This window comes from Tamandua tetradactyla, chromosome 21, assembly GCF_023851605.1.
Source record: "Tamandua tetradactyla isolate mTamTet1 chromosome 21, mTamTet1.pri, whole genome shotgun sequence".
Classification (NCBI taxonomy): domain Eukaryota; kingdom Metazoa; phylum Chordata; class Mammalia; order Pilosa; family Myrmecophagidae; genus Tamandua; species Tamandua tetradactyla.
The window spans coordinates 56,883,338-57,415,108 of record NC_135347.1 but is presented as its reverse complement, the minus strand read 5'-3'; the positions used below and the strand labels follow the sequence as shown (position 1 = coordinate 57,415,108).

Below are 531,771 nucleotides of genomic sequence, written 5' to 3'. Positions count from 1 at the left end.
TCTCATACTTTTGCCTGTGCTTTTCTATATTTCAACTCAGATTACTTTTATTTAAATATATACAAAATACCAATAATAACATAATAATGCTTTGTTTTTTTACAATGCATCACTGCTACAAATATGCAAGTAAAAGATCTTATTAGTAAAAGAATCTTCATTTTGATTAACACTCTCCATATACACCATAAGAATTAAATCATGTGAAATAATATCGCATATACAGACCAGGAAACATCCACTCTTCAAAAATATTTATTAAAAATGACAACTGTTATTGAAAATAAAAAGTAACACTTACTGGTATTCGTCTATTTTCAAAAAAACTTTTATGTGTGCTATTTTACCTTTAATGTTTGTGGGGTTTTGGAAAATTGGAATTAAATGATGAATCTGAATAATGTATTAAATTACTCCAATCACAATATTACCTCATTCATAGATTTTATTTTATATTTATAAAGACATTTGAATCCATCTGAGAATGAATTCCAGATCAATGCCCTCCTGAGAAAGACACTCAGCTCTCCACCTTGTGGATTGCATGCGTTTTTACCTTATGTTCTCCTGTATTTCCCCCTTTCTATGTTTCTTTTCTTTCTCAATACTGAGGAGGAAGTATAAATATTTTCTCCTCTCCACAGTGTTTTTCCAGAGCTCTGACAGTGATAACCTCAGTTTAGGGTTTTCATGACCTGACATAATTTGTTATTCTCCTCTTCTTTGGAAACGAAATACAATTTTACAATTCTTGGTATCTAAACCCTTTGGTTTTGATGTGAATGGATGATTATGAAGGTCTTTTTGTCAAATGCTGCTGTGTTCTCAAGGCTCAAGTTGATGAGTTTGTCAACGCTTCATCTTTGGAATTCTGCTGCTCACTTCAGCTCTTGGGAAAATGTTGGAGCACTTTTACTACAATTTAAATCCAGTCTGAGTAGGTGAGACATACCTGAAAATCAAAACACATGAAAAGGCACATCTACCTTAAGGAGCCTTGCCCCCTCCCTGTTCCTGTCCAGGAAATTCCTCATACCCTTTCTCCATGGAACCACTTTTACTCATTGTTCGCATGTCCTGCCAGTGTTCGTTTATGCAAATTCAAACACTGTTCTTATTTTCCCTCTTTCTTACTCACAAACTAGGATACTATATTCCAAAGATCTTTTCTTATCTTTATAGAGAGAGCTGCTTCCTTCTTTTTTACAGCCGTAAGTTTTTTATTGTCCAACTTCTATTTTCCATCTTCAATGCTTGTTTTTGAAATGAAGAATATCCATCTTTTTTAGAATTCTGAACATTTTACAAGGATATAAAAGGCCCTGGCTTTAGAGATTTAATTGATGACCTTGGAGCCATCTTCCAGTCCATACATTATGCAGCTGAACTTTGCCTTGCTAGTCTGAAGTTGTTCTCCTGCCTGCATTTTACCTCTTGGTTTTTGGGGCTAAATGTATCGGGAGCCTAGAAGACCAATGCTTTCATTCAAGAGCATGTTTTTTTATTGGCAGAATTGTAAGAACTGTGGCAGACCGGAGGATTAGATGTTTTCAGTGGTCAAGACTTTCCTGGTTGCAAGTTTTGGAAATGCAATTTGAACTTGCTTAGCACAAAAAAGAAATTGAGTCTGTCAAGCCAGTTTCTTCCACGTGACTAGAAATCCAACTGCCTACAGCTCCCAGACTCATGGCTCTCATCTTTGACACCAAAGAAGGCCTGTCTTGCTTGTCTTAACGTAGATTCAAAAGCTCTCAGGGAATGACTTGTGTTGACCCAGGTTTTATTACATGCACAGCCTGGACCAGTGAATTATCAGCAGAGATCGAGGTACAATGATTGCAATTGGCAGCTTGGACAGACGCCTGCTGGTGCCTTGTCCCTTCACTGACTCTGGAAGTCACTGGCAGGTGGCTGCTGTCCTCACAGGTAACTTCCTGCATGTCTCCACCTGAGAGCTCTGTCCAGTTCAGGAGGAGACTCAGCCCACATGTGAAGCAGAGAGTTAGTGCACCTGCAGTATCTGTGAACAAATAAGAGTCAGGCGTTGGGAGATAAACACCCAGGCTCTCGTCTCTCGATGGGACAACTCTGAAGTGCGTTCCATAGGTTTTCAGAGGCTCTCCAGTGGGGTTGGGTCTCAGTCCCCCCAGCAGCACCCACTTGAAATGCACTTCACTGACTTTTCCCTTTCCTCTCTCACTTCTCTACTCCTTCACAGTGTCACCTGGGATCAAATAAACTACTTACACCCAAATCCATGTTTTAGGGTTTCCTTGTAGGGAATCCAAACTAAGATACAGCCCTGAACCAGAACTACCATGGTGGAGGGAAACAGAGTCACCCAAAAGCAAGAGGGAGCCATTCTTAGAAGAAGCGAGGAGGGTGGTGTGCAGACAAATGACACTCATTCAGCCTACATCACTCCATTTGGTTGTCAAATCGATGCTGAATGGTTGTGGCCCCTCTTGTGTTGGATATAAGCAGCAGAGTTGGCTCTCTCCCAGGGGTGAGGTGGATTACATCTTCAGGACACAAAAGTGTAGCTACTTACTGCTAGAAACAGAATCACAGCGTTTGGGATGAATGGGATTTTATAGGTTAGTATCCCTCAAGCTTCAGTTGTTTGGGTACCACCGTCACAATTTTCTCGTACATATGTATTACCTGAAGGATTATTTAAAGGTATTTTAATTGAATTACCTTTTTGCATAAGTAAAATTATTGTTAAAGGAAACATTGCTACTATAAACAATGTATCACTGACTACAAATAGAAGATAACCAGATAAATATGTGACTGAATATAAAACGGTGCAGCCACCGCGAAAAGCAAAATAGCAGTTTCTCAAGAAGTTACATATAGAATTACCACATGACCCTGCAATTCCTCTCCTACTTACATACCCAAAGAAATTGAAAACAGAGACTGAAACAGATACTCGTACACTAATATTCATAGCAGCATTATTCACAGTAGCCAAAAGGTTGAAACACCCCATGTATCCATCCGCAGATGAGTGGATAAGCAGATGTGGTATATGCATACAAGAGAATATTATTCAACCACAAGAAAGAACAACATTATGCGACATGCTGCAACACGGATGAACACTGAAAACATCCTGAATGAAATAAGCAAGTACATAAGAACAAATATTGTACAGTTTTACTTATGAAGTATCTAAAAATAGAAAATTCATAGACAAAGATGATTGGAGGTAGCAGGGGAGGGAAAGAAGGGAAAAGAAGAGTTGGTGGGTAAAGAGTGTTTCTAATTTTGGAAAATTTAAAATAAAATTAATTTTAAAATAAGGAATTGTTCATCCAGATTCTTTTAAAAAAATAAAGAAAAATTAAGATATTATTTAACTATACCACCAATACATTTCACCAAATTGACCATCAGTATATCTGAGAAATGCTGTCAAGTCTCAGCAGCTTCCAAACCTGGTGTTCTAGTTTGCTAGCTGCCAGAATGCAATATACCAGAAATAGAATGGGTTTTAAAAAGGGAATTTATTAAGTTGCAGGTTTACAGTTCTAAGGCCGTGAAAAATGTCCAAATTAAGACATCCAGAGAAAGATACCTCAACTCCAAAGAAAGGGTTGATGAATTTCGGGATTTCTCTCTCGGCTGGGAGGGCACATGGTGATGTCTGCTAGCTTTCTCTCCTCCTTTCATAAGGCACCCCAGGGTGTTTTCCTTCTGCGTCTCCAGAGGTCTCTGACTGTGTGGGCTCTGTCAAATCTAAAGCTTTCTCCAAAATGTTTCCCTCTTAAAGGGCTCCAGTAAGCAACCCCACCTTGAATGGATGGAGACACGTCTCCATGGAAACCATCTAATCAAAAGTTACCACCCACAATTGGGTGGGTCGCATCTCCATGGAAACAATCAAACAGCTCCCACCCAGCAATATTGAGTTAGGATTAAAGAGCATGGCTTTTCTTGTGACAGTTTCAAACTGGCACACCTGCTATAAAAAGACTTCCAAGGGCCATTTGGGTGCAGGGAGTTTGACAGCAACAGGTTTCCATGTCCTTAGCTCTTTCCTAAAACACAACTGCCTGAGAATGGGCCTGTGACAGTCAGTTTTTTCTTTTTCTCTGCCTCTTTCAAAATCCCTCTTCTCTACTTTAAAAAAGAAAGAGAATTTTTCAATGGTGCATCTCCCCGGGTGGGGGGAGGTGGTGTCTGGGGCAGAAAACAAAAATTTGAAATATTTGTGTCTGTTTTGAAAAACTGAATGAATCTAATAATCAGATTTTAAAAATCCTTTTGCTAAGCAGGATTCTTTGCTTTGAACAAAACGAACAGAAACAATTTAAAACAATTTTCAATGGTAGTTCATCATGTAAATTTTAGCAAGAAACTCGGGGGTTCACAGAATTGAGTGATATTGCTATAAATCTCTTTCAATCATTTCTTAAAATATTTCTGTGATAAAGTTTCTCCATGCTAATATCTATAAAAACTAAATGAGGAATAGAATTGACCACTATCTTAATGTAGTAATAGGTAATATTCCTTCACAAAGACATGAATTAAGGGGAAAAAAGAGCAAGCTCCTCTATTTCTTCAAGAGATGTACTTCCAATGTTGTTTTACTTTTTATCAGATTTTATCAAAACTGTAACTGTTTTTTATCAGATTTTATCAAAATTATTATTTGTTTTAATCAATTGTGAATTTAAAATAGTTGTATTGATAACACAACCCAGAATACATTTTTAAAAGTACTTAGAGCCTATGGTCACCGAAAATTTCTTTTAACAACATTTTTACATATTTTTATTTGGAGGAATATGATTGGATGACCAATAAAACACTCAAGTACAAAATGCATCAGGATAAAATTCTGTGGAAGAATGAAAATTCGAGTTTAAAGAGAAAAGGAATGATGTAAGGTTTTTGGTTGTCAGAAAGCTTGCTCATGTATTTTTCGAATGGATAATTATGGATATCAAATTGCTGTGGTGTTCAGATCCTACTGGCTACTTTTAGAAGAGTAAAGAAACAGCTTTACCTTAAAAGCTAAATACATATCATAGGCTAGAAAATACATCTTTTGTACCCATTTAAGTTATGACATAAACTTTCAGGTGTCAATTCAAAATGTGTGGGAGGAGACATTATTTTATTAAAATCTCTTAGAGATTATACAAGCAAAATAGTTTGAAGACCATTGTGGAAGAAATCCCAAATTATGCAAGGATTAAAAAAAAATCTAGTATTCATGACTCCTTACTGAAAAAATTTCTGAACTACATATTCCAGCCACTAGCACAATGACTCAAAAATTCAGAGCTTATGACTGTGAAATTCAGAGTAAGAAGTAGAGAAGTGTATTAGTTTGCTAAATGCTGCCAGAATGCAATATACCTGAAATGGAACAGCTTGGAAAAAGGGAATTTATTAAGTTACAAGTTCACAGTTCTAAGGCCATAAAAATGTCCAATAAGGCATCCAGGGTATGATACCTTGACTCAAGAAAGGCTGATGTCTGTCACATGGAAAGGCACGTGACTGGTATCTGCTTGCCCTTGTTCCCAGTTTTATTGCTTCCAGCTTCTGATGCCAGTGGTTTCCTCTCTAAGTGTCTGTGGGCCTTCACTTAGCTCCTTTGGGGCAAAACTCTGTGTTCTGGTTTGCTTAGCTTCTCATGGGAAGGTACATGGTGACGTCTGCTGGGCTCCGCATCTTCAAACGTCCATTTCTACCTGTTGGCTCTCTCTGTCGGCACTCCAAGAATCTTCAAATGTTAGTGCTGAAGCAACTACTATTCTCCAAGTGCCTGAGCTTCCCCCAAAACGTTTCCTCTTTCAAAGGACTCCAGTAAACTAATCACGATCCACCTTGAATGGACTAAGTCACATCTCCATCTAATCAAAATGTCATACCCACAATTGGGAGTGTCACATCTCCTTGGATTAATCTAATCAAAAGTCTACACCTGCAACCGACTGAGTCAATCTCCATGGAAACAATCCCCAATCAAAGGTGTCCACTCTACAATACTGAATCAGGACTAAGGGATATGGCTTTTCTGGGATACACAATTTTAGCTTCTTAAATGCTGGCAGAATGCAATATACCTGAAACAGAATGGCTTTTAGAAAGGGGAATTTATTAAGTTGCAAGTTTACAGTTCTAAGGCCATGAAAATGTCCAAATTATGGTGGCATACAGAAAAAGATACCTTGGCTGAAGAAGACAGATGATGTTCAAGGTTTCTCTCTCAGCTGGAAAGGCACAAGGCAACAACTGCTAGTTCTCTCTCTTCAGGTTCTTCGGCAGCCCCCCTGGGGCCTTTGCTTTATGCATCTCCAAAGGACTCTGGCTGTGTGGGCTCTATCCGTTCTGTTGGCTCTAAAGCTTTTTCCAAAATGGTTCCCTCTTAAAGGCTCCAGTAAGCCTGGATGGGTGGAGACACATCTCCGTGGAAACCATCTAATGAAAAGGTAGTTCCCAGGGGTTGCAAGGGTAGTTCCATGGTAGAATTCTTGCCTGCCACACAGCAGACCCGGGTTTGATTCCTGGTCCCTGCACTTCCTGAAAAAACAAATAAAGAAAAACAAACAAACAAAAAATTCAACAAATGATGCTGCCATAACGGGATACGTACACAGAAAACGAATGAAATGTAATCGCTGCCATTTAGCATCCCCCCCCCCAAAAAAAAGGAGAGAGAAGAAAAAGGTAGCACCCTCAGCTGGGTGGGTCACATCTCCACGGAAACAATAAAAAAGATCCCACCTCAGCAGTATTGAATGAGGATTAAAGGGCATGGCTATTTTGGGGTACACCATAGATTCAAACTGGCACAACACCACCTTGAAAGCAGCACAAGAGGTAAACAGTGAAAACAATTCAATTAATACAAAATTAAGTGTAAATAACTATATTAAAATTTAATGTCAAACCTAAATGTATTTTGAAAACACACTCCAAAACGAATGTGAACACCGAAACAGTTCTAGAAGGCGAGGATGGTGAAGAGACAATTCCTGTGGGTCTACAACCCCAGACCAAACAATCAATGACTGGAAAGTAGGATGGAGCAGTGCAAAGTCAACACTTGGCAGCTTTGCAAAACGCAGTCGGTTGCTGAGAGAATGCATGAGTATTGCCTGCTTTCAGATTCTGTAGCTAAACAAAACGGTCAAAGATTAGAATTTAGAATTCTCTGCTCGAAGATGAAGCCGTGTCTATTGTTGTGGGGTAAGAGAAGTAAAGAAAATTTGTTCCGTTTTTTAATAACTCGATTAGAGGTGTGGTGTTTTAAGCAGGTATTTAATATATGAACCTGACTTTTGTTACATGCACGAGTCAAAGATGGGCTCTGTGTACTGGCCCCAGATGTGGCTTATTTAGCCTGAGTGTGTAGAAAAATCCGCTGGTGCCAAGCTCAAATTCTTACACATCCAATTCTCTAAAAAAAATAGCCCTAAAGGCCATTTTTAGCCATTTAGATCAGACCTGCTTTGCATATCCCCTGAAACTGCTCCCCACCTCTGCTTGCAGTTCTAAGGGCCCAAGCCCCTTTGATACCTGCAGCTGGCTGGCCCAGATGTTCCCCATGGTGCTGATTCTGCAAAATCACCTGCACTTAAGCTCTCTTGCCCCTTCTCTTCCTTTCTCCTCTGGCTGGCTTCCCCTTCTGGGGGCTTCAGCCTCTGGAGTTTGCTGCTGAGACTTTCCAGGGTAAACCAGGCAATGCGGCACCCCAATAAATAGCTTGTGTGTTACTGCCATCTAGTGGTCACATCATCCAAAATCCGCGAATTTGAATTCACAGCTTAAAAGTTTAAGAAATTACATAATCGAAAAAGCAACAACAAAGGATGCAGGAAAAGGGATATACCTTAAAAATGTTATAGACTAATATGTACATATTACTCTATTAATGAAGGTTATGAGTACATGGAGAACATTTCTCACTGCCCATCTGTTTGAGGCAGCAGTTCCTTCTTAATAAAGTTCTATTTCTTAGTGCTTATGAGATCAGCCCACGCTCCTGCAGGCAATCTGCAACAATTAGTTTTGACCAACACTACTGGTATTTGGGAAATTTATTTTTAAAAATAGTAGCAGCAATATAGAATCTACTGCAGCATCTCTCTCTTTTTCTTCTGGTCTATTAATGCATGTGGCTTATTAATGCATTTAATGGCAAAGCCTGTGCCCCCTATCTCCTGTGCATCCCTGCTTATCTGAACAGAAGCTGGTGTTGAGAGAGAGAAAAAATGTTTTAGTTTCCTGGGCTGCTGGAGCAAATACCATGAAATGATTTGGCTTAAACAGTTTGACATATTCCTAACTTTGTTTTAAAGTTAGGAAAAAGCCCAAATTAAGGTATCATCAGGGCAACGCTTCCTCTTCTGAGGCTGTGGCCATCTGGGGTTGGCGTGGGTGACCCCTGTCCTCAGCTGGGCACACGGCAGGGCACATGGCGGCACTTCCTGGCCTCTCCCTTCTCTTCCCGGTTCTGTCCAGCTCCGTGCCTCCTGTGCCTTTCTCTCTCCGTGTCTGAATTTCATTCTTCCTATGAAGGACAGGATCAAGCAGCAGGATGCAGGCCCATCCTGACTCAGGTGGAGCACACCTTAACCGAAGCAGCCTCATCAGAAAGTCCTACGTGCGTGGGTTCACACCCGCAGGAATGGGTTATGTTCTGGGGCACACAGAGCTCCCAACCACCACACAGAGAAGGGAGAGAGAGAGGAGGAGACAGGGAGAGGGAAGGGGAGGAAGTGGTCCCTTTCTCCTGCCCTATATGAAGGTCTGGGATGGAGCTGGCACGAAAGGCGAGCTGCCTAGGGGGAAAGCTCCCTGCACTATCAGAGGGGGGCAAGGCAGTGTGGGTCCTCTCTCCTGAAAAGGTGAGTATTGTGGACACTATTGAAGTGTCCTAAAGCTGCCGCAACCCATCCTCTTAGCAGAGGTAACCTCTTCATCAATCTCTGGAGGGCCCGGGGTCTCCTCAGGCTGCTGGGCCCAGACGGAGCTGAGTTGGCTGCGCCCCGTTTTCATGAAGCCCTGCGCACCGCACAGCATCTGCGGGCCACTCTGGGAACCCCTAACTCTAGGGCTGAAGGGGAAAATGTCTTCGCTCTGTGAACGAAGGACCTCGAGGAAAATGAGCAAGGGTTCGGTTTTCTGTGTTGCGAAGAGAGAAACTCATCAAGTACGCAGTACTCACCACTTCGGATGTGAGGCGGAGGAAATAGAGGAGACCATAAAATCCACATTCATATGACTTACGAGGAAAGGCAGACAGACATGTGCATTCCCATCCGGTGCCATGCGTTTGCATGTCGGAAACTCTGACTTGTGGACCTCTCTGCCCCTCATTCCTACCAGCAGGGTTTGATGACTTCACAAACAACACACAGTAGCATCGTCCAGAATCACAATAAGCAAATTGCCTTTCTCTGCATGCAAATTTGTGAAGAGTACAATAAAGAAGAGTATAGATCCTGCTAGCGCATGCATCTTCTTAAAGAAAAAAAGACTTTTCTGGGTTTCAACAAAGTAGATTTATGACATTCCAAGATTGGCTTATTTGTTGTGTAGCGACGACATCTCTCCCTGGAATGACAGTGTAGAAGATGAGAAAGTGCGGTGGTTTGGTTCAGTTTTAGTGTTTTGAAGTGAAAAATACCAAGCACAGTCTTTAAAATGTGAGCACTAGTCCTTTCTACTGTCTAAATGCATTAAAATTTTCCCGGCACATTTATTGACATCCTTACCATAATAATAATGATAACAATATTAGGAATAGCACTTCCTGTTTGTGAGCACCTGCCACCTGCCATCGGAGGATTGTGAGTTTTTCATACAGTGTTGCTGATCTCCTCATCGCACAGCGAGGGGTACTGAAGCTCAGTGAGATTGTGAAGCATGTCCCGGGTCCCAGAGACCTGGACTGGAACCCCATTCTGCCTGCCCCCAAACCTCACGCCCCTTCAATTTTGCCACATCTCTTCTTGGAGCCCCATCTCAACTTTTCGGGGTGGGAGGCAGGGAAAGCAATGGTGTCCTTGCTTTCTAGGTCAGCTGACTTCTCCCTGGTGGGAGTTTCCAACTAACCTAGAAACTCACCCAGCATGAAGGCAGAGCATTCTTCTCAGTGACCATCGTACCCTGCCAGCACCTGCTTCCTGGCTACTAATTTCTAGCTGTGAGTGCAAACATTTCTAGTGTGGCGTGATGTGGCAAGGACGTCTGCTCAATCAGCAGGTGCCACTGTCTCTGTGGACCTTTAAAATGGCTCCTGCCTGTGTTGGGGTCTGTATCATGTCCCCCCACAGAAAGCATGCTCAGGCTCCAACCCTGGTCCACTTGTGAAAAGGCGCTTCGAAGGCGCGACCGGTTCAGGTGAACCCAGACTGAATGAGGCTGGCCTTAACCCAACAGGGCTGAGGCCCTCCTAAGCCATGGAGATCGGATATGGGAAGAGAAGAAGCCAGGGGAGTGGCCAGAGGCTGGAAGTCAAGGGACCCAGAAGAGAAAGGGACGGAAAAGCCAACGGACCCCAATGAGGGCCAGCCAGCCGGAAGGCAGCGGCCCGGGGTGGAGCTGAGTCGACCGTCCTTGTTACCAGACCAACTCGTACGTGCTCGTCTTAGCAGCTGGGAAACCAATGCAGCCCCGATAAGGCAGACCGCACTTCACAAAGGGAAGTGGGATTCTGTGTCTCTGAGGACCATATCCACATTGCTGCTGTGTCTTCCCCTGACGAAAGAAGTTTAGACAACACCAGCATTGGGGGCACACAGCAGTTCCCTTGGTTAGTGTGGGGGGTGGAGCAGTGGTCCCAAGGCAGCCCTGTCTTCAGCCCCAGCACCTGTGGATTGTTATTTACACAGCAAAAGGGACTTGGTGGGTGTGATTAAATTGAGGCTCTTCAGATGGGGAGATTGTCCTGGATTCCCTGGTCAGCCAAATGTAATCACAAGAGAAAGGAGACGTCAGGTGGGTCAGAGAAGGAGGCTGATGTTGGTGGGAGGTGGGGAGGGGGAAAGCTAGAAATGCAGCAGCTTCTAGAAGCTGGAGAAGGCATGGGAACATTCTCCTCTACAGCCTCCGGATTACCAGAGCCCCCAGCACCTTGACTTCTGCCCAGCGAGACCCATTTCACATTTCTGACTTGTAGAAGTGTCACGAAATGAGTTCGTGTTGTTTTAAGCCCCTCCGTTTGTGGTGCTTTGTTACAGTCATAACAGGAAACCAGTAGAGTAGGATACCCTCTTCCCTTAATCATTTATACAACTGGCCATTAAACACCCTAGTCAGGAACTGGGTCAGTTACAGACCCGGCCATTTACACCTTTCCCCTAAAGCACAACGTGGCATGTAACGTCAGATGAGTCATGTTGTCATCGCTTCTTCCCACAATGCAGGCCCTTGGGGGTCATGAGCTGACGTAATCCTGTTTTATAATGATAAGAAATCTTAAAAAAAAAAAAAGAAAAAGGAAGAAAGGGCAGTACAGTGGTGGCTCAGTGGCAGAATTCTCGCCTACCATGCCAGAGACCCAGGTTCGATTCCTGGTGCCTGCCCAATATTAGAAAAAAAAGAAAAACAATCTTTACAGAACAAAATCACTTCATTGGAGGCCCCCACCAGCGGATCCTGCCTGTCCTGTTACTCACAGGTAGAATAAATATAAATCAGCAAGAATATAACTAATAGAGATCCCCTGTCCATTTGCTGCTTCTGCTCCCGGAAAGCAAAACTCCCCCGGGTTTTCCTGAGTCAGCTGTGACCAGCGGAACTGTTTCACTGCTGCAGGGAGCACGAGGTGCAAAAAGCTACTGTGTCCCGAACAGGCTGGGAAGGAAACTGTGCAGCTGATGCGGCTCCTCTGAATCTGACCCGTCCCTCAGTGCGGAAGGTTAGTGACCCGGAGCCACTGGGGTAAAGAGCAGCTTAACTTTGTTTTCAGCGGAACACTGTTAAAGCTGCTTTGCTGATTAAAGCCTTCCACTGACTAAATGCCAGTCAGCAGGATAACGGTTTAATTAACCCTCTTACTACAGCTGATGGGAACCCAAGGCAGTCATTTCCTGTTAGAACCTTTTACCACAAAACAAAGTCCATTGATTTCTGACCACTCCTCCTGTTCCCTGTGGAAATCTGAAAGAACAAACCATCCCAGCTGGTTAAACCAAAGCTTCCTTAAGGCAGGTCTCAATTTGCCAAACATTACTGGAGTCCAGAAGGTGCCGGGTCCCAAAAATCCTATGTGGGCTTGGGGGCCATCGGGCCACCACTAGATTCTTGTCCTGTGTGCTCCAGGCCCTTCGCCACCTCCACGGACTCTAGGCTCATTGATCAAACGCTGCACTGCCCCTCAGGGTGGGGAGAGCAGAGACCACAGTACTGCTGAACCACACGTACGGCATCCCTGCCTTGTCAGAAATCATCCTAGTCATTTGCTTGGGTTTACCAGGATTTTAGAACTGAACATCAAAATAGTCTACTCACATTACCAGAAGAAGATCTAGATTTCAGCATTTCCATTTTACTGACAGGGTCAGAAATCTGTGTCCCTTTCAGCACCTTCCCGGATTCTCCTGGGCCCCGTCCGCTGTGCTGGTATCCACACAGGAAGTGAACTAAACCAGCCTTGATGCCTGCAATTAGCACCTGAGGTCCAAATCAGGCGCATGCCAGATGATCCACTGTTTGGGATTACTTACAATTTCTATTATTTCATCCGGAGGACGACTGCAAGACCAACTTTAATGCAAACTTAACTGCAGGGCAGGCATCCTACCAGATGTCAATTGTCACGTGAAGTCTATAAAAGATAAAAGTGGACATGAACTGACAGGAAGAGCCTCACACCACGGCATGGAACTTGACCGGTTCTTGGTCAGTCCACCAGGGGAGCTCAGGAGCTGGGCGTGCCCAGAAAACGGCTCTGGAGTGGGCGGAAGTGGGCTTGCTCCAGAAGCTCCCCCCGCCGCCCCCGTGTTGTCCTCAGCCCGGCTCTGCTCAGGAAGAGCCTGGCCTTGTCTCCTTGCTGTGGTGGGTCCCCAGGGCTATGAGTTACCTGTGCTCACACAGCGCAGGGTGATGAGAGGTGCCTCTCCAAGGCTGCACCACAACGCCGGCCCCCACAGTGCTGTCCTCACTATTATGCCTGTTTCAGAGAGAGTGCAAGGAACTCGGCTAACTCATATATCTAGTAAGCAGGGTCTTTTCTATGCCCATGAGCACTCTAACAAGACTAAAGGAGTTTCACTGCCTACTGCTCCTAACAGAGGAGATGTAACAGGTGATAATCGGTGCCTGGCACCCAATAGGAGCTCAAATAAATAAATGTGCCTCAACACATCAATTTAAACACATCCTATGTGTTCTAATAAATATTGCAGTGGCAGTATAGACGCTCCGATGCAGTATTAATTGAGGGAGTCCCTTGTCTTAGAAGACGTCTTCCACTGGCCTTTAGGGTACTTGAGATTTCACCCTTGACAGTGGATCCAATCTGGGCTGTGTGAGAAGAACGATAGTGGATCAATCCCAAAGGTTTTGGCCAGAGCAGTTGGAAGTGTGGTGTTGCTGTTAGCTCTTAGCTGGAGCAGTTAGTTCAGGGGGAAATCTCAGGAGCTCAGTTCTGCCATATCTGATTTGAGACATGTAGGCAGTCTGGAGTTCAGAGCAGAAGTCTAGGCTGGAATTGTTCACAGGTCGATGGTATTTAAAGTCACAAGACCAGTTGGGATCACCCAGGGTGTGAGTGAGGATAAAAGGAGGACCCAGTTCTGAGTCCTGGGCCCTGCATCATGGAGAGATCAGGGGATAAGAAGAAATCCACAGAAGAGACCGAGAAGTAGCAGTCAGAAAGACAGAGAAAACAGCTAAGAGAAGAAAGTGTGGGGTCAAGTCATCAACTTTGTCAAATGCTGGTGATGGGGCAAGTAAGGTAAACACTGAGAAATAACAATCGGATTTAGAAATGTAGAGATCAGTGGTGATTTTGAGAAGAGTAGTTTCAGTGAGGTCATAGGGGTGAAACCTGATAGAGAAACCGAGATGCTGGGAATAGTATTTTAAGGAGTTTTCCTATAAAGAGAAGGAGAAAATTAAGACAATGTTTGGAGGAAAAAATGAGATCAAGAAAGGGTTTTTAAAAATATGGGTGATGTCCCTCTCTGCGCTCCCCAGCGGGAGTCCATTCAGTGTTGTCCTTGTCCCCGTCATAACTTACAGGGAAACTTTAACAATGTCCGGGGCTCTTAATGTCCTGTAGGTGAAGGAGGATGTCCTTAAATTCCTTGCAGCAGGAACCCACTTAGGTGGCACCAACCTGGACTTCCAAACAGAGCGGCACATCTACAAAGGGAAAAGTGATGCATCTACATCATAAATCTGATGAGGACGTGGAGAATGCCAGCCAGTGGGCTGTGCTGACATTCACTGCTGCCAGTGGAGCAGCTCCTGTGGCTGGGCACTTCACTCCTGGAGCTTTCACCCCCAGATTCAGGCAGCCTTTTGGGAGCCATGGCTTCTGGAGGTGACTGACCCCAGGGCTGACCATCAGCCTCTCACCGAGGCCCCAAAATGTAGCGCGAAAACCAGGAACGAGGCTGCAGGCCTCCAGGAATGTTTCGCAAAGTTAGAACAGGCTAAGACTGAGGATCCATAGTTTCAGGAAGCAGGTTTTATTTGCTATGGCCATAGGGTTCAGGCAGTAACCTCTGAAAGTCTGAGCCTCGAACAAAAGGCAACCTTAGCTTTTATAGACTCTTTGACATGTTAAAGATAAGGTACACAACTGGTGGATTTAAGTTGAGAATGGCCCAGAGCTGAACCGTTGAGGGGCCCCCACCCCAGGAATGTCTTCTTTTGCCTACGTGCATCTTCACCAGTTCCTGAAGGCTAGGGGAGGGGGTTTCTATACCAGGAAGTGTGCCTTATCTCACTTGCCTGCACGGAGAGGGGGGTTGGGGATTTTCCACAGAGAGCACAGCTGAACTAGAAAGAGGGCAAGGCCTGCCTGCTACACTATATTGGCCTACACACCACTGCACTGTGTAGCAGATTCCCTTCTGTGCTACGTGGACATGACCATCCCATGCAACAGGGGCGCTCACTCAGTGGGTCTGACGTGGTGAATGCTGGCCCGGGAATTTCTGCACAAGTGGCATCATCTCCCGTGAGCCCCTGTGGGAAGTCATGCCTGATCTCTGCTTCTACAGAGATCCTGGTAAGACTGAGGAGGAAGAGCAGGCTGCTGCTGAAAAGGCTGGGACCTCAGAGGAATTCAGGGCAAAAGGACAACTCCAGCTCCTGAATTGACTGCTCCCCAACCCGAGGCTGCAGGCTGGTCTGAGGGCGGGCAGGTACACTCTCGGCCTGGTCAGCAGGTCCCTGCTGAAGACTGGAGCGTCAGTCTGTGATGGGAGGCTGGGCTGCAGCTCCCAAGCTCAGGCCACTGAGTGGGCAGGGACAACCACTGAGAGTCATCAGCTGTTCGCCGCAGGCTCTTAAATGAAAGTGGAAACTAGGTTGCTGGAAAATAAACAAGTTTCTATTTAAAAAAGGGTGGGAGGGGGGTAGGAAATGCCACGGTCTATTTGAAAATAGGAAATGCCAGAGTGCAATTTTGAAACTTTTCATGTAACTGTGTGTGTGTGTGCGCGCGTGAGCGTGTGCACAAAGTACCCATTTATAAGTACTTCTTACTCTGAGTTGAGATTGAAAAATACATATATAAATATATGAATGGGCCTCACCCCAATCAAATGGCCGAGTGAGAAACTTCAGGCCTTGTCCTGTGCCACAGAAGCTTTGAACCGAGCAAGAATTGTCAGAAGCATCTTTCTTTGAGAAAACATCGAGGACTGCAGTAACAGGGCAAATGCCACATCAAGAAAAAGGTGACTTACGGGCAGCGGGGTGTGTGGTGCCCCGGCTAACCCTCCTCAGGCCCTCAGTGCCCTGCCGTGGAGACAGACTGTGCTCCCACCACACTGGACCTGGCTCAGAGCAGCAGAGAGGTCCTCGTGCACAGGCTAGAAGCGTGTATGTCTGGCCCATTCTGCCTTCTGGTGGTCTGAGGGATTTGCTGTTCTAGAACTTGCCCTGCATGGAGAAGTCAGCTCACCGAGTGATCCCACAGAACGCGCACTGCCCAGGTGGAGGCTGCCTGGGGCCTGGGGCCGCTGCTGCAGAGCCTACGGTGCAGTGGTTAGGACCCTGAGGAAACTCCCGCCTAGGGAGGAGGGGACGCCCCTGTCCGTGTAAGGGAAGAATTCCTGGGCCCCAACACGTGTCCATTCAGGATACTGCATGGAAAGGATCAGGGAGGCCCTACCCTTTGGCTTCAAGCTATTCTCTAAAGTTATTGTATGGATGAGCTCTGAAGGAGAATACTCACAGAAGTAAATCCACAAAAACTGGGAAAAGTGTTTCCTTTTCCCCTTCTTTTATTTTTATTTTTTGTCGATGTTGGTTTCTGGAATTCATGGAAAGCTTGGTTATAAAACAAGCTTGATGCAAGCTTAAGGAACAGATACTTCAGGGTCTAAATTCCCATAACAATGCATTAATGTATCCAAGTATCCAGGTTTCAACAAAAGATTACAAAATATACAAAAAACAGGAAGCTGTGGCCCAAACAAAGGAGATGATTAGACAATCAATGAGGAGAACCAGACGTGGGACATTCCAGACAAAGACTTCTTAAAAATGATCTTACATATGCTCAAAGAGGAAAAGAAAAACATAGACAGAGAAATAAAGGAAATCAGGAAAATGACAGATGGACACAAAGAGAATATCTATGGAGAGATGAAAAGGAAGCAAACAGCTGAAGACCACAGTAAGAGAACTTTAAAGTTCCCTAGAGGGGTTCAACAACCTATTGGAGCTGGCAGAATTAAAAATCTGAGAACGCGACGATCACACAACTGAAGTCTCCCACTCTGAGGAGAGCAAGAAGAGAGGGTGAAGAAAAGTAAACAGGATGAAGAAGAGAGAGAGAAAGGGGCAGAGGGAACAGTCAAATAAATAATGTCTGGAAAATTTCCAAAATCAGCAAAAGATATGAATACACATGTCCAAGACACTCAAAAAAACTCCAAGTAGGATAAACCTAAGTAGACCCACACCATAAAATGTCTAATCAAACTGTTGAATGTGAAAGATAAAGAGAATTCTGAAAGCCACAAGAGAGAAAAAATGGATCACATACTAGGGAGCTTCAATAAGATTAAATGCTGATTTCTTATAGGAAACCACAGAGGTAAAATGGCACTGGAACGACATATTTAAAGTGCTGAAAGCAAAAAAGAAAAAAAAAAGCCAACAGGAATTCTATATTTAGAAAAATTGTCTTTCAGAAATGAGAGAGAGATTAAAACATTCCCATATAAATAAAAGCTGAAGGAGTTTGCTACCATCAGACGAGGCCTACATGAGATGCAGAAGAGAATTCTGCAGGTTGAAAGGACTAAATAAATAATGAATAGAACCACATGAAGAAATAAGATTTCTAGTGAAGATAAGAACATAGGTAAATACCAATTTCAGTATTATTGTATTTTTGGTTTGTAACTCCAGTTTTTACTTCCTCCAGGATCTAAATGGCAAATCATAAAATTTTATGGGACATCAGTGGTTTTGGACTCACAATGTATGAATATGTACATTGTGATAAGAACTACATAGCACGGGGGATGGAGAGGTATAGGAACAAAGTTTGTATATACCATTGAAGTATACCAATTTCAATTTACTGGCCATATGGAAAACGATTGGACTATAGATTATAAGCTATGCAGCAATGTTAAATTTCTTGCACTTGATAGCTGCACTTAAGGTGGTTACAAAAGTAAATATCCTTGTTCTTTGGCAGAGTACATGGCAGTAGTGAATTTTTGAGGAGCATGATGTGTACAGTCTACACTCAAGTGCTCAGGAAATGGATTGATGGATAGACAGAGAGAAATATAGATAGATGTTTAGGTAGATGGATTGTTAGAAAAATGAATAGACAGAATGATGTGACAAATGTGGTAAAATGTTGAAACTGTGTATCTGGGGACTTAGGGGTATGTTGGAGTTCTTTGTATGGGATTTGTATTATTTTTGTAAGTTTGAAAGTATTTCAAAATAAAGAGAAAAAAATATATGAAGGCCACAATAGGACACTGCAAGCTTACAGACTGAGTCCTCAGAAAGTAGCACAAAGAGCAAATGGAAACTGGGTTCCACCTCCAGATGACAACATGGGTCCAAAGGGGATTAAGAGAAGAGAAAATCATTGCAGCCAATCAGAGCTGATGCTCTGATGCCAAACTTACACTGCCCCCCTAATGGAGATGGATTGACCTATTGGCCCATGGATACACCATTAATACTTTAAAGATTCGTCATATGGCCTCATAAAGGAACTGCAATCCTTTCCGAATGCTGCTGACACAGCACTCCATGCTCAGTAGTGGCTGAAAGATGATACCTCCTCTGGCTCCTTTCCTATGCCGTGAATGCCAGGCTAAAAACAATCTTATACTTATGGGGAAGATGGATTGTAGCCCCTGGGCCAAGCCTGGAGACTGTGGTCCCCAGTTAAATTTATTTATTTATTTTTAAATTTTTAATTAAAAAAATATATAACAACAAACAAATGCAAACATTCTTAACTTTTGATTATTCTGTTCTGTATATATAATCAGTAATTCACAATATCATCACATAGTTGCATATTCATCATCATGATCATTTCTTAGAACATTTGCATCAATTCAGAAAAAGAAAAGGAAAAAATTCATACATACCATACCCCTTACCTCTCCCTTTCATTGATCACTAGCATTTCAATATAAATTTATTTTAACATTTATTCCCCCTATTATTTATTTTTATTCCATATGTTTTGCTTATCTGTTGATAAGGTAGATAAAAGAAGCATCAGACGCAAGGTTTGCATAATCACACAGTCACATAGTGAAAGCTGTATTATTATACAATCATCTTCAAGAAACATGGCTACTGGAACACAGCTCTACATTTTCAGGCAGTTCCCTCCAGCCTCTCTGTTACACCTTAACTTAAAAAGGTGATATCTATATAATGCATAAGAATAACCTCCAGAATAACCTCTTGACTCTGTTTGGAATCTCTCAGCCATTGACACTTATTTTGTCTCATTTTGCTCTTTCCCCTTTTGGTTGAGAAGGTTTTCTCAATCCCCTGATACTGACTCTCAGCTCATTCTAGGGTTTTTCTCAATCCCCTGATGCTGAGTCCCAGCTCATTCTAGGATTTCTGTCCCACGTTGCCAGGAAGGTCCACACCCCTGGGAGTCATGCCCCATGTAGACAGGGGGAGGGCAGTTGTATTGGCTGGAGAGAGAGGCCACATTTGAGCAACAAAAGAGGTTCTCTTGGTCCCCAGTTAAATTTAATCATGGCAAGAACCACAATGCTGTAGAGGGAGAGGACAGCCAAGGGTTGGGAACACAACGCATCATGCCATTAAGTGCCCAGGAAAGCAGGATGTTGTTGTGCTCTGGCTGCATTGTGCAATATGGGCAGTAAACACAGTCTGGCTGGCTAGGGGACAGAGCCCAGGTCACGGAGATCCTGGAGGCCTGGAGACCTCAGCCATTAGCTGGAGGTAAGTAGTGCCTGACAATTATTACTAACTGGTGACCCAGGGCCCTGCTTGGCATTCTCTGGTGAAAGGGAGCCATTGGCCAGCCCGGGTGCTGGCTGGGAACATCATCCAGTGACAGTATTGACAGCACTGGACACCTGTGCCCAGTCAAGACGAGTAAGATAGCGAGATTCACACACCCACAGTTGTGGAGTGTGTCACTCGCTGTAGGTGAGCTCAGCTGTGCTATTTGTCTGAAACCATTCATTGAAAGAGAAACTCTCCTCATCTGAGTGCACCAGGAACGAAAATGAGCTTCAAAAATAAATAAGCACCCAGATGTGTTATAACCCTGTGGGGGATACAAAAGAATAGGAAACACATCCAGCTGGAAAGGTTCTCTGTGACTTAGCCATTTAAAGAACGAGCCGTGGCGACATGTGTACCTTAGTCCGTGGCTATTTGCCTGCCCATGTCTTCTTTCTATTGGTTAATGCCCCGGAAGGCTGGGCCTGTTACCTCCCACGTCCCAGACCTCAGTCCACTTCTCCTTCACGGGGCACAGGGTCCCCGACCTCCGCTGCTGCCCCTCCAATTCGGTGGAGGAAAATGGGCAAGTATCCAGGTCTTCTTTACCTCGATTAAAGGCCTTCGAGGGAATCTGAGTCTAGAGAGGGGAGAGAATCCTCGATGTAAATTATTTCTTTCAAACACTTTACAGATGCTCTCTCTCTCAGCACATTTGCACATTTTGAGCTCCTTCTTTTGAAGCACTGCCAGCAAAGGGCCAGTGTTTGGCCGCTAACTATGTTATATCCTGGATGGATCCTTATTTGGTGCTTCATGGGCTAGAGAATTTCAAAGATTGGAGAAAATCCCAACTTAACAGAATCTAGGTGCTTGGAGACCTCCTCATTGATCTTAGATGAAAACGACATTTAGTTAATAAATATTGATTGAGTCCCTGCGGTGTTGGAAGGCTTTATATTTAAGGGATGTGAACTTTTTCTGCTTCATTGATGATTTTAGTCTGGGATAATCAAACCACCACTCTGTCCAGGATGGAATTTCTTCTCTCCCTCTTTTTGATGAAATAGTCTGTGAGCCCTTTAACCAAAGTCAGGCCGACACACTTCAGGGACGTGTGAGTCACCGCCCCATTTGCCGCATCCCCCGCTTAACTCGATAGGAGGTGCAGAACTGGGAACCCCAGGCGCTGCCAGCACCCCAAAGGGGAACGCTGGGCCCTCGGAGAGCGGTGCTGGCAGCTAAGTTGTACACACAGCATCTTGCCTGCAGGAGCTCCTGAGTGCCTGGAAAACACTCAGGTCTTATGATGTCTCTGCTTTGTGAAAGGAGCATCGAGAGGTCAGGTGACGTGCCGTGTTATCACTTGGCAACTCAGCAGCTGCACCAGAAATAGAACCCTGCGGAGCATGCCTGCATCCTAGGCATGATCTTAAAGCACTGCCAACCCCAAGAGCAAAGGATCACCCCTGGAGTCCTTGCTCCTGATAAAATTCAAAAGCCTGCCTGACCCCTGAGGCCCTAATGGGTCTTGCAGCTTGGGGTGTGCCCCCGTCCTCCCCAAACCCCGTCTGACTCCAGAAGTGACCTGAGGAAGCTGTGACTGCTGGTGGCAACAGAGGAAGCTGATGCATTTGCTCTGTGCAAAGGCAGGGTTTGCACAGGGTAATCTAAACTCTGCTTGGGCTAAACTGTTGGACTCTCCAAGCCATGCACTCAGACTGCAGGAAAGAGATGTGGGTGCCAGCCTTGCAGTTCTCCCCACTTGTCAGATGACTCAGTTCACTGGAGCAGAGGTACAAAGCATAGAGTATGGTGGCGGCTGGGATTCTGGAGTAAGACTCCCTGAGTTCAAATCACAGTTTTAGTGCTAACTACCACTCATTATCTGGGACACCAGCCGATTTACTTCCCTTCTCAGTTTCTTCATCTGCAAAATGTGGATGGCAATAGCACCTACTGTTCTAGTTTGCTAGCTGCCAGAATGCAATATACCAGAAACAGAATGGCTTTTAAAAAGGGGAATTTAATAAGTTGCTCGTTTACAGTTCTAAGGCCAAGAAAATGCCCCAATTAAAACAAGTCTATAGAAATGTCCAATCAAAGGCATCCAGGGAAAGATACCTTGGTTCAAGAAGGCCAATGAAGTTCAGGGTTTCTCTCTCATCTGGAAGGGCACATGGTGAACACGGCATCATCTGCTAGCTTCTTCTCCTGGCTTGCTGTTACATGAAGCTCCCCAGGAGGCGTTTGCCTTCTTCATCTACAAAGGTCGCTGACTGGTGGACTCGCTACTTTTTTCTATGGCTATGTTGTTCTTCTCTGCTGTCTCTGAATCTCATTTCCCAAAATGTTTCCTCTTTTACAGGAACTTATCAAGACCCACCCAGATGGGTGGAGACATGTCATCACCTAATCCAGCTTAACAACTGCTCTTGATTAAATCACATCTCCAGGGAGATGATCTGATTACAATTTCAAACATACAGTATCGAATAGGGACTACTCCACCTTTATGAAATGGGATTTTGATCAAAACATGGCTTTTCTAGGGTACATACATCCTTCCAAACCAGCACACTTACCTCATGGAATCTGTTTTGAAGATTAAATGAGTTAATGAGGAAAGTACTTAGTACCTGACACATAATAGTATCATTTGACTGTTAGCTGTCATGGTGTATTTTACTCTCTGGACCCCTAAAAAGACATGTTCCTTCCATTTACAAACTATATAAACTTCATTACAATATCACAGGCCTTAAGCCATTTCAGTAACAATACAAACACAATACAAAGGACAACACAAAGTCAAACCCAGAACTAGATCTCATCAAAGTCGGTTACAGTCATTGTCTGTCCTAAGGCAAAACATTCTACTCCGGCTGTGGATCTGTGAAACTCAGACTGTCATCTGCTGCCAATATGCATAGGAGGGACATAGGATATAAGGCTCCCATTGCCACAGGGAGAAATTGAAAGGTAAACAGGGGTCACTGGACCCAAACAGTTCTAAATACCTGCAGGGAAGACTCCATTGGATTTCCAAGTCTGAGAGTCATTCATCCTCGGATCTTAAAAAAGCAGCAGTCCCGCCCTTTCCAAGGGCCTACACAGAGGACTGCTCCCTCTCCAAACACTGGGGTGAGTTGCAATCCTGGGGCACATTGGGGGGACCACCTTTCTCTTGGCTCCACCCTCTCAAATTTGGGGCAGCACCTGGGCTGTCTGCCATCTTTGGGACACATGCTCAACCCCCCTCAGAACAATGGGGCAGTCACCAGGGTCCCCCAATTTCTGGTTTTTGTGTTCCACCCTTTCTGAGGCCTGGGGCACTGAAACTTCCACCTCTGCCTTTGGGGCAAGCTCACCTTCTTCAAGCACATGGGTGGGTCCACTCTCCTGGCCTGAGGTTTCTTGGTTTCAGACCTTGCTTCCATGGTTCTGCCTTTGAAGTCACTTTTCTTTCAATCTATCCCTTTTGGTCCAGACTGGAAGTGGTTCCATTTATAAAAATCCCACCATACTCCTTGGTTTTCTATGCTGTAGGCAGGGATCATAACTACCAGACAATAGGACTTTTCACAAATCCTTCCTGGATACTCCATCTCCAGTGCTGGCTTTTCCTGACATGGCTGCCTGGTTCCATGTTTGATTAAATCCTCATGTGAGGCACTGTTCTCTGAGGTCTCCCTTTCTGGAGGCCCAGAATTCTCCATATCATAAATTTCTAGTTTCTTTGTACTCAAGAGTTCATTTCTCAGCTTATCTCTTTCTTGCTGCATTTCACTGTAAGCTTCAAGGAGAAACCAGGCTGCACTTTCCACATTTAAATTGGAAATCTCTTCAGCGAAATATCCCAGTTTGCAGTTTTTAAAAATCTGCCTTCTGTCCAAAACCAGTAGTCAATTTTGCCAGATTATCTGCCATTTTAGAACAAAGGTTGCCTTCTTTCCAGTTTGCAGTGGCACATTCCTCATTTCTGTCTAAGGCCTCCTTGAAGGTATCTTTAGATTCACATTTATACCAGCAGTCTCTTCAAAGCATTCTAGGTCCTCTCTATCAAGGTCCTTGCACCTCTTCCAGAATCTTCCCTTTGTCCATTTAAAAAAACATTCCAACATGTTTGGTGTTTGCAAACTGCAGCTGCACCCCACTTTTCTGGTACCAAAATCTGTATTTGTTTGCTAAAGCTGCCAGAATGCAATATACCAGAAATGAAATGGCTTTTAAAAAGGAAATTTATTAAGTTGCATGTTTATAGTTCTAAGGCCATAAATATATCCAAACTAAGGCATCCAGAGAAAGATACCTTGGCTCAAGGAAGGCTGATCTGGGAAGGCACGGGGCTGGCGTCGGCAGGTCCTTGTTCCCAGTTCGTTGCTTCCAGCTTCTGATGCCAGTGGTCTCCTCTCTAAGCATCTGTGGGCCCTCACTTAGTTCCTCCAGGACACAACTCTGGGTTCTGGCTAGCTCAGCACCTCATGGGGAGACACATGGCGATGTCTGCTCGGCTCTGCTCATGTCTGGGCATCTGCTCTCTCTGTTGGCGCTCCAAGAATATCCAAACATCTGTGTCTCTGTCAGCTCTGAAGCAACAGTTCTCCTAGCATCTGCATCTCAGGTTTCTCCGAAATGTTTCCCCTTTTAAAGGACTGTAGTAAATGAATCAAGACCCACTTTAAATGGGTGGAGTCGCATCGCCACATAAACAAAAGGTCACACCCACAATTGGGCAGTTACAGCTCTGTGGGGTAATCTAATCAAACGTTTCCACCCTGCAATATTGAATTAGAATTAAAATGAGTGTTTGCCCCAAGATTGGATCAGGATCAAAACATGGGTTTTCTGCGGTACATAATCATATCAAACCGGCACTTTATGGAAACTTTCAAACATACACAAAAATACTACAATGTACTCTATGTACTTATCTCCCAGCTCAAACAGTTATCAACGTTTTGCAATGTTGTTTCATTTGAAGTGCCCCTGGTTTTGTCCTTATCTCTATTTCAACATTTTCATCCTTTTAAGTCCTTGAGTTACAGTTCAGTCTTCACCACTTTCTAGCTGTGTGGCCTTGGGCTATTGACATTTCTGTATTTCAGTTTTATAATTTATAGACTAGGGAAGATAATAGTATCCATCACAAAGTTTGTTGTGAGGATTGAATGAGTCGCAATTCATAAAGTGCTTAGAAAAGTGCCTGGCGTGTAGTAAATTCTATTTAAATGTTTGAGATTATTATTTCTTTTTTTTTCAAAGATATTGGTGGTTTACAAAATGTCATGCATAAAACACAGGGTTCCCATATGCCACTTTATTATTATTATTATTATCATTATTATTATTTAACTTCTCAAAGTAGAATTTAATAAGTTATAGGTTTACAGTTCTAAGGCTGTGAAAGTGTCCAAATTAAGGCACCAACAAGAGGTTACCATCACTCAGGAAAGGCTGCTCCATCCAGAACACCTCTGTCAGCTGGGAAGGCATGTGGTTGGCATCTGCTGGTCCCTTGCTCTGGGGGTCCATTGCTTTCAGCCCATTTCCTGTAGGGATTCCTCACTTGGCATCTGTGGGCCTTCACTTAACTGTTTCAGGACAAAACTCTGGGTTTCATCTCTTAGCTTAGCGCCTGCCAGGGTTGGAGATTTCTACTTTTCAGGTTCTGGCTATTTCTGTGAGTCCTTACTTAGCACCTGGGCTACTTCTGTCTCCATCTCCAGAAGTCTACATCAGCTTTCTCCGTCAGCTCTCCCCAAGATGTTCCCTCTTTTAAAGGACTCCAGTAAACTAATGAAGACACACTTGGAATAAGCCGGAATCACATCTTCATTGAATCAAAAGGTCATACCCACAATTGGGTGTGCCAACATCTCCATGAAGATAAGCTAATCAAAAGTTTCTATCCTACAGTATTGAATCAAGATTAAAATAAATGGCTGCTCCTACAAGATAGGATTCAGAATTAAAACATGGCTTTTCTGGGGTACATAATAGCTACAAACAGGCAGATATATCTTACAGAAACCCAGATATTTACAGAATTTCCCTCTTCTATCTCAAAAAAAAAAAAGGAAATGGGAATTTTCTGGCCAGATGTATTCTCCCTAAATCCATGGTGCTTCTTGTGATCACTGTTCAAGTTTTCAAATCATCTGTTTAATAAACTTTTGAAGAATTTTTCCAGGTTAAGGTCAAGTTTGTCAAGGACTAAAGTTTGTAGAGTTTTTTTTTTCTTTTACTTAAGTGTATTGAAACCCCAATGGAATACCAAACATCCTCACACCCTCTGTTTTCATCTCTTCTATTATGCCTTTCATTTCCATAAGTTCTGTGATTTGTTTTTCCAAACTTTTGAGTTCTTCTTTCTGTTTTCTCAATGTTTTCTTTATATTCTCCCTCAACTCGCTGATTTGATTTTTGATGAAATTTTCCATGTTTGTTCAAACATCCTGAATTAGTTGTTTCAACTCCTACAAGGGAGTTGTTGTATCTCCCTTGAAGTGCTGGTTTGTTCCTCTGACTGGGCCATATCTTCTATTTTCTTAGTATGATTCATTATTTTTTGCTGGTATCTTGGCATTTGATTTCCTTGGTTTCTTCTGGAAGTTGTTCTCACTCTTTTACCTAGAGTTTTCTTGCTAGATGGCTTTATCTTCTGTCTCTTCCTTGACATTCAGTCTAACTCATCTAGACCTCTAGCATGGTTCTGTTTAACTGATCAGAATCTTCAAGTTCTTGATTTTCCATTTCTTGCCCTGCCTACATGGAGCATTTTTTTTTTTAGGAAGGTCTCCTCAGGTACTATAGACCCCAGTAAGATTTTTCCAGCCCAGACAGGCCCATGTCTCAAGAAGAGAGAGTAGATAGCATCCGTTTTCCCTGAGGTTGGCAGACTTTCCTGTGAAGCCTCTAGTCTCTGTGCTTCTCCTTTCACAGAGGAAAAACCCAGCGCAGCATGTGGCACTTGTCTGCCCCCAGCTTCCTACAGCTTAAAGTGATGCCGTGCCTTTGCCTTCAGCAGACTCTCCCTGCCAGGGACCTGGGTGAAACACCAGTGCAGTAGTGGGATGGCTTTAATTGCTTCTGTTTTCCGGTCCCTGGCACCTGAATTCCATGAAGGAGGATTCCACTTGTGCTGGGCCCCATCCCCTTTTCTTGGAGAAGATCCACCCTTTAGGGAAATAACTCCTTTCACCTGACTAGTTACTTTGTCTCTCAGACAAGCTTAATTCCACACCACCCTGGTGCTGTGCTGGAGCCTGAGAGTGCTTCCAGTTCTATCTATGAAGAAAAAGAAAAGCAGAAAAGGCTTTTCAGAGCCAGACAACCACTCCTCAGGTCTGTCAATCAAGAGCTTGAGTTGGTACATGGTTCTGTGTATCTTCAGGCTCTATGTGCCCCCTTTTCTTGGAAAATACCCTTTCCCATATTTTGTGCTGTCCAACTCAAAAAGCCTCTGTTTTTGTTTTTTGTTTTTCATTTCCCGACAGCCCTGCACCCTCTCTGCTGGGGAAGAAACTCCTAGTTCCTTTTGTGCCTATTCCTATCAAAAGACCCCAACCAGAAGAAGTCTGCACCCACAAGATTGGGTTTAAAAAGCACGGCTACTCAGTCGTGGAGTTCACCCCTATGAAGCTTATTCCTACAAAGGAGAAGCTGAACCTACTGATAATCATGCCTAAGATTTGCCCCCAGAAAATCTCTTGTTGCTCAGATGTGGGCTCTTCTCTAAGCCAACTCAGCAGGTGACCTCACTGCCCTCCCACTATGTAGGACGTGACTCCCAGGGGTGTAAATCTCCCTGGCAACATGGAAACTGATTCCCAGGGATGAGCTGGGATCTGGCATCCTGGGAATGAGAAAGCCTTCTTGAACAAAAGGGGGAAGAGAGAAATGAGACAAAATAAGGTCTCAGTGGCTGAGAAGTTATTCTTATGCATTAAATAGATATCTCTTTTTAGTTTATGGTGTATTGGAGTGGCTGGAGGGAAGTACCTGAAACTGTTGAATTGTGTTCCAGTAGCCTTGATTCTTGAGGACTGTGTACTATATAGCTTTTACAATGTGGTCATGTGATTGTGAAAATCTTGTGTCTGATGTTCCTTTTATCCAGAGCATGGAAAGATGTGTAAAAAAATAAAGATAAAAATAAATAAATAATGGGGGGAAACAAAGGGTAAAAATTGGGTAGATTGAAATACTGTGGGTCACTGAGAAGGAGGGGCAAGGGGTATGAGTGTATGAGTTCTTTTTTTTTTTTCTTTTTCTGGAGTGTTGTAAATGCTCTAAAAATGATTATGGTGAAGAATACACAACAACATGTGATGATGTTGTGAGCCACTGATTGTATAATATGGTTGAATTCTATGTGTGTGGATATTTCTCAATAAAAATATTAAAAGAATAAAAAAAAAGAGCATGGCTTTCCTGGGGTACATAACAGTTTCCAACCAGCACACTAAATGAGTGGTTAATAACCTTTTTTCTGCTCCAACATACTTGAAGAGTATAACACATCAGTGATATACATTCATAGTTAAGATATTCTCCACTCAATAAGATGGGGATTATGGGGAAGTAGAGGGAGAAAATGAACTATAGAAAATGTGAAGCAAAGGAGAATAGAAAAAATAAATCACTGCTATTGATCTTTCCGGATTTCTCAGTCTCACCAGTACCCACAGGAACCAAGAGAGCTGGGAGATAGCAGCAGATTTCGTCTTCCGCCAGGTTACATAATCCAAGACGGCACACTTCTTCATTACCCATGCCGTGTCCACGTGCTTGCTCCAGGTCCGTTTGCTCCTGTAGTTCCTGTATCGGGTCCATAGTCTTACTCAAAGTAGCACAGCTGTGGCTTAGTCTCTTTTTACTCAACAGCAACTGGTTTAAAGTGTGCATGCAAAGTTTGATATCAAAACTTTATCGCTGACAATTTCTTTAAGAGAGTAATTGGATTTTTTCTCACCTACTGAAGCAGGACGATTGGTCTTGATTTCATATTCCAGCCTGTACTGGATGTAATCCAGATCAGAGTCAGCTTTCTGGAACATCAGTTCCAGCTTATCACCCTCCGCCTGCATGTTGCATAGCTGACATTCCTCAGACCGCAGCGGTGCTCAAGCTGCCCCTCTTTATTATTAACACCTCGCATTGGTGTGGTGAATTTGTTACAATTCATGGGAGAGCATTTTAATAATTGTGCTGTTAACTATGGTCCATGGTTTAATTTAGGGCTGTCTGTTTGTGTTGAACTGCTCCAGAGATTTTTTTTCAAAAATTTTTTATTCTAGAAATATATATGTTATCTAAAATTTTCCCTTTTAATCACATTCAAATATATAATTCTGTTTTGTTAATTATGTTCACAATATTGTGCAACCATCACCACCATCAAACACTAATATTTTTCCATCAGCACAAATAGAAACTCTGACATTGTAAGCCTTAATTCCTTATTCCCTATTCCTCTACAATTCTTGGTAGATTCTGACTCTATGACTTTGCTTATTCTAATGATTTCATACCAGTGAGATCATGCAATATTTATTCTTTTGTGTCTGGCTTATTTTATTCGACATGATAGCTTCAAAATTCATCCATGTTCTCACATGTTTCAAGATTTCATTCCTTTTTATGGGTAAATAACATTCCATTGCATAGACATACCGCATGTTGTATATCCATTCATTGGTTGATGGAAACTTGGATTGTTTCCATCTTTTGGCAATTGTGAATAATGCCACTATGGACATCTGTGTGCAAATACCTAAGTCCCTGCTTTCAATTCTTTTGGATATATACCTAGAAGTAGGGTTGCGGGTCGTATAGTAACTCTATACTTAGCTTTCTGAGGAACTGCTGAACTGTCTTCCAAACTGGGTAAACTATTTTACATTCCTACCAGCAATAAATGGAGTGTTCCTATTTTGTTGCATTCTTTCCAATACTTGTAATTTTCCATTTTCAAAAGAGTGGCCATTCTATTGGACATGAAATTGTATCTTACTGTGGTTTTGATTTGCAGTTCCTTGGTGGTTAATGATGTTGAGCATCTTTTCATGTGCTTTCTAGTCATTTGTATATCTTCTTTGAAGAGATATATGTTTAAGTTTTTGATCCATTTTTTAAATTGGGTTGTCTGTCTTTTAAGTTGAAGGGTATCTTCTTATACACTGCATATTAATCCTTTATCGAATATGTGGTTTCCAAATTTTCCACCCATTGTGTAAGTTGTGCTTTTATTTTCATGATAAAGTGCTTTAAGGAACAAAAATTTTTAATTTTGACATGGTTCAATTTATCTAATTTTTCTCTTGTTGCTTGTGCTTTGGATTTAAAGTCTAAGAAACCATTGCCTAACATAAGGTCCTTGTTTTAGTCTACCAAAGTTGCCAGAATGCAACACACCAGAGACGGACTGGCTTTTGATAAAAGGGGATTTATTTGGTTAAAAACTTATAGTTCAGAAGAAAGGCAGCCACCTTTCATCTGAGGTTCTCTCTTATATGTGAAGGCACAGGGCAATGTCTGCTGGTCTTCTCTCCCAGCTTCTGTGTCCCAACAGCTTTCCCAGGGTGATTCCTTTCCACATCATCAAACATCTGGGTTGAGCTGTGACTACTGAGATGAGGTGTGCTGAGCTTCTCGGGCCGTGCTGCATTGAGCTCTCTTCTGATTTCTCTCTTTTAAGCCTCCAGCTAATTAAATTAAATGTCACTCATTGCAGAAGGCACGCCCCTTAGCCAACTACAGATGTAATCAACCATGCTAATGATTTACGTCTACAGCAATAGGACTAGGCACCATCAACTGGCTAAGTTTACATCTGAACCTAACTACCGCAGTACTGACGATGGTTCTTCTAGGAATTTGATAGTTCTAGCTCTTATATTTAGGTCTTTGAGCCATTTTGAATTGGTTTTTGTATATGGTACAATGTAGCAGTCCTCCTTCTTGTTTTTTGCAAATGAATATCTGGTTCTCCCAGCACCAATTGAATTGTCATTGCCCCCTTGCCAAAAATTAATCGGCCATAAATGTGAGGGTTGATTTCTGAGCTCTGAGTTCTATTCCATTGACCTATATGCCTTTCCAGTACCATGCTGCTTTGATTACTGTGACTTTGCAGTAAGTTTTAAGATCAGGAAGTGTGAAACCTCCAACTTTGCTCTTCTTTTTCAAGATGGCTTTGGCTTCTCAGAACCCTTCCCTTACCCTTCCATATAAATTTGATGATTGGCTTTTCCATTTCTGCAAAGAAGGCTGTTGGAATTGTGATTGGGTTTGTGCTGAATCTGCAAATCACTTTGAGTAGGATTGACATCTGAACAATATTTAGTCTTCCAACCTATGAACATGTAATGTCCTTCCATTTATTTAGGTCCTCTTTGATTTCTTTTACCAGTGGTCTGTAGTTTTCTACAAAACTACAAATAAATCTAACCTTTATACCCTCAGTTAAATTTATCCCTATATATTATATTCTTTTAGTTGCTATTGCAAATGGATTTTTTTCTTGATTTCGTCTTCTGCTTGGTCATTACTATTGTATAAACACACTACTGATTTTTATGGGTGTTGATCTTACACCCCACCATTTTGCTGAATTCATTTATAAGCTCTAGGGGCTTCGTTGGATTTTTCAGGATTTTCTTTAAGTAGCATCATGCCATCTCCAAATAGAGAACATTTTGCTTCTTCTTTTCCAATTTGGATGCTTTTTTATTTCTTTTTCTTGCCTACTTGCTTTGGCTAGAACCTCCAATACAATGTCAAATAATAGTGGTGACAATGGGCAACCTTAACCTTTAAAAAAAATTTTTTTTTAATACAAAAAAACCCCCCAAAAAACGCAAACCTTCTTAACTTTTGATCATTCCATTCTACACATATAATCAGTAATTCACAATAACATCACATAGTTGCATATTCATCATCATGATCATTTCTTGGAACATTTGCATCTATTCAGAAAAAGAAATAAAAAGAAAACAGAAAAAAATTCATACATGCCATACCCCTTACCCCTCCCTTTCATTGATCACTAGCATTTCAATCTAAATTCATTTTAACATTTGTTCCCCGTTGTTCTAGTTTGCTAGCTGTCAGAATGCAACACACCAGAGATGGATTGGTTTTTAATAAAAGGGGATTTATTTCATTAGTTCTTCAGAGGAAAGGTAGCTAACTTTCAACTGAGGTTCTTTCTTATGTGGGAAGGCACAGGGTGGTCTCTCCTGGCCTTCTCTCCAGGCCTCTGGGTTCCAACAACTTTCCCCGAGGTGATTTCTTTCTGCACCTCCAAAGGCCTGGACTGAGCTGCAAGTGCTGAGATGAGGTATGCTGAGCTGCTTGGGCTGTGCTACGTTGTGCTCTCTCATTTAAGTGCCAGCCAATTAACTGAAACATCATTTATTGCAGCAGGCATGCCTCCTAGCCGATTGCAGATGTAATCAGCAACAGATGAGGTTCACATGCAATTGGCTCATGTCCATAGCAACAGAACTAGGTGCCTTCACCTGGCCAAGTTGACAATTGAATCTAACTACCACACCCCTATTATTTATTTTTATTCCATATGTTTTACTCATCTGTTGATAAGGTAGATAAAAAGAGCATCAGACACAAGGTTTTCACAATCACACAGTCACATTGTGAAACCTATATCATTATGCAATCATCTTCAAGAAACATGGCTACTGGAACACAGCTCTACATTTGCAGGCAGTTCCCTCCAGCATCTCTATTACATCTTGACTAACAAGGTGATATCTATTTAATGCGTAAGAATAACCTCCAGGATGACCTCTCAACTCTGTTTGGAATCTCTCAGCCATTGACACTTTATTTTGTCTCATTTTGCTCTTCTCCCTTTTGCTCGAGAAGGTTTTCTCAATCCCTTGATGCTGAGTCTCATCTCATTCTGGGATTTCTGTCCCACATTGCCAGGAAGTTAACCTTCTTTTATTCCTGATCTTAGAGGGAAAGTTTTCAGTCTTTCAGCATTAAGTAGGATGTTAGCTGTGGGTTTTTCATATATGTCATTTATCATGTTGAGGAAGCTCCCTTCTATTTCTAGTTTTCTAAGTTGAGATGATCACATTGTTTTCCCCTTCTTTCTGTTAATGTGGTATATTATAGTAATTGACTTTCTTATGCCGAACCATCCTTGCATACCTAGGATACATCCCACTTGATCATGGTGCATAATTTGTTGAATGTGCCATTTGTTCATTTTGCTAAGGATTTTCACAATTATAATCATAAGAATATTGGTTTATAATTTCCTTTTCTTGTGGTATCTTTACCTAGCTTCGGTATGAGGGTGATGTTAGTTTTTTGAAAGATTTAGGGAGTGTGTTCCCTCCTTTTCAATTTTTTGGAAGAATTTGAGCAGGATTGGTGTTAAATCTTTTTGGAATATTTAGTAAAATTTCCCTGTGAAGCCCTCTGGCCCTGGGCTTTTTCTCGTTGGGAAGTTTTTGATCACTGGTTCAATCTCTTTACTAGTTACTGGTTTGTTGAAATTTTCTGCTTCTTCTTGAGTCAATGTAGGCAGTTTGTGTGTTTCTAGGAATTTATCCATTTCATCCTGGTTCTCGAATTTGTTGGTAAACACTTGTGTTTAGTATCATCTTATAGTCATTTTTATTTCTGTGGGCTCTGAGGTAATGTTCTTATTTTCATTTCTGAATTGAGTCATTTGTATCTTCCACCTTATTTTCCCCATCTATATAGCTGAAGTTTTGTCAATTTTACTGATCTTTTCAAAGTACCAACTTTGGTTTTGTTGATTCTCTCTGATGTTTTTTTATTCTCTATTTCATTTATCTCTAATATTTGTTATTTTCTTCCTTCTGCTCACTTTGGTTTTAGTTTGTTCTTTTTTCCCTGTGATTCCAGTTTTGAGGTTTGGTCTCTGATTTGAAATCTTTCTTTTCTTTTTTTTTTACTTCTGAAAGAGTATGCTTTACTGGGAAACAGTGCTGCAATGAACAACAGACAAATGCAGTCCAAGGAGCTTCCTACACATCACACTCAAAAAGATACACAATGTTTTGTTAACAAAAATCAACTGGATTATGGATTCTCCTGGTCAACTTCCCCAATTTCGTCCTCTGAGAGGTTGAGAAAATGCCCAACCATTTTCTTGAAGGCCTGTGGTTCACTTAGAGATAGAGCCCCTCAGGGGTGCCTTCTTGTTTTTTATAAAGAACATTTTCTTTAGATTTTTTGAAGTTTTCATTTGTTACTTTCATTCTATGTTCTCTCAAGGCCATCAGGCCAGCTTCTGTACAGATTGCCTTGATGTCAGCACCAGAGAGATCATCTTTAGCCATGATCAAGTCATCCAAGGTTACATCATCGGCCAACGTCATCCTGCTCATGTGAATCTGGAAGATGCGTTTTTTTGGTCTTCTCATCAGGCAGGGGAAATTTATCTTTCTGTCGATGTGGCCTGGTCTGATAAGAGCTGGATCCAAAGTTTCTATTCGATTTGTGGCCATGATAACTTTCACATCTCCCCTTGAATCAAATCCATCCAACTGGTTCAACAGTTCCAACATAGTTCACTGAATTTCTCTCTCACCACCAGAATTTGAGTCGTATCTTTTTGTCTCAATGGCATCAATTTCATCAATAAACACAATGGATGGTGCATGTTCTTCAGCAACTCGAAACAATTCCTGCACAAGTTTGGGCCCATCTCCTAGGTACTTCTGAATAAGTTCAGAGCCAACCACTCTTAAGAAAGTGACCAAGGTTTGGTTTGCTACTGCTTTGGCTAACAATGTTTTACCTGTGCCCGGTGGACCATAGAGAGTGACCCCCTTTGGGGGCTTTATACCCATCTCTTCATAATATTCAGGGTGTGTAAGAGGAAGGTCCACAGATTCCTTCATTTTCTTGAATTTGATTGTCTGACCCCCCAGTATCAGCATAGGTCTCCTGGGGGGCCTTTTCCACCTTCATCACTGTGACTAGGGGATTGGTGTCATCCATCAGGACCCCATCACTGCATGTACCTTGTGGTTGAGCAGGACAGAGCAGCCTGGTTCCAGTAGATCCTTGTCCACAAATGAAAGAATGCTGACGTAGTGTTCTGAGCCCACTGACGTAGATATGATGACGTGATTGTCATCAATGATCTCTTCGAAGGTTCCTACTGACATTGGGGTCCCCCTCAGATCATCCACCTTCGATCTTTCCTCCTCTTGCTTTTCCTCTAGTGGTTTCATTTGTTCCTGATTTTTAATGAATTCCTCCTCCATGAGAAGGTAATCTTTAGTTCTCTCTAACTTCAATAATTTTAACCAGCACTGAGTGTGAGGTGTCACCAGTGGGAGTTTGCTGGCAGCATCTGGTCCCTTTGTTTTCTTCTTCTTTTTACCCACTCTAGTTGGTGCAGGGGGTTCATATTTCTTTTTCTTGTCCTTGTCATCCTTTTCACCCCCTCCAGGACCGTGACCACCACTCTGACTTTGACCCATCTTGCTTCAGCCGCTCAAACCGCCGCTGCCGGAAATACGTCCCTCTTTCTTCTTTCTTAATTCAAGAATTTAGAGCTATAAAATTTCCTCTCAATGCTTGATGTTATTATTTCTGCACAGGTCTTGACATCTGTCCTTTATGGTTGGCTCTTCAAGGGTGTAATTTATGTCTGATTAGCTTTTCTTTTCTCCCCAACATTTGGCACAAAGCTTTGAAGGATAAATGAATGACTACTGTAGAAGCATTTGATAGGGCAGTCGTTAAGAAGGTGGAATTTCTGTCCTAGCTCCTCCTCTGTCTGCTGTGTGACCTCTGTTAAGTCTTTTGAACACTCTGCGCCTCCATGCCCCCATCTGTAAAATGACAATGGTCTTAGGTTTGTTGTGGGGTTTATATGAGATAATCCATGTAAATGGAATTACTTAATGAATGTGAGCTGCTGTTACGAAATATTATTCTTCCTTGGAATAGTTACACTTTAGCATGAGCTAAATAGAGGACTTATTTTGTGGCAAGTCAGAATTTTGAACCCAAGGTACCATAAGTGACCCTATTTGGACACATTTTTTTTTCATTTTAGAATCGTGGACATCATGCCAATCTTGTTTATGTATGCAGAAATAAGGGGCTGAATCCTGTCTGATCACCAAAATGAATGACTTCTATTTCCGTCATTGGCTGTGTTCAGTTCAACCCCTCCCCTTAACTCAAAGCAAAAAAAATAAAACAACCAAACGATTTGTGTCCACAGAGAGAACCCCCCCAGGGAACTCAGGACAAATGCTCTTCAGCAGCTCACTTTTATCAGCCGAGCCTGGGCAGGAGCCCCGAAAGCTGCCCCTTCACCCTGCCGACGAGTGGCACTTAGAGGAGGGGAGGCTCAGGCTGGGAAGGTGCCAAATGGAGAGGAAATCAGATTTCAGGGATTGTTCCAACAACCCAGGCTGGCTCTTCAGCTGAACTGACCACCTCTCTGGGAATGCTCTTTACTGCTGAGCAAGACCCTCTTAGAAACAAGACCAGTCAGACGGAGGGATGTGGCCTGGATCCTGGCTTCCGCACAGGCCGAGAGCCCAGGGTGAATGGACTGGAGCTGACCTGAGGAGCCAGGAGACCAAGAAGGGATTCAGCAGGGCCATCTCGCAGCTGCTTCTGCAGCCTACGTATGCCTTGTTTTTCTTCTGGTTGTCCAACTTGGAAATGTTGTAAATCTTCTTCACTTTTTAAACCAAGTTCAAATGTTTTTGTGATTTTATTTTCAAAGTTTTTCTTCCTTAATTCTTGCTCTTCAGTAATTCCCAAAGAATGGCTGATACTCAAAACAGTTTTCAGACCGTGCTAAAAAATATGCATGCTATTATTTAAGTTCTTTGTGTATACATAATTTGTAGTGATCGAAGACAAGGTTGGTTTGGGGGATTCGGGACCTTTTATATAATAACATCAGCTATGAGACAGATGTGTTCCTATGTTATCTCATATAATCTTTCAGGAGACAGAGTGAGTAGCCATCATGAACCCCATTTACAGATGAGAAACTGAGGAAGCAAAAGTAACTTGCCCAAGGTTATACAGTTAGTGGGTGACGCTAGTTTGAAATGCGGTGTCTTCTCCTATCACCAATTCCATAGTTAGTGCATACACATGGGACAGAGCCACGGGCAAAACCCCGAGGTTTGGGAAGTCATGGGAACTTGACTTGTTTGGGAACACAACTCCCTGGTTCTGGGAATGACCCTGAGGTCACCACCTTCTTCCCACCTGCCATTCATTCTTTTAACATTCATTTAACAAATATTTGTCACTGAGCACCTACAATGTACCACACTCTGATCAAGTTCCCAGGGGCAAAGTGGAGAACAAAACCTGATGAAGTCCCTGCTCTTACATATGGTTTACAGGGATGAAGTATTACCTGTAAAACTGTGGTGGGACAAGAGCCAGAACACAGAGGAACAAGATGCTGTGAAAAGGTGTAAGGGACACACTGCCCCACTGAGGGAGGTCAGGAAAGACTTCTCTGCATCAGTGACCAACAAGATGGCATCTAAGGTGGGACTTGACCAAGGGACAAGGAGAGGGGAAAGTATTCCAGGCAGAGAGGACAACATGGAAGAGGTGAGTCAGGAAGGGAGTGTAGCACACCCTGGAGCTGAGGGCAGACCATAAGCCAGAGGAGCTGTGTGTTGCAGGAGGAGACCACAGCCAGGCTTTGGAGGCTGTGCTGAGGACTTGGTCTGTGTCTTAAGGGCAGCGAGAGGCTTTTGAACCACCGACTTTGGACTCCACTTTTGAAAGGTTGCTTAACCCCGTTTGAGGGCCAAGAGCCAGCAGGACCCCTGCAGCCACCACCTGTGTCTGTCCTGCACCCACGAATGCCAAGGAGGCAGGTGCTACAGCACCAGCATCCCCCAAATTTGACTTAAGTTGTGATGGCTGACGTGGAGAATGGAGAGAACCAGACCCTGGCAGCTTCTCACTTCCTTTGGCCTACAGGGTAATGGCAATTTCAGGAAGATTAACGATCACAAGGTGGAGAGGGTAATAATAGAATTTGTTCAGAACTAAGTCTACCCGTACTTCTCTGTAAACAAATCAGTCCATAAGGAGTCATTTCAGTATAATCAGTCAACAGAATTCCACAGATTTTACCTGCTATTTCTGCCTTATCTTGGCTGTAAAATTCTCTGCTTGAGAAATGTGATTACACATAGTTTTCTGGTATAAAGCTCCCCGCTGGCATTCCACAAACATAAAAGAATAGCAGTTATGGTAACCCAGTTTTTCTCTTGTTACTTAAGTATTAGTCATTAAACATTGTTGATAATAAAGGTACTATAAGACTCTGACTTGACAGATATAATTTTCCCTTTGGTTGCAGATGCCATTTCCAATGACATCTAAGAAAACTCTCCTCTCTGACAATCTTTTGGGAGAGAAGATACTTATTTATATATTTAAATCTGCTTTTCTAATTATCCCACATGAATAACTTCTGCAAAGCAGACACGTTTTCTTAGAGTCATAAAGTTTTCATTTCCACGTTGGGGGTGTCTGTCATCTAGAGGTCTTCTGTATGACCCTCTAACTCTGCAGAAGAGAAATCCAAATCATCCTTGGCGGAGGGATCTCTGTTATTGATTGAAAACCTTATTTGAATTTGCATTTCCACTAGGTCCGCAATCCATAGCCAAAGGCCAGACAGGTATGACCCGTCACTGCCATTACACCCCACGCCCAAGGAAGAGAAAGGTCAGTCAGGCAGATCCTTGGGAGAAAGTGGGAGTGGTGGCCCCTAATCCTGGAAGAATCGGTCAGAGTAACTAGAAGCCTTAACCAATGAACGACTTCTGTGTGAGACTTCCAGGGATTCATTTTCTCCTTCTAAGCCCCAGATTTCTCTGTAGGGTTCCCCATTGGCTCCATTTCAGCATCAGAAGATAACACAGAAGACAAGGAAAGAGAAGCAGAGGATTTGGCTTAGAAAGGCTAGAATCTTGTCAGGTGGGAAGGAGGAGGGAGGCTGGAGGTCATCTAATCCAACCTCTGCCCAAGGCAGCAGGTCTTTCCACCCTGTCTTGAACATGTGCAGGCGTGCAGCCCTCCAGCCTTGGCCTGATCACTGGCAGGAAGACAGTGCTGTGTGATCTGGAGTCTTACGGCTTGGGTTAACCTTGCCTCAGGCTGTATGACTTTGGGCACACACCAAGCCTTACCAAGCTAATTTCTAAAGTGGTGATAATAATATCTATCTCGTGGTGACTCCTTGAGAATGTAGAAGTACATAGTCCAGGGCTTAATACACATTAATTATTATTGTTAATAGTCCTGTCTAATCTATGGAAACTTTCATTTGGGGTGTAAATGACTAGATTCACTTATTCTGTATTGACTTTCTTTAAACTTCATGGCATCTGCAGGTCTGGAAAGGATAAGGCCTCAACTCAAAGTGTCGTCCGTAGACCAGCAGAACAGACATCACCTGGAAGCCTGTGAGGAATGTAGAATTCAGGCCCCACCCAGAGCTACAAGATCAGAACCCTCAGTTTAGTGAGATTCCCAGGCAGAGCAGAGCCATATTCACGTTTGGTGTAAGGCCCTGACCAAAAACTACAAGCAGCACAGGGTTAGCGATGGATCCTTACGACAGCCACGGGAGACTCCTCTCCAATTTAATGCTGACTGTGACTCTACTCTGGCCAATGTAACACAAAGTGGGTTTATGGGGAGAATTATGACCAGCAGGGAGGACAGAACTAGGGGAGGGCTTGATCCCAGGCCATCAGACGATAGCTCTGGACTCCATTATGGACTGATGTCAGATGCCTCAGCTCGGCCTGCTTTCTGGGTATTCCATCCAAATTCTCTCCGACTGGGCCAGTCTGGGCCAATGTTCTCCTCCCTTCGTCAGGCTTGAGTGGGCAGTAGGGAAGGTGCTCAGTCAACAGCTACCCCAGTTTGGCTCAAATGGCCGTGTTCCAGAAAGATGTTTGTTGGGAGTTTTTGCTCCAAAACAGCCTTCCACTCAACAGATGTTCATTCAAATGAGCCATTACTGCTTGACTATAATTGATCCTAAACAAAGTTCATACAATGTTAAGCATCTAAATTTGTCCAGAGGAAGAAATGGAAAAGGGAGCCTGATTCAGAAAGGAGTAGGAGACTTTGAGAGGAGAACATTAGATTTACTTGTAAATAACTGAAAACAACTGCTAGCACATTTGGTGTATGTGCTTAATCTAAGTTTCATTTGTAAAGTTTAATAAAACAGGGATTCTTTGGGGGATTTTCGCTTCCTCTAAAACCCTACATAGCAGAGCAGGATCTGGAAAATAAAGTCTGAGTTTCCAAGAGAAACTCATCTGGGAACTGACAATAGAATGGGGCTATGGTAATCTGAGGAAAAGGATACAAATGAACTCCCCACCACTACTGACCCGTGGTTTAATCCCTGGAAAAAATATGCATGTTATATAAAATTCCATCTGTCTGGAACCCAGGTCAGTGAAAAGATTGATGAGGTTTTGGCCCCAAACCAGTTATTATTAGGGATAATCAGGAATTATTAGGAATATCATAGCGATGTCTCAGAAAGTAAGGACCCCGCTGCTCTCCGAACTGGCTAAGCTGCCCCTGGAGCGTGTTCAGATGTGTGTGGTGTTCTCAGGAGGCCACTGAAAGATGGAAGGATTACAGGTAAAGAGTATCAGGAGAACGAGGAAAACTTCTAGAAAGTATGTTATACAAAGAGCCACGTAACCTGGAACTCCCATCTGGAAGGCCGCAGCTGGCCTTGTCCCAAGGGCCCAGCTAAGCCCATTGGGTTAAGGAGAGAGGGGATTCTGAATTAAAATAAACATCATTTCTTTATCTCTGGCACAGAATTTATCTCCTGAAGAAAACTGTCTATGATTGAGGACAGTGCCTTGCTAAGAGTCCTGCGTGTTGGCGAGATTGCTGGGCTGGGATGTCGTCAAGTGTTAAAGGGTTAGAGGAGGTGAGGGAGACAGGCATGCCAGAAGCAAGGAGAAAAATTTGTCATGTCCCTTAGAGGGAAAGAGTGGGCAGAAAAGGGACCGTAGAGAGAGAAGCCCACAAGAAGTGGGACGTAGAGTCAGAGAGGCAGATCTGGGTGGACCAAAAAGATTTGGGAGGACAGAAACAACGCTTCCCTCCCTCTCCTCTTTCTGTCATCAATGCGTCCTTTTTTGAGAATCTGTTCTGTGCTGGGCACTGTCGTAGCCTCTGGGACAAGGCAGAGGATAAAGCATACAAAGAGGATGAAGCTTCCTCTCATGGTCTGAACATTGCAGCGGGGAGGTGGGCAATAGCTAACACACAGGGCACACTATGTCAGCTCATGGGAAGGGCCATGAAGAGAAACAAAGCTGATGAAAGGACCCAGTGACTGGGTGCTCTGGGAAGGCCTTTCTCAGGAGAGGACACAGCAGGAAACTGACTGAGGTGAGAAGGCAAGACTTGGGAGTTTCTAAGGGAAAGATTTAGGGGGCCAGGAATAGCAGATCACATGGCTAGAGCAAAGGCTGGGAGGGAAAAGTGATCACGGAAGGGCCAGTGATTTTTCAGTTATCGGCTCTGAGTGCTGCCACTGCCTGACCGTCCACTGCCCTCTCACCCCCCACCCCATCCCTACCCAGTACAAATGCATGGTTTGAATCCTGTTCTTATCTTTACTTTTTTGCTCTAGAAACCAAAGAAGCAGCTGAACTTCAGGAATGGACAGAGGAGGTCCAAGACAGAGGCAGTTGTGTAGACAGGAGCCAGAAGCCTGCGGAGGAGCCCTACCTCCCAGTACAGTGTGAGTACGTGGTCCCTCACCTCCTCCACTTCTGCCCCTCTTGGGAATTTGCAGATGTCTCGGGGTAAGACTTTGAGTTTGAAGACGCTATGAAATTGTTAGGGTTTGAACCGAACTTGCCTTGGTCTCGCAGGGTCAGGAGCACCCCACTCACACCTGATGGATACTTCTCTCTTGGAGATGCCCCAGGTATGCTGAACATCTGCTTGCTTCAGGGATCTGCAGCTCCTTCCTAGGGGAAGGTGTTCTAGTTTGCTAGCTGCTGGAATGCAACACACCAGAGATGGATTGACTTTTAATAAAAGGGGGTTTATTTTGTTGATTCTTCAGAGGAAAGGCAGCTAACTTTCCACTGAGGTTCTTTCTTATGTGGAAGGCACAAGATGGTCTCTGCTGGTCTTCTCTCCAGGCCCCTGGGTTCCAACAACTTTCCCCAGGGTGACTTCTTTCTGCATCTCCAAAGGCCTGGGCTGAGCTGCAAGTGCTGAGATGAGGAATGCCAAGCTGCTTAGCAGTGCTACGTTGCAATCTCTCATTTAAGCACCAGCCAATTAAGTCAAACATCACTCATTGCAGCAGACACGCCTCCTAGCTGACTGCAGATGTAATTGGCAACAGATGAGGTTCACGTACCGTTGGCTTATGTCCGCAGCAACAAGACTAGGTATGCTCACCTGGCCAAGTTGACGACTGAATCTAACTAACACAGAAGGGTACTGCCGCGTCACCTGGAAACTGTTAGAAATATATAGGCATCTTACCCTCACCCCAGAAATGACGAATTAAAATCACCCCAGAAATTCTGAATTAGAATCTCTGTTAAATGAGGCCAGGAATTTGATTTTTAACAAAAGTTTTCCAAGTGCTTCTGAAGCAACTGGAATACGAGCTAGTATTTGGAAACCACCAAACTAGATGACTTCTAAGATTTCTTTCAGCTCCTCTGTGAAGTCAGCTCCAATCTTTCCAACTGGATCTTTAAAAATTGTGTTCACGGTTATCAGAGGAATACAGGCTTGTTGAAAGAATTCAAAAGATACAGAAATGTAGACAGTACACCCCAGAGAAGTTAGCATAATTACTATTTGATTCCAGATTTTGTCTTATGTATATGTATTATAAATGTGAATCTTTTGTTCATCAAAATTTGATCATAATTTGCTGGGATCTTAGCACACTTAAATAATATATCTCATAGATCTTTATGTCAGTATATAGAGAGCCAGCTCATTTTTGTCAAGGGCTGTCTAGTATTCCTTTACACGGCTGTACCATAACTGAATGGTTGTTTAGGTTGTTTCAAATTCTTTACAATAGCAAACAACGTTGCAATAAACATCATTGTATGTATTTCTTGGTGTTCATTCTAAGCATGTATTTGGTATAATATCCTAGATTTTGAATTTTGGGGATGCTTCCATATGATTCTACCAATTTAGGTTCTTAGTAACAGCTATATAAAAAATTTCTTTCCTTATCCTCATACCTTCCACTGATTTTAACAATCTTTTCCATTTAAGCTAATCAGGTGCATGAAAAAACTCTTATTGTTTTAACTTGCATTTCTTTGGTTCCAGTTGAGAATGGGATCATTATAAATGTTCATATGTTGAATTTTCTTGTTGATTTGTGTGGGCATTTTATTTTTTTATGACTATTACTCCTTTATGTAGTTTCTCTAGAGTGTCATTTAACTTTGATAGTCAGTAACATTTTTAAAATACATAATATAATTTACAAGATTCACACCCTTTATGAAATCATTTTTCTTGTGCTTATCTTTGTAAGACAATTTTGCTTATACTTACAAAGTCGTTTCCTTATTTTTCTTTCATAAATGTGACATAGTATAAAAATGTTCTGACCTAAAGTCAGGAACAAAAGGACAAATATTATCATGCCTCAATCATATTTTATTCGGTGAACTGAAGTTGAGAACATGGGTTATCAGATTGGGGCTTATTTTAAAGGGTTCTAGACTGTAAGATCCCACCTCAGTCACATGCATTCAGGAGGCGTGCCTGTTAATCCAAATTCTCAGATACTGAACCTTTGCGTATAACATGGCCTTTCCCAGAAACTTCAGGTATTCATGTGACACCTGAGACTCAGAGTTAGAGCTCTAAAGCTATGGAAATCAGCACTATCCCATACAGGAATTGTTTAAAAAGTTGAAAAAGGGATCAGACATCGAGTCGAGACATGACTGACGCTGATCTGAGTAAGACTGAGGTATATCAGAAGACTGGGTGCAAGATGATATCATCCATGTTTTAAAACCTCAACTTCTGTATAAGACAAAAAGGAGAGATGTTTATTTGGTGCAAAATTTATATTTTGAGTAGTGCATTTCCTAATTTAACTTGTATGGTCAGTTTAGTTAACAACATAAGTACATGGAATCTTGAATAGGGCATGAGATTTTATTGGTTTGTCCAAGTTAGTGTGATGCCCCGATAAATCCCAGATTTGGACAGTGATTAAAGAAGTATTTGCAACGTCCCCTTGGGAGCAATATTCAACTCCCCCATTTGGAGAATTTCTGATATTCTCACAAGCAGCGGGGACAACCAAATCGATAGGCAAAGCTCTTGATCTCGGGGTTTGCCCCTATGAAATTTATTCCTGCAAAAGATAGGCTAAGCCTACTTAAAAGTAGGCCTTTTGTTGTGGCCTCTCTCTTATCAACTTGGCAGGTGAATTCACTGCCCACCCTCCTACATGGGACATGACCCAGGGGCGTAAACCTCCCTGGCAATGTGGGACAGAAACACTGGGCTGAGCTGGGACTCAGCATCAAGGAACTGAGAAAACCTTCTTGACAAAAAGGGGAAAGAGAAATGTGACAAAATAGTGTCAGTGGTGGAGAGACTTCAAACAGTGTCAAGAGGTTATTCTTATGCATTATATAGATATCCCTTTTTAGTTTATGGTGTATCGAAGTGGCTGGAGGGAAATACCTGAACTGTAGAGCTGTGCTCCCACAACCTTGTTTCTTGAAGATGATGGTATAATGATACAGCTTTTACAATGTGACTGTGTGATTGTGAAAACCTTGTGTCTGATGCTCCTTTTAACTAGGGCATGAACAGATGAGGAAAACATATGGATAAAAAATAAACAGATAATAGGGAGAACAAAGGTTAAAATAATTTGAGTAGATTGAAATACTCGTGGTCAATGAGAGGGAGGCGTGAAGGGTATGGTATGCATGAGTTTTTTCTTTTTTACTTCTTTTTCTGGAGTGATGCATATGTTCAAAAACATGATCATGGTGATGAATATACAACTATGTGATGCTACAGTGAGCCACTGAGTGTACCCCATGTATGGAATGTCTGTATGTTAAGAATGTTTGTGTGTTTATGTATTGTTTTATTAATAAAAAATATTTTTTAATGTTCTGACCTTAATTTCTTCATTTAATATACCAAAGTGATCACTCCATTTCAGTACATACGGCTCATCCTCAGTCTCTTTTTCAGCTGTCTAACACTTTATTGTGAGGATGTTTCATAGTTTATGGGGGACATTTGAGTTGTTTCCAATTATTTGATAATTACAAAAACCACTGCAATGAATAACTTTTTACATATTTCATTTTCCCTGAAAGTGGAATTGCTGGGTCAAAGGATTGTTAGTTGTCCTTTAACTTTGTTATAATGTCTTTCATAGTAAAGATGCTTTAAGTTTTTACATTAATCTTTTCTACTTAATGTTTTTGAATGTTGTGGCTTGTTTTGAAAGATCTGCTCTGATCCTTAATTATAAAGGGATTGTAATGCTCTTTCTCCCAAAACACATATTCACTCACTCTGCACCTTCAGACCTTAAATACATATGAATTTCATATTGCCTGTGATGTAGGGATCTAATTATTTTCTCCCATAATGATGTCTTACATGACCTTAAGCCTCGCTTACAAAACTTACCATCTTCTACCTGGTAAGATAAATTTGTGTCAAATATTACCTCTCCTATTAGACTCTGAGCTCCCAGAGAGTAGAAACTGTGCTTTATTCATCTTTATATATCTGAGAGTCCTACAATAGTTCTGACCTATGTTAGATGTTTAAGACTTACTAGCTGAATTAAATAGAACGTATAGAACGGCAGCCAGCTTTCTAATTTTCAGGCATGACAGAATGAGAGAAAATGGACTTCTTTTGCCACTGGAGACATTGTGAGATAAATCTCCAAAGCCCCACTGATAGGAGAGGTGGGTAGAAATGATAAACAAAACGGGAATCCTTAGAGATCTTTTCCAGTCTATGAAAACTCTGGATAATATGTCAAATATGCTCAAAAGCAGGTTTTATAATTTTGGTAGTGGACCAAAACCCAAATGTATTTATGGGATTATAAATCATTACCTTACGGGGTTGATGTTTGTGCCCTCTGAGTTTTACCCGGGAATTTCATTCTTCATTCAACAAATATTAGGCAGAACCATATGAAATTGTTAATATTTAACATTTTCATCTGCAAAAGTGGAAATTTCGTATGGTTCAATGAAATAATTATTGAACTGCTTCTGTGCTTCCTATAGTACGTGAATAAATCAAGTGCTGGGATATATTGCAGTGAAAAAGAGACACAGTCTGTGTCTTAATGGGGCTGACAATTTAGTGAGCAAGACAGGCAATAAACCAAAAATAAGAGACAAAATGTATGTGTGCTTACAGGTTTCTAAGTTAGTGTGTTCTTCTGACATGCATTTGAATCAAGAAATATGCTGAAACTGGTATATATAATTTAAATGGAGATGTAATCCTTTTTTTATTTGTTCCACTCATTCATCTCCTTTCTAAGTTTTCACAATCTTATAAGTACTCAATCAAATTTTGTTTGACTTATTACTTTAAAGTCAAGTGTATCAAATCATAATTTGCATATAATAAAAATCACTCTTTTCAACTGACTTTTTTTTTGTTGTATGTTGTATGGTGGGGGTGTGAACTGTGGTTCAATCTCTTTTCCATGTGAGTATCCCCTTATTGCAGCGCCATTTGTTGAATTTTTGTTTGTTTGTTTGGGGAAGCGCATGGGCTGGGAATCGAACCCGGGTCTCCCGCATGGCAAGCGAGAATTCTACCACTGAACCACCTTCGCACCCTCTTTTCAACTGAATTTTAATAAACACAAGTGGTCATGTAATCACCACCTCAGTCAAAAAATAGAACTTTTCCATCACCCTAAAAAGTTCCTCTGTGCCATTTGTAGTTTATTGTTGAATTGATTTTAGCTGAACTAGTTGTCGTACTCTAATCACAGAAAGCCTTGTTTTCTAGCTGGAGGGATAGGTTTGGCAGAGTGCCCGGGAAGTCTAGAGACTTTGTCTGAAAAAACTGGTAGTGCTGCTCCGCTGCACTGAAAGCCAAACATCTCTGGGGACATTTGTTCTCAATCAGAGAGTGGCAGACCATGCACACACGTCCTTTTTCGTTTATGCCCACTTGCTTTAGTTTGCCCACACAGTCTTAGCTTAGCCTTCCTGAACCCTTGAGCTTCCTCTGAAGCTTTAAATTCTTTCAGTCTGAAATTCATCGTCAGTGGGTATTTGCGTAGGATGCATATGTGTGCTTCAAGCTTGTCTGCAGTCTGCAGAGCCCAGCAATGGCTGCAACAGTGGCGAAAGGGATGATGACTCTGGCATATGAAAACGTCAGCCAAAGAGGTTCAGGGACATCTGCTCTGATTGATGGGAAATGGTAGTTGTTCTAGTTTGCTAGCTGCTGGAATGCAACACACCAGAGACGGATTGGCTTTTAATAAAAGGGGTTTTATTTTGTTGGTTCTTCAGAGGAAAGGCAGCTAACTTTCCACTGAGGTTCTTTCTTACGTGGAAGGTACAAGATGGTCTCTGCTGGTCTTCTCTCCAGGCCCCTGGGTTCCAACAACTTTCCCCAAGGTGACTTCTTTCTGCATCTCCAAAGGCCTGGGCTGAGCTGCTAGTGCTGAGATGAGGAATGCTAAGCTGCTAGCAGTGCTACGTTGCAATCTCCCATTTAAGCACCAGCCAATTAAGTCAGACGTCACTCATTGCAGCAGACACGCCTCCTAGCTGACTGCAGGTGTAATTGGCAACAGATGAGGTTCACGCACCATTGGTTTATGTCCTCAGCAACAAGACTAGGTATGCTCACCTGGCCAAGTTGACAACTGAATCTAACTAACACAGTAGTTAAGTGACAAAGCTCATGATTCAGATGTGGCTTCAGTAGTTCTGCAGCTTTATCTTCTTGCTAAGTATAATTGAAAAAAGACTGAATTTTGTCAAGCAATCACAGTCCATGTTACCAACCATTCAAATAGAGAAACACCAGCCACTGGCATTTTACTTGGGTCTTCAGGGTTTGCAGCCATAAGGCAAACAACTTGAATTTATTTTGTGAGACAATGTATACAAATAAATCAAAGTGTCAATAATGCCTAAGCCAAGCCTTATTAATATGTGTAGTATTAGATAGTGTTCTAGTTTGGTAGCTGCCGGAATGCAATATGTCAGAAATGGGATGGCTTTTTTTTTTTTAACAGACAACAGACAACTTTATTTCTTTTTTTTTTCTTTTTAACATGGGCAGGCACCAGGAATCGAACCCAGGTCCTCTGGCATTTCAGGCAAGCATTTCTGCCTGCTGAGCCACCGTGGCCCTGGGATGGCTTTTAAAAAGGGGAATTTAATAAGTTGCAAGTATACAGTTCTAAGGCTGTGAAAATGTCCTAATCAAAGCAAGTCTATAAAAATGTCCAAATTAAGGCACCAACATGAGGTTAACCTGTTTGTGCCAGTTACATGAAGTGCTAAAATTGTATAATTTCATTAAATATGTATCCAATGTACTGAGTAAGAAGTTTTGGTGATGTGCAAACTGAAAATAAATCAACTTTATTCGTTCTCATCTTTGACTTTCAAAATATACAGTGAAGACTTTTCCTCCCTGCTATTGGATGAACGCTCTCTCATCTTTGACTTTCAAAATATACAGTGTTGACTTTTCCTCCCTGCTATTGGATGAACTCTCAGGCAGATTTCATAATGTTTCTGCTCAAATTTTAAATCTTCCAAGGTCTAAGATGGAGGCCAGAGCTCCAGCTATTACGTCTGCATTCTGGGCAGCAGAATGGAAGACAGTTCTTCTGTAGCACTCTCTTGTCCCTCTGCTGACAAGGGCGACTTCTGGACTTTAAACATTTATTAGGCACAAGTGCAGATCCAGCTTGGACATGTCCAGCTCCAGAGACCTCCACCCTCTGCGGTTCACTTGAGGGTCTCACTGAGTCCAGCTTCAAAGATCAAGTTTCTTCAACCGCTCTTCGTTTCTCTGATGTAGCCTCAAGGTTGGTGATGTGCCCGTTAAAGGTGGAAAATTTTGCCGCATTCTCTTAGAATGTGTACGTGTTCTCTATTTTGGGGCCTGAGGCAAAATTGAGACAATGGAAATGTTACATTTTAATATTCATCTTAGAAATGTCACTTAAATGGGAAAAATATCAGTGTGAAAGGGAGTTGTTTCTATGAGAGCTAAGTTAAATGTTTTGGAAAAACTCAATAAAGGCAAATCATTAAAAAGACTCTGGAGCGTTAAGGGTGGATGAGACAACTATAAAGATTGTGGGTATTATAAAAATTTGCAGGAGTAGGGCGAGTATATAAATTCTTTGAGTTCCATTTCTCATTAGAAACATTCAAGTGACAATCACTTAGAGAATGTAGAACTCCAGTTAGCAGCCTTGAACCTAAAGGAAATAGTGAATGAACATACCTTGGTCATCAGAAATTAAACTAAATATGATCTACATGTAAGTATCTTTTCTTCAATTCCCTGTCTCCCATATTTTGCCAGGGCTCTTATAAGAAATGCCAGAGACTGGGTGGGTTAAATAGCAGGAATTTATTGTCTCACAGTTTTGGAGACCAGAAGTCTAAAATCAAGCTGTCAGCAGGATTGGCCTTCTCTGAAGTCTGGTGCTTTGGCGGTAGCTTGGCAGCAAGCCAGGACTCAGCCTCTGCCTTTGTCACATGGCCGTCTCTCCTTGTCTGTCTCCTAACGCACACAAATTTCCTCTGCTTATAAGGACTCTAGTCCTATTGGATTAAGGTCCACTGCAGTTCAGTGTGGCCGCACCTTCGCTAGGACTCTATGTATTCAGATTTGCAACCTGATGTGCTCAACAACCAATTCTGAGACACCGGGATTTCAAAGAGAATGAGAGCTTTGATTGTGGTGCACAGCACAAGGAGAACAGGAGTTAAACCTCTGCTCAGTCTCTCTGAGCTGCAGAAACTTGGATAGTTTCATAGCATGTTTGCATGCTATGAACAAGGCGGTTAATCCTGGGATAAAACAAGTCAATTTACTATTAGGGGGTTACATGCAGAGGTGCCTGCCTGCAGGATTGTCAAGTGGGTAAGAGGGTCTTATTGTTGTCCAGTTAGGAATTGAGACAGGGAGTCTTGGCAGAGCTGGCCATGAGTTACCATGTAAGGTATCACTATCCAAACATTCAGGTGTCTGGGTTACAGGTATTTACCAAGACAAGATAAGAGTTTGATGAGTTTTCTGGCAGACCCATTTACAAGTTTTTAAGGAGTGTTACATTTTCCAAGAAACTTGCATTTACATATAAAGTTTATATATCTACTTCATAAAGTGTTATTATTGAAACGTCCAGGCATCTGGCTTCAGCCCAGCCCTTTACAGAAGTTTTAGGTTTTTGCTTCTGGCTGTGTTAAAGGTTATGGACTATAGTTCTGTGGTGCTTTTTATATTTTAGGTGTTTGCTTTCTGGCTACCTCAAAGGTAAACACTTTCGGCTTACAGTTCATTTAAGATTTGATTATTACATACGTATCTATATACCATTCTCCAATACGTGATGTATTACTATTCTAATATATGTATTCTATCAAGAACACAATAGGAACAAAAGCTAGTTTTCTAAAATAATTTATTTGCCAATAAAAGATAATCATCTTCAAAGATCCTATTACAAATGGATTCACTTCCGCAGGACAGGACTTGAACACGTATTTGTGGGGGCATGAGTCAACCCATACCACTGCTTTAACTGACTTTTTCAAACAACCACCAGTGTGGCTAAGAGAGTGTGGAGAGAATGCTGTTTGTCCTTCTTCCATATTAATAGAATTCAGTTTTAGCTGGGCTCCTAGCTCCCCAGAATAAACATATTCCTCTTTCTCACACAATCATGTGGCCAGATATGATTGTATGACTAAAATCCTGGTCAACAGATAAAAGTTGAAATATCTTTCGGTAGCATCTGGGAATGCTCTTTCAGAGACAGCTATTTGTGCTCTTTGCCTTTTCTTCTTTGCTTGTCTCCCATCCTAAGTCCTGGAATGCAGATAGGTAGCTGGAGCCTTCGCCACTCCTGGGATGGTAAGACAAGATCTACACCCCAAAGACGGGGAATCCTCTGCTCTAGAAGGAGCCTGAGTCTCGGAATTTCGTAGAGCAGCGCTGCCAGACTCTGAAACACAAAGTCTTTGCATCAGAGTCTTTGTGAATCAGAGAATACAGAAGGCTTGGGCCTCATTTATCTCTGAACTGAAATGCAACTTGCTCTGCATATTCTTTTAAGAAATTTACAAACACCTAGTATCTGTGCAGACTTTATGACAACACTCAGGGGCTTTGGAGAAGGGATACCTGAAATAGGAAAAAAAAACACCTCTGCAGGCCATTTTAGACTCTAAGATTCCAGAACACTATTTACTGGAATAATATTTGCTTTTTCAACTGCCAGAAAGTCTAGGTTGTGCCCTGACATAATACTAATAAAATGAATGATTTGGCTTAAGGTTTAGGGTAAATATTTTTCTGTTCTGCAAAATGCCTTCAGGCCGTATATGTTGGGGAAGTCACCTGCCTGCCCTCGTCCACCCCCTGCCCTCACCCCCACCTCGACTTCTATTATGTACTTTCCATTCTGCAAATCGGGGGTGATATGAAGGCTAACCACAAAGCCTGATCAGACCTTAAACCAGGGCCCTGCAGCAAGCAGCCCCAGGTGCTGACCAAGGCCGAACTTCTCAGTGGCTGCAGATCCTGCCACGGGTGGATAAATACCTCCCTCCAGCAGTATGAGTTGGTTTCTCTCCTCTGATGCAGTGTGGGGCGTGCAGAGCTGCCATCCACCGACCCTAGCCTCAGCCATCTGGCCTCTCTTCCCTTGGAATTTCTTCCCTGCTCTTTTGAACCATCTGTGCTAGGTAAGTAACAAAGTCTTCATTTGCTGAAAATTTTGGTTGTGCTGAGCCTGTGTTCACACGATGCACTGCGTAGCAACTCGTTCCACCATAGTGATTATTTTCCATTGATTAACTTGAGAACTGGCAACACATTTTTAGAGCCAGGACCAGTATGTGAACACATTGTACCCTGATGACAGAAGTACCATATTTCCAAGACTCTCTTAATTGAAGAGACATCATTAGTTTCATAATGACTTTTTCAGAAAAAAAAAACAACTGTATCAAATGAACCCATTTTTTTCTAAGTGTTAATAGCGTACGTATATACATTCATTCACTACTTTTTCCTGTGGTATCATGATCAAAGTTGCATTGAAATCTTTTTCACATTCAGTCTAAATATTCTTTTGAATTACTTTTGTCTCCTGCTCTAGTTTGTGTTTTTGGGGGGCTTTTGCATATCAATTACCAGTTCTATGGATGATTACTGCTATACATTCCTTATCTCATTGTGTTTAAGTAAGACTCTTTCATCCCCTTTTCCCAATAAAATTGAGGTTTACAGGCCTGACTCTTGTTTTGAAAGGTAAAGTGAAATTCCAGAACCTGGCTTTTAAAAATGTTTACCGAGGCCCAGCTGAGCCGCCGGACCGCAAGGAGGAGCCGCGGGTGCCCGCCGGGACGCAATGCGAGCCAGTTCACCCTCCAGAACAACTACTAAATAACCAGAAACAGTACAGAACAGCTCCCGGAGCCTCGACAATGACCGGACACACAGCGTACCCCAGTCTGGACCAGCTGGACTGGCTGTGAGTCTCCGGATCACAGGGAGAGCCTTCCAAAGTTAAAGGAGCCACAACATCTTTTGCTGGTGGGACCTGAAGACAGACAAGCACCACATACTGGGCAGGATAAGAAAAACAGAGCCCAGAGACTTCACAAGAAAGTCTTTCAACCTGTTGGGTCTCACCCTCAGGGAAAACTGACGCAGGTGACTCCTTCCCCCCGAAAGGAGGCCAGTTTGGTCTGGGAAAATCCGACTGGAGTCTGTAATACCTATGTAGACCCTCCTAAGGGTGGGGAGGGAAAAGGCACCACACAAGCAGGACAAGAAACAAGAAAACAAGAACTGAAAAATTACCCTCTGTTAAACAAAACTTAAGCTAGAGACCCAGAAAAAGCTGAACTGAAGGTCAAAGAACAGATAGACAACAAACTCATCTAGCAAGAAAACCCTAGGTAAGATAAGTGAAAGCAATCTCCAAAATAAACTAATTAAGGTAATCAAATGTCCAGACACCAGCAAAAAATAACAAATCATACCAGGAATATTGAAGATATGGCCCAGTCAAAGGAACAACCAATAGTTCAAATGAGATACAGGAGCTGAAACAACCAATTCTGAATATACGAACAGACATGGAAAACCTCATCAAAAACCAAATCAATGAATTGAGGGAGGACATGAAGAAGGCAAGGAATGAACAAAAATAAGAAATGGAAAGTCTGAAAAAACAAATCACAGAACTTATGGGAATGAAAGATACAGTAGAAGAGATGAAAAAAAAAACAATGGAAACCTACAATGGTAGATTTCAAGAGACAGAGGTTAGAATCAGTGAATTGGAGGATGGAGCATCTGAAATCCAAAAAGAAACAGAAACTATAGGGAAAAGAATGGAAAAATATGAGCAGGGCCTCAGGGAATTGAATGATAATATGAAGCGCACAAATATACATGTTGTGGGTGTCCCAGAAGGAGAAGAGAAGGGAAAAGGAGGAGAAAAACTAATGGAAGAAATTATCACTGAAAATTTCCCAACTCTTATGAAAGATCTAAAATTACAGATCCAAGAGGTGCAATGCACCCCAAAGAGAATAGATCCAAATAGATGTTCTCCAAGACACTTACTAGTTAGAATGTCAGAGGTCAAAGAGAAAGAGAGGATCTTGAAAGCAGCAAGAGAAAAGCAATCCATCACATATAAGGGAAACCCAATAAGACTATGTGTAGATTTCTCAGGAGAAACCATGGAGGCAAGAAGACAGTGGGATGATATATTTAAATTACTAAAACAGAAAAACTGCCAACCAAGAATTCTATATTCAGCAAAATTGTCCTTCAAAAATGAGGGAGAAATTAAAACATTTTCAGACAAAAAGTCACTGAGAGAATTTGTGACCAAGAAACCAGCTCTGCAAGAAATACTAAAGGGAGCACTAGAGACAGATACGAAAAGACAGAAGAGAGAGGCATGGAGAAGAGTGTAGAAAGAAGAAAAATTACATATGATATATAAAATACAAAAGGCAAAATGGTAGAGGAAAGTACTACCCAAACAGTAATAACACTAAATGTTAATGGACTGAATTCCCCAATCAAAAGACACAGACTGGCAGAATGGATTAAAAAACAGGATCCTTCTATATGCTGTCTACAGGAAACACATCTTAGACCCAAAGATAAACATAAGTTGAAAGTGAAAGGTTGGGAAAAGATATTTCATGCAAATAACAACCAGAAAAGAGCAGGAGTAGCTATACTAATATCCAACAAATTAGACTTCAAATGTAAAACAGTTAAAAGAGACAAAGAAGGATACTATCTACTAATAAAAGGAACAATTCAACAAGAAGACATAACAATCATAAATATTTATGCATCGAACCAGAATGCCCCAAAATACGTGAGGCATACACTGCAAATACTGAAAAGGGAAATAGACACATCTACCATAATAGTTGGAGACTTCAATTCCCCACTCTCATCAATGGACAGGACATCTAGACAGAGGATCAATAAAGAAATAGAGAATTTGAATATTACAATAAATGAGCTAGACTTAACAGACATTTATAGGACATTACACCCCACAACAGCAGGATACACCTTTTTCTTAAGTGCTCATGGATCATTCTCAAAGATAGACCATATCTTGGGTCACAAAGCAAGTCTTAACAAGTTTAAAAAGATTGAAATCATACAAAACACTTTCTCAGATCATAAAGGAATGAAGTTGGAAATCAATAATAGGGAGAGCGCCAGAAATATGTGGAGGCTCAACAACACACTCTTAAACAACCAGTGGGTCAAGGAAGAAATTACAAGAGAAATCAGTAAATATCTCGAGGTGAATGAAAATGAAAACACAACATATCAAAACTTATGGGACGCAGCAAAGGCAGTGCTAAGAGGGAAATTTATTGCCCTAAATGTCTATATCAAAAAAGCAGAAAGGGCAAAAATTTGGGAATTAACTGTCCACTTGGAAGAACTGGAGAAAGAACAGCAAACTAACCCCAAAGCAAGCAAAAAGAAAGAAATAACAAAGGTTAGAGCAGAAATAAATGAAATTGAAAACATGAAAACAATAGAGAAAATCAATAAGACCAGAAGTTGGTTCTATGAGAAAATCAATAATATTGATGGGCCCTTAGCAAGATTGACAAAAAGAAGAAGAGAGAGGACGCAAATAAATAAGATCAGAAATGGAAGAGGAGACATAACCACTGACCTCACAGAAATAAAGGAGGTAATAACAGGATACTATGAACGACTTAATGCTAATAAATACAACAATGTAGATGAAATGGACAAGTTCCTAGAAAGGCATGAACAACCAACTTTGACTCAAGAAGAAATAGATGACCTCAACAAATCAATCACAAGTAAAGAAATTGAATCAGTCACTCAAAAGCTTCCTAAAAAGAAAAGTCCAGGACCAGACGGCTTCACATGTGAATTCTATCAAACATTCCAGAAAGAATTAGTACCAACCCTGCTCAAACTCTTCAAAAAAATTGAAGCGGAGGGAAAGCTACCTAATTCATTCTATGAAGCCAACATCACCCTCATACCAAAGCCAGGCAAAGATATTACAAAAAAAAACTACAGACCAATCTCTCTAATGAACATAGATGCAAAAATCCTCAACAAAATTCTAGCAAATCGAATCCAGCAACACATTAAAAGAATTATACATCATGACCAAGTAGGATTCATCCCAGGTATGCAAGGATGGTTCAACATAAGAAAATCAATTAATGTAATACACCATATCAACAAATCAAAGCAGAAAAATCACATGATCATCTCAATTGATGCAGAGAAGGCATTTGACAAGATTCAACATCCTTTCCTGTTGAAAACACTTCAAAGGATAGGAATACAAGGGAACTTCCTTAAAATGATAGAGGGAATATATGAAAAATGTGGCATATTTCTCAGGGATTGGAGCCTAGCCATACTTAAAAAATCTTTTTAATCATTTCTGTACTCTCTCCCTGCCTCTCATGTCTGTAACATAACTCACCGTTCCCCCTTCCCCCTCTTGTGGTAGACCGCCCATTTCCGTAGCTCACCACTAAACCGTAAGCCTCCCTGTTATTTACTTCACTTCTCTATACCTAACCTTAGCCCTCAGCCTAGCAACTGTCTCTAAGCTTGTGTAATTGGCCCCCTACCCCTCTTGCCCACGCCCCTGCTCCCTCCCCCTCCTAACCGATACTTAACCGGGACTCTCCTAACCTCGGGGTCTTTAGCGTACTTGAGCCGCTTCGGTACCTAAGCTCTTGCGATGTAACAATAAAGAAGCTTTGTGCTGATTAATTGGCCTCTGGCTCAAGTCCTTTAGTCCCCTAGCTGAGACGGCTAGGCTCTGCCTACCCAGGTTTGTTCCCCGCGAGCTCGCCCCCTAACTCACCCAGTGGTCTGGCCGCGAGGCAGCCTGGCTGAAGTTATTCCGGCAGAAAAACCCACAGCTAATATCATCCTCAATGGGGAAAAATTGAAAACTTTCCCCCTAACATCAGGAACAAGACAAGGATGTCCACTATCACCACTGTTATTCAACATCGTGTTGGAAGTTCTAGCCAGGGCAATTAGACAAGAAAAAGAAATACAAGGCATCAAAATTGGAAAGGAAGAAGTAAAACTATCACTGTTTGCAGATGATATGATACTATACGTCGAAAACCCTGAAAAATCCACAGCAAAACTACTAGAGCTAATAAACGAGTACAGCAGAGTAACAGGTTACAAGATCAACATTCACAAATATGTAGTGTTTCTATACACTAGTAATGAACAAGCTGAGGGGGAAATCAAGAAACGAATTCCATTTACAATTGCAACTAAAAGAATAAACTACTTAGGAATAAATTTAACTAAAGAGACAAAAGACCTATTCAAAGAAAACTATAAGAAACTGTTAAAAGAAATCACAGAAGACCTAAACAGATGGAAGGGCATATCGTGTTCATGGATTGGAACACTAAATATAGTTAAGATGTCAGTTCTACCTAAATTGATTTACAGATTCAACACAATACCAATCAAAATCCCAACAACTTACTTTTCAGAAATATAAAATCCAATAAGCAAATTTATCTGGAAGGGCAGAGTGCCCCGAATTACTAAAATTTGAGCAGGGTTGGTTTATCTTGAGGAAAAAAAAACGAAGCTGGAGGTCTCATACTGCCTGACTTTAAGGCAAATTATGAAGCCAGAGTGGTCAAAACAGCATGGTACTGGCATAAAGATAGATATATTGACCAACGGAATTGAATAGAGTGCTCAGATATAGACCCTCTCATCGATGGACATTTGATCTTTGATAAGGCAGTCAAGCCAACTCACCTGGGACAGAACAGTCTCTTCAATAAATGGTGCCTAGAGAACTGGATATCTATATGCAAAAGAATGAAAGAGGACCTGTATCTCACACCCTATACAAAAGTTAACTCAAAATGGATCAAAGATCTAAACATTAGGTCGAAGACCATAAAACAGTTTAGAGGAAAATGTAGGGAGATATCTAATGAGTCTTATAATTGGAGGCAGTTTTATGGACCTTACACCTAAAGCAAGAGCACTGAAGAAATAAATAAATAAATGGGAGCTCCTCAAAATTAAACACTTTTGTGCATCAAAGAACTTCATCAAGAAAGTAAAAAGACAGCCTACACAATGGGAGACAATATTTGGAAATGACATATCAGATAAAGGTCTAGTATCCAGAATTTATAAAGAGATTGTTCAACTCAACAACAAAAAGACAGCCAACCCAATTACAAAATGGGAAAAAGACTTGAACAGACACCTATCAGAAGAGGAAATACAAATGGCCAAAAGGCACATGAAGAGATGCTCAATGTCCCTGGCCATTAGAGAAATGCAGATCAAAACTACAATGAGATATCATCTCACACCCACCAGAATGGCCATTATCAACAAAACAGAAAATGACAAGTGCTGGAGAGGATGTGGAGAAAGAGGCACACTTATTCACTGTTGGTGGGAATGTCAAATGGTGCAACCACTGTGGAAGGCAGCTTGGCGGTTCCTCAAAAAGCTGAATTTAGAATTGCCATATGACCCAGCAATACCATTGCTAGGTATCTACTCAGAGGACTTAAGGGCAAAGACACAATCGGACGTTTGCACACCAATGTTTATAGCAGCATTATTTACAATTGCAAGGAGATGGAAACAGCCAAAATGTCCATCAACAGATGAGTGGCTAAACAAACTGTGGTATATATATACGATGGAATATTAGGCAGCTCTAAGACAGAATAAACTTTGAAGTATGTAACAACATGGATGGACCTAGAGAACATTATGCTGAGTGAGACTAGCCAAAAACTAAAGGACAAATACTGTATGGTCTCACTGATATGAACCGACATTAGTGAATAAACTTGGAATATGTCGTTGGTAACAGAGACCATCAGGAGATAGAAATAGGGTAAGATATTGGGTAATTGGAGCAGAAGGGATACAGATTGTGCAACAGGACTTGATACAAAAACTCAGAAATGGACAGCACAGTACTACCTAACTGTAATGTAACTATGTTAAAACACTGAATGAAGCTGCATGTGAGAATGATAGAGGGAGGAGGGCTGAGGACATAAATGAAATCAGAAAGAAAGATAGATGTTAAAGATCGAGATGGTATAATCTAGGAATGCCTACAGTGTATAATAACAGTGAAACGTACAATGTACAAATTTTAAAAATGTTTTGGCATAAGAAGAACAAAGGAATGTCATTACTGAAGGGTGCTGAAAATAGATGATAATCAATACTTTAAAATGTCGCCTTATGTGTGAGACTAAAGCAAAAAATATTTATTTGTTACAAAATTTAGATTTTGACTAGAGCATTTCCTAATATAACTCATGTAGATAGTTTGATTGAATGCCATAAGTACTTGGAATCTCAGGTAGGACATGAGATTTTGTTGGTTTGTCCAGAGTGATGCCCCGATGAATCCCAGAGTGATTTGATCAGTGACTGGAAAAGTATTTGCAAGCCCCCTTCGGGGAATGGTGAGAGTGGGGAGAAATTCAACTTCCCCAACTTGAATTCTTGATATTCTCACAAGCAGTGCAGACAACCAAAGCTATAGGCTGAGCCCCCAGTCTTGGGGTTTGTTCACATGAAACTTAACCCCACAAAGGATAGGTCAAGTCTACTTAAAATTTAGGCCTAAGATTCACCCCTAAGAGAGCCTCTTTTGTTGCTCAGATGTGGCCTCTCTCTCCAGCCAATATGACAAGCAGTCTCACCACCCTCCCCCTCTCTGCGTGGGACATGACTCCCAGGGGTGTGGACCTTCCTGGCAACGTGCGACAAAGATCCTGGAATGAGCTGAGACTCAGCATCAAAGGACTGAGAAAAACCCTAGAATGAACTGAGAATGAACATCAAGGGATTGAGAGAACCTTCTCGACCAAAAGGGGGAAGAGTAAAATGAGACAAAGTGTCAATGGCTGAGAGATTCCAAACAGAGTCGAGAGGTTATCCTGGAGGTTATTCTTACGCATTAAGTAGATATCACCTTGTTGTTCAAGATGTAATGGAGTGGCTGGAGGGAATTGCCTGAAAATGTAGAGCTGTGTTCCAGTAGCCATGTTTCTTGATGATGATTGAACAATGATATAGCTTTCACAATGAGACTCTGTGAATGTGAAAACCTTACGTCTGATGCTCCTTTTAGCTACTATATCAACAGAAGAGTAGAACATATGGACTAAAAATAAATAATAGGGGGAACAAATGTTAAAATAAATTCAGTTTGACATAGTGGTAAATGAAAGCGAGGGGTAAGGGGTATGGTACGTATAGTTTTTTTTTCTCTATTATCATTTTATTTCTTTTTCTGTTGTCTTTTTATTTCTTTTTCTAAATCGATGCAAATGTACTAAGAAATGATGAATATGCAACTATGTGATGATATTAAGAATTACTGATTGTATATGTAGAATGGAATGATATTTAAATGTTTTGTTAGTTAATTTTTTTTAATTAATAAAAAAAAGTTATAAAAAAAAAACCGCTAAAAAAAAAAATGTTTACCGAGTGCAGAGTTTCTCTTGGAGGTGATGAAAGGTTTTGGTAATGGATGGTAGTGATGGGAGCACAACACTGCAAATTTAATGAATACCACCAGATTGTATACTTGAAAATGGGGTTAAAATGGAAAAAATTGAGTTATAAGTATGTTATCACAATAAAAATTTAAAACTAAAAAAGAGCAAGTCCACAAAATGAACAAATGAGACTCAGAAAGAGGTGGAGCTGTCTCTCTCTGCCGAAGCTTTGGTGGGAGAGGATTAGCTATGGTACAGGTCAGTTAAAGCAATCCTGTTGTTGAGGCATTTGATTGAGATCCCTCTCAAGAACACTTACCTTGTTTCCATGAGCAATGCAGAGATTTGCAGGAAGATGCATAACTGCAACCAGTCTGTCCCCAGAGGTATAATTTGAAGAAAGGAGATTTGCAAGTTTCTAAAGACTTGAGAAATTTTTGCCATACCCTGTGAACAATAACCTCCAGAAGAAACTGGTCGTTCCAATTGTTTGTCTTGATAATTAGCTGCCCCAGTAACAATGTTATATTGACAGTATTGTGTCCTAAACTATAAATACATGTAAGGTCACATACAAGACGGAAGTTATAAATGCTTATGGCTCGCTTTAACAGACATTGAGAGTCTCAATGACATTTACACTGTAATTTCCAGACACGCACACAAAAAATCAGGGCTCTGGAAATCCTGGTAAAGAAATATTTTTACATCAGCTGCAAGACTGCAATCATAGTTCAGAAATACAGATATTTTCAGAAGTACAGATTTAAAAATAGATCTGAGAGCCAGGAAAATATGGTATTTTTGAAATGTAGCTCTTGTCGTTTTATTTCTGTATAGCAGTGGATATTTAATTGTCAGCGTTATTTTCCTGAAATCATGAGGCCATTCTTAGCTGGTTATAATGTCTAGAAGTAATTACAGTGTGAGTTTCCCTTTCCTTATCTCTCAATATTTTGTGCTAGGTGAATCTATTTAAAATAATTATCAACAGCAACCTTAAAAGATAACTCAGTGCAGTGTCAGCAGGAGGTAGTGGCCAGCATTTTGAAGGTCTGTGTGGAAAAGGCGGGCAGTGGTGCTTCCTCACCATCAGTAAGCGACCCACGAGGTAAAGGATATTCTGTGCTCATTTTATAGGGACATACTACGTCTTTTAGCAAACTACTGGCTAGTACCATCTCCACCACAAAGTACTGGCCACCAGATCATCTAAGCATGTGGGGACTCAAAGGGTTGGCTTCCTTTTGTTCTGCCTGAGGCCAGTGTTTCCCTAACATTAGTCATTCAAGTATCAGCTTCATGGTTTTAGCCTGCGGTGTTTACTCACCGCTTTTGTAAGTTCTTTCTTATTTTTCCTAAATACATTTTTTTTGAGGAAAAACATTTTCCTTCTAAAGGGAAACTTTATATGATCTCAGATGGAAAACTGGCATCCCACTGTAGGCCAGAGATGGGCCCACATCAGAAGGGCTGGACACAATCGCGTGCCCCTTACTTAGAGCACCCACTGGCTTCCAAGACCCTTCCCAGCTGGCAATGTTCTTTGAGCTCCACTCTGAAGTCCAGGCCTACAGTCCGCTCCGTTCTGTCTAGACCTTAAACTCACCAAGCTCTTTCTCCTCTGCCTGGAATGTTCTTTCTCTGAATTTGGCATAACTGACTTTTTCTCGCCAGTCTCACCTCAGTGCAGATGTTGCCTCCTGGGGGTTCACTGCAGGGGTCCTGCCCAGAACCTCTGGATCCCTTCTGCTACCTCTGTTCCACTGCTCCCCTTTTCCTGAAATCCCCCATGGCAGAATGCCTTATGTGCAGTATTTTGTTAAATTATTGTTATTGAATAGAATGGGGAATATGACAAATGAGTAAATAATATTTCAGAAGAATTTTAATTAATTGAGAAGGCAGAAGATGTGCTGTTATACATTTGTCGGAACAGTCTTTGGGACAGGAATGAGACTAAGACAGGATCCCACAAGGAGGGATTTTCAAGACCAGGCATCGCATCTCGGGATGACACTCTGGGGTGGGTTAGCACAGAGGGGGAGGGTGGGTCTGCGCATCTGGGGTCTAGAACAAAAGGAACACCAGTGACAAATTTTATTTGTCTTCACTTCCCAGAGGCAGAGCTGAAGACACCACAATCTGGTGTGCAAGGCGGCGTGCGCCTTGCAAACACACAAAGCGGAAGCTCGGTTTCTGCTTCCCGTGTTTGGCAGGTGAGAAAATGACCAGCACCCGAAGCCCCACGGAGCTGTTTCAGAGGACAAGGTCCTCACGGCTCCGGGCCCCGGTGCAGTCCGACTCCTGCGCCCCCAGATGATGAGAACCTCTCAGGGCGGAGGGGCCGAGGCACCTGAGCACACGTCTTCCTGCTTTCCCTCCTCCCGGCTCACTGATGGGGTGGACGGCTTAGCAGGCACATCCCGCTGAGAAAGCTGTCTGCACTCCCCCTTCACTCTCTCGCTCTTTCAGACTTACATGCACACAGCCTTAATAGTAGGAGATCACACAGCCTTACTAGTAGGAGATGAAATCCAGCTGTCGCAGCTCTAATCTATTGATTTTGCTTTTCCGGTTGTTATTTCTGAGAAGACATATTGCTATGCTGCAAGAGTTGGAAACTGCTATTGTTGGTGGGAAACAGAGGTTAGAACAACACATTATATCAGCCCAGGGTGGGGTACCAAGTGAAGAGGCACTAGTGCCTCATGGGTGCTTCCAGCGCTACCCAAGCCTCCCTGCCCATGGGAGCCCAGCGTGGCCTGCTCATTTGGGGATCTGGCTGCTCCAAAATGTATGTGTGTTCGCTTCTAAAGCGGTGCTGACACTGTAAAGCATCAAGGGATGGGGAAATTGGGGGGTTGTGCTCACCCTAGCTTCCATCAGCATCCCCTAAAGGTGCCCCAAATAAACATACCATCTATATAAATACTTGCTTCTTGCTGTACAAATGCAACTTCAAAAGAAGTGCCGTATCGCTTCTTCCAGCCCTAAGGCTGCCCCTGAACCCCTCTGGAAAGAAATTCTGAACCACCAGGACAACTTGGCACAGAATTCTTCCCTAAGAGACTTTGATGAATTAAAAGCAGGGTATTAGACATGGCTATAGCCCCCTCCATCTGGTTCCCGTTCTCCTCTGGGTCCATGGAAGGCTGCACTTCTCAGTCCCCTTGCAGTTGGCTAGGGCCACATGGCCAGTTCCAGCTAACGTGGTGACACCATTCCCAGGCTGAGACAGTACAGAGCTCACGGGTGAGTCTCTAGCTTTTTCTCCCACGGCTAAGGCAGTCATGGAGAAGGCCCTAAAGGTTGAAGCTGCCTGGATAAGTTAGCGACTGCACAAAGGACAAGCGCCCTCAAGAGCTGCTGGGCCCACAGAGACTTTACACGAGAAAGAAATAAACTTTTGCTGTGGTGAGCCTCTGAGGTGTGGGTGTGCTGACTGAACCCCAGAAAACACGACCTTTTCATCCATTCCTGCGGTGCAGACCTGTGGTCGGGGTGCCGTTTGGTGATATTATTTCAACTGAGGCGTGACCTCCCATTCAAGGGGGGTCTCAGTCCTTTTACTGGAATCCTTTAAGTGTGACTAAAACCAAGAGAAGCTCATGGAGAAAAAGCCCCCAGAGTTGCTGAGGGAGGAAGCCACTGAAGCCAGAGGTACTCACTGTTGACTCCATTTACATAAAATTCTAGATGTTGCAAACCAACTGATAGTGGCAGAAGGCAGATCAGCGACTGCCTGGGGGGTGAGGCGTGGGGGGCAGGGAAGGACAGGAGGGAGGGATTATAAAGAGTGAGGAAACATTTTGGGGTGATGAGCCTTTGCCGGTTGTAACCGTTGTGATGGTTTTATGGGTGTACGCGGTAGCGCCAGTGGCTGCACGTGCGTTGCAGGCGCACAGGCTCAGACACGACAGAAACTTCCAGCACATGGCCATTTTATTACTTACACGGCGCAGAGCGTCCAAGAGAGCGGAAGGAGCGCTCCCGTCGTGGGCGGCCTCCCACGGCGCCCCAGGTGCCCAGGTCGGGGTTGGAGGGTGGCCGCTTTGCACGCTGCCCTGCACGGGGGCGAGAGGGGTGCCTGCCACGAGAATCCTGCCCCAGAAGTAACCGGGCTGCTGGTTCGGGGTGTCCGGACTCAGGTATGGTCAGGCCTTTTCATTAGAGCTGAAGGATGGAAACGGCCGAGCCCAGTAGAAAAGGAGGCAGGGGTAGGTGCGGGCTGGGAGATGCTGAGTGTGCCTGTGGGACTTCCCTGACATATACAAATAGTCAAAAAAGGAAAAACAAATCATATGCTTTCATTATGTGCACTGCATTTTATGTCACCCATCTATCCTTTGTATTATTGAGCCACTTAACCAGCAGACTTGCTGCCTATCTCTAAATATTTGATTTATATGGAAAAAAATTCTAAATAGGTAAGCCGTAGGAAGTCAGTTTTTCCTGTGGCTAGCAGCTGGAAGCATAGCTTGCTATTAACATCTATCCATTACCTTGGTTTATGTAATGAAAATCACAGAATAGTAAAGCTTCAAGGAAACTTAGGAATAAGCCATTTCAAGTCTCCCCTCCAACCCCTGCTTTTTATTTTTATTTTTTTACAGGTGAGGAGACAGAACCCCAGCGAGGTGAAAGAACTTGTCTAAACTTCAGCAGATTTATTAGCAGATCCAAGCCAAGAGTGGCCCCCAATGCTAGACTTTTTCTAGTATGCCAAACTGTGCTATGTCTCGTAAAAAAATTTTTTTTGGGGGGTTGCACGGTCTGGGAATTAAACCCGGGTCTCCCCCATGAAAGGCGTGCCTTGTAAATTTTTAATTTCTAAATTTTATTTCCTTAAAACAGGAAAGAGAAAAAAATGCAGAGTGAAATGTAATGCTCACAAGTGGAGTTAGCTGGAGGGACCAATGTACGTTTTACAAAGGAGGCAAAAGAGCCCTGGAGTGCAGATGAGGAAGGAGTTATTTTCTCCTAGGATCACAAAACCAACAGCCAAGAATGGTCTCTGGAGGCAAGTAAAGGAGCACGACATTGCCTGTCCTGAATGGTTCTCGGATGTGCGACACTTCCAGCAGTCCACATCTGCTTCTGTGAAGCACTTCTTGGAGCCCAGACCTTTCAGTGCTAAGGTTCCCGAGGATATTCTGATGCTAAAACCGGGGTGTAAAAATTCAGTCATTTTGTGTTAGTTGACATTCTTTTTAAGTTGACAATTTTGAAATGGCATTTATTTTTTGTAACTGAAAACTAAATTTGCTCTAAATTAGACTTACTCATGAAGAACTGAAAATTTGTTTTATTCCTTAAATATACTCTGTTTGCGAAAGGTTCAAACAAAGGCGATTCTAGCTGAGACAGAATGAGAAAGCTAATATTCCAAGAAGTCCTGGGGAACTGAGAAGTCTTTCTGGCTCCATTGATATTATCCTGTGTGTTAAGTGAGAGTTAGGAACATAGCATTTGTCTGTGTGGTTATTACTTTTTTTTCTAGGGCATAGCACCAATGAACGTATAAACGCCGTAGCTGAGAGAGCCTGGCTTCTACCCTTCTTTCATCATAAGAAAAGTGACTCCAAATCTGGGCTCCCAGGGCATATTGTAAACTTCAAGTGCAGTCGGGGGAAAGTTACTGAAATGATTGATTTTTTGGAAAATCTGAATGAACCATGGAGAAAGATGGAAAGAATTGAGATCACTCAGCCTGAACGACAAGAAGATATCGAATCTATGCTCAAGCATTCATTTCCTGCCTTCCTGTCCCCACGGTCCGCTGGGATCGATACTGATCAAAGCAGTGGGTTCTCCGCCAGATGCGCCCACATGGCCAATTCCGGAGACACCAGGGTCCCAAAGAGAAAGAGTTTATTACGAGGCAGGAAGCAGGAGATCACATGGCCCATCAACCTAAAAATTCGTCTTCCCAAAATGCAGTGATTCTGATAGATTCATAGTATCAAAAGATGGGCAGGATAATGAGCACAGCGGCTCGAGGTGGCAAGGTGAGGGGTGATTAATTGTCGAGCACGTGCAGAGTGACTGCACACCGAGTCACACAACATGCGTGAGAAGACGCAGTCTTACCTTGCTGGCGGGAGTGATTTTTAGTATTACAATGAGGAGTAGATCACTTAGCGGTTAAACATTTAAGCTCCTGTGCATGGCAGGCAGGCTCATTTGGTTTCGGTCCATTTGGGCTTCATTAATAGCCATTAGGGGCTGTCTTTAGTGATCATAAGACTCGAAAGTTGAAAAACAGGATAAGGGATCCATGTGAGGGTCAGTTATAAGGTTTTTACAATCATAAAATAAAGGCTGTATCATTACACAATCATTATCAGAGATCAAGGTAGCCGATGACAGTTCAGAGATTTCAGGTGTTTCCCTCTGTCTGTTCTAATATACCAGAAATAAAAAGGAATATCCATCCCATAGGGACTCAGTAATCATAATCATCCCCTGAATCCTCACTTATCAGGTACAGAATCATTCATGACATTAATTGCACAGTGTGGCAGACACTGATATTTGCCTACCTGGCATCCATTCCAGCTTCCTCCTCATGCACAAAGTCACGGTTTTATCTTAGAGTGGCAATGTACCTGGAAAAGTTACTCCCTCGATCTTCTTGCAGCAGGGGTGGCCACGCGACACTCGTCTGATCCATGAGGCATAAGCTGAAAGTTCCTAGGGAAGCCTTACTTTCCTGCCTCCCTTGCTCCCCTCCTTTTCTGCAGCGTGGACAGGAAGCCCGAGGGGCAGTAGCCATCTGGAGACGCCCAGTAACAAGCATGAGGAAGACACAGCAGAAGGTCAATTGCTCGGTGAAGTGTCCCTGAGATGTCTCTTAGACATCTCAGTCTAGCCTGTCCCAGAGGGAACTTGGGATCTTCCTGTTTCTGCCTTCAGAACTTTTTATTTGGTAAATGGCATCACCACCCAGGCCACTGCTGTTTGCAGAAATTTAGAGGTTATCCCTGAACCACTCCCCAAGTCTCCACAATTCTACCCACCAAATATTTCCTAACAAGCTCCTTGCATCCAATTATTTTTTAATCTAGTAAAATACACGCAACATAAAAAATTTAGTATTTTAATAGCTTTAAAGTGGACACTTCAGGGGCATTTAGAGCATTCAACAATTTTGTATAACCATAACCACGACCTAGTTCCAGAATATTTCATCACTGCAAAAGAAACTCCTGGCCCAAGGAAGCAGTCACATCCCTACCCCCCACCTCCAGCCCCTGACAACCAGTAATCAGCTCTCTGTCTCTTTGAATTTGCCTGTTCTGAACATTTTATACAAATAGAATGCTACCATATGTGACCTTTTGTGTCTTACTTCTTTCACTCGGCATAATGGTTTCAAGATTCTTCAATGTTGTAGTATATATCAGAACTTCAGTTCTTTTTATGGTTGATGAATATTCTATTGTATATACATAAACCACATTTGTTTTATCCATTCATCAGTTGATGGACATTTGGGTTGTTTCTACCTTTTGGTGATTGTAAATAGTACTTCTATGAACATTTGTGTACAAGTCTTTGTTTGAACACCTGTTTTTTATTCTTATAGTTAGATGCCTAGGAATGAAACTGCTGGATCATATGTCAATTCTATGTTTAACGGATGGAGATACCATCAAACTGTTTTCCATGGTTGCTTCACCATTTAATACAAGTACCATTTCTCCACATTCTCACAAGCACTTATTATCTTTCTGTTTGTTTATAGCCATCTTAGTGGGTGAGAAGTGTTATGTCATTCTGGGTTTTGTTTTGATTTTTATTGATAGGGTTTTTTCAGGGCAGTTTAGATTTACAGAAAAATCACACAGAAAGTGCAAATTTTTCACTTACCCCCCCCCCCACATAGTTTTCCTTATTACTAACATTTTTCTATAGTGTGGTACATTTGCTACAGTCAATGAATCAACATAATAAAGTCTACAGTTTATGATAGGGCTCACTCTTTGTGTTGCAAAGTTCAATGTGGCTGAAAAAAAGTTTTTTTTTGTGGTAACATATACAACATAAAATTTCCCATTTTAACCACATTCAAGTATACAGTTCAGTAGTGCATTTCCCTAATAACTAATGATGTTGAGAATCTTTTCGTGTACTTGCTAGGCATTTGTATAGTTTTCTGGAGAAATGTCTGTTCAAGTACCTTGCCCACTTTTTGATTGGGTTGTTTGCCTTTTTCTTGATGAGTTGTAAGAGTTCTTTTATATAGTCTGGATACTGGAAACTTATTAGATATGTGATATGCAAATATTCTCTCCCATTCTGTCTTTTCACTCTCTTGATAGTGTCCTTTAATGCACAAAAGTTTTTAATTTTGATGAATCTATCAGAATTACTTGAGAGAGAAACCCTGAACTTCATCGGCCTTCTTGAACCAAGGTATCTTTCCCTAGATGCCTTAGATTGGACATTTCTATAGACTTGTTTTCATTGGGACATTTCCTCAGCCTTAGAACTGTAAACTAGCAACTTATTAAATTCCCCTTTTAAAAGCCATTCCGTCCCTGGTATATTGCATTCCGGCAGCTAGCAAACTAGAACAATATCCTGGTCCCATACTATCATGACATCTTGAACTTCTCTGTTGTGGTCCTTTTCACACTTGTAAGATTTTAATGAATTTTTTGAACTTTTCTGTTTAACGTCTGTGCTGTTCACAAAAATGTGAACTCCATGAGGTAGGAAACTTTATTTCGCATTGATCTCTGTACCCTCAACACCTAGCACAGTTCTTGGCAAATGATAAATAGTCAATAATTTTTGTTAACAGATTGTCAACAAGGCCCAGGAAACAAAGCTCCAATGTTTTAAATACAGGTGGGTAGGTGGCAGGGATTCGTCTTGAAGAGAACAAAATTTTCCATTTCACTGACTGGCTGTCTTAAGGACTTAAGTACTAATAACCATTTAATTCTGTTTAAAAGTCTTGCCAGGCTTAAATATTTCTTCGATGTCTCTTTAATTAAGAGCTAGTTAGTGATGGTCAAAGGTGACTTTACCTTGGCTCTCTGTGCATCCTGCAAACAGCCTGTTTCATGGAGTGCATGCTCAGTACATTACAATCACCGGACCTGCAGACTCCCGCTCACCTGGGCAGCTTCACTTGATTAGTCTACAGGGCTCTTAGCTCCAGATCTTGCCCTAAATATTGGAGGAGGGAGTCCCCCCACCCCAAATCTCAAGATGACCCAAAACCAAATACAGTCATTATGTTTTCTTTTGTTTGAGTTTTTTAATAAGACAACACACAGATTACAGATATACAGAATATGCTGGTTTGTAGCTGTAATGTAGCCCAGGAAATGTCATGTTCTTTTAATCCATTCTTGTGGGTGCAGTTCTGTTGTGGTGGGGACGTTTGATTAGGTTGTTTCCATGGAGATGTGACCCACCTAATTCAAGGTGGGTCTTAATCCTTTACTGGAGTCCTCTAAGAGGGCTCATGGAGAGAGTGACCTTGGAAACAAAATGTCCTGGGAGAAGCAAGAAGGACTCACGGACACTGAGAGCCTTTGAAGCCACGGCCCAGGCGAGAAGGCCATGTATCCTCCTATATGACAGAGGGGACCTGGATAGCCCCAGCCTGTCCCCCAGATGAAATCTTCCTTTGATGCCTTAATTTGGACATTTTCATGGCCTCAGAACTGTAAATCAGAGAATTAGTAAATCCTCACTGAAGAAGTCAACCCATTTCTGGTATACTGTATTCCAGCAGCTTTAGCAAACTGAAATAGGCACAAAGTCACACTTTGGAGCCCAAGACTGGGATACCTGAGAGGAATTGACCAATATTCATCCCAACCCTATGTCAGGATTGAAATGCGAAATGTTATCACAACCCTTAGGACATGTGCCAGTGACTGGTGTAGTTGGGGTAAAGCTAGGTCCAGCATTAAAGAGTCATTTCTCCAGAAAAGCAGCTTATATTTCTACATCCTTTTGGTGGTATTTACTTTCAGTAAGCACTGGTGTAGATCTAGTGATTCTAGAGTGAGAAAGATCTAAAGATGCTATCTGGACCATGTCTTTATTTTGCAAAAACCAGGAGCCCAGAAAGGTAGATTGTCTCTCTCAGCATCAAGGTTACAATGCTGTGGTCTCTGACCTGGCTGTGTGCTCATTCACTGCTCTGCTCCAGCTTTGCAGGGTGAAGTCTATGGCTACAATGACAGGCTTCTTCTCCCTTCTGCTCAACCTTCAGTTTAAAACTCAAGGGAGGTTGGAAAAGAAGTGTAACTAATAAAGTATCAGTGGCAGAGAGAGTTCAAATAGAGCCGAGAGGATACTTTGGAGGTTGCTGTTATGCAAGCTTCAGGTAGACCTTGCTACCTATCTGTGCCAGTTTAAAAGGATGTATGTACCCTAGAAAAGCCATGTTTTAATCCTAATCCCATTTTGTAAAGGCAACCATTTCTTCTAATCCCTATTCAGTACTATATGTTGGAAATTTTAACTTATCTCCATGGAGATGTGACTCAATCAGTCTGGGTATTAAACTTAACGTCTTCACCCATTCCAATTGGGTCTTGATTAGTTTACTGGAATCCTATAAAAGGAGAAGTATTTTGGAGGAAGCTTGAGAAGCAGAGAACCATAAGAGAGAAAGCCACGAGATTCTAGGAGAATGACAGAGCCACAAGAAGCAGAGAGTCCACTAGCCATTGACCTTTGGAGATGAAGAAGGAAAACACCTCTCAGGGAGCTTCATGAAACAGGAAGTCAGGAGAGAAAGTTAGCAGATGACACCATGTTCGCCATGTGCCCGTCCAACTGAGAGAGAAACCCTGACTGTGTTTGCCATGTGCCTTCTCACTTGAGAGAGAAATCCTGAACACTTTAGATTGGAAATTTCTATAGACTTGCTTTAATTGGGACATTTCCAAGGCCTAAAAACTGTCAACTTGCAACTTATTAAATGCCCCCTTTTTAGAAGCCATTCCATTTTTGGTATATTGCGTTCCAGCAGCTAGCAAACTAAAACACTATCATAACCTGCCAACCCCCAACCAGGATCATTCCAGTCAATCCTAAAGAACACCTAGGGCAATATATAAAATTCCACAAGGGTTCCAGGCACTAGAGTAACTTGCCAGAAACCTACAACCTCCAGATGGGTCCCTGGTTCAGATAAGTCCTAAAACCTAGAGGGGCTAGTCTTTGCAGAACATCAGATAGTTCCATCTCCCTACCCCATGTTAGTGATAGTCCCTTCCAATACGAAAAATTTAGAATGGCCTTATGTACTAGTTTGCTAGCTGCTGGAAAGCAACACACCAGAGACGGATTGGCTTTTAATAAAAGGGGATTTATTTCGTTAGTTCTTCAGAGGAAAGGCAGCTAACTTTCAACTGAGGTTCTTTCTTACATGGAAAGACACAGGGTGATCTCTGCCGGCCTTCTTTCCAGGCCTCTGGAAAGAAGGCCTGGAAACTTGGCTGCATGTTGGAATCACCTGGGGAGCTTTTGTATCTGCTCACACCTAGATTCCATTTCCAGGGATTCTGATTTAACTGGTCAGTAATGCAACCCCAGCACCAGGGCTTTTAAAAGTCCCCAGGTGATTTTAATGTGCAGCCGGGATTGAGAAACTACAATGAATCCTCCAGTTAACAGTCTCGCTCACACACAGAGCTCCCGGCCGCCTTTGAAGTGTCTCTTTCCTGATCCTTTCAAAGAATCAACTTTTAGTTTCATTGACTTTCTCTACTCTGTGTCCATTTCCTGCTTCCCTGATTTCTGATCCTATCTTTAGTATTTCCTTTCTTCTGTGTAGTTTGGGTTTAATCTGCCCTTCCTTCTCTAGTTTCTTAAGGTGAAATTGAAAAATCCTCAACAAAATATTTGCAGATCGAATCCACCAGCACATTAAAGAAATTAAGTGCTTGAATCCAGTGGGTTTTATCTCAGGCATGCAAGAATGATTCAACACAAGAAAATCAATTAATGCAATACAGCACATTAATAAATCAAAGGGCAAAATCCACGTGATCATCCTGATTGACACAGAAAAGGCATTTGACAAAATCCTTTCATGATAAAAACACTTAGAAAGATGGGAGTAGAAGGAAACTTCCTCAACATGATAATGGACATATATAAAAATCCACAGCTAGTATTTAGAGATAAGAATGAAGCTGATCAGGTCGGGACTAAGGTAATTCAGAACACACAAGTAAGGAAGACATTGTCTATATTTTAGAACCACACCTACTCTTTAAAACCAAAGGAAGAAAGGCTTATTTTGTCCAGAACCTAAATTTTCTGTAGCACATAATCTAACTTAACCTGTCCGGATAGCTCATTTGAACAACTGAAACACAGGGAGCCCAAAATAAGAAAGAGGGCCTTTAATCCTGTATAGCTTAATGTAATACCTGGAACATCGGAGAATATATTAAGCAGATAATCAAAAAGAATTGGCAAAGTCCCTTGAGGGATGGGAGAAAAAATATGAAACTATTAATCCTTATCATCAGGGAATCCCCTGATATTGTGTCAAGCATTAGGGATACCCAAATCAATAGGCCAAACCCTTTGTCTTGAGGCTTACTCTTGCAAAGCTTATGCAGATAGCAGAAAAGTTTCGCCTACAAAAAAAAAAAAAAAAAGACTTCTTTTCTAAAAGAAGTATTTAATGCCATAAATATCCCTTGAGGCACTGCTGTAGCTGCATCTCACAAATATTGGTATGTTAGGTTTTCATTTTCATACTGTTCAAAATATTTCTGAATTTCTCCTTTGACCCACGGATTATTTAAAAGTGTGTTTTTAACTCCAAATATTTGGGATTTTTCAAGATAGCTTTCTGTTACTGATTTTAAGGTTAATTCCATTATGGTCAGAGAATTTGTTTTGTATAATTTTGATAATTTTAAATGTATTGAAACTTGTTTTACAGCCATAAATACGTTCTACCTCGGTGAAGGTCCTTATGTGCATGTTCTAGTTTGCTAGTTTACAGTTCTAAGGCTGATATAATGTCTCAATTCTACAGAAATGTCCAATCTAAGGTATCCAGGGAAAGATACCTTGGTTCAAGAAGGCCAGTGAAGTTCAGGGTCTCCCTCTCAAGTGAGAAGGCACATGGCGAACAGGGTCAGGGTTTCTCTCAATTGGAAAGGCACGTGGTGAACATGGCATCATCTGCTGGCTTTCTCTCCTGGCTTCCTTCCGTGAAGCTCCCTGGAAGGTGGTTTCCTTCTTCGTTTCCAAAGGTCGCTGGCTGGTGGACTCTCTGCTTTTCATGGCTGTGTCGTTCTGCTCTTTCATTCTCCAAAATGTTTCCTCTTTTATAGGACTTCAGAAACTAATCAAGACCCACCCAAATGGTGAAGACACACCTCCACCTAATCCAGTTTAACAACCACTCTTGATTAATCACATCTCCGGGGAGATGATCTAACTACAGTTTCAAACATACAGTATTGAATAGGGATTAGAAGAAACGGCTGTCTTTACAAAATGGGATTAGGATTAAAACATGACTTTTCTAGGGTACATACATCATTTCAAACCAGCACAGTGCACTTGAAAAGAATGTTTTTTCTACTATTGAGTGGAGTGTTCCATAAATTTCAGTTAGGTCCAGTTGGTTGAGAATGTTATTTAAATAGTCATATCCTGACTCATTTTTCTGTCTATCCAATACTGTAACCCAGAAATTAAGAATTAACAAATATTATGATTACAGAATCATGATATGGATATTTTTCTTTCTATATTGTAGAATGGGCAGAAGTTAATAAATGAAATTACTGAAACTCAACCAGTCTCACCCTTGTTTATACTGACTTGGCATGGCTGTTGTGGCCTGTGTATAATTACTATTGTAATGGGAACAAATCCATCTCTCCTTGTTTGATCCATAAAAATCCTGGAGTCCTTAGACTCAAGAGACATATTTGGGGGCTGATAGGCCATCTGCTCTCCTGCTTTGTATATGGCATTAAATTCTTTCTCTCTTCGGAACCCCAGTGTCATGGATTGGCTGTTATGTGCATAGGGTGGACAGCTGACTGCTTTTGTCTGGTATCAATTTGGCAAACCAAGAAGGGGCAAAGAATCCTAAGGAGTCCGACTGCCTGAAGTTCTGGAGCCCCAGCATGACAGGTCAGCGCCATGACAGGTCAGTGCCATGATGGAGCCTTTTGTGGCCGCTAGACTCTTTTGGTCTAGAGGCTCAGCAACCGGGTTTTTCTCTACTCTGCTGGCACTCCGGACTGTTGGCACCTTAAAAAGCTTCAAAGAGAGGGTGGGCCATGGTGGCTCTGCAGGCAGAGTTCTTGCCTGCCATGCCAGAGGACCCAGGTTCGCTACCTGGTGCCTGCCCATGTAAAAAAAAAAAAAAAAAAGTCTTGAAGAGAGAAAGTTTCCAGTTCCAAGTCCAGCCATCTGACTGGGTGAGTGGGTCATCAAGGTAAAAGTCGATTGGAAAGTTAGTACAGAGGCTCCAGACCCCTGGACCTGGGTCCCTTTGCAGAATGAGCCCCTTTGCTCTGACCTCTATACCCTTCTGACCTCTATACCCTTCTGACCTCTGTACCCTTCTGACCTCTGTACCCTTCTGACCTCTATACCCTTCTGACCTCTATACCTTTCTGTACAGGGTTTGAGATCCTGACCTGAGTTTGTATGTTGAGCATATTCCTGGGAAAGAAGGAATCCAATAATTAGTTGATATTTAATGAAGTTAAGCAAATGTTTAAGTGTTAATTGGTGTATTGGTTTAGTTATTAATTGGTATGTTACTTAAATATGTAAGTGTTAAGTGTCTGTTTGGATTGTTAGTTGGTTTGTTACTGTGTTTGTGTTGTTCAAGTTGTCCTGGTCGGTTACCTTACTGAAATTCTGTAGAATGGAAAATCCTAATTCTAGCTGCATTCCTAAAAGGAGCCCTTTGGGCTATATTTTGAAATGTTGGAAAGATTTTAGTTATGAGCCTATGAAAAACAAAAAAGAGTTTATTTTTGTAACACAGTCTGGCCTCAATATTGAGGCAGTTTAGGTAGGGGAGGAGGGAGAGGGAAGTAACTCTAACACCCATAACAAAAAGTTACTTTCGTTGCACATAGATTTACCTAGTCCCACACAACCAGCCTTCACTCAGTGTGCTAGTTTGAAAGGATTATGTGCCCCACAAAAGTCATGTTTAATCTTGCTCCAATCTTGCAAAGGTAGCCATTTCTTTTAATTCTGATTTAATAGTGTTGGTTGCAAATCTTTGATTAGATTATCCCCACAGAGACGTGGCGTGCCCAGTTGTCGGTGTGACCTTTGATTAGAGGGAGATGTGACTCCACCCATTCCAGGTGGGTCTTGGTTAGTTTACTGGAATCCTTTAAAAGAGGAAACATTTTGGAGAAATGACAGAGCTTACAGAAACTTCACAATGTTAGGCATCGATTTGCTAAAGGATTCCACGAGACAGCGAGTTAAAGCTTAATGGTTTATTGCTAGAGACAAAAAAACAGAATGAAAGGAAGGGGAGAGCAGGCAGGTGGGAACCAGCAAAATCTGCTAGCGAAAGAGAAAGGAAAAATGGCTCCAACCCTCTTCCTGACAGCTTATGGTTTTAAAGGAAAAACTGTGCCAAGAGGGGTGGGGGTGTGGTGTGCTGCAGATGTCGCTGGGAGAGCCCGGGCGGGTGCACACCACCACTTCGTGCTCAGGGTTATCTGGTCTGGCCTCTGGTAGGCGGGGTGTTGGCACGTTGGTGCTCTCCATCTTGCTGTCACATCAGGTCCTGTTAGAAGAGCTGCTGAGGGAGAGAAACTGAAGGCCCCCCTGCCACAGAATCCATTTTGTATGTTAAGTTTTATTTTCTGAGACCTGACACACAACAGAGCTGACACAGATGCAGACACATGGAGAACAGACACGGATGTTTGAGATGCTTGCAGCCCCGCAGACATCGCCATGTGCCTTCCCATGAGATGTTAAACAAGCCAGAACTTGGAGAGAGCCAAGGGAAGCCAAGAGATGAAAGCCAGCCCTGGAGAAGCAAAGTGAGGAACCCCCACAGGAGCAGAGGTTGAAAACGACAGAGCCCAGGAGCAAGGGACCAGCAGATCAGCCACGTGACTACCAGCTGACAGTGTTCCTGACCCACCAACCTTTCTCGAGTAAAGGTAACATCTCGTTGGAGCCTTAATTGGGACACTTTCACTTCCACAGAACTGTAAACTTGTAACATATTAAATTCCCTTTATAAAAGCCATTCCAGTTCTGGTATATTGCATTCCGGCAGCTTACTAACTAACACTCAGGTTGGCACCTGAAAAGAACCAATGAAAAGTGCAGCTCATCAATCCCTAATTAGCATAGCCAGAGGGAGAAGGGCCCCTCCAAGTCCTTATTTTGCAAGGATCCCAAGGTCAGACTGCTTCTCCTTCTTTAGGGAACGCTGGCGCTCACCTTCCTTCTAGCATGTGTACTTTCACTATGCATTAAAGTTTTGAGCTGTACACACTGCTAGTCTTTGGATTCTTTGGCTGTACACTCTGACTAGTCCTCATGTTCCTTCCTGCAGCTGAGTCAAGAGACTTCACAGTGTCAGCACCTGGGCAACGTCTCGACTTCACCAAGAGTTCCTGGGGCTCTCCAGGGTCCAGAAGAGAGTTCCTGGAGCTCGGCAGCACCCAGCCTAGAACTTCCAGGGCTCCCCAGTGTCCAGCCAGGAAGTCCCAGAGCTCTTTGACATCTGGCTGAGAACTCTCAGGGCTCTCCAGTTTATTAGACTATTTGGCTGTACACACCTACCAGTCCTTGAATGATTTCTCATGACTAAGCCAAGAACCCTCACAGCACCAGCCCTTGGTCGAGGTCTTGATTTCCCTGAGAACTCCCAGGGCTGCCTGGCAACAATATGATTTAGGACCAGGAGAAAACTGGCCTGAGAATCCGCTCTAGAAAAGAACACTGTATTACAGTTAGAGTTGTTATGCAAGAGAGGGCAGAGACTGAATGAGATGCTACATGGTCAATCCTTTGTCTCTCCCAGCAGTGTGGTTGAGAAAATTAAAAATTTTACCTATAAAGATAAGTGAGGAAAAGAAAAATGTCCTCTCTGACTCAGGGTCCGAGGCTCCGAACCTTTATTAGCTCCTTCATCTGCTCCATCTGCACCTGTAACTGGGGGGCCAACAGATCAGGAGAGGAGGAGGCTCCCCAACCACCACCTTCTCCTCCCCCTCTGTACACCTCTTTATCAGCGACAAAAGACCCTGAGGTGGAATGGTCCCCTCCCACCATACCTGCCAGCACACTTAATTTGGCCAGGGCTGCTCTTTAAAACCTGCAGCAGAGCCACCAGCAAAACTTCTACCCCTCCGGCAAGTGCTCATAAGAGTAGACAAACAGGGAATCCGTAGGGGATTTATAAGATTCAGGAAAGGACAGAATAGTGGGATTCAAAGTAGTGAATTTTCTATTTCTTTGTTTCTGGGATATTTGTGTGTGTCTAACTAATAGTATTCTGTTACTGCAATGTATATTTTCCTACCTCTGGATGGTAATACCAAATTGGCAAACAAAATTCTAAAAAGAGCCCTGTATGAATTGCTCAAAGGTAAATAACCAGCTATTTATTCCCACCCCCACCTCCAAACCCCCTAGGCACCAGGGTTCAAAGCCTTTAGTTTTTGTAATTATTGTAAACAAACCCGGACATTAGAAAGAAACCACCCTGGGATTTCTTGAAGGCAGTGGGGGGCTGCTTTGGGAAACGGCAAAAGTAGCTCAATAAGTGGAAACAATGATAAGCAGGGCATAGGATCTGTCATCCACATTTTGGCCTCCTGGGTCTTGGGGTCTTAAATTCCACCACCCACATTTAAAACTTCTAAAACAAGCCCCATTCTTCCCATCTCACCTCTCCCTGCCCCAGGACTAACCACTAAGGCAGCTCTGGGGCAAGTGTTGGGTGTGGAAACACGGGGGAGTGTGGGCTTGGTTTAGAATTCCTTTCTGCAGGCCCTAAGGTTAGAAATGGTAGGCACAGAGGAAATATTGTGGAAAAAGGCCATGTTTGTTCTGAGAGAATTTCCCAATCAACTTTTTTTTTCCAATAATGCCTCTGAATGGTAACCATAAGAAATAAATCATTATTAAACTATAAATAGCCATGGGATAAGGGTGACTGAATAGGATCTAATCACTAAATTTCAGTTAAATAAGAGAAAAATATCCTTGAGAGCAATGGAAAAGTTTCCCTAGATTTATGCTTGGGACAAAGTAAACAATTGTTGCATATTTTCCAGAGACTGCCCCTTTTGAGGTTATCACGAATATATATATAGACTGTAGGGGCTATAAAAAATCTATAAAATGTTGTTTCCCCAATGCAACATAGTTATAAATCACCTCTTTCTTCTCCTTTTATTTAAATCTATAATTTTTCATTTACTTATGAAGTTCCAGAGACTTAATACCTCCTGATTTTTCCTACGCAGTTAAACCCTGAAACGCAGAGGTACCAGTCTCCCTAAAAACAACAACCAGTTTCATTCCTCTACCCATAATGATGATGCCCTTTTCAGCACAAAGAAATTAGAATGGTCATTGTCCAGGTGTCCCTCAAGATTGAGGAATGTATGAAAATAAAAGGAGGGAATTATAACCAAGAAATTAAGGATTAACAAATGATTATGATTATTGAATCATTATATAGATATTTTTCTTTCTGTATTATAGAATAGGCAGAAGTTAATACCTGAAATTACTGAAACTCAACTTGTCCTTGTTTACACTTACTATTGGGATGATTATTGTGACTTGGTCTCAGCCCAATTTATACTTACTATCGTAATGGTTATTCTCGCCTAGTCTTAGCCCTGTTTAAACTTACTATTATAATAGTTCTTTTAGCCTAGTCTTAGCCCTCTTTACAGGAACTATTATAATGGTTATTCTAGCCTAGTCTCAGCCTAGTGTATACTAAATGTTGTAATGGTAACAAATCCACCCCCCTTGTTTGAATCCATAAAAACCCTGAACTCCGTAGACTCAGGGAGATAGATTTTTGGGCAATTGGCCATCTGCTGTCCTACTCTGCATATGGCATTAAGCTTGTTCTCTCTTCGAGACCCTGGTGTCACGGATTGTTGTTATGTGCACCAGGCAGAGAACCCACTGCTTCTGTCTGCTATCATTACTGAGACAGGTATGTCAAAATCAACAGTAATCATGGATTTGTCTATTTTTCAGTTCTAAAAGTTTTTGCTTTATGTATTTTGAAGCTCTGTTATTGAGTGCCTACAACTTAGGGTTGTTATATCTTCTTTATGAATTGAATCCATTATCCCTGGTAATTTTTTTGTTCTAAAGATAACTTTATCTGATGTTACTATAGCCACTCAAGCTTTCTTATGACTAGTGTTTGCATACTGTATCTCTTTCAATCCTTTCATTTTTAACCTATTTGTTTTAATATTTAAAATAGTTTTCTGGTAGACAGCACATAGATGTTGCGGAGCACGTTGCTACAAGTACATCATGGGAACACAGGCTCGGGCACAACAGAAATTTTCAGCAAATGACCACATCACAAAGGGCTCAAAGGAGCAGCAGAAAGATTTCATTGTGACCAGTCTCCCAGACAGATCGAACTGCTCAGATCAGGTTTGGTGGAGGGCAGCTCCACATGCCTCATTTGAAAGACCCTGTTGATTGTGATGTATTTATCCAATGCAGCCAGAGAGGTCCCTGCCACTGAGAGTTCCTGTCCTGATAAGCATCTGTGTCTGCTTTCCCAGTTTCTGGGTCTAAGGTTTGGTGGGGCCTTTTCATAAGCCCTAAAATCTCCCCCAGTTGTGGAATGGAAATAGATTGAAACATCATTGCACAATAGAAGAGGAGGCGGGCTGGGGGTGGCAGGTGAGGTCTGGGAGATGGCCACTGAGCATGTGTCTGTGACTTCTCCAGCAGACTGGTTTAAATTTATTTTTTTATCATCTGATAATCTCTGCCTTTTCATTGGAGTGGTTAGATCATTTACATTTGATGTGATTATTGTTATGTTTGAGTTTAAATCTATCATCTTGTTATTTGTTTCCTATTCTTTGTTCCTTTTTTTCCTCTTTTCCTGCCTTCATTCAATTTAGTATTGTTTTATGATTCCATTTAATCACCTCTATTGACTTTTAGTAATGCTTTTGTTTTCTTAAAATATTTGCTCTAGCATTTATGGTATACAGCTTTAACTTATCACAGTCGACATTCAAATAAGAGTGTATAATTTCTCTTATTTTTTAAATTTATTTTTATTTCTTCGCATAGGCAGGCACCAGGAATCAAACTCGGGTCTCTGGCACGGCAGGCAAGAACTCTGCCACTGCACCACCACCACCCACCCTAATTTCCCTTTTATTTTAACCAACCTTATAACAGAATAGTTTCATCCTTCCATCCCCTACCCATCCTTCATGCTATTGTTGTCATAAATATTACTCCTACATGTTTTAAACACCACAATACACTTCTTAAACAATAATTTTTTAAAGAAAATTTTAAAATAAGAAAAAGCATGTCACTTGTTATACACATTTTAACCCACATATTTACAATTTCCAGTAATCTTCATTCTTTTGTTTATATCCAAATTTCCACTTGGTATAATTTTGCTTCTGCTTGAAGAACTTCCTATAATATTTTCCTTATTCCAGGTCTGCTGGCAATGAATTCTTTTAGCCTTTGGTTGTTTGAAAATGTCTTTATTGTGCTTTCATTTAAAAAAGATAATTCTGCTAGACAGAGATTTCTAGGTTGGCCTTTTTTTTTAAGTACTTTGAACGTGTCGTATTAGTGTTTTAGCTGTCTTGTGGCTTGCATAGTTTTCAAAGAGAAGTCTGTTTAATTTTTATTTTTGTTTTCTGCATATAAAAGATGAAGAATTAGAATGACACAGCACTGCAAGCAGTTAGAGGACAATGGGCCAATGCCTATAACTTGTGAGGGAGCGTGATTTTCAACCTGAAATTTCATGCCGATATAAACTATCGACCAAATATGAAAGCATAAAAAAGACATTTCAAAGGCATGCAAATTAAAACAATTTTAGCTTCGGGTAGTGTGATGGTGGCTCAATGGCAGAGTTCTCTCTTGCCATGCCAGAGACCTGGGTTCGAGTCCCAGTGCCTGCCCAGGCCAAAAAAACCCCCACAACAACAACAAACAATTTAGCATCTATTCATCATTTTTCAGGAAGCAAATGGATGAGGCGCTCATCAGTCAGGGTGAAAAAGCCCGAGGTAGTCAGAGGACCTAAAAACTGGGTAATCTCAAACAGGATATTGTGGGAAGTCCCAAAACAATGAGAAAGGAAGGTCCAGGTTAGAGCTGTGCTGCGAGGCCCTAGCCCCAGGTGTAGTTCAGAGTAAAGTGACTCCGAGGGGCGGTTCAGAAAAAAAAGAGGAACTCCTTACTTACTTGGCGTGACCATATTGCAAGGAATTTTATTTAGCTTGTGATTTAGAGTTACGAATGCATCTATTTGACTTTTACAACTTTGTGGATATTACTTAATGTTTTTTTAATTGAAGGAAGGAGGTTTAGAAATCTAAGTTCACAAACAACAAATTCCTTCCACGAATTCTTTCTGATCTTCACTGGGATGTAAGTGTAACTGCTGTGAGAGCCTTTCCTTACAGGGCTCTGACGCGGGGGGGGGTCCGCAGAGGACCAGAGTGGTTCTCCCGGCGCTGCAGAGTGGAGCCTGGCTGCCGGAATGTCAGGAATGCTGGACTCCTGGAAAGCTGGCGAGCACAGCGTGGAATGGTAAGAGACCGTGCCAGAAGACCATGTAGTCATTCACAACGAGAAATCTAAATCTCAAGGCTGACTGGAAATTCATGTCAGCAAGCCTGTACATTCTCTTCTTAATAGGGAAACATACCCCAGAAATCTAATTATGATCCTATGGTTGCTTGGTAAAAAGGGAATCAAAGTGGAGAATGTTGTATTGTCCTCAGGAATATTTTAATCTGACAATGTTAGCCTGGTGAGTCACCCTTTGAGTTAGTCTGGTACCTTTAATAGGTACCAGAGACGAATAAACATTTTCTATAAAGGAACAGATATTTCATATTTTTGGCTTTGCAGACCATCTCTGTTACAACTACTCAACTCTATAGGGCAAAAGCAGCCATGATAATATGTAAACAAATGGGCAGGCTGTGTTCCAACAAACTTTACCGGGACACGTGCAGACTAGAGCTTCGTGCTGGCTGCCGGAGCACTCTCCCCTGAGCAGCCTGGAATAATGACAAATATTTATTTTCTGACTTTCCTTTCTCTACCTTTCTTCATTTCAATGATATTTTATAATGTCTTTAATCTCTGAGACTAGAGACAAATTTATCTGGTTATAGCTCTAAATGATTGCATCTGGACTATGTAAAGCTAAACATCTTAGACTCAACAGTGTACCAGCCTCCAAACCACCCTGTAGGGAAAGTTGTTTGGGGGATTTTTTTTTTTTGCATAGAGGTGATGGGTCATACCAGGGATGAATATCAATTCTTGTCTCTTTCAGAGAAAGCAGAATTCCCTCCTTCCTTCCTCCCTCCCTGTCACCTTCCTAAGTCTCTGTATTTTTGATCACCATTGCCACACCTTGTTTTTACCCCAAATACACACAGATTTTTTTTTAGATGCATTATTACAAGCCCCTTGTGACACGCAGCTTTCCTTTAAAAAGCATTTGTCGTATTCGTGATCACTGAGAGAAAACTGCAGGTGTCAAGTGCTGAGCTGGAAGGTATAACTGGCGGCTGCATTAGCAAAGGTAAGTGATTTAGGCGTAGTCTGTAGAGAAAGCAGCCTAAGCACTGAAGGGTCTGTGCCAGCGCCTGCTAAAATGCTTCCCAGACTCCATTTCAACACTATAAGAGGACATGATGCTGTTTCTGTATGATAAAGGAAAATTACTTTCCTTATCCTCTTGGCATCATGAAGCCTGAAACACAGAGCAAGGCAAATTTTCAGAGAAATGGCATGAAGCCAGATTATTCATGAATGGTAATTGCTCCCTTTTTTTTTCTTATCCTCAGGACTCTCTAGTATTGATTCCACAAGGCTGCTTACCTGTTGTTTTATGGTGAGATTCTCTGGGATATGTTTCTGAACCCCTGAACTGGCTTCACACAGTTCTCTGGTACAATGGAGAGTGAGACATTTTTAAGAGAATTTAGACCATTCATGTGCTCAAGAACGGATCAGGTGCTTTGGACAAATAACATTCATCTATTTAAGAAATATTTATGTTATTTCTACAATGCAGTAGGCATTGTTCTAGTGGTGGGCTCTGCAGTTAAAACAAAAATTTGTGCCTTGCTCTACTGGAGCTTACGTTCTATAGGATGGGAGCAAGGCCACAAACAAAAATACAAGTGTTGAGAGCTATGGAAAAAAGGAAAGTAGGATGAAGATTGCTGTGGTTGGAAGGAGGCTGCTCTTTTAGATGGGGTGGGTGTTAGAAGGAAGGTGTTTTGGAAGCAGTGGCCTTTGAGCAGCGGCTTACATGATGTGAGAGGGGAAGCCGTGTGTATCCTGGCACAGATATTGTACTTGCACAGACGAAGCAGCAACTGCAAAGGACCAGAGGGTTGATCACGTGGAGACTTGCAGATCCTGCTAAAATTCCGACTGTGTGCAAGCTGTGTGCAAGTACCTGGGGGACAGGCATCCATCCGCTCACCTCACACCAGGGCACTAATCAGAGTGGTTAGTGTGACAGTCCTGCAGGTGAAGACCAGCTGCTTCTACTCGGTTTCTGTTGCTTCCTCCTTGAATTCTGATTGTTTCAGGCTCCATCCCTATGCTAACAGGCAAAGTTGGTTAGAAGCTTTATCTGGCTAGTTCTGCTGTCATGCAATATATTCTGTTTTTTTTATTCAAAGCCTATTTTCATTTGTGTTCTGGGGGCGGGGTGGGGGAACAAACAATGTGCACCAATGGATTTTCTAGAAAAAGAGAGATGGTGACCAGATGTCAGGAAGAGCCCATTCATTTTGATGTGTCATTTCACGGAAGGATGTTTTATGAGCTTGTTGCTTACTCAGGTATGAGGACGATTTAACTTAAGAGGTCATCTCACATCCCAGCTGGCTGGTCAACTTTGCCTTTTGTATTTGTTTGTTTTCACCACAATTGAAAACCACAGCAATTACTCAAATGCAAGGAACTATTAGTGAGAGCTAATGTTAGACTTTTGGAAATATGACATCAGACCATATAATATTGCCATTATTCAGTTACTTCTGTTCTACAAAAAAGAAATTTCTTATGCTTCAACCTAATATTAAGATGTGATATAAGATGGCTGGGATTTCCTTTTCAAATATTTCTGGTGGACACAAAGGGTAGAGCGGTAGATGGATGAAACAGGATTGTCAAAATGTTAATGATTGAGAGGCTGGGTGACAAGAATGTGGAGATTCATATGCCATTTCCTCACTTTTGTGTATATTTTAAACTTTCCATAATAAGATTATTTTAAAGTTTCGGCTATCTGTTTCATGTGTTAGTATTTGTGTGTTAGTATTTATGACTACAATTTATTGGGTTTGAAAGAAACCCAAATCAATCTTGTTTAAATGAAGGAATGAACTAAAAGGGGGTATTACACTGGGCTGTGTAACTGAGCCAGAGAGGGGAGGGGAGGGTGGTGTCAGGAATGTCTGAACTCATGGCCTTCATTTCCTGATCCGCCTTGTCCAGGTGGGGGTGGGGTGACAGAGGGAGCTACTTCACTCTGCGCTAGCTCCTTACCTTCGGTGGTCACAGAGGAATTAAAGGTTCTTAGTCCCCAGACAGGAATTTGAAAAGTTCCCAGGGACCCTGATTGGCCTTGCTTGGGTCACGTGCCCTTGCCTTGAGCCAATCGCTGGCTGTGGGGGACAATGGCCGGCCCAGCCTGAGCCACGGGGCCCCTGTGAAGGCAGGGGCTGCGTTCAGGAGATGGGAGGAGGGAGGAAGCTGGAAGCAGACAGGGCCCTCGATCCTTTGGTTTTCGTCTTCCTTCCCCAGCATCTGCGTTTCCCCCCAGCTGTTAAAGTAGAAAGAGCAGGTTGCGAAGCTCATTAGCTCCTTGCAAAAAGAAAGCAGAAGCGAGCCTGGCGTCCTAGTGTGCGCCCCGTTTTCCTCCGAGGCGTTTCAGATCTGAGCGGGTTTATTTTACCCCCGCGCGGCGGGACGGCAGCCCCCTCCCCGCACGCCCGGGTGCGGGACCACGGCCCCTCCCCACACGCTCCGGTGCGGGACCACGGCCCCCTCCCCGCACGCCCGGGTGCGGGACCACGGCCCCCTCCCCGCACGCCCGGGTGCGGGACCACGGCCCCTCCCTGCACGCCCCGGTGCGGGACCACAGCCCCCTCCCCGCACGACGGGTGCGCGACCACGGCCCCTCCCTGCACGCCCCGGTGCGGGACCACAGCCTCCTCCCCGCGCGCCCGGGTGCGGGACCACGGCCCCCTCCCCGCGCCCGGGTGCGTCTTCGGCGCCATCCTGATCCGCAGCCCGCACGTTCCCCTGCTCCCGCACAGCCCGCTCCCCGGACCCCCTAGGCCTTGTCGTTGGGTTAGATCAGGAGCTCACGCGTCCACGGTTACGGCTACGTGTGCAGTGGCCCCAGCTGTGCCCGGCTGCACAAGTTTTTGTTTTCCTTGGAGTTCATAATCCCCACCCCACCCCCGCACAGAAATTCAGTCCCTAGCTCTCCAGGGGTCTGATTTGCCTCTAAATACGTTTAATGAGGGGTTTCCTATCTTCGGCACCCCGGAAGAAAGCTCGGAAGTTCCAGCTACTCCACCTGGACTGGGGGGCTCCCTGCGGGTGCGGCACCCCCCCCTCCCCCCGCAAGGCCAGTCCTTACGGCCCTAGGATTCTCTGCTTCCTGGAGAAATGGCTTAGCCGTTACAATGAGTAAAACTAACTGTGAAACGGCACGAGTCATGACCCGGAATGAAAAATAATTAATCATGATTAAGACTAAATGAAATCATGGATAAAAATTATTGCAGTGAACCTTTCCTGTTCCATATGGCTACTGAAAACAATACGAGATACTTTTTAAAATGGTATCTTTTCTTCTCTTAGGCAGATACATTTTGCTGAGTTTTCTTGGCCCAATACTTTTGAGTTGCAATCCATGGTTGAAATAAAAACTTTGGAGCATTTATATGAACATATAACTCCTGTGTGTGCTCTACGCTGGCATTCCTGTAATGTCTTGAATCAGTGAACAGGGAGAATGATATGCTTCTCTTTTTCAATTTTTCTAAAATTTTAGAACTGTCACCTTGAAATGCTGGTGAGAAATTTCAACTCGGCAGAGGCTGTCTCACCAGCATGCATCTTTGTTTTATAGATTTAGTACACAGTCCTGGACTTGATACTTTACCACTGTAATTTCAAGGTAATTGTACCCAATAAATTCATTTTCTTTTATGACATCTTATAAAATACTTTAAAGAATTCTGAGCAATACATTTGAAAATAATTGTAAGATGATATAGACATTATTTTTAAAATATAGATAACCAGTCGTTCAACGCGTAGTGTGGCCGAAGGCTGAGTATATAAAATATTTCTGGACTTCAGCTCATGGCTTCTTAGCATCTGGAGACAGGCAAGCTTAATGCAATATTTGATACTTTAGAGTGTTTTAGCTTCTGGAGGTATGTTTGCTTATTGCAATATTTGGAGATTTCTAAATGCTAACTTGACCTAATGTTTATAGTGTTGAAGAAATAATTTTTAGGAAAGCTATCCAACAGTGTTTCTCAAAGTGGGATCCAGTCTACCTTTTAGAGTTGCAAATTCTTGGCAACCCACCGGCCAGATCTGCTTAATGACAAACTGGGGGGTGGAGTCGGGGGACAACAATTTGTGTTTTAACAAGCCCTCCAGGGGATTTTGATGTGGACTAAAGTTTGAAAAACACTGTCCTATAAAAACAATAAGTTAGGTATCATGTTCATCTGTAATAGAGACCTGGGATAACAGTAGCTTCAAGTACATATCAGTTTTGTTTTTTTCCCTCCCATAAAGAAGACTGGAGGTAGGCAGTCCTAGCTGGTTCAGATGTCATGTTTTCACTCTGTCTTTCTCTATAACTGCTATTCTTTTGGTTTGAAAGTGGCTGCTGATATTCCAGCCATTACAAACACATTCCAGGCAGCAGAAAAATGGGGAGGGGTGTTGTCTAGCTGGGTAACCCATTTTTTCAACTGCTTTCTTAGATGCCCCACCCAATGACTTCCGCATACATCTCATTTGCCATGGCTAGTGTAAAAGAAGGGTGGGGAATGTGGTTTAGTTGTTCATATTATTACTCAGAATAAAACCAGGGATGCCAGGGAAATGGAGACTAGAAGGATACTAACAGTCACTAGATCCTCTATGGCATGGAATGTGTCAAGTTAAGAAAGTTGATCCCGTGAAAATGTTATTCTACAGGAGCTCTTCACTAACCATGCGTTAAGAACACCTTCTTTGCTCTGTTAATGGAAAGGTTAAATTCTTTCTTTGGGTGAAGGTCTTTGTTTTACCTTAAGAGTCAGAATAACTATTTATCAGAATAAAAAATATATAATTTATTTCAGACAAGTAGAGGCTGTGGTTGATATGCACTAACCAAGTGCCATACACAATTCCTTGAGAGAGTGATTTCTGACATATTTGAAATGCAATCAATAAAAGAATCCATTCTTATCACGATTGTGGTAATGCATCATGATGAAGTAATTCAAGGAAAGAAGAAGTTATATGTACAAAGCTGTTCACAGCATTGTTATTTTATGACAGCAAAAATATTTAAGTGGTGTGCTGGTTTGATACGATGTATGTACCCTAGAAAAGTCATGTTTTAATCCTAATCCCATTTTGTAAAGGCAGCCATTTCTTCTAATCCCTATTCAGTATTGTATGTTTGAAACTGTAATTAGATCATCTCCCCAGAGATGTAATTTAATCAAGAGTGGTTGTTAAACTGGATTAGGTGGAGGCGTGTCTCCACCCATTTGGGTGGGTCTTAATTAGTTTCTGAAGTCCTATAAAAGAGGAAACATTTTGGAGAAAGCTAGATATTCCGAGAGAGCAGAGAAGAGTGACAGCCACTGGAAGCAGAGAGCCCACAAGCCAGCAACCTTTGGAGATGAAGAAGGAAAATGCCACCCGGGGAGCTTCATGAAACAGGAAGCCATGAGAGAAAGCTAGCAGATGACACCTTGCCATGTGCCTTTTCAGATGAGAGAGAAACCCTGAACTTCATCAGCCTCCTTGAATCAAGGTATCTTTCCCTGGATGCCTGTGGTTGGACATTTCTATAGACTTGTTTAATTGGGACATTTTCTTGGCCTTAGTACTGTAAACTAGCAACTTATTAAATTTCCCTTTTAAAAGCCATTCCATTTCTGGTATATTGCATTCCGGCAGCTAGCCAACTAGACAAGTGGCTTACAGTTTAAATGTTCGACAACAAAGGGGAGGCTAAGTGAATCATGGTTTGCCTATCAGATTACTATGCAACCATAAAGGCCATGTAATAACGGCCAGAAAAAAAGAGTGATTGCAAAATATATCAGCAGTGGGAAGAGAGAGTAGAACAGCATTCAGAGAAATATAGTGGTTTTGTCAGGATGTCAGAAGCATGTATGCAAAATGGCTTCTGTTTTAATTTCCTTTATTGTTCTATAAGAAACAACAGCAACCACCACCACAGCATAAAACAGTTTCATCCAGGTCACCTCACCCTAATTCAGGTCACTGACTTGATTTTTCCTCATTCTTTTCTGGCTATTTGTCTTTTCCCTGATAAAATCCAAGGCACTTATACAAAGTAGATGAGTTGTACCTGAGTTCAAATGAATCTTCTAGTGTTCTTAACACCCCCTTGTGAATAGACACATGGATCACCTATCTCAGAAATAAAACTCAAACTGTTTGCTATGCAACATCATAGGAATATTTTTTCAGCATGAAACAAGTTTGTAATAATCTATTTGACCTCTCTTACTGTGATTTCCTCTATCAGTTTCATGAGACTAGAAGTCAACTGTACCAATTTAGACATATAATTTGTAGAGACTAAAGGGAACAGAAAACATGGAACTGCCTGTTGGCAAATGAAGCCCATGGGTTTTTAATATGATGCTGTACCATTTCAGCAACCACACCCACCAAACTCCAAATTCTTCTTGAAATTACTGTGGATTTGCCTGGTTGTCCAGGTTGGCAAGAGCTAGAATTGATTTTAGGTTAAGAGTAAGATATTAAGATGTGGCCTTATTTCTTGAGATGAAGGATTGTGACTTGTGTGGTATGCATGTCCCTTGCCACTAGGTAGGCTGGCGGCTGTTAAGGCTTTAGAAAAGGTGAAAGAAGAAAAATGTCTAGGGACTCTAAGAGGGAATCAGTGATGTCAAATACGCAGGTTAGCAGAGCTGGGAAAGGTGCTATCCAGAAGAGATAAGCTCACTAGGAAATGTCCGCCAATAAAGCATGCAGACATTGATGGAGCCAGGGGCCAAGGGCCATGGGACTTAAAACCAAGGCAGAGTCCATGCCAAAGAGAAAAGGGCTCACCCTGATGGATGAGCCTTGAGGACATAATGCTGAGTGAAATAAGCCAGACACAAAAGGATAGATACTGTATGATTCCACTTTTATGATCATGGTAAAGGTAAAATCAGAGGCTTATAATACAGAATATAGGGGACCTAGAGATACACGGAAGCTAGAGATGGGTGAACAGTTACCTAATGAGGTTGAACTCAAATGTAAGGGAGTAGATAGAACTGAAGGTGGGTCTTTAGTGGGTCTGTATATTGTAATATTACCATAATGAAGGTGAACATGATTGAAAGGGGTTGCATAGACCTACGTGTCCCACTAAATAACACTAGAAATATGAATGAGTTCTTGCAAGAACTACTTCAAAGGTATGATTCGTGTACAAAGAGTGTTTAAGTCCAGGGTACAGGGGGAAAACCGCTGTTGCATGTTATGGGCTGTGTTTAACAGGAAAACATCAGCAGTACCACATCAACACCAGAGGTAAATAATGGAGGGAGGGACAAGAGTTAAGGGAGGTTTAGATTTCCTATTTGGTGAGAGTGTGTTTATTGGTTCTTTTTCTCTTGGGAACAATGAAATTATCTAAAATTGAGAGTGTTGATGGACAGTGGACTGTGGGCATTATGCATGATGCCTAATGAATGCAGGTGGCTGAAGGATGCACTGACTGAGACATAGATTGGCGAACAGTGGTGTATACATATGATCGAGTATTGTGCTGCTACAGAAAGAAACTAAGTCGTGAGGCATGCAAGGATGTGAATGAACCTGTGGGACATTTGGTGAGGCAAAATAAGCCAGAAACAAAAGAACAATTATTGTATGGTCTCCTTTAGAAAATGCTTATAAAAAAATAGGGGCCTAGGTTGTAAACTCTTATAGCAGACATATCCAGTCTGGAGTGGTAATTCTTATTTCTGGATTTTGAGAGGCTGTTTTATATATGTATAACCTGCTACTTAGAGATAAGAAGCCAGTGAAAGTAATTCAGAATAGAGGGGTAAGGAAGACATTGTCTCTATTTTAGAAACACACCTACTCTTCAAGATTAAAGGAAGAAAGGTTTATTTTTGTCCAGAACCTAAATTTTCTGTAGTACATAATCTAACTCAACCTGTCTGGATAGCTCAACAATGAAACACAGGGAGCCAGAATGAGAATGCGGGCCTGTAATCCTGTATAGCTTAGTGTAATGCCTGGACACATCCTAAAATATATTAAGCAGATAATCAAAAAGTATGGGCAGGTCCCTTGAGGGATGGGAGAAAAAATATGAAACTATTAAACTTTACCATCAGGGAATCCCTGACACTGTGTCAAACTTTAGGGACACCCAAATCAATAGGCCAAGCCCTCGATCTTAAGGCTTACTCTTGTGAAGCATATATAGGTAGTGGAGAAGCTTAGACTATCTATAGGCACGCCTAAGAGTTACTTCTGGAGGACCTCTTTGTTGCTCAGATGTGGCCTCACTCTAAGACCCAACTCTGCAAGTGAAACCATTGCTGCCCCAGCAATGTGGGACATGACATCCAGGGGTGAAATTTTCCCTGGTGGCATGGGATATGACTCCCAGGGATGGGTCCGGCCCTGACACTGTGGGATCAACAATTCCATCCTGATCAAAAGGGGGAGAGGAAATGTAACAAATAAGGTATTGGTGGCTGAAAGGGTTCAAATAGAGTCGAGAGACTACTCTGGAGGTCACTCTTATGCAAGCTTCAGTTAGACCTTGCTACCTATCATAACTTACCAAACCTCCAACCAAAACCATTCCAGGCAATCCTAAAGAACACCTAGGGCATTATATAAGATTCTACAAAGGTTCCATGCACTAGGGTAACTTTCCAGAAACCTACAACCTCCAGATGGGTCCCTGGACCAGATAAGTCCTGAAACCTAGAGAAGCCAGCCTCTCCAGAGCACCAGCTAGTTCCATCTCCCTATCCCATGTTAGTGACAGCCCCTTCCAACATAAAAACGTTAGAATGGCCATAGTCCAACTACCCCTAAAGAGTGGGATAGAAAGATCACAGGTGATGGTGGAGTCATACAGAGGAGGTAATGTTTAACAAACGAATATGATTACTGAATCATTAAATTGATATTTCTTTCAGTCTCCAGTATCTTAGAGCAGCTAGAAGTAAAGACCTAAAATTGTGGAATTGTAACCCATATCAAACTCTGAAATCTGTTCTACAACTAATTTTTGTGCTGTCTTCAAAATGTATTACTTTTTTGTATATATGTTATTTTTCACACACATGCAAAAAAAGTTGATTGTGATGATAAAAAAATATTTACTCCTTCTAGGCTTCTATATTCTGGAGAAGCTAGATGGAAGAATCTGAGAGGATGGAATGGTACCCCATGAAAAACTCTGGGATCTGTCCTGTAGCTACTTGTTGAAGAGTGTTTTGGAAATGATTGCTTTTTCTTTCTTTGCTTTGAATATATGTTATATTATACAGTAAAAAAAGTTTTTTAAAAAAAGAGCTCAATCTACCCCATTGGGCATTTTTTTTGGGGGGAGGGGATTTTCTTTTTTTTTTTTTTTTGCATGAGCAGGCACCGGGAATTGAACCTGGGTCTCCGGCATGGCAGGTGAGAACTCTGCCTGCTGATCCACTGTGGCCTGCCCGCCCCCCGCCCCCCCCCCATTGAGCAGTAACTTCCATAAAGTAATCAAGCAAACAAGAATAAATACAGAGATAATTATATGAGGCGAAACCAACCTGAAGGAGAATGAAGATAGGGAAATCCAGGAAGATTTGGCGAAATTAAATAATTTAAGTTCCTGCTCCTACATTCAGTGTAGCATATGCATTTAATTTCTCTTACTCTGAAGTGCAATTAACTCCACTTTTAAATATTGGGCCAGTGTCACAAACAAAGTCCTTGTGGAGAAACAGCACAACCAGAGAAAGGAAAGGTCATAAATTCCAGGATTCTGATTTTTGGAGTACATTCTACCTTACAATATTGAAAAATTAACACTTAATAGCAGCATAATACAAAAATGCAATACCACACTATTTAAAATTCAGATAATGGGAAATTCGTCTTTTGAACACAGTAAAAAAATAGGCAATCTAGATTTATTTAAAAAAATCAAAACTCTAATTTCTTCATCATTGTTATCAACAACTGGAAAATACATAAGGTTACATTCAATTAACATTCCCAAAGTGGATTGTCATTTTTAATTTCTATGAAATATGTCTCTTTCTATGAAATATGTCTCTCTCTATACATGTAGGTATATGTTCGTATGTCCATATTATGCTGGAAGGCAAGAAATCTTCATTACATATATATATTTCACATAAAATAACCAAAACACTAAAAATAGCAGCAACACTGGTCTTTAAATACGTATATTACAGTAGATGGTTCACAAAAGGTAGACATATTTTGGTGGCTCTTTCATTATTAATGTTATCTAATAACAACATACAATTTACAAACGTTGAGGTCTGGTTTCATCTTTAAATAAATTAAGAGTCTAGATTCAATAAATACTATGTGAATAATAGTTGTAAAACACGGACTGCAGAACATTCTCTGGGCCAGAGAGGGAGCTGGACCACAGGGTGTCGGGGGAGAATCGGCGCTCAGGACCCGGAGACCTCCACGGACTGTGCAGGATTCTCAAGGCAGAAAAGAGTGAGCGGTCACGCGCCCTCAACTGTTCTAAACCAGAGTCGTGTCCATGAGGAAGAGGAGGCTTGGCCACCTCCTCATGGCTCTACATTACCTGAATTTGGCTTTAAAGCAATGAACAACTGGAAAATTTCCCCAGGAACAAGGGCTAGAATCATTTCTCACCAAAAGTCAAGACATCGGACCAGGAAGTCGATGTTTATTTTTTCAGCATTTGCATTTTTTTTCTGATGGCAAAAGGAGTAAAGACCCAAACTGTCAATAGGACCTTGTGTCCTTAAGCCTGTGGTTAGAGCACACGGCCTACCAGGTGGCAGAAAGCCCCCTATTCCTGATCTAAGGCACTGGGCCAACATGCTGTTGGCGTAAAAGGAAACTCCAAATATGGTGATGGGGAGAGGGGCCCTTATATACACCTCCACTCCGTTATACAAGTTGTTTTTTATATGTTGAAGCTTTTCCAAAAGCGATGCATGCTAAGTCTCACAATGGGGTCGGACCTCTTTGCCTTATAAAAATACTTTCATCTGATGCTTCTGCAGTTTATCCCCATTTTCAAACCATTTTTTGAGTTATGTCTCAGTGGGTTCTCTCTCGCATGCCCCAGGACGGGCTTCCCACCCAGAGCCCGGGAGAACTGGGCCCCACGGGGACCCCAGAACCGTCCCCAGTCACACACTGAAGGAGCAGGAAGGCCTTCCGGCAGAACTCAGCTCCGTAGAAGCCTTCCTTATTTTTAAGAACAAGGGCTTGGTAATAGTTTTCTTAAGAATGATAAACTTTGAAGGGGGTGGGATGAAAGGAAGAAAACTGAGTTTAAGAAAAAAAGAAAGGAGAGAAAAGCCACTGGGCCATGTGGCACTTAGCATCATGATTGCTTTAAAACAAGCAATCAAAGAGCATTTTACATGTGGAACACAGACATTTTAAAAAATTTCGAAACACTTCAGGGTACCCAATAGTTTCATTTTGGCATTGATAAGCAATTACTGAGGCAGATATTGACACACAGGCTAACCAAAAAGTTTTTACCTAAATTCTACAATTTCCAAAAAGGCTGGTTTATAAGCTGGTACTTCTCAAACCATTTTCCGGATCATCTCCCCTGACTCATCTCACCTCCAGTGCAAGACAGTAACATTAAAATATGTGTATATTTGACTCTTTTGGTAGTTTTCTAAGGTGTGGATTTTTTTTTTATGGTGTGGATTTTATAAAACATCATTATATTCTTGCTCTGTTCTTAAGAAATTAGCTTTTCCTTTCTGGATCTAAGCTGGGAAGTGTAAGACTGCAGTGACTTTGGAGCTTTTATAACTTTAAATTTGGGTTCTGTTTAGACGTCAGAGAAGAAAACAATTTTTCAAGACCATATTAAATTTAGAAAGCTGTCACACTTCACAGAACCTTACGAAAATTCAGTGACAGCTTGAGAATTCCATAAAACAAAATTACACTAATTTTATCAAAAGGGTTCCATTGCAAAGAAATTTGCCTATCATATTAATCTATGAACTGGAAGAGTTGGGTTCAATGTTCTGTTGTGTGACACTTTGAACTACTGGTTTTTATTTTTATCAGTAAGTGTGTTTTAAAGAAATAGTTGAGTTAAACATGAGGCCCTTTACCATACCATTTTGTAACATAAAGCAAATGCTGTATAAATCCTTTTTTTCCTTCCTGAGTGCTGCCTGTTCCAGTCTGCGCTCCGTAACATTCCTACACTAGAAATGCCCCATCCACACCCACAGAACATCCTGCCCTCAACAGACAGACACAAAGCAAACGATACTCTGGCGAGCAGGAAACGGGACAATTTTTTGAGCTCTTCTGAGAATGGAATCTCTCCTCCTCATGGTCTGATGGTGAAGAAGGAAGCTTAGGGGGGTGAAATGAGAGACAGAGTGGTGGGCAGTGGACTTAAACCTTATTCTGAAATGGATGGTTTATATGGTTGCTACCACACGCCCCAAAGCTGCTTCAGTGGAATCCTGATTGTTACATGAAGAAATTAAAGCTATTAAGGCTTCTGTGTGATCAGGACAAGCCGTAGCTTCTCTAGGGCATTGTGTAATTCATTACAACTTAATTCTTACATGCTTTCTAAAAAAGTTTCAGGCATAGAGTAGGTGCCCCATACATAGTTGATGGCTGGCTGAATGTTTAAGATCTGTGATTTAGCTCAGTGAGATTGTAAGCAAAAAACAAATGTTAAAAAAAAAACCCAACCAACTACAGGTTAATTATTACCAAAGGCCAGTCACCTTTCTCTGCGCATGGAATCTCAGACCCTTTCACACTGTGAGAGGGTTGAGTTCCAACGTCACTGCACATGGTGCTGTATGCAATTCCATATCAACACCGTTTATCAGACACCTTCTTACTCGCGTCATGATTTTTACTATAATGCTATGATTGTAGGTTTTCTATCTATGAATAACTTTTCTGAAGACAAAGCGATCCATTTCCTCTGTTGTTCTTCAAGCTTTTCTGCCAAGCATTTTACCAAGACAGGGTCTACCCTGGAGTCAAATTTATTAGCAAACCAATGTCCGTCTTTTATAAGCCACCTTAATTCTGCTGCTCCATAGATACACACACTTCGGATGTGAGAGCCGGTGCAACTGGGATAGAGGAGGCCTTCATGATAATTCCATTTGACAAGGCGGGTCTTGCTCTGAAGGTCGGACACGCCCTGGGCCGACCTGGAGATCTCACCAGGCACTCCCGGTACCCGGATTAAGGTAGCCCAAAAATGCTCATCAGGCGAGTATGTGTCTTTTGACCAGGCAAAAAAGTCTTGAACAAGGGAGTTGTTGAAAATATATTTAACAAATACTCGACTTAAGACAAAATAAGCACTGCCAACAAATATCTCAATGTTATGAGGGGGTGCTTCCTTGGAGATGTTTGTCCTTATGGGTAGTTTCACGTATTCATAAGGCACCTTTTGGAGTTCATGGTGATAAGTGAATCTTTCCTTTTTACTGTAAGGTGGTTTCACTGTCTCTAGCATATTTGCTCCATCAAGTTTCTTCAACTCCGACACTAATTCAAAGTTTGATTTCAGTGGAAAATCTTGCCCGCACAGGTTGATGACATATTTCCATTGAACTGAAGATTTGAGAAGGTCTGACAAGCAATTTAAATCAGCCTGGAGTCTGGAAATGTGGGCATATTCCACAGTCTCTAGTTTGGAAGCAATGAAAATATTGGAAAAGCACTTAGCTAAATTGTTCATAGCAACTTTGAAGGTATCAGGTGACTTGTGGTCATAATGGATACAGTAAATATTGTGATGGTTATATATAGCACGGATTAGTCTTTCAACCATAATCGCGTCTTTGTGAACAACCAAAGAATAGGCGACTGGGAATGTTTTCTCCTCCCATGAAACAAGCTTTTGATGGTACCTTCTTATGGTCTGATAAATCTCACAATCACTAGTCATTGCCACAACATCTTCATCATCCAAGTCAATTATGTCTCTTCTTCTTATTTCCAGACTCTTCCCAATTTCCAGAGGCTCCAGTTCATAGACACCCGAACAATTAACTTCATGTTGGAGTTCACCTGAAACGTGGGGGTATCTGTTTCTTACAAAAGGTGAAGTGCTTAAGGAGTACTCAACCAAGTAAATGCCCCTTTGAGGGAAGAAGAGTCTTCTCACGTTTAGAAGTTTTAATAAGGACAACAGCCATAGAGTTAAAAATAGGATGAAAACTTTCTGCTGTAGAGGGTATTTACAACATCTGAATCTCTTCATTCTGCAAGGTGAGAAAGGAATAATTCAGTTGAACTATTAAGAGAAAATCAGTTCAGTTCAGCCAAAACCCACTGGGTGCCTACCATGTAGGCACACAAAGCTAGGCCCAGAGAAGAATAAAACAAGGTTCTGACCTGTTAAAGAACACAGAAACAAGGGGATGGATGTATGGAGAATAATGGGATTTTACTGCATTAACTATACCTCATTTTGAAACCTTGGTTACCAAATAGCATGAAAAAATAACGTAAACTAAAGTATTGCTACCATTTATCTCCTATCATCTGCCTCATCTACCTTCCTGCTTAGCACATTTGGGGCACAATTTTTCTGGTTTGGGCAGAGAAATTGGATGTCCTCAAGAGACTCAAATGGCCTACTGGAGGTCACAGGCCATCTTGATTCCACCTTCAGCTGCTCATTAGACCTAGGCCTGAAGTCAGATGGGGAAAACTCAGTGACTTCCACCTTCAGAAGCAAGAACCTAGTGGGCAAACACCCAAAGCAGCTATAAGTAGGTATTAGATGCTGTAAAATTTTGGATAGATTTTTAAAATTTGGTCAAGTTAAATATATAAAGCCTGCGCATTTCTCATATTTTTTAATTTTGTTAGTCCCTATCTCTTCATAGGGATAAGCAGCTTAGCTGTTAAAGTGAAAAGGGTCCAACTGGCGTTGTTTGTGTGTGTGTGTGTATGTGTGTGTGTGTGTGTGTGTGGGGGAGGCATGTAAAACTATCTTGAAGGTCAATTTAGCAGTATCTGTCAGTTTTAAATGTACCCACCCTGAAAATCTCCCCAAAGACAGGCATGAGAACGTTCTCTGCAGTGTTATTTGTTCAAAGTAAAAACTGAAAACAATTAAAATGTTCTGCAATAAGGTATTGGTTAAATTATACCCAAACCACGTGAAAGCCCTGAGATAGATCTGCATGTACGGATGTGGAATGATCTCTAAGATAGATTGTGAAATAAAAAAAGCAAAATGCAGAACTGTATATAGTGTGCTCACATATGCCAAAAAAGGGTTATACATACATACGTGTCTATAATACATGCATAGAGCAAACTTTTTCTTAATGGACCAGATAACAAATACTTTTGCCTTTGCAGGCCATACTGTTATAATTACTCGACTTGCCATTTAATGGGAAAGCAGTCACAGACACACTGCAAACAAAAGGGTGTGGCAGTGTGTGCCAGGGAATTTTGTACCCCAGAAAAGCCATGTCCTTTAATCCTCATTCAATATTGCTGGGTGGGACCTTTCTGACTGTTTCTCAGGGAGATGTGACCCACTCAGCTGTGGGTGGTGACTTTTGATTAGATGGTTTCTATGGAGGTATGTCTCCACCCATTCAAGGTGGGGTTGCTAACTGGGGCCCTTTAAGAGGGAGCCATTTTGGAGAAAGCTTTAGAGCCACCAGAACCAACAGACACCATACTACCCTCCCCCCTCTACGTGGGACATGACTCCCAGGGGTGTAAACCTCCCTGGCAACATGGGACAGAAATCCTAGAACGAGCTGGGACTCAGCATCAAGGGACTGAGAAAACCTACTTGACCAAAAGGGGGAAGAGGGAAATGAGACAAAATAAAGTTTCAGTGGCTGAGAGAGCTCAAACATTGAGTGGAGAGGTTATCCTGGAGGTTATTCTTATGCATTATATAGATATCCCTTTTTAGTTTATGGTGTAGTGGAATGGCTGGAGGGAAGTACCTGAAACTATAGAGCTGTGTTCCAGTAGCCTTGTTTCTTGAAGATGATTGTATAATGATACAGCTTTTACAGCGTGACTGTGTGATTGTGAAAACCTTGTGTCTGATGCTCCTTTTATCTACAGTATGGACAGATGAATTAAAAATATGGATAAGAAATAAATAATAGGGGGAACAAAGGTTAAAATAAATTGAGTAGATTGAAATACTAGTGGTCAATGAAAGGGAAGGGTGAAGGGATATGACATGTATGAATTTTTTCTTTTTTATTTCTTTTTCTGGAGTGATGCAAATATTCAAAAACATGATCATGGTGATGAATACACAACTATGTGATGATACTGTGAGCCACGGATTGTAACCATGTCAAGAATGTTAAGAATGTTTGTATGTTTGTTTGTTTACAGTAAAAATATTTTAAATAAATAAAAGAACCAACAAGAGTCCATATAACCAGAGACATTTGAGATGAAGAAGGAAAATGCCCTCAGGGGAGTTTTATGAACCAAGAAGTAGGGAGAGAAAGCTAGCAGAGGTCACCATGTGCCCTCCCAGCTGAGAAAGAAACCTCGAACTTCATTGGCCTTTCCTGAATTAAGGTAACCTCTTGTTGCTGCCTTAATTTGGACGTTTTCACAGCCTCAGAATTGTAAACTTGCAACTTATAAAATTCCCCTTTTGTAAAGACCGTTCCAGTTCTGGTATAACACATTCTGGCAAAGTGCAAACTAACAGTGTTCCAATAAAATCTTATTTACAAAAACAGACAGCCCCAAACAAAAAGAAACAAAAAAAGTAATAAAAACAAAAAAGAAAATAATAAAAACAGACAGTTAAACAAAACAAAACAGAAAATCCCCAGGCAGCTGGCCTGATCTGGTGTACCAGCTGTAATTTGCAGACACCTGGCCAGAGTATTTCCAAAAGAACTGTACCCACAAGATGCTGGTGAGAGGAGTTGGGGTTCTGTGGGGCGGGGGGTGGGGGGTGGGAGAGGCCAGAGCACGAGGGTCTGGGTAGGAGGGACAGTTACTTATCGCTGAGCATCCTTTAGTACTATCTGAATGTTTCAGAAAATGATTATATTACTTATTTATTTTTTTATTGTATTACTTTTTAAGATAAAAAGTTAACCAGGGAGAGGGCATTCATTCGATTACTTTAGGAGTGGCAGAAAAGGAGGGGTGGGGTGGCCTGGGGGGGCAGGGGTGTCGCAGTCCAGGCAGCACTACCCCAAGCCCCCACAGCTGTCAAGCCTCCCATATGCAATTTCCCAAACACACCTGTATACATCTCAGTGAAGACGCAGTAATCACATCCAATTTCATTAGAGAAAAAACCACAAAATTAGAAAGTGATTTATTCCTGTAGATTTCCCTGATGCCGACATAAACAAATCGCCTCACAAATATGCCTCAACTCTGTCCTTTCTTCTCCACCCCACTTCGGGGGTGCGGACAGCATTTCGCTGAAGCAGTGCCAACGTCGCGGAAACAGGGGTCAGGCGCAGCCTTCCTGCCCCGCGCACGGACCCACCACGCTGAGGCCCCCGGGCCGCGCAAGGCTGCGGGAACATCGCCCGCACGAGGCCCGCTGCCGAGCACGTGTTAGGATTCGGGGTTGTGCCGAAATAAGACTCGGAGGATTAATCAATCCCAAACAGACTCAATCACTGTCCTCATCCTTATGACTAGGCCTAAGGAGGAAGCAGCTCGCACAAGTAGCTAGAATTAGGCTAGGTCTTATCCAGAGCGAACGTTTGCTTTTCTGTTCGCCTTTGATGGGTCCCCGGAATCTCTACCCCGCGTGGGTTTCTGACGTCCCCGCCTCACCGCCGCGCAGGATGCGGGCTCTCCTGCAGAGAGGCCCTGCCTTCCCCAGTCTCCGTTTATCCGTCTCCACGCCCACGGGAAGTGGCAGGGTCTGTCTGCCGTCTCCCTTTCCCCGACCCCTGTGCCTGCTCCCCGCGCGCCCTCCGCCCCCGAGAGGGTCTGGAGGCCCCTTCCTCACTCCCAGGCCCAGCCCCGCGCGGCGAGACACGCAGGAGGGCGGCAGGCGAGCGGGGACGGAACCGCTGGGCGGGGCGAAGAGTGGACAGGAGGGCGGGCAGGTGAGTGGGCCGGGGCGGGGCCGGGGGCGGTGAGCGGGCGGGGGGCGGGGCAGGAGGGCGGGCCGGAGAGCTGGGGGGGAGGCCGTGGGTGGCCCAGGGGAAGCCGCGGGGGCTGCCAGGAGGGCTCCAGTGCACCCGGCCTGCGCTTCGGGCCGCGGAGGTGAGGGCTGGCCTTCAAGCAGCGAGGCAAGGGCAGTGCGCCGCGCGGGCCCCTTTCCTTCTGCCCCTGGGGCGTGGCGGGCGCCTCCCTGCGGACCAGCCTCTAATGTCAGGGGAGAGGAGCGGCCCCCAGTTCCCCCCCCAGCCAAGTAAACCCCGGCGCCTGCTGGCCAGGGCAGGCACTCCGCTAACTGAAAAGCAGCCCTTTCCCCAGGTCCGGAAGCAGGAGGAGGTGGCGCGGGCCCCCTCGGCCTGAGTTCCTCCGGATCCTAAGAGCGGCTCCCCCAGCTGCGGCGAGGCGACAGCGGGGGCCGGCGGCCAGGTGTGCACGGGGCAGCGCGCGGTCCCACAGGCGCGGGGGAGTGTGCCCGCGTGCCCGCGTGTGCGCCACACTCCGCCCCAGGGGCGGCTCGGCCGACTCCGAAGCCCCCTCCCTGCCCGGCCGCCCGACTGCGCACGGACCCCGGGGCCCGGGCTGGGACAGGTGTGCGGGCCCGGCTGGCAGTCCCGGTGGCCGCGCGGTTCCCGGGAGCCCGGGGCAGCGCCCACCCCTCCCAGCGCCACCCCTGCTTTTTCTCTCACACAGGCTCAAGGGCAGAGGGCAGGCGGGCGTTGTGCTGCCAGGAAACAGTCTCACAATCGAATTACAAGTGACCTCCCACCCATGGGGGAAGGGGCCCCCTCCCACCTGCCCGCCGGTTAGGGAACTTGTGACCACATGGGTACAAGCTCCTAAGTGAGAGCACGGTTTGACCACTGTGGCTCAGGTGAAGTACGGTCCATGTGGATAATTCAATAAAAACCTCCTCTTCACTAAAGTCCCTACAGGAATACTGAAGGAAGAATTTTCCCCAAACCGTCCTCTTTTCCCAACCCTCACAGGCGTTGTTTACAGGCTTAAAGGAAGCAGCAAAAGTGCAAAGCTACACTCCAGCTAAGTGGGTATAATTGCATTTAGGGATAAAAAGCCATTAGCAGCTCTTTACCTAAACACTTCTTAAATCAGCAGTTTTATAACCCCGACTGCAGGGAGAACTCAGGGAGACCCTGGAAGTAAACAGGCTCCATTCAGCTCACAGAAGCTGCCCAGCTTGCCCAAATCCAAATCTTATTGTTTTGGGTATTTTTTTCCAGTACACTCCACAGGACTTGCTGATTTTTTTTTTTTTTAAAGAAAAGTATCCATTAGACAATCATATGCAGACCATGTTAAGAAAATGACTGCCCTTCACTTTTCTGAACCAGGTAGGAGGTGGCAGTGTCACAGGGAGGACAGAGCTGTCGAGCTAAGACCTTGCTGCTTGTCCTTCTTCTCCCCAAAATACTGAGGTGCTGAGTGAGGCCGGGGGCAGGGGAGGTGCCACACATGGCACCCCGACATGCCTGCCCCACCCCCACCCCCAGGTGAACAGCCAGGGCTCCAGCTCAGGCCAGGGCCCAGCATTCAGTGCACGAACGGCCTGTCTAGTGCTGGGGTCCTGGACAAGTTCCCCAACCTTTCCACATCTTTGTATCCTTATCGGTAAAATGATGTTAAAGAACAGTGACTAACTCAAAGGGATTTTGAGGATAAAATGAGATAATGCCTGCACAGTGCTTTAGTACAGCTCTAGATCAAAACTGCCTGCTAAATGCTAGCTGTGGCTTCATCTTCATCACCACCCTCAATACCACCATTTTACCATCAAGCCACTCTTGCCATGGGTAAAGTAAGCTCTTGTTGAAGGTTACCTGCCTAGACCTGTAGCTTGTCCAACTTCCCAATCTACTTCCTCTTTTCCCTAAAAAATCTCAAAATGAATTCAATATTTTATAATTAGCCCCTGAATGCCTATATTTAATGCTCTCTGTTAATGTAATAATATTAGAATCACTCACTAAGGAGTTGTTGCTCTGGACACTAAGTACTCTAATCGTAATAACTCAATTCCCTCAGCAGATTAATGAAATAAATGCCACCCTTATTCCCCTTTCACAAGAAAGGAAACTGAGGCACATGGAGATGAAGAAACCGCCCAAGGTCACAGACTGGAAAAGTACTGAAGTTAGGACTTGAATCAAGAGTCGTGTTCTAGAGATGTGCTCTTTCCCCTCTGAAATACAAAGGAAAAAAATAGTCTGTATTTTCCACAACAGTTTTAGTCTTTGACTTAATTTTCTTACTACTCTATCTGATACTGCCCTGAACCATGCTTGAAGTCAAGAGATCTCCCACCCAGTTTAAGAGATTATTTATTTGAAGAACAAATAGGAGTTCTGGATGACGAATTACTGACCCTTCCTGCATTCAGTGGATGAGGCAATCAGCATGCTAATGAAGAGACTGGTCCATCTTCCAGCCGAGGGAACACATTAAAGGAAAAGCAAGCAAGCTCAGCCTAAGGAATTCTGCCATCAGTTACTCTTCTCTCATATTCCCTCATCAATTACTTACTTATTCACTTGTTCCTATAGTTACCAGTGACACAATTTGGGCTCTCTGAAAATAGCTAGATCTTTTAGAAAACCTTCTGGGTTAAAGAGAACGTGGCAAACATTTCCCCCGTAACACCTTTAAGTTCTTTAAGTTCTCTTGAAGAGCTTGTTGATTAGAAACTTTACAAGGCGACATCATTTAAGAACAGCAATATAAAGGTGCGCTTCATCCCAGAGAAATCGCCTCTAGTCTGCACCGCCTGTCTCCCTGCGGGGGCACAGCTCTCACCTTGCAATGCCTTCATCATCCCCCTGGGATTTCCTAATTCCTGCAGAAATGACCTTTGCAGTAACAATTAGTGAAACTAATGGTACATCCTGATTCACTTGAATAAGCTAATGTCCTTCTACTGAAGTTCCTTGAATCCATTAAGGCTCTCATTCTCTCCCTTGGTGACACACTTATTGCCAAACTCAAAGAATGTTTTTGAGTAAGACCATTAGGTGGGAGGATGACTCAGCCAAGATGCATTTCCTCCCCACCCCAGAAGCACCTGGAGAGTCCTGCAAAGGGGCAGAAAAACAAGCTTCCAGTCCAGGCAACCTACATTCTCATTGATCTGGAGGGACAATAGCAAAGGCAATTCATTATCAGAATGTGCTTTTCACACAAAACACAAGAACAGTGTTTAGTTTCCCAGCTACTAAATTAACACCATACAAGGTGTGGGCTTAACAATAGGAATTTACTGGCTCAAGCGTTCAAAGACTAGAAGGCTTGTTTCCTCCCCAGGCTGCTGGTATCATCTTACAGGTTCCTTGGCTTGTCCATCACATGGCAATGCGTTTTCTCCTTACTCTTCTGGGTTCTGCTGGCTTCCCGCTCTGGCTGCTCCCTGTAGTTTCTCTTCCTCCCTGTGCCCAATTTCCTTTGCTTATAAGAACTTCAGCCATATTGGATATTGGATTAAGGACAACCCCCATTCAGTCTGGCCACACCTTAACTAATAACCACTTCAAATATCCTCCTTTTAAATGGGTTCACACTTCAAGGACCAGGGGCTGGGACCTGAACACGCCCAACAAATGGCAGGGTTGGGTCAGTCAAACAATCCAAATACAAATTACAAGCGGCCCTCAAATGACTGCAGTCTTTAAAAGGAAAAGGTCTTCCTTCCTCTGTTTATAAAAGTAAATACTTCGTTCTTATTTTAAATCAGAAAGTTAAAAGTGTCTAAAATGGAAAATAAAGCTTGCCAATAATCTGCCACCGAGCAATAATATTCAGTGGACACTACTGTCCTTCCAGACTGTGTCCTGTCGATGCCCTTATCTTGACTTGCTTTTTAACAAAAGGACTCCATGTATAGGCCTGGCCTGATAAGTGGTTTCTTTTATTTTACAATATACTTTGAACCAGTGAGTGCCATTCTAAACAGGATCTACAATTTAGTTGTTACAAAGTAAACAATTTCTGACTGAGGGACATATACATTTCTATAGGAAAAAACATACAACTAGGAGAAACAGTTTTGTAGGTGTTTCCCACCCAAGCTTAATTAACCCATAATTCCATGAAGAAGCCAAGAATCAAAATTCTAAAGCCGAAAGGCTCTTAATCATGACTGAGTACAAACTCCCCCTTCTACGAGAGGAAACTGGAGTCTGTCAACCATTAACATTTCATTCCTGAGATGCCAGCTGCACATTTCCCCACTCCACAAAGGTTTGTGCACACACCTGCTCCCCCCGAGGGACTGCACAGAGGAAGGCCCCCTCCCCTCCCCCAGCTGCTCTACTCCCTCCACTGAGACTGCTCCGGCCAAAAGGCAACCGCCAGACACGGTGGACCCGTCTCTCAGTGACAATCTTCCATCTCACCTTTCTTTCCTTATGGAATCCCACACCCCCGTCCCTGCCTCCCCGGCTGGTGGCTACTTCGTGGTTCCTCCTCTGCTCCACTCTCTCCTGGGCACCTTGGCAAGCCCATTGGACGCGCCCTCTTGATTTTACCAGCAAGTCAGTCCCTCCCAAACATTCCTCATCATGGTACCGTGGTCACGCCTGCATCAGAAATCCAGATTCATTTACATTTCCTTCTTTCCCGCCCCACACCTCTCTACCATCGCCATCGCCATCGCAATAGCCACGCCATGCTCTGTGCTGCGTGCCATTACTGCTTGCGTTCCTATTCTGTTCAATAAACCTAGGAGGTAGGTCCTATCACTACACTCATTTTTCAGATTAAGAAATTGAGGCACAGAGGCTAAAACACTTACCTTAGATTATACAACTATTTTGTGGAGAAGCCAGGATTTTCAACTATGGTCTGATTTCAAAGCTGATGCTATAACCACGAGGCTGCCTCTCCAATTTCTTTGCAGAAGGAGCAATTTCCACCTTGTTGTGTCTGTATTCAAAATGCATTTCAAATCCATTTACCCTTTCCACTCCAGAGGAGCCACTCTAATACAAGCATCAACCCTTCCCTGGATATAAAATAACCTCCTAACTTGCTGTCCTCTAATCCATTCTCTGTACTGTAGCCAAAATGATCTTCTAAATATGTAAATCAGATCACTTCCCCCTCCATGCTTAAAACACAACACTGCACTTAGAATAAAATCAGAAATCCTTCCCATGAGCACAAGGCCCAGCCAGTTTCCATCCCCACCTTCCTTTCCTCCTCCATCTTCTTTTATTCTTTTTCTTGTTTATTAAGCCCCAGCAACACGAGTCTTCTAAAAGTTCCTAGAATACCCCAACCTCTTCCTTCCTTGGGACATCTGCACTTGCTGTTTCCCCAGACAGCCCAATTTTCCCTGGCTCCCAGCCTGACTGGCTCCTTCCTAGTCCTTGTTTTAGGAGAAATCCATCTCTTCGGGTCCTTTCAAATTTCTCTCCTTCCATTCTACTTTCTTGTAAGTACTTATCACAAGCAGGAGTTGCCTTATTTGCTATCTATCTCCCCGACAAAAACATCAGGTCCCTGAAGGCCTGGTTCACTGCTCTACCAGCACCAAGCCTGGGGCAGGGTGGGTGCTCCGTGGACGTAAAGGTCAGAAGGGTCAAGTTCTAATCCTGGATCACCATCAAAACCTCGTAAGGTAACCCCAGCAAGCCATTTAATCTTGAGCCCGTTTTTATTTCTTATTTGTTAAATGGGATAAAAGCTTTTCTATCCCACAGAGCTCCTGTGAAGGTCATGTAACATACATGTGAAAGGGCCATGAAAAGAAGGGCTGTGGTGTGCAAATGTGAGGTGCCAGGGCTCCCCAAGAGGAAAGGCTTCTTGGGAAAATGAGAAGAGTCAACATGTTGTTAGTTTTATTTTTCTAAAACAGTATATTCATTATTTCCTTCATTTTGACATGCTAATTATTGTTTGTAGCTGTTTGACAACATTCTTTTTTGTTAACATCTTGGGCACAAATTACTCCTGAAGTGTCAGAATTATGTAGCTGTCTTACATTTTGAAAGGCAGGAAAACAGTTCCTCTACTTTAATCTTGCAACTTTTTCCCCCAATCTGATCAACAGTTTCAGAAAGATCGATAGCCAAAGGACTCCTTTAGAAGGCATCTGAGAAGAGTACATTCAACTAGTTCTGTGTAGAGTTACGATCTGCTAAACAACTTCAGTAACTTTATGTATCAGAAACTATAAACTTTCCCAGGATACCATCCCATGCAGTCCTTCTCCAGATATTGCAAAACCGTAACCATTTGCTCTAACATCCCTGCTCAGCAAAGCCAGCCCTGAGGACCCCACAACACAGTGATCTGCGGATGCTCCATCCATCTGACTACAGGAGACCCACCTTAGATCAGGGTCTCTGCCAAGGCTCAGTCGCTCAAATCAGGCATCAAGTTAAAACTGTCTTAGCTCAGGGAAAAAACACGGTTCCTTTACCCAAAAGGGCTCTGCTGGAAGCCCCTGCACAACGCATCATCACTGATAAGCTTTCTCTACAGGAAACAGCTTCACAATTTACACACTCCAAGACCAAGGTCACTGCCTCCTTTAAATAAAGATCTGCTTTATCAGCAAGATTTTGAGAATAAAGGACTAAATGAAAATGCTAGGCATGAAATTTAGTCTATCATGCACCTCTTTAAAATTTTAATTTTACAATTAATAATGTCAGTGGAGCCTCTCCACTTTGGAGAATAAGGAGTGGGATCAGTCCACGTGGGAATGAGTAACCCATCTCAGAATGTCTATACCAGGTGGCCCTTCAAGGTCATTTTAAATTCAAGCTGCAGCAATATAGTGTGAAAAGTACAAAATTCAGGTGGTGTTTTACAGGTATACCGAGTAGGAGATTTCAGACTTACTTCTGGGCTTTATTTCATCTGGTCTGCTGGGTAAACATCAAAAAGTCTGTGGATCAAGTTAGGCACAGCTAAAAGGTTTTAGCAGTTAAGTCTAAAGGGCCAGAAATGATGCTGCTGAATGAAAAGGTGTTCTGAGTTTGTGATCCTTATCATGGAGCAGAATATTGAGAGTTTTTTTTAATTGAAAACAAAAAGGATGGATTTCAAGAATAGCTATGCCTTCAAATTTTAGCTGGGATGAAAAGAGCTTAAATGAACTGTTCCCCCTTTTTAGATTCAAAAGATGTCAAAAAAGGAATTGAATAATATATTAGATCTTTGCCCCTCAAGTTTTTTCTAACAAGGTCACATTCCTTCTTGGGTTTTCCTTCTCTCTGCTTTTCTCACTTACCCAGTCACAACGTAGAACCAAATTACATATTTTATCTTTCATGTTCTCAAAAAATGTGGGTGAGAATATTTTGGCTTCCTTTTTGGAATTGAAAAACATTTTTGTCTATTTTTAAAATGTGAGTTCAGTGCACAAGAAAACTTCCCCCACCCAAGGTTTAAATGGTATGATTCACCACCACCCCTCACCCCCGCCGCCAGAACTCCTGGAACCATTTATTTCGGTACAATATGGCTAAGTCCATATTCCATACTGGCCCAAACTAATCCCTCAGAGGCTATGCAGCACATGCAGAGGGCTGCGTCCCAGCAGGAACGCGGGGTTCCACACGCACAGCTAAAGTAGACTCATTCTCTCGTGCCCACACCTCCACTGCAGAGGGAAAACAGGGTAAAGATGTGGAGACACCACATCCACGTCAGAAATGGCTTAAGGCCAGACCACACTCTCCTTGAATACTGAGTGTTAAATCAGAAGAGCTTGTTTCTGTTCTGTGTTCTGTGGATATGGCGGCGAGCTGAGCCAGAAACTTCAATATTCTTTTTTTTCCTTCCCAATAGACTTCTGCACTCCCATGGAAAGATTCGGGACTGATGATTCTAGCACAACTTTCCCACAGAGCTAATGATCTGCTTCTTGGTTTGAAATGCGACCTCCTGCCCTGAGAACTCGTGTGCATATAAAGACACAAAATTAAGACACAAGAATTCAAAATTAAGCTCATCTACAGTATAGTGCTTGGGAAAATTCTGCCAAAATAGGACTTTTGAAAGCAGGGATATTATGTAAAACCTCCCTTACCAAGTCAAATCCAGAAATGACTCTAGGAAGCTCTCCACCTGGTGTCTCATTCTAGCAATGACTTTAATTAAGAGCACTGCTTTCAACATGTAGGTTTTGCGTTAACAAAAAAGTAAAAATTTAATTAACTTACTAAATGTCTAAGCACACAGATATATCAACTGTATAGAAAGCAAGAGCAAAAAACAGGCTCTTCAGATTTTCAAATGGGCTATAAATTTACAATCATTACTCTAGTGTATGATTGGTGTCCAAACAGACATCAGTGCAATGAGAGCCCAGAATCAGAGCTGGTAGCCAAGGATTTTATACATGGCTCTGGCGAAGACGACTAGTTGCCTTCCATCATTCATCTTTGCTTTCTTCTTTACTGAAAGAACCCCTACGTTATTGCTGATAGGAAAGTGCCTCTCCAAAGACTTTTTGCCCCAACCTGCACTACAGACGTGCATTCAGTATGGAGCAACAGGTGAGAGGCATGCCATTTTGTTTTCTCTCTTCCACTTTTCATCTGGAAGTCCAGCACAACAGCTGGAATTACAGCAGCCACCTTGGGACCAGGAGGAAGCAAGACGCTATCAGAGGCCTCAGCTCAGTACCCTCAAGTCACCAAATTAGCAGCAGGAAACACACATTCTCAGTTTCTGTTATCTGAGAAAAATAAACCCTTACAGGTTTAAGCTCCTTGCACTTTGAAAGAGAACCACAGAAAAAACTTACACAGACACACAACCCAAAAGCAAAATTAAGCTTAGACTTGTATCAGGTTCAAGCGTCTACTTGTACAACAGGGTAATCCTATGTGCAGCCAAATGCAAAACGATGTCTTTTTTATCTATCTGTATTTAGTGGCAGATGGAGGCTTTAGGTAAACATCTGAAGGAAAGCAGATTCCAGGATTTACCAAATTAACTCCACTGTTGGCAAGAACTGTGCATGCTGACTGCTCACCACGCCTCAGCTGAGCTCGGTTCAGCTACAGCAACCCTCCTGTGTGTATGGTTTCTAGCCACAGGCAGGGGGTGAGCCACGTAGCTAAGCCACCGTGAAGGTGTGCTGTCTTCCTGAAGGCTTGTTAAACAACAGGCATGTATGGAACCAGCTTTTCAAGAAAGATGCATCCGTCCCACAGAGGGTAAGCCAGGTTGAGCAGTTCTGAGCCACTTCCTGCCTGACCCATTTCCTCTTCTCCTTGCCATAGCCTTGACCCCTCCATCTTACCCTCCTGCTCTACCTTTGTGTCCATCGTAACAGGTCTGGGATTTGAAGCCCATGGTTCTGAATCTAAGTCCTGACTCTGCCACTAACAAGCTGCCATCACCTCCTCGGCTGTGAAGGCGGGACAGCAGCAACAGGCCCACAGGTGTCGTGGTGATGAAGGTATTACATTATGTACTGCAATGGATACATTCTGGCATAAGGCACAGGTTAGCAAAGGCATTTAAACAAGCCACAAAGGAGGGAGGACCAAATGGCCAGGCACTCTGCTGCAAGCAGGGACTGGGCTTCATACCCACTCCTGGACCCAGAGGCTGTCTTTTTTTTTTTTCTCTCGTTTTATTTATTTATTTATTTTAACATTTTTCATTGTGACCCATAACATATAAACAAACAAACAAACAAAAAGCAATACATTATAACAAGTAGCTATAAAACAGATTTCAGAATTAGGTATGGGTAACAGTTTCACAAGTTTAGGTTTTTCTTCTAACTGCTACAACACACTGGGGACTAAAATAAATAATATAATGATTCAGCAGCCAGTCTCATTTGTTAAATCGTATCTTCTCTGTTAAAACTCCCAGGGACCATCTTAAAAAGGCAGCACAGGAGATGGGATGTGTTGGGATTTCCACCTGGCAGGACCTCACAGAAGCTACATCAAAGGCTACACAATTCTCAAGGCCAAGGGGGAATCAAAGGTGTGTTCACGATACTATTTTTACAACTTCTCTGTAGGTCTGCAATTTTTCAAAACAAAAAATTGGCAATAGGGGCAAGAGAGGCACAGTTAGCACTAAAAGACTGAAAATCTTTGCCCCAAATGAACATTTAGGCAATGCATTTTTGGTGATAGTATCTTAAACATCTTTTAAATTCTAGTGTCATTGCCGTCTTCTCTCTATAACCTATGCTTTCCACTTCTTTGTTATAAAAATAACATTTTCATTGTTCCATATTTATGAATTAGTCAATGATCATGAAAATATTCTTATCCAGCTTATTTCTAGCCCCTTTCAGTTGGCTGCTGTTCATTCCCACCCATTCAGGAAATATTTACTGTGTGCCTACGATACGCCAGCAGATTCTGTGTCAGGTTCTGGGAGATACAACTAGGAAGTGTGCGTACCACCTGCACGAATACAGAGGGAAAGAAATAGTGGGGTACTTGATATTACATCCAAGGGACCCAGCGATTTTGTTTCTATTAATATTTTTTCAAGTTCCAGTCTGCACAACTTAATTTTCGTCTATCTCACGTATCATTCATTTTCTCTCCCCCGACCTATGTGATAACATGTCTCTCTGAATCTTGTCTGCCTGAGAGTAAGGCAGGGTGTGTGCTGGGCGGGCTAACAGAAGACAGAAACTGGTGGGAGATGATGGCTGGACAGAGAGCCTCTCTTTTTCACCCAGGTGGAGATGATGGCTGGACAGAGAGCCTCTCTTTTTCACCCAGGTGGAGATGATGGCTGGACAGAGAACCTCTCTTTTTCACCCAGGTGGAGATGATGGCTGGACAGAGAGCCTCTCTTTTTCACCCAGGTGAAATGCAAATTGTGGAGAAAGGACACAACAATGCAAATACTCCAAATATGTTGCAATAATGCAAAGGAGCAAAAGATGAGTGAGAAAAGGCACAGGAACTCTGCTTGGCACTGCTCTTCCTGGTCCTGAGTGGAACTGCTGTCTCCATCATGTCATGAGCTGCCTGCATCTTGTAGATGACCAAGAGAAATACCAGGATTTGGAGACCCTATGGAAACAAGTCTAACCTATCAAAGAAGCAGGTAGCTAACTGTCTGAGTTTAAGACAAAGAAGCCCTTCTCCAAACGGACAACCTCATCTCTTCTCCCCTTAACTAGATTAGAAAAGAATCTAGAAAAATGACAGAGGGCAGAGGGAGAATGAAAAAGCAATAAGAGATCGAGAAGTACAAAGTATTCATGGAGATTTATTTGAGATTATGGAGAATTCTGTTATCAACAGGCACTTTTTTTCATGCTCTAGCAACCATGGCTAAAGTTGTGATTGCTACAAAGTTTTGTCTTGCCTTTTTAAACTTTTTATTTTTCTGCAATTATATTATCTAATTATACTCCATAGGAATCATCTATGAGCAAAATTTTACATTTAAAAAATAAATAATCCAAGATTTTTTTGGCCAAATCTAGACTCTAGCACAAATCTCTTGAATTCCAGACCTAGAGGGAGGGTGAAGCAGAGAGAAATTACAAGCACAGTTTTTGTTTCCTATTACTTTGAAATTTCTGAATTCATCTTAAACTGACCATAAATAAGCAGAAATTTACCTTGGCACCTCCTACAAAGAAAATCAAGCTGAAGGTATAAATAAAATAGGGAAATTGCCAAACAATTACTGGCAGTGCATTATAGATGACTCCCAAACAATTACTGGCGGTGCATTATAGATGACTCCCAAACAATTACTGGCGGTGCATTATAGATGATTGAGAAACCATTTGAGGCAGTACTTTAAAATAACAGTAATTTAAATGTGAGCCATCAGTGGACTGATAAAAACTTTTTTCTGATGTTGGCCCTGCCAGGATTGCAAAAGATGCCACGTTTTCTGAGCGCGATGAGCTGTGGAGAAGGACTCGAGCAAAGGAGCTGACATTGCTATTATTTCCTATATCTGGGACACCAGTCGCCCAATTGGCAGAGGACATGCAAAGATGACACCAGGTTCAGGTGAGAGATAACTGAAACTGGATCCAGCCAGATTTGCATCTAGTAAGATGAAATTTAAAGAGAGAAATACAAGGACTAATGCTTAGGTCCAAAGAATCAACTTACTCATACTAAAGAGAGAAATGTGGCTTAACAGCAGCAACTGGAGAGGGCTGTGCAGTGTCTGGCTGACCGCACTATTGGCACAAGTCACAATGAGATGAGTGCCAAAAGGGAACGAAGAAAAGGCAGCAAAGCAAAACCAGTGTGGTCTTGGACAGCACGACAGCTCAGAGTGGCTCCAGAGCAGAGAGGCCTCTTAGAAAGCATCTCCTCAGGATGGAGGAAGGCATGACCAGGTTCTGCTCTGCTCGGCCCCAGGCAGACTGAAGAGTGGGTTTGTGTCTCAGTGCCGCTTGCTACCAGGAAATCAATCCAAAGTTGTTTAAGCAGCATGGTGAGGAGCTCCAGGCCACACGAGGGAAATGGGAAGGTTGAGTCTAAAGAAGTAAAACTTTAAGAGGAACGAAAGTTGGCTCCAATATTTAGAGGGCTGATTAAATCGCAGAGTGTTGGGCCCTGCTTCCAGAGGCTCTGATTCAGCAGATGTGGGTCTTGGAATTTGCGTTTCTAACAAGTTCCCAGGTGACGCTGATGCAGCATCTCAAAGAACCACACTTTGAAAACAACTGCTCTAAGTAATAACATTAGTTTGTGTGTGTTTTAATACTCTGAATTTCCAAGACTTCACTAACTCCCAATGGCCTATTTCCCAGTAAATCCAAATTAGGGAGAATTTATTGGATTTTAAACCCCACCATTTGTATTTAAGAGTATGCTCTTTCTGAGTTACATATTAGCAACAGCTTGACCTTTACATTTTGACCCCCAGAATTTCTTATTAATTCAGTTTCATAAATAGATTTCTGTTTCGGCTTCATTTTCTGGCATTTTATATATTAGGCAATTTCCCTTAGCTCTTCTTCCACTATTCCTGTGTTTTTCTATTTTGTCCAGCAGGTCAAGCATTAACATATTAGGATATGACCTGCTTTTATCAAATGATCTGGCTTCCCACGTCTAAAATAGTAAATATTGATCAACTCTTTCCCTAAAAGCCCACACTGAGCCCACTGTTTCCTGTGGGCTATTCGGACTGCAACAGATGCAGTCCAATTCCTGCTTAATTTTATCTTATATACTTTAATCTTTGGCCTTTAGATGCCACTAGGGAAATTATAGCAGTAAGGAAATGCATATGAAATGACATGCAAAGCAATGCAAATTAATACAGAACACACATCTCTAAACTGCTTGGGAAAAGTCTGTAAGCCTTTACATTAATGTTATCTGCTGTTTCTCTACCCTCTAGCTCTCTACCAGATCTTTTCATTACAGTTAATTTCATACAACAACGAGCACCTGACATCTGGTGAGGCCAAGGGCAAGCCCCACCCCTCCCCCATGAGTCAGGCAAATGGGATCCCTGGCTTTACTTTGCCACTGTCCGGCTGTGTAGCCTCAGCCAAGTTCTCAGAACTCTCTGGATTCTGTGTCTGGAAATGATGGAAATGACATCATGGACAGGACATCGTCATTATAAAACTACTAAAGCTTACTGAGCATTCCCCATGCACCATGCTAAGCGTGGTTCGCTTGTTTGCTCCTTTATATCCTCACATTAGTCCATGAGGACGGTACTAATGCCATTTCAGAGATAAGGACACCGAGACAAAAAAAAAAGTCAAGAAACTTGGGCGACATCATAAACTCTTAGTGGGGGAGCCCAGGCCAGGGTTTCAGCAGTCTCACCCGAGGGTCTTGCTTTTGGCCCTACCACAGTTCGGCTGCAGGACTTCCGTACTTCCATCTACATTTTTCCTAAACATTAAACTTACCTGACCTGTGACGTAAAACTTCAAACTTCAAAATGATATGTGCTTCAAAATACTGTTTCCAAAAGATGTTTATGTTAGATGAGTTTGATATTAAAAATGCCATCACCAGCAGATTGCTTTTTACCTCCTGCTCCGTGTGGGAGGGGCTGCTCCAGCTATTTTCTACGCTCAACCTCTTCTTCCTACTTCCTCCATCCAGTGCGCATAACACTAGCCTTAAGGCTTCCTTCCATCTTAAAGGACTTCCCTTTGTCCCATGGCTCACTGGGCGCTGGGGGAGCAGCTTTCCAGGAGGTAAGTATGGCGGCCACTGCTAGACCCCACCTCCTGCTCATCAGTGCAGACAGTTGAGCAGTTGCTCAGGCACTCACCGGCTCTGCCTGACTCCTCCCTCCACTTTGCAGAGAGGAGCTCTGTTTCAAGTCTTCTTAGTCCACACTTGCGAATTTAACGCTGCCGCTCACCCCAACCCCATGCCAACCCAATAATCCTACCACCCCCCCCCCCCAGGCCTCCAAACACCACCCCTATGGATGGCCAGCTGGGGCTTTCTCTATGCAGCCACTCACTAAACATTTCCACTACGGAGCTTTGCAAGCAAGCAACTCCGACTCAACAAAACCAAATGTGTGATCTTCCCTCCTGGAATCTTTTCCTTCTCCAGTGTTCCATTTCCCATAGCTGAAGCCCCAAACCTGGGAGTTATTCTGAACTCTCACACCTCACACAAAACCAGTCACTGAGACTTGAGAGTCTGTCTTGGCTCCACCCACTTGTACCATCCCCACGGCCACCACTCACTTCAGTCTAGACCGCCAACCTGATGGCTCCCTAACTTCCAAACCAGTCCTCAAATACACTCTCCACACAGCGACCAGAACTGACTTCTTAAATCTAAATCTCGGCACACTTTCAGGTGGAAAACTTTCACTGTCACCACAGCCCTTGGGAGCAGTTCCATAAAATCGCCCCAAGGCCTTGTGTTATCTGGCCTGGATACCTGCTGCCTGCCCCTGTGCCATCCTGCCCTGGGGTCATCCTGGACTGCCCCCTTTCTTGAACGGTAAGTATGGCGGCCACTGCTAGACCCCACCTATGCAGCCACTCACTAAACATTTCTACTACGGAGCTTTGCAAGCAAGCAACTCAGACTCAACAAAACCAAATGTGTGATCTTTCCTCCTGGAATCTTTTCCTGTTCTCCTTTGGCCTATGGGCACCCCATGCCTCTCTTCCCCCCCAGTATGTCACCTCCCACTCATCCTTTAGGGCCATGTTAACTTTCCCCCACGAAGGCCTTCCTGACTCCACTGCAGCCTCCTCTCCAGACATGGGGCACCATCTTTGTGCCCACAGCACCCACCATAAGCCTGGCATATTGTGAGCGCTCTATAAATTTGAATTTGCAAATTGACTTTTCAACCTCGCATCATACAATTTTACAGTGTTACTACTTTCCTCAGCCTTTTAGCTTAAAAATGAAACCCTTTGAAGCCAATACAATTTTACTTCTGGTGTGTGGTGCTGTACACCCCAGGGCACAGGAATGTATTCTCAGCTAGTGCTGGCGCTCCAACAGGGAGGGCAGGAGGGGCATGGCCCTGTGCCATCTATGCCTGTCCCTGCCTCCTGCCCCCCCCAGAGACTGGAGTTCCTTCAAAGCCAGATTAGTGTCACCTGCCTATCCTGAAGGTTCTAAGAATGGGGTCAAGTGGCACGTCTGATTTATTGTCCAATTATGCCATTCACACCTAATCACCTCCATGCAGATTACTGTAAACTTCCCTCCACAAAAGAATGAGTACAATAACGGAAGGGCACTCCCCCAGGCCACCCCCCCCAAAGGAACTGTCTCCTCAATTTCCCCTTGGGACATTCATTGTCAGGTGACCTTTTTTGGCCTTTTTTTTTTTTTTTTACTATTGTTTCTCTTCTACATGCACAGCGTCTTAATTGATCATTTCTCACTGAGAATTGGATTCTTAAAGTGCAACACAGGAACTTACTATTAAAGATTTTTCTTCCTCAAGAAACTATCAGCGAAGTCTGAGGAAAAGGACTATAAGGCTCCAGAATGCCTGATGGTTTAATAACAAGCGCATGTTTTATGCATGTAAGATCAAAAAGGGTGACTTCTATGTCTACCAAGCTACGCGGAACTTAAACCAACTCATATCAATGCAGGGTTAGAATTAGGGCGGTAACTGGCTAAGCAAAGAGCAAACTCCAAAGAGCCCTCAAGCTTCAAGGGGAAAGAGAGGGCTAAGAAACAGCAATAAATAGCACCTAGGGGCCAGACAACCCCCACCTGAGCCAGCCACCTATGAGAAGGGTGGAGGCAACCCACCACCCCAATGCACTATGGCCTGCCAGGTGCCACCTGGAGAGAGGGAGGGGAAGAGAGAGCCCGGAACAAGGGGGAGGGGGGTGGTAAGCAAGGCTACTCTATAAAAGCAGACGGCCCCACGCTGCCTCCAAGGCCTCTCGCCTTCCCCGGGCTTAGAGGGGTGTCCACCTGTCTTCTCACACGCGCTTCTGGTAAACCTTCTGCCTGCTTACGCTCTGCGCCGGGAACTGGAGTCCTTTCTCAGAGCATGGCCAAGACCCTGGAAGCCGAAATCGGGCAACACTATTTTTAGCCCCACTTCATCTTCTGGCTTGCTACTCTGCAATTTTAAAGATGTGAAGAGGAAACGGGCGGGGGCTCATAAGAGGCCGCTGCCCCGCCTCCCAGCTCGGCCAGGGGACACGGAGCTTCCAGCTACTCAGAAAACCCCCCCAGGCCGGAACGCTTAGTTTTCAGTTTGCAAAACGACACCCATAACCCTCGCCGTTTTTCGCGGCGGGGGGGGGGCAGCACCGGCTCCAGGCTGGACCTTTAAGGCACCCCCCCCCCCCACGCAGGGCTGACCGCAGCCGGCTCGACTACACAAACTTGACCTTAAAAAGCACAGGAGCTCTTTCCCACCGGGGGCGCGTCGGGAAGGCCGGCCCCGAAGCTTTCCAGCCCCACCCAAAATCATCAAAATAAGTTTCCCCGTTGCCGAGCGCAGCCCCCGCACGCGCCCCCACCCCCCTCCCGGAGCCAGCCCGCTCCTCCTGGCAAGTGCCCCGGCTGGGGTCCCAGGCTGCAGGGAAGCTGGCCGGGGAGGGGCGGCGTGGCCGGGGGTCCCCTGTGGAACCCCTCGGCGCCCCTCACCTGCGCTGGCGGGTCCGGGTGGGTCCCGGACCCCAACGCCGCATCAGCCGTCCCCATCCCCACCCCCACCCCCCACCTCCGCCACGGGAAGGGTGCGTCGGGAGCCGCGTCCTTAGCGCCGGGGGCTGGTCCCGGGGAAACCCGTGTAGACGCGCTTCCTGGCCCCCTGCCCCCAGGGCCATCCGCAGACGCTCGGGGGCGCGGTGCAGCCTGCCGCCCTCCTTCCCAACCGCGGCCTGGGGGACTCTCCATCCTCCGACCGCGGGCGGCGGCGGCCGCGCACAACCCAGAACTTGCCCCCTCGGCCCGGCCGCGACCCCACCCCTGCCTCCCGCGTCCTCGCCGGCTCCTCCGAGTTCCGTGCGGGCCCGGAGCCGAGGGATCGGGCCCGGGCTCAGCGGCCCCTCGACGTTGCCCGCTCCCCACCCCCCGCCCCCCGCCCCGGGCCTCCGCCTGCGCCCCCAGCCCCCGGAGGGACGCGGGGCCAGGTGCTCCCCCGCGGCTGGAGGGGGCCCCGCGCCAGCCCCCGCGCGGCAGCCGCGCACCCCGCCGTCCCCGCCCGCCTGCGGTTCCCACTCAACTTACCAACCGCAGGGGAGGAGCCCCCGGCGCGGGGTCCCGCGGCTGCACGGCTGGGGACCTCCTCCCCGCCGCGGCGCCGCCGCCTCCCCCCGCCGGGGCCCTGCTCCCCGCGGCCGCGCGCCCTGCTGGGGACTCGCTGTCGCTCCGCCGGGGCCGGGAGGGCGCCGAGCTGCCCCCGTGACGTGCGGGGAAAGGAGGGGCGCCGCGCCGCGCCTCCCCCAGGCCGCCCGAGCTCCCCGCCCCTGCGCGCCGGGGCCCGCCGCGCTCTCCAGAGTCCCGAGGCCGCGCGCCCCCCGCGCCCCCCGCGCCTCCCGGGGGCTCTTCTCCGTCCCTGGATCCAACAGATGCGACGTCCGAGGCCGGCAGGACTCAGCGACGTGCCCGAAGCCACGCAGCGGGCGGCGACAGGGCAGCCTCACCCGGGGACTCCGGCTGCAGTCCTGCAGGAACCGCCTCGCGGACGGGAGGCCGCGCTCGCTGCCCTCGGAGGAGAGGCCGATGTGCCCCGCGGCCGCAGAGACGAAATTCCCACTTGAAAGCGCGGGAGGGGGCGGCTTCTTGCCCAACAAATCGGGTACAAAGTTGTTTCTCTACCAGTGCCTGCGCGCCCAGCGGACGCCCTCGGGCTTCCTCGGAACCTCCGAGCCGGGCGGGGCCGGGCGGGATCCGGTCCCAACCCGCTCACTGCGCGCGCGAAGGAAGGCGGCCCCCGACGGGACAGCGGCGCTTCCCGGGTCAAGCCTTGACCGCCGGAGCCGCGAGCTCCCGTGGCTCTGCTAACCCGGCGAGGCCCCCGCGGCCCGCGCGTTCGCGTCTCCTGCGGCGCCCCAGTCCCAGCCCGAGGCTCCCGGGCCTGCAGAGCGGGGGCGGCGGGCAGAACCCCGGCGGGGGGGTCCTTGCCGCCCGTCGATGGGAACCGAGGCCCGCTGGGGGCCGGTGGGCGGGGTCTGGGCGCCGGGACCCAGCCAAGGGGATGCGCAGGGTGCGCCACGAGGCGCTGATCTCACTGTCACCTCTGCGCCCAGCATCCCAAATGCGGAGCGGCCGTGGGACCCAACGTGCTTTCCGCCCAGCACCTAGGATGCTGCCCGGCGCAGTAGAGAGACCAAGCCTCCTCTGCTTTTTAAAAAAGCTCCTGGCACTCAGGGAATGAGAGTTTATTATCCATTTTACAGCCATCCCTTCAAACCAATGGCCGGCCTTGCACTCATCTCTTTCTCCGTATTGGGACATCCTCATGCTGGCAGAGACTTTGAAGGCCACATAATTCACCTTTGGTGGCCTCCCTCATCTACAGATCATGATACAAACAGCCGAGTCTTCCACGCTTCATCCTGGACACTGTTCTAAGCAATGTATGCAGATCAACACTCTCATCCTTACAACCCTCCGGGGGACATGCTTTTATTATGATTTTACAGATGAGTAGGGAGAGGCAAGTAAGGTGATATTAAATTTGCCAGTAAGTGGCAGAGCTATAGAATTTGGATCCAGGTGACTTGGGTCCAGAGTCCAGGCTCGTAACCATTGAGGAAACCAAGAGCTCCAGGACTGGAATTCATAGTTTTCACAATTGTCCTCTCTCTATTGATATTTGGATTCGTCTATTGTTTCCCTGATTTCCTTTAGGTCTTTCAGCTTAGTTAGCAGTTTTAAAAAAATCTCTGGTACGGCCCATGTCCAGTCCTCCTCACTGATTGTTTCAAATGCTTTAGTCTTCTCCTTTGCCTGGGACGCCATGTCCTGTTTCTTTGTATTTTTGCACTCTCTTGTTGAAACCTGCACACTTTGATATTTTAATGTGTTATCTCAGGAATTTAGATTCTAAGGTGTCTGTTCTGTAAGCTTGTATCCAGCTAGACTTAGGACAGAGCTTTCCTTGAATGCCAGAAGTGAGGGTTTAGAGATACACAATGATTTTAGAGAATAACTCCAGGCCAAAGCTTAGGGAACTGCCTGAATCTTTCTGCACAGGAGACTTGGGCTGCAGGTGTGGCCCTAGTAATTGCCCTGTTTGTGAGGACAGGAATGGCCCCTTTGCCCTAGGAAACATCTTCTGCCTGAGCATTATTACACTGTACGTCCTACAGCCAGAAATTCCTCGCCCCAGGCAGCACACTTGCTAACTCCCCTCAGTGTTTCTGGGAGAGGTGGTGAGCTGCCTTCTACATGCAGGGCACGTTTTGGGGTAGCAAGTCTCTCAGACCACGACCAGACAGATTAGGCCAGACCTGCATCCTCCCTGCATGTGCATGAGACTCTGCTCCCTCCTGAACCCCACCGGGGGGTCTGCAGTGGGGGTGGGGGCAGCTTCCTGCAGAGCCAGTGAGGGGCAGGGCAGAGGCCAGTCAAAGCGGCAGGAGATCTACAGCTTTTAAGTTACCTTTTCATTGATTTGATACTTGCCCTTTTACTGTAGTCCTTTAACTGTTTTCTGGAGCTTTGAGAAAGATCTTTCTCTCAGTTCTTGCTGGTTGTTCAAAGCTTCTATCGGGGGATGGCACCCTAAAACATCTCGCTCTGGACAGGAATTCAGATGGTCCACCAGTCATCGTGAGCACCGGCTCACGCTACAGGAGCTGCAAGTCATCTCAAGCAAGGAATGTGACAAAATACACACACACACACATACACACACAATATCCCTCCTAACTAGATCAATGTTATTATTTTGAATATCCTAACATAAAACATTCCAGTCCATTCCATTCACTCATTTGCAACCCTGTCTCCTGCGTCAACCTTTTCAACATAAAGTTAACCATTTCTGTGATGGTTCCTTAAAAAAGGTTTTAACATAAAGTTTATAAACTTTGTTTTGGTCTGTTCTATACGCAGACCATATCCAGTTCTCTCCCTGTCCTCGCCGCTGCCAATAGCTATTTTTCCTCCCAAGCAGGTTTCTGAAGGTGGGCAGCCCATGGCGGGCAGGCCAGGAGTATCCTGCCTCACTCTGTGGCTTATCCCTTGTGCTCAGCAGTCCCCCAAATCACTGCTGATGCAAATGCATTGCTTGAACTCGGGATGCAGAGTTGTAAGTCTCAGACTGTCCTCAAAGAAAGGCAGTTTAGTTACAGAGGCTGTACACCAGAAACATAAATAACCTAAGAGAGGAGATGCTAAAAGCCACTGACTGCAGCCAGACAGCCATCCGTGGGCAGCGGACTCGAGTTCAGCCAAGGGGACACAGTCACTGAGGACACCACCGACAACCTGACTCTAAGGGGAGGCCAATCTGAGCACATTTTTGAAGGGAAAATAGGAGAAGCAAAAATAAGTAAGGAGGGCCCATCGAAAGCACAGTCCCAAGGGGGAGGGTGCACCTGGCAGAATTTTACTTTTGGAGTTTCTTGCAGAAATGAGTGGCGGAAGGAATGCACATACCTTCCATACTGAGTATAAGGACATGGTGAATCACTTTTACTCTAGCAATAGCATGTTATAATTCTGCAGCACTAGCAAGTGTGCATTGCTCTCTCCTGTCAGTAATTTCTTTGGATATTTATGACGAACGTGAGAGAAAGAAATATCCATATTTTATAACGAAAAATTCTGAGGCACAAAGAAATCAGGTAACTTGCTGCAATAAAAGAGCAAGTCTGTCTCAGAGCTGTATTAAACACTTTGTGCCAGATATTCCTTGTTCAGGAATTTCCCACCAAATGCTGCTGTTTCCAGTGCCAGCCAGACCCTTGGCCCAGGAAAGCATTGAAGAGCAGACAGCCCTGCTACAAATGGAAGGCTCCAGGAAGGGTTTGTGAATCTCACATTGGAATTGTGATAATCACTCCCCAGAGGTCTGAATTGGTTTTACTAAACCTTCTGAGGATTCCCAGGGGTATTAAGGAGTTTCTCTCTTTGGCTTTGAGGGACATTATAGGATCCGGTGGCCTTCTGCAGAACATAGCTGATTATCTTAAGGAAATCGGGGTTGAATGAAGCTTAGGAAGAATGTTTCTAAGAAGTTGAAGCTGAGTACAAAAGACAAGAAAACCCCTTGCAGGGTGGTAAGTCGGCAGATATTGATAACAGAAACTCAGTATCTGGTCTTATCAGTGTGGAGTGACGGACAGATAACACATGTTGCCTTGTTCTGAAGACTTTATGGGAATCTATAACTAGCAGCCCGAAGCAAGCAAGAATTCGAGCCTGGGGCTGATTCTCTGGTGAATTAATGCATTTCCCTAGATTTTCCTCAACTTGAGGAGCAGATAGGATCTGCTTGCTTGATTCTCTGCTGACTGAGTCTTTAAAGGTATGTGTAAGGCTGAAATGCTTTTAATTCTGGAGTCCTGAATTCTTGCTTATGCAAAGTGCTACACTGGTGCTGCATGAGAATATAAACATATAAAAGACTTGAAGAAAATCCCACCTAATTTAGAAGACGTGGTGCATAGAAACTATATAGAAATGATATAAGCATAGCTGTAAAGGAATTTGTAGGCAGGTTTCTCATTACTCAGTTTTCTGTTCTGGTGGACCGTCTTGAAGAGGCCCCTCCTGGGCATTGTTTTCAAACAATGGCCTGCCCACTTCTGTGTCACCTTCTGGCCTGCTCCGTGGTCTTTATGACACATGACTAACTGAAATTGTTTATTTACTCTGCTCCTGGGCTATAATATCCATGAGGACTTCATCTTGCTCTTTGCTGTGTCCCTAGCACCTAAAACAATGTTAGGCACATTTTAGGTACTTATTAAGTATTTTTTGAATAAATGAATAGAGCACGTATTATGTGACTGGAAATGGGCTGAGATCACTTGGATTAACATAGTAGTTCCCAAATTTGTCTGAGAAGACTTGTCTAGGAACCTGTTAAAAAAATTTCCTGGGGATTCTGATTTAGTAAACCTGTGAAGGAGGCCGGGAGCTTGTATTTTTTTTTTTTTTTTAATTTTTTTATTAATCAAAGAAAAGAAAAGAAATTAACACAACATTTAGAAATCATTCCATTCTACAAATGCACTCAGTAATTCTTAGTATCATCACATAGATGTATGATCATCATTTCTTAGTACATTTGCATCGATTTAGGAAAAGAACTAGCAAAACAGCAGAAAAAAATATAGAATGTTAATATAGAGAAGAGAATTAAAATAATAATACTAATAATATATATATATATATAAAGGAAAAAGAAAAAAAACAAAAACAAAAGATACAAACACACAAACAAACAAAAAACCATATTTCAGGTGCAGCTTCATTCAGTGTTCCAACCTAGTTACATTACACCCAGGTATCATTGTGCTGTCCATTTTTGAGTTTTTGTATCTAGTCCTGTTGCACAGTCTGTATCCCTTCAGCTCCAATTACCCATTATCTTACCCTGTTTCTAACTCCTGCTGGTCTCTGTTACCAATGATATATTCCAAGCTGATTCTCGAATGTCGGTTCACATCAGTGGGACCTTACAGTATTTGTCCTTTAGTTTTGGGCTAGACTCACTCAGCATAATGTTCTCTAGGTCCATCCATGTTATTACATGCTTCATAAGTTTATTCTGTCTTAAAGCTGCATAATATTCCATCGTAGGTATACGCCACAGTTTGTTTAGCCACTCGTCTGTTGATGAACATTTTGGCTGTTTCCATCTCTTTGCAATTGTAGATAATGCTGCTATAAACACTGGTGTGCAAATGTTCGTCTGTGTCTTTGCCCTTAAGTCCCTTGAGTAGATACCTAGCAGTGGTATTGCTGGGTCGTAATCCATTCTGCCATTCTATGTCTTTTGATTGGGAAATTCAGTCCATTAACTTTTAGTATTATTACTGTTTGGATAATATTTTCCTCTACCATTTTGGCTTTTGTATTATATATATCATATCTGATTTTCCTTCTTTCTACACTTTACTCCATACCTCTCTCTTCTGTCTTTTCATATCTGACTCTAGTGCTCCCTTTAGTATTTCTTGCAGAGCTGGTCTCTTGGTCACAAATTCTCTCAGTGACTTTTTGTCTATAAATGTTTTAATTTCTCCTTCATTTTTGAAGGACAATTTTGCTGGATATAGGAGTCTTGGTTGGCAGTTTTTCTCTTTTAGTAATTTAAATATATCATCCCACTGTCTTCTAGCTTCCATGGTTTCTGCTGAGAAATCTACACATAGTCTTATTGGGTTTCCCTTGTATGTGACAGATTGTTTTTCTCTTGCTGCTTTCAAGATCCTCTCTTTCTCTTTGACCTCTGACATTCTAACTAGTAAGTGTCTTGGAGAACGCCTATTTGGGTCTATTCTCTTTGGGGTGCGCTGCACTTCTTGGATCTGTAAATTTAGGTCTTTCATAAGAGTTGGGAAATTTTCAGTGATAATTTCTTCCATTAGTTTTTCTCCTCCTTTTCCCTTCTCTTCTCCTTCTGGGACACCCACAACACGTATATTTGTGCGCTTCATATTGTCATTCAGTTCCCTGATCCCCTGCTCAAGTTTTTCCATTCTTTTCCCTATAGTTTCTGTTTGTTTTTGGAATTCAGATGTTCCATCCTCCAGTTCACTAATTGTAGCTTCTGTCTCTTTAGATCTACCATTGTAGGTATCCATTGTTTTTTCCATTTTTTCTTCTTTGTCCTTCACTCCCATAAGTTCTGTGATTTGTTTTTTCAGATTTTCTATTTCTTCTTTTTGTTCAGCCCATGTCTTCTTCATGTCCTCCCTCAATTTATTGATTTGGTTTTTGAAGAATTTTTCCATTTCTGTTCGTATATTCAGCATTAGTTGTCTCAGCTCCTGTATCTCATTTGAACTATTGGTTTGTTCCTTTGACTGGGCCATATCTTCAATTTTCCGAGCGTCATCCATTATTTTCTGCTGGTGTCTGGGCATTTGATCAGATTTCCCTGGGTGTGGGACCCAGCTGGTTGAAAGCTTTTTCTGTGAAATCTCTGGGCTCTGTTTTTCTTTTCCTGCCCAGTAGGTGGCGCTCGTGGCGCTCGTCTGTCTGCACGGCAGTCGGCCGGGGAAGCCGCGCGTGGAGGTGGGGGTCGCTGGCCGCCGCGGCTTGGGAGAGTGCCGGTCCTAATTGCCCAGCTGGCCCGAAACGCCAAGCGTGACGGGAGGGCCCCGCTATCCAACGTTCCCAGTCAGACCGGGGAGCCACGTGCGTGGAGGGGACCCCAGTTGCCAGCCGACCCGGCCGGGAAAACGCACGCCCCTCGGGTAGCTCACCGCAGCAGATTCTCCCTGCCCGTTCAGCTGTTCCAGAATGGGGTACGCTGTCTTTTTGGTCTCTGTCGTGACTCCGGGAGCTGTTTCGTATTGTTTCTGTTTCTTTAGTTGCTTTTCTGGAGGAGGAACTAAGACCCGCGCGTCTTACTAAGCCGCCATCTTCTCCGGACGGGAGCTTGTATTTTTAAGAAGCATCCCAGGTGATTCTTTTAACGGTAAACTGGATTAATTTGGTGATTGAGGGTGGGTGGGAAAGAGAAGTGAAGTGATAAGAGCAGGTTCCAGAGGTCAGTGGCCACTTTTATTATTAGAATCGTCGGGGGGGAATTAGGGGAGAAACGTCTACCCAGACCCGACTCCAGACCAATTAAATCCGAATCTCCAGAAGGAGTTGGGAGCAGCAGGTGATTGAATGTGCTGAAATCCTCTCCCAAGACCTGTGGAAATTCTGTACACATATTCTCAGCATCTTGCTAGTCGGTGCCCCGTGGATGGGATGCTGTCTGGAGGGGGCATGTGCAGGGACTTATGCAATAACCCAGTTTGGGAAAAGCTGTAGTACCATTATGCTACTGTAAAAAGAAAATAAAGTGTGTGGATATATATTTTTATTAAGTATTATATAGAGCAACAGATGGATGTAATCTGTTGTGCTTCGTGGCTGGAGCAGAGGGCAGCATCAAAAACATTTGCACGGTGAGAAAGCTAAGCACCCTTGGAATGGGCAGGGCTGAGCCAAGAGAGAGCCAAAATGCTCTATTTATAATAAAGTGGGGAAAAACATAGGAGAATTCTGAGTTTCTCTGGCAAATAAAGGTGAGAGGTGGCCCAGGAGAGAGAAGGGAAAGATGTGAAGAGTCTATAGGAGACTCTCAATCTGGCAGCATATTAGAATCAACTGTGGAGCTTAAAAAAAATACTAATGTCCAGACATACACAAAGATTGTGCTGTAATGGGGTATGGGCGTGTAAAATGTGTGTGTGTGTGTGTGCTGCAGCAGAGCTGACAATCAGTGGCTTAGAGAGAAAGGGGGAGCCTGGGCAATATAATCCTCATAATAATACCAGTTCTCAGCTGGGGAGCAGTCACCCCACGCCAGCCGCTCGGACGCTGACTTTCACGTGGATTAGGCCATCTGAGCCCCTGCTTCCCTGGCTAGTGATTGCTTTAGGAATGGACACAATTCCGGCCAGTGAGACTCAAGTGTCTTGGGACTTGGAAGGTTTCTTCCCCAAAGAAGCACCTTGGAAGACAACATGTCTTTTTTTTTTTTTTTTTAATTGAGAAATCTTCACACACATACAGTCCAACCAAAGTATAAAATCAATGGCTCACAAAGTCATCACATAGTTGTATATTCATCACCATGATCATTTTTAGGACATTTGCATCACTCCAGAAAAATAAATGAAAAGAAAACAAGCCTCATACATCCCGTATCCCTTACTCCTCCCTCTCATTGACCACTAGTGTTTCCATCTACCCGGTTTTTATTTTTACCCCATATCCACCCCCCCATTATTTATTTATTTTTTTGTTCTTATTTTTTTACTCATCTGTCCATACTCTGGATAAAAGGAGCATCAGATATGGAATGAAAATAAATAATATGGGGAACAAATGTTAAAATAAATTTAGTTTGAAATGATAGTGATCAATGAAAGGGAGGGGTATGTATACATTTTTTTTCTGTTTTCATTTTATTTCTTTTTCTGAATAGATGCAAATATTCCAAGAAAGATTATGATGATGAATATGCAACTATGTGATGATATTGTGAATTACTGATTATATATGTAGAATGGAATGATCAAAATAGGAATGTTTGCATTTGCTTTGTGTTTTTTGATATTTAAAAAAATAAAATAAAAAGATTTTTTAAAAAAAGGAGCATCAGACACGTTTTCACAATCACACAGTCACATTGTAAAAAGCTATATATTTATATAATCGTTCCAGTTTTCCAACACTTAGGACTACCTGTCTGAAAGGAAACAGGTTTCCTTGTTAGGTATGAAGTATCCCGGAGATGTTCAGGAAGAAGTCAGCTTTATAGAAAGAATGCAAATATCAGGTAGAATACTGGGTTGTTAGATATTATTTGATGTCTCTTCAATGGCTCTGGGTCAGGAGTTTGGGAATCTGGGAGTTTCATTTAGAACCCAGAATAGGCAAAACATTTAGCAAACACCCCAAATTACCAAGTCTTCTCATGAGGGTTATTTAAAATAAGGTACTCTGAGGCTTCCAACCCTAGTTGGAATAGATCCTTCTGTTCTCTAGAATGGGGGATGGTTCACATGCCTCAAAGGCCCTGGCTGCTGTCAGTTATCAGTTGGCACATAAAATACAGTAGATGAGCTTGGAAAATTAAGTTTGAGAATTTGATTATTAAAATGAAAATTTAGAATTGCAAGATTTCTTGTATTTTAGAATATATATGACTTTTATAAATCGTAACCACCAAAAAGGGCAGCTTTTAATTATTCTTTGAAAAAATTTAATTACAAAAGAAATATGGTTTTTTTTGTATTTAAAAAAACTTTTTATTTTGAGATACTTTCAAATTTACAGGGCAGTTTAAAAATAATACAAACTTCAAGAAGTCTAGCATACTGCTATCCCCCAGATGCCCAGATCCGCCAATATTAACATTTTATCGTTATTTGCCATATCGTTCTATCTATCCATCTATCAATCCATCTATCTACCTGCTCGACTTTCTGCCTATGTATTTATCAATCCATTTCCTGAGCAGGAGTGTAGACTGTATGCATTATGCTCCTTGAACACTTAATGCTGCCATGTGTATTTCCTAAGAACAAGGACATTCACTTCTGTAATTACCTTAAGTGCAGTTATCAAGCACAAGAAATTTAACATTGACATAAAGCTTGCAGTCTATATTTCAATTTTCTCATGTCCCAATAATCCTTTTGAACTGTTTCTCCAGCTCTATTAGATTCTGTCCAGGAGCATGTTTTGCATTGAATTGCAATTGTCTCTTTAGTTGCTCTCTATTATTATTATTATTTTTTGAATTGACTTTTATTAATTTTTTTTGAAATTGAAGGACCATGTATACAATATAAATTTCCAGCCACTCCTAAGCATACCATTCAGTGGGATTACATGCGCTGTGTTGTGAAACCCACACCACCTTCCATTACACAAACCTTCCCCACGTCCCACGCAGAAGCCCTACGTGCATTATGCGCACATTCCCCGCTGCTGCCCATGAGCGGCATCCCACACGCGACTTTCTTTCTCCGTGAGCTTGCGTGTTCTCTGATATTTTCTTTATAGTCACCATGGGGCTTAAGTTTAATATCCTAAATCTGTAAGAATCTTGTTTGCTTTGATACAAATGTAACTTCAATAGTGCGCTGGTTGAAAATAATTTATGTACCTTAGAAAAGCCACATTTAATCCTAAACAATCTTGTTTGGAGCAACTGTTGCTTTTAATCCCTATTCAGCACTGTATGTTGGAAACTTGATTAGGTTAGCTCCACAGAGATGGGACTTGCCCAATTGTGGGTGTTAACTTTTGAATGCAGGGAGATGTGACTTCACTCATTCCATGTGGGGCTTGATTAGTTTACTGGAATTCTTTAAAAGAGGAAGCATTTTGGAGAGGGTCCCTTTTTTTTTTTTTTTTTTTTTTTTGAGAATGACGAGAGCCAGAGCCCATTCAACCAGAGACCTCTGGAGATGAAGAAGGAATAAGCCACTGGAAGAGCTTCATGAAGCAAGAGGCCTGGAGAGAAAGCTAGCAGACATCGCCATGTTCACCATGTGCCTTTCCATGAACTTCATCACCCTTCTTGAACCAAGGTAACTTTTACTGGATGCCTTAATTTGGACATTTTAATAGACTTGCTTTAATTGGGGCATTTTCTCAGCCTTAGAACTGTGAACTAGCAACTTATTAAATTTCCCTTTTGAAAAGCCATCTGTTTCTGGTATGTTGCATTCTGGCTCTAGCAAACTGGAACAAGTAGTATACACAAACTTTGTTCTTATATCCCTCTGACCCTCCACTTTTATGTAGTTCTTCTCACAAATGACGTATTTATATATTATGAGTCCAAAACTACTGATTTATCATGATATTTTATGCATTATATTAGATACCATAGGAAGTAAAAAATAGAATTACTAATCAAAAGTACAATAAAGCTAACATTTATATTTGCCCTTGTCATTTTCATTGTGGGAATAATTATTTCTTCATGTGTCTTTGATCTATTGTCTACTGCCCTTTCTTTCAACATGCAGAACTTTAGCATCTCTTTTAGGGTCAGTCTACTAGTGACAAACTCCCTCTGTTTTTGTTTATATGTTTATATATATATATATCTCCCTCGTTTTGAAAAAGCTTTTCCAGATATAGGATTCTTAGTAGCAATTTTTTTTTTGCTTTAAGCACTTTAAATATGTGTGCTGGTTGGGTTCAGGTGCCAACTTGGCCAAGTGATGATGCCCAGTTGTCTGGTCAGACAAGCACTGGCCATGCTGCAAGAATATTTTGTGCCTGGTTGATAAACCAGAAGCCTGTTTTATTACATTATCAGTCAGTTTATTGCATCTGTGACTGATTACATCTATAATCAACTAATTGTGTCTTCCACAAATGACAGAATCCAATCAGCTGATTTGATTCCATCAGTTGAAGACTTTTAAGGGAAAAGTGAGAATTTTTGCTGTTTCTTCAGCCAGCCAGCCTCTCCTATGGAGTTCTTTGAGACCCTTCATCAGAGTAGTCAGCCTTGCAACCTGCTCTACAGATTTTGGACTCTTGCATTCCCACGGTTGTGTGAGACACTTTCATAAATCTTATATTTTATATATTTATATATTTGATATATAAATCTCTTGTTGGTTCTGTTTTTGTAGGGAACCCTAACTAATACAGCTTAGTACCAGGAGTAGTTCTTGGGAAGCAGAATCTTAAAAATGGGTTTTTATGATTGGTTTTCTACTCTGATTAGATTCAAAGGCACTAATGATTCTATTTCCAATAATCAAGATGGTACAGACAGTCCATCATGGCATGAGTTGGCAATAGAGATATTCAAAATATCACCATTTACTTCTGCTAATTGTACACTTACATGAAGCAAGGCTCTGGGTGAGAGTGTTTTTGGCACCTTAATGGAGTTTTGTGGAGTTAAGAGGTATAATGATGTTGGCTGGTTGTTCTTAGATTGCTGGATACAGTTATGAGAGAAAAGGATGAGCTGAAGGCTTCCAAGTTGCAACTTAAATGCCATATGAAAGATTTAGAAATTTCTATTGTGCCCTGAAATAAAATCTTATTTCCTGTGGTCTCAGACTTGAGTTCTCTGAAAATCAGACCCAGAGACTTATTGTACAAGTAGCAGATTTACAGTGTTGCAGGATGTCTGCTCTTTAAGTCAGGGCTTTGGAAAAGAGTGGGGTCCTGAAACTTGGGGTGGACATATGGGTTGATAATGATTGCAGTGAGGACATGGAAATCCTGGATTCTGCTGAGACTTTGCTAGATAGACCTGTAATGGTGTGTCCTGAGGAAACAGCTATCCAACCTCCAGCCTGCCTTGAGGAAACAGCTTCCAGGACTCCAGTCTACCCTAAGGAGTCTGCCACCCAATCTCCACCTAAAGAGATTAATCCTTCAATGGCTGCTAAACCTGTAACCACCTCCCCTGGGGAAACAGCCCTTACTTTAACTGGAACAGAGATTAATCCTGTTTCACCAGATGAAACTGCAATGGAATGCCCTGAGATAATTGGCTTGAAAGACACTTCTCATTCTTTTCACGACCCTCCCCAACCATCCCTCTTTCTTCCAGACCTATACCTAAACTAAAGTCTCGACAGCCTTCAAAAGGTGAGGTACAAAATGTGACCCATGAGGAGGTGGGCCATGCTCCAAAAGAACGGAATGAGTTTTCCAATTTAAATAGACAGAAATCAGGGGAATATGTGTGGAAATGGATATCAAAGGTGTGAGATAATGGTGGAAGAAATATGAAGTTGTATCAAGCTGAATTTATTGATATGAGTCCACTAAGCAGAGATTCTGCATTCATTGCTATAGCTCAAGGAGTTAGAAAGTATGTGTACTGGTTTGGAAGGATTTGTGCATTCTAGAAAAGCCATGTCTTAATCCTAATCCGATCTTGTAGGAGCAACCTTTCTCTTAACCCCTATTCAGTACTATATATTGGAAATTTGATTAGATGTGACTCACTCAATTGTGGGTATTAACTTTTGAATAGAGGGAGATGTGACTCCACCTGTTCCACATGGGTCTTGATTAGTTTAGGAATCCTTTGAAAGAGGAAACATTTTGGAGAGTTTCAAAATAACTAAGAGAATCACAGAGTCCACAGCTAGCGACCTTTGGAGATGAAGAAGTAGAGTGACCCCAAGGAGCTTCATGAAGCAAGAGCCCTGGAGAGAAAGCTAGTAGATGTCACTGTGTTCGCCATATCCCTTTCCAGATGAGAGAGAAACCCTGAATTTCATCGGCCTGTCTTGAGTGATGGTAACCTCTTGTCAGTGTCTTAATTTGGACATTTTCATAGACTTGCTTTAATTGGGACATTTTCTAGGTCTTAGAACTGTAAACTAACAACTTATTAAATCACCCCTTTTAAAAGCCCTTCTAGTTCTGGTATATCACATTCTGGCAGCTAGCAAAACTAGAACAGTATGTTGACAGTTTATTTGGGTGGTTGGCTGAAACATGGATCAAAAAGTGACCAACATTATGTGCCAGTTTGAAAGTATTATATATTCCAGGAAAGCCGAGTTTTAATCCTGATCCAATCTTGTGGGACCAACCTTTTCTTTAATCCTGATTCAACACTGTAAATTAGAAATTTCTGATTAGATGATCTCCATGACTATGTGACACACCCAATAATGGGTGTGACCTTTTGATTAGATGGAGATGTGACTCCATCCATTCCAGGTGGGTCTTGATTACTAGAGTCTTTAAAAGAGGAAATATTTTGGAGAAAACTCAGAAATGACAGAAGCCTCAGAACCAACAGAGAGAGAGTGACAGACCCTTCAGAGCAGAGCTGATATAGATGCCGACACCTGGAAAACAGAGATGGGTGTTTGGAGATGCTTGAAGCCCAGCAGACATTGCTGTGAGATGTTAAGCAAGCTTGAACTGAGAGAGAGCCAAGGGAAGCCAAAAGATGAAAGCCATCCCTGGAGACACAAAGTGAGGAACCCCCACAGGAATAGAGACTGAAATCACAGAGCCCAGGAACAAGGAACAAGCAGAAGCCAGCCACATGACTTCCCAGCTGACCGAAGTATTCCTGACCCATCAACCTTCCTTTCCCTGGATGTGTTAGTTTGGACATTTTTATAGGCTTAGAACTGTCAACTTGTAACTTATTAAATCCCCTTTTTAAAAGCCATCCCAGACTTCCGGAGAAGATGGCGGCTTAGTAAGACACACGGATCTTAGTTTCTTCTCCAGGACAGCTACTAGGGGAGTAGAAACGATACAGAACAGCTCCCAAAGCCACGACAGAGATAAAAAAGACAGCGTACCCCATCCTGGAACGGCTGGCTGGCTGAGAGAAGCCGCTCAGGTGAGATCGCCGAGGGGCACGGGCTTCACCGGGTGGGGCGGCAAGCGGCCGGAGTCACTCCCTTCCCCCTTCCCGGGCCGGCTGGGAGAATTGGACAGGCGGTCCCCTCAAACCGCGGCGGCTGGCGCCCACACGACACGTGGCCCCCCGGACCAACTGAGAGAATTGGATCGGAAATCCCCAGGCCGCGGAGAACGGTGACGGGTGGGAGAGGCCCCTTCCAAACCCGTGACTCCCCAGGAACGTGCACTCTCCCGGGCGGGCCGCTGCCGCTGGCGCCCTCCCGCCACACTTGTCGCCCCGGGCCGACTAGGAAATTCGGATGGGCACTTTCCCGGGCTGCAGCGGCCAGCGACCCTCCCCGCGTTCGGACCCCGGGCCGGCTCGCACTCTTCCAAGCCGCTTCGGCTAGCGAACCTCCCGGACGGCGAGAGTTTTCCAAAGTTAAAGGTCCCACAGCACCTTTTACTGGTGGGACCCGCAGACAAACGTGTGCCACGAGCGCCACCTACTGGGCAGGATAAGAAAAACAGAACCCAGAGATTTCACAGAAAAATCTTCCAAACTTTTGGATTCAATACCCAGGGAAATCTGTCTAAATGCGCAGACGCCAACAGAAGATAACGGATCACGCTCAAATAATTGAAAATATGGCCCAGTCAAAGGAACAAACCAATAGTTCAAATGAGATACAGGAGCTGAGACAACTAATGCTGAATATACGAACAGAAATGGAAAACCTCTTCAAAAACGAAATCGATAAATTGAGGGAGGACATGAAGAAGACATGGGCTGAACATAAAGAAGAAATAGAAAAACTGAAAAAACAAATCACAGAACTTATGGAAGTGAAGGACAAAGTAGAAAAGATAGAAAAAACAATGGCTACCTACAATGATAGATTCAAAGAGACAGAAGATAGAATTAGTGATTTGGAGGATGGAACATCTGAATTCCAAAAAGAAACAGAAACTATCCAGAGAAGAATGGAAAAATTTGAACAGGGTATCAGGGAACTGAAGGACAATATGAAGCGCACAAATATACGTGTTGTGAGTGTCCCAGAAGGAGAAGAGAAGGGAAAAGGAGGAGAAAAACTAATGGAAGAAATTATCACTGAAAATTTCCCAACTCTTATGAAAGACCTAAAATTACAGATCCAAGAAGTGCAGCGCACCCCAAAGAGAATAGTCCCAAATAGGCATTCTCCAAGACACTTACTAGTTAGAATGTCAGAGGTCAAAGAGAAAGAGAGGATCTTGAAAGCAGCAAGAGAAAAACAATCCATCACATACAAGGGAAACCCAATAAGACTATGTGTAGATTTCTCAGCAGAAACCATGGAGGCGAGAAGACAGTGGGATGATATATTTAAATTACTAAAACAGAAAAACTGCCAACCAAGACTCCTATATCCAGCAAAATTGTCCTTCAAAAATGAGGGATTAATCAAAACATTCTCAGACAAAAAGTCACTGAGAGAATTTGTGACCAAGAGACCAGCTCTGCAAGAAATACTAAAGGGAGCACTAGAGTCAGAACCGAAAAGACAGAAGAGAGAGGTATGGATAAGAGTGTAGAAAGAAGGAAAGTCAGATATGATATATATAATAAAAAAGGCAAAATGGTAGAGGAAAATATTATCCAAACAGTAATAACACTAAATGTTAATGGACTGAATTCCCCAATCAAAAGACATAGACTGGCAGAATGGATTAAAAAACAGGATCCTTCTATATGCTGTCTACAGGAAACACATCTTAGACCCAAAGATAAACGCAGGTTGAAAGTGAAAGGTTGGGAAAAGATTTTTCATGCAAATAACAACCAGAAAAGAGCAGGAGTGGCTATACTAATATCCAACAAGTTAGACTTCAAATGTAAAACAGTTAAAAGAGACAAAGAAGGACACTATATACTAATAAAAGGAACAATTAAACAAGAAGACATAACAATCATAAATATTTATGCACCGAACCAGAAAGCTCCAAAATACATGAGGAATACACTGCAAACACTGAAAAGGGAAATAGACACAAATACCATAATAGCTGGAGACTTCAATTCACCACTCTCATCAATGGACAGAACATCTAGACAGAGGATCAATAAAGAAATAGAGAATCTGAATATTACTATAAAGGCGCTAGAATTAATAGACATTTATAGGACATTAAATCCCACAACAGCAGGATACACCTATTTCTCAAGTGCTCATGGATCATTCTCAAAGATAGACCATATGCTGGGTCACAAAGCAAGTCTTAACAAATTTAAAAAGATTGAAATCATACACAACACTTTCTCGGATCATAAAGGAATGAAGTTGGAAATCAATAATAGGCAGAATGCCAGAAAATTCACAAATACGTGGAGGCTCAACAACACACTCTTAAACAACGAGTGGGTCAAAGAAGAAATTGCAAGAGAAATTAGTAAATACCTCGAGGCAAATGAAAATGAAAACACAACATATCAAAACTTATGGGATGCAGCAAAGGCAGTGCTAAGAGGGAAATTTATTGCCCTAAATGCCTATATCAGAAAAGAAGAAAAGGCAAAAATGCAGGAATTAACTGTCCACTTGGAAGAACTGGAGAAAGAACAGCAAACTAATCCCAAAGCAAGCAAAAGGAAAGAAATAACAAAGATCAGAGCAGAAATAAATGAAATTGAAAACATGAAAACAATAGAGAAAATCAATAAGACCAGAAGTTGGTTCTATGAGAAAATCAATAAGATTGATGGGCCCTTAGCAAGATTGACAAAAAGAAGAAGAGAGAGGATGCAAATAAATAAGATCAGAAATGGAAGAGGAGACGTAACTACTGACCTCACAGAAATAAAGGAGGTAATAACAGGATACTATGAACAACTTTACGCTAATAAATACAACAATTTAGATGAAATGGACGGGTTCCTGGAAAGACATGAACAACCAACTTTGACTGAAGAAGAAATAGATGACCTCAACAAACCAATCACAAGTAAAGAAATTGAATTAGTCATTCAAAAGCTTCCTATAAAGAAAAGTCCAGGACCAGATGGCTTCACATGTGAATTCTACCAAACGTTCCAGAAAGAATTAGTACCAATTCTCCTCAAACTCTTCAAAAAAATCGAAGTGGAGGGAAAACTACCTAATTCATTCTATGAAGCCACCATCACCCTCATACCAAAACCAGGCAAAGATATTACAAAAAAAGAAAACTACAGACCAATCTCTCTAATGAATATAGATGCAAAAATCCTCAATAAAATTCTAGCAAATTGTATCCAACAACACATTAAAAGAATTATACATCATGACCAAGTAGGATTCATCCCAGGTATGCAAGGATGGTTCAACATAAGAAAATCAATTAATGTAATACACCATATCAACAAATCAAAGCAGAAAAATCACATGATCATCTCAATTGATGCAGAGAAGGCATTTGACAAGATTCAACATCCTTTCCTATTGAAAACACTTCAAAGGATAGGAATACAAGGGAACTTCCTTAAAATGATAGAGGGAATATATGAAAAACCCACAGCTAATATCATCCTCAATGGGGAAAAATTGAAAACTTTCCCACTAAGATCAGGAACAAGACAAGGATGTCCATTATCACCACTATTATTCAACATTGTGTTGGAGGTTCTAGCCAGAGCAATTAGACAAGAAAAAGAAATACAAGGCATCAAAATTGGAAAGGAAGAAGTAAAACTATCACTGTTTGCAGACGATATGATACTATACGTCGAAAACCCGGGAAAATCCACAACAAAACTACTAGAGCTAATAAATGAGTACAGCAAAGTAGCAGGTTACAAGATCAACATTCAAAAATCTGTAGCATTTCTATACACTAGTAATGAACAAGCTGAGGGGGAAATCAAGAAACGAATCCCATTTACAATTGCAACTAAAAGAAGAAAATACCTAGGAATGAATTTAACTAAGGAGACAAAAAACCTATATAAAGAAAAGTACAAGAAACTGTTAAAAGAAATCACAGAAGACCTAAATAGATGGAAGGGCATACCGTGTTCATGGATTGGAAGACTAAATATAGTTAAGATGTCAATCCTACCTAAATTGATTTACAGATTCAATGCAATACCAATCAAAATCCCAACAACTTATTTTTCAGAAATAGAAAAACCAATAAGCAAATTTATCTGGAAGGGCAGGGTGCCCCGAATTGCTAAAAACATCTTGAGGAAAAAAAAACGAAGCTGGAGGTCTCGCGCTGCCTGACTTTAAAGCATATTATGAAGCCACAGTGGTCAAAACAGCATGGTATTGGCATAAAGATAGATATATCGACCAATGGAATCGAACAGAGTGCTCAGATATAGACCCTCTCATCTATGGACATTTGATCTTTGATAAGGCAGTCAAGCCAACTCACCTGGGACAGAACAGTCTCTTCAATAAATGGTGCCTAGAGAACTGGATATCCATATGCAAAAGAATGAAAGAAGACCCATCTCTCACACCCTATACAAAAGTTAACTCAAAATGGATCAAAGATCTAAACATTAGGTCTAAGACCATAAAACAGTTAGAGGAAAATATTGGGAGATATCTTATGAATCTTACAACTGGAGGCGGTTTTATGGACCTTAAACCTAAAGCAAGAACACTGAAGAAGGAAATAAATAAATGGGAGCTCCTCAAAATTAAACACTTTTGTGCATCAAAGAACTTCATCAAGAAAGTAGAAAGACAGCCTACACAATGGGAGACAATATTTGGAAATGATATATCAGATAAAGGTCTAGTATCCAGAATTTATAAAGAGATTGTTCATCTCAACAACAAAAAGACAGCCAACCCAATTCCAAAATGGGAAAAAGACTTGAACAGACACCTACCAGAAGAGGAAATACAAATGGCCAAAAGGCACATGAAGAGATGCTCAATGTCCCTGGCCATTAGAGAAATGCAAATCAAAACCTCAGTGGTATGGGGTATGTCAAAATATCCCTTCTAAGGTAAAGGATAAGCTGTTGCATTTGGCCCCTCCTAAGACCAAAAAATAGGTACCATTTGGCCTCTGTTTTAGTTGGTAAGCTGCTGGAATGCAATATACTAGAAATGGAATACTTTTTAAAAGGGGAATTTAAGTTGCAAGTTTGCAGTTCTAAGGCTGTGAAAATGTCCAAATTAAGACAAGACTATGAAAATGCCCAAATTAAGGCATCCAGGGAAAGATACCTTGGTTCAAGAAAGCCGATGTTGTTCAGGATTTCTCTTTCAGCTGGAAAGGCTATTGGCAACATCTACTAGCTTTCTCTCCAGGGATCTTCAATGGCTTCCCTAGGGCTCTGTCTGTTTCGGTGGCTCTAATGCTTTTCCTAAAATGGTTCCTTCTTAAAGAGCTCCAGTGAGAAGCTCCACCTTGAATGGGTGGAGGCATCTCTAAGGAAACCATCTGTGCCAGTTTGAGTATGTGGTAGACCCCCAAAAAGCCATGTTCTTTAATCCTCATTCAATATTGCTGGGTGGAAGCATTTTGATTGTTTCCATGGAGATGTGACCCATCCAATTGTGGGTGGTAACTACTGATTAGATGATTTCCATGGAGGTGTGTCTCTACCCATTGAAGGTGGAGTTGCTTACTGGAATCCTTTAAAAGAGAAAACATTTTAGAGAGAGTCCCTTTTTGTACAGCCACGAGAAAGCCAGCAGACGCCGCCATGTTCGCCATGTGCCCTTCCAGCTGAGAGAGAAACATTGAACTTCATCAACCTTCTTGAACCAAGGTATCTTCCCCTGGATGCTTTAAATTGGACATTTCTATAGACTTGTTTTAATTGGGACATTTTCTCAGCCTTAGAACTGTAAGCTAGCAACTTATTGAATTCCCCTTTTTAAAAGCCATTCCGTTTCTGGTATATTGCATTCCAGCAGGTAGCAAACTAGAGCACGATCTAATCAAAGATTACCAACCACAATTAGATGGGTCACATCTCCATGGAAACAATAAAAAGTATCCCACCCAGTAATATTAAATAAGGATTAAAGGACATGGCTTTTCTGGGGATACACAACAGATTCAAACTAGCACAGCCTCTTTGGATTTTGGAGACAGCATACTCCTCATTTGGGTGTGCTACTCTGGCCCATTTACTGAGTGACCAGAAAAGCTGCTAGTTTTGAGTGGGGACTAGAGGCTCTGTGACAGGTTCAGACTCCTATGCAAGCTGCTGTGCCACTTGGGCCATATGATCCAGCAGATCCAATGGTGCTGGAAGTGTCAGTGGCAAATAGGAATGCTGTTCGGAGCCTTTGGCAGGCCCTATAGGAAAATCACAACGCAGGCCCTTAGGATTTTGGACTAAAGCCTTACCATCCTCTGCAGATAACTATTCTCCTTTTGAGAAACAGCTTTTAGCCTGCTACTGGGTCTAAGTAGGGACTGAATGCTTAAGTATGCGCCACCAAGTCACCATGATACTTGAGTGGCCTGTCATGAGCTGGGTGCTGTCTCACTCCCAAGATATAAAGTTGGATGTGCACAGCAGCACTCCATCATAAAATGGAAATGGTATATAAGAGATTAGGGCTCAAGCAGGTCCTGAAGGCACAAGTTATATGAGGAAGTGGCCCAAATGCCCATATATTACCTTCTTTTTTCCCAGCCCAGAGCTATGGCCTCTTAGGGAGTTTCTTAGTCAGTTGACTGAGGAAGAGAAAACTTGGGCCTGGTTTACAGATGGTTCTGCATGATATGTAGGTATCACCTGAACATGGACAGCTGCAGGACTATAGCTCCTTGCTGGAATGTTCTTGAAGGACAGTAGTGAGAGGAAATTCTCCCAGTGGGCAGAACTTTGAGCAGTGTGCCTGGTTGTTAGTTTTTCTTGGAAGGAGAACTGGCCGGAGATGAGTTTGTATACTAACTCATGGGCTGTTCTAATGGTTTGGCTGGATGGTCAGGGACTTGGAAGGAACATGATGGGAAAATTGGTGACAAAGAGGTCTGCGGAAGATGTATGTGGATAGACCTTTATGAGTAGGTAAAAACATGAAGATATTTGTGTCTCATATGAATGATCACCAGGGGAAGGTTTTTTTTTCTAGAAACTTTTAAAAAAATTTATTAAACATAACAACATACAAACACAATCTTACCATATGATCATTTCATTCTTGAAATATAATCAGTAACTCACAATATCATCACATAGTTGTATATTCATCATCATGATCATTTCTTAGAACATTTGCATCAATTCAGAAAAAGAAATAAAATGAAAAAAGAAAAAAATTCATGCATACCATACCCTTTACCCCTCCTTTCATTGATCACTAGCATTTCAATCTGCTAAATTTATTTTAACATTTGTTCCCCCTGTTATTTATTATTTTTAACCCATATGCTCTATTCATCTGTCAATAAGGTAGATAAAAAGAGCATCAGACACAAGGTTTTCACAATCACACAGTCACATTGTGAAAGCTATATCATTATGCAATCATCTTCAAGAAACATGGCTACTGGAACACAGCTCTGCATTTTCAGGCAGTTCCCTCCAGCCTTTCCATTACACCTTAACTAAAAAGGTGATATCTATATAATGCATAATATATATATATATATATATTATATTATTGGAATCTCTCAGCCACTGAAACTTCATTTTGTCTCATTTCTCTGTTTGAAATCTCTCAGCCATTGACACTTTATTTTGTCTCATTTTTCTCTTCCCCCTTTTGGTCAAGAGGTTTTCTCAATCTCTTGATGCTGAGTCCCAGCTCATTCTAGGATTTCTGTTCCACGTTGCCAGGGAGGTCCACACCCCTTGGAGTCATGTCTCATGTAGAGAGGGGTTGGGCAATGAGTTTGCTTGTCATGTTGGCTGAGAGAGAGAGAGGTCACATCTGAGCAACAAAAGAGGTTCTCTAGGGGTGACTCTTAGGCTTAATTTTAAGTAGGTTTAGCCTATCTTTTGCAGGGTTAAGTTTCATATGAACAAACCCCAAGATTGGGGGCTCATCCTATGGCTTTGGTTGTCCCCACTGCTTGTGAGAATAGTAAGAATTCTCCACTTGGGGAGGTTGAATTTCCTCCCTTTCTAGCCATTCCCCCAAGGGAACTTTAAAAATACTTTTTTATTCACTGTTCAAATCACTCTGGGATTTATCGGGGCATCACTCTGGACAAACCTACAAAATTTTATGCCCTACTCAAAGTTCCATGTACTTATGGTGTTCATTTAAGCTGTCCACGTAAGTTATGTTAGGAAATACACTAGTCAAAATATAAATTTTGTACCAAATAAACATTTTTTTGCTTTAGACTCACACATAAGTTAAAGTTTTAAAATATTAATTACTATCTGTTTTCAACACCCTCCAGTATTAACATTCCATTTTTCTTCCTCATGCAAAATCATTTAAAAATTTGTACATTTATTCACTAGTGTTATACACAGTAGGCATTCCAAGATACCATCTCAGTCTTTATCGTCTATCTTTCCTTCTGATTTCATTTGTGCCCCCAGCCCTCCTCCCTCTATCATTCTCACATTCAGCTTCATTCAGTGTACTAACATTATTGTATTACAGTTAGGTAGTATTGTGCTATCCAATTTTTACAGTCAGTCCTGTTGCACAATCTATATCCCTTCAGCTCTAATTACCAAATATCTACCCTATTTCTATCTACCAGAAGAAGGTTTTAATAATCAAGTAGATAAGATAACTTGTTCTGCGGATGCCAATCATCCTCTTTCCCCAGCTACTCCTGCCATTGCCCAATGGGCTCATGAACAAAGTAGTCATGGTTGTAGGGATGGAGGTTATGCATGAACTCAGCAACATGATTTCCACTCACCAAGACTGACCTGCTTATGGCCACTGCTGAGTGCCCAGTCTGCCAGCAGCAGAGACCCCCACTCAGTCTCCTATATGGCACCATTCCCTGAAGGGATCAGCCTACTACTTAGTAGCAGGTTGATTACATTGGACAACATCCACAATGGAAGGGGCAGCAATGTGTTCTAACTGGAATAGACACACCCTTTGGATATGGGTTTGCCTTCCCTGCATGTAATTCTTCTGCCAAAACTACCATCTGTGGACTTACAGAATGATTTATCCACCATCATGGTATTCCACACAGCACTGCTTCTGATCAAGAAACCCTATTCATAGCAAATGAAGTGCGGGAATGGGCACATGCTCATGGAATTCTCTGGTTTTACTGTGTTGCCTATCATCTAGAGGTAGCTCGGTTGATAGAAGGGTGCAATGGTGTTTTTGAGACCCAATTATGGCACCAACTAGGTGGCAATAACTTCAGGGCTGGGGCAGTGTTCTCCAGAAGGCTGTGTATGCTTTGAATCATCATCTACTCTGTGGTGCTGTTTCTCCCATAGCAAGGATTTACAGATCCAAGAAACAAGGGGTGGAAATGGGAGTGGCACACTATCACCCCTACTGATTCACTAGAAAAATTTTTGCTATAGGTCTTAGTTCCAAAAGGAGAAGTGATCCTACCAGGAGACACAACAATGATTCCATTGAACTGGAAATTAAGACTGCCACCTGGCAACTTTGGGCTTCTCATGCTTTTGAATCAAGAGGCAAGGAAGGGGATTACTTGACTGTTTTGCTTTTGAATCAAGAGGCAAGGAAGGGGATTACTTGCCCATACTGGCTGGGATGATGTGCAACTACACAATGGAGGTAATGGAGAGTTTTCTTGGAATACAAGAGATCCCCCAGGGTGTCTCTTAGTGCTACCATTCCCTGTGATTAAAGTCAATGGAAAACTGCAGCAACCCAATCCATGAAGGACTATGAATGGCCCCAAAACTTCAAGGATGAAGATTTGGGCCACCCCACCAGGCAAAGAACCAAAGCCAGCTGAAGTGCTTGCTGAGAGTGAAGGAAACATGGAATGGGTAGTGGAAGAAGATAGTGATAAATATGAACTACAACCACGTGACATGACAAGTTACAGAAACAAGGACTGTGCTGTTATGAATATTTCTCCCTTGTTTTGTTATGAGTATGTTTGATTTGTACATAAAGCAAATATCTTGTTTTCTTCTTATGATATAAATTGTATGGTTCATGTTATGGTATTTAAGTCATAGGATATAAAGTTTAGAGTAAATGTTACCTAAGGACCTGTACCCTATTCTGGAGAGATTTAGTGCATTTCTCGCTATACGCAGGACTGGTGTGCATTGTTAGGTGAAACATCTGTCTGTTATTGGGTCCTACTTAGAGATTAAGTATGGTTTAAGGTGATGTTTATAGCTGCCAAGTTGACAAGGGGTGGACTATGATGATTGGGTTCAGTTATCAACTTGACCAAATGATGATGCCCAGTTTTCTGGTCAGGCAAGCACTGGCCTTCCCAATGCTGCAAGGATATTTCATGGTTGGTTGATAAACCAGAAGGCTGGTTTATTATATTAAATTCATCTGTAACTGATTGCATCTATGATCAACTAAGGGTGTGCCTTCCACAAATGAGAGAATCCAATCAGTTGAATTTGATCCAATCAGTTCAAGAGTTGAAGACTTTAAGGGAGAAGAGAGAATTTTTGCTGTTTCTTCATCCAGCCAGCCTCTCCCATGAAGTTCTTAGAGACTTTTCATCACAGTTGCCAGCCTTGCAGCCTGCTGTACAGAATTTGGACTCTTGCATTCCCACGGTTGTGTGAGACACTGTTATAAATCTTATATTTACAGAGACCTCCTATTGGTTCTGTTTTTCAAGAGAACCCTAATAGTAAATGTTATCCCATTGCCTTCTTGCCTCCATGGTTTCCCATGAGAAATTGGCACTTTATCTTATTGAGGCTCCCTTGTATGTGACACATTGCTTCTCCTTTGTGGCTTTTAGACTTCTCCCTTTGTTTATGGCATTTGACAGTTTGATTATAATATTCCACAGTATGGGGCCTATTTGGTTTATCCTGTTTGGAGTTCATTGAGTATCTTAGATGTTTATATTCATATCTTTCATTAAATGTAGGAAGTTTTCAGCCATATTTCCTTGAATGTGCTGTCTGCCTCTTTCTTACTTTCTTTTGCTGGGATTCCCTCAGTGCATATATTGGCAACCTTCATGATGTCCCACAGATTCCCCAGCCTGTTTACTTTTCTTCATTTTTTTCTTTGTTCTTTTCCCCAGACTGGGTGATTTCTAGAGTCTTATCTTCAAGGTCTCTGATTTTTTCTTTTGCCAACTCCAATCTACTGTTGAACTTTGTGCTGGTTTGAAACTGTTGTGTACCCCAAAAAAGCCATGTTCTTTAATCTTCATTCAATATTGCTGGGTGGGATATTTTTGATTGTTTTCATGGAAATGTGACCCATCAAACTGTGGATGGTAACTTTTGATTAGGTAGTTTGATCAGATGTGTCTCCACCCATTCAAGGTGGGGTTGCTTACTGGAGCCCTTTGAGAGGGAGACATTTTGGCAAAAGCTTCAGTGCTGACAGAGCCCACACAGCCAGAGACTTTGGGAGATGAAAGAAAACATCCCCCGGGTAAACGATTGAAGAAGCTGGGAGAAAAAGCAAGCAGATGGTGCATGTGCCTTTCTATGTGACAGAAGTATCCAGAAACCACTTGTCTTCCTAGCTGACAGAGGTGTACTGGATGGCATCAGCCTTCCTTGAGTGAAGCTAACTTCTTATTGGTGCCTTAATTTGGACATTTTCATGGCCTGAGAACTATAAACTTGCAACTTATTAAATTCCCTTTTAAAAAGCCATTTTGTTTCTGGTATATTGCATTCCAGCAGCTTTAGAAAACCAATACAAACCCCGCTATGGAATTTTAAATTTGTTTTGATGGCCTCCAGACCTGTTTACTTCTATTTTTTTGCATGGGCAAGCACCAGAAATTGAACCTGGGTCGCTGGCATGGCGGGTGAAAACTCTGCCTGCTGAGCCACCATGGCCCGCCCTGTTTGCTTCCTTTTAATAATTTCTGTCTCTATATTGATATTCTCTTTGTGTTGATCTATTGTTTCCCTGCTTTCATTTATTTCATTGTTTATTTTTTCCTTTAACTCTTTGAGCATTGTTCTAGTTTGCTAGCTGCTGGAATGCAACACACCAGAGATGGATTGGATTTTAATAAAAGGGGATTTATTTCATTAGTTCTTCAGAGGAAAGGCAGCTAACTTTCAACTGAGGTTCTTTCTTATGTGAGAAGGCACAGGATGGTCTCTACTGGCCTTTTCTCCAGGTCTCTGGGTTCCAACAACTTTTCCCAGGGTGATTTCTTTCTGCATCTCCAAAGGCCTGGGGTGAGCTGCAAGTGTTGAGATGAGGTATGCTGAGTTGCTTGGGCTGTGCTAGGTTGAGCTCTCTCATTTAAGTACCAGCTGATTAAATCAAATATCATTCATTGCAGCAGGCACTCCTCCTAGCCAACTGCGGATATAATCAGCAACAGATGAAGTTCACACACCATTGGCTCATGTCCACAGCAATAGATCTAGGCACCTTCACCTGGCCAAGTTGACAACTGAATCTAACTACCACAAGCATATTTAAGGCAGTTTTTTAACAGTCTTTTTCTGGTATGTCCCAGGTCTGGTCTTCCTCATTGATGATTTCTAATGCTTTAGTCTTTTCCCTTGCCTGGACCATCACTTCTTCTTTGTCTGTATGTTTTCTAATCTTTTGTTGAAACCTGGATATTTTGATATTTTAATGTGTTATCATTGGAATTTAGACTTCGAGGCATCTATTCCTTAAGCTTGTATCCAGCTAGTGTTATGGAAAAGGTTTCCTTGAATGCCAAGAGCCAACCAAAAAAAAAAAAAAAAAAAAAAAGAAGGGTTAAAAAGGAAACCCCTTTCCTAGTCTTTGTAGATAGACCTGTGAGAGTACTATGTTCCATACAATGAGTACTGTCCACCCAGTGACTTAAGAGAACTGCTTGAGGACAAAGCATGGGGGTTGTTCAGATCCTTTGTGCAAATATGCCTTGTTTTGGGCATGAGTATTTGGCCCTAGCATATCCCACCCTTCCATGGATGTGAATGTCCCCTCTTCCCTAGGAAAAAGTTTCCTAAAGGTCCTAGGCACCTCCCTGTGTGTCCAGTGGAATCCAGGAATCCATTGTCCTAGGCAGCTGTGACTTGAATGCTCCCTGATAGCAATGTGTAGGAGAACTCTGTGAGTTGCCTTCTACATGCAGGTCAAGTTCTGGGATGGTAAGCTTGTGACAAGTGTCTGGGTTAGTCTTTCCGGTTGCTATCAGGTGGAATGGTCCAGACCCCATGCTCCCATAATGTGCACAAGGGTTACTCTGCTTCCTCTGGGACTGGGACCAGAGACCTGCACTGGGAGTACAGGCTGGCTCTGTGCCAAGCTGGTGAGCAGCTGAGAAAGGGGACAGCCTGTAACTGAGAAATTAGGATTTAAGGGATGATTTTGATTACTGAATTATTATTTTCAAATTTTTTTTTGCTCTCTGGTATATTGGTGTAGACAGAGGGGAATACTTGAAATCCCTAAACTATAATTCAATTGTCCTGTTATCTGAAATGATTGTAAAAGCCCTTATCTTGTGTCTTTGAGACTGTAAAAGCTGTTATTCCCTGTAGTAGTTAGGTTCAGGTGTCAACTTGGCCAACTGATGGTGCCTAGTTCTGTTGCTGTGGACTTGAATTATTAGCACATGAAATTCATCTGTGGATGATTACATCTGCAGTGGGCTAATGGAGTGCCTTCTGCACTGAGTGATGTTTAATTAGCTGGAGGCTTAGGAGAGGTCAGAAGAGAACTCAATGCAGCACAGCCCCAGCATCTCAGCACACCTCATCTCAGAACTTACAGCTCAGCCCAGATGTTTGGAGATGCAATAAAAGGAATCATCCTGGGGAAAGTTGTTGGAACCCAGAAGCCAGGAGAGAAGGCCAGCAGACATCGCCTTGCACCTAGCTGTGTAAGCTGCAGCTTTGGCAGATAAAACACTTCCTTTATCTGGTCATTTTCTTGTAAGGCAAAGGCCCTAATGCTAATGAAGAATTTGAAGTCAGCCATTAACGAGTTTTAGCCTGGACATTTGTAAATCATATCAGCTAGATTCTGCGATTGAAAGATAACTTATCTCTCTTCCTTTCAGCTTTTACCTTTGAATTGAAATGATAGCTCTGCCTTCCCTCCTTTCAGTTTATATTCTATTGAAATGATAATGATAACACTATTTCCTTTTCTACTTAGAACTTGCTATTTGATAATGACCTCATCTTCCCTTGCTAAAATCCTTAAAAACCTTGAACCCCTAAACTTAGGGAGACAGATTTCGGACTGCTAGGCCATCTGCTCTCCTACTACATGCCTAGTAATAAATTCTTTCTCTCTTTGAAATCCCAGTGTCTCAGGAATTGGTTATTCAACTCATAGGGCAAAAGAGTCCATGGCCTTTGTCCAGTAACACTACCTTTTATTGCTTTAAAAAAAAATGTGGTACTCACCCAGTTACCACATTCTTTGAACTGTTTTCTGGAGTTTTGAGAAAGACGTTTTTGCCAGTTCTTGCTGGTTGGTCAAAACTTCTGTGTGGTATGTGAAGGGAGAATGGACCCCTGAAGCTTTTCACTCTGTCATTTTGCTTGGGGCATGGCCAAATGTGCTTTTTTAAAAAAATAGTTGGATATAAACTGCAAAAGAAACTTTCTATCCCCACCAGTCAAGCTCCCTTAGGGACAAATATTGTAAATAGTTGTATTTGTAGCATACCAGACTTTTCACTAAATATATGCTTCTCTACAACTTCCAAAAATTTTGTTTTCTTTATTAGAGAAGCTGTGGGTTTACAGAACAATTGTGCAAAAATACAGTATTCCCATTTACCATCCAACTACCATCAGCTTGCATTGCTGTGGAATGTTTGTCACAATTCATGGTAGCATATTTTTTTTTTATTTTTTATTGATATATATTCACATACTAAGTAATCATCCAACGTGAACAATCAATGGTTCACAATATCATCATGCTACCAGACAAAGGCTGTCGGATTCTTTTGCCTGATGTGCTCAATAACCAATTCCTGAGACACCGGGGTTTCAAAGAGAGAAAGAGTTTATTACTAGGTGCTTAGGAGGCAAGCAGATGGCCTAGTGCCCAAAATCTGTCTTCACAAACTGCAGTAATTCAGTTATATTAGAGAAAAGATGGGCAGGATTTAGGATAATGAGCAGATGATGTCCTTAGAGGTGATCTGATTATTGAGCATGTACAGAATGATCACATCCTTCATCACAGAATGTAGGAAAGAAAATGATGGAATGAGGTCTAGGTGACTTGTAGGTTAAAATCTAAGCTACAATGCATTTCAAGCAGGCCCATTTTGGTTAGATCCAGTCTTGATTATCAAGATAATTTTAGATTTGGGGTGAGTTAGTTCTGGGCTAACCCAAGACCCTTCATTAATAAACATTAGAGGCTGTCTTTAGCAAGTACAAGACTCTAAAGTTGAAAAACTGGATAACTGGCTACAAATTAATAAACATTAATTAATTAATAAACACTAGCAGCTGTCTTTAGCAATTTCAAGTCTCTAAAGTTGAAAAACTGGATAATTGGGTACAAATGAAGGTTGGTCACAAGGTTTTTACAGTCATAAGGGCAGAAGATAAGAGCTATACAATCATTATCAGAGATCAAGGCAGCTGGATGACAATTTAGAGATTTCAGGAATTTCCCTCTGTCTACTTCAATATACTTGAAAGCAAAAAGGAATATATATCTAATGATTTAGTAATCAAAATCATCCCTTATATACTGATTTCTTGGTTACAAACAAATAGCTGTGCATATTTCATCATAACTGACTTTTTTTCATAAAAAATTACATACAAAAAAGCTACAAATTTCAAAGCACATCACAATAATTAGTTGTAGAACAGATTTCAGAGTTTAGTATGGGTTACAATTCCACAATTTTAGATTTTTACTTCTAGCTACTCTAAGATACTGGATATTAAAACAAATATCAATACAATGACTTAGTTATCATACTCATTTGTTAAACCCTACCTTGTCTGTATAACACCACATGGTAGCACATTTTTATAACTATACTGTTCATTGCAGTCCATGGTTTAATTTAGACTTCATGTTTGTGCAGTGAAGTTCCATGGGTTAAAAAAAAATTTATTTGTTCCCATATGTACAATCCAACATTTCACATTTTAATCATATTCATATGTATATATCAATTTCATTAACTACATTCACAATGTTGTGCAACCATAACTACCATCTATTACCAAAACATTTCCTAATTCCAAAGAGGAACACTGTATATTTCAAGCCTTAATGCCCCATTCTCTAGTCCCACCCCATCCCCTGGTAATCTATATCCTAGAGTTTGACTCTTTGAGTTTGCTTATTCGAATTGTTTCAAATCAGTGAGATTATACAATATTTCTCCTTTTGTATTTGGCTTATTTCACTCAACATAATGTCTTCAAGATTCATCCATGATTGCCTGTATCAGGACTTTGTTTCTTTTTATGGCTGAATAATATGTACATACCTCTTTTTATTTATCTATTCATTGGTTGATGGACACTTTGGTTACTTCTATCTTTGGGCAATTGTGAATAATGCTGATATGAACATCAGTATACAAGTATCTGTTTGAATCCGTGCTTTCAATTCTTCAGGGTATTTATCCAGTAGTGGGATTGCCAAGTCATATGGCTTTCTGAGGAGGCACCAAACTGTCTTCCACAGTGGCTTCACCATTTCACACTGCATCCAGCAATGCATGCGTGTTCCTATTGCTCCATATTCTCCCCAATACTTGTTATTCTCCTTTTTTTTTTTTTAAGAGCAGTCGTTCTAATCGGTGTGAAATGGTATCTCATTTGGGGTTTGATTTGCATTTCCCTGATGGCTAATGATGTTGAGTATTTTTTCACATACTTTCTAGCCTATGCATATATTCTTTTGAGGGATGTCATCTCAAGTCTTCTGTCCAATTTTAAATTGGGTTGTTTGTCTTCTTGTTAAGTTGAAGGATTTCTTTATATATCCTGGATATTAATCCTTTATCAGCTGTGTGGTTTTCAAATTTTTTTTCCATTGCATAGGTGTCTTTTTACTTTCATGATAAAGTCCATTGAGGAACAAAAGTTTTTTATTTTGGACCTATTTATCTATTTTTTTCTTATTGCTTGTTCTCTAGGTGTAAAGTCCAAGAAACCATTGCCTAATACAAGGTCCTGCAGATGTTTCCCTAAGTTTCCTTCTAGGAATTTGATAGTTCTAGCTTATATATTTAGGTATTTGATCCCTTTTGCATTAATTTTTGAATATACTGTGAGGTGGCTTTTTTTTTTTTTTGTAAATGGACATCCAGTTTTCCCAGCACCATTTGTGAAGAGACTGTTTTTTTCCCAATTGCATAATCTTTGCCTTCTTGTCATAAATTAGTTGGCCATAAATGAGTGTGTATGCTGAGCTCTCACTTTGATTCCATTGACCTGTATGACTGTCTTTGTGCAAGTGCCATGCTGTTTTGATTACTTTGGCTTTGCAATACATGTTAATATTGGGAAGGGTGAGTCTTCTAACTTCATTCTTCTTCTCCAAGATGGCTTCAGCTATGCAGGGCCCCTTATTCCTCTGTGCTGGTTTGAAACTGTCCTGTACTCCAGAAAGGACACATTGTTTAATCCTCATTCAACATTCCTGGGTGGGATCTTTTTTATTGTTTCTATGGAGATGTTACCCACCCAGTTGTGGGTGATTACTTTTGATTAGATGGTTTCCATGGGGATGTGTCTCCACCCAATCAAGGTGGGGTTTCTTAGTGGGAAAGCTAGCAGATGTTGCCATGTGCCTACCCAGCTGAGAGAGGTCTCCAGAAGCCAGAGACCCCAGAAGACACCAGCCACATGCCTTTGCAGCTGACAGAGATGTTCCAGATGGTATCAGCTTTTTTTAAGTGAGGGTAGCCTCTTGTTGGTGCCTTAATCAGGACATTTTTATGGCCTTAGATCTATAAACTTGTAACTTAATAAATTCCCTTTTAAAAAGCTGTTCAGTTTCTGGTATATTGCATGCCAACAGCTTTTTTTTATTATTATTAATTAACAGAAAAAAAATAAAAAAAGAAATTAACCCAACATTTAGAAATCATACCATTCTACATATGCAATCAGTAATTCTTAACATCATCATATAGATGCATGATCATCGTTTCTTAGTACATTTGCATCGGTTTAGAAGAACTAGCAACACAACAGAAAAAGATATAGAATGTTAATACAGAGAAAAAAAATAAAAGTAATAACAATAGTAAAAAAACAAAATGACAAACAAACAACCAGACAGACAACCCCCCCAAAAAACAAAACAAAAAACAAACAAACAAACAAACAAAAACAAAACAAAACAAAAACCTATAGCTCAGATGCAGCTTCATTCAGTGTTTTAACATGATTACTTTACAATTAGGTATTATTGTGCTGTCCATTTTTGAGTTTTTGTATCTAGTCCTGTTGCACAGTCTGTATCCCTTCAGCTCCAATTGCCCATTATCTTACCCTGTTTCTAACTCCTGCTGGACTCTATTACCAATGACCTATTCCAAGTATATTCTCGAATGTCGGTTCACATCAGTGGGACCATACAGTATTTGTCCTTTAGTTTTTGGCTAGACTCACTCAGCATAATGTTCTCTAGGTCCATCCATGTTATTACATGCTTCATAAGTTTATCCTGTCTTAAAGTTGCATAATATTCCATCGTACGTATATACCACAGTTTGTTTAGCCACTCTTCTGTTGATGGACATTTTGGATGTTTCCATCTCTTTGCAATTGTAAATAACGCTGCTATAAACATTGGTGTGCAAATGTCCATTTGTGTCTTTGCCCTTAAGTCCTTTGAGTAGATACCCAGCAATGGTATTGCTGGGTCGTATGGCAATTCTATATTCAGCTTTTTGAGGAACCACCAAACTGCCTTCCACAGTGGTTGCACCATTTGACATTCCCACCAACAGTGGATAAGTGTGCCTCTTTCTCCGCACCCTCTCCAGCACTTGTCATTTTCTGTTTTGTTGATAATGGCCATTCTGGTGGGTGTGAGGTGATATCTCATTGTGGTTTTGATTTGCATTTCTCTAATGGCCAGGGACATTGAGCATCTCTTCATGTGCCTTTTGGCCATTTGTATTTCCTCTTCTGGTAGGTGTCTGTTCAAGTCTTTTTCCCATTTTGTAATTGGGTTGGCTGTCTTTTTGTTGTTGAGTTGAACAATCTCTTTATAAATTCTGGATACTAGACCTTTATCTGATATGTCATTTCCAAATATTGTCTCCCATTGTGTAGGCTGTCTTTCTACTTTCTTGATGAAGTTCTTTGATGCACAAAAGTGTTTAATTTTGAGGAGCTCCCATTTATTTATTTCCTTCTTCAGTGCTCTTGCTTTAGGTTTAAGGTCCATAAAACCGCCTCCAATTGTAAGTTTCATAAGATATCTCCCAATATTTTCCTCTAACTGTTTTATGGTCTTGGACCTAATGTTTAGATCTTTGATCCATTTTGAGTTAACTTTTGTATAGGGTGTGAGAGATGGGTCTTCTTTCATTCTTTTGCATATGGATATCCAGTTCTCTAGGCACCATTTGTTGAAGAGACTGTTCTGTCCCAGGTGAGTTGGCTTGACTGCCTTATCAAAGATCAAATGTCCATAGATGAGAGGGACTATATCTGAGCACTCTGTTCGATTCCATTGGTCGATATATCTATCTTTATGCCAATACCATGCTGTTTTGACCACTGTGGCTTCATAATATGCCTTAAAGTCAGGCAGCGCGAGACCTCCAGCTTCGTTTTTTTTCCTCAAGATGTTTTTAGCAATTCAGGGCACCCTGCCCTTCCAGATAAATTTGCTTATTGGTTTTTCTATTTCTGAAAAATAAGTTGTTGGGATTTTGATTGGTATTGCATTGAATCTGTAAATCAATTTAGGTAGGATTGACATCTTAACTATATTTAGTCTTCCAATCCATGAACACAGTATGCCCTTCCATCTATTTAGGTCTTCTGTGATTTCTTTTAACAGTTTCTTGTACTTTTCTTTATATAGGTTTTTTGTCTCTTTAGTTAAATTCATTCCTAGGTATTTTCTTCTTTTAGTTGCAATTGTAAATGGGATTCGTCTCTTGATTTCCCCCTCAGCTTGTTCATTACTAGTGTATAGAAATGCTACAGATTTTTGAATGTTGATCTTGTAACCTGCTACTTTGCTGTACTCATTTATTAGCTCTAGTACTTTTGTTGTGGATTTTTCCGGGTTTTCGACGTATAGTATCATATCATCTGCAAACAGTGATAGTTTTACTTCTTCCTTTCCAATTTTGATGCCTTGTATTTCTTTTTCTTGTCTAATTGCTCTGGCTAGATCCTCCAGCACAATGTTGAATAATAGTGGTGATAGTGGACATCCTTGTCTTGTTCCTGACCTTAGGGGGAAAGTTTTCAATTTTTCCCCATTGAGGATGATATTAGCTGTGGGTTTTTCATATATTCCCTCTATCATTTTAAGGAAGTTCCCTTGTATTCCGATCCTTTGAAGTGTTTTCAATAGGAAAGGATGTTGAATCTTGTCAAATGCCTTCTCTGCATCAATTGAGATGATCATGTGATTTTTTTGCTTTGATTTGTTGATATGGTGTATTACATTAATTGATTTTCTTATGTTGAACCATCCTTGCATACCTGGGATGAATCCTACTTGGTCATGATGCATAATTCTTTTAATGTGCTGTTGAATACGATTTGCTAGAATTTTATTGAGGATTTTTGCATCTATATTCATTAGAGAGATTGGTCTGTAGTTTTCTTTTTTTGTAATATCTTTGCCTGGTTTTGGTATGAGGGTGATGTTGGCTTCATAGAATGAATTAGGTAGTTTTCCCTCCACTTCAATTTTTTTGAAGAGTTTGAGGAGAGTTGGTACTAATTCTTTCTGGAATGTTTGGTAGAATTCACATGTGAAGCAGTCTGGTACTGGACTTTTCTTTTTAGGAAGCTTTTGAATGACTAATTCAATTTCTTTACTTGTGATTGGTTTGTTGAGGTCATCTATTTCTTCTTCAGTCAAAGTTGGTTGTTCGTGTCTTTCCAGGAACCCGTCCATTTCATCTAAATTGTTGTATTTATTAGCGTAAAGTTGTTCATAGTATCCTGTTATTACCTCCTTTATTTCTGTGAGGTCAGTAGTTACGTCTCCTCTTCCATTTCTGATCTTATTTATTTGCATCCTCTCTCTTCTTCTTTTTGTCAATCTTGCTAAGGGCCCATCAATCTTATTGATTTTCTCATAGAACCAACTTCTGGTCTTATTGATTTTCTCTATTGTTTTCATGTTTTCAATTTCATTTATTTCTGCTCTGATCTTTGTTATTTCTTTCCTTTTGCTTGCTTTGGGATTAGTTTGCTGTTCTTTCTCCAGTTCTTCCAAGTGGACAGTTAATTCCTGCATTTTTGCCTTTTCTTCTTTTCTGATATAGGCATTTAGGGCAATAAATTTCCCTCTTAGCACTGCCTTTGCTGCATCCCATAAGTTTTGATATGTTGTGTTTTCGTTTTCATTCGCCTCGAGGTATTTACTAATTTCTCTTGCAATTTCTTCTTTGACCCACTCGTTGTTTAAGAGTGTGTTGTTGAGCCTCCATGTATTTGTGAATTTTCTGGCACTCCACCTATTATTGATTTCCAATTTCATTCCTTTATGATCTGAGAAAGTGTTGTGTATGATTTCAATCTTTTTAAATTTGTTAAGACTTGCTTTGTGACCCAGCATATGGTCTATCTTTGAGAATGATCCATGAGCTCTTGAGAAAAAGGTGTACCCTGCTGTTGTGGGATGTAATGTTCTATAAATGTCTGTTAAGTCTAACTCATTTATAGTAATATTCAGATTCTCTATTTCTTTATTGATCCTCTGTCTAGATGTTCTGTCCATTGATGAGAGTGGTGAATTGAAGTCTCCAACTATTATGGTATATATGTCTATTTCCCTTTTCAGTGTTTGCAGTGTATTCCTCATGTATTTTGGAGCTTTCTGGTTCGGTGCATAAATATTTATGATTGTTATGTCTTCTTGTTTAATTGTTCCTTTTATTAGTATATAGTGTCCTTCTTTGTCTCTTTTAACTGTTTTACATTTGAAGTCTAACTTGTTGGATATTAGTATAGCCACTCCTGCTCTTTTCTGGTTGTTATTTGCATGAAATATCTTTTCCCAACCTTTCACTTTCAACCTGCGTTTATCTTTGGGTCTAAGATGTGTTTCCTGTAGACAGCATATAGAAGGATCCTGTTTTTTAATCCATTCTGCCAGTCTATGTCTTTTGATTGGGGAATTCAGTCCATTAACATTTAGTGTTATTACTGTTTGGATAATATTTTCCTCTACCATTTTGCCTTTTTTATTATATATATCATATCTGACTTTCCTTCTTTCTACACTCTTATCCATACCTCTCTCTTCTGTCTTTTCGGTTCTGACTCTAGTGCTCCCTTTAGTATTTCTTGCAGAGCTGGTCTCTTGGTCACAAATTCTCTCAGTGACTTTTTGTCTGAGAATGTTTTGATTAATCCCTCATTTTTGAAGGACAATTTTGCTGGATATAGGAGTCTTGGTTGGCAGTTTTTCTCTTTTAGTAGTTTAAATATATCATCCCACTGTCTTCTCACCTCCATGGTTCCTGCTGAGAAATCTACACATAGTCTTATTGGGTTTCCCTTGTATGTGATGGATTGTTTTTCTCTTGCTGCTTTCAAGATCCTCTCTTTCTCTTTGACCTCTGACATTCTAACTAGTAAGTGTCTTGGGGAACGCCTATTTGGGTCTAATCTCTTTGGGGTGTGCTGCACTTCTTGGATCTGTAATTTTAGGTCTTTCATAAGAGTTGGGAAATTTTCAGTGATAATTTCTTCCATTAGTTTTTCTCCTCCTTTTCCCTTCTCTTCTCCTTCTGGGACACCCACAACACGTATATTTGTGCGGTTCATATTGTCCTTGAGTTCCCTGATACCCTGTTCAAATTTTTCCATTCTTTTCCCGATAGTTTCTGTTTGTTTTTGGAATTCAGATGGTCCATCCTCCAAATCACTAATTCTATCTTCTGTCTCTTTAAATCTATCATTGTAGGTATCCATTGTTTTTTCCATCTTTTCTACTTTGTCCTTCACTTCCATAAGTTCTGTGATTTGTTTTTTCAGTTTTTCTATTTCTTCTTTATGTTCAGCCCATGTCCTCTTCATGTCCTCCCTCAATTTATCGATTTCATTTTTGAAGAGGTTTTCCATTTCTGTTCATATATTCAGCATTAGTTGTCTCAGCTCTTGTATCTCATTTGAACTATTGGTTTGTTCCTTTGACTGGGCCATAGTCTCAATCTTCTGAGCGTGGACAGTTATCTTCTGCTGCTGGCGTCTGGGCATTTAGTCAGATTTCCCTGGGTGTCGGACCCAACAAGGTTGTAAGATTTTTCTGTGAAATCTCTGGGTTCTGTTTTTCTTATCCTGCCCAGTAGGTGGCGCTCGTGGCACACGTTTGTCTGCGGGTCCCACTAGTAAAAGGTGCTGTGGGTCCTTTAACTCTGGAAAACTCCCGCCATCGGGGTGGTTCGACAGCCGAAGTGGCTTGGAAGAGTGCCAGCCGGCCCGGGGTCCAAATGCGGGGAGGATCGCCGGCCGCCGCAGCCCAGGAGAGCGCCTGTCCGAATTTCCTAGTCGGCCCCGGGCGCCAAGTGTGGCGGGAGGGCGCCAGCCACCGCGGCCCTGGAGAGTGCACCGTTCCCGGGGAGTCACGTGTTTGGAAGGGCCCCCTCCCGTCACCATTCTCTGCGGCCTGGGGATTTCCGATCCAATTCTCTCAGTTGGTCCAGGGGGCCGCGCGTGGTGTGGGCGCCAGCCGCCATGGCTTGAGGGGACCGCCTGTCCAATTCTCCCAGCCTGCCCGGGAAGGGGGAAGGAAGTGACTCCGGCCGCTTGCCACCCCGCCCGGTGAAGCCCACGCCCCTCAGCAATCTCACCGGAGCGGGTTCTCTCAGCCAAGCAGCCATTCCAGGATGGGGTACGCTGTCTTTTTTATCTCTGTCGTGGCTTTGGAAGCTGTTCTGTATCGTTTCTACTCCCCTAGTAGCTGTTCTGGAGAAGGAACTAAGATCCGTGCCCCTTACTAAGCCGCCATCTTCTCCGGAAGTCCCGCCAACAGCTTTAACAAATAATGTGACTGCTGTAAAAGCTTACAAGGATTGTAATCATGATATTTAGTCTTTAATCCATGAACACAGAATGTCCTTCCATTTATTTAGGTCTTCTTTGACTTCTTTTAGCAATGTTTTATAGTTTTTTGTGTACAAGTCCTTTACACTAGATTTATTCCTCAATATTTGAGAATCAAATGCTACTCTGAATGGAATTTTTAAAATTTCTTCTTCTGATTGTTCATTGCTTGTATATGGAAATACTACAGATTTTGGGGTGTTTATCTTGTACCAGCCATGCTGCTGAATTTATTAGCTTTAGTAGCACTATTGTGGATTTTTCAAGATTTTATGTATGTAGAATCATATCATGCATATATGGAAAGTTTTACCTTTTCCCTTCCAACTTGAATGCCTCTATTTCTTTTTCTTGCCTAATTGCTCTGGCAAGAACTGCTAAGAGGATGTTGAATAACAGTGGTGACTGTGGGCATACTTGTCTTGTTCCTGATCTTAGAGGGAAAGCTTTCAGTCTTTGACCATTAAGTATAATGTTAACTGTGGGTTTTTCATATATGCTCTTTATCATGTTGAGAAAGTTTCCTTCTATTCCCAGTTTTCTAAGTGTTTTTATCAAGAAAGGGTGCTGCAGCAAGTAAACTCACCACCCTCCCTCTGTCTACATGGGACATGATTCCTAGGGGTGTGGACCTTCCTGGCAATGTGGGACAGAAATTCCAGAATGAGCTGAGACTCAGCATCAAGGGATTGAGAAAAAACCTAGAATGAGCTGAGACTCAGCATCAAGGAATTGAGAAAACCTTCTCGGCTAAAAGGGGGAAGAGTGAAAAGAGACAAAGTGTCAATGGCTGAGAGATTCCAAACAGAGTCGAGAGGTTATCCTGGAGGTTACTCTTACGCATTAAGTAGATATCACCTTGCTATTCAAGATGTAATGGAGAGGCTGGAGGGAACTGCCTGAAAATGTAGAGCTGTGTTCCAGTAGCCATGTTTGTTGATGATGATTGAATAATGATATAGCTTTCACAATGTGCCTGTGTGATTGTGAAAACCTTGTGTCTGATGTTCCTTTTATCTACCATGTCAACAGATGAGTAGAAGATATGGAATAAAAATAAGTAATAGGGAGAACAAATGTTAAAATAAATGTAGTTTGAAATGCTAGTGGTAAATGAAAGTGAAGGGTAAGGGGTATGATATGTATAATCTTTTTTTTTCTGTTATCATTTTATTTCTTTTTCTGTTGTCTTTTCATTTCTTTTTCTGAATTGATGCAAATGTTCTAAGAAACAATGAATATGCAACTATGTGATGATATTGAGAATTATTGAACATATATGTAGAACGGAGTTATATGTTAATGTTTTTGTTTGTTCTTTTTTTTTAATTAATAAATAAATTTAAAAAAAAAAGAAAGGGTGCTATATTTTCTCAGATGCCTTTTCTGCACTGAGATGATCATGTGTGGTTTTTTGTTTCCTTCATTCTGTTAATATGGTGTATTATGTTAATTGATTTCCTTATGTTGAACCAGTCTTGTCTACCAGAGGTAAAGCCCACTTGATCATGGTGTATAATTATTTTAATATGCTGTTTGATTCACTTTGCTAGTATTTTGTTGAGGTTTTCTGCATCTCTGTTTTTAAGAGATATTGGTGTGTATCTTCTCCCCTCTGCCCCACATCTTACCAAATACACATGTATATATAAAGATATGAATAAAATAAATATATATTCATAAGGCTGTATATATCATATGTACTCAAAGATATATAACATTATTTTATTTAACAAAATCAGGATTCATAATAAAAACTGTCTAGCAATTTCCATTTTTCACTTAAATATAAATATAGTTTTCCATATATTCCAAAATAGTCCATATTTTAAATATTTTCTTAAACTGCAAAGCCAAATATGCCACCTCATCCTGATTCAGAATTAGTAAAATATGGTAGTCTAAGAAGATTATAATGGAACTATACACTTCTTGCCTATTTCTTAAACATTGCAAAATGTAGGGTCATTCTATCCTGAACATTTCCATTGATTTCTTACAGAAAGATAAATAAAATTATTTAATATGTCTTTATGCTTTTATTAATAGACAGAACTTTTGAGGTACCTTCTTTTCAGATATTTAAAAAATATTTATCTGAATAGGAATAACATGTACTTTGTACCAATTTCAACATCTGTGAAGTGGTACATGTAGTCATAAGTAAGTCTTCCCTTTTTCTTGGCTTCCCAGCCCCATAATTTCTATCCCCAGAGGCAGCTGTTAACCAGTTTCTCTATATTCTAAAGATATTAAGAGTCCATACATTTGAAAAAAAGATATAGAAAAAAGTAAACCATATCCTTCCCACCACCACCACAAAAAAAAAGAAAAGATTTTTTTTTTGAGTAAAATAATTACTCAAGCAGTTGCTAGAGTAACTATTGCAATTTTTTTACTTCTCTCTACAAATGAGAGAGAAGGGAGAGGGTTAGCTCAGAGGATCAAAGGCTGCATTTGGGAGCCTGGGGCAATGAAGGATGAGTGAAGAATAATTTGGCTATCAAAAGATGAAGAGAAATCCTGGAAAAACCTGATAGAATTTTTGAAGAAAAAAAAATTTCTTCATAACAATGAAGCCAAAGTGAAAGGTAAGGTAAATCTATATAAAATAATCAGCCCTCAAATCAACACTGATTTGTTCTTTGTTCTGAGAATTAGCACTTTTACAATTCTATATAAAATAAATTGTATGGAAGCCAAAATAAACCTCTTTCATAATTTTACATTTTGATTTCAAGATATTTTGAAATAAATGGAGGGAGGTAGTAGGACCTTAAATTCCTGTTTGAAATGGAGTCACTTGAAATGGTCCTGGACTTTTTCAGGACCAATTATCCATGCATCACTCTTATTAGTACCTGCATTTCCATTTAGGAACAACTGTTATTTATACAAAGGTAGATGTGTTGATTGAAATGTTAGTTTTAAGGTTATGATAATAAAAAGAAAACCAGAGTCAATTTGGTTAAAGTTAAAAAGTACTTTTATTTCAATGGCAAAAAGTCTTGAACTTACTACAGTAGCTGAAAAGTTGTATTCCTTATAACAGTAAACACAAATCTCAAGTAGAAATCCATAAAATATGTTAAAATAGTCCCACAGACCACACAAGATAAAGTATGAACACTGTTAATAACATCAATATCTAATAAATCATTAAGAAAACAAGGCTTTAGAATGCTAGTTCCTCACATTCTACATAGAACTTCCAATGCTGATCCATTAGATGGCATGGGAGAAATTCTCTATCACTGATTAATAGTATTTCATTTATTTGTAGATAATGTGGGATGCTTTGCATTGACTCTGTCGATGATCCTGTTTAAAGAAGGGTCAATAAATTAAAAACTGATTTATAAAATGTACGGTTTAAATTTACTTATTACAAATCATACACCCTATCAAGTCTATGTGAAAACATACATAACAGGTTTTCTGACCAGGACATTTTTATATCACTCCATTTTCTGTACCTGAGACAAAGCTACAAATCAGCATTGGCTGATTTTGAGAGAAAGAGGCTATTTGAGGTCTATAAAATCAAGGCAGAAAAGGATGTTCAAAACTTATGAAAACAGTTGTACAAGCCACTCTGTACTTCAATTTGCAATAAACTGAGAATAAAGCAGTTGTGATGATAAAATGAGATATTGCATGTGAAATGTTTAGTATACTGCCTGGTGGGTAGCAAATGCTCAACAAATGTTAACTTCTATTGTTATTATCATTATTTATTACTGAAAAGAATATTAGACTGGGAAAACAGATGATCAAGGCTCTAGTCCTTGGCTATGTCACAAACTTGGTGTGTAAGCTTAAGAAAGCAGTGTGGCTTTTCCAGGGTCCATCTTAGCTCTGCTACACTATGGGCCAATGAGCCTGAAACTGGTTTCTCCAGGTTCCCTGAAAGACCCAGAGATTCAGAAATTGGCTAAATGAGCTACACATTGTTTAGCAAATGGAATCTTCTTCCATAGAGAGAGAGAGCATCAATATGAGTATGACTTACAGTAGGAAGTTTTAGTTAGTTATACCATACTAGTCCAAGAGCTGTGTTCATAATTCTAAGCCATACAAATGTCTAAGAAATTACATATCTGAATGTGAATCTGGTGTTTTGAGTCCACTATGTATTTACCCTTCGCCTGGTGATCCCACTCAGATTTTCTGCTGGATTACCATACATGAGTATCTGAATTCCCTTTTTTTGTTTTTGTTTTTGTTTTATGCCAATTATGTTGGGTTTTAAACTGTGTTGAAGCAGCTGTTTCTTTTATTCCCAGTTCAGCACTGTAGGTTGGAAATTTGATTAGTTCACCTTCACACAGACGTGACATGCCCAACTGTGGGTTTAACCTTTGATTAGAGGGAGATGTGACTCTACCCATTCCAGGTGGGTCTTGATTAGTTTACTCAAATCCTTTAAAGAGGAAACATTTTGAAAAAGCTTAAGAGCCACAAGAACCACCAGAGCCCATTCGGTCAGAGACTTTTGGAGATGAAGAAGGAAAATGCCCCTGGGGGAGCTTCAGGAAGCAAGAAGCCTGGAAAGAAAGCCAGCCATGTTTGCTGTGCCTTTCCAGTTGAGAAAGAAACCCTGAACTTCATTGGCCTTTCTTGAGTGAAGGTAACCTCTTGTGTGTTAATTTGGACATTTTTATAGACTTGCTTTAATTGGGACATTTTCATGGCTTTAGAACTGTAAACTTGTAACTTAATAAATTCCGGCTTTTAAAAGCCATTCTGTTTCTAGTATATTGCAGTCTGGCAGCTAGCAAACAGAACAAACTGTCACTCACAACCCCCCCAAATCCTCTTTTATACAATACTTCTCTTACTAGCAGCTTTGTTTTATTGACTTTTTGAAACATGGTATTCTATAAAGGTCAGAGGGAAAACATTCGCACATGGGGAAAACCTATAGAAACAAGATTTCTGAATATTAATTTCTGTTCATTGCATTAAGGCTGGTTTAGTTCATCAATTGAGCTCTATCATTTATACAAGTTTTTTCATCCCAAAAAATAGACTATCCCCCTAACTTATCTATAACTTCAAAACTTAATGTGCCTACCATAGTTTATCTACAACTCACAATTTATTCCCCACTTTCCATTCTTCAGATATGTGGAAATATTTCTACAGGATTGATACTCAAGCAGGATATCTGGATTGAAGGGTTTAGATACATTTTAACTTTTAAATGGTGCTGCCATGGTGCTCCCCCAAATGCATCCTTTTATACTACCAATAAAAGAATGTGAGAGGAGCTGCAGAACCTATTACTCTCCCAAAAGCTGTGAGTAGACTGACAGAAACTCTCCAAATCAACCATTCTGCAGTATTGGAGACCAGAGGAGCTCTGAACAACATCAAGGGAAGTGAGAAATGAAAAGACTTAGAAACCATGTCAGAGTTTCATCTATGGCTTCTAGTAATCATCCCTCAGTTTCAAGGGAAGCAATAGTGGACAGTCCAATCCTTGCCTGGAGGCCTGCTGGGGGCTAGAATGGCCACAGGAATCCTCTGCCCCAGGGACAGAGGGAGGCACAGCCAGGGACTGAGCCAGATAATGGACAGTGAATTTGGAATGTGGATTCCCACTGTTCCAGCCAGCCCAGGTCAAATATCACTGGGTACCATTGTTTCAACAGGGTTAGAGGCAGAACTGGCAAAGGACCATAGCAGGCTGTGTTTCTAGGGCTGAAGGGAGGAGGTATCTGAAGGGCACCATCTTCTGGGCAGGCTGGAAAGTACAGCTGATGTGGAAAGGGGGAAAAAAGGCTTTTTGGAATCTTCCCTGTCCTCTCCTAGGGCTCTCTGGATCTGGTTAGCATGCCCTGCATGGGTACCTGGCCCTGTTTTGGCTGGGGAATGCTGATGAATTGACTGTCAAAGAAGAGCCTTAACATAAATCCAGTTTTGTCTAGGCAAAATCCTAGACAGAAGACAAAAACTAACCTTTAGAGTAAACTATCAAGATAATCAGATATCCAGATTTCAGCAAAAAATCACAAGCCATACTAAGATTCAGGAGGATATGGTGTGATCAAAGGAACAAATTAAGAAGTTGGAGGAAATACAGAATGTGGAACAACTCATCAAAGATGTTCAAAAATAATCTCCTAACTCAATTGAAGGAGATGGCTAAAGAGAAAAAGGATATTAGGGAAACACTGGGTAAGCATAAGGAAGGATTTGAAAGCAAACAAAGAAAATGAACAGATCTTATATGAATGGATGACACAATAGATGAAATTAAAAATACACTAGTGACACAACAGCAGATTTGAAGAGGCAGAAGAAAGGATCAGCAAGCTAGAAGACAAAGTATCTTACTTCAAACAAACAAAAGTACAGATGGAGAAAAAAATGGGAAAAATCGAGCAGCATATCACGAAATGACTGACCATGTGGAACACACAACATACACATCATGGATATTCCAGAAGCAGAAGAGAAGGGAAAAGGACCAGAAAGAATATTTGAGGAAATAATGGCCCCAGATTTTCCAAATCTTACAAAAGACATAAATATACATATCCAAGAAGTGTAATGTACTCCAAACAGAATAAATCCAAATAGACCCATTCCAAGACACACTAATCAGACTGCCAAAGACAAAGAGAGAATTTTGAAAGCAGAAAGAGAAAAGTGATTCACCATTATGCTGGTTTGAAACTGTTATGTACCCCAGAAAAGCCATATTCTTTTTCCTAACCCAATCCTGTGGGGGCAGACCTATTGTTTAAAGGACCTTCTGATTAAGTTGTTTCCAGGGAGATATGACCTACACAATTGTAGGCGGGACCTTTTTTAAAAATGTTTTTTGATGTTAAATATAACATATATACAAAGAAAAGGAAAAAAAAGCAATGATTTTCAAAGTATACTTCAACAATAGATAAAGAACAGATTTCAGAGTTTGCTATGGGTTACCATTCCACTATTTCAGATTTTTCCTTCTAGCTGCTCCAAAACACTGGAGGCTACAATACATTTTTTTCTCTTTTTTTTTTTTTGAAAAATAAGATATATACAAAAAAGCAATAAATTTCAAAGCACAGCACAACAATGAGTTGTTGAACAGATTTCAGAGTTTGGTATGGGTTACAAATTCCACCATTTTAGGCTTTTACTTCTGGCAGCTCCAAGATACTGGAGACTAAAAGAAATATCAATATAAGAATTCAGCAATCATACTCGTTTTCATGAAGATTTGTCTCTGCCCATTGAAGGTGGGTCTTAATTTGCTTTCTGAAGTCCTTTATGAGGGAACCATTTTTGGAAAAAGCTCAGAGATGACAGAGACATTTGGAGTTACAGAAATAAAATGCCCCCAGGGAAACCATTTGAAACCAGAAGCCAAAGGACCAGCAGATGCCAGCCATGTGCCTTCCTAGCTGACAGAGGTGTTCTGGACCCATCAGCCTTTCTTGAGTCAAGGCAACCCTGGATGCCTTAGTTTGGACATTTTTATGGCCTTAGAATACATTCCCTTTATAAAAGCCAACCCATTTCTGGCATTTTGCATTTTTGGCAGCATTAATAAACTAAAACAACCATATACAAGGGAAACCAAATAAGACTAAGTATTGATTTCTTATCAGAAACCATGGAAGTGAGAAGGCAGTAGTATGATGTATTTAACATACTGAAAAAAAAACTGTCAGCCAAGAATTCTTTACATAGTAAAGCTGTCCCTAAAACACAACAGACAGAAGATGACCAAAGCAGCAGTTCTATAATCTGGGTGATTAGAGTTATATCAGGAAGACCAGGATGGAAAAGTGGATAAACTAGGACTGATAAATTGGGGTGAATGTATTCAATTGTCAGCATCCATAAGGTCTGCCCCACAGAATGGCCAGATTAGGCAGTTGAAAATCAGCACATTCCTGCCTCAGACAAGTGGGAGAGGCAATCCTCTCAGATCTGCAGCCTAGCATTCCCGTGTGGGAACAAGGGGACCAGTAGACTCATCTTAACCATACAGAGAGATCCTGCTGCAGTTCCCAGTACCTCCCCCCATCCCTGAGGCAGGCTGCTGTGGGCAACTGGATTTGGGGAGTCTTGGAAGCCCTCTCCTTGGGAGGAGAGGGGGACACAGAGCAGAGCTGATCTGACAGTTGGCTGGCAAGAGAGATATTCTGGGTCATGCTGCCTTCTTTTTTTTTTTTCTCATGAGCTCTTTTTATTTAATTAATTTTATCACGATAAAATATTCATAACTTTTCCCAGTCTGCAAAGTAGGTTCTTGGAATTTTGATCGGGACTGCCAGAATCTGTAGATGAATTTGGGTAGAATTGACATCCTAACGACATTTAACCTTCCTATCCAAGAACATGGAATGTCTTTCTACCTATTTAGGTGCTCCTTGATTTCTTTAAGCAATGTTTTTTTAGTTTTCTGAGTACAGTTCCTTTACATCCTTGGTTAAGTTTATTCCTGGGTACTTGATTCTTTTAGTTGCTATTGTGAATGAAAATTTTTCTTAATTGCCTCCTTGATTAGCTCATTACTAATGTATAAAAACACTACTGGGTTTTGTGCATTGATCTTGTATCCCAGCACTTTGCCCAATTTATTAGCTCAAGTAGTTTTGTTGTAGAATTCTTGGGATTTTCCAAATACAGGATCATGTCGTCTACAAATAATGAATTTTATTTCTTCCTTTCTAACATGGATGCCTTTTATTTATTTTCCTTGCCTAACTGCTCTCACTATAACCTCAAGCACAGTGTGGAATAACGTTGGTGACAGTGGGCATCTTTGTCTCATTCCCAATCTCATAGGGAGGCTTTCTGTGTCTCCCCACTGAGTACAGTACATGTATGCCCTTTATCATCTCGAGGAATCTACTCTCTACTCTCACTTTAATCCTTACTATTCCCACAGCTATGGGCCTGAGAGGAGAAATGGGAACAGATAAATGGAATGTGAGGAGGACACACATAAAAGTCTGTCATTCAAATTGGAAGCTTTCCAACACTGGAGTTTTGTCCCCCCCCCCTTTAGCCCTGAAAGTCATGTTGGGGGTAGGAGGGTGAGGGAGGGAATGAAGCACAAAGATTTAGATAATGCATCTAAAATGTTTAAAAAGAAAATCCTTTGTAGGAGATACTTTAACTCTCGGTCCCTTAATAATTGTTACTGTCCCACTGAAAGATCTGAGAAAAACTAAGTTGTTGTGATCTGTAGCAATGTGAAGATATAGCTAAAACACTATAACACTAGGAACACACACACACACACACACACACACACTTACATAGTCTAACATTACCTACTATTCACTCTTTGACATTAGCATTCTTCATTCCTCAGTGTGGGAAAAATGAAGTGGAATAGTGTTTGGAGGTCTGGTTTTGCATAGGAGGGCCAAGATAGCTCCTGGTTCTGGAGCCTAAAAGGGATGGAGAGGACTTGGAAGAGTTTTTAAAGGTTCTATTATTGAAAGAATTTTTGTTAGTACAGAGGGGAGAGAAAGATTAGGACCTTTAGAAATAATAATTTAATCCCTGCTTTGGTCAAATAATTATCATCTTCTTTGGAATGATAACCAAGGACATCTACTTGTAACTTTGTGACAGGATTTTTCCACCAGGAACCGGGAAGACCACCAGTCCACATCATTAAGGTGTAGAAATCTCTTCCCTTTATGCTTTCTATTTGATGTATATTCCTTAAGCAAATTCAGTGACCTCTGCATTTCACTTATGTGGACATTTGGCAATTCTTACTGTGCTCATGCATGAGGTGGAGGAAAAGAAATCCTTCTCAAGTAATATCACCAAATATTAGATATTCTGCATTACTCTATTTAATCTGACTTGTCAGATTCATTACTAGGCAAAAGAATGGGCTTATCCAATTATTCATGTATCTAGTTGTTCAAATTAACATTTCAAAGTGAAATGCAAAATTATAACTTTTATTTTTTTACCTATAATTAAAAAAATATCCCTAAATAAATAAAAAAAAGAAAAGTAAACATTTTTGTTCTTTTATCTGATGATTCACTTCTGAAACATCATTAAGCTGTAAATTCCTTTCATTTAACTCATTCCACTTCTCTGGTTTTCAAGTTTTCTCATCAGTAAAAGAGGTCCTAGATAAGTTGATATATGAGGTTCACTTCTACGTCTAAAATTACTGAACTCAGATTTCCAGAACTTGTTCTTACAAACTAAGCACAGTACATTTTATCAGGATTATGGGATGCAACTTTGCTTACCCTGGTTATGAATGGAAATATTTGTGCATACACTCTCATTCTGAATCAAAAATACAATTCCAATCAAAAGCAAAATGAGGAAGCACTATTTCAATAGGTAGTTACAAGATACAGCATTCTGGTTATGTTGGGGAAAATACTCTATTGTATTTATTTTAATAGAAAGTTCAATTTCTCTTTGAAAATAAAGGGGTACTCTTGGTTTTTCAGAAACTTTTAAGTTTCAGATTGTTCCTCTACCAGAAAAACTCTGAAACCCAGAGGTACCAGTCTGCATTTCATTCCTCTACCCCATAATGTCAACACCCCTTTTTAGCACCAAGAAGCGAGAATGGCTATTGCCCAGATATCTCTGATGATTGAGAGAATGGTTAAATGAGAGGAAGGAATTGTAACTGAGTAGTAAAAACATGGGAAATGTATAACACAGTGAATCCTGTGGTGAACGATGACTGTGATTAACTGTAAATATAAAAAATTCTTTCATGAACTAGAATAAATTGTATGACATTATCACAAGGAGTTAATATTAGGGGGTTTATATGTGGGGGGAACATACCTATTGCAAACTATGAACTATAGTGAACAGTGATATCTTAATATTCTTTCATCAACAGTAACAAATGTACTACATCGACACGAAGGGTCAATAATGGAGAGAGGGAGTTTTTGGGAGTTTGGGATGTTTTGGGTTTTCTTTTTAATTTTTATTTCTTTTTCTGGAGTAATTAAAATGTTCTAAAATTGATTATGGTGATAAAGGCAGAACCATGTGATGATATTTTGAACCATTGATTATATACTTCAGATGGATTGTATGATACATGAATATATCTCAATAAAATTTCATTTAGAAAAATGCTGTCGGAATGGTATGGAGTATTACATGATTTGATATTTAAAATTAGGTTAATAATTTGATACAGGCTTACTTTGATAAGGTCAAAAAAACTGTCTATATAATTGCACCTTGTTAAGGTCAAATTACGTAGATAAGGTCAAAAAGCTGTCTGTATAATTACATGTGAGAACTGTAATAGAATCACGAAATAGACCTGAATGTTCTACTTAGAAGTTTAAACTAATAAAGCTTTATTCTTTGGGGAAAATTGATATCTAATAGATAGTTTTTAAAAAAATATATTTTTATTGATAAATATCCACACACATACAATGAATGGTTCACAATATCATCACATTGTTGTGTATTCTTCACCATGATCATTTTAGAACATTTGCATCACTCCTGAAAAAGAAAAAAAAAGAACTCATACATCCCATAACCCTTACCCCACCCTCTCACTGACCGCCCTCCCCGTCCCCCTGCCTTTAGGAAGATGAGACCAAAGGCCCAGGCTTCATCCCTCCCCAGCTAGATTTTCCCTTTATAGTTTCCTTCCTAGTAATAAGTGACACAGCTTAAAAAAACAGAGAAAAACAAAAAACAAAAACAAAACCATCAAGAGGAACAGTTCTTTTTTAAGTTTCCTGGCTGAGAAAATGTTGAGAGTCATCATATATCTTACAATTAGAAGCAACAAGTTCAGGAAAAGGAGATAACATTAACCAACCGAAATCCCATTTATCATTTGTTGAATTCTTCACAAATTCTGTTATAGCCTTGAAGATCTAGGCCTGTATACCTTTTAAGACAGTCAATCATAAATTGTAAATCCAGTTTTAAAACAGTAGCCCTTTGGGTCATAGTCATGCTTTCATTCACTCACTCATTCATTCATATATTCAATGAATATTATTCAATAAAATCTATTTGGGAAGCAATTGTGTGCCAGGCACTGGGGAATGATATGAAGCAAAGACCCATGAGAGTGTCCCTGCACTCAAAGATCTTCTCAGTCTAGCAGAGAAGAAAGACTTGGAAACCAGCTCTTATTTATAATATAGGGTGATATGTGTGAGATCTGATCATTTATTTGCACAGTAATATGTAATATCCATACATTTCTAATATACGTATTTACAAAATTGAAAAGTGCCACGTTTCTTTACCTTGTCTAAATTTCATTTTCTCCAACACCCATTTGCCTGATTCTTGTACTAAGTCATCTAAACAGGATATTTCTGAAAGTGAAAGGGAGTGCTGCTAACAAATTTGCTGGATCAACACGCCTGTCCTGGTCAAACTGGGTACATGGTCACTTCTGTCACTGGAAATGTAAGTAGCTCCTCCTTGTCCCCTTCGTCCCCCCCAAAATATGTTACTTGGTCTCAAAGATACTATTGAAGAGGGTGAATAATAAAAGTGTAAGAGAACAGATTATGCTTATAATCTGAGGTAGAGTAATGAAAGCTACATGGACTTGATTTTCCTTTAGACTTTCTGTCCTCTGCAGTGTCAGAGCCACAATTTCCACAACCATATTTTGGTATGCAGAAGAGGGAGCAAGATTCTCTCTCAAATGTTTTGCTTGTAATAAAGTGAATTTACATTTTCCCAACTTGCCAGATCTCTGAGTTTCTGTCCAATATCACAAAACCAGGTGCAAAAAGAACCTAAAATCAAGGAGTTTCAAACAAATTTCCATTAGGCTACTGAATGCCATCGGGGACCTGCCTGTAGATTCCCAAACCTAGTTGATGGCACCAAGAATCTGGCTATCATACTGACACCACCACAGTTCTCAAATTAGCATTAAAATTTTCTCAAGTGTCTTAAGGAAAGAAAAACCAGGATTTCTGGAAAGAATTTAGTAATAGAAAGCTGTTTATATCGCAGCCAACAGAAGCAGCAATTTAGAACCCATTTCTAATTTCATGCTCTTTTACCAGAGGAACTGTGGGTACTCTGAGGAAGGAAACACTTGCTGCGGTTGTTGGAAATGCCTGCCTGGAACCAAAGATCCAAGACGGCAAATGACCTTCATCATATGAGGAAGACCCTGTTCTGTTTTGACTCAAGGTTAGAAACTAGGAATAGAAAGGGTTGCTTAGCTTTCCTTCAAGTGTGTATATGTGTGTGTGTGTGTGTGTGTGTGTGTGTGTGTGTGTGTAAGAGGGATGTACTAATTCCAGTCTCAGGAATTAAAATACAGGGCTGAATAGGTTACTACAAGTCATCCAAAGTCTAGAGTAGGGCTGACTTCATAAGAATCATTTTTCAAAATTCAGATTCTTGGGCCCTACTCCAAAGATTTGATTCAGTAGACCTGCAGTCTGGTTTAGGAACCAAGGATCATAAATTACTACAAGAACTTTCTGGTTTCTTAAGCCTTTTAACTTTCTATGATTGTTGTTGTTATAGGCTGTTTCCCTAAAATGATGAAAAAAACTTTTTAGGCGGTTGTTACAAAACCAGGGAGAATGCATTCCTATTTTGAAGCCAGTTTTTGTGACAGAGAAGAACCTCAAAAGAATAAATAAGTGTTCAGGTGTAAAGAAGATGAGAGTAAGGTTGTTTGAATTATTGAGACTTGTGGTAAGGAAAGGAAACCCCTGGGAAGACCTTAGTTAGGGGCTTGGTGATAGAAATCCTTTTCTGATTCTTGACTCTGGTTATCACAGAATCACCATTTTCTGTTTCATATCGTCTCCCTGCCTGTGTTGTCCTCAACCAGTCTGAGACAGACACTGGGGGAAAAAGAGGGAGCACTGCAGCAGAGAAAGGTAGCATGACATCAGTTACAAAAGTGCATGCTGCTCTTTCCCAGACCAGTTCAAAGTCTGTCCTTGGTGAGGACTACATGTTCTCTTCAGTTTTCTCAGGTTAAGGTTTTTCCTTCAGAAAAGCAGAAGATGCATATGCTAATAAGCAAAGTTTTATTCTAGTACATGGTTTTAGAAAATGTGGGAAAATAACTAACTCATGCTTCAGGAAGGAAAAAACATTTTTTCCTTTTATATGACACTTAAAAAAATGTATCAAAGTAAGGACTAAGCATAGATTCAGAGAAAGGAACTGTGAGGGAAGGTGGCATTTCTTAAATTCTCCTAGAATCAACTGCAGTTAAAAATGGAGTGCTTTCTCACTAGTTTGTGGTGTTTTTATCCCACAACTAAGAAATGGGTGTTGGTCTGCACATACCTGGAAGACAAGGTTGATGTTGCTGGGCCACCAAGTTTGCTTCTGGAGGTTTGGGTACTTCCTCAGACACATACTTTAAAAGCTCTTTTCCAAGATACGTTACCTGCACATAATTGTTTTAAACACAGAATTTTAAAATTATACATTCTATTAAAAGTCAAGAAGAAAAAAAATCAAGTAGACCTATCTTCTGCAAATTTAATTTATGTAAAGTATGATTGTTATATATCAGGGGTTGGACAAATATGGTTCACAGCCAAATCCAGCCCACCACCTTTGATTGTAAATAAAGTTTTACTGGCACAGACAGAACATAGACTTAACATAGATGTGTAAGTATTCATGTACTTAACATCTATGTCTGCTTTTGTACTACAACAGCAGAACTGAATAGTTGCAACACAGAACATATGCCCACAAAGCCTAAAATACTTATTATCTGGCTCTTTTTTAGAAAAAATTTGCTGACCCCTATTTTATATAATTAATTCCTTCATCTATTCACTTATTAAACAACCATTAATGCAGCACCTACTTTATTATACAATGTAAACACTGATGTTGCATTAATAAAATTAAACCAGGAAAGTAATACCACTTTTGAAGAAACCAGATGCTGAACTGATTAAGTTAATAATATTTCAGGTCTCAACATTCAAGTTTTGACTTTATAGACTTAGACATTTTTTATCAGCCCAAAGGTCGGAGCTGAGAAATATCTACACACAAATGGATTGAAATGAGGCAGGATAAAAAAGTATAAAAATATGCTTTAGTCTCAGATTAAAGCATATTTTTATCAGTTAGTGATGGACACTAATTTGTACCTTCATTTGTGGGTTTTTTTTTTTTTTTGCTGTTTTCTTTTTTTTTAAATATTTTTATTGAGAAATACCCATACATATACAGTCCAGCCATATTATACAATCAGTGACTCACAACATCATCACATAGCTGTGCATTCTTCACCATGATAATTTTTGGAACATTTGCATCATTCCAGAAAAAGAAAGAAAAAAAAAAGAACTCATACATCCCATACCCCCTACCCCTCCCTCAATGACCCACAGTATTTTAATCTACCCAATTTTTACTCTTTATCCCCCCTATCATTTACTTATTTTTTATCATTATTTTTTTTACTCATCTGTCCATACCCTGGATAAAAGAAGCATCAAACACAAGGTTTTCACAATCACACAGTCATACTGTAAAAGATATATAGTTATACAGGCTTCTTCAAGAATCAAGGCTAATGAAACACAATTCAACAGTTTCAGGTATTTCCCTCTAGCAACTCCAATACACCATAAACTAAAAATAGATATCTATATAGTACATAAAAATAACCTTCAGGATAAACTCTTGACTCTGTTTGAAAACTCTCTGCCACTGAGACTTTATTTTGTCTCATTTCTCTCTTCTCCCTTTTGGTCAAGAAGACTTTCTCAATCTGATGATGCTGAGTCCCAGCTCATCCTCAGGAATCAGGCCCCAAATTGCCAGGGAATTTACATCCCTGGGAGTCATGTCCCATGTAATGTGTAGTGCAATGAGGTCACCTGCCATGTTGGCTTAGAGAGAGAGACCACATCTGAGCCACAAAAGAGATTCTCTGGAGGTGACTCTTAGGCATAATTATTAGTAGGCTTAACTTCTCCTTTGCAGGAATAAGTTTCATAGGGGTGAGCCCCAAAATTGAAGGCACATCCTATTGAATTGGTCTGCTTGTGAGAATATCAGGAATTCCCCAGATAGGAAGTTGAATATTTCCTCCTTTCTCCCCAATCCATCAAGAGGACTTTGCAAATACTTTCTTTTGTTTTTCCTGGGGACCAAACCTGGGTCTCTGGCATGGCACATGAGAATTCTGCCACTGAGCCACCATCACACTACCCTGCAAATACTTTTTTATTCTCTGCCTAAATTACTCTGGGATATATTGGGGCATCACACTAACCAGTACAAACCAACAAGATCTCACGCCCTATTCAAGATTCCATGTAATTATGGTATTCAAGTAAACTGACCATACAAGTTAAATTAAACACTGTGCTACCCAAAATATAAACTTTGCACCAAATAAACATCTCTTCTTTTGGTCTTGCACAGAGGTTGAAGTTTGAAAATATGGACCATATTGTCCTTTACCCAGTATTCAGACTTACCTTAGTCCTATCCAGATCAGCTTCATTCATATCTCTAGATGAAGTCTGATCACTTTTTCAGCTTTTTAAACAGTTGCTGAATGGGGTACTGCTGACTTTCATCACTTCTGTGCTCTAATTCTCTCAGGTGTTACATAAATATCCGATGTTTCAGGGAATGTTATATACAAATAGCTCAGTATCTCAGAATTTAGAAGTATCAGTTACAACTCCTAAATATATGTGACTGCTGTAAGAGCTTACAGTCTAGGAACCTTTACAGTAGGCGCAGCCTGATGACTCTGCTCTCATACCTTATACTCTTTATGGTCCTGAGTCCCCTTAGATGTTAAATTTACCATTGGGGATAATTCAAGCATACAAGGAATATGACTTTGAAAAAACATTGAATTAAAGTCTATTTTTCAAAAGATAAAAGTAATTTACTGAATAAGGCTAGCGAATTAAAAAATGTCAAAATAAGTTACTTCTATAAACTGCATTTCATAACAGTGCCTGTGTGCCAGTTGGATAAAACTTAAGAGCAAACAGCTGTCACTTCTACGTAAGACTCAAACTCTGGATCCTGAAGTAAGTCTTGTAGTATCCAAATTTAGCTCGTGTAACGGCTCTGGCAGAGGAGTGTGGGAAGAGCTGGGGGCTAGGTTTTATACTGACACCTAGTCCTCAACCCGGATTATTAGACCAGCATCTATGGGACTGGGGTCCACTAAGCACGGTGGTTTTTAAAAGCCCCTCAAGTGATTCTAATCTGAGGCCAGGATTGAAGGGCACTGCCTAAAATCCTGGTCGCCTGTCTCCCAGCTGAGAGCTTACTCCGACACATCAGGAGGATGCCTGGCAGCAGGGAGGCTGTGGGAGAGAGCGTGGAGCCAGTGATGCCAACTGGGATTAAGCATCAGGATTTCCTTGGCAAAGCTGTGCAGTAGCCTAACTGCTTGAGTAGGAAGTATGAGTCATCTATGTGTCTAATGGCTCTGTCACTCTATCTGATGCAGAGGCAAGACCTAGTTTTCTGGCATTTCTTGCCTGACAATCAGCCACTGCTAGCCTCAACCCCCCACCAACATTCTCAGAACTAGTCAGTAGAAATGTTCATATTTATCAACGTAGCGTAAAATTCCTTTCATCAAGAACTGGTTATGAGTTCAGGAGTCACCCCCAAAACAAGAGGTGGCAGAGGTTTCTGTAGTAAATGCTAAAAGAGAAGACTCTAAAAGAGGTTTTTAAATATTGAGAAGAAACTCAATTTGATACTGTTTCTAATTCAGGGTATTTATTAGAAGTACATGAGTACCCCAGAGTAATTTTTTAAACTATTTTCATTTTTAGGATAAATGAAAAAAAATTTATTTAGCTAAGCCTGTGTTTTGTACATATTACTTCATGTGAAGTATAGTAAGGGCAGACGCAGACCAAGAGAAACTAGAAGAGTTTGAAAGATTTATTAGACTTACAGTTCCCTGCAGAGGGCAACATGCCACTAGGGACACTTGAGGGGAAACACCAGGATTGGTCATAAGACAGAGAGAGAAAGTGGGACTGAGAAAGTATCTTTATTGTGGTTTCTGTAAGGAGAGTGAAACGATAGGGCAGGGGCATGCCAGGGTGGGAATGGCTGGCTATATTTGAAAGAGGCAAGCTCACAACTGGAGTTGGACTTATCTAGGAGTAATAGATGTATAAGGGGGGCCTGGCCATTAGGGTATGCCAATAGATATTAAAGTATCAATTTAAAGAAGCCAGAAGAAAGTAGTTAATACAGTCTGCTCAGATAATCAGTATGAATATCATATATCCAAGAATTGTGCTAATTTTAGTGGCCACATTTGCATTTGGCTTCACCATCATATAGGTGGCAGTTTGACTTTAAGTGACATGGCTGAAAAGAAAAGACCAGAGGCAATGTGACATACAAATGAGGCATTAGTACAGGATAGTCAGATGATGTCACATCCAGCTATTCAAAGGTAGGAAATGCAGTAGGTTCAATTGAGAGAAGGGGATGGGAGAATTGAGTAATCACTGGTACACTGTAGCACAGGCATATTGAGCACAAAAGAACCTAAGCTACATCAATCAGTACCATATTCATGTGAGCACAGGTTCAGTTTGGCAAAACAATATAATCTATCATAAATTTAAGAAGACTTGCAATAAAAAGGGACTTCCAACAGCAAAATATTACCAGCATGCAAATATCAATTAGGAATCCATGGGAAGTGTTGGACAAAGGGGGGCTAAGGTCAAATGAAAAAGATGATGTAGTGACTCTGGGGGTAGGGAGAAAAAAAACTTTAGGGAAATAAAAAGGCAGAGAGGTTGTATAGCAGAGAAAATCCAAAATGTACTGTAAGTAAAGGAACTGAAACACAGTGCTGGAACTATCTGCCACAAAGGTCTAGCAGACCAGCATGCAGCGCTTGGGAACACAGAGAAGGGGCTAGGAGGGAGGGTGGCAGAGCTGGGTTAGAACACAGAGAGGAAGCACTTTGTCTCCTGTTACAGATATACCGAGGCTTACTGTTAGGGCAGGTGGAGGCTCAAGGTATCTGAGTCATTGTAAGCCTGCTCCCAAGGTGGTGCCAGACATCTGGAGGTGGTTGATCTTTGGACGACAAGACTGTCAATCATTGTCAGATTTAAAATCAGTGGTCAACTGGGCTTATAACTCAGAAACCAGAACTGAGAGGATGGTTACTAAGAGTCTGGGCTGAAAAAGAGATCAGACTTTAATTAAAGATATGAATGATGCTAATCTGGTTAAGACTAAGGTAAATCAGACTAAAGGGTAAAGGATGATATTGATCATATTTTAAAACTTCAACTTCTGTGTGAAACCAAAGGAAGAGATGTTTATTTGGTGCAAAATTTATATTTCTGGTAGCACACTATCTAATTTAACTTGTATGGTCACTTTATTCAAACACCATAATTACATGGAAACTTGCATAGGCAGTGAGATCTTGTTGGTTTGTACAGATTGGTGTGATACCCAGATACATCCCAAAGTAATCTAGGCAAAAGATAAAAAATATTTTCAAAGTCCCCTTGAGAGACTGGGGGAAAATGTGGAAATATGAAACTTCCCCACCTGGGGGAGATGTGATATTTTCGCAAGCATTGAGGATCACCAATTTAATAGGCCAAGCTACTTATCTTGAGGCTTTCTCTTATGAAATTTAATCCTGTAAAGAAGAAGCTAAGACTACTTATAATTATGCCTAAGAGTCACCCTTCAGAGAACCACTTTTCTTGCTCAGATGTGGGCTGTTCTCTTTTTTTCAATTCTGTAGTTAAACTCATTCTCCTTCCTTCTACATGGGACATGACCCCCAGGGTGTAAATCTCCCTGGGAATGTGGGACATTACTCACAGGGATGAGCCTGGCCCTGGCAGTGTGGAACTGGGAAAGACTTCTTGACTAATGGGAGGAAGATAAATGAAACAAAATTAAGTTTGAATGGCTGAGAGATTTCATATAGAGTTGAGAGGTCATTCTGGAGGTTATTCTTATGCATTACAAAGCTATTCCTTTATAGTTTTTGGTGTACTGGAGCAACTAGAAGGAAATGCCTGAAATTGTTGAACTGTAATCCAGTAGCATTGATTCTTGAAGATGACTGTATAACTACATAGCTTTTACGGTGTGACCATGTGATTCTGAAAACTTTGTGACTGCCACTCCCTTTACTCAGTGTGTGGACAGATAAGTAAGAAAATAAAGACAATAAATAAATAAATAAAAGGGGAGGATAGGTAGTATGGGATGTTTTGGGTGTTCTTTTTTACTTTTATTTTTATTCTTTTTGGAGTAATGAAAATGTTCAAAAATTGATGATGATAACGAATGCACAATTATATGATGATACTATTACTATTGATTATATACTCTGGATGATTATATGATATGTGAATATACCTCAATAAAAATGCATTTAAAAAAGAATCTGGGGGGTCTGAATTAAATGAACTAGCTTTGGGGGGCTAGCAATTAGTATGAGATAAGGTTCAAGCATAATAATAAACAATAATTTCTGTTCGTTTCAGGCCCTTTGCCATTCATTTTGTCTCTTGGGGAAGATTTCACTTTATTTGATTAGAATACTACACTAATAGCATATATTAACTAAATTATCAATACCAGTGATCCCATATGTTCTATGTGCTGTTACAAAGCCCGAAAATCAAGTGGGTGGTAAACAGGAAATAAAATTTGGAGCATTAAATTTCCTGAGACTAGGTGAAAAACAAGGAAGGTGGTGCATCCAGCTATGCAGCCCTACCTATGGGGATTTCCGGCAAATAGCAGTTGCAGGAGAAGGCATGTAGCATATGCCTCATGTTGGGGTACATGAAGACAAAAAGCTTGAAGACCTTTCAGATTTCTTAAAAAAATAAAAGGAACTGGTTTCATCATAATATATATATTATGTATGTATGTATATATATATATATATCCATTTGAATGTAAAGTTAGAGATAAACTTAAGAATGACCCACCTTATTCCAAGCATAATTCCAGGTTACAGAACTGTTGCCTCCTAGAAGATCCTTGAGCCAGGTGACTGGGTTTTGATAAATCTTACCATTCTCTACCTTAATTTTACCACTCAATAAAATGCTGGCTTTGTGGGTAGTCTCCTGAAGTGAAAAATAAAACAAAAATAAAGATTAAACATCCCAGAGTATATGGGGCAGATAACTAAAAGTATTGGCAAAGTTCCTTGAGGGACTGGAGAAAAAATATGGAACTATTAAACTTTACCAGCGGAGAAACCCTGGATACTGTCTCAAATATTAGGGATTCCCAAGTCAACAGACCAAGCCCTTGAACTTCAGGTTTGCTCTTATGAAGCTTATTTGTGTAGTGGAGAAGCCAAGCCTACCTACAGTTATGCCTAAGAGTTATTTCCAGAAAACCTCTGTTGTTCAGATATGGCCTTTCTCTCTCTAAGCCCACCTCTGCAAGGAAAAATCATTACCCTCCCCCCGCCTACATGGAACATGACATCCAAGGGTGAAAGTCTCTCTGGCAACATGGAACATGACTCCCAGGGATGAGCCTGGCCCTGGCACCATGAGATTGACAATGTCTTCCTGACCAAAAGGGGGAAAATAAATGTAACAAAATAAGGTAGCAGTGGCTAAGAGAGTTCAAATAGTCAAGAGGTTATTCTGGAGGCTACTCTTACACAAGCTTCAGTGAGATATTGCAAATTACATGGTTGGCCAAACCCCAACCAACACCATTCCTATTAACCTTAAAGAATATCTAGGGCTCTATCTGAGATTCTATGAAGGTTCCATGTACTGTGATTACATTCCAAAAACCTACAACCTCCAGATGGATTCCCAGGCCAGCCTCTCCAGAACATCAACTAGTTCTACCCCCTCTTCCCATATTGTCCACACCCCTTTCCAACATAACAAAACATAGAATAGGCATACTACAAATACCCCTAAAGACTGGGAAAAGGATGAAAGGAGAAGGAGGAGTTATAGCAAAGACAGGATTTAACAAATGAGTATGACTGCTAAATCATTATATTAATATTTCTTTTTGTCTCCAGAATCTTGGAGCTGCTAGAGAGAAAAACCTGAAATTGTGGAACTACAACCCATACCAAACTCTGAAATCTGTTCTATTACTACTTGTTATAATATACATTGGAATTTATTGCTTTTTGTATATATGTTATATTTCACAATTTAAAAATGCTTAATAAAATAAATAAAGACTGAAAATTGCTGATATATGTGGACTAGGGCCTCTGGCCAAGATGGAGTAACAAGGACTAGATTTACCCTATCAACTAAGAAACAGGAAAATGTGAAATAATGGTTTGTAAGATACTGCTCATCAGGCAATAAAGGACAGTAATCCCTTAGAGATGAGAAACTAATGAGGTGAGTCTTCTAATCACCCCAACTTATTTCCTTTGAGAGAATTTCCAGGACTAGTTCAGGGAGAGGGAGCCCAGCAAAGCCTGTGAACTTTCCCAGTGGAGAAGACAGACCGAAAGTCTGTTGGAAGAAAGGTGGCTAGAGTCTGCAGGACAAAGTACTGAAGAAGAGAGAAGCACACAGAGAACTCTACAATTCTTCAGGGGTTCCTCCTTCACTATTCAGCTGAGAAGTGATCAGTGCATGTGTGTGAGGAAATTACTCTAGGCTTGGAAAAGAACCACAAGAAAGGTATAAAGGTAATTAATGGGGCCTGACCCTCACAGAGGACAGGAAATATTCCTGTTCCCACCAGCAAGAGTGACAAAAATCCTGTAGCCTTACAGGGTAGTGACAGGGTTCTCAGAAAGGTCTTGCCTTTGTAGTGAGAAATAATTAGCCCTAGATTGAACATTGCTCTAATACTTCCTAACAAATCTTAAAAGTAAGACCTATTCCCAAGGTTTCTAAGTTCTTACACATAAAAATGAAAAAATGGGCATATATTAGATACTGAATCCTATCCCAGTCTAGCAATAAAAAATATTCATTCACTAGCCAATTGAAAAAATAACCCATCTTATCACAATAAGAGATGAATTTCCCAAAAAAACTTACTTTGAGTGTTTAATATTTATAAAAATAGGTACTTGTATAATGATAATAATAGCTTAATCCAAAAGAAAAACCTTTAATACTTGGAGATACTTATGGTCACAGAAGAATATTTTAATTATATAATTTAAGTTAATGTATATATTTGGTCGCAGATAAGTATGAACAGATGATAAGTGAAGGGCTTTGAAGCACATACACACACTCATATATGCACATATTACGTTAGGATAAAACTCTGTGGAGGAAATGGAATAGAAATACAAGTTTAACGAGAAAAAGAAGGATGCAAAATTCCATACTGTTAAGGAAGAGTTTTTTCATGTGTTTTAAAATGGATGATGGGATGATGATTGGTACCAAACTGTGGTATTTAGATTCCTTTGTGTTTAAAGGATGGTGTAACAATTTTATTTTAACAATTAATATTTATAATGTGATGTAAATTAAAACTTTGCAAATATTTACACTTAAAAAAAGTAATACTCAAAAGAATCAAACTTTCCAACAAATGCAATGGTATCCTAGGACAAATCTCCAAAATATTTATAAGAATACAGAAATATCCAGCATAGAACAAGGTGAACTTCACAATGCCTGGGAGCCGATAAAAAATTAGCAGCCCTGAGGGTGGGGGTGCAAGGGTAGTTCAGTGGTAGAATTCTCACCTGTCATCAGACCCAGGTTTGATTTCCAGCCCATACACTTCCCAAATAAACAAACAAATATGCAAAACAAACAAACAAAAACAACAAAAATTCAACAAATGGTGCTGCAATAAGGGGATACTCCCATAGAAAAAGAATGAAATGTGACCCCCACCATATAGCATACCAAAAAAAAAAAAAAAAAAAGCAGGCAGGGAAAGAAGTAGGAAAATACAACTCATACAGATACAGGACAAAAGCAGTGGGTTCTATACCTGATGCACCTAACAGCCAGCTAATCCATGACACTGGGGTTCAAAGAAAGAAAGAGTTTAATGCCACCATGAAGCAGGAGAATAGATGGCTGATAGGTCCCAAAAACTGTCTCTCCAAGTCTATGGAATTCAGGGTTTTTATGGATTCAAACAAGGGGGGATGGAGTGTTTACCAACAGTAAGTATATACAAGCCTGAGACTAGGCTATAATGAGCTATTAATGCATCCTACAAGGATGAATCTCAAAATAATTATGCTGAGAGAAAAAGAAGCCAGGAAAAAGGAGTACATACAGTATAATTACATTTATACAAACCACTCAATTAAAAATCAGGCAAAGGATTATCCAGGTTATGGACAGATGAGTAAAAAAATACGGATAAAAATAAATAAATAATAATAGAGGGGATAAGGGTTAAAATAAACTGGGTAGATGGAAATACTAGTGGTCAATGAGAGGGAGGGGAAAGGGAAATGGTATGTATGCATTTTTTCTTTTTATTTCTTTTTCTGGAGTGATGCAAATGTTCTAAAAAAAATGATCATGATGATGAATATTCAACTATGTGCTGATATTGTGAGCCACTGATTGTATACCATGTATGGAATGTAGTGTGTGAAGATTTTTCAAGAAAAAAAATTTTTTTTAATTTGCTCTAAGAAAAAAATGGGCAAAGGATTTAAATAGTCTTTGTTTTCGGGGGGGGGGGGGTATGGTCCAGGAATCAAACCCAGGTCTCCCACATGGAAGGTGAGCATTCTATCACTGAACCACTTGTGTACCCTTCCTTGAATAGTCATTTTTTCCGAAGAGGAATTACAAATGGCCAATAAACATATGAAAACATGCTCATGCTCAACATCATTAGCCATTAGGAAAATGCAAATCAAAACCACAATGAGGTACCGCTTCACACCCACAAGGTTGGCTATTATTAAGAACATAGAAAAGTTTTGGAGAGAATGCAGAGAAATTGGAACTCTAGTGCACTGTTGAGAATGGTGCAGCCACTGCAGAAAGCAATACAGCAGTTTTTTTAAAAAGTTCAAGATAGTATTACTACATGACCTGGTAATTTCACTTCCAGAAATATACCCAAAGAAAGTGAAAACAGAGCCTCAAACAGATACTTATACACAAATGTTTATCACAGCATCATTCATAATAGCAAAAGGTAGAAACAACTCAAGTATCCATCAACAGATGAATGGATAAACAAAATATGGTACATACAAACACAGGAATATTACTCAGCCACAAGGAAGAATGAAGTTCTAAGACATGCTGCATGAAAGAACCTTGAAAACATTATGCTCAGTGAAATAATCAAGGTATATATGGTCAAATACTGAAGGATGTCATATATAAGAGATGTAAATCTTCAGAGACAGAAAACAGATTAGCAGTTACTGGGGAATGGGGGGAGGGGATAAGGATGAGTTTAAGTTTGGTGGCTATGAAATGTTTGTAAATAAAATGTAAGGACAGGAAGATGGCCAACTAGAGGAGTTTGAGATTAGCCCTACTCCATGGAAAAGTTAGAGAAGGGACAGGAGAGCAACTGAGGCAGCGAATCAGGACTGCAGCTGACCTGGGAGAGACTTCTGTACCACATGCAGCAGCCCTGGTTGCAGAGGCAGAGGAACAGAGAGGCAGAAAGCTGGAGCCTGGTGTGGAGGCACGGAGTCCGCAGGAGTGCACACATGGGAACATGGGACTAGCAAGTAAGCCAGGCTGCGGTTCCTTGGGCGCGCTACTCTCACCAGCACAGCCCTGTGACCAGCGACTCACCCCACACCCCACGCACCTGAACCCAGTCACCTGCTTCCATTCCCCATGCTTCATGTACCTGCCCCACACCCTCACCCCAAGTGCACCCCAATCCAACTCTCCTGCACCCCTCCCGAGCACTACCTCCCCCTCCCTGTTCCCTGCAGGCTGTTCCCAGTGCATAAAGGCTGCCGGCACTAACCACCATACCAAGGCTACCCCCGCCCCACCCCCCATGCCTAGTGTCGCACAGCCTCACCCCCCTCCCTGAGCTTGGCGCATCCATTAGTGGCACTTCCAGGCCCACAAATGCACACGGGCCCCCAATCACGTTACTCAGCTCTGAGAACTGCACGTTACAGGAGTCCTAGAACCGTTCATGTGAACAGCCCTCAGCCTCACTTTCCAGCTCTGAGAAAGTGCCGACCTGCACAGCTTGGTCACATCTGCCTCCAATTCATGAAGGTATAAGCCGACCCACTGCATAGCTCTAGGCATGCGCACAAAGGGCCACGTGCCTTAGACCAGTGCACAGGGCACCGTGCTCAAAGGCACCATGCGCCTTAGACCAGGGTTATGTCTCCCAGATTGGTGCAACCACACAGCTACATCCTCCCTGGTCTCTGGGCGCCCACGTTCACAAGCACCAGTGTAACATCCCCAACCTGCGCCAATACCTGCCCTGAAACAAATCATGGTATGGAGTGCTTCAGCCCATGCCCTGCTTCCTGCTATAAACCATCCCGCAAACACAAAGCCTTAGACTACTAAAAGAAATCAGCTCCCAAAGTAAATCAACCAAGATATTTTCATGCCACAAAGACAGCAGAAGATCACTAAGCATATCACAATGCAGAGAGATATAGCCCTGACTAATGACCAAATTAAAACATCTGAGGAGACACAGATGTTAGAGACACAGAACTAATCAAAGATGTTTGTACAACTCTACTTAATAAAATAAGCAGGATAGCAAATGACATAAAGGAGATCAAGAAGACAGTAGAAGAGCACAAAGTGGAATTTGAAAGAATAAATAGAAAAATATTGGAAATCACAGAGATTAAAGACTCTGTTGACCAAATAAAAAACATACTAGAGGCACACAACACCAGATTTGAAGAGGCAGAAGAAAATAAGTGATATAGAGGACAGGATAATTGACTTCGAAGACTCAAAACAGCAAATGGCAAAAAAGATGGAAAAAATTGAATGGGAACTCAGGGAAATGATAGGCAAAACAAAGCACACAAATATAAGAATCACTGGTGTCCCAGAAGGAAAAGAGAGGAGTAAAGGGTTAGGAAGAGTAGTTGAGCATATAATGGGGGGAAACTTCCCAACCCTCACAAAGGACATAAATATACAAGTCAAAAAAACCCAAAGAACTCCAAACAGAATAAATCCAAATAGGCCTTCCCAAGGCACATACTAATCAGTTTGTCAAATGTTGAAGAGAAGCAGAAAATACTGAAAGCAGCAAGAGAAAAACAATCTACTAAATACAAGGGAAATCAAATAAGACTAGTTCAGACTACTCAACTAGCGCCCTGGAGGCAAGAAAGCAGTGCTATGATAAATTGAAGATCCTGAAGGAGAAAGACTTCCAGCCTAGAATTCTGTACCCAACCAAACTGTCTTTAAAAATTGAGGGAGAGAGTAAAGCTTTCACAGACAAAGAGGTCCTGAAAGAATTTGTCAAAAAGAGACCAGCCCTACAAGAAATACTAAAAGGAGTTCTGCCAGCTGAAAAAAAAAGACAGGAGAGGGAGGTCTGGAGAAGGGCAAAGAATTGAAGAGTACCACTAAGGGTAATTTAAAGAATACAAAGAGTAAGAGGGAAAGGAATATATAGATCTGACAAATAAAATAAAAAAGATAAGATGGTAGAATCGAGAAATGCCTTTTCAGTAATAACTTTGAATGTTAATGGCTAAACTTACCAATTAAAAGATACAGATTGGCAGAATGGATTAAGAAACATAATCCAGCTATATGCTGCTTACAAGAGACTCATCTTAGACACAAGGATACAAATAGATTGAAAGTGAGAGGATGGAAAAAGATCTTCCATGCAAGTTGTAACCAAAAGAAAGCAGGAGTAGCTATACTAATATTGGAACAATTTAGACTTTAAATGTAAAGACATCATAAGAGACAAAGAAGGACACTATATATTAATTAAGGGGTCAATTCACCAAGTAGATATTACATTCACAAATGTTTATACTCCCAATCAAGGAGCTCCAAAGTACATGAGACAGACATTTGGCAAAACTGAAGGGAGCAATAGATGTTTCAACAATAATAGTGGGAGACTTCAGTACACCACTCTCCTCTATAGATAGAGCAACCAGACAGAAGATCAACAACGAAACAGAGAAGTTAAATAACTTGATAAATGAATTAGACCTAACCGACATATATATAGGTCATTGCACCCCAAAGCACAAGGTTATACATTCTTCTCTAATGCTCATGGAACATTCTCCAGGATGGATCATATGCTGAGGCACAAAGCAGGTCTTTATAAATTAAAAAATATTGAAATTATTCAAAGCACTTTCTCTGATCATAATGGGATGAAGCTGTATATCAATAACCACCAAAGAATGAAAACATTCACAAATAAATGGAGATTAAATAACACACTCTTAAACAATCAGTGGGTCAAAGAAGAAATTCTAGAGAAATCAGCAGCTATCTGGAGATGTGTGAAAATGAGAATACAACTTATCAGAACTTATGGGATGTGGCAAAGGCTGTGCTGAGAGGCAAATTTATTGCCTTAGTGCCTATATTAAAAAACAAGAAAGCAAAAATCAAGGATTTAACAGCTAATCTGGAGGAACTTGAGAAAGAACAGCAAATTAACCCCAAAGCAAACAGGAGACATGAAATAACAAAGATTAAAGCAGAGATAAATGAATGGGAGAACAAAAGAACAATAAAAAGAATCAATAAAACCAAAAGTTGGTTCTTTGAGAAAATCAATAAAATTGATGGGCCACTAGCAAGACTGACAAAGAAAAAAAGAGAGAAGATGCAAATAAACAAAATCAGAAATGAGAAGGGGTGCGTTACCACAGACCCTGAAGAAATAAAAAAAATCATAGGAGGACACTATGAACAACTATACACCAACAAACCAGACAACTTAGATGAAATGGACAAATTCCTGGACACACATAAACAAGCTACACTGACTCAGGAAGAAAAAGAAGATCTCAACAAACCAATAACAAGTAAAGAGATTCAATCAGTCATCAAAAATCCTCCTACAAAGGAAAGTCCAGGGCCAGATGGCTTCACAGGGAAATTCTATCAAACATTCCAGAATGAACTAACACCAATACTGCTTAAACTTTTCTAAAAAATTGAGGAAAAAGGAGCTCTACCTAACTCATTTTATGAAGGTAATATCATTTTAGTACCAAAACCGGGTAAAGATGCTACAAGAAAGGAAAACTACAGGCCAATCTCCCTAATGAACATAGATGCAAAAATTCTCAACAAAGTACTAGCAAATTGAATCCAACAACACATTAAAAGACTTATACACCATGACCAAGTGGGGTTTATACCAGGAATACAAGGATAGTTTGACTCAAGAAAATCAATTAATGTAATACAGCGCATTAACAAATCAAAAGGGAAAAATCACACGATCATCTCAATTGATGCTGAAAAAGCATTCGACAAAATTCAGCATTTTTTTCTGATAAAATACTACAAAGGACAGGAATCAAAGGTAACTACCTCAATATGATAAAGGGTATATATGAAAAACCAATAGTCAGCATCATACTCAATGGAGAGAGACTGAAAGCCTTCCCCCTAAGATCAGGTACAAGACAAGGATGCCTACTGTCACCATGTTCTAGTTTGCTAGCTGTTGGAATGCAACACACTAGAGACAGATTGGCTTTTAATAAAAGGGGATTTATTTTGTTAGTTCTTCAGAGGAAAGGCAGCTAACTTTCCACTGAGGTTCTTACATGGGAAGGCACAGGATGTCTCTTCTGGCCTTCCCTCCAGGCCTCTGGGTTCCAACAAGTTTCCCTAGGGTGTATTTCTTTCTGCATCTCCAAAGGCCTGGGCAGAGCTGCGAATGCTGAGAGGAGGTATGCTGAGCTGCTTGGGCTGTGCTATGTTGAACTCTCTCATTTAAGCACCAGCCAGTTAAATCAAATATCATTCATTACAGCAGGCACGCCTCTTAGCCAACTGCAGATGTAATGAGCAACAGATTAGGTTCATGTACCATTGGCTCATGTCCACTGCAATAGAACTAGGCATGTTCACCTGGCCAAGTTGACAACTGAATCTAACTAGCACACACCACTATTATTCAACATTGTGCTAGAAATTCTAGCTACAGCAATCAGGCAGAACAAAGAAATGAAAGGCACCCACACTGGAAAGGAAGAAGTAAACCTTTCATTATTTGCAGATGATATGATACTATACTTGGAAGAACCTAAGAAGTCTACAGCAAAGTTACTTGAGCTAATAAACAAATACAGCAAGGTTGTGGGATATAAAATTAATGTGCAAAAATCAGTAACATTTCTATACACAAGCAATGACCTAGCTGAGGAGTCAGTTAAGGAAAAAATTCCATTCAAAATAGCAACCAAAAGAATTAAATACTTAGGAACGAACTTAACTAGGGATGTAAAGGACTTGTACACTGAAAACTACATAACATTGCTAAAAGAAATCAAAGGAGACCTAAAGAGATGGAAAGACATTCCCTGCTCATGGATAGGAAGGCTAAATATAGTTAAGATGTCAGTTCTCCCCAAATTGATCTACAGATTCAACACAGTACCAATCAAAATTCCAATGATTTAATTTGAAGATTTGGAAAAGCTAACTACCAAATTCAGCTGGAAGGGAACGAGACCCTGAATAGCTAAAAGCATCCTAAAAAAGAACAAATTGGGAGGATTAATACTGTCTGACTTTAAAACCTATCATAAAGCCACAGTGGTCAAAACAGCACAGTACAGGCACAAAGACGGAAGCATTGACCAATGGAATCGAATTGAGAGTGCAGAAATAGACTACTAAATCTATGGTCAACTGATTTTTGACAAGGCCACCAAATCCTCTGAACTGGGACAAAATAGTCTTTTCAATAATTGGGCATGGAAGAACTGGATATCAATAGCCAAGAGAATGAAAGAGGACCCCTATCTTACACCAGATTAATTCAAAGTGGATCAAACACCTAAATATAAGAACTAGCACCATAAAGCTTCTAGAGGAAAATGTAGGGAAACATCTTCAAGACCCAGTAATAGGAGGTAGCTTCCTAAGCTTTACACCCAAAGCTCAAGGAACAAAAGAAAAAACAGATGCATGGGAACTCCTCAAAATCAAATGTTTCTGCACCTCAAAAGATTTTGTCAAAAAGGTGACGAGGCAGGCAACTCAATGGGAGAAAATATTTGTAAATCACATATCAGACAAAGGTTTGATTTCCTGTATATACAAATAAATCATACAACTCAACAACAAAAAACAAACAATCCAATTATAAAATGGACTAAAGATATGAATAGGCATTCTTCTGAAGAGCAAATACAGATGGCTCAAAAGCACATGAAGAGATGCTCATTTTCACTGGCCATATATAAGGGAAATGTAGATCAAGACGACAACGAGATACCACCTCACATCTATAAGAATGGCTGCTATTAAACAATCAGGAATCTATAAATGTTGGAGAGAATGCGGAGAAACTGGGCCACTTATGCACTGCTGGTGGGAATGTACAATGGTGCAGCCACTATAGACGACTGTTTGGCGGTTCCTTAGGAAACTAAATATTGAGCTGCCCTATGACCCAGCAATAGCACTACTTGGTATATACCCAGAAAAGCTGAAAGCAATGACACAAACAGACATTTGTACACCGATGTTCATAGCAGCATTATTCACAATCACCCAAAGATGGAAACAAACCAAATGCCTATTAAAAGATGAGTGGACCAACAAAATGTGGTATATACATACCATGGAATAATATGCAGCAGTAAGACAAAATGATGTCCTGAAGCACATGACAAAATGGATGAGCCTTGAGGACATAATGCCGAGCGAAATTAGCCAGACACTAAAGGACAGATACTGTATGATTCCACTTTTGTGACCAGCATAAAGGTATAATCAGAGGCTTAAAATACAGAATACAGGGGACTTAGAGATACATAGAAGCTAGAGATGGGTGAACCATTAGCTAATGAGGTTGATGGAAAGATCAAAGGCGATGGTGGAATTATACATAGAAGATAGGACTTAACAAATGAATATGAATGCTGAATCATTAAATTGATATCTCTTTTATTCTTCAGTATTTTAGAGCAGCTAGAGGTAAAAACTTAAAATTGTAAAATTGTAACCCACATCAAAGTCTGAAATATGTCCTACAACTAATTGTGGTGCCATGCTTGGAAATTTATAGCTTTTTTGTATGTATGTCGTTGTTCACAAAAAAGGAAAAAAAGTTGATTGTGAGGATAAAAAAGTATTTAAGCCGTCCAGCCTCCTATATTCTGGAGCCGCTAGAAGGAAAAATATGAGAGGATCATATGGTAGCCCATGACAAACTCTGGGATCTATCCTGTAACACTTTTTGAAGAGCGCTTTGAAAACGATTGCTTTTTTCTTTGCTTTGTATAAATGTTATACTACACAATAAAGAAGTTTAAAACAAATGTAAAGACAAACAAACATACTACCCAGGATATATAAAGAGACTCTACAGAAGAAATCAAAATGTCAATAAATGTGTAAAGTAAAATCACTTCTGTCAGTAATCAGGGTTATATAAATTAAAATCACAATGAGAAAAAAATTCTTGCAAAGGCAAACTAATGTATGGGGCCTGAAAGCACAGCAGTTATTTTCTGGGGACTGGCAGGTGAAGGGAGGGGGTGAAAAGATGCATATAAAAAAGTACAAAGACATTTTTGGAGGTGATGGATATTTCCATTAATTTGTTTGTGGTCATGTTTTCACAAGTGTATACATAAGTAAAAAATCAAATTATACATTTTAAACATGTGCAATTGTATGTCAAGCTCAATAAAACTTAAGGAAACAAAAATATAGCTGAAATATTAAAAATTCTACTAAAAATTTATAAATGCTGATCTGAAGAAGTAATCATAATGACCAAATTCAAGATAATGTAACTAATTTACTAAAATTTGAGTTGCTTTGGCTAATTTAAGGTAGGTGCTACTTAACAATAAATTGGTTGGCAGGTAAACAAACACAAACACTGAGGGAAACATTGAGCCACTAATTAGGACTTAAAACTAGTTTGGAACCTTACAATTAAAATACTTTGCCCCTAATCTATGGGTATTATTATTTACAAAAAGCCATATTGCCCAGGGTTGGACACAGGGGCCATTCAGATTAAATTCCAGTTAGCCTACAGTGATTTCTGTTGGATTGGTCCATAAGCGTAGTAGCATTCAAGGACTCTGCAATCTTTGCAACTCTGAATTACTCTTTCAAAAAGTGAATGTGGAGGGCGGTGTGACAGTGGCCCAGTGGCAGAATTCTTGCCTGCCATGTCCGAGACCCAGGTTTGTTTCCCAGTGCTTGCCCATGTTAAAAAAAAAAGTGTATGTGGAGGAAGTAGAAAGGAGGGCTCCTTTGCAGGCACTTTAGGGAACCTTTTTTTCCCTCCTTTACTTTTAAGCATATTTGACATTGTTTTAATTGGGTCCCATTCATTCAATCTCCAAGTCATTCTTTGTTTCTAAACTGAGTTTATGGAAGATAAATTTATACTTATCCTTATTAGAGGATGCTTTAGGAGTATATTGGTAGTCCCCAAACCTTGGAACCTAAGACATCTCCAATTTATTATTTTTATTTTGTTCTTAATCCTTTCTGCTACAATATAATTGGCTAGTTTTGGTTTGAGAGCCCCAAAGTGCTTGTGACTAAGGTATACCAGGGCAATTGATTTCACTTGCTGAGAATGTAACAGTTGTGGCTCTTAATTGAGAAAGCCCACCTAAATGCCATTTCCCTAGTCAGAACTAAGTGTCTATACTATGTGACAGGAACATTTACTTAATTCATAAAATTAACATGATTTTAAAAAACAACACAAACTTAGGTACCTGTGTTTTGAATTCCAGAATGTTACTTCCTGGATTAATTCTTCCTAGTAATATCAGATCCTTTATTTGCATACGTTTCTTTTTGGGACCTGTGCTGCAGCTTAAAGGCTTTTTAAAAGTATGCTTATAGCCACACCTGGAGGTGGCAGCGATCTGACCGTCATTTGCACATGGAACAGCAGGAGCTGATTTTTTAAGATTCGGTTTCATCTGATGCTCCGTATCACTGCCTACGACAGCAATTCCTTGATGCCCTAGGGATTCTGATGCTCCTCTACGTGGTTGCTGACAAGCTGCTTCCCTCTTTCCCCTTTCTGGATAACAATTGGAAAGAGCCTGACTATAAAGGACAGTTGATGGATGGGCGTCCTTTTGGGCAAGTACACTTGTGGTTTCTGAAATATTTAATATGCCAGTTACTGTGGAAGGACAGGATTCATGCCCTTTGGCTGCAGTTTCTGTAAGGTCATCTTCTTTCTGCGAATATTCTTCATGAGCAGCAAAACCAATAGGTTGGGGTGGTAATTTAATTTTCTCATTACCATCTGAATGACAGTATTTTCCTAACCCATTCAAGATAGAGTCATTGGTATTTTGTTTAGAATTCAACTCATTTCCAGAAAAATCCTTCCTTCTCACTATCTTTGAATTTAGACAAGTGTTTGTATTTTGGCTGTCATTCTGAACTGTAGTCCAAGTTTTCAGAGACAATTGTGTTTCCTGCATGTTTTCACAAACAAGCCTGGCAGGAGAAAGTGAACCTGATTGGGGTAGCACTGAATTTTCCAGACTGGTAAACTCTTGGTGTTCCTTTTCACTAGAGATTTCTGAGCAAGATGGAAGCTTCCTCAAACGAAGACCAGAAAATGATGTGACAGTCTTATAGTTTTGAATTTTCTGGCTTATTTTTTTTTGGTTTCTTGCCACAAATAAAAGGCTCTTTTGTCTTGTGGCCAAGTTGGTCAGCTGTTCTCTCAGGGCTCCATGCTTAAATGACTCTATGGACACTCTATAGGAAGAAACACAAAGAGAAAACACACAAAAACAGCAGAAAACTTGTTTTCAAGCAGTCATTTAGGTGTTAAAGATTCTACTTTGTCTCAATTTTAAGTTTAATCAGCTCCAAATACACAAAAGTCAACCTTTGCCACGTATTTTCTTTGAGAGGAAACTCACTCCTTTATTTAAAGTGGGTTTGCCTTTTTTAGTATGCAACAGTGCTTTTAGTCTCAGTACCCTTCACACTCTTAAAATTACTGAGGACCCTCAAGAGATTTTGCTCATGTGGGCTATGGTCATCACATTACTTTCAGAAATTAAAACTGAGAAATTTTAAAAAGACAAGAATACACAAATGCATACTCCATTAGAGTGATGACATCATAACAATACCATATGGCCTCTGGAAAATTCTACTGTATACTCATGAATGCATGTAAGCAAAAAAGGCAAATGATAATATCTTAATATTATTATAAGAATAATTTTGACTTAATGGAGCCCGTGAAAGGGTTTCAGGCACACCTGTGAGTTCCTGGACCACCTCTGTTGTTCGATGGGAAAATGCTAGTATAGATGTCACATTTTCCCTAGCACAGATTAGGGTTGTTGGTACTGAACTCGCAACATACTGTGTTTTAAAAAGAGTAGGAGATATAAGTGAAAAAAAAAACAGTAAGAAGAAAGGTCAGCAAACAACTGATAGCAGGAAGTACAAGAAGTTAATCAGAGGAGAAAGAAAAAGACACTAATATCACACTTAAAACTGTGAAACAAGTAGTTCAGAAAAAAGTGCCATCAGACTATCCACATAAAGATTTGAAGTCTTACAGCAAATACTAATAAGAATTTATTTAACTTGAAACCCCAATTGAATGAGGAACTTTAAAAAAAATTTTTAATCCATATGTTTTGCTTATTTTTCATCACATAGTTATATATTCATCATCATGATCATTTCTTAGAACATTTGCATCAATTCAGAAAAAGAAATAAAAACAGAAAAAAATTCATACATACCATACCCCTTGCCCCTCCCTTTCGTTGATCACTAGCATTTCAATCTATTAAATTTATTTTAACATTTGTTCCCCCATTGTTAATTTTTAATCCATATGCTTTACTCGTCTGTCAGTAAGGTAGATAAAAGGAGCATCAGACGCAAGGTTTTCACAATCACGCAGTCACACTGTGAAAGCTATATCATTAAACAATCATTTCAGGAAACATGGCTACTGGAACACAGCTCTACATTTTCAGGCAGTTCCCTCCAGCCTCTCCATTGCATCTTGACTAAAAAGATGGTACCTATATAATGCGTAAGAATAACCTCCAGGATAACCTCTCAACTCCATTTGGAATCTCTCAGCCACTGACACTTTATTTTGTCTCATTTCACTGTTCCCCCTTTTGGTCGAGAAGTTTTCTCAATCACTTGATGCTGAGTCCCAGCTCATTCTAGGATTTCTGTCCCACATTGCCAGGAAGGTCCAACCCCCTGGGAGTCATGTCCCACGTAGACAGGGGGAGGGCGGTGAGTCTGCTTGTTGTGTTGGCTGGAGAGAGAGGCCATATCTGAGCAACAAAAGAGGTTCTCTTGGGGGTGACTCTTAGGCCTAATTTTAAGTAGGCTTAGCCTATCCTTCGTGGGGTTAAATTTCATATGAACAAACCCCAAGATTGGTGGCTCAGCCTTTTGCTTTGGTTGTCCCCACTGCTTGTGAGAATATCAAGAATTCTTCACTTGGGGAAGTTGAATTTTACCTCTTTCTCACCATTCCCCTAAGGGGACTTTGCAAATACTTTTTTATTCACTGTTCAAATCACTCTGGGATTTATTGGGGCATCACTCTGGACAAATCTCGTGCCCTGCTCAAGGTCCCATGTACTATGGTGTTCAGTTAAGCTGTCCACATAAGTTATGTTAGGAAATGCACTAGTCAAAATATAAATTTTGTACCAAATAAACATTTTTGCCTTCGTCTCACACATAAGTTAAAGTTTAAAATATTTTAAACTTTAAATACACCCTGCAGTACTGACATTCCTTTGTTTTTCCTCATGCAAAAACATTTTTAAATTTGTACATTTAGTCACTATCATTATACACTCGAGGCACTTCTAGATTATACCATCTCAGTCTTTAACGTCTATCTTTCCTTCTGATTTCATTTGTGCCCCCAGGTCTCCTCCCTCTATCATTCTCACATTCAGCTTCATTCAGTGTTCTAACATTATTGTATTAAAGTTAGGTAGTGTTGTGCTATCCGTTTTTGAATTTTTACAATCAGTCCTGTTGCACAATCTGTATCCCTTCAGCTCCAATTACCCCATATCTACCCTATTTCTATCTCCTTGTGGTCTCTGTTACCAACTGAAGTTTTCCAAGTTCTCCATAAGAAACTTTAAAAAATTCCAGGTACACTCTTAAACCATAAGATATTAAAGGAAAATTGAAACTAGCCTCTCAAAGTCCCCTAGGAAATATCCCATAGTAAATTACCCATTGAATTCCAGAATGTTACTTCCTGGATTAATTCTTATATAAATTCACTTGCTTTATATTCACTGAGGGGAAAGGCAAAATGGGGAAAAGAGTTGGTAGATTTATAAATAAAAATAGAAAATTGACTTTTAAATCAGTTTAAAACACTGAATATGCTATAGACACCAAATGAGTATAGAACAAGAATATAAAGGAAATACTTAGAAATGTGAACTAAGAATATGGAACATAGATAGCTAAGTCTATGAAAAACTAATAAAAATAATGCTCAAACAAGAAAGAGTACATAACATCTTTCTCCAAAGAAGGATGATAAGAAGTATGTAACAAAAATAATCAGGATAAAATTCCTTAAGGACACTGAGAGTTTGGAAGTACACAAAAGCACAAAATAGAGATGATCTCTATTTAATCAATGTTAGAAAGGTTACATATGTGATAGAGAAAAGAAAAAAAATTAAATGTAGAAAATTTGAGTTTGCTAAAGACAGAAAGTTATGGGATTCATGACTAACTAGAAAGGCTCTCATAAAATTACCAGTGGAGACAATTTCTTAAATATTAAAACATCTTTTTCTGACTATTTCAAACAAGGCAGAAAAACATTTTTGGGGCAAGTATAATTCTCCATAAAAGTAACAGATTAGATGACCTTATGAAGTCACTTTTTGGTCCTAAGGAACATTTGCATTCTTAAGGAATTCTAGGCCTACCTATTGTAGCTAACCTGGATAAATTTTAAAAGCGCTAAAGCACTCCTATTTCTTACTAAACTCACCTGTATTTTTTCGCCAGGTCATCCCTTTCTGCCTTCTGTTTGGCAAGCACATTATCCATAACCTCTTTGATCTGTAACATCTTTTCGATGTATTGTTCTAGAAGCATGGTAGTAAAATAAAAAGCTGTTTTAAAAATTGTTTTTATTGAGAGATAGAAAATGTTAAATTTGGTTACACTGGATTTAGCCTTTCTGTTAATTTTAAAAAGCCATTAATCATTATGCCCTTCCCCAATATTAATGGCCCAGAAAAATAAGCTCAGGCTTATTTAATTATGTCCCCTGAAGGAAATGCCCTGAGGTATATAGGTAAGAGCACTGCAGCAAGATAGAGCAAGCAGGCAAAGTTCTAGTCCTGCTGGCCCAATGACCAAGCTCTGTGAACCCAGATAAGTCATGTGATCTCTAGGTCAGTTTCTTTAATTGTGAAATTATGGTAGAAAGGAAGATAATTATCTTTTCCATTAAAAATACTTACCTTTTAAAATACAAAAGAATACATTTACATTGTAAAAAAATATTTCAACCAATATGAATGTGTATAAGGAAGAAAAGTATTCTCTCTCTTCTATTTCACTCCATCAAAGAGATGGCTCTCAATATTTCTGTGTATATAAAATTTGTCCAATTTATTTAATTTATTCTTTTATATATTTATGCTATATAATTATATATTAGATATATTTAAAAACTAGAGTCATGCTATCAATTCTTGTTCTTTGCACTTAATACTTATATAGGACTATGATATCTAAGGTCACCAAAAGATTAACAAAATTTCTATTATAATAATGTAATAAATTTTTCTACTTTCTTCCATTACTTCCAAAATAAGGACCTTCTCCTGCAACATAAGCTCCACAGGATTTACACATAGTCTTGTGGATTGTGTCCAAGTCCAGATTCCTATATAGGAGACTGAAAGACTTAGATGAACATGTTTTATTTCTTATAGGTTACTTCACGTTTGACTTTGTTTTGTAAGGTGTTTCCTAGTTGTTTTGGACCAATTCATACATTTCTAGATAATTCTTTTTACAAATAATTTTATTGATAAATCTTAACACAAACATTCCATACATAGTATACAATCAATGGCCCACAACATTTCTAGATAATTTAATTAGACAAAATCAGTGGTAGGAAATAAGAGTGCAGAGTTGGAATTGGTTTTAGAACCTACCATTGTAAATCAGAAAATGAATTGATAAAGTTGGATTCAGTGTCCCCAGAGCAGTTTTTATTCCCCCAATACTATGCTAAGGATTAGTTTCACAATGTGATGCATGTGCTAACAAAGTGGGGGTGGGGGAGGCGGATTTACATGAGCATCAAGAATTTAGAAATAAATTTGTTCAGCAAATTTGATACCATCTAACAAAAGACATCTAAATTATCTATGTGCCCTGTGCCAGTCTGAAAGGAATATGTACCCTAGAAAAGCCATGTTTTTCTTTTTAATTTTTTTATTGAGAAAAATATTCACACATAAACTTTCTATGCATGGTACACAATCAGTGACTCATGATATCTTCATGCAATTGTGTACTCATCTCCATGATCGCTTTTTAGAACATTAGCATCACTCCAGAAAAAGAAATTTAAAAAAAAGAGAAAAACTTATACATACTATACACCTTACCCCTCTCCCTCATTGACCACTAGTGTTTCCATCTACCCAATTTATTTTACCCTACCCTCCCCTTTATTTATTTATTTATTCATTTTTACCCCTATTTTTTGCTCATCTGTCCATACCCTGGATAAAAGGAGTGTCGTGGTCAGGTTCATGTGTCAACTTGGCCAAGTGGTGGTACCTATTGTCTGGTTGGGCAAGTGCTGGCCTGTCTGTTGCAACGAGGACATTTCATAGAATTAAACAATGATCACATCAGCTGTATCCACAGCTGATTCCATTTGTAATCAGCCAAGGGGAGTGTCTTCTTTAATGAGTGATGTTTAATCTAATCACTGGAAGCCTTTTAAGGAGGATTCAGAAGTGACAGCTTTTTCCTTCTTGGCGAGCCTTTCCTGTGGCGTTCCTCCAGACCCTCCATCGGAATCATCAGCTTCACAGCCTGCCCTGTGGATTTTGGGACTCTGCGTTCCCACAGTCACGTGAGACACTTTTATAAATTTTATATTTGCGAGTGTTCCCTGTTGATTGTTTCTCTAGAGAACCCTAACTAATTCAAGGAGCATCAGACACAAGGTTCTCACAGTCACATTGTAAACATTACATCTTTATATAATTGTCTTCAAGAATCCAGTCTACAGGAACACAGCTCAACAGTTCCAGGTATTTCCTCTAGTCACTACAATACAACATAAACTGAAAAGGGATATCTATATAATGCATAAGAATAATCTCCAGGATAACTTCTCAACTCTGAAATCTCTCAGCCACTGAAACTTTATTTTTTCTCATTTCTCTCTTCCCACTTTGGTCAAGAAGCCTTTCTCAATCTCTTGATGCCATGCCCTGGCTTATCCCAGACTTTCTGTCCCACACTGCCAGGGAGATTTACACTCCTGGGAGTCTTGTCCCATGTAGGAGCTAAGGCAGTGAGTTCACATGGAAAAGCCATATTTCAATCCTGATCCATTTTAAGGAAGCAGCCTTTTCTTTTAATCCCTATCCAGTAGTGTAGGTTGGAAACTTGATTCGATCATCTCCACAGAGATGTGACACACCCAATTGTGTGTATTAACCTTTGATTAGAGGGAGATGTGAGTCCACCCATTCCAGGTGGGTCTTAATTAGTTTACTGGAATCCTTTAAAAAAGGAAACATTTTGGAGAGAGCAAAAGAGCCATGAGAGGGCGGGCCACGGTGGCTTAGCAGGCAAGAACGCTTGCCTGCCATGCCAGAGGACCCAGGTTCGAGTCCTAGTGGTGCCCATGTGAAAAAAAAAGCCATGAGAACCACAAGAGCCCACACAGCCAAACACCTTTGAAGAAGGAAAATGCCCCTGGGTGAACGTCTTGAAATAAGAATCCTAGAGAGAAAACTAGCAGATGTTTCCATGTTCATCATGTGCCTTTCCAGTTGAGAGAGAAACCCTGAACTTCAGCAGCCTTCCTTGAGTGAAGGTAACCTCTTGTTGGTACCTTAATTTGGACATTTTCATAGATTTGCTTTAATTGGGACATTTCCATGGTCTTAGAACTGCAAATTTGCAACTTAATAAATTCCCCCTTTTAAAAGCCATTCTGGGGTGGGCCATGGTGGTTCAGCAGGCAGAGTTTTTGCCCGCCATGCTGGAGACCTGGGTTCGATTCCCAGTGTCTGCCCATGTGAAAAAAAAACCATTCTGTTTCTGGTATTTCTGGTATATCTCATTCTGGCAGCTTACAAACTAGAACAACACAGTAATTTATGATTTTCTATGTTTCTATAAAAAAGAGAATAAAGAAATTTTAGGGACTTCCGGAGAAGATGGCGGCTTAGTAAGACGCGCGGGTCTTAGTTCCTCCTCCAGAAAAGCAACTAAAGAAACAGAAACAATACGAAACAGCTCCCGGAGTCACGACAGAGACCAAAAAGACAGCGTACCCCATTCTGGAACAGCTGAACGGGCAGGGAGAATCTGCTGCTGTGAGATACCCGAGGGGCGCGCGTTTTCCCGGCCGGGGCGGCTGGCAACTGGGGTCCCCTCCACGCACGTGGCTCCCCGGTCTGACTGGGAACGTTGGATAGCGGGGCCCTCCCGTCACGCTTGGCGTTTCGGGCCAGCTGGGCAATTAGGACCGGCACTCACCCAAGCCGCGGCGGCCAGCGACCCCCGCCTCCACGCGCAGTTTCCCAGCCGACTGCCGTGCAGACAGACGAGCGCCACGAGCGCCACCTACTGGGCAGGAAAAGAAAAACAGAGCCCAGAGATTTCACAGAAAAAGCTTTCAACCAGCTGGGTCCCACACCCAGGGAAATCTGATCAAATGCCCAGACACCAGCAGAAAATAATGGATGACGCTCGGAAAATTGAAGATATGGCCCAGTCAAAGGAACAAACCAATAGTTCAAATGAGATACAGGAGCTGAGACAACTAATGCTGAATATACGAACAGAAATGGAAAAACTCTTCAAAAACCAAATCAATAAATTGAGGGAGGACATGAAGAAGACATGGGCTGAACAAAAAGAAGAAATAGAAAATCTGAAAAAACAAATCACAGAACTTATGGGAGTGAAGGACAAAGAAGAAAAAATGGAAAAAACAATGGATACCTACAATGGTAGATCTAAAGAGACAGAAGCTACAATTAGTGAACTGGAGGATGGAACATCTGAATCCCAAAAAGAAACAGAAACTATAGGGAAAAGAATGGAAAAACTTGAGCAGGGGATCAGGGAACTGAATGACAATATGAAGTGCACAAATATATGTGTTGTGGGTGTCCCAGAAGGAGAAGAGAAGGGAAAAGGAGGAGAAAAACTAATGGAAGAAATTATCACTGAAGATTTCCCAACTCTTATGAAAGACCTAAATTTGCAGATCCAAGAAGTGCAGCGCACCCCAAAGAGAATAGACCCAAATAGGCGTTCTCCAAGACACTTACTAGTTAGAATGTCAGAGGTCAAAGAGAAAGAGAGGATCTTGAAAGCAGCAAGAGAAAAACAATCTGTCACATACAAGGGAAACCCAATAAGACTATGTGTAGATTTCTCAGCAGAAACCATGGAAGCTAGAAGACAGTGGGATGATATATTTAAATTACTAAAGAGAAAAACTGCCAACCAAGACTCCTATATCCAGCAAAATTGTCCTTCAAAAATGAAGGAGAAATTAAAACATTTATAGACAAAAAGTCACTGAGAGAATTTGTGACCAAGAGACCAGCTCTGCAAGAAATACTAAAGGGAGCACTAGAGTCAGATACGAAAAGACAGAAGAGAGAGGTATGGAGTAAAGTGTAGAAAGAAGGAAAATCAGATATGATATATATAATACAAAAGCCAAAATGGTAGAGGAAAATATTATCCAAACAGTAATAATACTAAAAGTTAATGGACTGAATTTCCCAATCAAAAGACATAGAATGGCAGAATGGATTACGACCCAGCAATACCACTGCTAGGTATCTACTCAAGGGACTTAAGGGCAAAGACACAGACGGACATTTGCACACCAGTGTTTATAGCAGCATTATCTACAATTGCAAAGAGATGGAAACAGCCAAAATGTTCATCAACAGACGAGTGGCTAAACAAACTGTGGCGTATACATACGATGGAATATTATGCAGCTTTAAGACAGACTAAACTTATGAAGTATGTAATAACATGGATGCACCTAGAGAACATTATGCTGAGTGAGTCTAGCCCAAAACTAAAGGACATATACTGTAAGGTCCCACTGATGTGAACCGACATTCGAGAATCAGCTTGGAATATATCATTGGTAACAGAGACCAGCAGGAGTTAGAAACAGGGTAAGATAATGGGTAATTGGAGCTGAAGGGATACAGACTGTGCAACAGGACTAGATACAAAAACTCAAAAATGGACAGCACAATAATACCTAAGTGTAATGTAACTAGGTTGGAACACTGAATGAAGCTGCACCTGAAATATGGTTTTTTGTTTGTTTGTTTGTGTGTTTGTATCTTTTGTTTTTGTTTTTTTTTCTTTTTCCTTTTTATATATATATATATATATTATTAGTATTATTATTTTAATTCTCTTCTCTATATTAACATTCTATATCTTTTTCTGCTGTTTTGCTAGTTCTTTTCCTAAATCGATGCAAATGTACTAAGAAATGATGATCATACATCTATGTGATGATACTAAGAATTACTGAGTGCATTTGTAGAATGGAATGATTTCTAAATGTTGTGTTAATTTCTTTTCTTTTTTTTGATTAATAAAAAAATTTAAAAAAAAAAGAAATTTTATATATATGCTTAGGAAAAAACCCTTTATGGCAGCCTTTCTCTATTAGTTCAGTAAAGGCACTAGGTATCTGACACCAAAATGAATGGAATACCTCTTTAAGAAAAATTCACCAAGAAATTTATGAAATGGGATTCATTATTCTTGGATTCCTCAGCCAGATCAAAGATACAAATCGGTATGTCAAGGAGAGTGAATTTATAAAAAGATTTGTTTAGAGAGCTGCTGCTTAATTTGGTGGGAATCTCCATACTGAGTAGCATGAGTGAGGGGTGAGGAAGTTTGTTCCATTTACCCCCCTTTAGGGGGGTGGGGAGGCAGTTCCTCAAAGGACTGTTTAGAGAGTTTAATAACTGAATTTTCGGTTGAGGTGATAAGGGACAAATATCTAATCCCTTTCCTTAACACTGAAGTCCCAAGACCCTGAAGAGCTCTGAGCTTCCACAGCCAGGCAGAGAGAAACTAAGTCACTGAAGTCTTGGGAAGTAACTACTTTCACTCCTTACAACAGGTCTAAGGTGCAGGGATCTTGAGGGTATAGTGTGAAGCCTGCACTGTGATCCTGTCTATGAGTGCTTCACCCTGAGAGGAGGAATATTTGTAGAGGGGACCACCAGAAAAAAAAAACTGAGTGGGGTCTGCCAGGGGCCAGGAAAAGGCAAATGTACACTGCCCATATCATAGGACAGCTGGAGAGACTGTGCAGAAGTCTCAGAAAAGCATCAGAAAACTGCTCTTAAGAGACTTAGTTTTAAACATCTGCCAAAGAGTAGCAAAGCAAACCATGGTACTTAGTCACAAGAATGCTTGGGTCTCATTGACCTAGGGCAGTGAAACAAAGCTAAAGGCATCACGATTATTCAATGCATCTAAGAGAATAAAATTAAATTATAAAGTCTAGGGGTGAGGACAGGAAAAGAGTTTCTAATTTTAGAAGCATTCAAAGAAATAGCAAAGGAAAAAGGCTAACAAATTTTATTATGCAGAACTTGAAATTTTGGTAATTAAGCACCAACAACCCACATGTTACAAACAAAAAGGTAGTCAAGTGTTTGAAAAAGGTATTTGTAGCAGTTATGGCAGAAGAGAAGTCAATCAAGTTTATATAAAAAGGCTCCAATTGATGACTAGGTAAAAAACAGGAACAGTCAATTCATAAAACAGGAAATGAAACTAGTGGAAATGTACCAATAATAATCAACATGGCAAATGTAAATGAGGCATGTTTTTCTTATTAAATTAGTAAAATTATTTTTAATGAAAAAATAACGCTACTAGCAGGATAAAAGTGGGAGTTAAAATTGTTATATAATATTTAAGGAAATAAATTTATCAATATGAATAAATAGACTTTAAAATGTTTTTATATTTTAACCCAATAATTGTACTTGTTAATCTTTTCTAAGAAGATAATCATAAGTCCAAAAAAAGCTATATGTTGTAGCATTTCCATAAAAGCAAAAATTTGGAAAAAACAAATGCTCAACAAAAAAGGGAAAACTTAAATGTGAAACAGCATATTATATAACAGCTAAGAATGATAGGTATGGGAAAGATGAATACAAAAAGAGCATTTCTAGCATGATCAAAACTATATTTTTAACAGCTTTATAAGGCATAATTGCATAGCTATGTTTTTAGAAAGAAAATTGTACATTATAAAATAGAAGAAGCCTGGAGACTAATCCACCAAAATATTGTGATGAGACAGTAGGTAATTTTAGTATATTATTTCCCTTTATTATTTTTTGAGGTATAACTATAAACTTTTGGGGGTTTTTGCATGGGCAGGCACCAGGAATTGAACCAGGTCTCTGGCATGGCAAGTGATAACTATAAACTTTTTATAATGAAAAAAAAAGAAAGCTTAGAAAATCAGCTGAGAATCATGAAGTAATGTTAAATAGCAAATAAAATATATTAGATGTACATATGTTTAGGAGGTATGAATTATTTTATACTCTTCTTCTCAGCAATATAACATGTATCATGTATTAAGCCAGTATAAAAAGTAGAATATATACACTTTTAAAGGAAAAAAAATTTAAAGGCTATCAAAACATGAATTAGGACAAGAGATGAACTAACAGTCCTATCTTATTACACAAAAGATTGATGAAATAGTTTACTTTTAGCTACTGTTCTAGTTTGCTAGCTGCCAGAATGCAATATACCAGAAACAGAAAGGCTTTTAAAAAAGGGAATTTAATGAGTTGCTAGTTTACAGTTCTAAGGCCAATAAAATGTCCCAATTAAAGCAAGTCTATATTGCTGTGAGAATGCAAACTACCACATATGGAATGACTTTTATAAAGGCAATTTATTAAATTACATGTTTACAGTCCCAAGGCCTTAAAAATGTCCAAACTAAGGCATCCAGATAAAGATAACTTGACTCCAAAGAAGGGGCTGGAAGGCATCCAGGTTTCCTCTGTCACATGGGAAAGCATGTGGGCAGCATCTCTGGTCCTTTCTAAGTTTCTCTAGGGCAAATGCTGGATTTCATCTCTTAGCTTCACTTGGCTCCATTCAGGCTCTGGCTTTTCAGTACTGGAAGTCCTTGCTTAGCATCTCATGGGAAGGCACAAGGCAATGTCTGCTGGGCTCTAAATGTCTGTGTCTGAGTTTTCTCCAAAATGGTTCCCCTTTTAAAGGACTCCAGTAAACTAATCAAGACCTGCTTTGAATGGGTGGGGGTCACACCTCTGTGAAAATAATCTAATTTAAAGGTCACACCCAAAATTGGGTGTGTCACATCTCCATGGAACAACCTAATCAAAAAGTCACATCCTACAATGTTGGATTAGGATTAAAAGAACATGGCTGCCCCCCCCAGTTGGATTTATGCTAAAAGCACATGGCTTTTCAGGGGTACATAACAGCATTCTGGCAACAATAGCAAACTAAAACATACATCTCCAGGAACTTTTTCCCTCATATATCTTAATTCAAGAATGCACGGCTGTAAATTATTAAGGGTTTCCAAATATTCACTGAAGCTTTGAGAAGTTACAATTATAAAGTCAGAGATACAACTGGATGAAGCTGAGGAGCCAAGAAGTAACAAAATCTCACCTCTAGTTACTGTCTTATGCTTTTTACCATATCTTTATATACACACATCACCAGTAGTGGTTTATCTCTGATCACGACTCTTAGTGTTTCTCAAATTCCTCATGTCAAATCTTGAGTCTAGAAGATATTTTTATCAACAATTATACCAAGTACTGGTTTGCATCACTTTTTAAAAATATTCCTTTTTTTTTTTTTTTTTTTTACATGGGCAGGCACCAGGAATCGAACCCGGGTCCTCGGGCTTGGCAGGGAAGCATTCTTACCTGCTGAGCCACCGTGGCCCACCCTAAAAATATTCTTATTAACAAATCTTCACACACATACATTCCATATATGGTGTACAATCAATCATCAAATAGTTTTGTATTCATCGCTATGATAATTTTTTAGAATACCTGCACCACTCCAGAAAAATAAATAGAAAGAAAAAGGAAAAAACTTACACATATCCTACATCTTACTCCTCTCTTAATTTGACTGCCAGTATTTCAATCTACATGGTTTATTTTAACCCTTATCCCACATATTATTTATTTATCTTTTCATCCATATATTTTTTTACTCATTTATCCATACCCTAGATAAAAGGAGCATCAGACACAAGGTTTTCACAATTGCACAGTCACATTATAAAAGTTATATCTCTAATCAATCATCTTCAAGAATCAAGGCTTCTGGACACAGCAATAGTTTCATGTACTTCCTTTCAGACACACCAATACACCATACTCCAATACACATAAAAAGGGATATCCATATGATGCATAATATATATTATTATTATATTATGTCCAGGATAGCCTTTTGACTCTGTTTTAAATCTCTCAACCACTCAAACTTTATTTTGTCACATTTCTCTCTTCCCTCTTTTGGTCAAGAAGGCTTTCTCAATCCATGATGCAGGGTCCTGACAAATACCAGTTCTGTTGAACATTGCCAGGGAGATTTCCACCCCTGAGAGTCATGTCCCACGTAGGTGGGAAGGCAATGAGTTCACCTGCTGGGTTGGCTGAGAGAGAGAGGCCACATCTGAACAACAAAAGAGGTTCCCTTGGGGTGACTTTTAGGCCTATTTTTAAGTAGCCATAGCCTAGCCTTTGCAGACATAAGTTTCATAGGGGTGAACCCCAAGATCAAAGGTTTGGCCTATTGATTTGGATATCCTCACTGCTTGTGAGAGTATCAGAAATTCTCCAAATAGGGAAGTTGAATATTTCCTTCTTTCTCCCCAGTCTCCCAAGGGGACTTTGCAAATACTTCTTTATTCAATTCCCAAATAACTCTTGGATATATCAGGACATCATACTAATCTGAATGAACCAACAAAATTTCACGCCCTATTCAAGATTCCATGCACATATGGTGTTTTAACTAAACTGACCATACAAATGAAATTAGGTAATGCATTACCCAAAATATAAATTTTGCACCAAATAAACATCTCTTCCTTTGGTCTCACACAGAAGTTGAAGTTTTAAAATATGGACCATATCATCTTTTACCCTGCATTCTGATTTACCTTAGTCCTATCCAGACAAGCTCTCTCATATCTCTTTTCGAAGTCTGATCCCTTTTTCAACTTTTTAAACAGTTCCTGTATGAGGAACTCTGAGTCTCAGGTATCATATAAATACCCAAAGTTTCTGGGAAAGACCAGGTAATATACAAACAGCTCAGTATCTCAGAATTTAGAATTAACAGTTACAACTCCTATATATCTATATATGGGACTGCAGTTTACAATCTAGGTATTTTTACAATAGGCCCAACATGATAACCCATGTTCTTGACTTCAGTTCTCCAAATTTTTATATTATAGTTAATCCTGATGAGTGAGGCATGATAATATTTGTTTTTTTGTTCCTGACATTTTATTCAACATACAGTCCTTAAGGTTCATACACCTAGTTGCCTGCCTCACAACTTCACTCCTTCTTGTGGCTGCTCAATAGTCTATTATATGTATATACATATTTACCCTTTCCATTACTTGGTCATTGTACCCTTAGGTCACCTCCATTTTTTTGTGAATCACCAACATTGACATCATAAACACTGGTGTGCAAATGTCCACTTGTGTCCTCACACTCAGTTCCTCCTGGTATACACTGAGCAATGGGTTTTCAGGATCATATGGCAACCCTACCCCCAGCCTCCTGTGGAACCACCACACTGCCCTCCAAGGGGCTGCTCCTCTCAGTTTCCCTACCGACAGTGAATAGGTACAACTGTTTCTCCACAATTTCTCTAGCACTCATTTATCTCTGTTCATTTTTTTTAATACCAACAATATTTACGTTTGTTGATTTTGCTGAATCATCATAAAAACTCTATGAAGCATGTATTACATCTGATTTACAGATGAGAAAACAGAGCCTTAAAGAGTTTAAGTAACCTGCCTAAAGTCACAAAATTAGAAAATTCCAGAGCTAGGATTTGATCCCAGGTGACTCCAGAGCACCGTGAATTTAGCCACTGTGATACACTGTGTTCCAAAGTGAAATGAAAGCTTTAAGTTATTTGTCAGGTCAGGTTTTCAAAAATATTTTCCTACAGTGTTTAAATCAACGTGGCCAACGTTATGCAAACCTTCACACTCACTCTATCCTTATCCCACTCTATCCTTATCCTAAAATATTCTACTTTTAAAAATGTTAAGATCATTCTTTTTTCCCAATTACTCAGCAATGAGATTTATCACTGGGTTGGGGTTAAGGAGGAATAATTTCTTAAAGAGATTCTCTTTCAGCATAAAAAATGGTAACAGACATGATGTATTCTCAGAATCATTTCCTTCAAAGACCCATAGGGCTAGGAAATTCTTTAACTTCTTTCTATTAAAAAAAAACCTTTAAAAAACAATGTGGGTGGGCAGTGGTGGCTCAGTGGCACAGTTCTTGCCTGTCATGCCAGAGACCTGGGTTTGATTCCCGGTGCCTGCTCATGCAAAAGAAAAATAAAAAAAAATAGAAAACAATGTGGAAGTAAAACATCAAACTTCCCTCAAACATCTCTGTGTTTTTCTTGTAAACCCCAAATCTAAGAAGACAAAGATGTTCTTTATTACAACTTACATGAAGCTTATATAATTGTGTTTTTACTTTCATTGTGCCACACAACAGATGTCTTATCTAGAAATCATGATGAAATTGATAAAGTCAAATGCTTTCTGAAGAATTTTCTTTTTTAAAAAAAAATGTGTCATTAAGTACAATTTAGGTGTCAAATTCTTGTAATCTATAAAATCTAATTTGCCAGGTGATCTGTTTTATCCCAATGGATACTTCATTTAAGCTACATTCAAATTATGTTTACTATATTTCATAAAAGGAATTTGAGCCAGATGCCAGATGACAATATCTTAATTATGAATTATCAGAATGAATTAGTTTGGGAACATATCTGTCTTTTTTCAAAAAATGTTAATAAAAAGTATTTGTGTTGGCACCTAAAAAATGGTCAACTGGTGCAGTGAGAAGTACATGACATTTAAAGTGAGGCAGAACAAGATTGTTAAATCTCAGCTCAGCTATTTATTAACTTTGTGACCATGGCATGTTCCCTAACCTCTCTCAGTCTGATTCCTTAGCTGGGTACTGCAACACCTGCCTCTTGAGGCAGTGAGCATTAAATAAGATAATGTTATTTCTGTGTTTCTTTCCCTCTTTAAAGCATGATTCAAAATAATATGGCCATGTTTTTTGAGAGCCTGTTTGCCACACTGGTTCACACATTGAACAATATGTAATAGCAACAGCAGCATAGATTGATGTAGTGTTTTATATAAATTCCCTGATTTAGTACCACCACAATCCAATGTGAGGGAATATTGTGCCCAATTTACAGATTGGGACTGAGGCTCAGAGAGATTTTGGATATTGCTTATTTTTGCAGAATTGTTTAGTGGCAAATTGAATCTTGAGCCAAAGTCTCCCAGTTCTATACTCTGTTCTTTTCATGAAATCATTTGATCATATAACTTATCCAATAGTTATCAAACCACCTTTTCAGAAAACATGAAATAGATGCTTTAAAGTTGTTCAAAAAACTTTTACTCATTAATGACAAAAGCAGTTGCTTCTCACATCATGGTGCCAGTTGTCTCTCCCTGGAACTCCTGCTGAATCCTCCCTTTTGCTTAATTCAAGGAAGGCCGATGGGTCAGGAATGCCTTTGTCAGCTGGGTAGTTATGTGGCTGGCATTTGCTGGTCCTTTGCTTTCAGCCTCTGTTCCTGTGGGAGTTCCTCACTTTGCTTCTCCAGGACTAGCTTTCATCTCGTGGCTTCCCTTGGCTCTCTGCAGGTTCTGGCTTGCTTAACATCTCATGGTGACATCTGCTGGGTGCCAAGCATCTCCATGTGTCCACATCTGTGTCAGCTCTACTCTGTTGGCTCTCCTCTGTGAGCCCTGAGGCTTCTGTCATTTTTCTCTCTCTGTTCATTTTTAAACAGTTTTATTCACACATCATAAAATCCAACCTAAGTGTATAGACATGCCTTTGCCACCATAATCTATATAAAGACATTTCCTTTTCTTCCACAAGAATCCATACCTCTCCCCCATGCCCTCTGCCTGTTGACCTTTAGTTTTGGCATAATGCCTTTATATAGCATTCAGTGGAAGCATATTTACAATGTTACTGTTGACTATAGACCCTAGCTTGCATTGATTGTACTTTTTCCCCGTATACCATCCATTTTCAACACCTGGCAATGTTGACATTCATTTGTTCTCCCTCATGCAAAAATGCTTTTTTATTTGTACATTTAAACACCATCATTGTCCACTCTAGGCACTCCTAAAATTTTACTGTCTCAGTTTTCATACTCTTTCTTTCTGGTTTCATATGTGCCCCCAGCCCTTCTCCCTCAATACTCATATTCAGCTTCATTGATGTACTTATATATATATAAGTACAATATAATCAATATATATATATATTGATTCTTTTTTATTTGCTTTTTGAGTGTACTTATATTATTGTGCCACAATCAGGTAGTATTGCGCTATCCATTTCTGAATTCTTACAATCAGTTCTGTTGAACAATCTGTACTCCTTCAGCACCAGTTGTCCAATCTCTATCCTATTTCTATTTCCTAATAGCCTATGCTCTTAACTTCAATTCTTAAAGTTCATATATTACTATTAGTTCACATTATCGAGACCATACCATATATGTCATTTTGTTTCTGACTAATTTCACTCAACACAATGTCCTCAAGCTCTCATCCATGTTGTTACATGCTTCATGACTTTATTCTGTTTTATAGCTACATACTATTCCATTGTATGTATATACCACAGCTTGTTTAGCCACTCAACCTTTGATGGACATTAGGGCTGTTTCCATCTCTAGGCAATAGTAAATAATGCTGGTATAAACGTTGGTGTGCGATTGTCTGTTTGTGTCCTTGTCCTCATGTCCTCTGAATAGATACCTAGTAATGGAGTTGCTGGATCATATTGCATCACTTTTTAAAAACAATTTTGAAATACTTTCAAACTTATAGGACAGTGACAAAAATAATACAAATACCATACAAAGAACTCAGACATACCTCTACCACCCTTTATACCCAGATTCATCAATTTTTAACATTTTGCCACATTTTCCCTATCTATCTATCTATCTATCTATCTATCTATCTATCTATCTATCTATCTATCTATCTATCTATCTATCTATCCATCTATGTCTCTATCTGTGCTTGTTTACAAGTTGCCAGAATGCGACCTATCAGAACTAGAATGGCTTTTAGAAAGGGGAATTAAATAAGTTTACTGTTCTAAGAAAGTGAAAGCATCCAAATTAAGGCACCAACAAGGGGTTGACTTTATTCAAGAAAGGCGAAGGGTCCAGGAACAACTCTGTCAGCTGGGAAGTCACGTGGCTGGCATTTGTGGTCTCTTGCTCCTGGGCTCCATTGCCTTCAGCTTCTGTTCCTGTGGGACTGCCCCACTTTGCTTCTCTGGCGCTGGCCTTCATCTCAAGGCTTCCCTTGGGTATCTCCAGGTTCTGGCTTGCTTAACATCTCATGGTGATGGCTGCTGGGCTCCAAGTGTCTCCAAACATCCATGTCTCTGTTCTCCAAGTTTTGGCATCTGTGTCAGCTCTGCTCTGAAGTTTCTGTCGGTTCTGTCATTTCTGTCATTTCTTCTAAATGTTTCCCCTTTTAAAGTCTCTAGCAAACTAATCAAGACCCACCTGGAATGGGTGAAGTCACATCTTCATCTAATCAAAAATCATACCCAAGATTGGGCATGTCACATCTTGTGGCGATAATCTAATCAAGAGTTTCCAGCATGCATTGTTGAATCAGGATTAAAAGAAATGGCTGCCCCCACAAGACTGAATCAGGATTAAAACATGGCTTTTGTAGGGTACAGAATATTTTTAAACTGGCACACTAACTATCTATCTATCCATCCAATTATTTTCTGAACATGTGAATGTATGTTGCATATATCATGCTCCTTGAACACTTAACACTGCCATGTGCAGTTCCTAAGAACAAGATTATTCACTTATATAATCACAGTAAGCACAGTTATTAAGTTCAAGAAATTTAATATTGATATAAAGCTTATAGTCTATATTCTAGTTTTGTCATATGTTTCAAAAATGTCCCTTTGAACCTTTTCTCTTCCCTTGAAAGATCCCATATAGGATCATGTATTGCATTTAATTATCATTGTCTCTTTCGTTGCTCTTCCTTTTTAAAAAAATTTTAATTGTGAAAACATATATACAACATAAACTTTCCCATCTCAACACTTCTAAGCATACCACCCAGTGGGATTAATCACATTCACAATATTGTGCAACCCTCACCACATTCCATTACTAAAACTTTCCCAAACAGAAACCCTACACCCATTATGTATGAACTCCCAGTTCCCCCTGTTATTTATTCTTGGCAACCGCGCTATATTTTGTGTCTCTATAAGGTTACGTATTCTTTGATATTTTCTTTATAGTTATGACAAGGCTTAAACATAATATCCTAAATCTATAACAATTTTGTTTGCTTTGATACCAACTTAACTTCAATAATATAGACAAACTATGGTTCTGAACCCCTCTGTCCCCCACCTTTATGTAGTTGTTATCACAATTACATGTTTATACACTGTAAATCCAAAACCACTGATGTCTCATTACATTCTGCTTTTTAGATCCTATAAGGAGTATAAAATGAAACTGCAAACCAAAAATACAATAGTCCTAGCATTTATATTTACCTATGCCATTAACCTCATCAGAGACACTTATTTCTATACATGACTTTGATCCATCATTTAGTGTTCTTTTCTTTCAACCTGCAAAACTCTCTTTAGCATCTCTTGTAGGGTGGTCTTGTAGGGGTGATAAACTCTCTTACATTTTATTTGTCTGGGAATGTCTTAATCATGCCCTCATTTTTTGTTTGGTTTTTTTTTTTAGGTTGTACCAAAGAATCTTTTTTATTTTGAAGAACACTAGGGTTGCAAATGGGAATCCTGCATTTTATGCATGATAGTTCTGTAAATCCACAATGTCTCTAAAATAAACAAACAAAAAAGAGAGCATAATTTTAGCATGAATGAATCTGATCGGTGAAATGTTGGGTAAAAGAAGTCAGATGCAAAAGTACTCATCAGTTGTGATTCAGTTTTTCTGAAGTTCAACAACAGGCAAGCTAATCAATGATGACAAGACAAAACAGTTATTCCTTCTCGGGAGATAAAGATGACTTATGAGAGCCCACATTTAACAAATTATTGTGGTAGCTTATATACAACATAACATTTCCTATTTTAAACACTTTCAAGAACATGTCACCTGTTCAGTGGTGTCAACTACATTCACAATGTTGTGTGACCATCACTGTCATCTGTCACCATAGCTTTCTCATCCCTAAACAGAAACTCTACACCATTAAGCCTTTTTTGTCTCCCAGACCACACCCAGAGCCTACCAACTAGTTTTATGTTTGTATCTGGACCCCACAAACTGGCAGTTAAAGTTGGACCACAGTGATAGTTATCAGTGAGTGTTAAGAGGAGGTGAATAAGGTGTAGAGTCTCCCTCTTACAATTAAAATCTCCTGAATAATTCAATAAAATTTAGTAAAATTTTCCTAACAAAATGTGCTGCTATGAGTAGCAGTCAGTTCTAGGAGTTGGAGAGAAGGGATAGAAGGGCAGAGACCATTTCTCTGTGTGTAAGTAGTATCACTCAGGGATTTGCTGTAATTCACAGATGGGTTGAAGTTTGGGGATTTTCCAAGCAGGTGATGCACTTCTCTCTGGCCAGTAGACAGGTGGCCTGGAATCCCTAGCTCTAGCAGGCAGAGAGCACTGCCCACCAGGCAGGGGTGCTGAGCCAGGTAGGTAGCTGTATTTTCACTTTAATTAATAGCCATGTTGAATTTTGTTATTTTTTTCTGTCATCTTTTCTTATTCTTTTGGATTTAATTGTTGCTCCCCCACCCTGATTTTTAGAGATGCATAATACATTGTTGATTATCAGCATTTATTTTTTCTAACACATGCAATTATGACTGTAACATTCTCTCTAAACCTGGCCCTTGGTGTTTTAGTTTGCCAGGATTGCTATGATGAATACTGCAGGCTGGTTACCTTAAACAACAGGAATTTATTGTCTTGCAGTACTGGAGGCTACAAGTGTGAAATCAAGGGTAAGCACCAGACACATTCACAAAGGAAACAACTAAGTTTACTTCCCCAGAAGTTTGGTTTTCTGATGGAGGTTTGTGTGCCTCTGTCACATGGTGATCTGTCTTCTTTGGGCTCCTCCTGTGGCTTCTACTTTCATGTCTAAATTTCCTTTGCTTATAAGAACTCCAGTCATATAGGGTTAAGGCCATCCTGATTTAATCTGAAGATCTTATTCACAGATAACTTGGAAAGGTCTTGTAGGGGGACATGATTCAGTTCCCAATAGGCTGAATACCATGCGGTATGTGACTTTTTAAAAAAATTATATTTTAGTGGCTATGTCCTAGCTTGAGTATTCTGAAAGCAGAACCCAAAGATGAGCTTTCTATTTGGAGATAAGTTAAAATTTACAGAAAAGTTGTAATGGAGAGAGAACTTAAAATGAAGTTCTCTTAAGTTTTGTCTCTTAAGATGAAGAGACAAAAAAAATTAGAATCTAAGCGAAGGAGGAGAATTTGGGATTCCAAAATGGGATGGAGGCAGTATACGTAAGGGTCTTGGCAGCAGCCCAAATGGACTATTTTGTGGCCAACAAAGTGGTCTGTGGGGAGTCTTAAGTTGGGACATCGGCTAAGTTGCAATGAGGTTACTAAAATATTTGTATAAACTAAGGAGCCAGAACAAACACCCTTAGGGGGTCTGCATGGTGTGTCCACGTTTCTCTCCAAAGGACTGATCTCCACTCAGGTAATTGCTGTTGTTGAGTTTCTTCTTGTTTTTGCTGATTATACTTGCATTTTTCTTTCTTGAGTTTCACTCTATGGTTCTTGAACCAAACCTGCTGTACTGTTGGATGTATACCCATTTTAAAGGCCATTTTTTTCTGAAGATCAGGGTTTGGATATGGGTTCTTATTGAACAAGATTTTAAAATCTTCTAGTTGTTTTTAAGTAAACATAGTTTGGTTCCTTTGTGAATGCATCTGGTGCTTACCTGACATGGCATACCTCCTAATAGGATGGGAGAAGAGCACCTTTAGGATGATCCTCTGAGTCTGCCATCTTTCACTCTTGGTCTGTTCAGGTGTTCAGATCCAGTGACTGCGCCCTCATTTTTGAGAGACAGTTTTGCCAGATACAAAAATCTTGTTGGAATTTTTTTGCTTTCAGCTCTTTAAATATGTCATCCCACTGCCTTCTTATCTCCATGGTTCCTGATGAGAAATCAGCATTTACTCTAATTGAGGCTTCTTTGCGTGTGACACTTTGCCTCTCTCTTGAGGCTTTCAAAATTCTCTTTTTTATTGCTGGCATTCAACAATTTGAATATAAAATGCCACAGCATGGGTTTATTTGAGTTTATCCTGTTTGGAGTTCACTGAGCATCTTAAAGTATATATTTAGGTCTTTAACTGAAATTGGGATGTTTTCAGCCATTATTTCCTAAATAGTCTCTCTACCCTTTTCTTTCTTTCTTCTCCTGCTGGGACTTCCACATGCTTATACTGGTATGCTTAATGGTGTCCCAAAGGTTCCTCAGGCTCTGCTCATTTTTCTTCATTTTTTAATGTTTTCTGCTCCTCAGACGGGATGATTTCGATTGTCTTATATTCAAGTATACCGATTCTTTCTTCTGCTACTCCAATCTGTTGAACCCCAATAGGAAATTTTTAATTTTAGTTTGTGATATTCAGCTCTCTTTGGATTGTTTTTATAATATCCATCTCTCTATTGGTATTATCTTTGTGTTCATCTAATGTTTTCTGATTACTTTTAGGTCTTTGTATCTGTTTTCCTTTACTTCTTTGAGCATATTTAGTACTGTTTATTTTAAGTATTTTTCTAGTATGTCTCATGTCTGCTTCTCCTCATTGATAGTTTATAATGCTTTAATCATCTCCTGTGCCTGGGCCATTATTTCCTGTTTCTTTGTATGTTTTGTAATCTTTCATTGAAACCTGGAAATTTTGACATTTTAATGTGTTATGGGAATTTACATTCTGAGGCATCTGTTCCTTAAGTTTGTAAACCAGCTAGTGTTACAACAGAGCGTCCCTTGAATGCTAGGAGCCAATAATCACAAAAACACCTTTCCCAGTCTTTGCAGATTGACATGTATGAGTGTTCTCCTTAAGGACTTATGCATAAAATGAGTTTAGAAAATAGCTTGAGGTCAAAGTGTAGGGGCTTCCCTGGTCCTTTCTGGTGTGTCTTCACCTAGGCCTGTGTGTTTGGCCCTAAGAATTCCCCCATTTACACAGATAGGAATGTCTCCTCTTCACAGTTTCCTCACAGTCCTGGACACTGTACTGTATCCCACAGCCAACAATTCCATGTTAGTTTGCAAACTGCTGGAATGCAATATTCCAAAACTTTAAAAGGGGGGAATTTAATAAATTACAAGTTTAAAGTTCTAAGGAAATGAAAGTGTCCCAATTAAGGCACCAACAAGAAGTTACCTTCACTCAAGAAAGGCCGATGGGTCAGGAACACTCTGTCAGCTGGGGAGTCACGTGGCTGCATCTGCTGTTCCCTTGCCCCTGGGCTCCGTTGTTTTCAGCCTCTGTTCCTGTGGGGGTTCCTCACTTTACTTCTCCAGGGCTGGCTTTCATCTCTTGGCTTCTCATGGTTCTCTCCAGGTCTGGCTTACTTAACATCTCATGGCAATATCTGCTAGGCTCCAAGCATCTCCAAACATTCGTTACTCTGTTCTCCATGAGTCTGCATCTGGGCCAGCTCTGCTGTGAAGTTTCTTTTGGCTCTGAGGCTTCTGTCCTTTCTCTAGGCTCTGTGGTTTCTCCAAAATATTCCTCTTTGTAGGTTTCCGGTAAACTAATCAAGACCCATCTGGAATGGGTGGAGTCACATCTCAATCTAATCAAAAGCTTATACCCACAATTGGGCATGCCACATTTCTGTGGAGATAATCTAATCAAGTTTCCAGTGCTGAATAGGGATTAAAAGAAAAGGCTGTTCCCACAAGATTGGATGGAGATTAAAATATAGCTTTTCTGGGGTACATAATACATTCAAACCGGCACAAATCCCTTACTCCAGGCAGCCACAACTTAACTGCTCTCCCACACTGTTCTGCAGGAGAGCTTATTGAGGTGGCCTTCTACATTCAAAAAATTTCAGGGACTCAGAGTTCTTCAGGTTACTACCAGACAGATTGTGCTAGATGTATATGCTCCTAGTACGTACATAAATGTTACTCTGCTTCTTCCAGAACCAGACCCATGTAAGCATGGGGAAGACTTATACTGAGCTGCTGAGGGGTGGGAGAAGGCCAGCCAAGGAGCCACAGGATCCTACCACTCTTTTTTTTTCCACTTTTAAGTAGTTTTTTAAATTGATTTGACATTTGTCTTGTTCCTGCAATATTTTAACTATTTTCTGGAGCTTTGAGAAAGAAGTTTCTGTTAGTTCTTGCTAAATGTTCAAAGCATCTGTAGAGGGACGGAACCCTGAAGCATCTCACCCACCATCTTATTGGGGCTAAGCTGCAACACTAATTTTTAGTGTTCATTTCTGGCACTTAAAATACTCTAGCAAAAAAAAAGAGAGACCATTCTTTCAGTTTTTGTGAGCTCTCAAATAAACATGTACTTAAGGAAACAAGGGAGCAATGACCTTGGAGGTCTGAAATAATCAAGCTTGAATAATAAGTCCATACTGACCTGCATCTTCAGGAGTTCTTATCTCAAACCCTAACAAGCTTTCTTGCTCTTCTTCTATATCTTGTAGAACGGCGCTGATGGTTCGATGCTAGCAGACAAAAATATAAGGAACTTACATGACATCAGCAAATGCAGTATACAAAGTATATAAAGTGCTAAAAACAATTTCAGTTATGCTCAAGGTACAGTCATGCTTTGTTTAACCTTAACTGTATAAATGTTGTATATTTGAAAAAGTTAATTGTATCTTCATCATTTTAGATCTACTCTTAGAAAACAGAATATAAAAGTAACAGCAGAATAAGAAATAATAATTTCTCACTGCTTCTGTTATAATTGTAGGGGTAGGAGAAAAAAGCAACTCAGCACATAATATTTAAAAATCAGATATATGCAACAAGTTCACTTTAAGGATTTATGATTGTCATTGTACACTATTAAAATCTCACATATAATCTTATTAGTATAAAGCACTATTCTCTCAAAAACTCTGGAAGGAGATAACTACCACCCCTCATCTGCTTGTCAGTATTAATCCTCCTGGCTGGAATGCCATCAACTCTCTGCTCAGATCCCTCTCTTCTGAGAGGCAGAATCATAGGGTGACCTCTGGAGCCACACTGCCTGGCTGTGAATTCTGACACCACCTCTTCTTAGTTGTGTAAACCCTGGCAATTTACTTATCCTTTCTGTGACTGAACTGCGTAACTAAGAGTAAATAAATACAAATCTTAAAAAAAGAGAAAATATTGATTTTTTTCCTTGTGCAAAAAGTATATAAGTGAAGTCTAACTAGTACACACAGTCTTATTCAAAATAATATTTCTTTGAAGATACTACCTTGTTAAACAGGTAAATTTTCATCTAATAAACTCTGTTTTTGTCGAATGAAGAATACTCATTTTATTGATCGATATTTATCTTAGTGAGTAACTATTATGTTATTTTTGCAAAAATCTACCTTTACATAGGGGTTGTACACACAGCAAACTCTATCATTGTAAACCATGTGGGATCCAGGACCACTAAACCAGATTGCTTTCCTTTTCTCTGTCTGGTTCCATGGTCCATTCTACCTGTATATGTAGACAGTTTCTGGGAATGGGTGGATAAAACAAACTATGATAGTGTCTGTGGAACAAGAAGTAGCCAAAGAACCCAAACTAGGTATAAGGGACAGTGAGCAACCATAGTTCTGTATTCTATGCAGATAACTGAGAGTTAACCAAATGGCACATCTTCTTGGCTCATTCTGTTCAATTATGCTGTATTATCTCTCCTTACGACAAAAACATTGCAATTTGCATATCCTTAAAATGCAATGAGTGCTGCCAATTGTCAAAGGCTGGCTGGCCCAACCAATGACACTTTCCAGACCAAAGAATGAAAGTATTTCAGCTTTTTTACAACCAAGGAATTTTTGGGTTTACTTACCACAGGAAGCCTTTCTCCTGTTTTGTTTTGGTGTGAAAGGGAAGATGGATCAACAGTTTTACAGTCATCACAAAAACAGTGTTTATGCTTTTTTTGCCTGACAGCAGGAAGTTTTACTTTAAAAAATGAAATAGAAAATAAAATACACATGTGCAGAAATTAGCTTGATTTTATCAGCTGTAATGGTGACAGGGATGGAAAGGATAAATTAAATCTACAAAAACTAGCTTAAGGTTAGTTAGCACCTAATTTATTATTAGTAGCATTACTATTACTGTTAGTACTAGTATTTATAGCTAGCATTTACTGAGAACTTATCATATGCTGGATGACAAACATTTTCCAGTAATCATCTTATTTATTCCTCATACAGGCTCTGTAAGGTAGGTACTTCATTATACCCATTTTACAGAAGAAGAAGTTGATGCTTAGAGAGATTCAGGAAGGTGTCCATTGTCGCACAGCTAGCATTGAAACCAGATGTATCTGATTCCAAAGTTTATGCTCTTAATCACTGCCCCTGTAAAGCTCTTTCTGTCACTCCTTCTACCTGGATTCCCTTTCGCCATATTAGTACTGTACCCTATATCCCTCCATCCCTCCGGGGCACTTGACCAAGGACCTGTATACACAAAAAACAACAGATAAGTGTGAATATATATATATATATTTTATATATATATATATAATATATATATATATATATATATATATATATATATATGTATATGTATGTATGTATAGCACTTTAAAACACAGTACTTAACAAAATGCAAGGCTTTTCTGGTAAGCTGAGCCAATCTAAATAATGGGACCTGAGCCTTCAGGTATGGTTGTGGGGAGGGAGAGCAATATGGCCCAAAGAAAGGCTGGGAATCCACTTATCCTACCAACCACATGAAAAAGAAAGGATGGCTGGCCTTTCTTTAAGGGGCAGGTCCTATGCTCTTACTACATGGTAGCAGGAAATCAAACAAGGAACTTTGCATAAGTCTTGAACTTTACCTACATATGATCTAGCCCACTAGTAAAATATGACCCAATGAATAGCATTAACTCTGACCAATCAAATTAGTAATTTTTCCTACCTTGAAGACCAACAGTTGGTAAGGAAGGTGGAAAGCAGGGAAGAAATGTGTGATAAGGGTTCTCTTGCCAACACTCTCCCTCATAGAGAGGTAAGATGTGTTCTTGGGTTTCTGTTTCTATGAGTCAAGGCTCAAGCATGAGGTAAAATGGAGAAGAATTCCCCCTTCCCAACAGTTCACAAGTTATATTGAATTGCTTTTTCTTTGGCCTATCTCTCCACAAGATTGGAAGTTCAGCATGGGCATGTGCCTTGTTTGCACAGTATTGGGTTCAACAAATCTACATTTTATAACTTAATGTTCAGTAAATGCCTATTTCTTGTAGATAATTAATTATATTATTTAAATATGAGCTATTGCTTAAAAAATTGTTCATAAAATGGTTCAAGACTGTACATTGCCTTGACATATTCTTTCATTTTTCACTAATTTGTTATCCAGATTCTTATTCTAAAATTAGAGTATTTGATTTTCAAAAAGTTAGCATCAGTCCAAACTATACATAAATTGCAAATTTTGAAGTAATAGGGTTTTAGTTGCAAAGACTTCAGTATAATGTTAACTTTTTCTAGCTCTGCTCACAAGTAAACCAATCTGCCTAGTTTCAGTTACATCAAGTAAACCAATCTGCTTGGTTTCAGTTATGTCTTTGCCTTAGATCCAATGTTAATGAATTATATGGGTTCCATTTCAACATGTAACTCCAATCCAAGAGGATCATATGATCCATAAATTAAACTAAATCTGGAAATGCCAATTACTTCAAATAAATAAGTTTTAAGGTCTATTAAACATAAGAAACATCTGTCCCCCATTATGAAGCAATTTATAATACAAATCAAAGATTTCGTTTTTTTCTGAGCAAGGTATACCTATGTAAAATATCAAGAAAAACTGACATACATACCAGTGACTATAGCATTACTTTCATCTCTATTATCAGTTTCAACAGCACCATAAGATTTTAGCAGCTGTTTCACTTTTTCATCATCTGCTTCATCCAAAGCAGTCTTTTGATTATGATCTTTTTTATTAGGGTTTGCTCCATTTTGTAGAAGAATCTCAGTGGCCTAGAAGGTATTTTTTCAATGTTATCTCTACAGATACTTAATAATAATTTCTGTTCTCATCATAAGACATCACTATCAAACATTAACAGGTATAAACAAAGTTTTCAAATTCTGGCTAAGAAAACTTTTGATTAAATTTGATATGACAAGTGTAAACTGATCCAGTGATTTGGCCTGATCTGCCCTCATTGGAAAATCACACATGAGCTGAAGGTACTAGATATGCTGTCTTCATGGAAGTAAGAGGAAAACAGAAGTCTATCTAGTTATAGATCAGTACTATCCAATAGAACTTTCTGTGATAATGAAATGTTTTATACCTGCTCTCTCCAATAGTGTAGCCACATGTGGCTATTGAGCATTTGAATGTAGCCAATGTGGCTAATTACATTTTCATTTCATCTAATTTATTTAAATTTAAATAGGCACATGTAGCCAGTGACTACCATGTTGGATCGCACAGGTTTAGACAATAAGCCACTCAAATGCAAAGGTGAAATCACTGATGCCCAGGAGAATTTGCCATATTTCTCTCCAAGCTGCTGGAGATTTGGGTAGTGAAGGGAGCAAGAGCCTAAAGTAATAATGTATTATGTTTATATATTATATTATATTTATGAGCACTATAGTATATTACAAACTGTAATATAAGTTAGTATTAGATATGGTTGAATAAAGTCCCATTTGAACTATTTTTCAGGTGCATTACTTATTCAAGAGGTTTTTGTGAGCTAGCCTGGGAACATAATCTCCATTCTAACATTCATCCTTTGGAAATATATTATGTTTTCTAAATAACTGACTTACAGCCACAACATGTTAAAGCCAGAAGGAAACTCAGCAATAATTTGCTCTAACTCTGTCTTTTTACAGAAGAGGAAACTGAGGCCAAAGAGTCTGTGATATTTATTGGGGGAAAATCTTAATATAAATGAGGTTCCTCTGAATAACAGAGAGGTGGGTATTAGAGGTAAGCTTGTAGTTGATATAAGTTAGGGATGCTTACTAATTAGATCATGGTACTAAATCAATTGGTAAAAAAAAACAACCAGTGATCCCATTTGCACAAGGCAAACTGTAACCAAGAAATTAGGATTTAAGGGATGATTTTAATTACTGAAGTATTATATAGATATTCCTTTTTGCTTTTTTGGTATATTGGAGTAGACAAAGGGAAACTCTTGAAATCTATAAATTATAATCCAGCTGCCTTGATCTCTAATAATGGTTGTATGGCCCTTATCTTCTGCCCCTGTGATTGTAAAAACCTTGTGACTAATCTTCATTTGTACCCAGTTATCCAGTTTTCAACTTCAGAGTCTTGTAATTATTAAAGACAGCCCCCTAATGTTTATTAATGAAGGGTCTTGGGTCAGCCCAGAACTAATTCTCCCCGAATCTAAAGTTATCTTGATGACCTAGACTGGATCTAACCAAAGTGGGCCTGCCTGACATGCACAGTCTAAAGCTATAAAGTCTAAGCTATAACCTACAAGTCACCTAGACCTCATTCTGCCATTTTCTTTACATCACCTGGGGCCAAATGTGTTCATTATCCTAAATCCTGCTCATCTTTTCTCTAATAAAACTATCCAAATTACTGCAGTTCGGGGAGACAGATTTTGGGCTGCCAGGCCATCTGTTTGCTTCCTAAGTGCCTAGTAATAAACTTTTCTTCTCTTTGAAACCCCTGTATCTCAGGAATTGGTAATTGAGAACATGGGGCAAAAGAATCCATGCCCTTTGTCCAGTAAGAAAGCAAGGGACTCAAACTACAGAAAAAACTTCTGATTAAGGAACAGATGGATTTGTTAAAATGGATAAGTAAAATGCACTAAATGTTCTCTTTCTGCTTATGTCCAGGATGGAGTGGCAGAGAAATTTAGGAGAATATGAGCCAGGAGAAATGAAAAGAATAGCCTCTTATTTGTTTAATCAACCTAGAGGTAGCACAGCATAAAGGAAACTGCATTTGTTTCTAAGTCATATATACAAAAATACAAAATTCACTCCTGATACTTTATAGCAAGTTACTTACTATCTCAGAACTTCATTTTTGATCAAGTCTGAGGATTAACTATGAGCCTGGGTAAATATCTGGAACATAGTAACCTCTTACTGAAAGGAGCCCTCTAATGCCTCCTCTTTCCTCTACAGGGGTGAAAAGACCAATTGTGGAAATGAGAGACAGCAGATGGAAAAAGTCTCCTGCAAAGATTTTTAATGAAAGCTGCATATGTACACCTTTGTGAAATTTGAGTAAAGCCATGGAAATAAAGTTACACTTTTTCATTTTTAAAAGAGGTCAGCAGCGCCTCAATCCAGTAGTTTCTAAGCCTGAATGATCAGTAAAATCACCTGTGGGTTATTTAAAACTAGAGATTCCTAAGACCATCCCTAGAGATTAAGTCAGAAAACTAGAAATCTGTGCCTTAATCAGCAGAAATTACTCCTAAACATTATATGGGGAAGGGAGAAAATTATTTCTGGAAAAGGAATTATGCATATTATATTATTTTAATATTGATTATCTGCTTATGTGGTAAATGAGGACTTCCTCCAGGCTTTGACTGTTAATATATTAACATGAATTAATTTAATACATTAGTTTGGAAGAGAAAGAATTTAACTCGGAAGGAATGGGACCCTGAACAGCTATTTTTCAGTAATATTCATTGACAGGAAACAGTCTAGAACAGCACCAGGACAGTAAGGCATTCTACAGAAAAGGCTAAAGTTTGGAAAGAGTTCCAAGTAACAAGATGGGGTAGTGCAGAAGCCCAGAGAGCTTGACAAAGATTAGATGACCAAGAAATAGCCTTAACCTTCTTTTTAAAAAATCAGCTTTACTGAAGTAGGTACTATTATAATCATTACCACACACACACAAAAAAAACCCTCTTGCTTTTCTGGAGTCAATCCCTCTCACCCCTCTTTGGTCTCTGGCAACCACTAATCTGATTCTATCACTATAAATTTTGCTTTTTCTAGAATTTCATATAAATAGAATCAGAGTATTTAGTCTTTTATATCTAGTATCCTTGACTTAGCATAATGCTTTTGAGATCCTTGTATCAATAGTTTGCTCCTTTTCAAGTGCTAGAGAAAATATGGAGAAAGAGATGCACCTATTCACTGTCGGTAGGGAAGCTGAGAGGTACAGCCTCTCCAGAAGGCAGTGCGGTAGTTCCACCAGAGGCTAGGGGTATGGGTGCCCATACGATCTTGCAACCCCGTTGCTCTGCATATACCTGAAAGAACTTGAGAGTGGGGACAGGCATGGACATTTGCCCACTGGTGTTTATGGCAGCAGTGTCTGTAATCCACAATGGATGGAGGTGGCCTAAGGGTACAACAACTGAGAAATGGAAGGGGGAACTATGGTGTATACATACAATGGACTACTGAGCTGCTGCGAGAAGGAATGAAGTTGTCAGACATGCAACTAGGTAAATGTATCTTAAGGACAGTATGTTGAGTAAAATGTCAGAAGCAAAAGACAAATATTATGCCTCACTCATAAGGATTAACTATCATATATAAACTTGGTGAACTGATCGAGAGCATGGACTATCAGGTTGAGGCCCATTGTAAAGTTTCCTAGACTGTAAGCTCTTACAGCAGTCACATATATTTAGGAGTTGTAACTGGTATTTCTAAATTTTGAGATACTGAGCTGTTTTTACATAACCTGGTCATTACCTGAAATTTCAGGTATTTATGTGATACCTGAGACTCATAGTCAGCACTCTGAAGCTATGAAAGTCAGCATTACCCCATTTAGCAGCTAGTAAAAAAGTTGAAAAAGTGATCAGATTTCGTCTAGAGATATGAATGAAGCTGATCTGGACAGGACTAAGGTAAATCAGAATACCGGGTAAAGGATGATATGACCCATATTTTCCAACTTCAACCTCTGTGCAAGACCAAAGAGAGAGATGTTTATTTGGTGCAAAATTTATATTTTGGATAGCATATTATCTAATTGAACTTGTATGGCCACTTTAATTGAACACCATAATTACATGGAATTGTAACCGAGAAATCAGGATTTAAGGGATGATTTCAATTAGTGAATCACTATGTAGCTGTTCCTTTTGCTTTTTGGGATATTGGAGTAGACAGAGGAGAATACCTAACAGCCCTAAAGTATAATTAAGCTGTCTGGATATCTAAAATGATTGTAAAGGCTCCTGTTTCGTACCTTTGTAACTGTAAGCTGATATGCCCTTTATCTGGTCATTTTTTACAGGACAAAGGCCCTAATACTAAGGAAGTCAGTCATTAACTAGCCTCAGCCCCTTACATTTGTAAATCATATCCACTAGGCTCTGCTGTTGAAAGATAACTTGCATCCCTCCTTTTGGCTCACACCTGTAGCACTGAAGTGATAGCTCTGCCTCCCTTCCTTTCAATTTATGTTAATACTGTTATCCTTTCTGCCTAGAACTTACTATCTGAAATGACTTCATCTCCCCTTGCTAAAGTGATAGCTCTGCCTCCTTTCCTTTCAACTTATGTTCTTCCACTGAAATGATAATGATAACAGTGTCTCCTTTTTTGCTTTGAACTTACTATCCAAAATGACCTCATCTCCCCTTGCTAAGATCCTTAAAAACCTTGAACCCCCCTACACTCCAGGAGACAAATTTTGGGCCATTAGGCTCTCTGCTCTCCTACTACATGTGTAGTAATAAACTCTTTTTCTCTTTGAAACCCTGGTGTCTGAGGAATTGGTTATTGAACACATCGGGCAGAAGAACCCATGGCCTTTGTCCAGTAACAGAATATTGAATAGGGAGTAAGATCTTATTGGTTTGTACAAGTTAGTGTGATGCCTTGATATATCCCAGAGTAATTTGGGCAGAGAATAAAAAAGTATTTGCTAAGTGCCCCTGGAAGACTGGGGAGAAAGGAGGAAATATTTAACTTCTCTATCTGGGGGACTTTTGATATTTTCACAAGCAATGGGGATAGCCAATTCAATAAGATGAACCCTCAATCTTGGGGCTCGCCCTGTGAAGCTTCATCCTGCAAAGGAGAAATTAAGCCTACTGATAATTATATCTAAGGATCAGCCCTGAAAAGCCTCTTTTGATGCGTAGATGTGGCCTCTCTCTCAAACCCAACTTGGCAGGTGAATTTACTGCCCTCCCCCCCGCCCCTGAAAATGACTTTCAGGATAAGAAATCTCCCTGGAAACTTGGGACCTGATTCCTGGTGATGAACCAGGTCCCGGCATCATTAGGATAAGAAAGCCTTCTTGACCAAAAGGGGTGTGTGGGTTTGAAAGGATTTATGTACCTTAGAAAATCCACACCCTAATCCTAATCCAATTTGACGTAAAGGATTTATACACAGAAAACTGCATAACATGGCTAAAAGAAATCAAAGGAGATCTAAAGAGATGGAATGACATTCCTGCTCATGGATAGGTTAAATATAGTTAAGATGTCAATTCTCCCCAAATTGATCTACAGATTCAACACAGCACCAATCAAAATTCGAACAACCTACTTTGAAGATTTGGAAAAGCTAACCACTAAATTCAGCTGGGAGGGAATGAGACCCTGAATAGCTAACAGCATCCTAAAAAAGAAGAACAAAGTTGGAGGATTAACACTCTCTGACTTTAAAACCTAATATAAAGCCACAACGGTACTAGCACAAAGACAGAAGCATTGACCAATGAAATTGAATTAAGAGTGCAGAAATAGACCACCAAATCTATGGTCAACTGATTTTTGACAAGGCCACCAAATCCTCTGAACTGGGACAAAATAGTCTTTTCAATAATTGGGCATGGAAGAACTGGATATTAATACCCAAGAGAATGAAAGAGGACCCCTATTTTACACCCTACACAAAAATTAATTCGAAGTGGATCAAACACCTAAATATAAGAACTAGCACCATAAAGCTTCTAGAAGAAAATGTAGGGAAACATCTTCAAGGCCCAGCAATAAGAGGTAGCTTCCTAAACTTTACACCCAAAGCACAAGCAACAAAAGAAAAAAATAGATGCATGGGAGCTCCTCAAAATCAAATGCTTCTGTACCTCAAAAGACTTTGTCAAAAAGGTGAAGAGGCAGGCAACTCAGTGGGAGAAAATATTTGGAAATCACACAGACAAAGGTTTGATTTCCTGTATATACAAAGAAATCATACAACTCAACAACAAAAAACAAACAATCCGATTATAAAATGGGCTAAAGATATGAATAGGCATTTTTCTGAAGAGCAAATACGGATGGCTCAAAAGCACATAAAGAGATGCTCATTTTCATTAGCTATAAGGGAAATGCAGATCAAGACTACAATGAGATACTAGAATGGCTGCTATTAAACAAGCAAGGAGCTATAAGTGTTGGATAGAATGTGGAGAAATTGGGACACGTATGCACTGCTGGTGGGAATGCATACTGGAACAGCCACTACGGAAGACATTTTGACATTTCCTTAGGAAACTAAATATTGAGTTGCCCTATGACCCAGCAATAACCCTTCTTGGTATATACCCAAAATTGCTGAAAGCAGTGACAGAAACAGACATTTGTACTCTGATGTTCACAGCAGCATTGTTCACAATCGCCAAAAGACGGCAACAATCCAAATGCCCGTCAACAGATGAGCGGATTAACAAAATGTGGTATATATAGGGTGGAATATTATGCAGCAGTAATATTGCTGATGTCCTGAAGCACATGACAAGATGGATGAGGCTTGAGGACATAATGCTGAGTGAAATAAGCCAGACACGAAAGGATAGATACTGTGTGACTCCACTTTGATGGCCATGGTAAAGATAAAATTGAAGGCTTATAATACAGGATATAGGAGACTTGGAGATACACAGAAGCTAGAGACGGGTGAACCATTAGCTAATGAGGTTGAACTCAAATGTAAGGGAATAGATAAAAATGAAGGCACTGAAGGTGAACATGATTGAAAGGGGTTGTATAGACCTATGTGTCCCACTGAGTAACACAGAAATATATGAGTTCTTGCAAGAACTACTTCAAAGGTATGATTCATGTACAAAGACTGTTTAAGTCCAGGGTACAGAGGGAAAACTGCTATTAAAACCTCAGCACTACCAAAGCAACATCAGGGGTATATAATGGGGGGAGAGACGAGTTAAGGAGAGGTTTAGGTTTCCTATTTGATAAGGGTGTGTTTATTGGTTCTCTTTCTCTTGGGAACAATGGAATTATTAAAAATTGAAATGTTGATGTACTGTGGACTGTGGGCATTATACATGATGCCCAATGAATGCAGGTGGTTGAAGTATGTACCGACTGAGAAGTAAATTGGTGAATGATGGTGTATACATATGATTGAATATTGTGCTGCTACAAAATGCAACGAAGTCGTGAGGCATGCAAGGATGTGAATGAACCTGCGGGACATATGGTGAGGGAAAATAAGCCAGAAACAAAAGAACAATTATTGTATGGCCTCCTTTAGAAAATGCTTATAAGAAAACAGGGGCCTAGATTGTAAGCTCGTATAGCAGATACATTTATTCCAGAGTGGTGATTATTACTTCTGGATTTTGAGAGGATATTTATAGATATAGAGATATAATCTGTCATTTGGAGATAAGAGCAAAGCCGATCATGTCAGGATTAAGGTTATTCAGAACAGAGGGATAAGAAAGACATCGTTTATATTTTAGAACTGCACATATTCTTCAAGACCAAAGGAAGAAAGGTTTATTTTTTTTCTGGAAACTTAATTTTCTGTAGCACATAATCTAACTCAACCTATCTTGATAGCTTTTGAGCAAGTGAAATACAGACAGCCCAGATTAAGAATGAGGGCTTTAATCCTGTATAGCTTAATGTAATACCTGGACATATCCTAGAATATATTAAGCAGATAATCAAAAGTATTGGCAAAGTCCCTTGAGGAATGGGAGAAAAAATATGGAACTATAAACTTTTACCATCAGGGAATCCCCTGATACTGTGTCCAACATTAGGGACACCCAAATCAATAGGTCAAGCCCTTGATCTTGAGGTTAACTCTTATGAAGTTTATGTAGGTAGTGGAGAAGCTTAGCCTACCTAAGGTATGCCTGAGAGTTATTTTTCTGGAGGACCTCTTTTGCTGTTCAGATGTCGCCTCACTCTGTAAGTGAAATCATTGCCCCCCACCCCTTAAGTTGGACATGATATCCAGGGGTAAAAGTGACCCTGGTGGCGTGGGAGATGATTCCGACATATGAGTCAGGTCCTGGCACCATGCGATTCTGACCAAAAGGTGGAAAAGTGTAACTAATAAAATTTCAGTGGCTGAGAGAGTTCAAATAGAGTCATGAGGCTACTCTGGAGGTCTCTCTTACACAAGCTTCAGTTAGACATTGCTACCTAGCATAATTTGCCAAACCCCAGACAAAACCATTCCAGCCAATCCTAAAGAACACCTAGGGCATTACATAAGATTTTACAAAGGTTTCAAACACTAGGGTAATTTTCCAGAAACCTACAACCTCCAGATGGATCCCTGGGCTCATGGGCTATAAGTCCTGAAACCTAGAGGGCCCAGCCTCTCTAGAAATCAGCTAGTTTCGTCTCCCTATTCCGTATTACCAACAGCTCCTTCAAATATGAAAAAGTTAGAATGGGCATAGCCCAGATACCCCTAAATAGTAGGATAGAAAGATCAAAGGTGATAGTAGAATTACACAGAGATGGTAGGGATTAACAAATGAATATGATTGCTGAATCATTAAACTGATATTTCTTTTAGTCTCTAGTGTCTTAGAGCAGCTAGAAGTAAAAACCTAAACTGTGGAATTGTAACCCGTACCAAACTCTGAAATCTGTTCTACAACTAATTGTTGTGCTGTGCTTTGAAATTTATCACTTTTTTGTATATATGTTATTTTTTCACAAAAAAGAAAAAAAAAGTCAATTGTGATGATAAAAAAAATATTTATTCCTTTTAGCCTCTGTGCTGGTTTGAAATGATGTATGTGCCCCAGAAAAGCCATGTTTTAATCCTAATCCCATTTTGTAAAGGCAGCTGTTTCTTTTAATCCCTATTCAGTACTGTATGTTTGAAACTGTAATTACATCACCTCCCTGGAGATCTGATTTAAGCAAGAGTGATTGTTAAACTGGATTAGCTGAAAGCGTGTCTTCACCCATTTGGGTGGATCTTGATTAGTTTCTGAAGTCCTATAAAAGAGGAAACATTCTGGAGAAAGAAGGAAATTCGGAGAGAGCAGAGAATGCTGCAGCACCATGAAGCAGAGTCCACGAGCCAGCGACCTGTGGAAATAAAAAAGGAAAACACTTCTCAGGGAGCTTCATGAAACTGGAAGCCAGGAAAGAAAGTTGGCAGATGATGCCGTGTTCACCATGTGCCATTCCAGCTGAGAGAGAAGCCCTGACTGTGTTCATCATGTGCCTTCTCACTTGAGAGAGAAACCCTGAACTTCATCAGCCTTCTTGAACCAAGGTATCTTTCCCTGGATGGATGCCTTTGATTGGACATTTCTATAGACTTGTTTTAATTGAGACATTTTCTTGGCCTTAGAACTGTAAACTAGCAATTTCTTAAATTCCCCCTTTTAAAAGTCATCCTGTTTCTGGTACATTGCATTCTGGCAGCTAGTAAACTAGAATAGCCTTCTATATTCTGGAGCAGCTAGAAGGGAAAATCTGAGAGGATGGTGTGGTAGCCCATAAGAAACTCCGGGATCTGTCCAGAGTTTGCTTGTTTCTTTCTTTGCTTTGTATATATGTTATCCTATACAATAAAAAAGTAAAAAAAAAAAAAAGAAGAAGAAGAAGAAGAAGAATGCAATGTTTAGCCTCCAGATATTTGTGAATTTTCCCTCTTCCTGTTATTGATTTCCAACTTCGTTCCATTATGATCCAAGAATGTATTTTGTATAATTTCAATCTTTTTAAATTTATTGAGACTTACTTTGTAACTCAACATGTGATTTATCCTTGAGAATGATCCATGAGCACTTGAGAAAAATGTGCATCCTGTTGTTGTAGGGTGTAATGTTCTGTAAATGTCTGTTAATTGTTCATTGTATTATTCAAAATCTCTGTATCCTTATTGATCCTCTGTCTAGATCCACTGAAGAGACTGGGGAATTAAAGTCTCCTTGTATTATTGTGGAGGTGTCTACTTCTCCCTTCAGTGTTGTCAGTGTTTGCCTCATGTATTTTGGGGCACTCTGGCTCAGTGCATACATATTTAGGATTGTCATATCTTCTTGTTGAATTGTTCCTTTTATTAATACATAGTGTTCTTCTTAGTCTCTTCTAATTGATTTACATTTTAAGTCTAATTTGCCAGTCTAATTTTAAGTCTAATTTGCCACTCTTCTCTGGTTGTTGTTTGCATGAAATATCTTTTTCCAACCTTTTACTTTCAATCTGTTTTGGTCCGTGCATCTAAAGTGAGTCTCCTATAGACAGCATATAGGTCAGTCCTGTTTTTTAGTTCATTCTGCCAACCTATGTCTTTTTTTTTTTTTTTTTAATTTTTCATGTTTCTTTCAGCCTATGTCTTTTGATTGGGGTGTTTAATCCTTTAGCATTTAATGTTATTACTTTAAAGGTGTTACTTCCTTATATCATTTTGTCTTTTGGATTTTATATATCTTTTTTTTCTCTTTTTACCTTTACTGATGTTTTTATTTCTACACTCTTCTCCAGACCTCTGTCTTATGTCTTTTCTTATCTGTCTGTAGTGCTCCCTTTAGTATTTCTTGTAAAGCTAGTCTCTTAGTCACAAACTCTCTCGAATGACTATTTGTGTGAAAATATTTTAAACTCCCCTTCATTTCTGAAAGTTGTCTAATGGGTATAAATTCTTGGTTGGCAGTTTTTTCTTTTGGAGTCATAAATATATCATACCACTGTCTTCTCACTTACATGGCTCCTGTTTCACACATAGTCTTATCAAGCTCCCCCTGTGTGTGATGGATTGTGTTTCTCTTACTGCTTTCAGAATTCTCTCTTTGTCTTTGACATTTGACAATCTGATTAAGTAAGTGTCTTGGAATAGGTTTGTTTGGGATATGCTGCACTTCTTGGACACGTAATTTTATGTCTTTCATAAGAGATGGGAAATTTTTCAGTGATTATTTCCTCCATTAGTCTTTCTGTCCCTTTTCCCTTCTCTTCTCCTTCTGGGACACCCATAACACATATATTCATACCCTTTGTGTTGTCATTCAATTTCTTGAGACCCTGCTCATATTTTCCCACTCTTTTCCCTATCACTTCTTTTGTGTGTAGGATTTCATGTGTCCTATCCTCTAGTTTACTAATCCTTTCTTCTGCCTCTCCAAATCTGCTGTTTTAAGTCTCCATTGTTTTTTCCCATCTCTTCTATTGCTCCTTTCATTCCCATAAATTCTGCAATTTGTTTCTTCAAACTTTTGAGTTCTTTATGCTCATCCAATGTCTTCTGTTAGTGGTGTGGTTGAGACAGAGGCTGAGGTACAAGAAAGGCTTAGGTTGTTTCTGTTTTCCAGTCCCTGGGGCCTAAAATCCCAGAAGGAGAGCTGCCACCTGAGCTGGGCCCTACCCCCTTTCATTGGGAAAGGTATATCCTTTAGGGAATTGTCCCCATTCACCTATTTATTTTGTCTCTCAGCCATGCCTTAATTCCGTCCTTGCCTTGGGGGCAGTGCTGAAGTCTGAGAGTACTCACAGTTCTGTCTAATGAGCTGCTAAGAAGTAGGGTAAAAAAAGAAGAGAAAATAAGCTTTTTCAGAGCTGGACCCCAGCTTCCCTGGTTTGCCATTCAAGAGCTGGAGTTGGCATGCAGTTCCATGTGTCCTCAGGCTCTATGTGTCCACTTTTGTTGGAGTCCAGCCCTTTTCCAATAGTTTATGCTGTGCAACTAAAAAAACTTTTTGTTTTTTTTTTTTTTTTTGTTCTTTTTCATCAGCCCACCCCCTTCTCTGCTGGGGCAAAAACTCCTCACTCCTTTAGTTCTTACTCCTGGTTTGTATTTTCTCAGGGCCTGTTTTCAGCTTTCTAAATTTGTTAATTAATTCTGCAATTGTAGCTTGGTCAGTAGTAAAGTTTGTTTCCTTTCTGGAACAAGCATGCCATGCCTGTGGGGGAGAGGCACCAGCCTCCAGGGCTTGGGAGATTTACAGTTCTGCATGGTATCTCAGCCATTCCACGTGTTCTAAACTGCTGTATGATGTGCGTCCAGTTACTGATGTTCCCCCAAGAATTGTTCCATACAGTTCTGAGTTATGGCTATTTACTAGCCGCTCTGTGGGATGAACTAAATTTTGCACCTTACTAAGCTGCCATTTTACCCCACCTGTCAATACTCTTTCAAAAAGATTTTTTAAATGAGAAAAAAATTCTTATGATTACCCAAATATTTATCATTTCTGCCACTCTTCATTCTTTTGTTAATCCAAATTTCCTTCTGGCATTATTTTCTTTTCACCTGAAGAACCTCCTTTCATATATTTTTATACAGTATAGTAGCCCTACTGGCAATGAATCCTCTTGTTGGGTCTTATTTATCTAAAAAAGCCTTCATATTTACTTTTCTTCCAATTTAAAAAATTGAGATATAATTCACACAACATAAAATTCACCTCTTAAAATCTAACTCAGTGGGTTTTACTATATAGTTGTGCAACTAACCCTACTAATTCCAGAACATTTTCACCAACCCCAAAAGAAACCCCATAACCATCAATGGCCACTTCCCCTTCTTTCCAACCCCCACCCCCACCCTCTGGAAACCACTAATCTACTTTCTATATCTATGGATTATCTTATTCAGGACATTAAATATGTACAGAATCATATAAAATGTGGCCTTTGGTGTCTGTCTTCTTTCATTTAGCATGTTTTCCATGTTAATCCTTGTTGTAGCATGGAGCAGTACTTCATTCCTTTTTATGGTGGAGTAATATTCCATTCGAATACATCACATTGTGTTTATCCATTCATCAATTATTAGATATTTTGGTTGGCTCTACTTTTTGGCTATTATGAATAATATGCTATAAATGTGTAGAAATTTTTGCAAAAAGAATTATCTTCAATTCTCTGGGATATCTTCTTTGGGGGATATTCTCTTATGGTAACTCTAAGTGTATCCATTTGAGAAACTGCCAAACTGTTTCCAAAATGTTTCCACCACTTTACATTCCCAAAAGCAATGTTTGAGGGTTCCAATTTTTCCACATTCTCACCAACATCGTCTTCACTTAAAAAAATTGTTTTTAGAAATTTTATTAGACAAGTTTTTATTTTACAGAATACATAATGTTTTACAGATGCAGAAAATACAAGACTCCTATATGTCCTTCCTTTTGAAAGATACTTTTGCTGGGTATGGTATTCTAAGTTAAAATTTTTTTTTTACAGTATTTTTAAGATTTAACCCCATTATCCTGTGGTTTGCAAAGTTTCTAATGAGAAAATGGTGGCTGTTTTTATATTTGTTTCTCTGTACATGTCATAAAATTTCTGGTTGTTTTTAAGAGTTTTCCTTTTATCATTAGTTGTAGCAATTTGATTATGATGTGTGTTAATGCAGATTTTTTCATATTTCTTCTTTGAGAGTTTGCTAAGATTTTTGGTCCTGTGGGTTTATTATTTTCATTAAATTTAGATAATTTTTTACCTTTATTTCTCTAACTATTTTTTCAACCATCCCCCTACTTTGGGGAATTAAAATTGCTTATATGTTATAAGACTTGATATTGTCCTACAGGGTATGGATACTCTATTTTTTTTTAATCTTCTCTCTGTGGTTTTTTTTTTTTTGATAGTGTTCTAGTTTGCTAGCTGCCTGAATGCAATATACCAGAAATGGAATGGCTTTTAAAAAGGGGAATTTAATAAGTTGCTAGTTTACAGTTCTAAGGCCGAGATAATGTCCCAATCAAAGCAAGTCTATAGAAATGTCCAATCAAAGGTATACAGGGAAAGAAACCTTGGTTCAAGAAGGCCAATTCCTCAGCCTGAAGTTCAGGGTTTCTCTCTCAAGTGAAAGGGCACATGGTGAACACAGTTAGAGTTTCTCTCTCACCTGGAAAAGCACATGATGAATATGGTCAGGGTTCTTCTCTCATCTGGAAGGGCACATGGCAAACACGACATCTGCTGGCTTCTTCTCCTGGCTTCCTGTTTCATGAAGCTCCCCGGGAGACATTTTCCTTCTTCATCTCCAAAGGTTGCTGGCTGGTAGACTTTGCTTCTTGTGGCTATGTCATCCTGCTCTACTCTCTCTGAATCGCTCTCATTCTCCAAAATGTTTCCTCTTTTATAAGACTTCAGAAGCTAATCAAGACCCATCCAAATGGCTAGAGACATTCCTTCAGCTAATCCAGTTTAACAACCACTCTTGATTAAATCATATCTTCAGAGATGATCTAATTACAGTTTCAAACATAAAATACTGAATAGGGATTAGAAGAAATGGCTGCCTTTACAAAATGAGATTAGGATTAAAATGTGGCTTTTCTAGGGTACATAAATCATTTCACACCAGCACAGATAGCTTCTATTGCTTTATCTTCAACTTCCTTGCTCGTTTATTTTTCAGTATTTAATCTGCTGTTAATTCCATTGGTGAATATTTTATTTCAGAGATTTTATTTTCATCTCTAGAAGTCTGAGTCTTATTCATAGTATCCATTTATCCTTAATCATGTTTCTGCTTTCTCTCTACCTTCTTGAATATATGGAATGTATTAGTTTTCTATTGCTATGTAATGAATCACCACAAAGGTGGTGGCTTAAAAAAAAACGCAAAACCTATTACCTTAGAGCTTTGTAGGTTAGAATTTTGAACATAATATGACTGGGTTCTCTGCTCAGGGTCTCATGAGGCTGAAATCAAGTAGAGACTGCAATTCTCATCTAACAATTTGGGTCTTTTCCCAAACTTACTATTTTGGGGAAGAATTCATTACCTTGTGGTTATATGAGTGATTTTCCTGTTTTCTTGGTAGTTGTAGGCTGGGAACCACTTCAAGCTCCTAAAGCCTGCCTGCAGTTGCTTACCACCTGGCCTTCAAAAGCCATTAATATCATGGTTGTCTGTTTTCTTCTAGGCCAGCAGGAGAGCATCTCTTTGACACCTCATGTTCTTTTAAAATGGTTCTCCTGATTAGGGTAGGCCCACCTGTGCTCAAAGGGAGGGGATTACATAGAGTTTGCACAAGCCAGAGGGTATAAGTTTTGAGGGCCATTTTGGAATTCTTCTTGCTCCATGGAGAATAATTACAATAAGTATTTTAACAAAATTTTTGGCTAATTCTATTATCTGTGGCATGTCCTGAGTTTGTTGCAACTGACTGACTTTTTTCTCCTGGTTATAAATCATATTTGCAAGCCTGATAGTTTTGGATTGGTTTTTGCACACTGTGAACTTGACATTGTTGAATGCTGGATTTTATTGTATTCCTCTAGATGCTTTTGGGCTTTGTCCTAGGATACAGCTAAGTTACTAGGAATCAGTATTATACTTTTGAATCTCACTTTTAAGTTTTAGGACAGGGCCAGAGAAACCTTTAGCTTAGGACTAATTTGGTCCCACTAATGAAGCCATCCCTTCTGAGGACTCAAAACTCCATCAATTAGGAGGTCTTTCTGCTCTGGACGGTGGGAACATGTACTAGTCCCAGTACTGTGTGAAATCCAGCAATGGTTTTACCTATTTCTCTCTCCAGGTTCTTTGTCCAGCCTTGGCTCATTTCTCTGCTTTCACATGCAAATTAGCATTCTGTCAAATAATTAAGGAAATCTCTCTTGAAATTTCTGGAGATTTCTCTCTGTGCAGAGGTTTTCTCAATCTCATTTTTTGTCCTGCAAATTCTAGTCCCTGTGTCTTCTTAACTCCAAATTAACTCTTTGACTCACTGAGACCACTGGGTTCTGTCTGTGCTGTCTGGAAACTTCCTCTAATCAGTAAGCGGGGGCAATCAAAGGTTCATCTTATCGACTTTCTTTCTCTCAGGGATCAATGTGCTCGATGATGCTCAATGTCTGAAAATCACTATTTCATTTTTTTTGTCTTCTTCTTCTTCTTCTTCTTTCTCTTTTTTTGGAATGGGCAGGCACCGGAAATCGAATCCAGGTCTCTGGCATGTCAGGCAAGAACTCTGCCACTTTGCCACCATTGCCCACCCTGTCCCAATCCACTTTTTATCTTCTTTTAACTTTCTTTTGTACTCTCCTTTTCTCTATTTTAAAAATTCTCTACATTTTACATAGTATGATACATGAACATTTTGTAAAATAACTAGAAATTAAAATGCAGAAAAGATATTAAAAGTTGAAAAAGAAAATAGGGTGTGAATTAACCCTGTGTGTAATCATAAAAGATTAAAAATAAAATTTTACCAAACAACAAAATTCATAGGATAGAAATAGAATTGAAACGGGTTGGGTCTACAGTCAATACCATGTATTTGCCTCTCTTTCCTCTCTCTCTTTTTAATCTTTCTAAAAAAGATTTCTATCTCTCAATATCCTATCTTAGGATAAGGAAATAGAGACAAAATGGAGGAAGCAAATCAGAAATAAGAAGAGACAATGATGGAAGAAGAACTGTCAGCACAGAGGGAAAGTTAACAGAGACATAATATAAGAAAAGATGCAGGCAATATCTCTATGTCAAGGGAATTAAAATGTCAATTTAAAAACTACCTTTTTTTTAAAAATAGAAATCTTAAAATAAAGGCAATAAAGGCATAGAAGGTCATACCAAAAACAAACTTTGTCTGTATCACCACATAGGGATCCTCTAGATCAAGGATCAGTAAATTACAGTCTGTGGGCTAAATCCAGCCTGCTGCCTGATTTTCTAAATAAAGTTTTATTGGAGCAGAGTCATACTCACACATTTGCATATTGTTTATGTCCACTTTGACACTATAACAGCAGCTGAGTAATTGTGACAGAGATTGTGTAGCCCAGAAAAGCAAAAATGCTTGCTACTTAGCCCTTTACAGAAAAGATGTGGTAACACTACACTAGACTAGAATTATAGAACAAACTTTCTGTGATGATGGAAATGTTATATATCCACACTGTCTACTATGGTAGCCACTCACCACATGTAGCTATTGTGCAGTTGAAATGTGGCTAACATGAATGAAGAACTGGATTTTAATTTTAAGTAATTTAAATTAAAATATTCATTAGCTACCAACAGCACAGCTCTAGACCAAATTCTTCATTTTAGAGATAGAAATATTTATACCTAACTCAAGCAAAACAATGCCTAGATCTCATATTTTCAACCCCCCTCTCCCTGATTCAGTGTTTTATCTACCACAGGAGGTTCTCTTTCTGTTATTTACTATGGTCAATTTTCAGCTCTTGGCATTTATTTTTATAGAAGACTATCTATGTCTGAGTAGTCATTTCCTTAGACCCCAAAGTTACCACACTGTATTGAGAGAAACCAAAATCTTCAAATTTCTTCTAATTCTCTCTAATGAACATAAATAAAATCTGACAAAGAAACAGTGAATGATGGCACATCCAAATAAAAAGGGTGAAAATCCAGAGAACACCTCAAAAGAAGACCAGAATATGTCTTCTGGACAAACTGGATAAAGCCTTTTAAAATGATTTTTTTAATGCTTGAGATGAAGGAAAATACAGATAAGAACTAAGGATATCAGGAATAAAATGAATGAGTCTTAGTAAAGAGAAAGAAATTTTAACAAGGAACCAAACATAACTATTGGAGTTGAAATCCACAATAACTGAAATGGAAAATGTCCAGGAGGGTTTCAAGAATGGATTGGAGCTGGCAGAAGTATGAATCCACTCAAAAACTAGACACCTGAAATGAACCAGGCTAAGGAGCAGAAAGGAAAAAAGAACTCTAAAAAGCAAAAACAGCCACCCATGGGACACCATCAACCATAAAAATATGTATTATGGGAGTCCTAGAAGGAGAAGGAAAAAGGCATTTGAAAAACTCAAACACCCCTTCTTGATAAAAACACTTAGAACGCCAGGAATATAAAGAAACTTCCTCAACATGGTAAAGGGAATATATGAAAAGTACACATCTAGCATCCTACTTAATAGTGAAAGACTGAAAGCTTTCTTTCTAAGATTACAAACAAGACAAGGATATCTACTGTCTCCACTGTTATTAAACATTGTACTAGAAATTCCATCCAGAGCAATTAGGCAATAAAAAGAAATAAAAGGCATCCAAATCAGAAAGGAAGAAGTAAAATTTGCCCTATTTGCAGATGACATGATTCTATAAACAGAAAACCCTGAAAAATCTACAACAAAGCCCCTAGAAATAATAAATTAATTCAGCAAAGTAGCAGGGCAAAAGATCAATACTTCAAAATCAGTAGTATTTCTAAACACAAGGAATGAACAATCAGAAGAAATCAAGAAAAAATTTCCATTCACTATAGCAATAAAATCAAATATCTAGGAATAAATTTAACCAAGGATGTAAAGGACTTATTCACAGAAAACTAGAAAGCATTGCTAAAAAAAATCAAAGACCTAAGTAAATGGAAAGACATTCTGTGTTCATGGACTGGAAGGCTAAACATCATCAAGATGTCAATTCCATCCAAACTCATCTACAGATTCAGTGCAATGCCAATCAAAATTCCAACAGACTACTCTCCATGAATGGAAAAGCTAATTATATATTTTATTTGAAAGGGAAAGAGGCCTCAAATAGTCAAAAATATCTTGAAAAAGAAGAATGAAGTTGGAGGACTCACACTTTCTGAGTTTAAATTATATTATAAAACCACAATGGTCAAAACAATATGGTACTGACATAAAGACAGACATATCACTAAAGGGAATCCAATTGAAAGTTCAGAAATAGACCCTCAGATCTATGGTCAATTGAGTTTTGATAGGGCTCCCAAATCCACTCAACAGGAACAGAATAGTCTCTTCAATAAATAGTGTTGGGAGAACTGGATATCTCATACCCTATACAAAATTAACTCAAAATGGATCAAAGACCTAAATATAAGAACCAGTACCAGAAACTGAAAAAAAGTAAGGAAACAATGTCAAGATCTAGTGATAGTAGTTTCTTAGACTTTACACCCAAAGCACAAGCAATGAAAGAAAAAATAGATAAATGGGAACTGCTCAAAAATTGAATACTTTTGTCTTTCAAAGGACTTTGTCAAAAGGATGAAAAGACAACTGATTTAGTGAGAGAAAATATTTGGAAATAACATCTGATAAGGGTTTGATATCCAGAATATATAAAGAAATGTAACAATAAAAAGACAAACAACCCAATTAAAAAATGGACAAAAGACCTGAACAGACATTTTACAAAAGAGGAAATATGGATGGTGTACTAGTTTGTTAAAGCTGCTAGAATGCAATATACCAGAAATGGAATAGCTTTTATAAAGGGGATTTATTATGTTACAAGTTTACAGTTCTAAGGCTGTGAAAATGTCCAAATTAAGGCACCTCAAGAGGTTACCTTCACTCAAGAAAGGCTGATGTCTGTCACATGGGAAGGCATGCAACTGACATCTACTGGTCCTTGTTTCCAGTTCTGTTGCTTCCAGCTTCTAATGCCAATGGTTTCCTCTCTAAGCATCTGTGGGCATTCACTTAGCTTCTCTAGGACACAACTCTGGGTTCTGGCTTGCTAGCATCTCATGGGAAGGCACAGGGCGATGTCTGCTGGGCTCTGCTCATGTCTAGGCATCTGCTCTCTCGGTTGGCACTCCAAGCATCTCCAAACGTTTGTGTCTCTATCATCTCTAAAGCAACTGTTCTCCAAGCGTCTGCATCTGAGGTTTCTCCAAAATGTTTCCCTTTTTATAGGACTCTAGTAAATAATCAAGACCCTCCTTGAATGGATGGAGTCATATCTCCATCTAATCAAAAGGCCACACCTATAATTGGGTGTGTCACATCTCCATGGAAGTAATCTAATCAAAGGTCCCGACACAACTGGGTGTGTCACATCTACATACAAACAATCCAATCAAAGTTTCACACCTTAAACAATAGGTCTGGCCTCACAAGACTGGATCAGGATTAAATATGGCTTTTCTGGAATACATAACAGTTTCAAACTGGCACAGGTGGCTAAAAAGACATGAAAAGATGCTCAACTTTACTAGCTGTTATGGAAACGTGAATCAAAACCACAATGAGCTATCATCTCACACCTACTAGAATACCTGTCATTAAACAAATGGGAAACTGCAAGTGTTGGAGAGGATGTAGAGAAATTGGAGCACTTACTTACTGCTGGTGGGAATATAAAATGGTACAGCTTATGTAGTGGACAGTTTAATGGTTCCCCCAGAAGCTAAGTATAGAGTTGTCTTATGATCCAGCTCTCCAACTACTAAGGATATACTCAGAAGATCTGAAAGCAGGCATGTGAACAGACATTTGCACAACAATGTTCATAACAGCATTATACATGATATAGTCCAAAATATGGGAGCCCAAGTGTCCATCAACAGAAGAATGTATAAACAAAATATGATATAGAATATTATTTAGCAGTAAGAAGGAATTAAGTCGTGCAGCATGAGACAACATAGATGAACATGAGGACATTATGTTAAGTGAAGTAAGTCAGACACCAAAGGGTAAAAATTGCATGATCTCACTGATATGAACTAATATGTAATCTCAAAGACACAAAATATAGAATATAGGCTACCAGGATATAGAATGAGGCTAAAGAATGGGGAGTGGTTGCTTAATATGTGCAGAATGTTTAACTAGGTTGAACTTAAACATTTGGAAATGAACAGAGGTGATGGTAGTATGTTATTGTGAGAATGATCAACAGTACTGAATGGTGTGTGAATGTGATGAAAAGGGGAAGTTTAGATTCAAGCATGTCATAAGAAGGAAAGTTGGAGATTAAAATATGGGAATTTATAATACAGTGACTCTTGTGGTGGACAATGTCTGTGATTAATTGTACAAATATAAAAAAGTTCTTTCATGAACTAGAACAAATGTAAAGCACTATTACATGGAGTTAATAGAGGGGTGTATGGGGAAAATGCACCTAGTGTGAACTATGGAGTATAATTAACAGTAATATTTTAATATCCTTTCATCAACAGTAACAAATGTACCACATCAGTATCATGGGTCAATAATAGGGGGGATAAGGGAGATGGGAGAATTTGGATTCTTTTTTATTTTTATTTCTTTTCTAGAGTAATGGAAGTGTTCTAAAATTGAACATTGGGATGTACACACACTATGTGATGATACTGTGAGCCAGTGATTGTATACTTTGGATCATTTGTATGGTGTGTTAATATATCTCAATAAAACAACATTAAAAAATCTAATCAAGGATATAAAGGACTTGTACACAAAAAACAACAAAACATTGCTAAAAGAGTTCAAAGAAGATCTAAAGAAGATCTAAGAAATGGAAAGATATTCTGTGTTCATGGATATCATCTTGCTATCATTAAGATGTCAATCCTATCCAATGTAATCCCAATAAAAATTCCAACAACCTTCTTTCCAGGAATGGAAATGCCAATCATCAAATTTATATGGAAAGTATGGGCCCAGAATAATAAAGTCACCTAGAAAAAGAAGAATGAAGTTGGAGGACTCACACTTTCCAATCTTAAAACTTATTACCAAGTTACAGTAATCAAAATAGCATGGTACTGGCACAAGGTCAAACATATAGACCGATGGAATGGAATGCAGAGCTCAGAAATTAACTTCACTTATGGCCAACTGATTTTTGACAAAGTGGCAATTAACCTGCAATTGGAGAAGAATCATTCTTCAACAAATGGTGCTGGGAGACCTGGGTCTCCATTTGCAAAAAAAAAAATGAAGGATGAACCCTACTTCATACCATACACAAAAAATCAATTCAAAGTGGATCAAAGACCCAAATATAAGAGCTAGAACTTCAACTTCCTAGAAGAAAATGTAGGGAAGCATCTTCAAGACCTTGTGTCAGGCAATGGTTTCTTAGATATTTTACCTAGAGCCCACAGAAACAAAACCAAAACTATATAAATGGGACCTCATCAAAATTAAAAACTTTTATGCCTCAAAGGACTTTATCATGAAAGTAAAATGACAACCTACACAATGGGAGAAAAATGTTTGGAAACCACATATCTGATAAAGGTCTAAAATCCAGAATATATGAAGAAATCCTTCAACTCAACAATAAAAGACAACCCAATTACAAAATGGGCAAAAGACCTGAACAAACACATTTCCAAAGAAGATATAAAAATGGCTAGAAAGCACATAAAAAGATGCTCAACATCATTAGCCATTAGCAAAATGCAAATCAGACCCAAAATGAGATATTGGTTCATACTCATTAGAATGGCTATTATAAAAATGGAAAATAACAAGTGTTGGAGAGGATGTGGAGAAATAAGAAGACTTATTCATTGCTGGTGGCAATGTAAAATAGTGACGCTGTTGTGGAATACAGTTTGGTGGTTCCCAGAAAGCTAAGTATAGAACTATAATATGATCTGGCAATATCATTACTTGGTATATACTCAAATAATTGAATGTAGGGACTCAAATAGATATTTGCACATTGATGTTCATGGTGACATTATTCATAATTGCCCAAAGATGGAAGCAACCCAAATGTCCATCAACCAATGAATGGTAAATAAAATGTGATATATACACACAATGGAATATTATTAAAGTCATAAAAAGGAAAGTAGTTCTGATACATACGACAACATGGATGAACCCTGAAGATATCATGCTGAGTGGAATAAGCTAGGCACAAAAGGGCAAATATTGTATTATCTCACCGATTTGAAACAATGAGAAGATGGAAACCCATAGAGTGGAATCTATAATAAAGATTTCCAGGGGATTGGGGTGGGGATAGGCAATGGGAAGTTAAGGCTTAAAATGTACAGGATTCCTAGTTGGCATGATGGAAATGTTTTGGTAATGAATGGTGGTGATGATAACTCAACATTGTGAATGCAATTAATAGCACTTAAATATATATATGAATATGATTAAAAGGTGAAATGTTAGATTGTATATATAGTAACAGATTAAATTTTTAAAAATCCACGGAACTACAACACACAAACAGTGGACCCTAATTCAAATCTTGGTCTTTAGTTAATAGCACAAAAGAAAACTGTGCTATCAAGTAAGCAACAGTGGCTCAGTGGCAGAGTTCTCACCTGCCATGCCAGAGACCCAGGTTTGGTTCCTGGTGCCTGCCCATGTTAAAAAAAAAAGTGCTTTCATCATTTGTTAACAAATATTCCATATCAATGCAAGGTACTGGAGGTTGTGTAAAGGAATCCTGCATTTTATGTGAATTGTCTGCAAACCGAAAACTTTTTTAATAAAGAAAAAAATTAATAACTCTATTCCTTTGCATGACTCTCTGTAGGCTGAAAACAGTGGGAATATACCTCTATGAAAGTTTTAACTAAAAATCACTAGGCTCTGGTCCAAGATGGCAGCTTAGTGAGGTGTGGGATTTAGTTTGTCCTCCAGAGCAGCTAGTAAATAGCCAAGAACAGTACAGACCAACTGCTGGGCCACATCAGTGACTGGACACACAGTATACACCGGTCTGGACAAGCCTGACCAGCTGTGAGCCTACCCAGAACTGTGAGTCTCCCAAGCCGTGGAGGCTGGTGCCCTTCCCCCATAGGCTGGTTCCCAGAGGGGAAAGGAAAGAGACTTTACCTACAGCAAGGGGCTGAGCACAACCAAGCTCCAATTGTGGAATTAATTAACAAATTCTGACTACTGAAAACAGGCCCCAGCTCAGCCGAACCTCAAGTAAAAACTGAGGTTGTGGGCTTTTGCCCTGGCACAGAGTGGGCAGGGCTGATGGAAAAGGGGAAAAAACAGAGGTTTTATTTTGGATCAGACAGCACAAAATACATGAAAGAGTCTGGGCCCTGAAGGAAAGGAGAGGGCACACAGGACCTGGAGATACACAGAGCAACATACCAACTTAAGCTTTTGATTAGCAAACCCAAGGAAAGGGGGCCCTGCTCTGAAAAGGATTTTTGCTCTTTTCTTTTTTGTGGCTGTGTTTCTATGACTTCACTGCTCTTTGGATACAACTGCAAGGCTTCTCAGTCACCAAAATGCCCCAGGAAATGGCAGAATTAAGCTTATCTGACAGCTTGTCTGGAGGCTCTGCCTTCCCCAGGAGAGAGGTGGGGCCCAGCTCAGGTGGAATCCATCCCTCAAGGAATTCAGACCCCAGGGTCTGGAAAATGGAAGTGATTAAAGCCAGCCTATGACCTCTCCTCAGTCTCAACCATGTCCCAGCAGGAAGAGTATGCTGAATTAAAGGTTCTGCATCACTTTATGCTAGTGGAACCCCCATGCAGACAAGTGCCACATATTGGGCAGGATAGGAAAAACACAGAGTCCAGAGGCTTCAAAAGAAAGCCTTTCAACTTGCTGGGTCTTACCCTAAGGCAAAACTGACACAGGTGACTCATCCTGAGAAGAGGCTCCGTTTGGCCTGGGAAAATCTGACTGGGGTCTATAATACCTAAGTATTGCCTCCTAAGGGGGGGGGGGGGGGGGAAGGCACCATACAAGTAGGGCAAGAAACAAGAAAACAAGAACTGAAAAATTCTGATCTCCTCAACAAAACCTAAGCTAGAGGTCTAGAATAAGCTGAACTGAAAATCAAAGAACAGACAACAAAGTCATCCAGCAAGAAAATCCTACGTTAAAAAAAAAACAGTGAAAAAAATCTCCAGAATAAATTAATTAAGGAAGTTAAATGTCTAGATGCCAGCAAAAAATAATGAATCATACTAGGAAAATTGAAGATATGGCCCAGTCAAAGTTCACCAACAACTCAAATGAGATACAGGAGTTGAAACAATTAATTCAGTATATTTGAAGAGACATGGGAAAACGCATCAAAAATCAAATCAATGAACTGAGGAAGTATATAGAGTGTATAGAGAATTTTTATATGAATAAAAAGAAGAAATCGAAAGTCTGAAAAAAATCAGAGAACTTATGGGAATGAAAGTCACAGTAGAAGAGATGACAAAAACAATGGAACCCTACAATGTTAGATTTCAAGAAGCAGAAGACAGAAGTGAACTGGAGGACAGGATATCTGAAATCTGACAAGCAAAAGAAAATATAGGGAAAAGAATGGAAAAATATGAGCAGGGACTCAGGGAATTGAATGACAACATGAAGCACACAAATATACATGTTGTGGGTGTCCCAAAAGGAGAAGAGAAGAGAAAAGGGGGAGAAAAACTAATGGAGGAAATTATCACTGAAAATTTCCCAACTCTCATGAAAGACTTAAAATTACAGATCCAAGAAGTGCAGCATAACCCAAACAGAATAGACCCAAACAGACGTACTCCAAGACACTCACAATCAGAATGTCAGATGTCAAAGAGAAAGAGAGACTCTTGAAAGCAGCAAGAGAAAAGCAATTCATCACATACAAGGGAAGCCCAATAAGACTTTACATAGATTTCTCAGCAGAAACCATGGAGGTGAGAAGACAGTGGGATGATATATTTAAGATACTAAAAGAGAAAAACTGCCAACCAAGAATTCTAAATCCAGCAAAACTGTCTTTCAGAAATGAGGGGGAAATTAAAACATTTTCAGATAAAAAACACTGAGAGAATTTGTGACCAAGATATATACCATGAGAAATTCTAAAGGGAGCACTACAGACAAATAGGAAAAGACAGGAGAGAGTGGTATGGAGAAGAGTGTAGGAATGACGACTATAGGTAAAGGTAAAAAGAAGAAAAAATTAGATATGACATAAAAAATCCAAAAGGCAAAACGGGAGAAGAAGGTATTGCCCTTATAGTAATAACACTAAATGTTAATGGATTAAACTCCCGAAGTAAAAGATATAGACTGGCAGAATGGATTTAAAAAACAGGACCCATTTATATGCTGCCTACAGGAGACACATTTTAAACCCAACGAAAACATAGGTTGAAAGTGAAAGGCAGTGAAAAGGTATTTCATGCAAACAACAATCGGAAAAGAGCAGGAGTAGCTATACTAATATCCAACAAATTAGACTTCAAATGTATTGTTTTTCAAATGTAAAACAATTAAAAGAGACAATGGATTATTTAATTTGTTATTAATGTATTAATCAAATAAATTAATGTATTTTATTAATGTATTAATAAAAGGAACAATTCAACAAGAAGACATAACAATCATAAATATTTATGCACCAAGACAGATTGCTCCAAAATACATGAGGCAAACACTGAAAAGAGAAATAGACATATCTACTACAACAGCTGGAGACTTCAATTCTCCACTCTCATCTATGGACAGAACATCTAGACAGAGGATCAGTAAAGAAACAGAGAATTTGAATAATACAATAAATGATCTAGACTTAACAGACATTTATAGAACATTATACCCCACAACAGCAGGATACAACTTTTTCTCAAGTGCTCATAGATCATTCTCAAGGTTAGACCATATGCTGGGTCACAAAGCAAGTCTCAACAAATTTTAAAAGATTGAAATCATACAAAACACTTTCTCAGATCAAAAAGGAATGAGGTTGGAAATCAATAATAGGCAAAGGGTCAGAAAATTCACAAATACATGGAGGCTCAACAACACACTCTTAAACAACCTGTGGGTCAAGGAAGAAATTACAAGAGAAAGCAGTAAATATCTCAAGGCAAATGAAAACAAAAACACAGCATATCAAAATTTATGAGATGCAGCAAAGGCAGTGCTAAGAGGAAAATTTATATTCCTAAATGCTTATATCAAAAAAGAAGAAAGAGCAAAAAATGAGGAATTAACTATTCACTTGGAAGAACCAGAGAAAGAAGAGCAAACTAGGCCCAAAGTAAGCAAAAGGAAAGAAATAACAAAGATTAGAGCAGAAATAAATGAAATTGAGAACTTGAAAACAATTGAAAAAATCAACAAAACCAAGTCAGTTCTATGAGAACATCAATAAGATTGATGGGCCCTTAGCAAGGTTGACAAAAAGAAGAAGAGAGAGGATGCAAATAAATAAAGTCAGAAATGGAAGAGGTGACATAACCACTGACTGCACAGAAATAAAGGAGGTAATGAGAGGATACCATGAACAACTTTATACTAATCAAATAGACAATGTATATCAAATGGACAACTTCCTAGAAAGACATAAACAACTGACATTGACTTGAGAAGAAATAGATGACCTCAACAAACCAATAACAAGTAAAGAAACTGAATTAGTCATTAAAAAGCCCCCCCAAAAGAAAACTCCAGGATCAGATGGCTTCACATGTGAATTCTACCAAACATTCCAGAAAGAATTAGTACCAATTCTGCTCAAACTCTTTGAAAACATTGACAAGGAGGGAAAGCTACCTAACTTATTCTATGAAGCCAATATCACCCTCATACCAAACCCAGACAAAAATACTACAAGGAAAGAAAATTACAGGCCAATCTCTCTAATGAACATTGATGCAAAAATCCTCAATAAAATTCTTGCAAGTCGAATGCAGCAGCACATTAAAAGGATTATACATCATGAGCAAGTAGGATTCATCCCAGGTATGCAAGAAGGGTTCAACATAAGAAAATCAATTAATGTAATACACTGTATCAACAAATCAAAGCAGAAAAACCACATGATCATCTCGATTGATGCAGAAAAGGCATTTGACAAAATTCAACATTCTTTCCTGTTGAAAACACTTCAAAGGATAGGAATAGAAGGGAACTTCATCAACATGCTAAAGGGAATATATGAAAAACCCACAGCTAACATCATCCTCAATGGGAAAATGAAAACTTTCCCCCTAAGATCAGGAACAAGACAAGGATGTCCACTATCACCATTGTTATTCAACATTGTGTTGGAAGTTCCAACCAGAGCAATTAGACAAGAAAAAGAAATACAATGCATCAAAACTGGAAAGGAAGAAGTAAAACTCTCATTGTTTGTAGATGATATGATACATTATGTTGAAAACGGAAAAAAATCCACAGCAAAATTAGTAGATTAATAAATGAGTACAGAAAAGTGGCAGGTTACAAGATCAACACTCAAAAATCTGTAGTGTTTCTATACACTAGTAATGAACAATCTGAGGGGGAATTCAAGAAAAAATTCCATTTACAATTGTAACCAAAAGAATAAAATATTTAGGAATAAATTTAACTAAGGATATAAAAGACCTATACAAAGGAAACTATAAGAAATTGCTAAAAAAAATCACAGGAGACCTAAATAAATGGAAGGGCATACCGTGTTCATGGATTGGAAGACTAAATATAGTTAAGATGTCAATTCTACCTAAATTGATTTATAGATTCAATGCAATACCAAAATCCCAAAAACTTACTTTTCAGAAATAGAAAAATTAATAACAAAATTTACCTGGAAGGGCAGAGTGCCCCAAATAGCTAAAAATGTCCTGAAAGAAAAATAAAGTCAGAGGTCTCACACTACCTGACTTTAAGGTGTATTACAAAGCTACAGTGGTCAGAAGAGCATGGTACTGGCATAAAGATAGATATACTGGCCAATGGAATTGAATAGAGTGTTCAGATATTGACCCTCTCATCTATGGACAATTGATCTTTGATAAGGCAGTCAAGTCAACTCACCCGGGACAGAACAGTCTCTTCAATAAATGGTGCTTGGAGAACTGAATATCCATATGCAAAAGAATGAAAGAGGATCCATATCTCACACACTATACAAAAATTAACTCAAACTGGATCAAATATCTAAACATTAGATCTAAGATCATAAAATTTTTAGAAGAAAATGTAGGGAAATATCTTATAAATCTTATAATAGGAATGGTTTCCTAGAACTTATACCCAAAGCACAAGCACTGAAGAAAGAAATAGATAAATGGGAATTCCTAAAATTAACTTTTGTGCATCAAAGAACTTTGTCAAGAAAGTGAAAGATAGCCTATACAATGGGAGACAATATTTGGAAACGATATATCAGATAAGGGTCTAGTATCCAGAATACATAAAGAGATTGTTCAAATCAACAACAAAAAGACAACCCAATTACCAAATGGGCAAAAGACATGAACAGACATTTCTCTGAAGAGGAAATATAAATGGCTAAAAGGCACATGAAAAGATGCTCAATTTCACTGGCTATTAGGGGAAAATGCAAATCAAAACCACAATGAGATATCATCTCGCACCCACCAGAATGGCCATTATCAACAAAACAGAAAAAGACAAGTGCTGGAGAGGATGTGGAGAAAGAGGCACACTTATCCACTGTTGGTGGGAATGTCAAATGGTACAACCGCTATGGAAGGAAGTTTTGCAGTTCCTCAAAAAGCTAAAATAGAATTGCCATATGATCCAGCAATACCATTGCTATGCATCTATTCAGATGCCATGAGGGCAAGGACACAAATGGACATTTGCAAACCAGTGTTTATAGCAGCATTATTTACAATTGCCAAGAGATGGAAACAACCAAAATGTCCATCAACAGATGAGTGGCTAAACAAGCTGTAGTATATTCATATGCTGGAATATTATGCAGCCGTTAAGACAGAATAAAGTCGATGGACCTTGGGGACATTATGGTGAGTGAGATTAGCCAGAAACAAAAGAACAAATACTGTATGGTCTCACTGATATGAACATTAATGAATGAACTCGGAGAATTTCATTTAAGAACAGAGGCCATCAAGAGATTGAAAATATGATAGATTTTGGGTAATTGGAGCTAAAGGGATACAAATTGTGCAGCAGGACTGATTGTAAAAATTCAGAAATGGATAGTACAATACTACCTAATCATAGCACAATAATGTTAGAACACTGAATGAAGCTGAATGTGAGAATGACAGAGGGGGGAGGCCTGGGAGCACAAATGAAACCAGAAGGAAAGATAGACAATTGATTTGAACAGTGAATAAAAAAGTACTTGTAAAGTTCTCTTGGGGGAATGGTGAGAAGGGAAAATTCAACTTCTCCATTTAGAGAATTCCTGATATTCTTGCAAGCAGGGGGGACAATCAAATCAATAGGCTGAGTTCTCAATCTTAAGGTTTGTTCACATGAAACTTATCCCCGCAAAGTAAGACTGAGCATACTTAAAATTAGGCCTAAGAGTCATCCCCAGAGAATCTCTTTTGCTGCTCAGATGTGGCCTATCTCTTTCTCAGCCAGCATAGCAAGCAAACTCTCTGCCCTTCCCCTTTCTACATGGAACATGACTCCCAGGGGTGTAAACCTTCCTGGCAATGTGAGACAGAAATCCTAGAGTGAGCTGGGACCCAGCATCAAGGGACTGAGAAACTTTCTCGACTGAAAGGGGGAAGAGAGAAATGAGACAAAACAAAGTGTCAGTGGTTGAGAAATTTCAAACAGAGTCAAGAGGTTATCCTGGAGGTTATTCTTATGCATTTTATAATATCCCCTTTTTTTTCTTTTTTTAAACTATTTTTTATTAATTAAAAAAATTAACAAACAAAACATTAAGATATCATTCCATTCTACATATACAATCATTAATTCTTAATATAATCACATAGTTGCATATTCATCATTTCTTAGACATTTGCATCAATTTAGAAAAAGAAATAAAAAGACAACAGAAAAAGAAATAAAACGTTAACAGATGAAAAAAAAAAGATTATGCATACCATACCCCTTACCCCTCGCTTTCATTTACCACTAGCATTTCAAACTAAATTTATTTTAACATTTTTCCCCCTATTATTTATTTTTATTCCATATGTTCTACTCTTCTGTTGATATAGTAGCTAAAAGGAGCAACAGACGCAAGGTTTTCACATTCACAGAGTCTCATTGTGAAAGCTATATCATTGCTCAATCATCATCAAGAAACATGGCTACTGGAACACAGCTCTACATTTTCAGGCAGTTCCCTCCAGCCTCTCCACTACATCTTGAACAACAAGGTGATATCTACTTAATGCATAAGAATAACCTCCAGGATAACCTCTCAACTCTGTTTGGAATCTCTCAGCCATTGACACTTAGTCTCATTTCACTCTTCCCCCTTTGGTCGAGAAGGTTCTCTCAATCCCTTGATGTTAATTCTCAGCTCATTCTAGGGTTTTTCTCAGTCCCTTGATGCTGAGTCTCAGCTCATTCCAGGATCTCTGTCCCACGATGCCAGGAAGGTCCACATCCCTGGGAGTCATGTCCCACACAGAGAGGGGGAAGGTGGTGAGACTGCTCATCATGTTGGCTGGAGAGGGAGGCCATATCTGAGCAACAAAAGAGGCTCTCTTGGGGGTGACTCTTGGGCCTAGATTTTAAGTAGACTTGACCTATCCTTTGTGGGGTTAAGTTTCATGTGAACAAACCCCAAGACTGGGGGCTCAGCCTATAGCTTTGGTTGTCCACACTGCTTGTGAGAATATCAAAAATTCAACTTGGGGAAGTTGAATTTCTCCCCACTCTCACCATTCCCCAAAGGGGGCTTGCAAATACTTTTCCAGTCACTGATCAAATCACTCTGGGATTCATCGGGGCATCACTCTGGACAAACCAACAAAATCTCATGTCCTACCTGAGATTCCAAGTACTTATGACTTTCAATCAAACTATCTACATGAGTTATATTAGGAAATGCTCTAGTCAAAATATAAATTTTGCAACAAATAAACATTTTTTGCTTTAGTCTCACACATAAGGTGACATTTTAAAGTATTAATTATCATCTATTTTCAGCACCCTGCAATAATGACATTCCTTTGTTCTTCCTCATGCAAAAACATTTTAAAAATTTGTACATTGTACATTTCACTATTATTATACACTCTAGGCATTCCTAGACTATACCATCTTGATCTTTACCATCTATCTTTCTTTCTGATTTATTTATGTCCCCAGTCCTCCTCCCTCTATCATTCTCACATGCAGCTTCATTCAGTGTTTTAACATAATTGCATTATAGTTAGGTAGTATTGTGCTGTCCATTTCTGAGTTTTTATAATCAGTCCTGTTGCACAATCTGTATCCCTTCAGCTCCAATTACCCAATATCTCACCCTATTTCTATCTCCTGATGGTCTCTGTTACCAAGGAAATATTCCAAGTTCATTCACTAATGTCAATTCATATCACTGAGACCATACAGTATTTGTCCTTTTGTTTCTGGCTAATCACACTCAGCATAATGTCCTTAAGGTCCATCCATGTTGTTACATACTTCATAACTTTATTCTGTTTTACAGCTGCATAATATTCCATCTTATGTAAATGTCATAGTTTGTTTAGTCAACTGTCTGTTGATGGACATTTTGGCTGTTTCCATCTCTTGGTAATTGTTAATAATGCTGCTATAAACATTGGTGTGTAAATGCCCATTTATGTCCTTGGCCTCGTGTCCTTTGAGTAGAGACAGCATATAGGTGGGTCCTGTTTTTCAATCCATTCTGCCAGACTATGTCTTTTGATTGGAGAGTTTAATCCATTAACATTCAGTGTTATTACTGCATGGGTAGTACTCTCTTCTATTTTGCCTTCTGGATTCTATATGTCATATCTAATTTTCCTTCTTTTTACCTTTACTCATAGTCTTCCTTTCTACACTCTTCTCCATACCTCTCTCTTCTGTCTTCGTATCTGTCTCTAGTGTTCCCTTTAGTATTTCTTGCAGAGCTGGTCTCTTGGTCACAAATTCTCTCAGTGATTTTTTGTCTGAAAATGTTTTAATGTCTCCCTCATTTTTGAAGGACAATTTTGCTGGATATAGAATTCTTGGTTGGCAGTTTTCCTCTTTTAATAATTTAAATATATTATCCCACTGCCTTCTCGCCTCCATGGTTTCTGCTGAGAGATCTGCACATAGTCTTATTGGGCTTCCCTTGTATGTGATGGATTGCTTTTCTCTTGCTGCTTTCAAGATCCTCTCTTTCTCTTTGACCTCTAACATTCTGATTATTAAATGTCTTGGAGTATGTCTATTTGGATCTATTCTGTTTGGGGTATGCTGCACTTCTTAGATCTGTAATTTTAAGTCTTTCATAAGAGTTGGGAAATTTTCAATGATAATTTCCTCCATTAGTTTTTCTCCTCCTCTTCCCTTCTCTTCTCCTTCTGGGACACCCATAACACGTATATTCATGTGCTTCATATTGTCTTTCAATTCCCTGAGTCCCTGCTCATATTTTTCCTTTTTTTTCCTACAGTTTCTATTTCTTGTCTGATTTCAGATGTTCCATCCTCCAGTTTTGAAATCCTATGCTCTGTCTCTCGAAATCTACCATTGTAGGTTTCCATTGTTTTTTTCATCTCTTCTACTGTGTCTTTCATTCCCATAAGTTCTGTGATTTGCTTTTTCAGACTTTCAGTTTCTTCCTTTTGTTCTTTCCTTGCCTTCTTTATATCCTTCCTCAATTCATTGATTTGGTTTTTGATGAGGTTTTCCATGTCTGTTCATACATTCTGAATTAATTGTTTCAGCTCCTGTATGTCATTTGAATTGTTGGTTTGTTCCTTTGACTGGGCCATATCTTCAATTTTCCTAGTGTGATTTGTTATTTTTTGCTGGCATCTAGGCATTTAATTACCTTAATTAGTTTATTCTGGAGATTGCTTTCACTTCTTTTATCTAGGGTTTTCATGCTGGATGAATTTGTTGTCTGTCTGTTCTTTGACATTCCGTTCAGCTTTATCTGGACCTTTAGCTTAAGTTTTGTTTAACAGAGGAGAATTTTTCAGTTCTTGTTTTCTTGTTTCTTGCCCTGCTTGTGTGATGCCTTTCCCCCCACCACACACACTTAGGAGGGTCTACTTAGATATTATAGACCCCAGCCAGATTTTCCCAGACCAAATTGGCCTCCTATCAGGAGGAAAGAGTCACCTGCGTCGGTTTTCCCTGAGGGTGAGACCCAGCAGGTTGAAAGACTTTCCTGTGAAGTCTCTGGACTTTGTTTTTCTTATCCTGCCCTGTGTGTGGCACTTGTCTGACTGCAGGTCCCACCAGCATAAGATGATGCAGTGCCTTTAACTTTGGCAGACTCTCCCTGCTGGGGGCATGGCGGAGACAGAGGAGAGGTTGTAGGCTGATTTTAATGGCTTCAAATTACCAAGCTCTAGTGTCTGAATTCCTTGATGGAGGGATTCCACCTGGGTGGGGCTTCACCCCTCCCCTGGGGAAGGCACAGGCTCCAGACAAGCCCCCAAAAGAGCTCACTTCTGCCTATGCCTGGGGCAGTTGCAGCCTGAAAAGTCCTGCCGCTGTATCCAGAGGCAGTCAAGCCTTTGTAGATACACAGCCACAAAAACCTCTGTTTCCTTCTTTTTTATTTCCCCCCCTTTCTCTGTCAGTCCTGCCCCCTTGGCACCGGGGCAAAAATGAGCAACCTCCGCTTTGATCAGGTTCACCTAAGCTGGGGGCCTATTTTTAGTAGTCAGAATTTGTTAATTATTTCCACAATTGGCATTTAATTGTGCCCAGTCCCTGCTGCTGGTAAAGTCCTTTCCTTTCCCCTCTGGGAAGCGGCCTGTGGGGAAGGGGCGCTGGCCACTGCAGCAGCTTTAGGAACTCACGGTTCGGGGGGGGGGTTGCTCGCAGCTGGTCCAGTTGGTCCAGACTGGGGTACGCTGTATGTCTGGTCACTGATGTGGCCCCAGGAGCTGTTCTGTACTGTTTCTGGTTATTTAGTAGTTGTTCTGGAGGACGAACTAAAACGCGCACATTGTTAAGCCGCCATCTTGACCCGGAAGTCCCTGGAGGTTATGTATAATATCCCCTTTTTAATTTAAAGTGTATTAGAGAGGCTAGAGGGAAGTGACTGAAACTGTAGAGCTGTTTCCAATAGCCATGTTTCTTGAAGATGAATGTATAATGATACGCTTTCACAATGTGACTATGTGAGTGTGAAAACCTTGTATCTGATGGCCCTTTTATCTATGACATTGACAGATGAGTAAAAAAAAATATGGGTTAAAAATAAATAAATAATAGGGGGAACAGATGTTAAAATAAATTGAATAGATTGAAACACTAGTGAACAATGAAAGGGAGTGGTAAGGGGTATAGAAAAAAAATAGGGGGAACAAAGGTTAAAATATATTGAATAGATGGAAATACTAGTGGTCAATGAGAGGGAAGGGTAAGGGTTATGGTACATATGAGTTTTTTCTTTTATCTGTTTTTCTGGGGTGATGCAAATGTTCTAAAAAATGATCATGGTGATGAATATACTACTATGTGATGATATTGTGAGCCACTGATTGTACACCATGCACGGTACATTTGTATGTTAAGAAACTTCATGTTTGTATGTTGTTTTGGTTTGATAATAAAAAATAAATTTAAAAATTAGGAGAGCCATTATTTAAAAACCAAAGGCCTTCAGTGGTGAATATGGAAATCTGCGGATGCCACATTCTTAGGTATAGTGTTGAAAAGGGTTTATTGGCAAAATTAAATAAATATTCTTTTTTGTGAATGTGAAAAAAAACACTAGGCTCTTAAAAAATAGACAGATAGATAGATGACAGATAGATAGATAGATAGATAGATAGATAGATAGATAGATAGATAGGTATTAGTGAGGGCTCCAAGGAATTTTCTTTCATACATGAGCACTATTTTTATTATTATTATTGTTTTTGGGTACTTAACTATATTTTCAAAAGCAATTATTTTTTCCTGAAGTTGTGTACCTGTCTATTGATAACAATAAAAGTTCTCCCAAAGTTTGTCAAACACAAATGTGAGTGTAGAAATCCAAATGGTTTTAAGGTCTAGATTTGAAACTCAGTGTCCCTGAAATAATGGTCCTAATAATCTTCTAGTGATATTTTTACATTGCTATATGATGAAAAAAGAAGAAGAAGAAGAAGAAAAAGACAACAAAATCCCCAGATATAGGCAACTGCGATTTTTCCCCCATTTCTTGAATACTCCAAACCCACTGAGTAATTTTCAGTTAAAGATATAAAGTCCAACTGTTAGTTTTATCACTATAATTAGGCTCTTTTGTGTACAACACAAATCATTTTAGACCATTAGAAAAGGGATGTATTAGATTTATAGCCTGGGTTTATTCCTGAGCATTTTCATTTTATTCTGACTTCACATGAATTATGTTATGAAGAGGCAAAGGGAAAATGATTCACAAAGAAATATATTGCTTTTCCAATCCATGCAATACGTTATCTTTGTAAGTAATTTCAAGCAAGTGTTAAAAATCATTTAAGGAATCACTTTAGTTCCGTTAAAAGTATCATTTCCTTCATTCCTTTCCCCAAGAGAAAGTGATAGGAAACTCATCTAATGAGTACTGTACCTTTAAATGATTGTTTGCAACAGCATCATGTAAGGGTGGAATTCCATCTAGATTTTCACTATTAACATGAGCACCAGCTTTTAATAATTCTACAATTATATCATTATATCCTTCACTAGATGCCTTATGAAGTGGTGTCCAACCTGAAAAAATAAAAATAAGACTAGTTTCTGCTTGCCAATCTACATTCACATAGTATCTTTTTTTCCCACACAGTATCTTTATTACTAAGTTTCTTTTCCTTAATGGAATTAATATCTATATTCATTCAAAGATACACACAAGTACTGGACAAGAAATAGTTCTGAAAAATAATGTCTTAAAACTTTGTTTTATTTTTTAAAACAAATTTATCTCATCACAAATATTTGTTGATATAAGAACAAAAGCAGAAAGGACTAGAGTAAATAATAATCATGTCAATGTGTTTTCTGACATTAAAATAGATTAAGATCATGTCTGACCTCTAAATTTATGTCTTTGGATTGTCACATTTCTTTTTTAAAATGACAGTTGACTCAATTGACTTTTGAGTTTTTCCTCTGAAATTCTTCACAAGCAAAATAATATATCAGTTAAAAGAACGTAGGCTTAGAAGAAAAATAAGAGAAGGGAGAGAAAAGGAATAATATAAAGAGAAGGGGGAAAAGAAGAGGGGCTGGGAAATGGGGAAGTTTGCATTCTTTCCATAGCTAGGAAATGGAATTATGGGTTCCAAGGAAAGAGTGTAAATAAAAATTCTCTTACTCCCTGTTCTGTGAAACCCCTCCCCATGCTCCCAAATTCATGTTAAAAATTGTTACAAAAAAGAAAGTTATTTCAGTAATTATAGGACACAAAGATAAAACTTATTATTTACCTAAATAATATTATATTATAAAAGACTATTCATATAGAAGTTAGCAGTTTTATATCATTCAGGATCGAAATTTGGGGGAGAAGGATGAAAAGTATATTCCAGTGAGTTCAAATTATAAAGAAAATTAAAAGTAGCCAAACCTGCATCATCTTTTAGATTTACATCTGCTCCAGATTCTATCAGAACTTTCACCAGAGACAAATTTCCTCTTCTGGCAGCCAAATGAAGCTGGCTTTCTCCTCTCATGGGCCTCTTAGTGATCACAGCTGTTCTCATTTCTGTAAATTTGCCAGGCAAAATTGAGGCTTCTTTTCTGCCAAAGGCTGATTATTACAAATGATCCTAGCAAATACATACCAACTCCTCAAAATATACTAAATTGGGTGCACTACATAGAAACATACATCAAGTAATTTTATTACTGGTATTATTTTAAAGTACAATTTGTAAAGAAATAAAAAAGCATATAAACACATTACTTTGCATTTATCCTAGAGATTGACTATTCACTTTAACATGCTTGATTGAAACAATCAAGTACTACACTCATCATCACTCTCAGTAGTCCTCTGAGCAACAGATAAAATTTTTCTACAAGTTGTGATGTTAACATATAAATCTTTCTAACAGCTATTCTCTGCCTCAATGGGTATGTTTCTGATCAGACGTGGTACAAGTACCAAATTATAGCCTTTTAGGTTTTCTATTTTTCTTTCATAAAAAATGCAGTGCAATTTGACTGTCAAAAGATTTTTTTTTAAACTGACTTCACTGCAAAGCAAGTTAGATTTAAGTTGGAGCTAGAAATAGTGGGTTGAACACACAGTGGCTCTTCCCCATTTCCTCCAAAATCATGATATTATGATGTAAATGATTTTTTTAAGTATCATATAAAGAAAACAGAAGAGGAAACAATAAAGAACAAAAAACTTCAACAAATTTTGGGAAATTGAAAAGTGCACTGATGGAGAAGTAATTGACTTGGCAGAGTAGGGAATGCTCCAATCCAAGTGCCTAGAAAGGGAATGAGAGAGGAAGAGAGCCCATCTGAACCCCAGTACTCAGCGCTTGGGGGCATCAGGTACCACAGAAGCAGCACATGTGGATTAGGGCTGGAAATAGGGAGACTAACTGAAAGTCTAAATACAAACAAGTTGGGACTCCAAGCTCCCTGCCCTCAAAGTGTAGTCTTGGACTAGCAGTTCAGTATCACCTGGGAAACTTGTTAGAAATGCAAATTTTCCAGCCCACCATAAAAGCCTACCATAAAGGTAGACTCTATGATGGCTTCTGATGATCCTTGCCTCCTAGTATTTACAGTCTTGTGTAATTCTCTCCTCTTAAGTAACTTGCTTCTGATCAGTTGTTCTAGTTTGCTAGCTGCCAGAATGCAATATACCAGAAACGGAATGGCTTTCAATAAGTTGCTAGTTTACAGTTTTAAGGCTGAGAAAATGTGCCAATTAAAACAAGCCTCTAGAAATGTCCAGTCTAAGGCATCCAGGGAAAGATACTTTAGTTCAAGAAGGCCAATGAAGTTCAGGGTTTCTCTCTCAAGTGAGAAGGCACATGGTGAACAGGTTGAGGGTATCTCTCTATTCTGGAAAGGCATGTGGTGAACACAGCATCATCTGCTAGCTTTCTCTCCTGGCTTCCTTTCATGAAGCTCCCCGGGAGGTGTTTTCCTTCTTCATTTCCAAAGGTCGCTGGCTGGTGGACTCTCTGCTTCTTGAGGCTATGCTATTCTACTCTCTCAGCATCTCCAGCCTTCTCCAAAATGTCTCCTCTTTTATAGGATACTAGTAAACTAATCAAGACCCAACTGAATGGGTGGAGACTAATCCAGTTTAACAACCACTCTTGATTGAGTCACATCTCCAGGGAGATGATCTAATTACAGATTCAAACACACAGTGCTGAATAGGGATTAGAAGAAATGGCTGCCTTTACAAAATGGGATTAGGATTAAAACATGGTTTTCCTAGGGTACATCCATGCTTTCAAACTAGCATGTTCCACCCTCTGGACCCTAAAAAAGACATGTTTTTCCCATATACAAAATACATTAATTCCATTACAATATCAGAAATCCTTAAACCATTTCAGTAGCAGTATAAATGAAATACAGTTAGAAACAGTATAAACTCCTATCAAAGTTAGTTATGGGCATGGTCTGTTCTAAGGCAAAATTATTCTCTGGCTCTGGACCTGTAAAAACTCATAACAAGTTACTTGCTCCCAACATACAAAGGAGGAACAGTCATGGAATACATATACACATTTCCATAGGGAGGAAAGAACACAGGGGTCACTGGACCCATAGTTTCAAAAAACCGCAGGGCAAAGTCCATTAGATTCCAAAGTCTGAGAATCATTTATCTTTGGCGCTTTAGAAAGTGGCAGTCCCACCCTTTCCAAAGGCCTATGCAGAGGCCTGCCTCTCTCGGAATGCAACCTTGGAGAACATGGGGGAGACCACCTTTTTTTTGGCTCCACCCTCTCCAAGCATTGGGACCACACCCAAGCTCTCTTCCTTCTCTGGGGTACATGCTCAACCCCTCAATGTGGTGACAGCCAGGCTCTCCCCAACCCCCAAGGAAAGTGCTTCACCCTCTCCAAGGCCTGAGGTGGCATGACTCTTCCACTGCAATGAGGTGGAAGGCCCATCCTCTGCCTTCGGGGCAAACGCACCCTCTCCTCGTGCTTGGGTGGGTCCACTCTCCTAGCCTGAGGCTTCTTGATTTCAGACCTCAGCCTCCATGGTTCTGCCTCTGAGGTTATTTTTCCTACAACGTGTCCCTTCTCTGTCCCTCTCAGCCTCGACTGGCAATGGTTCTTTTTATGCAGATCCTGCAACACTCTCATTGGTTTTCTATGCAGTAGCCTTGGATCATGCCCGTCAGACATAAGGAGCTTCCACAAATCCTTCCTGGATAACTCCATCTCCAATACTGGCTTTCTCTAAAATGGCTGACTGGTTCCACATTTGGTCAAGTCCTCATATGGGGCACTGTTCTCTGGGGTCTCCCTTCTAGGAAGCCCAGAATTCTCCAGAACATCAACTTCTGGTTTCTTTGTACCCAAGAGTTCAGTTCTCAGTTTATCTCTTTCCTGTCGCATTTCACTATAAGCTGCGAGGAGAAACCAGGTTGCACTTTCCACATTTAATTTGGAGATCTCTTCTGCTAAATATCCAAGTTCATGGCTTTTAAAATCTGCCTTCCAGTCAAAGCCACTAGTCAATTTTGCCAGATTATCTGCTATTTAAAACAAGGATCACCTTCCTTCCAGTCTGCAATAGCACATGCCTCATTTCTGTCTAGAGCCTGGTCAGAGGTATATTTAGAGTCCACGTTTCTACCAACAGTCTCTTCAAAGCATTCTAGGCCTTCTCTATCGGACTTCTCACAACTCCTCCAGATTCTTCCCCTTATGCATTTAAAAAGCCATTCCAACATGTTTGGTATCTGCAACAGCAGCAGCACCCCATAACTGAATGTACAGGGAATTTCACGTCCCTGAGTAGGTTTCAGAGATCATAACTTCTGTCTTGCTAAGTAAACTCACTCTATTGCCTTCTCAGCTTGCAAGTTTTGATGCTGCAGGTAACTATGTCAGAAAACCATGTGGCAGGAAATTGAGGACAGCTACTGATGATAGCCAGTGTGAAAGAGGCCCTCGGTCTAACAAACTTCCAGGAACTGAATTCAATGAACAACCACATGAACTTGGAAGTGGGGCTCCTTCTCTTGTTGAGACTTCAGATGCGACTCCTCTCCTGGCCAATTCCTTAATTGCAGCCTGTAAAAGACCCAGAGCAGAGGACCTACCTAAGCCATGCCCAGCCTGACCTACAGAAATTGTGAGATAATGCATGTTGTTTTAAACATGTATGGTAATTTTTCATACAGCAATAGATAGCCAATACATCTAACTGAATATGATACTCTCAGGGTGTAATCTGTGTTTTAACAAGGCTTCCAGGTAGTTACATTGCAAGCTAAAGTTTGAAAACCATTGTACATTAAACCATTGGGCCCTTCCCCTGGCCAATTCCCTGAATAATAGCAACCAGATATATAATTTCAGGGCAAGAGTTTAAAAGATTAGAGGACTATTCTCTTTAAAACTGGATTCTTTAGTTATATCAATCACAGAGAAGATTGATACCTTCTGCTATATCTCCCATTGACATTCAGACAAAAACATATTTAGAAAATTACACTCAGAATTTCTTTATTGGAAGAATAATGGCACATTATATATAGCTTATAAAAGATATATGTATATAGAATATATTTTAATTTTTTTAAATATCTAAGAATTTTAAATTTGCCTGATGACTGCAATTTTGAATTGAAAAGTCTCTCCCAAGAATTCTTACTGTGGATGGTATAAATCCTCTCACCTTGTTCCTGGTGCATCTATAATAAAGAAGGCAGGTAGTTTGGGGCAAAAATTCAAAAATTACTCATTTTTACTATCATTATAGTTTCTACAGCATTTAACTGAAAATTTAAGATAAAACCTGGGAGAAACTTGAAAGAAATGGATACCTCTCACACTAAACCTCTTCATAAGGCATTTAATGCTATAATTTGAAATCTGGTATTGCTATTAAGAAGTAGGCTACTGTTCAGAAACAGATTTCTGTTCTTTTGCATGTGACTTACTGTTTTTCTTCTCTGGAAATTTTTTGGATCTTCTCTTTGTCCTTGTTCTGAAATTTCACAGTGATGCACTTTGTTCATTGTCCTGGACACTTGGTGGGCCCTTTTCAATATGGAAAATCCCATCCTTTATTTGTGAAAATTTCTTGTATTATTTCTTTGATGATTTCTTCTCCTGTTTTCACTGCATATCTTAGAATGATTTTTCAATTTTCTTATCTTTTTTCTCCTGTTGTTTAGTTCATTCTTTTTCTTTTTTTTTTTTGCCTATTATGGGAGATGTGTAAAACTTTACTTTCCAACCTCAGTGCACATATCTATTTCTATATATGTATTTTTAATTTCTGTTATTACATTTTTAATATCTAAGAGCTGTGTATTTGTGCACTCTGATTGTTCCTTCTTTTCTATACCATTTTTTCAAGTTTTAGATTTTTTTTTCTGATTCTTGCATTATTTCTGTTTCCCTCTGGGTCCCTTTGGTCTGTTAGTTGGCTTTGATTTCTCTTTCATATTGACACTTTTCTCACATGTTTGTTGATCTTTGGCTCTCTGTTCATGTTTTTTTATTTTTGTTTTTGTTTTTGTTTTTGTATGCTGTTTGGCAGGGTCACATTTCATTCTTTTTACATGTGCATGTTCTTTCATTGCAACACCATTTGTTGAATTTTTGTTTGTTTGTTTTTGCTGGTTTCTTTTGTTTGTTTGTTCGGGAAGTGTAAGGGCGGAGAATCAAACCCAGGTCTCCTGCATGGCAGATGAGAATTCTACCACTGAACTACCCTTGCATCCCCCCTCTGTTCATGTCTAAATGAGAGAAATAAAATTCTGATTGGAAATCTCTCTGTGTGTGCAAGGGGTGGGAGTGAAAGGAGAGTGGCAGAGCTCAGAACCTTGTTGAGCTCACTGTTAAAAGTTCAGGAGGTAAGCAAGCCTTTATGTTAAGGAATCCCCAGAATCTGGAATTCTTTTCTCTGGGGTGTTTCAATTTATGTATTAGTTCATTCAAACAAATATTCAAGTATTATTCTCTAGAAAGCAGATACTTTTTCTGCTTCATACATGTAAACAATTACATTAGAATGTGTTTATGTGCTGCTAGAGGGGTGTAATAGTTTCCTGTGGTTTCCATAACAAATTGTCACAAACCAGGTTTCTTAAAACAACAGAAATTTATTCTCTCATGATTCTGGGGACCAGAAGTCCAAACACAGGGAGTCAGCAAGGCCATGCTCCCTTTGGAAACTCTAGAGGAGAATTTTTTCTTTCCTCTCCCAGCTTCTGGAAGCTGAAGGCATTCTTTGGCTTCCTTGGCTTGTGGCCATATTAATCGTTGCCTCCATTTTCATATTACCTTCTTTCCTAAATGTCTCAATTCTCCTCTCCCTTTCTCTTGAAAGAATACTAGTCATTAGATTTAGGGCCAAACAGATAATCCAAGATGATCTCCTCAACTCAAGATTCTAAACTTAATAGTATCTGCAAAAACTCTTTTTCCAAATAAAGTAGCATTCACTCTTTTACCTGCAAGGTAATATTTACAAACTCCAGGATTAGGATGTGAGCATATCTTGTTTGGGATCACCATTCAACCCTCTACAGGAGACATGTATACGAAGGACTTCAGCTTACATGAGAGTGCTACAATAGGGGAAGGTCACAGAGAATGTCTAGTCCAATGACCTCCTACTTCTTACTAGACAGTAGATAAATCAGCTTTTCACTGCTTAATATCTAACTTAAAATGGTTAAATATTAGCCTATTGTTCATCAAAGAACAAGCTCCAAGGACTATCAAAGGATAGTTAGCTTATCCAATTGCCAAACAACACACAGCTCATTCATTTGACACAAAGAAACCAGTTTCCCTGATGTAAAAAGAGCTCAGTGGAGCTGATGAAACTTGTGATCAGAATTAAGCTTTATGACACTGCTTACAGAAACAAGAAGGGCAAATGTCAATGTTTTTCCAAAAGCAAAGGCAAAGAATGGATTGTTAAATGGGCAGAGTTAAGTGGTATCCTGAAAACGGCATCTACCAAAAATGATACGTCAAAAGTAGTCAATGTGTTGCTACAGATCTGTTACTGTAAGCTCTGCATTCAACAATATCTTTCCTTTATCATTTAATATCTTTGAACCTCAATGGTTTTCAGTGAGATTGATCTGTTTAAAGGCTGAATGACGTGGAAAATACCTAACCCTTTTTTCATCCTTAAATAAAGAGATATGTATTTCAAAGTTAAAAAAAATCTGTCTGTATACTACTGAGAGGCAGCAGAGATGTGACAAAGAAACCACTTTCAAACTTTCTCTGGGATCTACAATATTATATACTGAGCCTCTATAATAACGTGGAAGAATTAAATTCTTAAATGTAGAAATTTAAATACTCATTTTTTTCCACTGAAGCATTAGCCTATCAATGTAAACAGTTGCTGAAATGGTACAATATCAAATGTTGGAGAAAAAACAAAGAACTCAATAGAAGTTTTCAAGGAATCTGACATAGTTTACCCATGCTGCCTTCATTCAATATTTCTGCTGCCTCTGTTGTCCATCTTATTTCCTCTAAAAAGCAAATTAGAAGTCATAGGAGGAAATGTGACAAGAATATAAAGACTAGTGGATTCTCAAGTAGTGCCTTATAGTAAAAGCATCCAACAAATATAACTAAAATAATCTTACAATTTATTGAATGACTAAAAATAAATGGTGTGTCTGAAAGTTTAGAAACTCACTGAAATACAGTGGATTGCAGTTTGATTACATGAAGTTTACATATATAATAATATACAAACCTTGGCTTTTCAACACAAACCTGTAGCTTTCAAGGAATTTTGTCTTTTTCTGAAATTCTTTACTTCTTTGTGTTCTTGGATATTGGTAGGCTCCTGAATTTCTAAATTGTTTTTTCCTTTTTTCTCCTCAAAATTTCTTATGGTGTTTTCATCTCTATTGATAATATTAATTAATTCTTCATCTGAAAAACAAACATTTTGTAATATCAGTATTATGATTCTTTTTACTGACTACACTACTAGAGAAAAAATTCACACTTTTAATTTCTGTTCCAAGGTGGACTTTTTTTTTTTTAACAGAATGGAAGTCCCTTAGAGATGTTCTTATATAACAAATGAAGTTTACTGATTGCAATTCTGTTGAGGATATGGTGCATAGTTGAAATTAATGGTGGTGACAATTTCCTACTGTGAAAATGCTAAGTTTCCTGATACTAAATAAGTACTATAACAAAAACAAACATAAAAAAAGGATAGAAATACTATTTGCTAAGTTCTGTCAATATCAATTTAACAACCATCTTTGATAATAGCAGTTTGACTTTCAAAGTAAACACCATCAACCAGGTTTAGCAGCATCCCCTTAGCATGGCCCATGTGTCCTCATTCTTCTAAGTTTAGACATATCTTGAATGGAATTCAGCTGGAAATTTCTATAAGATAAATAAATCTATAGGAAATGTTTACAAGTTGCACAATACTACTAATACCTGGTTTGGGAGAATTTTCCTTCTCTCCTCTTTGACTAGGCTGTGAGATGTTGATGAATTCTTCATTCATATTGTCAGAGGAATGTGAATTCGTGCTATGTATGTTCTCACTCTCTGGAAGGGCTTGACTATTTTTCTCAGTTTCAGTTGTTTCTGTTACTTGAGAATGAACAATTGTGGATAAAGGCCCACTTGAATAACTTGCTTTTTGACCTTTATCAATGTAATTCCTTTTAGTGTCTTGTTTCTCATTCACCTTTTCTATAAAAAATGTATCTGTTTGATTCATTGAAGAAGTTGATGCTCTGGGGCTATAATCCTGAGGTGTTTTGAATAGGTCCATGTGACTAGTCAACTTTGAAATTTTATGTGTTGAAAGTGTTCTTGTACAAGCCAGGGAAGTTTGTTCAGGATTGCCATGTGAATGATCAAAAGAAGTTCCATATATACTTTGTTCATTATTTGCAAGATGTTGTTCAGAGATGACAGTATTATCTGAATCAGAAAAATTAGCAGCTTCTTGTGGTAGAACTGTGGTGGGGCTGCCTGTTTTTCTTTCATTTTCCTGTGGAAAATGTTGTTCGGAAGGTAAAAATTGTTGAAAACCCATTTCTTCTCTATTTGTTATATTTTCTTTATAATTATGGTGGCTTTTATAATCTGCAGAACATATCACATTTTCAGATGTTACAGTCTTTTCAGAGGTAGAGTAATCACCACCAATATCACTGTCATTAAAATTTTCCTTTATAAAGGGTGGGAAAGAATCTTCCCATTCATTAAGGCTTTCATCTTTTTTACCTGAGTTACTGTCTTCATGAGATTTATAAGGGCTAATATGCTGCCCTTGGTAAGCGTGAGGCTGCTGGTCTACAGTAACAAGTGGTAACTTGATTTCTTTTTGTAAAGAAAGTCCTGATGAAGAAAGAGCTTCAGTTCGGTCAATGGATTCTAGTTCTAAGAGCTGTACTTCTTGACCATGTGATAAATTCAGGCTCTGAGTATACATTTCTTTGGAATTTAAACATGGCTTGATATTATTACCTAACTCATTTTTCAATCTTGGCAGAGCGGGGCTGGAAGGGTGACATGACCCTTCCGGAAGGTCATCATGGCCTTGGTGAATATGCTGCTGCTGAGTAAGTAATTCCTTCATTCTTCTGGAAGAAGAGACAGTTATTGTCTTTTTTAGACTGCAGTTTCCATCATCTACCTGAGTCTTTTTCCGTTGTGTGCTTCTTCTTTCTTTACCCTTACACACATTTGTGCTGGGATCTCTGACATTATGGAAATTGTCCTTTCTGGGTTCTTTAGAGTATATTTGGTCAAGAGTTGATTGCTTATGCTGGGATTTAACAAAATTTGCATTTTTGGAATCTTTTTGGCAACCTTCATATATATCTTCTTTATTTATAAATAAAGCTTCTTTGCTTCTTTTATCAACTTTTGCATGTTCTGGCTTTGGTGTATTGGAACTTTCATCACAAACATAACAAATGTGGTTTTTAGAATGGAATTTTGGTTTCTATAGAAACAAAAAATATAGTTAGCTTTCATTTTCAGCTATAATTCTACCTTCAGTTTACTCTGAATTGCTAATAAACCTAACTTTTACTTCATTTGATTTTATAATTTGATCTAACCACAAGGCTGCTGGGATATATTCATCCTGATATTTCAGAAAAGCAGACTAATAAGAAGAAAGACAAAATGTAATAGACTCAGACTCTATATGTATTAATCATTACTTTCTGCTGTACATTTTAATTCCTTTTTGCCAGTAATACTGGTATCACTAAACAATAAAAAGTTTAATCTGTTTAATTTTTATAGGCTTTTTAAACTAATCAGATCAAGTTTTCTTACAAAGGAAATTTTATGAAAACACTTTGGAAACATACCCATCTCCCAACTGTTATTTAGCTACAACTAAAATTAGGAGAATTTCTTCTTCTGGTATCTGTGAGGTATTATAGATAACACAGGGGAAGAGGGGATTTAAAAACAAGAAGACAGATAAACTCCTAAATTGGTCTGTGTGGAAATATTATAGTGGGCTTCTACAATTAAAATAAGGAGCCTGCTTCCTCTCACTCACCACAACCCAAGCACCAAATGAAGATGAATTGCCCACCATGTAAATTTTAAGGGATGGCCTAGCACCTTTGGCTCTCATACTGTGTTTAGACCAAAGGAAATTCATCACAGTTGATAAATTCCATGGCTCCAAGAAAAGGAGGAGAAAGGAAATAGCAACCATTACATTAGTATGCCTAGATATGCTACATTTACTCAACTGCTGCCCAAACTAGCTGCCTAGAACTTCTGATTGCCATGTAATTATCCTGAAGTATCTTAAAAGCTGAGGTGAAGGCAGTGTTCCTGACTAATACTTCAGCAGTCTTTCTTTTCTAACTGATGAGCCATACAAAATCAGCAGGTGCAATGCTTTAAAAATGTTTATTACTAAACATGGACATACCTTATGCTGGCGTGCATCATCTTCATCTAATGGGTCAGTGTTATTCCTTCGAGCTATAAACAAAAAGAGAAAATCAAAGAAAACAGTCTCCACTAGTTAGAGTCTAGACTTCTAAAACCCATGTGTCCTTTGCAATGAAAAAAAAACCAATCAGAACAAGGAAAATTATGCAACCATTTTATACTAATATTGGCATATATAACATACCAATAATTTAGAATTTCCACATTTATTAGAAACTAAATACTTTCACAATAGAACTAAAAATATTTCTGTAGGAAAAGCAGTATAGACCTTATAAAACAATAAGCAATACTAAAAATGGGCAATGAACTGAATATTTTGCATTTTCTCCACACATAATGCTCTCTTCCTTGAGTAGATTATTCAGCTATCTGCAAGCTGGATTTACAAGTTTATGGAATAGAGGTCTCAGAGTCTACAGCCCCATGATAACTCATTAAAAATCAAAATGTAAAGGTTTAAACAAAAGATTAGAAAACATACAAAGAAACAGGAAGCAATGGCCCAGGCAAAGGAAAAGATTAAAGCATGAGGATGATCAGTGAGGAGAACCACTCCTAGGACATACCAGACAAAGACTTTAACAAAATGGTCTTAATGTGATTAAAGTGCTAAAGAAAAACATGGATAAAGAACCAAAGGAAATCAGGAAAATGATAGATGAACACAAAGAGAATACCAATAGAGAGATGGAAATTATGAATAGGAACCAAGCAGAATTAAGGGCTACAGTATCAGAAATTAAAAATTCCCAAGAGGGGTTCAAAAGCAGATTGGAGCTCTCAGAATAAAGAATAAGTGAACATGAAGATAAGACTATTGAAATCATCCAATCTGAGAAGCAGAAAGAAGAATGAAGAACAGTAAACAGAGCCTGAGGAACCTGTGGGACACAATCAAGTGTACCAATACACACACTGAGGGAGTCGCAGAAGGAGAAGAAAGAAGCATAGAGAACATACACAGTAAAAATGGCTGAAAACTTCCCAAATTTAATGAAAGACAGGCATACTTCATTTTATGTGCTTTGGTTTTTTGTGCTTTGCAGATATTGTATTTTTTACAAATTGAGCTTTGTGGCAACCCTGCAGCACGCAAATCTATCCATACCACATTTCCAATAGTTGAACGAGTCTATTAGCACACATTTCCAACAGCAGTGCGCTAACTTTGTGTCTCTGTGTCACATTTTGACTAAGGTATGTATCTTGTTTTTTTAGACATGATGTTTTTGCACACTTAACAGACTACAGTATAGTGTAAATGCAACTTTTATATGGACTGGGAAACAAAAAAACTTATATGACTTACTTTATTGTGATATTTGCTTTATTGCAGAACTGAACCTGTACTATCTCCATGATATGCCTGTATAGCCACATTCAAGATATTCAATGAACTCCAAACAGAATAAGCCCAAATAGACCCATGCTGTATCATATTATAATCAGATTGTCAAATGCCAAAAGAATGATAAAGAGAGAGTTCTAAAAGTCATAAGAGAGAAGGAACATATGACATACAAGGGAGTCTCAATAAAATTAAATGCCGATCTGTCATTGGAAACCATGGAGGCAAGAAAGTAGTGGAATAAAATATTTGAAACTTAAGCCCCATGGTAAGTACAGAGAAAATATTGAAGAATATGCAAGCTCAATGAGACGGAAAGTAGAGTAGAAGTTGCCAGGGGTGGACAAGGGAAATGGGGAGTTCATGCATAATGAAGGGTCTGGGGAGATGGAAAAATTTTAGCAAAGGAAGACGGTGAGGGTATATCACAACACTGTGAACGTGATTAAGCCCACTGAATGGTATGGTTGGGAGTAACTGAAATGGGAAAGTTCATGTTATATATATGTTCCCACAATTAAAAACAGAAGAGATAAAGAAACAGTGACAATTGTATGTAATTCATTCTCCTGGACAGAATTTAATAAGGCAGGAGAAACAGCTCAAAAGGACTTTATTGGTAGATAAACTGTAAGCTTTGTTGTTGTTAAATTTGTTTGTTGTTAAATTTCTTGAAAATTTAACACTTAAGAGGGTTACATAAGTGAGTATCATTGTTCTTAGGAAATGCACATGGCAGTAGTATTTAAGGAACAGGATGTATATAACCTACACAAGTGTTCAGAAAATGTATTGATAAATAGACAGAGAAACAGGCAGGCAGACAGATAGATGATGGGTGGATATATTTATAGATGGATTGAAAGAATATTAAAATTAGTGGTTCTAGGTATCCAGGAAAATAGGGGTAAGTTGGACTTCTCTGTATGCGGTTTGTATTATTTTTATCTATCTATCCATCTATCTATCTATCTATATATATATATATATTTATATATTGTTATATTTTTACCTATAAGTTTGAAAGTATTTCAAAATAAAAAGTTTAAAAAAAAATCACAGTTAGAAATAAGAATATAGGTTACCAGGACAGGGATGGGCAAGGGGAAAGGGAAGATAATGCTTACTTGGTATAGAGTTGCTGTTTGGAATGATGGAAATATTTTGGTAAGGATGGTGGATGGTGGTAGCAGGGCATTGGAAATGTAACTACCGTCACTGAATTGTACATTTGAAAGTGGTTATAACAGAAAATTGTAGGCTGAGTTACCAGAATATAAATTTAAAAAGAAAAAAAACATGGAACTATAAAACATAAAGAGTGAAACCTTATTTAAACTATGGACTTTAGTTAACAATATAATTATAATAACGCTGGTTCAGCAATTGTAACAAATTCAAATTGTAACATAATCAAAATGTTATAATAGGGAAAATTGGGAGGGACATTGGGGATGATACAGGAACACTATACTTTCCACATGATTTTTCTGTGACTCCACAATTACTCTAATGAAGAAAGAAAGAAAAATAGAATATACCATTTTTATATAATCTTTTTATTGACAACTGCATATCAAATCCTTTTGTACTCAATTTAATAGGGTAAAGGATGTGACGGCCAAGTTTAGCCATAAGAAAAGATTCTTAGGGGACGGAAATAAACAATCCTAGCCGTAGTCATTGAAAATGATGCAACCAAATATAATTTATATCACATCATATTATTTAGTCAAAGGACTATGGGGAAAAAAACAGAACTTTAGGTTTCTTAATTGCTTGCAATGCATAACCTAGGGAAAAGTACATTTGGTATTACCATTATTTGTTCTTTTAGATTCCTTTCATTATGTGCATCTGCACACAAGTCAGTGCGTTTAATTAGCAGCATGGTCAAAGGAGATCACTCTTTGGATTTTCTCAAACCTTATAAGGTAAAATAATTTAATTTCTAAAACTCTAGATTCAATTTCTGTAACTCTCTACTGATGTCATCAACAGCTATAACATGGTTGTTTAGGCTTACCTGATGTAAAACGTTTATGATGTTTAGGAATAAACTTCTCAAGGAGACGCTTCATATGTGGATCCGTGGCCTCATCCAAAGCATGCTTTCCATCGCTGCTTCTCAGTAATGGATCTGCTCCATTCAAGAGAAGTAACTCTGCCACCTAGAGGAGGAACTTCCACGTGAAGAAGGCAGCAAAGAGTATAATGCATGCTAACACACAACTCTAGGTAGAATCAGGTATTTTTTTCAACATTAAAGAGTTTGGATTTACCTATAACATTTTTGCCCAATAAAAAAATTAATGCATACCGTAGTGATTCATGTGTTGGTGTTTTCCATTTTTTAATTCATTAGAGAAGTTGTGGGTTTCTTCCTTTTTTTATATACAAGTTTGTTCTTGAAAGGAAGGAAACAAGCAAGCAAGCAAAGAAAGAAAGGAAGTAAGAAAGGAGGGCAAAAAAATGGTGAAATGGAGCAGGCAGATACACCCAGGATTAGGAGCTACTGCTCCTCCTCAGACTCTCAGGAAGAAACTGGTCAATCTTTAATCTGTTACTAATGCTCACATATTCCCTTCTATAAAGCTCTTCCTGACCTCTGTTTCCTGATTGCCCCCTCCTTTCATGTACATATTTTATCATAATACCCAATATATTTTTTATTTTGTCTTGTTTTTTTGCATGGGCAGGCACTGGAAATAGAACCTGGGTCTCTGGCATGGCAGGTGAGAATTGAATTCTGCCTGCTGAGTCACTGTGGCCCACCCATAATGTCCAATATACTTTGTACCATACTTATTTCTTATATATCTGCTCTTCATACTATGTTTGAAGTTTCTTGAGGGGAAACTTTTTTTTTAATTAATTTATTATTTTTAAATAAGTAATAAATGAATATGACTCAAAATTATAAAAGGCTCAGAAGAGTGTACAGTGAAAAATAAGTTTCCCTCTTCTGCACCTGTCCTCCAGCTAATTCTTCTTTCCCACATCAGCTCTGTTTTCTGTAACTTCTGAATTTTTCCATAGTTAGTATAATACAACATGGTAAGTAAGTACATATATATTTTTCTCTTATACAAATGAATCATGTACTATATACACTTCTCGGTATCTTGTCCTCATTTCCCCCCTAACAACACAACTTAGAGACTGTTCATATCAATGTAGAGTGAATTTTCTCATTCTTTTTATCAACTGAATAATAGTCGTTATACACATATAATGATATTATTTAACTAGTACCTCATTGATGAATGTTTTCTTTCCAAGATTTCGCTACAGATATATGTTTTAATTGTCTTTATATTCCTAGTACCTGGCATAGAATAAATGTTCAGTAAGTGTTGTTTAATAAAAGAATGAATATAGGGCAGGAAGTAGACTGTGGGCTTCAAGGAACTTTACACTAAAAGAAGCATAATATCTGGAATAAGAAGAGGAATCTGAATTTCTGTAAATTGTACAGATCTAAAAATTAAAGATATATATATTTCCTTTTCTAAGGAAGCATTCTAGCCTGCTAAAATAGTTTGAATCTTTTCTCTTAACTTTGATATTAAGTTAGCTTTCCAAGTTTTATGCCACTTACAAATACGACAGGCATCATTTTCCCATCTTTCATAATAATAAAAATGATGATAATAAAATTTATATTACTTCAACCTTTTCAAGAATTTATACATCTCTCTCTCTCTCTCTCTCTTTTTGGGGGGTGGGGGGGTGGGGTGCATGGTCCAGGAATGGAACCTGGATCTACCACATGAAAGGTGGGCATTCTAACCACTGTACTACCCGTGCACCCTACATCTCTCTTTTGAGACAATATATAGACAGTCTCAGCTATATCATGTTTCTTTGGAGACTGCTTTTTAATCATTTTGTATTTTGGGTTGTATGTTTTGTGTCTCTATCATTTCAATGTTAATTAATGTTTTAAATTATAAAAACAATCTTTGCGTGTTGCAAAAAAATTACAGCAGGGTATTAGTTGGAAAGTTAAAAGTTCCTCCTATACTTATGGCCCCTCGAAGATATCCAAGACCTAATCCCTAGAACCTGTAAATATTACCTTAAATGGCAAAAAAGACTTTGCAGATGTGATTCAGTTAAGGATCTTGAGATGAGGAGATTGTCCAGGAATATGGATGGGCTCTAAATGCCATCACAAGTGTTCTTAGAAGGAAGAGGTGGAGGAAGATTTCACACACAAACACACACAGAAGAAGGCCATGTGAAGGTAGAGACAGAGATTGGAGTGATGTGGTCACAAGACAAGGAATGCCAATTGGGAGAGGTAAGGAACAGATTCTCCCCGAGGATGAGCAGAGGGAATGTGGGGCTGATGACACCTTGGTCTGGGCCGGATAATACTGATTTCAGACTTCTGGCCTCCAGAACCAAGTAAATTTCCACTGTTTTAAGCCACTCAGTTTGTGGTAATTTGTTGTGGCAGCTATAGGAAACTAATCTACTTACTTATCTCCAATTCCTCTCCAGATTCTTTCTAACACACTCTCAGACACAATATAGCATTAAAATTATAAGGGACTCTTGGAGTGGTGGTATGAGGAGTTCAAGAAAACCTCTCATCTAGAGAGACATCTATTAAACTGATCAAAATTAGAAAAGCTAATCATTCAGATCTCTGGAGATAGGTCAACAAATTGAAAACCATTTATTCACTCTTTGTCCGCCGGCCCGCCGCGCGGTGCCCACGCCCTGCAGCAGCCGACCCGCCCGCCCTCCTCTCCCCTCTATCTTTGTCCACCGGCCCGCCGTGCGGCGCCCATGCCCCGCAGCAGCCGACCCGCCCGCCCTCCTCTTCTGCCTTCACCAGCTCCTCCGCCACCGGCCTCCACAGCCTTGCCACCCTCACCTTTCCTCCTCCAGAACAGCTACTGGGGGAGTGGAGACAATACAGAGCAGCTTCCGGAGCCACAACGGAGATCAAAGTGACGGCATACCCCATCCTGGAACAGCTGACTGTCTGGGAGAACCAGCTCCGGTGAGATCACCGAGGGGCGCGGGCTTTCCTGGGTGGGATGGCAAGTGGCCGGAGTCCCTCCCTTCCTCCTTCCCAGGCCAGCTGGCAGAATTGGACAGGCGGTCTCCTTGGGCCGCGGCGGCTGGCGTCCCCACCACGCGAGGCCCCCCGGACCAACTGAAAGAGTTTGGTCGGAAATCCCCAGACTGCGGAGAACAGTGACCGGGGGGGTCCCTTCCAAACACGTGACTCCCCGGTCCGGCTGGGAACAGTGCACTCTCCCGGGCTGCGACAGCTGGCGCCCTCCCGCCACGCTTGGCGCCCTGGGCCGACTAGGTAATTCAGCCAGATGCTCTCCCGTGCTGCGGCGGCCGGCGACCCTCCCCGCGTTCGGAACCCTGGGCCGGCTGGCACTCTTCCAAGATGCTTCGGCTGCCGAACCTCCCCTACGGTGAGAATTTTCCAGAGTTAAAGGACCCACAGCAACTTTCACTGGTGGAACGCGTAGACAAACGTGTGCCACGAGCACCACCTACTGGGCAGGATAAGAAAAACAGAATACAGAGATTTCACAGAAAAATCTTTCAACCTGTGGGGTCCAACACCCAGGGAAATCTGACTAAATGCCCAGACGCCAGCAGAAGATAACGGATCATGCTCAGAAAACTGAAAATATGGCCCAGTCAAAGAAACAAACCAATAGTTCAAATGAGATACAGGAGCTGAAACAACTAATGCTGAATATATGAACAGAAATGGAAAACCTCTTCAAAAACAAAATCGATAAATTGAGGGAGGACATGAAGAAGACATGGGCTGATCAAAAAGAAGAAATAGAAAAATTGAAAAAACAAATCACAGAGCTTATGGAAGTGAAGGATAAAGTAGAAAAGATGGAAAAAACAATGGATACCTACAATGACAGATTTAAACAGACAGAAGATAGAATTAGTGATTTGGAGGATGGAACATCTGAATTCCAAAAAGAAACATAAACTATCTGGAAAAGAATGGAAAAATTTGAACAGGGTATCAGGGAACTCAAGGACAATGTGAACCGCACAAATATACGTGTTGTGGGTGTCCCAGAAGGAGAAGAGAAGGGAAAAGGAGGAGAAAAACTAATGGAAGAAATTGTCACTGAAAATTTCCCAACTCTTATGAAAGACCTAAAATTACAGATCCAAGAAGTGCAGCGCACCCCAAAGAGATTAGACCCAAATAGGCGTTCCCCAAGACACTTACTAGTTAGAATGTCAGAGGTCAAAGAGAAAGAGAGGATCTTGAAAGCAGCGAGAGAGAAGCAATCCATCACATACAAGGGAAACCCAATAAGACTATGTGTAGATTTCTCAGCAGAAACCATGGAAGCTAGAAGACAGTGGGACGATATATTTAAGTTACTAAAAGAGAAAAACTGCCAACCAAGACTCCTATATTCAGCAAAATTATCCTTCAAAAATGAGGGAGAAATTAAAACATCCTCAGACAAAAAGTCACTGAGAGAATTTGTGACCAAGAGACCAGCTCTGCAAGAAATACTAAAGGGAGCACTAGAGTCAGATACAAAAAGACAGAAGAGAGAGGTATGGAGAAGAGAGTAGAAAGAAGGAAAGTCAGATATGATATATATAATACAAAAGGCAAAATGGTAGAGGAAAATATTATCCAAACAGTAATAACTCTAAATGTTAATGGACTGAATTCCCCAATCAAAAGACATAGACTGGCAGAAAAGATTAAAAAACAGGATCCTTCTATATGCTGTCTATAGGAAACACATCTTAGACCCAAAGATAAATATAGATTGAAAGTGAAAGGTTGGGAAAAGATATTTCATGCAAATAACAACCAGAAAAGAGCAGGAGTGGCTATACTAATATCCAACAAATTAGACTTCAAATGTAAAACAGTTAAAAGAGACAAAAAAGGACACTATATACTAATAAAAGGAACAATTAAACAAGAAGACATAACAATCATAAATATTTACGCACCGAACCAGAATGCCCCAAAATACGTGAGGAATACACTGCAAACACTGAAAAGGGAAATAGACACATATACCATAATAGTTGGAGACTTCAATTCACCACTCTCATCAATGGACAGAACATCTAGACAGAGGATCAATAAAGAAATAGAGAATCTGAATATTACTATAAATGGGCTTGACTTAACAGACATTTATAGGACATTACATCCCACAACAGCAGGATACACCTTTTTCTCAAGTGCTCATGGATCATTCTCAAAGATAGACCATATGCTGGGTCACAAAGCAAGTCTTAACAAATTTAAAAAGATTGAAATCATACACAACACTTTCTCGGATCATAAAGGAATGAAGTTGGAAATCAATAATAGGCGGAGTGCCAGAAAATTCACAAAAACGTGGAGGCTCAGCAACACACTCTTAAACAACAAGTGGGTCAAAGAAGAAATTGCAAGAGAAATTAGTAAATACCTAGAGGCGAATGAAAATGAAGACACAACATATCAAAACTTATGGGACGCAGCAAAGGCAGTGCTAAGAGGGAAATTTATTGCCCTAAATGCCTTTATCAGAAAAGAAGAAAAGGCAAAAATGCAGGAATTAACTGTCCACTTGGAAGAACTGGAGAAAGAACAGCAAACTAATCCCAAAGTAAGCAAAAGGAAAGAAATAACAAAGATTAGAGCAGAAATAAATGAAATTGAAAACATGAAAACAATAGAGAAAATCAATAAGACCAGAAGTTGGTTCTATGAGAAAATCAATAAGATTGATGGGCCCTTATCAAGATTGACAAAAAGAAGAAGAGAGAGGATGCAAATAAATAAGATCAGAAATGGAAGAGGAGACATAACTACTGACCTCACAGAAATAAAGGAGGTAATAACAGGATATTACGAACAACTTTACGCTAATAAATACAACAATTTAGATGAAATGGACGGGTTCCTGGAAAGACATGAACAACCAACTTTGACTGAAGAAGAAATAGATGACCTCAACAAACCAATCACAAGTAAAGAGATTGAATTAGTCATTCAGAAGTTTCCTAAAAAGAAAAGTCCAGGACCAGACGGCTTCACATGTGAATTCTACCAAACATTCCAGAAAGAATTAGTACCAACTCTCCTCAAACTCTTCAACATAATCGAAGTGGAGGGAAAACTACCTAATTCATTCTATGAAGCCAACATCACCCTCATACCAAAACCAGGCAAAGATATTACAAACAAAGAAAACTACAGACCAATCTCTCTAATGAATACAGATGCAAAAATCCTCAATAAAATTCTAGCAAATTGTATCCAACAACACATTAAAAGAATTATACATCATGACCAAGTAGGATTCATCCCAGGTATGCAAGGATGGTTCAACATAAGAAAATCAATTAATGTAATACACCATATCAACAAATCAAAGCAGAAAAATCACATGATCATCTCAATTGATGCAAAGAAGGCATTTGACAAGATTCAACATCTTTTCCTGCTGAAAACACTTCAAAAGATAGGAATACAAGGGAACTTCCTTAAAATGATAGAGGGAATATATGAAAAACCCACAGCTAATATCATCCTCAATGGGGAAAAATTGAAAACTTTCCCCCTAAGATCAGGAACAAGACAAGGATGTCCACTATCACCACTGTTATTCAACATTGTGTTGGAAGTTCTAGCCAGAGCAATTAGACAAGAAAAAGAAATACAAGGCATCAAAATTGGAAAGGAAGAAGTAAAACTATCACTGTTTGCAGACGATATGATACTATATGTAGAAAACCCAGAAAAATCCACAACAAAATTACTAGAGCTAATAAATGAGTACAGCAAAGTAGCAGGCTACAAGATCAACATTCAAAAATCTGTAGCTTTTCTATACACTAGTAATGAACAAGCTGAGGGGGAAATCAAGAAACGAATCCCATTTACAATCGCAACTAAAAGAATAAAATACCTAGTAATAAATTTAACCAAAGAGACAAAAAACCTATATAAAGAAAACTACAAAAAACTGCTAAAATAAATCACAGAAGACCTAAATAGATGGAAGGGCATACCGTGTTCATGGATTGGAAGACTAAATATAATTAAGATGCCAATCCTACCTAACTGATCTACAGATTCAATGCAATACCAATCAAAATCCCAACAACTTATTTTTCAGAATTAGAAAAACCAATAAGCAAATTTATCTGGAAGGGCAGGGTGCCCCGAATTGCTAAAAACATCTTGAGGAAAAAAAACTAAGCTGGAGATCTAGCGATGCCGGACTTTAAGGCATATTATGAAGCCACAGTGGTCAAAACAGCATGGTATTGGCATAAAGATAGATATATCGACCAATGGAATCGAACAGAGTGCTCAGATATAGACCCTCTCATCTATGGACATTTGATCTTTGATAAGGCAGTCAAGCCAACTCACCTGGGACAGAACAGTCTCTTCAATAAATGGTGCCTAGAGAACTGGATATCCATATGTAAAAGAATGAAAGAAGACCCGTATCTCACACCCTATACAAAAGTTAACTCAAAATGGATCAAAGATCTAAACATTAGGTCTAAGACCATAAAACAGTTAGAGGAAAATGTAGGGAGATATATTATGAATCTTACAACTGGAGGCGGTTTTATGGACCTTAAACCTAAAGCAAGAGCACTGAAGAAAGAAAGAAAGAAATGGGAGCTCCTCAAAATTAAACACTTTTGTGCATCGAAGAACTTCATCAAGAAAGTAGAAATACAGTCTACACAATGGGAATCAATATTTGGAAATGACATATCAGATAAAGGTCTAATATCCAGAATTTATAAAGAGATTGTTCAACTCAACAACAAAAAGACAGCCAACCCAATTACAAAATGGGAAAAAGACTTGAACAGACACCTACCAGAAGAGGAAATACGGATAGCCAAGAGGCACATGAAGAGATGCTCAATGTCCCTGGCCATTAGAGAAATGCAAATCAAAACCACAATGAGATATCATCTCACACCCACCAGAATGGCCATTATCAACAAAACAGAAAATGACAAGTGCTGGAGAGGATGCGGAGAAAGAGGCACACTTATCCACTGTTGGTGGGAATGTCAAATGGTGCAACCACTGCGGAAGGCAGTTTGGCGGTTCCTCAAAAAGCTGAATATAGAATTGCCATATGACCCAGCAATACCATTGCTAGGTATCTACTCAAAGGACTTAAGGGCAAAGACACAAACGGGCATTTGCACACCAATGTTTATAGCAGCGTTATTTACAACTGCAAAGAGATGGAAACAGCCAAAATGTCCATCAACAGAAGAATAGCTAAACAAACTGTGGTATATACGTACGATGGAATATTATGCAGCTTTAAGACAAGATAAACTTATGAAACATGTAATAACATGGATGGACCTAGAGAACATTATGCTGAGTGAGTCCAGCCAAAAAGTAAAGGACAAATACTGTATGGTCCCACTGATGTGAACAGACATTCGAGAATAAACTTGAAATATGTCATTGGTAACAGAGTCCAGCAGGAGTTAGAAACAGGGTAAGACAATGGGTAATTGAAGCTGAAGGGATACAGACTGTGCAACAAGACTAGATACAAAAACTCAAAAATGGACAGCACAATAATACCTAATTGTAAATTAATCATGTTAAAACACTGAATGAAGCTGCATCTGAGCTATAGGGTTTTTTTTTGTTTTTTTTGTTTGTTTGTTTGTTTGTTTTACTATTATTACTACTTCTATTTCTTTTCTCTATATTAACATTTTATATCTTTTTCTGTTGTGTTGCTAGTTCCTCTAAACCGATGCAAATGTACTAAGAAACAATGATCATGCATCTATGTGATGATGTTAAGAATTACTGAGTGCATATGTAGAATGGTATGATTTCTAAATGTTGTGTTAATTTCTTTTTTTTTCTTTCCATTAATAAAAAAGAAAAAAAGAAAAAAAGAAAACCATTTATTCAATAAAATCCAAAGAAACTTGGTAAGAGGCCATGACATTTGAGGTAGGGGATACATTCGACCCCCCAAAAACTCTGTGTTGTGGAAAAGTTGTTCAAATAGGCTCCATAGTCAAGTGGCAGTTTCCATCATCTCAGCAACCTGGGGTGCAAGAGCAGTTTCAGATGGCTTCAACAGCTGATGAACACCAGCAGTTACCAACCCCCTTCCCAACTGGCTCTAGGCTAAGGAGGATCTATATACTAGGTGGCAGCAACAGCTGGGGAGCAGCACCAGTTCATGTTCCCTCCCCATACATAACACCTATATACATATATTTATAGAAAGGATTGAGTGGCGCAGGCAGTGAAGAGCCAGTTCCCCAACCTCCAACTTCCCCAGACCTTGCTTCTTAGCACAGAGGTTCTGCTGAGGAGCGTAAGCCTCAAAGACTGACATACTCTATTCCCACCAAGGGGCCTGATTTTACTTGGATCAGACTGTGGAGCAATTTATACCCTAGGGAGTTGTTAAAAACAATGGAGAGATCACCTGGTAATAAGTGGAGGCTGAGCATGAGACAGACAGGCTAGAAGTTTTATAGGGAGATCAGGGAAAGTGATAAAGAGAGCCTGGTGAAAACCACAGTGGTCATAATGGCCCAGGAAGACTGTGCTCATGCCCAGGGCTGTGCCCTCTGAGGAGTGACAGGAGAACCCTAAGTTGATAGTTTCTGGCTGAATGCAGGCTGCTTTAGTTTGCTAAGATTGCCAGAATGCAGTACACCAGAGATAGATTGGCTTTCATAAAGGGGATTTATTTAGTTACAAATTTACTAATTTGGGAAGGCACACGGCAACATCTGCTGGACTTCTCTCCCGGCTTCTGGGTTCAAATGGCTTTCCCTAGGATGATTCCTTCCTGCATTTCCAAACCCAGGTTTGAACTGGCTCTGAGCTCTGACCTGGGTTGTACTGAGCTCCTTGGAGATGTGCTGAGCTGTTTCTCTCTCTTTTGACTTCTCCTTTTAAGACTCTCCCATCACAGAAGGCACTCCCCTAGCCAACCACAAACATAATCAGCCATAGGTGAAATTCACATGCTGATGATTTAAATCCACAGCAGCAGGACAACTGGGTACCATCATCTGGCCAAGTTGTCACCTGAACCTAACTATTGCAGCAGGCCAAATTTGAAAATTTCCTCAATAGTGAATGTAGTTTCCAAGTCACACCAAAGCCAATAGGAAAAAGGTGAAAATTCTTCTAGTTCAGGGATATCAAACACAACCTCTGACCAGTCAGTAGTTGAATACTAAATACTGATGACTAAATGGTGCTGATGAAAGGATAATCCCTACGAAGCAAGGAAAACCAATTTTAAGTAGGTTGTCAAAGGCCGCACACTGTGAGGGAAAGACTTCATTGAATTGTCCAGACAAGTCATTAAGCAATAAAACAAGCACATAAACAAACAAGAGCAAGCCCCAGGGAGAAGATGAATTAGTATCCAGAGTTATTACAATACATTCTTTTTTTCACATGGGCAGGAACCAGGAAATGAACCCGGGTCTCTAGTATGGCAGGCGAGAACTCTGCCACTGAGCCACGGTTGCCCACAATACATTCTTAATATGTCCAGTTTCCAACCAAAAAAAAATCACAAGACATGCAAAGAAACAGCAAAGTGGGACCCATACACAGGATAAAAAGCAAGCAATATAAACTGTTTTGAGGAGGTCCAGACATCAAAGACATCAAAAAAGTTATAAATACGTTTAGAGAATTAAAGAAAATCATGTTTAAAGAATTAAAGGAAGGTATGTTGACTAGGACTCATCAAATACAGAATACTGATAAAAATAAAGAAACGATAAAAAGGAACTAAATGGAAAATTTTGAATTGAAAAGTTTAATAGTAATGAAAAGGTCCTAGAGGGGATCAATGGTGGATTTGAGGGGGAGAAGAAAGAATCAGTGAAGTTGGAGCTAGGTCAAAAGAGATTATGCAATATGGAGAACAAAGAGAAAACAGAATTTTAAAAACAGTCCAAAGCTTCAGAGAAATATGGGACACCATTAAGCATACCAGCATACATAAGGTAAGAGTTTCAGAAAGAGAGGAGAAAGAGAAAAGAGCAGAAAAAATATTTGGAAAAATAATGGCAGAAAATTTCTTAAATTTGATGTAACAACACTAATTTACATATCCAAGTAGTTTAACAAAACCAGATGGGATAAATGCAAAGGGACACACACACACACACACACACACACACACACACATCACAATCAAAGTAAAGCAATAAAGCCAAAGATGGACACACTCTTGAAAGCAGCAAAAGAATATGGGGAACACACTGGTTAGAAGACAACTCCAGTAAGATTCACATCTCACTTCTCATTAGACACAATGGAGACCACAAGGCAATATGATAATATACTCAAAGTCCCAAAGAAATAGAAATTACCAAAAAGGAATCTTGTATCCAGCAAAATTATCTTTCAAAAATGAAGGTAAAATAAAGATATTCCTTGATGAAGAAAAACTGCGAGTTTCCGTTGCCACCAGAATGCCTTACAATTAATTCTAAAGGTAATTCTTTAGGCTAAAAGCAAGTGACACTAGATAATAATTATAATCCAAATGAAAAAATAAAATGTGCCAAAAAGGTAATTATGTGAGTAATTATAGAAGACAATATAAATATAGATAATATATTTAATCTCCTTTATTATATTAACTGACTTAAAAGGCAATGGCATAAAACAACATGCATAATTGCACTGTTAGAAATTGTATCATTAGAACTATAACATATATAAATGTACCATATTTGACAAAATCAACACAAAAAGGCAGGTGGAAACAAAGCTATATTAGAGGGAGATGGTAACCTGAATCCACACGAAATGAACAGAATAAGACATGGTAAATAAGAAGCATAATATAATAAACTCTATAAGTAAATACTTGCTCTCCTTTTTTTTCTTGGCTATTTAAAAAGATATAACATTAAATAAAGTAATATTTATAACAATGTATTCTGGGGTTTAGAACATATATAGATGTAATATGTATTATAGTTATAAGGAAAAAGAGGGGAGGGAAATGAAATTATATAGGAGCAATGTTTCTATATCTCACTAGAATTAAGTTAATATAAATCTGATATAGATTCTAAGAAGTTAAGATATATATGTTAAGACTCTACGAGCAACTGCTAAAGATATAACTTTTTAAAATAGTGAAAAAATCATTAAAAGAATTAAAATGTTACACTAGAAAATATTCACTTAATGCAAAAAAAAAAAAAGCACTAAAGGAGGAAAAGAAAAATAACCTTATAAGAGACCTTGAGACAGAACCACCCAACCATGCACACTCAAATTCCTGACCCTTAGGAACTGCGTGAGATTATAAATGTTTATCCCAGTAGCCCTCCCCAACTCTATTAGGCATTTTGTCTGAAAATATACAACATAGATCTTTCAGAGTTCAGTTAACTAGTCCCCTTTCTCATCCTAGGAGTTCTGAACCCAAGGCCAACTTCCAAGAACTGAAATAAATAACAAGATAATGTGCCTCAGCCTTACAATGCAGTACCCAGACCAGAAAAAAGGTCTATACTCGTACCCTATGTGGTTTCTGAGATAACTCACATGAACTGAAATTCATATTAATAATGTTACCATTTATTACACTATTAACCAATTGGTATGGAATTTTAGTATTTTGATATTTAAACCAGTGGTACAGCTATACTAGTGTGTACCAGCTAATAATTAACCATGAGAGGTTCTCATGTCTTGTGCTGACTCTGAAAGTGACACTAGGTTCCATAAAGCTGCAAATCTCCCATCAGATATGCACATCATTGATCTCTTATCAGAACTGCATGTCATTGTGCAACACTCTATAAGAAGGAAATGCTTTTCTAAGCCTGGCACCATATGAAGAGTCTTAAAAGTGCAAATTTTAAAAATACTGTTAACTAAAACAGGTTCACCAGGAACAGTCAAAGAAACAATGCAAAGATCTTCCTAAACTTAGCAAAAGACATGAAAATGCACATCCAAGAAGATCAGAACACCAAACAGATTAAACCTGAAAAAAAACGGCATCGTATATTGTTCACACTAATGCAAAAAAACAAGGAGAGAGTTTGAAAGCTTGAAGAGAAAAGCCATGTGTTCTATACAAGGCAGTCCCAACGAGACTGAGTACTGACTTCTGATCAGAAACCAAGGAAGGCAAGAAGGCAGTGGGTTGAAATACTTAAAGTGCTGAAAGAAAACTACTGCCAGCCAAGAATGTTTTATTTGTCAAGATTCTGTCAAAACTGAGGGACAGTTTAGGACAGTCTCAGATAAACAAACAGAGAGAATTTTCATCACAACTAGACCTGCCCTATAAGCCATGTTAAAGATAACAAGTGATAATAAGTATGAAAAAAATGGTGGGGGGACAGAAGAATATAAGAAAAGTATATGTACATGCTATTGAAGTTTAAGGTGGTTATTAAACTAAGCATGACATATATTTAGGACGTTACACTTTAACCTCATGGTGACCATAAGGAAAACAGAAGAAAAATATACCCAGATAGAAATGAGAAGACACTCAATATGGTACAATGCAAAAAAGTAGGGATTAAAGGATGTGAGGGACAAAGCAGGTATAAAATTCACAAAGGCTAAATAGCAAAATTGCAGGAGAAAGTCCTATATTATCAGTAGTAACTTTAAATGTAAAAGGATTCAACTCTCCAGTCAAAAGGTAGAGATTGTCAGGATGGATAAAAAAGCATGCCCCAACTATATGCTGCAAGAATGCAATATAGCAGAAACGGAATGGCTTTTAAAAAAGGAACTTATTACAAGTTTACAGTTTTATGGCCAGAGAAAATATCCACACTAACGTATACAGAGAAAGATGCCTTAACTCCAAAAAGGAACAGTGACATTCAGGGTTTCTCTCTCAGCTGGGAAGATACATGGCAATGTCTGCTTGCTTTCTCTCCAGGTTTCTTCAAATGGCTTCCCCGGAGGCATTTTCTTTCTCCATCTCCAAAGGTCTCTGGTTGTGTGGTATCTGTTGTGTCAGTCATCTTTCTAGCTTCTTCCAAAATGGTTTTTTCTTAAAGGACTCTAGTAAGTGACCCACCTTGAATGAGTGGAGACACATCTCCGTGGAAATAATCTAACCAAAAGTTTCTACTCACAATTGGGTGGGTCACATCTCCATGGAAACAATGTAATCAAAAAGATCTTACCGGGGCGGGCCGCGGTGGCTCAGCGGGCAAAGTGCTTGCCTGCTATGCCGGAGGACCTCGGTTCGATTCCCGGCCCCAGCCCATGTAACAAAAACGGAGAAACAGAATACAAGAAAATGTTTAAAAATGTTTCCCTTTCTTCCTTCCTTCCTTCCTTCTATCCTTCCTTCCTTCTCTCTGTCTTTCCTTAAAAAAAAAAAAAAAAAAAAAAAAAAAAAAAAAAAAAAAAAAGATCTTACCCAGCAATATTGAATGAGGATTAAACACCATGGCTATTCTGGGGTACACAATAGTTTCAAACTGGCACAGTCCACCCTCTAGTCCCCCAAAAGACATGTTCTTTTCATATACAAAATACATTCATTTGTTACAATATCACAAAGCCTTAAATCATTTCAGAAACAAATAAAATATAAAGTCAGAAACAGTACAAAATCTCATCAAAGCTACAGGCATGACCTGTCCAATGGCAAAATTCTCCTCAGGCCCTGGAGCTGTAAAACTCAAACAAGTTTTCCGTTGCCAACATACAAAGAGGGACAGTGATAGGATACATGTTTCCATTTCTAAAGGGAGAAATTGGAAGGAACACAGGGGTCACCAGACCCAAACAGTTCTGAAAACCTCCAGGGCAAATCATTAGATTTCAAAGTCTGAAAGCCATTTATCCCTGCAGTGTTAGAAAGTGGTAGTTCCACCCTTTCCAAGGGTCTGTGCAATGGCCCTGTTCTCTCCAAGTACTGGGTGAGTACTGCAACTGTGGAAGGACACTGGGGAGAGCACCTTTTTCTCAGCTCCACCCACTCCAAGCATGGGGGCAGCACCTGGGTTCTCTGCCATTTCCAGAGTACATGCTCAGCTCCCTCAGAAAAATGAGATGGCAGCAAGGCACTCCCCAACTCTTAAGGAATGGTCTCTACCCTCTCTGAGGCCTGGGCCAAAATTCTTCCTGAGCATTGAAGTGGAAGGTCCACTTCTGCCTTTGGGGCAAACACCCTCTCCAAGTGCACAGGTGGAACTGCTCTTTGGCCTGAAGTTTCTTGGCTTCAAATCTTAGCTTCCATGGTTCTGTCTTTGAAGTTATTTCTCCTTTACTCTATCCATTTTCTGTCCCTATTAGTCCAGACTGACAGTAACTCCTTTCATACAGATCTTGTAAGAATTTTGTTTGTTTTCCATGTAGTATACTGGGATCATACCCAACAGAAAATAGACTTTTCACAAATCCTACCTGGATAACTCTATCTCCAATCCTGGCTTTTTCTGAAATGGCTGACTGGTTCCATGCTTTGTTAAATCCTCACATGGACACTACTCTCTGGGGTCTCCCTTTCTGAAAGCCCAGCATTTTCCAGACCATCAATTTCTGGTTTCTTTGTACCCAAGAGTTCAGTTCTCAGCTTATCTCTTTACACTCACATTTCACTATAAGCTGAGAGGAGAAGCCAGACTGTATTTTCCACATTTAGTTTGGAAATCTCTTCAGCTAAACACCATGGCTTACCACTTTTAAATTCTAACTTTCTTCTTAGCAAAATCAGAACACAATTGGCTAAATTCTCTGCCACTTTAAAACAAGGATGGCCTTCCTTCCAGTTTGCAATAATACATACATCATTTCTGTTTCAGGCCTTATCAGAAGTATCCCCAGAGTCTCCATTTCTACCAACAGTCTCTTCAAAGCATTCTAGGCCTTCTCTATCGAGCTCCTCACAAGTCTTCCAGAATCTTCCCCTGATCCATTTAAAAAGCTGTTCCAACATGTTTGATACTCGTAAATCACAACACCCAAATCTGGTACCAAAATCTGTACTGGTTTGCTAAAGCTGCTCTGGGATGCAAATACCAGAAATGGAATGGATTTTCAAAAGGCAATTTATTACATTACAAGTTTACAATTTTATGGACAGAAAAATGTCTCAACTAAGGCATCCAGGTAATGATACCTTGGCTCAAGGAAGGGCTGGTGACATTTGGGGTTTCTCTCTCAGCTGGGAAGGCACATGGTGATGTCTGCTAGCTTTCTTACCAGGCTTCTTCAAATGGCTTCCCCGGGGGCATTTTCCATCTGTATCTTCAAAGGTCTCTGGCTATGTGGGTTCTGTTGGTTCTATTGGTTTCCTAGCGTTTCCCAAAATGGTTCCCTCTTAAAGGACTCTAGTAAGAGACCCACCCTGAATAGGTGGAGACACATCTCCATGGAAACTACCTAATAAAAAGGTCCCACCCACAATTGGGTGGGTCACATCTCCATGGAAACAACTTAATTTAAAAATATCCCATTCAGCAACACTGAATGAGGATCAAAGAACATGGTTTTTCTGGGGTACACAACAGCTTCAAAGTGGCGCACTGTGTGACACCTAAGACTCAGAGTTTGAGTTCTGCAGCTCTGAAAGTCAGCATTGCTACATACAACAACTGTTAAAGAAATTGAAAAAGAGATCAGGCTTCAATTAGACATAAGAATGATGCCAATTGGGTTGGGACTAAGATAAATCAGAATAGAATAGTGGAATAAGGAGGACATTGAATGTATTTTACAACTGCACCTACTATATGAGACCAAAGGAAGGGAGATTTATTTTGCCCAAAACTTCAATTTTCTGTAGCACATAATCTAACTCAACCTGTCTAAAAAGATCATCTAAACAACTGAAACACATGAAGTCCAGAATGGAAATGAAGGCTCACAATTCTTTAAAGCTTAATGTAATACCTGGATATATCACAGAGTATGTTGGGCAGATAATTAAAAAGTATTGGCAAAATCTCTTGAGGAACTGGAGAAAAATATGGAACTCTCAAGCTTTACCACTGGGGAAACCCCTGATACTGTATCAAACATTAGGGACTCCAAAGTCAATAGGTCAAGCCCTTGATCTTGAGGCTTGCTCTTATGAAACTTATTTCTGCAGGAAAGAAGCTAAACCTACCTATAGTTATGCCCAAAGAATTACTTCCAGAAACACTCTTTCATTGTTCTCTCACTCTCTAAGCCCAACTCTACAAATAAAACTATAACTCTCTATGCTGATTTGAATCTGTGGTGGAACCCAGAAAGTCATGTCCTTTAATGCTCATTCAATATTGCTGGCTGGGAGCATTTTGATTGTTTCCGTGCAGATGTGACCACCCAATTGTGGGTGATAACTTTTGATAAGATAGCTTCCATGGAGTTGTGACTACACCAATTAATCCTTTAAAAGAGAAAACATTTTGGAGAGAGTCCCTTTTCAGAGCCACAAGAAAGCCAAAGCAGAACACAGTAGAACCATGGAGCAGAGAGTGCACCAGCCAGCGACTTTTGGAGATGAAAAAGGAGAATGCCCCTGTGGGAGCTTCATGAAACAAGAAACCAGGAGAGAAAGCTAGCAGACTGTCACCATATTCACCATGTACCTTCCCAGCTGAGTGAGAAATGCTGAACCCATCAGCCTTTCTTGAGTGCAGATAACCTCTTCTTGGTGCCTTAATTTGGACATTTTTATAGCCTTGCTTTAATTGGTATATTTTCTCAGCCTTAGAACTGTAAAATAGCAGCTTATTAAAGTCCCCTTTTTAAAAGCCATTCCATTTCAGGTACAGTGTATTCCAACAGCTAGCAAACTAGAACATCCTCCATCCTACGTAGGCCATGACATACAGGGGTGAAAGTATCCCTGGTACCATGGGATGGACAAAGCCTTTCTGATCAAAAAGGGGAAAAAAATGTAACAAAATAAGGTATTAGTGGCTGAGAGAGTCCAAATAGTTGAGACGGTATTCTGGAGACTATTCTTATGCAAGCTTCAGCTAGATATTGCTAATTACCGTGGTTTGCTAACCCCAACCAACACCATTCCAGTTAACCCTAAATAACACCTAGAGCTCTATCTGAGATTCTACAAAAGTTTCACATACTAAGATTACTTTCCAGAAACACACAACCTCCAGAGGATTCCTAGGCCAGATAAGTCCTGAAATCTAGAGAGGCCAGCCTCTCAAAGAACATCAGTTAGTTTCATCCTCCATCCCATATTTTCCACACCCCTTTCCAACATGAAAAAAGTTAGAATGTGCACACAGCCTGAAAACCTCTAAAAAATGGGAGAAGGATAAAACGAGGAGTTATAACAGACAAGACAGGGTTTAAAAAAATGAGTATAACTGTGGAATCATTATATTGATTTTTATTTTAGTCTCCAATGTCTTGGAGAAGCTAGAAGGAAAAAACCTGAAATTGTGGAACTACATCCCATACCAAACGCTGAAATCTGTTCTATAACTACTTCATACAATATACTTTGAAATTTATTTGTCTTTTGTATATATGTCATTTCACAATAAAAATATGTTGAAAAAAGGAACGAAATATTGACACGTGACAACAGGATGAATCATGAAGATATCATGCTGAGGGAAATAAGGCAGGTACAAAAGGACAAATGTATAATCTCATGATCTGAAACAGAATAAGCAAATGCACAGAATCAGGACCTAGAACGTGGGTTATGAGGAGACAGGGTGGGGAGAGGGAATGGGAAGTTGAGGATTAAATGTACGGGTTTCTGTGTGGAGCAATGGAAATGTTTGGTAATGGGTGGTGGCAATGGTAGTATAACATGGGGAATGCAGTTAACAGCACTGAGACATGTATAAATATGATCAAAAGGGATATTTGAGATTGTATACATATGGCTACAGAGCAAAAATTTTTAAACAAATCCATGTAACTATACTACACAAACAGTGAACAGTAAGTTCAACTACAGACTTTAACTAATAGTTCAATTATAAAAGTGAGCTATCTTCAGTTGTAACAAATATTCCACACCAATGCAAGTTGTTCTTGGTGGGGTGGCATATGGGAATCCTTTATTTTATGCATGATTGTCTGTAAAACCCACAACATCTCTAATAAAGCAAATAAATAAATAAAATGCTTAATGAAACAAAAAAGTAATATGTAAAATGGCATGTATATTAGGCACAATACACCCATCATACAGGAAAATTCTGTTACAAATTCTGAGTATTCATTAATAAAATGAACTGAAATTGTATTATTATACATTCTTTTCACTGATTGGTCCACATATTTTTAACATTGCAGAATGTAGTGTTTGCTCTGCAAACAAAAGCATTACAGTACCTTGTAATGTCCGTTTATCACAGCATCATGTAGGGGAGTGATTTGGCACATCCCTCTGGCATTTACATCTGCTCCACCTTTTAGTAGCTCACTTGCAGCCCGATAAAATCCTCCTACACTAGCTTCATGAAGTGCTGTCCAACCTATCATACAAAAAGGAAATGATATATGCTTTTATATTTGGCATCTTAATAATGTTTTGCTTTTCCTTTTTAAAATACCCCTATGTCTATGATGTTTCTTTAAAATATTTTGATTGTATGAAACAAAATCTCAGAATTTGATAAATCTGAGGAACAAATAAAATCTCCACCCCAAATCTGTTGTGGAAAAATATTGAAAAGAAGTAAAATATTTGAAATTATTCCTGATTTCAATATCAGGCCACTGAGAACACTGGTTGCAGGCTGCTTTTCTGCAGAGAAGAAGGGGGAAAAGCCTTATTTCTAGCCCAAGATAGGCAGGACTACATAGAAGTCAGTTCAAAAGTACATATCTCTTTTGTTCTGGGGTGGGCCACGGTGGTTCAACAGGCAGAGTTCTCAATTGCCATGCTGGAGAGACCCAGGTTTGACTTAGTGCCTGCCCATGCCAAAAAAAAAAAAAAAAAGAAAAAGAAAAGTATATATCTCCGTTGTTCTTATTTACAAAGAGCTATTTACATTCAATCAACAAACCACAAACTGCTCCAAGAAAACCACACATCCAGATAAACTTTTTTCTTTTCTTTGTTAACCAAAGACAATAGTATAAGTTATGGATACTTAGTGGATTCCATTTAAATCACTTGAAGAATGTAAGAAAATCTAAAAGTTGCATGATAAGTATATTTCAATAACTCTTTTCAAAACCTTCTCCATCAACTAAGGTCTTTTCAAACTCACCAGTACTGCCACTTTAGGCCAGATAATTCTTTGTTGTTCTCTGTATTATAATATGTTCTGCAGCATCCCTGGCCTTAACCCATTAGAAGCCAGTAGAATGTCTACCAAAATATCTCAAGATATTGACAAATGCTCCCTGGGAGGCAAAATCAGCTCTTGTTTTTTGTGAACCACCACCATAAACTGTTACAGAAGAAGTTTCTCCTTTTGTATTAACTATGAAGCCTCGAGGAAGAAATGATCAGCACCAAAAAGTAGTAAGTACGTAGTAAATTGTGACTATTATCTTCTAAATTTCCTTAAAATGCATATGGCTGTTTAGAGAAAAAATATAAAATTCTGTTTGGTTGTTGTAATGTACACAGATGTAAAACATATGACAGTTAGTGCGTAAGGATGGGGGCATTAAATAGACTGTTAGATGTGCAATGTTCTTACATATTGTGAAGTATTACTACATTACCACTAAGAAGACTTTGAAACATTTAAGATATATAGTGTAATCCCTAAAGCAACCACTAAAAAATGATGCAAAAACAGATGAGGCATACAGGAAACAAATGTTAAAATAAGAGTTCTAAATCCAAAAATTTACATTAAATATAAATAAACTAATCACTTTGATTAAAAGGTAGAGATTGTCATACTGCTTAAAAAAGCAAAACAGTATGCAAGCTATAAGAAACATTTTAAATACGAAAACACATGTAGGCTGAAAATAAAAGGATGGGAAAAGGTATACCAAATAAACCATAAAAATAAGAAGGCTAGGATGACTATATTGATATCATATATAGCAGACTTCAAAACAAAATTTATTATTATAGATAAAGACAGATATTTCATAATGATAAAATCGTGAATTAATCAGGAAGACATGACAATCACAACTGTGTATGTACCAAACAAAAGAGCTTCAAAATACACAAAGCAAAAATTGACAGAATTTAAAAAGTGTTAATAAACAATTCTATAATCATAGTTGTGGTGATTTTTAACACCCTTCTCAGGAAATGGTAGACTAACTAAACAAAAAAATCATTAAAGACATAGATAATCAAGCAACATTATCAACCACCTTATCTAATGGACATTTAAAGAACATTACATTCAAAACATTAAACAGTGTTTTCAAATGTGCATAGGATAATCACTAAGAGAAACCATATGCAAGGAAAATTTCCAATAGATGTAAAAAGTTAGAAATCATTCAAAGTGTATCTCCTGACCACAGCAGAATTAAACTTGAAATAAAAAAAAAGAAAGTTATCTGGAGAAACACTGTTATTTAGAAATTGAACAATATAATTCTAATAATCCCTGGGTCAAAGAAGAAATCATAAGAGAAATTTAAAATATTTCAAATTGAATGATAATGAAAATGCATTTCAAAATCCATGGTATGCACTTAAGGCATTTAGAGAGAAAATAAAAGCTTTAAATGTTTAAACTAGGAAAGAAGGTACAAAATCAGTGACCTCAGTTTCCATTTTATGAATCCAGAAAAAGAAAGATGTAAAATATCTTTTAAAATATCTACTTAAAAATAAGTAGGAGGTAGAAAAAAAGAGCAGAAATCAATAAAATAATTCATGGCAAATATTATTGAATAGAGAAACTAAAAAAGGCAAAAGCCAGTGCTTTGAAAAACAATCAATAAAATTGATAGTCACCTAGCTTAAACAAATCAAGAGGAAAGAAAGAGGGAGGAAGAAAAGAAGGGAGAGAAGAAATTAGCAATATCAGGATCATGAAGGAAAGACAAAAGTACCCCTAAAGATCTGAAGAAGTTAAAAGGAGTAGTGGAGAATACTGAAAATAACTATCTATGTTCATGAGTAATATTGACCTGTAATTTTTTTTATTGTAATGTCTTTGGTTTTGGTGCCAGGTCTCATAAAATAACTGTTTGGCAAAAAATTCATAATTTAGACGAAAAGAACACAATCCTTTAAAAACCAAAAAGAATTTACCAAAAATGATAGAAGTTGAAACAGAAAACGTAGATAGCTCATATCTATTGTATAACCTGAAAACTTTCCTATAAAGAAAACTACAGGCCTAGATGGTTTTACTCCTCAATTCTATCAAACATTTGGGGGAAAAACCAATCTTACACAAATTTTTAAAAAATAGAAGAGGAGAGAATACTACTTACCTCATTTTATGAGGCCTGGCACCAAAACCAAAGACATTACAATAAAAAAGAATATTATGGGTCGATATTACTCATGAACATAGATACAAAAACATTTTAACAAAATACTGAATCCAGCAATATATAAAAAGGATGATACATCATTACCAATGTATTTTATTCCTAGAATGTAAAGTTGGCTTAACATTTGAAAATCAATCAATATAATTCATCATATTAATAAAATAAAGGAGAAAATTATTTGGCCATTTCAATAGATGCAGGAAAAGCATAAAACAAAAGTGAGCATCCATTCCTGGAAAAAAAAAACTCTCAGTAAAGTAGGACTAGAAAGAAGTTTCCTCAGTTTGATAAAGAGCATCTACAAAAAGCCTATGAATAACATCATGCTTAATGGTGAAATACAGAGAGGCAAACTAATCTATGATGAAAAATATCAGAACAGTAGCCATTTCTAGAAAACAGGGCAGAGAATAACTAGAAAGGGACAGAAGGATATTTTCTGGAATGATGGAAAAGTTATTCACTTGACAGAGGTTTAGGTTACTTGGGTGAATGTATTTGTCAAAATTCATCAAATGGCACATTAAAGATTTTGCATTTCACTGTATGAAAATTATATCTCAAGAAAAAAATTATTGAACTCAAATTCTAGTTACCACATTCATGCTGAAGAGTTTAATGGTAAAAATATACTGACTGTACCGTTCTTTGAAATACAAAAAATGGTGTGATGGCTTGAAGCTATGTACCCCAGAAAAATATGTTCTTAATTATAATACATTCCTATGGATATGAACCCATTCTCAATAGGAATTTCTGATGAGTTTACTTCACTTAAGGTATGACCCAATTGAATCAGGATGGGTCTTAATCCTACTACTGGAGTCCTTTGTAAGCAGAATGAAATTCAGACACATAGAGAGAAGCCAAAACATGAAAGTAAACAGGACCATGAAGAGAAGCCAGGGAGGCTGCCACGTGCACTGCCATATGACAAAAAAGCCCAGGGCCAAGGATCACTGGCAGCCAGCCCCAGAATGCCACAGCCTTCTGGAAGAAAAGCATCATCTTGCAGATGCCTTGATTTTGAACTTCTAGCCTCAAACAATGGGCCAATAAATTTCTGTTGTTTAAGCGAACCCATTGCATGCTATTTATTTTAGCAGCCAGTAAATGAAACGGATGGATTGATGAATGTATAAAAGGAGTTATAGATGAACAGGTATGTGGTAAAATATGTAGAATATAGATACTAGGGATATGGATATTTACTGTACAATTCTTGCAACATTTCTGTATGTTTGAAAGTTTCCATAATTTCATTAAAATTTTCAAGTAAACAGCTCACAAATAAAATTTTGGAACATAACACATTTGAGAACTATCTTTTCTCTGCAAAGGACATTTTTGTAAAAGTAACAACAGTTATCTCCCCCAAAGCTGTTTCCTTTGTAGGAGTTCATTACTGAAAGTATGAATTCATTGCTGGTTAGGTTCTGGGACCTGTAGACCAGTGAGAATTTGCTTACCCGTGTGGGTACTGGTTATCTTGATTATCCATCACAGGTCTAAGTTTGGTGGGATGAAAACTGACTCATAAGAAATGTAAAATCATTAACTTTGGAGTGCAGGTTTTAATTTTCCTCCTAGGAAACTTCAGTTCCTTAATTAGGTTTTGCTTAAACTACAATAAAAATTATTTTCCTAAAGGAGACAAAAATGGCTACTCTAGGCATGGGAAAACAGCCACAACAAAAGATTAGTTTGTTTTTCCTGAGCCCAGAATCTGATAAATAAGGTACATGCCAAGTAGTTGGCTGGCTTCCGAGGGAAATTCAGGCTCATATTTCAAATTTATTGAAGGAAATCCCCAAGACAAGGTGCATGTGAGTGATCCAGATTAAATGATGGGGATGGCGGGCCAATATGGTGGCTTAGCAAGGTGTGGGATTTAGTTTGTCCTCCAGAGCAGCGAATAAGTAGCCAGAAACAGTACAGAACAACTGCTAGGGACACGCCAGTGACCAGACACACAGCGTACCCCAGTCTGGACCAGCTGGACTGGCTGCGAGCCCACCCAGAACCATGAGTCCCCCAAGCCTGGAGGCTGGCACCCCTCCCACTCAGGCTGCTTCCCAGAGTGGATAGGAAAGACACCTTACCAGCAGCAGGGGCTGAGCACAACCAAGCTCCAATTGTGGAATTAATTCACAAATTCTGACTATTAAAAATAGGCTCCCAGCTCAGCTGAACCTCGAGTAAAAGCTGAGGTTGCTGGGTTTTGCCCCAGCACAGAGGGGGCAGGGCTGATGGAAAAAGGAAACAGGAAAAAAAAAGAAAAAACACAGAAGTTTTTGGGATCAGATAGCACATAATACTTGAAAGGGTCTGGGCCCTGAAGGAAAGGAGGGGGCACATAGGATCTGGAGATACACAGAGCAATGTACCAACTTAAGCTCTTGATTGGCAAACCCAAGGAATGGGGGCCCTGCTCTGAAAAGGATTTTTCTTTTTCTTTGTGGCTGTGTTTCCACAGCTTGACTACTCTTTGGATACAGCTGCAAGGCTTCTTGGGCTTCAACTGCCCTAGGCATAGGCAGAATTAAGCTTGTTTTAGTGTTTGTCTGGAGCCTGTGCCTTCCACAGGAGAGGGGTGGGGCCTAGCTCAGGTGGATTCCCTCCCTCAAGGAATTCAGACCTCAGGGTCTAGAAAAGTGAAGCAATTAAAGCCAGCCTACAATCTCTCCTCTGTGTCAACCACACCCCCAGTAGGGAGAGTCTGCTGAAGTTAAAGGTACCACATCACCTTATGCTGGTGAGACCCTCAGGCAGAAAAGTGCCACATACTGCACAGGATAAGAAAAACACAGAGTCCCCAGAGACTTCATATGAAATCCTTTCTATCTGCTGGGTATCACCCTCAGGGAAAACTGATGCAGGTGACTGTTTCCTCCTGAGATGAGGCCAGTTTGGTCTGGGAAAATCTGGCTGGGGTCTATAATACCTAAGTAGAGCCTCCTAAGGGGGTGGGGGTGGGGAAAAGACACCATACAGGCAGGGCAAGAAACAAGAAAACAAGAACTGAAAAATTATAATCTGTTAAACAAAACCTAAGCTAGAGGTCCAGGATAATCTGAACTGAATATCAAAGAACAGATAGACAACAAAGTCATCCAGCAGGAAAATCCTAGGTAAAAAAAAAAGTGTAAACAATCCCCAGAATAAACTAATTAAGGTAATTGAATGCCTATACATCAGCAAAAGATAACGAATCATACTAGGAAAATTGAAGATATGGCCCAGTCAAAAAAACAAACCAACAATTCAAATGAAATACAGGAGTTGAAACAATTAATTCAGAATGTTCAAACAGACATGGAAAAACTCATCAAAAATCAAATCAATGAACTGAGGGAAGATATAGAGAAGGCAAGGAATGAACAAAAAGAAATCAAAAGTCTGAAAAAACAAATCACAGAACTTATGGGTATGAAAAAAACAATGGAAATCTACAATGTCAGATTTCAAGAGGCAGAAGATAGGATTAGTGAAATGGAGGATGGGACATCTGAAATCTGACAAGCAAATGAAAATATAAGGAAGAAGAATGGAAAAATATGAGCAAGGACTCAGGAAATTGAACGACAACATGAAGCGCATGAATATACATGTTGTGGGTGTCCCAGAAGGAGAAGAGAAGGGAAAAGGAGGAGAAAAACTAATGGAGGAAATTATCACTGAAAACTTCCCAACTCTTATGAAAAACTTAAAATTACGAATCCAAGAAGTGCAGCATACCCCAAACAGAATAGATCCAAATAGACATACTCCAAGACACTTACTAATCAGAATGTCGGATGTCAAAGAGAAAGAGAGAATCTTGAAAGCAGCAAGAGAAAAGCAATTCATCACATACAAAAGAAGCCCAATAAGACTATGCATAGATTTCTCAGCAGAAACCATGGGGGTGAGAAGACAGTGGCATGATATATTTAAGTTAGTAAAAGAGAAAAACTGCCAACCAAGAATTCTATATCCAACAAAACTGTCCTTCAAAAATGAGGGGGAAATTAAAACATTTTCAGAGAAAGAAAAAATCACTGAGAGAATTTGTGACCAAGAGACAAGCTCTGCAAGAAATATTTAAGGGAGCACTAGAGACAGATAGGAAAAGACAGGAGAGAGAGGTGTGGAGAAGAGTGTAGAAATGAAGATATCGGTAAAGGTAAAAAGAAAAAAATTAGATATGACATATAAAATCTAAAAGGTAAAATGGTAGAAGAAAGTACTGCCCATACAGTAATAACACTAAATTTTAATGGATTAAACTCCCCAATCAAAAGACATAGACTGGCAGAATGGATTAAAAAACAGGATCCATCTATATGCTGTCTACAGGAAATGCATCTTAGACCCAAGGATAAACACAGGTTGAAAGTGAAAGGTTGGGAAAAGATATTTCATGCAAATAACAACCAGAAAAGAGCAGGAGTGGCTATACTAATATCCAACAAATTAGACTTCAAATGTAAAACAGTTAAAAGAGACAAAGAAGGACACTATGTATTAATAAAAGGAAAATTCAACAAGAAGACATAACAATCATAAATATTTATGCATTGAGCCAGAATGCTCAAAATTACATGAGGCAAACAGAGTAAATGATGGGGCAGAGGTGGGATGGTGGAGGTATTTAAAAATGAATGCTATTTTAAGCAAAACATGAGCAAGGATGATCCAATGATGAATAGGATCAGCTCAGACCAAATGAAGAAAAGTTAATCCCAGCATCAACAGAGCTAGAAAGAGGTTTATTATGGACAGAGAGCCACTGCAGACCACAGAAATGGTTACATGTTACAAAAAAATAAATAAAATATAATAATTTTCTTCTCCTAAGAGTTACTCCTTCTGTATTATAAAACAACCCCTCCAAAATAAAGAGGGGAGTGCATTATACAGTAGATCTTTCTTTCCCCATTCAGCAGGTCGGGATATCCTTAAGGAGAATATTTTAATTTAATCTTCTCAGAGAAAATCTCATTAAAAATGTACAAGATTACAGATTTCCTATAAACAGAACATAATTTAACACAATTAGGGGGGAAAAGTTTTAGGATCATAACAATATGAATTATATACTTTAATGCAGCAATGCTATCAACACCCAAATAGGTATGAAGTACATTCTGTGCATTATAGCACTTAGAAATTTTGTCTCTCTCTCTTTTATATTTTTATCAGTCTCCTGCCTTGCCATTGGGTTAAACTTTTTGTCTATGTCAATCTTTCTTTTCAGTGGTAATACAGCATAGGCTCAGGAATTAGACAAAATTCCACATAAAATAAAGCCAAAGGTATTGGTCTGAGACAGTTTTAATAAAGCTTTATGAGATTTATTTTGGGTATTCAGAGTCCTTTTCAGTATACTTCTTGGCTGTCACCTCTGTTTTTGATAAGTGAGGAATTATTGCAATAGTTTTTTAAATTGTTTTTTTAACTAAACACAAAGATATCATAAATTGTAGATGAAAACATAAAGTGTAAATTTTAAGTATGAAAAGACTACTGGTCCATTATTATGGCATTTTGTTCATTTCTCACAAGCCACTTAGCCTCTTTTATTGTATCATGAAACAAATACATTTAAGCCTTCTTACTAGATATGATTTCTCTTTTTCTTTTCACAGCATCTAGCATATGGGATGCTGTATTGGTTTATTAAAGGCTTTTGGAATGCAATATACCAGAAATGAAACCGCATTTAAAAATGGAATTTATCACATTACAAAGTTTTTAGTTCTAAGGCCAGAAAAATGTTCAAACTAAGGCATCTAGGGAAAGATACTTTGACTAAAGAAAGGGCTGATGACTTTGGGGAGTTTCTCTCTCAGCTGGGAAGGCACATGGCAATGTCTGCTAGCTTTCTCTCCAGGTTTCTTCAAATGGCTTCCCCAGGGGCATTTTCTTTCTACATCTCCAAAGGTCTCTGGCTGTGTGAACTCTGAAGCTTTTTCCACAATGGTTCCCTCTTAAAGGATTACAGTAAGTGCTTGAGTGGGTGGAGACACATCTCTATGGAAAATCAACGGGTCCCACCCACAATCGGGTGGGTTATATCTCATGGAAACAACTTAATTGAAAAATCCCACCCAGCAATATTGAATGAGGATTAAAGAACATGGCTTTTCTGGGGTACACAACAGTTTCAAGCCACCACAAAGGTATACTGTAAAAGTGTGCTACATTGAACTGATATGTTACCCAGAGGTCATACACCTCTTGAATTTTAGTGAGAATAAGAACCATCTGGTCAAACCTGTTAAAATGCATATTCCTACAATCTAACACAGGAATCTTTTTATTGTGAAATATAACATATATACAAAAAAGCAATTAATTTCAAAGTACATTGTAAAAAGTAATTATAGAGCAGATTTCAGAGTTTAGTATGGGTTACAGTTCCACAATTTTAGGTTTTTCCTTCTAGCTGTTCCAAGACACTGGAAATGAAAAGAAGTATCAATATGATTGAGCAATAAAACTCATTTGTTAAATCCTCTCTTCTATCATAACTATACCCTCTCCTTTGATCTTTTCCCATTCTTTAAGGGCATTTGGGATCTGCCCATCCTAACTTTTTCATGTTGGAAAGGGCTTTTGATAATATGGGATGGGGGTTGGCATAGTTGATGTTCTGGAGAGGCTGGGCCCTCTGGGATTCAGGAACTTATCTGACCTAGGAAATCATCAGGAATTTGTATGTTTCTGTAAAGTAATCATAGTGCATGGAACTCTTGTAGAATCTCCTATAGAGCCCAAGGTGTTCTTTAAGGTTGGCAGAAATGGTTTGGGTTTGGGTTAGCAAACCATCATGGTAAATAGCAATATGTAGCTGAAGTTTGTGTAAGAGTAGCCCCCAGAATAGCCTCTTGACTATTTAAACTCTCTCAGTCACTACTATCTCATTTTGTTACAATTCATTGTTGGCCCCGTAGTGCCAGGGCCAGCCTCTTTCCTAGAATTCATATCCCACATTGCCAGGGAGACTTTCACCCCTGGATGTCATGTCCCAAGTAGGGGGAGGGTAATGATTTTAATTACAGAGTTGGGATTAGAGAGAGGCCACATCTGAGCAACAGAAAAGGTTTTCTGGAAGTAACTCTTAGGTATCACTGTAGGTAGGCTTAGCTTCTCTGCCTCAGAAATAAGTTCCATAAGAGTAAGCCTCAAGATCAAGGCTTGGCCTGTTGCCTTGGGAGTCCCTAATATCTGAGACAGTATCAGTGGTTTCCCCAGTGGTAAAGCTTGTGGTTCCATAATTTTTCTCCTATCCCTCTAGGGACTTTGCCAATCCTTTTTAATTATTTGCTCAACATAATCTGGAATGTATCTTGGCATTACATTAAGCTATACAGAATTTCAAGTCTACATTTTTATTCTGGGCTCCATGTTTTTGTGCTTTTAAATGATCTATCCAGACAAGTTGAATTAGATTTTGTGCTACAGAAAATTTAAGTTTTAAACAAAACAAACTTTTCTTCCTTTGGTCTCATACAGTAGGTGAAGTTGTAAAATACAGATAATGTCCTCCTGACCCCTTGTTTTAGTTTGCTAGCTGCTGGAATGCAATATACCAGACACAGAATGGCTTTTAAAAAGGGGAATTTAATAAATTGCTAGTTGATAGTTCTAAGGCCAAGAAAATGTCCCAATTAAAACAAGTTTATAGAAATGTCCAATCAAAGGCATCCATCCAGGGAAAGATACCTTGGTTCAAGAAGGCCAATGAAGTTAAGGTTTCTCTCTCAAGTGAGAAGGCACATGGCACACAGTCAGGGCTTCTCTCTCAGCTGGAAGGGCACATGGCGAACAGGGAATCATCCGCTAGCTTTCTTTTCTGGCTTCCTGTTTCATGAAGCTCCCCTGGAGACATTTTTCTTCTTCATTTTCAAAGGTCACTGGCTCATGGACTCTCTGCTTCATGGTGCTGCAGCATTCTCTGCTCTCTCTGAATCTCTTTCATTCTCCAAAATGTTTCCTCTTTTATAGGACTCCAGAAACTTATCAAGACCCACCCAAATGGGTAGAGACATGTCATCACCTAATCCAGCTTAACAACCACTCTTGATTAAATCACATCTCCAGGGAGATGATCTGATTACAGTTTCAAACATACAGTATTGAATAGGGATTATTCTATCTTCAAGAAATGGGACTTTGATTAAAACATGGCTTTTCTAGGGGACATACACCCTCTCAAACGAGCACACCCCTGTATTCTGATTTACATTAGTCCTGATCCGATTGGCTTCATTCTTGTCTCTAATTGAAGCCTGAACTCTTTTTCAATTTCTTTAACAGTTGTTGTATATGGTAGTGCTGATTTTCAGACCTGCAGAACTCCTACTCTGATTCTTATGTGTCATAGAGGTACCCAACATTCCAAGGAAATATCAGGTTATACATATATAGCACAGCCTTTCAAAATCTAAAAATAACAATTACAGCTCCAGACTAAATGTGACTGCTAGAAGAATTTACAATCTAGGCCCCAATTTTCTTACATTTTTTTCTAAGAGAGATCTTATAATATTTGCTGTTTTGTATGTGGCTTATTTTGCATCACATAATGTCCCCCAGGTTCATCCACCTCATTGCATACCTCTAGATTTGTTCCTTTCAGTAGCTGCACAATATTCATCATATGTATGCACCACAGTTCACCATTCTACTTCTATTTCTTCATCCATCTCCATCCATTGGGCATCATATACAACGTCCAAATCAACAATCCATATCTCTCATTATCCTCACTTAGTCGTATGATCATCAGCACTCTCAATTTTAGAAAGTTTTCATTGCTCCCAAGAGAAAAGTAACTGATGAACACACCCTCACCAAATAGAAAATCCAAACCTTCCCTTAACTCTTGTCTTCTTCCCACCCCCATGCTCCCCTGGTATGCTGTGGTACTACTGATTTCCTCCTGTTAAAAATAATGCATGCAATAGTAGTTTTCCCCTATACCTCACTATTACTTTACTCTTTGTACAAGATTCATACCTTTGAAGTAGTTCATGCAAAAACCTATTCATATCTATAGCATTAACTGGTGGGATACATGGATGTATACAAACCTTTTCAATCATGTTCACCTTCAATATGGCGATATTACTTATAGATCCACTAATGAACCACCTTCCTTTCTATCCATTCACTTACATTTAAGTTTAACTTCATTAGCTAACCATTCACCCATCTCTAGCTTCCATGTATCTCTATGTCCCTTATATTCTATAGTATAAGCCTCTGAGTTTACCTTTAGCAAGGTCATAAAAGTGAAATCATATACTACCTGTCCTCTTGTGTCTGGCTTATTTCACTCAGCATTATGTCCTCAAGGTTCATCCATTTTGTCGTATGCTTCAGGACCTCATTTCATCTTACTGCTGCATAACATTCCATCATATGTATATACCACATTTTATCAACTCATCTGTTGATGGGCAATTGGATTGTTTCCATCTCTGAGTAACCGTGAAAAACACTGCCATGAACATCAGTGTGCAAATGTCTGTTTGTGTTACTGCTTTCAGCTCTTCTAGGTATATACCAAGAACTGCTATTGCTGGGTCACAGGGCAACTTGATATTTAGTTTCCTAAGGAACTGCCAAATTGTCTTTCAAAGCAGCTGTACCATTTTACATTCCCACCAGCAGTGCATAAGTGTACCAATTTCTCCACATTCTCTCCAACACTTGTAGTTTCCTATTTAATAGCAGCCATTTTTATAGTTGTGAGATGGTATCTCATTATAGTCTTGATCTGCATTTCCCTTATAGCTAATGAAAATGAGCATCTCTTCATGTGCTTTTTAACCATCTGTATTTGCTCCTTGGAAAAATGTATATTCATGTCTTTTATAATTAGGTTGTTCGTTCTTTTGTTGTTGAGTTGTATGATTTCTTTCTATATACAGGATATTAAACCTTCATCTGATACATGATTTCCAAATATTTTCTCCCATTGTGGTTGTTGCCTCTTCACCTTTTAAAGAAAGTCTTTGAGGTACAGAAGCATTTGATTTTGAGGAGTTCCCACATATCCATTTTTAATTTCCTTGCTTGTGCTTTGTGTAAAGTTTAAGAAGCAATTTCCTATTCTAGGTCTTGAAGATGTTTCCCTATATTTTCTTGTAGGAGTTTTATGGTACTGGCTCTTATATTTAGGTCTTTAATCTACTTTGAGTTAATTTTTGTATATGGTGTAAGGTAGGGGTTATCCTTCATTCTTTGGTCTATTGATATCCAGTTCTCCTGTGCCTATTAATTTGAAAGGACTGCTTCAATAAAGGATCAGTTTGGAAAGAACTGACATCTTAACTACATTTAACCTTTCTATCCATGAGCAGGGAATATCTTTCCACCTATTTAGATCTTCTCATTTCTTTTAGCAATGTTATATAGTTTTCTGTGTACAAGTCCTTTACATCCCTGGTTAAGTCTATTTTTAGATATTTGATTCTTTTAGTTGCCATTTTGAATGCAGTTTTTTTCCTTAATTGTCACCTCAGTTAACTCATCGCTTGTGTATAGAAATATTAATCTTATGTTCTGCCACAATGCTGAATTTATTTATTAACTCAAGAAGCTTTTTCATAGATTTCTTGGGATTTTTCCAAGTATAGCATCATATCACCTGCAAATAATGGAAGTTTTACTTCTTCCTTTCTGATTTGGAGGTCTTTTATTTCTTTGTCCTGCCTGACTGCTCTACCTAGAACTTCTAGTACTACAACTTTGAATAATAGAGGGAACAGAGGGCATCCTTGTCTTACTCTCTATCTTAGTGGCTTTCAGTGTCTTACCATTGAATATGATGCTGGCGGTGGTTTTCATATATGCCTTTTATCATATTGAGGAAGTTTCCTTCGTTTCTTGCCTTTTGAAGTGTTTTTAATCAGAAAAGGATGTTGAATTCTGTTGAATGCTTTTTCAACATCAGTAGAAATGATCATCTGATTTTTTTCCTTTGATTTGTTAATGCACTGAATTACATTAATTGACTTTGTTGTGTTGAAGCAACTTTGCATTTCTGGTATAAACCCACTTGGTCGTGGTGTATAATTCTTTTAATATGTCATTGGATTCTATTTGATAGTATCTTGTTGAGGTTTTGCAACTATATTCATCAGGGAGATTGGCTTATAGTTATCCTTTCTTATGGCATCTTTACCAGATTTTGGTATTAGAGCAACTTAGGTAGTGTTCCTCTTTGCTCAATTTCTTGGAAGAGTTTGAGCAGGATTTGTGTTAATTCTTTTTGGAGTGTTTGATAAAATTTCCCTGTGAAACCATCTGGCCCTGGACTTTTCTTTGTAGGAAGATATTTGATGACTGATTGAATCTCTTAATTTGTGATTGGTTTGTTGAGATCTATTTCTTCGAGTCAGTGTAGCTTGTTCATGTGTTTCTAGGAACTTGTTCATTTCCTCTAAGTTGTCTTTGTTGGGGTATAGTTGTTCATACTATCCTCTCCTGATTACTTTCATTTCTTCAGTGTCCATGGTAATGACCCCTAGCTCATTTCTGATTGTGCTTATTTTCAGCCTTTCCCTTTTTTTTCTTCATCAGCCTAGCTAGTGGTCCATCAATTTTATTGATTTTCTTAAAGAACCACCTTTTGGTTCTATTGATTCTTTCTATTATTCCTTTGTTGTTCAATTCATTTAATTCTGCTTTAATCTTTGCTATTTCTCTTCTATTTGCTTTGGGGTTTGTTTCCTGTTCTTTTCTCTAGTTCCTCCAAGTGAGCAGTTAAGTCCTCGATTTTTGCCCTTCTTTCTTTTTTAATATAGGTATTTAGGGTGATAAATTTCCCTCTCAGCACTGCCTTAGGTGCATCCCATAAGTTCTGATATGATGTATTCTCATTTTCATTCAGTTCCAGATATTTACTAATTTCTCTAGCAATTTCTTCTTTGACCCAATGATTGTTTAAGAATGCATTAGTCTCAATATATTTGTGAAAGTTCTAGTTCTTTGGTGGTTATTGATTTCCAGCTTCATTCCATTGTGACCAGAGAAGGTACTTTGAATAATGTCAATATTTTAAAATTTATAAAGACCTGTTTTGTGACCCAGCATATGATCTATCCCAGAGAATATTCCATCAGTACTAGAGGAGAATGTATATCCTGGTGTTTGGGGGTTTAACAATCTACATATGTCTGTTGGGTATAATTCACTTATCAAATTGTTTCAGTTCTCTATTTCCTTGTTGATCCTCTGTCTGTTTGAGTGGTGTATTGAAGTCTCCCACTATTATTGCTGAAACGCCTATCACTTCCTTCAGTTTTGTCAATGGTTTGCCTCAGATACTATGGAACACCTTGATTGGGAGCATAAACATTCATGATTGTTATTTTTTCTTGGGGAATTGTCCCTTTTATTCATATGTAGTTTCCTTCCTTGTCTCTTATGACACCTCAACATTTAAAGTCTATTTTGTCTGATATTAGTGTAGCTACTCCTGTTTTCTTTTTTTATTTTGAAAAATAACATATATACAAGAAAGCAATAAATTTCAAAGCACACTGCAACAATACATTGAAAAGTAGATTCCAGAGTTTGGTATGGATTACAATTCCACAATTTTAGGTCTTTACTTCTAGCTGCTCCAAGACACCGAAGACTAAAGGAAATATCTATACAATGATTCAGCAATCGCCTCATTTGTTAAATCCTATCTTCTCTGTTATAACTCCATATTCTCCTCTGATCTTTCTCCCAATCTTTAGGGGTATTTGGGCTATGCCCATTGTAACCTTTTCATATTGGATAGGGCTGTTGATAATACAGGAAAGGGGGATGGAACTAGTCAATGTTCTGGAGACAGTGGCTTCACTGGGTTTCAGGACTTATCTGACCTAGGAACCCATCTGGAGACTGCAGATTTCTGGAAAGTAATCCCAGTGCATGGAAACTGTGTAGAATCTCAGATAAAGTCCTAGGGGTTCTTTAGGGTTGTCCTTCTTTCTTTTGGTTACAATTTGCATGGTATATCTTTTTCCATCCTTTCACTTTCAATCTATTTGTATCTATGGGTCTGCAATGAAGCTCTTGTAAGCAGCATATAGATGGATCATATTTCTTAATTCATTCTGTCAATCTGTATCTTTTAATTGGTGAATTTAGTCCATTAACATTCAAAGTTATTACTGTAAAAGCAGTTTTTTAATCTACCTATTATCCTTTAGTTTTTTCTTTTCTTTTCTTTTTTTTTTTTTTTTTGCATGATCAGGCACCAGGAATCAAACCCAGGTCTCCTGGCATGGCAGCCAAGAACTCCACCTGCTGAGCCACCATGGCCCACTATACCCTTTAGTTTTATTTGTCAGATACATATATTCTTTTGCATCTTTCTCTTTTTATTCTTTGAGTTACCCTTACTGGTATTCTTCAATTCTGTGCCCTCCTCCAGACCTCCCTCTCCTGTATTTATTTTTTCAGCCAGTAGAACTTCTTTAGTATTTCAATTGTTGACAATTTCGCTCAGCCTTTCTCTGCCTGTGAACATTTTAATCCCTCTCTCAATTTTGAAGGACAATTTGGATGGATACAGAATTCTTGGCTGGAAGCCTTTCTCTTTCATGATCTTAAATATATCATACTACTGCCTTCTTGCCTCTATGATGCCTGTTGAATAGTTCAAACACAGTCTTATATGGTTTCTCTTGTATGTGGTGAGTCGCTTTTCTCTCGCTTTCAGGATTTTCTGTTTCTCTTCAACATTTGACAGAGTGATTAGTATGTGTCTTGGAGTAGGCCTATTATGATTCGGTCTATTTGGGGTTCCTAGGGTTTCTTTGATTTGCATACTCATGTCTTTTTTTTTTTTTTTTTTTTTTAACATGGACAGGCACCGGGAATCGAACCCGGGTCCTCTGGCATCGCAGGCAAGCATTCCTGCCTGCTGAGCCACCATGGCCCGCCCATATATTCATGTCTTTTAAAAGGGTTGGGAAGCTTTTCCCCATTATCTCCTCAACTAATCTTCCTGGTGCTTTACCTTTCTCTTCTTCTGGGACACTGATGATTCTTATATTTGTGCACTTCATGTTGTTCATTATTTCCCTGAGATCCAATCAAATTTCTCCATCTTATTTTGCCATTTTTTTTCTTTTGTGCAGTCAAATTCAATTGTCCTATCCTTTAGTTCACTTGTTCTTTCTTCTGCCTCTTCAAATCTGCTGTTATGTCTCTAATATATTTTTTATTTGGTCTAAATATCTTTCACCACTGTGATATCTTCTGTTTTTCTACATATTTAGTCTGTGTCTCCTCTGGTATTTTAATTTGGTCATTAGGATGGGCTCTATCTGTCTGTATCTTTATATGCTTTTTGATTATCTGTTGACTTTGAGACATTTAATTATCTCAAAGGGTTACTTTTTTTTTTTTTACATGGGCAGGCACCGGGAATCGAACCCGAGTCCTTGGGCATGGCAGGCAATCACTCTTACCTGCTGAGCCACCGTGGCCCGCCCATCGAAGGGTTACTTTTGAAGTCGATTTCCCTCAGTCATCTAAGATTTTGTATTTGTGGAGTTGGACATGGAGTGGGGTGCATGACATGGGTTGCGACAGCACAGTGGTGGAGTCCAGCACAGGGTTAGGCACAGGGCAAGGGTGCTAAAGTACTGTCTGGGCATGTGGGGTGCAGGACACAGGGTCAAGGGGGCAGGCGCACGGGATGCAGGCTGGGATGTGACAGGGGTAGGCCTCAAGTGCAGAGGTAAGGCACAGCATGGGGAACACAGACACAGGGCACAGTGGGAGGCTGATCACAGGGGTTGTGTGGATGCACAGGTGCAGGGATGTAGGGTGCGACTAGGGGCAGGGTGTGGGTGTATACATATGCAGGGTATGGGGGTCAAGGGTTTGAGGCATGGGTGTCAGGGTCAAGGAGTACAGGGGGCAGGAGCGCTGGGGTCTGGGGGCCAGCATACAGGGTCCAGTGGGGCAGAGCATAAGTGCCTGGATGGGGAGGGTGCTGGGGTAGCAGAACTCAGGTATGCACATGCATGGGGCATGGGGAGGAGTGGCCTGGGTTTGAATGTGTGCAGGGGGGCAGGTGTGCACATGCACAGGACAGGGGGCACAGGTGGACCAGTGCATGGATATGCCTGTATGTGAGGCATGGAGGGGCAGGTCCACACATTCATGGGTGAACAGGGCACAGGGATGGTGGGGTAGGGGTGAGTGTGTACAAGGTGAAAGGGGGAGCTGGGCTGCAGGTATACATGTGTGCAGGTGGGGTGGGGGTGCTGCATGTGTAGGCTGGAGCACGTGTGCCTGCATGGCATGCAGTTGCTGTGTGTGAGGAGACAGGATGCAGAGGTGGTAGCTCTGGAGCACAGGTGTTTGAGGTATGTGTGGGTGGATGCTAGTGCTTGGGCTGCAAGTGTGTGGTGTGTGGGGCTGTGGGGGTTGGTGCACTGGTCAAGATTGGGTGTGGTGGCATGCATGGGCATGTGGGCATGGGGTGGTTAAGGGCTCCAACTTGGTTTGCTACATCATCCCCACTTCCCTGGCTATACACTCCTGAGGGCTCTGGGCCTTCATTTGGAAAGGTATGCAGTACACCCAGTGCACTAGTTATATGGTCTCTATTAGTAGCAAAAGTGTGTTTGCTGGCTTCTGGTTCCTCAAGGGAGCTCTGGGCTACTGGGGTGAAGGGGCTGATGTCCCAAGCTTGTTGTGGTGACAAGCACTCTTGGTGCAGTCTCTTGTCCCCAGTGGAGTCCCAATGGAGTCAACTCATCTGGTTCTCTGCATCTCAATTCCTCAGATTTTTCATCCAGGACCTCCCTATGTAGTGTATAAGATTCTTCTCGGGTCATTTGCACCCTGGAACCACTGTCATGGTCCTTTTTTGGTCACTTCTCTAGCTGTTCCTTGGGGAGGGGTGAATTCAATCTATCCTATCTGCCATCTTCCTGGAAATTCAACATAGGCATTTTCAGTGTGTGTGTGTGTGTGTATGTGTGTATTCGGGGGGTATGACAGGATGGTAGCATATAAAACAAGTTTTGCAGGTAATTTTGATAGAAATGATTGGTACACAAGCTTTTAGAAACACTGCTCTGTACAATTCTTTGGGATATAGGCAGAAAGTAAAGATCTGAACTAAGATGCAAACTGAGAAGGAGAAGTAGAGAACAAGAAAGTTCAAAAGGCCTTGAAAATATGGTAAAGATAAGGAAGGATTTATGAAGGTTACAGAAGTGCCTGGGTCAGTGAAGAAAAGGTTTACATTAGCCAGCTGACGACAAGTAATAAACAGTCACCGAGGAAGTTAAAGTTGGCACAGTAAAGGACCTAATGAAGAGACGTGTTAAGCTTCAGAAATCCATACAGTTAAAGTTGGCTGCAGGTATACCTATCTACTCCTGCACTTAAGGACCAGACCATGGGTACTAAGAGAGAGAGCCACATATCTCTCAAAATCAAGGAACAAGTGTTTGAACTAGGAAATAAGTATTCAAGATTAAGTGTTATAAGTCCATGGTGGTTGATCTGGGTATGATTTTAAATAATAGTCTGCTAAAACCCTGATTGCAGCATAAACCCAGGCCTTGATAAAGTAAGTACTGGGAGTGTACTTGTAATAAATGGCCTGTCCACAGATTGTGATATGCAATCTCTGCACACTGGAAGACTTATTGCGTTGTTATATAAATTAAGTATAGGAACAATGGAAAATAGCTGGATATCTAAAAGCACCATCAGGCTGGCTAAGTGTGGTTAAGTGCCTTAAGTACTTAAGTGCTTTAAATAATCACTTCTCTCTTTTGCAGAAGGTGTCAGGCTCCTCCTCCAAAAGGACAACTCTTTTTGAGTTCCTTGTCCCGAACCTACTTTATCTCATATTCTATTCTCCATTTTCCTCATCATTGCTTCTACTATACATCTACCATTTTATCATCAATTTATTCCTGTAGTTCAGTGTACCATCAGCCTCTTCCAGTTTTTCAGCTCACTTTTCCTCCATAGATCGCTATATTCAAGGTTGACAAGTAAGGATGACCATGCAAAGCCAGACCCAGGAAACACCCTTCTGTATATAATGCCATGGTACATGGCACACCAAGTAGGTCTCAGGCAGGCATAATCTCTGAAGGAGAACTGCAATGCTCTTCTCCCTTACCACCCTGCTATGTTGCCCACTTACCAGCATAACTTGGCTGATTTACATTTCCACCATTTTTTATATAATGATGAACAAGGTCAGAGTCGTTGTACAGAACAGCCTTATACAGTAAGTTCTCTCCAAAAATGTTTCTACGGTTAATGCTAGAAAGAGATATTTTGCTCATCTTCCTTTTACCTGAAATGAGGGAATGAACAGAAGAAAACAAAAACAAAAATTGATCCTTATTTGAAAATCAAGAGAAATACAGGTAACAGTTTGAGTCTACTCAATACTCTGGAAGGGAAGTATATTACGAAAGAGCACTTTCTTTGTTAACCTAGATGTAATGATATCTACATACAAAAAAGGGGGAAAGAGACAAATGTCATTAGTTAAAATACATCTGTAGTAAATTAAAATCATGATAAGGAGTTTATGTTGATTGAAACCCCATGAAAGGTGCATAGATGAAAAGACTAACAGATTATTTTCTTTAAAGTTCTGGTGAAAATGATTATTTATAATGATATATAATATTAAATTAATCAAATTTTATAATACCAAAAGTGTCTTATTAAAATCATAAAGAAAAAATCGCAAAAACATATAAAGAAGAAAGAAAAATAAACTCCAGCAAGACCAGAAAATTGAATGCTGGATTTTCCTTCTTTGTTAATATTAACTGTCATGAAATTAAATAAACAACCATAAACTCCATCTGTGCACTAGTTTTGATTCCTAACCCACAAAATGCACAATTAAAATAATTTTTCCTGAAGATGTATACCAACTATCAAGTCTCTATTGTGCTCCTGTAATATTGAGACACCTCACTGAGATGCTCCAGGTCCTATGAATTTTTGTGGACAGTACTCATTTGATTTTCCCAAACTTCAGAATAGCTTTGATAGCTTTTCCAATTTTGACCTAGCTAACCTGTCCCATCCTAAAATCTCACAAAGGTAACAGTACTGCAGAAGCTTTCTTTTTTTTCTTTTTCTTTTTCTTTTTTTTTTTGCAGAAGCTTTCTTAATGGAACACAATTCAACTGTTCTGCCTTTTATTTGACTCCAAATACAGTAATACAAACCAACTATTTAACATTTTGAACCTAACTCAGACTACAAAGTATTCTACTCCTGCCAAATAAGTTGTACATTTACAAAGAATCAACAGTCTTTACTCTCAAATCTATCTGTGCCAGTTGTACTTGGCCGTTGTTATTTGTAATTCATCTGAAATAAAAATTACGAGGCAAAGAAAATAAAATTTTTTAATGAAAACAGTTACAGAAGACAGCCCCTTCCAGCCAAAATTAACTGCCATGATTTGCCCTCTCATTGTAAACAATTAGAAAACTAGACAAAATATACAGGGGAAATCCCTATTTTCAGACATTGGAGAACAGGTAGTTTAAATTTATGACCCTTGATTGAAGGGAACCAAATGAGGTAAGTCCGTTCTTTATCACCTCTGCTTTCATACGGAGGCACTCCCCAGATTATACTCTAGGAGGGGGAGCCAAAGCATATCAAGATGATCCTGCTGATCTAAGGAGACACAGATTAGTATTTGGGGAGGCAATAGTTGCCTAGAATTTTCAGAGCAGGGCACCAAAGATGAGGGAGTAAAGGTACCAGAAATCTATGTAAGAGGCTCCTTGAGTTATAATCTGAATACAAAACTGCCTATGTACAGAGTAAGTCTCCTCAAACCTAGGGAATAAAGTTACCAAGTATAAATTAGCAATTGATACTTGTGTTTTGCCAGCCTTAGGGAACAGATCCTGAATTGTCTTGTTTTAGTAGCAGGGAAGAACTAGTAAAGACTGCTCTAGACCTACCTAAAAAGTTTTAAAAATAAGTGTTGAAAGAATCAAGCTGATATTCAAGTAAGTAATTTGTGTGTCAAAACAAGATTCAACAACTATTTTTTTTAATTTCAAAAGCATTTTGTTGCATATACATATCTAATTGTCCCAGCACTATGTATTTTAAAAAGCCATTGTTTCTGCACTACATTTTCTTTGTGCCTTGTCAAAATTCAACTGTCAATACTTGTGTTGGTTTATTTCTGGACTCTTTTAATCCATTCCATCAATCTATTTGTCCACCTTGATGTCGATGTCATGTTGTTTTTATTAGTCCACCTATATAATAATTCTTTCTTTATTGGAGAAGTTGTAGGTTACAAAAATACAGAGTTTCTATATAAATCCCTTAATCCCAGAGTTTCCCCTATTAACCTTTTACACTAGTGTGTTACCTTTGTTACAATGCATGCAAGAATGTTATTATAGTTGTAGTATTAACAATATTCCATAGTTTATAATAGAGTTAACTAAGGGTTATTGTATAATAACCCTACAGTTTGTAAACAAAAATTTATCCTCTTTTTTGGAGAAGTTGTGGATTTACAGAACAAATATGCATAAAATACAGGATTTCCATATACCACCCTATTATTAACACATTGCATTGGCATGGTACATTTGATTGATGAAAGCACATTTTAATCATTGTACTACTAAAAAAATTTTTTACTATAGAAGTTTTTAGGATTACAGAAAATTCATGCATAAAACTCAGAACTCTCATATAACACCCTATTATTAACACCTTACATTAGTGTGGTACATTTATCATTCATGAAAGAATATTTTTATAGTTCAACTAAATATAGTGCATCATTTATAATACAGTTCACTGTGCCATACAGTCCTGTTTTAAAATTTTCTTTATTCTAGTAACATATATACACCCTAAAGTTTCCTCTTTTAGCCACATTAAAATATTTAATTCAGTGCTGTTAATTTGCACACAATTTTGTCCTATCATTAACACCATCCATTTCCAAAACTTTTCTATCCTCCTTAATTTTGATGAAGTCCCCTTTGCCTATATTTTTCTTTTGTTGCTCATGCTTTTGGTGCAAAATCTAAGAGACCAGTACCTAGCACAAGGTCCTTCTGTGCTTCTCTATGTTTTCTGCTAGGAGTTTTATAGTTTTGGTTCTTATACTTAGGTACTTGATCCATTTTGACTTAATTTTTTTATATGGTGTGAAGTAGGGGACCACTTTCATAGTTGTGCATATGGATAGCCAGTTCAATCAGCATCATTTGTTCAAGAGATTCTTTTTTCTGCATTGATCAGAGTTGGCACCCTTGTCGATAAATGTGAGGGTCTATTTCTGAACTCTTAATTTGATTCCACTTGTCTATTCCTCTGTCCTTATGCTGTACCATGCTGTTTTGCTTGTTATAGCTTCATAAAAAGTTTTAAAATAAGGAACAGTAAGTCTCCCAATGTCTTTTTTTCAGGATGGCTGTTTTAGTTTGCTAAACTTGACAGAATTCAATACACCAGAAATGAATTGGCTTTTCTTTTTTTTTTTTTTTTTGTATTCTGTATGGTGGGAGTCACATTTTAGTCTTTTTCCACATGAGTATCCTGTTATTGCAGCACCATTTGTTGATATTTTTGGGTGTGTGTGTGCATGGGCTGGGAATCAAACCCAGGTCTCCAGCATGGCAGGTGAGAATTCTACCACTGAACTACCTTTGCATCCCCTGGATTGGCTTTTTTTGTGTGTTTTTTTAAACATGCGCAGGCACCAGGAGTCGAATCCAGGTCTCTGGCATGGCAGGCGAAAACTCTGTTACTGAGTCACTGCTGCCTGCCCTGGATTGGCTTTTATAAAGGAGATTTATTTAGCTACAAATTTACATTTTCTTGGAGGAAAAGCAGCTGGCTTTTATCTGGGTTCCTATCACAGGCACGCATGCTAATTTTCTCTCCCAGCTTCTGGTTTCAAATAGTTTCCCCTGGGGTGTTTCCTTCCTACATTTCCAAAAGTCCAGGTCTGTGTCAACTCTGAGCACTTCTGAATTCTCCTTTTAAGCCTCCAGATGATTAGATTAAACATCACTCATTGTGGGGGGCATTCCCCTTAGCTGACTGCAGATGTAATCAACCACAGGTGAAACCAACACACTGATGATTAAGCCCACAGCAACTCAACAACTGGGCACCACTACCTGGCCAAGTTGACATCTGAACCTATCACAATAACTTTGTCTATTTGATCTCCCCACCCTTCCATAAAAATTTGATGATTGGTTTTTCTATTTCTGCAAAGAAGACTGTGAGAATTTTGATTGGGACTGCATTAAACCTGTAAATTGCTTTGGATAGACCTGCTATGTTACTATTTACTCTTACTGTGCATAAACATGAAATGTACTTTCATTTATTTAGATCTTCTTTGATCATTCTTAGCATTGTTAGGTCATTTTCTGTATACAAGTGCCTTATATCTTTGGTTAGATTTATTCCTGGATATTAAATTCTTTATTTTCCATTGTAAATGGTATTTTTCTTTGATTTCTTCATAGAAACAACTGATTTTTTTGGTATTGATCATGTACCCTGTCAAGTTCCTGAATTCATTTATTATCACAGTAGCTTTCTTGTGGATTTTTCAGGATTTTCTACATATACGATCAATGCCATCTACTAATAGGGGATATTTTACGTCTTTCAACTTCGATTCCTTTTACTTCTCTCTCTCTTTTTTCTTTTTGCCTAATTTGCTTTGTCTAGAACTTCAGGAACATGTTGAACACAGTGGTAGCAATAGGCATTCTTGTCTGCTCCAGATCTTAGAAGGAAAGTATTCAGTCTTTTACCATTAAGTATGATGGTAAGTGTGGGCTTTTCATATACAGCCCTTATCAGGCTGAGGAAGTTTTCTTCAATTTCTAGTTTTCTGTTTTTATCAAGAATGGATGCTGGATTTTGTCACATGCCTTTTCTGCATCAATTGAGATGATCATGTGTTTTTTAAACCTTCATTCTACTAATGTGATGTACTACATTATTTTCTTATGTTGGACCATCCTTGCATACCTGGGATAAAACCTATTGGATCAAGATGTACAATTTTTTTCATGTGCTGCTGGATTAGATTTCTTAGTATTTAACTGAGGATTTTTGTATCTATATTCATGAGAGATAAGTCTGTAATTTTTTTCTTGTGTTGTTACCAACTGTCTTTGGTACTAGGGTGATGTTGGCCTATGGAATTAGTTAGGTAGTTGCACTGGTTTGAAGCTGTTATGTACCTCATAAAAGGCCATGTTCTCTTAATCCATCCCTGTGTGGGGTAGGCCTGTTGCTGGGTAGGACCTTCTGGTTAGGTTGTTTCCATGGAGATGTGACCCAGCCCATTAAAGATGGGTGTTAGTCCCTTTACTGGAGTCCTCTATGAGAAGATAAAATACAGATGAAACTCAGAGAGCTCAGAGACATTAAGAGAAAAATATGCAGAGACAACTAGAGAGAACCATTGAAACCAGAACCTGAAGAGAAGGACCAGCAGATGGCACCATGTGCTTCTCATATAAAAGAGAAACCCTGGATGCCAGCAGCCTTTCCTCAGAGAAGGTGTTTTTCTTTTTATGCCTTAATTTGGAAATTTCATGACTTAGAACTGTAGATTTGTAATCTAATAAATCCCTATTGAAAATTGAGTAGATTAAAATACTAGTAATCAATGAAAGGGAGTGGTAAAGGATATAGAAAAAAATAGGGGGAACAAAGGTTAAAATATATTGGGTAGATGGAAATACCAGTGGTCAATGAGAGGGCGGGGTAAGGGGTATGGTATGAGTTTTTTCTTTTTTCTTTTTATTTCTTTTTCTGGAGTGATGCAAATGTTCTAAGAAATGATCATGGTGACAAATATACAACTATATGATGATATTGTGAGCCATTGATTATACACCACATATGGAATGTTCATATGTTAAGAATGTTCATGTTTGAATGTTGTTTTGTTTGGTCAATAAAAATTTTTTTAAAATCCCTATTGAAAAAGCCAACCCATTTCTCATATATCGCATTCTGGCAGCTTTAGCAAACCAAAATAGTGTTCCTACTTCATTTCTTTGGTAGAGTTTCAGAAGAATTGGTGTTATTTCTTCTTGGAATGTTTGATGGCATTCACCTGTGAATCCTTCTGGTCTTAGGCTTTTCTGTGTTGGGAGGTTTTTAATGACTGATTCAATTTCTTTACTTCTAATCAGTCTGTTGAGGTCTTCTCTTTCTTCTAAAATCAACATAGTTTGTGTGTTTCTAGGAGTTTGTTCATTTCATCTAGGTTGTCTATTTGTTGGCATACAGTAGTTCATAGTATCCTCTTATGATCCTTCTGTAAGGATCCTATTTCTGTAAGGTCAGTCATAATGTACACCTCATTTCTGATTTTATTTGCCTCCTCTCATTTTTTTCTTTGTCAGACCAGCTAAAAAGTTTGTCAATTTTATTGATCTTTTCAAAGAAATAACTTTTAGGCTTGTAAATGCTCTCTATTTTTATTAGTTTTTGGATTTAAATATTTTATTCACAGAAACAACAAATACACTTAGAACCACCAAAAATGGATATCTTAATTAGTTTATCCATAACCATGCTTAAATAAAGTATCAATAATCATTGTAAAACCTGTGCTTGTATAGGTTTCATAAACCCATTTAAAATTAAGAAAAACAAGGAAAAATCTGCAAATACAGGTATCAGAATTTTTTCTAAATATTAAAAGTTAACTTAATTACCATTTATTAGCTTTCAAAACTGTAGAAGTTCTCAAAATATCAAGTAGAAAGCTATTACAAATATAATGGATTAAATAATATGACCTATCTACATGCTGTTCAAAAGAAACTTATCTTAGACCCAAGGATACAAACAGATTGAAAGTGTAAGGTTGGAAATAGATGTCCTATGCAAGCCGTAACCAAAAGAAAGCACAAGTACCTATAGTAATATTAGATAAAATAGATTTTAAATGCTATGCTTTTAAACAAATATAAACTTTGCTACAGTAACGACCTATGTTACTAAACATTTTCAAATTTTTGATTACAGGGAAATATAGGTGGAAATGCTTTTACAATTAACACATGAAAATCTGAACACCAAAAATGGATATCTTGGTTAGCTTATTCATAGCCACGTCAAATAAAATATAATTATTGTAAAGCCTGTGTTTATATGGTAAGTTTCATAAGCCAATTTAAAATTAGATAAACAAGGAAAAAAACTACAGATACAGACATCAGAATTTCTTGAATTCTAAATATCGAAGTCTAATTTAAATATTATTGATTAGCTATCAAAACTGTGTACATTCTCAAAATATCAAGTAGAAAGTTATTAGAAACACCAACTTTGCTATAGTAATGAACTATGTTATGTAACATTCTCAAGTTTTTGAGGAAAATACAAAGATACAAATGTTTTTACAATTAATATATGAAAATCATATCTCATGATAGGATAGCATTTAAAATCTATTTTATCTAATATTACTATAGCTACTTGTGCTTTCTTTTGGTTATGGCTTGCATAGGACATCTATTTCCAACCTTACACTTTCAATCTGTTTGTATCCTTGGGTCTAAGATAATTTTCTTTTGAACAGCATGTAGATAGGTCATATTATTTAATCGATTCTATCAATCTGAGTCTTTTAATTAGTGAGTTCAGTCCATTAACATTCAAAATTATTACTGGAAAAGCAGTCCTTGGGTTTAGCATCTTATCCTATTGCTTTTATTTGTCAGATCTATATAGTCTTTTCCCTCTCTCACTTTTTATTCTTTAAGTTACACTTGCTAATAACCTTTAATTATGTACCCTCCTCCAGAGCTCCTTATCTAGTCCTTTTTTCAGTCAATAGCACTCCCGTTAATATTTCTTGTAAGGCAGGTGTCCTGTTGGCAAATTCTCATAGCTGTTGTTTATCTGTGAATATTTTAATCTCTCCCTCAATTTTGCAGGATAAAGTTTTCTTGGGTGGAAGTCTTTTCACTCAGTATTTTAAATACGTCATACTACTGCCTTCTTGTCTCCAAGATGCCTACTGAGTAATCTGAGCTTAGTCTTACACAGCTTTTCTTGCTACTTTCATGACTTTTTGCTTCTCTTCAAGATTTGACATTCTGATAAGTAAATGTCTTGGAGTAAGGCTATTTAGATTTATTCTATTTAGGATTCATTAGGCTTGTTTGGTTTTGATATTTATGTCTTTTATAAGGGTTTTTACCCCCATTATCTCTTCAACTAGCCTTCCTATCCCTTTACTCTTCTCTTTCCCTCTGGGACACCAATAATTCTCATATTTGTATGCTTCATGTTGTGTCTATCATTTCCCTGAGATCAAGCTGCATTTTTCCATCTTTTTTGCCATTTGGTTTTTGAACGTTGAAGTTCATTTGTCATATCTTCTAATTTGCTTATTCTTTCTCCTGTCTCTTGAAATCTACTGTTGTCTCAAATAGGTTTCAAATTTGATCTACAGTATCTTTCAACCCTGTGGTGTCAGTTATTGTTCTATTTATTCTTTCAAATTCTTCTTTATGTTCCTCTAGTGTCTTCTTGATACCCTTTATATCATTATGAACAACTTTAAGTAGTGGCTCCAAAATCTGAGTCCCGTCAGATGATTTGGTCATTTGGCTGAGCCACATCTGCCTCTTCTTTAGGCTCCCCCAGTATGTTCTTGATGTCTTTTACATCATTCTGAACAAGCTTAATCAGCTGATCCAAATTCTATGTCCCCTCAGGTGATTTCATTTGGTCATCTGGCTGAACCACATCTGCCTAGTCCTTCACATGCTTTATGAACTTCTCTTGTGGACAGGGGCATTTTAATGTCTTAATAAAGTTATTTTGCAGATATTTCCGTTCCATGTCTAAGATTTTGTATCTACTTGCATTAGCTTTGAAGGTCCCCTTTTGGATTTGGTTTGTCAGTATTTACCCATGAGACCAAGACCTAGTTTCGAGTGGGGGCAGGGGTGGCATTCTAGATAGGGCTTTGTTTGAGAGCTAGGTAGACAGGCAATTTGTCAGACTGGAGTTTCCTCTTCTTCCCATCAGATGGCATTCTTTTTTTTTTTTATTATTAATTAAAAAAAAGAATTAACAAAACAATTAGAAATCATTCCATTCTACATGTACAATCAGTAATTCTTAATAACATCACATAGTTGCATATTCATCATTTCTTAGTACATTTGCATCGATTTAGAAAAAGAAATAAAAAGACAACAGAATAAGAATTAAAACAATAATAGAAAGAAAAAAAAAACAAAAAACCTATACCTCACATGCAGCTTCATTCAGTGTTTTAACATAACTGCATTACAATTGGGTAGTATTGTGCTGTCCATTTCTGAGCCTTTATATCCAGTCCCGTTGTACAGTCTGTATCCCCTCAGCTCCAATTACCCCTTCTCTTTTTTTTTTTTTTAATTAACGGAAAAAAAGAAATTAACCCAACATTTAGAAATCATACCATTCTACATATGCAATCAGTAATTCTTAACATCATCACATAGATGCATGATCATCATTACTTAGTACATTTGCATCGGTTTAGAAGAACTAGCAACATAACCGAAAAAGATATAGAATGTTAATATAGAGAAAAAAATAAAAGTAATAATAGTAAAATCAAAACAAAACAAAACAAAACAAAACAAAAACCTATAGCTCAGATGCAGCTTCATTCAGTGTTTTAACATGATTACTTTACAATTAGGTATTATTGTGCTGTCCATTTTTGAGTTTTTGTATCTAGTCCTGTTACACCGTCTGTATCCCTTCAACTCCAATTGCCCATTATCTTACCCTGTTTCTACCTCCTGCTGGACTCTGTTACCAATGACATATTCCAAATTTATTCTCGAACGTCCGTTCACAAAATTGGGACCATACAGTATTTGCCCTTTAGTTCTTGGCTAGACTCACTCAGCATAATGTGCTCTAGGTCCATCCATGCTATTACATGCTTCATAAGTTTATCCTATCTTAAAGCTGCATAGTATTCCATCGTATGTATATGCCACAGTTTGTTTAGCCACTCTTCTGTTGATGGAGACTTCGGCTGTTTCCATCTCTTTGCAATTGTAAATAACGCTGCTATAAACATTGGTGTGCAAATATCCGTTTGTGTCTTTGCCCTTAAGTCCTTTGAGTAGATTCCCAGCAAGGGTATTGCTGGGTCGTATGGCAATTCTATATTCAGCTTTTTGAGGAACCGCCAAGCTGCCTTCCACAGTGGTTGCACCATTTGACATTCCCACCAACAGTGGATAAGTGTGCCTCTTTCTCCACATCCTCTCCAGCACTTGTCATTTTCTGTTTTGTTGATAATGGCCATTCTGGTGGGTGTGAGATGATATCTCATTGTGGTTTTGATTTGCATTTCTCTAATGGCCAGGGACATTGAGCATCTCTTCATGTGCCTTTTGGCCATTTGTATTTCCTCTTCTGATAGGTGTCTGTTCAAGTCTTTTTCCCATTTTGTAATTGGGTTGGCTGTCTTTTTGTTGTTGAGATGAACAATCTCTTTATAAATTCTGGATACTAGACCTTTATCTGATATATCATTTCCAAATATTGTCTCCCACTGTGTAGGCTGTCTTTCTACTTTCTTGATGAAGTTCTTTGATGCACAAAAGTGTTTAATTTTGAGGAGCTCCCATTTATTTATTTCCTTCTTCAGTGTTCTTGCTTTAGGTTTAAGGTCCATAAAACCGCCTCCAGTTGTAAGATTCATAAGATATCTCCCTACATTTTCCTCTAACTGTTTTATGGTCTTAGACCTAATGTTTAGATCTTTGATCCATTTTGAGTTAACTTTTGTATAGGGTGTGAGAGATGGGTCTTCTTTCATTCTTTTGCATATGGATATCCAGTTCTCTAGGCACCATTTATTGAAGAGACTGTTCTGTCCCAGGTGAGTTGGCTTGACTGCCTTATCAAAGATCAAATGTCCATAGATGAGAGGGTCTATATCTGAGCACTCTATTCGATTCCATTGGTCGATATATCTATCTTTATGCCAATACCATGCTGTTTTGACCACTGTGGCTTCATAATATGCCTTAAAGTCAGGCAGTGCGAGACCTCCAGCTTCGTTTTTTTTCCTCAAGATGTTTTTAGCAATTCGGGGCACCCTGCCCTTCCAGATAAATTTGCTTATTGGTTTTTCTATTTCTGAAAAATAAGTTGTTGGGATTTTGATTGGTATTGCATTGAATCTGTAAATCAATTTAGGTAGGATTGACATCTTAACTATATTTAGTCTTCCAATCCATGAACACGGTATGCCCTTCCATCTATTTAGGTCTTCTGTGATTTCTTTTAACAGTTTCTTGTACTTTTCTTTATATAGGTTTTTTGTCTCTTTAGTTAAATTTATTCCTAGGTATTTTATTCTTTTAGTTGCAATTGTAAATGGGATTCGTTTCTTGATTTCCCCCTCAGTTTGTACATTACTAGTGTATAGAAATGCTACAGATTTTTGAATGTTGATCTTGTAACCTGCTACTTTGCTGTACTCATTTATTAGCTCTAGTAGTTTTGTTGTGGATTTTCCCAGGTTTTCGACGTATAGTATCATATCGTCTGCAAACAGTGATAGTTTTACTTCTTCCTTTCCAATTTTGATGCCTTGTATTTCTTTTTCTTGTCTAATTGCTCTGGCTAGAACCTCCAACATGATGTTGAATAATAGTGGTGATAATGGACATCCTTGTCTTGTTCCTGATCTTAGTGGGAAAGTTTTCAATTTTTCCCCATTGAAGATAATATTAGCTGTGGGTTTTTCATATATTTCCTCTATCATTTTAAGGAAGTTCCTTGTATTCCTATCCTTTGAAGTGTTTTCAACAGGAAAGGATGTTGAATCTTGTCAAATGCCTTCTCTGCATCAATTGAGATGATCATGTGATTTTTCTGCTTTGATTTGTTGATATGGTGTATTACATTAATTGATTTTCTTATGTTGAACCATCCTTGCATACCTGGGATGAATCCTACTTGGTCATGATGTATAATTCTTTTAATGTGTTGTTGGATACGATTTGCTAGAATTTTATTGAGGATTTTTGCATCTATATTCATTAGAGAGATTGGTCTGTAGTTTTCTTTTTTTGTAATATCTTTGCCTGGTTTTGGTATGAGGGTGATGTTGGCTTCATAGAATGAATTAGGTAGTTTTCCCTCCACTTCGATTTTTTGGAAGAGTTTGAGGAGAACTGGTACTAATTCTTTCTGGAACGTTTGGTAGAATTCACATGTGAAGCCATCTGGTCCTGGACTTTTCTTTTTAGGAAGATTTTGAATGACTAATTCAATTTCTTTACTTGTGATTGGTTTGTTGAGGTCATCTATTTCTTCTTGAGTCAAAGTTGGTTGTTCATGTCTTTCCAGGAACCCGTCCATTTCATCTAAATTGTTGTATTTATTAGTGTAAAGTTGTTCATAGTATCCTGTTATTACCTCCTTTATTTCTGTGAGGTCAGTAGTTATGTCTCCTCTTCCATTTCTGATCTTATTTATTTGCATCCTCTCTCTTCTTCTTTTTGTCAATCTTGATAAGGGCCCATCAATCTTATTGATTTTCTCATAGAACCAACTTCTGGTCTTATTGATTTTCTCTATTGTTTTCATGTTTTCAATTTCATTTATTTCTGCTCTGATCTTTGTTATTTCTTTCCTTTTGCTTGCTTTGGGATTAGTTTGCTGTTCTTTCTCCAGTTCTTCCAAGTGAACAGTTAATTCCTGCATTTTTGCCTTTTCTTCTTTTCTAATATAGGCATTTAGGGCAATAAATTTCCCTCTTAGCACTGCCTTTGCTGCATCCCATAAGTTTTGATATGTTATGTTTTCATTTTCATTTGCCTCGAGGTATTTACTAATTTCTCTTGCAATTTCTTCCTTGACCTACTCGTTGTTTAAGAGTGTGTTGTTGAGCCTCCACGTATTTGTGAATTTTCTGGCATTCCGCCTATTATTGATTTCCAACTTCATTCCTTTATGATCCGAGAAAGTGTTGTGTATGATTTCAATCTTTTTAAATTTATTAAGACTTGCTTTGTGACCCAGCATATGGTCTATCTTTGAGAATGATCCATGAGCACTTGAGAAAAAGGTGTATCCTGCTGTTGTGGGATTTAATGTCCTATAAATGTCTGTTAAGTCTAACTCATTTATAGTAATATTCAGATTCTCTATTTCTTTATTGATCCTCTGTCTAGATGTTCTGTCCATTGAAGAGAGTGGGGAATTGAAATCTCCAACTATTATGGTATTTGTGTCTATTTCCCTTTTCAGTGTTTGCAGTGTATTCCTCACGTATTTTGGGGCATTCTGGTTCGGTGCGTAAATATTTATGATTGTTATGTCTTCTTGTTTAATTGTTCCTTTTATTAGTATATAGTGTCTTTTTTGTCTCTTTTAACTGTTTTACATTTGAAGTCTAACTTGTTGGATATTAGTATAGCCACTCCTGCTATTTTCTGGTTGTTATTTGCATGAAATATCTTTTCCCAACCTTTCACTTTCAACCTATGTTTATCTTTGGGTCTAAGATGTGTTTCCTGTAGACAGCATATAGAAGGATCCTGTTTTTTAATCCTTTCTGCCAGTCTATGTCTTTTGATTGGGGAATTCAGTCCATTAACATTTAGTGTTATTTGGATAATATTTTCCTCTACCATTTTGCCTTTTTTATTATATATATCATATCTGACTTTCCTTCTTTCTACACTCTTCTCCATACCTCTCTCTTATGTCTTTTCGGTTCTGACTCTAGTGCTCCCTTTAGTATTTCTTGCAGAGCTGGTCCCTTGGTCACAAATTCTCTCAGTGACTTTTTGTCTGAGAATGTTTTAATTTCTCCCTCATTTTTGAAGGACAATTTTGCTGGATATAGGGGTCTTGGTTGGCAGTTTTTCTCTTTTAGTAATTTAAATATATCATCCCACTGTCTTATAGCCTCCACGGTTTTTGCTGAGAAATCTACACATAGTCTTATTGGGTTTCCCTTGTATGTGATGGATTGTTTTTCTCTCGCTGCTTTCCAGATCCTCTCTTTCTCTTTGACCTCTGACATTCTAACTAGTAAGTGTCTTGGAGAACGCCTATTTGGGTCTAATCTCTTTGGGGTGCACTGCACTTCTTGGATCTGTAATTTTAGGTCTTTCATAAGAGTTGGGAAATTTTCAGTGACAATTTCTTCCATTAGTTTTTCTCCTCCTTTTCCCTTCTCTTCTCCTTCTGGGACACCCACAACACGTATATTTGTGTGCTTCATATTGTCCTTGAGTTCCCTGATACCCTGTTCAAATTTTTCCATTCTTTTCCCGATAGTTTCTGTTTGTTTTTGGAATTCAGATGTTCCATCCTCCATATCACTAATTCTATCTTCTGTCTCTTTGAATCTATCATTGTAGGTATCCATTGTTTTTTCTATCTTTTCTACTTTGTCCTTCACTTCCATAAGTTCTGTGATTTGTTTTTTCAGTTTTTCTATTTCTTCTTTATGTTCAGCCCATGTCTTCTTCATGTCCTCCCTCAATTTATCGATTTTGTTTTTGAAGAGGTTTTCCATTTCTGTTCGTATATTCAGCATTAGTTGTCTCAGCTCCTGTATCTCATTTGAACTATTGGTTTGTTCCTTTGACTGGGCCATATTTTCAATTATTTGAGCATGATCCGTTATCTTCTGTTGGCGTCTGCGCATTTAGACAGATTTCCCTGGGTATTGGATCCAAAAGTTTGGAAGATTTTTCTGTGAAATCTCTGGGTTCTGTTTTTCTTATCCTGCCCAGTAGGTGGCGCTCGTGGCACACGTTTGTCTGCAAGTCCCACCAGTAAAAGGTGCTGTGGGTCCTTTAACTCTGGAAAACTCCCGCCGTCGGGGTGGTTCGACAGCCGAAGCGGCTTGGAAGAGTGCGAGCCGGCCCAGGGTCCGAACGCGGGGAGGGTTGCTGTCCGTCGCAGCCCGGGAAAGCGCCCATCCGAATTTCCTAGTTGGCCCAGGGTGACAAGCGTGGCAGGAGGGCGCCAGCAGCAGCGGCCCGCCCAGGAGAGTGCACGTTCCTGGGGAGTCACGGGTTTGGAAGGGGCCTCTCCCACCCGTCACCGTTCTCCGCGGCCTGGGGATTTCCGATCCAATTCTCTCAGTTGGTCCGGACGGCTGCGCGTGGTGTGGGCGCCAGCCGCCACGGTTTCAGGGGACCTCCTCTCCAATTCTCCCAGCCGGTCCGGGAAGGGGGAAGGGAGTGACTCCGGCCGCTTGCCACCCCACCCGGTGAAGCCCGCGTGCCTTGGCGATCTCACCCGAGCGGCTTCTCTCAGCCAGCCAGCCGTTCCAGGATGGGGTACACTGTCTTTTTTATTTCTGTTGTGGCTTTGGGAGCTGTTCTGTATCATTTCTACTCCCCTAGTAGCTGTCCTGGAGAAGAAACTAAGATACGCGCATCTTACTAAGCCGCCATCTTCTCCGGAAGTCTCAGATGGCATTCTTGAGCCTTCTCATCCACCTATGCCACCTGACCTTGACCTCAGATGCTGGCTGAATCAAGTGAAAACCCAAGAGGACTCCAGCCAGGGCTGCTAACCCCAACATGCATCAAAATCCTCCAACCCTGGTGCTGGGAGACAAATGGCATGCATACCACTGGAGACTTCTCCTGTGTGACTGATGGATCTGGTGGCCCCCAGACTCCCCAGGCCAGGCTGTGGGACTGGTATTTCAGCTTCACCTGCCCACAGGAGGTCTGGAAATGTCTGAAGGCCAGTCATGGTGCTCAACTCAGTCAGCTTCCTCTGCCTCAACTGTCCATCCACACAACACCTGCAGTCTTCAGGCCTCCATGGGGAGAGGGGAGTAGCACCAGGCCCCAAACACATTTCTGTCACTGGTTGGATGTCAGACTGACACACTCCATGTCTCCTCCTCTCCTCCCCAGGGAAGGGTTCCCACAGTCCTTGACAAAAAAGTATCAAAAACAAAACCAAGCGCCCACAGCAGCATACCACAAGGGCAGAGAACTGGCACTTTACCTTGACTAAATGGAGTCTGTGCACAGGAGAAGCATGTCTGTTACCTTCCAAGTACACCATGGGCACTCCCAACTACAAAGCCGAAGGGAAAATCTTTCCAAGCCAGCTGCAGGGGAAGGTGGAGTTGTGGCCAAGCACATTCACCCCATTCTCTCCATTCCACTTCTCCATTTTTTTTCACCCAAGGCCTTCCTATGTAGGGTAGAAGACCCTCCGTGATCACTTGCATCCTAGAACTCCTGTCCCAGTAATTTTTGTATCATGCCTCTTCTTTGCATGGAGCCAGGGCAAACTCAGCCTCTCCTATTCTGCCACCTTGCCAGAAATCTCTATTATTATTTTTTTATTCTCTGTATTTGATGAGAAATCTGCACTTAGTATTATTGGGAATCACTTTTATGTGACAAATTGTTTTTCTCTTGCTGCTGCGAGAATTTTCTATTGCTGAAATTTGACTTTTTGATTAGTATTTGTCTTGGCATAGCTTTATTAGGGTTTGTTGTTTTTGGAGTAGTTTGTACTCCTTAGACATGTACATTTATGTCTTTCTAAGAGCTGGGAAATTTTCAACTATTAGTTCCTCAAGTATACTTTCTGCCCCCTTTCCCTTTTCTTCTTCTTCTGGGATTCCCATGATGTATGCGTTGGTATGCATCATGTAGACGCTCAAGTCCCTCAGACACTGGTCAGTTTTTCTAGCCTTTCCTCTATCTTTTCTTCTCACTGTATGATTTCGATTGTTCTGTCTTCTAGTTCACTGAACATTTCTTCTGCCTATTCAAATCCACTGTGGTATATCTCTAGCATATGTTATCAGATTTATTGTGCCTATCATCACCATAATTTGTTTCTTAAATTTCTAATTATTTTTGCTCAACACATTGTCTTCCTATTATCCTTTAGCATTATAAGCACCATTAATTTATCTCTATCATATTTTCCACCATCTCCTTGAATTGATTTAGGAGATTTGCTTGAACTTTTTAAATTAGTTGTTCTAAAGTTTGTGTCTCCTCTGAATTTTAATTTGTTCCCTTAACCGAGCCATATCTTCCTCTTTCTTAGTATGGCCTGCAATTTTTTTTTGCTATTATCTGTGCATCTGTATATTTTGATTGCTAACTCTGAAGGTCAGTTTATCCCTTTTGCCTATGACTTTACAGTATACTGGATATATGTTAAGACTTTTCTGTGACACTTGGTCCAACTTATACTGCATTGTTAGAGTAGCCTGTGTTTAAATGTTCAGATTTTCTCAGGTGTTCTGTACCTGATTCTTGCCCTAAACACCTAAACACTTAAGAATTCCCCTTTTATGTGTAACTGTTTCACCTCAGGAGAAAGCTTCCTTTCCTCTGTTCCTTCCTCAGGAATCCTGATCTGTTCTATTTTGTGTGTATGTAAATTTTCATCCCAGCTCCTATAATTTAACTCAGTGCACCCTTTTCATTAAAAATTTCAGTTCTTGGAGTGATCCTGCTTTGTAGCAGTTCTGTCCCCTGCCCTTCTTTTTTCCTTGAGGATTTTCTGCTTCCAGTTACTTTCCCATTAGGGTATCCCGCCTTGGGGAGCCAGATGGAATGAATATTCAAAAGTGTGTGTGTGTGTGTGTGTGTGTGTGTGTTAAGGTGATCCAGCAATCAGAGACTGGTCTGAGTGTATGCACCTCTTGCCAATAATTCTGCCATGGTCTCTTATTTTCTGGGGGTACTACTGTATGCAAGCACTTGTCAGTCACTTGTGTTCTGTTCTGGGTCTCTGCAGACTTATTCCTTGTGCATGAATATTAGTGGGGTTCTAACTCACTGCTGTGAGTGGCTTTGTGGTCTGAATCCATGGCAGGATGGCCTGGGCAGTGCTGCCACTCTGAGTCTTTAGCTGCATGAGATCACGTGGGAGGGGGAGGGGTCCAGACTGGCAGGTTCAGGTTATAAATCTTCTACTCTTCTTTTAGGTGTTTTTTCTTTCTTCAGTTTAGCATTTGTAGAGTCCTTCTCCAGTTTTTATTGCTGTCCAGAGTTCCAAGTGGGATTTTTCTTTTTATTAATTGTTCCTGAGTGGAGATTTTTCCAGGGGATGTCTTATATTGCTATGTTGATGATGTTACTCTCCTGCTATTACACATCAATTTCTTTGCTTATTATTAGTCTGTTGAGAGCTTGTATTTTTTTTTTTTGAGTCAGTGTAGTTTGTTTACTTCTAGGAAATTGTCCATTTCACCTAGTGTTTTAGTTTGCTAATACTGCTGGAATACAATATACCAGAAATGGGTTTGTTATTATAAAAGGGAGTTATTAAGTTACAAGTTTTAAATCTAAGGCCATAAAAATATCCAAACTAATGCATCCAAAGATACCTTGACTCAAGAAAGGCCAATGGTGTCAGGAACACCTCAGTCAGCTGGGAAGTTCACATGGTTGTTGTCTGTTGGTCCTTTGGCTTCTGGTTTCAAACAGCTTCCCCTGGAAGCATATTCTTTCTGCATCTCCAGACACTTCTGTGTTGGCTCTGAGCTTTCTCCAAAATGGTTCCCTCTTAAAGGACTCCAGTAAGTGGATTAAGGCCCAAATGGGTGGAGACACATCACCATGGAAGCCACCTAATCAAAAGGTTGCACCAATTGGGTGAGTCACATCTCCATGGAAATAACTTAAAAAAAAATATCTCACTCATAATTGGGTGAGTCACATCTCCAAGGAAACAATCTAATCAAAAGTGTCCCACCCTAAACAATATGTCAGCCTCCATAGATTGGATTAGGGAAAAGAACATGGCTTTCCTGGGTTATATAACAATTTCAAACCAGCACATTTAGGTTATATAATTTGTTAGCATGTATTACTTCATAATATCCTCATATAATCCTTTTTGGCTTTGTGGGGTTTTTGTTTGTTTGATTGGTTTGGTTTTGTGGGGTTTTGATTTAGTTCTTTATGTGTTCTTTTTTTTTATCATGTCAGTGTAGCTAAAAGTTTGTTGATTTCATTGATCTTTTCAAAGAACCACCTTTTTAATTTACTATATTGTTTTTTATTCTCTAGTTCATTTATTTCCACTCTAATCTTTGTTATTTCTTTCCTTCTCACTCTTGGTGTATTTTACTTTTCTTTTTCTAGATCCTCCCATTGTGAGGTTAGGTCTCTGGTTTGAGATCTTCTTTTTTAATGTAAGCATTTAGAGATAAAAATTTCCTTCTCAGCACTGCCTTTGCTGCATCTATACATTTTAGTCTGTTTCATATTCTCATTCACCTCAACATATTTCCTAATTTCCCTTGTGATTTATTCTTTGACACAATGGTTAATTTTTATGTATATGTGAATTTTCTAGTTCTCCCTCTATTATTGATTTCTAGCTTCATGCCATTGTGGTCAGAAAAGATATATTGTACAAATTCAATATTTTTAAATTTATTGACACTTGTTTTGTGGCCTAATATATAGGCTGTTCTGGAGAATGATCTAAGTGCACTGTAGAAGAATGTGCATTCTGTCCCTATTGGGTGAGGTACTCTATATATGTCTAGTAGATCTAGTTTTATACTGTCATTCAAGTCTTCTATGTTCCTATTGAACTTCTGTCATTGATGAAACTGGTGTATTGAAGTTACCTGCTATTTATATAGAACTGTCTATTTCTCCCTTGAAATCTGTTTCATATGTTCTTTTTGTGGCTATAATGGAGCATAAATTTAACATCTTCAATCTATAAGAATCACGTATGATTTGCTACCAACTTACTTTCAATAATATAGCATACACTGTTATTATATGCCTCTATCTCCCCATCTGTTGTAGTTTGCTAGCTGCCAGAATGCAACACACCAGAGATGGACTGGCTTTCAATAAAGGGGGATTTATTTAGTTAATGTATAGTTCTTCAGAGGAAAGGCAGCTAACTTTCAACTTAGATTCTTTCTTACGTGGGAAGGCACAGGTGATCTCTGCTGGCCTTCTCTCCAGGCCTCTGGGTTCCAACAACTTTCCCCAGGGTGATTTCTTTCTGCATCTCCAAAGGCCTGGGCTGAGCTGCGAGTGCTTAGATGAGGTATGCTGAGCTGCTTGGGCTGTGCTACATTAAGCTCTCTCGTTTAAGCACCAGCCAATTAAATCAAACATCATTCATTGCAGCACGCATGCCTCCTAGCCAACTGCAGATGTAATCAGCAACAGATGAGGTTCAAACACCATTGGCTCGTGTCCACAGCAATAGATCTAGGCACCTTTACCTGGCCAAGTTGACAAGTGACTCTAACTACTACACCATCTTTTTATTGTATTTGTTACAAATTATATCTTTATACATTCTATTTCCAAAACCATAGATCTATCATTGCTTTTTGTCCATTTGCATTTTAGAAGCTGTAAGAGATAAAAGTGGTGTTACATGGCAAAAACACAATACAATAATACTAATATTTGTAATTACCTATATTGTTACTTTTACTGGAGTCTATTTCTTTCTATTGCTTCAGTCTGTAACCACTCTTAGCATTGCTTGAGAGTGGATCTTGTGGTCCTGAGCATCCTCAGCTTTTATTTATCTAGGAATGTCATAATCTCTCTCTCATTTTGGAAAGATATTCCTACTGGATATAAAATTCTTAGTTAGCAGTGGTTTTCTCTCAGCACTTTAAATATTTCTTCCCATTGTCTTCTTGCCTCCATGGTTTTTGAAAAGTTAATTGGTACTTTGTCTTGTTGAGATTCCCTTGTACATAACTCATTGCTTTTCTTTTACAGCTTTCAGAACTCTCTCCTTGTCCTTAGCATTGAACAATGCCTATATAACTGGGCATGACTGTCTTCAAGTTTATCCTGTTTGGGATTCTTCAAGTTACTTGAATGTGAATATGCATGTCTTTTGTGAAATTAGAGATTTTTTTTTGCATTTATTTCTTTGAATATTCCTTCTGTCTCTTTCTTTTTTCTCTCGCCAAGGACTCCCATAATTCATATATGGGTACACCTGTTGGTATCTATGGTAGTTTGGATCCTTTCCCAGAAAGGACCATGTTTTATTAATCCATTCCTGTTGGTGCAGACCTATTGTAGGTGGGACTTTTTTATTAGGTTACTTCAGTTGAGTCCTGCTCCAAGGTGAGTCTTAATTCTCTTCCTGGAGTCCTTTATAAGATAAAGGACACACTGAAAAGAGAGATGAAATTATAAGAAGCTCACAGAAAAAGCCCCAGAAAAGCTGAGAGGAAGCTACTGAAGCCAGAAACCAGAGGCAATGAAACTCAAGAGAGAAAAACAGCAGACACCACCATGTGCCCTGCTATCTAAGGAACCAGGCTTGCTAGTAACCAGTCTTCAGTGAAGGTATCATCTTTTTGAATACTTTAATTGGGAAATTTTCACAGCCTTAGAACTAAATTTGTAAGCTAATAAATCAGCATTGTTAAAAGCAAGTCCATTCCTGACATACTGCATTTTGTCAGCATTAGCAAATCAAATCAGTAACCCATAGGTCTTTTAGGCTCAGTTGGCTCTTTTAAAATTCCCTTTTTTCCTGCTGCTCAGCCTCAATCATTTCCATTGTCTTGTCTTTGAGACTACTAATTTTTTTCATTTTTTAGATCCAAATTGCTGAATTTCTCATTGTGATCTTCAACTCCAATATTTGTTTTATTTCTTTTAAAATTTCTCTCTCTTTATTGTGATTCTCATATTTTTAATTTCTTGCTTTCCTGATAGTCATTAGTTCTTTCTCTGTGTTTTTTTTATCTCCCTGGGCATACTGAGGATTGATTTTTTAAAGTCTCTGTCTGGTATGTCCAAAGTCTAGTCTTCTTCATTGGTGGTTTCTGGATTTTTATCTTGTTTCTTTGGATGGGCCATCATTACCTGTTTGTTGTGGACTCTTTTGTTGCACACTGTACATTTTAATAGTTTAGAATACAGAAGGGATTTAATCCCTTAGCTGTCTGTTTTTTAAGTTTATACACAGCTAGTATTAAGATAGATATTTCCCAGAATGCCAGGAGCTAAAACAAACCAATGCAAAAAAACACCTTTCACAGTCTTTGCAGTAGTGACTGGTGCCCTCCTTCATTGTTTAGCCCACCCATCAAGAATATCAAACGTAGGCAAACTTGAAGTGCAGTGTCTGTCTTTCTGAGCCTGTGTTTGTCCTAGGTTTGTGCTTATTTGTGGTATTAAGAATTCCTCTATTTTCAGGAACTTGATTGCCTCTTTTACATTCTCTCCCTCCTAGGTGCTCTATGATATGACTTAGAGCAGGTAATCCTTTGACCCAAACCACTTTTGCTTAACTGTTTCTTACATGGTTTTAGCTTTCTACAAGTTGCTTCTGCCTGCAGAGCAAGTTCTGGAAAGCCAAAACAGAGAGGAGTTTTCTGGTCCAGTCTTTAAGGCTGCCACCTAAGAGTGGCACCAACATACAGACACATCAGTGTGCATATAGGGTCTACTCTGCTTCCTCTGTAACAGGGCCAGGAATCCACAGTGGAAGCATAGCCTGCAATATTTTACCCTTTATTCCATCTATTATTTGTGTATTTTGTATTCATATTTGTTCTAGTTTGCTAGCTGCCAGAATGCAATATACCAGAAATGGAATGGCTTTTAAAAAGAGGAATTTAATGAGTTGCTAGTTTACAGTCCTAAGGCCGAGAAAATGTCCCAATTAAAACAAGTCTATAGAAATGTCCAATTTAAGGCATCCAGGGAAAGATACCTTGGTTCAAGAAGACCAGTGAAATTCAGGGTTTCTCTCTCAAGTGAGAAGGCACATGGTGAACATGGTCGAGGCTTCTCTCTCATCTGGAAGGGCACATGGCAAACACGGCGTCATCTGCTAGCTTTCTCTCCTGGCTTCTGATTTCATGAAGCTCCCTGGGAGGCATTTTCCTTCTTCATCTCCAAAGATCCCTGGCTCATGGACTCTCTGCTTCATGGTGCTGCAGCATTCTCTGCTCTCTCCGAATCTCTTTCACTCTCCAAAATATTTCCTCTTTTATAGGACTCCAGAAACTAATCAAGACCCACCCAAATGGGAGGAGACACATCTCCCCTAATCCAGCTTAACAACCACTCTTGATTGCATTACATCTCCAGGGAGATGATCTAATTATATACAGTATTGAATAGGGATTGTTCTGCCTTTATGAAATAGGATTTAGATTAAAACATGGCTTTTCTAGGGGACATACGTCCTTTCAAACCAGCACAATATTTGAAAGAATAAATTTAAAAATAGCAGATATCACAGAGATTAAAGACTCTGTTGACCAAATAAAAAACATACTAGAGGCAGGCAACACCAGATTGGAAGACACAGAAGAAAGAATAAGTGATATATAGGACAGGATAACTGACTTCGAAGACTCAAAATAGCAAATGGCAAAAAAGATGGAAAAATTTGGATTGGATCTCAGAGAAATGATAGATAAAACAAAGTGTACAAACATAAGAATCATTGGTGTTCCAGAAGGAGAAGTGAGGAATAAAGGGTTAGGAAGAGTAGTTCAGGATATAATGGGGGAAAACGTCCTAACCCTCATAAAGGACATAAATATACAAGTCATAGAATAAAAAAAAACTCCAAACAGAATAAATCCAAATTGGCCTTCCCCAAGACACATACTAATCAATCTGTCAAATGTTGAGAAACAGAAAATACTGAAAGCGGCAAGAGACAAACAATCTACTACATACAAGGGAAATCAAATAAGACTGAGTTCAGACTACTCAACTAGCACCCTGGAGGTGAGAACGCAGTGGTATGATATATTCAAAATCTTGAAAGAGAGAGACTTCCAGCCAAGAATTCTGTACCCAGCCAAACTGTCCTTCAAACTTGAGGAAGAGATTAAAATTTTCACAGACAAAGCTTTCACAGTCCTGAAAGATCCTGTCAAGAAGAGACTGGCCCTACAAGAAATACTAAAAGGAGTTCTGCCAGTTGAAAAAAAAAAAAAAAAGACAGGAGAGGGAAGTCTGGAGGAGGGCACAGAATTGCCACTAAGGATAATTTAAATAATACAAAGAGAAAGAGGGAAAAGAATATATAGATCAGACAAAATTAAAAAGATAAGATGGTGGATTCAAGAAATGCCTTTTAAGTAATAACTCTGACTGTTAATGGACTAAACTTACCAATTAAAGGATACAGATTGGCAGGATGGATTAAGAAATATAATCCAGCTACATGCTGCTTACAAGAGACTCATCTTAGACACAAGGATACAAATAGATTGAAAGTGAAAGGATGGAAAAAGGTGTTCCATGCAACTTGTAACCAAAAGAAAGCAGGAGTAGCTATACTATTATTGGACATAGTAGACTTTAAATGTAAAGATATCATAAGAGACAAAGAAGGACACTGTATATTAATTAGAGGGTCAATTCACCAAGAAGATATAACAATCATAAATGTTTATGCTCCCAATCAAGGAGCTCCAAAGTACAGGAGACAGACACTGGCAAAACTGAAGGGAGCGATAGATGTTTCAACAATAATAGTAGGAAACTTCAATATACCACTCTTCTCTATAGATAGCACAACCAGACAGAAGATCTACAAGAAAACACAGAAGTTAAATAATTTGATAAATGAATTAGACCTAATAGACATATATAGGTCATTGCACCCCAAAACACAAGGATATACATTCTTCTCTAGTGCTCTGGAACACTCTCCAGGATATAACATATGCTGGGACACAAAACAGGTCTTTATAAATTTAAAAACAATGAAATTGTTCAAAGCACTTTCTCTGATCACAATGGGATGAAGCTGGATCTCAATAACCACCAAAAAATGAGAACATTCACAAATATATGGAAAGTAAATAACATACTCTTAAATAACCAGGAGGTCAAAGAAGAAATTGCTAGAGAAATCAGTAGCTATGCTATTTTTCATTAGAAAAAAAAAAAAGAAGGAAAAAAGTCAATTATGGTGATAAAAGAATATTTAAGCCTTCTAGCCTCCTTTATTCTGGAGCAGCTAGAAGGAAAAATCTGAGAGGATCACACGAATACCCATGGCAAACTCTGGGATCTGTCCTGTAACTAGTTGAAGAGTGCTTTGAAAACTATTGCTTTATTATTTCTTTGCTTTGTATATATGTTATACTATACAATAAAAAGTTAAAATCTAAAAAAAAAAAAAGAATGTTGGATTTTGTCAAATGTCTTTTTTGCATCAATTGAGATGATCACATGGTTTTTTTTCTGCTTTGACTTATTGATATAGTGTATTACTTTAATTGATTTCCTTGTGTTGAATCAGCCTTGCATGCCTGGAATAAATCCCACTTGTTCATGGTGAATAATTCTTTTAACGTACTGCTGGATTTGATTTGCAAATATTTTGTTAAGGATTTTTACATCTATATTTATTAAAGAGATTTGTCTGTAATTTTCTTTTCTTACAGTATTTCTGTTTGGCTTTGGCATTAGAGCAATGTCGGGAGAGAGTAGCCAATGTGAAGTCTCCCTGAGGGTGAGACTAAGCAGGTTGTTGAACTTTTCTATGAAGCCTCTAGAATCTATGCTTTTCCTATCCTGCCCAGCATGGGGCACTTGTCAGCCCACAGCTCCCTGTTGGTGTAATGTGATGCAGTGCTTTTAATTTCAGCAGCTTCTCCCTGCCAGTGGAGTGGCTGAGACAGAGGCTGAAGTAGAGGGCAGGCTTAGGTTGCTTCAGTTTTCCAGCCCCTGGGGCCTGAAATCCCTGAAGGAGAGCTACCACTTGAGTAGGGCTCCACCCCGCTTTTCTAGGGGAAGATACACCCTTTAGGGAATTGTTCCCATTCAACTATTTATTTTGTCTCTCAGACATGCCTTAGTTCCATACTTGCCTGGGGCAGTGCCAGAGCCTGAGATCGCTTGTAATTCTATCTAATGAACTGTTAAGAAGTAAAAAATACAAACAAACCTTTTCAGAGCCAGAACCCTGCTCCCACGATTTGCCATTCAAGATCTTGAGTTGGTACATGGCTCTATGTGTCCCCAGCTCTATGTGCCCCCTTTTTTGTGTTCCAGCCCTTTTCCAGTATTCTGTGCTGACCAACTCAAAAAGTCTCAGGGTTTTTGTTTGTTTGTTTGTTTTTCAGTTTTCCCCATCAGCTCTGCCCCCTCTCTGCTGGGACAAAAACTCTTGGTTCTGTTAGTGCTTACCCAGTTTTATCCGTGCTTGGGGCCTGTTTTCAGTAGTCAGAATTTGTAAATTAATTCCACAACTGGAGTTTGGTTAAGCTAAGTTCTTGCAACTGGTAAAGTCTGTTCCCTTTCCCTTTAGTGAATCAATCTGCTGTGTCTATGGGGGAGGGTCATTGACCTCCATGGCTTAGAGAACTTACAGTTCTGTGTGGGCTCTCAGCCATTTCACCTGTTCCAGACTGGTGTGCACTGTGTTTGTAGTCACTGATATCCCCCTGCAGTTTTTCTTTATAGTTCCTGGCTATTTACTAGCTGCTCCGGAGTACAAACTAAATTTCACAGCTCACTATGCTGCCATCTTGTCCCACGTCTTCCTGTTATCATTTCTTAAATGGCTGAATATTATTTCATCAGTTATGATTAACCATTCACCTAAGTTAAATTGTTTTTAGTGATTTTGCTACAATACACAACGCTATAATGAATATCCTTATACAAATATGTTTACATACTTAAGAAAGTATAGCTACTGAAATAAATCCCTTGAAATAGAATTGCTGATTCAAAAGACCTATGACTTGGGAACATTACCTAACTCATTCTATGAAGCCAACATTACCCTCATACCAATATAATACCAATAGAGATACTAAAAGGAAAGAAAACTTCAGACCAATCTCTCTAAGAATACAGATGCAAAAGCCCTGAACAAAGTACTTGCAAATCACATCCAACAGCATATAAAAGAATTAAACAATATAACTAAGGGGCTTTAAATCAAATATGCAAGGTTAGCTCAACACAAGAAGATCAATGTAATACACCACATTAACAAATCAAAAGGAAAAAACAAAATAATCGTCTCTATCTGATGCAGTAAAGGCATTCAAAAACTTCAGCATCCTTTCTTCTTTTTACTTAATTAATTTTAATGTGTTTTTTTCATTGTGAAATACAACCTATATACAAAAAAGCAGTAAATTTCCAAGTACATTTTAACAAGTAGTTATAAAACAGATTTAAAGTTTGGTATGGTTTACAGTTCCACATCAGCATTCTTTCTTGATAAAAACACTTCACATGGTAGGGACTGAAGGAAACTTCCTCAACATGATAAAGGGCATATATGTAAAGCCCACAGCTAACATCATATTCAATGGTCAGAGACTGAAAGCTTTCCCTCTAAGATCAGGAACAAGACAAGGATGCCCACTCTCACCATTGTTAGTTAACTCTGTGCTGGAAGTTCTAGCCAGAGCAATCAAATAAGAAAAAGAAATAAAAAGCATCAAAGTTGGAAAGAAGTAGAATTGTCACTGTTTATCGATGATATAATATTTCATTTAGAAAATCCTGAAAATAAGAAAGCTTCTTGAGCTAATAAATGAGCTCAGCAAATTAGCAGGATACAACCATCAATACGCAAAGTCAATGGTGTTTCTATACACTAGAAATAAGCTATCCAAGGAGGTAATCAAGAGAAAAAATTCTATTTACAATAGTAACTAAAATCATCAAATATCTAGGAATAAACTTTACCAAGGATGTAAAGGACTTGTACACAGAAAACTACAAAACATATCTAAAAGACATCAAAAAAGACACACTGATGTGCATATCAACATTATTGGCAATTACTAAAACATGGAAGTAACCCAAGTGTCCATCAGTAGGCAAATGGATAAACAAAATGTGATACATACACAATGGAATAGGATTCAGTGGTAAGAAGGAATGAAATCCTGAAGCATGCAAAAACATGTATCAACCTTGAAGACATCATGTGTGAAATAAGACACAAAAGGACAAAATTTTTATGATCTCACTGATATGAACTAATTATAACATGTAAACTCATAGAAATAAAGTATAGAATATAGTATACCAGCATATTTAATGAGGCTAAAGAATGGGTAGTGGTTGCTCAATATGTGTAGAGTGTATAATTGGATTGAACTTAAACATCTGGAAATGGATAGAGGTGATGGTAGCATGTTATTGTGAAAATGATTAACAGTACTGAATAGTGTGTGAATGCAGTGGAAAGGGGAAGTTCAGAGTCGTATATATCACAAGAAGGAAAATTGGAGGTTAAAACGTGGGAATGTATAACACAGTAAATCTTGTGGTGGACCATATCTGCAATTAATTGTACAAATATTTAAAAGTTGTTTCATAAACTAGAACAATGTATGACACTATTACTAGAGTTAATAATAGAGGGGTATGTTGGAAAAACTGTACCTATTGACAACTATGGATTATAGTAAACAATAATATTTTTATATTCTTTCAACAGTAACAAATAATAGAGGGAGGAAAGGGGCATGGGAGGATTTGGGTTTTCTTTTTTTCTTTTTAACTCCTTTCTTGAAGTAATGAAAATGTTCTAAAATCAATCATGGGGATGTATGCCCAACTATGTGATGATACTGTGGGCCAGCGATTATATAGTTCAGATGGTTTGAATATGTGAATATATCTCAATAAAACTGCATTTTTGTTAAAAAAAAAAAAAAAGAAAGAAAGAACTGTGGCTTAAAATTCTGATGTATGTAAAATTGCCCTAGAGAAAGACCGAACAAATTTATAATTACTAACAACATATGAGACTGCACACTTTCTTCACATTCTCACCACTGGAAATTCTCAAATATATAAATGTTTGGAATTTTCTTAGGTGAAAAATGATACTTCTTAATTTACATTTGTTTATCATAAGATGCTAATCTTTTCAAGTGTTTACAGATCATTTACATTTCTTTCCCTATGAACTGCTTATTCTTTCCTTGCCATTTTATCTATTTTTTTCCTTTACTGTTTTATTAATGCCCTTTGTATGCTAGTGAAATCAACTCCTTGGCATGTGTTTCAATATTCTTTTCAGGTTGATTTTCTTCATGTCATCTTTCTATTAACATGTAAATAAATATATTTTTATATCAGTTATATATATAATTTTATCATTTTTTTCCCTCCTGGCTTCTATGTTTTTAACCATTGTTTAAAAAGGCTTTTTCCCTTCCAAATTATAAAAAGATTCCACTATGTTTCCTTCTAGAACTTTTTTTTCCATTTGAATCTTTGATCAACTTGCATAGAAAATAAGATAAGGATTTGATTTTGTTTGTTGTTTTCACAATTTATTGATTAATCCTTCTTTGCACCACTAACTTAAGATGCTATTTTTATCACATATCTGCCCCAAATTCTAAATCTAGACTCTATTCTGTTTCACTGATTTATCTGTCTATTCCTGCCAATACCAAATTATTTTGATTTCTATAGCTTTCTAATATGCTCTCATATTTTGTAGAGCAGGTCCTGTCACACCACTGCTCTTTTTTCTTTTTTTTAACTTTTTAAATTGTAAAATATAATTTATATACAAAAAAGCAATAAGTTTCCAAGCACATTTTAAGTAGTTATAGAACAGATTTCAAAGTTTGGTATAGGTTACAGTTCCACAATTTCATGTTTTTCCTTCTAGCTGCTCCAACACACTGGAGACTTCTACTCCTCGTTTGTACTTTCATTTTTCATAATTTTCTTGGCTTGTCTTTCATATTTATTTTTTGAAGTGAAATGCAGTATCATTCTGCAATATTTTCATACCTACCCTCCAGTACCATAACAACAAAGACAAAACAAAAGATTAATAAATGAAGATCTGTTTTTTGTTTAGAGCTCATGCATTTATAGAGTAATTCAGGGAGAAGGGATGTTCCTCACAACACTGAGTCTTTCTAGTGAAGAACAAGTTTCCTCTTTCTATTTCTTCAAGTTTCTTTTTTATGTCCCTCACAAAATTTTAAGACTTTCTTCTTACAGGTATGGCATATTTCTTAATAGGTATATAAAAAGGTATTTTCTCTCTTTTTTAGCTACTATAAATGGTTTTTTATTCATATTTTCTAACTGATAATATTTATATATATGAAAAGAATTAATTTCTGTCTTCTTTTGGCTTATTGAATGTTTATTTTTATTTTGAAATAATTTCAGACTTACAGAAAAGTTACAAAAATAGAAAAAGCTCCACCTATTATTAATATTTTGCCACAATTTCAAGTCATTCTATCTCCTTCATATTATATATACACCTACGGGACACATGTGTATGTGTGTGTGTGTGTGTGTGTATATATATAAAGAATAACATCCTCTTTCTTAATACTTAAATGTTTATTTTCTAAGAATAAGGTCATTCTCGTACATGATCATAGTACTCTTATCAAATTTAGGAAATTTAATATTGATACATTATTATCTAATCTACAGTCCATATTTTAATTTTGTCAGCTGTCCCACTATCAACTTTTTAACCAGCCTTTCTAGATTCTCTCCTTGTTTCTAACCAGTTTGTTTATTGTTTTGGGTTTTATAGGAACATTAAAGTAACATCTAAGAATAATGATAAATTTGTCTCTTCCTCTGTTTATTCTTCTTAATATGATTTTTCATAGTTTTATGTTAAGTTGGTTACATCACAAATGAACCACATTTCTATATTTGAAAAGGGTTTCTGTAACCATTATCTTCAAAGAAGATGGTATGGAAAAATTCTAGCCCATGAATCAGAAGTTCAGGATCAAGTCCCAGTTATGCTACTAACAAGGTTTGTTATACTGGAAATAACCTTAGCCTCTCTGAACTTCAGTTTCCTCATCACTAAAATGACAAGGAAGAGATAGATAACCTCTGAATCCTTTCTAGTGCCAGATTTCCATGGTTTTGTATGTTATTTAGTAAAACAGAGAAATACTCAAAATATATCTCACCATACTTTCCTGCAAGCTTTTTAGTTTTCCTGATGTTTTCTCCAATCCTGAGTCTAGATGAATGTACATTCTTCCCTTTACTTTCAATCTTTATTAAAGCAGGACTCTGCAAGCTTAAAAAAAATAAATGTTTTTAAAGTTACTATAATGTTCTCTACAAGCTCTCATGGAGGATCATGCCACATTTTGACAGAAAGTTTAAAATCTAAAGGTATCTTATCGAACTGCTTTCAAGAAGCCTGGCGGTTTTAAACCTGGAGATGGCTCCTGAGTAAACAGATCATTCTTTGTTAGGCATGACAATTATCATGGCTTCCATCCTTTCCCTTGTACTGTCTACAGGTTCCTCTCATACAAATGTGAATAGTTTAAGTCTCATGCTCCTCACTCCCCCAGTTGATGTGCCATGATCCCCTCTATTTACAACTAAAGAAAAAGAGGCAGACTCTGCAAGAAAAAAAGGATTGCTACGTGATACAGCACTGTTTTAAAACTGTAAAAAAAATATATAAAGCAACAACATTAAAAAACAAAGCTCCTTACTGAGGAATAAATGCACACTGACCCTGTGTCCCCAGACATAGAATTATCTATAGGTCTGTAACTCACCTGAAGAGAAAGAGATAATTTGATAATATACCTGAAATTCTTCACTGAAGATTTATTATTTGTTTGATCCTCACACCTAAGAATTTTTGGAAAAATCTTTTCTGGCATCTTATTTATGTCATCTGTGTGCTTTACAGTGCTGGCTACTTTTAGATTTTTCAGTCTGGATGATCTCCTTAACACACATGGTGTTTCCTGGTCAGAGCTATTTTCCAATGGATTTAAATCGCCTTTATCATTTAGTTGATCAAAATAGGTGGCACTTTGATGAGCCAAAGTCTGCAACACATAAGGATTTGGGTCTTCTAAAGTCTGTAATAAGATATAAATACATACACAAATAATTATGGCACTGTGAAAAAGTTAGAACGAGAAGAAATTAAGTTTCATCTGGTGCCTTTATATGATGAAAGTACAAGAATTCAAACACATATATGAATATAATGAAAAATTTTTAAATAATTAATGCTATAAAGGACAATTTAGATTTAAAAGCCGAAGGCAAGATGAGCATGAGTAAAAATTATTTTGACCAATATTCATCCTTAAAGTTCAAGGGCAAACCTACAGATACTCTGGGTGCTTCAATTTCACGGGAAACAGATACTGAGAAATGGTGAGGGACCCATAAAATTAGAAATATCCTACTAGTTCAGATCAATAGGCTATTCAGCCTGGGATTTTTTAACTGAAAGTGGTAATAAGCGATATTTTATGGGACAAGATAGTACACAACCTCCACTGACAGATTTTAAAAGGTAACAATATTATCACAAATGGCTCTAACTTCCCCTTAATAATCCATTAACAATAATCCAGATTTAACATCTGAAGAGGATATTTATTTATTTGTTATTATTTTTTGCATAGGCAGGCACCAGGAATCGAACCCAGGTCTCTGGCATGGCAAGCGAGAATTCTGCCACTGAGCCACCATTGCACTGTTTGGATATTTATTTTTATATATATCATCTAAACCTTTCTTGAGCTTATTTAGATATCCAGTTTGCAAAGCCTCTCAAGATAAGTTCCATATTTTTATTATAGCTGAGTAAAAGAGTATTTTCCTTGATTTGTTCTAAATAAGTCTCCTTTCTCCTTTCAAAAGGGTTTATTTTTTTCTGTTTTTAAGACATTCTAAGTTTGCATTCACTCTATCCATACCAATCATAATTTCCTGTACTTTACTCATACGCCCTCTTTTCAGATTAGAATAATGAAATTTTTATCTTCATGTTCTATCCTCATGGTCAGCTTAGGTATAGTATATCTATTTAGAGATCTGCTGACCAGAATTGCAAGCAGTATTACTTCAGATTTATATATTACAACATAAGTTCAACATTAAGTTATCTAAGTCTTCCTAGGGATCTGCATAGGATCATTTTGGTAATAGGCAAAAGAGAAAAACAAAGAAAGAAAACAACTGAAATGACCATTATTAGTGAATTGGTTACATAAATTACAATATATCCATACAGTGAAATACCTTTTAGCTACGTAAAAGATTTATGTAGTACTATATTTGCTGAAATGGGAAGATAAACAAGATGTATCATTAAATTTAAGAAAATGAGTTGTAAAGCATCAGGTATTATAGAATCCCAGTAGTATAAAATAAACTTACATAACATACATACAGAAAATATTGGAGACAGATAAACAAAACTTAACAGCAATTATCTTTAGAGAGTGGAATTGTAGGGGACTTTTCTTACTATATTATTATTACATAATGATTTGATGTTTGAACTTTTTCATAATGAGAATGTATTACTATTTTAATCAGGAAAAAAATAATGGTTGTGTTAAAGGAAAAAGAATTGTCACCATGAAAAAGGGACATACTGAACGGTAGGTCACTGCAGGGCCTCCAAGCATAATGCCAAAAGAAATCTAAACTCCAGGAACTGTGCCGCCTGACAGTATTATCAGATACAGAAGGAAAAGTTCTGCTTAAGGTAGGCATAACTTTTTCTTCTCTCTTGGAAGTCCAACTATATATAATTTATATCCAATGGGAAATTAATGTGGAATATTTCATCTTTACTCTGCACCCAGGTAGACATAATAATTTTCTGGGCTAACAGGGAAAATTTTGGTAAAGAACATTTTCCTTCCTATATATAAATAAGTTAATGATATATCTTCTCATGTTCCAACAGGGGAAAAACTTATCTATTTTAACTTACTAATCCCTTGAAAATTCTACCCCAGGGACCTCTAAAAAGATTACTGCATACTTCAAAGTAACGGTATCTGCAGGGTTGTTCATATTTGGATAGAAGGTTTGAATTTAATACAGAGTATGTAAGTATATGGACTAGTTAATGGTTTTACTCTAAAGGGCAAAACTCATAGATTCATACTTACACCTCCCTGTTGCACTGATAGATCTTTGTCCCATAGTTTGGCTACCTTGGAACCTTGTTCAAATGGTGGAGTAGAGCAAAGAGACTCAAACTTTACCTCTGCTATTTGTGTACAATCTTCATCAGTCAGAGACACGCTGGGCTCTTCTTCTAGATATTCATTTCCAGCACTGAAACTGCTGCCTCTCTCTTCTCTGTGATGGATGGGTCCCAACACGTCTTCTGACAATGTGTTCAGGGCTGCCAACAACTCAGCTGGCAAAGCATCATTCTCTCTGTTTTCTAGTAAATTTCCATGACATGGCCACAAGGCATTCAGAGACATTGGTTTGGAACTCAGAGAGTTGCTTGTTGGATTACTCAACACACTTGTTACTAAATCATTCATTATTTGAAATGGTTTTTCCTCTTGGGTGTTTTCTGGTGATGTTAGCAACCCTTCCAAGGCAGACACAAAAGTTTCAAGAGAACTTTCTTCATCCTTGTTTTCTTCAGAAATCATGGCCAATGTGACTTCCTTTCCAGACTCAGAAAATGTATTTGGTGCTGCTATCTTCTCTGGTTCTATTAATGATGTCTTCTTCACAGTGACCACACCTGAGAAAAGGCTAATTTCAGGGGAATCTCTGCCTTCACTTAGTTCCTGTGTATTCCAAATAGAAATCCCATCATTACAGCATATACAAAAAAGTGTTTCACATGAAAACTTTATTGTTAATTCTGTTGGTAAGTTTACACTCAAAAGTTGTATAAACTTTCCTTCCCTTCCAAAAATAAAAAGAATACTCTTTGTCATTTTCCTATACCAAGCCATTAATGGCTGTGAACCCAAGGTTAAGTATTTAACAATAAACCAAGGGTAAAATGGACTAGACCATAATAATAAATGGCAAATTACACAGCTAAGCTTAAATTATCTGTGCTAATGGAGACACAGATGGCACAGGTAGTCAAATTAACAGGTAATCTGAAAACCTCACTGAAGTCAATTGGTTATAAGAATTTTCCCTTGCCAAAAATTTCTACCGAGTTGTATAAAAATTATGAACCAGGAACAAAATTTGGTGTAGTTTCACCTTTTTATTCCATACCTTTGTGTGAAATGCAAATGTGATGTGAAAAAAGCCAAAGGACAGGAGATCAGAGAGAAAAGAGGAGAAGACAGTTCGTGTAAATATTATGAGACCTGGCTATAAATTAATGTCTCTAGGTTGTGGTTGTTTTAAATAAAGAACACATCAGAATTTTCATTTCTAAATGAGCATTATTTTCCAAAGGTATTATCTTAATAGGTTATATCTATTTTCACAATGTTTCTAATACTCAAATATTTCTGGAATTCCTCTTTTGAAATTGCCCCCAAAATCAGTTCATAAACCATTCAAGAAAGTATATCCCAAGTACTTTAAAGACACTACTTTTTTCAACACTAAAAACTGATACTCTGCTCAATCTTATATAATATTGAGTTTCAATGGGTTTTAATGAGTTTTGGCTGTTTCTAAAAATCAAATCACCTTCTACTGGCATACCACTCTGACCAGATAAACATGCTATAACTTGTAAGCCCTCTGAAATTCTACTTTGATTTGAAAAACAGAAGTGAAAAACATTTTAGTCTCCTTTCCCTCCTTTTCTACCTGTCACCATTTATCTTCTCTGTATATAACATGTAGGGCTTAAGAAAATGTGTATACTTATTAGTAATGCAAATTATAATTTGCTTAGAAAAATAAAGAGAATCTGGAGGGAATTCAAGAACCCGTCCTACCCATTCTTTAAGTGACAGCTCAAGGTCTACCTCCTACTTGAAGTCCTACTAAATCCAAAGCCCTAGATGTAATAAAGTATATATCATGGGCCTGCCCAAAAGGAACTTAATTTCTAACTGAAGAGTCAAGTCATAAATATAAATAATGTTATATGGAACACTATATGGAATCAAATGAATGGCATAAACTTTACTTTTGATTCCATATCAAAAGTGGAATCAAACTGTTTATCAAACAGTACTAAACAGGACTAGTGACTTGCAAGAACCGGTTTCAGGGGGCTGGGGGCAGGGGCTGAGAATTAAGTTTGAAAAGAATTCGGTTAAAAAGATTTCTTTTTTTTTTTCTTTTTTTTTATTAATTAAAGAAAAAAAAAGAAATTAACACAACATTTAGAAATCATTCCATTCTACATATGCAATCAGTAATTCTTAACATCATCACATAGATGCATGATCATCATTTCTTAGTACATTTGCATTGATTTAGGAAAAGAACTAGCAAAACAACAGAAAACTATATAGAATGTTAATATAGAGGAAAAAATAAAAATAATAATAATAGTAAAAAAAAAAAAAAAAAGAAAAGGAAAAAGAAAAAAAAAAAAAGATTTCTTCACCATAGAACTTTTTAGCACATGTGCATTATAAATCTTTAAGAGGAGATTTTATGATACCACATTCCCCAAACTTTTTGTGTAAAGAATCCTTTTTCTCAGAATATCTATCAATGTCATAGGGTGCAAGTGATTGGGAAACAACTGATTTAGTCAATGAAAAATGAATTCTTAAGAGGGACAATTACTTCAGTGATGATCACCAGAGTCATGTAAGAAAGATCCACAAAGAGACTTGAGCCAGAAATTAAAGATTTATGAAGAAGTGAAAGAAGGGAAGGAACACATTTATTAAGTATCAAATAGATGCCAGACACAAAAGCACCACTGCACTCAATCACATGATAATCTGTAGAGTGGATATTGCTACAGGTATTACAGAAGTAAAGGACAGAGTTGACGCTATCCGGTTCCAAGTTGTATGCCTTTTCTACTGCCTTCTGGCTCGTAACCTGAGCAAATGCACAGAGTAATGGGACTGGGTAAGGTACAGTTGAAATAAAGAAAGTTACAGATAAAGTAGGGTTAGCCTTGGAAGGTTCCTGGTTGCCTGGTATTCCTAAACAGAAAGCAAAGCCAAAACAGGCACTCATACATGGCTACTGATAAACAACTAGAAAGTGGGGAAACTATCTGGAAGGAAATAGTAAAGATCTGGGATTACTGACAAATCAAAAAAAGGCATTTTTGCTATATCATCCCAGTAATGAGTTTTATAAGGCTTCTCTTATAGATAAAGAACAAGAGTTTTACAGTGTTGGATAAGAAACACAGATTAAGAAAATAATTTTATTAGAGTTAAGGAAAAACAAATGCTGGAAGGAACTATTAGACAAGAATAGATTTATGTCTATTTGAAATGTTTTTTTCATTTTCCTCCTTAGGGGAAAACCCTAAATGGGCCTGATACTTATATTGACATTTTTAAAAAAATCGAAACCAATAATCTACATAGCTAATCACTCTTATAAAGACCAACCTTTTCTGTGTTTGTCAAAACTTCAGTATTTTCAGCCTCAGGTCCTAAAAGATAAAAATATTTATTTTCATTTCAGTTTTATTAAAGTATTAAAAGCATACCCTCTTGGTTAGCATTTCTTGATCATATATCTTGAAATAATTACCACAGAATTTTATGTGAAATATTAAATATTTTATGAGTATTATACTGATATAAAAGTATTACTCTTTGGAGTCCTGAAACTCTTCTATTTCTTTAAAAAAAAAGTATCCTATTTGGGATCAGGTAAGATTGTAATTATTGGGAATTAGTTCAAATAAAAACCAATCTATTTATTTTGGCTGAGTTATTCTAGACATTTCCAACTATATAAGGAAAAATTATATCTACTTTGTCATTCTCTCTTCCATTAAGTGTAACAGAGTTGAAATTAATTCATGCTGTCTGGAGTCAAGCATGAAAAAATAACCCATGTATGGGCCAAAAGGAACCAGGAGATTGTCCCTAATACGGAGGACTGCTGCCTTGCCTCAGTAGCTTCACCTACACCATCCACTCCTCACCCTCCTCTCTCTGCACTGAGCTGGATGTAGTAATTTCCAGTGACAAGTAAGGTTTGTGGGATCAGGAAAAAAGATATCTTCTTCTATTCCACTCTTTGCAAGAGTCTTCTTCTTTACCATCAAGACATGGATATTCTGACACACTCGGGCAGAAATTCAAGGTTCAATGGCATTTCAATCATATGTTTGAGTCATTTTTTTTTTCATTTCTTTTGACGCTTATTTTAACATTAAAGCAGGTAATTATCTGCTAGACTTCAGAATGCATCTTCATAAGAAAGACAGGTTTTTTCAGGGGAAAAAATAAACATAAATATATTTGGTAAGCGTCAAATCCCGCAAAATGTATCTTTTTTCTCCCTTCACCTTTGCTATTTGATGATGAAAAACAGCCAGGAGGTTAAAACCATGGCATTCCACTCCCTCAAAGAATGGTGAGCAAATACATACATACATACATATATATATATGTATGTATGTATGTATGTATGTATGTATATATATATATATATATAAAGAAATTTATTTTCTATTCTTACCTTAGAATCCTTTCTGTCAAGTACTCATGCTATATTATACCATCTATGTCTTAAGTTATTCAAAGTTTTATAACTGTAGGTGCATAAAGTGTAATACCAATGAAAGAAATATTTTTAAATAATAGATACATCTTCAATTATCTTTACAAGGAATTGTTTTGTTGTTTTTATAAATAAGGTTTCAGAACTTTGTGGGGTGGAGGGACAGTTTAAAAACTGAGAAAAAGATTTTGCCCTCTTCCTCCTTCTCTGAATTGTAAAGAAAGGCATCTTCTCTCATGTTGTCTTTAACAACCTAATCATCAAAATGATCATTATTTTATATCAGTAGCTGCTATTTTTTAATTTTTATAAATTACCTAACATATTTTACAGTGATTTGATATACTGTTTAAAAATAAACACATTTACAGGGAATTCTCATTTCCTAGCTACAAAATTTATCTAAGGCAGCCTTTAAAAATGCAAAAGGAAGTTTTAAATATTGAATTCTTATCCTTTAGTAAATTACTGAAAGATTTTATACATCTTCTACTTACGACTAGAGAGAGAAAAATGCAATGGTAAGTATGAGAAATAATTTAAAAATTCCAAACGCAAAGAAAATGTTCAGAGGAGCTAAATTTTAATTTAAAAACAAACTATTTTAAAGCCAGCTCTATTTATTGCTATTTACTGAAGGAAGTTTGCTTATTTTGATCATTCAACAATTTTGTCAGGTCAATTACTCTTCGAATTGCGAGGGAGGAGATAGGATTGTGTTAGGATAGAGTTAGCTGTAAAAGTAAGAATTTAATAGTTTATTTATATGTAATTTGACCTATAAACTGTAGTGATATTAAAATGAACTTCCTGTTCTGAACAATCTGAAAGAGTTGCCATGTGAATTGACAGAAGGTAAGAGAACTACCAATTCTATGGGTCTCGGGTCACAGCAGTTTCAAGGCAGCAAGAAACAAGTGATTATCCTGGTATGCATGGCATTTTGAAAGGAACAACAGTAAAAGAATGCAGACTTAGAAATTAAATTAGTTGGCAGCAATTTCTTCCTTGACCTACCGGTTCTTTAAGAGTGTGTGTTGAGCCTCCATATATTTGTGTATTTTCTGGCATTCTGTCTGTTATTGATTTCCAACTTCATTTCTTTATGATCTAAGAAAGTGTTTTATATGATATCAATCTTTCTAAATTTATTGAGACTGCTTTGTGACCCAGCATATGGTCTACCTTTGAGAATGATCCATGAGCACTTGAGAAAAAGGTGTATTCTGCTGCTGTGGGGTGTAATGTTCTACAAATGTCTGTTAAGTCTGGCTCATTTATTGTATTATTCAAATTCTCTGTTTCTTTATTGATCCTCTGTCTAGATGTTCTCTTCATTGATGACAGTGGGGAATTGAAGTCTCCAACTATTATGGTACCTGTGCCTATTTCTCTTTTCAGTGTTTCTCTCATGTATTTTGGAGCATTCTGGCTTGGTGCACAAATATTTATGATTGCTATGTCTTCTTGTTGAATTGTTCCTTTTATTAATACATAGTGTCCTTTTTTGACTCTTTTAACTGGTTTACATTTGAAGTCTAATTTGTTGGATATTAGTATAGCTATTTCTGCTCTTTTCTGATTGTTAATTGCATGAAATAATCTTTCCCCAACCTTTCACTTTCAGTGAAATATCTCAAGTCAAATGAAAATGAAAACACAACTTATCAAAATTTATCGGATGAAGCAAAGGCAGTGCTAAGAGGAAAATTTATTGCCCTAAATGCTTATATCAAAAAAGAACAAAGGGCAAAAATTCAGGAATTAACTGTTCATTTGGAAGAACTGGAGAAAGAACAGCAAACTAACCCCAAAGCAAGCAAAAGGAAAGAAATAATGAAGATTAGAGCAGAAATAAATGAAATTGAGAACATGAAAACAATTGAGAAAATCAACAAAACCAGAAGTTGGTTCTATGAGAAAATCAATAAGATTGATGGACCCTTAGTGAGATCAACAAAAAGAAGAAGAGAGAGGATGCAGATAAATAAAATCAGGAATAGAAGACAAGACATAATCACTGCCCCCATAGAAATAAAGGAGGTAATAACAGGATACTATGAACAACTTTATGCTAATAAATACAACAATGTAGATGAAATGGACAAGTTCCTAGAAAGGCATGAGCAACCAACATTGACTCAAGAAAAAATAGACGACCTCAACAAACCAGTCACAAGTAAAGAAACTGAATTAGTCATTAAGAAGTTCTCAAAGAAGGAAAGTCCTGGACCAGCTGGGCTTCACATGTGAATTCTACCAAACATTCAAGAAAGAATTAGTACCAATCCTTCTCAAACTCTTCAAAAAAATTGAAGAGGAGGGAAGGCTACCTAACTCATTCTATGAAGCCAACATCACCCTCATAACAAAGCCACACAAAGATATTCCAAGAAAAGAAAACTAAAGACCAATCTCTCTAATGAATATAGATGCAAAAATCCTCAAGAAAATTCTTGCAAATTGAGTCCAGCAGCACTTTAAAAGAATTATACACCATGATGAGTGGCTAAACAAAGTGTGGTATAGACATACAATGGAATATTATGCAGCTGTAAGGCAGAATAAAGTTATGAAGTATGTAACAACATGGATGGACCTTAAGAACATTATGCCGAGTGAGATTAGCCAGAAACAAAAGGACAAATACTGTATGGTCTCACTGATATGAACTGACATTGGTGAATAAACTTGGAGAATTTCATTGGTAACAGAGACCTTCAGGAGATAGAAATAGGGTAAGATACTGGGTAATTGGAGCTGAAGGGATACAGATTGTGCAACAGGACTGAATGTGAAAACTCAGAAATGGACAGCACAATACTACCTAACTGTAATACAATTATGTTAAAACACTGAATGTGAGAATGATAGAGGGAGGAGGGCTAGGGGCACAAATGAAATCAGAAAGAAAGATAGATGATAAGATTGAGATGGTATAACCTAAGAATGCCTAGAGTGTATAATGATAGTGACTAAATGTACAAATTTTAAAAATGTTTTTGCATGAGGAAGAACAAAGGAATGTCATTACTGCAGGGTGCTGAAAATAGATGGTATTAATATTTTAAAATTTCAACTTATGTATGAGACTAAAGCAAAAAATGTTTATGGTACAAAATTTATATTTTGACTAGTGCATTTCCTAATATAACTTATGTAGACAGCTTAACTGAACACCATAAGTACATGGAACCTTGAGTAGGACATGAGATTTTGTTGGTTTGTCCAGAGTGATGCCCCGATGAATCCCAGAGTGATTTGAACAGTGAATAAAAAAGTATTTGCAAAGTCCCCTTTGGGGAATGGTGAGAACAGGGGAAAATTCAACTTCCCCAAGTTGAATTCTTGATATTCTCACATGTAGTGTGGACAACCAAAGCTATAGGCTGAGGCCCCAGTCTTGGGGTTTGTTCATATGAAACCTAACTGCACAAAGGATAGGTCAAGTGCACTTAAAATTTAGGCTTAAGAGTCACCCCCAAGAGAGCCTCTTTTGTTGCTCAGATGTGGCCTCTCTCTCCAGCCAACACAACAAGTAGACTCACCACCCTCCCCCTGTCTGTGTGGGATATGACTCCCAGGGGTGTGGACCTTCCTGGCAACATGGGACAGAAATCCTAGAATGAGCTGAGACTCAGCATCAGGGGATTGAGAAAAATTCTAGAATGAGCCGAGACTCAGCATCAAGGGATTGAGAAAACCTTCTCGACCAAAAGGGGGAAAAGTGAAATGAGACAAAGTGTCAACAGCTGAGAGATTCCAAACAGAGTCGAGAGGTTATCCTGGAGATTATTCTTCTGCATTAAGTAGATATCACCTTGTTATTCAAGATGTAATGGAGAGGCTGGAGGGAACTGCCTGAAAATGTAGAGCTGTATTCCAGTAGCCATGTTTCTTGAAGATGATTGTATAATGATACAGCTTTCACAATGTGACTGTGTGATTGTGAAAACCTTGTGTCTGATGCTCCTTTTATCTATCCTGTCAACAGACGAGTAGAACATATGGAATAAAAATAAGTAATAGGGGGAACAAATGTTAAAATAAATTTAGTTTGAAATGCTAGTGATCAATGAAAGGGAGGGGTAAAGGCTATGGTTATGTATAAATTTTTTTTCTATTTTTGTTTTATTTCTTTTTCTGAATTGATGCAAATGTTCTAAGAAATGATCATGATGATGAATATGCAACTATGTGATGATATTGTGAATTACTGATTTTATATGTAGAACGGAATGATCAAAATAGGAATGTTTGCATTTGTTTGGTGTATTTTGGTATTTAAAAAAATAAAATTAAAAAAGTAAAAAAAAAAAAAGAGTACATTATAAGGAAAAATTTTAAAAATAAATAAGTAAAAATGTGAGCCCCAAATCACAAGTCGAAAGAGCAGACATTTGGAGAAGCAGTTTGTGATTTCTACTGAGCAGCTTATGGGCAACTATATGTAGCATGACCCAAGGCCAGTAGCCACATCAGTTTTATTTGTAAAAATGGTTAATGATGCCCCAAGCAATGTTTGGTGGATCAGCCTAGTTGTAAATATATCTGTTTCAGTTTGTTAAAGCTGCCTGAATGCAATATACCAGAAATGGATTGGTTTTTTCAAAGCGGACTTATTAAGTTACAAATTTACAATCCTAAAGCCATGAAGATGTGCTAATTAATGCATCCAAATAAAGGTATCTTGACTCTGAAGAAAGGTTAATGACCTCCAGGTTTCTCTGTCAGCTGGGAAGGCACATGGTAATATCTGTGTCTTCTCTCAACTTCTGGTTTCGAATGGCTCTCTCAGCCCCTGTTTCCAGTGGCCTTTTCTCTAAGCATCTGTGGTTCCTCACTCAGCTTCTCCAGGACAGACTCTGGGTTTTATCTTTTAGGTTAGCATCTCCAAATAACTGTAACTTGGTTCATCTCTCTGCTCTCTGTGTCAGTTCTCAGCTCTGTTTACTGTCTTTTATTCTCTTCATGGAGAATTCCAGTAAAAGGATTAAAACCCACTTGAATGGGCACAGTCACATCTCCATCAAAACAACCTTATCAAAAAGTCCCATCCAACAATACACCTGCCCCCTCAAGACTGGATTAGAAGAACATGGCTTTTCTGGAGTTCATAACAGTTTCAAAGCAGCACAATATCTATATCTAAATAAGCATTCTATGTTCAGGCAAAGAAAAAATTTCATAACTGTATCCATGAAAACATACCTGGAATACCTTGGTGATTCAGTGAAAGTTCAGCCTGGGGAAATATCACAGTAAGCTCTGGATAATCTGCTGCAGTCCTAAAAATATCAATCAATTAATTAATAAGTGAAAATAAAAATAATTTTGTAATGGAAAGAAAAAACACTATTTCTCATTCAAATACAAAGTAAACTTTTTTTTTCATTTAAAGGGCTTTCTTAAAGGATATTTTTTGCTGTGACATTCCACTTACTTTTATAATTACTACCAATTTAACATTTACTTCCAACTGATTGCAAAAATGAAGAAGAGAATTGGAAAATCAGTAGATGAACTTTACAAACAAGCTAAACTACATTTAGGTCTGAAAGTGATTGTCTGCCATAGAGAGGTGCTGGTGTCAGGGAGAAAGTGGTCCTGAATTAAGTATCTTTGTTATCTACATGTGCAAATACACTGAATATTTGTCATTATAGTTTTAGATATAAATGAAAGTCACCAGTGGGAAAAATTCTCAGAAAATATTTATCATTTTTTTATTTCACAGAAAGCAAAGAAAGTGGGAAATACTGAAGGGAAAAGGCTGAAAGCAAAATGAGGGTTATGCCTAATCTGCAATTTTAACCATTCTCCCTTGACTAATTAAAAGTTGATTGACGAAAGACAATCAGTTAACTTTTTTCCTGCTAACCTATCTTCATTAAAACAAACAAACAAACAAACAAACAAAAACCTCTTGTTTCAGCTGTTTTAAGGGTAGTTTTTATGTGCCAGGCATAACTAGCTAAATCCTAAGCAAAAATAATGTATTGAGCATTCTCTCCTGTTCAAAAACAGAAGGGATCAATATATGTCTTATCTTAAAAATGGAAATGAAACTACTTATACAAAATGATAATTTAAATGAGGCAAATTGAAAAAAATGCTGATTTTCCCCCTAAAATATGATTCTTTCTAAATAATAAGTTGAAAACAAAATAAAACTATACCTTGAATCAACAATAGATTTCTTCTTAATTACAAAATATTTAAGTCTGAAAAGTGAACAAAACTTCATCTAAATTATTAAAATTATTTATGATAAGCAAAAACAGAAACAACCTAAATGCCCAATAATGGGGCAATTATTAAACACCTTATAGCATAGTCAGTCATATAGTAAAATGGTATGAGGCCATTAAAATTCACATTTTAAAAATATTAATGACATCAGAAAATAACTATGGTAAACTATTGCTTACAGTTTAAAAACAAAATATAGAACTACCTACAGAATGATCCCAATTCTTTAGAAAATATGAACAAAAAATATATATATATAAGAATATATATATATATATATATATAAAGCCTAAAATAAAATGTATCAAAATGTTAACAATGGTTCTCTTTGGGCAATGGGATTATGGAGGCTACATTAGTCTTCTTTAGTCTTTCCTTTTTTTTCCATTTCTGAAAATGAAGTTGTATTATTCATATGTTCAGTAAAAGAGTTATTTTTAAATAGCAGTTCTCAAACTTTTTTGATCTCAGAACTCCTTATCAGTCTTAAAAACTACTGAAGATCCCAAGGAGTTTTTGTTTAGGTGGGTATATTTATTTATATTCATATATTATAAATTTAAGTGAACAAAAACTTTAAACATGAATTCATTAAAAATACTGGTAATAAGTAACATATTAACATATTTTATCAAAAATTACTGTATTCTCCAAATGAAAAAAAATTAGTGAGAAAAGTGGCATTGTTTCACATTTTTTAACACTCTTTAATGTAGAAGATGGCTACCATCTTATATCTGCTGCTACATTAAGTCTGTTGCCATGTATTGTTTTGTTTTTATTTATAACATTATGGCCTCAGAAAGATAGGAAGTTAGAAAAGGAAGGAGCATTTTAACAGCCTTTATAGATAATTGTAGATATTCTTTTTTGATATCATACCAAAACTCTACAAGCAAAAAGTTTCTTAAAGGTTAGCTCAAATATGGAAACTGAAACAAAATCATGAATTTTTTGTGTTCTGTTAAATTAAAATCCATTGGTCTGTCTTACACTTTGAATGGATCTTTTACTCCTGCATGATTTTGTAACATATGCATTTGTCTTTTAGAAAATATTGATTCACTGAGAAATGTAGATCATCCTAATGTTGACATATTTCATTATAAAATATTTTGTAAAATCACCTCTATAAATATTACCACTAATCTCATTAAAAATTTTTAAATATTGGAAAGTCAGCAAGGTCATGGTGGTGGATAGAAGTTTCCAAAATTCTAATTTTCACTTGAAAGCTTGAATTTTTTCATTGGCGACAAATGTCATCAGCTGTTTTCCTTTAAATGACCAGCTTACTTCATTCATTTTCAAGAATATATCTGCAAAATACCCAAATGTGAATAACCAGTTTGTTAGTTATTTTTTCATGTAAAAAGGAAAAGAAGGGTCTCAGTGAAATAAAGAGGCTGGTTCTGCTTGCAACTCAAACGAATGCACATGTGCTTTCCTCAAGGCAGTCAGTCCTACTTCAATATGCACAGAACTTCCCATTCCATCATAAAGAATCTTAAAAAGATATATACGCAAGGTTAGAAGATTAATAAAACTAATAACTTTTCTGTGTCATCAAACACATTCCTAAGTAAAACTGACTTTTTTTAATTGTGAGTACATGGCAGTGACAAACATAACGACTACTACTGCTCGATGCCATGGCCCTGATTCCTACTAAGGCTCTAGCATTTTACCCGCCAATGCTTTAGCACTATCAGTACAAATGCCTCCATGTAACAGTGTTCACTCAGCAAATAATGTGTTTCTATTATGAAATTAGTTTTGACTTCTGAAAGGGTCTCAGGGACTGAGGCACTTTGAGAACTACTGGTTTAAAAGAACTGAAAGAATAAAGTTTCAAAGTATATAGTTGTATGAAGTTGAATTTCAGTAAGCTCTACTAATGGTTCCTTCACTTTAGGCTATAAATTTGCTTTTCAGTCACTATTAAGAGGCAGAGAATCAATTTATCTTAATCTAATTCCATTTTTGTTATGAAATGAACCTTAAACAAAATAGCATCTATTTATGCTGCTAAAAGGCTAATTATCAACAAAATGTAACCATTTTAAAACAGCTGCACAAAATAATGAAGATTCATTTTAGATGTACAAAATGACCCAAAAAAATGCCTATAATATAATGAAGCCAAAATTTAACAGACTCACTGTAACTTGGCTTGCTTTTGCTCCATTTCATCTTGAGGTTGCTAGGAAGGAAAACAATAGTTTGTCCAACTGATAAATATCAATCCAACTCAACAGGCTAAAAATTTCACATTTAAGACCATCTTGTGATTTTAGCTACTTTGAATTTAAAACAGTTTGTGGAACTTGAGTGGAAAGGAAAAGAAGAGTTCCTTTTTTATTTATTGCCCGTTTTCCCCTCTCCTAGTTCATTAATCTTTGATGGTTTTGAGGAGCCATTTTTGTCAGGTTTTGAGTTGTACTGCTTCCCCTGAGGGCCAGAGATTATACAGAATAGAAATGCAGGATGCCAAGTGTATATTATTATAAAATTATACTTGCACTGACCCTCTATTAATTACACAGCATGTATTAAAGAAGAAGTTTGCAAACTTTTTTCTTAAGGTCCAGAAAGAATATATTTTAAGTGTTCTGGGCCAAGAGGCAAAACAGAGTCTATTACATGGGTTCTTATATAACAAGAGAGAATAAATTTTTAAAAATATTTTATTCATAGAATTCAAAATATAATAATAATTGAGTAAAATTTTTTTGTAGTACAGGTCTACTAAGAAGAATGGAATGTTTTTGGGGGGGAGATAAAAGTTCACTTAACTAGGGTTCAAAGATAGTATTCCCTATCTTCAAAATCAATTATAAATGTTGACGTGTTAATGCCGATCTGTAATGAGATTTTACATATTTCATCTTTGAAAATGTTTTTTCTCACAGATATGTACTTTCAAATACTGATACTAACCATTAGCATATAATTTGAATCGAGGTATTTATTGCTTGGAAGGCATTTATAGAATTCTACTAGATTCTTCTCTTAATATGTGCCTTTTGGCTTGTCATTATATTACAGATTACTCCCCGTTGAAGGTTAGATGGAAAATCCTCAACTGTGCAGTTAAGTGGATTGTGAAATATGGAAATTTCCTTTGCACTTGCCATCAGATCAAAAAACTTCTGCTGGAACTGTAGACTAAGACCTGAAAATATTCCAACTAGAAATGTTTGTGTGAGTAAAGATCTAGCTTCTTGTTTAACTGTTAAAGCATGGGAAGTATGTAAAGCAGCTTGATATTTTGTTTCAACCAATATTAGTTTGTCACCGAAATGACTATAGCATAGTATAAGATTCACATATAAGCACTGCTTTGCTATATCAGAAAATTCAAATTTAGTCTGAATTCGTTAAGACACATTATCAAATCAGCAGCCAGTGGTAATTTCCAAAGTCATTCAGTGTTCAATAATAGTGGCTGAGAGCAGTTCTCATCCAGAAAAATTTATTTCTTAGCCCTACTAAAAAACTCACAATAAAACTTTACCACTGCTAAGTCAGCAAACTATGCGGTAAAGTCAGGATGTTCAGATTCTATTTCTGATTAAAAAATCACTAAGTTGATGATGGTTAAGTCCGTAAGAGCAAATTAAGTACACCATTAACATTACTGGTTTGATAACACATAATAGATGGTCTATAAATACCTGCTGGTGAAAGATATGATGAATAATCATAGCTTTAAATATCTTGCATTTTCACAAGCTTTATAAATATGCCCAAATAAGCCTTTTTTCTGCTCCACACATATTTTTACCACCATTAGTTGTAACACATCTTACCAAATTCCACTTCAGTGTAATATATTAGTATTTTCTCAACTTCTTTGAAAATACTCTCAACTCTAGCTGTTCTTTCAGAGAGGCTAATTCTTTAGTCACTTTAATCAACTACGCATTGGTTCTTCAAACAAGCAATGATTGAGCAGTATTGGTAAAATTTGTCAGTTCATCAAAACCCAAGGAAAACCACTTGAAGTTATTTGCCTTGTTTTGTAATTCACTATTAATGTGGCTCCCATCATTGAAAGTTCTTGCTGAAAGGTTAATAGTCCTAAACAAATTAATGTTTTCTCTGGACACATTTCTTCAGTTGCTGCAATCATACGGTATTTTAAAACTATCAGTAAATGGCTATCCTTGCTTGGCTAACATAAAATTCAATGTGATTGCAGCTTCGTTTTCATTTTTATATTTTTGTGAAGAAATTCTGCCATAATGAGAGATTCCATTTAAAATTTCTCATTTCCCTGATTGCTGGCTTCTTATGGGTTTGGAATAATATTGTGATCAAGTGTTTAATTTGTAAATGTCAAAGTATATTCTTTTAGCACTGCTATAGTGTTATTCCACAATAAAATACAGTGTTTTGTCATATTCAAAAACAAAATACTCCACATTTCAACAGCCCTTAAAAGTGAGACATTCAAAGTCCACTTTTCTCTTTTCTTGTTTCAACATGATGTGTATGCACAGGCAATAAAAATAAAGAAAATGTCATGGTACAGCAATACAGGTGGCATTTGAAATGCTATCAAGTTAACTGTATCACTGCAATGTGTAGTGTGCTAAACAGCAGTGTGAAGCAATGAGAGTGCCACGTATAGTCTTTGTTGTAACTACTGAACTCTTGTTTTAGCATGAAAGCGGTCATAAACAATCCATATGAATGTGATTGTATTATAATAAAATTTTATTTATTTATGGACAATGAAATTTGAATTTCATGTAATTCCCCATGTCACAAAATATTCTTCTTCTTTCAATTTTTTTAAACTATTTAAAAATGTAAAGGTCATTCTTTGTGCACGTTATAGTTTGCCAACCTGTGTGCAAATGTTAAACGTTGGCAGCACCTAGTTCTCAGATCATACCAGAAAATCTGAAGTTACTGTGTCCTTTTCAAGAAAATATTAAATGCACTGATAAAATGTTTCTATTTTAAGATTTCACAGAACACAGACTTCTTCCACTTTATTAGGAACACTTACCTTATATATCTTGTCAGCATCAAAAAAGATATTTAGAAAAAGACTCTGAGGATTATGTTCATTTTTATGATTACTAATAAGGCTTTCTGAAAATATAGCCATTAGCCTGAACTTTCAAGTATTTTTTATCACTATTATGGCCATAATAACAAGAGCCTTGATTTTCTCAATTAACATTCAGTGTTATTTATTGATAATGTATCTTTACACACCTCAAGGTCTTCAGGTTGGTTCCACATGTATGCATTCTACACCATGTAAGCAGGCTTTCTAAGGCTCAGAAGCCTTATAAGAATTTCAAGAGATAAGCCTAGAAACTCCTCTAGGATTACTTCAACAGGGTATATTTATATCGTCACTAGAGATTTCTAAGTCTGTACAAAGAATTCACTCAAATATCTGTAATATTTATTTCATTTATCTTGCCAAAGGACAAGTGACCTTCTTGCTTTTAGGTGGCTCAGCTATTTATGCCTAAGAGAACAGATAGTGGGAAAGAATGTTACCTGCCTCCTGGGGCTAAAAAAGACCCTGCAGTGAACATACAAACAGTCTCTCCACGAGCTCGGACCCTGCCAAGCCTAACCCTTCTTCCATTATACACTCATCAACAAGCTTGTTAGTCCCCTTCAAAGTTCATATTAACCTGTTTCACCTTCACGTTTTGATAGTGGGATGGAAGGTGGAGGCTGAAGAAGAGAGGAGAAAAAGTGAGATTCAACCTTGACTCACACCTCTTAGATAGAGACTCCCATCTCAGAAGGAAGAAGGTAGAGAAGTGGCTGTCTGGTTATAGCAGCAGGATTGAATTATTACTTCTTGACAAACAAGTCTTCCAGATGGCCAAAACCATTTATAATGAGAACAGTGATATCCCCTAATTTTTATAGATACTAATGTCTCTAATTATCTCTCCAGACATATTACCAAACTTTCAAAATAAAAATGTATCCATGCAAAGTTTAAGAACTACTTGTCAAAAAGGGAAGGTATTACAAGAGCCAACAAAAATGATGAGTATAAAAACAGTTTAAAAGTTTGGTACTATATTTTGAAAAATTAGCATGGTGTGTGTCAATCCAAAGAGCCCCTATTTCTTCATAATTTGCCCTTATTTAAAATTGCTTATTTCTTTTCTGTTAACTTTCTGGTTTTATTTATTTTAGTCAAACTTGAGATTGATTCAGAAAGTACAAAGGGAAAATAGGAAACAATCCTGTAGAACACAATTTTAAGACTAAAATAGCTTATTTCTAAAATAGAAATTTGAAGCTGAAATGTCAATATTGTATCTGAGTATTAAGGAAGAATTTACTTAGGAATCTGTTTAGTATTTAGAATTTATTTATAAATCTGATTGAGGTATTTTCATTAAATAACTCTGGGAAAGTACCTTTCCTGTTTTCTCTACTTCTTTATTTGATAAAATCAATTGATCTCATGCAGTTAAACTGTAGAAGATCCAATTTCTTAGAATAAAAGGAAAAATTGTGTGGCAGTATCAATATTTGTCAGGTTAGGCCATAATATTAATTAAAAATCTGCTGCAAATGTTTAAAATTTGGTTTATATGTTCTAAATTTTACTGTGGACAAATAAAGACATCTATTTTACTCTGAGTGAATTCTCATGAAGGTGAAAAATAGAGACAGATATCAATTACTTCACTTGTTCTTCTTATCCTAATTTTACAAGCCCAACAACCAGCAGATGGCTACTTTACTATTTGATAGTAAACCTTTGAAAGACACATTCATTAACTCTATAAGACCTCCACAGCAAAAAAAAACTCATAAGAAAGAAGTAAATAATAGACAAAAACATCATCATTAGTAATTTGCCACTCTTAGATTCAGGATTCCCAATCTTTAATAAATAAGCACTCAATCAATATGCTACACACCTGTAAAACCGTATCCTCACTAAGAACAGGCATCATCTTATTTTTATTCATTTGCTCTTCTGAATTCTCCATGAGTTTGAATGCAAGCTGAATTTCAGGAGAAGGCAAGCCTAGAATGAAAAATACTCATAAATCATTTGCAACAGTTTTGCTTTGATGATGACCCAAAGATTTTACTGACACTGAAAAATGTCATTAAAAATCATTTTGAAATCAAAATTTCTTACCTACCACTTTTATGTATCAAGATTTTCAAATCATTAATTAGGAGGAAATGAATACACTACACTGAACAAAACAATACTTGATATTTGTTTCAAGATGAATTAATGCAAAGGGTATGTGTAGAAAATTACATAGATTTGAATCCCACTAAATAGAATACTGTTTTTATGTATTTTTATAACATTTGTAATAACTCATAAAGCTAGAAAATAATCTAAATAATCTATGTTAAAGTTGGAAAATTAAACCCATATTTTAACATTTCTTTTCTCCTAAATTCCTAAAGAAATATCAAACAAAAACGATTTTTAAAAAATATATCCAGGAAGATGACCAACTAGTGTTGCTCAATTTTAGCCCTGCTCCACGGAAAAGTTGGAGACAGGAAGGCGACTGAGGTGGCAAATTAGGAGTGCGGCTAACTTAGCCTTCTGCACCACATGTGGCAACCCTAATTGCAGAAGCCAAGGAACTGAGAGGCAGAAAGTTGGAACCTGGCATGGAGGCGTCGAGCCGCGGAACCCACAGGAGTGCACGGAAGGGAACACGGCACTAGGAAGTAAGCAAGTCCATGTTCCTTGGGTGTGCTACCCTCACCATCACAGCCCGATGACCAGCAACTCACCACACACCCCACACACCTGAACCCCGTCACCCACTCCCATTCCCCGCGCTCCAGGTGCCCCCACCCCACCAGCCCCCAGTGCATGTACCTGCCCCACACCCTCACCCCAAATGCAGCCCAACCCACCTCTCCTGCACCCCTCTCAAGCATTACCTAGGCCTCACTGTTCCTTGCAGGTGGGTGCTGGCACATAAAGTTTGTCAGCACTAACCTCCATGGATAGAAAATGACATAGAGCAGATCAAGAAGACAGTAGAAGAGCACAAAGAGGAATTTGAAAGAATAAATAGAAAAATAGCAGATATCACAGAGATTGAAGACTCTACTGACCAAATAAAAAACATACTAGAGACACACAACACCAGGTTTGAAGAGATAGAAGAAAGAATAAATGATATAGAGTACAAGATAATTAACTTTGGAGATTCAAAACAGCAAATAACAAAAAAAGATGGAAAAAATGGAATGGGAACTCAGGGAAATGATAGACAAAACAAAGCACGCAAATATAAAAATCATTGGTGTCCCAGAAGGAGAAGAGAGGAGTAAAGGGTAGGGAGGAGTAGTTGAGGATATAATGGGGGAAAACTTCCCAACCCTAATAAAGAACATAAATATACAAGTCAAAGAAGCCCAAAGAACTCCAAACAGAATAAATCCAAATAGGTCTTCCCCAAGGCACATACTATTCAGTCTGTCAAATGTTGAAGAGCAGAAAATGGTGAAAGCAGCAAGAGAAAAACAATCTACTACATACAAGGGAAATCAAATAAGACTGAGTTCAGAGTACTCAACTAGCACCCTGGAGGCGAGAAGGCAGTGATATGATATATTCAAGATCCTGAAAGAGAAAGACTTTCAGTCAAGAATTCTGTACCCAGCTCTGCTGGTTTGAAAGGATGCATGTCCCCTAGAAAAGCCATGTTTTAAATTAAATCCCATTTCATAAAGGCAGAATAATCCCTATTCAATACTGTATGTTTGAAACTGTAATCAGATCATCTCCCTGGAGATGTAATTTAATCAAGAGTGGTTGTTAAACTGGATTAGGTGACGACATGTCTCCACCCATTTTGGTGGGTCTTGATTAGTTTCTGAAGTCCTGTAAAAGAGGAAACATTTTGGAGAATGAAGGAGATTCAAGAAAGCAAAGAATGCTGCAGCACCATGAAGCAGAGAGTCCACGAGCCAGGGATCTTTGGAGATGAAGAAGGAAAATGCCTCCCAGGGAGCTTCATGAAACCAGAAGCCAGGAGAGAAAGCTAGCAGATGATGCTGTGCTGGCCATGTGCCCTTCCAGATAAGAGAGAAGCCTCGACCATGTTCACCATGTGCCTTCTCACTTGAGAGAGAAACCCTGAATTTCACTGGCCTTCTTGAACCAAGGTATCTTTCCCTGGGTGCCTTAAATTGGACATTTCTATAGACTTGTTTTAATTGGGACATTTTCTCAGCCTTAGACCTGTAAATGAGCAACTTATTAAATTCCCCTTGTTAAAAGCTGTTCGGTTTCTATATTGCATTCCGGCAGCTAGCAAACTAGAACACCAGCCAAATTGTCCTTCAAAAACTGAGGGAGAGATTAAAGTTTTCACAGACAAAAAAGTCCTGAAAGAATTTGTCAACAAGAGACCACCCCTACAAGAAATACTTAAAGGAGTTCTGCTGGCTGAAAAAAAAGGACAGGAGAAGGAGCTCTGGAGGAAGGCACAGAATTGAAGAGTACCATTAAGGGTAATTTACAGAATACAAAGAGAAAGAGGGAAGATAATATATAGATCTGACAAATAAAATAAGAAAGATAAGATGGTGGATTTAAGAAAAGCGTTTTCAGTAATAACTTTGAATGTTAATGGACTAAACTTATCTGTATTAAAAGATACAGATTGGCAGAATGGATTAAGAAATATAATTCAGCTACATGCTGCTTACAAGAGACTCATCTTAGCTCCAGAACAGCTACTAAAGAAATAGAAACAGTACAGAACAGCTCCCGGAGCCACGACAGAAAACAGAAACACAGCGTACCCCATTCTGGAACGGCTGAACCGGCTAAGAGAATCCGCTGCGGTGAGGTCCCCGAGAGGCGCGCGCTTCCCCGGGCCATGGCGGCTAGCGGCCGGAGCCCCTCCCTCCCTCCTTCCCGGGCCGGCTGGGAGATTTGGATCGGCGGTCCCTCAAGCCGCGGTGGCCGGCGGCCCCCATGAGCGGCTTCCCGGGCCAGCTGGGAGCTTTGGATCGGCACCCCCCAAGCCACAGCGGCCGGCGCCCCCCCAATGCATGGCTTCCAGGGCCGGCTGGGAGATTTGGATCGGAGTTCCCCCAAGCCGCAGAGGCCAGCAACTGGAGCCCCTTCCACACACGTGGCTTCCCGGGCCGGCTGTGAACTTTGGATCGGCACCCCCGCAAGCCGCGGTGGCTGGCGCCCCTCCCCCAACGCGTGGCTTCCCGGGCCGGCTAGGAGATTTGGATCGACACTCCCCCAAGCCGTGGCAGCCAGCGCCCCCCACCACGTGCGGCTTCCCGGGACGGCTGGGAGATTTGGATATGCACTCCCCCGGCCGTGTCGGCTGGCAACCCTCCCCCACAGTGAGAGACTTCCAAAGTTAAAGGAGCCACAGCATCTTTTACTGGTGGGACCCGCAGACAGACAAGAACCACATACTGGGCAAGATAAGAAAAACAGAGCCCAGAGACTTCACAGGAAAGTCTTTCAACCTGCTGGGTCCCAAACCCAGGGAAATTGGATTAAATGCCCAGATGCCAGCAAAAACTAACAGATCACACCAGGAAAATTGAAGATATGGCCCAGTCAAAGGAACAAACCAATAGCTCAAATGAGATACAGGAGCTGAGAAAACTAATTCTGAATATACGAACAGAAATGGAAAACTCCTTCAAAAACCAAATCAATAAATTGAGGAAGGACATAAAGAAGGCATGGGCTGAACAAAAAGAAGAAATGGAAAGTCTGAAAAAACAAATCACAGAACTTACGGGATTGAAGGACAAAGTAGAAAAGATGGAAAAAACAATGGAAACCTACAATGGTAGATTTAAAGAGACAGAGGCTAGAATTAGTGAACTGGAGAATGGAACATCTGAATTCCAAAAACAAACAGAAACTATAGGGAAAAGAATGGAAAAATTTGAGCAGAGGATCAGGGAATTGAATGATAAATATGAAGCGCACAAATATACATGTTGTGGGTGTTCCAGAAGGAGAACAGAAGGGAAAAGGAGGAGAAACACTAATGGAAGGAATTATCGCTGAAAATTTCCCAACTCTTACGAAAGACCTAAAATTACAGATCCAAGAAGTGCAATGCACCCCAAAGAGAATAGACCCAAATAGGCGTTCTCCATGACACTAGTTAGAATGTCAGAGGTCAAAGAGAAAGAGAGGATCTTGAAAGCAGCAAGAGAAAAACAATCCATCACATACAAGGGAAACCCAATAAGACTATGTGTAGATTTCTCAGCAGAAACCATGGAGGCGAGAAGACAGTGGGATGATATATCTAAATTACCAAAAGAGAAAAACTGCCAACCAAGACTTCTATATCCAGCAAAACTGTCCTTCAAAAATGAGGGAGAAATTAAAATATTTTCAGACGAAAAGTCACTGAGAGAATTTGTGACCAAGAGACCAGCTCTGCAAGAAATACTAAAGGGAGCACTAGAGTCAATACGAAAAGACAGAAGAGAGAGGTATGGAGAAGAGTGTAGAAAGAAGGAAAATCAGATATGATATATATAATACAAAAGGCAAAATAGTAGAGGAAAATATTATACAAATAACACTAAATGTTAATGGACTGAATTCCCCAATAAAAAGATATAGACTGGTAGAATGGATGAAAAAAACAGGATCCTTCTATATGCTGTCTACAGGAAACGCATCTTAGACCCAAAGATAAACACAGGTTGAAAGTGAAAGGTTGGGAAAAGATATTTCATGCAAATAACAACCAGAAAAGAGCAGGAGTAGCTATACTAATATCCAACAAATTAGACTTCAAATGTAAAACAGTTAAAAGAGACAAAGAAGGATACTATCTACTAATAAAAGGAACAATTAAACAAGAAGACATAACAATCATAAATATTTATGCATCGAACCAGAATGCCCCAAAATACGTGAGGAATACACTGCAATCACTGAAAAGGGAAATAGACACATATACCATAATAGTTGGAGACTTCAATTCGCCACTCTCATCAATGGACAGAACATCTAGACAGAGGATCAATAAAGAAATAGAGAATTTGAATAGTACAATAAATGAGCTAGACTTAACAGACATTTATAGGACATTACATCCCACAACAGCAGGATAGACCTTTTTCTCAAGTGTTCATGGATCATTCTCAAAGATAGACCATATGCTGGGTCACAAAGCAAGTCTTAACAAATTTAAAAAGATTGAAATCATACACGACACTTTCTCGGATCATAAAGGAATGAAGTTGGAAATCACTAATAGGCGGAGTGCCAGAAAATTCACAAATATGTGGAGGCTCAACAACACACTCTTAAACAACGAGTAGGTCAAGGAAGAAATTGCAAGAGAAATTAGTAAATATCTCGAGGTGAATGAAAATGAAAACACAACATATCAAAACCTATGGGACGTAGCAAAGGCAGTGCTAAGAGGGAAATTTATTGCCCTAAATGCCTATATCAGAAAAGAAGAAAAGGCAAAAATTCAGGAATTAACTGTCCACTTGGAAGAACTGGAGAAAGAACAGCAAACTAACCCCAAAGCAAGCAAAAGGAAAGAAATAACAAAGATTAGAGCAGAAATAAATGAAATTGAAAACATGAAAACAATAGAGAAAATCAATAAGACCAGAAGTTGGTTCTATGAGAAAATCAATAAGATTGATGGGCCCTTAGCAAGATTGACAAAAAGAAGAAGAGAGAGGACGCAAATAAATAAGATCAGAAATGGAAGAAGAGACATAACCACTGACCTCACAGAAATAAAGGAGGTAATAACAGGATACTATGAACAACTTTACGCTAATAAATACAACAATTTAGATGAAATGGACGGGTTCCTGGAAAGGCATGAACAACCAACTTTGACTCAAGAAGAAATAGATGACATCAAGAAACCAATCACAAGTAAAGAAATTGAATCAGTCATTCAAAAGCTTCCTAAAAAGAAAAGTCCAGGACCAGACAGCTTCACATGTGAATTCTACCAAACATTCCAGAAAGAATTAGTACCAACTCTCCTCAAACTCTTCAAAAAAATCTAAGTGGAGGGAAAGCTACCTAATTCATTCTATGAAGCCAACATCACCCTCATACCAAAACCAGGCAAAGATATTACAAAAAAAGAAAACTACAGACCAATCTCTCTAATGAATATAGATGCAAAAATCCTCAACAAAATTCTAGCAAATCGAATCCAGCAACACATTAAAAGAATTATACATCATGACCAAGTAGGATTCATCCCAGGTATGCAAGGATGGTTCAACATAAGAAAATCAATTAATGTAATACACCATATCAACAAATCAAAGCAGAAAAATCACATGATCATCTCAATTGATGCAGAGAAGGCATTTGATAAGATTCAACATCCTTTCCTGTTGAAAACACTTCAAAAGATAGGAATACAAGGGAACTTCCTTAAAATGATAGAGGGAATATATGAAAAACCCACAGCTAATACCATCCTCAATGGGGAAAAATTGAAAACTTTCCCACTAAGATCAGGAACAAGACAAGGATGTCCATTATCACCACTATTATTCAACATCATGTTGGAGGTTCTAGCCAGAGCAATTAGACAAGAAAAAGAAATACAAGGCATCAAAATTGGAAAGGAAGAAGTAAAACTATCACTGTTTGCAGACGATATGATACTATACGTCGAAAACCCGGAAAAATCCACAACAAAACTACTAGAGCTAATAAATGAGTACAGCAAAGTAGCAGGTTACAAGATCAACATTCAAAAATCTGTAGCATTTCTATACACTAGTAATGAACAAGCTGAGGGGGAAATCAAGAAACGAATCCCATTTACAATTGCAACTAAAAGAATAAAATACCTAGGAATAAATTTAACTAAAGAGACAAAAAACCTATATAAAGAAAAGTACAAGAAACTGTTAAAAGAAATCACAGAAGACCTAAATAGATGGAAGGGCATACCGTGTTCATGGATTGGAAGACTAAATATAGTTAAGATGTCAATCCTACCTAAATTGATTTACAGATTCAATGCAATACCAATCAAAATCCCAACAACTTATTTTTCAGAAATAGAAAAACCAATAAGCAAATTTATCTGGAAGGGCAGGGTGCCCCGAATTGCTAAAAACATCTTGAGGAAAAAAAACGAAGCTGGAGGTCTCGCGCTGCCTGACTTTAAGGCATATTATGAAGCCACAGTGGTCAAAACAGCATGGTATTGGCATAAAGATAGATATATCGACCAATGGAATCGAATAGAGTGCTCAGATATAGACCCTCTCATCTATGGACATTTGATCTTTGATAAGGCAGTCAAGCCAACTCACCTGGGACAGAACAGTCTCTTCAATAAATGGTGCCTAGAGAACTGGATATCCATAAGTAAAAGAATGAAAGAAGACCCGTATCTCACACCTTATACAAAAATTAACTCAAAATGGATCAAAGATCTAAACATTAGGTCTAAGACCATAAAACAGTTAGAGGAAAATGTAGGGAGATATCTTATGAATCTTACAACTGGAGGCGGTTTTATGGACCTTAAACCTAAAGCAAGAGCACTGAAGAAAGAAAGAAAGAAATGGGAGCTCCTCAAAATTAAACACTTTTGTGCATCAAAGAACTTTATCAAGAAAGTAGAAAGACAGCCTACACAATGGGAGACAATATTTGGAAACGACATATCAGATAAAGGTCTAGTATCCAGAATTTATAAAGAGATTGTCCAACTCAACAACAAAAAGACAGCCAACCCAATTACAAAATGGGAAAAAGACTTGAACAGACACCTACCAGAAGAAGAAATACGGATGGCCAAGAGGCACATGAAGAGATGCTCAATGTCCCTGGCCATTAGAGAAATGCAAATCAAAACCACAATGAGATATCATCTCACACCAACCAGAATGGCCATTATCAACAAAACAGAAAATGACAAGTACTGGAGAGGATGCGGAGAAAGAGGCACACTTATCCACTGTTGGTGGGAATGTCAAAGGGTGCAACCACTGTGGAAGGCAGTTTGGCGGTTCCTCAAAAAGCTGAATATAGAATTGCCATACGACCCTGCAATACCATTTCTAGGTATCTACTCAAAGGACTTAAGGGCAAAGACACAAACGGACATTTGCACACCAATGTTTATAGCAGCGTTGTTTACAATTGCAAAGAGATGGAAACAGCCAAAATGTCCATCAACAGAAGAATGGCTAAACAAACTGTGGTATATACATATGATGGAATATTATGCAGCTTTAAGACAGAATAAACTTATGAAGCATGTAATAATATGGATGGACCTAGAGAACATTATGCTGAGTGCGACTAGCCAAAACCTAAAGGACAAATACTGTATGGTCCCACTGATGTGAACCAACATTACAGAATAAACTTGGAATATGTCATCGGTAACAGAGACCATCAGGATTTAGAAACAGGGTAAGACAATGGGTAATTGGAGCTGAAGAGTTACAGACTGTGCAACACAACTAGATACAAAAACTCAAAAATGGACAGCACAATACTATCTAATTGTAATGTAATTTTGTTAAAACACTGAATGAAGCTGCGTCTGAGCTATAGTTTTTTTTATTTGTTTGTTTGTATTTTGTTTTTTCCTTTTTTAATTTTTTTAATTTTTAATTTTTTATTATTTTTATTTTTTCTCTATATTATCATTCTATATCTTTTTCTGTTGTTTTGCTAGTTCTTTTCCTAAATCGATGCAAATGTACTAAGAAATGATGATCACACATCTATGTGATATTAAGAATTACTGATTGCATATGTAGAATGGAATGATTTCTAAATGTTGTGTTAGTTAATCTTTTTTTAATTAATAAAAAAAGAGATCATTTTAGACACAAGGATACAAATAGATTGAAAGTGAAAGAATGGAAAAAGATGTTCCACGAAAGTTGTAATCAAAAGAAAGCAGTAGTAGCTATACTAATATCGGAACAAAGTAGACTTTAAATGTAAAGACAGCATAAGAGACAAAGAAGGACACTACATACTAATTAAAGAGCCAATTCACCAAGAAGATATAACAATCATAAATGTTTATGCTCCCAATCAAGGAGCTCCAAAGTACATGAGCCAGATATTGGCAAAACTAAAGGGAGTGATAGATGTTTCAACAACAATAGTAGGAGACTTCAATATACCTCCCTCCTCTATAGTTAGTACAACCAGATAGAAGATCAACAAGGAAATAGAGAAGTTAAAAAACTTGATAAATGAATTAGACCTAATAGACATTATAGGTCATTGCACTCCAAAGCATAAGGTTATACCTTCTCCTCTAGTGCTTATGGAACATTCTCCAGGATAGATCATATGCTGGGGCACAAAACAGGTCTTTATAAATATAAAAATATTGAAATTATTTAAAGCACTTTCTCTAATCACAATGGGATTAAGCTGGATCTCAAAAACCATCCAAGCATGAGAACATTTGCAAGTATATGGAGATTAAATAACACACTCTTAAACAACCAGTGGGTCAAAGAAGAAATTGCTAGAGAAATCAGTGGCTATCTGGAGATGAATGAAAATGAGAACTTATCAGAACTCATGGGATGTGGCAAAGGCTGTGCTGAGAGGGAAATTTATTGCCCTAAATGCCTATATCAAAAAACAAGAAAGCGCAAAAATCAAGGACTTAACAGCAAACCTGGAGGAACTTGAGAAAGAATAGCAAACTAACCCCAAAGCAAACAGGAGAAGAGAAATAACAAAGATTAAAGCAGAGATAAATGAATGGGAGAACAAAAGGACAATAGAAAGAATCAATAAAACCAAAAGTTGGTTCTTTGAGAAAATCAACAAAATTGATGGGCTACTAGCAAGACTGACAAAGAAAAAAAGAGAGATGATGAAAATAAACAAAATCAGAAATGAGAAGGGGTGCGTAACCACAGACCCTGAAGAAATAAAAGAAATCGTAATAGGATACTATGAACAACTATATGCCAACAAACTGGACAACTTAGATGAAATGGACAAATTCCTGGAGACACACAAACAAGCTACACTGACTCAGGAAGAAATAGAAGATCTCAACAAACCAATCACAAGTAAACAGATTCAATCAGTCATCAAAACCTTCCTACAAAGAAAAGCCCAGGGCCACATGGCTTCACAGGAGAATTTTATCAAACATTCCAGAAAGAACTAACAGCAATCCTGCTCAAACCTTTCCAAAAAAATTGAGGGAAAAGGAACTCTACCTAACTCATTTTATGAAGCTACTATCACTTTAACACCAAAACCGGGCAAAGATGCTATAAGAAAGGAAAACTACAGACGAATCTCCCTAATGAACAGAGATGTAAAAATTCTCTATAAAATATTAACAAATCAAATCCAACAGCACATTAAAAGAATTATACACCATGACCAAATGGGGTTTATACCAGAAATGAAGGATGGTTCAACACAAGAAAATCAATTAATGTAATACAACACATTAACAAATCAAAAGGGAAAAATCACATGATCATCTCAATTGATGCTGAAAAAGCATTCGACAAAATTCAGCATCTTTTTCTGACAAAAGCACTCCAAAAGGTAGGAATCAAAGGTAACTACCTCAATATGATAAAGGGAATATATGAAAAACCGATAGCCAGCATCATACTCAGTGGAGAGAGACTGAAAGCTTTCCCTCTAAGATCAGGTACAAGACAGGGATGCCCACTGTCACCACTATTATTTAACATTGTGCTAGAAGTTCTACCTAGAGCAATCAGACAGGACAAAGAAATAAAAAGAATCCAAATTGGAAGGGAAGAATTAAAACTATCATTATTTGCAGATGATATGATACTACATTTGGAAGATCCTGAGAAACCTACAGCAAAGTTATTTGAGCTAATAAACAAATTCAGCAAGGTGGCAGGATATAAAATTAATTGCGAAAATCAGTAACATTTCTATACATAAGCAATGAGCTAGCTGAGGAGTCAGTTAAGGAAAAAATTTCACTCAAAAAGAATCAAATACTTAGGAATGAATTTAACTAGGGATATAAAGGACTTGTATACAGAAAACCACATAACATTGCTAAAAGAAATCAAAGGAGATCTAAATAGGTGGAAAGACATTGCCTGCTCATGGATAGGAAGGCAAAACAAGACATCAGTTCTCCCCAAATTGATCTACAGATTCAACACAGTACCAATCAAAATTCCAACAACCTACTTTGAAGATTTGGAAAAGCTCACTACCAAATTCAGCTGGAAGGGAAAGAGACCCTGAATAGCTAAAAGCAGCCTAAAAAAGAACAAAGTGGGAAGATTAACACTCTCTGACTTTAAAACCTATTATAAAGCCACAGTGGTCAAACAGCATGGTACTGGCACAAAAACAGAAGCACTGACCAATGGAATTGAGTCAAGAGGGTGGAAACAGACCACTAAATCTATGGTCAACTGATTTTTGACAAGGCCCCCAAATCCTCTGAACTGGGACAAAATAGTCTTTTCAATAATTGGGCATGGAAGAAATGAATATCAATAGCCAAGAGAATGAAAGAGGACCCCTATCTTACATCCTACACAAAAATTAACTCAAAGTGGATCAAACACCTAAATGCAAGAACTAGCACCATAAAGCTTCTAGAAGAAAATGTGGGGAAACATCTTCAAGACCCAGTAATAGGAGGTAGCTTCCTAAACTTTACACCTAAAGCACAAGGAACAAAAGAAAAAATAGATGCATGGGAAATCCTCAAAATCAAATGTTTCTGCACCTCAAAAGATTGTCAAAAAGATGAAGAGGGGGCGGGCCACCGTGGCTCAGCAGGTAAGAATGCTTGCCTGCCATGCCCGAGGACCCGGGTTCGATTCCTGGTGCCTGCCCATGTTAAAAAAAAAAAAAAAAAAAAAAGATGAAGAGGCATCCAACTCCATGGGAGAAAATATTTGGAAATCACATATCAGGCAAAGGTTTGGTTTCCTGTATATACAAAGAAATCATACAATTCAACAACAAAAGAAGAAACAACCCAATTATAAAATGGGCTAAAGATATAAATAGACATTTTTCTAAAGAGCAAATACAGATGGTTCAGAAAAACATAAAGAGATGCTCATTTTCACTGGCTATAAGGGAAATGCAGATCAAGACTACAATGAGACACCACCTCACACCTATAAGAATGATTGCTATTAAACAAACAGGAAACTATAAATGTTGGAGAGGATGTGGAGAAACTGGGCCATTTACGTACTGCTGGTGGGAATGTACAATAGTGTAGCCACTATGGAAGACTGTTTGGCGGTTCCTTAGGAACCTAAATATCGAGCTGCCCTATGATCCAGCAATAGCACTACTTGGTATATACCCAGAAAAGCTGAAAGCAATGACACAAACAGAAATTTGCACACCGATGTTGATAGCAGCATTATTCACAATCGCCAAAAGATGGAAACAAACCAAATACACATCAACAGACGAGTGGATCAACAAAATGTGGTATATACATAAGATGGAATATTATGCAGCAGTAAGACAAAATGATGTCCTGAAGCACATGACAAGATGGATGAGGCTTGAGGACATAATGTTGAGCAAAATCAGCCAGACACAAAAGGATAGATACTGTATGATTCCACTTTTATGACCAGCATAAAGGTATAATCAGAGGCTTAAAATACAGAATACAGGGGACTTAGAGATACATAGAAGCTAGAGCTGGGTGAACAATTATTTAATGAGGTTGAACTCCAATGTACGTGAATAGATAGGAGTGAAGGTGATTCTCTGATGGGTACAGAAGTAATATTACCACATTGAAGATGAACAAGAATGAAAGGGGTTGTATAGACGTATGTGTCCCACTGATTCACACTAGAAATATGAATGAGTTCTCATAAGAATTACTTCAAAGATATGATTCTTGTAGAGTGTTTAAGTGCTGGTTACAGGGGGAAACTGCTATTGCATGCTATAAGCTATGTTCAAAAGTAAACCATCAACACTACCACAGCAAGAGCAGAGATATATAATGGGGTGAGGTACAAGAGTTAAGAGGAGGTTTAGCTTTCCTATTTGGCAGAGGTGTTTTTATTGGTTTTCTTTCTCGGGATCATTGAATATATCTAAAATTGAGAATGTTGATAGACTGTGGCCTTTGGGCCTTCTACATGATGCCTGATGAATGCAGGTGGCTGAAGGATATGCTGGTGGAGAAGTAGATTGGGGAACCTATGAATGAAGGTTGGGCTGCTACAAAAAGGAACAATGTCATGAGGCATGCAACAATATGAATGAATATGTGGGATATTTGGTGAGACAAAATAAGCCAGAAACAAAAAAATAACAATTCTATGGTCACCTTTAGAAAATGCTTATAAGAAAATAGGGGCCTAGATTATGAGCTTTTGGAGCAGACACATTATGTGTGGAGTGGTGATTATTATTTCTGGATTTTGAGAGGCTGTTTTATGTATGTAACCTGATATTTAGAGATAAGAATGAAGCTGAGCAGGATGGGGTTAAAGTAATTGAGAACATAAGGGTAAGGAAGACAGTGTCTATATTTTAGAACCACACATACTCTTTGAGACCAATGGAAGAAAGGTTTATTTGATCTGGAACTGACATTTTCTGTGGTGCATAATCTAATTCAACCATCTGTATAGCTCATTTGAACAACTGGAACACAGGAAGCACAGAATAAGAAAGAGGTCCTTTAATCCTGTATAGATTATTGTAATGCTTGGAAATATCCTAGAGTATATTAAGCAGATAATCAAAAAGTATTGGCAAAGTCCCCTGAGGGAGGGGAGAAAGAATATGGAACTATTAAACCTTACCATCAGGGAATCCCCTGATACTCTGTCAAACTTTAGGGATATGCAAGTCAATAGGCCATGCCCTCAATCATGAGGCTTACTCTTGTAAAGCTTATGCAGGTAGCAGAGAAGCTTAGACCACCTATAGGCATGCCTAAGAGTTACTTCTGGAGGACCTCTGTTGTTGCTCAGATGTGACTTCTGTCTCTCTAAGCCCAACTCTGCAAGCGAAATCATTGCCTTCTCCCCTATGTGGGACATGACATCCAGGGGTGAAAGTCTCCCTGGCAACATGGGAGAGGACTCCCAGGGATGGATCCAGACCTGGCACCGTGGGATCAACAATTTCATCCTGACCAAAAGGGGGGAAAGAAGTGTAATTAATAAAGGATCGGTGGCAGAGAGAGTTCAAATAGAGTCGAGAGGCTACTCTGGAGGTTGCTCTTATGCAAGCTTCAGGTAGACTTTGCTACCTATCATAACCTGCCAACCGCCAACCAGGACCATTCCAGCCAATCCTAAAAAACACCTAGGACAATACATAAGATTCCACAAGGGTTCCAGGCACTAGAGTAACTTTCCAGAAACCTACAACCTCCAGATCGTCCTGGTCCAGATAAGTCCTGAAACCTAGCCCAGCCTCTCCAGAACATCAGATGGTTGCATCTTCCTACCCCATACTAGTCATAGACCCTTCCAATATGAAAAATTTAGAACTGCCATAGCCCAAAAAACTCTAAAGAGAGATATGGAAAGATCAAAGGTGATGGAATTATACATAGAAGATAGGACTTAACAAATGAATATGAATGCGGAATCATTAAATTGATATCTCTTTTAGTCTCCAGTATTTTAGAGCAGCCAGAAGTAAATACCTAAAATTGTGAAATTGTAACCCACATCAAAGTCTGAAATATGTCCTACAACTAATTGTGGTGCTGTGCTTTGAAATTTATGGCTTTTTTTGTATATATGTTATTTTTCACAAAGGAAAAAAAAGTCGATTGTGATGATAAAGTATTTAAGCTCTCTAGCCTCCTATATTCTGGAGCAGCTAGAAGGAAAAATATGAGAGGATCGAATGGTAGCCCATGACGAACGCTGGGGTCTGTCCTGTAACCACTTGTTGAAGAGTGCTTTGAAAACTATTGCTTTTTCTTTTTTTTTTGCTTTGCATATATGTTATACTATACAACAAAAAAAAAGTTTTAAAAACAGAGAAAAATATATATGCCTGAAGTAGAAATGGAAGAAGAGGAAATATACCATCTATAGATTAGAAGATGGAACTGGAGTAAAGGAAAGCCAACCAGTGGTAAACAGATTGTCCCACAAAACAGGAAAATGAAGAGGTCCCGCAGAAGAAATTTTACGGATTTCCTCATTAAAACCCCAGAAAACCACTTAGCTCACAGTAGGCCTCTAACCCAAAGCAAAATCTTTCAAATTCCATCAACAAGAGAGTTAATTGGAAGTACACAGTGAGTAAAGTCTCACACTTCATTGAGCTTTTTGTTTCAACCAAAGAAACTCAGGACAAGTGCTGTAGCCATGTATACTGTATACAGGGCTATCTTACTCAGCTCACCAGATACAGAAATATACTAAAAGGCAAAAATGATAAAATAATGTAGGGGTTGCAAAGGAATAATCAAATAGATCAATAAATTCAAACACAAAGACCTACATATATTTAGTAATTTAATGTATGACAATAATGGAATTTTAAACAGTGTTGCAAAATGATGGATTGTTCAATGAATAAGGCTGGGGTAACCGGGTAACCATTTGAAAAAAAATAAAGTTAGAGCCCTACCTCTCCCATATGCCAAAATATTCCAAACATATTAAAGATATAAATACAAAAACTATAAAAATTGGAAATAAAGGCAAATATTTTTATGGTCTTGAGGTAGGAAAAGTATTTCTGAGTTTGGCAGAAAACCAAGAAACCCTAAAAGAAAAGAATGACAGATTTTACTATATAAAAACTTTAAAATGATGCACTACAAAAGATATCATGAAAATAAAATTAGTAGATAACTAATAAACTGGGTAAAATTACTTGTAATATATATGACAAAGGTTTGCTATTTTTAATGTATAAAATGCTCTTATAAATCAATAATAAAATGAAAACAATTAAGAGACCTGATGCAATTCTTCAAAAATGCAAATTAAAATAATAAGAGGGTGGGCCACGGTGGCTCAGCAGGCAAGAATGCTTGCCTGTCTTGCCAGAGGACCCGGGTTCAATTCCCGGTGCCTGCCCATGTAAAAAAAAATAAAATAAAATAATAAGATACTTTTTGTTTACCAGTTTGGCAAAGACAAATTATGTCCTGTGCTGGGTCTAGGGGTAAAAATCTGCTTTTAGAGAGTTTTTCTAAGGAAATAATCATAAAAGTAAAGAAAAGTGGAAGTATTTGCAATAATATTAAATGATAAACATCATAACTATCATCTATTCATTATATAAGGGTACCCACATACAATAGAATAATATGTAGCAATTTAAAAGGTCAATGTGGAAAAGAAAAAATACCCATGATATGATACCAACTATGAAAAAAGATATTTATATTAACATACAAAAGTCTAGAAGGATATATAAATGTCAAATACTGCCAATCTTTGGGAGTGAAATTAAAATTAAAAGGGATAATAAGGAGTGGGATGTTTTACTTTGTATATTATATGTATATATGGCTTGTTTTTTATTTTTGTGAAAAATAACATATATACAAAAAAGCAATACACTTCAAAGCATATCATACCATTAATTGTAGAACATATTTCAAAGTTTGGTATGGGTTACAATTTTACAATTTTAGGTTTTTACTTCTAGCTGGTCTAAGATACCGGAGACTAACAGAAATATCAGTATAATGATTCAGCAATCATACTCATATGTTAAGCCCTACCTTCTCTGTATAATTCCACCACCACCTTTGATCTTTCTCTCACTCTTTAGGCTATGCCCATTCTAACTTTTTCATGTTGAAGGAGCTGTCAATAACATGGGATGGGGGATGGAATTAGCTGATGTCCTGGAGAGGCTGCCAGCCGGCATTTCAGGATTTAACTGATCCAGGGGCCCATCTGGAGGTTGTAGGTTTCTGGAAAGTTACCTTAGCACATGGAACCTTTGTAGAATCTTATATATTGTTCTAGGTGTTCTTTAGGATTGGCAGGAATGGTTTTGGTTGAGGTTTGGCAAGTTATGGGAGGTAGCAATGCTTAGCTTGAAGCTTGCCTAAGAGTGACCTCCAGAGTAGTCTCTTGACTCTATTTGAACTCTCTCAACCTGATACCTTACTTGATATACTTTTTTACCCTTTTTGATCAAGATGACATTGTTGATCCCATGGTTCCAGGGCCAGACTCATCCCTGGGAGTCATCTCCCATGCTGCCAAGGAGACTTTCACCTCTGGATGTCATGTAGTGGGGAGGGCAATGATTTCACTTGCAGAACTGAGCTTAGAGAGAGGCCACATCTGAGCAACAAAAGAGGTCCTCTGGAAGTAACTTTTAGGTATACTTATAAGGTAGGCTAAGTTTCTTTACTACATACATAAGCATCAAAAGAGCAGGCCTCAAGAGCAGAGGTTTGGCCTATTGATTTGGGTGTGCTTAATGTTTGACATGGTATCAGGGGTTTCCCTGGTGGTAAAGTTTAATAGTTCCATATATTTTCTCCCATCCCTCAAGCAACTTTGCCAATACTTTTTTTTTTTTATTAACGGAAAGAAAAAAAAAAAGAAATTGACACAACATTTAGAAATCATACCGTTCTACATATGCACTCAGTAATTCTTAACATCATCACATAGATGCATGATCATCGTTTCTTAGTACATTTGCATCGGTTTAGAGGAACTAGCAACACAACAGAAAAAGATATAAAATGTTAATATAAAGAAAAGAAATAACAGTAGTAATAATAGTAAAAAACAACAACAACAAACAAACAAACAAGCAAACAAAAACAAAAAAAACCCTATAGCTCAGATGCAGCTTCATTCAGTGTTTTAACATGATTACTTTACAATTAGGTATTATTGTGCTGTCCATTTTTGAGTTTTTGTATCTAGTCCTGTTGCACAGTCTGTATTCCTTCAGCTTCAATTACCCATTGTCTTACCCTGTTTCTAACTCCTGCTGAACTCTGTTACCAATGACATATTTCAAGTTTATTCTCGAATGTCCGTTCACATCAGTGGGACCATACAGTATTTGTCCTTTAGTTTTTGGCTGGATTCACTCAGCATAATATTCTCTAGGTCCATCCATGTTATTACATGGTTCATAAGTTTATCTTGTCTTAAAGCTGCATAATATTCCATCATATGTATATACCACAGTTTGTTTAGCCATTCTTCTGTTGATGGACATTTTGGCTGTTTCCATCTCTTTGCAATTGTAAACAACGCTGCTATAAACATTGGTGTGCAAATGTCCGTTTGTGTCTTTGCCCTTAAGTCCTTTGAGTAGATACCTAGAAATGGTATTGCAGGGTCGTATGGCAATTCTATATTCAGCTTTTTGAGGAACCGCCAAACTGCCTTCCACAGTGGTTGCACCCTTTGACATTCCCACCAACAGTGGATAAGTGTGCCTCTTTCTCCGCATCCTCTCCAGTACTTGTCATTTTCTGTTTTGTTGATAATGGCCATTCTGGTTGGTGTGAGATGATATCTCATTGTGGTTTTGATTTGCATTTCTCTAATGGCCAGGGACATTGAGCATCTCTTCATGTGCCTCTTGGCCATCCGTATTTCTTCTTCTGGTAGGTGTCTGTTCAAGTCTTTTTCCCATTTTGTAATTGGGTTGGCTGTCTTTTTGTTGTTGAGTTGGACAATCTCTTTATAAATTCTGGATACTAGACCTTTATCTGATATGTCGTTTCCAAATATTGTCTCCCATTGTGTAGGCTGTCTTTCTACTTTCTTGATAAAGTTCTTTGATGCACAAAAGTGTTTAATTTTGAGGAGCTCCCATTTCTTTCTTTCTTTCTTCAGTGCTCTTGCTTTAGGTTTAAGGTCCATAAAACCGCCTCCAGTTGTAAGATTCATAAGATATCTCCCTACATTTTCCTCTAACTGTTTTATGGTCTTAGACCTAATGTTTAGATCTTTGATCCATTTTGAGTTAATTTTTGTATAAGGTGTGAGATACGGGTCTTCTTTCATTCTTTTACTTATGGATATCCAGTTCTCTAGGCACCATTTATTGAAGAGACTGTTCTGTCCCAGGTGAGTTGGCTTGACTGCCTTATCAAAGATCAAATGTCCATAGATGAGAGGGTCTATATCTGAGCACTCTATTCGATTCCATTGGTCGATATATCTATCTTTATGCCAATACCATGCTGTTTTGACCACTGTGGCTTCATAATATGCCTTAAAGTCAGGCAGCGCGAGACCTCCAGCTTCGTTTTTTTTCCTCAAGATGTTTTTAGCAATTCGGGGCACCCTGCCCTTCCAGATAAATTTGCTTATTGGTTTTTCTATTTCTGAAAAATAAGTTGTTGGGATTTTGATTGGTATTGCATTGAATCTGTAAATCAATTTAGGTAGGATTGACATCTTAACTATATTTAGTCTTCCAATCCATGAACACGGTATGCCCTTCCATCTATTTAGGTCTTCTGTGATTTCTTTTAACAGTTTCTTGTACTTTTCTTTATATAGGTTTTTTGTCTCTTTGGTTAAATTTATTCCTAGGTATTTTATTCTTTTAGTTGTGATTGTAAATGGGATTCGTTTCTTGATTTCCACCTCAGCTTGTTCATTACTATTGTATAGAAAAGCTACAGATTTTTGAATGTTGTTCTTGTAGCCTGCTACTTTGCTGTACTCATTTATTAGCTCTAGTAATTTTGTTGTGGATTTTTCTGGGTTTTCGACGTATAGTATCATATCGTCTGCAAACAGTGATAGTTTTACTTCTTCCTTTCCAGTTTTGATGCCTTGTATTTCTTTTTCTTGCCTAATTGCTCTGGCTAGAACTTCCAACACAATGTTGAATAATAGTGGTGATAGTGGACATCCTTGTCTTGGTCCTGATCTTAGGGGGAAAGTTTTCAATTTTTCCCCATTGAGGATGGTATTAGCTGTGGGTTTTTCATGTATTCCCTCTATCATTTTAAGGAAGTTCCCTTGTATTCCTATCTTTTGAAGTGTTTTCAGCAGGAAAGGATGTTGAATCTTGTCAAATGCCTTCTCTGCATCAATTGAGATGATCATGTGATTTTTCTGCTTTGATTTGTTGATATGGTGTATTACATTAATTGATTTTCTTATGTTGAACCATCCTTGCATACCTGGGATGAATCCTACTTGGTCATGATGTATAATTCTTTTAATGTGTTGTTGGATACGATTTGCTAGAATTTTATTGAGGATTTTTGCATCTGTATTCATTAGAGAGATTGGTCTGTAGTTTTCTTTTTTTGTAATATCTTTGCCTGGTTTTGGTATGAGGGTGATGTTGGCTTCATAGAATGAATTAGGTAGTTTTCCCTCCACTTCGATTATGTTGAAGAGTTTGAGGAGAGTAGGTACTAATTCTTTCTGGAATGTTTGATAGAATTCACATGTGAAGCCGTCTGGTCCTGGACTTTTCTTTGTAGGGAGCTTTTGAATAACTAATTCAATCTCTTTACTTGTGATTGGTTTGTTGAGGTCGTCCATTTCTTCTTGAGTCAAAGTTGGTTGTTCATGTCTTTCCAGGAACCTGTCCATTTCATCTAAATTGTTGTATCCATTTCATCTAAATTGTTGTATTTATTAGCGTAAAGTTGTTCATAGTGTCTTTATTTCTGTGAGGTCAGTAGTTATGTCTCCTCTTCCATTTCTAATCTTATTTATTTGCATCCTCTCTGTTCTTCTTTTTGTCAATCTTGCTAAGGGCCCATCAATTTTATTGATTTTCTCATAGAACCAACTTCTGGTCTTATTGATTTTCTCTATTGTTTTCATGTTTTCAATTTCATTTATTTCTGCTCTAATCTTTGTTATTTCTTTCCTTTTGCTTGCTTTGGGATTAGTTTGCTGTTCTTTCTCCAGTTCTTCCAAGTGGACAGTTAATTCCTGCATTTTTGCCTTTTCTTCTTTTCTGATAAAGGCATTTAGGGCAATAAATTTCCCTCTTAGCACTGCCTTTGCTGCGTCCCATAAGTTTTGATATGTTGTGTCTTCATTTTCATTTGCCTCTAGGTATTTACTAATTTCTCTTGCAATTTCTTCTTTGACCCACTTGTTGTTTAAGAGTGTGTTGTTGAGCCTCCATGTATTTATGAATTTTCTAGCCAATACTTTTTGATTATCTGTTTTATATACTCTGAGATGTATCCAGGCATTACATTAAGCTATATAGGATTAATGGCCCTCATTCTTACTTGCGGCTCCCTGTGTTTGGACTGTTGAAATGTTCTATCCAGACAGATTGAGTTACATTATTCTGTGCTACAGAAAATTCTGGTTCTGGATAAAATAAATCTTTCTTCCTCTGGTCTCAAAGAATAGATGAGGTTCTAAAATATAGAACCCTGTATTTCAAACTACCTTAATCTGGACTTGATCACTTTCATTCTTATCTCTAAATATCAGGTTATCCATATATAAAACAGCCTCTTAAAATCCAGAAATAACAATTACTACTCCAGACTAAATGTGACTACTGTAAGAGCTTACAATCTAGGCCCCTGTTTTCTTATAAGTATTTTTTTAAATGAGACAATACAATAATCTCTTTTGTTTCTGGCTTATTTTGCCTCACCAAATGTCCCACAGTTTCATTCACAATGTTGCATGTCTCACAACTTCACTCCTTTTTATAGTAGTATAATATTCAATCATATGTATACACTAGCATTCACCAATCTAATTCTCAGTCAGTACATCCTTTGGCCACCTCTATACATTGGACATCACGTATGATATAAATGGTAGGTTATTTCCTATTAAAAGGGATAATAAGGAGTGGGACCTTCCTATTTAGGAAATAACCTACTATTTAGGAAAAATAATCCATCAATAAAGTGAACAGTCTACTCACACTCTCAATTTTAGATAATTTCATTAGTCCCAAGAAAAAGTACGCTATATATTTTTATAGTTCAGAAATACTTTATACTTTTAATAATTAGCAAAAGGGGAAGAGGGAAAGAGGGAGAGGGAGAGGGAAAGAAAGAGAGGGAGAGGAAGACGAGGGAAGGGAAGGGACAAACGAGTGGAATATTTTAACAGACTTCTGACTCCTTCCTAGTGGCACTTTATATATCATAAGAATACATTTTGAAATTCAATAATATACACTGTCCCTTCTAATTAATGTAGGAAGAAACATTCCATGATGAAACCGTAACTTGTCATTGGGGTATCAGTTGAGATGATATATGTTGTAATACATAACACAATATATAAAATTTAGGAAACTTCATGGGTGTTTAGTAAATTGTTCGTTCATTTTATACCTATTTCCATACCTTCTCAAAAACAAAAACTCAATGAATAAATCACAAAAGGAAATAACCTACCATTTATATACCTACTGCAGAATAGATCTTTTTGAATAGTGACTATAAGTGATAGCTTTTTTTAAAAGTGTTTAAATCTAACCAATGGAAAATTCAACCAAGCAGTTGTGGACACAGGTATATAGAGGGTTGATAGGGCAAAGGTACCTTTTAAAAATATCTATATTCAAAGGATACTGGTACCTTAATTTTAATGTAGTAGACAGAAACTGGTTACTAAAAAGAATTCCCCCTTTATAATCAGAATCTAGGGTTAAGCTTGAGATTTTGTAAGGGGAAAGAGCCATCCAGGTACCACTTCTGAAGCCCTTTCCAAGAGTCTTAAACATCTTTCAAAAGTTATAATCCCCATTGTTATGCCTACCATAATAGACCTTAACAGATTTCAGGGTCTTTTACAGACACCTCAGGGTGTATTACACAACATTTGTGTAAAGTTAAAGTACAAAACTAAATAAAAATGGACAAGTTAATGGAATAATTACACATGGAAAACTAAAGGGATTATTTAGTGAAAAGAATCATGTCTCACCTTTGCACATTCCACTTACACCAGGATAGAGACTGAATGCAGATCTACGAGATGTGTCTTCATCGAAGTGCAACCTTTCCAACGCCAAAAAAATAAGGGAAAGATTGTATCATGTTTCTTAAACAGAGTCTGCCATTTTAACTACTATATTTATTACACCTAAACTTGCTAAAATTCTTAGTTACTAATAATAGTTCTATTTGAAAGTTTTTCTTTTTCAGAAATGTACAAATTAATTAAGAACCCTGGGGGTGAAGGCTAGTTCAGTGGTAGAGTTCTTGCCAGGTTCAATTCCCAGCCCATGCACCTACCACCCCCACACAAAAAAATTCAACAAATAGTGCTGCAATACTGGGATAGTCACATGGAAAAAGAATGAAACTTAACCGCAACATACATACAGCATACAAAAATACATACATGCATGCATGCAAACATACATACATACATATATAAAAAAGAACCTATCCAAGATGAAAAATAAAGACTCAATCTTTATTGGTCATGTCCATTTTCACAAAGCCTGCTATTGTTTTTGGATATTTGGGGATAAGGGGCATTATATATATATATTTTTACCAATGAAATATTCCAAGTTTATTCACTAATGTCAGTTCATATCAGTGAGACCATACAGTATTTGTCCTTTTGTTTCTGGCTAATCACACTCAGCATAATGTCCTTAAGGTCCATTCATGCTGTTACATACTTCATGACTTTATTCTGTCTTACAGCTGCATAATATTCCATCTTATGTAAATGCCACAGTTTGTTTAGACAACTGTCTGTTGATAGACATTTGGCTGCTTCCATCTCTTGGTAATTGTAAATAATGCTGCTATAAACATGGGTGTGTAAATCTCCATTTGTGTCCTTGCCCTCATGTTCTTTGAATAGAGGCAGCATATAGATGGGTCCTGTTTTTAAATCCATTCTGCAGACTATGTCATTTGATTGTAGAGTTTAATCCATTAACATTCAGTGTTATTACTGCATGGGTAGTACTTTCTTCTACTATTTTGCCTTCTGGATTTTATATGTCATATCTAATTTTCCTCCTTTTTACCTTTACTCATAGTCTTCCTTTCTACACTCTTCTCCACACTTCTCTCTTCTGTCTTTGTATCTGTCTCTAGTGCTCCCTTTAGTATTTCTTGCAGAGCTGGTCTCTTGGTCACAAATTCTCTCAGTGATTTTTTTGTATGAAAGCGTTTTAATTTCCCCCTCATTTTTGAAGGACGATTTTGCTGGATATAGAATTCTTGGTTGGCAGTTTTTCTCTTTTAATAACTTAAATATATCATCCCACTGTCTTCTTGCCTCCATGGTTTTGCTGAGAGATCTGCGCATAGTCTTATTGGGTTTCCCTTGTATGTGATGGATTGCTTTTCTCTTGCTGCTTTCAAAATTCTCTCTTTCTCTTTGACCTCTGACATTCTGATTAGTAAATGTCTTGGAGTATGTCTATTTGGATCTATTCTCTTTGGGGTACGCTGCACTTCTTGGATCTGTAATTTTAAGTTTTTCATAAGAGTTGGGAAATTTTCAGTGATAATTTCCTCCATTAGTTTTTCTCCTCGTCTTCCCTTCTCTTCTCCTTCTGGGACACCCACAACACATATATTCATGCGCTTCATATTGTCTTTCAATTCCCTCAGTCCCTGCTCATATTTTTCCATTTTTTTCCCTATATTTTCTTTTTCTTGCCGGATTTCAGATGTTCCGTCCTCCAGTTCAGAAATCTTATGTTCTGTCTCTTGAAATCTACCATTGTAGGTTTCCATTGTTTTTTTCATCTCTTCTGCCTTGCCTTTCATTCCCATAAGTTCTGTGATTTGTTTTTTCAGACTTTCAATTTCTTCTTTTTATTCTTTCCTTGTCTTCTTTATATCCTCCCTCAATTCATTGATTTGTTTTTTGATGAGGTTTTCCATGCCTGTTCGTATATTCTGAATTAATTGTTTCAGCTCCTGTATGTCATTTGAATTGTTGGTTTGTTCCTTTGACTGGGCCATATCTTCAATTTTCCTAGTGTGATGTTATTTTTTGCTGGTGTCTAGGTATTTAATTACCTTAATTAGTTTATTCTGGAGATTTCTTTCACTTCTTTTACCTAGGGTTTTCTTGCTGGATGAATTTGTTGTCTATCAGTTCTTTGACATTCGGTCCAGCTTTATCTGGACCTCTAGCTTAAGTTTTAACAGAGAATTTTTCAGTTCTTGTTTTCTTGTTTCTTGCCCTGCTTGTAAGGTGCCTTCCACCCCTGACCCCCACCCTTAGGAGGGTTTACTTAGATATTATAGACCCCAGTCGGATTTTCCCAGACCAAACTGGCCTCCTATCAGGAGGAAAGAGTCACCTGCATCGGTTTTCCCTGAGGGTGAGACCCAGCAGGTTGAAAGACTTTCCTATGAAGTCTCTGGACTCTGTTTTTCTTATCCCTGCCCAGTACGTGGCACTTGTCTGCCTGCAGGTCCCACCAGCATAAGATGATGTGGTACCTTTAACTTTGGCAGACTCTCCCTGCTGGGGGCGTGGTGGAGACAGAGGAGAGGTTGTAGACTGGTTTTAATGGTTTCAAGTTACCAAGACCTGGTGTCTGAATTCCTTGCTGGAGGGATTCCACCTGAGTTGGGTCTCACCCCTCCCCTGGGGAAGGCACAGGCTCCAGACAAGCCCCCCAAAGAGCTCACTTCTGCCTATGCCTGGGGTAGTTGTAGCCTGAGAAGTCCTGCTGCTATATCCAAAGGCAGTCCTAAGCCTTTGCAGAAACACAGCCACAAAAACCTCTGTTTCCTTCTTCCTCCCCGCCCCTTTTTCTGTCAGTCCTGCCCCCTTGGCACCAGGGCAAAAATGAGCAACCTCCACTTTGAACAGATTCACCTAAGCTGGGTGCCTATTTTTAGTAGTCAGAATTTGTTAATTAATGCCACAATTGGTGTTTGGTTGGACTCAGCCCCTGCTGCTGTTAAAGTCTCTTTCCTTTCCCTCTGGGAAGCAGCCTTTGGGGGAGGGGTGCCAGCTTCCATGGCTTGGGGAACTCACGGTTCTGGGGAGGCTCACAGCCAGTCCAACTGGTCCAGACTGGGGTACGCTGTGTGTCTGGTCACTGACGTGGCCCCAGGAGCTGGTATGTACTGTTTGTGGTTATTTAGTAATTGTTCTGAAGAACGAACTAAAATGCACACATTGTTAAGCTGCCATCTTCTATATTTTTTGAACAAAGATAAAACTGCCATAATAATGGCACTTAAAAAACTAATCATATGGGTTGGCCACAGTGGCTCAGCAGGCTGAGTTCTCACTTGCCATGCTGGAGACCTGGATTCGATTTCTGGTGCCTGCCCATGCAAAAAATTAAAATTAAAAAAAAAAATCATAGGGTGGGCCACAGTGGTTCAGCAGGCAAGAGTTCTTCCCTGCCATGCTGGAGACACTGGTTTGATTCCTGGTGCCTGCCTGTGCAAAAAAAAAAAAAAAAATCATAATCATTACACCTAGAAAAAAGTCAGTAATTCCATAACGTTATCAAATTTAGTCTGTGGCAGGCAGCCTTAAAATGGGTCCTGGAATTTATGTCTTAATGTGATCTAATCCTGTCTCCTGAGTGTGGGCCAGAGTCTTCTGACTCTTCTAATGAAGAGAATACAGCAAATATTTCAGGATTTTACTTCTGAGATTAGGTTAGAGAAAGAATGCTGGCTTCCACTCTGCTCACCCTCTCTTGCTCTCTGTTTCTTCCTTCTATGGAGAAGCCTATGTGGTGAGGAACTATTGGAGGCCTCAATCCAGCAGTCAATATGAAACTGAATTTTGCCAACAATCATGTGAGTGAGGTAGAAAGTGGATCCCTTCCATCAGGTCTTGAGATGAATGGAGCCCTGGCTGATACCCTTAGTACAGCCTTGTGAAGACCCTGAGCCAGATGAGCCAGTTAAGCCACACCTGGATTTCTGAGCCACAGAGACCATAATAAATATATGCTGTTTTAATGCACAAAGTTTAACAGTAAGGTATTACACAGCAATGATAAACTGTAGTCACATTTCCCTAACTGTCTCTATTTTTTCAAAGATATATAACTTTTTATTTAGTGTACTGACTTTAACTTGGTTTTACTTGTTTTTTAAGGATGAATGCTAAATTTTAGATCTTTAGATCTATCAGAAGATAGTTTTTAAATTACTAGTTTTTTTTTTTTCAGCTTTTATTCACATCATCCAATCCAACCTCAGTGTATGGACACACCTTTGCCACCGTAATCTATGTGAAGACATTTCCTTTTCTTACACAAAGAATCCATAACCCTCCCTCATGCCCCCCCTCCGTTGACATTTAGGTCTGCCATAATGCCTTTGTTATATTCAGTGAAGCATATTGCAATATTAGTGAGGACCATAGACCCTAGCTTGCATTGACTGTACTTTTTCCCATATACCATCTATTTTGAACACTCTGTAATGCTGACATTTATTTGTTTTCCCCTATGCAAAAATAAAAATGTTGGGTTTTTCTTTTTTTTTTTTTTTTTTTTGGACATTTAATCACGATCATTGTCCACTCTAGGCATTCCTAAATTATACCTTCTCAGTTTTTATCCTATATCCTTCCTTCTGGCTTCATATGTGTCCCCAGTCCTTCCCCTTCTATCAAGCACTCTGGCTTGGTACATAAACATTTATGATTGTCATATCTTCTTGTTGAATTGTTCCTTTTATTAATGCATAGTATCCTTCTTTGTCTCTTTTAATTGTTTTACATTTGATGTCTAATTTGTTGGGCATTCGTATAGCTACTCTTGCTCTTTTCTGATTGTTGTTTGCACCAAATCTCTTTTCCCAACCTTTCACTTTCAACCTATTTTTGTCCTTGGGTCTAAAATGAGTCTTCTGTAGACAGCATATAGATGGGTCCTGGTTTTTTAATCCATTCTGTGAGTCTGTGTCTTCTGATTTGGGAGTTTAATCCTTTAACATTTAATGTTATAACTGTAAAGGTAACACTTTTCTGCTATCATCTGTCTTATGGATTTTGTATGTCATATCTAATTGTCCCTTTTTTTTTTTTTTTTTACCTTTACTGATAGTCTTCATGTCTACATTCTTCTCCAGACGTCTCTCTCCTGCCTTTTCCTATCTGCCTATAGTATTCCCTTTAGGATTTCTTGCAGAGCCAGTCTCTTGGTCACAAATTCTCTCAGTGATTTTCTAAAAATATTTTAATTTCCCCCTCATTTTTGAAGGACAATTTTGCTGGATATAGAATTCTTGGTTGGCAGTTCTTCTCTTTTAAAATCTTAAATATATCATACCACTGCCTACTTGTCTCCTTGGTTTCTGCTGAGAAATCCACACATAGACTTACTGAGCTTCCCTTATATGTGATGGATTGTTTTTCTCTTGCTGCTTTCAAAATTCTCATTGTCTTTGACATTTAACAACCTGATTAATAAGTGTCTTGGTGTATGTCTATTTGGATCTATTCTGTCTAGGATATGCTGCACTTCTTAGATATGTAATTTTATGTCTTTCATAAGACATGGGAAATTTTCAGTGATTATTTCCTCCATTAGTCTTTCTCCTCCTTTTCCCTTCTCTTCTCCTTCTGGGATACCCACAACACATATATTCATGTGCTTCATGTTGTCATTCAATTCCTTGAGACCCTGTTCATATTTTTCCATTCTTTTCCTTACATTTTCTTCTGTGTGTCAGATTTCAGAGGCCCACTTCTCTAGTTCACTAATCCTTTCTTTTGCCTCTTCAAATCTATTCTTGTAGGTCTCTATTGTTTTTATTTAATCTCTTCTATTTTGTCTTTCATTCCCATAAATTCTGTGATTTGTTTTATAGACTTTGATTTCTTTTTGTTCGTCCCATGCCTTCTTTATATCCTCCCTCAATTCATTGATTTAATTTTTGATGAGATTTGCCATGCCAGTTCAAACATCCTGAATTAGTTGTTTCAACTCCTGTACCTCATTTAATTGTTGGTTTGCTCCTTTGACTGGGCCATATCTTCGATTTCCCTAATATGATTCATTATTTTTTGCTAGCATCTAGGCATTTGGTTTCATTAATTAATTTATTCTGGAGGTTGTTTTCATTCTTTTACCTAGGGTTTTCTTGCTGGATGGCTTTGTTCTCTATCTGTTCTTTGACATTCAGTTGAACTTATTCTAGACCTCTAGCATATGTTCTATTTAACTGATCAGAATTTTTCAGTTCTCATTTTTCTTTCACTTGCCCTGGCTATATGGAGCATTTTTTTGAGGAGGGTCTCCTCAGATATTATAGACCCCAGTCGGACTTTCCCAGTCTGGACTGGCCCATGCCTCAGGAGGACAGAGTATCCAGCATCAGTTTTCCCTGAGGGTGAGACCCAGAAGGTTGTCAGACTTTCCTAGGAAGCCTCTAGACTCGTGCTTTTCCTATATTGCCCAGTGATGTAGTTCCTTTATTTCAGAAGACTCTTCCTGTCAGGGGCATGGTTAAGACAGAGGTGAGATTGTAGGTTGGCATTAATTTCTTCAGTGTTCCAGTCCCTGGGGCCTGAATTCCTTGAAGGAAGAATTCCACTTAAACTAGGCCCCACTTTTCTCTGGGGAAGATAATACCTTTAGGGAATTTACTCCTTTCACCTGACTAGTTACTCTGTCTCTCAGAGAAACTTAATTTCGCCTTTGCAGGCACTGCTGGAGCCAGAGAAGTCTTCCAGTTCTATCTAATGATCTGTTAAGGAGAAGAAAAATGACAAATAAAGGAAAAAAGCCTTTTCAGAGCAGGATCCCCACTCCACTCCTCAGTTTGTTAATCAAGAGCTTAAGTTGGTGCAGGCTCCAGGCTCTATGTGCCCCCTTTTCTTGGGGTCCAGCTCTTTTCCAGTACTTTGTGCTGTCTGACTCAAAAAGCCTCTGTTTGTTGTCTGTTTTTTTGTTTTTGTTTTTGTTTTTGTTTTTACCATCATCTTTGCAGCCTTCTGCTAGGGCAAAAACTCCCAGTACTTTTAGGGCTTAGTCCAGATTTATCTCTTCTGGAGAGCTATTTTCAGTAGTCAGAATTTGTTAAATAATTCCACAAGTGGAGCTTTGTTGAGCTAAGCCCTTGCTGCTAGTGATGTCTGTTTCCTTTCCCCTTGTCTAGACTGGTGTACACTGTGTGTCTAGTCATTGATATAGCCCCAGCAGTTTTTCTGTACTATTCCTGGTTATTTATTAGCTGCTCTGGAGGATGAATTAAATTCCACACCTCACTAAGCCACCATCTTGTCCCTAGTTTTTTTTCAACTGTCTCTTATCACAGTTGTTTTGTTCAAATCAGAATCCAAACAAGGTATACACATTGCATTTGGTGCTAGGTCTCCTAAATCTCTTTAAAATTCTCCCTTTCTTTCCCCCCTTGCAACTTACATGTTGAAAAAACTGTCTCGTTTTTCTTGTAGCGTTCCTACATATGCCGGTTTGAAAGTATTATGTACCACAGAAAATCTGTTTTACTCCTGATCCAATCTTGTGGGGCAACCATTTCTTTTAATACTAATTCAATATTGTAGGAAACAAACTTTTATTAAATTATCTCACAAAGATGAGATGTGCCCAATTGTGGGTGTAACCTCTTGATTAGATGGAGATGAGACTCCACCCATTCCAGGTGGGTCCTGATTAGTTTACTGGAATCCTTTAAAAGAGAAAAGATTTTGGAGAGAGTAAAAAATGACAGAAACAACAGAGCCTAAAGAAATGACAGCACCAACAGAACTTCAGAACAGAATTGATACAGATGCCAACACTTGGAGAACACAGAAATGGATGTCTGGAGAAGCTTGGAGCCCAGCAGACGTCACCATGAGATGTTAAGCAAGCCAGAGCCTAGACAGAGCCAAGAGATGAAAGCCAGCCCTGCAGAAGCAAGGTGAGGAACTCCCACGGGAACAGATGCTGCGAGCAACAGAGTCCAGGAGCGAGGGACCAGCAGAAACCAGCCATATGACCACCCAGTTGACAGAGGTGTTTCTGACCTTTTTTCCCTTTTTTTAAATTTGTTCAGCAGTATTTTTATACACTAGTAATGACCAAATTGAGGAGGCAATTAAGAAAAGAATCCATTCACAATAGCAACTTAAAGAATAAAGTATCTGGGAACAACTTAACCAAGGATGTAAAAGATCTGTACACAGAAAACTATAAAACCCTGCCAAAATCAAAGAAGACCTAAAGAGATGGAAAGATATTCCATGTTCATGGACTGGAAGACTAAATGTCATTAGGATGTCAATTCTACCCAAATTCATCTACAGATTCTAGAAATACCAATAAAAATTCCAACAACCTACTTTGCAGACTTGGAAAACTTAGTTATCAAATTTACTTTGAAGGGAAAGCATTCTCAAAAAGCCAAAAACATCTCAAAAAAGAATGAAGTGGGACTTCTGGGCCAAGATGGTGGCTTAACAATGTGCACATTTTAGTTTGTCCTCCAGAACAACTACTAAATAACCAGACACAGTACAGAACAGCTCCTGGGGTCATGTCACTGACCGGATACACAGCATACCCCAAACTGGACCAGATGGACCTGCTGCAAGCACCCCCAGAACTGTGAGTTCCCCAAGCCATGGTGGCCAGCACCTCTCCCCCACAGGCTGCTTCCCAGAGGGGAAAGGAAAGAGACTTTACCAGCAGCAGGGGCTGAGTCCAACCAAATGCCAATTGTGGCATTAATTAACAAATTCTGACTACTAAAAATAGGCCCACAGCTCAGGTGAACCTGGTCAAAGCAGAGGTTGCTCATTTTTGCCCCGGCGCCAAGGGGGCAGGGCTGGCAGAAAAAGGAAAAAAAAAAAAAAAAGAAGGAAACAGAGGTTTTTGTGGCTGTGTTTCTACAAAGGCTGTGTTTCTACAAAGGCTTCACTGCCTTTGGATACAGTGGCAGGGCTCCTCAGGCTGCAACTGCCCCAGGCATAGGCAGAAACAAACTCATTTTGAGGGCTTGTCTAGAGTCTGTGCCTTCCCCAGGGGAGGGGTGAAGCCCAACTCAGGTGGAATCCCTCTCTCAAGGAATTCAGACACCCAGGCTTGGTAATTTGAAGCCACTAAAACCAACCTACAACCTCTCTTCTGTCTCCACCACACCCCCAGCCAAAGGTAAAGGTACCGCATCATCTTATGCTAGTGGGACCTGCAGGCAGACAAGCACCACACACTGGGCAGGATAAGAAAAACAGAGTCCAGAGACTTCAGAGGAAAGTCTTTCAACCTGCTGGGTCTCACCCTTGGGGAAAACTGACACAGGTGACTCTTTTCTCCTGATAGCAGGTCAGTTTGGTCTGGGAAAATCCAGCTGGGGTCTATAATATCTAAGTAGACCCTCCTAAGTGTGAGGGGGGAAGGCACCATACAGGCAGGGCAAGAAACAAGGAAACAAGAACTGAAAAATTCTCCTCTGTTAAACAAAACTTAAGCTAGAACCCAGATAAAGCTGAATTGAATGTCAAAGAACAGATAGACAACAAATTCATCCAGTAAGAAAACCCAGATAAAAGAAGTGAAAGCAATCTCCAGAATAAACTAATTAAAGTAATTAAATGCCTAGATGCCAGCAAAAAATAACAAATCACACTAGGAAAACTGAAGATATGGCCCAGTCAAAGAAACAAACCAACAATTCAAATGACATACAGGAGCTGAAACAATTAATTCAGAATATATGAACAGGCATGGAAAACCTCATCAAAAACCAAATCAATGAATTGAGGGAGGATATAAAGAAAGCAAGGAAAGAACAAAAAGAAGAAATTGAAAGTCTAAAAAAAAACAAATCACAGAACTTATAGGAATGAAAGGCATGGTAGATGAAATGAAAAAAACAATGGAAACCTACAATGGTAGATTTTGAGAGACAGAACATAAGATTTCTGAACTGGAGGATGGAACATCTGAAATCCGGTAAGAAAAAGAAAATATAGGGGAAAAATATGAGCAAGGACTTAGGGAACTGAAAGAATATGAAGCGCATGAATATATGTGTTGTGGGTGTCCCAGAAGGAGAAGAGAAGGGAAGACGAGGAGAAAAACTAATGGAGGAAATTATCACTGAAAATTTCCCAACTCTTATGGAAGACTTAAAATTACAGATCCAAGAAGTGCAGCATACTCCAAAGAGAATAGATCCAAACAGATGTACTCCAAGACATTTCCTAATCAGAATATCAGAGGGCAAAGAGAAAGAGAGAATCTTGAAAGCAGCAAGAGAAAAGCAATCCATCACATACAAGGGAAGCCCAATAAGACTATGTGTAGATCTCTCAGCAGAAACCATGGAGGCGAGAAGACAGAGGGATGATATATTTAAATTATTAAAAGAGAAAAACTGCCAACCAAGAATTCTATATCCAGCAAAATTGTCCTTCAAAAATGAGGGAGACATTAAAACACTTTCATACAAAAAAATTACTGAGAGAATTTGTGACCAAGAGACCTGCTCTGCAAGAAATACTAACGGGAGCACTAGAGACAGATACAAAGACAGAAGAGAGAGGTGTGGAGAAGAGTGTAGAAAGGAAGACTATGAGTAAAGGTAAAAAGAAGGAAAATTAGACATGACATATAAAATCCAGAAGGCAAAATAGTAGAAGAAAGTACTACCTGTGCAGTAATAACACTAAATGTTAATGAATTAAACTCCCCAATCAAAAGACATAGACTGGCAGAATGGATTAAAAAAAAAAAGACCCATCTATGTGCTATCCCTACTCAAAGGACATGCGAGCAAGGACACAAACAGACATTTGCACACCAGTGTTTACAGCAGCAGTTGTAAATAATATAGCAGCATTATTTACAATTACCAAGAGGTGGAAACAGCCAAAATGTCTATCAACAGATGGGTGGCTAAACAAACTGTGGCATATACATACGATGGAATATTATGCAGCTGTAAGACAGAATAAAGTTATGAAGTATGTAACAACATGGATGGACCTTAAGGACATCATGCTGAGTGTGATTAGCCAAAAACAAAAGGACAAATACTGTATGGTCTCACTGATATGAACTGACATTAGTGAACAAACTTGGAATATTTCATTGGTAACAGAGATCATTGGGACATAGAAATAGGGTAAGATATTGGTTAACTGGAGCTGAAGGGATACAGATTGTGCAACAGGACTGATTATAAAAATTCAGAAATGGGCAGCACAATACTACCTAACTGTAATACAATTATGTTAAAACACTGAATGAAGCTGAATGTGAGAATGATAGAGGGAGGAGGGCTGGGGGCATAAATGAAATCAGAAAGAAAGATAGATGAAAAAGATTGAGATGGTATAATCTAGGATTGCCTAGAGTGTATAATGACAGTGACTAAATGTACAAATTTTAAAAATGTTTTTGCATGAGGAAGAACAAAGGAATGTCATTACTTCAGGGTGCTGAAAATAGATGGTAATTAATATTTTAATATTTCAACTTATGTGATAGACTAAAGCAAAAAAATGTTTATTTGGTACAAAATTTATATTTTGACTAGTGCCTTTCCTAATATAACCTATGTAGATAGCTTGGTTGAACAGCATAAGTACATGGAACCTTGGGTAGGACATGAGATTTTGTTGGTTTGTCCAGAGTGACACCCCGATGAATCCCAGAGTGATTTGATCAGTGAGCAGAAAAGTATTTGCAAAGTCCCCTTTGGGGAATGATGAGAACGGGGGATAATTCAACCTCCCCAAGTTGAATTCTTGATATTCTCACAAGCATTGTGGACAACCAAAGCTATAGGCTGAGCCCCCAGTCTTGGGATTTGTTCATATGAAACTTAAACCCACAAAGGATAGGTCAAGCCTACTTAAAATTAGGCCTAAGAGTCACCCCCAAGAGAACCTCTTTGGTTGCTCAGATGTGGCCTCTCTCTCCAGCCAACAAAACTAGCAGACTCACCACCCTCCCCCTGTCTACATGGGACATGACTCCCAGGGGTGTGGACCTTCCTGGAAACGTGGGACAGAAATCCTAGAATGAACTGAGACTCAGCATCAAGGGATTGAGAAAACCTTCTTGACCAAAAGGGGGAAGAGTGAAATAAGACAAAGTGTCAATGGCTGAGAGATTCCAAACAGAGTCGAGGTTAAACCTGGAGGTTATTCTTATGCATTAAGTAGATATCACCTTGTTATCCAAAAGGAGATGGAGAGGCTGGAGGGAACTGCCTGAAAATGTAGTGCTGTGCTCCAGTAGCCATGTTTCTTGATGATTACTGTATAATGATATAGCTTTCACAATGTGACTGTGTGATTGTGAAAACCTTGTGTCTGATGCTCCATCTATATACCTTGTCAACAGATGAGTAGAACATATGGAATAAAAATAAATAATAGGGGGAACAAATGTTAAAATAAATTTAGTTTAAAATGCTAGTGATCAATGAAAGGGAGGGGCAAGGGGTAGGATATGTAAAATATTTTTTTATTTTTCTGTTTTTGTTTTATTTTTCTGTTGTCTTTTTATTTCTTTTTCTGAATTGATGCAAATGTTCTAAGAAATTGTCATGATGATGAATATGCAACTATGTGATGATATTGTGAATTACTGATTATATATGTAGAACGGAATGAGCATATATTAAGGATGTTTGCGTTTCTTTCTCGTAATTTTTTTTAATTAATAAAAATTTATTTAAAAAAAGAAGAAAGAAGTGGAAGGACTTACATTTCCAGACTTTAAAGTTTATTATAAAGCCACCGTGGTCAAAACATCATGGTGTTGGCACAAAGATAAGACATATGGATCAAGAGAATCAAACTGAGAGCTCATAAGTAGATTCTCAGATCTATGGTCAATTTTAACAAGCCTCCCCCCACCCTCCACCCAAATCCACTGAAATGGGACAGAATTGTCTCTTTAGTAAATGGTGCTGGGAGAACTGGATATCCATATCCTAAGGAAAGAAAGTGGACTCCTACCTCACACCTTATACAAAAATTAACTCAAAATAGATCAAAGACCTAAATATAAGTGCCGGTACCATAAAATTCTTAGAAGAAAATATGGGGAAACATCTTCAAGACCCAGTGATAGGAGGTTGCTTCTTATACCTTACATACAAAGCAAAGCAAGAAAAGAAAAGACAGATAAATGGGAACTCCTCAAGACTGAACACTTTTGTGCTTGAAAGGACTTTGTTTAAAAAGTGAAGAGGCAGCCAACTTAATGGGAGAGAATAATTGGTAACCATATACCTAAGAAGGGTTTGAAATCCACTATATATAAAGAAATCCGACAACTTAACAATAAAAGGACAAACAACCCAATTATAAAATAGGCAAAAGACATGAACATTTTTCCAAAGAGGAAATACAAGTGGTAAAAAACACATGAAAAGATGTATATCTTCATTAGCTAATAGGGAAATGCAAATCAAAACCATGAAATATCATCTCACATTTATAAGAATGGCTGGTATAAAACAAACAGGAAAATACAAATGTTGGAGAGGATGTAGAGAAATAGGAACACCTATTCATTACTGATGGGAATGTAAAATGGTACAGTTGCTATGGAGGACAGCTTGGCAGTTCCTCAGAAAACTAAATATTGAGTTGCTCTATGATCTGCAATTCTGCTACTCAGTATATACTCAGAAGACCTGAAAGCAGGGACGCAAACAGAGATTTGCACACCAATGTTCATAGAGGCATTATTCACAGTTGCCAAAAGATGGAAACGATACAAGTGTCCCTCAAAAGAGGAATGGATTAACAAAAAACAATATGATGCAGCCCTAAGAAGGAATGAGGTCCTGGAGCATGTGCCAACCTTGGGGACATAATGCTGAGTGAAATAAGCCAGATACAAAAGGATAGATATTGTATGATTTTACTAATATGAACAAACTAGAATGTGTAAACTCAGAGTCTTAAAATATAGAATATAGGAAACCTAGAGATAGACGGAAACTAGAGAAGGGGGAGCAATTACCTAATATGTGCAGAGTGGCTACATAGGTTGAACTTAAATGTTTGGGACTGGATAGAGGTAATGGTAGTTCATTATTGGAATTATAATAATGCTGTTGTACTGTAACAGAATTTGATTGAAAGGGGTTGTTTAATGTCATGTATGTCACCAATTAACACTACAAACATGTAAGTTCTTGTGTGAACTACTAAAAAGGTACACTTGTACAAAGAGTTAATAACAGAGTGGTATATGGGGGAATTTTACTTATTACAAGCTATGGACTATAGTTAACAGTAATACTTGAATATTCTTTTAGCAACAGTAACAGGTGTACCACACTAGTACTAGGGGTTGATAATGGGGGTGGGGATAAGGGATGTGAGATGTTTTGTGCTTCCTACTTGTGTGTTTACCTGCTATTTTTCTCTATGGAGCAATGAAAATAATCTAAAATTAAGTCTGATGATGATTGCACAAGTAAGTGATGATAACGTGAGACACTGATCATATACTTTGTATAGAATATATGTCATATGAATATATCTCAATAAAATCTGCAGAAAAATTATGGAATGGTCTCAACAATAGAGATGACAAAGGAAAGAGTAAGTGAGGTTGAAAATGAATCATAGAAATTGTAGTCTTTCCTATTTTGATTCTAAAATTTACATGTAAAGATAAATGAATTAGAACAGCCAAACAATTTCTGAAAAAGAAGTGAAAGAACTTACACTACTGAATTTCAAGACTTCATATAAAGCTATAGTAATCAAGACAGGATAATATTTATTTAAGAATACACATAGGTCAATGGGACAGAAGAAGTGTCCAGAAACAGACTCACACAAATATGGCCAATTGATTTTTTAGAAAAGTCCAAGAGCAATTCAATGGAGAAAGAATTGTTTTTCCCACAAATTGTACTGCAACAATTGGTCATCCACACGCAAAAAAGATGAGCCTTGTTCTAGTTTGCTAGCTGCCAGAATGCAATATACCAGAAACAGAATGGCTTTTAAAAAGAGGAATTTAGTAAGTTTCTAATTTACAGTTCGAAGGCTGAGAAGATGTCCCAATTAAAATAAGTCTATAGATATGTCCAATCAAAGGCATCCAGGGAAAGATACTTTGGTTCAAGAAGGCCGAAGAAGTTCAGAGTTTCTCTCTCAAGTGAGAAGGCACATGGCGAACACAGTCACGGTTTCTCTCTCTGCTGGAAGGGTACACAGAGAGCATGGTGTCATCTGCTAGCTTTCTCTCCTGGCTTCCTGTTTCATGAAGCTCCCCGGGAGGCGTTTTCCTTCTTGATCTCCAAATAGCTGGCTGATGGACTCCGCTTCATGGTGCTGCAGCATTCTCTGCTCTCTCTAAATATCCTTTCTCCAAAATGTTTCCTCTTTTATAGGACTCCAGAAACTTATCAAGACTCACCCAAATGGGTGGAGACATGTCGTCACCTAATCCAGCTTAACAACCACTCTTGATTTAATCACATCTCCAGGGAGATGATCTGATTACAGTTTCAAACATACAATATTGAATAGGGATTATTCTGCCTTTATGAAATGGGATTTAGATTACAACATGGCTTTTCTAGGGGACATACATCCTTTCAAACCAGCACAGAGCTTAACCTGTACTTCTTACAATACACAAAATTAACTCGAAATGGATCACAGACCTATGTAACATGTAAAATTCTGAGAATTCTACAAGAAAACACAGGAGAAAATCTTTCTGACCTTGAATTAAGCAAGGAATTCTTAGATACAACACCAAAACAACATGATGTTCAAAATTTTTAAAAAGTATTAAAATTTTTTTTAACTTTTTTTCTGTAACAGACATTGCTAAGGAATGAAAAGAAAAATCACAGACAAAAAAAAAACCTCAATGACAAAAAAAAAATTAAAGCAGGGCAAAATATTTGAACAGACAATTCACCAAAGAAGATGTACAAGTAGCAAGTAAGTTCATGAAAAGATGTTTGCTATCATTAGTCATTATGGAAATGGAAATTAAAATCACAACAAACATACCAATTAAAATACCTACAATTTGTGGTGATAAATAAGTATTTAAGCCCTCTAGCCTCCTACAATTCTGGTGTAGCTAGAAGGAAAAATATCAGAGGACTGTATGGTAGCCCATGACAAACTCTGGGATCTGTCCTGTAACTACTTGCTGAAGAGTGCTTTGAAAATTATTGCTTTTTTATTTCTTTGGTTTCTATATATACATGTTATACTATACAATTAAAAAAAGTTAAAAATAAAAAAAAATACCTACAATTTAAAAAACAAACAAAAACTAAAAAACCAAGTGCTGGTCAGCATGTGCAACAACTGGGACTCTCATTCATTGTGAACGGAACACAATATAGTATACCACTTAGGAAAACTGAATACAAACTTACCATGGACTTAGCAACCCCACTCCTGAGCCAAGAGAAATGCAAAAGTAATAATATTAACATAAAAATCTGAATGCAAATATCTATAGGGGCTTTATTCATAACTGCCAAAACTGGAAACAACCCAAAATCCTTCAACTGGCTGAAGGATAAACAAACTGCCATACATCCATACAATGGAATACTACTCAACAGTAAACAGGAACAGACTTTTAATACATGCAATAATCATGGATGAAACTCAGATGTGTTATGTAAAGTAAAAGAAGCCAGATTCTAAGGGTACAATGACTGAGAGAAGAAAGGGAGAACTGTGGTGTATACATACAATGGACTACTGAGCAACCAAAGTTATGAGGCACTCAACTAGATGAAAGAACCTTAAGGATTGTGGAAATGTAAGACACAAAAAGACAAACAGTGAAGTTGAGAGCGTGAGTTATCAGGTTAGGGCCTTCTGTAAAGGGTCCTAGACCATAAGTCTTAGAGTAGTCATATATATTCAGGAGTTGAAACTGTTATTTCTAAACTCTGAGATACCGAACTGTTTGTATATAACCTGATTGGTCCCAAAAACTTTTGAGACTCAGAGTTAGAGCTTTGAAGCTCTAAAGCATTACGCCATACAGGAACTGTTTAAAAAGTTGAAAAAGGGATCAGATTTCAAATAGAGATATGAATGAAGCAGATCTGGATAGGACTAAGGTAAACCAGAATACAGGGTAAAGGATGATATGTTCCATATTTAAAAACTTCAACTTCTGTGTGAGGCCAAAGGGAAAGCTATTTGGTGCAAAATTTATAGTTGGGGTAGCATATTACCTAATTTAACTTCTATGGTCAGTTTAGTTGAACACTGTAGGTACATGGAATTTTGAATAGAGGCTGTGATTTTGTTGGCTTGCCAGGTTGTAGTGTGATGCCCCAATATACCCCAGAGTAATTTGGGCAGTGAATAAAAAAGTATTTGCAAAGTCCTCTTGGGAATTCAGGAGAAAGGAAGAAATATTCAACTTCCCCATTTGGAGAATTTCAGATATTCTTGCACACAATGGGGACAACTAAATTTAAAAGGTTGAGCCCTTGATCTTGGGGTTCACTCCTATAAGCTTATTCCTGCCAAGGAGAAGCTAAGCCTACTTATAATTATGCCTAAGGTCACCCCCAGAGAATCTCTTCTGTTGCTCAGATGTGGTCTCTCTCTCTAAGCCCATGCAGCAGATGAACTCACTACCCTCCCCACTATGTGACACATAACTCCTAGGGGCATAAATTTTCCTGGCAATGTAGGACAGAACTCCTGGAAAGAGCTGGGACACAGCATCATGGGAATGAGAAAGCCTTCTTAATGAAAAGGGGGAAGAGAGAAATGAGACAAAATAGTTCCACTGGCTGAGAGATTTCAAACAGAGTCAAGAGGTTACCCTAGAGGTTATTTTTACACATTATATCGATATCCCTTTTTAGTTGGTGTACTAAAGTGACCAGAGGGAAGTACCTGAAATCGTAAGGCTGTGGTCCAGTAGCCTTGATTCTTGAAGATAACTGTACAAGGACATAGCCTTTACAATGTGACTGTGTGATTGTGAAAACCTTGTGTCTGATGCTCCTTTTATCCAGGGTGCGGACAGATTAAAAAAATAAACAACGGGGAACAAGAGGTAAAATAAATTGGGTAGGTTTAATACTAGCAGTCAATGAGACAGGGGTAAGGGGCATGGGATGTATGAGTTTTTTCCTTTTATTTCTTTTTCTGGAGTGATGCAATGTTCTAAAAATGACGGTGATGAATACACAACTACATGCTGATACTGTAAGCCAATGATTGTACACCATGTATGGAATGTATGCATGTGAAGCTTTCTCAACAAAAATACTTTAAAAAAAAAAAAACCCAACTGAAAAGACTAGAAACCGTATGATTACATTTTTATGACATTATGTAAAAGGCCAAATAATAGTGATAGAAAGTAGCTCAATGGTTGCCAGGTGCTATGGATGGGGAAGATTTGATTACAAAGGGTCAGAACAAGGAGTTTTTTGGGGGGATGATGGAACTGTTCCAGAGCTTCATTGTGGTGATGTTTATGATTTTATGCATTTGACAAAATGCAACCAGTACACCAGTCTTGTTTTGTAAGAGGTGATCCCTGCTCTAAAAGCACCAACTTTAACCTGGAAGTTTGTTAGAAATGCAGACTCTCGGGCCCCAGCCCAGATTTACCGAATTACAATCCACATTTTAACAAAATTCTGGAGCGATTCATGGTGCATAAAATTCAGTTGTTAAAAACCCTGGCCTAGTGCACGCCAAAGTTAACTAAAATCTTCCAAGTGCCTTATCAGGACCTATGCAGAATATAGGAGACCTACATAACCTCACGATAACTGCCTCTCCAGGCTCATTTTTCATGAGGTCACATTTTATACTTCAATGAGACTTTACTAAGTTTACATAGCAACACATGACACAGTGAGTCTAGAACGCTTATCTGGCTACTTCCTAATCCATTCCTAGCTTCAGGAAATTCTGACAACCACCAAGTTGAGGTGAGAGCCCTTCTTGGCTGCTCAACTATCCCGAATTTACCTCCGATTCTTGCATTTCTCACATCATGAAATCGCTTATGTTACCTTTCCTGGTCGGTAGGTTATTCAAGGATAACAGCCTTGCCTTTTCCCTGTGTCTAACACAGAGAACACGATGAAATGAAATAACGATTTTTAAATTAATATAAAATATCCACTTCCAATTTGTTAGGAACTAGTTCCCCCTCACACATTCTGTCCCTGAAAGAAATTCTGTTAACCATCTCCTAGACCTGTGAGCTACAAGCTGCTTGTTGCAAAATGCATTTGGAAGAGTTTGAACCTAAGACTTTTTGGTCTGTGCAAAAGAATGTACAAGACACAGTCTATGGAAAAGGCTTTTGGGAAAAAAAATGACATAAAGTCACACGGTACAAATCTCATTTTTTTCCTCTAAGTTTAGGGGTCTTGTTCCTTACAAGTTCTTAGCTCAGGTATGATTCCCCCGCTGCTCTCATCCTGCCCTCATAGTTCCTGATGCTGATAATTTCTACACAGAATTCTGCCTCAGAGAGCAACCCCACTCCCGTATCCAGGCCTGGGTGCGCCCGACTCCAAGGACTCCGACCCTAAAGGCAGTCACCTTCTCCAGGGCAGCTCCTCGTCTTCCAGGTCGCTCTCCGTCACCGACCCGTCTATCACGGTTTCATCACTGTCCCAGGCTGGGGCCTGGACGCCTTCCTCCATCTTCACCTTGCTCTCGGAGTGCTTCTTCCTCCTCCTTCCCTAACCCCTCTCTAACCTCCTAAACTCCCCCTACCCCTCAAATATAGATGACATTCCGAGAGAGCCAAAAATAATGACAAACTCGCGGCGGAAGCTTCGCCTGGCCAGAGAAGCTGAGGGAGAGCGCAGGAAGCGCGGGAAAGCTAAGCGGTAAGGAAGGTCGTCGCCTGGAAGGCGGGACCGTCCTCTGGGAGGCGGAAGCGTGGTCTGGGAGGCGGAAGCGTGGTCTGGAAGGCGGGACCGTCCTCTAGGAGGCGGAAGCGTGGTCTGGGGGCGGAAGCGTGGTCTGGAAGGCGGGACCGTCCTCTGGGAGGCGGAAGCGTGGCCTTGGGAGGCGGGGGCGTGGCCTGGGGGACGGAAGCTTCGTCAGGGAGGCAGCATCGTGGTCCGTGAGGCGGCAGGGTGATTTAGGAGGCGGCTCGGCCGTCGGTCTCGCCTCCACCGTCGGCAGAGGGCAGCCGCGCGCCGCCAGTCTCAGCCGCCCGTCGGCTCCGCGCGCGGGGTGCAGCCCGCCGGGCTCCCGAGCGTCCCGGGAAGAGACGCTGTAAGCACCGCTGGACGAGGGCCTCCCGCCGCCCCGCCTTGCTGCACCGCGTCCGCTTTCTGCAGTGTCCCCTCCTCGTTCGCTGGGCGGAAGATGCGCCCGGGCGAACTAAAAGGGCAGCCGTGTCGCTGACGGAACGCAGGTTAGGGTTGGCAGGGACGGCGAGCGGGTCAGGCCACCTGCAGTGGAGAGCAGTCAGCTCCTGCCGGACCCGCAGCCCCGGCTCTCCGACGGCCCGAATTTGTGAACCGCTTGTCACCTCAGACCCCAAGAGTGCGTTACAGTCCACCGAGTGCTTCCTGTCTCCGTAATCCGCTTGTCGCCCCATCCTCGGGGGTCCCCGGAGGTGGGCACCGCGCATTTATATCAGTGGTTTTTAGATGAGGGATTGGGATTTAGAGAGAGCACGTGAGGAAGAGTCAGGCCAAACAGCTCCTTCCGCTTAGCAGGGTTTGGTGTTCACCTTGAAAGCTGATCGCCCAGCACTTAGTAAGCATTTAAAGGTTTGTCGAATAGATGGATTAACAAATCCACTGCCCTTTTCACTGCGGAGAGTGGCTTTGCCATTTTTATTATTATTTTATATTTTAGGCCATATTTCAAGAACTTGTTTCAAACAGTTGGTCGGTGGTTGCCTTTTAAACTTACGTGAGTGGTGGAAAAGTCAGTTATTTTGCATCTTAGTTTCCCTTTTAAATTATCAACATTGAAAGCATAAAGAACGGCAGAGATGATCCTCTTAAATCCCAGCGTGACTTCTTTTTCCCAGTGTGATTTTTAAAAGAACCTCTTCTTGTTATAAAATCCAAAGGTTTCAGTGAGGGATAGAGATGGAAATTTGGGCAGGAGACCTTGTGTTGCGAATCTAAGCTGCAAGTAACAAAAACTGCAATTCAAACTGGGTTTAAGCAAATAAAAAGAATGAGTTGAGTCATGTAACTGAACGGTCCAGGGTTACCGGAACACTTGGTTACAGTAGGATCCAGATGCTCAAAACCATGTTGAGAGGAAATAAATTAAGGTTTCTTTTGAATTAACTTCCCTCTTAGATCATATCTCTTTAGGTGGATGTTGGGATAGTGACTAGGGATGCTCCCAAATTAAAACAGCATCCCCCCATATGGCCATATTTTATTATTCACTTTCAGTTTAGGCCTTGGCTTTTGGAAGGCAGAAAAACCAAACAGCTGCTTCAGCATTATTTCTAACATCCCTGCCCTTGTGAATCACTGTCCATGATTAACGATTATGTCATATGTAGTTACCATATAATCGCTGTAACAATGCCAGTAATATGAGCTATGTGTTATAGAAATCCAGTGTTAATTTCTAACTAGCCACTTTCAAGTATAAGTTTGTAATCTAAATGTAACATGGGGTAAAAATCTCCATATGTTCTTTACATGGTGAAATTCCATGTATTATTAGTGTAATGATTAATGATGATTCTGACAACTATTAATTTCATATTTAAAAACATTTCAAATAGATGGAAACATATCAGATATGTAAAAATCCAATACTTAATTTAAAAAATGTAATTGGTTACTTTCGGGTATCGCTAGGCACCACTCATTATTCTAAAAATTAATGAACAGTAAAAAATAAAGCATTAACCTGGTCTTTTCTACACAATCTGTATATCAGGTTAATCAAAGAGTGGTGAGGGAAAAATTCTTCTTTATGGAAAAATTGTGGATAATAAATACAGCAAGTATGATAGAATTAGACAAGTATGTTGCAGCTCATCAAACAATGGATATAGGCAATGATCATCAGTTGCTGCTAAAATCATTAGATGAAAAGCTGATGGGAAATTTTATAATGGATGCATGAGACTGACAACACTTAAATCCACTGCTCAATCTTATAACTAAAAGTAAAAGAAGCAGATATTCCTCCTGGCATGATACAATAAGAGTATTAGGTGCTACGTATGATGTATTTACACCACATATAAAAAAAAGTTAAAACACTTTTGTGCATCAGAGAACTTCATCAAGAAAGTAGAAAGACAGCCTACACAATGGGAGACAATATTTGGAAATGACATATCAGATAAGGGTCTAGTATCCAGAATTTATAAAGAGATTATTCAACTCAACAACAAAAAGACAGCCAACCCAATTACAAAATGGGAAAAAGACTTAAACAGACACCTACCAGAAGAAGAAATACGGATGGCCAAGAGGCACATGAAGAGATGCTCAATGTCCCTGGCCATTAGAGAAATGCAAATCAAAACCACAATGAGATATCATCTCACACCCACCAGAATGGCCATTATCAACAAAACAGAAAATGACAAGTGCTGGAGAGGATGCGGAGAAAGAGGCACACTTATTCACTGTTGGTGGGAATGTCAAAGGGTGCAACCACTGTGGAAGGCAGTTTGGCGGTTCCTCAAAAAGCTGAATATAGAATTGCCATACGACCCAGCAATACCATTGCTAGGTATCTACTCAAAGGACTTAAGGGCAAAGACACAAACGGACATTTGCACACCAATGTTTATAGCAGCGTTATTTACAATTGCAAAGAGATGGAAACAGCCAAAATCTCCATCAACAGAAGAGTGGCTAAACAAACTGTGGTATATACATACGATGGAATATTATGCAGCTTTAAGACAAGATAAACTTGTGAACCATGTAATAACATGGATGGACCTAGAGAATATTATGCTGAGTGAATCCAGCCAAAAACTAAAGGACAAATACTGTATGGTCCCACTGTTGTGAACGGACATTCGAGAATAAACTTGAAATATGTCATTGGTAACAGAGTTCAGCAGGAGTTAGAAACAGGGTAAGACAATGGGTAATTGAAGCTGAAGGGATACAGATTGTGCAACAGGACTAGATACAAAAACTCAAAAATGGACAGCACAATAATACCTAATTGTAAAGTAATCATGTTAAAATACTGAATGAAGCTGCATCTGAGCTATAGGGTTTTTTTTTGTTTTTGTTTGCTTGTTGGTTTGTTTGTTGTTGTTGTTTTTTACTATTACTACTACTTTTATTTCTTTTCTTTATATTAACATTTTATATCTTTTTCTGTTGTGTTGCTAGTTCCTCTAAACTGATGCAAATGTACTAAGAAACAATGATCATGCATCTATGTGATGATGTTAAGAATTACTGAGTGCATATGTAGAATGGTATGATTTCTAAATGTTGTGTTAATTTCTTTTTTTTCTTTCCGTTAATAAAAAAAAAAAAAAAAGAAATTGGATTAGAAAAAAAAAAAAGTTAAAAACCAGATCCTAAACAAGCCTCCAGATTGAATTATCGGTTTTGGTAATTGGGAGGGTAGACAAATTTGTTAAACAACACCATGAGGGTAAATTCACCAAATCCAGAATGTGAGAAATTCTGTAGGACAAATGACTGGGTTTCTTTTAACAATTAAATGTCATGGGATAAAAAGAAGGGAGTGGGAAATCTTTTAGATTAAAAAAAAAAATTCAAATAGTTAAAAAGGAAAATAGACTGTTAAATACTAATGCCAGGTACATTAGCCAGAAAACTTTGAGAAAAGCATCATCTCTTTATAAACCAACAAATATTTGTTAACAAAAGACAGAAGAAAATGAAGCAAATTATATCAGAATTTGAGTATTTGATGTATAGTTTTGTGTATTAACTCCATACATTAAAAAAGTAATTTTTAGGAACAACAATTAAATTTTAATTGCTTAGGAGGGGCCAAGATGGAGGCTTAGCAAGGTGCACATTTTAGTTTGTCCTCCAGAACAACTATTGAATAACCAGAAACAGTACAGAACAGCTCCCGGAGCCATGACAGTGACTGGACACACAGCGTACCCCAGTCTGGACCGGCTATGAGCCCCCCCAGAACCGTGAGTTCCCCAAGCCACGGCAGCCAGCGGCCAGCACCCTTCCCCAACAGGCAGCTTCCCAGAGGGAAAGGAAAGACACAGTAGCAGGGACGGAGTCCAACCAAACACCAATTGTGGCATTAATTAACAAATTCTGATTAGTAAAAATAGGCTCCCAGTCAGGCGAACCTGGTCAAGGCAGAGGTCACTTATTGGGCTAACCAAAAAAGAGGAAAGGGGACGAAACGGAGGTTTTTGTGGCTGTTTCTACAGAGGCTTGGCTGCCTCTGGATTCAGTGGCAGGACTACTCAGGCTGCAACTGCCCCAGGCATAGGCAAAAACAGACTGCTTTCAGGGCTGTCTCCCGCCTGTGCCTTCACCAGGGGAGGAGTGAAGCCCAACTCAGGTGGAATCCCTCTCTCAAGGGATTCAGAACCCAGGGCTCGGGAATTTGAAGCCATTAAAACCAGCCTACAACCTTTCCTCTGTCTCCACCACTCCCCCAGCAGGGAGAGCCTTCCAAACTTAAAGGTGCCACAACATCTTTTGCTGGTGGGACCTGCAGGCAAACAAGCACCACATGCTGGGCAGGATAAGAAAAACAGAGCACAGAGATTTCACAGGAAAGTCTTTTAACCTGCTGGGTCTCACCCTCAGGGAAAACTAATGCCAGTGACTCCTTCCCCCTGATAGGACTCCATTTTAGTCCAGGAAAACCTGGCTGGAGTCTGTATTACCTATGTAGACCCTCCTAAGGGTGGGGAGGGAAAAGGCACCTTACAAGTAGGGCAAGAAACAAGAAAACAAGAATTGAAAAATTATCCTCTGTTAAAGAAAACCTAAGCTAGAGGTCCAGAAAAAGCTGAACTGAAGGTCAAAGAACAGATAGACAACAAACTCATCTAGCAAGAAAACCCTAGGTAAGATAAGTAAAAGCAAATCCAGAATAAACTAATTAAGGTAATTTAATGTCTACACGCCATCAAAAAATAACACATCACACCAGGAAAATTGAACATATGGCCCAGTCAAAGGAAGAAACCAATAGTTCAAATGAGATACAGGAGCAGAAACAATTAATTCAGAATATACGAACAGACGTGGAAAACCTCATCAAAAAACAAATCAATGAATTAAGGGAGGATATAAAGAACGCAAGGAATGAACAAAAAGAAGAAACCAAAAGTCTGAAAAAACAAATCACAGAACTTATGGGAATGAAAGGCAGGGTAGAAGAGATGAAAAAAAAGCAATGGAAACCTACAGGGTAGATTTCAAGAGACAGAGGTTAGGATTAGTGAACTGGAGGATGTAACATCTGAAATCCAAAAAGAAACAGAAACTATAGGGAAAAGAATGCAAAACTATGAGCAGGGACTCAGGGAATTGAATGATAATATGAAGCGCACAAATATATGTGTTGTGGGTGTCCCAGAAGGAGAAGAGAAGGGAAAAAGAGGAGAAAAACTAATGGAGGAAATTATCACTGAAAATTTCCCAACTCTTGTGAAGGACCTAAATTTACAGATACAAGAAGTGCAGCACACCCCAAAGAGAATAGATCCAAATAGGCGTTCTCCAAGACACTTACTAGTCAGAATGTTAGAGGTCAAAGAGAAAGAGAGAATCTTGAAAGCAGCAAGAGAAAAGCAATCCATCACATACAAGGGAAACCCAATAAGACTATGTGTAGATTTCTCAGCAGAAACCATGGAGGCGAGAAGACAGTGGGATGATATATTTAAATTACTAAAAGAGAAAAACTGCCAACCAAGAATTCTATACCCAACAAAATTGTCCTTCAAAAATGAGGGAGAAATTAAAACATTCTCAGACAAAAAATCACTGAGAGAATTTGTGACCAAGAGACCAGCTCTACAAGAAATACTAAAGGGAGCACTAGAGACAGATACAAAAAGACAGAAGAGAGAGGTGTGGAGAAGAGTGTAGAAAGAAGGAAAATTAGATATGACATATAAAATACAAAAGGCAAAATGGTAAAAGAAAGAACTACCCATACAGTAATAACATTAAATGTTAATGGATTGAACTCCCCAATCAAAAGACATAGACTGGCAGGATGGATTAAAAAACAGGATCCTTCTGTATGCTGTCTATAGGAAACACATCTTAGACACAAAGATAAACATAGGTTGAAAGTGAAAGGTTGGGAAAACATATTCCATGCAAATAACAACCAGAAAAGAGCAGGAGTAGCAATACTAATATCCAACAAATTAGACTTCAAATGTAAAACAGTTAAAATAGACAAAGAAGGAAACTGTGTACTAATAAAAGGAACAATTCAACAGGAAGACATAACAATCATAAATATTTATGCACCAAACCACAATGCCCCAAAATACATGAGGCAAAAACTGCAAACACTGAAAAGGGAAATAGACACAGCTACCATAATAGTTGGAGACTTCAATTCCCCACTCCATCAATGGACAGAACATCTAGACAGAGGATCAATAAAGAAACAGAGAATTTGAATATTATTATAAATGAGCTAGACTTAACAGACATTTATAGGACATTACACCCCACAACAGCAGGATACACCTTTTTCTCAAGTGCTCATGGATCATTCTCAAAGGTAGACCATATGCTGGGTCACAAAGCAAGTCTCAACAAATTTAAAAAGATTGAAATCATACACAACACTTTCTTAGATCATAAAGGAATGAAGTTGGAAATCAATAATAGGCAAAGTGCCAGAAACTTCACAAATATGTAGAGGCTCAACAATGCACTCTTAAACAACCAGTGGGTCAAGGAAGAAATTACAAGAAAAATCAGTAAATATCTTGAGGTGAATGAAAATGAAAACACAACATATAAAACTTATGGGATGCAGCAAAGGCAGTGCTAAGAGGGAAATTTATTGCCCTAAATGCCTATATCAAAAAAGAAGAAAGGGCAAAAATTCAGGAATTAACTGTCCATTTGGAAGAACTGGAGAAAGAACAGCAAACTAACCCCAAAGCAAGCAAAAGGAAAGAAATAACAAAGATTAGAGCAGACATAAATGAAATTGAGAACATGAAAACAATTGAGAAAATCAATAAAAACAGAAGTAGGTTCTATGAGAAAATCAATAAGATTGACGGGCCCTTAGCAAGATTGACAAAAAGAAGAAGAGAGAGGACGCAAATAAATAAGATCAGAAATGGAAGAGGAGACATAACCACTGACCCCACAGAAATAAAGGAGGTAATAACAGGATACTATGAACAACTTTATGCTAATAAATACAACAATTTAGATGAAATGGACAAGTTCCTAGAAAGGCATGAACAGCCAATTTTGACTCAAGAAGAAATAGATGACCTCAACAAACCAATCACAAGTAAAGAAATTGTATCAGTCATTAAAAAGCTTCCCAAAAAGAAAAGTCCAGGACCAGACAGCTTCACATGTGAATTCTACCAAACATTCCAGAAAGAATTAGTACCAACCCTGCTCAGACTCTTCAAAAAAATTGAAGTGGAGGGAAAGCTACCTAATTGATTCTATGAAGTCAACATCACCCTCATACCAAAACCAGGCAAAGATATTACAAAAAAAGAAGATACAGACCAATCTCTCTAATGAATATAGATGCAAAAATCCTCAACAAAATTCTAGCAAATCGAATCCAGCAACACATTAAAAGAATTATACATCATGACCAAATAGGATTCATCCCAGGTATGCAAGGATGGTTCAATATAAGAAAATCAATTAATGTAATACACCATATCAACAAATCAAAGCAGAAAAATCACATGATCATCTCAATTGATGCAGAGAAGGCATTTGACAAGATTCAACATCCTTTCCTGTTGAAAACACTTCAAAAGATAGGAATACAAGGGAACTTCCTTAAAATGATAAAGGGAATATATGAAAAACCCACAGCTAATATCATCCTCAATGGGGAAAAACTGAAAACTTTCCCCCTAAGATCAGGAACAAGACAAGGATGTCCACTATCACCACTATTATTCAACACTGTGTTGGAAGTTCTAGCCAGAGCAATTAGACAAGAAAAAGAAATACAAGGCATCAAAATTGGAAAGGAGAAGAAAACTCTCACTGTTTGCTGATGATATGATACTATATGTCAAAAACCCTGAGAAATCCGCAGCAAAACTACTAGAGCTAATAAATGAATACAGCAAAGTAGCAGGTTACAAGATCAACACTCAAAAATCTGTAGTGTTTCTGTACAGTAGTAATGAACAATCTGAGAAGGAAGTTAAGAAACGAATTCCATTTACAATTGCAACTAAAAGAATAAAATACTTAGGAATAAATTTAACTAAAGAGACAAAAGACCTATACAAAGAAAACTACAAGAAACTGTTAAAAGAAATCACAGAAGACCTAAATAGATGGAAGGGCATATCGTGTTCATGGATTGGAACACTAAATATAGTTAAGATGTCAGTTCTACCTAAATTGATTTACAGATTCAATGCAATACCAATCAAAATCACAACAACTTACTTTTCAGAAATTGAAAAACCAATAAGCAAATTTATCTGGAAGGGCAGGGTGGCCCGTATTGCTAAAAGTATCTTGAGGGAAAAAAACGAAGCTGGAGGTCTCACACTGCCTGACTTTAAGGTATATTATGAAGCCACAGTGGTCAAAACAGCATGGTATTGGCATAAAGATAGATATATCAACCAATGGAATCAAACAGAGTGCTCAGATATAGACCCTCTCATCTATGGACATTTGATCTTTGATAAGGCAGTCAAGCCAACTCACCTGGGACAGAACAGTCTCTTCAATAAATGGTGCCTAGAGAACTGGATATCCATATGCAAAAGAATGAAAGAGGACCCGTATCTCACACCCTATACAAAAGTTAACTCAAAATGGATCAAAGATCTAAACATTAGGTCTAAGACCATAAAACAGTTAGAGGAAAATGTAGGGAGATATCTTATGAAACTTACAATTGGAGGCGGTTTTATGGACCTTAAACCTAAAGCAAGAGCACTGAAGAAGGAAATAAATAAATGGGAGCTCCTCAAAATTAAACACTTTTGTGCATCAAAGAACTTCATCAAGAAAGTAGAAAGACAGTGTACACAATGGGAGACAATATTTGGAAACGACATATCAGATAAAGGTCTAGTGTCCAGAATTTATAAAGAGATTGTCCAACTCAACAACAAAAAGACAGCCAATCCAGTTACAAAATGGGAAAAAGACTTGAATAGACACCTACCAGAAGAGGAAATACAAATGGCCAAAAGGCACATGAAGAGATGCTGAACTTCCCTGGCCATTAGAGAAATGCAAATCAAAACCACAATGAGATATCATCTCACACCCACCAGAATGGCCATTATCAACAAAACAGAAAATGACAAGTGCTGGAGAGGATGTGGACAAAGAGGCAAACTTATTCACTATTGGTGGGAATGCCAAATGATGCAACCACTGTGGAAGGCAGTTTGGCAGTTCCTCAAAAAGCTGAATATAGAATTGCCATATGACCCAGCAATACCACTGCTAGGTATCTACTCAGAGGACTTAAGGGCAAAGACACAAACGGAGCTTGCACACCAGTGTTTATAGCAGCATTATTTACAATTGCAAAGAGATGGAAACAGCCAAAATTGTCCATCAACAGATGAGTGGCTAAACAAACTGTGGTATATACATACGGTGGAATATTATGCAGCTTTAAGACAGAATAAACTTATGAAGTATGCAACAACATGGATGGACCTTGAGAACATTATGCTGAGTGAGACTAGCCAAAAACTAAAGGACAATACTGTATGGTCTCACTGATATGAACTGACATTAGTGAATAAACTTGGAATATGTCATTGGCAACAGAGATCATCAGGAGTTAGAAACAAGGTAAGGCAATGGGTAATCGGAACTGAAGGGATACAGACTGTGCAACAGGACTGGATACAAAAGCTCAGAAATGGACAGCACAGTACTACCTAACTGTAATGTAATTATGTTAAAACACTGAATGAAGCTGCATGTGAGAATGATAGAGGGAGGAGGGCTGGGGACATAAATGAAATCAGAAAGAAAGATAGATGTTAAAGATTGAGATGGTATAATTTAGGAATGCCTAGAGTGTATAACAATAGTGAAATGTACAATGTACAAATTTTAAAAATGTTTTTGCATGAGGAAGAATAAAGGAATGTCATTATTGCAGGGTGCTGAAAATAGATGGTAATTAATATTTTAAAATGTCATCTTATGTGTGAGACTAAAGCAAAAAATGTTTGTTTCATAATTTATATTTTGACTAGAGCATTTCCTAATATAACTTATGTAGATAGTTTGATTGAACGTCATAAGTACTTGGAATCTCAGTTAGGACATGAGATTTTGTTGGTTTGTCCAGAGTGATGCCCCGATGAATCCCAGAGTGATTTGATCAGTGAGTGGAAAAGTATTTGCCACTTCGGGGAATGGTAAGAGCGGGGAGAAATTCAACTTCCCAAAGTCGAATTCTTGATATTCTCACAAGCAGTGTGGACAACCAAAGCTATAGGCAGAGCCCCCTGTCTTGGGGTTTGTTCATATGAAACTTAACCCCGCAAAGGATAGGTTAAGTCTACTTAAAATTTAGGCCTAAGAGTCACCCCCAAGAGAGCCTCTTTTGTTGCTCAGATGTGGCCCCTCTCTCCAGCCAACACAACGAGCAGTCTCACCACCCTACCCCTCTCTATGTGGGACATGACTCCCAGGGGTGTGGAATTTCCTGGCAACGTGGGACAGAGATCCTGGAATGAGCTGAGACTCAGCATCAAGGGACTGAGAAAAACCCTAGAATGAGCTGAGAATCAACATCAAAGGATTGAGAGAACCTTCTCGATCAAAAGGGGGAAGAGTGAAATGAGACTAAGTGTCAATGGCTGAGAGATTCTAAACAGAGTTGAGAGGTTATCCTGGAGGTTATTCTTATGCATTAAGTAGATATCACCTTGTTGTTCAAGATGTAGTGGAGAGGCTGGAGGGAACTGCCTGAAAATGTAGAGCTGTGTTCCAGTAGCCATGTTTCTTGATGATGATTGAACAATATACAGCTGTCACAATGTGACTGTGTGATTGTGAAAACCTGTGTCTGATGCTCCTTTTATCTACCATATCAACAAAAGAGTAGAACGTATGGAATAAAAGTAAATAATAGGGGGAACAAATGTTAAAATAAATTTATTTGAAATGCTAGTGGTCAATGAAAGCGAGGGGTAAGGGGTATGGTATGTATAACTTTTTTTTCTCTATTATCGTTTTTTTTTTTTTCTAAATCGATGCAAATGTCTAAGAAATGATGAATATGCAACTATGTGATGATATTAAGAATTACTGATTATATATGTAGAATGCAATGATATCTTATTGTTTTTTTTGTTTGTTGTTAATTTTTTTAATTAATAAAAAATCAAAAAAATTTTAATTGCTTAATTCCATTTGGTCTATAAGTCTTTCAAGAAAAGTAGTATTTGGGAATACTTTTCCCAAATGGACGAGCCCCACTTTTATAAAACATGTCTAAGCCTTTGAGAAAATGAAGGTTTGTTTTGAAAGTGCATTTTTAAAATGACTTATCCTGGAATACTTAGGTGAAACACATTCCACAGCTTTATTGTTGGGGAAAATATTACTTAGGTGGAAATAGCAGTTTATTCTGCTTCATCCACTAGGAAACAAAGCCAGTAAGGTAAGGGACCTTATTCTGCCAGCCTTCCTTCAGGGCACTGAGTCTCACTGCCATTTATGGTTTAGCATGAATGCTATTGGACATGGCTTTGGAATTTTGCCCCCATAAAAATTGGAGGTGGCAGGGCTGACAGTCTACTTTTCGTCTTTACAATAATTAAACAAGTAAATGAAAAACTGTTTAATTCAGAGAATGATGTGTGTCTGAAAGAAGCAGTTGCTAAGATGGAGAGCATGGTCAGAGAAGGCCTCTCTGACAAAGTGACATTTGTCCTAAAACCTAAAGCCTGATCATAAGTGCAAAGGCTCTGAGACATCCTAGAAGGATGAGGAGGCCTGTTTGCCTGGAGCTAAGGGAATAGAGAAGTGTGGTCTGAGATGAGGCTTGAGCACTAAGCAGGAAGCAGACCATGTACAAGGTGTAATGCAATTTAAGACTTGTTTGGAAGTGTAGATTTTGAAAAAGAAGTCTGATTATTTTGTAATTATACAATATATTTTGCTTTTATAGTTAAGATTATTCCATGCCTATGGTTTCATGTCATTTATACCTTGCCTAGATTACCTTAGAGCCCAGAACTCTGAGAGATGAGACTTTCACGAAAGATTTGATTTTCTGTGAATATAACACAATGTGAATCTCTTAACAGAGTAAATCTGACAGCTGCTTTTCACCTAAGTAATATTTTCTCCAATAATAAAACCGTGGAACATGTTTCACCTAAGTATTACAAGATAAGTCATTTTAAAAATGCATTTTCCAAACAAACCTTTGTTTTCTCAAAGGCTTATACATTTTTTGTAAAAATGGGGCTGGTCCATTAATCCAAGCAATTCACATGGTGTTAAGCACAATAGGACTTGCGTATATGAAAGAATGAATGAGAATGCATATGTAACCCAAAAAGTCAGCATATATGTGACCCTTTCTCAAAAACTGCAAAAATAAACAAAGGCAGGTTAACCAGGATTAGCTGTTGGTTCAGTACCTAAATCTTTCTTTATAGTTGATTTATCTGTATTGGGATATGCTGACCATAACTCCTATAGGATATTGTGGTAGTTTGGAGCTATTATATATCCCAGAAAAGGCAGTGTTCTTTTACTCCATTTTGTGGGTGCAAACCTATTATGAGCAGGAACTCTTAAGTTGTTTCAATTGAGATTTGACCCACCCAATTCAAGGTGAGTCTTTACCCTTTACTGGGGTTCTTTATGAGAGGATAAAAGAGAGAAACACTGGAGAGAGACCTTGGAGCTAGAGAAATGACCCAGAAAGACCCTCAGGAGCTGAGAGAGAAAGCCACTGAGGCCAGGAGCTGAAAGCAAAGAATCCCAAGCACAAACGACAAGCACACATTGGCCATGTGCCTTCCCATGTGACAGAGGAACCCCAGATGCCATCGGCCTTTCTTCAGAGAAGGTATTGTCCTGTTGATACCTTAATTGGGACATTTTCATGGCCTTAGAATTAAATTTGTCAAATAATAAATCCCCATTGTAAAATTCAACCTATTTCTGGTATTGCATTCTGGCTCCTTTAGCAAACTGAATCAAATATGCCTTTTCTTCAGAGCAGAATTTGTAACAGAAGCCCAGTTTTACTTTAAAATGAGATAATATATATGAAAACATTTCAAAAAGTTTAAAGTACTATCAAATGGAAGATAACTGCCTAAAATATTAATATTTCATGATGAAAAAACCTCTGAAGAATACCTAATGGTATCTGTTATGCTGGGAACTGATAAAAAGATGCATTATATTATACTATAGATGTATTGTATGTATTATAGTGAAGTCCATTTAATCCCCAGAGATGACTGCAAAACCATTTGGAATTTCAAAGATGAGGATCAGAGAATTAGACATGCCTAGTGGTAAAACAGTTCTCCTCAACCTACTGCCCTCAGGATGCCTACAAAATGTTACTGCCATTCTGCATGATCTCCACTATTAAAATTATTTGTTATTTGGTTCTGAATATTAAACTGTGAATGATAAATTTCTTTAGAAGTGGAAATACAAAGGGTCCTAGTTTAGGGATAACAGATTTTACACTATCCCAGAAGAAGAAATACATAACATTTTGTAATTTTTGATGACCTGAGAAACCAACAATATTGAAACACAGATATGAAACCACTATTACCTATGACTGGAGTTTTATAAGGATTCTTAGATCATTTTCCACTTACAAACACAGTATAATGTTGGTACTGAAAACGGCCAACAAAGTGACATACAAGGCCATAACACTGATGAAGAATTAGAGACTCAAAGCAGCAACCTGGTAAAGATTACACTGATTTTGTCAACTAGCATAACAAGTTTGACAGATTCCATGTTGTCTGCTTGTCCAAGCAAGTAACACTCATGGATGACCTAAATGCTAAGAAGCCTGTATTTCTATCTCTTTCTGTCTTTCTTCCTCTGCACTACTTCTGTTCTTTAGTAATAATTAGTTAAAATATTGTGTGCTGGCTTGAAAGGATGTATGTACCCTAGAAAAGCATATTTTAATCACAATCCCATTTCATAAAAGTAAAATAACCCCTATTCAATGCAATATGTTTGAAACTGTAATCAGATCATCTCCCTGGAGATGTTATTTCATCAAGAGTGGTTGTTAAGCTAGATTAGGTGACGACATGTCTCCACCCATTTGGGTGGGTCACGATAAGTTTTGGAGTCCTGTTAAAGAGGAAATATTTTGGAGAATGAAAGAGATTTCTGAGAGAGCAGAGTTCACCAGCCAAGGACCTTTGGAGATGAAGAAGGAAAATGCCTCCCAGGGAGCTTTATGAAGCAAGAAGCCAAGAGAGAAAGCTAGCAGATGATGCCGTGTTCGCCACATGCCTTTTCAGGTGAGCAAGAAACCCTGACCATGTTCACCATGTGCCTTTCCACCTGAGAGAGAAACCCTGAACTTCATCGGCCTTCTTGAACCAAGGTATCTTTCTCTGAATGCCTTTGGACATTTCTATAGATTTACTTTAGTTGGGACATTATCTCAGCCTTAGAACTGTAAACTAGCAACTTAGTAAATTCCCCTTTTAAAAAGCCATTCCATTTCTGGTATATTGCATTCTGGCAGCTAGCAAACTAGAACATATTGGATTTTAGAAAATGCTTAGCCTAGGCCTATCTCTCAACCAACATGGCACACAAACTCACTGCCCTCCCACTCTCTACATGGGACATGACTCCCAGAGGTGTAAACCTCCCTGGCAATGTGGGACAGAAATCCTAGAATGAGTTGGGACTCAGCATCAAGGGATTGAGAAAACCTTTTCGACCAAAAGGGGGAAGAGAGAAATGAGACAAAATAAATTGTCAGTGGCTGAGAGATTTCAAAAAGAGTCGAGAGGTTATCCTGGAGGTTATTCTTATGTATTATGTAGATATCCCCTTTTTAGTTTAAGATGTATTAAAGAGGCTAGAGGGAAGTGCCTGAAACTGTAAAGCTATGTTCCAGTAGCCATGTTTCTTTAAGATGATTGTATAATGATATAGCTTTCGCAAAGTGAATGTGTGATTGTGAAAACCTTGTTCTTATGCTCTTTTTATCTATGGTATGGACAGATGAGTAAAAAATATGGGTCAAAAATAAATAATAGGGGAACAAATGTTAAAGCAAATTGAGTAGATTGAAATACTAATGATCAATGAAAGGGAATGGTAAGGGGTATAGAAAAAATAGGGGGAACAAAGGTTAAAATATATTGGGTAGATGGAAATAGTAGTGGTCAGTGAGAGGGAGGGGTAAGGGGTATGATATGTATGGATTTTTTCATTTCTTTTTCTGGAGTGATGCAAATGTTCTAAGAAATGATCATGGTGATGAATATACAACTATATGATGATATTGTGAGTCTTTGATTATATGCCAAGAATGGAATGTTCATATGTTAAGAATGTTCCTGTTTATATGTTGCTCTGTTGGACAATAAAAATAAATATATATATATAAATAATTTGCATTCTAATCTATACATTATTAAAAAAAGACTCATCAACATTATCCACTAAAAAGGAAGGGATAGCCTAAGAATCAAAGTACCCTGGGTCCTTCAGCCTCATTACTTCTTTTTTTTTTAATCCTTCCCCCCCACCCCCCACTTTTGTTTTGGCCTAGACAGGCACCAGGAACCCAGGTCTCCACATGGCAGGTGAGAACTCTGCCTGCTGAGCCACCGTGGCCCAACCCTCATTACTTCTTAATACTATCACCTTGGAAACTTTATCTAATCTCTCTGTCCACCTTAACTCATCTGCAAATTAAATATAATTAACCCTTCCCCTGAAATTTTAATAGATTTCCTCATAATTAAAAATATTTATGAAACAGTTTAAACACAGAAAAAAATACATAAAGCCTAGATAATAGTATTAGCATTCCCAGGCACCTCTAGGAAACAAATACCTGTCTATGACTATCAGCGTGTGGTGCTGGGCTGAGCTTCATGTGAGTTAGGTAAGCCCAATAGTTATTGAACCTCTTGTTCCAGTTTGGCTTGTGGGCATGGGAAATGGAGACAGTATTGAGGACTTCTTGAGGCATTATGGTGGAAAGCAGTAAATGTGAAGTGGGTAAAGAGAGGACTTTCCCTATCATATATCAAAATGTATTTTAAATATCTAATGATTAGAATATTATGATAGACTGAAGCAGGGACAGACATAGTTCAGTGGCACAGAATGGGGATCCCAAGAACAGATCCATGCATGAGGAAAATTCTTGTTGATGCAGGTTAATGGGAAATGGAGAAAATATTTAAGATGGTATAAGAACAAATATTCATGTAGAAAAATTAAATTTGGATCTATACCACAAACTATACATGAAAGTCAATTACAGATTGAGTTGAATATGGAAGGCCAAATTTTAAAACATGGAGAAAAAAATATAGAATATCTTTATAGTCTCAAGGTAGGGAAGGATTTAAAAAATGACACAAAAACCAAAGCTCCTGTTTTCATTTTATTTCTTTTTCTGTTGTCTTTTCATTTCTTTTTCTGAATTGATGCAAATGTTCTAAGAAATGATCATGATGATGAATATGCAACTATGTGGTGATATTGTGAATTATTGATTATATGTGTAGAATGGAAAAAAATCAAAACTTCTAAAGAAAAAGTGATAAGCTTTGCTATATTGGAATGTTTTCTTAGAAAAGACAAGAAAAAGTTTTAAAAAGGCAGGGGTGTGAGGGTAGTTCCGTGATAGAATTCCCACATGCCATGCAGGAGACCTGAGTTCGATTTCTGGCCTATGCACTTCCCCAAAATAAACAAACCAACCAACAAACAAACGAAAAACCAAACAAAAGCAAAACATTCAACAAGTGGTGCTACAATAAGGGGATTCTCACATGAAAAAAGAATGCAATGTGACCCCCCCCCCCATGCAGCATACAAAGAAAAAAAAAGTAAAAAAGGCAGTGCATAAACTGGCAGAAGATATTTGCAGAACATCTAACCAACAAATGATTAATAGCAAGAATATATATGCCTGAACCTAGCTATAGTGGTGGCAAATTATCCATACTCCCATAGGAATCTGCTTAGGTTGAAGCCAGACGAGGGTCCCAGCATGACCCCCACTTTCCCATCAACCCATAATGCCTTCTCCCTCCCCCTCCCACATTATCTCCTCTGGATTCCTGGGAGACTAGTGCCAGCAAGACAGACAAACCTCCACCTTACCCTATCGATTTGTACCGATTAAAGAAATTACAGAGCTTTGCCTTTTAGAATAAATAAAGTCAACTAGGGGGAAAAATAGCTCTTCTAAGTCAAAAAGAAAATATCAGAAAACCCAATAGAAAAATTGGCAAAGGTCACAAACTGGCATTTTACAGAAGAGGAGATATGATTGGTTGGTGTAGACATGAAAAGATGCTCAATCTCATTAATAAACAGGGAAATGCAAATTGAAAGTGATATCATTTTGCATCCACCTATAGTTCCTTGGGAGCTTTTACACATCTGCATTTGAAAACAAGTACAGAACATTCACAAAGTCTCATTATATTAAGCAAAAGCTGGGGGGAAAGTTCATCAACAGAAGAATGGATAGATGTGGTATAATCATATAATGTAAATCAGCATTGACAGTAAATGGACTATAGTTTTAAGTATCAACACAAATGACTCCAAAGTTTGGCAGAAATGGAAGGTATAGAAGAATATGCCCATTTATATAACTTGTCAAACAAAATGGCAAAACTATTCATTATATTGCTTAAAGATAAATATATGCGTAATATTATTTTTAAAAATAGCAACAGGACTAGTGTGGGGAGGATATGATTAAAGCATTTGTAAGATTGTTTTGTGTTTCTGTGTCCTCAAGCAATGGAAAACCACTGTGCCTGTCTGCCCGTTTGTTTATTAAGCTGAAAACAGCTTAAGATGTTAGTCTGCTTTATTGTGTCACCTGCATATCTGTCTGCTTTGCTTATCTGTGGCATTTGCTTATCTGAAACATATTCTCCTACTCATGGGAAAATTCCTGCTTTGTTCTAAAAATTAAAGATACCTCCTCAAGGCAAACGGGAACCTCCCCTGGTGTTCAATGGATAACTTAACTCCATATGGCCCTTTACCCGTTAAATAGCAGAAAATAAACTTGAGACTCTCGCTCTCTCTTAGGTCAAAGACTTCCTTGCTTTCTGACTTTCTGTTACGGATTTTTTCTTCTCATGCTGATTCTTTGTGGGGCAAAGAATAACTGTCATAAGTGGTGTCACCCACAGACTGGCAGCTGCAAAGTTTTTAAATATTTCCAAATCTCCATATAAAAATAGAGAGACTAGATAACAAGACTAAAATTGCATGGACAACATAACCAAGTGGCAAGGTATATCCACAGTACTGAAAACATAAGTGGTGGAGGTTAACACCCACGGACACAAGACTCAGGTGATATCAATATCTGCACAGGAGGAAACAGGGAAATAAAGGTGTGTCTAGCAGACCAAAGAAGAGGAAAACTCAAAATAGCCAATAGATATTCACTGCAACACGTGATGGGCTAATCTGAGAATGGCTGAAACTGAGAAGGGTGTTGTGCAATTCAATGGTGAGTGAATCCAGTCAGTTAGTGTGAGACCTCCAACTTCATTTTTCTTTCTCAGGATATTTTTAGCTATTCAGGACACCCTGTCCTTCCAATAAATTTGGTTATTGGTTTTTCTATTTCTGAAAAGTAAGTTTTTGGGATTTTAATTGGTATTGCATTGAATCTAAAAATCAATTTAGGTAAAATTGACAATTATATTTAGTCTTCCAATCCATGAGCATGTTATGCCCTTCCATTTATTTAGGTCTTCTGTGATTTCTTTTAGCAATTTCTTGTAGTTTTCTTTGTATAGATCTTTTGTATCCTTAGTTAAATTTATTCTTAAATATTTTATTCTTTTGGTTGCAATTGTAAATGGAATTTTTTTCTTGATTTCCCCCTCAGATTGTTCATTATGTAGGCGTATTACGGAGCAACAGTGGTCAACACAGCACGGTACTGGCATAAAGATAGATGTACTGACCAATGGGATTGAAGAGTGTGTTCCAATATAGACCCTCTCATCTATGGACAATTGATCTTTGATAAGGCAGTCAAGCCAACTCACCTGGGACAGAACAGTCTCTTCAATAAATGGTGCCTAGAGAACTGGATGTCCACATGCAAAAGAATGAAAAAGGATCCATATCTCATACTCTCTACAAAAATTAACTCAGAATGAATCAAAGACCTAAACATTAGATCTAAGACCATAAAACTTTTAGAAGAAAATGTAGGGAAATATCTTATAAATCTTATAATAAGGAGGCAGTTTCCTAGATCTTACACTGAAAGCACAAGCATTGAAGAAAAAAATAAATAAATGGGAACTCCTCAAAATTAAACACTTTTGTGCATCAAAGAACTTCATCAAAAAAGTAAAAAGACAGCCTACACAATGGGAGACAATATTTGGAAATGATATATTCGATAAAGGGCTAATATCCAGAATATATAAAGAAATTGTTCAACCCAACAACAAAAACACAGACAACCCAATTACACAGTGGGCAAAAGACATGAACAGACATTTCTCAGAAGAGAAATACAAAGGGTTAAAAGGCACATGAAAAGATGCTCAACTTCCCTGGCTATTTAGGGAAATGCAAATCAAAATCACAATGAAATATCATCTCACACCCACCAGAATGGCCATTATCAATAAAACAGAAAACGACAAGTGCTGGAGAGGATGTGGATAAAGAGGCACACTTATCCACTGTTGGTGGGAATGTCAAATGGTACAAACACTGTGGAAGGCAGTTTGGCGGTTCCTCAGGAAGCTAAGTATAGAATTGCCATATGACCTGGCAATACCATTGCTAGATATCTATTCAGAGGACATGAGGGCAAGGACACAGACATTTGCACACCAATGTTTATAGCAGCATTATTTACAATTGCTAAGAGATGAAAATAACCCAAATGTCCATCAACAGACGAGTGGCTAAACAAGCTGTGTTATATACATACGATGGAATATTATGCAGCTGTAAGATAGAATAAAGTTATGAAGTATATAACAACATGGATGGACCTTGAGGACATTATGCTGAGTTAGATTAGCCAGAAACAAAAGGACAAATACAGTATGGTCTCACTGATATAAATTAACATTAGTGAATGAACTTGGAGAAATTCAGTTAAGAACAGAGACCATCAGGAGATAGAAATAGGGTAGTTATTGGGTAATTGGAGCTGAAGGGATACACACTGTGCAACAGGACTGATTGTAAACATTCAGAAATGAATAGCACAATACTGCTAACTGTAATACAATAATGTTAATACACTGAAGGAAGCTGAATGTGAGAATGATAGAGGGAGGAGGGTTGGGGGCACAAACGAAATCAGAAGGAAAGATATATGATAAAGACTGAGATGGTATAATCTAGGAATGCCTAGAGCATATAATGATAGTGACTAAATGTACACATTTAAAAATGTTTTTGCATGAGGAAAAACAAAGGAATGTCAATACTGCAGGGTGTTGAAAATAGATGGTAATTAATATTTGACAACTTTAACTTATGTGTGAGACTGAAGCAAAAATGTTTATTTGATACAAAATTTATATTTTGACTAGTGCATTTCCTAATGTAATTATGCGGACAGTTTAATTGAACACCAGAAGTACATGGAACCTTGAGTTCCTGCAAGGGCATAAGATCTTGTAGGTTTGTCCAGAGTGATGTCCTGATAAATCCCAGAATGATTTGAACAGTGAATAAGTAAGTATTTTCAAATTCCCCTTGGGGGAATGGCGAGAAAGGGGGAAAATTCAACTTTCCCATGTGGAAAGTTCCTGATATTCTCACAAGCAGTGGGGACAACCAAAGCAATAGACTGAGCCCTCAATCTTAGGGTTTGTTCATATGAAACTTATCCCTGCAAAGAGTAGGCGAAGCCTACTTAAAATTAGGCCTAAGACTCACCCCCAGAGAACCTCTTTTGTTGCTCAGATGTGGCCTCTCTCTCTCAGCCAACACAAATAGCAAACTCACTGCCCTCCCCCACTCTATGTGGGACAAGACTCCCAGGGGTGTAAACCTTCCAGACAACATGGGACAGAAATCCTAGAATGAGCTGGGACTCAGCATCAAGGGATTGAGAAAAACTTCTCAACCAAAAGGGGGAGAGAGAAATGAGACAAAGTAAAGTGTCAATGGCTGAGAGATTTCAAACAGAGTCGAGAGGTTATCCTGGTGGTTATTCTTATGCATTATAGAGATATCACCTGTTTAGTTAAGGTATACTAGAGAGGCTAGAGGGAACTGCCTGAAAATGTAGAACTGTGTCCCAGTAGCGATGTTTCTTGAAGATGATTGTATAATGATATAGCTTTCACAGTGTGACTGTGTGATTGTGAAAACCTGTGTCTGATGCTCCTTTTATCTACCTTATGGACGGATGAGTAAAACATTTGGATTAATAATAAATAAATAATAGAGGGAACAAATGTTAGAATAAATTTAGTAGATGGAAATGAAAGGGACAGGTAAGGGGTATGGTATGTATGAATTTTTTTTTTTTTTATTTTTCTGAACTGATGCAAATGTTCTAAGAAATGATCATGATGAATATATAACTGTGTGATGATATTGTGAGTTATTTATTATATATCAAGAATAGAATGATCATATAGTAAGAATGTTCATGTTGTATGTTTAAAAAATAAGGAAAGAAAAAAAAGAAACACTGGTAGACAAAAAATTTGAAGGAAAGAAACAATATAGAAGCCCTTGAAATATGATCAAAGACCTAATATTATGTGGATGAAAATTGGAAGCTAATATTTCAAACTGAATTTATTGATATTTAATTTGATGAGAATCAAAAGGACCTTTGGGGTCAGAATTTTGGCACTTACCAATGAAATGACCTTTTCTTCCTTTTTATCTTTTTAATTTGTGTATATGGGAGCAACTTTACAGAACCCACAGGTTTAGTGTGAAGATTCTGAGATAGCACATCAAGACCCATGTTATCACAACACGCAGATGGTAAAAGAACAGAGGCCTGAAAAAAAAAATAGTGAGTGAATACAAAGGGCCTTGGTAAAGTCTGAAAGAGGATCAAGCAGTGTGGTTCCCAACTTGGAAAAACAACCAGGCAAAGCTGTCTTTCAAGACAAAGTTCCATACTGAGGAGCAACTGCTAGGAGTGGAATCAAATTAAGTAGGTTAGGATCAATAAAGATGAAGAAAAAGAAGATCCAGGAAAAGTGAGGCAAGGGAACAGAACCAGGAAATTTTAAACACATTTTCAAACAATTAAAAAAAAAATAAGAGAGGGAGCCATACGAAATTTACAAAATCTCTCTTGAACCACAACACTTTCAAAAAGTTTAGGACTACCTAAAAAATGAGCAATAAAAAAATTGGGGTCAAACACCATAGAAAGTTATTTTAAAAAAAAAAGGAACAAAATATTATTCCTACAGATAATGAAAGCATGTTAAAAAGTCATGCTCAGGAGAACATGGCAGCTTAGTAAGACGCGTGGGTCTTAGTTCCTCCTCCAGAACAGCTACTAAAGAAATAGAAACGGTACAGAACAGCTCCAGGAGCCACGACAGAGGCCAAAAAGACAGCGTACCCCATTCTGAAAAGGCTGAACCGCCAGGGAGAATCCACTGAGGTGAGATATCCGAGGGGCGCGCGCTTCCCCGGGCTGGGGCGGCTGGCGACCGGAGTCCCTCCCTCCCTCCTTCCCGGGCCGGCTAGGAGAATTGGACAGGCGGTCCCCTCAAGCCGCGGTGGCCGGCGCCCCCCCAACGCGCGGCCACCCGGGCCAGCTGGGAGAATTGGATAGGAGGTCCCCCAAGCCGTGGAGGCCAGTGACTGGGGTCCCTTCCACACACGTGGCTTCCCGGTCCAGCTGGGAACGTTGGATTGGCACTCCCGCAAGCCGTGGCGGCCGGCGTCCCACGCCACGCTTGACTTCCTGGGCCGGCTGGGAGATTTGGACCGGCACTCCCCCAAGCCGCGGAGGCCAGCGCCCACCCCCACGCGCGGATTGCCGGGCCGGCTGGGAGATTTGAATCGGCACTCCACCAAGCCGCTTCAGCTGGCGACCCTCCCCCACAGCGAAAGTTTTCCAAAGTTAAAGGAGTCACAACATCTCTTACTGGTGGGAACCACAGACAGATGAGTACCATGAGCGCCACATACTGGGAAGGATAAGAAAAACAGAGCCCAGAGATTTCATAGGAAAATCTTTCAACCTGCTGGGTCCCACACCCGGGAAATCTGATTAAATGCCCAGATGCCAGCAGAAAATAATGGATCACGCTAACAAAACTGAAGATATGGCCCAGTCAAAGGAACAAACCAATAGTTCAAATAAGATACAGGAGCTGAGACAACTAATTCTGAATATACGAACAGAAATGGAAAACCTCTTCAAAAACCAAATCAATAAATTGAGGGAGGACATGAAGAAGACATGGGCCGAACAAAAAGAAGAAATAGAAAGTCTGAAAAAACAAATCACAGAAATTATGGGATTGAAGGACAAAGTAGAAAAGATGGAAAAAACAATGGATACCTACAATGGTAGATTAAAAGAGACAGAAGATAGAATTAGTGAACTGGAGGATGGAACATCTGAATTCCAAAAAGAAACAGAAACTATAGGGAGAAGAATGGAAAAATTTGAACAGGGTATCAGGGAACTCAAGGACAATATGAACCGCACAAATATACGTGTTGTGGGTGTCCCAGAAGGAGAAGAGAAGGGAAAAGGAGGAGAAAAACTAATGGAAGAAATTATCACTGAAAATTTCCCAACTCTTATGAAAGACCTAAAATTACAGATCCAAGAAGTGCAGCGCACCCCAAAGAGAATAGACCCAAATAGGCATTCTCCAAGACACTTACTAGTTAGAATGTCAGAGGTCAAAGAGAAAGAGAGGATCTTGAAAGTAGCAAGAGAAAAGCAATCCGTCACATACAAGGGAAACCCAATAAGACTATGTGTAGATTTCTCAGCAGAAACCATGGAGGCGAGAAGACAGTGGGATGATACATTTAAATTACTAAAAGAGAAAAACTGCCAACCAAGACTTCTATATCCAGCAAAATTGTCCTTCAAAAATGAGGGAGACTCTTTCTCCACCGGTGGCGCTCCTGCCGCCATCCAGCCCTCCTCTCCCTCTTTCTCCACCGGCAGCGCTCCCATCGCCATCCAGCCCTCCTCTCACTCTTTCTCCGCCGGCGGCACTCCCGCCGCCATCCAGCCCTCCTCTCCCTCTTTCTCCGCCGGCGGCGCTCCCGCCGCCATATTGCCCTTCTCTTTCCCCTTCTGCTCCAGCAATGCTCCATCCGCTATCTTATCCTTCCCTTTCTCCTCCTGCTCCGGCGGCTCTCCAACCACCACCGTGCCCTCTTCCACCTTCACCGGCTCCTCTGCCACCATCCTCGACAGCCTTGCCACCCTCACCTTTCCTCCTCCAGAACAGCTACGGGGGGAGTGTAGACAATACAGAGCAGCTCCCAGAGCCACAATGGAGATCAAAGGGACGGCATACCCCATCCTGGAACGGCTGACTGTCTGGGAGAACCAGCTCCGGTGAGATCGCTGAGGGGCGCGGGCTTTCCCGGGCGGGACAGCAAGCAGCCGGAGTCCCTCCCTTCCTCCTTCCCAGGCCAGCTGGCAGAATGGGGCAGGCAGTCCCCTCGGACCGCGGCGGCTGGCACCCCCACCACGCGAGGCCCCCCGGACCAACTGAGAGAGTTGGGTCGGAAATCCCTAGACCGCGGAGAACGGTGACCGGGGGGGGGCCCTTCCAAACACGTGACTCCCTGGTCTGGCTGGGAACGGTGCACTCTCCCGGGCTACGGCGGCTAGCGCCTCCCACCACACTTGGCGCCCCGGGCCGACTAGGAAATTCGGTCGGGCACTCTCCCGGGCTGCGGGAGCCAGCAACCCTCCCCAGGTTTGGACCCCCGGGCTGGCTGGCACTCTTCCAAGCCGCTTCGGCTGGCAAACCTCCCCCACGGTGAGAGATTTCCAAAGTTAAACGACCCACAGCACCTTTTACTGGTGGAACCCACAGACAAACGTGTGCCACGAGCGCCACCTACTGGGCAGGATAAGAAAAACAGAAACCAGAGATTTCACAAAAAATCTTTCAACCTGTTGGGTCCAACACCCAGGGAAATCTGACTAAATGCCCAGACGCCAGCAGAAGATAACGGATCACACTCAGAAAATTGAAGATATGGCTCAGTCAAAGGAACAAACCAACAACTCAAATGAGATACAGGAGCTGAGAAAACTAATTCTGAATATATGAACAGAAATGGAAAACCTCTTCAAAAATGAAATCGATAAATTGAGGGAGGACATGAAGAAGACATGGGCTGAACAAAAAGAAGAAATAGAAAAACTATAAAAACAAATCAGAGCTTATGGAAGGGAAGGATAAAGTAGAAAAGAGGGGAAAAACAATGGATACCTACAATGATACATTTAAAGAGACAGAAGATAGAATTAGTGATTTCGAGGATGGAACATCTGAATTCCAAAAAGAAACAGAAACTATAGGGAAAAGAATGGAAAAATTTGAACAGGGTATCAGGGAACTCAAGGACAATATGAACTGCACAAATATACATGTTGTGGGTGTCCCAGAAGGAGAAGACAAGGGAAAAGGAGGAGAAAAACTAATGGAAGAAATTATCGCTGAAAATTTCCCAACTCTTATGAAAGACCTAAAATTACAGATCCAAGAAGTGCAGCACACCCCAAAGAGATTAGACCCAAATAGGCGTTCCCCAAGACACTTACTAGTTAGAATGTCAGAGGTCAAAGAGAAAGAGAGGATCTTGAAAGCAGCAAGAGAAAAACAATCCATCACATACAAGGGAAACCCAATAAGATTATGTGTAGATTTCTCAGCAGAAACCATGGAGGCTAGAAGACAGTGGGATGATATATTTAAATTACTAAAAGAGAAAAACTGCCAACCAAGACTTCTATATCCAGCAAAATTGTCCTTCAAAAATGAGGGAGAAATTAAAACATTCTCAGACAAAAAGTCACTGAGAGAATTTGTGACCAAGAGACCAGCTCTGCAAGAAATACTAAAGGGAGCACTAGAGTCAGAACCAAAAAGACAGAAGAGAGAGGTATGGAGAAGAGTGTAGAAAGAAGGAAAGTCAGATATGATATATATAATAAAAAAGACAAAATGGTAGAGGAAAATATTATCCAAACAATAATAAGACTAAATGTTAATGGACTGAATTCCCCAATCAAAAGACATAGACTGGCAGAATGCATTAAAAAACAGGATCCTTCTATATGCTGTCTACAGGAAACGCATCTTAGACCCAAAGATAAACATAGGTTGAAAGTGAAAGGTTGGGAAAAGATATTTCATGCAAATAACAACCAGAAAAGAGCAGGAGTGGCTATACTAATATCCAACAAATTAGACTTCAAATGTAAAACAGTTAAAAGAGACAAAGAAGAATACTGTGTACTAATAAAAGGAACAATTAAACAAGAAGACATAACAATCATAAATATTTACACACCGAACCAGAATGCCCCAAAATACGTGAGGAATACACTGCAAACACTGAAAAGGGAAATAGACACATATACCATAATAGTTGGAGACTTCAATTCACCACTCTCATCAATGGACAGAACATCTAGACAGAGGATCAATAAAGAAATAGAGAATCTGAATATTACTATACATGAGCTAGATTTAACAGACATTTATAGGACATTACATCCCACAAAAGCAGGATACACGTTTTTCTCAAGTGCTCATGGATCATTCTCAAAGATAGACCATATGCTGGGTCACAAAGCAAGTCTTAACAAATTTAAAAAGATTGAAATCATACACAACACTTTCTCGGATCATAAAGGAATGAAGTTGGAAATCAATAATAGGCGGGGTGCCAGAAAATTCACAAATATGTGGAGGCTCAACAACACACTCTTAAACAACGAGTGGGTCAAAGAAGAAATTGCAAGAGAAATTAGTAAATACCTCAAAGAAGAAATTGCAAGAGAAATTAGTAAATACCTCGAGGCGAATGAAAATGAAAACACAACATATCAAAACTTATGGGACGCAGCAAAGGCAGTGCTAAGAGGGAAATTTATTGCCCTAAATGCCTATATCAGAAAAGAAGAAAAGGCAAAAATGCAAGAATTAACTGTCCACTTGGAAGAACTGGAGAAAGAACAGCAAACTAATCCCAAAGCAAGCAAAAGGAAAGAAATAATAAAGATTAGAGCAGAAATAAATGAAATTGAAAACATGAAAACAATAGAGAAAATCAATAAGACCAGAAGTTGATTCTATGAGAAAATCCATAAGATTGATGGGCCCTTAGCAAGATTGACAAAAAGAAGAAGAGAGAGGATGCAAATAAATAAGATCAGAAATGGAAGAGGAGACATAACCACTGACCTCACAGAAATAAAGGAGGTAATAACAGGATACTATGAACAGCTTTACGCTAATAAATACAACAATTTAGAGGAAATGGATGGGTTCCTGGAAAGACATGAACAACCAACTTTGACTCAAGAAGAAATAGATGACCTCAACAAACCAATCACAAGTAAAGAAATTGAAATAGTCATTCAAAAGCTTCCTAAAAAGGAAAGTCCAGGACCAGACGGCTTCACATGTGAATTCTATCAAACATTCCAGAAAGAATTAGTACCAACTCTCCTCAAACTCTTCAAAAAAATCGAAGTGGAGGGAAAGCTGCCTAATTCATTCTATGAAGCCTACATCACCCTCATACCAAAACCAGGCAAAGATATTACAAAAAAAGAAAACTACAGACCAATCTCTCTAATGAATATAGATGCAAAATCCTCAATAAATTTCTAGCAAATCCTATCCAACAACATATTAAAAGAATTATACATCATGACCAAGTAGGATTCATCCCAGGTATGCAAGGATGGTTCAACATAAGAAAATCAATTAATGTAATACACCATATCAACAAATCAAAGCAGAAAAATCACATGATCATCTCAATTGATGCAGAGAAGGCATTTGACAAGATTCAACATACTTTCCTGTTGAAAACACTTCAAAGATAGGAATACAAGGGAACTTCCTTAAAATGATAGAGGGAATACATGAAAAACCTACAGCTAATATCATCCTCAATGGGGAAAAATTGAAAACTTTCCCCCTAAGATCAGGAACAAGACAAGGATGTCCACTATCACCACTATTATTCAACATCGTGTTGGAGGTTCTAGCCAGAGCAATTAGACAAGAAAAAGAAATACAAGGCATCAAAATTGGAAAGGAAGAAGTAAAACTATCACTGTTTGCAGACGATATGATATTATATGTCAAAAACCCTGAGAAATCCACAGCAAAACTACTAGAGCTAATAAATGAGTACAGCAAAGTAGCAGGCTACAAGATCAACATTCAAAAATCTGTAGCATTTCTATACACTAGCAATGAATAAGCTGAAGGGGAAATCAAGAAACGAATTCCATTTACAATTGCAACTAAAAGAATAAAATGCCTAGGAATGAATTTAACTAAACAGACAAAAAAACCTATATAAAGAAAACTACAAAAAAACTGTTAAAAGAAATCACAGAAGACCTAAATAAATGGAAGGGCATACCGTGTTCATGGATTGGAAGACTAAATATAGTTAAGATGTCAATCCTACCTAAATTGATTTACAGATTCAATACAATACCAATCAAAATCCCAACAACTTATTTTTCAGAAATAGAAAAACCAATAAGCAAATTTATCTGGAAGGGCAGGGTGCCCCGAATTGCTAAAAACATCTTGAGGAAAAAAAACGAAGCTGGAGGTCTCACGCTGCCTGACTTTAAGGCATATTATGAAGCCACAGTGGTCAAAACAGCATGGTATTGGCATAAAGATAGATATATCGACCAATGGAATCGAATAGAGTGCTCAGATATAGACCCTCTCATCTATGGACATTTGATCTTTGATAAGGCAGTCAAGCCAACTCACCTGGGACAGAACAGTCTCTTCAATAAATGGTGCCTGGAGAACTGGATATCCATATGTAAAAGAATGAAAGAGGACCTGTATCTCACACCGTATACAAAAGTTAATTCAAAATTGATCAAAGATCTAAACATTAGGTCTAAGACCATAAAACAGTTAGAGGAAAATGTTGGGAGATATCTTATGGATCTTACAACTGGAGGCGGTTTTATGGACCTTAAACCTAAAGCAAGAACACTGAAGAAGGAAATAAATAAATGGGAGTGCCTCAAAATTAAACACTTTTGTGCATCAAAGAACTTCATCAAGAAAGTAGAAAGACAGCCTACACAATGGGAGACAATATTTGGAAATGATATATCAGATAAAGGTCTAGTATCCAGAATTTATAAAGAGATTGTTCATCTCAACAACAAAAAGACAGCCAACCCAATTACAAAATGGGAAAAAGACTTGAACAGACACCTATCAGAAGAGGAAATACAAATGGCCAAAAGGCACATGAAGAGATGCTCAATGTCCCTGGCCATTAGAGAAGTGCAAATCAAAACGACAAGGAGATATCATCTCACACCCACCAGAATGGCCATTATCAACAAAACAGAAAATGACAAGTGCTGGAGAGGATGCGGAGAAAGAGGCACACTTATCCACTGTTGGTGGGAATGTCAAAGGGTGCAACCACTGTGGAAGGCAGTTTGGCGGTTCCTCAAAAAGCTGAATATAGAATTGCCATATGACCCAGCAATACCATTTCTAGTTATCTACTCAAAGAACTTAACGGTAAAGACACAAACAGACACTTGCACACCAATGTTTATAGCAGCATTATTTACAATTGCAAAGAGATGGAAACAGCCAGAATGTCCATCAACAGAAGAGTGGCTAAACAAACTGTGGTATATACATACGATGGAATATTATGCAGCTTTAAGATAGGATAAACTTATGAAGCATGTAATAATATGGATGGACCTAGAGAACATTATGCTGAATGAGTCTAACCAAAAACTAAAGGACAAATACTGTATGGTCCCAATGATGTGAATCGACATTTGAGAATAAACTTGGAATATGTCATTGGTAACAGAGACCAGCAGGAGTTAGAAACAGGGTAAGATGATGGGTAATTGGAGCTGACAGAAAACAGACTGTGCAACAGGACTAGATGCAAAAACTGAAAAATGGACAGCACAATACTACCTAATTGTAATGTAATTTTGTTAAAACACTGAATGAAGCTGCATCTGAGCTATAGTTTTGTTTGTTTGTTTGTTTTTATATATATATATTATTTTTATTATTTTTTTATTTTTTCTCTATATTATCATTCTATATCTTTTTCTGTTGTTTTGCTAGTTCTTTTCCTAAATCAATGCAAATGTACTAAGAAATGATGATCATACATCTATGTGATGATTTTAAGAATTACTGATTGCATATGTAGAATGGAATGATTTCTAAATGTTGTGTTAATTTTTTTTAATTAATTAAAAAATAAATAAATAAATAAATAAATAATAGGGGTCCAAATGTTAAAAATAAATTTAGTTTAAAGTGCTAGTGATAAATGAAAGCGAGGGGTAAGGGGTATGGCATGTATAATCTTTTTTTTTTCTGTTATCGTTTTATTTCCTTTTCTGTTGTCTTTTTTATTTTTTTCTAAATCGATGCAAATGTTCTAGAAATGATGAATATGCAACTATGTGTGATATTAAGAATTACTGATTGTATATGTAAGAAGAAAAAAAAAGTCATGCTCATAATGTGGGTCAAAATTATGACCTCTTATTCCGAAACTAGCCAAGGTTATTAATCCAATACAACAGATGAGGGAATAACAAAATCACTATTAAGAAAACAACTTAAGTTGCAGAATTTAGGATAGAGTTGGATTTAAAAGGAAAAATTTTTTCAGAAATGAAGACTAAAGTATAAGGGACAGAAGAATTAGTAAAAACAATGGTCAATGGATTATGCAAAATAAGGGGAGAAAAAGAAGAAAGTTTTTTAAATTAAAAAGAAATTAAGAGGATTGTGAGGAGACTTCCAGGCCAAGATGGCAGCTTAACAATTTGTGCATTTTAGTTCGTCCTCCAGAACCACTACTAAATAACCAGACACAGTACAGAACAGCTCCTGGGGACACATCAGTGACTGGACACACAGCGTACCCCAATCTGGACCAGCTGAACCGGTTGTGAGCCCCCCCCCCCCCAGAACCGTGCATTCCCCAAGCTGCGGCGGCTGCCCCTCCCCCGCAGGCTGCTTAGCACATCATCTTATGCTGGAGGGACCTGCAGGCAGACAAACACCACATACTGGGCAGGATAAGAAAAACAGAGTCCAGAGACTTCACAGGAAAGTCTTTCAACCTGCTGGGTCTCACCCTCAGGGAAAACCAATGCAGATGACTCTTTCCTCCTGATAGGCCAGTTTGGTCTGGGAAAATCCAGCTGCAGTCTATAATACCTAAGTAGACCCTCCTAAGGGTGGTGGGAAAAAGGCACCATACAAGCAGGGCAAGAAACAAGAAAACAAGAACTGAAAAATTCTCCTCTGTTAAACAAAACTTAAGCTACAGGTCCAGATAAAGCTGAATTGAATGTCAAAGAACAGATAGACAACAAATTCATCCAGCAATAAAACCCTAGGTAAAAGAAATGCAAGCAATCTCCAGAATAAACTAATTAAGGTAATTAAATGCCTAGACACCAGCAAAAAATAACAAATCACACTAGAAAAATTGAAGATATAGCCCAGTCAAAGGGACAAACCAACAATTCAAATAAGATACAGGAGCTGAAACATTTCATTCAGAATATACAAAGAGACATGGAAAACCTCATCAAAAACCAAATCAATGAATTGAGGGAGGATATAAAGAAGGCAAGGAATATAAAGAAGGCAAGGCTAAAAAGAAGAAATCAAAAGTCTGAAAAAACAAATCACAGAACGTATGGGAATGAAAGGAACAGTAGAAGAGTTAAAAAAAAAAATGGAAACCTACAATGGTAGATTTCAAGAGACAGAACATAGGATTTCTGAATTGGAGGATGGAACATCTGAAATCTGGCAAGAAAAAGAAAATATAGGAGAAAAAATGGAAAAATATGAGCAGGTACTCAGGGAACTGAAAGACAGTATGCAACACATGAATATATGTGTTGTGGGTGTCCCAGAAAGAAAAGAGAAGGGAAAAGGAGGAGAAAAACTAATGGAGGAAATTATCACTGAAAATTTCCCAACTCTTATGAAAAACTTAAAATTACAGAGTCAAGAAGAGCAGTGTACCCCAAAGAGAATAGATCCAAATAGACATGCTCCAAGACATTTACTAATCAGAATATCAGAGGTCAAAGAGAAAGAGAGAATCTTGAAAGCAGCAAGAGAAAACCAAACCATCACGTCCAAGGGAAGCCCAGTAAGACTAAGCATAGATCTCTCAGCAGAAACCATGGAGGCAAGAAGACAGTGGGATGATATATTTAAATAATTAAAAGAGAAAAACTGCCAACCAAGAATTCTATATCCAGCAAAATTGTCCTTCAAAAATAAGGGAGAAATTAAAACACTTTCAGACAAAAAAATCACTGAGAGAATTTGTGACCAAGAGACCAGCTCTGCAAGAAATACTAAAGGGAGCACTAGAGACAGATACAAAAAGACAGAAGACAGAGGTGTAGAGAAGAGTGTAGAACGGAAGATTATGAGTAAAGGTAAAAAGAAGGAAAATTAGATATGACATATAAAATCCAGAAGGCAAAATAGTAGAAGAAAGTACTACCTGTGCAGTAATAACACTAAATGTTAATGGATTAAACTCCCCAATCAAAAGACACAGACTGGCAGAATGGATTTAAAAACAAGACCCATCTATATGCTGTCTTTACTCAAAGGACATGAGAGCAAGAACACAAACGGACATTTGCATACCAATGTTTATAACAGCATTATTTACAATTACCAAGAGATGGAAACATCCAAAATGTCCATCAATGGACGGGTGGCTAAACAAACTGTGTCATATGCATACGATGGAATATTATGCAGCTGTAAGACAGAATAAAGTTATAAAGTATGTAACAACATGGATGGAGCTTCAGACATTATGCTGAGTGTGATTAGCCAGAAGCAAAAGGACAAATACCGTATGGTCTCACTGATACGAACTGACATTATTGAATAAACTTGGAATATTTTGTTGGTAACAGAGACCATCAGGACATAGAAATGGGGTAAGATATTGGGTAAATGGAACTGAAGGGATACAGATTGTGCAACAGGACTGAATATAAAAACTCAGAAATGGACAGCACAATACTACCTAACTGTAATACAATTATGTTAAAACACTGAATGAAGCTGCATGTGAGAATGATAGAGGCAGCAGGGCTGGGGGCATAAATGAAACCAGAAAGAAAGATAGATGATAAAGATTGAGATGGTATAATCTAGGAATGCCTAGGTGTATAATGATAGTGACTAAATGTACAAATTTAAAAAATGGTTTTGCATGAGGAAGAACAAAGGAATATTACTGCAGGGTGCTGAAAATTGATGGTAATTAATATTTTAAAATTTCAACTTATGTGTGAGACTAAACCAAAAAGTGTTTATTTGGTACAAAATTTATATTTTGCCTAGTGCATCTCCTAATATAACTTATGTAGATAGTTGGTTGAACAACATAAGTACATGGAACCTTGAGTAGGATGAGATTTTGTTGGTTTGTCCAGAGTGATGCCCCGATGAATCCCAGAGTAATTTGATCAGTGAGTGGGAAAGTATTTGCAAAGTCTCCTTTGGTGAATGGTGAGAACGGGTGAAAATTCAACCCACCCCCAGTTGAATTCTTGATATTCTCACAAGCAGTGTGGACAACCAAAGCTATGGGCTGAGGCCCCAGTCTTGGGGTTTGTTCATATGAAACTTAACACCACAAAGGATAGGTCAAGACTACTTAAAATTAGGCCTAAGAGTCACCCCCAAGAGAGTCTCTTTTGTTGCTCAGATGTGGCCTCTCTCTCCAGCCAACACAACAAGCAAACTCACCACCCTCCCCCTGTCTACGTGGGACATGACTCCCAGAAGTGTGGACCTTCCTGGCAATGTGGGACACAAATCCTAGAATGAGCTGAGACTCAGCATCAAGGGATTGAGAAAACCTTCTCGACTAAAAGGGGGAAGAGTGAAAAGAGACAAAGTGTCAATGGCTGAGAGATTCCAAACAGAGTTGAGAGGCTATCCTGGAGATTATTCTTATGCATTAAGTAAGTATCACCTTGTTATTCAAGTTGTAATGGAGTGGCTGGAGGGAACTGCCTGAAAATGTAGAGCTATGTTCCAGTAACCGTGTTTCTTGAAGATGATTGTATAATGATATAGCTTTCACAATGTGACTGTGTGATTGTGAAAACCTGGTGTCTGATGTGCCTTGTATCTACCTTGTCAACAGATGAGTAGTGCATATGGAATAAAAATGGATGGTGGGGGGAACAAATATTAAAATAAATTCAGTTTGGGGTGCTGTTGGTCGGTTGGGGGTAGGGGTAGGGGGTATTGTATGTAAAAAAATTTTCTTTTTCTGTTTTATTTTTCTGTTGTCTTTTTATTTCTTTTTCTGAATTGATACAAATGTTCTGAGAAGTGATCATGATGATGAATATGCAGCTATGTGATGATATTGTGAATTACTGATTATATATGTAAAATGGAATGAGCATATATTAAGAATGTTTGCATTTCTTTCTTGTAATTTTTTTAACTAATAAAAAATTATAAACAAAAAAGAAATTAAGACCTCCACTTTTAATTAAGATGGAGTAATAAGGACCACCCACCTGAAACAACTAAAACACCAGAGAAAACAAAAATGATTTTCATTCATCGGATATCAAACCATGCAGGAAATGATCCCTGCAATAGAGAAACAGTGTTAATTGTGTGTGTCATTATTTTCTTACACATCTGTCCATATACAGGATAAAGGGAGTGTCATTCCAAGGTTTTTACAAATACACAGTCACACCATAAAAGCTATATAGATACAATCATCTTCAAGAATCAAGTCTACTGGATTCAGTTCATCAGTTTCAGGTATTTCCTTCTAGATATTCTAATACACTAAAAACTGAAAGGGGGTAGCTCTATAATGCTTAAGAATAACCTCCAGAATGACCTGTTGACTCTATTTGAACTCCCATAGCCACAAAAACTTTATTTTGTTTCATTTCTCTTCCCGCTTTTGATCGAGAAGTCTTTCTCAAGCCCATGATGCCAGGTCCAGGCTTATTCCCCGGAGTCATGTCCCACGTTGCCAGGAAGATTTATGCCTCTGGCAGACACATCCCATGGGGGTGGGAGGGTAGTGGGTTTAACTGCAGGGTTGGGGGCAACAAAAAGGTTTCTGGGTGTGACTCTTAGGCATAATTATAAGTAGGCTTAGATTCTCCACTGCAGGAGAGCTTTGCAGTTGTCTCGGCTTATGGCATGGAGTGAATTTCTAGGCTTCAGGTCAAGGAAGGGGAACTGAGGCAGAGTCCAGCAGTCTTCCTGAGATGACAAGATAGGGAGTCCAGGAAAGCCAAGGCTTGTAGAGAAGCATACTTTACAGGAGAGAGCTGCACACAGAGAAATTTATAGAAGATAGTCCTCAAGTCTTCATTCTGACTAGTGCAGAGTACATGCAGGTGAAGAAAGTGCACAGAGCCAAGGAAATATAAACCATAAAGGAGCGGAATGAAAAATCTTTAGAGCTCACATAGGACTAAGAAAAATGTGTGTTCCCATCTGGCAGAGTGGAAATGTCGTAACATATGGAGCAGCAGGTATTACCTCAGTAGTTGGGCAAAGTTAGACTAGATGTAATATTGCTCTGGTTCCCCTTAATAAAGTTTCAGAGCAATCTTCAAAAGGCTTAAACTGTTTTCAGGTCCCTACTTGCATCCCAGAACAAATCTCAAGAATGTTTATAAGAATGCAGAGATATTCAACAAATAATATGGAATTCTCGATGTCTAACAATAAATTAAAATGTATAAGGAAAGAAGCACTAGAATAGGGCCATAATAGGGGGAAAAAATCCAACAATTGGAAAAAAAACCCACAGGAATGACAAAGATGATAGAATTAGGAGACAAGGTCATTAAAACAATTAATATGAATGTCTTACCTGTGTTTGAGAAGCTAGAAGAAATGATACATAGGAAAATGGAAGATTTTACGGGGCCAGATTCAAACTTCTAGAGATGACAGATGCAATGTCTGAGAAGAAAATTTCATTGACTAGAATTAATGACAGATTAGACAAGAGAAGAAAAGATAAGTGAACTTGAAGACATAGCAATAAATACTAAAATGAAGCAGTGATTTTTTTTTTAAAAAAAGGCTAAATTAAAAAAATTTCAATAAAGCATCAAGGAGCTAAGAAATAGTATACATAGAGTTGTTATCTGCAAAGGAAATGGCAAGGGAACAGACAATTTTTTTAAAGAAATAACATCTGGGAAGATTCTAAATTTGATATTCTCACAGATCCAAACAGTTCAACAAACCTTAAGTATGAGAAACATGAAGAAAACTACACTAAGGCATATCATATTCATCTTGCTCAAAACTAGTATTTAAGAAAAAAATCTTAAAGCAGTCAGAAGAAAAAAGACAAAACACAAATTACATATAAGGAAGAAAGATGAGAATAACCATTTAAACCATTTAAACACTTATTTCTCAGTAATTTCAAGTGCCTACAAGCAATTTATTAAGATAGGGTATATTCTGGCCATAAAACCAGTCTCAACAAGTTAAAAAGGATTCAAATCAAGCAAAATATGTTCTTGAACCACAATGGAATTAAATTAGAAATCAGTAATGGAAAGATGATTGGAAAATCCCATCCCCAAATTTTGGATTTGAGATAACATTCTTCTACATTATCCATGGGTCAAAAAATATCATCAGAGAAATTACAAAGTATTTTGAACTGAATGACAATGAGAGCACACCATTTCAAACTTGGTGGGTGTTTCAGTTTGCTAAAGCTGCCAAAATGCAATATATCAGAAATGGATTGGCTTTTATAAAGGGGATTTATTAAGTTACAAGTTATAATTCTAATGTCATGAAAATGTCCAAATTAAGGCACAAAAAAAAGAAGACACTTTCTCCGAGGAAAAGAAGCTGGCACCTGGGTTCCTCTGTCATGGGAAGGCACATGGCCATATCTGCTGTCCTTCTCTCCCACTTCTGGTTTCAGACGGCTCGCTTAGCTTCTGGCATCTTCTGGGCATTTTCCTCCTGCATTTCCAAACGTCTGTGCCTGAGTTTTCTCCAAAATGTTTCCTTCTTAAAGTCCTCCATAAACTGATTAAGATACACCTTGAATAGGTGGGGTCACATCTCCATCTAATCAAAAGGTCCCACCTACAATAGTGGTCCCACCTAAACTGAGCAATGCTTGAAGAGAAATTTATAGTATGAAAGCATTATATTAGAAAGAAAGAAAAAAAGGTTTTAAATCGATAATGTAAGCCTCTACCTTAAGAATCTAGAAAAAAAATGAGTAAATTAAATGCAAAGTAAGCAGAAGTAAGAAAATACTAAGATAAGAGCAGAAATCAATAAAATAGAAAATGAAAATGCAATAGAGAAAAATCAATGAAACAAAATACAATAGAGAAAATAATGAAATGAAAACTGGTTCTTTGAAAAGATCAATAAAAATTTTAAACCTCTAGCTAGACCAATTAGAGCAAAAATAAAGATATAAATCACCACTACCAGGAATGTGAAAGGTGACATCACTACAGAAGCTATGAATATTAAAAGGATAATAAAGGAGTATTATGAATAACTTTATATTAAACAAAGGAGGAAAAATAAAAAATTTATCCTGCTTTTCTCATATGAACTGAATCACTATGTAATCAAGTAGTACATGAGGGGAATTCCATCTAGTAATTACAGAAGGAATGATAAAATTAGAATATCATCCCCTTGCAATACCAGTTAATTAAATGGCTCTACTATTCAAAACTCAACAGCTTCTAACATCACAGAAAGAGAGAAAAGTAGATATTATGTGCCTACTAATGAAAAACCGCAATTCCATTATAGTCTTGTCAAACAGATTGAACATGAGTCTGATGAAGGCAATGGATCCGGCTGCTAATTTGCAGGGAATTCAGAGAAGCGAGGCGCATATTGAATGGTACCATAAGTATGCAATCAGCAAAATCGAGACTATTGGATACTCCACAGCTCAAGTTGTCTGGGTTCTTCAGCAGATAAGTTGTTAGAGAAAAAAAGGGATAATGGAGGAAGATTCTGCAGGGTAAAAGGTCTTAAAAGATGTGTATATATTTTAAAATATTGTCCAAGGATGCAAAGTCAGATAAATCTGTAAAGAAATGAAAAGAAGGAATTATTGTAATACCTGGATAGTTGTTACTTTGGGGGAAAAGAAGGGATTGTAATTAGGACAGAGCATGTGGAGGGGTTTCTGAGGAAGGTACACATTTCTTTATCTTAAAAAGGTTTTGGTTTTTTAAAACAATGGAATAATGAATAATGAATAGAACAAAATTGAAGATAATATTTACATCTGGAGGGGAGAGGAATAAATGATCAATTTAGAGCATACAGGAGGCTTTAAAGGTATTAGTAATGTTCTGTTTCTTTTTTTAACTTGGTAGTGCATACATATGTGTTCATTTTAAAAATCATTATCATTGAAATGTTTATTTTTGTAAATAAAGGTTTATTGGAACACAGTCATACTCATTCATTTACATGTGGTCCGGCTACTGTTATGGGTTTAGTTTTGTCCCTCCAAAAGGTATGTCGTATTACTAACCCCCAGTACCTCAGAATGTCACCTTATTTGAAAATAGAATCTTTGTAGATGTAATTAGTTAAGGTGAGGTCATACTGGAGTGTGGTGGGCGCTAAAATGAATATGACTGGAGTCTTTATAAGAAGAGGGGAAGAGACAGAGATACACAGGGAGAAGATGGCCATGTGAAGACAGAGCTAGAGATTGGAGTTATGCAGCTACAAACCACAAGAATGCCAAGGATTCTTTGCCAACACCATATGCTAATAAAAGGCAAGGATGCTTCCCTAGAGCCATTGGATTATTTTTCACTTCTCACCTCCAGAATTGTGATAGATTAAATTTCTGTTATTTTAAGCCATCAAATTTTTGGTAATTTATTATAGCAACCCTAGGAAACTAACACAACTGTTTTCACATTACAACAGCAGAATTGAATAGTTGCAACAGAGACTATACGACCTGCAAATCCTAAAATATTTACCATCTTGCTCTTTCTATGAAAAGCATATCAACCACAAGTTTAGACAACTGACTTGAAGTTTAACTAATTAATACTTTGAAATATATGCTATTATCTTTGAATCATTTAAATACTGTTAATTAACTATTCTATTTAGAACTTGGCTCCTCTTCTATATTATATATGGCATTGGGGCAGGGAATTAGAATATCTTACATTTGTAAAACACTTTCATTTTCCAGTTGCTTTTACATGTATGATTTCCTTTGTTGCCCAACTTTTCAAGATGAGCAAGTGACCCCCATCTGATGGGAAGTCTCCAAGTCAAAAGTTCCTACTACAGGAGTCTCTGTCTCTCAGTGTTCTAGTTTGCTAGCTTCCAGAGTACAATATACCAGAAACAGAATGCTTTTTAAAAGGGGAATTTATTAAGCTGCTAGTTTACAGTTCTAAGGCCGAGAAAATGGCCCAATTAAAACAAGTCTATAGAAATGTCCAATCTCAGGGCATCCAGGGAAAGATACGTTGGTTCAAGAAGGCTGATTCAGAGTTTCTCTCTCATCTGGAAAGGCCCATGGTGAACATGGTCAGGGTTTCTCTCTCATCTGGAAAGGCATGTGATGAACACGGGGACATCTGCTGGCTTTCTCTCCTGGCTTCCTTTCACGAAGCTCCCCGGGAGACATTTTCCTTCTTCGTCTCCAGAAGTTGCTGACTTGTGGGCTCTCTTGCTTCTTGTGACTACGTCGTTCTCTGCTCTCTCTGAATCTCCATTCTCCAAAATGCTTCCTCTTTTATAGGACTTCAGAAGCTTATCAAGACCCACCCAGATGAGTGGAGACATGCCTCTACCTAATCCATCTTAACAACCACTCTTGATTAAATCACATCTCCAGGGAGATTATCTAATTACAGTTTCAAAGATACAATATGGAATTGGGAATAGAAGAAATGGCTGCCTTTACAAAATGGGATTAGGATTAAAACATGGCTTTTCTAGGGTCCATACATCATTTCAAACCAGCACACTCAGGAACACAGTAATTGTCTGGGAGCAGTCCAACAGAAATGTAAATGAAAATGGGGGTGTGTCCAGAAGGGGAGCAACTGGAGCCATCACACATATTCCCCACAGCAAGATATTTAAGTAATGCATTTTCATGACTGCCATAGTCCACCCCTTTTCCTTCACAGGCTTACTTCTTCATGAGGCTTAAGGGAGCAGCTCCTCCATGGTTCTTATAGGTCTCTTTTTCTACGGAGAAACTAGGAAGAGGAACATTAGTGGGACTCAGTATAGCCCCAGACACTATGGTTAATCTTGGGCTACAGCTGGCATTCAACCTTTCTCTCCTCTACCCATTCTAAATCCCCCGTTCTCATCTAATAGCAGTCCTAGCTCCTCCTGCTGATAAGGTAAATTACCCCTGCAATGATGGTGATTTTTCTCACCTTCTGATCTCTGGATACAAGAAATCCGAAGAGCTTTTGTAGCAGCCATAATTTGTCATTCTGTGTCCCCTGGCAAGAATGCATCCATTTTGGCATGGCATTCAGGACAGAAGGTAAAGGCAGCTTCTGATGGGGCATTAGTTTCCTTGAAGGAAAGATGTTTCTGCCACTTCTTCCAACACAGGTGAAGTACTGAGTCTTACAAGGGAAGAGTGGGCCACCTCAGAAAGCTCTGAGGATTCAGAAGATTCTGCAGAGTAAGTATCCTTAGTGGCATCCATCCAGATGTCCCCACGTCATGTTTCAGGATCTGCAATTTTTGCAACCACAGCTCTGATCTTAGCATAACAGTTCTGCCTTGGCTCAGCATTCATATATCTCTAGAGCTTTGTGACACAAACTATCCCACCCTACGTTGGCTCTTCAACTTTGGCAGATATTCCACTGCAGGAGGTAAGAATTTTTCTGTAAACAACCAGAGAGTTCCTCTGGATCTCATCCTTAGCCTTTAACTATGTTATTAATGGCCCTCAATTTTTCATTATCCTTCTACAGGATGTCAATTTATCCTAGTAGAAACCAGGCAATTCCACCGTACTTGTAGGCATTGTCCCCCCGCCCCCCTGCCCCATATCTTTCAAATGCCCAAATCATCACACCTGTAAGGATATTCCTCCCCTGGGACATTTTCCTGGGTCACCATCAATGAAATCTTCAGCAATTGGGCTACCTTGTGTACATGTACAACCAGGATACCACCCTCTTTGCCCATCAGGTCATTAGTGAGCCAGTTCCAAAACTCCATCTTACTTCCTGTTTTCTTGGGCAATGCATAATATGACTTAGGTTAGATGGGTCCTCTGAGAAGCAAATACCGAGGCAGGTTTAGGTGAGCAAGAGATTTTCTTAGCAATTTTATTGCGATATATTCACACATATGATCTATCCAAAGCATACAATCTATGGCCCACAATATCATCATATAGTTATGCATTTATCACCACAATCAAATTTAGAATATTTTCATTACTCCAAAAAAAGAAATAAAAACAAAAACCCAAAACATCCCATACCCATTATTCTCTCCCATTATTGTATTTTGCCTTTATTCTATTACCATTGTTTCAGTTTGCTAAAGCTCCCAGAATGCAATATTGCACAAATGGATAGGCTTTAACAAAGGGGATTTATTAGGTTACAAATTTACAGTTCTAAGGCCATGAGAATATCTGAATTAAAGCATCAACAAGAAGACACCTGAACTCTGAAAAAGAGAAGAAGTGTGTATTCTGCTGCTTTTGTATGAAGGGTTATGTATTTGTCTGTTATGTCTAGCTAGTTTAGATATCACTCAAGTCTTGTATTTTCTTATTGATCTTCTGTCTAGATTTATACATTTTTGAAAGTGTGTACTGAAATCTACTATTAATGTAGAACCATATATTTTTTCCTTCAAATCTGTCAATATTTGCCTCATGTATTTGGGGGCTCTGCTATTAGGTGCATATATAATTGTTATGTCTTCCTGTTGAGTTGATCCCTTTATCAATAGCTAGTGACCCTCATTGTCTACAGTTTTTTACTTAAAATTTATTTTATTTGATGTTGGTTTAACTATCCCAGCTCTATTTTGGTTACTACTTGCGTGGTGTATTTTTTTTTCCATCCTTTCATTTTCAATCTACTTGTTTCTTTGAATTTAAGGTATGTCTCCTATAAACAACATATACTTGGGTCATACTCTTATACATTTTGCCAATCTCTGCCTTTTGACTGAGAAGTCTGCTCCACTTACATTTAAAATAGATAAAGCCAGAATTACTTTTGCTATTTAGCTATTTTGTATTTGTAGTCTTATGCCTTTTTTGATCATCAATTCTTCAATTAATGCCTACTTTCTTATTTATTTGCCTTTTTTAATGTACCATGTTTAGACCTATCATATTTTACTGAATATATTTCTACATATATCTTCTTTGGGTCATGGTGGGTTTAAAATTTAACATCCTGAATATCTAATAATCATAGCTTATTTGATACCAACATATCTTGTACATTCACTGTTCCTATACCCTATCCCCCAACTTTTTTTGTACTTGTTACAAGTTACATATTAGTACCTTGTACTAATTTATCATACTTTTTATGTGTTTGCATTTTTGTACCTGTATGACATAGGAAGAAGTGAAGTTACATAACAAACAATGCAACACCACAGCACTGGCATTTATACTTGCATATATGGTTACCTTTACTATGGTCTTTATTTCTTTATGCTTTGATCCACTATTTACTATCCTTTCCTTTCAGTCTGAAGACCATCCTTTAGCATTGCTTGTAGGGCAGATCTAGTGGTGACAAATTTCTTTAGCATTTGTTTATCTGGGAATGTCTTAATCTTTCCCTCATTTTTGAAAGAAAATTTTATGTTATAAAATTTTGGGTCAACAATTGTTTTCTTTCAGCACTTTAAATACTTTGTACCATTGCCTTCTTGCCTCCATGACTCTTGCCTTCTGGTGAGAAATCAGCACTTAATCTTATTGGGATTCCCTTATATATAGCTTATTGCTTTCCTCTTGCAACTTTCAGAACTCTCTCCTCATCCTTGGCATTAGCTATTTGATTACTATGTCTGGGCATGTTTCTCTTTGAATTTATCCTGTTTGGGTTTCATTGGGATTCTTGAATGTGCATGCATATTAATGTCTTTCATTAAGTTTGAGAAGTTTACTGTCATTATTTCTTTGAATATTACTTCTGCCCCTCTCTCTTTCTTCCTTCTAGGACTCCTAAACTGTATTTATTGGTTCGGTTGATTTTGCCCACAGGTCCCTTAGGCTCTGTTCTTTTTTATTATTCTCTTATCTTTCTAGATAAAAGATAAAGCATTTCAGTTGTCTTGTCTTCAAGTTCACTGATTCTATCTTCTGTCACTTTCAATCTGCTGTTGAAACCATCTATGGAATTTTTCATTTCAGTTATGTGTTCTTTAACGCCAATATTTCTCTGGAGAAATTCCTACATTCATTATTTTATTCATTGTTTTCTTCATATCCTTTAGTTCTTTCTCCATGTTCTCCTTTATCTTCTTGAGTATATTAAGGATATTATTTTAAAGTCTCTGCTGGTAAGTCCATTGTCTGATCCTTTTCACTGATGGTTTCTGGATTTTTATCTTGTTCTTTTGGATGGGCCATCATTTCATGTTTCTTTGTCTTGTACTCTTTCACTGCATGCTGTGCATTTAAATATTTTAAAGTATTAACTATGGGATTTAGTCCCTTAGCTGTCCCTTAAGTTTGGATATAGCTGGTGATACAACAGAGATTTTCTTGAATTTCAGGTGCTAATCACAACAAGCAAATGAAGACCCAAAGCACCTTTCACTTTCTTTGTAAATTGGCTCTGCTTTGGCTGGTGATCTCCTTCAGAGTTTAGTTCTCCTATCAAGCAGATAAACCCAAGGTAAATGGGAAGTGTTGGATCCTCTCTGTCTTATCTGAGCATGCATGGAGTCAGAGCAAAGAGCCTGAATCTTTTCCTTGACCTGTGCTTCTTGGGACCCCAGGAATTCCCTGTGTGAGTGAACATCCCCTCTACTCCTTTTGGAACAGAACTCCTCCCTTTCCTGGGTGCTCTTTTTTTTTATTTGAGATATATTCACACACCATGCAAATCATCTGAAGTGTACAATCACTGCCTCATAGTATCATCATCACACAGTTGTGCTGTAACAACCCTATCTAGGTACTGTTTTGAGTAACTTAATGCAAGTAGTCATTTGCCCTGGAAATTTCAACTTAGTTTGTTTCTCACACTGTCCCAGCTGTTTGCAAGTGGCTTCTCTGTCCTCAGGACAACCTCCGGGAATGTGAGCCTAAGACATGTTCCCTAGCTGTGTCTCTCACGCACACACCTGATAGATTGGCACTGACATAAATGTATGCACACATGGACTACTTTACTCCTTCTGGGATAGGGACAGGGGCCCATAATAGCAGTGAAGATGGCTTTACCCTGTGTTGTGAAGGGGATGGGGGAGGGACCAGCAAGGGCACAAGAAGCTTCTTCTCGGTTTTGAAGCTATGTTTTCTTGAAAAAAAAAAAAAACTATTTATATTGAGAAATCATCAGATACATGCAGTCTATCCACAGCAAACAATCAGTGGCTCAAAATATGATCACATAGTTGTGTGTTCATCACCATGATCATTTTTAGAACATTTACATCACTCAAGAAAAGAAATAAAAAGAAAAAACTCATACATCCCATTTATCCCTCCCTCTCACTAGTATTTCTGTCTACCCAATTCTGTATCTTTTACCTCCCCCATTATTTATTTATTTTTATCCTTATTTTTTTACTTGTCTGTCCATACCTTGATAAAAGGAGTATCAGATACAAGGTTTTCAAAATCCCACAGTCATATTGTAAAAGCTGTATACAATCGTCTTCAAGAATCAAGGCTAGTGGGACACAACTCAACAGTGTCAGGTACTTCCCTCCAGCCACTCCAAATTACCATAAACTAATATGGGATATCTATATAATGCATAAGAATGACCTCCAAGATAACCTCTCAACTCTGAGATCTTTCAGCCACTGAGACTTTATTTTGCGTCATTTCTCTTTTCCCCCTTTTGGTCAAGAAGCCTTTCTCAATTCCATGATGCTGGGTCCTGGATCATTTCAAGAGTTTTGTCCCATATTGCCAGAGAGATATACAACCCTGGGAATCATGTCCTGTGTAGAGGGGAGAGCAGTGAGTTCACGGGCTGAGTTGGCTTAGAGAGAGAGGCCACAAAAGAGGTTCTCTGGGGGTGACTCTTAAACATAATTATAAGCAGACTTAACTTCTCCTTTGCAGAATAAGTTTCATAGGGGTGAACCCCAATATTGAGGGCCTGGCCTGTTGAATTGCTTGTCCCTACTGCTTGTGAGAATATCAGGAATTCCCCAAATAAGGAAGTTGAATATTTCCTCCTTTCTCCCAGTCCCCCAAAGGGAACTTTGCAAATACTTTTATATTCACTGCCTAAATTGTCCTAGGATATACTGGGGCATCACAATAACCTGTACAATCCAACAAGATCTCATGCCCTATTCAATATTCCATGTAATTATGCTATTCAAGTAAACTGACCATACAAGTAAAATTAGATAATGTGCTACCCAAAATATAAATTTTGCTCCAAATAAACATCTCTCCCTTTGGTCTCACAAAGAAGTTGAAGTTTTCATATATGGACCATATCATACTTTACCAAGTTTTCTGTTTTACCTTAGTCCTATCCAGATCAGTGAAGCTATGTTTTCTTAATTCAGCACTTGCCTGATTAATTCAGCCCTGTAACTTCTTCTTAGTTTTTTGTTTGTTTGTTTGTTTTTAATGGGCACAGGGAATCGAACCCGGGTCCTCTGGTATGGCAGGCAAGCATTCTTGCCTGCTGAGCCACCGTGGCCCGCCCTGTTTTTCTTAGTTTTAAGGAAGTTTACTGTCTTTAAGATTCCTCTGCCACCATTGACTCAAGGGTATTGGAATAATAACTGCCCTCAGAACCAGCCCCCAGTGATCTAATGTAGCTGATCAAAGGTATACATTTAGGATCAGGCCAAATATCCCTGGAGTTTGGAGCTCTAGCTCTTTATGTACAACTCTGGAACCAGCTAGCTGTGTAGGAGCCTGGGCTGCAGTTTCCACAGCTGCTGCCCATGATCTGGGGAATGGGGGTGGTAGCTGCTGCAGAGAGGGTGAACTCCCTGGTCTTTATTGCAATATACTAGCCTCTTCCTCCTGTTCCTCTTTGGATGCTGCTCAGTGTTCCACTGGACTCTAGAGACTCAAAGTGGTTGATTCAGATAGTTTCTTCCAGTTCAATGTTTGTTTTGGTGGAGGGACTGATTCCTGGAGCTTCCACTCCACCACCTTCCCCATAATGCCCTCTTCCAAAGTCTTCTTAATTTCAATCTTTTTACTATGGCTTCAAAATTTCTTCTAAAGCACTCATCTAATATTTTAGCTTATCTGCCTACAGACATTTAGGCCAGCATTTCTCTGAGATCCATTGACCCCAACACCACAAACACTTAGAAACTTTGTTAAAAATGCAGGTGCTTTCCTAGACTAAATCAATATTTGGGACTGGAGCTTGGGATGTGCATATAAACAACTCTCCCCTAGAATGTTCTTGGGCCTACTAAAGTTCAAGGAGTTTTAAGCTCTGTTAACTCAAGCATGACCAAATAGGCCCCACCTCCACCCTCCAAGGGGTATAGGCACCATAAGATGAAGGACAAGGATGTTTCTATGGGAGGTAGCTAGGGGAAGAGAAGAAGAATGGATGCAATTTTCTGGTCTTCCAGTCCTAATTTGAGGGCCCATGGTTTTAAAAATGTATCTTGATCAAACTAAATAAATCCAGGGGCCTTTTTGTTTCAAGCAATAGATCCTGATGTTAATGGAGCTTTAGGATCTATTAATTTTAGATCAACTACTTTTACACATATTAGCCTATACTTCCTATATCTGGCCTTTTCAGTGACAATCAAGTAACCTAAGCCTAGAGATAGTAGAAATTTAAGGAACAAATGCAGAAATGCCAACTATCTTGTTGGCATATTAGCCAAAGAAAGATGTAGAAAACAGTGAATAATCTCACCCTGGGGCAAAGGGAAGTGAGAGACCTTCTCTTTCCCCTCTCTTTCCATGTTAAGATGTCACATGATTTAAAGTAATTTTGAGCCTTTGAGGAGCAGGTAAAAATGGGAGCGTGGTCCTCTTCTGGAGTCCTTTCATTTGGGCTCCTGTTTTCTTCTATCAGTACAGCTTGTGTGACACACCTAAATTATGGCACATACCTTAGTTTCTTAGTAAAGTACTTCAAAATATATAATTAACCCTTATGTCAACTAGTAAGGACTAACCACCCAGGGAAGGGGCTTAACAATTTGTATTTTTAGCAAAAGTCCCATATGATTTTAATAACCAGGCAATTTAGGAAATGCTGGCCTAAACTTGGAAAAGCTGAAGACAAGCATAAACAATATATAAGCATTTAATTTCAGTATTTATTCAGGTGAGAGTGAAAGTAGGTATCCAAACTGCTATTGCATGAGATATTTGTGTGTAAAATTTGCAAGTTAGATTTATTGTATGATAAAGGAAGTGACTGTGATGGCATTGTTTGTACTTGTGTCCTTATCCCGTGCTAGCTGATGATGAAATCCACCTTCTTCAAGTCAAAACAGCACAGCAAGTGTAAAATGATCTCACATAGGAGTTCTTGGCTCAGCTGCTCCTGGTAAAATTGCTTGAATGAGCTTCCTCCATCAAGTTCTTTCAACTAATGAAAGAAGTCATGGAAGGGTACCTCAATATTCTCTTTATTCAACTTTGCTGTTGGCTGAAGAATCCCAGGCCATCGTTTGATACTCCCTGAAACTTTGTAGTTCCATTCCAGGTTTCTGAGGCCTTCCCAGGCTCCTGGTGTTAACGTCACAGATCCCAAAACCACAGCTGCCATGTCCTCTGTCTGACAAACCTGACCGTCACTACTTACATGTGATTTGAGAGTAGTATCGAGGTTAAAATAGCACAGGTTTTCCTTAACACTTTTCCGTAAGTCCTTGGAAGAGGAAAGGTTAACACATATCCTGCTGACTTCAGAACTGCTCCTTTCTGTAGAGGCGCAAAGATTTCCCATCAAGCTCTAGTACTTTAATTCCTTAGGTTGAAAATGAGACTGTTCCCAGGAATTTCTTCAGTATCTCAAACCCCAGACCTCCGTTCCACCATGATAGACTTGCTTGAACTTGCAGGATGAGCACAGTTTATGCTTCCACTCTAGGGCTCTTGCTACACTGGAATATTTTGAAGAACTTGAAGCAAAGTGAAGATATAGTTTGAAAGCTGTCAAATGGTTATTTTATAGAAAATTGCTGAAGATATTGTTCTGGACTGTTCTAAGATACAGTAGCAACCCATCACCATTTATTGAATACTAATGTGCTAATATCTGTGCATACACTCAATCTTTCAACAACACTGCAAGGTAAATCATCTGAGATTACAGATGAGGAAATAAGCGAAGAGAAGTCAAGCAACTTGCCTCAAGTCAGAGCTAGTAAGTGGTGGAGGTAGAGAGAGAGACTAGGTTTCAATCCCAGGTCCAACTCCACAGTCAATGCTCTTTAAAGTTCAGCCCTGCCAGTGCAAATCCTTGTGAAACGAAAGAGCTCTGAATGATCAAATCAATTGAGAGTTCATTGGATCAAAACTGTACTTTATCATGTTGTTTGAGGAAAGGCAGGTATTTCAGACTTAAACTAGACAGGTGGATTATTCAGAAAACAATTGGATGCACATATATTTCCCATTACTAAAATCCCATCAGGTCAGTGAAATTATAGACCTTAAAATACTGCAGAGCTATATTGTGGAAATTGTCACTATTTCAGAAAATACAGAACTCAGAGGTTAATGAGTATGAAACATGCTTTTTGTTTCTGACTATGGAGTGCAAACCTTTCCAATAAGTTTAAACTGATCTGAAATAAAACCATGCTAAGTGAGGAGACACAGCTTCCAGGAATTTTGAAAAATTAGTATATAATTATGAAAACTAACTTGAAATTTCTGTTAGTGGGCTTCAGTCAAATATTGGGTAACTTTAGGTCCATCTAGCTGTGAAAGAACATTCACTTTTATAAAACTTATTATATAAAAAAAAAACTTATTATAAGGTGACAACATCAATATGGTGATGTAAACAGCTTCTCAAACCTTCTCCCCAGAAATTCAGCAACATAAAGGACAATTCTCACTTGTTCAAAACTCTGGAGGAAACTACAGACTGGAGAAGCATCCCACAAATGCTGAATCAAAGAAAGAGAAAAATATTAGGTAAGAAGCTTCTGTCCTGAGCCAGTCCTCTCACCTCTACCTCAGTCTCACACAGCTTGAGAAACACACAGAGGCAGAAGCCGGGATCCCTCCCACCTTCCACTGGGAACACAGACTATAAATCTCTCATGTAGATGCTCACCAATATCCAGACACAAAGACTCAAGTTCACAAAGACCCACAGCAGTACTTAAGTCACTCAGGAGGGTGGAATACAAAAGGGCAGCAAGAAAGAATTTTCAAATTGGAGTAGTGAGGAAATTGCAAAATCTTCCCTAAAAGCAGCAAGCAGCCAGGCAGAAATTACACAAATCAACTGTTTGGGGACCCAGGGGACAAGGGAGGACATTTCAAGGTCCATGTCAGTGAGGGACAAAGAGTCTGAGACAATGTGGACAGAGACTGTGTTTCCAGCCCTGGGTCCTGGTGCCCATCCCCCACCCTTGGGGAAAGCAGTAGTGAGAGGCCTTGCCTGGGGGATAGACGCAGACTGGGGCAGCTGGGAAAACCCTCCACCACAAATAAAGTGGGGACATGCCCCACATTGAGCCAGATTTTGTTTGGCAAAGTGAGGGCACAGGAACTCTTCAGTTTCAACTCCACCCAGTTGGATGCTGCTGGGCTCCAGAAGGTAAATAGCTTCTGAGGACTGTTTGTCACTAAACAGAACCATCTGCCAGGCAGGCCAAGAAGTGCAAGGAAATTGCAGGGCTTTTCAGAGCCTCTTGAGACCCTGTCCTAAGTCCATTGGAGCTAGTCTACACCCCTACATGGCTACCCAACCCTATCTTGACTTAGAAATATGGGCAACCCAACTATCAAAGCAGTGCCCTAAAACAAACCCAGATCTTGCTGGCCAGTGAAAAACAGAGCCCTTCTGGGCCAGCAGCTGGCTGGGGAAGCTCAACTTCTCAGTTCCACAGCTCCAGGTCTTTCCACATGAGCTCCGAGAATCACCAGACACAAATTTTCAGGCAAGGTGCACAGTGCCCAACCCCCACCCAGACTCAGTGGCTTCATTGAACATGGATACATGGGGCTTCTACATGATCGGGTCCCTGCTTAGCAGGTGGCCACAGTTGGGGAGAGGAAAGGTCATGGGGAAGAGGTGGCCTAAGAGCGCCATCTGATGGACAGACAGGGAAATTGCAGTCTTGCAGACTGCTTTTCTGCCCAGCCTCTAATATACTTCCAAAAGTCCTTCTGTTTGAGGCCCTGACCCTAATCTGACAAACCAAGTATCAGAGCCTCAACACAAACTCAAGCAACTACAAAATCTTAGACAAGCAAGGGAGATCAACTTTCAAAATAACCTTATCAAGATAATAAAATGCCAAGAGAGAGTTCCAAGGTGGTAGCTTAGTGAGGTGTAGAATTTAGTTTGTCCTCCAGAGCAGCTAGTAAATAGCCAGGAACAGTACAGAACAACTGCTGGGGCCACATCAGTAACCGGACACAGTGTACACCAGTCTGGACAAGCTGGACCAGCTGTTATCCCACCCAGAACCCTGAGTTCCCCAAGCTGGGGCAACGGGTGCCCCTCCCCCACAGGCTAGTTCCCAGAGGAAAAAGGAAAAAGACTTTACTAACAGCAGCGGCTGAGCTCAGCCAAGCTCCAACTGTGGAATTAATTAACAAATTCTGAGTACTAAAAATGAGCCCCCAGCTCAGCTGAACCTTGAGCAAAGCTGAGGTTGCTGGGGTTTGTCCCAGCATAGAGAGGGCAGGGCTGATGGAAAAAGAAAAAAACCAAACAGGTTTTTGGGATTGGGCAGCACAAAATACTTGAAAGGGTCTGGACCCTAAAAAAAAAGAGGGGGCACATAGGACCTAGAGATACATAGAGCAATGTACCAACTCAAGCTCTTGACTAACAAACCTGAATAATGGGGGTCCTGCTCTGAAAAGGATTTTTTTTTTTTGCTTTGTTTCTACTGCTTAACTGCTTATTAGATACAACTGCAAGCTTCTCAGGCTCCAACTGCCCCAGGCAAGGGCAGAATTAAACTGGTCTGAGTGACAAAGAGGCTGGTCAGATGAAAGGAATTAATTCCCTGGAGGCTGTACTTTCCCCAGGACAGAGGTTGGGCTCAACTCAGGTGGAATCTCTCCCTCAAGGAATTCAGACCCCAGAGCCTGGAAAACTGAAGCAATTAAAGCCAGCATTCAATCTCTCCTCTGACTTAACCACACCCCAGCAGGAGGAGTCTGCTGAATTTAAAGGTATAGCATCACGTTATGCTGGTGGGACCCACAGACAGACAAGTGCCACATACTGGGCAGGACAGGAAAAGCACAGAATCTAGAAGCTTCATAGGAAAGTCTGTCAACCTGCTGGGTCTCACCTTCAGGAAAAACTGATGCAGGGACTCTTTCCTCCTGAAAGGAGGCCATTCTGGTCTGGAAAAATTTGACTGGATCTATAATATCTAAGTAGACCCTCCTAAGGAAAAAAAGAATGGTTCCATACAGGCAGGGCAAGAAACAAGAAAACAAGAACTGAAAAATTCTGATCCATTAAACAAAATCTATGTGAGAGGTCTAGAATAAGCTGAACTGAAGAACAAACAGAGAACAAAGCCATCCAGCAAGAAAGTCCTAGGTAAAAGAGTGAAAACAATCTCCAGAATAAACTAATTAACAACATTAAATGCCTAGACACCAGCAAAAAATAATGAGTCATACTAGGAAAACTGATGATATGGTCCAGTTAAAGGAATAAACCAACAATTCAAATGAGATACAGGAGTTGAAACAAGTAATTCAGGATGTTCAAACAGACTTGAAAAATCTTATCAAAAATCAAATCAACAAATTGAGGGAGGATATAATGAAAGCAATGGGTGAACAAAAAGAAGAAATCAAATGTCTGAAAAAACAAAATACAGAACTTATGGGTATGAAAGGCACAGTAGAAGACATGAAAAAAACAATGGAAAGCTAAAATGTTAGATTTCAAGAGACTTCTGCCTCTTGAAAAAAAAGGGATTAGTGAACTGGAGAACAGGAGATATGAAATCCAACATGCAAAAGAAAATATAGGGAAAAGAATGGAAAAATACGATCAGGGACTCAGGGAACTGAAAGACAACATGAAGCTCATGAATATACATATTGTGGCTGTCCCAAAAGGAGAAAAGAAGGGAAAAGGAGGAGAAAGACTAATGGAAAAAATTATCACAAAAATTTCCCAACTCTTATGAAAGACTTAAAATTACAGATCCAAGAAGTGCAGCATACCCCAAACAGAAAAGATCCAAATAGACATACTCCAAGACAGAATATCTGTCTTTAGACATTACTAATCAGAATATCAGATGTCAAAGAGAAGGAGAGAATTTTAAAAGGAGCAAGAGAAAAGAAAACCATCAAAATACAAGGGAAGCCCAATAAGATGATGTGTAGATTTCTCATGGAGGTGAGAAGACAGTAGTATGATACATTTAAGATTTTTAAAAGAGAAAAACTGCCAACCAAGAATCCTATATCCAATAAAATTGTCCTTCAAAAGTGAGAGGGGAATTAAAACATTTTCAGAAGAAAAAAATCACTGAGAGAATTTGTGACCAAGAGATCAGCTCTACAAGAAATACTAAAAGGAGCACTGGAGACAGATAGGAAAAGACAGGAGAAGGAGGTGTGGAGAAGAGTGTAGAAATATCAGTAAAGGTAAAAAGAGAAAAAATTAGATATGACATAAAAAATCCAAAAAGGCAGAATGGTAGAAGAAATCACTGCCCTTACAGCAATAACACTAAATGTTAATGGATTAAACTTCCCAATCAAAAGGCATAGACTGGCAGAATGGATTTAAAAATGGGACCCATCTATATGCTGTCTACAGGAGACGCATTTTAGACCCAAGGACTAACATAGGTTGAAAGTGAAAGGTTGGGAAAAGATATGCTAACAACAATCAGAAAAGAGCAGGAGTAGCTAAACTAATATCCAACAACAAAAAGTATCCAAAAGCAAAAAAATTAAAAGAGACAAAGAAGGACACTATGTATTAATAACAGGAATGATTCAACAAGAAGACATACCAATTATAAATATTTATGCACTGAGCCAGAGTGCTCCAAAATACATGAGACGAATACTGCAAAGGGAAATAGACACATTTACTATAATAGTTGGAGACTCCAATTCCCCGCTGTCATCAATGGAGAGAATATCTGGACAGAGGATCAATAAAGAAACAGAAAATTTAAATAGTACAATAAACAAACTAGACTTATCAGACATTTATAGAACATTACACCCCACAACAGCAGAATACACCTTTTTCTCAAGTGCTCCAGATCATTCTCAAGGATAGACCATATGCTAGGAAACAAAACAAGTCTCAGTAAATTTAAAAATGTTGAAATCATACAAAACTCTTTCTTGGATCATAAAGGAATGAAGTTGGAAATCAATAACAGGCAGAGGGCCAGAAAATTCACAAATATATGGAGGCTCAACAACACACTCTTAAACAACCAGTGGATCAAGGAAGAAATTATAGGAGAAATCAGTAAATATCTTGAGGCAAATGAAAATGAAAACACAACATATCAAAATTTATGTATTGCAGCAATGGCAAGGCCAAGAGGAAAGTTTATTGCCCTAAATGCCTATATCAAAAAAGAAGAAAGAGCAAAAATCAAAGAATTAACTGTTCACTTGGAATAACTAGAGAAAGAACAGCAAACTAACCCCAAAGCAAGCAAAAGGAAAGAAATAACAGGGTGGGCCATGGTGTTTCAGCAAGCAGAGTTCTCACCTGCCATGCTGGAGACCCAGGTTCAATTCTTGGTGCCTACCCATGCAAAAAGAAAGAAAGAAAGAAATAACAAGGACTAGAGCAGAAATAAATGAAATTGAGAACATGAAAACAATTGATAAAATCAGCAGAACCAGAAGTTGGTTCTATGGGAATAACAATAAAATTGATGAACCCTTAGCAAGGTTGACAAAAAGAAGAGAGAGGATGCAAATAAATAAAATCAGAAATGGAAGAGGAGATATAACCACTGACCCTGCAGAAATAAAGGAGGCAATGAGAGGATACTATGAACAACTTATGCTAATAAACTTGACAATGTAGATGAAATGGACAACTTCCTAAAAGGCATGAACAACCAACATTGACTTGAAAAGAAATAGATGCCCTCAACAAACCAATAACAGGAAAAGAAATTGAATCAGCTCCCCTCCCCCCTCAAAAAAAAGAAGCCCAGGACCAGATGGCTTCACATGTAAATTCTACCAAACATTCAAGAAAGAATTAGTACCAATCCTGCTCAAATTCTTCAAAAAAATTAAAGAGGATGGAAAGCTACCTAACTCATTCTATGAAGCCAACATCACCCTCATACCAAAGCCAGACAAAGATATTCCAAGAAAAGAAAACTACAGAACAATCTCTCTAATGAATATAGATGCAAAAATCCTCAACAAAATTTTAGCAACTTGAATTCAGCAGCATATTAAAAGAATTATACACCATGACCAAGTAAGATTCATTCCACATATGCAAGGATGGTTCAACATAAGAAAATCAATTAATGTAATACACATATCAACAAATCAAAGCAGAAAAAAACCACATAATCGTCTTGATTGATGCAGAAAAGGCATGTGACAAAATTCAACATCCTTTCTTGTTGAAAACACTTCAAAGGATAGGAATAGAAGGGAACTTCCTCAACATGCTAAAGGGAATATATGAAAAACCCACAGCTAACATCATCCTCAATGTGGAAAAACTGAAAACATTCCCCCTAATATCAGGAAACAAGACAAGAATGTCCACTATCACCATTGTTATTCAACATTGTGTTGGAAGTTCAACCCAGAGCAATTAGACAAGAAAAAGAAATACAACACATCAAAATTGGAAAGGAAGAAATAAAACTTTCACTGTTTGGAAATGATATGATACTATATGTTGAAAACTCCCAAAAATCCACAGCAAAACTACTAGAGCTAATAAATGAGTACAGTAAAGTGGCAGGTTATAAGATTAACACTCAAAAATCTGTAGTATTTCTATACACTTGTAATGAACAATCTGAGGGGGAAATCAAGAAAAAAATTCCATTTCCAATTGCAACCAAAAGAATAAAATATTTAGGAATAAATTTAACTAAGGATGCAAAAAACCTACACAAAGAAAAACTACAAGAAATTGCTAAAAGAAATCACAGAAGACCTAAGTAAATGGAAGGGCAAACTGTGTTCATGATTGGAAGACTAAATATAGTTAAGATGTCGATTCTACCTAAATTGACTTATAGATTCAATGCTGTACCAATTAAAATCCCAAGAACTTACTTTTCAGAAATAGAAAAATCAATAACCAAATTCATCTGGAAGGGCAGGGTGCCCCAAATAGCTAAAAATATCCTGAGAAAGAAAAATGAAGTCAGAGGTCTCACACTACCAAACTTTAAAGTGTATTATGAAACTACAGGGATCAAGACAGCAATTCCATTGTTACTGACCAATGGAATTGAACAGAGTGTTCAGATATAGACCCTCTCATCTATGGACAATTGATCTTTGATAAGGCAGTCAAGCCAACTCACCTAGGACAGAACATTCTCTTCAATAAATGGTGCTTGAGAACTGAATATCTACATGCAAAAGAATGAAAGAGGATCCATATCTCACACCTTTTACAAAAATTAACTCAAAATGGATCAAAGACCTAAACATTGGACCTAAGACCATAAAACTTTTAGAAGAAAATGTAGAGAAATACCTTATAAAACTTGTAATAGAGGCGGTTTCCTAGATTTTCACCCAAAGCATGAGCATTGAAGAAATAAATAGATAAATGGGAACTCCTCAAAATTAAACACTTTTGTGCACGAAAGAACTTTGTCAAGAAAGTAAAAAGATGGCCTACACAATGGGAGACAATATTTGGAAATTGCATAACAGATACGGGTCTAGTATCCAGAATATATAAAGAGATTGCTCAACTCAACCACAAAAAGCAAACAACCCAATTACAAAATGGGCAAAAGATATGAACAGTCACTTCTCAGAAGAGGAAATACACGTGACTAAAAGGCACATAAAAAGAAGCTCAACTTCCCTGGCTATTAGGGAAATGCAAATCAAAACCACAATGAGTTATCATCTCACGCCCAACAGAATGACTCTTACAGTTTGTTAGCTGCCGGAATGCAACCCAGCAGAGATGGATTGGCTTTTAATAAAAGGGGATTCATTTCATTAGTTCTTCAGAGGAAAAGAAGCTAACTTTTGACTGATGTTCCTTCTTACATGGGAAGGCACAAGGATCTCTGCTGGCCTTCTTGCAAGGTCTCTGGGTTCCAACATCTTTCCCTGGGGTGATTCCTTTCTGCATCTCCAAAGGCCTGGACTGAGCTGTGAGTGCTGAGATGAGGTATGCTGAGTTGCTTGGGCTGTGCTACATTAAGCTCTCTCATTTAAGCACCAGCCCATTAAATGAAACATCATTCATTGCAGCAGGCATGCCTACTAGCCGACTGCAGATGTAATCAGCAACAGATGAGGTTCACACACCACTGGCTCATGTCCACAACAAAAGATCTAGGCACCTTCACCTGGATAAGTTGACAACGGAATCTAACTACCACAAAGGCCATTATCAATAAAACAGAAAACAACAGGTGCCGGAGAGGATGCAGAGAAAGAGACACACTTATCCACTGTTGGTGGGAATGTAAAATGCTACAACTGCTGTGGAAGGCAGTTTGGCATTTCCTCAGGAAGCTAAGTATAGAATTGCCATATGACCCAGCAATACCATTGCTAGGTATCTACTCAGAGGACATGAGGACAAGGACACAAACAGACATTTGTGCACCAATGTTTATGGCAGCATTAGCTATAAGTACAAGAGACAGAAACAGCCCAAATGTCCATCACAGATGAGTGGCTAAACAAGTGTGTTATATACATATAATGGAATATTATGCAGCTATAAGACAGAATAAAGTTATGAAGTATGTAACAACATGGATAGCTCTTAAGGACACTATGCTGAGTGAGATTAGCCTGAAACAAAAGGACAAATACTGTATGTTCTCACTGATATGAACTAACATTAGTGAATGAACTGGAAGAATTTCAGTTAAGAACAGAGACCATCAGGAGATAGAAATAGGGTAGATATTGGGTAATTGGAGCTGAAGGGATGCAGATTGTGCAACAGGACTGATTGTAAAAATTCAGAAATAGATAGCACAATACTACCTGATTGCAGCACAACAATTTAAATACACTGAATGAAGCTGAATGTGAGAAGAATAGAGGGAGGAGGGCTGGGGGCACAAATGAAACTATAAGGAAAGCTAGATGATAAAGACTGAAATGGTATAATCTAGGAATGCCTAGAGTGTACAATGATAGTGTCTAAATGTACAAATTAAGACATATTTTTGGGCAGGTTATGGTGGTTCAGCAGGAGTTCTTGCCTGCCATACCAGAGATGTGGGATCAATTTCCAATGCCTGCCCACGCAAAAAAAAAAAATTTGCATGAGGAAGAACAAAGGAATGTCAATATTACAGGGTGTTGAAAATAGATAGTCATTCATACCTTAAAGCTTTAACTTCTGTGTGAAACTAAAGTTAAAAGTGTTTATTTGGTACAAAATTTATATTTTGATTAGTGCATTTCCTAATACAGTTTATATGGACAGGTTAATCAAACACCATAAGTACATGGAACTTTGAATAGAGCATGAGATTTTGTAGGTTTGTCCAGGTTAATGTGATGCCCCAATAAGTCACAGAGTGATTTGTACAGTGAATAAAGAAGTATTTGCATAGTCCCGTTGGGGAAATGGCGAGAAAGGGGGAAAATTCAACTTCCCCATTTGGAGAATCCCTGATATTCTCACAAGCAGTGAGGACAACCAAATCAATACGCCAAGCCCTCAATGTTGGGGTTTGTTCATATGAAACTTATTCTCACAAAGAATGGACTAAGCCTACTTAAAATTAGGCCTAAAAGTCACCCCCAGAGAACCTCTTTTGTTGCTCAGATGTGACCTATCTCTCTCTCAGCTGACATGGCAAGAAACTCACCACCCTCCCCCTCTCTATATGGGATATGACTCCCAGGGGTGTGGACCTCCCTGGCAACATGGGTCAAAAATCTTGGAATGAGCTAGGACTCAGCATCAAGGGATTGATAAAAACCTTCTCAACAGAAAGGGGGAAGAGAGAAATGAAACAAAATAAAGTGTCAGCAGCTGAGAGATTTCAAACAGAGTTGAGAGGTTATCCTGGAGGTTATTCTTATGCATTATATAGATATCCCCTTTTCAGTTTTAGGTGTATTAGAGAGGCTAGAGGGAAGTGCCTGAAACTGTAGAGCTGTGTTCCAGTAGCCATATTTCTTGAAGATGATTGTAGAATGATATAACTTTTGCAAAGTGACTGTGTGGTTGTGAAAACCTGTGTTTGATGTACCTTTTATCTATGGTATGGACAGATGAGCAAAACATATGGATTAAAAATAAATAAATAATAGGGGGAACAAATGTCAAAATAAATTGAGTAGATTGAAATATTAGTGATCAATGAAAAGAAGTGGTAAGGGATATAGACAAAAAAATAGGGGGAACAAAGGTTAAAATATATTGGGTAGATGGAAATATCTGTGGTCAATGAGAGGGAAGGGTAAGGGGTATGGTATGTATGAGCTGTTTCTTTTTATTTCTTTTTCTGGAGTGATGTAAATGTTCTAAAAAATGATCATGGCAATGAATATACTATGTGATGATATTGTGAGTCATGGAATGTTCGTATGTTAAGAATGTTTGTGCTTGTATGTTGTTATGTTTTATCAATCTATCTATCTATATATAGATAGATAGATAGATATATAAAGAAATACATATTGAGAATTAGGGTGAAGAGAGATACAAAAATGAATTGAGATCTAGGACTGGAAATTGAGCACAGGCAGGGTCACTCATCAGCTCATCCTGGGATTCGATACGTGTCCTTTGGGAGGCTTAGAGGCCATGGGGCAATCAAGGAGGTAGACATTAACCAGGCCTACTAGTTTTAAAGTGGCCTTCAAGAAGTGAAGCTCTCTCCCTAGAAGGAGGTGGGGCATTTAGGGACAATGAGAAATTGACCAGACACTGGAATATTCTCAGGCCCACAAAGGAGTGGTGCACTGAGGGTTTTAGTTTTGGCTTTACCGTCAACTCCCATAACTACCTCTGAGTGGAGGCAGGCCCAGAGTGGATTTCAGAACAGAATGGCTCTAGTGCTAATAAAGAAATTAATACTTTTAACTGTCACATCAAGTGTCATCCAGGGCTCCTCTAAGTTGGCCAGATGTGAAGTCAGCAGAGGCATACACACCTCCAGCACCCTCAAGCTTCTTCACTTGACACAAGCAGGGCTCAAGGGGCTGTCCTGCCCCCTCCTTCAGAAAACAGTACAGTCCCTGGGCCTGAAGCACACATATTGGTGGCACCTGGGGCAAAGCCCCAAGGGGCCCAAGGTTGAGGTTGTCTCTAGGTTTTTGGCAACCTTCTTGCCAGTGGCCTTTTGACTTACAATTGAAGCAAGGCCCTTGAGGTTTGGAGCTACAATTTGGGTGACTTGGAGAGGACATGGAACTGTTAACACCAACTGCAATAACCTGAGTATGTTCTCTGGTCTTTTGCCTCTCTTTGCCTTCTCCTTCTCTTCAGCTCTGTTTTGACTGTTAAAGACAGAAAAGGCAGTTTCTAATAAGTCATTAATGGGGGGTTGCAGGCCCATAGAGAGCTTTTGCAGCTTTCTTCAAATGTCAGAGGCAGACTTGCTGAAGAAATGGGTGCTCAGCAAAATATGGCCCTCTTGGGAGCTTGAGCTTACATTAATAACTTTTTTTTTCCTTTTTTTTTTTTTTCATGGGCAGGCACCAAAAATCGAACGCAGGTCTCTGGCATGGCCACCATTGCTGGTCCCATTAATAACCTTTTGGACTTCCACCAGCCTCCCCTGGAACAGAGGTGGGTTTGCCTTTTCTCCTGAGCCATCTCCCTAAGCTTATTACAATTAACTAGCTTGGTGGTATGTTTTATCTTGCCTTTTAGCAAACAAGTTTTGAAAAAGAATTATTAAGATTTTATTTTCTAAACATTTGGGCACAGGGAGTATTTGACTACTTTCCCTGTCTTTTACAGATTGTAATTCCCCATTGGAGGGCTATGCTTTCCCATTTTTTCAGCTTATATTGACTGTTGGCATTTCCCATTTTCTCTGGAAAAGGAAAAAGAATTTTGCTGCAGTGTGTTTTAATAGACACTGATTGAGGATTCTCATGGGTGTGTGGGGGGTACTATTTAGAAGAAGATTATTTAAAATATTTGCCTCCTTCCATGAAGAAGAGTTATAAAAAAGAAGTTCCTCACAGTCCTTTTGGGCAGAACATAATTTTCAAGAGCCCTTTACAGATTTGTTCTGATTTAAGACCATAAAAAGGTATATGTAAGGAATTTTTGCCACTTTCCCTCCCTTTTACAAAAGAGAACCGACGGTCTCAGTCATGGCCTAATGCCGGCTGCGTAGTAGTGCGCTAAAATACAAGCCCCCGTTTCTAAGGAAGAGGGAGAGGGGAAAAGGCAGAGTTCAGTATTGGTGCCTGGTGTCCTGGGTCACCAACCTGACATTCCAAGCACTGATCCCTTGGCATTAAGGTAGAATCATGATAGAATGGCCAGGACCCACGGTTACTCGAGCACACACACAGGTGTCACTCTGATCTCTCCAGAGCAGGTCCAGGGACCCACAATGGGATGTAGGCTGGCCCCTCATCACGTGGGGGAGGGTAGCGGGGCACCCACAAGATTTCCATGAGCTTCTCCTACACATTTTGTTTTTTCAGAATTCAATTTTATTTCACATTGATAGAAACTGTGAAAAAGGTTTACATTTTCCCACACTACAGCAAAACTTTTCAATGGGATAAGATATCTAACCATAAATAAGACGTGGATTTGTGTAACTAAATATAACTGCTCATATTCTTCAAAGTAGAAGACAATGCATTTGTAGGTGTTTACACATTTTAAATCCAGACATAAACATATGGCTTAATTGTTACTATTAGCACCCATTTATACAGATGCAACCCCATCATTGTTTTGATTAGTTGCAATACAGCCCAAAAACTATAATTCAAAAATACCAAGTATGCACTTCAATTAAATATTAAACTGTGTGGTAATTATACCATGTGTATCGAGTTCTGACTAACTTTTATTACCCAGAAATTTATTTTCAAATAATTTTTACCAGTAATCTGAAAATACTGACTATATAAAATCGGAAGATTACTACTTTTATACTTGCAGAAAATCTAATTTAAAAACTCATTTGACTTAAAATTTCAAAATTCATTGGCAGATGAAAATAAAACAAAATTTTCTGATAAATTCTTATTTTCCCTGGTAATTGGTTTCAAATATGTACAATATAAGTAAACTTAAACTTTATGTTATAAGAAGAATCATCTTAGACCAAATCATCTTAGAAATTACGATTTTTTTCGTCTTCTTTATCCAGCCAAGTTATCCTTCAAAATTGAGGGAGAGATTAAAATCTTCAAAGATAAAGAAAGATTGAGGGAACTAGTCTACAAGAGACCAGCCCTACAAGAAATACTAAAGAGAGCCCAGTCAGCTGATAAAAAAGGACAGGAGAGGGAGGTCTGGAGGAGGGCACAGAATTAAAGAATATCAGTAAAGGTAATGTAAAGGAAAAGAGAGAGAAAAGGAAAATAATATGTTATTTTATATAATATATATAATATATTATTTTATTTTATGAATTTTTATTTATTTTAAAATATTAAAATAATTTATAAATTATAAATTTAAAATATTTATAAAATAAATGTGTTTTATAAATAATAATATTTTATAATATATATTATTTGATATAATAAATATCTATATAATATAGATCTGACAAAAAAAAACCCAAAGGACAAGAGGTGCATGAGTTGTTCAATGGTAGAATGTTTGACTTCCATGCGGGAGACCCGAGTTCAGTTCCCAGACCATGCACCCCCCCCACCAAAAAAAAAAACTAAAGGGCAAAATGGTAGAATCCAGAAATGCTCTTACAGTAATTACTTTGCATGTTAATGGGCTAAATTCACCAATTAAAAGATACAGATTGACAGAATATATCAAAAAATATAATCCATCCATATGCTGTTTATAAGAGACACATCTTAGAAAAGGACACAGTTAGATTGAAAGTGAAAGCATAAGAAAAGATTTTCTATGCAAGCTGTTACCAAAAGAAAGCAGGAGTAGCTATACTAATATCAGACAAAATAGACTTTAAATGTAAAGATGTCATAAGAGACAAAGAAGGACACTACATATTAATGAAAGGGACAATTCACCAGGAAGAAATAACAATCATAAATATGTATGTTCCCAATCAAAGAGCTCCAAAGTACAAGAGGCACCTTTTGGAAAAACTGAAGGAAGTTATAGACATATCAACACTAATAGTGGGAGACTTTAATACACCACTCTCCATTATAGATAGAACAACCACACAGAGAATCAACAAGAAAATAGAGAACCTAAACAATAAGATAAATGAATTAGATCTAATAGACATATATAGATCATTACATCCCCAAGCACCAGGACACACGTTCTTCTCTAGTACACATGGAACATTCTCCAGGATAGATCATATGCTGGCACATAAACTGAGTCCCTATAAATTTAATAAGATTGAAATTATCCAAAGCACTTTCTCTGATCACAATAGAATAAAGTTGACAATTAATAATCACCAAAGAACCAGAGCTTGCACAAATATATGGAGATTAAACAACACACTTTGAAATAATCAATAGGGTCAAGGAAGAAATTGCTAGAGAAATCAGTAAATATCTGGAGATGAATGATAATGAGAATACAAAATATCAAAACTTATGGGATGTGGCAAAGGCAGAGCTGAGTGGGAAATGTATTGCCATAAATGCCTATATTAAAAAAAACCAAGAATGAACAAAACTTGAGGATTTAACTGCTCACCTGGAGAATTTAAAGAACAGCAAACTAACCTCAAAGCAAATTAGAGAACAGAAATAACAGAGACTAAAGCAGAAATAAACAAACTGGTGAGCAATAAAACAATAGAAAGAATGAACAAAACTAAAAGTTGGTTCTTTGAGAAAATTAATAAAATTGATGGCCCCCTAGCTAGACTAACAAAGAAAAAAGAGAGGACACAAGTAAATGAAATCAGAAATGATAGGGGGGTTGTTACCACAGATCATGAAATTTTTAAAAATCATAAAAGAATACTATGAACAACTATATGCCAACAAATTAGACAACTTAGATAAAATGGACAAATTCCTAGAAAGACACGAATTACCTATACTGACTCAAGAAGAAATAGAAGATCTCAACAAACCAATTACAAGTAAAGAGATTCAATAAAAAAATCTTCCCACAAAAAAAAAAAAAGCCCCAGGACCTGATGGCTTCACAGGAGAATTTTATCAAACTTTTCAAAAAGAACCGACACCAATCCAGCTCAAACACTTCCAAAAATTGAAGAAAAATTAACCTACCTAACTCATTTTATGAAGCTAACTTCACTCTCATACCAAAATCAGATAAAGATGATACAAGAAAAGAAAACTACAGACCAATCTCCCTAATGAACATAGATGTGAAAATTCTTAACAAAATACTAGCAAATTGTATCCAACACCACATTAAAAGAATTATATGTTATGATCAAGTGGGATTCATTCCAGGAATGCAAAGGTGGTTCAACATAAGAAAATCAATCAATGTAATAGAACACATTAACAAATTGAAAGGAAGAAATCACATGATCATATCGATTGATGCTGAAAAAGAATTCAAAAAAATCCAGCATCCTTTCCTGATAAAAACACTTCAAAAGTTAGGTATTGAAGGAAACTTTCTCAATATCATAAAGGGCATATATGAAAAACCCATAGCCAGCATCATACTTAATGGTGAGAAATTAAAAGCATTCCCCTTGAGATCGGGGATGAGACAAGGATGCCGATTGTCACCACTATTTTTCAACATTGTATTAGAAATACTAACTGGAGCAATTAGATAAGAGAAGGAAATAAAAGGTATCCAAATAGGAAGGGAAGAAGTAAAACTTTCATTATTGGCAGATGACATGATCCTATACTTAGAAAACCCTGAGAAATCTACAGCAAAACTATTTGAGCTAATAAAAAAATTCAGCAAAGTGGCAGGATAAAAGATTAATGAACAAGAATCAGTAATGTTTCTATACACAAACAATGACCTATCTGAGGTGACAACTAAGGAAAAAATTCCATTCAGAATAGCAACCAAACAAATTATGTATTTAGGAATAAGCTTAACCAGGGATATCAAGGACTTATACACAGAAAATTATTAAAAATTGCTAAAAGAAATAAAAATGACCTGAATAGATAGAAAGATATTCCATGCTCATGGATAAAAAGGTTGAATATTATTAGATGTTAGTCATACCCAAACTGATCTACAGATTCAATGCAATACCAGTAAAAATCCCAATAACCTACTTTGAAGACTTGGAAAAATTGGTTATCAAATTTACATGGAAGGAACGAGACCTCAAATAGCTAAAGATATCCTAAAAAAGAAGAGTGAACTGGGAGATCTAACACTTCCTGGCTTTACAGCTTACTCTAAAGCCACAATGTCAAAACAGCATGGTACTGGCACAAAGAAGAAGGACTGACCAATAGAATAGAATTGAGAGTGCAGAGATTGACCACCAAATTTATGGACATTTGATCTTCGATAAGGCCCCCAAATCCACTGAATTGGGACAGAATAGTCTTTTCAATAAATGGGTATGGGAGAGCTGGATTTCAATAGCCAAAAGACTGAAAGAGGACCCTTACCATTCACCCTATACAAAAATTAATTCAAAGTGGGTCAAAGACCTAAATGTAAGAGCCCAGTACCATAAAACTTCTTGAAAAAAATGTAGGGAAACACCTTCAAGATCTAGTAATAGGAGGTAGCTTAAACTTTACACCTAAAGCACAAGCTGTAAAAGAAAAAAATAGATAAATGGGACCTCCTTAAGATCAAGATATTCTGGGCCTCAAAGGACTTTGTTAAAAGGGTGAAGAGACAGCCAACTCAATGGGAGAAAATATTTGGAAGCCATATATTGTATAAGGGTTTGATATCTGGTATATATAAAGAAATCACACAACTCGCAACAAAAGAATAACCCAATTATAAAATGGGAGAAAGAGATGAATAGATATTCTTCCAAAGAGCAAATATAAATGGCTAAAAAACACATGAAGAGATGTTCACCTTCATTAGCTATTAGGGAAATGCAAATTAAGATGACAATGAGATAGCCACCTATAAGAATGGCTGCTATTAAAAAAACAGGAAACTATAAACATTGGAGAGGATATGGAGAAATTGGAACACTTATTCACTGTTGGTGGGAATATAAAATGGTCCATCTGCTGTGAAAATCAGTTTGACGATTCCTTAGAAAACTAAATATTGAGTTGCCCTCTGACCCGGCAATACCAGTACTTGGTATATACCCAGAAGAGTTGAGGGCAGAGACCCAAATAGTCATTTGCATACTGATGTTCATAGCAGCACTATTCACAATTGCCAAGAGAAGGAAACAATCCAGGTGCCCATCAAGAAACGAGTGGATAAACATAATGTGATATATATATTTGATGGAATATTATGCATCATTTAGATAAAATGATGTCCCGAAACAAATGACAACATGGATGAACCTTGAGGACAAAATGCTGAGTGGAATAAGTCAGACACAACATTCTATTATTATGACTCTGATAAAGCACCAGTGTTTTGGAGCAGCGAGAAGGAAACCCCTGAGTTGAGGGCATGGTAGCCCATGACAAACTCTGGGAACTGTTCTGTAGCTGCTTGTTGAAGTGTGCTTTGAAAATTATTGCTTTTTTTCTTTCTTTCCTTTGTGTGTGTATGTGTGTATACATACATATATGTATGTATGTATAATATTTTGCAAATAAAAACAGTTTTTAAAAAAGCTACAGACAGTTATAGTAATATTAGATAAAATAAATTCCTGAAATTAAAAAAAAAAAAAGCCCTGATACAAGGAAGTGACCACTCTAAAGCAGATGATCTATCATTTGCTCAGTCATTCAACCAACATGGGAGAGAATGGGACATGGAAGAGGGATCAGCAAAAAGTGCACAGTCCACACCGTTGCTTTTTGAAGAGAGGTCCTTGGAACAGCAATAATAGCCTCACCTGGGAGCTTGTAGGTAACACAGAATCTCAGGTTCCTCCCAAACCTCCCTAACCAGAATGGGCCTCTTATGCAGTCCCCCAGGAGATCTGTATGCACATGCAAGTTTGAGAAGCACTGGTCTAAACAATAAAAGAATAGAATCACAACTAGACCAGGACAGAGGCATCTTCCCTGTTAAGGGTTGTGTTTCACTAATTCTACAGTGAGGTGAAACTTAAAATAATCAGTGTATTATTTGGAGTTAGTACTTAGTAAACTGTACATGTTCATCACCCCCGCCAAAAAAAAAATCATGTCCGAGTACAATGCACTTCAAATACAATAAACCCTAATAGAGCTATTCCAAGACACATACTAATTGTGCTGGTTTGAAACTGTCATGTACCCCAGAAAAGCTATTTTCTTTCCAATCTGTTGGGCCAAACCTATTGTTTAGGGTAGAACCTTTGATTGGATTGTTTTCCTGGAGAATGGCCTGCTGAATGGTGGGTGTGGCATTTTGATTAGATGGAGATGTTGACCCCACCCGTTCAAGGTGGGTCTTGATTAATTTATCAGAGTCTAAAAGAGGAGGCATTTTGGATAAAGCACAGTTACTTCAGAACCAACATAAATGCAGACATTTGGAGATGCCTGAAGTGCTGACAGAGAGAAAAGACACCTAACGTGGACATTTGGAGATGCAGAGTGCAATAGACTTCACCATGTGCCTTCCCATGAGAAGCTAAGCAAGCCAGAACCCAGGGTTTTGCCCCAAAGAAGCTAAGTGAAGGCCCAAAGATGCTTAGAAAGGAAGCCACTGGAAGCAATGGAACTGGGAAAAAGGTCCAGTAGATGTTGGCCACATGCCTTCCCGTGTGACTGAGGAAACCCAGAGACCATCCATGCATTTCTTCGGAATCAAGATATTTTTATCTGGTAGTCTTAATGTGGACATTTTTAGGGCCTTAGAACTGTAAACCAGTAACTTAATAAATCCCCCATTTAAAAGCCCACCCATTTCTGGTATATTGCGTTCTGGCAGCTTTAGCCAACAAAAACACTAATCAAATGTTAAATGCCAATGATCAAGACAATTCTGAAAGCAGCAAGAGAAAGCAATTCATCACATACAAGGGATTTTCAATAAGACCAAGTGCCATTTTCTCATCAGAAACCACAGCGGCAAGAAAGTGGTGGCATGACATATTTAAGGAACTGAAAGAGAAAAACTACCAAGCAAAAATTCATTATATGGCAAAACTATCCTCAAAATATCCACAAATAAATAAAAACAGGGAGTTGGTCACCAAAAGATCTGCCTTAAAAGAAATGCTAACAGGAGTTCTTCAGGTAGAAAGGAAAGGAACTTTAAAGAAGTGAAGATTTCCGAGCATGCTACTGTCTCTTGGACACCTGTCTCAACTTTTTTTTTTTTTTAAGTGGGGCTTTAACTTGTCCACTCTTTATATTCAACCAAAATAACACTCTGGTGCTTGTCTTCCTGTCACTGTGGCATCCTATGGCCAAGCAAGTTTAATAAATATCTTTCTGCTTATCATTGCCTCCATTTCATCTCCCATTTTCCACTCCTCTTTCTTGCTCTCAATCCCTTTCTATTTCTTTTTTCTTTTCCTCCTGTTTGGTTCCCCATTCTGCTCTATGACTAAACCAACTCTTGTTTTTCTTCCTGTTAATGTGTTTCCCTCTGGGAGGAACATAGATGGTAATTAATATTTTAAAATTTCAACTTATGTGTGAGACTAAAGCAAAAAAATGTTTATTTGGTACAAAATTTATATTTTGACTAGTGCATTTCCTAATATAACTTATGTAGACAGCTTAATTGAACACCATAAGTACATGGAACCTTGAGTAGGACATGAGATTTTGTTGGTTTGTCCAGAGTGATGCCCCGATAAATCCCAGAGTGATTTGAACAGTGAATAAAAAAGTATCTGCAAAGTCCTCTTTGGGGAATGGTGAGAACGGGGGAGAACTCAACTTCCCCAAGTTGAATTCTTGATATTCTCACAAGCAGTGTGGACAACCAAAGCTATAGGCTGAGGCCCCAGTCTTGGGGTTTGTTCATATGAAACTTAACCCCACAAAGGATAGGCTAAGCCTACTTAAAATTAGGCCTAAGAGTCACCCCCAAGAGAACCTCTTTTGTGGCTCAGATGTGGCCTCTCTCTCCAGGCAGCACAACAAGCAAACTCACCATCCTCCCCCTGTCCACGTGGATATGACTCCCAGGGGTGTGGATCTCCCTGGCAATGCGGGACAGAAATCCTAGAATGAGTTGAGACTCAACATCAAGGGGTTGAGAAAACCTTCTCAACCAAAAAGATTGAAATGAGACAAAATAAAGTGTCAATGGCTGAGAGATTCCAAACAGAGTCAAGAGGTTATCCTGGAGGTTATTCTTATGCATTAAGTAGATATCACCTTGTTAGTCAAGATGTAATGGAGAGGCTGGAGGGAACTGCCTGAAAATGTATAGCTGTGTTCCAGTAGCCATGTTTCTTGAGGATGATTGTATAATGATACAGCTGTCACAATGTGACTGTGTGATTGTGAAAACCTTTGGCCCATGCTCCTTTTATCTACCTTGTCAACAGACGAGTAGAACATATGGAATAAAAATAAATAATAGGGGGAACAAATGTTAAAATAAATTTAGTTTAAAATGCTAGTGATCAATGAAAGGGAAGGGTAAGGGGTATGGTATGTATAATTTTTTTTTTCTGTTTTCGTTTTCTTTCTTTTACTGAATAGAGGCAACTCTCAACTTTTGAGGGCTACTTTCTTTTCCTTCAGTAATCCTTCCTCACTTGTCTCATATCTGAATTCCTCCTCATATAAGACGTGGACCCTGGAACGGGGTTCTAGTGACAAACGACCCCTGGCAGTTTCGGTCTTAGCAAGCCAGCCACGAGTTTCTCTGCGGGTACGCGAAACCCTGGCCCTGGCTGTCCTGGCTGCAGAGAGCTGAGCCTGCACGCAGGGACGCCGCTTCCCACCCCACGCCAACGTGTCGCAGCGAGCATGCAGTTCCGTTTACTCCGTGCCGGCTCCCAGCACTGCGCCTCCCACCCGTGGGATGGGCTGCAGGGGATCCACAGCAGGTCACCACATAGGGCCTGCCTCCGCTGTCTCGGCCCAGAGCCCGGAACCTGGGGTCGAACTAGGCCAGCGTCCTGGCCACGGCAGAAGGGCCGGGCGCTGGAGCCACGGCTGGGCGCATGGGACTCGCGGCTGAGCGGGTAGTGCAGCGCGCGGAGACCTAGACCGGCCGAAGGGCTGCCCTCGCAGCCTCTCGGGATTTAAGCGCAGTGTGGACTGCAGCCTCCAGCGGCAATTCTGAAACCCGCGCCCCACTCCTCCATTTCTCTCCTCGACTTTGCGGCGCCCCGGGGAACGTGGGGTTGGTGGCACGCGTCTGCAATCCCGACTGCTCCCGAGGCTGAAGCTGGTGGATCGTGGGTGCTTGGGGATTCGGGACTGTGGAGCTGGCGGGGCCCGGGCGTGGCACCAACATGGGATTCCCCCTGGGGGGGGGGGGGCCTGGGAAGCAACTGCGGCAGACGCAGCCCTCCACAGCCTGCAAGCGGAGCGGCTGCAGCTGCTGCCAATGCAGAAATGGCTTCAGCCTAAGGCTGTATTCGGGGCTAAATCACAGCCACAAGTTCAGGAGAGATTGGGACATCACCTGAATCTAGAAGGAAGGGTTAAAAGCCTTCAGACGCTTTTACATTTGCCCAGACTAGATAGTGATCTGGGATGAAGAGGCCCTTCTCTAAGCCTTCAGGTAAGGATAAAAGGAAAGTTGTGTCTGATTGATGGGAACTGAGCCTTGAGGTGTCTGATTTCTCCTGCATCAGACTTCCCCTGGTTTCTCTCGGATCTGATTTATTATAGGCCAAAGGAAAGAAAGTAAAGGGTTTGGAGTGAAGGGATAAAACTCACTGGGTTTTCAATGAAAGGTACTTCCTATCGTTTAATACACAGTTAACATTTGAATGGATAAGTGAAGGATAAATTATTGAACAAACACAAGAATTCTACTTTGAATCTGAGGGAATTTCCAGAATAAGTATAAACAAGTTATCCAAATGTAAGTCTGTAATCTAACTGCTTTATGTAGATTGAAAAGAAAGACTTAAGGGTGCAACTGGGACACAGGGGTGTGTAAGTGTGAAAGAGTTGTTAGAGACAAGTGAAAGGTTTTGGAGGCGAAAGGATGAGAAAGAAGAAAGGTACACCAGGAAATTTAAAGTGGGCAGGGGGGTATTTCTGTGCTCCCGGGCAGAACTCACCAAACCCAAGATGGAGGGAGGTGAGTGCGTGCGTGGGCTTTGGCACAGGCAGCTTTTAAGGATGGAGGTCAGGTGATGTCCGGAAGGGGCAGTTCATTAGTTCCTGAAGTCAGGTTGGGAGAGGCAACACAGCCTCCACAGCTCCAGTTGTGGTGCCCTTCCCCGTTCCCCTGACCTAACATTCCAGCCTTTTTGTGATAATAGGGCACTGAGATCTTCTGGTTACTTCCTGCTGTAATGGGGCGGCGTGGGGTTATAGGCTGGAACTGTCATGGCCGGGGGAATGGGGAGACTGGCTGTAGAAATCTGGTGAGGAAGGCAGGTGATGATAATGATGCAGGAGCATTTGGTTGACTGCTACCCGGGATAGTTCCTTCATGCATCCCTGAAGGAAGTTGAGGAGGCAGGGAGCTAGGAGAAAAAAGAGACAGATTAGGATAATTGGTCCTAGTAGCAGGAGGAGCCATGTCACCAGAGGAGAAGAAAACCAGTTTAAGGCACAGTTGGTTCCTTACTTTCTGTGGCAGAGTTCCTCCTTTAGTTTGTTTAGGGTTTGAATATTTTGTTCCACCAGACCCGACTCGTTGACGTAATAGCAGCATTCCTCTTATAGGAATATACACGTTCCTCCTTTTTCGGCTGTCAGCAGGTCTAAGTCCCGTCAATTTTGAAGAGTTACCTGGGCTAGTGAGGTAAGTTGACGTTGTGAGAGGAAAGGGATTCTGATGTTGATTCCAGGGCTACCTGTAGTCGAGTTTCAAAGTTTTGAGAGGTTAAAATATTGTGTCCCAGCACCCCTCCTGCTGTGGCTGAGGCTGCGACTGAAGCAGTCAGGCTGATGCCTACTAGGGTAGGAAGAAAGGCAGCCCTTTCTGAGCGAGGAGAGGGCAGTAGCCAAGTTAGTTGGACTCCCCATAGAGGGTCAACTGAGGAACAGTAGTTACCAGGAAGCACGGTCCTGGGGCAGTGGAGTTAAGGCACTTGGTAAGAATTCCATTACACCAGAAATATTGTCCTTTAGGGGCATGGGTGGTGTTGTGGATAGTGATGTTATTCTGGCACTTGCTATGAAGTTTTGTTTGAGGGTTTTTTATCCAGTGTAGTGAGGCTCCTAATTTGGCAAGAAGATCTCCCCCATTGGTGGGCTGGGACAAGAAGGCATTACTAAGAAAGAATGTGTAACGGGGTACCCTTCTATTAAACATGGAAGTGGTCCAGTATTTAAGGGGCGTGAAGGACAGCCGTCTATGCCCATAACCGTGACCTGGGAAGGAGGGAGTTGATCTGAGTAGGAGGGGAGGACAGAAAATGTAGCCCCTGTGTCCACTAAAAAGGAGGTGGACTTACCCGCTACCTTGATTGTTACCCTGGGCTCGAGGAGGGTGATTGGGGTCGCTGAGGCCGGGCGTCGTCAGTCGGTGGCCAGGCCCAGGACTGCTAGCGGTGGGTTAGGGGTTGGAAGGACGGCCCCTCCACGGCCAGGCGCCAAGGGGCAGTCACTTTTCCAATGTCCCTTTGTACCACAGAGAGGGCTTGGTCCCTTGGGCACTCAAGGATTGGGGCACTGGCAGGACCAGTGTCCTTCGAGGCCACATTTGAAGCACTTTCCTGGTGTGGATTGGTTGTAGCTGGCTTCTTCTCCATTGAAGTGGGCCGCAGAGCCGCAATCAGGGATTGGGTTTGTAAATTCACCCTTCAGCAGTCCCGGGATTCCTTTTCTGCCCTCTCTAGTTCATCACGAGTATTAAAAATTTTAAAGGCCGTGTTTACCAGGTCACGGATAGGGGCCTGAGGACCGTCCTCAATTTTTCTAAGTTTACGCCTTATGTCTGGAGCCGATTGGGATATAAAGTGTGTGGCTAAAGCAGTTTTACCAGCCTCTGAGTTGGGGTCTAGGCGGGTATATTGGGAGAGGGCTTCTGTGAGCTGGTGTAGAAAAGCGGCCAGGTTTTCATCAGGACCCTGGGTAATTTCCCTTAGTTTATGGAAGTTTACTACTTTATGTGAAGCTTTCTGCACGCCGGCTATGAGGCATGTAAGCATTTTGTCCCGTCTAGTCCGCCCGTTCCTCCCTGCTGGAGTGTCCACCTGATATTCCCACCCTGGCGCTTGGTCGGGCACAGCCTCGGCCCCTACCGGCATGCTGTGGTCGGTGATATGCACCTGGTTAGCATGAGGCCTGGCTGCACTGAAAATGCGGTCCATTTCATCTGCAGTGAGGGAAGAAGAGCAGATTACCTGAATGTTATGCCAGGTTAAATCGTAGGCATTAGCTAGATATTGAAATTCCTTAGTATAGGCGGTTGGGTCACTGGAGAATGAACCTAGCCATTTCTCAATGTTGGAGAGGTCAGCTAGGGAGAAAGGGGTGTGTACTCCAACTAACCCTTCAGGTCCTGCAACTCCCCGTAGTGGACAGTAAAGAGTTCTTTGAGCGGGTCTGAGAGCTTATAGGTGAGGAGGGCAAGGCTGTTGAGGACAGTGGGGGACTGGATGGAGATGGAAGGGGAGGATAAGATGGCGGCTGGAATGCTGCTGGAGCGGGGGGAGGAAGAAGGGGGTAAGATGGCGGCTGGAGCGCTGCCAGCGGAGAAGGAGGAAGAGAAAGGCAAGATGGCAGCAGGAGTGCTGCCGGCACGGAAGGGGAGAGAGGAGGGCAAGATGGCGGCTGGGACGTCACCAGAACAGAAGGAGGAAGAGAAGGAGAAGATGGCGACTGAGATGTCGCTGAAGCAGAAGGGGGGAGGGAAAGGCAAGATGGCGACTGGAGAGCGCCGCTGGAGGGAGGGGAGGGTAGAGCGAGGGAGAGGAGGATGCAAAGGGAGGGGTGGGAGCGCAGAAGGAAAAAAGCCGGGACATGAGGAATTTCGGCCCATTTGTCAGTCCTCTGGCAAAAGTTGCGGAGGTTCGTAAGGATATTAAAATCGAAAGTCCCATCCTCAGGCCCATGAGAATCATTATCCAACTGATATTGGGGCCAAGCTTTTTTACAAAAGTAAGTGAGGCGTTTGGGCCGGATGTCTGGAAGTAAATCCAGTCCAGATAGGTTAGTCAGGAGACAACCCAGAGGAGTATAAGGTTTGGTTTTTGAGGATTTATTGCCCATACTGACGGGTCTCAAAGGAGAAAGGACTGGCCCAGGGGGTGTCGGCGTCCCAACGCCCTGAAACAGTCCTTGGAGCTCTTACGAGTGGGGGCTCGTCTCCCCGGGGGGCAGCTCACCCTGGTTTGAGCCCCTTTCACGTCCTGGACTTGAATTTGGGAGGCAAACGAGAAGCGGGGCGTCCCCACGGCTTTTAGAGTCCTGGAAAAAGGGTATGAGGCTTGCGGGCGTCCCCGTTCACCTCAGCCCTCGGAAGAGAACCTGGCGTGAATTCACGGTTTTCGGAGAGTAATTAATGGACAGGCTCTCTCGGAGCCGTGAGACCCGGCAGCAGGGCTAGGAGGGAGGGGACTTACCCAATCCGTGGTGGATGCAGCGGCGGCCGAAGGATCCCTTGTCACTGGCCATGTGGAGGAAGGAGGAGAGAGGAAGCCGGGGCGCCTCTGGCCAGGCAGGCGGCACCCGAGCTCCTCTCCTGGGTTTCCGGCACCAGATGAAAGGTTTAGGAGGCGAAAGGTGAGAAAGAAAAAAGGTAGACCAGGAAATGTAAAGTGGGGGGCAGTTATTTCTGCGCTCCCGGGCAGAGCTCACCGAACCCAAGCTGGAGAGAGGTGAGTCCACAGGCTTCCGTGGGCAGTTTTTAAGGATGGAGGTCAGGTGACGTCCCGAAGGGGTGGGCCATTAGTTCTGGAAGTCAGGTTGGGAGGGGTGACACAGCCTCCGCAGCTCCAGTTGCAGTGCCCTTCCTGGTTCCCCAGACCTAACAATTGTATTCTGTGTCAATTATACCTCAATAAAGGTGTTAAATTATGATCTGTGATTCATTTGGAATTTATCATGGTGTAAAGTATGAGTGTTAGCCCCAAATTCATTGTATTGTAGATGGCTACTCTGATGGTCAGGTTCATGTGCCAACTTGGCCAGGTGGTGGTGCCCGGTTGTCTAGTTGGGTAAGCGCTGACCTGTCTGTTGCTATGAGGACATTTCATGGACTTGAACCGTGACCACCTTGGTTGGATCCACAGCCAAGGGACTGTCTTTTGTAACAAGTGCCGCTTAATCTAATCACTGGAAGGCTTTTAAGGAGGATTCAGAAGAGAAAATCCCTCTTTCTGCGTCAGCTGGCCTCTCCTGGGAGCTCCCTGAGGCCCCTCCTTGTGGCCTGCTGTGCAGACCTCGGACTCTTACATCCCCACGGTTGTGTGAGACACTTTCATAAATTTTGTATTTACAGATATCTCCTGCTGATTGTGTTTCTCTAGAGAATCCTAGCTAATACAGCTACTCATAGAGAAATTTATTGAAAAGCCCATTTTTACCCCAAATTATTTGAGATTTATGTATTTGAGTTTAAGTCTTTGTATTCTGTTTCATTGGTCTCACAGTCTATCCATATATCTGTATCATACTGTTTTAATTACTAAGGTTTTGTAATATGTTTCACTACCAGTTAGGGCTAGTGTGGGGTAACTATCTCAGATTAGTTAGTCAGGAAAGGACTCTCAGAAGAGCTGAAATTGGAACACAGACCTGAGCAATATTCCATACAGTAAAATCTGAGAGTAGAATATTCCATACAGAGGGACAGTAATACATCTGAGGGCCCTGTGCAAAGGGTAGATTCTTTGTTTCTACACAGAGGCTAAGTACTATTCAGCATTTTAGCAAGGCATAATTCAATGAAGAGTATGCAACAGGAAATTAATTTTCAGCATAGCATAACCTCGGTGTCGACTTAGTCTCTTTGGCTGATCCCTTTTGAAGCTACTTGCAGTCAAAGATGCCTGTCTAAGTAGGCCCCAGGAGGTGCTGTAGGCAGTCTGGCTTGTAACAGGAAAGTGGCTACTTGGAGGGAAAGACAGGACTTCCAAGATACTCTGCTGATATCCTCCCTTACTGGGACAGCCAGTCCCTGGGGAAGGGAATAGGGGAGAAACAAAAGGTGGGAAAGAAGGAAGGAGGAAAACTTCCATTTTCTTACATTTTCACAAGAAGAGGGACTATCAGTCTGATTGGACTAGTGTAGGAGAGTTGTTCACTCCAATACATTTCCTATTTTCTCTTTAGTAAAATAATCCCAGTTTTAAACAGAGCATAATTTTACAAAATGAAACATTACATTCTCCAGCCCCCTTGTAGCTAGGTGTGGCCTTGTAGTTCTGGCCATTGAGACACAGACTATGAAAAGGAAGCAGACATGCCTGGGAAGGGCCCCTTTTTGCCCTCTTGTCTGCTTCTTTCGGAAGGATCGCAATGTAGGTTTCACATCTGTGCTACTGAAGTTGTCATCCTGGACTATGAGGTGGCCATGAGAATGGAAGTCACTACTGAAGATGGTGGAGCAGAGAGGAAGAAGGACTCCTGAAAGCGTCTGGGCTGCCATACCAAGCCTACATTTCCCACCTACAGTGTCTTTTACCTATGAATGAAATATATGCCTATCTTGTTTAAGCCGCTTTTATCTGGGGTTCTTTATTACTTGCAGCCAAATTCTTTGCAATGTACAGTAGATGCAGTTAGGGTTCCGCACACTGTTTGGGCCACTTTCACCTATAAGTGATCATGACTTTCTATTGAAAGCTTACCTTTCTACATTGCTCTTCGGCCTCTCCCTCTACAGAGTTGTTAAGGAAAATAGACGAGGTTCCATTGGCCTGATGAGATCTTATCTATTTCCTCCCAATCTCTTCCTTCTCCACCCCCACCCCCCACCGTTATCATTTCCTTCTGGATCTCTCAGCTGATTTCTCTATCTGGGAGGTATACTAAGCAAGGAACCTGCTTGAGCCAGCTAAAGAAATGGACTGAAATTGAGAGAAGGAAGGCAAAGGGAAGAAGGGAGCTGGGACTTGACAGCTGAGCTGGGCACAGCCTGACTTAAACTGCTTACTCCATTCTCATCCACGGGGACCAGGATGAGGTTTGCTATTGAGAAAGAGGAATGGTGCAGATAACCTGAGTCACAATTAGTTCTTCATTTTTGGTTTCTCATTGACTCCTTTGTGAACGAGTCATCCTGGGTAAGAATCCCTAAGAATCTCATGAATGAAAGCTCACAACCCATTACAGACTTGCTGTTTTTACAGTCTGAGAGTCCTTTCCCTCAGAGGAATGCAATTTCTTTCAAAAGAAGGACACATATTCCAATACAGTTTATACCTACTTTCCAACTAACCTTACAAGTGGGGGGAAGGTCCTGAAGACTTGGATCAGGAAACTATGAGGAAGGGGGAAAAACCCAAATGCTGCAGTAAAACAGTGAAAACGGGCTGCTGGACAGCAGAAGTTCTTGAATTGTATGCATCCTCTCCTGTAGACTTTAGCTCCTCACTTTAAAAGAGGCTCCACCTACTGATTTCAGTTTGGGAAATTTTAGGAACAAAGAAGCAGCAGGATTTTAAATTTTACTACGGAAGAGGAATAATCAAGACTTTTAGTCCATGTGATTTTTTTACCCATGGAGACTTGAGATCTTCTGCCATCCTGCTTATAACTTTCTCACCTTTTTTTTTTTTTTCACTTGCATGGGCCGGGAATCAAACCCAAGGCTCTTGTATGGAAGGCAAGCATTCGACCACTGAACCGCCTGTGCACCCCATAACTGTCTCATCCTTTAAATTGTTCTAATTCTAGAATACTCCTAAGATATTCACCTAATTAAATTTTCTTCTTATTTATCTATGTCCCTCCATTCTCATGCTTTCACATTTGTAACCTAAGTCCCTGGAATAGACTTCCTTCAAACTACTTTTCTTTTTAAAATATACCCCTAATTCAATGCCTTTCCTTTGTTTCCACAGGCTCTGTGCAGAACACTTAAGTTATCTGAAAAGGATCTGTTTGTGCGTGTCTCTCATCCTGGTGAAACCTTGGGAAGCAGGGACTGTTTTCTTAGTTAATTCTGTGCCTGGAGTGTCAGGCCCTCTGTAGCATTGAGTAAGTTCTTGACGAATGTGTCTTGACTTTAGGCAGTAGTGATAATAATCCATAATGTCTGTCAAAAAGTGTGTGTGATCCATTATCATTTGTAATGCACTGGTTGAACAAAATTATCCCTGAAAAGACAAAAACAAAAAAACCCTTGTGCTGGTCGAAGAGAATAAGAAAAGTGCCCAAGGCTACAAGATATAAATTAGAACACAACTGGGAACTTTGGATAGAAAACAAGTAAATAACTAAAACTCTGCTTTGATGTTATGAAAAGTATTTTTTCAATGGAACATCGGAAGCTTGATCAATCATACAAGAGTGCTATCATAAAGTTATATGTTATCGTCTTATGCTAATACAAAAGATAGAATAGTGGAATAGTTTAGAACACTTGGCTGAGAGCCAGATTCCAAAACATATTGTAGCTCTGCCACTTCTGAGCTGCATGAACTAGGCAAGTGTGGTAGTTAGAGTCAGGTGCCAACTTGGCCAGGTGAAGGTACTTAGTTCTATTGCTGTGGGCATGAGCCAATGGCATGTGAACCTCATCTGTTGCTGATTACATCTGCAGTCTGCTAGGAGGCGTGCCTGCTGCAATGAATGATGTTTAACTAGTCTGGCTGGTGCTTAAATGAGAGAGCTCAACGTGGCACAGCCCAAGCAGCTCAGCATACCTCATCTCGGCACTGGCAGGCCTTTGGAGATGCAGAAAGGAATCACCCTGGGGAAAGATGTTGGAACCCAGAACCCTGGAGAGAAGGCCCGCAGAGATTGCCCTGTGCCTTTCCATGTAAGAAAGAACCTCAGTTGAAAGTTAGCTGCCTTTCCTCTGAAGAACTACACATTAACTAAATAAATCCCCTTTTATTGAAAGCCAGTCCGTCTTGGTGTGTTGCATTCCAGCAGCTAGCAAACTAGAACAGCATGTAACCTAACATCTCTGCTTCTGTACTGTCATATTTGTAAAGTACAGATTCCAGTAATAGTTTCCTCACAGTTGTTACAAGAATTAAAGGAGTAACTATATATAAAGCAGTTACAAACAGCTTGAAGTTTTAGTTCTTCTCCTCCTCCTCGTTATCTTTGTCACTATAGTTCCCCATTTTAAAGCATGACCTGTGGACAATTAACAAAAGTGAAGGTCAGAGGTATAACACATTTACATAAGTAAATGCCAAGGGCAACATGGGTTAAGATGACAATGTGAGTCATTCATTAATTTAAACGAGGCCCTTAAAATGACACTCCACCCTTTGCTGGGGTGGAGGTGGGTGATGTTAAATCCCCAAGGGAAGAAGTAATGTAGATACCTCTGTCCAACCCCCCTTTCTCCTATGTCATGTCCATGCCAAACTTTGTGTTTTTAATTAAGTACAAGTTATTAGGTGCAAGAAGATTTTTTTGAAATACATTTTTGGAATGATGCAGAAACTTTAAGAACATAAAGCTAGACAATCGTAGTTTCTTTATTGGTTGCTTTTGAAGTCATATACCTGTTGGAGTTATCAATTAAGACTAGGAATGAAAATTTCCAAATCTTGGTCTATAGCCTTTTGTGGTAATAGCCTCATAATCTTCATTTGAATTTTTATTAGTAGGCATCTGCACAGTCAGTAACTTTCAATTCTGTGGCCCTTTAGACTTCTCTGGGCATTAAAAATAGGACAAAGCAAAAAGGCTCTTGGTACTTTACAGGCCTTCCTTCTTTTGTCCTTTCCTCCCTTCCTTCTTTTCCTCCCTTCTTTCCTTCCTTTCCTCTTCTTCCTTCCTTTTCTCCTCTTTTTTTTTTTTTTTGATAAAACTCAACAGTATTGTGATCTTTGGCTATTTCACCTCAGACTTCACTCTACAAACGTCTTCCTTCCACTATAATTCAACAAATATTTATCGATCACCCATTCTGTGCAGGAATGTATCACCATAAAGGCGTGCATGTCTGTCGTGTTTGTTGCCAACTGTGGTGCACTGCACAAGTGGGCATTTCAAAAGTGTTATAAGGAGATATGAATCCAGGTCATATACTGAAGCTGTGGGAGAGAGTAGATCCAGCATGCGCTCTAGATGAAGGTTCAGATTCGTTTTTAAAGTCACCATCAAGGTGATCTGCAGTAAACTGCTTAACAAAAGTTTATTTTTTTCTTTCAACTGGGGATAATACCTATTTTATAAGGATTCTGAGAATGTAGCAAGATAATAGCTATTAAAACTCCTACAGAGTGTGTCCTGGGTCCCAGGGACTGTGTTTCAACATGTAACTTTAAAAAACTGAGTGTAGTATAATTTCTGACCTTAAGAAACTTCCAAATAATAAGATATAATGACTTGTCCCAAAGTATGGAAATGTTAGAGGTGTTCAAAGTAGGGCGAGATGGCATGTTCTTTGAGGGACTCGGGAAAGGAGTGACATATAAGACAGCCCTAGAAGGACAGTCCGGATTTCAACAGTTAAAATACGCAGGCATACCCACATCAAGGAGAGAGAAGAACATAAGCAGGGAGGTAAAAAGTTACTTAGTGTGACTGAAAAAAAGGCCAATTGTTCTTTTGGCTGAAATGTAGGTTTCACACAGAGAAGCAGTGGGAGAGGCAAGAAATGTGGAGCGGCCCGTCCTGGGCAAGCGTTAAGCTGTCGAGTTTCTAAAGCCCCTAAGTGGAGAGGGTGGGAGGCCAGTAGGCGGTAATAAACAAACTAAATAAAGGAACGCAGACAGGAGGCGGAAGTGGCACGTTTCAGAGAGAATCCACAGAGCGTGGCAGGGGTCCCACAGCAGACAGGTGGGGACCGGGTGACGAGCCATTTATACGAGTGGCTAAGTGACAGGAAGGGGTCACGTCAGGCTTTGGACAGGGGCTAACGCGAGGTCTGGGTTGCACCCACCACCACCTGCCTCTGCGAAATCCTTCTCCAGGGGCCCTCTACTGCCCCACCCTCCCCACGTAGTGGCTGGGCCTTCTCTCATCCTCGAGACCCTGCGCTCCTCTTCACGCCCCAAGTCTGCGCACACCACTGCCGCCCATGTGCGCTCCCAGCCGGGTGGCACGGGTCAGGTCTGGGCCGTAAGACACTCCACCGCCAGGTCCCCTATCGCCTTCGCCGAGCAGCTCCCAGGCCTGCGCCCCCACGGCTCTTTCACCAATAAGCGGGCCCGGGTGCGGGGCCTCGCCTACCCATTGGTTGGCCGAGCCGTGGTGAGAGATGGTGCGGTGTCGCGGCTCCGCACCCGCCAGAGCTGTGGGCGGTTGTTAAGGCGACCGCTCGTGACGTAGCGCGGTCAGGCCGGCCCGCCCCCAGGTGATTGGCTGGGCGATCGGACGATCTCTCCTTATTGGCCGAGGCTCGCCGGGCCCCGTGCGTGCGTGTTCCTTCCGCTCTGCGTCCCGGATGACGAGAGACCGCCAGGGCGCCGGCCGGCGGCTCGGTGTCCTCTGGAGAGACCGGGAGGTGAGGCGGTGGGTGGCCGGCGGGGCCGGCGGCTGGGAGCGGGCTTGAGCCGGGTGCGTGGCGGCCCCCTCGTTTCGCCCAGTTCTGGGAAGTGCGTGGCGGCCGCTCCCGAGGACCTGACCCGAGTTGCGTTGCGGCTCGCGGGTGTGGCGTGGCGGCCGCTCCCGAGGACCTGACCCGAGTTGCGTCGCGGCTCGCGGGTGTGGCGGCGGGTACCGCGCGAAGGCGGAGGCGTCCTTGAGGCCCGGCAAGCCGAGGGCCCGCACCGCTGCCGGGGGCTGGGGGCCGAGGGGCTGGGCGGGCCCGGCCTCTTCACGGCCCGTGTCCCGTCGGTGGACCTGCGGGCGTCGCCCCATTCGCCGCCCCGTCCGAGGTCGGTCCCCGGGGCCCCGCGGAGGGACGGCCAGGTGGGTGGCCGCGGAGGCCCCCAGGGCCGGGGCCTGTAGGGCGGCTATGGGCCGCGACCCCTGGGGAGGACCGGGGCGCTCGTGCGGCCCAGGGTGGTCGGCCCAGGTGTCCGGGAGTCTCCGTGAATGCTGCGGGTGGGCTCGGGGCCGGGAAGGAGCGTGGACAGTCCAGGCGGGGCCGGTGGTTTCCGTGGGAAACAAGTCGAGATGCAGTGAATCGCGATAGACACTCGCCAAGGAAAGACTCAAGGATTCTTTTTTTTTTTTTAAAGGGATGTAATTTCCTTGATGCTACTGTCGTTTAGTTTAAGCTTTGTAGCATTTTCGGAGTCGTTTGGTTTTGAAAATAATTACGTCACTTGGAGGTTCAAAACCAGAACCGTCAATTTCTGCGATGCAGGAGGTTGATGGTGGTTTGAAATATTTCAGGGGTTGAGGACATGCTTTCTTAGACTTGGTTCTGACAATTTATAGGAAACATTTGTTTCCCAGTCATAATAAATAATTGGACATAATTTCAGCTCTCACAAGGTTGAAAATGTATCTTTTGTTTGCTTGTGAATTTGTATTCCCCTCTATTCAGTGAAAGACATTTTATGGTTTAGATATAATCCAACAAAAGCCTGGAATGTACTTGGGGTACAGGGGGTTATGTAGACCTGCTTTGTTTTAGTGTCTTTCCAGAACTTATGATAAACTTGGCAGTAAAGAAAAAGGAAATTAGCACAATAAAGATTTTTTTTTAAGTGTGTAGATTACAGCGTTAACATATGCATGGCATGACCATTTCAAAATGAAGTGTGTATACGTTTTTCTTTTCTAGTTTTTGATGGATAGCCACATTATGGAATCAACATCTATTTAGATTGCTCCATATGAAATTGCCTGTATTTGAAATTTGTCCTTTTTTTTTTTTTAACCTACAAAGATAGCAGTTTCATGTGGTTCCACCTAATCCTTGTTTTTGCCCTAGAACTTTTGGAGTTCTTCATCTTCACCTTCTAGATGAGTAAGCAAGTGAGTTAATAGAAATGTTATTTATCCACGAACAGGTAGCATGTGATAGAATTGGGTGTTTCCTGATGTCCAGTGCAGGATTTTTCCCCCCCTAGGATAAATAGGCTGGACAACAGAATGCTATAAATACTGTTGGGATTGAAAATGATTGTAGTGTAAAACATGGCTTCAGAAACACAAACCATACACATTAATTAATTTGAGAATAGTGTAACACGGTGTGTAATTAAATACTGGAATGTGTAGAACAGGAGGAGGTTGAGTGGGAGAAGAGACTCAGAGTAGGACACTAGAGCAACCTTTGTGCAGTTGGCTATGGTTGGGTGGTTTCTGTCACAAACTGGATTAGAGTTTAAGGACTCCATTGAATTTAAATTAAAGAATCTGAAATGTTTGCAGCATACTTAAGTCTGAATATGCAAGACATGCTTTGCCTATGTCCTATTTTTTTTTTTAAAGTAAAATTTGTGTTTATTGCAGCATGGCATAAATACTGCCTTTTGAAGTTGCCTGAGCTATCCTGTAGCCTGCCAGTACCACTTGCAACTACTGGGAAAGGTAGAGATTGGATTCTATGGCATGGAAATGCTTTGCATAATCACAGGGAACTGGGAGGGTGCTCATGAGAAATGAGGTTGTTAATTATGGTTACATTTGACACACCTGCATACATTTGGTTGCGCAGTTTGTATTTTCAAATAGGCAAGGTTCTTTGTGCTTGGGGGTGGCTCATAGGATGGTATGTGAATTCTTTCCTGAATGTTGCAAGAATGCCTTTATACGTAGGGAAAAAAATGTTGCAGAATTGGCATTCATACTATGAAATCTTTTGAAGGCATCCATAATGTGCCTCATATATAATTATGGGTTAATGCTAAACCAATATCTGATCAAATTGGGTTTCCTTCCTTCTAGTATTTCAAGTTTCAATTCATCATTTTGACATAGTTTTGAAACGTGTTTTTAGTTGATTAACTTTCTGAAACATTGATCCTTTAGACCAGTTTGTACTTTTTTACGTAAGATATAGATATGAAGTAAGTTATGTGATAAAAGACCATCATGAAATTGTAGCCTCTTATGAGGCTTTTGGTTATAAATAAATAGGGTCCAAATCTAAAATACGATTAAAACTCTCCAGTACTTTTTAAGTACCAAGCCCTGCTCATGACATTAAAAGTTGTCGTTTTTTTCCTCCCGTTTTCAGTATAGTATGTAAAATGCAGCTTCTCACCTTGCCTTTTCTCCCATTAATATGTTCCCTGAATGGTTTGCATTCAGCCTTTAACTGGTTTGTGGAGTGAGTGATATTTAAATCCGTAGCAAGTTCACATAAAAAAGAAAAAGTCATTTTCAAGTAGAGATGTGAATGAAGCTGATCTGGATAGGACTAAGGTACATAACAATACAGGGTAAAGGATGTCATCCACATTTTAAAACTTCAACTTCTGTGTGAGATTAAAGTGATTTGGTGCAAAATTTATATTTTGGGTAGTGCATTTCCTGATTTAACTTGTATAGTCAGTTTAGTTGAATACCATAAGTATATGGAATCTTAGGTGTGAGATTTTGTTCATTTGTCCAGGTTAGTGTGATTCCCTAGTATATCCCAGAGTAATTTGGGCAGTGAATAAAGAAGTATTTTCAAAGTCCCTTTGTGGGACTGAGAGAAAGGAGGAAATATTCAGCTTCTGTATTTGGAGATTTTGATATTCTCACAAGGAGTAGGGACAACCAAATCAATAGGCCGGGCCCTCGTTCTTGGGGTTCGCCCCTATGAAATTCGTTCAAAGGGTAGTCTAAGTTTACTTAAAATTAAGCCTTAGAGTCACCCCCAGAAAACCTCTTTTGCTGCTGAGATATGACCTTTCTCTCTAAGCCAACTCAGCAAGTGAACTCACTGCCCTCCCCACTACATGAACATGACTCCCAGGGATGTAAATCTCTAGCAGCATGGGACAGAAATCTCAGGGTGAACTGGGACGCAGCATCAAGGGACTGAGGAACCCTTCTTGACAAAAGAGGGAAGAGAGAAATGAGACAAAATAAAGTTTCAGTGGTTGAGAGATTTCAGAGTTGATTTTATTCTGGAGGTTATTCTTATGCATTATATAGATTTCTCATTTTAGTTTATGGTGTATTGGAGTGGCTGGAGAGAAGTACCTGAAAATGTTGAGCTGTGTTCCAGTAGTCTTGATTCTTGAAGACAATTGTGTAAAGGTAGAACTTTTACAATATGACTGTGATTATGAAAATTTTGTCTGATGCTCCTTTTATCCAGGGTATGGACAGATGAGTAAAAAAATGGGTAAAAATTAGTAATATGGGAGACAAGGGGTATAATAAATTGGGTAGATGAAAATACTAGTGGTCAGTGAGAGGGGTAAGGGGTATGGTGTATGTATATATGAATTTTTTCTTTTTTTTTTTCCGGTGTGATGCATATGTTTGAAAAAATGATCATGGTGATGAATACACAACTGTGTGGTCATATTGTGAGCCATTGTATGGAAGTATGTGTGTGAAGATTTGTCAATAAAATATTTTTTTTAAAAGGGAAAAAAGTCATCTTTAGATCTGCTTTATGGTGTGCCAATAAAATGTATGCTACTATAGTTGAAGAATTTGTTTTTAATTAAGCAGACATTTGTTGAGCAACTGCTATATGTGAGGGCAAGGTGCTGGAGGGTAAAATTAATAAGGCTCCGGGTAGAAGATGGAGAAAGCATGAGTAAACACAGGCAAATGTGTAAACCATTTCCATAGCTTGAAAAATACATATTATGTCAAGAAATAATACCTACCCAAACTATGTCTTATCCTCACCTATTTTTTTATTTTCTATTTTATTTTATTTAAAACATGTTTATTCTGAGCCACAAAATTGTTGTCATGATTTAATTGATACAATGAAGGATTGGGACCTGCAGTTTGAAAGCTAGTCATCCATCTGGTGGCTTGGTTAGGTTGAAATGTAGAGAACATGCAATGAGAGATGAAGCTTGGTAATTGATTTTGTTTCTAAAATTTTGTTTCTAAATTTTGCTTTCTAAAAGCTACTGTTTTTTTCTTTTTCCTCTAATGCTTTCTTTTCCTCAGTTTGTTGCCTCTTTATTTTGTCTTCAATAAATCAGTCTTAGTTATTACCATTCATGTGAGATTTGTTTGGATTCTTGTTAGAATGGCATTATAAGGAGCTTACTTGAAGTTTAATTTTAATTTATTTTTATGGATGATTAACGTGCTTTATCATAAGCATTAACTTTAGTGTAAGAAGCAGGGCTTGCAAGTTCCCACGTTGAAAGCCACTGTAAATGGTTTCCATTTGTGTTTATAAATCATTATGTAGCCCCCAAAATGAGGACCTTTAGACATTGATAGTCAGATAAAAATTATCTATGTTATTTAGGGAAGTTTTTGAATGATACAGAAACATATTTTAGCTAGCCATGCTGTTTTTAAATTAGCTATAAAAGTTTGGGAGCTTTCCTTACTTAATGCTTTTCTTTGGTCTTCTATCCTTTTGTTGATTCTTTTAGAAGAAAAGCAGCCACCATAGCTGCTTTTAAGATTCTTAACTCCTTTCTGTTAATGTAGAAAAATCCATCTGAAAAGACTTTCTAGTGACAGCAACATTAGAAAGGTTCATTCAACATCATTTTGCTAGCAATATTATGCCATATGTTGGAAAGAGTAAAAAAGTATAAAGGGTCCCTATGCTCAAGGAGCTTATACACTAAGATAGTGATTTACAGGGGGACCCTCAGCAAGTAGATTCTTTTAATATTTACCTTTTGTTTAACCGGAGTGTGAAGAATGAAGGTATTTTATACATTATTGATCAGAATAATTAGAAAAGAAATCTGTATTATTTCTCATGTTTGTATTCTGTTTTGTTACTCTCCTCCTTAATTCAGATAATATCAGGGAACTATCAAAATAGTATTATTCATGTGGACAAGGCACTGTGTGTACAAAACAGGATTTACAGCCTTCTTTTCCTAAAAACACAGTGTTCGCATTTGCTGTTCCTTCTAGGATCCAAGGACTGTGTAGCTACAATGTTGTCAAGACTTTTCAGAATGCATGGCCTCTTTGTGGCCTCCCACCCATGGGAAGTCATAGTGGGAACAGTGACACTGACAATCTGCATGATGTCCATGAACATGTTTACTGGTAATGATAAGATCTGTGGTTGGAATTATGAATGTCCAAAGTTTGAAGAGGTTAGTAAAATTAATTCGATACTAGACTGAAGTAATATTTTCTTTATTTAGAGACCATATAACCCAAAACAGTTGAGTAAAATCTTTTGATATTCATGAACTTAAAGTCTTTGTTCACGTATGTGTTATGGAAATGCACTAGAAATAATTTTTGTCTTTTTTTTGCACAGATGAGGCTATTGGTTTTATTTGGAAAGTATAGTTCTTATAAGTCACTGATGGTGAGAAATGATTGCAGTGATGTATTGGCATTGTTTAAAAGTTGAATTTAATTTTGACTTGCATATTTATTATTATTTGACTTGTGCTTGCATTCATATTATCATGATAGTATGTAAACTAATGTTGCATACAAGATAAAAATTCTTATTTTTTATTGTTTATTTTGAAAGTCAAAGTGATTGAAGTTTAATTTTTTTCTTTCTCCCAACAGGATGTTTTGAGCAGTGATATTATAATTCTGACAATAACACGATGCATAGCAATCTTATATATTTATTTCCAGTTCCAAAATCTACGTCAACTTGGATCAAAGTATATTTTGGGTAATAATTTTATTTTATTTATTTGTGTGTCATCAAATTTTTGTTTTTCTGTGGAAACGAAACTGTTCAAATTACATATATGCCCTATACGATAATTAACTCAAAATGAATCAAAAACCTAAATATAAGAACCAGTACCATAAAATTCTGGGAGAAAATATAGGGAGACATCTACAAGATCTAGTGATAGAAGTTTCTTAGGCTTTATGCCAAAAGCACAAGCGGTGAAGGAAAAAATGCATAAATGGGGACTCCTCAAAGTTGAATATTTCAGTGCATCAAAGGTGCTTATCAAAAGGGTGAAAAGGCAACAGACTCAATGGGAAAAAATATTTAGAAACCACATATCTGATGAGGGTTTGATATCCATAATATATAAAGAAATCCCACACTGAACAATTAAAAAGACTAATAACTCAATTAAAAATGCGCAAAAGGCATGAATAGACATTTTTCCAAAGAGGAAATACAAATGGCTAAACACATGAAAAGATGCCCAGCTTCTCTAGTTATTAGGGAAATGCAAATCAAAACCACAATGATGGGCTGTGCAGCAGTAGTTCAGTGGCAGAATTCTGACCTGCCATGCTAGAGACCCGAATTTGATTCCCGGAGCCTACCCATGCCAAAAAAATGAAAAATACTACTGATGATACCTTAACTACAAAAATCATAATGATCCAAAACCACAATGGAATATCATCTTATACCCCCTAGAATGGCTGCTGTTAAGCAAATAGAAAACTACAAGTGTTGGAGAAGATGTGGAGAGATTGGAACTTATTCACTGCTGTGGGAATATAAAATGTATACAACCACATGGGGGATAGTTTGGTGGTTCCCCAGAAAGCTAAGCATAGAGTTGTCTTACCATCTGACAATCCCATTGGCTTGCATTCTGGATATACCCAGGAGATCTAAAAGCAGGGCCGTGAAAGAGCATCTGCACACTAATGTTCATAGCAGCATTATTCACAATTGCCAAAAGTTGGAAACAACCCAAGTGTCCATCAATATGGATGGATAAACAAAATGTGATATATACCTATGATGGAATATTAGTCACTGGAAAGGAGAAGTGAAGTCCTGAAACAAGTGACAGCATGGATGAACCTTGAGGACGTTATGTTAAGTGAAAAAAGTCAGATACAAAAGGATAAATATTGTATGATTTCACTGATATGAACTAATTGTAATATGTAAAGTCATAGGTTTAAGATATAGATATAGGTTACCAGGATATAGAAGGAGACTAAAGAATGGGGAGTGGTTGCTTAATATGTACAGAATGGTTAACTAGGTTGAACTTAAAAGTTTGGAAGTGGAGAGAGGCGAAGGTAGGATGTTATTGTGAGAATATTTAACGGTGCTGAATGATGTGTGAATGTGATGTAAAGGGAAAGTTTAAAGTCATTTATGTCACCAAAAGCAAAGTTGGAAGTTAAAACGTGGAAATGTGTAACACAGTGAATCTTGCCGTGGGCAGTGTCTGGGATCAACTGTACAAATATTCAAAAGTCATTTCATGAAGTAGGACAAATGTATGACACTATTACAAGGAGTTGAAAATAGGTATGTGGGGAAAAAATGTGTCTTGCAAACTATGAACTATAGTTAATAGTAATATTTTAATACTCTTTCATCAATAGTAACAAATTTACTATACCAATACTGTGATATTAAGTGGTATGGGAGGATTTAGGTTTCTTTTTTATTTTCATTTTTTTTCTGGAGTTATATGCAAAGCTGTGTAAAGATACTGTGAAACAGTGATTGTATGCCTTGGATAGTTAGTATAGTATGTGAAAATATCTTCAATAAACTGCCTTTAAAAAAATTATGTTTATGGAAGCATGTGTAGTGCTGAAAGTGTGTTGTACGCATTCAGCACTTCCCTTTCTTATTGGGAGTTAGATATTCTGTAAATTTGAGACCTTAATAATCTGTAGAAAAATACTATTTATTTCAGAATATTGTATGAGATAAAATGTTTTCAATGTAAAGGATGAAGCTTTTTCATCTTGTTGAATTTTGTTATTTTAGGTATTGCTGGCCTCTTCACAATTTTCTCAAGTTTCGTATTCAGTACAGTTGTCATTCATTTCTTAGATAAAGAATTGACAGGCTTGAAGTAAGTATTTAAAAACTAAATATACTTTCTTTAATATAAGTTAAAAAAATTTTAAATAGCTTCATTGTTATATAATTCACATAGCATGTAATTTACCCATTTAAAGTATACAGCTCATTGTTTTTTAGTATACTCACAAAGTTATACATCAGTCACCACAAGCTAATTTTAGAACATTTTTGTGCTGTTAAGAAAAACCCCATGGCCATTAGCGGTCAATCCCTATTACCTTCCTCGTGAATCCTTTCCCTTAGCAACCACTTATCTCCTTTCTGTCTTTTTAAAGTTCCCTATTGTGGGTATTTCAGATTAATTGAATCAGTACTTCATGTCTTTTTTGTTGTTGTTGCATTTTTTACTTAAGTAAAATTGATATAACATAAAATTAACCATTTCAAATGAAAAATTCAGTGTCATTTAGTACAAAACTACATTTTCAAGAGGTCCCTCCATGTTACATAAGTGTGACATAAATTTTCAAAAGTTTAGAAAATAGGGGAGAAAAAAATCTCATGTAATCTTGTTATTAGCTAATTTTTTTTTTTTTTTTTTTTTAAAGAGAGAGGGAGGAAGGGAAGGAAAGACAGAGAGAAGGAAGGAAGGATGGAAGGAAGGAAGGGAGGAAGAAAGGGAAACATCTTTTAAACATTTTCTTGTTTTATTATATTTTGTTTGTCCGTTTGTTTCTTACATGGGCTGGGGCCGGGAATCGAACCGGGGTCCTCCGGCATAGCAGGCAAGCACTCTTGCCCGCTGAGCCACCGCGGCCCGCCCAGCTAATTTTAATATCTGTTAAAATTTTAGTGTATATCCTTTCCCACTTTTTTTATACGCAAAAAAAATTGTAATGAAAGCATACCAATGTATACTATTTTATAACTTCTTTTTTTTTTTTTTTTTTTTTTTTTTTAAAGGAAAGACAGAGAGAAGGAAGGAAGGAAGAAAGGGAAACATTTTTAAACATTTTCTTGTTTTTATTGTATTCTGTTTCTCCGTTTTTGTTACATGGGCTGGGGCCGGGAATCGAACCGAGGTCCTCCGGCATAGCAGGCAAGCACTTTGCCCGCTGAGCCACCGCGGCCCGCCCTATTTTATAACTTCTTTATGCCTGATAATGGTTATGAACAACTTCCGACATCTTTCCATGTCCTTAATGTTAACCTATATTTTTTGTAATGACTGTTTTATAGTTTGTACTATTTTCTAGTGTTGTACATTTAGGTTATTTAATTGTCCTTCCTTAATAGCAACATTGTTATGAATATTTTTGTTTTAAGCATAATCCATTCATAAGGATATATTTCTAGAAGTGAGACATTAGTGGGTATGCAAATTTTTAGGGCGCTTGGGTGTTAGTACCAGTTTGCCTTTCAGAAAGGTTGTTTATGTTTAGTTAATTATCCCACAGTAGTGATTAATGAAAAAATATATATATCCTAATTTTTAACAAATATTTTGAGCAAGAGATACCAAAGAAATATAGACTATACCTCTTACACACATTATGTGCATATATGCGAGTATCATCCAATAATACAGTGTGTAGGTACAAAAAGTTTTGTTTTTAAGGGATTTTAAGCCATATTTTTTCTTCTGTTGAATGTTTTGATCATCTTAATTTTTTCCAGTGAAGCGTTGCCCTTTTTCCTACTTCTGATTGACCTTTCCAGAGCAAGTGCATTAGCGAAGTTTGCCCTCAGCTCCAACTCACAGGTAAGTATTTATGCCTGGACTAGGGAAGAGTTATTCCTTTTTTTTTTTTCATTTGTATTACGAGGAAGGATTCATAGGATTTCTTCATAGCTCAAGTTTCAGGAGTGGCCCAACATTTTAGTTCAATTGTCATATCCTAAGAGTGGTCTTCATAAGTGTCCCAGGAATAGTTCCATTTATCTAACAACTCAACCATAATTCCATAGATTCTGGAATTTGGAATCTTTTCTGTCTTTCTTTTTGAAGGTTTTCAGAAATTAAGCCAGTAAGTTTTTAGATGACCAGAAGTATCTACGTAGTGAAGCACATTAGAGAGCAGAACAGGAGCTACTGGAAGAGAGCCTCTTGGTAGATTTGATTTCTAACCCACTTAAATTAACACTAGCATTATTTCACATCTTAAGATTCATGTAGGTGTTTATTAGTTACTTTAAAGAACCTAACATTTTTAACTATCTTACATCAGAGTATCTGAGTATAAAAAAGCTCTTGTTCTGCCCTGATTTATGTATTTAATGGATATTCGTGATAATTTGAAAATGTTAACAAAATTATGAATATTGGAACATAATCGGCAAAGATATGATTTAGGTGTTTTTAAAAATTGAATAAAAAATATTGCTACCGAACATGGGACAGAAATCCCAGAATGAGCCGAGATTCAGCATCAAGGGATTGAGAAAAACTCTAGAATGAGCTGAGACCCGGCATTAAGGGATTGAGAAAACCTTCTCGACCAAAAGGGGGAAGAGTGAAATGAGACAAAATGTCAATGGCTGAGAGAGTCTAAACAGAGTGGAGAGGTTATCCTGGAGGTTATTCTTACACATTAAGTAGATATCACCTTGTTATTCAAGATGTAATGGAGAGGCTGGAGGGAACTGCCTGAAAATGTATAGCTGTGTTCCAGTAGCCATGTTTCTTGATGATGGTTGTATAATGATACAGCTTTCACAATGTGACTGTGTGATTGTGAAAACCTTGTGTCCAATGCTCCTTTTATCTACCCTGTCAACAGATGAGTAGAACATATGGAATAAAAATAAATAATAGGGGGAACAAATGTTAAAATAAATTTAGTTTGAAATGCTAGTGATCAATGAAAGGAAGGGGTAAGGGGTATGGTATGTAAAAATTTTTTTTTCTGTCTTCGTTTTATTTTTCTGTTGTCTTTTTATTTCTTTTTCTGAATTGATGCAAATGTTCTAAGAAATGATCATGATGATGAATATGCAACTATGATGATATTGTGAATTACTGATTCATATATGTAGAACAGAATGAGCATATATTAGGAATGTTTGTTTTTTCTTGTAATTTTTTTAATTAATAAAAAATTTAAAAAATATTGCTACCAAGAGTTTTATTAGTAGTAGCCAAAATGCAAGATATTGTGGGATTTAATTATGTGGACTTAAATGACAGGATTAATATACCACTGGGAAGGACTATTCCCAGAAAAAATTCCATTCAGTGGGAAGGAAAGCAGAGTACTATATTTTCATTTTTAACACCTGCTAATCTTATCATTTGTATATTTTTTCTTTGAATAGTAGATTTTAATATTTGTTATTTTAAATAGAATGCTCTCATAACTTTTTTCAAAATTATTTTATACCTTACCCTCATGAATATGTTTGGTCTTTGTTTTAGGATGAAGTAAGGGAAAATATTGCTCGTGGAATGGCAATTTTAGGTCCCACATTCACCCTTGATGCTCTTGTTGAATGTCTTGTCATTGGAGTTGGTACCATGTCAGGTCAGTGAGCAATTTTTGAATGTATTTAAAAGTAAGTATGTAAAATTATGTGATGACATTGTGAGCCATTGATTGAATGCCATATAATGGACTGTATGTATGTGAAGATTTCTCAATAAAAATATTTTAAAAATAAAAAATTATGTATGTAGATAAAGAGGAAAAAAGAACATTTAAAATGTTGCTTGTTTATTCTTAAATTCTGACTTTTAAATTCTGACATTACTCTTAAAAATTAACTGTATGAGTGTGTGTGTGGTATCTACCTGTTTTGGTGAAAACTTAAATTAGCAAGTTATTGATTTATTTCCCTCCTCTCTTTCTCTGCTCCATTGTGGTGGCTTTGCCTGTGTGGTGTTTTTGTTTAGCTTTTAAGTAAGAGTGTATTCTAAGACCCACCTGGGACGCAGCTTCCAGCTTCTCGTGGTGCTAGACTAGATTAGGGACTTGGTTCCTTGTGTTTTAATTGTCATATAATAGACAGTGCAAGAGTTGGACAGATCTGAGTTACACGCACCTCATAGATGGTGTGCAGCTTTAATAAGACAGGATGTAGTACATTTTAGCAAGTACCCAGCATTAACCTATGTTTCCCTCTCCTTAACTAAATAGTACAGAATTAAATGTTAAATATCAAACATGTGACTACATTATATTGTATAATAATTAATGGGGTAGTATGGAAATTTGCTAGAATGAATATATCATGCTGTTGTGGAGGTTTCTTAATCATTAGGACTAGACTTTATAGCTTTCTCATAAAGACCATAGTTAGTTAACTACTAAGAACTGCTAATACACTAGAACAGTGGTATTTCCTGGTGCCTTAGTGCCCTCAATAAGGGTCCTCATTCTTTCAGAAGTGAGTGGTTGGTTGTCATTATTAGTTGATGCCTCTTCCTTGAATAGTATGTTAAATATGTAATGTTTCTTCTAACTTCCTGAAGGGAAATTGACTATTATCTATTCACTTAATCTGTCAATCAACAGATTTTATTTAGTTAAAAAAAAGTATTCTTTATTTAATAAATTATATACCTTAAAATTCACTTTTTGGGGGATACAGTTTTATAAGTTTTGACAAAGGCGTAGAGTCATGTGACTACACCACAAATCAAGAAAAATGTCTTTGATCAAATAAAAATATAGCTATGTGATTTTGCAGGAGCAAAAGAGTATATGAAAAGATAAATGAGAGTAGCCAGGAATGAGGAGTGGGCCTTGAAACCAAAAATTGTTCACTTGAACTGATGTGGAAAGCCATCAGTGATGAGTTTGCCATGATATGGTCGGGGAAATGAGCACAGTAATTGATTAGAATTGTAGTTGGAGAAGCCAGTTAGGTCACATTTATAGCTAAACAGAAATGGCATGATTAGGCATTTGACTTAGGTTTTCCTTTTAAAGGGCAGATTTAAAAGATATTAACTAAGAATTAACACTTTGAAAAGGTCAGTGAAAAAAAAAAGGCAGTCAACTTCTTGGAAGTATGTGAATTGGTGCTGACTCCTTCTGCAGTAGCAGTACGGAGAGGCTGGTTATTTTGGGACAATGAGGAGGAATGCCTGGAGAGCATGGTGGGAATTAGTTACCATTGTATGGAGAGAAACAGAAAGTAGTTGAGTTGTAGAAACATTGATAAGGCATGGCTTTGATAGTTCTAAGTTTGAGAACATTGTCTTTAGCTACTATTTGAAATGTAGGTCATTCGTAATACTTTTGCTATTATAGTTTTGTATTCTCTTGAATTTCTACATTTGAGAGTAATTGATGTAGAATTGAAAAAAAAGCAATGCAATGTATGCTTTTGTTCTATTTTGTCAGATGCTGTTACCATTCTGAAAAGAAAATATAATTTTCTCAGTTTTTGATATTAGTTGTTTTAAATTAGCAGTTTTTATAGGAAAAGGAATACCTTTTTATTTACATTTCAAAGCATTTTTATATTTAATGAGTGAAGTATTTTATATTTTGTTTTATATATATATATAAAGGATATACATTTATATTATACCAAGTTTATTTGTAGAGTGAGAGAGCCTGCTTAAGTAATATAAGGTCTTTTTCCAGCAGTATAATCCTGTCACCTTTTATTTGAGATTACTAAATGATAGCTCAGTTTGTTCAGTAGTAAACGTAGACTATTATTATGATAGTATATTAGAAATAACATAACTGGTAGTATGTTCGACTTTTATAAAGTTCTTGGTTGACAGGTGAATTGCTAACAGGTAGGATTGAATTCAGTAGTATAACTGTGAGGAGTTGTTCCATTAGAATAGCCTGTCCCATATACCCATGTCTCAAAAGATTGAGCTACTACTATTTGATAAAAGGGGAGTAGAAACTCATTTGTTTATCTGAAGTTAATAAACACTATTACTACTGGGCGTTGTCATGTTGGGGACATGGGAGAAGACAAGGTGAACTGCTGTGGAGGGACTTAGTGTTCTCTAGTCAGTGTTACTGTGCTCTGAGTCTTGGCATTTCTTCTGAGCTGCAGTTTCTTTTTCTAGTATATGGTAATGAGCTTAATGTACTATTATTTTCATATATTTGTCTGCCTGTAGCAAGAGTCCTTGTGATGTATGCAACATAAAAAATACACATCTTACTAAATATGAATTCAATTTTTCTTTTATCAGGGGTTCGTCAGCTTGAAATTATGTGCTGCTTTGGCTGCATGTCAGTTCTTGCCAACTACTTCGTGTTCATGACTTTCTTTCCAGCCTGTGTGTCCTTGGTATTAGAGGTGAGAGCAGTTATTACTTTTAGTTGAAGAGTTCTGTTTTTCATTACATGGCTTTACCTCAGTGGAATCAGTACCTTTTGATGTAACGCTGACTTATTTTGTAGCTTTCTCGGGAAAGTCGTGAGGGTCGTCCAATTTGGCAACTCAGTCATTTTGCCCGAGTTTTAGAAGAAGAAGAAAATAAACCAAATCCTGTAACTCAGAGAGTAAAGATGATTATGGTAATTATATGGTTTTCTTTTTGCATATGTATCTTTAGTAATAATATCATATTCTACTTCTTTCAGTTTTTGTTTTTTTTCTCCTGCCCATTATGTTCCAATATTTGGCTCTTTCACTGATGTTCTGCCTTCTTTTTTTGTATTTTCTTAACCTGTTCCTAGTTTCTTTAAGGCTCCTGGTTCTCCACCTTATCTCTTTTTGGAAATCTGTGCTTTCTGATACTTTCATTAGTACAGTGGGGTCACTATGTTGATTTGTCATGTCACAAGCTCTCAGGGATTGCTTTTTGGTAAGGGAAGGCCATCAAAAATAGTGTCTGGTTATCCAGTTGCTGGGGATAAGAAATTTAGATTCCATTGATGAACAGAGACTACATGAGGTCAAACATTTTATCTAGAGTAATTTGTATCTTCAGGGTCTTAAGGACTGTCGATCTAAAGAACTGTTGCTTTATGTAGCTTAATTTTTAAAATTTCATTTCAGTCTCTAGGCCTGGTTCTTGTTCATGCTCACAGTCGCTGGATTGCTGACCCTTCTCCTCAGAACAGTACACTGGAAAATTCTAAGGTTTCTTTAGATTTGGATGAAAATGTATCCAAGAGAATTGAACCAAATGTTTCCCTCTGGCAGTTTTATCTTTCTAAGTAAGTTAACTTTGACCTACTTTGTTAATGTAATAATCACAGCACCCTAATATAAGTTGAAGTGGTGCCTAATATATTTCGGAATAATAACATTAATTTGCTTTCTTTTGTTTAGAATGGTCAGCATGGATATTGAACAAGTTATTACTCTAAGTTTAGCTCTCCTTCTGGCTGTTAAGTATATCTTCTTTGAACAAGCAGAGACAGAATCTACACTTTCATTAAAAAATCCTATCACATCTCCTGTAATGACCCAAAAGAAAGTCCCAGACAATTGTTGTAGACGTGACCCTACAATGATCAAAAATAACCAGAAATTCCATGCGGTAGAGGAGGAAACAGGGATAAACCGAGAAAGAAAAGGTGATTTCTTATTCTCTTCACTCCCCAACCCTCCTGTGCCAATTCAAGAAGTTGAATCTGTATTTCAAATTGTGGTATAACATCCAGTATTGTGAGATATCTTCTGATCTCTTGAACAGTTGAAGTTATAAAACCCTTAGTGGCAGAAACTGACACCTCAAATAGAGTTTCGTTTGTGGTTGGGAACTCCTCCTCACTTGATACTTCAGTGGTCCTGGAGGTGCAGGAATCTGAAATTGAGCTTCCCAAGGAACCTCGGCCTAATGAAGAATGTCTGCAGATACTTGGAAATGCAGAGGTGAGGAAAATAAAGCAAACAATTTTGGTATCTTTCTTGAAAAAGGAGCTTTTGTTTTGAATCACCTGACTTAGAAAGGAAGAAACTAGTATCTACTGGGTACGTAGGAGTGGTGTGGCATTTTGTACAGGTCTGTTTTATTTATTACTAAAATCTTGTGAGGTAAATAAAATTCTCCATTTTTCATATTCAAAAACTGAGGCTCCAAGAGGTGTAAATAATTTCTCAAAGTAAAACACCTGGGAAATTGCAAAGCTGGGAATGTAATTTCATTATTTTCTAACTCCAGAGCCAATGTGACTTCTATTTAATTATTGTTTATCATAGAAATGAACAACACCTTTATTCTATATATGTGTTAAGGTCTAGAAATAGTTTAACACGAAGATGAGTTTCAATGAAAGAAGGAAGTTTGTTTTTCAAATGAACCTGATGATCATGAGGAAACTTACCTGAGACTTGAACAGGGTGTTCTGCCTACATGACGCTGAGAGTCACTCTTCAGTAGGAATGTTGTGTTCCTGCCATATGACTTGAACAGGGTGTTCTGCCTACATGACTCTGAGAGTCACTCTTCAGTGGGAATGTTGTGTTCCTGCCATATCTGCTTCATTTGGTTAAGTCTTTATGTGCGTATGAGTGATAGTGGAGGTATATTCCTTTTTCTTTTTCACTTATCTTTTCCCTCATTACTTTAAAAACCTGTACCGATATCTCAGCTATCTTGCTGTACATATGTAGTGTTAGCAAAACTTGTATAAGCATCTGATTCTTAATTGTGGATTTTTTTTCCTCCTATGAATCACGCTTAAAAATTTTGGTCTAACGTTTGTTTAGTTCACATTTTTATAAAATATTTGCTTTATTAAAATTTATTATAGAAGTAGATTAACAGAAAACTCATGCAGAAAATGTAGAGTTCTAATATGCCTTATCTCCTCACACAGTTTTCCTTATTTTCATTAATGTACTTTTGTTACAATTGAAGACAAAATATAATTATACTACTTACTGTAGTTCATTGTTTACATTAAGATGTGGTCTTTCAGCGCAAACACTGAGTCAAAGGAAAAATACATGAAGGATACATTGAATCCCAGTACTATGTCTATTGGAGCATCTGAAAATATAACCCTTAATGTGTCTCAAACAACAGAGCACTCTTTTTCTGAACAACAGAGTAATGAAAATTCAAAAGTCCTAACTGAGAATTCTGTTGCATATTGGAATGAACTTCCGCAGTCTGCATATACCCCAATATATAACTCTTCTGAACAGTCATTTGGAAATTCCTATCCTTATTATGTCTGGTATGTTTATCATTACAGCAGCAGCAATGGCAGTTCTATTACCCAGACATACCATGAGATAACCTCCTATGATGCACAGCCACCTCCTGGGATGTTGACTGCAGTTGCAAGCACTGTCCAAAACACATATACTAATCTTTTTTATTCTCAATATTTTGGTTGCGCTGCTGGGGAGCCACAAGCAAATGACTTTGTGCCAGTGAATGGGTATTTTCAATCTCAGATACCTATTTCTTACAATTTTCAGCAGTCAGTTTTTCCACAGTATCTTTCTTATCAACCTTTACAACAAGCTGCATACCCTTATCCACCTAATCCAGATGTGCTGCCAGAAGTTCCTTGGACTTATGCTCCGTGGCAACAAGAGCCCTTTCAGCCAGGACATTGAAAATAGTCTTCTGTCTACTGAAATAGAGGAAATTTAACAAGTTCTTCCAGAAAAAAAAAAAAAAAAAAAAGATGCGCTCTTTGTGTTGTATAGGTCCATGGGTTTTTAAAATTTTAATTCTAGTAACATATATACCATCTAAAATTTCCCCTTTGAAACACGTTAAAATACATAATTCAGAGGGTGCACAGGTAGTCCAGTGGTAGAATTCTTGCCTGCCATGCAGGAGACTCGAGTTTGATGCTCAGCCCATGTACTCCCCCCCCCCCGCCCCCCCCCCCCCCAAATGCAGTATAACAAGATACTTACATGGAAAAAAGAATGAAATGGGATCCACACCATACACAGCATACAAAAAATATATATATATGTTTAATTCAGTCATGTTAATTACATCCTTAGTGTTGTACACCATGAGCTGTATTTTCTTGATTTGGCATTTGCCAAGTTACTCTAACCTTTTAATAGTTTTCTCATGTTCTGAGGAAGATCTCTGCTAGTTTTTGCTAGTTGTTCAAAGATTCGGTGAGGAAACAGTACCCTGGAACATCTTTTACACTGCATCTAGTTGACTGTAAGCCGGAATCTGCTTCCATTTTGATACTTATTTCTTCTCAGATCATCCCCCGGCATAGAACCCTGTTCTAGTTTGCTAGCTGCTGGAATGCAATATACTGAAAATGGAATGGCTTTTAAAAACGGGAATTTAGTAAGTTGCTAGTTTATACAGTTCTAAGGCTGTGCATGAAAATGTCCAGATTAAGGCACCAACAAGAGGCAACCTTCACTCAAGAAAGGCCAGTGATAGCATGCCCTGCGCAAGGATGACATGCAAATTCGTGAAGGGTTCCATATTTTTTAAAAGATAGGTCAGTGAAGTTTGGGATTTCTCTCCCAGCTTCTTGTTTTATTAAGCTCCCCCAGAGGCACTTTCCTTCTTCATCTCCAAAGGCCTTTGGCTTTGTGAGCTCCAAAGCTTTTTCCAGAATGGTTCCCTCTTAAAGGACTCCAGTAGACAACCCCACCTTGAATGAGTAGAGACACATCTAATCAAAAGTTACCATAATTAGGTGGGTCACATTTCTGTGGAAACAATAAAAAAAGCTTCCACCCAGCGATGTTGAATGAGGACTAAAGGACTTGGCTTTTCTGGGGTACACCACAAATTCAAACTGGCACAAACCCCAAAGTCTCAAGTGCCATCTTTATGGTGCTTTTGTTTTTAGAACTAATTTCCTCAGCTCAGCTGTATTTTTTGAGGGCCATGACTTGTACACAAAAGGTTCTAAGTAAATGTTGGTTTTCATTGAGCATCCTGAAGAACAGATAAATTTGTTTTAGGTGAAGTCTTAGCTTGCTGAGGGCAAGACACAACAGAGAGGGAGTTGTGGGAATGGCAACCTGCGTGCTCAAAGAAACTGGTCCAGGTGGAGATTTGAACACAGACTAGCCAAGGATTAATATTTTCAAGATTAATATGTACTGCTTTATTACAATTTAAATAACTTAACGATGTGATCTTCTAGTCATTGGCTTTCTTTTGTTATGCTTGAAGGGTTTGTTATTGGCCTAGGTTTATCAACCAAATGGTTTTACATTTTTCCAATTATAAGGACATCTGAAGCTTGAAAATTTCAACTTTAAAGATAAAAGTAGTCTATCAGTAGGTTATGTTCTGAATTTAGCTTCATTCAACATGAGAATGAATTTTGGCTAGGTAAAATGCTATATGCTTGGATATGTTTCACCACATTATTTGATCATATGGCTTTGGACTAAACCTGGTGGTTGTTTTCTAAGTAGTCTCCAACTCTGGGTTCCTGTTTCTATCAACTGAGATACCCTCCCCTCTTTAGGTATTCGTATCTTTAGGGCAGTGGCTGCCTTACTTCAAATGAAAGTCATTTTTTTTCTGTTTCTCCCTCCATTCTTCATGCCTTTTTAATTGCAGTGGTACCTAGTTGCTTGTATCACTGTATCACATGCTTATATGATAATCTCCATGATTAGACACTAAACTCTTAGAGGGCTTAGTCCAAATCCCTGTCACAAGTGAGTTTTGTACATAGTGGGTACTAAGTACATTTAAAAAGAGTGAATGAATTTGCATACAAGAATGAATCAATCAATTACATATGCTAGCTAATAATTTGCATTATGTTCTTTGGGAAAATCAGGCTAATGTTAAGGCTTGCAAAGAAAACCCTTTAATGGAACCGCAGGTAGTATTCACAAAATTGAATTATATGTGATTATTGATCCATTGATATATACATCATCATTTTATATATATATATATATCATCACAATATGTATATATACCATCACTATAAACAGTCTAAAGACAGCTACTCATAAGTGAGGGTGAAAGATACTGGCAACTTATATACAGAACTAAAGGGCTAATCTCCCTAATATATAGAGTGTCTACAAATTGATGACACTATCCAGTTTAAACAAAAGAGGAAAGGATGTAGTCACTCAGTTTTCAGAAAAAACAAATGTGAATGACTCCTAAATATATGAAAAGATGATCAAACTTACTTAGAAGAGAAATGAAAATTAAAACTACACTTGATATTTTCATTTATTAGATTGGCAAAAATTCGAACATTTAATAACACTGTTGAGACTGAAGAAAAGAGCATTCTCTTTATTGCTATGAGAAGGCAATCTGGTGAAATTTATTAGAATTACAAATATACATATCTTTTCACCTAGCACTTACAGAAATTTATACTCATGAATTTGCACATGTGAAATGACTTCTGTACAAGGCCATTCATTCCAACAATCTTTAATAGCACACATTTAGAATCAATATAAATATTGTATTATTAGTCCAGTTAAATTATGGTACATGTAGATAATGGAATATTATGCAGCTGTAGTAAAGAATGAAGAAACTTGTTCAGATATAGAAAGTACTTGAAGATATATATTAAGTGAAAAATAAGATATAATATGCTACTAAAGTGGGAAATTATGTATGAAATTTGAGTATGCATAAGAAATCTCTGAGAAGATAGTCAAAAGCAAAGTAGCAATTATTTATTCACTTGTTTGAGCATAAAGAGAGAACTGGGCAAATGGAAGATGGGTGGGAGGAAGACTTTATGTTAGATACCTTTTTATAAAATACTTTTAAACTATGTTGATTACTTATTTAAAAAGTTAAAAATAGGATTTACTGGAGTTTGAATAGTAGCCACTATGTGTAATACACACCAACATGCTAAAGCATTTTTCTTTTACTGTGTATTAATGCGTGTGTATTTTTATCTTATAAAAACTGCGATGATATAATATTCATATTTTATTTCATTTGACATTTTTTCTAGTTTCTGTTAAATGAATTATTTATTATGCAGGCATATCTTTGTATTACAAAAACTATGTTGATAAAGTAGAAAAGATTTATATTATTTTGATTTTGCATTGTTTTAAATTGGTTATTGTGAATAATGTGAAGTGTATTCCTTCAAGTCTTTTATCATCTCCTTTCCTTCCTTCTTTTCCATTTCTTTAGAAAGGTGCAAAATTCCTTAGTGATGCTGAGATCATCCAATTAGTGAATGCTAAGCATATCCCAGCTTACAAATTGGAAACTCTGATGGAAACTCATGAGCGAGCTGTATCTATTCGCCGACAAATACTTTCCAGAAAGCTTCCAGAGCCTTCTTCTCTCCAGTATCTACCTTATAGGGACTATAATTACTCTTTGGTATGCTATTTTTTTTATTAAAGAGGGTTTGCTTTGTGGGTCTTAAATATTTTTTTCTTGATTAGTCTTTGGTATGTACATATATAAAACATTTTTCTCTTTAAATTATTTTAATTTTATGTTCTGCTTATTATATAGGTTATAGAAATCCTAAATATTTTTCCTGCTGTTGTTTATAGTCAGTAATCATTGATTAGTATTTTAATGTACTTTAAAGAGTACAAAACACCTTTAAAGAGTAAATAAAAAATGGTTTTGTGAAAAATGTAATGAAGGATTAAATTTGAAGAAAGTTATTAATGACAAGGGCTGAAATGAGTTACTGTATGTTTCCAGTATAGAGTTTTCACCTAGTGTCTGGCTTTACCTTCTAGGTGATGGGAGCTTGTTGTGAGAATGTTATTGGATTTATGCCTGTTCCTGTTGGAGTGGCAGGACCCCTGTGCTTGGATGGAAAAGAATTTCAGGTTCCCATGGCAACAACTGAAGGTTGTCTTGTGGCCAGCACTAATAGAGGCTGCAGAGCAATAGGTGTAAGTCGGCCTTTATAGATTTACCTGTTTTTGAATAAATGCACCCTAGACAAGGCAACAGGAAGAGGTTTGGAGACAGTCAAGGAGTCCTCCTGGGAAAAAGTGTTAGGTAGAAGTGTTCTAAGGTTAATGTGTGCACCTATAACATACTCTGTGTAGCTTGGTGGAGGTGCCAGCAGCCGAATCCTTGCTGATGGGATGACTCGTGGCCCAGTGGTGCGTCTTCCCCGTGCTTGTGACTCTGCAGAAGTGAAGGCCTGGCTTGAAACACCTGAAGGGTTCACCGTCATGAAGGAGGCATTTGACAGTACCAGCAGGTTGGCATATGAGTGGGCTTCACTGTACAATCACTCTATTTCAAACCTCTGCCGTTTTCTGTGGTCACCAAACGTAACTGCTGAAATGTTGCTTGCATAAAGGCACGTTACAAAATGTCACCTTTAAATTCATTCAGTCGAAATGAGTAATATTGATGTTTGGTTGGGAAAATAAAAGGGATGTTGTTGATCTAAATGAATATATCATAGAAGTAAGTCAGAAAAAACTGTGAACTAGTAAGTTTGTGTATTGGTTTTAGAAGGCTTACTTTGAAAAGACTGTTTGTCCTAGGGGAGTATTGGCTTAGAATTGTAAGGCATACTTGTTGATTGGAGCAGAAAAGATTTTTCCAAGCAGGATAGAAACATTAGTATAGTAGATTTATTTACTTATGCATTTACTGATTTTGGAGGGGTGGGTGCAGTGCATGACCTGGGAATTGAACCCTGGTCTCCATGAAAGGCAAGCATTCTATCACTGAACCACCTGTGCACCCCTAGTAGATTTATTTTGAATGCACAAAATTGAATTTACAAAGTAACATAATCAATACAAATGATACCCAGTACAGTTCAAGCTAATGCTTTTTAAGTTACCAATTAGGATATGACTCTCTGGAGCTTTCTCTTCTTGTTTCATGTATAAATGAATGAGAGAATTGGAATAGTATTCCTAGTAAGTACTCTCCATGGGCGTTCTCTTATGTGTAAAATAAGGGAACTGAACTAAATTTTAAGGTAACTTCCTCTTAAAAAAAAGTTTGCCTCTTTGGTTTTTACAGGTTTGCACGTCTACAGAAAATTCATACAAGTCTGGCTGGGCGCAACCTTTATATCCGCCTACAGTCTAGGACAGGTGATGCCATGGGGATGAACATGATTTCAAAGGTGAGCACGAGTAAACCGTGTCTGAATTTATACGCACAAAACTTCTGAGAATGGTTTTCTTAGGAGAGAGGAGCTGGGTATTAGGGAGACAGGTGCGAGAAACAGACTTGCTTTTTACTTTATGTCCTTCTGACTTTTGAAATCTGTACCATTGTATGTACATTACTTATTCAAAGAGTAATTAAAATGTTTTTATTGAAGGGTGGATATTGACTGATGTGTAATTTATGGTATGTACGTTAGACATTTGTTGAGTGGAGGTGTTTATCTTTGACATATTTAATTTAATTTAGACTTGGCTTATTCTGAATTCGCTCAGAAGGAACAGGAGGCAAACTATAGTTCATGTTTATAGTCCATTTATTATGGATGTCCCATATTTTATTCTGCCAATATTTGGCTATGAACCAAGATTTAAAATATTAGTCGGTAGTCATGTTATCAGAATTTCCCTTTTCATAAGAACTAGTAGTAAAGACTATGTCCCATAAGCTTTAAAAATTGCCAGTAAATATGTTTGAGGTTATTGAGGTGTGAGTTTTTAATTGAGTTAATTGGGAGTCATTGGGATGCTTCATTATATGCTGTGTGTAATGTAAATTCCAACAACTTTCCACTAATGGCAAAACTGACTTCGATGACCCACTTCTCTTTATAGACTTGGTAAGTCAGGCTTTTAGGTAACAGCTTAATAACTAGAAGAAGTTTATTATGAATTGTTAATGGGTTGAGTTAGTCATTTCCCAGTGATACATGAATGAGTATTTTTTCCTATTCTCATTAAGTGTGTTTTAATGTTCTAATTCTATACTCATTTTTGTATTCTTATCTGCATCCTGTTCATCGATGCCTGCAAAGAATTTGGTTCTCATACCTGGAAAGAAATACTAGGAATTTATACCTGAGTAAAAAAATTAGTCACTGCAATGGTTAATTTAAAAAGCGGCTGTTAATTTTTGTGCTCAGTTTCTTTGAAGTATGACTATTTAATTAGAAATATTTCAAGATACAAATAAAAGCCTCTGATTTAGAAAGAGGAATACTTTGTACATTTTAATTTTTTATCTTTGTTTGTTAATAGGGTACAGAGAAAGCACTGTCAAAACTTCATGAGCTTTTCCCTGAAATGCAGATTCTAGCAGTTAGTGGTAATTATTGTACTGACAAAAAACCTGCTGCTATAAATTGGATAGAGGGAAGAGGAAAATCTGTTGTTTGTGAAGCTGTCATTCCAGCTAAGATTGTCAGAGAAGTGAGTGATAAGTTGAATATTTATTTTTTTAATCTTCAATTGCACTATACCAAGTTGGGGAAAGGAGTATTAAGTCTTAAATAAAGTTTACTATATGGGGGTGTGTATGACATTAAGATGGCTGCTCTGCCTTGCCGTGCCCATCTGTGTCTGTCTGTGTGGCAGTCACAGTAACAGATTTCACTGATACTCTTTTTACTGGGCACAGGTCTTAAATGGGGCCACATCTAAATTCCCTAGTCTTCTAGGGGTACAGAAAGATAGATCTAGGGTACACTCCCCTGGATCTTCTTGGGGAAGATGTACAAGGCACCCAACTCTGCTTTGTAGGTATTGAAGACCACGACAGATGCACTGATCGAGGTGAACATCAATAAGAATCTGGTGGGCTCTGCCATGGCCGCGAGTGTAGGCGGCTACAATGCTCACGCGGCCAACATTGTAACCGCTATCTACATTGCCTGTGGGCAGGTGAGGCTCTGGCTCTCCCTCTGCTGTTACCGTGTTCTGGGTGAGAGAAGTCTATTTTACACTGTCTTTTTTCTTTCTTTTCCCTCAGGATGCAGCACAGAATGTTGGAAGCTCAAACTGTATTACTTTAATGGAAGCAAGTGGCCCCACGAAGGAAGATTTGCACATCAGCTGCACAATGCCATCTATAGAAATAGGAACTGTGGGTGGTGGGACCAACCTGCTGCCTCAGCAAGCCTGTTTGCAGGTATGAAGCATCAGGCACTGAGTCCAGTGATCCAGCCTGGCTGTCTGGGATTCTCTGTGTTTCTACCTGATACCATGTTATCACTCATCTCAATATGTGTAGTTGCTCTTTTGGCTCTTGTGTGTCCCACCAGCCTAATCCAGTGCACCCAAATAAGCGTGTTCATGCATGTGCCTATTAAATGAACTCAGAAACTATAGAAGGATACATGTTGAAAGGGTTCATCTACTCCAAGTGAGTACGCTGCCAGCAAGGCTGTAGGTGTTAGGTTAGCTGTAGTATTATATTGTCAGTACTGGTTGTCAAATCTTGCAGATTAGTACTGCAGCGGAGTCTAGTTCTACTTTGATGCCATTCTAGTTGCCCTTATTTTAGTTGATTTGATAATAAATTGTTGCTCATGACTTGAAGAGACTTGCTGTGTCTCTGATTGCAGATGTTAGGTGTTCAAGGACCATGCAAAGACAATCCTGGGGAAAATGCCCGGCAGTTTGCCAGAATTGTGTGTGCAACAGTAATGGCTGGGGAATTATCACTGATGGCAGCATTGGCTGCAGGACATCTTGTTAAAAGTCACATGATTCACAACAGGTAGGACTTAAAGATATATTTAACATGTCTTCCCCATATTTAAAATACATGTATAGTATAAAAACCTGTTTCTCAGATACAGTAGTCCCAACCTAACATTCTGCATTTAGATGATTTTGCATATCACTACCTTGTCTTTTTTCTGCCACAGGTCAAAGATAAATTTACCAGACCTCCAAGGAACGTGCACCAAGAAGGTAGCTTGAATAGTGCAGCAGTTTTGAATCGAATCCCCAGCATTGCAGCATTGGGTTCTAAAGGACTAACATAAAATCTGTGAATTAAAAAACTCAATGCTTTGTCATGTTGAGGATGTATAGACGTGGTCATTGAGACGACTGCTTGGTGTTTGGCTCTTTCAGAGAGATCTGAGATCCTTCTTTCTGTGGAGATTCCACAAGTGTGACGACAGTTCAGTGCTTTACATGCTGTGTTCTTTGGAAAGATCTCAATATGGATATTATGCTTTAAAACATCACAGAAGTAATCTACAGCTCACTTCTGAAAGAGAATACAAGCTGGGAAAAAGGTGTTTTCGTTGGTGAAATTTATGAAGCTTATGGTGATCAGTGTGAATCCCTGTCCCCACTGCTCCAAGCCGAAAATGGATTTTAAAATTATACTGTAGCTGACAAAACTCCTGATTTTATAGTTAAATTATTAAGTGTGGGTTATAGAATTTTAAGAAATAAGAGCTATGTTTATTTTTTGTGAACTAATAACTTCATTTGGTGCTGGTCTATTTTGATTTTTTTCTTTTTGTTTTTTTTGGTAGCTTTTAACATTATTCTCAGAAGGGGATCTGCTTTCTTCAAGGGAAGAATTACTCTTATTCCCTAACTACAGAGTAATGTGCTAAGCAGTGCTAAATAGTTCTCTGTCAAGAAAACAAATCACTGCGTATTTATTGCTGCAGGCTACTTGTTCAGAGAGGCCTCTTGTCTAGATAGAAGCGTTTGTCTAAATTGGCTGTCAGGTGTCTTTCAGCATAAGGCTTTGAAGAAAGGCAGAGGTTTGTGCTCTCTACTAAAGATACAAGAGCGCTTCATGTTGCTTACATGAGAGCGACTGTTTATCAAGTGTATACAAGTTGGTGACCTCTCAGAACTCAGTGTGGAATATACAGTTTAAAAGAAAAATATTTCTCTAAGCCAACTTAAATTTTTTAAAAGACATTTAGCTGAAAAATCTAGATAATTTTTTGTAAACAATTGTATCATATCCTTATGTGTTGTAATAAATTTACGCTAGGAGTTAAAAGAAATACAAATCAACTTGTATACTGATAAAATACTTGAGTTTGGGCTGGAAGAGGTAGTGTCCTTTAATGTGGATCCAGGACCCTGGTTTGCTTAGATCCTGATGAAAGGAAAAGTATGCTTTGAGAGCCAGTGAAGGAGCCCAGTGAGCAGCCCTGGAGGAGTGGGCGTTGTTCCTGCGGCCAGGAGGCTCGGGACTGTGAAACACTCACAGGGTCCTGGATGAACCCACAAAAGCTCTTCGCTTCCTCAGGGGGTCAGCAGTTATTGAATCTTAATTTTTTTAATGTACAAGTTTTGTATCATTAATAAAGAACTCCTTATTTTGTATTAAACATCTTAAGTGTTGGTCTTGGAAAGCTGGTGTCTCCCATAGAAGATGAGCTCTGTACGACATTTCAGTAATACTGTGGCAGCATGGAGAGCCTCTGAATGATTGTGCCTGCAGTATTGTAGATTTACCTTTTCTATTGTATGTAAAGTTTAAATTGCTTCTGTTGTGACTCTTCAGTGAGTGACTTCTTATTTATTTTAACTTTTCACCAAAAATGGCAGTGAAAAGTATGTTGAGTTTTCATTTTGGTGACTGTAACCAACATCATCTTGCTAAGTTAATGTTTATATAATTACTGAATTGTATATGCTTTGTTAGAGAATACTTTTTTCCCAGTTCCAGTAAATAATGACAAGGACGTTAATAATGACAAGAACAAGTGGTAACCTTTTTTGTTTGGATTAACTCTAGGCCTAAGGCCTGGAAACTTGTTGAGTCTGTTCAGAGTGGTAACCTATAATTCATGGTAGGAGTCCCATGACCGTTTATCATTATATTCTCCAGTCTACAGCATTAATGGCAGATTGGTGTTGTATGTGCATTAAACTGATCTTTCGCATACTTAGAGGGCTTGATTAGTTTCAGATATATACTTGTCACTGCTTGTGTTCCCCTGTGGTGCTTACTCTCTGTGCCTATTTGATTACAACCTTTAAAATGATAAATGATCCCTTTTCCCTTTTAATATACTCTTTACATCTTTTCTTCAGAGATGAGTGGTTACTACTTTATGTGGCCTGTTCCCTTAGTTAGTTGCATTACTGTGTGACAAGGAATACTTCCTTTGAACCAGCAGCATTCTTGGTGAGTCCATACGCTTTTAAAGCCCAGGGACTTTAGATTAGACAAGATGTCCTGGTTGCTGATGCTGACGTTTTCTTCTGTGTGTTAGGTCACAAACACTTAGTGCTGGGGGCGGCTGTTTCTTAGCTTCCAGGTTGAACATCCTACTGTAGTTTACTTAGGATATTCTGATTGCCGGCCATAGAAACCAATTCTGACTAACTTCCTTGAGCACATGGGGATTATATTAGACGCTGGGGTGGGGGAAAGGAGGTTGTTTAGGAAAGGGGTTGGAGTCAAGACTGTTCCTAGCTATCAGGAAGTAGGAGTTATTGAACTGGATATTTTTTTCTGAGAATAGCTGGGTCTGAGCACACTTGTTGAGGGGTGGAAAAACAGTAATTTTTATTATTCCTTTTCAAGATTTAAGGTCTTGGAGGGAAATCAAATTGATCAGGCTCAATTGAAGCTCTGTCTCCTGGCCATATGATTGCAAAGAGGAAAGGATCTGGTTTCCCTGTAGGCTACTGCAGTGGGAAGTGAGGCCTTAGATTTTATCATTTCAGCAAGACTACTTTTGGATATTGGGGGTGGGAAGAAGAGGGAATAAAGCTTGGGCAGCCAAAAACAAAGGGCTGTTACCTGTGCATTTAAACTATTCTACCAGCTAAATTAGAGAGGAACTGGGAATTTGTACAGCTTTGTATGGCTGTTAGCCTTTTAGAAGAGTTAACTTCTGTTACTTGTAATTATAGACTACCCTCTGCTGTAGTTTGAGGTTTAAAAAAGGTGTGGCTTAGTTATTAAGTACTAAAGCCCAGTTGGAATTTATCTCCTGAAATAACCAGTGATCACCGTATACATGGTCAGCTGCCTTCCTGCAGAGCACACTGGACAGAAGACAGTGAAGGGTCTTGACCCGCCTTCTGCCTGGGTAAATTGATGAGCCGTGTGAGCTACTCGGGGCAGGACAGGATTTTTCCTCATCTTAGCAGAGAACGCAGAATTAAATCCAAAGGAGACATCTGGCACTGAATGGCCTGAGCTCAAATGAGGATATAGAATAAAACATTTATTACCAATCTCTACAGTAGGTTGAAGAGCACTAAAAAAGAAGTGAAATATTCTTTGTAGAGTTTTGTGTTTTCCTAAGACCAGTGTTTGTCAAACTCTACTCCTGGACAAGGCTAATTTACTAATAATCTACGTTGCCATATTAACAGAAATGTGGAACCTGTACACTGGAGGGCGAGAGAAAATGGCAAATAATTCAGTTTACCATTATTTTAGGTTTGATGGATTCCTTTTTCATGTTGTACATGTAATACTGCCTCCCGACCCCCTAGCCTGTTTTTGAGGAAATTTGAGGGCTGCTGACTGAGTGATGAGCAACCTTGTGGTCAGGGTGTGAGAAATTTTCAAACAGCTCCCTAAAGCCAGTAGAAAACAGATCCTTGTGGCAACAGCTCTTTGAAGCTGAGTACAAAAGAGAGTGCTCTAATGCAGTGGTTTTCAAAGAAGAATGTGCCTCACCCTCACACGGGCTTGTTCCTGCTGCATCCCACCCCCACGGTTTCCAATTTCATAGGTTTGAAGTGCCAGAAAATTGACAATTGTTTTTTTAATTTTTGAGAAAACAACATACAAGCACGTACATTCTTAACATACATGGTGTACATACATTCCGTACATGGTGTACACTCAGTGGCTCACAATATCATCACATAGTTGTATATTCATCACCATGATAATTTTTTTAGAACTTTTTTTTTACATGAGCAGATACTGGGAATCGAACCCGGGTCCTCTGGCATGGCAGGCAAGAACTCTTTGCATCACTCCAGGAAAAAAAAACCTCATACATGCCATACACCTTACCCCTCCCTCTCTGACTGCTAGTGTTCCCATCTATTTTTTAATTTTAACAAAATTGGCAATTTTAACAAGTTTGCGGCTAATGCTGCTGCTGTTGCTGCTCTAATACTTTTGAAAGTATTAGAAAAGTGTTTATTCAGAAGCACACAGTTGGAAAACACCCATGAAGAGACCAAGTGCTAGTTCATAAAAATAATTAGGATTAATCCTAGAAAGACGTAATAACTAACAAACTAGAAAATGGTATTTGGTGTTAAACTGGATTTCAATACCACCAGCCCCCATACCACCTGTGACCCAAGAAACCAGCATACTTTACTGTCAGAGAATGAAACAGTTTGTAAACTTTTAAAGGGGTTTGCATGTATCACTATACACTCACCATTCTCACTCCACCCTTTAGCCGCTAAGTTTGACTCCTTTGTACTCTAACTTCCCAGGATTGCAGCACTACTGCAAGATACTCAGAGGCAAGAAGCTGATTCAATAGGCCATACCATATGGTGAATTCTAAAGGAAACAAAGCACACAGGCCCTGTGTGTGGTGTGTCTTGTCAGGGAAATTCAGAAATTTAAATGGGCAAGAAAGCATCAGAAAGTAATACAAGATGGATGAGCTATGATCATTTAGCCTGTGTTGATTATGGAACTCCTTGCTTTCATGCCACTTGCAAATATGAAGTGGTAAATGCCTTAGTGTAAGGGGGGCCCAGTCTCTACTCTAAAACTGACTGGGAATGTGTGTAGTACAAGGGTTGGACATAAGGCAAATGCAACTGTTAGCCCTAAATGACTGATGGAAAAACAGTGACTCCACAGCTCTCTTCTAGCCTTGGAATTTACAAAGGAGACAACAGAGGAATCTACCTTCCTGCATATTTCACTATTTGGACTTGGGCTTTAGCCATAGAGGGCTCTATAGAAGGTGAAACTGTAACCGGTGCCCTTCTGACAATGGTGCCAGCTGAGCCCTGTTCCAGGTAGAGGGACCCACCTCGAGAAGCATTTAGACAAATGAGAGGGCCAGTAGGAGTAAGTAGCTCAGTTTATTAAAGAGAGAGAGCACACATTAAAGAGGTTGATGCAGGCCTGCCCAAGGAAGCAACACACCCTGGGTGGGAGTGGGCTAGCTGGTTCTGTAGGAAGGTTGTGTTGGTAACAGACTTCCGTAGCAACCTTAGCATCAGGTGTTTTCTTTGTGCAGATTCTCATTGTGACTATTGATTGCTTACAGGGGTTTTAGTAGGTGCTTAGCATTGTTTCAGAAAGAGAACTATCACTACTCATGGTCCTCTGTCGCCCATACTAAAATTTGTCTTTGGGCAGATATTTAACAATCTTTACAACCCCAGGCTTTCTGTTGTCACGCGTTTGCTTTGGGTTCAGGATTTTATAAGCTTTTATGGTTTGGGGAGGTTTTGGGGTTTTAGGGGAATTTTTTGGTCTATGAAGTTTGCGTCTCTGTATTAACTCTTCCAAAGCTGAATAGAAGACCAGAGACCACAGTCTTGATGCCTTATTCCTGCCTCAGTTTCCCCCTGAGGGAGTTGAACACCCTTAATCGTAAGGGCTGTTGAGGGGCGAAGGTCCCTTCTTCCAACCCTTCCTGCTATTTTAAGGATGTAGAAAAACCCAAACGAATTCGGGCCAAAGCCTCTGTCTTAGCTGTTGTCCTCAGGTTCAGATCTCAGAAACCTACCCTCTTCTGCTATCCTAAGACACACTGAGACCTTGCTCGGTGTGTCATTGTGATGGTTATTGGAAATTGGACTGTCCTGACAGAGATCCTAGGCCCCCACTGGGACTGTGCCCAGTGGGCCATTGTAAGGGTCACTGGAAGTCCAGCCGTCCTGAAAACCCTGCTTCCAAGAAAGTTCTTGTAGCACACCCTACGGATGCAGAGCCAGGTCTTCCTTCCCAGACTCCTCACGCTGATGACAGACACTGATGGATCCTGGTTCGAAACGGCCCCTCATCTCATCAGTACGTCCAGACCAAGGTCATTGTTGAGGCTGGAGGTGAGCCGATCTCCTCTTAATTAATGCTGGGACCACATATTCGCGTCTCCTTGAACATGCAGTACCTTTATCCACTCCCTCAGTCTCTGCTGTGGGGGGAGGCATCCTCTCATCCCCTTTAATGACAGAGCCAATCATATGCTCAATAGAAACTCTCACATTCTCCCAGCAATTCCTATAATGCCCACCCATCTCTTCCACTCCTAGGCCAGGACACTAATCAAACCTCACTCTTCCATTTCCTTCACTCTCCATCCTCTCAAGCCAGTTTCCTTCTCCTCTCGTCTACCCCTATCCGCAAACCCTTCCACAATCTCCAAATACGCATATCATATAATACACCACCACACTGCCATCTGGGCTGAAAGGGGATTTCTCAATGCTAATGGCACACCCATCACAAACGGACCCCTAATTTTAAAAAGCTGCTTGAAGCTGTCCTCCCCTCCAAAGTTCTCATCCACTGCAAAGAGATCCCATCCCCCATCTCAAAAGGAGACAGCCTAGCTGACCAACATGCCAAATCTGCAGCCCTCCTTCTGTCCCCAATCCTTGGGAAAAGTAGAAAAAGCTAATCACTTACTAAAAACACACCTTACCAAACTAGCAACAGAACTCCACACTCCCTGGACATAACTCCTCTTACCCCTTGTTCTCACTCACCTCAGAGCACTCTCCCGACGACCCTCCCTCCTCAACCCCTTCAAACTCATGTTCAGATGCCTCTTCCTCTTAGGTAATCCCCCCCCCACAAGTCCCCTAAAGGGGACTACTTTCACGAGCTCTCTCAATTAAGAACCCTTCTGTACCAGCATGCCAACACTCCTCCCAAGCCCCAATACCACTGTCACATCCACACTCAGCCCGGGAGATCTTGTCCTACTCAAAACTATGCAACCCACAAAACCCCTCCTACCCAGCTGGGAAGAACCTTACACAGTAGTTCTAGCAACACCCTCAGCTGTTAAACTAGCCCAAAGCCCACTGCCCGGCACCATCTAAGCAGAATAAAGCTCTGTCACCTTCTAATCCAGTCTTTCAATCTACGCTCACAGGACTGACCTCCCGCAAAATAACCAAACTGCCCAGCAGTGGCCCTTCATCCCCAGATCCCCCTCCAGCTCCTCACTGAAATCATCTCTCAACTTACCTTCCAGAACTATTGAAACAACTTCTTCTAATGTTCCTGCTGGACGAATTCGTTCAAGACACCTTCCAGGACTTCCAGTGGCAACAGATCCACTCCTCTCCCAGTTCATACACCGAGTTGTCTGGTCAGCAACCCAAGAATATGTGAACGATGTCTCCCAATGCGAGAAGGAACAGAAGCAACTTTTACTCTTATCCCACAGTTCCCTCTCAAGACAACTGCCCCCCAGATCAGCTGAAAGCAGCTACAGAAAACTGACCATCATCCCTATTCCCTCCCATCGCCAGAGACTGGGATGTTGGGCCTGGAGGACAGGACCCCTTCCCCCATGTTTCTGCTTGAGCAGGAAAGGATTCCATGCACCCTGACAAGGTGCCTGCAGAGACCTTACTGGGTGTTTCAGTCCTTGGCCATGACATGCAGGTGAAGTCGACTTGTCAGTCTTCTCCTGGGTACACTCACTGCTGACCTGGCGGTGTCAGGGGTGGCTGCACTTTGGCTTGTTAATGACACACAAAGCATAACTTCAAGTAACTTTCTTAATGGTTTAGGGTAAATTTTTCCCTTCAAGTATTTTTCATGCTAAGGTGGTGAAAGCATCTCTGCCTAAGTGGGTAGTATGGTGGAGACCTTGGAGAACTTTCCACTGCATTCCCTAGGCAAGAATATTTTTCATTCTATCGTAAACCACCCATTTGCTTCCATATTATATATGCTGATCTCTCTGCCCCTAGGTGTAAACAGGAGAACTAGAGGGAGAGAGATCAGGGATTAATGCTAGCACAGAGATTGGGTTTGGGGCAGCCTCCTTAGTAGGTCTGTCTGCCCTGTCATTTCCTTTGGCTATCAGTGAGTCAGACTTTTGGTGCCCAGGACAGTGAATTAAATGCAACTTCTTGCGAGGGCAGGACAATGCACTGTCCAGCAGGTTGAGAATTTCCTGTCTGTGCTTGATGGGGGATAGAGGATTCATCATTTAGTAATATTCTTTCCCTCCAAATTAGCTGAGTGAGCATGCTACCAGGAAAGGCATACTCAGAGTCAGTAAGGAGATGCAGTTTCCTCCCAGCTGCTAATGTCCCTAGTGAGGGCTGTGAGCTCACGCTGGGGCCAGGTCCCAGGGACTACAGGCTTTGCCTCTCTGACTTCTTGCAGGAAAACAATAGCATATCTTGCTTTTTTTCTATAATATTAATTTTATTCATGTTTTCAATACAAATACAATATTAAATAATCTAAAAACAATATTTGTTAGAAACTACAACTCAAAATTCCCATTGCCTGAGCTTTGTGATTGTGTGTGGCCAACCTTTGTCCCTTTAGAATTTTAAAGTGAATGCAGTGCTCAAAACAAACATATTAACAAAATAAGATTTTTCACAAATACACTTTTGCTAATTATAAAGAAATCCAAAAAGATATCTCCCATGTCTTCATTCAGGTGTCCTGAATTTGAAAATGGAAAAAAGTATAAAGAGATTTTTTTGGTTCCCTCGTCTCACACTAGCTGCTTTGAAGTTGTTAATTTGGACCAAAATTGTGTAGCATTTGCGAAGGGCAGTGAGCGTGCTCTTACTTAGAGTCGTGCAGGGTTTGAGAAGGGCAGTGAACATGCTTTTACCGTGAGAAACTGCCCACCTATCCTATTGTACGAAAGTCCATTTTCAAATGCAGACATTTTGAAATGACAGGTCATATTTTTAGATCCTGCTTTAAAACTGGTCACTGGATTATAGTAAGGGCTTTATATCAGTCAGGTATTAGCAGTTTGATACCGAATAAACCATAGACTCAGGCTATAAACCTATTCTTAGCACTATTTTATATCTAGTTCAATGAAATGCAAAACTATCCATTAAACTATATATTTTATACTGAAGTAAAGAAACTTGACTTTACATCTAACACACACTCATTCACAAAGTGTATGCCCAGTGTGACATTATCAGTTTAAAAGGGGAGGGAAATATCATTATGATTTTAAAACCTGCAAATTGTGCAGAATGCCTTTTTGAAAGTTATCACATTAGTAATTTAGTAGCCATTTTGCTTGCTCTCTTGCTTTCTTGATATTTAGTTAGCTGAAGTAAACTTTAAAAATGAATATATTTGCTTAGAAATTCTATGGGAAAAGGAAGGATGCACATATTCCTATATACCAAGCATTTTGACACCTCCTAAGTAAGAGCAGTCTTTTAGGTTTTAAAAGAGAGAAAAATACTATGTTCTTATTTACTTCTGATTCACTTCAGTCCAACAGCATGCTAGAAGTTATTGCTTCAAAATTCTACTACAGCTTGCCATGTAAAAGAAAAGCAATAAAAAAACAAAAAGCATGTTTATGGGCACTTATTTAAGAACTTAAAACCAAAATTTTAGAGAGTCTTATGTAGCAATTATTTTATTCTCTATTTTAAATATCATTGCATTCTCAGTTTCAAACGTTTTCAACATGAAAGATCATTTTAAACTATCTTACTGTCTTGCATTTTGTCCCAACAATTAAGGACATGCTCATATGAAGCTGAAGGAAAGTACCTGAAAATGTAGAGCTGTGTTCCAGTAGTCATGTTTCTTGAAGATGACTGTATAATGATATAGCATCACAATGTGACCGTGTGATTGTGAAAACCTTGTGTCTGATGCTCCTTTTATCTACGGTATGGACAGATGAGTAAAGCATAGGGATTAATAATAAATAATGGGAACAAATGTTAAAATTAATTTAGTAGATTGAAATGCTAGTGATCAATGAAAGGAAGTGATAAGGGGTATAGAAAAAACTAGGGGAAACAGGCTAAAATATATTGGGTAGATGGAAATACAAGCAATCAGTGAGAGGGAGGGGAAAGAGGTATGGTATGTATGAGTTTTTTTCTTATTTCTTTTTCTGAATTGATGCAAATGTTCTAAAAAATGATCATGGTGATGAAAATACAACTGTGATGATATTGTGAGTTATTGATTATAGGGAATGATCATATGGTAAGAATGTGTTTGTATGCCATGTTAAAAAAATTTTTTTTAATGCAAAAAAAAAGAACAGGCTCATAATCACATTAGTTTCTAGGATGAGAAGAAAGTAGGACCACAGAATTGTTACAACTCAAAAAGCTTCACAGGTTCAAAAGGACTTGGACATTGGAAGGTGACTCACAATTCATATTGCTTCATTTGTTGTTCATGCACCTCAAAAGAACCTTAAAAATCTTGTTCATTTGTTCTCTATTTAAAAAGAAGGGGGGGAAATTGTCAATATTTGCTTTCTAGGTCTTATCAATATCTGGAGTTTTCAATAGTAAGCACATGAGTCTTTTTTCTAAACAAAAGACTGGCTTGTTCAAAGCCCAAGAGAGAGTCAGATTTCTAAGGCAGTCCGTCATTGGAATCTGAATTACCCCTTAGGTCTTCTTTCCTAAGACTGTCAGAATTTCATGAAACATGAAATTCTTGAGCTTGATGGCTAAAAGCTATCATGCAAGTAGTAGTTTTAAAGTAACAGTTTTTATGATCAGCTACACCATCACACGTTGCCATATTAATTTGATCTTTAGGTACCTGCAATGTTGAAAGACTTTAAAAATAGTAATACCAAAATTACTAGCAAAGCTGTTTTAGACAACATGTAGAATTAAGATTTCATGTTACTAAATATAAAAAAAAACCTCAATGAATAAGAGAGCCCTTCATGCAAAAGAATTCACCTCAGAAGTATGCAAATAGAGGATGGATGGTGGTGACGCAGCAGGCAGAGTTCTCGCCTGCTGTGATGGAGACCCGGGTTCAATTTCCAGTGCCTACCCGTGTTAAAAAAAACAACTATGCAAATAGAGTAAAAAGCTTTATAAGCAAAAAGTTTACAGTTCTATAGTATGAGTTTTCAAAGCTTACTACAGTTATAAGATGACACTGTGCGAAGATCTTATGTGGAATAAACCAGTTATAAAAATTGAATATAGTACTTTGAAGACCCAGGTAAAATATGAAGGAAATGCTCAGTCTCGCATCTAACACCAAATTTTCATTCACACAGCCTGAACTGTTAAGTTGGCATAAGCAAGAGACCTTTGTTCCTGTCTTGTAAAGAGTTTTAATCCTCAGCCTCCTAGTAAACTCCTGTCTTGGCTAGAGAAAGTGTTACTCTTACTCTTTCAAACCAATTTTATATCCCAAAAGCAAACACACTAAAGAGAAGGAATACTCCATTTAAATTCTTACATCTGTGCTTAAACATATGCCTCCATTCTCACATAAAGTTGGATATGTGAGATCTTCTGACTAGGAATCTAATAGTAATGTATGTCAACCAAAAGTATGGCTATTTTACATCATCAGGACCTGGTCATTGTTAAGTGTGGTAGAGGAAAACAGAGAGAGTGGAGATGACATCTCTAATTGATACCTTAATAGTCCTCCTACATCCCCATTGGGCCAGTTAATCTCAATTTCTAAATTAAATGCATTTTCACATGTAAATTCTGAATGTCTTGCCAGTAATTATGCAAGATACAAAAGTCTCCAGTGCGTGTACATCAAGTGGCCAGTAAGTGATGAATTCCCCAGTATGTTTTCTAAGCACTCGAGCAATATTTAGAAAAAATAACGTGACAGTCTTTGACACAAAAGAAACTTCACTTCTACTCTAAATACATATAACAGGGACATTTTGTTTATTGGAATGTATTTGAACTATTAAATCATAAGTGGCTGGGTCACAATTCAAAGAAAACAAAAGACCCTTACCCAGCCCAGATATCATGGTCTACATGAAGTGGTGCTAAACTGTACAAGTAATTTAATTTTTCAGGAACTACCCGAGTTCTAGTTTTATTACACATGGAAGCTCACTTTCAATTCTTTCACTAAAAGCACTGCACATGATGAAAAAGACTCATGTTGCAAAATGGAATGATCTTATTAACTATGGAGTTTGAATAGTGATTCAAAACAAGATTAAATTTGTTATGCATCCATAGCCATTAAAGGCATTTGGTGTGAATATCTTAAAAGATTAAGATGCTTTAAAATGAAACCTTTATAAAACTATCAAAGTGTTCTAGTTTGCTAGCTGCCAGAATGCAATATACCAGAAATGGAATGGCTTTTCAAAAGGGGAATTTAATAAGTTGCTTGTTTACAGTTCTAAGGCTGAGAAAATGTACCAATTAAAACAAGTCTATAGAAATGTCCAATCTAAGGCATCCAGGGAGAGATACCTCAGTTCAAGAAGACTGATGAAGTTCAGGGTTTCTCTCTCAAGTGAGAAGGCACATGGCGAACACAGTCAGGGCTTCTCTCTCGGCTGGACAGGCACATGGCGAATATGGTGTCATCTGCTAGCTTTCTCTCCTGGCTTCCTGTTTCATGAAGCTCCCCGGGAGGCATTTTCCTTCTTCATCTCCAAAGGTCTCTGGCTGGTGGACTCTCTGCTTCATGGTGCTGCAGCATTCTCTGCTCTCTCTGAGTCTCTCTCTCCAAAATGTTTCCTCTTTTATAGGACTTCAGAAACTAATCAAGAAACTAATCCCCTAATCCAGTTTAACAACCATTCTTGACTAAATCACATCAACCAGGGAGATGATCTCATTACAGTTTCATATATACAGTATTGAATTAGGATTATTCTACCTTTAAGAAATGGGATTTATATCAAAACATGGCTTTTCTTAGGGGGCATATATCCTTTCAAACCAGCACACAAAGATTTAGGGAATTATCTTCATAAATAACTTCAGATGTCTATGGCTTCAACTGTCTGCCCTACTGCTGGGGTAGTGGGCCGAGATTCACCCAGATAGTAATAATCACTTGGGCATTCCCTAAGAAAAACCTTACGTATTCAGCCGTGAATACGTAAGGTTTAAGTTAAGCAAACTTAAACCCGTGTCCAGTTTGCTTTTGACGCTTGCTCTGTTTTGTTTTTCCTTCTTTCACTCCCACCACGTAGAAGAGGATGTCCTGCCGCTGGCTCGGTGCGCTTTGGCCGTCCGGCGCTGCAGTGCCGTCCCGGAGGCTCGGTTGGGGCAGGGGGCGCAGCCTTGGGGCCTCTCGCCGCCGGGAGGGGACGCGGCCCGGGCGCCCGGCGCTTCTGCCACCTGCCCGCTGCCCTCCGCTCGCGGGGCCGCCCCAGCGCAGAGATCTGAGCGCAAGATCGTGAGTTTTTGGGCTTCCTGTGTCCGTCTGCTTTTCTCCCCAGCCAGGAAGAGCAAACGGATGCTTCTTTTCTTTTTTATCGATGATCTTGAGGACTTCGGACGGCTTTCCTATTTCCTCTACCACATGGCCCTTCCGGGGCGCGGGGGGTCCGCTCTGTTGGGTAAACTGTCAGTTTCTTTCGTTTCGGTTTGCTGCTCAGGCTTTGCTTCCCCTCTTCCGCTGGCAGTGCTGGGGAACCTGCGGGTTCGCGCTGGCGGGGGGCGCCCTCGGCCCTGCCCCGGGGACGGGCCCGGCCCGCTGCACCTCGCCCTGCCTCCCCGGCTCCTGCCGTCGCAGCTGCTTCAGTCCGTGCAGGCCCCCGAGCCCGGGGCTCATAGAAAAGGGGACGTGAACCCATATAGTTCCCATATCCCCAGGATGCTTCCTGGAAAGGAGACATCCCATTTCCTCCTGAACCCTTTTCTTCTTGGTAGGTGGTAGGGCTCCACTGTGTGTGTGTCCAACTGGACCTGAGTAAGGAGAGGGCGCAGTGGGCTTGGAATCCTCTTCCTTTGAAGAAGGAGGGTCAATGGGAGCTTTAGATCCAGTAGGCTCAGGTCTGGTTTGAGGGAGGATGATTCCCAAGTCTTTTGGAGATCTCAAGTTTTGGGGATGTATTAGGGTTCTCTAGAGAAACAAAAACAAATGGATAGATCTGTAAAGATGAGATTTATAAAAGTGTCTCATGTAACCGTGGGGATGCAAGTATCCTAAGTCTATAGGGCAGGCCATGAGCTGGCAGCTCCAGTGAAGTTCTTCAATGAACTCCCCAGGAGAGGTTGGCTGGCTGAAGCCAACAGAGAGATTCTCTCTTCTGAATTCTCCTTAAAAGCCTCCAGGTGATTAGATTAAATATCACTCATGGCAGAAGATACTCGTCTTAGCCATACACACATGTAATCAGCTGTGGATGCAACCAATGTGCTCATGACTTAAGTCCGTGAAATGTCTTCACAGCAATGACAGGCCAGTGCTTGCTTGACCACATACATAACTGGGCCTGATCACCTGGCCAAGTTGACACACGAACCTAACCATCACAGGGGGTTTGGGTAACAACAGGTCATTTAAAATATCTGACTCCTTCTCTTCCTAAGACATAAAGGATTCATCTCATAAGTCCTCCTTAAGATAATACAGTTTCCAAGTTCCTGTCATGGCCTTGTCCTAATATAGAGCCATGAAGAGCTGGACATAGGGAAGTTTACATAATTTCTTTTTCCTTTTACAAAATAGATCTAATTGGGGGATGGCATTAAAGCCAAGAGTGCTGTCTTGCAGCCATTCTTCTCCACCTCCCAATTTATACTGAGGCCACACAACATTACACTAAGAAATCAACTTTTTCAGTTTGGTGATTAGCAGATTATTCCAATTTTTCTGAATGCAGCCCAGGGGGTTGTCAATTGAGATGCTAGATACACTGCCCATATTCTGAGAGGAGAAAGGAACTTATAGAGGTTTGGCATCCCATCCTGAAGCTGAGTAATACCCTCACAACACCTTCTTGCCCCAGGGCATCCCTTTGTGGATGAGAACCTTAGACTTAGGAGATGGGCTGTCTGGGTTCACCCTTGATTCCTAAACTAGATCCAGATGACTGGTGAGACTTCTTACCCTGGCCACTCCAGGCCGTATTCAGAGGGCTGGTGAGCTAGATTTCTCACCCCAGCAGCTCTGAGCCAAACCTCTGTTCCTTCCTCAACTCTGGGGGCAGAAAGTCTTTTGGTAAGCGTTGTGCATGACTTGATCTAAAAACCACCACAAATAGAGAACTTGAAAGGGCAGAGGTCCCATTTGGCTAAGGCCTGTGTTCTCCTTTGGGAGGAGAAAGTTGATGTTATAAAGAATACCTAAAGGTTGTTTATGGGAATGATACATAGGTCATATGCGAAGGAAGACGTGAGCAAGAATATCTTGAAGAATTTCCTCTGGGGAAAGGGAAGGGAAAAGGAAGGGGTCATGGCCAGGGATGAACCTCTCTCCAAGGGATAAAAAGATAGTTTCCTGGGAAATCCACAACCTTCACACCACAGGAAGTCTTCTTGAGAAAAACCTTACTACAAACTTAACATCAAGTTTGCATGAAGGATGAAGAACAGCCAAGGAGGTCAAGGAATAAATACATGGACTTAAAAATTGGCAGCAAGAGGAGGAAGAGGCAGAGAGAGAATGCACCTGAAACAGGAAGGAAGGGAAGGGACCTAGGAGAGGGCCTCATGGTGAGCAGCCTACACAGACAGGTGGAAGGCAAAGGCCAATGAGAGTGACCAGAAGGAGGAGTACAAAGGCTAGGAAAAGGTAGATAAGGAGAAAGGGCCAGGTAGAAGAGCAAGAATCAGTATCAAGGGACATGACTTACAAAATGCAGGTCTCGAGGGCCGGTGTCTTATGTGGAAGATACTGCTCCTGGAATCTCCTGCAATCTCCTGGCTGGCTCTCCAGAATATGTAACTGGTGCCCTGCTCATAATGGTGCAAGATGAGCCTTGTTCCAGGTTCAGGGAGACCACCACTAAAAGAATTGAGACAAATGAGAGGGCCAGTAGGAAGTAGTAAAGTTTATTTAAGAGAGAGAGAGAGAGTACACATGGAAGAGGTTAATGTGGATGTGCTCAGGGGAGAGACATACACTGGGTGGGAGTGGGTTAGCTTGTTCTGTAGGAAGGTTTTGTTGGTAACTGTTTTCCATAGTAACCTTTGAGCACCAGGTGTTTTCTTTGTGCAGATTTCCATAGTGACCTTTGGATACTAGGGGCTTACATGGTTTTTATTAGGTGCTTGGCATTGTTTCAGAAACTTTTTCAGATACTCATCATCCCCTGTCATGTACTAAAATTTGTCTTTGGGCAGATATTTAACAATCTTTACAACCCCAGGCTTTCTGCTATTAACTAAGAGTTTGCTTTTGGTTCAGGATTTTACAAGCTTTTATGGTTTGGGGAGGTTTCAATGGCTTGGGGAGGTTTCAGGGCTTTAGGGGAAATTTTTGCCACATGAAGTCTGCAGCTCTGTATTAACTCTTTCGAAGCTGGATAGAAGACCACAGTCACACCACAGCTCTGACTGACCACAGCCAGTACTGAGATTTGTGCAGAGAAGCATAGATGCTTTCATCCAAAGTGTATCATTCTTGTTATGTAATCAGAGCTTAAGGTTGGCTTGCTGATATAGCCTGGATAATGGCAATTTTAAATGGAAAGGTCTTGGGAAAAGGCATGTCTTTAACTTGCTTTAACTAGGCTTGGACAGTCCAGCAGAAAAAAAACTTGACACACCTCTAAATAAATTGTGTAGTTATTGATAAATTATATAATGTGCTATTGAATTATGTACATTATTCAACAAAAAATTATAAAAATATAAACAAAAGTTGACCTTTTTTTCTAGACTCCAATGACAAATCTTACTCACATTTTCCTCCAGACTGAGGTCTCTTGAAGTCAGGACCATATCTCTTCTTCTTTTTTTTTTTCTAGATTAGAAGCCTGTTTATTAGTAAGTTAAATTTCTGCTTTTAAACATTTTAAATTTGGTCTTGTCAAAGCAAGACCTCAAAAAATTAGTCTTGTAACTCACTGTTGTTTCTCTCCATGGAAATCTTTAGTAAAAGGTGAAAGATTTATGTGATCTGAAGAGAAACCTGAGTATCCATATCTCTTCTTGTTACCTTAGCACATACACTACCTTAAAGTCAATGTCTGTAGAATGACTGACCCAATAATATAATTAGCACTTACTCCAAAGGGAAAAGTCATTTACAATATGAAGGACACTGTGTTGAGGGCCCTCCTGTGATATGAAAGAACACTGGAATTGGAGACCTCTTCTCTGTCACTAACTAGCTTTAGGATTTTTTTTTTATTCAACATTAACATACAAACACAAACATTCTTACCATATGATCATTCCATTCTTGATATATAATCAATAACTCACAATATCCTCACATAGTTGTATATTCATCATCATGATCATTTTTTAGAACACTTGCATCAATTCAGAAAAATAAAAAGAAAACAGAAAAAATATTCATACATACCATACCCCTCACCCTTCCCTTTCATTGGTCACTAGCATTTCAATCTACTAAATTTATTTGAACATTTGTTCCCCCTATTACTTATTATTATTTTTTATTAATTAACGGAAAAAAGAAATTAACCCAACATTTAGAAATCATACCATTCTACATATGCAATCAGTAATTCTTAACATCATCACATAGATGCATGATCATCGTTTCTTAGTACATTTGCATCGGTTTAGAAGAACTAGCAACACAACAGAAAAAGATATAGAATGTTAAT

The 531,771-nt window shown here is 39.1% G+C and overlaps 3 protein-coding genes, 1 long non-coding RNA gene, 1 other non-coding gene and 2 pseudogenes across 14 annotated transcripts; 1 reads left to right on the top strand and 6 right to left on the bottom strand.

Annotated features, from left to right (window-relative positions):
- Positions 1-33,678: 33,678 nt before the first annotated feature.
- LOC143665391 (26S proteasome regulatory subunit 4 pseudogene) lies at positions 33,679-35,153 on the bottom strand (annotated as a pseudogene).
- A 46,091-nt stretch (positions 35,154-81,244) lies between these two features.
- Positions 81,245-85,136, bottom strand: LOC143665703 (uncharacterized). Of its 2 annotated transcripts, none has more exons than XR_013167183.1 (3): positions 84,870-85,136; positions 83,797-83,919; positions 81,245-81,853 (listed from the first exon to the last, which is right to left on the bottom strand). It is a non-coding gene; the product is annotated as an uncharacterized LOC143665703 (long non-coding RNA). The 2 variants fall into 2 exon arrangements; XR_013167182.1 differs by lacking the exon at positions 84,870-85,136 and adding an exon at positions 84,157-84,863.
- Positions 85,137-92,755: 7,619 nt separating this feature from the next.
- On the bottom strand, positions 92,756-172,082 carry GCNT4 (glucosaminyl (N-acetyl) transferase 4). Of its 3 annotated transcripts, none has more exons than XM_077139452.1 (2): positions 171,987-172,082; positions 92,756-97,105 (listed from the first exon to the last, which is right to left on the bottom strand). In XM_077139452.1, the coding sequence occupies exon 2, from the start codon at positions 97,102-97,104 to the stop codon at positions 95,740-95,742; it is 1,365 nt and encodes a 454-aa protein (XP_076995567.1). In that variant the 5' UTR covers position 97,105; positions 171,987-172,082; the 3' UTR covers positions 92,756-95,739. The 3 variants fall into 3 exon arrangements, with proteins under 3 accessions (XP_076995567.1, XP_076995565.1, XP_076995564.1); XM_077139450.1 differs by lacking the exon at positions 171,987-172,082 and adding an exon at positions 119,050-119,145; XM_077139449.1 differs by lacking the exon at positions 171,987-172,082 and adding an exon at positions 118,634-118,708.
- On the bottom strand, positions 160,672-405,865 carry ANKRD31 (ankyrin repeat domain 31). 3 transcript variants are annotated; one of them, XM_077139446.1, is made up of 25 exons: positions 405,497-405,865; positions 385,952-386,025; positions 363,010-363,119; positions 358,249-358,289; positions 355,046-355,122; positions 348,709-348,752; positions 345,343-345,984; positions 343,001-343,281; positions 342,361-342,473; positions 311,560-311,715; positions 291,276-291,418; positions 271,956-272,100; positions 268,556-268,608; positions 266,074-267,598; positions 265,384-265,545; positions 258,033-258,170; positions 257,034-257,176; positions 220,589-220,751; positions 218,594-218,709; positions 217,160-217,247; positions 195,846-195,942; positions 191,563-192,571; positions 178,658-178,798; positions 171,987-172,089; positions 160,672-161,024 (listed from the first exon to the last, which is right to left on the bottom strand). In XM_077139446.1, the coding sequence occupies exons 1-25, from the start codon at positions 405,598-405,600 to the stop codon at positions 160,879-160,881; spliced, it is 5,814 nt and encodes a 1,937-aa protein (XP_076995561.1). In that variant the 5' UTR covers positions 405,601-405,865; the 3' UTR covers positions 160,672-160,878. The 3 variants fall into 3 exon arrangements, with proteins under 3 accessions (XP_076995561.1, XP_076995562.1, XP_076995563.1); XM_077139447.1 differs by having other exon boundaries at positions 266,068-267,598; positions 345,439-345,984; XM_077139448.1 differs by having other exon boundaries at positions 345,439-345,984.
- LOC143665789 (divergent paired-related homeobox pseudogene) lies at positions 213,340-214,480 on the bottom strand (annotated as a pseudogene).
- An 82,083-nt stretch (positions 405,866-487,948) lies between the features above and the next one.
- Positions 487,949-515,442, top strand: HMGCR (3-hydroxy-3-methylglutaryl-CoA reductase). 5 transcript variants are annotated; one of them, XM_077139442.1, is made up of 21 exons: positions 487,973-488,050; positions 489,955-490,032; positions 493,513-493,700; positions 494,134-494,245; positions 496,289-496,376; positions 498,005-498,089; positions 499,743-499,848; positions 502,494-502,600; positions 502,705-502,821; positions 503,306-503,466; positions 503,582-503,829; positions 503,949-504,127; positions 509,355-509,549; positions 509,924-510,082; positions 510,242-510,399; positions 511,182-511,287; positions 512,369-512,539; positions 512,870-513,010; positions 513,099-513,257; positions 513,694-513,848; positions 514,000-515,442. In XM_077139442.1, the coding sequence occupies exons 3-21, from the start codon at positions 493,536-493,538 to the stop codon at positions 514,052-514,054; spliced, it is 2,667 nt and encodes an 888-aa protein (XP_076995557.1). In that variant the 5' UTR covers positions 487,973-488,050; positions 489,955-490,032; positions 493,513-493,535; the 3' UTR covers positions 514,055-515,442. The 5 variants fall into 5 exon arrangements, with proteins under 5 accessions (XP_076995555.1, XP_076995557.1, XP_076995559.1 ...); XM_077139440.1 differs by lacking the exon at positions 489,955-490,032 and having other exon boundaries at positions 487,949-488,050; XM_077139444.1 differs by lacking the exons at positions 487,973-488,050; positions 489,955-490,032 and adding an exon at positions 488,341-488,423.
- A 15,553-nt stretch (positions 515,443-530,995) lies between these two features.
- LOC143665854 (U5 spliceosomal RNA) lies at positions 530,996-531,112 on the bottom strand. Its single transcript, XR_013167249.1, has one exon. It is a non-coding gene; the product is annotated as a U5 spliceosomal RNA (small nuclear RNA).
- Positions 531,113-531,771: the final 659 nt, after the last annotated feature.

What these genes read in the sequence shown, in the direction of transcription:
- ANKRD31 (XM_077139446.1), bottom strand. Translation starts at nt 405,600, where the DNA reads ATGGAGGAAGGCGTCCAGGCCCCAGCCTGGGACAGTGATGAAACCGTG. An exon ending in AAATCTAAAAGATGATGCAG is followed by an intron (nt 257,177 to 258,032) that starts GTTTGGCTACTT and finishes TTATTTTTTCAG; the next exon opens with GTTGGACACCACTTCATAAG. An exon ending in AAGAACTCCTGAAGATGCAG is followed by an intron (nt 195,943 to 217,159) that starts GTCAGTATGGAC and finishes CCATGCTTCTAG; the next exon opens with AACAATACATCGAAAAGATG.
- HMGCR (XM_077139440.1), top strand. Translation starts at nt 493,536, where the DNA reads ATGTTGTCAAGACTTTTCAGAATGCATGGCCTCTTTGTGGCCTCCCAC. An exon ending in TGGCAGTTTTATCTTTCTAA is followed by an intron (nt 503,467 to 503,581) that starts GTAAGTTAACTT and finishes TCTTTTGTTTAG; the next exon opens with AATGGTCAGCATGGATATTG. An exon ending in CTCAGCAAGCCTGTTTGCAG is followed by an intron (nt 513,258 to 513,693) that starts GTATGAAGCATC and finishes CTCTGATTGCAG; the next exon opens with ATGTTAGGTGTTCAAGGACC.
- GCNT4 (XM_077139452.1), bottom strand. Translation starts at nt 97,104, where the DNA reads ATGAAGAGATTCAGATGTTGTAAATACCCTCTACAGCAGAAAGTTTTC.